The following is a 476,482-nucleotide window of genomic DNA, read 5'->3' as shown; positions in this document are numbered from 1 at the left end:
CAACTCAAATCACTTTTCAACCCCCCCCCCCCGGTCTATCTCCTGCTTTTGTGACCCTGCAGTATCAACTCCCCTGCTGTGTGAAATGTTTTAAACATGCTGTGTTAGCAGTCAGTCGGTATATGCCCTTCTGACCTTCTCTGCTGTCATGGCTCCATTAGCTTCACCCATAGCACTTGTCAGTTGATGCTGACATGGCCTGTAGAGAGGGCAGAAGGAGCAAATCCATTCCCCCAGAGATGCATTGTGCTTTGTGTGATAAAAAACTTCAATCTGAGTCCATCAGTTCTTCTTGCAGAAACTGATGTGCAATGAGGAAAAGTAAGGCTATTAATAATACTGTAATAGATCAGGGGAAGGCAGATCAAAACCACCAGGTCCCCAGAAAGTCTCCTGCTCAAGCCCCATTTAGGAATATGGTCTCAAATAGTGCTCTGTGGACCACCAGTGGTCCATGAGCTTCACTGAGGAGGTCTGGGACATGTCTGTGAAGAACAGCTGGGGCTGGAGCTGCTCCATCATTCTTAGAACCTGGCAGTTAACCCGAAAGGTAAGCAAGACAATAAATGGGAGGCTAAAATTAAGGTTTAATTTTTTGAGACTTCCGGAGGCGGCGCGAAACAGCAATGGCTGTCCTCCTCAGCTGCTGAAGAGGGGCTCCGCGGAAAAGGGTCGTGCGCTGCGGCACAGCGACGACCCATTCAGAAAAACCACGGGTAGAGTGATCCCGTGGCCGTGGGACTCGGCGGGCACCAGGAGCGACCCCAGAAACGTTGAAGGGACCCCGTAAGGAGCCCCGGAACGTGGAAGGGGGAGCGGTGCTGTGAGTTCATTGCTCTTTCCGCGGAAGTGAAGCCGCGTGGCTGCTGCTGATGAGCGCTGTCCTTTCTTTCTGAAAACATCAGGCTCCAAACTTCATACTCGTGAGTAAGGACTTTAAGAATTTGGTTGGGACTAAAACATTAAATTTCGGCTGAAAGCGGGAGACGAGAAACAGGAAGTCCATCTCCCGACACTGCTTAGATCAAAGCAAAGTCTTTGCCAAGCGTGAAGCGCTTTGAAAGGGACTTTAAAAAGAGACTTTCTTTTCCGTGCAAATTGTCAAAACTTGAATTGGCGAGCTAGAAGAACAGAGGAATTGACTGGATTTGAATTGAAATCCCCCCTCTTTTGAGTGGATTATAAAAGTTTAAATACCGGCTCTCTGGGCTGCTGGGTTACTAAAGAACTGTCAAACTGCGGAAACTGTATCAGATGGTGTAGTTACTTTGAGCGCTGGAGGATACAAGTAAGAAACTGTTACCTGCATCTTCTTTTGAAACTTTATTTGGGGGAAAATCTGCAGCTTTAAAGGGATAAAGAAGGTTTCCCCGTGATTTGTTTTTTTTCCTTCTCCCCTTTGGATTGCTGGATTAATGGCGGAAAAAACTTTTTCCCTTCTTTGAGTTACAGGGAAGCTCCCCCTAGTGGATTTGGGATTAATAAACCTCTGGGAACTGCCTTTTTGTTTGGATTATCCTCTTGGTGGATGTTTACATTTTGGATTGTTTTTCCCATGGGATCTACAATTTGACCTTGACACATAGACAGCTGTGGAATGAGTGGCGCAGGGAGAGCAAGAGCTGCCAAATCGAAAGCAAAACAAACTGTACAACAATTGCTACAGACAACACTAACTGTTCAGCCACGCAGATCATCTGTTCCCACTGTTCCTTCTGTTTTGACATTACAAGAAAGAGAGACTGCGCAGACAGCTCAAGAGCCAACTTCAGAAGATATGGCCTCAGGAGGGTCTGACCCTATTTCTAAACAAATTTTGGAACAGTTGGCAGCTTTAAATACAAAGTTTGATCAAGTTACGACTACTATTAACAAACTGACTGAGCAGGTCTCCCAAAATACACAGGTAATTGGGAATCTTCAAACAACAACTTTAGAAAATCGCAAATTGGCTGAGCAAGCGAATCAAAAAGCAGAACAAGCTAACAAGAAGGCTGAGGAAGTACAAAAGGAAGTAAGGCCACTATGCAGGCAGATCAATGACCAACAGGCCTATCTGTCTATGGTGGAATTGAAAAATCGGGAAAATAATCTTAGACTTAGAGCAATTCCAGAACTCGAAGGAGAAGATTTGATTGGCTATCTGACATCAGAACTATCAAAGTTCTGGGGTATAGAAGAAGACAAGGACTTTAAAATTGTCACCGCTTTTAGATTGGGAAGATTGGTGAAAAAAGACAGATTTAGAGATTGCCTGATCATTTTGAGATCTAGGCAAGAAAGAGATAAAATCTTAGGCCTGCACTTTAAGAAACCACTGGTGATCCAGGACAAGAAGGCAGAAATCTACAGAGATATCCCGAAACAACTTTTGGATTTAAGAGCTACATACACAGATCTAGCAAGACTATTGAGAAACAACTCAATTCCCTATAGGTGGGAGTTCCCCCAAGGACTATCTTTCAACCTCAAAGGAAAGAAGGTTAAAATCAGAACACCAGAGGACCAGCAAAAATTTCTACATGACCACGGAGAGGACCTTCAGAAGGGAATAGCAGGAGCTTGGCCGCCACCCCAACCTGAGCCTACACCGGTGCCAGCCCCGAATGAAAAGGAAGATACACCCCTATAGGACTTATATATTAAACCAGGATGTCTCTGCAGCTCCTTAGTTGGAATATAAATGGCGTTAACTCCCCGGAAAAAAGAGGAAGGATCTTTCATATATTGAAAAAAGAACAATTGGACATTATTTGTTTACAAGAAACACATGTGACTAGGCTCCATAGGAAAGTTTTAATCAATAAAAGATTGGCCCAAGAATTTATCTCATCAGACAAAGTTAAAAAGAGAGGCGTAGTGATTTACACAAAGGAGAACCTGTCACCGAAATTTTTATTTAAAGATGAACAAGGAAGAATTTTGGCTATTGAAATACAAATACAAGGAGAAAAATTCTTGATATTAAGAATCTATGCACCAAATGAGGGAAAATCAGAATTTTACAAGAAGCTGCATGAGATAATGCTGGATTATTTGGACTTTACCAACATCATTATGATGGGATATATGAATGGGGTGGTCTCTACTCATATGGATAAGTCACAGAACCAAAATTTAACTAAGGACGGCAGACTACCTAAGACGTTTTTTTGAACTAACTGACAGCATGGACCTGATTGACATTTGGAGGACAAAGAACCCCTTGGGTAAAGAAGGAACATTCTTTTCTGAGGCCCACTTGTCATGGACACGAATCGACCAAATATGGACATCTAGAGGGCTGGCTCCTAAGACCAGAAAAGTGGAAATCTGCCCTAAAACCTGCTCCGACCATAACGCTTTGAAAGTGGAATTGAGACTTACTCCAACCAGTTCCTTCAGGTGGAAAATGAATGACACTCTACTAAGAGATCAGGAGATTGTAAAGAAGGCCCAAAAAACTTTAAAAGACTATTTTGAAATTAATTTGAACACTTCGGTGGAAAAGAGAACAATCTGGGACGCAAGCAAGGCAGTAATGAGAGGGTTTCTGATACAACAGAATACAATTAAGAAAAAACTCTGGAATGGAAAAAAGACAAAATATTAGAGAAGATAAGAGATGGTGAGAAAAAAATGAGATCCAAGCCAAAATCCAAAGAGATTCTAAGAGAAATCAAGTTTCATCAGGCACAATATGCGAAATTGATAAATCAAGAAGTGGAATGGAAGATTAAACAAATGAAGCAAAGATCATTCGAATCAGCGAACAAGTGTGGGAAACTGCTAGCTTGGCAGTTGAAAAAAAGACAAAAATTGAACTTTGTTACCAATCTAGAGGTGGAAGGCAGAAACATACAGAAACCTGAGGAAATTAGAAAGTGTTTCCAGAGATACTTCAAAAAACTTTATACGCAAGGGCCTCAGGAAGAGACTGAGATAGATCAATTTTTAAAAACTAATGGACTCTCAAAATTACCTCAGGAAAAGATAGCAATCCTGAATCACAGAATAACACAACAGGAAATTGAGGATGCCATTGAGAATATGCAATTGGGCAAATCTCCAGGTCCAGATGGACTTACCTCCAAGTATTATAAGACATTAAAAGAGTGCTTGATACAACCACTAATGGAGGTTTGTAATCAGATTATGGAGGGGAAGAAGGCACCGGAAACGTGGAAAGAAGCTTTCATCACATTGATACCTAAAGTGGAAACTGAAAAGACTCAACTGAAGAACTACCGTCCCATCTCACTCTTAAATGTGGATTATAAAATTTTTGCAGACATTTTGGCAAGCAGATTTAAGAAAGTCTTAAATGAAATAATTCATAAGGACCAGGCAGGCTTTCTCCCAGGTAGACATTTGTTTGAGAATACCAGGAACATTATTGACATTTTGGAACTTTTACAAACTAACATTAATACTAAGGCCGTGTTAATTTTCATTGACGCGGAGAAGGCCTTTGACAATATTTCTTGGAAGTTTATGAAGAAAAACTTGGAAGGGATGGGAGTGGGACGGGGGTTTGAAAATGGCATAGAAGCAATTTATTCAGAACAAAAAGCTAAATTGATAGTGAACAATGTGGTGACAGAAGAGTTGAAAATTGAAAAAGGAACACGACAGGGGTGCCCCTTATCCCCTCTTTTATTTATCTCAGTCCTGGAGGTGCTCCTGAACATGATTAGGGAGGACTGGATGGTACAAGGAATACAGGTCGGAGTGAAACAATATAAATTGAAAGCTTTTGCAGATGATTTGGTTTTAACATTACAGGAGCCAGAATCTAGTACAAAAAGAGCTTTAGAATTGATTCATGAGTTTGGTCAGGTGGCGGGATTTAAGTTGAACAAGCAAAAAACTAAGGTTCTGGGGAAAAATTTGACATCTTCAGAAACAGATGGGTTTCAGAAGGAGACAGAATTAAGTGTGGTTAAAAAAGTGAAATACCTAGGGGTTCATTTGTCTGCTAAAAATTTGAATTTATTTAAAGACAATTATGAAAAATGTTGGTCGGAAATCAAAAAAGATTTGGAAATTTGGTCAAGACTGAAGCTTTCCTTGTTGGGTAGAATCGCAGCTATTAAAATGAATGTATTGCCGAAAATGTTATTTTTGTTTCAAACCCTACAGATTGTGGACAGAGTGGAATGTTTTGGAAGGTGGCAGAAGGATATATCAAGGTTTGTTTGGCAGGGCAAAAAGCCCTGGATAAAGTTTAAAATATTAACTGATTCAAAAGAAAGAGGGGGGTTTGCCCTGCCAGACCTGAGATTGTACTATGAAGCTGTGGCCTTCAGTTGGATGAAAGATTGGTTCCTTCTTGAGAACACTGATGTCCTAGATCTGGAAGGGTTTGATAATGCTTTTGGTTGGCATGCATATTTGTGGTACGACAAGGCAAAGGTTCATAAAATGTTTAAAAATCACATTGTCAGAAAATCAATATTTATGGTCTGGACAAAATACAAGGACTTACTAGAAGGTAAGACTCCGAGGTGGCTATCACCAGCAGAGGCTAAGGCCTGGAAAAAACCCAATATGGAGGTTGGTTGGCCAAAATATAGGGAAATCATAGAAAAAGTTGGAGAAACTTGGAGGCTGCAGACTTTTGAAAAACTAAAGAACAAGGTGCAAAACTGGTTTCACTATGCTCAAATTCAAGAGGTTTTTAAGTTCTATAAAAAAATAGGCTTCCAGGTGGAAAAATCGAAATTAGAGACAGAATTGTTAGAACCAAAGACCAAGGTACTTTCGAGAATGTACAACTTGCTGCTTAAATGGAACACTCAGGATGAGACAGTCAAATCAGCAATGATAAAATGGGCTCAGGATATTGGGTACAACATTATGTTTGAAGACTGGGAAAGGTTATGGACCACCGGTATGAAATTCACGGCATGTAGTGCCTTGAAAGAGAATATTATGAAAATGATATACAGGTGGTACATGACCCCAGTCAAGCTTGCTAAGATATATCATTTGTCTGATAATAAATGTTGGAAATGTAAGGAGGCTGAAGGGACATTCTTTCACCTCTGGTGGACTTGCCCAAAAGTGAAGGCCTTCTGGGAAATGATTTATAATGAGTTAAAAAAGGTGTTTAAATACACCTTTCCTAAGAAACCAGAGGCCTTCCTCCTGGGCATTGTTGGCCAGAAGGTGTTAAAGAAGGACAGAACTTTTTTTATGTATGCAACAACAGCAGCAAGAATTCTTATTGCAAAACACTGGAAGACACAAGATTTGCCCACACTGGAAGAGTGGCAGACGCAGTTGTTGGATTACATGGAATTGGCTGAAATGACCGGCAGAATCCGAGATCTGGGAGAAGAAACAATGGAGGAGGACTGGAAAAAGTTTAAGGACTATTTACAAAAATATTATAAGTTATATGAATGTTAAAAATTTGCATGATTCGGAAAATTTAGCTTCAGCATCAAGATTCGGTGTTATGGGAAGCTAGGTTATAACTACGAAGGGATTAAGGGTTGAAATGATATTACATTTATATTAAGATAAAAAGTAAATTATCAATAAGTATTTTGAACCTAAAACATAACTATTTGAAAGTACAAAGCAATATATGAAACAAGATAATAATTTGCTGATATTTTTATTATAAAGAATGCAGGGTGTGGGGGATGTGGGGAAGTCCGGTTGGTGATGAAAAAATGTTTTGAAAAGATGGACTTTTTTCTTTTCTTTCTTTTTCTTTCTTCTTATCAATGTTATCTACTTGACTTGATTTTTTGTATTTGTGAAAAGTAATAAAAATATTTATAAAAAATAAAAATAAAATAAAATTAAGGTTTAATTTTGATTCAACTAGAAATCATACACGTTGAGCACCATGCATTACAACTGCTACAACAGGCAGAAAAAGCATTAGGTGATCTGCTGAGACTCTCTGCAACTTTCAAATGGTCTGTGGGCAGAGCAGAGGTAGAGATGAAGAATTTGAGAAGCTACTGGTCAAAATGCATGGGACATAGGAAGCTGCCTTATACCAAGCCTGGCTGTGGTCTATCTCTCTCAGCATTAATATCCGCACTGGGGTTTTAGACAAGGTGTCTCTCCCAACCTTACCTGGAGATGCCAGGTATAGAATCTGGGCCCCCCTGCATGCAAATATGTGCTCTACCACTGAGCTATGGCCCAATCCTAAATTATTAAGAACTGAGGAAGCTGCCTTAGAAAGAGTCACACCCTTGGTTCCTAAGGATCATTATTGTCTACACTGATTGGCGGCAGCTTGCCAGGGGTTTATTCCAGCATTACCTGGAAATGGCATGGATTGAAGTTGGGACCTTCTGTGTGCAAACAAGCACATTCTTACTAAGATGTGGGTCCAATATGAAAATACTTGCCTTTGGTTGCATAATGAATCACTTGATTTTGATTTAATATCTGGAAAAAGGAGCACAAATCTGGATTTTAATAAATTCATCTTTGGACAGGTGTACAATGCAGCTCAAACATAACATGGTGTACCACTAATACAGCACCAAAAAAGCAGAAAAACTCAGTGTTCAGGTATGGTCCCGTAATGGCTGAGTTTTGCATCTTTTCTGTCAGAGAACTGGACTTTCTGACAAGCAGCGAAAGAACAGGCACAGAGGAAGAGCAGGGAGAAGGAGTTAGCCACAGGAATTCAGCTGCAAGGCTCAGATAGTGACACAGACACAGAAATAGAGAGAGTGCAATCACCCCGATCTCGAAGACTCACGAGATTAGACAAGAAGCGCGAAAATTACAGGAAGAGGAGGTGGGGTTTCTCCTGTTTGGGGAGAAGGGGGTAGAGCTCAGTCCTGGCAACTGTGGCATCGGACGAAGACTGAAATTAGCGGAGCTCCAACTGGGGCTTTTTGTTGAACCAGTAAATCTTAATTAATTAACTGCTGGAGTCATCTCGTGTGAGAGACCCAAGCCTTACAGATTGCCAGGACTGACATCTCTCTCATGCTGGAGGAAAACAGGGAGCAAGATGCAAGGGCAAGTACAAGCTGGGGGAGAAGCAGCTGGGAGAGCAGGGGGAGGGGCAGGAGAGCCCACAGGCCCCATAATGGAGCTGAAACACTACACGTGGCAGCTACAATCCCAGTTGGATACCCTCATGGGGGCCCTAAATGAACAAAGATTGAACACAGAGCCTGAAAGGAACCTCAGGTTCACCTTTCCAAACACAATGGGGACCCAGAACGTTATGCTGCCTTTAAAATGGAAGCCAGATACATTTTGGACATGAGAGCAGCAGAATTCAGCTCAGATAAACATCACACAGCTTATCTGATCAGTTGGCTGGAGAGGCCAGCTAAAGACTGGACGATTCCTTTAATGGAGGCCCAGCACAGTGCCCTGGGAAACCTGCGGGAGTTCTGGGAGTTGATGGATGCCATGTTCCCAAGTACATTGAAGAATGCTGCAGCTGAGCAACAACTGTTGAATCTGCAACAAGGGGGTGGATCTGTGGCCTCTTACTGGACTGCCTTCAATTCGTTAGTGCAGAAGGTTGACTGGCAACGGAACAATGGGCCTCTTGAGGCCATGTATAGGGCAGGATTGAATGCATTGATCCTGGATGAAATGGCAAAGATGCAGCCAATGCAGTCACTGGAGGAGATAGTCAGGGCTTCCCTACAGCTGGGGTTAAGGCAGGAAGGAGGAAGGCTAGAATGGCATGGCAAGAAGGGAGTCAATGCCACAGGGAGACGTGCAGTTGCTTTGTGTGTGGTTGACAGGGGCATTTGGCAAAGCAGTGTCCTGACAGGAAGACAGAGGGATCCCTGTTGGGGGCCAGTGTAGAGGAAAGGTTCAAACCTCAAGAGGCACAGGTGGGAAACGGCAGGTCCCAGCCCACCAAAGAGGCCAAGGGCTGGGAGGCAAGTCAGTAAAAGGGCCTCAGATGGAATCAGCAGTCCCTGGGATAGCGCTGCCCATGACACTACAACTCCCAGATGGTTGTAGGGTGCAAATGCAGAGGTTGGTAGACTCAGAGGCCTCTCTAGACTTTATAGATGTAGACTGTGGAACAACAGTAGAGGATGGTCCTATATTCCCCATTCCAGAGAGTCTGGAAACTCAAAGCATCATATTTACAGGACCGCCTCTCCTGGTATGCCCCACAGAGGATCTTAAGGTCCATGAATAACCATAGTTTAGAGCAGTGTTTCCCAACCTTTTTTGGGCAAAGGCACACTTGTTTCATGAAAAAAATCTCGAGGCACACCACCATTACAGCCCCGTGACGTCAGTGCGCAGCGTCACGCCGGGAGGGACATGAATTGCTAGCAAATTACATAATCACCTCCTTGAGGGCTGGCTCATCTTCTCCGAAGGCAGAACCCCATTAATTAACAGCACAGACTCACACCATAGCCAAGACGAGGGGGGAAAACCTCAGTCATGCACATGTGGGGGCTAAATGAGGACGAAGACCGGGCAGAGAGCAGGGCTCAAATCACCCCACCTCGCCAGGACAATCCCTGGGTGCTCCCTTGGGCTACTCGCCTGACCCACCTCGCAGGGCTGTTGTTGCGAGGATAACACGGGGAGAACCACGCGCGCCCCCGGGAGCTCCTTGGAGGAGAAAGCGGGCGATGAATGCAATGCACGAAATATATGAGAGGCGACCAGGTTTTGCAGGTGAGGGGCCCCCGCCAGCCTCCGCTTCCAACACCCGGCGCAACGACGCCGAAGTTTCCCCCCGGGCTCGGCTCGGGGAGCAGCGCTGCTCCCCCCGGCTCCCCTTCGCCCTCCCGGCTCTCTCTGCCGCCCACTGGGGATCCCCCTCACCTGCCAAGTCCGGAGCGCCGGTGGAAGTTGCATGCATGCATGCAGGGCGCCGCGTTGCCATTGCATTGCACTGCACTCCGTGCAACGCCTGCACGCATACATTGCCTTGCACGCCCGCCAAGGGGTCTCCCCGCGGTCCGATGCGTCCCCTCCGGCGCGGATGCAGCATTGCAAAAATAAAAAACCCCCGACGCAGCCCTACCTGGGGGGCAGCCTCCGCCGCCGCCGCGGGGATCCCCGGGCTCCATCCTGCCACCCGATCTCCGCGGGGGCGCAGGCAGGCTGCGCGGGGTCTGCGCGGAAGAGCCCCTGCCCGCCTGGCCACCACCGCTGCGCTCATTCCATGGCTGGGAGAAGAGCGCTTCAAACAAAACGCCTGGCCAGCCAGGCCACGCTGGGAAACGTAGTTCGCGCACCCCGCGCGGGCGCGGAGCCCAAGGGCGAGGGGACTACAGATCCCGGCAGCCCCCGCGCCGGGGACGGAGGGGGAGAGGCCGGGTGCAGGGATGGAGGGACGGGTGGGCGAGCGAGTGAGTGGCAGCCGCCAAGCCTTGGCCGAGAGCCAGGAAGGGCCTCCCCGGAGGAGGAGGAGGAGGAGGGAGGCACAGAGCAGGAGGGAGGGAGGGAGGGAACCCCAGGGGTCATCTAGTGACGCCGCCCCAATCGAAAATTTGACTTTAAAAAAAAAATCTTTCGAATTTTTTATTTTTTCCCGCGGCACACTAGTGTGCCGCGGAACAGTGGTTGGGAAACACTGGTTTAGAGGTCCCAGGCCCTAAGGAAGTCTATCCTCCACCAGGGCCAGGGCCTTTTCAGTGATGGCTCCGACCTTGTGGAATGCTCTGTCCCAGGAGACCAGGGCCCTTCAGGATTTAACCTCCTTCTGTCGGGCCTGTAAGACAGAGCTATTCCACCCGGCCTTTAATTTGAATTCAGCTTGATCTTTTATTTCCCTTCTCTTCCTTCCCCCTCCCCTTTTATGAAGATTATCTGCTCTGGGACCCCACAGCTAATTCTCCCCTGGCCTCCTCGCTGGCCCAAGTAGGACTAATTCAGCCAGCTAGCCCTGTTGATTATCTAACGCTTATTAGATGGATTTCCCCTAAATTGATTTCTGAACTTTGAATTTTATTGTTATTCATGTTTTTATACTGTATTTTATGCTGCTTTTACAATTAAGTATTTTAAATTTGTTGTTAGCTGCCCTGAGCCCGGTTTTTGAACCGGGAAGGGTGGGGTATAAATAAAAAAATATTACTATTATTATTAACAGAAGCTGAGGACGCAGCAATTAGATTGGAGGTGCAAACAATCGATGGCCGACCATTGGTGTGTGTGTGTGTGTGGGGGAAGTTGCCCATGCCACACAGCCGGTGGGGGTGGAGATAACTGGCCACAAGGAGACAATGAGGTTGCACGTCACCAAGTTAGCTACTTACCCCCTAGTCCTGGGAATGACGTGGCTCATGAAGCATGACCCAGTAATAGCGTGGGGGCAATGTTTCTTAATGTTTGCTTCAGCTTATTGCCAAGTGAACTGCCTGGGGCTTGAAGCACCGAGAAGGGGGGGGGAGCAAAGGGGGCAGAGGTAGGAGGGAAACTCATGGGAGAAGAGAGTTCCATAACCCCACAGTATAAAGCTTATAGGGATGTGTTCTGTGAGAAAGAGGCAGATAGGCTACCCCCCCCCCAGACCTTATGATTGCAAAATAGACCTGGTGCCAGGAGCCAAAATACCCACCAGTCGCCTATATTCCATGTCGGAAGCGGAACTAGCCAATTTGAGGGAGTTTTTGCAGAATAATTTGGAATGGGGTTTATTCGACCGACTAAGGCACCGGGGGGTGTAGTCTTCTTTGTGAGCAAGAAGGACCCCCCGGGAAAGAGGCTCATTGTGGACAACAGAAGGACCAACCAACTCATGATTCCCAGCCTGTACCCCTTGCCACGGATTGGTGACCTGTTGAGGTCAACAAAAATTTTCACCAAGCTGGACCTGAGGGGGACGTACAATCTGATACGTGTGAGAAAAGGTGATGAGTGGAAGATGGCTTTTAATACCAGATATGGAAATTTTGGGTACTTAGTTATGCCGTTTGGATTACAATTGAGCACAGCCACCTTCCAGGCCTTCATCAATCATGTGTTGGCGGGCTTGTTAGATAATACAGTTTTGTCTTATCTTGATGATCTTTTGATATACTCTGAGAGCCCAAAGAGCACGTGCAACACGTAAAGGAAGTGCTGCAACGGCTGAGGGCACACCAACTCTACACGAAGTTGGAGAAGTGCCAATTCCACGTAAGAGGAGTTTTTGGGATACCACATGTCTCCTGACGGGGTATACATGGACCCAGCTACGGTGAAGGCGGTGCTAGATTGGCAGAAGCCTAAGACTAAGGAAGACTTGCAGAGGTTCTTAGGCTTCATGAATTATTACCGGAAGTTTGTGCCCAACTACTTTCAGCTCACAACGCCCCTTACGGACTGCTTGAGGGGCAAGAAGCTGTTCATCTGGACAGAGGAGGCGTAACGTGCGTTTGAGAGACTCAAGGAGATGTTCGCAGCAGAGGCGTACTTGCACCATGCAGATACACATTGGCCGGTGGTGGTGGAGATAGATGCTTCTGAAAGGGCAGTAGGAGCAGTGTTGCTTCAGGAGAACCACAAGGGGAATCTAAGGCCATGCGTATTCCACTCCCGGAAGCTGAACACCTCGGAGCAGAACTACATGATTTGGGAGAGCTACTGGCTATAAAAGAAGCTTTGGCCATGTCGAGACATTTCCTAGAGGGAGAGCAACACCAAGTGGAGGTGCTCAAAGATCACAAGAACTTAGAATACTGGCAAACAGTGAGGCAACTGAGCCAGAGGCAAATCAGGTGGGCACATTTCTTTGCATGTTTCAACTTCAGCATACAATACGTGCCGGGGCATCTAAACCAGAGGGCAGATACCTTGTCCCGGAAACCTGAGTACATGGAAGGTGAGCAGAAACAAGAGTTGAGACACATTCTGAAGCTGGAACAGTTGCAACTGGTGGCGGTGCCTGTTGTTGGGGCTGAGGCGTTTAAACGACCGATGGAAGGGGATAAATTCGTGTGGCAGAAACTGGCAGCGGTGTGGAGAGGTGAGAACAGCACCAAGAGTTTCACAGAAAAGGAAGGTCTTTTGTTTAAGGGAGAGGTGCTCTACGTGCCAGAAGGGGACTTGCGGGAACTAAAAAGTTTAAAAGTAGAGAGGTAAAAAAGGAAAAATCAGTGCTAATTACAGTCCTGTTATCTGTGGAGCTCCAAAGCCTGCTTGCTAAGCCGTTGCCATCTTAGAAGATCCCATTACCTTCTGTGGAATCCCACTTGCGGACACTAGTGCTGCGGCAGTGTCACGATAACCTGATGGCGGGCCATTTTGGACATTACAAGACCCTGCATCAACTAACGAGATGATTTTGGTGGCCAAGAATACAGGAAGGGACTAAGGAGTATGTGAGGGCATGTGAAACTTGCCAACGGGTAAAAATGCCTCAGGTAGTGCCTGCAGGACTGCTGCAACCACTTCTGACCCTGCAAGGACCTTGGGAGATGATTGCGATGGACTTTATCATGGACTTGCTGGCTTTTCAGAAACAGACAGTAGTCTGGGTAGTGGCAGACTTGTTCACAAAAATGGCATACTTTGTGCCGTGCCAAAAGCTGCCATTGGCCCAGGAGACGGCACAGATGTTTGTGGACCATGTGTTTAAGCTGCTGCTGAGAGTGATTTCAGACAGAGGGGTGCAATTTTGGAGAAAGCTGATGCAGCTTTTAGAGGTAGAAGTGTGCCTGACCTCAGTGAGACACCCACAAACCAATGGGGAGTCTGAGAGAACCAACACTACTTTGCAACAATACCTTTGTTGCTGTGTGAACTACTAGCAAGAGGACTGAGTAGACAAATTGAGACTAGTAGAGTTCGCATATAATAACACAGTGCATGTGTCTACCCAGCAAACTCCATTTCTGGCCAACTATGGAAGACACCCAAGAGCGTTTCCAGAGCCATGGAGCACCTTGTTGGTGCCAGCGGCAGAGCAGTTCATGGGTGAAATACAGGCTCTACAGGAACTGCTAAAGGAGAAACTTGACGCTAAGGCCGCGTACAAGAGAAGCGCTGATGAGCATAGGCAGCAGGGAGAGGAGACCAGAGTGGGGGATAAGGTGTGGTTGTCGACTAAAGACTTACCAACTAAGGGGAGGTGCAGGAAGCTAGAGCCAAGGCGGTTGGGGCCATTTGAAGTTGCAGAACAGGTAAATCCTGTATCGTTCAAACTGAAATTGCCTGCCTCAATGAAGATACATCCTGTATTCCATAGGGCTCTTCTGTCGCCATCTCTTCCGGCGCACCATTTCCAGGAACCTAAGCAGGCACCTCCTTCTCCAGTTATGGTGGAAGACCAAGAGGTGTATGAGATCCAACAAATTTTGGATTCGAGGTTTTGTAGAATGCAGCTGCAGCATTTAGTGTCCTGGAAAGGTTAGGGTCCTGAGGAAAACTCCTGGGTACGAAGCCAGGATTTGCATGCCCCAGCATTGCAGCGGCAGTTCCACCGTAGGTACCCCCACAAACCCAAACCCAGAGGGTGGAGGGAGGTGGTTGACCTCAGCAAAGAAGAAGCTGAGGAGAGTGAGGCATGGTGGGAACCTGCAGCGAGAGAGCCCTCTGTGGCAGGCAATGAAGCCAAGGAGGAGGAGGAAGGGGGGCTTAGTGGAGGTGGTGGTGTCAGAGAACTGGACTTTCTGACAAGCAGCGAAAGAACATGCACAGAGGAAGAGGGGGGAGAAGCAGTTAGCCACAGGAATTCGGCCTTTGTACACACAGAGAGAGTAACGGAGAGACACAGAGAGCAGGAATTCAGCTGCAAGGCTCAGATAGTGACACAGACACAGAAATAGAAATAGAGAGAGTGCAATCACCCCGATCTCGAAGACTCACGAGATTAGGCGAGAAGCATGAAAATTACAGGAAGAGGAGGTGGGGTTTCTCCTGTTTAGGGAGAAGGGGCAAAGCTCAGTCCCGGCAACAGTGGCATCGGAGGAAGACTGAAATTAACGGAGCTCCAACCGGGGCTTTTGTTGAACCAATAAATCTTAATTACGGTAACTGCTGAAGTTGTCTCATGTGTCTGGGGGAGACCCAAGCCTTACATTTTCCATCATCTTGGTGTAATGGAAGAAACACAGTCCATATTCCTTTGCCTCCCAAAGATCAGCCATGTAACATGAGGCAAACCTTTTGTATAACTTTGCCCTCTCATCATATTCCCCGGAGTTTCATTGACTGGAGTCTGAATGTCTGGATGGAGGAAACATTGGCTGGAAGAAAGGTTGTTGAGGTGACCCTGGGATGACAGGCTGGCTAAGAGTCCAGCTTTGGTCACTGTGCTGAAACTGAAAGAGCATCCTGAGCACAGCAGCTGTCCTGGCTCCTGCTCAGACCATGACAACAAAAGCCATCACGTGACAGTAAGGAAGATATATTTATTGAGGCGTCTTTAAGGTCCAGGCTCAGCAAAAGGAACTGAATCACAACAGCCTCATGGCTTGAACTAGTTGATGGGAACTGTGGAATCTACTGGGCTAGATGTAGCAGTTCAAGTTTAAGGAGTCCAAGATCAGGGCAAGAAGTTCAGAACCTTGTGGAAGCAACGGAGGTGTCCTGACAGTTGTCCTTTAAAGGAGAGGCAAGCTTACTCAGGTGACTCCTGTGCTTTGTGGAAATGTCAAGCATGAAGACGTGCACTGTGTCAAGGAGGATGGGTCTGTTTCCAGAAGTGGAACTGCTGCTTCGTCCTCTGCCTTCCCCTTCTGACTCTGGTTTCTCCACCACCAGTGGCTAGTCAATACCTTCTCCAAACCCCATGGATGTTCTCCTCTCCCCAGTAGGGAAGAGGTGAGTCAGAATCCCTGTCTCCCCATTCAAAGATGCCAGATTTTAGGAAAGGGGAGTACTTCCATTCCCTGGTCTCACTCTGCCATCTCACCGTCTTCTTCCTTCTCATTGTCTGTCACAGTCTTTCTATCCAAGGCAGAGCATTTATGACAGCAGCAGCCCTAAATGCTGAATTTTGCTTTAAGATGTCCATGCTCTAACCTGGCTGCTATAAAGGTAAAGGGACCCCTAACAGTTAGGTCCAGTCGCAGACGACTCTGGGGTTGCGGTGCTCATCTCACTTTACTGGCCGAGGGAGCCAGCGTACAGCTTCTGGGTCATGTGGCCAGCATGACCAAGCCGCTTCTGGAGAAACAGAGCAGAGCATGGAAACGCCGTTTTACCTTCCCGCCGGAGCGGGAGTACCTATTTATTTACTTGCACTTTGTGCTTTCGAACTGCTAGGTTGGCAGGAGAACGTGGCTGCTATAGACTTTAGTAAATTAGCAGTTTCCAGACTTCTTACCTCCCTTGAGCCTATTCTGTGTAGATATCACACAAGAAGAGCTGCGCTGGATCAGACCAGTGGCCCTTCCAGTCCAGCATTCTGTTTTCCTTGTGCCCAAACAGAAGCTGATGGGAAGCCCACAAGGAGGACAAGGGCAACCCCACTCTCCCCATCCTACCAATTGCAGAGGACTCTGGAACCCATTCTAGGAGATACACCTGGCTCATACAGAGCTCTGGCCAGACTCGTTGGGACTGACATCAGCTGAGGCCAAAGCCCCCTTTCTGTGTCAGTTGCATGGAGAGGGCCAGCATCTGTGCACATGGCAGGGGCTCTGATGCTGTGTTTGAGTCTCTGTTGTGTGGCCTCTTGTTCTTGGTGGGGAGCTCCTTTAGGTTAGGGCACTTTATGTATCAAGCGCAGTCCAAGCCCATGAAAGGGCAAGATAGTTGTTCAGGACGGTTTGTAATAGGAATAGGAAAAACTGTCAGTTTTGCTTTTTCTCTATTTCTCATTTTGATGCTCTGAAGTTTTCCACATTTGCATATCAGTCTGCAATTCTTATACTTTTTTTAAAAATTCTCCTAATATGCACATTTTTGTAAACAACTTTGCAGAATATGTACATGCAATTTCTCTTAATATCATGCATCTTTTATGTTATTTTCACTAATAAATAATAATAATAATAATAATAATAATAATAATTTATTATTTATTATTTATACCCCGCCCATCTGGCTGGGTTTCCCCTGCCACTCTGGGCGGCTTCCAAAAGAATATTAAAATACTATGATACATCAAACATTAAAAGCTTCCCTAAACAGGGCTGCCTTCAGATGTCTTCTAAAAGTCTGGTAGTTGTTGTTCTCTTTGACATCTGGTGGGAGGGCGTTCCACAGGGAGGGCGCCACTACCGAGAAGGCCCTCTGCCTGGTTCCCTGTAACCTGGCTTCTCGCAGTGAGGGAACCGCCAGAAGGCCCTCGGTGCTGGACCTCAGTGTCTGGGTAGAACGATGGAGGTGGAGACGCTCCTTCAGGTATACTGGACCGAGGCCGTTTAGGGCTTTAAAGGTCAGCACCAACACTTTGAATTGTGCTCAGAAACGTACTGGGAGCCAATGTAGGTCTTTCAAGACCGGTGTTATATGGTCTCGGCGGCCGTTCCCAGTCACCAGTCTGGCTGCTGCATTCTGGATTAGTTGTAGTTTCTGGGTCACCTTCAAAGGTAGCCCCACGTAGAGCGCATTGCAGTAGTCCAAGTGGGAGATAACCAGAGCATGCACCACTCTGGCGAGGCAGTCCGCGGGCAGATAGGGTCTCAACCTACGTACCAGATGGAGCTGGTACACAGCTGCCCTGGACACGGATTTAACCTGTGCCTCCATGGACAGCTGTGAGTCCAAAATGACTCCCAGGCTGCGCACCTGGTCCTTCAGGGGCACGGTTACCCCATTCAGGACCAGGGAATCCCCCACACCTGCCCGCCTCCTGTCCCCCAGAAACAGTACTTCTGTCTTGTCAGGATTCAACCTCAATCTGTTTGCCGCCATCCATCCTCCAACCGCCTCCAGACACTCACACAGGACCTTCACCGCCTTCACTGGTTCTGATTTAAAGGAGAGGTAGAGCTGGGTGTCATCTGCATACTGATGAACACCCAGTCCAAACCCCCTGATGATCTCTCCCAGCGGCTTCATATAGATATTAAAAAGCATGGGGGAGAGGACAGAACCCTGAGGCACCCCACAAGTGAGAGCCCAAGGGTCTGAACACTCATCCCCCACCACCACTTTCTGAACACGGCCCAGGAGGAAGGAGCGGAACCACTGTATGACAGTGCCCCCAGCTCCCAGCCCCTCAAGATGGTCCAGAAGGATGTTATGGTCGATGGTGTCAAAGTCCGCTGAGAGATCCAGCAGAACTAGGAAACAGCTCTCACCTTTGTGCCTAGCCCGCCGGAGATCATCAACCAGTGCGACCAAGGCAGTTTCAGTCCCATGATGAGGCCTGAATCCCGACTGGAAGGGATCCAAATGGTCCTAACCCTATGCATTTATATGTACTCTTTGCCTTAGTATATGCATTTTGTACACATTTTGTACACATGGCTGGGGGATTGTGGGTGTGCAAATTTTGAAAGATGGTTGTGTTTTTCTTCCTCTATTGTTTTGGGAAGTGATAATTAGGTAAGTTTGCCTGTAAATGTGAACTGAATAGAATTTCTGTCCTAGCAATGGTTTTAGCTGGAGGTGGCAAGTGGTATTCTGTCCTTTTTCTTTTTCGGCTGTCCTAGTAGTAGATTATTTCTGGGTCCCCATCTGAGACTGACTCATGATGTTACAGAGCTGATTTGGAACTGGCTCTGTGAAATGAACAAAAGCTCAGCAGCGATTATGAAAACGTTTGGGTCACTTTGCTCCAAGCTGAAGCTCAGATGCTTAAAAGGACACCCAGATCCATTCCAACAGCACAGGTGACATTTAATATCTTCCAAAATCTTTGATTTGAGTGGCAAAGATCTTTTGGTAGCAAAACGTTGCCAACATAATCCAAAAATTCACTGGAGATTTAAGAGCCCAGGTTCCCCTACTCTCCCAAGCCCAAAAGACTGCCAAAAAACTCTCGGGAAACACAGCCCAATCTTTGTTTAGTCATTAATGTCGAGAGTAAAAGCAGAGAGACTCTTAGGAAATGCTTTAAATGATTAGGGGGATCTTAACTCTAAGGAGCTAAATAAATGCAAAGTAATTCCTCCAAGACCCTTTGCACTGCTCCATAATGTAATCTCATTTCTAAACACACAATTACAGATTTTTTAAAAAAAGAAACGAAAAAGAAAAAGAAAGCAAAGAAAATAAAACAAGCCAAAGAAAAGAATAATTATTTTCTGCTTCCTCATGCAAATCCTTTGACCAATCATTTAAGGATCAGGAGCAATTCAAGCTTCTGGTGGAAACACCCAATTGAAGACTTGGGGGGGAGGGCGCAGAGGGAGAGGCTCTGGGGGTAAGGGGGGGGAGTGAAAGGATTTACTTTTCTAAGAACCAGAATTAACAAAGGTCCTATTTTCTGTGCTTATGGTGTCTGGCTAGACAGGCCTTGCTGACAAGCTCTCAAAAAAACATGTGTTGGGCCTGTTGAAAAGGGGCTCACTGTTGACTGACAGACAATTGAACTGACAAATTGTTTCATTGTAGTTGACAGAGGGAGCGCAGTATAAGATAATTATGGTGAGGAGGGAAGCAAGAGGGCAGAGGTCAGAAGACACGTCTGACCCTGTTTTCTGAAAGACCTGAATGGAACCCGGGTCCGGGAGCCCAGAGTGTGACATGGACTCCTTTTCCCGTTCTCATGATTAAGAGCTAAAGAATATTGAGAAGAAGTGCCCCCTCCCTCCCCACCCGCACCCAGGCAGAGTTCCAGCCCTCACAGAAAACACTTGGCGCAACATCTCCTGCTAACAGGCCCACAAAGTCGCTTTCCAATAAACTCTGTTTCCCAGCCCCGGCTGCAATTCTGATGCGTCAAAAGGAAGACAGATGTGCCATTTGGACAGCAGGGTCTGCGCCCGTGGTGTGATCCTGGTGTTGCAATTCTGATAAGTCAGACGGGAGGCAGAAGTAGTTTCCAGGTTTGCCAGGTGGAGGCTCAAATCTCTAGGTGGCCTCTGGCGTCCTGCTGTCCCCTCTCAGGCGCAGCAACTGAGGCAGATCAATGGCCTTCGTTCTGCAGCCACTGGTACTGGGGTACCCTGACCTCCCCAAGTTTCCATACGAAAGCGGGAAAATGCAGCACAACCTCTTCAGGTTTCAGGAGCAGCATGCTGGAAGGCTTGAAAGCAAGAAGCAACCTTTTACGACCTAAGTTTGATAACCAAGACCTAGTACAGAATGGCTGACTGTTCTATTCCTTAAAACACCACACCAGAGCCACTCTAGCAAATTAATGCTATGAGCATCCTTGGCTGACGCACGTGAGATGGGATCCTTGATTGACATCCCTATGATTACTGTTTTCAAACACACGGCAGCCTTCAGTCTTGACAGGTGTGCCAATTCATCACATTCCATCTGCATAGAGATGCTACCAGACTCCAAGCTGATCTTTGTTGGTCTAAACCAGGCAGTCCTGGAGGAAGCAGTGGCAAGGCACAAAGCATCCTTTCATTTTCTGAATGCAAGAAGTGTCTGTTGGATTAGTTGAAAGTAGTGCTGTGCTGAAAATGACTTCTGCATTATTATTATTATTTTTAAAAAACTATTCTGCCTTGTAGTGGTTTGGAGTTACATCCAACATGGCTTCTGATTGGCCGCAGTAGCTTCCTGCAGCCAATCAGAAGCTGCACTTTGGTTTCCAAACGTTTTGGACGTCAAATGGACTTCCGGAAGTGATTCCGTTCAACTTCCAAGGTACCACTGTACATGCTGGCAGAGCAACAGTGGTTCTGCTGGAAAAAAGGGGGTGGGGGGGGCGACTCTTCCCCCTCCAGCTCTCCATCAGAGAGAAGCTGGTCTGTCATAGAATGCATTCCCCAGTCCTCGTCTTCAGACCATTCCCTGACATCAGGGCATATTCCAGCTTATCTCCAAAGAAGGGGAAGGGAAGAGTCCATCCCCACAGTTGCCATCCTGGTGTGGAACTGAAGCATTAATTCCCTGCGCCGCATAGCAAGGGAGGTGTCTTATAATCACAGATTCATAGAATTGTGAGGTTGGAAGGGTCCCTGAGAGTCATTTGGTTCAACCCCCTTGCAATGCAGGAATCAGGACCACCTCCTGCTGTGAGAGAATGCTTTCATCCCCATGGGTGCCAGTCTATTGCCTAATAATAATAATAATAATAATAATAATAATAATAATAATTTATTATATATACCCTACCCATCTGGCTGGGTTTCCCCAGCCACTCTGGGCGGCTCCCAACAGAATATTAAAAACACAATAAAATATCAAACATTAAAAACTTATTTATGCAGCTGTTGTAATTTAGATATTATATTTTATGCAAGGGAATTGTAGTGGTTTGGAGTTACTCGTGCGTAAACTGTCCCCTTTTGGAGCTTGGCTGCCTGGGTTAAACCGTCCTGACTGCACAGCCCATCTCAGCGTGGCTGCCTCAGTCGCTAGCAGAATCTGTCTGTGGGCGTCTCTTAAACTGTTGCCAGCATAAGAGTTGTTTGACTCCCAATCGTCTCCGCCTCTCATTGCGCGGGAGTCTCCTGCGCAAGGAGGGTGTGGGCAGTGGAGGACCAGGGCTCTCCTCACTGACTTCCAAGGAAGAATCCCGGAGCCCTTCCACCTCTTCTCCCATTTGCTCTCCTGGATCCTTGGTGTTACGCTGATTTCCTTCCCCCTCCATCAAGCTGCGTCTCCCCCTAGTGCTTGTACACTGCAGAATTGGAGAGCCTCTCCTTCGCCTGTTGCTCTGATGTCAGTTTCCTGACATGCCTCAATTAATGAGAAAAGAAATTGCCTTTCAAAATTGTCAAAGGGGAGATAATGTCAGTGATACAGTATTCTCATGGGCAGGATGCAGGATTTTGTTGTACTTACCACATTCCAAGGTAGTCTAGGGTCCCCCCCCCCACAAAGTTCTTCCTTTCATTCCACATATCATTCTGCAACCTTCCCAGGTGCCCACACGTCTTGTGCTATTCAAAAGGACTAAGGGCAGGAGGAATGATTGGAGCTAAGGAACTGTCTTGCATTGATAAGCCAGGCCAAGTCAGGTGATACTCCCTGAATTTTATAACAGCTTCTTAGTCAAACAGATGCTCTCTTCCAACGCCAGTCTTTGCCTCTTGCTCCCTCTCAGGTGGCTACTTCTGAATGATCAAAAAAGAGGACACTCATTTGCCTAAAACTGGGGTATGCCTAGTATATATGAATGTATGCAAAATTAGGGGGGAAAGTACTATAATTCAGCTGCTGATGGGAATGTGGTGGATGTGCCAGATTAATGTCTTGCCTTGGAAACGAACTGAATAAGAGTCAATAAACTGAAGCTTAATTCAAACGGGACCACAGCGCTCTTAGCATGTGCTTCCCAACCCAGATGTGCCCTGCTCTGGATGGAACGGCACTTCCTCTGAAGGAGCAGAGATGTACTCAGGGTATTTCTGGATCCATCAGTCACTTGAGGCTCAAGTAGTCTATGTGTGGCCTTCCATCAGCCTTGACTGGTGTCCCATCTGTGCCCCAATCCTGGGAAGGAGAGGTTAATTTTTGTTTTCTGCACTCTGGTGGCTTCTAGGTTGGGCTACTGCAATACATGGGGCTGTCCTTGAAGATGTTCACAAACTGCAGTTGGATTGTTGACTGGGGCAGGACTGTCGGAGCATATAACACAAATTTTGGCATGACTGCACTGGTTACTGACTCAATTCAAAGTGCTGACTTTGACCTATAAAGCTCAATACCTGATGGACCACCTCTCCCTACACGAACCAATCCAGACCCTGTGATTGACATCTGAAGCCCTTCTTTGTGTGCTCCCTCCATGGGAGGTCCTGAGGGTGGCAGCAGGAGAATAGGTCTTTTCACTTGGTGGAACGCTTCCCCCAGGGAGGCATGCATTCGGGTGCATTTTCTATCTGTTTTTAGGCACCAGCAAATACTTTTCTCTTTACCCAGTCTTTGGGCATTTTTTAAAAGAATCATTTTTATTTGATTTTACAAATGTAAATTTATAACAGTAACAAAAACATATCCATATATAGAGATTTATCTGAATCTCAAGACTTCCCCCCATTCCCTCCATGGGACCTATTGTCAACATTTTCAACTGCATATTAATTCATAATCTATATTTTTTATCTGTCCATATCGTTCATAATGTTTGTTACATTACAAGTGAAATTAAAATCCTGCTAATGTTTTCATCTGTTTACAGTGGTGGGTCCTAAATAAATTATAAATTTCCCCCATTTGTTCTTGAGGTTTTTGTTCTCTTGGTTCCTGAGCTTTCCAGCCAGCTTTGCCATTTCGGTGTAGACTAACAGCTTGGTTTGCCGTTTCTCTATGGCAGGGACTCATCTTTCCATCTCTGGGCTAGTAGCTAGTCATTTCTGCTCCTTCGGGATGTCGATACCCATAATTCCTAATAAAAAAAACCCTTCTGGTTGTTTTTTGGGTTTTTTTTTACAAAAGTTATTTAAAACTTTTTTTCAGTTCATTATATATCATTTCCCAGAAAGCTTTTATTACCTTACATGACCACCACATATGATAAAAGGTACCTTCTTTTTCTTTACATTTCCAGCAGGTATTTGTACTTGTTTTATACATTTTTACTAACTTACTAGGAGTCAAATACCACCAGTACATCATTTTCGTATAGTTTTCTTTCAGCGTACAACATGCCGTGAATGTTTCCCAATCTGAAAGCTGAATATTATGCCCCAAATCCCTTGCCCAGTGTATCATTACGGATTTAATTTGTTCAGTCTTTGAAGGGTTTGGGGCATTTGTGGCCTCTTTCAGCGGAGCGGGATCTGTAAGACCTGTCTTTTCTCTGGATATATGTGCTTTTAGGCTTTGATTGGTTGTGTTTGTTTTAAATGGTTGTAATGTTGCTTTGGGTCCCCTTTGTGAGGAAAACAGCCAACAGATATAACAAATAAATAAGTAATAGACATTGTGCATCTTGTCACAATGGGGGAGACTGTAAGCAGGTGAGCTGTGTGCCTCTTCAGCTGGCTTCCCAGGTGCTCCCTGTTGATGGCCTACTTTAAGCCCCCCCCCCCGTCTCTTAGGATTCTTTCTCTTTAACATGGGGTGGGACTAGATGGTCCTTTAAGTTGAGGACTGTCCTCTGTAAAATAGAAGGCATGCCCTGCTAGCTCCCTCGGCGTTTTCTTCCTTCTGGTCTCAACTGCCAGGGAGTGGGCCTTTTAACATTGTCATCAAAAGTTACAGGAGAATGCTTCTCCTTGTCACCTATGGAAACCTATGACAAATAGATGCCTTGTAATTATAAATATTTATTCCAATGAAACAGCTGCATTACAAGGCATTCCTTTCCATAATGATCTTCAATGATGTAGAGGTTTCCCAAGAAGGGTTTACACCACAGCTGTCTGCATGGAAGGCAGAAGGGAAAGGGGGGGGGGATGCAAGAGCTGGGGGGGGGGGCATCCAGTTCTTGAAGTAGACCACAGCTGAAATTGATCAGAATACTTTTCTCTGATAGGCTTCTTTTTCTCACCCTCCGAGAAAAAGGGGGCAACTTTGCAGAATTTTCTCCAAATATTATCCACCATTTTTGGAGGTGGCTGCTATTCTCCCCCTCCCAATGCCTCAGAATGACTCCAAGTCCAGGACATTGCAGAGGATACAAAATGGGGCTGTTGTGCTATCAAAAAGTAGCTGCCACTCAGAAACGAGTCCCCCCCCCCCTTGCCCAGTGGAGCAGAGCCAGGCACAGGTTTCTCCTTCCCAGCAGCAGTGTCCCTGCTGCTTAACGGGAGAGAAAGGTGGAGAGGTTGCGTGGTGTCAAAGTGTGGCTGGTGCACCCCCACCAAACTCCCCACTGCCTGGCCCCTCTGCTTCTGCCTCCTGGGGAGCAGCAGCAACCCCTCCTGCTAGGAAGTGAGCAACGCAGCTCTGCCCCAACAAGAAAAAACAGAGCAGCTACGCCTCTGCCACAGCTAATGGGGAGCAGCAGGCAACCCTTCAGGAATTTATCCACCCCCTGGAGAAATTTGGTTTTCACACCCCCTTCCCAATTTCTCAGTGGAAAATGTTCACTGGCCATTTGTGCATAGTTCCGTCTTCTTATTTATTATTTTAGTTGTTGCATTGAGATTGCATCTTTCCTCCGAGGTGCTCCCACTTGTGCATTACAGTGGTGCCCCGCAAGACGAATGCCTCGCAAGACGGAAAACCCGCTAGACGAAAGGGTTTTCCATTTTTCAATGCGCCTCGCAGGATGAATTTCCCTATGGGCTTGCTTCACAAGACGAACATGTCTTGCGAGTCTTGAGATATTTTTTTCTCTCCCCCCCCTTTTTCTAAGCCGCTGTCACGCTGGCCACGTGACCCGGAAGTGTCTTCGGACAGCGCTGGCCCACGGCCTCTTGAGTGAGATGGGCGCACAACCCTAGAGTCTGGCAAGACTGGCCCGTACGGGCAGGGGTACCTTTAAGCCTTTAATAGCCTTTTAGCAGCTAAGCCGCTAAGCCGCTAAGCCGCTAAGCCGCTAAGCCTTTAATAGCCGCTAATAGCGCTAATCTGCTAAGCCGCTAATAGGGTTGCTTCGCAAGACGAAAAAACCGCTAGACGAAGATACTCACGGAACGGATTAATTTCGTCTTGCGAGGCACCACTGTAGGTTCTCTTTCTCCCCATTTTATGCAAATGACTCAAGGCCTCCTGGTGAGCTCAGCAAGGATCTGAACTCTGGTCATATCATTCCATATTTGTTATGACACATATATTTGTCTTTGTGATTTTATTCATTTTGACTATTGGCCTTTCACAAATTTTGTTGTTGTTTATTGGCAATATAAAGATTTTGATCAGGCTTTGTCCTGAATAGAGGAGTCAGTTTGTTATTGTATCATCTTCCCAAGACTGTACTATCTGTTTTGACTACACTTGCCTTTTTATATCTTTACATGGGATGGGAAGTTGTGCCTTTTTATTCTTACTTAGCTTAGTCTTTGAGTTTAGTCCTGTCAGTTGTTGAGATAGCACAACCTTCTTGCATACTGCACTTTCAATCCGCTTCCAATTTTGCTATACAGGGAACCCACAACTTATGTGCATTTAACTTGTCTACATTCAGCTTTAGGCATTTGGCAATTAAAAAAAAAAGTTTAACAGGGGGCAGAAAGGGGGCAGGTGTCCAGGAAAAAAGATCTTGACAGTTCCACCTGCCATTGAACCCAGTGTGGTTTGACCGTATGCGATTTTTCTTTAGGTACGATCCCCGAACCTTTGGTTGAATGACTGGTTCACAAAAGTTGGGAAAGTGTAAGTTTTTGTGTGTATATAGTTTCAGAAAGTGTAGATTAGGTAGTTTTGCATCACAGTGTGAACAAAATCATTACCCATTCCCCGTGCCTAATTGCTACTGGTTTGGGCATGTTTATGGATATGGATACATCTGTCAGCAACCATCAGCCGTAAGTGTCCAAATAACACTTACAAATAATTGGGTAGGAGATGGTTATTGCATTTGCTTGACGATGTTGAACACTGGATACTTGTCTATCCTGAGACAGACCATTCTTGTCATGCATCTCCTGGTAGAAAGTATGCATTGTGCATCATGCTTATATCCCACTTGTGGCATTTTCTACAAACTTGCACAGAGTTCCCAAATGATTTATCCCCGAACCTCCAGATTTTAGCCATGATGGTCTGCACATTATGTGAATGTTGTGGCTTGCAAGGGCACCACTGGGAGATCCCACAACCATCTCACACAAGCACATCATCCGAGCTCTGAACTACTTTTGAACACAATAAATGAACAGCTTGGGAAGGCCCTCATTGTGTGCAGCTTAGGTTGCTATTTTCTTAACCCTGTCTCATTAAGATGGATGAGGGTTTTTGCTTATTAGTAATTTGGCAAGTTCCTCTTTGTACAACGTCTCTGCACTTCTCACTAATGATGCTCTGCTCCAGTGATTTACAAAAGAAGCTCCCAGGACCGTCAGGAAAACACAGGCACCCACTTTGGGGGGCACTCAGATGGAAATCAAATGTTCTGGAGCCAAATTTTTACTAAATATAAGAAAATGCAGGGAACCCACAATGGAAGAGAGAGAGAGAAGAATATTGTCCCTCTTTTAATTTCACTTCTGGTGTTTAAATCTTTTTTGACCCCAGGATATATATTTGTGCTGTAATTTACACGGAGTTTGAATCTAGGAAAGAAGGGGCTTTCCTGGCTTTGTTCTGGTGTTCCAGTGTCATCCTGGAGCAGCTAGAGATGGGTTTTATGACAGTCATTAGAAAATGTTTAGAAACCTTTAGTCCCTGTGTGCACTTATCTGGTAAATCACTGGAGGAGCAGATTATCACCCTGTCCATTGCCAGCGTTGTTTGGAAAAGAGCTTGCCTCCTCAACGGATAGGAATGGTTAGATCTGGACCCCTTATAGGGCTTGATGGAGGGGGGTGACTAAAACTCAGTCCTCCTGTCAGGGAACTAACTCCTCACTCACCCAGTGTAAGAGATGCCACCTTTTACTTCTTTAGCAGAGTTTTGTCTCTTTATCCAGTGAAGCAAACAGCTTATGTATTGAAATATACTCAGAGTCGAGAGTGGATTTCATGCTCTTTATTCAGCTCATAGTGGTGAGGAGGGAATGGAAGTCCCCTCAAAGTATCAGCTTTATATACATTATTTACAAAATGGGCTGCACGTGATTGGGTAATTCCAGAATTCTCCTGTAGGCCAATCAGGTTGTGGATTCACTTCTATCTGGAGCTGGATTGGGTGGCTCCTGCCAACCAATCATATTGCTGCATTGTTCTAGGACCAATCAGACTGCTGCATTCTGAATCCTATTGTTCTAGGACCAATCAGACTGCTGCAGTTTGGATCCTATTCAACTCAGTACATAACATGTATATTTATGAAACAAAGCTTTAATTACTAATGTGACACATTGACTGAGAAAAAGGCACATCTTGAGGCAAGTGGCATTTAGCCTCTTTTTAACTGAAGGGAGAGGCCGATTCTAGAGCACCACATGAAAGCCCTGCCCACTAGAGGCCAGGTATCCCATCAATCAAATTCGGCTTCAGTGCTTCTCCTACACTTAAGATGCTCTGGGGCTTGCATATGAGGACAGTCATCTCAGACTGTAAGTGGAAGAAATGACGGACGTAAAAGCCGTATCAATGTGCATCAGTTAATATATATGGCAAGGTTAACTGAAAATCTCCCACAGACGGTATCGTACACTGATCCAGCTTTTAGAGACAACTTCACAAATGACATTATGCTGTTACCATGGCTGTGAAGTACAAGTGTGGGTGCCCCCCCCCCCCCGTTTATGTTGGCAGCGCTTGTACAAAACTTTTGGTTTGAGGTTTTCTGCTACCTGTAGGGCTCCTGCTCAAATGACTCTACAGCTCTTTTGCTGTTAAATCAACAGAATGATCAGACTCAACAATGGCATTTAAAAGAATTCATGACAGGTTGTTGGCAGCAGATAGAATATGTATTGCACAAAAATGGAAGACATTGCAAGAGTGACAAATTTCCCTGTAGTTTAAAAAACACATGGACCATTGTGAATATGACAAAATAGTGCCTAATTTGAATGTTTCTGGGGGACTGGAAACTCCAGAACATTTTTATGCTCTGTGGAGGGACTTCATTTCTTATACTGCTGCAAATAGCCTTAGGACTCAATGGCTCTAGCAGTGTGTGAAACATGGCTTTTCCAAGGATTTGAGAATGTTCTATATATCATGATGCCTCTCGGTTTTTAATTTGAAGTGACTGCAAAAATTAGTCTGTAGTCCCTGTCCTCCCTGGTTGCGTTGTATTGTGTGTAGTGTGTAGATATGTAATGACTAAAATGGATGAATGTTGTTCTCTGCTGTCACTGCTGCCTTGTTCTGACCAGAGTATTATTCTCCAGGTACGGATCAGACCCAGGCCTCCCTCTGCATGCAAACACACCTGGGGGCTAGCATAGCCGATCTGCCGTGCATGCCATTGGGGCTGAGGGCTGGACACCGTGGGGACCCCTCCCTCCAGCAGGAGAGAAATGGCTAACAGGTTTTGTTTTACTTCCTTTGAAAGATTAGCAAGGAAGGACCCCAATGGTCAAGCTAACATCAGAACAGTGTTCTTATAGAAACAAGGCTGGCTCTCTCCTCGGAATTCCTGAGATGTTTTGCTGGAGCAGAGCTCTCCAATTTCACCTCCATGTTTCACTTTAGGCAAAATGCTTTGACATCTTGGGAGTTCAGAGCAGTGAAGGAGGGAGCTAATAACTTCTCACTGTTGGTGAGTCTTTGCCTGGTAGTTTACATTTAAGCCAATTGCTGGGTGTCTACATTCTCCTGTAAGGTTTATATAGGGTCTAAGGCAGCAAAGGAAGACTTTAGGGTTAAATTACTGCTGTGGAATCAAGATAGTAGTCCACTGCTGTTTCAAACGGGGCACCCAGCAAAGGCAGCTGGTGAACATAGATGGCTGTTCATCAGTTAAAAGGGGAGTAATAAGTTTTCTTTAACAAAGTTAATGAATTTGTGGGGGCTTTGTATTTACTCAGTGGTAAGGAAAAGACACTTTGTTTTTTTTTGTTTTTTTAAAGATATTTATTGCAATTTTTAAACAACAAACAAACCACCAAACATACAAAATACCATCACCAAACACACAAAAAGAATTAAAACAAAATTAAAGAGTAAACAAAGAATGAAAAAAGAATACATGTAAGATACACTTGTTCGTAAATCATATTTTCGTAGTCTTTGGACCCTCGCATCACCCTTCCCTGCGTTCTCAATCACATAGTAATAGACAGCAATTTGTTACCTTATTTCAGTTCTTATTTTATAAATCTCAGATATTATGTCCCAGATTTTAACTAGCTTTATCATAAATTTAAGCTGGTTGGTTTGAACATAGTATTACTTCGAATTCATCATTTCCTTAAACCTCACTTATTCTCATATATCTTACAACAAAATTACTGCTGCCGTGTTACTTTCAGTCGTGCATTCTCCTAACATTCATACAGTTTATAATGTTTTTGTAAATAGTCTTTAAATTTTTTCCAGTCCTCTTCCACCGTCTCTTCTCCCAGGTCCCGAATTCTGCCAGTCATTTCAGCCAGCTCCATATAGTCTATCAGTTGCGTCTGCCATTCTTCCAGTGTGGGTAAATCCTGGGTCTTCCAGTGCTTTGCAATGAGTATTCTTGCTGCTGTTGTAGCATACATAAAAAAGGTTCTATCTTTCTTTAACACCCCTTGGCCGACAATGCCCAAAAGGAAGGCCTCTGGTTTCTTAAGGAAGGTATACTTAAATACCTTTTTTAACTCATTATAGATCATTTCCCAGAAAGCTTTAACCCTTGGGCACGTCCACCAGAGGTGAAAGAATGTTCCTTCAGTTCCTTTACATTTCCAACATTTATTATCAGGCAAATGGTATATTTTTGCCAGCTTGACTGGGATCATGTACCACCTGTATATCATTTTCATAATGTTTTCTTTCAAGGCATTACATGCCGTGAACCTCATTCCGGTGGTCCATAACTTTTCCCAATCAGCAAACATAATATTGTGCCCAATGTCCTGTGCCCATTTTATCATAGCTGATTTGACAGTTTCATCCTGCGTATTCCATTTCAACAGCAAGTTATACATTTTTGAAAGTACCCTGGTCTTAGGTTCTAACAGTTCTGTTTCTAATTTCGATTTTTCCACCTGGAAACCTGTTTTTTTGTCCAAATTAAAGACCTCCCTGATCTGAGCATAGTGTAACCAATCTCGCACTTTGTCCTTTAATTTCTCAAAACTCTGCAACCTCCAAGTGTCTCCTTCTTTTTCTAGTATTTCCCAATATTTTGGCCATTTGGCCTCCATATTGAGCCTTTTCTGGGCCTTGGCTTCCATTGGTGATAGCCACCTTGGGGTCTTGTTTTCTAATAAGTCTTTATATTTTGTCCAGACATTAAATATTGCTTTCCTGACAATATGATTCTTGAACACTTTGTGAAGCTTTACCTTGTCGTACCACAAATAGGCATGCCATCCAAAAGCATTATTGAACCCTTCCAGATCCAGGACATCAGTGTTCTCTAAAAGTAACCAATCTTTCATCCAGCAGAAAGCCGCTGCTTCATAATATAACCTTAAGTCCGGCAGGGCAAACCCCCCTCTTTCCTTTGCATCAGTTAGTATTTTAAAGCCCAGGAAAAGACACTTTGTACATGCTTATTGGTGTGTTTCTTTACTATTACTTGAGATGTTATAGAGATGAATGAGCCAAGTAGTGAAAATAGGTTTTGGTTCTTAGTTTTGGTAAACCCAGGCTAGGACTGTGCTAAAATAGGAGACGAAAGGCAGCAAGTTTCAAATTTTCCCAATCATAAATTCTGTTTGCCACATTTTCACATCAGGTTTTTCAAAGTCCTCACAACAAAATCATTTATTTTTAGCACACATTTCTCCTAATATACACATTTTTGTCTGCAATTTTGTTGCATATTTTTGCAAAGCAACTTTCCCTAATATAATGTATTTTGTCTACTACTTTCACTAATATATGCACATTTTAATGCACATTTTCCCATAAAACATGCATGTTTGTACTCTCACCCCCCCGAACTGTACTGTAAAATTTGGAGAATGCAAATTTCAAAGGAGAAATGTACGGTAGTTTGGTTAGCATATAGTTTCAGGAAGTTTTGCAGTAATACACATGTGTGAATTTCTGCCCTGCTCTACAGAGCTGTTTTTCTCACTGTTTCTTTGCAGGCTGCTTTACCACCTAGAACAGGAGAAAGCAACACAGGGAAGCATCCTCACAGGAAGAGCGCCTGAGAGGATGCTGGTATTAGTGGCAGAATTCTCTGGAGAGGACTCTCTGCCTGTTCCAGCTGCTGGTCTGGGGAAATTGAGTCAGTCCAGATTCTGCTTCCCAGTGGAAGATAGCTCAGAAAGATGCTTCTGTTCCCATGGGAGCTGAGCCTGCACTGTGGCCAGAGCCCTGCTCTGCTGCCCTTGGAACAGTGCAAAGGCCAGAGGGGAAAGGGCAACGTCTGATAACAGAAGAGAGCCACATCAAATCATTCATGTCAAGTTTTTTTTCCAGGAGCTCTCCGGGCCTGGAAGGAAAGACGCAGAAGAGCAGTGTCAATTGTTCAGGCATGTATGGATCAGCTGCCTGCTTGCCTTTGTCACACATGCAAATAGAAAACCGGAGGAGCTGGCTGAAGACATTCTGTGCCCCCATGGAAAGTCCAAGTGGCTTCAACCCACCTGCTGCCATTTTTAATTTTTTTATATTGATTAGGGCTTATTCTACTGCGAACGCTTCCTTAACTGCAACAAGATACAAGCTCAAATTAAATAACCCATTGGCAAACTCCCTCTGATCAACTCCTCCTAGTGGTGTCCCAGACTGCTGCTTTTGGTAAAGCTGACTTCACTTTTATTAGATAGCCCACGTCTGACACTTTCCATACATTTGCTGGGGCCCAGTTTACAACATGGAGAGTGGGTACCATTGGCTATGTGCCCAACGGCTTTGCCACTGACCTCCACAGCTTCCTGGAAGCCTGGTGCAAAGTGCAGTCAATGCTGCCTCTGGCTTCAGGGCTCCCTCACAGGCCTTTACACCCCAATAAAGGGCTGAGATGAATATTTTTAAGGTGTGATTTTCTTATTCAAAAATTGCAGTTTCAGCGGGGTGCTAATATTTCCCAAGCTACATTGTGGACAAATATTCTTTTTTGATTATTCATCTGGCCTGGCTGCAACAGAACATGTCTCTCCTATATCCGTCTCTGCAGCTGCAACAGGAGTAATTCTCCGACGCTTTGACTTCACTTCCAAGGCGCAGTCTTCCACTGTCTCTCAAGGCAGGTGGATGCCAACCAACCAGGGCCATTGTTTTCTCTGACTGCCACTGCTGCTTTTGCGCCATTTTCTCATGGACTGTTCCTTCTTTCTTGTTCCTGGATCAGTCACACCCCAAACAATCAGGGATCTCATTGTGAAAGGGAGGATTTCATAATCCTGCATTCCCAATCACTTTGGGCCTCGTGATAACATCACTGAGGGCAGGCAGATAACTGAGTTTAAGGACAATACCTCCTGCATCAGTCACCTGGGCAGTCCCAGCCAACCAGGCACCATGCACTGAACAGGAAGATATCAAAATGCTATGGAGGCAACCAGCTTTAGTTGCATGAAGATGCCATTGAGGGTGGGCAGAATCAGTCAAGGATGATGAAAACCAGTAAGGATAAGCAGATGGACTCAAGGATTGTAGAAAATAATGAAACGGAGGCTGCTTTTCAGGGCAGGTGCCAGGATCTTGTGGGCTCTTTGGCTGGGCACTGCCAGGCTCAAACTACTTATGGCATATTGTTGGAAGATTCAATACAGACAGCACAGAGTTAAAGTACAGTGGTGCCCCGCAAGACAAATGCCTCGCAAGACCAAAAAACTCGCTAGACGAAAGGGTTTTCCGTTTTTGCGTTGCTTCGCTAGACGAATTTCCCTATGGGCTTGCTTCGCAAGACGAAAACGTCTTGCGCTTTTTTAAAAAAGCCGCTTGAATAGGCGCAGTTGCGACGGACCGTGCTTCGCAAAACGAAAAACATCGCAAGACGAAAAGACTCGCAGAACGAATTATTTTCGTCTTGCGAGGCACCACTGTATGGCTCTCCCTCCCACAGGAGGCGGTGAGGGCCACCAACTTGGAGGGCTTTCAAAGTGGACTTGACAAATTCATGGAAGAGATGGCTATCAATGGCTGCCAGCTATGAAGGCCATGTTCTGCCTCCAGAGTTGGAGGTGCTAAGTGTTAGTTTCTGTTTGGCACTGAGCAGCTGCTTAGAGTCACAAGGCTCTGTTTACATTCCAGACACAGTCCAGGCTATTGGAAGTCTCACAGGAGACTAGAGACGGATGTGACGTACTGGTTTCCTGTTTCCTTTGTTCCTTTGTTGTTCAGTTGCTCTCTGCTTTCATAGAGAGAGGATGTATATTTATTTGTTGTCTGCGTAGTAAGAAATAAAGCATAGAGATGTAGCCATAAATCTCATCACTTCCCTGTGCTGGATTCTCTGCTGAATGGGGGAGCGTGCCTGAGGCCTTATCAAAGGCTCAGGTCGTTAATTATTCATCGGAGGGCGATTCCGAAGGCTTGGCCGGAAGATGAGCTTTATCAGCATGGCTGAGTGGAGATTCCGACACTAAGGTTTCTGAAAACCATTTGAATCCTGTTTGTGGGTTTCCCATAGGCATCTGGGTGACCACTGTGAGAACAGAAGGCTGGACTAGATGGGCCATTGGACTGACCCAGAAGACTCTTCTTATGTTCTTATGTTCTTACTTGTGGGGTGCCTCAGGGTTCTGTCCTCTCCCCCATGCTTTTCAACATCTACATGAAGCCGCTGGGAGAAATCATCAGGGGATTTGGGCTGGGTGTTCATCAGTATGCGGATGATACCCAGCTCTACCTCTCTTTCAAATCAGAACCAGTGAAGGCAGTGAAGGTCCTGTGTGAGTGTCTGGAGGTGGTTGGAGGTTGGATGGTGGCTAACAGATTGAGGTTGAATCCTGACAAGACAGAAGTACTGTTTTGGGGAGACAGGAGGCGGGCAGGTGTGGAGGACTCCCTGGTCCTGAATGGGGTAACTGTGCCCCTGAAGGACCAGGTGCGCAGCCTGGGAGTCATTTTGGACTCACAGCTGTCCATGGAGGCACAGGTCGAATCTGTGTCAGGGTAGATGTTTACCAGATCCATCTGGTACGCAGGCTGAGACCCTATCTGCCTGCGGACTGCCTCGCCAGAGTGGTGCATGGTTATCTCCCGCTTGGATTACTGCAATGCGCTCTACGTGGGGCTACCTTTGAAGGTGACCCGGAAACTACAACTAATCCAGAATGCGGCAGCTAGACTGGTGACTGGGAGCGGCCGCCGAGACCACATAACCCCGGTCTTGAAAGACCTACATTGGCTCCCAGTACGTTTCTGAGTACAATTCAAAGTGTTGGTGCTGACCTTTAAAGCCCTAAACGGCCTTGGTCCAGTATATCTGAAGGAGCGTCTCCACACCCATCGTTCTACCCGGACACTGAGGTCCAGCACCGAGGGCCTTCCGGCGGTTCCCTCACTGTGAGAAGCCAAGTTACAGGGAACCAGGCAGAGGGCCTCTCGGTAGTGGCGCCTTCCCTGTGGAACACCCTCCCACCAGATGTCAAAGAGAACAACAACTACCAGGCTTTTAGAAGACATCTGAAGGCAGCCCTGTTTCGGGAAGCTTTTAATGTTTGATGTATTATAGTATTTTAATATTCTTTTGGAAGCCACCCAGAGTGGCTGGGGAGGCCCAGCCAGATAGGTGGGGTATAACTAACTAACTAAATAATAATAATAATAATAATAATAATAATAATAATAATAATAATAATAATAATATGGCATTAATATGCATGGCATTAATCCACTAGTCCAGGGGTCTGCAACCTTTAAGGCAAAAAGAGCCACTTGGACCCGTTTCCGAAGAAAAAAAAACTGGGAGCCGCAAAACTCGTCATTATAAAAATAACTTTTTTGTCACTTTTTTATTATTTCTTTTTTTGACCCCTCAGAATTACTCCTCCTCATAGAAATAAATATTAAATTAACAAGTTACCTTTTTGTGTGTGTGTGTTCTTCACTCCCCTTCAAAACAGTGACCAGCGTACATGCCCCCTTTCAATGCAGTGACCAGCGTACATGCCCCTTACAATGTAGTAGGCGGGCGGGCGGGAAGGTGACGTCGGGACGGTGCGTGACTAACGCACACACAGCCCCCATGCGACGTCACAGCCAGTACAGCGCCCGCCACAGTGGGGAGTGTCGGGGCGCACAATGCGCCTCCTCCCCTCGCTAGTATCCGCCCCGGAGCCGTGGCAAAGGTGTAAAAGAGCCACATGCGGCTCCGGAGCCGCGGGTTGCAGACCCCTGCACTAGTCCCCCAACCCACCTCTCATTACTTAGAGCTGCATCCTAGACTTTAATCTTCAGTGGGAGACTGTCTCCAGGTAGAAAGGAGCACACTGACTTTTCTCCCCACGCCCTCTCTCACACACATTCTCTTAAAATTTATATTTAGTAATACTTATTTGCATAAAAATATAGAAATAAAAGTACCACAAATATTCTATAGACAATCCAGATTGGAGGGTCCATTCGTGGTCAGGGACCTCTAGGCAATGTCACACTTAAGTAAATCTTAAGTAAATCTTAAGTAAATCTATCAATGGGTTGCATCCAATGCTAGTCCTACTCAGAATAGATCCATATAAATTAATGGACATGACTAATTTAGGTTTATTAATTTCAGTGGGTCTACTCTGAGTAGGATGGGGGTGGACCTTGGCAATATGGCATCCTGTCCGAGGCCAAAATTGGACACCTGCCCCCAGCCCTTCTGCTACCTTTCCAAAGCGTCCTAGAGCCCTCCCTCCTATTTCCCAAAGCTTTGGGAAGGAGGACTCTAGGATCCTGTCAGAATCTCAAGCCTCCTTCCCAAAGCCCAGCACTTACTAGACTTTGAGAAGAAGGCCCCTTGGCAGGGGAATCGGTTGGGCTGCCCTCAGTCCACCTCTGTGCAGAACTTAGGTGGCTAAGACCCTCTGGGTATGAGCTACTTGATTCCATTTACTTCAAAGAATCATATAATTGCAGAAGAATGGAAGGGATCACCAGGATCTGAATGGGTTTGACTAATACAGTGGTACCTTGGGTTAAGAACTTAATTCGTTCTGGAGGTCTGTTCTCAACCTGAAACTGTTCTTAACCTGAGGTACCACTTTAGCTAATGGGGCCTCCTGCTGCTGCTGTGCCACCGGAGCATGATTTCAATTCTCATCCTGAAGCAAAGTTCTTAACCCAAAGTACTATTTCTGGGTTACAGGAGTCTGTAACCTGAAGCGTCTGTAACCCAAGGTACCACTGTATTGGATCATATTTAATATTTCAAGACAATCTTCATGATATGTTTCTTTTTTTCTATATAAATATTTTTTATTAACCGACCAATCAAATCAAATCACATCACATCACATCACATCACATAAATTCCGAATTACAAAGCCGAATTTTAAATTTTGTTGAGGGGACCCATATTTCAAGATCCGAAGGGGGATTCTGATCATCTTCTTGCTACTGCGTTAGTGTCCGAATCAGTCCAAACAAAGTTCATAATTCTATCTAGTCTTATCTTGCTGTTTCCGCATCTCATCTTGTTCGTATATTTTCTCTTTTTTCTTTATGATCTCTTCTGATAATCTCCTTAAGCCGATAAACACCAATAATAATCCTGTGTGAATTTTCCGTTCATCCAATCCTCAAATCGAGATGGTTTCCATATTGTCAGGGAACTGACATCGGAGGAAGGGGAGGTGGAAGTACTCACAGAGGCTGGGAGGGAGTCAGCAGCTAAAGCAGGGACCAGCAGGGGGAGAGAGGGTACTCTGGAGGAGGATCTCATGAATGCTGAGAGAGACGCAGCAGCCAAAGCAGGAACTAGCAGGGAAGAGGGAGGGATGAGGGACACGTCCAGCGAGAACAGCGGGGAGGTGTCAGAAGCTCCCATAGGGAGACCCATGCTTCGCCGGAAGCTGCCACGTCGTGAGTCCAGGAGACGCGTTTCCGTTAAGGAGCTTCTATGCTGGAAGCGCTTCCGCAGACAGCCACTGTCAGACTCTACGAGTGATTAGAGCAGACATGTTTGAGGAGCTCTGTCACACACAGAGGTTTGTGGAGCCGCACAAACTCTGAGGGAGCACGATTTTACGCACAAGCAGCTAATCATCCCATCACAGCAGTCTGACAGTCTCTGTACGCTGCCTGTGCAGGAGAAAGCATCATGAGCGACCCGGCCGGAACCGGAGGAGCAGGGGTTGGAGCTGGTCCAAGCTTGGAAGAAAGATACCGAGCGTTGGAAGTCCAACTTGCGCTGCAGACAGCGAGGCTTGAGGAGAGAAGGGCTCAGGATGCAGACACGAAGGGGAGAGCCACCCAGTTCCCCAGAAAGGTACCTGGATTGGTGCAGAAGTTTGGGGGGGACCCCAAGGACTACCATGCCTTTAGGACAGAGATGCAATATGCCCTTAATGTGCAGTTTGATGAGTTCCCTGATGAGGAATCGCGAGTTGCGTTCGTGATTGGGCATCTTGAGAAGGGCGCGAGGGATTGGGTTCGACCCCTGATGGCAACGCACAATGACGTCTTAAAGGACACTATGAAATTCTTTCGTGCAATGGATATCATGTTTTCCAGCGATATTGAGGAAGGGGTGGTGCGCAGACAGTTAATGGCTTGCAAGCAGGGGAGCCGATCTGTCCGTGAGTACTGGACTGAGTTTACCATGCTGGTTCACAGATTGGGGTGGGATTTATCGGCGGCACCCATTCAGATGCTATTTGAAGAAGGTCTTTCTTCGGCTGTGAAAGACGAACTGTCCCGGAGCCCCAGGGCGGTGTCTATGGATCAGCTGACCAAATCTGCGCTGACCATAGGAGCGCGCCAGGAGGCAAGAGCCTTGGAGAGGCGGGAAGGGAGAGGGGAACGTTGGAAGGAGTTCCGCATTCCAGACATTCCTGAGCCAGCTTTCCCGCCGGCAGAGCCGATGGAAATTGGAACAGCGCGCGCGCGCGCAGTTTCAAAACCCAGTGAGGGGGCTAAGAAGGAGGGAAAGGGCGCCCGGAAATGCTATCTCTGCCAACAGCCAGGCCACTTTGCCAGAGTCTGCCCCCAGAGGAAGGAATGGCAAGGGATGGTGGGAGCTGTTGAGGGAGGAGAGCAGGGGGAAACAGAGCAGGTAAAAGCCAACGCCTGGTTGCCACAGTCGGGGCACTGCAGCCAGGCCAAAGAGCAGTGAAATTGCCCGTGCCAGAAGCTCCTCAACCTGCTCTAGTGATTGAAGTGTCGCTAGAGCTGCAAAATGGACACCCCTTAAAAATAAAGGCGCTGTTGGACTCAGGCAGCTCTTGCAATTTTATGAGCAAGGAGTTTGCTGCTGAACACCAGATACAGACGATCCCTTTAAGCAACCCCCTGCAGGTGACCACGATCGATGGCAGGGAGTTGTTGGGAGGAGGAGTCAGCTTGCAGACCGTCCCAATGATAATGAGGGTGGCAAGGCACACAGAACTGATAGCGTTTAATGTGGCCACCTTGGGAGGCGCTCCCATTATTTTGGGAATGAGCTGGCTAGCACTACATGATCCGCTGGTGGGCTGGCATCAAAGAGTGGTTTCCTTTGGTTCAGCACATTGCTTAGAACACTGCAAAGGGGAAAAGGGTTCAGCAGGGGCCCAAGCCACCCTAGCAGGGACTGAAGTAATGGAGAAGGTGAAGGTACCACCCCAGTATGCAGATCTCAGTGACGTGTTCAGCGAGAAGGAAGCTGACCAACTACCCCCGCATAGGCCCTTTGATTGCCAGATCAATTTACTCCCTGGAGCACAGCTTCCTGTAGGCAAGTTGTATGCCATGTCAGACAGAGAAATGCAGGAGCTGCGAGAGTTCATTGACAAGAACCTGAAGAGAGGCTTCATCAGAGAGTCCAAAGCAGCGGGCGGTAGCCCAGTGTTTTTTGTGGATAAAAAGCACACGGACAAGCCGAGACTTGTATGTGATTTCAGGCGGTTAAATGCAGTGACAGAACCAGTGGCTTTCCCTATGCCCAGGATTGATGATATTTTGACCAGGGTGCGGAAGGGAAAGATTTTTACAAAGCTGGATCTAAGGGGGGCGTACAACCTGATACGTATAAGGAAAGGGGATGAATGGAAAACCACCATGTTCACCCCTTTGGGGGCATTTGAATATCTCGTTATGCCTTTTGGATTACAAGCAGGCTCAGCGTGCTTTCAATCGTTTATGAACCACGTACTGGGTCCTTTGCTCTACAAGAATTGCGTGGCCTTCCTAGATGATGTGTTGGTGTATTCGGAGAATGAGGAGCAACATGTGAGAGACGTCAGAGAAGTGTTGAGCAGGCTGCAAGCCAACAGGCTGTGGGTGAAACTGGAGAAGTGTCAGTTTCATACCAAGGAGGTGGAATTCCTGGGGTACCTCCTGTCAGACAAGGGATTGGCCATGGATCCCGGCAAGGTTCAGGCAGTGCTGGAATGGAAAACACCCAAAACCAAGAAGGATGTGCAGAGGTTCCTAGGGTTTGGAAACTTTTATCGTAAGTTCATCCGAAACTTCGCCCACCTGACGGCGCCCATTACGGACTGTCTCAGCAGTAAAAAGAAGTTTGTTTGGACTGCGGAGGCGGAGCGAGCGTTTGAGGAACTGAAAAGGGCCTTCGCCTCTGAAGGACAACTTCTGCATGTGGATTTACAAAAAAAGCTGAGGGTCGAAACAGACGCATCTGACAGAGCCATAGGGGCGGTGCTTCTTCTTCTGCAGCCAGGGAAGGAGGAGTCAGAGTGGCGACCGTGTGCCTTCTTTTCGCGAAAGTTGAACAAATCCGAGAGGAACTACACGGTGTACGACCGGGAACTTCTTGCCATTCATGAGGCTTTCCGGAGATGGAGGCACCTGCTAATTGGTGCACAACATAAGGTGCAAGTCTGCACGGACCATAAGAATCTAGAGTATTGGAGAACTGCGCGAGGGCTCAACCAACGGCAGTTGAGATGGGCCCAGGAGTTCTCCAAATTTAACTTTGAGATTTGTTACGTGCCAGGCCCAGAGAACGTTAGGGCGGACGCTCTCTCACGCAAACCTGAATATTTGGAGGGGGAGGGAGCACCCGAAGAGACCCATGTCATTCCAGAGGACCGCTGGGTGTGTGGGGCGGCATTGGTGGGGCAAAGGGAATTGGTAGAGGGAACGGTGCATGATGAATACGCCCAGGACAAACTCAGGGGTCTCAGGAGGGAGGGAGACAAACCCGGGGGTTTTGAGGAGAGAAACGGGGCATTGTACTACAAGGGAGCGTTATATATACCTGAAGGTGAATTGAGGGAGAAGGTACTCAAGCAACTGCACGATAGCCCAACAGCAGGGCATTTTGGGCAACACAAAACCATGTGGCTGGTTACCAGGGAATTTTGGTGGCCCAAGGTCAGGGAAGATGTGCGGGAGTATGTGAGAGGGTGTGACCAATGCCAACGAGCCAAGGGGGAGAGGTGGGCACCGGCAGGTTTATTAGAACCACTACCCACACCTGAAAGACCATGGGAAACAGTGGCAATAGATTTCATGACTGATCTGCCGAGGTCCAGAGGGAAAACAGCCATAATGGTTGTGGTAGACCTGTTAACCAAAATGGCCCACTTTATAGCCTGCTCACATGCGGTCACAGCAGAAGAAACCGCTAAATTGTTTGTAGAAAATGTGTTTAGGTTGCATGGCGCCCCCTTGAGGGTGGTTTCAGACTGAGGGAAACAATTTACTTCCAGGTTCTGGAGGAAGCTCATGAGCTTATTGCATGTAGAGGTTAATTTCTCAACTGCCCGGCATCCAGAAACCAACGGGCAGGCGGAAAGAGCTAATGGTGTCCTCCAGCAATATTTGAGGTGTTATGTGAATGACAGAGAGAATGATTGGGTGGAGAAGCTGGCGTTGGCAGAATTTGCCTACAACAATGCAGAGAACGTGTCCACAGGGATGAGCCCCTTTTTGGCTAATCATGGGTGCCATCCCCGAGCCTTCCCAGGGGGGGAAGGGGAGAACTGGAGCGTTCCAGCTGCAGAACAGTTTGTGGAAGAAATGGAAGCGATCCATCGCCAGCTCCAACTTAACTTAAACAGGGCTAAGGAGGAATATAAGAGGCAGGCAGACAAAAACAGAAGGGAAGGTGAAAGCATTAGGGTGGGGGACCAGGTGTGGCTGTCTACCCAAGGGTTACCATTCAAAGGGGGTTGTAAGAAGTTAAGACCCAAAAGGCTGGGCCCATTTGAAGTCACGCAGCAGGTCAACCCAGTGGCTTTCAGACTCCGGTTACCGAACCACATGAAGCTGCACCCAGTTTTCCACAGGTCGTTGCTGTCACCGTATAAAGGGGACGGAGAAGGGAGGGTCAATAGGGGACCAGCAATGGAGGAGAAGGAACACAGCTACCATGTAGCGGAGATTCTCGATTCCAGGTGGAAGGGAGATCAAGTAGAGTATTTGGTGATGTGGGAAGGGGAGCCGGAGTCGGAAAACACCTGGGTCATGGCAGAGGAGGTAGATGACGAGGTTTTAATAGAAACTTTTCATCAGAGATTCCCACGTAAACCTCAGCCAGTGGCGAGGTTCCGGAGGGAATACTTTGCCACCACCGACGAAGAAGAAGAGTTGGAGGGGTTCGTTGATTCCGAGGAGGAGGAGGATTCAGCGAGCCGGAACGAAGACCGATGGAGAGAAATGTTCGAGACGTCTGAAGATGAAGAGGATTCTTTTCGGGATTTTAACTCCTCACCGCCCAGAGGAGAGAGTATGGGCGGGGGGGAAGGGGGCCCTGGAGGGGAGGTGGATGTCAGGGAACTGACATCGGAGGAAGGGGAGGTGGAAGTACTCACAGAGGCTGGGAGGGAGTCAGCAGCTAAAGCAGGGACCAGCAGGGGGAGAGAGGGTACTCTGGAGGAGGATCTCATGAATGCTGAGAGAGACGCAGCAGCCAAAGCAGGAACTAGCAGGGAAGAGGGAGGGATGAGGGACACGTCCAGCGAGAACAGCGGGGAGGTGTCAGAAGCTCCCATAGGGAGACCCATGCTTCGCCGGAAGCTGCCACGTCGTGAGTCCAGGAGACGCGTTTCCGTTAAGGAGCTTCTATGCTGGAAGCGCTTCCGCAGACAGCCACTGTCAGACTCTACGAGTGATTAGAGCAGACATGTTTGAGGAGCTCTGTCACACACAGAGGTTTGTGGAGCCGCACAAACTCTGAGGGAGCACGATTTTACGCACAAGCAGCTAATCATCCCATCACACATATATCATTGCATTCATAGATAACATTGCTCTTTCCATCATTAATCACAGAACTGTCGTTCTTAAGTCCCTCTGAGAAGTTTCACCCACAATATAAAAACAGCTCTATTTCTCTATTTCTCCTCCCAGACTTAAGTCCTCCGACAGAACTTCCCAATATGGCGACGGTTTTTTTAACTGCGTCATTCCAAAGCCCTTATACATTCCATGCTCTTCTTAAAACATGCTTTGGTTAGAAAGTTTATCTCCACACAGACATAAATCCACAGCTTAAGTCCTTCAAACGACATTTCTGACTTGTGGGGGGGGGGGGATTCTTGTTTAATCACATAGAGGAAAGAAAGGAAAGTTTTTCCCCTTCCCCCATCCAGTCCTTTTGCCATACCGAGTCTTGGTATGTCTTCATCTGGTTAATTCTTGTTCTTCCGACTCGTCTCGTTTATCAGAGATCTCTTCTGTTAGCAGTCTTTACTCCCCCTCCTTTTGAAGTTCTTGCAGCTAGAGGCACGGATCAGAGGCAGCGTCCAGGAGCGCCGATATCCACAGAAGGGCATTCTGCCTAGTGCCCCCATCCCCTCAAATTCGGGGGTGGTATAGGGCACAGCAGGCAAGGGCAGCCCCCCCCCACAATCCTGGGGGGGGGGTAGGGAGGCTATTACTCCCATCACAGCCTCCAAATTACCTCGTGTGGGTCGGAGAGATGTTATTGTCAGCCATCTTCTGATGTGCCCCTAGTGGCCAAGATATGTTTCAAAAGGATTTCAATACAGCAAAGATGGTTTCCAACTTTCCAAAATAGGAAAGGCTTCATTTCCTATAGTGGCTCATAATGTGACTTTTACCATCACTAAAGCTTCTCAGCTTTAGTGCAACCAATTTTCTGCAGTAGATCTTTAATGTTTTGCAAATATGAGTTAGGCTGTGTACACACCAAACATTTGAAGCACATTTAAAGCATATGGCTTCCCCAAAGAATCAGGGAGAGACTGTTGTTTAAGGGTCCTTGGGGTTGTAGCTCTAAGAGAAATAAAATACAGTCCCAGGGGTCTTTGGGGAAAGCCATGCGCTTTATATGTGTGGTGTGTATGCAGCCCTGCAATGAAATCTTGAAGTTTGCCATACTCCTGTTCATGATTCTAGCCAGTCAAGCCTCCTTCCCTTTACAGGCAACTTCTGAAATGAAGAACTAACTTCTTGGCAATAAAATGACAACTTTGAATGCACGATAGGGCCAATGACATCCCCTGCGGCTTTCAGCTTCTCCACTGGCTTGTCTGCCACAACCCCTGCTTGGGCAGTTCCATCTGAAACCAATGCCTTGAACAGGAACATGTGTGCAGTGTCATTGTCACATGATGCCACAACCCAAGCAGCACAGTCTTTAGCATATGCGCCGCCGGGGTGTAAAGATCCGCCCAGCGCCCCCAAATTTAGTTTAGCTCCCAAACTAACTTTTATTATGCTTATGTCAGACACCACGCTTACGCCTTATCTCTTGTTTATGAAAGAAGGGAGGAAAAAGAAAGAAACTTTTTTATTTGCTCAACCACCACACTTAAACTTTTAAGTATTGTTTAGGCACCTACTTAGGAGAAACATCAGTCGTGTCAAAGGTGCTGCTGACCCTGCTGCCACATAGCAGCGCAGCTCAATGCAATGCGTAACATGATATTTTGATGTAAAAGTTCCTTTCGTGTGCACAGTGCTGTTGTGAATGACACGTGTCGCCGCTGGCGCACAGCGTCTTTGCTAAATGAGCACACAAAGTCAAAAGTCCTTTAGTGAAACAGTAACAGTACATTTCGGTAATACCTAGGTATATATGTATTTTGTTTTTCTAGCTCGATCAAAATTATTTATTATTTCATAACAGGTAGATAGTTAGCTTAGGCAGCTTCAGCAGTGAGCGCCTGGCGCCCCCCAGAATTTGGCACCTGGGTGCCCTCACCCCTTGCACCCCTGGGTAAAGATGGCCATGAACCCAAGACAGTGGGCGTTCCTAGGCAAACCTTTGCCATCTTGGGGTGGGGTTGTGCCGCATGCTGACACATTCACGTTCCGCAACCTATTTTAACAAAATGTATATACTGCTTGGCTGTATTAAAAGCCTCTAGCCACTTTACAAGAAATGTTTTCAGTAAAAACAGTTGCAAACGTTTAAAAATAATTAAAAGTAAAAGAAGAGAAAGCTTTCTTCTTTTTCTTTCAAGCTTTATGTGTCTGGGTAGGCTTGCCTAAAAGTGCCAAAAAGAGTGTAGTGAAGATGCCTGCTTGATGTCAATAAAATTAAAGTGGATTTGGCAACAAAGCCATGCCCCACGCCAACTAAACGTTTTGTGATAAGGTGAGTGATGGCATGCCTTCCAAGATTTCTCCAATGAAAATAGGGACATCCCATTCCATAATGATAATTTTACTATTTATATCCCACGCATCTGACTGGGTTGCCCCAGCCACTCTGGCGGCTTCCAACATATATAAAAACATAATAAAACGTTAAACATTTTTTGAAAAACCTTCCTTAAATAGGATTGCCTTCAGACGGCTCAAGGATCAGATAATTTCATGCCCTCCAACATTTCTCCAATTAAAATAGGGACATCCTAAGGAAAAGTGGGACATTCCCGGATCAAATGAGAAATTGGGACAGCTTCACTAAATCAGGGGCATCCCTGGAAAATAGGGACACTTGGAGGGTCTGTGATGAGGAAATGCTGTGGAAAGTGTGGAAAAACACTTGATGCTCCCCCCTCCAACTTCCCCACAAGCAAATCAGAATGAATATTCAAAGAGCAGACCATCTGGTAGTGACTTCAGTCTGTGGTCCAGATTAATTTCCTAGGCATTCAGAAAATTATTCTGCTTTTCCCAGATTATTTCCAGAGTGAATTTGGGGAATCCACTCATCACTGACTGCATAATTCCATGACTCCTCTTGGAGATCAGTTGCTTTTGAACAAACCAAAGAATGCTCTCTCTCTCTCTCTCTCTCTCTCTCTCTCTCTCTCTCTCTCTCTGTTTTAGAGAGGCCAAAACGGAATTAGTGATTCTGCATTTTCTAGAAACTAGTATTGCATTCTTAATATCTAAGTCTGAATGTTTAAGCAGAGGGGAGAGGTCTTTGCTTTCCAATCCACAGAGACCCTAACTAGAAAGAGTTAGAAAGGGTTTGATTAAAAATCTCTCCTTCCCTGCAGATGAAACTTAATCTATCTAGCCAATTGAAGAAGAAATGAGCAATCACTAAACAGGTCTAAGCCAACACATCTGCCTGATGTTCAAGCAATTCCACAGATCCCTCCAATCTAATTCATTTTCTAGATTAGCAGGGAAAATCCATCACAAATATTATTTATGGGCTTGCAATAAATAACTCTTTGCAGAAGTTGCAATGTGTTCTTGTGAATTTCAGCAGGACTTTCAGCAAGTTGGAAAGGTCAGGTCATTCTGCGATACTAGCTCTATAGTGTTGGAGCCTTTCCCTCATCTGTTTCAAATTAAGGGTAATATTTGGTGTAACAGTGCTCTCAATGGGGGAGCTGTGCAGCAGGCCTGGGAGAGAGCCCCTGCACATTCCTCTTGGGGCTCTGGCACAGGCTCGGGTGGGGAGGGGAAGGGAAGGGGACACAGGGCTCTGTAAACAAAGGTTGAATGGCATTTTTATTGGAGAAGCTATTCATTTTGCCTCTCTCTTCCCACTCTCCCTCTTTCATGTGCAACTAGGTTTCATCGTTTGGGGTTGAGTCTGTTGGAGGCTCTGCAAAGTGTAGATTCAGAGAGCCAGGAGCCAGGAAAATATGGATCCTGGGTTTATTTTAATGGCTGTCCATGAAGCAGAATGAAGTGGCAGAATTGTGGACTGCACCACCTACAGAGGTGGGAGGGTGAGCAATATTTGATAATGCTTCCCCACTTTAGAAAGCAACAAACAAAAACATCTTGCTGGACTCATTTTCTACATGCATGGCTTGTGTCTGTGAGCATTAAAAAAAAAAAAGCCATCCTCCCCCCCCCAGCTTGCAGTAGTCCAGTCCAGAATTTTACCACCTTGCCAGGTGACTTCATTTTGGCTGCTTCAACACTAAACTTAAACCCTATTATTTTCATAGTCGTGTTTCCCCCCAAGTAATCCTGGGAACTATAGTTCTTCAAAAGTGCTGAGGGTTGTTCATAGAATCATAGAATCATAGAGTTGGAAGAGACCACAAGGGCCATCAAGTCCAACCCCCTGCCAAGCAGGAAACACCATCAGAGCACTCCTCTCATTTTTTTTGCCCAAGTGCAATACTTTACATTTCTCCCTGTTAAAATTCATCTTGTTTGTTTTTGCCCAGTTCTCTAATCTGTCAAGGTCGTTTTGAAGTGTGATCCTGTCCTCTGGGGTGTTAGCCACCCCTCCCAGTTTGGTGTCATCTGCAAATTTGATCAGGATGCCCTTGAGTCCATCATCCAAGTCGTTGATAAAGATGTTGAATAAGACCGGGCCCAAGACAGAACCCTGTGGCACCCCACTAGTCACTCTTCTCCAGGATGAAGAGGAACCATTGATGAGCACCCTTTGGGTTCGGTCAGTCAGCCAGTTACAAATCCACTGAGTGGTAGCATAGTCAAGACCACATTTTACCAGCTTCTTTACAAGAATATCATGGGGCACCTTGTCAAATGCCTTGCTGAAATCAAGGTAGGCTACATCCACTGCGTTCCCTTCATCTACCAGGCTTGTAATTCTGTCAAAAAACGAGATCAGGTTAGTCTGACATGACTTATTTTTCAGAAATCCATGCTGACTATTGGTGATCACAGCATTCCTTTCTAGGTGCTCACAGACTGTTTGCTTAATGATCTGCTCCAGAATCTTCCCTGCTATTGATGTCAGACTGACTGGGCGGTAATTATTTGGGTCCTCTCTTTTCCCCTTTTTGAAAATAGGGACAACATTTGCCCTCCTCCAGTCTGCCGGGACTTCGCCTGTTCTCCAGGAATTCTCAAAGATGACTGCCAGTGGTTCTGAGATCACATCTGCCAGTTCTTTTAATACTCTTGGATGCAGTTCATCTGGCCCTGGAGACTTGAATACATCTAAACTAGCCAAGTATTCTTGTACTATCTCCTTAGTTATTCTGGGCTGTGTTTCCTCTGCTGAATCATTTGCTCCAAATTCTTCAGGTCGGGCATTGTTTTCTTTATCGGAGAAGACTGAGGCAAAGAAGGCATTGAGGAGTTCAGCCCTTTCTGTGTCCCCATCTTCTCCTCTGAGTGACCCCACTGTTTCTTTGTTCTTCCTTTTGCTGCGAACATACCCATAAAAGCCTTTTTTGTTGCTTTTAACCTCTCTAGCAAGCCTGAGTTCATTCTGTGCTTTAGCTTTTCTGACTTTGTGTCTACATGTGCTGGCTATTTGTTTGAATTCCTCTTTGGTGGTTTCCCCCCTTTTCCATTTTTTGTACACATCCTTTTTTTAATCTTAACTCAGTTAAAAGTTCTTTAGATAGCCACCCTGGCTTCTTTAGGCACCTTCCATGTTTCTGTCTCATTGGTATTGCCTGAAGTTGTGCTTTTACTATCTCCCTCTTAACAAACTCCCAGCCATCATGAACTCCCTTTCCTTTTAGTATTACTGTCCATGGGATCTCACCCAGCACTTCCCTAAGTTTTATGAAGTCGGCTTTCTTAAAGTCAAGAAATTGAGTCCTAGTATGCTTGGCTGCTCTTTTCCACTGTATAGTAAACTTCAGAAGAGCATGATCACTCGCGCCTAATGATCCTTCCACTTCTACCCCACTAACCAGGTCATCAACATTGGTTAGGACCAGATCTAAAATGGCTGTTCCTCTTGTTGCTTCTCCCACTTTCTGGACAATGAAGTTGTCTGCAAGGCCAGTGAGGAATCTGTTTGACCTTATGCTCTTGGCTGAGTTTGACATCCAACAAATATCCGGGTAATTGAAGTCCCCCATTACTACTATCTCCCTTCCTTTTGCATGCTTGGCCATGTGTTCCAGGAAGGCATCATCTATGTCCTCCGTTTGGCTTGGGGATCTATAGTAAAATCCCACAATGAGGTCTCTGTTATTCTTCTCTCCCTTAATTTTGACCCAAATGCTCTCACTTTGGCTTTGAGGTTCTAAATCTTGGATCTCTTCACAGGTATACACATCCCTGACATATAACGCCACTCCTCCTCCTTTCACAATGAGGTCTCACCTATCTGCCAATCACCCATTCCCACCACCCTTCTGAGTAATACCCCTCCCCACCTTCTCACTATATAGAAGGATCTGGCAACTTCTGTTTCAGTGTATCTGAAGAAGTGTGCATGCACACGAAAGCTCATACCAAGAACTAACTTAGTTGGTCTTTAAGGTGCTACTGGAAGGAATTTTTTTATTTTGAATGAGGTCACTCTTATTCTCTCCTCCTTTGTTAGAAGGCCTCATTCCCTTCACAGAGCTGCAGTTTCTCTCTTCACAGGGGATGCTGGTGAGGGGACTAGGGGTCTCCAAACAACTTTTAGCACTCTTCACAAACTGCAGTTCCCAGGATTCCTTGAAAGAAGCCATGACTCGGAAAGTGGCACAAGAGTGCTGCGCACGTATGGTGCAGACATGACCCGTGTGTTTGTGTGGACATAGGCATGTCTGGAGGCTGCCATGCTCATTTCCCACAATGCCCCTGATGTGGTGCACCTCCAAGGCATCAAGGGAAATTAAAATGGCAGCTGCCAAGTCCCCACTAGTGGCCCCCATTTACACTGAAGTTTCCCACAATGCCCCAGAGCAACGTATATGAGGGACATTGTGGGAAATAAAAATGGCAGCTCTGACTCAGCTGCAGCAGGGCCCAGGGCATAGTATCACAGAACTGTAGAGTTGGAGGGGATCCAGAGGCTCATCTAGTCCAACCCCCTGCAATGCAGGAATCTCAGCCGAAGCCTCCATGACAGATGGCCATCCAGCCTCTACTTAAAAACCTCTAAAGAAGGAGAGTCCATCACCTCCCGAGGGAGACTGTTCCACAGTCAAACAGCATGTGTGTGCTCTGGACCAAGATGTCATGGGCCACATGCCCAGGAGCCCCAACCAGCATGGCCAATAGTCAAAGACAATGGGAGCCATAGCTCTCAACATCTAGAGGGCACCAGGTTGTCCTCCCCTGTTCTAGACGTTGCCTGCAGATAGCGCATGCCGATGAACAGCCCCTGCCCTGGACTGAATTTCTGCAGAGGGCACTTCAAGGTCTAACTGGGGATGGAGAGTTCCCTTCCTGCCATCTCACTTGGGATTCTGCTTCTGTCTTATGAACAACAGCCGGTGTGCTCTGTAGACCCAGCCAATGCTCAGATTTTGAATGCATGTCCACAGAAGCCAACTTTCCCAGCTGTGTTCTATATCAGTGCTCAGTGCAGGAGCAGAGCAGAAAAGCTGAGTGGCGGGGGCTGGGGGGGAAGGACCTCCCGGTAGGCTTAACAAGAGCCTCTTCATAATGTTCCATAGCCTGGCTGAGATTCAGGACCTCACAGAGGGTTTTGGGAAGGTGGTGCAGGCAGAGCTGGAAATGGATCTTCTTTTCTCCAAGCAAACAAACAAAACATTTATCACAGATGGAGAGAGAGGGAGGGGCTCCAGCTAACTAGCACAAACAAACCTTGGTGAGACAGGTGGATTCCCTGGTGACCTGCTGGAATGCGGAGTTAACCAGGGCTATTGACTGTGTGGCTCCGAAGTGCCCTCTCCAATTACATGGAGCCCAGACAGCCCCGTGGTTTCCCTTGGAGCTGAGGGCGATGAAACAATTGCTGAGACAGCTAGAGTGCCGGTGGTGGAAAACTCATTCTGAATTGGACCGGACACTGGTTAGAGCTCAATGTCGAGCCTACCAAGTGGTGATAGTGACGACAAAAAGGATGTTCTTTGCCACCTCTATTGCATCTGCAGAAAACAGCAGCAGGAGACTCTTTCAGGTGGTTCGCAATCTATCAGAACCACTTTCGTCACTGGGGCCTGGTAGGGACCCCAAGATCTACTGCAATGATTTTGCAAAGTATTTTTTCAGATAAAGTCGCTCCGATTCGGAAGGAGGTAGACTCCACTGTGGGAGCAGGGCCAGGGCGGGAGAGTGCTGGACTCCTGTCTAGTTGTGCTATATGGGATCAATTCCAATCTGTTATCTCCGAGGATGTGGACAGGCTGCTTGGATGAATGAAACCAGCCATCTGTCTCCTTGATCCATGTCCATCCTGGCTGATAAAAGCGAGCCGGGAGGGGCTGGGCGATGGGCTCTGCAGGGTGGTGAATGCTTCCCTCTGCGAGGGAGCTTTTCCAGACCTGCTGAAAGAAGTGGTCATTAAACCGCTTCTTAAAAAAACATCTTTAGACCTGGCCAATTTGGCCAACTATCGCCCAGTCTCAAATCTTCTATTCTTGGGCAAGGTGATTGAGTGGGTGGTTGCTGAACAACTCCAAGCACACCTGGAAGATGTGGACCATTTGGATCCTTTCCAACTGGGATTCAGGCCTCCTCATGGGACTGAAACTGCTTTGGTCGCACTGGTCGATGATCTCCAGCGGGCTAGGGACAAAGGTGAGAGCTGTTTCCTAGTTCTGCTGGATATCTCAGCGGCCTTTGATCCGATTGATCATGACATCCTTCTGGACTGTCTAAATGGGCTAGGAGCTGGGGGCACTGTTATACAGTCATTCTGCTCTTTTCTCCTGGGCTGTGTCCAGAAAGTGCTGTTGGGGGATGAGTGTTCAGACCCCTGGGCTCTCACTTGTGGGGTGCCTTAGGGTTCCGTCCTCTGCCCCATGCTTTTTAACAGCTATATGAAGCCGCTGGGAGAGATCACCAGGGGGGTTAGGGCTGGGTGTTCATCAGTATGCAGATGATACTCAGCTCTATCTCTCTTTTAAATCAGAACCAGTGAAGGTGGTGAAGGTCCTGTGTGAGTGTCTGGAGGCAGTTGGAGGATGGATGGCAGCTAACAGATTGATGTTGAATCCTGACAAGACAGAAGTACTGTTTTGGGGGGGACAGGGGGCGGGCGGGTGTGGAGACTCCCTGGTCCTGAATGGGGTAACTGTGCCTCTGAAGGACCAGGTGCATAGCTTGGGAGTCATTTTGGACTCACAGCTGTCCTTGGAGGTGCAGGTCAATTCTGTGTCCAGGGCAGCTGTCTACCAGCTCCATCTGGTATGGAGGCTGACCCTACCTGCCCGCAGACTATCTTGCCAGAGTGGTGCATGCTCTGGTTATCTCCCGCTTGGACTACTGCAATGTGCTCTACATTGGGCTACCTTTGAAGGTGACTCAGAAATCACAATTAATCCAGAATGCGGCAGCAAGACTGGTGACCGGGAGTAGCCACCAGGACCATATAACACCCGTCCTGAGGGACCTGCATTGGCTCCCAGTACATTGGCTCTGAGCACGAGTCAAAGTGTTGGTGCTGACCTTTAAAGCCCTAAACGGCCTCGGCCCAGTATACCTGAAGGAGCGTCTCCATCCCCATTGTTCAGCCTGGACAATGAGGTCCAGTACTGAGGGCCTTCTGGTGGTTCCCTCACTGAGAGAAGTGAGGTTGCAGGGAACCAGGCAGAGGACCTTCTCGGTAGTGGCCCCTGCCCTGTGGAACGCCATCCCATCAGATGTCAAGGAAATAAGCAACTATCCTACTTTTAAAAGACATCTGAAGAAGAAGAGTTTGACCATATGAAGAGGTTAAAGAATATGTAAATGATTGGTTGCACTATCACCAAGTCAATGAAATATATAAAGAGGATTTAAAGGGAAAAGGATTTGATGATAAAAAAATCTAAATTTGAAATAGATATATTAAACAATGAATGTAAAACAATGTCTAAAATGTATAAAATACTGTTGGAATGGCATTTGAAAGATGAGGAAATGAAATCGGTAATGATACATTGGGCAAAAGACTTTGGAAATATTATACAGCTTGAAGAATGGGAAAGGTTGTGGAATGAAAGGATAAAATTTACAGCCTGTAATGCTTTGAAAGAGAATATGATGAAAATGATGTATAGATGGTATATTACACCAGTGAAATTAGGTAAAACCTATAAGACAAATAATAAATGTTGGAAAAGAAAAGAAAAAGAAGGAACATTTTATCATATGTGGTGGGAATGTAAAAAAGTAAAGAACTTCTGGGAAATGATATATAATGAGATGAAAAAGATGTTGAAATATACATTTTTTAAAAAACCAGAAGCATTTTTACCGTACTTGGTATTATAGGTCAGGACATTAATAGGCAAGATGTTAAATTGTTTTTATATGCAACAACTGCGGCAAGAGTATTGTTAGCCCAGAAATGGAAACAAGAAAAAATTCTGACGAAAGAAGAATGGCAGACGAAATTAATGGACTATGCAGAATTGGACAAAAGGACAGGAAGGATTCGAAACCTGCAGGACCAGAGATTTACAGAAGATTGGAAGAAGTATATGAATTATTTGAAGAGCAACTGTAATCAACAAATTATGCTAGTAGGATTACAAGAAGTTTTGTAAGGAGAAATATATGAAGTGTTACAAAGTAGAAAAAGATAGAGATATTGGTTATGAGTTTGAAATGTAAGAGATAGAGATATTGGTTATGAGTTTGAAATGAAGATAAGAAATGCATACTGAGAGATTAGATTGGAAAATTTTCAGACAGGATTGATGGAAGTCAAAAAATTGAACAAGATGAAAAAGTATGTTTAATTACTGTTGAAAATTATATGTTAAAAAAACTAATAAACATTTATATTAAAGAAAAATGAAGAAGAAGAGTTTGGATTTGATATCCCTCTTTATCACTACCCGAAGGAGTCTCAAAGCGGCTCACATTCTCCTTTCCCTTCCTCCCCCACAACAAACACTCTGCGAGGTGAGTGGGGCTGAGAGACTTCAAAGAAGTGTGACTGGCCCAAGGTCACCCAGACTAGAGTCCACCGCTCTCAACCACTACACGACACTGGCTCTGAAGGCAGTCCTGTTTAGGGAAGTTTTAAATGTTTACTGCTGTACTGTGTTTTTAAAATTTTTAATACTGTGGGATTTAAAGTACATGGGTCTCTCTGTGCACTCGTTTTCTTGCTTCTTTCTTGAGAATAAGGAGATAAAAATATCAAGAGATCTGAACTGGGGACATCTGACTCAGGTCTTAGCCAGTGTGCTATGCCAGTTCACACTTAGCATTTGAGTGCATTTGGGTACATACAACTAAATATATTTAAAACTATGAAATTCATGGACACAGCGCCACCATTTGTGAAACATAATGTACAAGAATCTATTTGTGGAGGACTTGAGACTACAATGTCCATGATGCAGTGCAACTGTAAGGAAAATACATATATAGTCCCATATATTTTTGAAGGAAGGAGAATCAGCCGGACTACAATAGCTTAGGTTCAGAAAAGAGATCTGTAAATCTAGCGTGTCTTGTGGGATTAGCACACATTTACATGAAACTGTGCCAAGCTTGTTCAATATTACTTGCCACCCAGTTAAAAATGATGTGTTTCACTTCAGCATGAACAAGCCTGGGAGTTGTAGCTCAAGCCTCTGGGGGGCATCAGTTTGGGAAAGACTGAGTTTAAACCATGATGCATCCTTTGAATCTGCTGCTCCACACAGCAACCCTCATTGGGGCAGCTCATCTTCTGCTCTGATAAGCCTTGAGGAGAGGTCACTTAGGGCATCTATGTAAGCCTCAAAAGCACTGTCAACTTTGAAAATGCCAGCAGGGGAAGAAAAATCATTTACATCTAAGTTGTTTGAATGCAGGAACCCAGCCCAGTGGCACTGAAGAAACAATATGGTTATGAGTTTGGGCTGGGTGGAAGTAGGCTGTCTGTGAGACCCTTCTAACCCCTGGATCCAGCAAGTGTTAAAATATAAGCCAGACAGTATATTCCCCCCAGGGATACTCAAGGGTGTGCAGTACCGGCACCTTTTGTTGTTGTTGTTAAAAAGTGTGGCACTTACTGTAACAACTTCACTGTGAGTACCGGCACCTATTTTTCTAGAAAAAAAGCACTGAAGCCAGGCTTGTTTCCTGTGTTGAGGTGATGGGCCATTAAGGGAAGCAAAGGAAAGGGGCAAATGGGTGGGGTGGAGCCCCTCCTCCAGCTTGTCTTGGTTAGTGAACTGGACGCCCAGCTAGGGACATGGAGTGCCTGTCTCCTCTTTTTACCTGCCAGGCAGGTGTGTACTTTTCCTTCTCATATAAACTCTGGTTAATATGCATCAAAACAAGTGAAGGAAAAACACCAGAGCCCGGAACAGCCAAGAGCTCAGGCTTACTTTGTGCTCATGTTGAGCCCCTGAACATGTCAGGGTCAGAACCCAACCCTGGAACAATTGATGTCTCTGAGAGCAGGAACAACACAACCCCCTTCCTCTGCAGGGACCCTTGGAGCAACTGGGGCAGAGCCCATTGCACCCCCCCCTCGTGAGGATGTCTAAGCATTTTTATTTTTTAAAGTGCTGTTGTAGTAAGGGTGGATAGATAAGTATTTTTACTTGTTCTCAAAATGTACTCATTCTTAAAATGTACATCCTTTTAAAAAAAATCAAGTGTACATATGATTGTAATAAACTCATTTCAACAATGTTGAATGTGATAGCTTATGATTGTATTATTGCCCACTAAAGAAGCAGAGGCAGAAATTTGTTGAAAGCTGGTAGGTGGCGGCATTCATCATGTGCTGACGTCTTGTGGCTCCCCTCCAAAAAGACAGACTAAAAATACTTCCAGGAGGGTGTGCTGCTGTGATTATAAAATGGTTTCTGAATCCAGTGGCCCTCTTAACATCATTTTTCTTGAACTGGTATATCCCCCCCCCAAAAAAAAAAACCCCGCTGTGCCTATTCTGAAAAATGGGAAGATTGACTGATATCTCTTAATTCCTTTTAGGCTGCAATCCTATAAGCCAGTGGGTCTTACACTTTCTTCTCTGGGGCCTGGGCCACACTTTCAGAATAAAAATTTGCTCACACCACATCAATTTTTTTTCCTTGATAAGAAATACATTGGAAAACAAAAAGAAACAACTCATAGCTGTTCTTTATTTATGACACAGAGCACAATTACTTTATAATACGATCATGGGACATGCAGAAAGTATAATGCAATGAAGATACATAAGAGCATGCATCATTCCCAAAATATAATTATAAATGAGTCTCTTACATATGGAACCATAGAGCTGGAAGGGACCCATGGGATCATCTACCCCAACCGCCTGCAATGCAGGCATATGCAGCTGACCCATATGGGGATCAAAGCGGCAGCCTTGGCGTTCTCAGCGCCACACTCTAGTCTCGGGGTCCAGGAGGTGGCCCCGAAGTCTGGCTCTTCGCAACTACCAGCTAACTAGGTTTCCTTGCTTTATTGGGGAGGCCACGCTGTGACCCTGGTAAAAGGCAAAAGCAGCGCTTGCTCTCTTGCAGACCTGCAGAGTAAGACTGCATCCCTAAACACATCGAGGACTCCAAGAGGGGCCACGCACAAAGGGGTCCGGAGTGGGGTGTCTTATCCAGAAAACCCGATGTTCTCTTGAACACCGCGGAACGTAGGCTGCAATCCTAACCCCACTTACCTTGGAGCAAGCCCCCTTGAATTCAACAGGAGGACTTACTTCTGAGTAGACGTGGCTAGGCTTGCGCTGTTAATTAACTTTGGGGTAAACCTACACAATCCCGGGATGCACAAATACACCCCCCACCTCGAGAGTACTTACTTGGAAGTAAGCCATGTGGAAAACCAGCGGGGCTTTACTTCCGTGAGAGAGCGCTTACTGAAGCCGCGTTGCGCACCTTTTGCGCCCATTACGGGGTCTGGAGGAAAATCCCGTTGGGCTGAGGCGCTGCCCATCCTTGCCAAGAAGCGCGCGCAACTTCCAGCTGCGATTCTGTGCGAAACCCCACCAAGTGAAACGAAACCCCTTTCGAGACCGTGCCCAGGTTGGCGCTAGCCGGCTGCCAGGAAAGGCGCCCGAGACCCGCGCCCGCGCCTTCCTCCGGGCTCTCCTTCCCCGCCGCGCGGAGAGGGGAGGCGACCCGCGCAGCCTGGAAACCAGCCCCGGCCCGCGACGCCATTGGCCAAGGCAGCCCCTGAGCGACAGCTGGAGGAGGGCGGGAGGGGGCAGAGGAAAGGGGAGGGGCGCAGGCCGGCACTGATTGGCTGCGGGGGGAAAGGGGCTCCGCAACTCCCGGCAAGAAAGTGCTCTTCGGTGGTCCCCTCGGGTCCCGCTGCTGACTGAGATCGGGAAGGGGTCCGCGCAGCAGAGAAGCGTCCCGACCCCGTGGAGCAAGCGGGGGAAGAGCTGCGCAGCAGCCGCAGCCGGGGCAGGAGCTGATGGGGGTCTCGCCCGGGGGAGGGAGTCGCGACCACCTTCGGGCTCCCCCCGTCCTTATGTGCCAACCTCCAGAGCTCGGGGCAAAGAGCAGGCGGCTGATGCCCCGCCGCTCGCAAGGCGCGGGCTTCCTTGCCAGAATGGGCGCAGGCTGGTGCTCCAGAGGCCCCTCGCGGAAGGGGCCCCGGGTGCTGATCCTGGTGGCCTTTGGGCTTCTTCTCCTGCCCGGCCTGGCCAAGGGCAACGAGTATGACTACGTCAGCTTCCAGTCCGACATCAGTGCCTACCAGAGCGGGCGCTTCTACACCAAGCCCCCTCAGTGCGTGGCCATCCCGGCTGACCTCCGCCTGTGCCACAGCGTGGGCTACGACAAGATGGTCTTGCCCAACCTCCTGGACCACGAGACCATGGCGGAGGTGAAGCAGCAAGCCAGCAGCTGGGTGCCTCTGCTCAACAAGAACTGCCACATGGGCACCCAGGTCTTCCTCTGCTCCCTCTTTGCCCCGGTCTGCCTGGACAGGCCCATTTACCCCTGCCGCTGGCTCTGCGAGGCCGTCCGCGACTCCTGTGAGCCCGTCATGCAGTTCTTTGGCTTCTACTGGCCCGAGATGCTCAAGTGTGACCAGTTCCCGCAGGATGACGTGTGCATTGCTATGACCGCCCCAAATGCCACGGAGGCGTCCAAACCTCAAGGTAAGGGTCTGCCATGAGTAGCACCCTTCTCTTTTGGTGGTAAGTTGGGAGAGGTGCCTATGACCACCTTAGGGTCAAGCCAGTCTGTGATGGCCCTGCTGTGAAGCCAGGTGAGATGGTTGCTTCAGGTGGCAGATTAGGGATGGCGGGGTGGTGACACAGGCACTTCTTGCCCGCCTGGGGCATGTTCTCTTGGGAAGGTCTTGTGGATGTTCAGGGAGAGGGTCCTTAGCTTCCACACAGAAGGTCCCAGCCTAATCCCCCTCCTTTTTCTGTTAAGGATCTCTGGTAGTTGGGCTGAGAAAGAACCCTTTATGGTGGAAAGCTTCTTCCAGTTGGAGCAGATCTGGGGCTGGCAATGGGCTGCCCTGAAGATGTTGTTGGACACCAGTTCCCATAATCCTTGATCCTGTGGAGCATCATGTTGGCCCCCCCGGAACAGACGATCCTGGGATAGAGGAACCTGTAGAAGGCAGGCTCCTGTGTGACGTTAAGGAGGACATAAGAGGGAAGGGCTCCAGCTCCACGGCAGAGGCACCTGCCTTGTAGGCATAGGATCCCAGGTTCAATCCCTGGCATCTAGGTTGGGGTGGGAAAGATCCTGGAGAGCAGCTGCCAATCATGGGAGAAAATTAAAATACATGGATCAGTTGTTTAACATGGTATAATGTGGCTTGCTAAGAGCTGTGGGGGATCAAATCCAAGATTCATGTAGACCAGACTTTGCCAACTTGATAGGCTGCTGACTGGGACTGATGTTGGGTTGGCGAAGGCTGAGGTATCTCAACATCCCGTTTCCCACAGTGGCCAGCCAGATGCTTCTGGGAAACCCACCAATAATTGTTGCTGGTGAGAACCCTCTCCTCCCCGTTGAGCTTGCCCAATCCCCCTTCATAAAGTAAAGCCAGCAGGCCTTAGCAGGTTGGGTGGGCAGGTCTATCAAGAGCTGGTACACAGAGGAGGGCATCCTGGTCCAAATCTCATCTCTGCCATGAGGAATGTAGGGGTGTGACCCTTAAGACACACTGAAGGCAGACCCACACCATACATTTAAAGCATAGAGCTTCTCCTAGAGAACCCTGGGAACTGTAGTTTAAGGCTGCTGGGGACTGTAGCTCTGTGAGGGGGCAAACTACAGTTCTGAGGATTCTTTGTGGGAAGACATGTGCTTTAAATGTATGGTAAGTACTCAGACTTAAGCAAGCTGCTGTCTTTAATCCCTACATGTTAGGGATACTAATAATAATAATAAGAAGAAGAAGAAGCCACCATGCAGGGTTGTTGTGAAGTTTGCCAGGGTAGTGTGTTTGAAGCACCTGGAGCACTTTGGAAGTGCCAAGGAGTGCCTCGTTCTCTTGTGCAAGCCCCTTGGAAAAGGCCTTGAATGCTTCTGCTCAGGCCTCTTCCAATGCAGAGAGAGTGCAGAACTTGCAAAACCATTTGGTTTTTCCTTCTCAAGCTACCTTGATCTGGCCCTGGAGCCAGTGTGGTTGAGCCGTTTGGGGCTTTGCTGTGCGTTCTGTTTTCCCAGTGAAAAGGAACTCGCATTGAAATAAAAACAGCTGCATCAAAACCCAGCACAGTCATGTGATGGCACAGAATAGGGACGAAACATTAACTTGAGTAAGAAAATGCAAGAACAACATCTGCAAGAGGTGTGCCTCTCCAAAAAAACCTATCACAAAGGAAGGTTTTAACAGACTTCACAGGTCTGTTCTGAAACCCACCTACAGGAAGCCTAGAGAAGCTCCCTTGGGAGGTTATTCCACTGAGATGGCCCACCTTACCTCAGGTTGTGCTTGGGGAACCTCAGGCCCAGCAGTTGAGCTTGACCCTTTTGTCCTTCTCGCTGCTCCAATTCACACCTCTTTGAGTGTTTTTGGCGTCCTTGGTTCTGGCTTCACTTCACAGGGGATAGAGAGGGAGGTGGGAGTGTGTGTAGAAATGAGACTTCTGTGCAAAAGTGTCAGTCCTTGCTCAGCCCACTTTTGCCTCTGGCTTCAGCCAGCGCTGGCACGGGGTCCCTAGAAAGTTGCTCAGAAGGGAATGTGTCCCTCCAGCTGAAAAAGATTCCTTGCACCTGGATCAGATTACGGGGATGGACACAAGGCCTTTCCCAGAGCAATGGAGGGAGCAGGCTGGCTCATGAGGACATGGTCAGAGGAGATCAATGTTAGGGTGTGTGCTGAATGCAGAAGGCCTACGGTTCAGGTTCCAGTAGGCCTGGGAAGTTTGCCTCAGAACCAGTTGCTGGCGATCGCGGGGTGGGGTGGGGGGTGGGATTTGCATAGGAAATGTTTCCTTCCAATTCATTCCCCAGTTTCTTAAGCGCTTCAATAATACAATAGGAAAAAAGAAATAAGTGTGGAGACCGCATGCAATGATGACATTCACCAGCATTTTAGTGCAAATTTCTTGTAATATACAAATTTTATATGCATTTTGGCTCAATGCACACATTTCTGCAAAGCAATTTCCTCAATTCAATGTTTTGTATGTTATTTTCACTAGTAAATGCACTCTGCTCTATGCGTGCGAATTTCAAAAGGTATTTCATGTATTACTTCAGAAAGTACAAATTTGGTATATTTGCCTTTAAATGTGAGCTGAATTGAATTTATCCTCTGTCCCCACAGCTGGCCATTGGCCTTGCTGGCTGGGGCTGGTGAGAGTCCAACAACATTTGGAAGTCTTCATGACTCTCATCCCTGCTGCAGATCGTGGGCATGCATATGTCACAATAGGCATGATATTTGAGGGATATATATGTATGCCTCAAAGAAGCTGCCTGAGTACTCAGGGACATCTTTTGGGTTGATTCACAAAGCAATCCATGTGTGTGAGAGAGGGAATCTGTGCTAGCCAGCCATGTGCACCTTTCCCTTCCCACTGGACCTCTGGACAGTCAAACTGTTGTGACGGTTCTGATGTTCTCCTGGGATTGGCACAGCAGACGCTGCTCTGCCCCACCAACCTCTCTCTGCTCTCAGCCAACCTCCACCTGCCTGCCTTTGCACTTACATCCAATCCAGGGGTCACCCTGCCTGTCTTGGCTCCTGTCCCAAACTCAACAATGGTAGCTCTTCCGTGAGGCAAAGAAAGCTTCTCCAACATCCGGTTTCCTACCTGGCCAACCCAATGCCTCTGGGAAGCCTGCCATCGGGACAGGAGGGCAATGGCCGTCTCCAGGTGATGCTTCTTTGCCACTGGTATTCTAAGGCACCCTTTCTGGAGGTAAGGTGGCCATTATCACAAGGGGCCTTTTGTAGCCTGGCTATCATGAACAGCAAAATCCATGGCTTAGCAACTCTATGCTGTGTGAAGAATTGCTTCCTCTCTTGTCCATCCTAAATCTCCCCAACATTCGGCTACACTGGGTGACCAAACACACTGTATTCTAGTCTCGTGAAAAAGGCCTGCCCATTTTCTCCACCGCAGTCATAATTTGGTCCCATTTTGAAGAGCAAGGCCAAGGTGGGTTTGGAGCGCAAGGGTTCCTTGGGAGGTCCATCCTACATGGTCCGTTGTACCTCTTGGATCTCGCAGAATAGCTGGGATTTTGTGTTTCCTGGCAGCGGAAATTTATCAGCGTTGGATTGGCTTATGCTTGCAGAGTGCCCCGCCCCTCCCCAGTCCAGACATCACCCGCCTTTTGTTGCTCCTCTCCTTCTCCTCAGCTGAGCCTGGGTGCTCCTCTTCTATTCTGGCCCGAGGTGGGTGCAAACTGTGTGGAGCGGTATGACCTATACAGAGAGGGGGTGAGCTGGGAACAGTTGTGAGGGATGTGTACGGAGGCCTAGAGGGCTGTATTAAGTCCCCGGAGCTGAGATTCCCCACCGCTGTTCTAACACATTTAAAAGTACTGTAATACAGTGGTACCTCTAGATACGAACGGGATCCGTTCCGGAGCCCTGTTCGCATCTAGAGGTAAACGTATCTAGCGACGGCATGTCTGCGCACGCGCGCGTTGCTTTTCGCCGCTTCTGCGCATGCGAGTGACGTCATTTTGAGCGTCTGCGCATGCGCAAGCGGTGAAACCCGGAAGTAACGCCCTCCGTTACTTCCGGCTTGCTGCGGAGCACAACTCAAACGCGCTCAACTTGAAGCAAATTTAACCCGAGGTATGACTGTATATCAAACCCACAAAGGTGACTTGTGTTTGTGTAAGTTTCTTGGTGTTCCTCCAGAAGATCCTATATAGACATTCAAAACCATTTCCAGTTTTTCCTCTATTAACGCCTGAGAAGTGGGATTTGTCCCTGCCTCTGAAATGCTGACTTGCCTGAATTCCTTTTGCTTTAGGCACGGAGATGGCAAAGGCTGCAGACCTGCTGGATGCACTGGGTGGGAGCCGCCGATTAGTAGAGCGTTGCACATTCCTCTCCCTCGCCCTGGAGTAAGGTTTTGCTTTGAGCAGCACTGTGCTGCGCAAAGGGTCAGAGGAGGGATGCTGCTGCTGCTGCAAAGAGGTGGGAAGAAAACCTTATGAAACACAGGCTTAGCTGGGCAAGTCCAAGAACACCTCTACACTGCAGCTTTGGATTGGCTTCATATTATGCATTCACTTGTTATTACATTTATGTTTCTCCAAAGAGGTCAGGGTGCTCTACATGTTTTTTTCTGCCCACCCCATTTTATCCTCACAACAACTCTGTGAGACAGACTAGGCTGACAGATACTGGCTGGCTTAAGATCTCACAGTGAGCTTTGTGTGATTTTTGAACCTAATTTATTTCCCTTCCCCTCATTCTCCTCGCTGAAAAAAGCAGGGCCAAAAAAATCTGCCATCAGCTTGTCTTCTGCTGGCAAATCCCTTGTGTGCTGTGTGAAAAGTGATTTCTCCAGTCTGTCCTGAATCCCCCAACATTCAGCTTCAATAGATGACCCCAAGTTTTGGTACGGCGAGCAATATCCACTTCCGGCACACCTTGTATTAATAGTTACAACTGTTGCCCCCCACCCCAGTCTCCGCTGGTGGCCAGATTCCAGGGATTCCTTACCAAGGGTTTGTGTTTCCTTTTGGAAATAAGGCACAGCGGAGACTGAGGTGCCTTTATGAGATATGGTTCATTGACACATCTATACCACCTGAGCCTGCAATGGTGGAGTTCAGAGTATTAACCCCCCCCCCCGCCAAGGGTCTTGTATCTCCCACAGCCGTAGCCTTGAATTCAAACAGGCAGCAGAGATGGCTTTGCCTCTCTCCCCACTTGCTGCTTTACCTCTAGGTCACATCACTTTCAACTCTAACACTCTAAACTCAGGCTTGGTCCTCCCAACCATCTCTGAGTTGACAATTACCATTTTTTTGTTTCTCATTTCCCCCCTAGCCTTCCATTCTCTACATTTCCACGCTTGGTAATTTATTTTTATTTTTTAAGTCCTCCTGAAAATTCATCAGCATTTTATAGTGCTAATTTGTTATAATATGCTCATTTTTGTATGCAATTTTGCCTTATAGTCACATTTCCTCGAATATGATGCCTTTTTGTATGCTATTTCTACCAATTATGCCTTTCTTTTCCACCGTCTTCTGTACCCATTCCTTGGTTGGAGAAATGCATTGCAAATTTCAGATAAATTTGAATGGCTGCATTTTGCTTTTGTAAAGTGCCAGTCACATAGATTAGAATCATAGAATCATAGAGTTGGAATAGACCACAAGGGCCATGGAGTCCAACCCCCTGCCAAGCAGGAAACACCATCAGAGCACTCCTGACATATGGTTGTCAAGCCTCTGCTTAAAGACCTCCAAAGTAGGAGACTCCACCACACTCCTTGGCAGCAAATTCCACTGTCGAACAGCTCTTACTGTCAGGAAGTTCTTCCTAATGTTTAGGTGGAATCTTCTTCCTTGTAGTTTGGATCCATTGCTCCATGTCCGCTTCTCTAGAGCAGCAGAAAACAACCTTTCTCCCTCCTCTATATGACATCCTTTTATATATTTGAACATGGCTATCATATCACCCCTTAACCTCCTCTTCTCCAGGCTAAACATGCCCAGCTCCCTTAGCCGTTCCTCATAAGGCATTGTTTCCAGGCCTTTGACCATTTTGGTTGCCCTCCAAAATGTGAATTGAAACAAATTCCTCCCCCATCCCTGTCTGTAACTGTTCTTTTGTGAAGAGACTGCGAATCCTCTGTTGGGGACCATCAGCTCAGTCTTCACTTGGCTGAGGTCCATGGTAGAGAAACAAAATGGAATCTGATTTCATTTGTTGCATAGACATCTGCAGACCTACACACACAGAAGGGTTCAGGTATGGCTGCGTTCTGGGAACTTCTGTCATCCTAGCTGGAGTTTTCTTTGGATACATATTGCTCTGGAAATCTTGGAGCTCTCCTCCACATTTTTCATGGCTGACTTCAGGGCCTGTGTAGACATCTTAGGAGAAATGAGCGAAGAGGCAAGTGAAACGTGAAGGGGGGGGGGAGAGAAGAGAAAGCAATTCCATTGTAAAGATAATGACAGGGAATAACAAGACAGGTTCAGCTTTGGAGGCTCTGATTGCTGATACTGACAGTCTGTTTAGATGGGAAAGGGCTCTCTGGTTTTAGGTCTGAAGCCCATTAAGCAAAGGTCTTGGTCAGGGCTTTTGCTTCTCATAGGAACATAAGATGTGCCTGCAGAACCAGGCCAATGGCCCCTTTAGTCTAGCATCCTGTTCTCACAGGGGCCAACCAGATGCCCATGGGAAACCTGCAAGCAGGACTTGAGTGCAAGAGCACAAGCCCCTCCTGTGGTTTCCAGCAACTGGCATTCAGAAGCATCACAGCCTCCAACCAGAGAGGCAGAATATAGCCATCGTGCTTTCTCCAGGTTTGCCAAAGAGCCTGAAAAAAATTCTGGCTGTGCTGAAGGAGCACACCCAGCATTGACCCCTCCAGGGGTCAGGTAGTCTAAATCTCCTAGCACCTGGGACCTTCTGCATTCAAAGCTGATGCTCCACCACAGAACCCTCTAGCATCCCAGGGGCAGCATTGCGGCCCTTATAGTGGTAGTCTCCCCAAATAATTATTTTGCCCTTCATACTAATCCTCTGCTGTCCCCTTTCTTGGCAGGCACTGCAGTATGTCCTCCTTGCGACAATGAGATGAAGTCAGACGCCATCCTGGAGCACCTGTGTGCGAGTGAATTTGGTAAGGAGACCCTCCTTTTTCTGAGCTTAGCTGCCCTAGGCCAGGGATGGAGGACACTTGTTTTCTCAGGAACCAGAACAACCCAACCCTCCTCTTCCAGCTCAAAAATGATGGCGGCATTGGCTTACAGGAAGGGGCTTCTCACCTATGGAATGGGTGGGCTGGGCTGGTAGGAAGTAATCCATAGTTTGGTGTGGAAGATTTTGCAGTCTTTGATGGCTCCCTCCCTGCCCGCTACATTTGGAACTACCAGCACTTGGAAACAGTGAGGTGGAGGGCAGACAGTTACCTGACTTCCCAGCAGGTGAGTCAATGCTGCAGGGGAGAAGTGGCAAGGTCAGTGAGGTGTTCAAGACAGTAGCTGACCTAATCCGCCCCCCGGTGGTGTGTTTCCACTGCTCTCATCATCTTATGATGCAGAGGCCATAGACAGTGCCTTGAGTTGCATGCTGGAATAAAAGCAGTCTGTAAGCGCTATATCTATATGGCGGGCTGTGGCAGGGAGTATCCAGCCAGGATGCCCCTGGAGCCAAGACCGGCTCTGGTATTTGGCCAGCACAAGTTCAGTTCAAACGAGTGACATTTATGCCTTTTTGGCAAAGCTTAATTTTCCAGGAAGGAAATGAAAGGCCTATTGAAGAAGGTGGGCATTCCTCTGTGATTAGTGCTTGGGTGTGCCACGTTTTGTCAAAGCAGGGAGTGGAACTCTCTTTTTAACAAATTCTTGACTCTCCAGGGCAGCTGCTTTGCCAAATCTTTCCAAGTCCAGAGTGGTTATTGGGAACATTTTTATACCAGGAAAATAATATCAACAGCCACTCCTGAGTCCTGGCTTGGTCAGGGCATTCCTGGTTCAGCCTGGATGGCAAAACAGATGTGGAGGCGAACATCCAACTTTTTGTTCAAAATGGCAGCCCAGCTTCCAACATCTGAGTGCAGGCTAGGATAGAAGCACACATTTGCAAATATTCAAAATTCAAGTCATTGGGAGTTGTAGTCCAAAACATCTGAGGTGCAACAGGTCGGGGAGGGATGTTATAAATATTGTCCCCTCACTGATAGTTTGCTGCAGTATGAATAATAAAGTCTTGGTGCAGAAACAAGGAGATTCAATGTGGCCGGTGCTTTTGTGAACTCAAGTCCTCTTCATCAGATGCATGAAAAGTTATCCCCAGTTGTGAAGTATATCTCTCTCCAAGCCCCTCAGGGCAGCACCTTCAGTGGATTCCTTTATCCTAGGGATTGCCAAGATGGTTCCCTCTAGTTGCTGGCACTGGTGGCTGGTGCCCATTGGGACTGATAGAGCAGAAGACAAGCAGAAATTGGGATGTTGCCTGAGGAGAGGAGGTATGGCCTGGGGAGAGTCCCAAGGGCCAAGGAGAGAGGACTGGAGGGCCACATGGCTCCCAGGCCTGAGTTCATTCCCCCCACCCCATGCGCAAGGTGGTAGTTTTCTAATTGGGATCATTGAGACATAAGGAAATATATACATGGGAAAGTGAGAACCAGAGAGACTAAAAGAAATACATAGTCAGGTTCATCAGTAGAGAAAATATATATTCCAGATTCCTCACTTCCACTAAAAAATGTTCGTCAAGGTTGACTCCTTTGTAAACATTCTGATCCTTAGCCAAATTCCTCATCCTGACCATGCAGGTTCCTATTTCCTGGGGCACAGACTGAAGGCACGTGAGGCAAGAGCCTTGCTGAAACTAAGCAGGTCCAGGTCTGGTCCGTTCCTGGATGGGAGATTGCTGGGGCTCCCTTGGGTCTATTGCACTGATCTCCATGGAAGGAAGAATGGTGGGGTATACACGAAAGTAAAATGGTTAACATTTCAGAGGTGATGCTGGAGGTTCTTGCCTTTCCAAGTTTGTCGTATGAGATGTTGGCTTTTAAGTGGTACATGCTAGACTAAGAACCCATTGATGCAGCCGTAGTCTCACATAATGGTGGCCAGAAGAAGTAGATCATCCCATCCCATCCCATCCTATTTATTATACTAAGACCCCACCTTTCCTTCAAGGAGCCCCCTTCTCCTCACAGCAACCAGGCCATGAGAGTGAATGTCTGGCTCAAGGGCACCCAGTGAGCTTTAGGGCTGAGTGGAGATTGGAGTGCTTGACATGTGAACCATGGCACCACACAGGCTGGACCTTGGGAACCTTGTTCTTCCCAACTTTCCAGTTGGCTGGAAGCAATGCTTGTTCACCTCCAGTGACAAGGCCAATATCCACTTACAAGCCTGTGTATCATTGTGGAAGAGCTTTAGCTCTCTTGGAAAAAGGTTAGAGCTCTTAACTCAGAGCCTGGGTCACTAACATGGCTCCAGTGGGTGCACCCCAGGGTGCCATTTCTCTGCCCTTCCACCACTGAAATCAGGCTTGAAAGAAGCACTGTCTTATAGCTGTTGTTGGAGAGGTGAGTTTAGCTGGGATGTCTGTGTGGTGCCAACAAGTTTTATTGGTTTGCAAATGTGCCCATGGGCGGCCCCAAAATGCTGGCAATCCTTGGCCTGGAGTCTGGCTTCTAGCTGTAGAATAAGGATGCTGCAAATATCTATCTGTGTGTTTTCCTGTCCCCGATTTGAAAGCGTTGGAGGTCTTTGGCATAGGATGTGCTTTTTGGGAGAAAAGCAACAATTCTTGTGGTGATTTCTCTCGGCCAGTGGGAACTGAGAGGAACCCCCACCCCCACACACTTTTGAGTAACTAAGTACAGGCAGCAACTGTTTTAGGTGTGTCTGTTGACACACAGGTCCTTTTGGACCGGAAAGAGGCTGAGCAGGGGTGGAATGAGGAATGGGGTGGGCTGTGCTTTTATACATTCCACTGATGCGTGCAAGGTCTGGAAATGGAGCCCCTGCACAAAATGGCTGCTGTCTGTATGTGGAGAGAGGAGCAAGAAGGGACCAGGACACTTGGGGCTATTGTAGGTCCCCAGTGCTTGCATTCTAAAGAGACCATGACGCCCAGGAATCACTATCTTTGAATGTTCTCCTCTCCATGTGTGCTTGCTGTACTTGGGGCTTAAGAAGTCTTTACGATCATTGGAACAAGGCTGAGCTGTCACTGGTGGGCAGAGCTCCTGCTCCAGAAATACAAGTCTTTAAACAGTGCAATAAGATTCCTGCAGAAGGTTGCTGCAGCCGCAGTTTAAAACCTTGCTCAAGCAATGAGATGAGCAATGACAAGGAGAAGAATCTTCTCAGTGGTGGCTCTGTGATTGATTTCTGAGGATTTCCCAAGGCTCACAACGCACTTACTTAAAGAAGGGCTAAAATAAATCCCTGAATATTGCTGTGACTGGTTCCCTGGCTTTGCTGAACTAGTTTTGTTGAGTTCTTCAAGTGTTGCTGGGTTTTGTTTCTTTTTTAAAGGTGCATTTATTGTACAGCAGTTGCCAGGGAGCCCAAGTGGGGAGAGTGTTGCTGCTGGGTTCAGATTCTGCCACCAGGAGAAGAGATGCTGGATCAGAGGCACCCAGCAGCCAGGTTCTTCACACAGTATAAAGCAGAAGTATAAGAGGTAGGGATGGCCAGCCCCTTGAATGGCTTTAAAAAGAGACGATAAACATTCATGATGGATTCATCAATGGCTACTAGTGTCAGGATGCTGTCAGCGGCTCCCGGCTGGTTGCCCAGGAAAGTATAAAGACAAGGAAAAGTTTCTTAAGTCCTTTTTTATTTCAGTCTTTACAGAGAGAGGCTATAGAACCCAGCCTCTTGGATAGTGGCGTTGTCCCAAGTGAATCTCTCCCACTTCCTCATTCGTCATCTTCATCACCTCCTCTACAGGTGTTGCCATGTCTTTGAACTCTTTGCTCTCCTACTTTGAAGGCTTGCCGGGTTTTGGGAGATGGAGGGTCTGGAATACTTTCCAATGACAATGTGTCAGCAGGGTGATGCTCTGGCTCTCCCATGATTTCCCAACTTTCCCCCTCATCTGCCTCTGAGCTGCGACCTCCTGCAGACCCCTGTATATTGTCTTGCTCTTCCTCCTCCCTGGAAGGGTCAGGCGGGGAGGCGGTCTCCACCATTCCTCCTCCTTTGCCCAGCCCCTGACACCTAGTCATGCTGTTTGTGCATGACTTCCTGCTAGAGGCAGCATGAATGAGAGAGTGCTGCTGCTCTCCTGTCCCGGTCGGCCACTGTGCTAACCAGGAAGATGCTGGACAAGTGGGGCCTTTGACCTGATCCAGAACAGCCCTTCCAATGTTCTATGGATTTTCTTGAACCCATAGCTCTGGGTAACCAACCTCAGACCTTGAGATTTCATGGCTCAAGTCTTTGATTCCTTGCCAACATCTTGTCATCCTCCCCTTTAAGAGTGCGCTGAGAAGGCTAAACGTGCAAACCAAGCTCCCTTTGCTCCAAGCCAGGGTGGTGGGGACAGCCCTGCCAGCATCCACCAGTGAAGAGCGCCCTCTTCTGCCAGCTGAATGCAAGTGTTTTGGACTAGGACTCCCACCAACCCCAGCTGGTGGGGGTTGTAGTCCAAAACATCTAGAGGGCACCTGGTTGGGGAAAACTTATCTAGAGACTAGACATAAGTCTGACTGGGAGTGGGGGTGGGCGGGCAGGGGAAGCGCATTTGCAAGGAGGAATTGGTGCTCTCCTCCAAAGCTACAGTGTCCAGAGCTTGCCATGAAGAGGGATGGACTGTTAAACCACTCTGGGAACTGTAGCTCAGTGTGTATATGGGGGGGGGGGATGAGGGCCTCCTAACAACTCTCAGCATCCTGAACAAACTGCAGCTCCCAGAAGTTTTTGAGGGGGGAAGCCGTGGCTGGTTAAGGTGTGATTATAGCACTTTTGTTGTGTGGCACACATGTGTCCAAAGCCAGGAGCCAGAACCAAAGGGGTGAGTGGGGCTGAGAGAACAAACCAAGACAAAGCCTTGGGAGGCCAGCACTTTGGGAAGACGCAAGGATACAGGTGCACCTTAGGAGTCAGCTGGGGAAGGAAGCCCTCTCAGTCTCCTTCCCACTCTGGATCGGCAGAGAGAGGGCTTTTCCACACCTCCATTTGCCCCCAGGGAAACCCAATCTTCAATGCTGGGTTGGAACAAACAGCATCCGGGTTTTCCACAGACTGCTGTTTGGTCTGGTTTAGCACTAAAGAGCGGGTTTTCTGGGGGAAAGCGGCAGGGCAAATGCGGAACCACACTGCAAAGGTGGGGCCAAGTCCAGAGCCAGTCCAGCGCCTGAAGGCCCTTCCCTGAGAGCCTGCCCCCTGCAGTTCAGTAGCTTGCCACCTGGGGCAGCACTTCACAGATCCCGAGAAAGGGCTTTCATATCACTTACTTCCAAATCCTTTTTTAAAAAAATTGCTGGAGATGGCACAGATTTTATTTATTTAAATTTATCTCCCATACTTCTGCCCAAAGGAACCCAGGGTGGCAAACACTGGTGCGATAAAAAGTAATGCAAATAAAAATAAAATAAATGCATATTCAAGAAGATATGAAACAGGCACATGCTCTGCTTTTTAAGAACAATAAGGAGAGCCCTGCTGGATTGCTCCTGGAACCTTCTTCACGCAAAAAGAAAAAAAGAAAAAGGTGCTTTATCATGGAATTGTGAAGTGGGAAGGGACCCTAAGGGTCACTTAGTCCAACCCCCTGCAATGCAGAGGGCCATAGCTCAGTAGTAGAGCACCTGCTCTCCATGCAGAAGGTCCCAGTTTCCACCCACAGCATCTCTAGGTCAGGCTGGGAGAGACTCCTGGCTGAAAACTCCAGAGAGTTGCTGCCAGTCAGTGTAGACAATGCTGAGCTAGCTGGAGCCACCTTCAGTCTCTGTCTAAGGCAGCTTCCAATGTTCCCACATTTATGATTTTTCTCGCTTTAAAACCCCCAAACAAAAAAACTGGGGGGAGGGTCAATTTGAGATGGCCTCATGGCTCGAGGGGTGTAACCCCCCCACCTGGTTGCAGCCCTGATCCAAGTCACTCCTTCCTGAAGCTGCTATTACACCTGAGGAAGCCTTAGGGAGGAAATGGGGCCTGTGTGTTTTCCCCTCTGGGGCTAAAAGAAGTGTCAGAGAAATTTTCCGTGGGAGAATCAATGTGGGGGATCCAGGTTAGTCCCCCCTCCCCCAGTGCTGCTGCGTGAACCAGATAACCCCCCACCCACTCTGGCTGTTTCTCGAGAAACGTCCCATATCATGTCTTGTTTGGCCCAAAGGCAATGTTTTAGAACAGCTGCTTTGAATGCCATGGTCGGGAGAGCAGCTCCTCTAGAGTAGTCCTGCTGCAGTGGGATGACTTTAGGGTGAGCAGCCAGGGGTGTTTGCAACCAAATTATGAGTCCCTTTGCTTGGCAGAGTCTGCTGCTGCTGCTGCTTTTCCTGTCTTCCGTTCCTAATTGCACTTGGCTCAGGCCTCTTCCAGACAGGGCTGTTAGGAATTATTTGGCAATTATGCGTATTGTTTTTCTTTTGATAGCTTCTATTGATTTTTGGAAGGGGGAATCAAAAGACCCCTGCCAAGTCAGGCCTCAGTCAACGGACTTTCCTCCCTTAGCTGTTGGCCAGGAGTCATATCTTGCCTCAGGCACACCAATCTGACTACAACTCTGGAAATGCGTTTTTAATTGATTTACAGCACCTAAATGTGGCTAGTTTGTAATCCTGGGATTATGTCACCAGATCCACCCTTGTAAAGTATAGGCAGCTCATCTGCAGGTTGTGTAGATAGAGGCAGGGGAGAATTTTGATTTAGGTAGCATTTAAAGGTGAAGCTACCTAACACACACATTATGGAACCATGCAAGAACCAAAACACAGCCGTCCTTCGCAGTTCACACTTTTCAAAATCCTGCAATGCAGTTCTCCAGCCAGGTAATGTGAGCTAAAAGACACATGCCTGCTTAAAAATTCATATATTTGTAAGGATGACATACAAAATGCATTCTTTTAGGGGAAATTGCATAGATACATGTGCATCTTAGAAGAAAATCACACTGGAATGCTGGTGAATTTTTATGAGGACTTTAAAAAAATAATGATCCCAAGCTGTGGCAATGTGGAGCATTGAGCTAAAGATTGGAAACATGAGAAAATGAGGGAAACAGAAATTGACAGATTTACCCAACGTTACTAGAAACATTAATAATAACAACAATAATTTGAATACATTACCTGCTCTTCATTACCAGCAGGCCCTGGGGCAAGTTACAACAATGTAAAATTCACAATTAAGAACAGTTAAAACATATTACATTCACAATATGGTGGGCTCTGAAAGTGCACAGCTTCAGTGTTGCAGGCCAGGGTCAAGAGAGGTTTCTTCTGCGCAGAGCTGCCTAGCAGATGCAGCTGTGTGAGGAGGAGAGTCCACCCCTTGGGGGCTGCCACAGAGAAGGCCCTGTCCCAGGACACCCTTGCTTCTGCTCAGAGTGCAGACATAGGTGCAGGCTCACTTCATCCCCACTGCCTCTCAAATGCCCCCAAAAAGATTATTTGGAAGTGTGGCACCACCTTATAGCAAATGGCAAATAGTGGGCCTCTGAGTGTGAGACAGAGAAAGGAAAATAGAATCATAGAATCATAGAATCATAGAGTTGGAAAAGACCACAAGGGCCATCGAGTCCAACCCCCTGCCAAGCAGGAAACACCATCAGAGCACTCCTGACATATGGTTGTCAAGCCTCTGCTTAAAGACCTCCAAAGTAGGAGACTCCACCACACTCCTTGGCAGCAAATTCCACTGTCGAACAGCTCTTACTGTCAGGAAGTTCTTCCTAATGTTTAGGTGGAATCTTCTTTCTTGTAGTTTGGATCCATTGCTCCGTGTCCGCTTCTCTGGAGCAGCAGAAAACAACCTTTCTCCCTCCTCTATGTGACATCCTTTTATATATTTGAACATGGCTATCATATCACCCCTTAGCCTCCTCTTCTCCAGGCTAAACATGCCCAGCTCCCTTAGCCGTTCCTCATAAGGCATCGTTTCCAGGCCTTTGACCATTTTGGTTGCCCTCCTCTGGACACGTTCCAGTTTGTCAGTGTCCTTCTTGAATTGTGGTGTCCAGAACTGGACACAGTACTCCAGGTGTGGTCTGACCAGAGCAGAATACAGTGGCACTATTACTTCCCTTGATCTAGATGCTATACTCCTATTGATGCAGCCCAGAATTGCATTGGCTTTTTTAGCTGCCGCATCACACTGTTGGCTCATGTCAAGTTTGTGGTCAACCAAGACTCCTAGATCCTTTTCACATGTACTGCTCTCAAGCCAGGTGTCACCCATCTTGTATTTGTGCCTCTCATTTTTTTTGCCCAAGCGCAATACTTTACATTTCTCCCTGTTAAAATTCATCTTGTTTGTTTTTGCCCAGTTCTCTAATCTGTCAAGGTCGTTTTGAAGTGTGATCCTGTCCTCTGGGGTGTTAGCCACCCCTCCCAGTTTGGTGTCATCTGCAAATTTGATCAGGATGCCCTTGAGTCCATCATCCAAGTCGTTGATAAAGATGTTGAATAAGACCGGGCCCAAGACAGAACCCTGTGGCACCCCACTAGTCACTCTTCTCCAGGATGAAGAGGAACCATTGATGAGCACCCTTCGGGTTCGGTCAGTCAGCCAGTTACAAATCCACTGAGTGGTAGCATAGTCAAGACCACATTTTACCAGCTTCTTTACAAGAATATCATGGGGCACCTTGTCAAATGCCTTGCTGAAATCAAGGTAGGCTACATCCACTGCGTTCCCTTCATCTACCAGGCTTGTAATTCTGTCAAAAAACGAGATCAGGTTAGTCTGACATGACTTATTTTTCAGAAATCCATGCTGACTATTGGTGATCACAGCATTCCTTTCTAGGTGCTCACAGACTGTTTGCTTTATGATCTGCTCCAGAATCTTCCCTGCTATTGATGTCAGACTGACTGGGCGGTAATTATTTGGGTCCTCTCTTTTCCCCTTTTTGAAAATAGGGACAACATTTGCCCTCCTCCAGTCTGCCGGGACTTCGCCTGTTCTCCAGGAATTCTCAAAGATGACTGCCAGTGGTTCTGAGATCACATCTGCCAGTTCTTTTAATACTCTTGGATGCAGTTCATCTGGCCCTGGAGACTTGAATACATCTAAACTAGCCAAATATTCTTGTACTATCTCCTTAGTTATTATGGGCTGTGTTTCCTTTGCTGAATCATTTGCTGCAAATTCTTCAGGTCGGGCATTGTTTTCTTTATCGGAGAAGACTGAGGCAAAGAAGGCATTGAGGAGTTCAGCCCTTTCTGTGTCCCCTGTTTGCATTTCACCATCTTCTCCTCTGAGTGACCCCACTGTTTCTTTGTTCTTCCTTTTGCTACGAACATACCCATAAAAGCCTTTTTTGTTGCTTTTAACCTCTCTAGCAAGCCTGAGTTCATTCTGTGCTTTAGCTTTTCTGACTTTGTGTCTACATGTGCTGGCTATTTGTTTGAATTCCTCTTTGGTGGTTTCCCCCCTTTTCCATTTTTTGTACACATCCTTTTTTTAATCTTAACTCAGTTAAAAGTTCTTTAGATAGCCACCCTGGCTTCTTTAGGCACCTTCCATGTTTCCGTCTCATTGGTATTGCCTGAAGTTGTGCTTTTACTATCTCCCTCTTAACAAACTCCCAGCCATCATGAACTCCCTTTCCTTTTAGTATTGCTGTCCATGGGATCTCACCCAGCACTTTCCTAAGTTTTATGAAGTCGGCTTTCTTAAAGTCAAGAAATTGAGTCCTAGTATGCTTGGCTGCTCCTTTCCGCTGTATAGTAAACTTCAGAAGAGCATGATCACTCGCGCCTAATGATCCTTCCACATTTACCCCACTAATCAGGTCATCAACATTGGTTAGGACCAGATCTAAAATGGCTGTTCCTCTTGTTGCTTCTCCCACTTTCTGGACAATGAAGTTGTCTGCAAGGCCAGTGAGGAATCTGTTTGACCTTATGCTCTTGGCTGAGTTTGACGTCCAACAAATATCTGGGTAATTGAAGTCCCCCATTACTACTATCTCCCTTCCTTTTGCATGCTTGGCCATCTGTTCCAGGAAGGCATCATCTATGTCCTCCGTTTGGCTTGGGGATCTATAGTAAACTCCCACAATGAGATCTCTGTTATTCTTCTCTCCCTTAATTTTGACCCAAATGCTCTCACTTTGGCTTTGAGGTTCTAAATCTTGGATCTCTTCACAGGTATACACATCCCTGACATATAACGCCACTCCTCCTCCTTTCTTGTCTGGTCTGTTTCTCTGAAATAGATTGTATCCCCCCATTATTACATTCCAATCGTGGGACTTATCCCACCAGGTTTCAGTGATGCCTATTATGTCATATTTAGTTTGCTGTACCAAGAGCTCAAGCTCATCTTGTTTATTTCCCATGCTTTGCGCATTAGTGTACAGACATTGAAGTCCATTAATCATTCCCCCGTGTCTCTTATTTAAGGATTTTTTCCTCCCTCCACTAGGTCCGCGTGCTGTTTGCTCCATTTGGTCTATGACAGTTGGATGATCATCTTCATTAATTGATAGACTCCTACCTTCAGGAGCACTGTCTCCCTCCCCCACATTAGTCAGTTTAAAGCCCTCCTGATGAGGTTTCTGAGATTTTTGGCAAAAACATTTCTCCCAACCGTTGTGAGGTGCAGCCCATCACTTGCCAGAAGTCCATCTTCAAGAAACTGCAGTCCGTGATCTAAGAATCCAAACCGTTCCTGTTTACACCATTTGCGAAGCCAGCTGTTCACTTCCACTATTTTCCCCTCTCTCCCTGGGCCACGTCGTTCAACTGGGAGGACAGACGAGATGACAATTTGTGCATTTAGTTGCTTCAATTTCCTGCCCAGAGCCTCGTAGTCTCTTTTGATCTTCTGGAGGCTATTGCTTGCAGTGTCATTGGTTCCCACATGAACCAAGAGGAAGGGGTATTTGTCAGTGGGTTTTATGATTCCTTGCAGTCGTTCAGTTACATCTTGGATCTTAGCCCCGGGGAGACAGCACACTTCCCGAGACATCTTGTCAGGCCCACAGATCACTGCTTCTGTTCCCCTCAGTAGGGAATCCCCTATCACCACTACACGCCTCCTCTTAGGTTTGGTCGGGGTTCTTCCGTGAGCTGTCCGTTCCAAGGTCGCCTGCACATTCCCTGAGGACTGACTTTGCTGCTCGTCTTCATATACCTGATTGACTGTAATGAGGGAGAGATCCTCAAATGGAGTCTGCTCTTCGTCTTCCATGCTAGAGGAGAGGACCTCAAAGCGATTGTGTATTTCTAAACAATCAGAGTGAACCCTGGGCCTCCTACTTCTTTGAGTCACGTTTCTCCATATATCAGGCTCCTGTGTTGGTGAACTATCCTCCTTCTCAGGGGAGTCCCCTGTCTCCTCCTTGGTGGGGACGGTGTGCTCTGTTGCTTCCAAGAAGAGCTCCAGCTCTCTAATTCTTTGGAGCGTAGCTACACGTTCCTCCAGTTGCTGGACTTTGTCTTTTAAAAGGGCAATCAACATGCAATTGCTGCAGGTAAAGCTGCCTGCAACCTTTGGCAAGATGGCAAACATTGCGCAGGAATCACAGGCGACTGCAGCTGTTCCCTCCCCTTCCATCTTGAGATCGTGTCGTTGGGGGTGGCTACAGAGGTCCTCCATCATAAAAAGCTTGAAGACAGGACAAATAACTTCCCACACAAAAAAACCTAGGTCTCCCCCAACAAACGTTTGAGACTAGCTCCCCTAAATTTAAAAGATGGGTATAACTGCGCGCGCCGCTGCCCTGCGAACTCTGATAAGCTCCTCCCACAGCTAATCCCCTGCCTCATCAGAAACCCTGCCCCCTCTGACCTTTACACAGGGAAAACAGCTAATCAGCCACAAAGAAACCCACACACACAAGAAAACCTTTTTTGCTCCTTCTTCAACTGCTGCCCTGCAAACTCTGATAAGCTCCTCCCACAGCTAATCCCCTGCCTCAACAGAAACCCTGCCCCCTCTGACCTTTACACAGGGAAAACAGCTAATCAGCCACAAAGAAACCCCCCACACAAATAGAATGGACAAGGAGAAGGTATTAAACATATACCAATGAAACCCTCAGCACCTGTCAACTTGCAGATTGCCAAGAAAGGGACATGAAGAATACTATCTCCCAGGACAGGCTCCACATTTGGAAAGCGCTTGGAGAAGCCTGGCTAGCTCTTCGGAAGGAAAGCGTTCCCCAGTGGGTGTCTTATCAGGCAAAACCATATGCCTGGCACTTAACACAAACCCTAATCTAGTCAGACTCAAAATTCTCATGAATTTCCACCAAGGTAAACACTGTTAACTGGCAGGTAACAGTTTCTGGGGAGAAAGCCAGGTCTATACAATGAAAGCTTGCATTGTTATGATATGTGAATTGAGGGGGGGGGTGTTCAGTTTGTCTTACACACACACACACACACACACACTCACTCACTCTCACACACACACACACACACACACACACTTTGGAATATGACCCCAGCAGGGGGAGGAGATGGCATCCTCTGAACCCTTCCATTTGAGCTCTGCCTTCCACCAAGGTTTGCACTGGGTGGTGCCCTGTGTGTCCAGAGGCATCTTCCAGACTAAATGTTGCAGTGCCTTTGCCTTGTCTCGAGGGGAGAAGGGCAAGCAGGACATTTCCAGGACAACTAAGTCCTTAGTATGGATGTTGCAGGCCCTGGAAACTACATGTCCCAGGGTTCCTGGTGCCTATAATACTCTGGGCACCAGGGAGGAGGTGCAGTGACTCAGGCTGCTGATCTAATAAAGACTCAAGGGGAAACGGGAGCCAAGCAGTGCAAGCAGAAGATGTTTGTTTGCCAAGTCAGCTAATCATAGAACCATAGAAGTGTAAAGCTGGAAGAACTCTGAGCACTGGCACCAACTCCTGGGGGCCTGGGCACCCCAATTCCTTCATCCAAGTCATTTATAACGATGTTGTACAGCAACAGGCCCAGGACAGAACCCTGCAGCACCCCACTTGTCACTTTTCTCCAGGATGACGAGGAACCATTAATGAGTACTCTTTGGGTTCGGTCAGTCAACCACCTAACAGTTACCTTGTTCAAGCTACATTTTCCCAGCTTCTTCGAGATAATATTGTGGGGGACCTTGTCAAAAGCCTTACTGAAACCAAGATACACTCCATCCACAACTTTCCCCCGATTCACTAGTCTGCCCTTGTGTATTCAGTGTGGACACAGACTGAGGGTCCTTGCTGCTCTGGGCTCTGTGGTGCTGGACTGCGCAACTCATGGGAAGAAATGAAAGGAGATATTCTGCGGCAGCTCATCTGTCAGAACCAGCTTGAGATATTTTGTTCTAGTGGCAAAAAAACAACTAAATTGACATGATCAGGTCCCGGCAGGGGTGGTGCTGGGGGCCCTGCTTGTTTCAATGGGGGTTGTATTTCATTTGCCTGTTATTCTGCTGCCACAAGCAGTGCCCCAGGTCTGCCACCTTCATCTTTTCTGCATCTTGGTTCTCCTTCAGAATATCAAGAAACCTACTAAACACTTTTTCACATGTTCAGTCCATTTCTACAACTTTCAGAATTCACTCCTGCTTTTACCTCAGAAGGTTGGTGGTTTGAATCTGCGTGATGGGGTGAGCTCCCGTTGCTCTGTCCCTGCTCCTGCCAACCTAGCAGTTTGAAATCACGCCAGTGCAAGTAGATCAATAGGTACCACTGCGACGGGAAGGTAAACGGCATTTCCATGCGCTCTGGTTTCCGTCGCAGTGTCCCATTGTGCCAGAAGCGGTTTAGTCCTGCTGGCCACATGACCCAGAAAGCTGTCTGTGGACAAATGCCGGCTCCCTCGGCCTGAAAGCGAGATGAGCACCATCGCCCAATAGTCACCTTTGACTGGACTTAATGGTCCAGGGCGTCATTTACCATTACCTTTTACCTACCTTTTCATTTTGATGCTACCCTATTAGCTGCAAGTCATTCTCAAAGTACTTCTGCACACAGCACATAGTTAAATTGTGGAACTCACTCCCACAAGATGTAATGATAATGATTGCCAACTTTTACAGCTTTAAGAGCAGATTAGACATCTATATGGCTACACGCAGTTGCTGGGTTTCACAAGAGTGCAACTGGACTCATGTCATTAAGAAGGCAGGGAGAGAGAGGACGGGAGAGGGAGATGCTGACGGAAAGTGTATCTCTCTGTCCACTTTTCTGCTTGGAAGCTTCCCACTTATCTGCTTGGTCACTGTCAGAAGAGAAGGTTGGACTTGATGGACCTTTGGCCTGATCCAGCAGCGCTCTTATGTCCTTATGCAGTGTTTTTTCCCCTAAAAAAATGTTTAGGGGTACTCTGATTTTGACTCAAGAAAATCACCATATTATAGTTCAAATTGGGAAAAATAAATACAGTAAATGGACAAAAGTACAGTGGTACCTCAGGTTAAGTACTTAATTCGTTCCAGGGGTCTGTACTTAACCTGAAACTGTTCTTAACCTGAAGCACCACTTTAGCTAATGGGGCTTCCTGCTGCCACTGGGCCCCCAGAGCACGATTTCTGTTCTCATCCTGAAGCAAAGTTCTTAACCTGAAGCACTATTTCTGGGTTAGCGGAGTCTGTAACCTGAAGCGTACGTAACCTGAAGCGTATGTAACCTGAGGTACCACTGTACAAAGATTCACTAAATGTTTAGTGGTATGCATACCCCTGTGTCCACCCAGAAAAAAGCACTGTCTTTATGAAATGCAGTGGAAACTAAAATTAAATCAATACCCCGTTTTGTTTTCTTACCCCTCTGACTGGCGGGTCGTTGCCTAAAGCCTTCTTGTCTTACAGATCTAATGGATGTCTTGGCAGCTTTCCTTCTCTCGAGATGGAAGAGTGAAGTGGGCTTTCTTGTTTCCTCCCCTTCATGCCTCCACCCCACAGTCTTTTGAGAGGAAAGGGATTCCAATGAAAGGAGCCCATTTCTTGGTGGTAGCTGGGGGATGGGCAGATCAGCCTATTTCTGGTTTTGTTTTGTTTTAAATTAAAGATTCATTTTTTCAAATATAAGACAAGGAAAGGGGGGGGGGGAAGATAAAAACATTGCCAGCCATCATATTAACAATATGGATGAATCAAATCAAATATTTAAAGTTACGGCTAATGACCAGCATCAAAGAAGCAAAACAAGAGGCCCATAGCACATATTTTACAGATGTGTATCATAGCAATAAATAAAAGTAGCAGAACATGAAATAAAATGGACACCAGCTTTTAAAAAGTGATAGTCATGGTACAAACTGGGAAAAGGAAAAAAAATATTAGAAGGGTTTTGCTTGCTGTAGCTCAGTGCTTGGCTCCTCCAAGAGCAATAGATGCATTTTGTTTTTTTAAAAAAGATATTTATTAAAATTTTCAAAATGTTACAAAAAGAAAAAAAAACAAAGAAAATAACAACAGAAGAAAATACACAGAATCCCCTTCCCACCGTGTAAAAAAGAAGGAAAAATAGAATTCCAAAAATAAAAAACAAAAAAGTGGCAAAATTACAAAAATCCCAAACTTTAAAAGAAAACATTTTTTAAAAAACAAATTTATTATTTTCAGATCCTTGACTGTCATTACCTTCTTTCTCAGACCTCCTCCTCCTCCCTTCCCCTGTATCCCAGTTATTAATTATCTCAGCAAATCCTTTCCTTTCCATGTTTCATAGAATTCTATCATTACAATACCCTAGACTATTTTAATCCTATCTTTCTATAATAAAATAAACCTTAAAATTTAAAACTTAAGTCTTAACCTCACCAGCTTCTTTCATATTCTTTCATAATTCTTTAAGCATCTTTGCTAAAGCCAGGTAATTTCTTCCAACATTTTTCTATCATTCATCAACTTTATAAAGCATTCTAATAATGAAAAAAGAAAAAAAAAGAAAGGTATAAACAAGTCCAATCTTTATCCAACGCCCCTTCCTCCTGGTTCTGGGATTTGTCAGTCCTTGTTCCCAACAGTCTAACCCGGTGACCTTATGTCCGAGGCCCTCAAGTCAATTCCAAGGCCCTTCTTCATATTTGTAGTTGTAATTTCCCTTATCTCCTGCTCGTGGTAACTCCAACTTAACAATGTCTCCTGCTCGTGGTAGCTCCAACTTGACAATGCTTTTAGCTCTTCTCGACAGATCAGACCCTTTTCCGTATTCATCGCTGCCTTCCATGTAGTATTTAAAATCATGCTTCAAGGGCCCTCCAAAATTGAGAGCCCCCACAGTCCCAAACATTTCGCAGCCCATTACCATATTTGAAGAGTCCAGACATCCCAACATAGGGGGGGGGTCGATCCAGCCCCCCATTTCCAAACCACGCCAAACTTTTCCTTTCCAAATCTGGCTTTTTCCAAATTCATTTGACCATTCCGAAAGATCATACTCCTGTTGGGTCTGTTCTGTCAAAACACACTCCTGGTTTGAATCCTGAGTGGGCTCCACATATTTTCCCACTGTCTGGTCAAAACATTCCACTGCCTGTTTAAGATTTCTAGTCGAAATAACTATCCAGTTCACTTTTTCATGTAATTCTTCCAGTAAAGCATTTGTTTGGTAAAAAGCAGACACCAAGGCTTCTGGATACATTGTCCTGCAAGGTCAAATACTTTCCCACGGCTATTCTGTAACAGCTGTCAGTTTCACAAGCTCCCCCTAGGGGGAAGACTTATGTTTATTCTTGCTACAGAGTCCCCCCCCCTTTTTAAGATGCTTTAGATACTTTGTCCATATATATTCCTTTAAAATGCGAAAGGGGACAGTGGAATCACAAAGTTTCTCTTCTTTTAGCTATCTGTCAAAAAGCAATTATATTAATGAACTTCCACGTTGGTCCTGACACCCCGCTCCAGGATCAGGACGGAGGAAAGTTACTTCCCTTTAAAGTCACTTCAAATAGTCCAGAAAAAGATTCACAATTTAAAATGTTGAAATCCAATCTTTTAGAGGCGATTTCCTGAGCTCTAGTATAAATTGCCTTTGCTTTATTCTATTTACAGAAGAACGGAAGGGTGACTTCCTCTTTAGCCCTTCCCGCTCTGTATCAAATTCAATATTTTTTTTTATAGTCCGATTCTGTCCTTCTCACAAATCTTTGTTTCATATCCAATTGTTCAAGTTCTAAGTACTCACGGGTGCTTATTTTAGAGTCCAAATTGTCCCAGGAAAAAAGGCAGCGCTCTCCGGCAACAGCTATGCGGCTTTGCTCCACGGAAATAGCGATTGACCCACAGCACCACGCCACTTCCCCCTCCTCACTTCGGAGCCCGTTGATGGGTTCCTTAGCGGATTGGGGGGCGCTAAAGGTGCCCGCCGGGTCCCACGGTCACAGGCTTCATTCGCCTGTGATTTTAAAAGGATCCCCGCTTCGCCGTAGTAGAGAAGACCCTGTTTACCGCGGAGCCAGTCCCTCCAGTTCAGAGGGAGTCCGCCATTGCCGGTGGCGCCACCCCGGAAGTCCCCAATAGATGCATTTTGAACTGAGAACAGTAAAAGGTCGTAAAATTCATCCAATGATCATTTGCAGATTTAATAAATCTGCAGATTTAATAAATCTGATTGATAAAGATTTTGCATAGATTTCACTAAAAAGAGCAAAGCAGGAGGACACGGGCCACTTGGGCCCATGGCAGGGGATCATGTCCAGAACGGCTTCAGGCACACCATTGTGAATGCTCTGAGATGAGTGCAGAAAGTTCGCTGCTCTGTTGGACTGGAGGGCTCCGTCAGTTATAGTAGGGTAGGAGGTTGCACCCAGATTGTGTTAGTTCAAGGGTTCCCAAACTTTTTCAGGTCACGGTCCCCTTGGTTCCATAAACTCATCCCTAGTGCCCCCTACCCTACCCTGTAAATAACATTATTCAGAGTAGCAGTTTGCACAGCCCACCAAGGGAGAAAATAACACATTTCAATTTAAAATCATAACCATTAATTGCACATTTATTCAGAATCCAGTGAAAACTATTTAGTTTCATTCATTCATTCATTCATTCATTCAACAAACAGAATTGATGAACTTGATCCAGTTATACCAGCTTTTCAAAGTCTGATGGTCATTTGCGCCTCCAGCACCTGCCAGCTGCCCCCTTGACTCTTAGCCCCCCCCCAGGTAATCCCACCCTTCCCAGGGGTGGTACCACCCACTTTGGGAACCAAACAATAGCCCAGTGAGGACTGCACATGCTCAGAGGCAATGGGATGTTTACTGACTTTGGGGGGGGGGGAGAAAATGGAAAATGGGAGGATGTGTGTGAAGTGAATGCTGGGATGCTAAACAGCAACAAGTCAATCTTGCCTGACCACATTTGCAGAAAACTCCACCCTGCGATGTTTTGCTGTAGAGCTGGCAAGCCACTGTGGTGGGCGATGTTTGCCTATGCACCAAGGTAAGCTCTTGGCTGTTCCTGGCAGGGGCTTTGTGATGGTCTGGCTTATGGTCATCCCCAACCAGAAATGTCCAAGTGTGTGGTAAAGCACACTCCTGTGCTGCAATGGCTGGTGTGCCCTGACAAATGAATACATGAATTCATTCCCCTGTGAGCCCCCTACTTACTGAAGGGGGTCCCCACAGTGTCTCTGCATGACTCACGGCTCCAGCCTTACCTCTTCCTGGGTGTCCAGTTTTGCTGCATATCTCCATCAGGTAGAGTTGGACCACCCACATCTCTGTGGAGATGTTTCTGCAAAATCACCTGCCACCAGAGAGCTTGCCCATTGCATCTATGAATGAGTCCCTGTGCTGGGGTTGTATCTTCCCAGTCATAAGGCACATCCAGAGCCATGTAGAAACAAAGGAACTGGATGGGCTTCGCTGAAGATGGATCATTCTTTTTTTCTCACACACTACAGAAGTAAACCTTTTCCCATGTGAGAATGAAGCAGACCTCCAGGTTTCACTTGGGAAGGAATGTGGTCCAGCAGTCTTGCTTTTTGGAAACTTCACTCGATGGAGCTTGAGATTTCTGCAGCATCCAGAGCCCCTGTGCATAGCAAGCTGGTCATTGCTTGCAATGCAGAGGAGTGTGGGATCTGTTGTCCTTTCCCCTTGGAAGGCATTTTAAGAGCAGTCCTCTAAAGCAGTGTTTCCCAACCACTGTTCCGTGGCACACTAGTGTGCCGCGAGATGTTGCCTGGTGTGCCGCGGGAAAAATTTAAAATTCGAAAGATTTTTTTTTTTAAGTCAAATTTTCGATTGGGGCGCCGTCACTAGATGACCCCTGGGGTTCCCTCCCTCCCGCTCTGCGCCTCCCTCCTCCTCCTCCTCCGGGGAGGCCCTTCCTGGCTCTCGGCCAAGGCTTGGAGGCTGCCACTCACTCGCTCGCCCACCCGTCCCTCCATCCCTGCACCCGGCCTCTCCCCCTCCGTCCCCGGCGCGGGGGCTGCCGGGATCCGTAGTCCCCTCGCCCTTGGGCTCCGCGCCCGCGCGGGGTGCGCGAACTACGTTTCCCAGCGTGGCCTGGTGGGCCGGGCGTTTTGTTTGAAGCACTCTTCTCCCGGCCATGGAATGAGCGCAGCGGCGGCGGCCGGGCGGGCAGGGGCTCTTCCGCGCAGACCCCGCACAGCCTGCCTGCGCCCCCACAGAGATCGGGCGGCAGGATGGAGCCTGGGGATCCCCGCGGAGGCGGAGCGGCGGAGGCGGAGGCTGCCCCCCAGGTAGGGCTGCGTCGGGGGGGGGTTATTTTTGCAATGCTGCATCCGCGCCGGAGGGGACGCATCGGACCGTGGGGAGACCCCTTGGCGGGCGTGCAAGGCAATGCATGCGTGCAGGCGTTGCATGGAGTGCAGTGCAATGCAATGGCAACGCGGCGCCCTGCATGCATGCATGCAACTTCCACCGGCGCTCTGGACTTGGCAGGTGAGGGGGGTCCCCAGTGGGCGGCAGAGAGAGCCGGGAGGGCGAAGGGGAGCCGGGGGGGAGCCGGGGGGGAGCAGCGCTGCTCCCCGAGCCGAGCCCGGGGGGAAACTTTGGCGTCGTTGCGCCGGGTGTTGGAAGCGGAGGCTGGCGGGGGCCCCTCACCTGCAAAACCTGGTCGCCTCTCATATATTTCGTGCATTGCATTCATTGCCCGCTTTCTCCTCCAAGGAGCTCCCGGGGGCGCGCATGGTTCTCCCCGTGTTATCCTCGCAACAACAGCCCTGCGAGGTGGGTCAGGCGAGTGGCCCAAGGGAGCACCCAGGGATTGTCCTGGCCAGGTGGGGTGATTTGAACCCTGCTCTCTGCCCGGTCTTCGTCCTCATTTAGCCCCCACATGTGCATGACTGTGCATGACTGAGGTTTCCCCCCCTCGTCTTGGCTATGGTGTGAGTCTGTGCTGTTAATTAATGGGGTTCTGCCTTCGGAGAAGATGAGCCAGCCCTCAAGGAGGTGATTATGTAATTTGCTAGCAATTCATGTCCCTCCCGGCGTGACGCTGCGCGCTGACGTCACAGGGCTGTAATGGTGGTGTGCCTCGAGATTTTTTTCATGAAACAAGTGTGCCTTTGCCCAAAAAAGGTTGGGAAACACTGCTCTAAAGCAATGAAAATCTATCACGGGTGGCAAGAGCAGCAGTGAGATGGACAGCATTGAAGAATGAATGCTTTTGGAGCAGCCCATGAAAAATGGGGAGCAATTACATCCTGTTCCTGTTGTGTCAGGTCATTACAGGGAGTTAATGACTTTCCATTTGTTGGGGTGGAGGGGAGATTTCATTTGTGGTGATATATATTTATCAAAGAGTTGACGATAGTTTGCACAGTGGAAGTTTGCTCAGTTCACTCATCCCACTTTTGTCTCTGGCCAAACTATTTGCTAGGTTTTTGCATTGTTCCAAAAAGCAACAAACTCTGTTTGACCAGAGGCAACAGAGGCCTGAGTGACAAGTGTGTGCATAGTTGAGGTGCACTGAACCATGGTGAATTTTGTTCCAGGAGCAGGGGGTTACTTTTCACAGTCGTGGCTGTGGCTATTGTCAACTTTCTTTTCTTTAAAACTTTGCAAAATGCTGCCCACCAAGGAGTCACCCGAGGCAGTAGATTTTGGGGACTCCAGTGGAGGCCCCTTTGCTGCCCTGGCTGCTCCTCCTGAGATGTCCCAGGTCATTTCTCCTGAATCCTCCAGCTGTTCCCATTCTTCTGAGCTGCTGCTCCAGGAGTGGTGGCTTCTCCTGTGCAAAATCTGTGCTGGGCCCATCCTCATGGAATGAGACTAAAGTCAGTTCCATCCCATTACTGTGCAAGTTCTTGAGGATGACTCTGTATAAATCCTTAAAATCTGCACAGGTTATGTCGTATGTTTGTGTGTTGCTGTTGTTTTGGTAAATTTAAATAGAAAACAGTAACAACCATCAAGAGAGTCACAAACGCATAAGCAAGTTCAATGAGGCCAAAGTCTGGACATCATTGTTCAAGAGGAAATATGAGCGTGACTTTTAGCCATCCAAGTTCATCTTTCCACAGACCTCCCTGTGTTGGGGTCGGGGGTGGAGTTACAGTCATGTTCAGTTGTTGCAATATAATTGATGAAGCTTTTCCAACCAGCACTGAAGTCATCTGTGAAAGTCTGGCTCTGACCTTGTGCGCCATCTTCTCCATAAGTTGCACATAAGTTTTTAATGTAAAAATGAAGGAAAGCAATGCTTTAGAGTGGTCTGCCTCGTGAGTTCTTACAAGGAAGTCCGAGGGCTGCCTTTCTATCTCCATATTTTCTTGTTTTTACCAGGCAATTTCAGCTGCTTCAAAGCAACCAGTGATTGTGTGAGGCGGCGGCTGCACATCTTGAAGTCCATGTAGCAATTCCCCCTGGGGGTGAGGGGTCTTGGTGACCTGTCATTGGTCTCAAACTGAATTTTACATCTTTAACACACATTGCATGTGAAGTTTTATTTAATTTCTTCAGTTTGTGAATTTATAAACCACTTCACAACCAAAAGTTACCAAAGTGGATATAAAATACAATATAAAATACAAAAGATGAGAAACTCATTCACTGAAAGGCAATAAATTCTACAATTATTCCAAAAAAAATGACTTGGCCACACTTGAGGGGAAGTCTTCTTTGGAGAAAATTCCCCCGAGAGCAGCATCCTGTCACCAGGGGAATTGCTTCATTTCCATTTGTGTGGCTGTAACAGCCCCGTCTCCTGGCTGGCTGCTCCATCTCTAGCTAGTGGCTAAATTGCTTTTATTACTTGCTATTATCGACTGAGTACATACTCACGATAAAAGGTACAGGTACCCCTGCCCATACGGGCCAGTTGTGTCCGACTCTAGGGTTGCATGCTCATCTCACTCTAGAGGCCGTGAGCCGGCGCCGTCCGAAGACACTTCCGGGTCACGTGGCCAGCGTGACGAAGCTGCTCTGGCGAGCCAGCACCAGCGCAGCACACGGAAACGCCGTTTACCTTCCTGCTATAAAGTGGTACCTATTTATCTACTTGTACTTAGGGGTGCTTTTGAACTGCTAGGTGGGCAGGAGCTGGGACCAAACGACGGGAGCTCACCCCGCCGTGGGGATTCGAACCGCCGACCATACGGTCGGCAAGTCCTAGGCGCTGAGGTTTTACCCACAGCGCCACCCGCGTACTCACGATAGAAGATACCTAAACAGCCTCAGCCCAGTATACTTGAAGGAGCGTCTTCACCCCCATCGTTCAGCCCAGACACTGAGGTCCAGCTCCGAGAAGTGAGGTTACAGAGAACCAGGCAGAGGGCCTTCTTGGTGGTGGCGCCCACCCTGTGGAACACCCTCCCATCAGATGTCATTGAGATAAACAACTATGGTATTTCACTTTTAGAAGAAGCAGCCCTATATTGGGAAATTTTTATGTCTTATGTTTTACAATTTTGTATGTGCTATAAGCTGCCCAGAGTAAGTGGAGAGGATTTTCTCCCTCTTAACACTAGAACTTGTAGGCACAGAATGAAGCTGAATGTTGGGAGATGCAGGACAGAAAAAAGAAAGGACTTCTTCACACATTCAGTCTATGGAACTCCCTCCCACTGGAGGAGGTGATGGCTGCAGACTTGGAGGGCTTTAGAAGACTTTTGGACAAATTCATGGAGGAGGAGGAGGAGGAGGAGGAGGAGGAGGAGGAGGAGGAGGAGGAGAGGGCTATCAGTGGCTGCCAGCCAGGCTCTCCTCTGCCTGAATGGAGGCTGCAGTGCTTCTGAATCCCAGTTGCTGGAAGTGCAGGAAGAGAGAGGGCTGCTCTTGTGCTCAACTCCGGCTTGTGGGTTTCCTACTGAAGCATCTGGGTGACGACTGTGAGAACAGGAGGCTGGACTAGATGGACCCCTTTTGGCCTGATCCAGCAGGCTCTTCTTTTATAACTATCACTATAGTTTATATATATAGTTTATATAACTATAAAATCAGGACCAGTGAAGGCAGTGAAGGTCCTGTGTGAGTGTCTGGAGGCAGTTGGAGGATGGATGGCAGCTAACAGATTGAGATTGAATCCTGACAAGACAGAAGTACTGTTTTGCGGGAACAGGAGGCGGGCAGGTGTGGAGGACTCCCTGGTCCTGAATGGGGTAGCTGTGCTCCTGAAGGACCAGGTGCGCAGCCTGGGAGTCATTTTGGACTCACAGCTGTCCATGGAGGCGCAGGTCAATTCTGTGACCAGGGCAGCTGTCTACCAGCTCCATCTGGTACGCAGGCTGAGACCCCATCTGTCCGCGGACTGTCTCACCAGAGTGGTGCATGCTCTAGTTATCTCCCGCTTGGACTACTGCAATGCGCTCTACGTGGGGCTACCTTTGAAGGTGACCCGGAAACTGCAATTAATCCAGAATGTGGCAGCCAGACTGGTGACTGGGAGTGGCTGCCGAGACCATGTAACACCGGTCTTGAAAGACTTACATTGGCTCCCAGTACGTTTCTGAGCACAATTCAAAGTGTTGGTGCTGACCTTTAAAGCCCTAAACAGCCTCGGTCCAGTATATCTGAAGGAGCGTCTCCACCCCCATTGTTCTACCCGGACACTGAGGTCCAGCACCGAGGGCCTTCTGGCGGTTCCCTCGCTGCAAGAAGCCAAGTTACAGGGACCCAGGCAGAGGGCCTTCTTGGTAGTGGTGCCCTCCCTGTGGAACGCCTTCCCACCAGATGTCAAAGAGAACAACAACTACCAGACTTTTAGAAGACATCTGAAGGCAGCCCTGTTTAGGGAAGCTTTTAATGTTTGATGTATTACAGTATTTTAATACTTTTTTGGAAGCCGCCCAGAGTGGCTGGGGAAGCCCAGCCAGATGGGCGGGGTATTATTATTATTATTATTATTATTATTAATAATAATAATAATAATAATAATAATAATAATAATAATTTTTTTGCTGGCAGCAAAATTGATTTAAAAAAGCAAAATGACAGAAGACAAGCAGGTTTCCCTCAGACCACCCTGCATAGTGAATCTGGGCAGGAAGGGCTGGTGCTTCCACTTAGCACCAGGACTTCTGGGATTCCCTGCCCCCATCCTTAGTGATGATGCTTTGGCTTGTAAGTCAGGGAAGGAGGTGTTTAATGAGTCCAGGGAAAGAAGATTGAGTTCCTGGTAGGGCTGGGCAATATATCGTCATATATCACCAGCTAAACATTGTGATATAATGATATATCACGATGCCTGAAAATAAGAAGGAAGGAGAAAATAAGGTGGAGAGGAAGAAGCAGGTCACGGTTGATTCCTGGATGTGGACTTCAAACCGGTTTGAACTGGTGGAGTAGCCAGCCAGCCCTCCATAGCCAGCCCCACAGATGATTGGGGACGCCTTGCGCAGGTTCTGCCACTGTATGACAAGGCCAGGTGAGCGTTGCTGCCCAGGGCAGAGTGCATCAGCCAGGGCACCGCATGGCACTGTGCATGCAAACAAGGAGCCCCAGGGTGTTTCTGGCCTCCCCAGGCACTGACCTCCCCAGAGTCGAGGGCATTCATGGAACAGCCTCTCCCCTGAGCTGCTCTGGGCCACCGCCAGCTCTGGCTCACATCAATAGTGGCCTCTCGTGCAAGCAGTGGCTACGGGGAGCCACCCTCTGGAGCATTGGCTCCTGCCGGGTGAGGCACCTGAGGTAGCTCTGTTCTGCCTTAGTGCCAGGGCACAGCTCCTATGCAGCCCTGGAGGCGAGGAAGAGAAGCTAGGGCTGCTCCTGCCACTGCTCACAGGACTCAGCCATGCCTCCACTGCCCAGTGCCCCGTTAGAGGAGGAAGGGAGGACGGAGGCAGCTTCCTCCAAGCTGGATTGCCCTTTCTACTGCTCCTACTGTGTCACCCCAAAGGTGGAGAGAGTTTGCCAGACAGGAGGCCACAGAAAGGGCTCAGCTTCAGCCTGGAGGTCAGCCTCTTAAGGATTCGTTCGGCAGGGTGGTAAAGTGCAGAGGGATCGGCTTGATGGGGGCTCACGAGGCTGCTGTTCACCCCCATCCCTTCTTGTAGAAAGAGCTGCTCACATGAAGCTCACATGATGATGCCACCCCCACCCCCCCTCCTGGATTACCTGCTGTGGATGGTAAGCAGAGGCAGCACTGCCAGGAAAGCCTCCAGGCTGCATGAGTGGGCTGTGCATCACAGCAGGCCTTGTACCCACCTGTGTGTGCTGCTTTGCCCACAGGGTGCAGGCCGGTGCCACTGCCGTGTTGTGGCATATGCTTGAGTGAGTGGCAAGCAGGCATCAGGTGGAAGAGGGAGTGAGATGAAATGCTGGAGGACAGAGCTGTGTGTTCCGTGGGGACCACCCTGCACCCCTTCAGAAGCCTGGCGCCCTGAGGTGCAGAAGAGGACCCTATCCTGATTCAGCCGTTAGTTTGATCTGTTTCTGTATGTGGAATGGGGAGGGTGTGGGGGTCACCTTCGCCTTTGCCTCAGGCAGCAAAATGTCTAGAGCCAGTCCTGCTTACAGTTGAGCATCCCTTTCTTACCTGGTCCTCTGATGCCCATAGCCTACTGCAACTCACTGCATTCGTACATTCTTCTTTTCTTTTGTCTAGCTGCATCCATCTGGGTATTTCCTGTACATGCTGATGCTAAAATTAAGTTCTTGCTGAGCTCTTTTCTGGGTGAATAATGGCTGTGATGAAGGATGACCGAATGGTGCAGGGTTCAGTGGAGTGGCTGAACGCCCATCAATCTGGACGGGATTCCAGTTTCTCAGCAATTTGCACCTCAGGGATCCCACCTGGGACAGGATGCTCAAGTGTGTGTTGAGCTGATGGGAAAGCTGGGGAACCAGCAAAGGGATATTTGCTTTGGCACTCCACTGAAGGCCAAAAGCCAAGATCTGTGATGATAAGTGGCTGTATTTAAACTCTACTCTTTCCCTGGTGGTGCTTGCAGTGGAGGGTTAGGGGGTGAAGGCTTTTTTTCAGAGGAGAGTAAAGACTTCCAAGCCAGTCTTCTCCTCTGGCCGTTTGCCCAATGACCTCTGCAGACGAAAATGATAAAGGGAGTCCTTGCAGTAGCCGGACCAACCTCCAGGCGGGATGAGGGCTATGCAGGACAGTGGACTTGCCTCAGGAAAGGGTGGAAAACAACTAAATTTGGAAATACAGAAAAGCTAGGTGGGCAAATGTTGGGAAGGGCCTGGAGCTCTCCTTCCTCCACTGCAGGGGTGGCAGCAAACAGTTCTTTTAAAAAAGAAATTATTCTGTGAACTGCCCTGACACCTCCGGGTATAAAGGTAAAGGACCCTTGACAGTTAATTCCAGTCGCAGACGACTCTGGGGTTGTTGCGCTCATCTCACTCTATAGGCCAAGGGAGCCACCATTTGTCTGCAGACAGTTTTTCCAGATCATGTGGCCAGCATGACTAAGCTGCTTCTGGCGAAACCAGAGCAGCTCACAGAAGCACTGTTTACCTTCCCGCCAGAGCGGTACCTACTTGCACATTGACGTGCTTTCGAACTGCTAGGTTCCAAGCAACAGGAGCTCACCCTGTCACGGGGATTTGAACCGCCGACCTTCGGATCGGCAGGCCCTAGGCTCTGTGGTTTAGACCACAGCACCACCTGCGTCCCTCCGGGTATAGGGCGGTCTATAAATTCAGTAAAAATATGGAAGAGGACTGGAAAAAATTTAAGGACTATTTACAAAAACAATATAAGTTGTATGAATGTTAAGAATTTGTACGATTTGGAAACTCTAGCTTCAGCAACTAGATTTGTGAAACAGGAAATTAAGTTTTAAGTAAGAAAAGGTCAAAATTTAAGGGAATACTATGTTTAAGTTAAGATATAAGTTAAGATATAAGTAATTGATAAAAAGTATTTTAAATTTAGAGGTACAGCATTTGAAAAGTACAAAATAAGGTATGAAACAAGGTAATAATTTGCTGATATTTTTATTAAAAAGAACGCAGGGTGGGGGAGATGTGAGGAAGTCCAGTTAGTTATGTGAAAAATGTTTTGAATGGTTGGTTTTCTTTTTTCCTTTTCCTTTTTTCTTTTTTTACTCTTTTTTCTTTAGTGTATGTTTCTAACTTTGTATTAGAAAACTTAATAAAATATTTATAAATATATATATATATAAATTCAGTAAAAATAAAAATAAAAATGTAAGTTCCTCCCCTGAAATCTGGCAGAAATCCCACCAATAGGAGCATAGGAAGCTGCCTGATATTGAGTCAGACGATGGGCCTACCCACCTCAGCATTGCCTGTGCCAGGGAAAGCCAATGTTTTTGGACTACAACTTCCATCATCCCTGACCTGCCGGCTGGGGCTGATGCGAGCTGGAGTTCACCAACATCTTGAGGGCACCATGTTCTACGCTGTTCCCTGTGAGGTCCCTGTTCTACGCTGACTGGCAGCGGCTTTCAGGTAGTGGCAGCGGTGGAGGATGCTCCCATGGCCCCCAGGGCAGAGTGCAGAGGGCGCTGGAGCCTGCTGTGCCTGGCCAGGCCTTGCCATTCACCCTCTGCAAAGGCCAAGAGGGCTGGGCTAACCCTTTTTAACTTGACAGCGCCTGGCTTATGAAGGTACATAAGCTCCCCATGGCCAGTTGTTAGTTATTGGAAGAGCCCAGCTCCTTGGCTCTGTGTAAGGCAGCTTCCTGCTTTGGCTCCCTACCCTGACGAGCCTTTTGCTATCTTAACCCTGCCCTGGTCATCTGCCTTCCCCCTCAGGGACCAAGCCAGGACCAGGTCAAGGCAAGAGAAATATGTACAGCTGGGAGCGCAGATTGTACCATGAACTGAACAAGGTGTTCGACCGCTTAAGCTTTTTCCGTTGCTTTAGTTGCATGTGGCCCTGGAGGATCCAATCTGTGGCTGATGTTCTCCAGGCATATGATGGAGGGGGCTTTGGCCCATAAAAGCTTATGCAACCATAAATGTTGTTTGTGCTTAAGGTGCTGCAACTCTTGGGTCCCGTTTTGCCTGGGCTTTGTTGACAAGTCAGCAGCAAAGCTGTGTGGATGACAGCCAGGCATGCCGTGGTGCTGCTCTCTCGGGAAGATGCAGTTTCTGCCTTCCCGCTCTGCACCTCAAGAGTGAAGGTGCTCGGGACAGCTTGCCACTGCAGGCACAGCCCCAGACTTGTGTGTGTTGAGGGGGGGAGGAAGAGAAGCTAATTTGCTGTGACTTAAATGGAAAATATTCTCAGCTGGGCACAGAGCTTTCTCTGAGTTATTGATTGCAGCTTCAGCCCACAGTGAATGTTCCTTTGCGGGTGACGGTGTGATGGAATTCAGTTTAATAGGGCAAACAGGCCGTCAATGTGTTGTGCATTAAACATGCCCTTTCTCTCTCCCTCTTGGCTCTGTTTGTTGCTCAAGCACATATGGCCCTTCAGCAGGACTAGTCAGTCTGCAGATTGCACCACGCTTGAAACATGGTGCATCATCCGTGCGCCCTTTTCTTGTTGTGCTACCTTCTTGGTTGTACATGGTGCTTTGCAGAGTAAAGGAAGCAAAGGGAAAGACCTGCCCTGAGAAGAGTTCACAGTGTAAATTTCAAAGCAAGGAAGATGACAGAAGAAAGGAACAGCAGAGATGGGTGGGAAGAGACAGAGGTAGGAGTAACAGGCAACAGGGTTGGAGTTTAGCAAAGTCACTTAAATAATACAGGCAGAGTCCAGAGAGAAAAGCCCCAATAAACACTTTACTGAGCAAACTGAGCAAAAACAGTGTATAATTTGAGAAGAAAGGAGCAGACCTTGTTTATAGCAGGCAGACATATAACCAGACATACAGAAGAAAAGCTTTTGCAGAACTGTACAATCAGCACTTCAGCAAAGATTAAGCCATTCTGCCTGGTTGCTAAGCAACATCTCCATCATTCCCCTTCTTAGCTAGTTGACTTTAACACCAACAGAATTAACCCCTGAGTTATACACTGAATGATCTCTGCTGTTGCATTTCCAACATGAGACACATCCAGTTCCACATACTTAGGTTTAGTTTCTGAAAGGAGTGAGGGACAAAGGAGTTAATCTGAGGGCTTCACAGAAATGGTGGATTTTGACCGGTATTTAAAGTGGTGGTGTTGGTGGGGGAGGTGTGGCCCTGTGTAGGTCAGGAGTGGGGCACAAGGCTTATCAGATAGCCAGAGGGCCACATGACCTCAAAGACAACCTTCCAAGAACCACTTGCATTGCGCGTGGGGGTGGGGTGGGTGGGGGTGCCAGAGGCAAAAATGAGTGGAGCAGGCAGTGTGACTCTTCTTAACTTTATGTGTACCTTCCAGACCTGCAAAAGCCAGAGTGGGGTGACTATATATGAAACTGCTCTGCTTTGTGCTTCTGGGTTGCTGACAGCTGCAGGTGGAGAGAGGAGAGAGTGATCCTGTGCTCATGTCCTGCTCATGGGTTTCCCACAGGCATTTGGTTGGCCACTACAGTGGTGCCTCGCAAGATGAAATTAATCAGTTCCGCGAGTCTCTTCGTCTAGCGGCTTTTTCGTCTTGCGAAGCAACCCTATTAGCAGCTTAGCGGCTTAGTGCTATTAGCGGTTTAGCGGCTATTAAAGGCTTAGTGGATTAGCGGCTAAAAGGCTATTAGCGGCTTAGAAAAAGGGGGGGGGGAGCAAAAAAAAATCGGAACACTCACAAGACGTTTTCGTCTTGCAAAGCAAGCCCATAAGGAAAATCGTCTTGCGAAGCAGCTCAAAAACGGAAAACCCTTTCGTCTAGCGGGTTTTCCGTCTTGCGAGGCATTCGTCTTGCGGGGCACCACTGTATCTGTTTCTTTAAAATTCCACTAAATTGCAGCCACAGTTGGAAATGAGAGATCTGCAGTGAGATGGAGAGGAACATTTGACCTTTTGGCCCCACCACACAAATGTGCACAAACAACCCACACAGCGCTTGGCTCTAGGGAGAGGGGCAGTCCTGCCTGTCTGGCTGCAAAAGTTCACTTGGGTTCCAGAGTTTTGGAAGTGGCATTGCTCTTCTGTTTCAAGTTGCAAGCAAAACTGCAAGGATTGGGTGCTACTAAAGCTCCTATATCTAGGATCGCTCACAGTGAAATCCTATGCAGGCCTGCTCAAAAGTCAGGGTGATCAAGGTAAACCTTGGTTTTTTGATTGCTGCCTCAATGCAACTGACAGAAGATCACAACTTAAGAGACCGTGAGTGTAGACTTGAACAAGCTTGTTTGTGCTAAATTCAGATGCTGTTGGGTGAAATGTATGTACACACATACAGTATGTACACACATATAGGGATATGCAATATCCCTCCATTTTTGGCCACAGGACACTTGGCTATTGTTGTTTTCTGTAAGAGGCTAGCACTCATTTATTTCTCATTTATTTCTTTTTATTATAAAGCTTTGCAATAGAAAACAATCTGCAACAGGAAGTTGCAACAGGAAAATAACATTTTATCTTTCCTCCCACTTCCTCCCACTTTTGTTACGAAGAGAGCAGATGATCCCTTTCCACTCCCTGATTGCTGACACCAAGACCTGCAAATCATAATGCCAACCTATCTAATAACCCCTATTAATAATTTATCTCTTGACCTTTCCCACGATTATTTTTTTCAAGTTGATGTGTGCTGCATCAGTGTTCATGTCTTATTAATTTTGTGGTATAAGAAATGAAGTCGTTCCATGCAGTGAAATGGGATCCTGCTTTCACCTGCCCTATGATCACAAGTGCCTGATGGGTAAGAGGTTTGGGTGGCATGCGTACTTATGGCGTGAGAAGAAGAAAATTCATAAGGGTTTCGAAAGCCACATCTTTAGAGGTCCCCTGATTGAAGTGTGGGAAAGGAATAGATATCTATTAGAACCTAAAGTCCCACACTGGTTATCCCCACTAGAAGTTTTGAGCGTTAAAAAGATCAATATGAGAGGCAACTGGATTACTTACGATCAACTGTTATTTAAAGAAGGGGGGAAATGGAAAATGAAACCGTATGATCTGGTTAAAGAAAATGTGTTTGATTGGCTACATTACTTTCAAATAAACGAAATGTTCAGGAAAGATATTAAAGCCAGAGGATATGCTGATAAGGACTCCAAATTCCAGATTGAAATAATAAATAATGACTATAAAATTTTATCCAAAATGTACAATCTGCTGTTAGAGTGGAACCTGATAGAGGAGGAAGTCGGTCATGATATATTGGGCTAGGGACATTGGACATAATATATATTTTGAAGAGTGGGAAAAACTTTGGGAAAAAAACCTAACATTTAAAGCTTGTATGACGTTGAAGGAGAATTTAATGAAGATGTTTTACCGATGGTATATAACCCCTGCAAAATTAGCAAAAATGTATAAAACTTGTAATAAATGCTGGAAATGCAGGGAAAAAGAGGGGTCCTTCTACCACATGTGGTGGGAATGCAAAAAGGCAAAAGGTTTTTGGGAAAGTGTATATAATGAAATGAAGAAAATTCTAAGGTATACTTTTGAAAAAAAAACCCGAGGCTTTCCTGTTAGGAATATTAGGAAGGGAGATAAAGAGTAACGATTGTAAATTGTTTCAATATGCAACAACTGCAGCAAGAGTCCTCCTAGCCCAAAACTGGAAACAACAGAAAATACCGACAGTTGAGGAATGGAGAATGAAATTGTTAGACTACGTGGAGTTGGATAGATTGACGGGGAAAATTAGGTACTTAAGAGACCAAAGGTTCATTGAAGACTGGGGGAAATTTGTGGAATATCTGGAAAATATAAGTGAAGGACAGATAACGCTAGTGGGGTTTAAAATAGCTCTGTGAAAAATGTAGGAATATTGTCTAAAGAGAAATGGAAGTAAGGAGTCAAATAATGTCAATATAAAGTATGAAATGCGTAATTTTAAAAAAATGACTACGGATGATTTGGGGAGAAGCTGAAGGAAGTCCCAAAGAAAGTAATTTGTGATAATAAGATGTAGATTTTTTATTTCTGTTTGTTTTGGTGTAAATTAATAAAAATTATGTATGAAAAAAAAGAGTTTTAAAAATTCCTTTTTCCATTTCTTTTGACTTCCAGCTTTAAAGATGAAAATAAAAGAGGTAAAAAAAGAAAATGGAGACAAGAAGATCATCCCCAAGAAGAAGAAGCCCTTGAAATTGGGCACCATCAAGAAGAAAGATCTCAAGAAGCTGGTGCTCTATTTGAAGAACGGGGCAGACTGTCCTTGCCACCAACTGGACAACCTCAGTCACCAGTTTCTCATCATGGGGCGCAAAGTGAAGACCCAGTACCTTCTGACGGCCATCCACAAGTGGGATAAGAAAAACAAAGAGTTCAAAAAGTTCATGAAGAAAATGAAAAGTCCTGAGTGCCCCACATTTCACTCCGTCTTCAAATGATCAGATGGTGCCAGGATTGGAACATCTCTTCTCTTTGTTTTGTTTTGTTGCTGGCCCTGAACTTGCACAGACTTTCTTTTGAACTTGGTGGCTCATACATTTTGGCTCCTTCTGCCCTGGTGGACACTTAACTTTGATCCCTTGTTGTTTCTTTCTGTTTGTTCCTTTAGAGCAGGGGTGGGCAACCTCAGGCCCAGGTCCAAATGCAGCCCTCCAAGCCTCTCTGTCTGGGGACACATCTCCTCAGCCACGCACCCCTACCCAGGCCATCCTGGAAACAAGGAGACTGAGGGGATATGAGAGCCGTCTTCAAATATCTCAAGGGCTGTCACATGGAAGAGGGAGCTCTGGAGGGTAGGGCTCAAACCAGTGGATTCGAGTTACAAGAAAGGAGATTCTGACTAAACAGGAATAACTTTCTGACAGTAAGAGCTGTTCAACAGGGGAACAGACTCCCATGAGAGGTGGTGGATGGGGGCAGATTTGGGTAATCTTTGAGCCAGGCTAAAATTTGGCACCCCAAATGAATCTTCTCAGTGATGGATCTTCTCAAGGTTGTGCCCCCTTAGCTCAGTGCCCTGTACAGGGCACTGCCCTAAATCTGGTGTTGCGTGGACTCTCCTTCTTTGGAAATTTTTAAGCAGAGGTTGGATGGCCATCTGTCACGCATGATCTAGTTGAGCTTTCTGCAATGCAGGGGGTTGGAGTCGATGACCCTCTCGATTCCTTCCAACTTTATATATAATTCTATGATTCTATAAGCCCCTGACTGAGTTGATTTTGAAAGGAAGCACTTTTCAGCAGAGCTGTGCTGGCTGCTCTCCAGTTTTCAGGGAGAAATCTTCAATGTCACTAAAAAAGTAAGATTTCTGAATAACCTCCTTTTTCTGATTCTGTCATTTATCCTGGCTATTTCTTCAGTGACCATCCATGTGGATGATCCCACCCAGTAAGGAATCCTGTGGTGAATGGGATAGTGTCATAGCAAGAGGTGGCCAGTTAGATTTTGCTGTGTGATGATGCCACTGTAGGTAACTGAGGGCAGTGTAACGAAATATATAACTGAATAGAAATACAACTCTTTCTTTCTTTCTTTCTTTCTTTCTTTCTTTCTTTCTTTCTTTCTTTCTTTCTTTCCTTTTGGCAAGGCAAAAACATCGACAAAAACTGTGAGGTATTTCAACTCAGCTTTAGTCTGTAAAAAAACAAAAACTCAGCTTTAGTCTGAGTGTCTGCAGGTGCAACAGGAAGTAATGAGGACCCTAAGACCACCCACATATGTCATGCTTACTTGATGGGTTTTAAATCATTACATTGGATCATAGAGTTGGAAGTGAACTTAGAAGACTACCTAGTTCAGTCCCTCCCTGAAAGGCCGTCCAGCCTCTGCTTAAGAAACCCCTCACAAAGGGGTGTCCACCCCCTTCCAAGTCTGGTCCACAGCTTGTAACATCAGGAAGTCCTTCCTAACGAGGGGTGTGATTGTGTTTTGTTTTGGAAAGTGTGGATTTGATAGATTCATCTTTAAATGGGAACTGAATTGAATTTCTCCCCTAATCATAGTTCAGTGTCCCCTGCCGGAGGACCCTCATTAATTCACATTAGATTGGTAGAAATCTCTCCCCTTTGGCCCATTAATTCAGTTTTGAAAGAAGGGAGCTCAGAAGAGCTTCTTTCTTCTGACAAAATTTCCACATAGGTGGTTGTTGAAAGATGGAGTTCAATGCCCCATCTGGCTCCTCTTCTGCTTCCACAGCTCGGCTAGTATTTCAGCCCACATATCATCACATGAACCAGCAGAAGGTTGTGTGCAACCCTCACACTCTCCTGTGGAATAAATGGAAGCACTTGGGTTCCGGTTGCCTCCTCAAGGCAGACGGAGGGATGGGAGAACCACTGTCAAAACAGTTCAAGAACCCCTGGGTTCCACTCCATTTGTCCTGTGTGTTGCCAAGGCACAGGATGAAGCAGATAAAGAGTTAATTGTTAAATTGGCAGAATGGGGGTAGAGTAAGTTTAATAATGCCATAGTTCAGAAATGACTGGTGTCTGTATTTGGGGGGGGGGCATTCTTTAAATCAGCCTTCCCCCAACCATTTGTTTTACACTACAGCTCCCCTAATTTCTGACCATTGGATTTGCCACCTAGGTTGGGGAGGCTGCTGTACACAATGGTCTGAGGGCTTGGAGAAAGAAGTGCATTTTGCTGCAGAAACAGATCCTTCTGGAATGTTCATAGAATTGTAGGGTTGGAAAGGACGAACCCCCTCCAGTGCGGGAATCTTTTCCAACATTGCCCAATGTGGGCTTGAACCCCGAAACCTGAGGTTAAGTCTCATGCTCTATCCAGGGGCGAAGGAAGGCTCTCCGGCACCCAGTGTGGGGTGTCGAGGGGCGGGGCAAACCGCCCGGCAGTGCATGCGTGGCACTGATACACTCCAGCGCCGTACGGATGGCGGTGGGATCTTCTGCTCACAGTGGCGGGACGAGCACCCCGCGGGGTACCTTCTTGTCACCCCCCTCAGAGATGGCACCCAGTGTGGACTGTCCCCTGCCCCCTTCCTCCGCCACTGGCGCTATCCACTGAGCTGTCCCAGGTGCCATCCAGCATTAACAGCCTCACAATTATGGAGCACACCATGCACTCAGGAACAGCATATTACATACCAATATAATTTTTACATTTACAAATTGCTTAGGGAAAGCAAAAGAGATGTGTAGCATTAAAGTATGGAATATGTATTGCAACTTGAAAACATTTTTATCGTCCTTATGAATGAAGCTTTTTACTGCATACTGACTTCAGTTTTGACAGCATCACCAGAGGCTAGATGAACATTGCTCTGGGGACTGACAGTGGCCCATCCTTGTTCTAGTTATTTACTGAAAAGTGTAATCTAATGAACTGTTGCTAATTAATGTGTCAAGTTATTTTAACTGTGCTTGGACCTTGCTGGGTTTCTTTTTATTTCCCAGGAGGGACAAGTTACATGATTGTTTATAACCCCTTTCCTTGGATTTTGTTTTTGGTAGCTTTTTCTAGTTTTAAAGTATGCTATTTTCTTGTTTCCTGAACCCCACCCCCTCTTAAATTCAGTTATTTTGTTGTTAAATGTGAGATATGTTGAGGTTTAAGAATGGAGTTTGTGCTTTTTTCTTCATTATTCTATTAATATTGATTTTCATAAAAATAACAGAACCCAAGAAGCAGAAAAATGCATCCAATGCCATATGGCAATCTTTTTAGGCTACTTGTAAATCTTTGTATTACTCTGAAAAACAGAGATGTGGGGCATCCCTGGCCATTAGTCAGGCTGGCTGGAGCTGCTGGGAGTTGGAGTCCAGTAACATTGGGGGAGCTGCAGGTCCCCCACTCCAGCAAAGGCTCTATGGAGAGAAGCAGTCTCAACATTTGCCCAACCCCAGCAGCCACATGATTCTCTGTGCAAGGTCTCTGACACAAAACACAGACATTTAAAATGGGATCAGGTATCAGTTCCTCATGGATGCTGGGAAGGGACAGAAGACACATCCATTGTTCAAAGCTGAGAAAGCAGGTGGCCTGGTTGGGGCCTCTGCACTCAGCACAGCCAAATTCTGCCCAACCATGGCTCCCAGGTACCTTGACTCACCACCCACCCCAAACCAGAGCTGCCACAATATCCCAGACTTCCCCAACCTGGTGCCCTCCAGGTGTTCTTGAACTCTATTTTTTAAAAAAATAATTTTTATTAACTGGCCAATCACATCAAATTAAATCACATCGTATAAATTCCAAATTACAAAGCCAAATTTTTAAATTTTGTTGGGGGAACCCATACTTCAAGATCCAAAGGGGGATTCAGATCATCTTCTTATTACTGCGTTAATGTCCAAATCAGTCCCAATCAGTCCAAACAAAGTTCATAATTCTATCCAGTCTTATCTTAGTGTTTCCACATCATATCTTATTCATATAATTTCTCTTTTTCCTTTACGATCTCTTCTGTTGGTCTCCTTAAGCCGATAAACAAGTATAATAATCCTGTGTGGATTTCCCGTTCCTCCACTAAGTCCAGATGGTTTCTATATATCTCCTTCGTAGATAACATCGCTCTTTCCATCGTAAATTTTGGCATTTGTCGCTCTTAAGTCCCACCGAGGAGTTGATCCACGATATGTAAACAACTCTATTTCTCTCTTTCTCCTCCCAGACCCAAGAGCTCCAACAATGCCTCCCAAAATGGCGACGGCATTTTTAACTGCGTCATTCCAAAACCCTTAGCTTTCCAGCTTCATCTTGAGACATTGCTTTGGATCGAAAGTTTATCTCCACACAGCCTTAAATCCACAGCTTAAGTCCTTAATTTCTGACTCATTTGGGGGGAGGGGATTCTTGTTAAATCACATAAAAAGAGGAAGGCAGGTTTTCTCCCCCCTCCCCCATTTGTCATTACCGTATCTTGACGTATCTTCTCATATTTTATTCTTGTCTTGTTATCAGAGATCTCTTCTGTCAGCAGTCTTTACTCCCCTTTTTCCTTGAAGCATGTGCAATTAATCTCGTCCAAATTGTTTCTTTTAAAGATCATCGCAACTAGCAGCGCGAATCAGGGACGGCGTCCAGAAGAGCCGAAAACCCACAGGAGGGCTTTGTGCCTCGTGCCCCCACCCCCACAAATTCGGGGGTGGTATAGGGCACAGCAGGCAAGGGCTGTCCCCCCACAATCTGGGGGGGGGTTAAGGAGGCTAATTACCCCCATCATAGCCTCCAAATTACCTCGTGTGGGTCGGAGAGATGTTATTGTCAGCCATCTTCTGATGCGCCACCTAGTGGCCCCCCAGGTGTTCTTGAACTCTAACTCCCATCAGCCCCAGCTAGCATGGCCAGTAGTCAGGGATGATAGGAGTTGTAGTCAAACAGCATGTGGGGGGACGGGACACCAGGTTGGAAACAGGCATAATATCCATTGTGAGAGCCAGTGTGGTGTAGTGGTTAAGAGCAGTGGACTCGTAATCTGGGGAACTGGGTTCGCGTCTCCACTCCTCCACATGCAGCTGCTGGGTGACCTTGGGCCAGTCACACTTCTCTGAAGTCTCTCAGCCCCACTCACCTCGCAGAGTGTTTGTTGTGGGGGAGGAAGGGAAAGGAGAATGTGAGCCGCTTTGAGACTCCTTCGGGTAGTGATAAAGCGGGATATCAAATCCAAACTCTTCTTCTTCTTCATTGTTATATGAGGCAATATGAGACATTTACAAATTGGCTAATATATGCAAATATTTCCAGTTTGCATATTGGATTCACATCTAAAAGTTATGCATTTTTATTGTGGCTTTATAAAGAAAAACGGAAATTGTGTATAAGATCCCCCCAACATTTTTGCGCTGCCAAAAATGAGGGGAGCTTTTTGCCAGTGGCAATTCTGGGAAATGCGGGGTGGGGTGGGGTGGGGTGGAGAGAGCAAGAATATGAAGAGCAGGGATACTATAAATGCATTTCCTCTCAGGGAGTAGAGAGGTAAGACATGCTCGAGGCAAATTTGCCTGGTCTCTTCCTATTCCTTCCCAATCACAGAATCAAGCTTTTCCAGTTCCATTTTGTGGGACTACTGGGCAGAAGAATCGGATTTGTTCCATGTAGTCAGGCCCAACTCATATGCTTATTTTTGCTGTGGTCTTGCCCATTTCCTATGGGGCTTGAGCAGGAGAATTGTTCACATAGATTGTGCTCAATACTGATAAGGGTGTTGAATAAAACGTTTGGATTTTCTGCCAATGGCTGCAGTCCTATGCACACCTTTTGGGTGTAAGCCCTGCTGAACTCAGTGGGACTTACTTTGGAGTAAGCATGCATGGGATCAGGCTGTCCTGCACTGAGTTCTTGGGGTGACCTTCGTTTGTCGGAATACTGAAGGCAACCTATTGGTTTCCGCACACACAACATTTTTCTGTGCTATCTTTTCAAGTGGCAAGTTTCATTTTCTGCCCCACCTCCCCAGCGAAGGGGAATGATGGATCTTGTCCAAGGCAGAAGTGCAGAGCGATGTATGTGGCAATGAGCTAGCTTTGGCTCTGAAGGGAAGCACCTGTTTGAGTGGGGAAAACAAACCTGCATTTGGTTAACACGCTGCCTCCCTCAGTCCTGCGATGTAGTGGCTCTGGGTCTCTTAAGGAGTGTCAGTAGAGGTCATTGGATCAGCAAAGTAATCAATAAATGTGCAGGGATGTTCTGGAAGCTCCAGCACATTCTCTTGGGAGCCATCACTAGGCCTCCCCCCCCCCCGCCCATATCAGCACTATCAGCAACACATTGGGGCCAGTGATTATCTGTGTGCAGGTCATTGCACAAGGGAAGGACTTCTCCCTGAAATCCTGGTCTGCCACTGTCAGTCAGCGTTGATGATATGGAGAAAGATGGGCCCATGATCTGGCAAGGCAGATGGCAGCTCCCCCTTTTCCTAGATCAGTGGCAGAAGGTCCTAAGTCTAATCCCCAGCATCTCCAGCTAAGAGGATATCATCTAGCAGGACTGGGAATGCCCCTTGCCTGCTTCCTTGGAGGTCTGCTGTTCAGTGGAACCAATGGAGTTGAGAGAGGATGAGGCCACCTCGGGTATTTGCAAAACATGCAGCCTGACCCTGCGCAGAAGAGAGTTGATTGGGTCTCACTGCTAAGGAAGCAGGCACAGGCTTGCAACTTTAGGGCCCAGGCCAATTTCCGAGGATCTGGCTTTCAAGGAAGAAGAGACTCCAGCACATCAGTGGCCGGAGCTGGTACCCAGAATTGGACACACTGTTTGATGGAACCACTTCACTTCTATGTGCAGGCTCATACTTCTTCTGTTTCCCTCTCAAGTGCTTTTCCTGTGTCTATTCACGTTCATTTAACTAAAGTTTTTATGAGTGTTTTTATGAAGAAATGTTGTTTTCTAACCCTAGTTTGTTGTGTTTCAAGCGACCTGAGTGATCACCTGTAAATAAATCCATATTTAGGTTTTGTATCTGTATCTAAGTTTTCACCCTTCCTTTAACTTAAGGGCCTTTTCTGGGGCTTGAGACAGATAATAGTTCCCCCCTCCCGCCCCAATCAGAAAACAGTTTTCAAGAGGGATGACTGCTCTTAGCACATTTCTATCTCTGGTTAAAAGTTTTTGTGCGGGTTTTCTTTCCATGGTTTGATAATGGTGCAAAACCTGTTTGATCAGGAGTGACAGCAGGACAAAACAAAAAAATTGTATGTGTCCATACTTCTGACTGTTAAAAATGCTGCATTATCTTATTTATGCCTCTGTGGGTCACCATGGAAAGGAGAATGAAAACCTTTGGAGGAAAGTGTCCCATCTCTCTCTGGTCCAGAGGTGGCGCCAGCTTCCGAAGGAGAATTGTGGGGGTGCTGCATGTGCAATATCACGACGCGGAAAGAGCTGTAGGTGGAGCTGGAAGTAGTGGCCATGGAATTTCAGTGGCCGTGGCTCCTCCTGCTGCTGCTCTTGCCGCCACCACTGATCGGGGACTGCTTCCCCGCTCTTTCCCTTCCATGGCAGGAAGAGCAGAAGGAGCCAGCCACTGAAGCCACACTGTGCTTGGCTCTGCGCTCAGCCTCCTTGGCTGCCTTTGAACATGGGTGTGTGTGTGCTGCCCCCCAAATCTCTTCTAGCACACCCACCCAGCTGCTGATTGAAAGGTTCATTATATCCCGATATGTCCAGGTCACCATCCGCCATCACAGATCTTGTGACACCTGTGTGTAAAATGCTGTGTCACTGAATTTAACGCAGCCCCCTCAACAGGACTGGGAACAGATGCCTTGGCCTCCCACCTGAAGGTGGCCTTGACTGGAGCGAAATATTAACGCCAGACTAAACATTTGCATGGCTCTCCCTCCCAAAATTAACACGACACAGCAGTGCAAAGTTTCACGAATTTGTGGCATTTCTCAAATTATGAGAGGGCCGTCGTGACTTGGCAGGATTCTGCCCTGCTCCACCTCCCCTGGCCTCAAGCCTTGGAAAGTTTATGCTAGCCCCCACCCACCCCCAATCCCACCACCATTTCCTTTGCCTGCCTCCTCACTCATTCTCAATGTTTATTTAATAATCCTGAAAGAGCTATTAAGCTTCCTGGGTTTAAATGTTTGCTAAACACCCTGTCAGCTCGACTTCGCTTGAGACGACCTGGGCTGTGGGGAGACAGTCCAAGCCTTGGGTTCTTTAGGGAATGGTAAGAAATCTGCTTGTTCCTTGGCAGACCTGCCCCCAACATACACCCCTCCCCAAATGTGGGTCCAGGAGCCCCACAGCCTGGGACTCTGTGAGCTCAGCAAATAGAATGAATGGGCAATGGAGGGATTTGGCCTGGCCAGATCTGTCTCTAGTCAGGCAGCAAGGGTCATCTGCTGGCTTTCACGGTGCAAGGGTCTCTGTGCAGGGTAGAGTAACACAAAAAGCAACATAGCGTGGATATGTAACACAGTTCCCATGAAGTGATGATGATGATAATGATAATGATGATGATAGTTGAAACACTACAATTCATAATAATCAGCAGTGCCAAATTATTCATGAATTGTTCAGTCACTGATGATCTCACCCGAAAGATGGCTAGAAGGTGACGCCTTCACCAGTTTCCTAAAAGAAAACCATGGTGTAGCTCGATGCACCTGAAGTAGGGAGAGTGCTCCACAGATGTGAAGCCACCACTGAAAAGGCCCTTTTATGGAACCAGGCGCTGCATGAGTCATTCTGTGTAACGACTGCCAGCCAGGCCTCCTTCTCTGACCTCAATGCCATGGGAGAAGGCATTCTCTTAGACTGATGTTATAGGCTTAGAAGGGGCACCACTAAACCCTAGAAATTAATAAATGGTGGGATTCTGATTATTTGGGATCAAAAGGGGGAAATACCAGCTGCAGAGGAATTCCTGAGCTAGCCTATGCAGGATGACCTGGTCAAGCTTAGGATCATTAAGAAAGCATTGAGGGCCATTGGCAAGGCAAGAGAACCATCCTTCTCACTTGCTCCGAGGTATGAACAGAGACAGCAGATTTGGAAGGTTGCCAGTATAACTGGGTGTGAGGTGACAGGAAAAGAGAGTCTTTAGCAAGGTGTACTGGTAAGAAAAAGGGTGAACAAAGAGAGAGATCCATCTTGGGCAGGCTGGCTGAAGGCTGGCTAGGAGAGATGCCTTGGACTCCAGCGCTGCACTGCTGTGGGGAACAGGCCCCTCTTGAGATGACCATGCTGTAAGATCTAGATTCCCTCCATCTAAATTCAGGAGTAAATAGGTTAATACATCATATTTCTTAAAGCTACTGCAGCCTCAGCCATGTCTTCATTTCTGCGAAGGAGCACAGACACTGACCGAAGGCCAGAACCCCTGGAATCCTGTGAATGGCTTGGCAGGGATTCAGGTGACCGGTAACATCATTTATGGAACTGCTTTCCATTCTTTGGTGATAATTTAGGACCATCTCTAGACGGCAGTGATATTGGTCATTTGCTGTTGTGCCCAAGGTTGACAAAGGACATTCCACTCACTCATCTTTCTTTATTCAAATCTATGGTGCAACCGCCCTTGGAATTCTGTGAAGGGTTCTGGTCACCTCACTTTAAAAAGGACATTGTAGAGTCAGAAAAGGGTCAGAAAAGGGCAACTGCAATGATCCAGGGGGCAGAGTGACTTTTCTATGAGGAAATGTTGCAGCATTGGGGCTTCTTAGTGGAGGGAAAAGGCAAGGAAGAGCAAGGAAAATTATGCCTGGCCTGGAGAAAGTGGACAGAGAAGAGTTTTCATCCCTCTCTCATAACTTTAGAACTTGTAGAAATCCAATGAAGCCAAATGTTGGAAGATACAAGGGAGATTTTAAGAAGTCCCTTTTCATGCTGCACAGAGTTAACCTATGGAACTTATCTCTGCCAGGATCAACTGAATTTGATTGTGGAAGCGATCAGATCTGAGAGGTATAGTTGTGTCTGGTCTCAGCAGGGATCTGCTCTAGGTGGTCAGATGCTGAGATAAGGGTGTTGGCCAAAGAGCCAAGGCTGAAGCCACAAGAAAGCAGATCAGGGCCAAAGGGACATACAAGGAGGAAGAGAGGCAGAGGAAAGCCCTCATCGCCAGTGAGCATCCATAGCCCTAGGCTCCATGAATTTGTCCTAATCTCTTTGAAAGCCATCCAGGTTGGTGGCCATCACTGCCTCCTGGGGGAGGAGGAAGGACTTTCTCTTATCTGTCCTCCATCTTCCAGCATTTAACTTCATTGGATGTCCATGAATTCCAGTGTTATTTGCTTATTTGCTTTTTTCTAAACTAAAACACTTTTGGAAGCCTCCCTCAAGAATCAAGAATGCAGTCTCACCTGTATGTCCATGGGAGCAGAATGCAACTGGCCATTGGGCCAGACTCTTTGCCTGGAGCCCCAGATGCCTAAAATTTGTGAATAGCAGAAGAGCATCCATCTCCAGAATCTGCCAGACTGCAAGCTGAAAAGGGGGCAGCTTCTCTCTCTCTCTCTCTCTCTCTCTCTCTCTCTCTCTCTCTCTCGGATGGAGAAAATGCCCTGGACCTTGGCAGCCCCCAAGCCTTCTGGGTTCAATTTGCCTTGTCACTAACACAGACAATTTCTGTCACAATAAACTGCACAGAATGGTTAATCTCCCTGGGTAACTGTGAGGAGATTAGGTTCTGCTCCTGCTTTTTTGCTGGGTGACTGCCCCTGAATGGCACGAGTGCTCCCTGCTTCCTGCTTGCTGGAAGGCTCTTCAGCCGCCTTTGTCCCAAGGGAAGCCCGGGGCTTTTGAGAGCCTTGCTGAAAGGCAAGAGGGCCCTGGGGGAGACAGAACAAGAGGCCTGCTAGCTCCCTGGCACTGGGGGTTGCCCAACTCCCACACGCAGCACATTGGGAGGTAGCCTTCTGCTTGGAACATGCTAATATAGACACCTGAAAGCCAACACTGCTTAGACATTGTGTAGGGCAAGAAAGCTAATGCTAAAAAGATGTCAGCTTGATAACCCAACCTTTGCTGAGCATTACTTCAGCCCCAGAAGACCTGCCACAGGCCTGGGAAGGCAGCATTTTTTAAAAGCAGAATTTCCCACTGCAGAAATTCCCTATCAGACACTGAAAGGAAAAAGGCTGAACAAAGCATGTTTCCCTCCTTCCTCACACCCTGCATCAGTGGGAGTTTTCCATAGGGCCATTGGTGGGAAGGGATTCCTTTTGGTATGGGATTCAGAGTGGGTGGGTGGTGGTTGTTTTTTGTTTTTTAAAAGAGACAAAAACCTTCAAGTAAACAAACCCCAAGTAACAAAACTTTATTTTTCTCTGAGCTGTTTTGTTTTTCTTGCAATGTCCTGCTTCTTCGGGAATGTAATCTCTCAGTTCTGCTCTGCAAAAGATAAAATTTGAAAATCTGTCCTTTGCTTTTCATGAAAATTGATGATTGGAGATAACAGCAAGGGCCTTTGTGCTTTGATTTAGCATTTCAGCAATGAGATACATCTGCTTGCACTTACAGGCACAGCATAGTCTGCATGCGATTATGAGTTTATGGCCAAGCTAAAGTATCAGCAGATTTTATAGACTGGTAGGAAGCCTTTATCAATTCACAACTCCTTAAGTCACACACACACACACACACACAGAGAGAGAGAGAGAGAGAGAGAGAGAGAGAGAGAGAGAGAGAGAGAGAGAGAAATAAAATAAAAACTATTGAAAAGAATCTGGCTTTCTCTTATGATGGGGACAATTCGCCCCACAGCTCCTCTGGGGAAGAGGAGGGGGCCACAAACAAGATGAACTGGACAGATAACCCCTCGGCTGGCTGCAGACATCCATCTCAGCTGAATGTGCCACAAAGAGTTTGCTGCAGTGGCCTTGTTACTGCAAGGTTAGCCATTTTGCTCCTGAACAGCCAGCCTTGCATGTCCATGTATTATGAAAGCATGGCTTGGCATTATGGGCTTCATGGGGCTAAGTCTGTGCAAGCCTCAGGCTGGTGTGCCCTTCCTTCCAGCTCTTCTGGCAGAGTTCAAAAGCTTTCATTTCCATATTAGGCTCACCCTTGTATCTTGTGACATCCAAACCTGGATGAACTGTGGTTAGTCTTAACTTTGGTTGACTAAAACAAGGTGTGGTTTATGTAGCTGGCTTGTAAGTGGAAGCTTCTGATTTGCTTCATGTGGCCATGCTAGAGTGGGGGGGGGGGGACATGAGAGCCCAAGATAAACTAATTTTCATAATGCTAAATCATGGTTTGTCTTGAATAGTGGGTAGACATGGCAGACCACACAGCGATTTCTCCAAAGCAGCTCTTTATTTTGTAAGCTAGAACAGAACTGAACAGCAAACAACTCAGCCGGCTGCTTTTATAGGCAGCCGGCGGTCAACATTGTAGCAACAACAACCCAGGGTTTCCCGCCTAAAATAACTGACGTGGACCTGAGTGAAGACTATCTACAGTATCCCCCTGCTGGCCCAGGGTGAGAACTTCAGTACATAACACCCCTCCCCATCGAGATAAGGCGTTAGTTACAATCGTAATGGTTTCCTTATATACAGCACTACACGTAATGGTTCAATTAGGCACAAAAGCATATCGGTTACATTTCCCATACTTAGACCAACAGTGATACATGTCCAACAACATAGTCCTTTAAATAAGTTGGGAGCTTGGAAACTCTGCCAGACCGCTGGGGACTGGTAGCCAAGTCCGGGGGGCCACACAATTCTTGCTGAGGCTGTGGTGCGACCCTAGGTGGCGTTGAAACCAAATCCCCTGGATCCGCTGCTGTGGGTGGAGCCTCTGCAAGTGGAGTGGTCTGAGTCTGTGGTAAGTCTGGCAGACCCTCTGAAGCGACTTGGTTCGGCTCCAAGCTGGCAGTTTGCGAGGGAGGTGTAGGTGGAGCCTCGCCATCTGTAAGTGTCTCTTCTGGAGCCACAAGCGCAGTTGGGGGCACCACAGTAGTGTCCAAGTCCTCAACCCTGCGCCTAAGCTGGTCTATGTGCCGGCGCCACAAGTGTCCATCTTCGAGTGCCACCTGGTACGAGCGAGGTCCAGTGACTGCCACTACTGTGGCTGGCACCCAAGGAATGCCCCCCACATAGTTCCGGGCAAAGACCTGGTTTCCTGGAACAAATGACCGTGGCACGTTGGCACAGCCTGGGGGTTCAGCCATGGCAAAGTCCGGGTGCAGCCGGTTGAGCGGTGACCTGAGGTGGCGGCCCATAAGCAGTTCAGCAGGACGCTGCCCTGTGGCCGCATGAGGGGTGATGTGTTGCACGAACAAGTATTCGGCGACACGCTCGTGCAAGTCTCCCCGGTCCAGGCGCGCCAGTGCCTCTTTTGCCGAGTGCACCATTCTCTCCGCTTGCCCGTTGCTGGATGGATGAAAGGGTGCCGTTAGGGCATGGCGGATGCCCAGTCCCAAAAGGTACCGCTCAAAAGTGCCTGATGTGAACTGTGGTCCGTTGTCGGAGACAAGGACATCAGGACACCCATGCGTCGCAAACAGGCCTCGCAGCACCCGGATGACGGCCTCGGTAGTGGTGGAGGGCCACCTCCAGCCATTTGGAATAGGCGTCCACCACTACCATAAAGGTCCGGCCGTGAAAGGGGCCAGCCAGATCGATGTGCACCCTTGACCAGGGTGTCTTGGGCGTCTCTCAGGTGTGTCCCTTAGCTGCAGGTGGTGCAGGCCTCGATTCTTGGCACGCTTGACAGGCGGACACCCAGGCAGTGATGGCATCGTCCATGTTAGGCCACCAGACGTAATACCAAGCCAACGCCTTCATTTTGACAATTCCCGGGTGGCCAACGTGCAGAGCCTCCAGGACGCGTTGACGCAGTCTTTTTTTTTTTTAATAGATATTTATTGAAAATTTTCGATTTTAATACATTAAAAAGCCAAAAAGAAAAAACAAAAACAAAAATTAAAAACATATAACAAAACATAACAAAAGAAGTGCCATGGTCAGACCACTTCCTGGTGCAACTTGACTTCTCCGCGACCCTTCCCCTCTGCAGGGAGGTGGGACCGATTCGGATGGTCCGCCCCCACCACTTAATGGATCCAAATGGTTTCCAGAGAGTGGTAGGGGATGCTTTATCCCATGTTGATGGCCTTTCAGCTGATTCCCTGGTGGCCCGCTGGAATGTGGAGTTAACCAGGGCTATTGACTGTTTGGCTCCGAAGCGCCCTCTCCGATTGCATGGAGCCCGGACAGCCCCGTGGTTTTCCACGGATCTGAGGGCAATGAAACAATCGTTGAGACGGCTAGAGCGCCGGTGGCGGATGACCCATTCTGAAGCTGACCGGACACAGGTTAGAGCTCAGTGTCAAGCCTACCAAGTGGCGGTAGCGACGGCGAAGAAGGCCTTCTTCGCCGCCTCTATTGCATCTGCAGAAAACAGCAGCAGGAGACTTTTTCAGGTGGTCCGCAATTTAGCGGAACCACCTGCTACATCGGGGCCCAGTACGGGCCACATGATCTCCTGCAATGATTTTGCAAAGTTTTTTTGCAGATAAAGTCGCTCAGATTCGGGAAGAGGTAGACGCCACCGTGGGAGCAGGGCCGGGGCGGGAGAGTGCTAGAGTCCTGTCTAGTCAAATTGCGTGGGATCAATTCCAATCTGTTACCTCCGAGGATGTGGACAGGCTGCTTGGAACAGTGAAACCAACCACCTGTCTCCTTGATCCTTGCCCATCCTGGCTTATAAAAGCTAGCCGGGAAGGGCTGGGTGATGGGCTTCGTGGGGTGGTGAATGCTTCCCTAAGTGAGGGAGCCTTCCCAGACCCGCTGAAAGAGGCGGTTATTAAACCGCTTCTTAAAAAACCATCTTTAGATGCAGCCACGATGGCCAACTATCGCCCAGTCTCAAATCTTCCATTCTTGGGCAAGGTGATTGAGCGAGTGGTTGCTGAACAACTCCAGGCACGCCTGGAAGAAGCGGACCATTTGGATCCCTTCCAATCGGGATTCTTTTTTTTTTTTGCATTTTAAAATTTTATTAATATTCCATTATATATACATTATATCCGTATTTGGTACATCTCATACATTTTGGACTTCCTTCAACGTCATTGACATTCATTCGTATTTGTTTCTTTGTAACACATTCCAATCATTCATACTGCCATTCATACCTCCCTTCATGCATTATTTCCAATAAGCAATACTTATTAGTGCTTTACAGTGCCTCTTTAAATCCCACTAGCGTTGTATTTACTAAACATTTGTTCTCCAGATAACCCACGAATTTCCCCCAATCGTCAATAAACTTTTGATCCTTAATATATCTAATTTTCCCTGTTAATTTATCCAGCTCAGCATATTCAGTCAATTTTAATCTCCACTCTGCTATCGTTGGGCTTTCTTCCTGCTTCCACTTCTGCGCTACCACAATTCTAGCTGCCGTTACCGCGTACTGGAAGATTTTACAATCCTTTCTTTTGATATCTTTTCCCACCATGCCTAATAAAAAAGCTTCAGGCTTCTTTACAAAGGTATAACTTAATATCTTTTTCATTTCATTATAGATTTCGTCCCAGAAGCTTTTAACTTTCCTACACTCCCACCATAGATGATAGAACGTCCCTTCTTTTTGTCTACATTTCCAGCATTTGTTATCTGTTTTGTACATCTTAGCTAGTTTTACGGGTGTCATGTACCATCTAAATAGCATCTTCATCATATTTTCCCGTAGTAGCACACATGCTGTAAATTTTATATTCACTCTCCACAGTTTTTCCCAGTTCTCCCGTTGAATATCATAGCCGAGGTCCTTTGCCCACTGAATCATCACAGTTTTTACTTCCTCATCTTTCATGTTCCATTCTAGCAGTATTTTGTACATATTTGACAAATTTTTACGATCATTATTTATTATCTCTCTCTGAAATGTCGATACCTTTTCTTCATAGCCCCTCTCCTTCACCTCTTTTTTAAATATTTCATTTATCTGGAAGTAGCTCAGCCAATCGTATGTGTCAGAGCTGCTTGAAGATCCTAGCTCACAGAGGATCACGCTAGCCAGCGGTCATTAAGTAAAAGTCTTTATTGAATTACAGTTTCCATTCTCACGCTGCTGCGCGCAACTCTACGCCTAGTAGCTAGGTCGGCGAAGCTCCGTCTGAGTCTCCGCCCTGTGTGCACCAACTTAATATCCTAGCCTTGCTCCACCTTTTCCTCCTGACTGTTCTCCTCTGGGTCCCTCTACCCCCCGGGGCTTCTTCCTTCCGGGATTCTTCTGACGCTGACCCAGACCCTCCTGCCTCCTTGCGCCGGGCTTTAGGACCTGGCTCTCTTTCGGGGCTGCTTACTGCGCCGCCTTCCTCTGCATTTGAACTTGGCGCGCGCGCCCAACCTTCCACTTTCCTCTCAACCGTTTCTTCGCTCCCCGATGGAGGTGTGGCCATCCCCGACTCATGTCCTCCCTCCTGTGGAGGTGTGGCCACTCCTGACTCATGTCCTCCCTCCTGTGGTGAGCTGCCAGCGCTTCCCCCCTGGCTCCCTTCCTCTTCCCTGCTTCCTGGCGGTGACGCTGGTCCCGATTTCCAGCTGCTCCCCCCTGAGTCCTCTCTGGCTCTGTCTTCCTGGGGTGCCCCCCTAGACTCCCCCCTTGCCCTCGCCACTGGTGCTCCTTTCTGTGAATCCTCTGATTCACTGGAAAGACTAGGAGATCTCGGGTCGTCGTCGTCACTCATCTTTTCTTCTGCCTCCTCCCCTTCGCTCTCTGTTTCCTCCCTTGCCCGTGCTTCTGCTCCTAAACCCCTGACATCCATCCCCCCCTCGAAGCCCCCCATTCCCCCCTCCCCTCCTTCCGGTGCTGGAGCTGGGGGCTGCTGTTGCAAAGGGACGAACGTCGGGTATCGGTCGCTTCCCGTGGCAGGCCTCCATCTGAAGTCTCCCGGGTCTTCCTCCCCGCTCTCGTCGACGACAGTCACCTCCGCTTCCATCTCTGTGCCGCCGTGCTCGAAACCAGGGTCGTCCCCGAAAACGTCCATGTCCGTCTCTCCCTCACTTCCTCCTGTCGGTGTTGCTCGTCCTGGGCCTTCCAGCCACCGTCTGCGCCACTGCTCCTCTGGCCTATCGTCCCACCAATACGAGGGTTCTGATGCAGATCCCGAGGGTGACCCCTCCGGGGAACGGACGTCTTGTGTCGGGTCCTCGTCCGAGTCGAACCCCCGGAAAGTGCTGGCCGAAAGTGTGGGCGTGAAAAGCCAGTCGTCAAAATATTCTGCTGGCATAGGTCTATGGGGAAAGAGGGCATGAAACTCGTCTTTGAGGAGAGGTTCGTCCAAGGCGTAGCCCGGCACCCAGCTGTTCGCACTGGCCGGGGTGCCCTCCTTGGCGAGAAAGTATTCTACCCCCTCTTCCCCCCATCTGGAGTCCAAAATCTCAGTGACTTCGTTGATGCGCTCCTTCTGTGCCACTTCCGCGTGCCCTGTTCTGTCTCTGACCGGACTCGGCGCTGTTCCGGGTTCCTGGAACCTGTGCGGTGCCTTGTAGGGAGTGAGCACCGATCTGTGGAATACCGGATGCATTCTGGAACCCTCCGGAAGTGCCAGTCTGAAAGCTACCGGGTTGACCTGCTCTTCGACTTGGTAGGGCCCCAGTTGCTTATGCCCTAGTTTCTTCTTGGCCAACGACCTGGCCGGCACTGCGTGGGCTGCTAACCAAACCCAGTCTCCCACGTGGAGCTCTTCTCCAACCCTTCTGTGCTTGTCTGCTTGTACCTTGTATGCGTGCTTGGCCAGCTCCAGGTGGCGCCTCAGCTGATCGTGGACCTCCTGCAGCTCCGACGCGAACGCATCTGCTGTCTGCGGCTCCCCCTCCCCCATTCTTTCCAGTCCCGGGAAGGTTCTGGGGTGCCTCCCGTTGTTGGCGAAGAACGGCGTGACCCCCGTGGACACGTGCTTCGTGTTGTTGTAGGCGAACTCGGCAAGCGGTAGGTAATCCACCCACGTCGCAGGCTGTTGATTTGCATAACATCTCAGGTACTGCTGCATGATGGCATTGACCCGCTCCGCTTGCCCGTTGGTCTGCGGGTGTCTCGCCGACGCCAGGTTGATCTTGACGTTCAGGAAGCCCATCAGCTTCTGCCAGAAATTCGAGATGAACTGCCGCCCCCGGTCGGACAGAATAGACCGTGGCAGACCGTGAACCTTGAACACGTGGTCTATGAACAGTTTGGCGGTTTGCTCCGCCGTGGCCACCTTCGCACACGGAATGAAATGCGCCATCTTGGAAAACAGGTCCACCACCACCAGCACTGCCGTCTTGCCCCTTGAGCTGGGCAGATCCGTGACAAAGTCCAGAGCCACCCTTTCCCAAGGTTCGACCGGAGTTTGCAGCGGTTCCAACAGTCCGGCCGGCGGTTTGTGCACTGGTTTGGCCCTCTGGCAGGTGTCGCACCTCGCCACGTAGTCTGCGACCTCCCCTCTCATTCCAGGCCACCAGAAATCCCTGGCTACTAATTCCACCGTCTTCTCCTTGCCAAAGTGCCCGGCCGTGGGCGCGTCGTGCAGCTGCTGCAGCACCTTGGCTCGAAGTTCGTCTCCCGGCACGTAGATGGCCCCTTTTCGGATGAGCAATCCATCTCGTAGCCGGAAACCGTCGGCCGCTGCCTTGCCCCTTTGCACCTCTGCCATCTTTGCTTGTGCGAAGGAGTCCTCCTGCAACGCACGTCGCACCGCCTCTAGGTCCACGGTCGCCGCGGCGCACGCCCACACTGCTGGTGCGAAGATGTGCATGGCGGCCGCTGGCGTTGCGTCCTCCAGATACTGTGGCTTACGGGAGAGAGCGTCTGCCATGATGTTGGTGTCCCCCGGGACATACTCTATTCGGAAGTCGAAGTTTGCAAAGAACTCAGCCCAACGTATCTGCCTCTGGTTCAGGAACTGTGCCGTGCGCCAGTGCTCTAGATTCTTGTGGTCCGTGCAAACCTGCACCGTGTGCTTGGCGCCGATCAGAAAGTGCCTCCACGCCTTGAACGCTGCGTGAATGGCCAGCAACTCCCTGTCCCAGATGGTGTAGTTCTGTTCGGACTTGCTGAGCTTCCTGGAGTAAAACGCTCCCGGTCGCCACACCCCCTGCGGGTCTTTCTGCAACAGGACCGCCCCCACGGCTCTGTCCGAGGCGTCTGTCTCCACCCTCATCGGCTTGCTGGGGTTGACATGAAGCAGCTGCTCTTCCGACGCGAAGAGACGCTTGAGTGCCTGAAAGGACTGCTCCGCCTGCGCTGTCCAAACGAACTTCTTCTTCTTGGAGCTAAGCGTGTCAGTGATGGCCGCTGTCTGCATCGCGAAGCCCTTGATAAACTTGCGATAGAAGTTCGCAAAGCCGACAAACCGTTGGACCTCCTTCCGGTTGCGCGGACTCTTCCAATCCAACACCGCTCGAACCTTGGCGCTGTCCATGGCGAGCCCCTTGTCAGACAGCTTGTAGCCCAGAAAATCCACCTCCGGCACGTCAAATTGGCACTTCTCCAGCTTGGCGTAGAGCCTATGTTGCTTTAGCCTGCTCAGCACTTCCTTGACGTGTCCGTCATGCTCCTGCTGCGACTCCGAAAAGATCAGGATGTCATCTAAGAAACAGACGCACGTCTTGTAGAGAAGTCCCGCCAACACGTGATGCATAAACGCTTGAAAAACGTGGGAGCCATTTTGCAATCCAAAAGGCATAACTCTATATTCGTAGGTCCCCAGTGGCGTGAACATGGCTGTCTTCCACTCATCTCCTTCCCGCATGCGAATGAGGTTGTACGCCCCCCGCAGGTCCAACTTGGTGAACACTCTGCCCTTCCGTACCTTTGCGAGGAGGTCGTCAATACGGGGCATGGGGAAGTCCGATGGCCTAGTCAGACTGTTCAAAATCCTGTAATCCACTACCAGTCTTTTCTGGGGCGTGTCCCGCTTCTTAACAAAGAATACGGGACTGCCCCCCACTGCCCTGGACTCCCGGATGAAGCCGCGTTGCAAATTATGGTCAATGAACTCTTTGAGTTCCTGCAGTTCGTCCTCTGACATGGAATACAGTTTCCCTTTAGGCAGCGCCGCCCCCGGCAGCAGGTCAATTTTGCAGTCATATGGTCTGTGAGGGGGTAGCCTGTCTGCCTCCTTCTCGCAGAAAACTTCCAAAAACTCAGCGTACTTGTGTGGAATCGCTTGCAGCGTGCCTAGCAGCAGCTGTGACTCCTCTTCCTCTCCTTCCTGCCTGGGCACGATGCAGTGTTCAGCACAAAAGGAAGAGCCGAAGGTCAGCTGCCTCTGGTACCAAGCCATCGTTGGGCTGTGCTTGTCCAGCCAACTCATGCCCAATACAATGGGCGTGTCAGATAGTCGAGTGACGTTGAAGCTGATGATTTCTCTGTGATTCCCAAGTCGCATCACCATTGGTGGCGTCTGCTTCACCACTTGCCCCCCGAGCAGCTCCCTGCCATCCACCGTGACAACCTGCAGGGGCAGTGTGGCCGGCAGCAACTGCACAGCGTGCCTGTCGACAAAGTCCTGCCCTATAAAGTCCGCATTGCTGCCTGAGTCAATGGTGATTGGCACGTCCATGGTGATTCCATTGGGCAGTTGGAGAGACGCTGTGAGCCTCACTACTGGTTTGGGCGGGAGGGGGTTCACGGGCTGTAAAATCGCTGGGGACTGCGTCACTAACACGTCTGGCTGGGCCCCAGTGCCTCTTCCTCCAGCCAGACAGCCTCGTTTCCCTGCTGTGGTCCTCCTTGCTGTGTTGCTGCAGTCACCATTGCTGAGGCTGCAGTGAGCTTGTGGGGCCTCTGGGGACACTCTTTTGCCATATGCCCTGGCTCCTCACAGACGTAACACTTCCTGTTCCCTCTAGGAGGCTTCGCTTTCACTGCTGCTGGTGCTAGGGCTCTGGTTGCTGACTGAGCCCTTGCACCTCCCACCTCCATAGGTTCGGCTCCTCCTCCTGGCGGAGGCGTGGATTGCGCCCGCGCTGCTTCCCTGGGAAAGAAGGAGGGGCCCCCGGCTGGTTCGCGCCCTCCACGCCCTTCGTCCCTGTTCCACGGACGTCCTTCCAGCCTCACCCCCACTGCCAGTGCCCTCTGAACGACCTCCTGGGTGGTTCGGGGTCTCTCCCCCCTGGCGATCTCATCTTTAATCGAGTTATGCAGCCCCTCCCAAAAGAGGTCTCTTACAGGAGCCGAATCTCTGTCCCATTCCAGGGCACTGACCAAGGCGAAAAAGCGGGCATGGTACTGCCTGACGCTGGCCCTCCCTTGTCTCAGCCCATGCACCTCCTTCCGTGCAAGATCCACGTCAATACTTGATAAAAAACACCCATCCATTGCTTTAATAAAGGCATCTGCATTCTGTAGCGCCGGATCCTTATCTCTCCATAAATTGCGTAGCCATGCTCTCGCATCCCCATGCAGATGGGACATGATGAACCCCACTCTCTCTTGTTCATCTCTAAAGTCTTTATGCAGCAGTTGCAGTGCGCACAGTACGTCGGCTCTAAAGTTGGGATACTGTTGCAGGTTCCCATCGAAGTGAGAGACCAGCCCGCCTGTCCGTCTCGCCAACCCAATGCCCTCCTGCCGGGGTGTCTGCTTTGTCAGCACGTCTAACCTGACCTGGAGATCCCTGCAGGCTGCGGCTGCTTCCTCCTCCCTCTTCCTGGATGCTAGAGCCTCGGCGTTCAGTTGTGCCACCGCGTTTCTGAGTTCCTCTATCTGCTGCTCAGCCGTCATGTCGTCTGCCGTTCGTGAGCTTGCTAGTAGGCACCTGTGTCTCTCCCCTCCTCGAGGCTGTAGATGCCCACAAGTGGAGACGGAGCTTACTGTCAGAGCTGCTTGAAGATCCTAGCTCACAGAGGATCACGCTAGCCAGCGGTCATTAAGTAAAAGTCTTTATTGAATTACAGTTTCCATTCTCACGCTGCTGCGCGCAACTCTACGCCTAGTAGCTAGGTCGGCGAAGCTCCGTCTGAGTCTCCGCCCTGTGTGCACCAACTTAATATCCTAGCCTTGCTCCACCTTTTCCTCCTGACTGTTCTCCTCTGGGTCCCTCTACCCCCCGGGGCTTCTTCCTTCCGGGATTCTTCTGACGCTGACCCAGACCCTCCTGCCTCCTTGCGCCGGGCTTTAGGACCTGGCTCTCTTTCGGGGCTGCTTACTGCGCCGCCTTCCTCTGCATTTGAACTTGGCGCGCGCGCCCAACCTTCCACTTTCCTCTCAACCGTTTCTTCGCTCCCCGATGGAGGTGTGGCCATCCCCGACTCATGTCCTCCCTCCTGTGGAGGTGTGGCCACTCCTGACTCATGTCCTCCCTCCTGTGGTGAGCTGCCAGCGCTTCCCCCCTGGCTCCCTTCCTCTTCCCTGCTTCCTGGCGGTGACGCTGGTCCCGATTTCCAGCTGCTCCCCCCTGAGTCCTCTCTGGCTCTGTCTTCCTGGGGTGCCCCCCTAGACTCCCCCCTTGCCCTCGCCACTGGTGCTCCTTTCTGTGAATCCTCTGATTCACTGGAAAGACTAGGAGATCTCGGGTCGTCGTCGTCACTCATCTTTTCTTCTGCCTCCTCCCCTTCGCTCTCTGTTTCCTCCCTTGCCCGTGCTTCTGCTCCTAAACCCCTGACAGTATGTATATATTTTAACCTGGTCGTATGGTTTTACTCTCCACTTCCCTCCTTCCTTCATTACCATTTCTCCATACCTGCCCCATTTTTTCTCCATATTAACTTTCTTTACACTTATCAACTCCAATGGGGACAGCCAGTGTGGGGTTTTGGGTTCTAATATATTCTTATATCTATTCCAGACCTCTATCAAAGGTCCCTTAAAAATATGGCTGCAAAATCCCTTATGTACTCTTATTTTATCCCTCCACAGGTACGCATGCCACCCAAATCTGTTCTTATACCCTTCCAGATCCAATAACTCTGTATCTTCCAACTTTATCCATTCTTTTATCCAACAAAGGCATGCGGCCTCATAATACAATCTCATGTCTGGTAAGGCGAAGCCCCCTCTTTCTGTTATATCTGTTAATAGCTTAAACTTAATTCTGGGCTTCTTTCCTTCCCAGACATATCTGGAAATCGCCTTTTGCCATTCTTTAAAGTTTTTTGTACCTTTTATTATGGGTATCGTTTGGAATAGGAATAGCATTTTGGGGAGTATCATCATTTTGACCATGGATATTCTTCCCCAGAATGATAGTTTCATCCTGGCCCAGACCTCCAGATTTTTTTTAATTCCGTTCCACACCGGGATGTAGTTATTTTGGTATAGATCAATATTTTTATTGGTGAGCCAAAGTCCTAGGTATTTTACCTTTTTGGCAACTTCGATTCCTGTTTGTTGCTGTAATAGTTCTATCTTATCTTGATCCAGATTTTTAACGATCATTTTTGTCTTGCTCTTATTCAGTTTGAATCCTGCTAGCTTCCCAAATTCCTCCATCTCCTCCAAAATTCCCTTTATGCTATCTATCGGTTCTTCCACCGTTAAAACCACATCATCAGCATAAGCTTTAACTTTATATTCATTTGAACCTAATGTTATTCCCTTAATTTGTTTATTTTGCCTTATTGCATTTAGTAAAACCTCCAGGACCACTATGAAGAGGAGCGGCGAAAGCGGACAACCCTGCCTTGTTCCTTTAGATATTTTTATATCTTCTGTAATAACATTATTTATTATCAGCTTCGCCTTCTGTTCCGTATAAATTGCCTTTATCCCGTTCCAGAACTCTTGACCCACTTCCATGAATTCCAAATTTCTCAACATAAAATCCCAAGCTACATTATCGAAGGCTTTCTCCGCATCTACAAAAATTAGGCTAGCTGGTTTGTCATATCTATCCGATAAATATTCTATTATGTTAATTATACTTCTTGTGTTATTTTTTATTTGCCTTCCCGGTAGAAAGCCCGCTTGGTCTTTGTGAATGATCTTTATTAATATCTTTTTTAATCTTTTTGCTAAGATTCCGGCGAAGATCTTATAATCTGTGTTTAATAAAGAAATGGGTCTGTAATTTTTTACTTGAGTCGGATCTGCATCTTGTTTTGGGATTATTGTGATGAATGCTTCCTTCCAAGTACTTGGGATCTCTCTTTCTTTTAGGATGTTATTCATCACGTCAACTAACGGAGTCATCAATATGTCTTTCATTTCTTTATAATAACTCGAAGTGAACCCATCTGGGCCGGGGGCTTTCCCTCTTTTCAATTCCTTTATCACTTCTTCTACCTCTTCTTCGAAAATTGGGGCATTTAACCTTTCTTTTTGTTCTGTCGAAATCTTCCTCACCGTTTTTTCTTTTAGGTATCTTTCTATTTTCCTATTGTTGTTTCTATCCTTATTTCTATATAGTTGCTCATAGAAATCCACAAATCCTCTTCTAATTTTTTTTGGATCAGTTACCTCTTCTCCGTTTATTTGTATTTTATTAATTGTTTTTTGTTCCTTTCTCCTTTTGGTTTGCCATGCAAGCCATTTTCCTGACTTATTGGCAAATTCAAAATTTTTCTGTCTTAATCTTTTGATATTCCACTCAACCTCCTTATTTATTAACATTGCAAATTGTGTTTGGAGGGACTTTATTTCCTGCAATATCTTTTCATTGTTTGGTTTTTTAGTTAATTTTTGTTCGTAATCCGTGATCTGTCTCAAAATCTCCTTAGTTCTTTTTTCTTTGATGTTTCTTTTCCACACATTTTGTTGAATAAACAGGCCCCTCATTACTGCCTTACTTGCATCCCATACCACACTTGTTTTTACCCCTTTGTCTAAGTTATCTGTAAAGTACTCAAATAATCTCGTCCGTATTTTTTCCACAAATTTTTGATCGTCCCACAGATTATCATTTAATCTCCATCGAAAGCTTCGTTCTTCAACTCCCCTCATCTCCATTATTATGGGATTATGATCCGAGATAACTTTAGCCTGAATTTCAATTTTTGTAATTCTTAATGTTAGTTCATTTGATATCCAAATTTGGTCTAATCTTGACATCGGTTGATTTGGTTCAGAGTGAAATGTGTACTGTTTCTCCAGGGGGTGTCTCAATCTCCATATATCTATTAAATTACAGTTCTTAACCATTTCAAAAAATGTCTTAGGTAATTTCCCTCCTTCTGTCTTCGTTTTCCTTAATCTGTCTATTTCCGTTGAGACCACCCCGTTCATATCCCCCATTATTATAATCTTTTGATCCATATATTCAAATAATCTCTCTTCCAATAATCTGAAAAATTCTGTTTTATTTCCATTTGGTGCGTAGACTCCCACTATTATCAACATTTCACCTTGCCATTTAATGCGGACTGCTATTATTCTCCCTTCCTCATCCTTAAATAGTTGGTGTGATTCAATATTATTTTTAATATATAGTACTACTCCTCTTTTTTTCTTTTTATCTGAAGAGATAAATTCATTCCCTAACCTCTTATTAATAAGGATTTTCTTATGTTTGCTGGCCACATGAGTTTCTTGGAGGCATATGATATCTAGATTTTTCTTTTTTAAGATGCGTTCGATTCCATTCCGTTTTTTCTTATCGTTCATTCCATTGATATTCCAGTTCCATAATTTTAAAGACATATTAATTTAGGTGTTACTCTAATTTAGGTGTTACTCTATATCCTTTCTGTCTCCTCTCCTTCTCCCTCCTCTTCATCTTCTTCTAATTCTCCTCTGCTCTGATCTTCCTCTTCACCTAATTCTAACTCTTCCCTCAAATTAAGTCCGCCTTCTGCACCTTTCGACTCCTCCTCTCCCGACTGAAGCTCTTTATATCTTCTTGTAAACTTTCCTATTTCCTCGGGGCTGGTTAATCTTCTTTTAACTCCTTTATAAAGAAAGGAGACGCCTTCTGGAAATTCCCATCGGAAATCAATCCTGTTCCTTTTTAAGCAATTGCACTAGTGGTTTATAGGGTTCTCTTCGTTTTAACAGCCTTATTGGAATATCTTTAAATATGATTATGTAATGTCCGTCAATATATAATCTCTTTTCCCTGTTTCTTTGCAGAATCAGGTTCCTCATCTCTCTATCTTTAAATGTGACTAAACAGTCCCCTGGGAATTTCCTGACTTTACTTGATTTTATTTTCATTCTATATGCATTTATAATTGTCCTCGCCACATCTTCCTCCTCTACCTCCATCCACTGTGCTATTTCCTTTACTAATCTTTCTTTTATATTTTCATTTTGTACTTCCGGGATTTGCCTCAGTCTTAAATTAATCTCCCTCTGTTTTAGTTCATTCATTGCAATGGAGTCTTTTATTTCTTCCTGTATTTTATTTAGGTCTGCTATCTCATTCCTCATTCTTTCTTCTTCTCGCTTCATTTCTTTCATTTCCTGCTTTGTCTTCTTTAATCCCTCATCCACTCTTTTTGAAACCTCTTTAATCTGTCCTTTTAACTCACTTACTGTCTCCTCAATCTTTTTGTCCATTTTTCCAATTTTATTGTCCACCTGTTCCAATTTTGTTTCTAAGTTTTTTTCGCTTTGCTTTATTTCTGCAAACATCCTCAATATTTCTGTTCTAAATTCTGTTTCTTGTTTTGAAGCTCTCCTATCAGTTGGGGTTCCTCCCTCTGCCCCTTTCTTTTGAGTATGCGACATTGTCCTTAAACCTCGGGAATTCCTTTATATCGCTGAGTATGTCACTAAATCCCCTGTCCTCCCGATATATATCTTCCTATCCTTATAATTAGGCTATCCAGTTATTCAGTTAACCCCCAAGAGGTATTAACCACCAAAGATAATATAAACCCCCTTATATATTAACAGCATATAATGACAGATGACAATATACCAAAAGTAGAGATGGGGCCACCAAACCCCCTTCTCTAAACGTTCGTCTTAACCGATATTTTTAGATATTATCCCCCCTTCCTGAGGTTTGGGGGAAGCTGGTTAATCCTCCGTCACAGTAATGTCCTGATTGTAATCTTCTTGCCCCTGTTCGGGCTAATCCAGCCAATCTTTTGGCAACAACTTAGCTTATGAGGTTCTTAGTCCCAAAATAGTCTGAAATTTCCAAAGTTGAGGTATAATGTTTAGTTCAATCCACCAGGGGGAGTCAGTCCCTTTTGAACTTAGGAACAGAGTTCTTAGATAATTGGATGATTGGATAATTGGTTAGTTGGGCTTTCCTGTTTGTCTGATTTACACGCTGTTCTTCCCCAGCTCCTACTCTTCCCATAACCCAAGAGTCAAAACCCAAAGGAGAAGTAGCAAGTAAAAAAAAAGTCCCAGAACGACGATACAATAATTCAAAATGCGCAAAGTGTGTTTTTTCTTCCCTTTCCCCGCAACTTTTTAAAAGCTGTTTAGCATAACGACTCACAAAAGTCTTAACAGTAGTCTTAACAGTAGTCCTCTTAACAGTAGTTTTAACAGTAGTCTCCTTTAACCTCTTTATATTTCACTGTCTTCGTTGCTATATCGACTGGATTTTCGTTTCTAACACCGCACTTCTCTGCCCTCCCTCGATTGTTTCCCTTTCTCCTCTGCTTCAGGAGAAGGTTTAACTTCTATGGAAGTCTATGGGAGGGACAGACACTGTAGCCGCTAGCAGCAACTTACTTTCTCCTTCGGCTCTGCAAACCGCGCTGCGTCTTACTCCAATGAAGACAAAGTGACGCTGAACTCGGATGTTTCTCTTTATACTCAGACACTTCCTTATCTTCCCCACTCACACTGTTTCCAACACTTCTTTTCAGTGTCTGAGTTTCTTTGTATCGAGAGCGGGGCGCTTAGCCTGCAGGCTCGGGGCTTCGCTGATTCGCCGCCGTAATGGCCGCCCAATTAGCCGCCGCTCGTTCCGTCGTTCTCTTCACCTTTGTTCAAAGGCTACCTGACGACCAGACGAACGGCACCTCGGCGCTGCTGGGCACCTAGACCTCTGGATACCCTCCAGAGGATTAGCGGGAGTTTTATCGCCCTCAAAAACTCCCAAATCGGCAGAAAAAGCTAGAGCTCTCTCCGGAGAGACAAACCCTCGCCTGCAACCGGATCCGCGCCCCACCGGAAGTCCTTAGTTGGTCTTCCAATCGGGATTCAGGCCTCATCACAGGACTGAAACTGCCTTGGTCGCACTGGTTGATGATCTCCGGCGGGCTAGGGACAAAGGTGAGAGCTGTTTCCTAGTTCTGCTGGATCTCTCAGCGGCGTTTGATACCATCGACCATAACTGGACCGTCTTGAGGGGCTGGGAGCTGGGGGCACTGTCATACAGTGGTTCCGCTCCTTCCTCCTGGGCCGTGTTCAGAAAGTGGTGGTGGGGGATGAGTGTTCAGACCCCTGGGCTCTCACTTGTGGGGTGCCTCAGGGTTCTGTCCTCTCCCCCATGCTTTTCAACATCTACAAGCAGCCACTGGGAGAGATCATCAGGGGGTTTGGGCTGGGTGTTCATCAGTATGCAGATGATACCCAGCTCTACCTTTCTTTCAAATCAGAACCAGTGAAGGCGGTGACAGTCCTGTGTGAGTGTCTGGAGGCGGTTGGAGGTTGGATGGCGGCAAACAGATTGAGATTGAATCCTGACAAGACAGAAGTACTGTTTCTGGGGGACAGGAGGCGGGCAGGTGTGGGGGATTCCCTGGTCCTGAATGGGGTAACCGTGCCCCTGAAGGACCAGGTGTGCAGCCTGGGAGTCATTTTGGACTCACAGCTGTCCATGGAGGCACAGGTTAAATCCGTGTCCAGGGCAGCTGTGTACCAGCTCCATCTGGTACATAGGCTGAGACCCTATCTGCCCGCGGACTGCCTCGCCAGAGTGGTGCATGCTCTGGTTATCTCCCACTTGGACTACTGCAATGCGCTCTACGTGGGGCTACCTTTGAAGGTGACCCGGAAACTACAACTAATCCAGAATGCAGCAGCCAGACTGGTGACTGGGAATGGCCGCCGAGACCATATAACACCGGTCTTGAAAGACCTACATTGGCTCCCAGTACGTTTCCGAGCACAATTCAAAGTGTTGGTGCTGACCTTTAAAGCCCTAAACGGCCTCGGCCCAGTATACCTGAAGGAGCGTCTCCACCTCCATCGTTCTACCTGGACACTGAGGTCCAGCACCGAGGGCCTTCCGGCGGTTCCCTCACTGCGAGAAGCCAAGTTGCAGGGAACCAGGCAGAGGGCCTTCTCGGTAGTGGCGCCCTCCTTGTGGAACGCCTTCCCACCAGATGTCAAAGAGAACAACAACTACCAGACTTTTAGAAGACATCTGAAGGCAGCCCTGTTTAGGGAAGCTTTTAATGTTTGATGTATCATAATATTTTAATATTCTTTTGGAAGCCACCCAGAGTGGCTGGGGAAACCCAGCCAGATGGGCGGGGTATAAATAAATTATTATTATTATTATTATTATTATTATTATTATTATTATTATTATTTACACTTTACAATCCTTATTTTTCTATAACATATTTCCCTGACTTCCCCACACCTCCCCTTCTTATATTCCAATTCAAATTGTTAGTTCAACAAGTTCTTATCCCCAGTTTTTAACCTTTTTATATTTAATTCATTATAAAAAAACGATTTTACCTTATAAACATCAAAATTTATACATCAGTACTCATTCTTAAATCCTTTTTCTAAAGTCGACCCAAATTCCCTTCCACGAATTCCCCACTTTTCATACAAATAACAAAACAGAATAAAAATAAAAAGACGAATTATAATTATACACCCTTTGGATCCAACAATCAAGTTAGTTTGTGTCAGTTCTTCCTTGTTTTCAACAAAATATAGCCAAATTGTAACAAATATAACCAGCAGAGACAATAGAAAACAAAGTTCGCTTTTTCCGTCTTGACAGCTAATTTGACAGCTGTCAAACTCTTCAATATCTCTCCAACAGGCTCTCTCGCAGATCACTCCCAGGTCCGGGGGGGGGGGTGGCACTTCAGCTCCGAAAATTAGCTCTTATCCTCCAGTAAAATTGCTTAAACTGCCAAATCATGAAATTAATGTATTTTACCCAATAAAAAGAAAAAATCCTCTCGACCTAAGTTAGCTAGTCCTTGCTTTAGATTATTTACAAGACGGGGAGACAGACTTCCTGTTTGCGCCTTCCCCCATCGTGCCTAATTCAAAAAAAAAATAAAAATCTTTAGAAATCCAATTTCCGTACTACTCACGGGTTGCTGCTTTAAAATCCAATTGTTCACAAGAAGAAGTCAGCGCTCTCTGACCATGGCATGCGGCTTCACTCCGCAGGAGAAGCAGTCGACTCTCAGCACCGCACCACTCACCCCGTCCCCCGTTCCGAAGCCTTTAAAAAGGCTCCTTCACGGGTCGGGGGGCGCAAATGGTGCCCGCCGAGTCACCAGGTTCACAGGCTTCACCGCCTGTGATTTTTAAGGGTCCCCGCGTCGCCGCAGCGGCAAGACCCAAATCCTGCGGAGCCGATTCCCTCCGGAGCTTGTGGATCAAGGCTAAAGGAGATGGGCGTACCTGTATATTGCCCCAAACTGCCGTCAAAAACCTCGGCCAGACCCTCAGTCTCTGCGTTAGAGATGCAGTTGATGCCGGTGACTTCCAGGCCGAGGGCATCAAACCAGTCTAGCCCTAGGAGGCTTGGCCGCTGACCTTCGACCACCACGAACCGGAGCATGCCCGAAAAATCCTTGAAGGCGACCCGGAACCGGCCAACGCCTACCATGGGAATGTCGTTTCCCTGGTAGTCTCTCAGGTGTACGCGGTGAGAGTCGTGTTGCCTTTTGGACACTCTGGGTACCAGTCTTTTGATGGTGCTCCAAGACACGATGGACAGGGCAGACCCGGGGTCGATCTCCATGTCACATGGAGTTCCTTCAATGAGAACCGTGACGTTCAGCTTGCGTCGCGTAGGCGAGTCGGTTTGGCCAATCGTGGTTCCAGATGGGCAGCGGCAGTTGGTGAGAGCGAAACAGCTTTCCTTGGCAGACTGGAGTGAAGACTTGGACTTGCAAGTTGGTGAAGGGGGGGGGGTGTCAGACAGAGCCGATCGGCAGACCTTAGCGATGTGGCCCCTTCTGGAACACGTCCGACAGATGGCGTCTCTAAATCGACACTTGGCACGGGAATGGTTGCCTCCGCAGCCGGCACATTCTGGTTGGCCCTTGGACTTCTGTTGGAACTTCCTGCGCTCCCGCTTTGTCTGGTGCACGTCATCGTCTTCACTGGAGGATGCCTCATCACTGCTGGCCTCTTCATGATGCACTGAACTGGCTTCCTAGCAAGACGTGGGCTGCTGGACTTGCAGATCTCCTGGGTGGAGCGTTCAGCAGCTTCTGGGGCCACAGCCTCCTCAATGGCTTTCTGTAGCGTGAGGTCTGGCTTGGCGAGGAGACACCGTTGCAGATGGATGTCCCGGACCCCGCAGACGATTCGATCCATCAGGGTATCGTCTAAGTCTCAGAACTCGCAGTACATTGCAGCCTGTCTGAGGGCAGTGGTGTAGTTGCTGATTGACTCCCCCTCTGCCTGGTTCCGGTGGTTAAACGCATGGCGGGCAGCAATCTTGGACGGCTTTGGCGCGTAGTGGTTGCGGAGCTTCTCTTGGATCGTGTCCCATGGTGTTGCCTGGACTGCTTCAGGCGCAACCAACGCTGGGGCCATCTCAAACACCTCAGGCCCACAGAGGCTGAGGAATAGGCCCTGCTTCCGTTCATTTGATACTGCTGTCAGCTCGTTGGCTTGGAGGTAGCAATCGAACCGAGCGAGGTAGGAGTCCCATGATTCAGAGGCTGGCGCAAACGGCGGTAGAGGCACAAGTGAAGCCATGATTCCAATGCCGGCGTGAAGGGTGATGGATGGAACACCATGCTCTAGCCAGAACAGTCAGCTCTGAATTGGTTCTGTTCAGTGATTTCACTCAGTGATTCAGCTCAGTGATTCAGCTCTGCTCAGAGGTGGCTGCATCTGGCTGTGCTCTGATGTCCATTGATCCCATCCTCGTCGCCAGTGTTGAATAGTGGGTAGACATGGCAGACGACACAGCGATTTCTCCAAAGCAGCTCTTTATTCTGTAAGCTGGAACAGAACTGAACAGCAAACAGCTCAGCTGGCCTGCTTTTATAGGTAGCCGGCTGTCAACATTGTAGCAACAACAACCCAGGGTTTCCCGCCTAAAATAACTGACGTGGACCTGAGTGAAAACTATCTACAGTATCCCCCTGCTGGCCCAGGGTGAGAACTTCAGTACATAACAGTTTGACAGTGCAGGAGAACAGTCATTTTCTGTAAGGGATGAGCAAAGAGGTAGCTGTGCCAGGATCCTAATCTCTAACTGTAGCCCTGTGTCCGAGAGAGTAGAATATATAAGGGGAAGCTTGCCAAAAAGTCTATACAATAATTTGCAGCCTGCTCCATGGATTTGCCTAATCCTGAATCTTGCAAGCTGCACGGACCTTTTTTTTTTTTTAAAAAAAAAAGACACTCACACCTACCTGGCACTGAAGGTATGGCAACCCTAGGGCCCTGGAGGAGGTTTCCCCCAAAGGTACTCTGAAACCTAGAGCAGGCATTGCCTGGATGTATGGGTGAGAGTGGTATTGCCCCCACTGCCCTGTTCTTCACCTCCACATGTTCATTTGCTTGGTGCACAAGAAACAAGGGAAAGTTTGGAGGTAAATCTCATGAATGCTGGGTGAAGTCCTGCTTCAGCCCACACAGTTTCTGACTGCACAAAATGTAGGCATTCAGAAGGCATTGAAAAGGCCACATCACTGTTATTGGTTTTGCCATCCAGATACTGTATGTTCTGGACAACACTTTATGGAACTCTGCCAAAAAGCTTGCTCCATGGCGCAAGAAAATAATCAGGTCATTTGAGTCACAGTTGCTATCAGACTAACAACATACTGCCAGAACATGCTGCAATGACAAATTAATTCCATTAGGCAGGAGCAGTAACATGGGAAATTGAAAGAAAGGAAATTAATAGGAAAAAAGCTTTCTTTCATTACAGAGGATACGCCCCTATAACTGTGGTCTGCTTTCAACTTTTCGAAGTTGGCCTTGTTTTTTGGTAGGAGGAACATTTTCCATGCATTGTCCTTTTTCTTTCTTTTTCTGGAAGAGGTCCTGACATGTCCCTGCATGCAGACAGAATCAGCCTCTGTTCTGGGCAGACCCTATGGCCCTAGAACGGACATGGGGCTAGGGTGGCCATTTTGCACATGGGATGCAAAAAAGGGATAGGAGAGCACCTAGGTAGTTGGACTTTATTAAATTTGTAGACCGCCCTATACCCGTAGGTCTCAGGGCAGTTCACAACTTAAAGTTACAATATAAAAAGCACAAAGTGCACAATAACAATAATTAAAGCAGTTAGCAATACTGATGTATACAAACTAATAAAAAATACATTCCTCAACATAATCCCCTAAATAATATCCTAGCTCGCAAATTCAAATACAAAATACAAATCCACATATAACATTTTAAAACAATTTAAAACAGCTCCACTCCCAATAAAACCACACCCACTGACGTTAAAACTCTGTCTCCATTAAAACCATAATTTCATCACAAGAGAGCTGGCCCAGGCCCTCGTTCCACCCCAGGGGGGAAAGCCCCTTTGGCTTGGTGTTGCCCCCGGGGGAGGGGCGTCCCCAGAGCAGGCAGGCTTGATAGCGCTGCCCCAGCCGCGGGGTCTGCTGAGCTGGTGCAGCCAGTGTTTCCAGGGCCGCCTGCCTGCCTGCCTGCCTGCCTGCCTGGGGTCCTGGTCCCTTCCCTACTTGCTCAGCTGCAGGCAGGTCCTGGCCTGGAAGTCCTCTGAGAGGCCACAGGTCAGGCAGGTGGGCGGAGATGGAGGTCCCCCAAGAGGCCACATTACCTTGAGCTAGGATGGTCAAACATTTGCATATATTGGGTGCACATTTCTTTTAATGCATGCACTTGCGTTCTCAATATTGTCTAAAAAAGTGGATTTCATACTTTATTTTCACTCATACACACAGATTTGCACACATTTCCCTAACATACACTTTAAATATGGATTTCGTAAAATTTGAAGAACTGTTACTTTCAAAGGATAGTTGTTTCAGCTCACGCTTTGGTTCAGAAAGTGTGACTTAGCTGGTTCTCATTAACATGGAAGCTGAACTTATTTCTCTACCCCCCCTTCCTTGAGCTTCAGGAAGGGAAGGTAGGATATAAATGTTATAAGTCAGACACTATAAAATGTACAGCCTGACAGTTCACACTCTGCAGCAGCTGTGTCTCATGTTAACCAGCTGATGGCATATTCCTAAATAATAATGCTGCCGCCCACTTGGCGTTGCCTCATGCCAAGGCCTTCTTGGTGGTGGTACCCCATCTGTGGAATGCTCTCCCTGGTGAGGTGCATCTGTCTCCCTCATTATTGATTTTCAGAAGGAGAAACTTTAAAACATTCCTGTTTGCCCAGGCGTTTGATGGCTGATAGATACCAGCCAAGACAACCATGAAATAAATAATTGTAAGGGAATGTGAATGCTTTTAAATATTTTGAGATGTTCTAAATGTTTTAGATGATTTTAATTGTTTTTAAATATTTTAAATATGTTTTTATTTTATTTTAAATTGTGCTGTTTTAAATTTTTTATATCTGGCACCCTGCGCTTCTTGGAGAGGAAAGGTGGGATACAAATTTAATAATAATAATAATACTGTAATAAAAAAATTCTAGGTGTATCTTCTACTCCAGAACCAAAGTCCTTTTGGTTTTTAAATCACTTCAGGACAGGCTATGGCAAAATGTGTACAGAGTACAAGAAGCAAAATGTCTTCTGTAATGTATAATGGGGCAGAGAGCCTTGGAGAGAGGAAAAACAGGAAAATTGCAACCATCCAAGAAGGTTTCTGTTTCTATCTGTAAAATGGCAGCCTGCCTGCACATGATGGGGCTGTGCACGACCCGCCTTAAGATGTCTCTGGTTGCAAAATCTCTGGCAGGAGGTACAAAACCAGCTTTCATTGTGCCTCAGCTCCAGGCTCTGACCAAAATTTGTTTCTGAGATTGATGTTGCTTTTACGCTCTTGAGGGCTGGCTAAGCATCTTGCACAGAACTGAATTCTCGTTACTGTCTGGCAGCTGTTAAGCCCCATCAGTCAAGGCTGGCAGCATTGCAGCCTGAATGCCTGGCTCCAGTGGGGGGAGTGGGGGCAGCTCTGGCCATTTCAGAGGCTGCAAGACAATCCCAAGTGCACTGTCATCCTTGCCTTGCATGGTGTTCTGCTCAAGAGCAGATGTTCTTTTTGGACTTGGAGGCAATAAGCGTACTTTGGGGTGAAGATTTACAAGTTTTATTAGCTTCATCACGTTTTTACACATAAAACACACACACAATCCCTAGGGCAAACTCTTAAGCATTTAGTGTTGCCTTCCCAGGCTTCTTCATTCTCATGTTCTGTCTGTGCTATCAGACCCAACAGCAAATGGACATGCCTAGAGCTGGATGGTCTCCTCCTGCCATCACAAAGTCTGAGCTGGAACCTCTATCTGGGTTGGGATCGTCATCTGCCTCTGGTCTCTGATCTCAGTAGTGCTTCGATTTCCCCTATTTATATGGTTGACCTTGTCCCTGTAGTCAGCCAGGGGAAGCCCCAGGGATAGGACTCTCAGGTACATCAGAGGGTTGACAAGCTGCCCCTGCTGTTTCTAGCATGGGACCCCAGGTCACCCTGATGGCCGTGGTCTTGAAGAGCTGACCATGGCATTTGGTAATTAGCCACGACTGACCTCGTGTCTTGATAACATAAGGGCATGTGACTTATCTTATCTCTTGCAGTTAAAAAGTAAGCTCACATTCCATTATCTTCCCAAATGCATAAGCTTGTAGTTCCCCATTAGGGTCCTGGATTTGCAACTCAGCCCCCATGAGGGGATTTGTCTGTTTCCTCGGAATAATGGCTTTGCCGGAAGCCAGGGGTAGGAAGGGTGGGCGACCAATGGGATTGTGAGCAGCAGCCCCATGTATGATGTAAGGATCTTCATCTACTACATAAAGGCTGCAGCTTAAAGGCTGCAGCTTAAAAGCTCCAACCGCCTTCTTGCCCACTGGACCCACGATTGGTCCTGTCTATGCCAGGGGAAGTCCCTCACTCATAGAGGGTTTGAGACCCATCAGCTCCCCTCACTTGGTTTAGCCAGCTGCTTCCAGGGATTGTGGCCACTGTCACCTGCTGGCAGCTTCTTGGAGCCACAAACTACCCCAGAAGGAGCAGGACATGTCCCCCACCAGGTACTACCCCTTCCCTAGAGGTGCTACCTTCCCTAGATGTACTACCCCTTCCCTAATATCCCATGTACCTATCTGTAACTGTATGGCTGGTTAAATGTTTATTTCATAGAATCATTGAATTGTAGAGTTGGAAGGGATCCCAAGGGTCATATAGTTCAGCTTCCTGCAATGCAGGAACTGTCGATTGTGGGCTATTCAGTATTCATTCTTTTAGTGCTATGTTGCAGTGATATTGTATAGATTTTTACTGTATTACCATAGTCAGAACTTGATTTTTCTGTGAACCACTTTGAGCACAAATGTGCTTGTGGAAAATTCAGCATATAAATAAACTGGCAATGGCATGAGCAGTCCTCTATTTGAAAGGCTGTCTGATCAAAGTTTGGGGAAACATGGCCCTGTGGGGAGAAAGGTTCCCCCAGCCTGCTTTCTCCTTCCAGGACAAAATGTCCAGCTTTCATATTCCACAATGGCAGCAGAGTTAGGGTGGGAACATTTAGAAAATTTAGCTGAAGTGGACAACTTCCATTTAACTTCGCTCTCCAGGAAGCGTTTATTTATTGGATCTGCCTGAATTATACCTGGAGTATGGTACACGAATTTTTATTTTTTTAAAGAGAGAGAGAGAAAGAAAGCAAATAGAGAAAGTGCTTGATTCCTTCCTTGGAAAAATTTTACAGCCCAATAAGTGCCAAATGTAAACTGTGCTGAGAAAGGGGAAACTCAGCAGCCCTTAAGTGGCATTTATTTATGAAGATGTGGATGACTTTCAGAGGAAGATTGATGATGAGGTTGGCCTGTGAAGACTGTAGGGGAGAAACCGTAATCAGAACATGTGTGGTCTTCCGAGCCTTGCTCCTTTTTTGTTGTGATATGAGTGGCTGTGACCTCAGCCTGGCCAGACCCTCATCCAGCCCATAAGTCTTTGTGGCATTGGAGCAGCTGTGCCTCAGGAGTGCCCTGGGGTGCCTGAATGGGACGTCACTGCAGAGTGCCAAAGAGCTGTGGGCTGCCCTGGAAGTCAGATGTGAGGCTGAGGGATCTTGAGCAAAGGAAAAGCAGTGGGTGGGATGCCCAAGAACCTCCTGTAACGTATGTTTGTGTGGTTGCCCCCATTGGCCAAAAGGCAAATGTGTTCTTCTGAGGAAACTGTTGGAACTGAGCATGCTTGAGGCCTTTGTCCTTGGAAGTAGCTCTGCGATGGATGCTGGATGAAAAGCTGGGTACCAGAAACTAAGAAATAAAACCAGTTATTGTTCATTTTGCTGGGGTAGCCTATGTATGCTATATATCTGAGCCAGAGAAGCAAGTAAGGCAGCTACTTCCTCACCCCCCGTGTGAAATGTATCCAAACAAAAAAGTTGGCAAAAGCTGACACATATTTGCATAAAAATTGCATCTGCTGACTTGTATGCACAGTGGTACCTCGGGTTAAGAACTTAATTCATTCTGTGTTTTTTTTAAAAAATGATATTTATTAGAAGTTTAAAAATTACAGAAAAAAGAAGGAAAGAAAACAACAAAAATTTTTAACAAGACATACATTACAATACATAAAAAAAGAAAATGAAAAAAAAAAAAACTAATACAACAATACCTCAAAAAAGAACAATAACATTAAAACACACATCCAATATTCCATATCTTTATCTTTCATTTACTTGTTTCATCGACCTCCTCACACCTCCCTTTTCGTATTCTAGTTTAATTAATTATTTCAGCAAATTCTTTCCATCTTTCTCAATTTTTGTTAAATAATTTATCTTAACGGTCTAACCTATTAATTAACTCAGCAAATCCTTTCCATCTTTCACTATATTCTGTCATTCAATTTACCTTAATTTATTTTAACCTTATCTTACCATAAAATACCTTAAAACTTAAAACTTAATACCTATTTATACATAACTCCTTATATCATTTCTACTGAAGCCAAATAGTTTCATTCCAACATTTTTCCTAATACTCATTAATTTTACACTAATTCTCAAAATATTTTTTTTAAAAAAACTTTCTTCCAATCCTCATCCAACGTCTCTTCTTCCTGGTCTCAGGTTAAGTCAGTCCTTACTGTCTATTCCATCTAGTCCATCAACCTGGTGATCTTATGTCCGAGGCTCTTAAGTCTTTTCCATGTCCCTTCTGCAGATCTTCTTCTTGTTTATACCTGCACTTTACCTTGTCTTTTGTTGATCTTTTTCTTAATTTCTTTCCTTTCTCATTGAGGAGTAGGTCTCGGGGAGACTCCAACCCAACAATGTCTCCGTCTCCCCTCAACAGATCAGCCCATTCTCCACAATCAGCACTGTAGTCCAGAAAGTATTTAAAAGCATGTTTCAAAGACCCTCCAAAGTTAAGAGCCCCCGCAACTCCAGACCCCCCCTGGCCCAAAACCAAATCCCAAAAACCAAAACGTCCCTGCCTAGGGGGATCCATCCAACTTCCCATCTCCCAACCAAACGATACTCCCTCTCTCCATATCTGACTTTCTCCAGGTTCAGTCTTCAAAAACAGCAGCTTATGCTCCTGCAGGGCCTTGGGTTTCTCCATTTGTGTTACTTGAGGTTCAACAGCAACCTCCTCCATGATCTTCTGCCCTTGCACTTGCCCTGTCCAAACAGATTCCTGGGTTGGTTCCTGAATGGTTTCTATATGAGTATTCACTGTTTGTCCAAAGTTTTTAACTGCAACAGTCATCAAATCCATCTTCTCATGCAGCTGCTCCAACAAAGCGCTTGTCTTGCAAAAAGCAAGCACCAAAACTTCTTCTAAACACATTTTTATCCAAGGTCAGAGTCTGGTCTCACGATCCTTAATCGCCACAGCTGTGAAATCCCCAGATCGACTCCAGCAACAGTTTAACAAGCTCCCTCTAGAGGAGACAATTTCTATTTGTATCCATCTTTTGAAAGCAGGTCCAACAAAAGAAAGTTACTTTCATTTTTCAAATATTTTGTTTCTTTTGAATGCAAAAGCTGGTAAAATGCGGTCTTGACTATGCTACCACTCAGTGGATTTGTAACTGGCTGACTGACCGAACCCAAAGGGTGCTCATCAATGGTTCCTCTTCATCCTGGAGAAGAGTGACTAGTGGGGTGCCACAGGGTTCTGTCTTGGGCCCAGTCTTATTCAACATCTTTATCAACGACTTGGATGATGGACTCAAGGGCATCCTGATCAAATTTGCAGATGACACCAAACTGGGAGGGGTGGCTAACACCCCAGAGGACAGGATCACACTTCAAAACGACCTTGACAGATTAGAGAACTGGGCAAAAACAAACAAGATGAATTTTAACAGGGAGAAATGTAAAGTTTTGCACTTGGAAAAAAAATATGAAAGGCACAAATACAAGATGGGTGACACCGGGCTTGAGAGCAGTACATATGAAAAGGATCTAGGAGTCTTGGTTGACCACAAACTTGACATGAGCCAACAGTGTGACGCAGCAGCTAAAAAGCCAATGCAATTCTGGGCTGCATCAATAGGAGTATAGCATCTAGATCAAGGGAAGTAATAGTGCCACTGTATTCTGCTCTGGTCAGACCTCACCTGGAGTACTGTGTCCAGTTCTGGGCACCACAATTCAAGAAGGACACTGACAAACTGGAACGTGTCCAGAGGAGGGCAACCAAAATGGTCAAAGGCCTGGAAACGATGCCTTATGAGGAACGGCTAAGGGAGCTGGGCATGTTTAGCCTGGAGAAGAGGAGGTTAAGGGGTGATATGATAGCCATGTTCAAATATATAAAAGGATGTCACATAGAGGAGGGAGAAAGGTTGTTTTCTGCTGCTCCAGACAAGCGTACACGGAGCAATGGATCCAAACTACAAGAAAGAAGATTCCACCTAAACATTAGGAAGAACTTCCTGACAGTAAGAGCTGTTTGACAGTGGAATTTGCTGCCAAGGAATGTGGTGTAGTCTCCTACTTTGGAGGTCTTTAAGCAGAGGCTTGACCACCATATGTCAGGAGTGCTCTGATTGTGTTTCCTGCTTGGCAGGGGGTTGGACTCGATGGCCCTTGTGGTCTCTTCCAACTCTATGATTCTATGATTCTATGAAAAGGCAACATTGGAATCAGTACGTTTCTCTTTTTTAACTATCTGTCAAAAGACGTTCCATTCACAATCAATGAACTTCCCCAAAAATTTCTGTCTCTGACACCCCGTTCCCAGGTTTGAGATGGTGGAAATTTATCTCCTGGTATGCCCCACAGAGGAACTTACGGTCCTCAAATGAAAACATCTTGAAGGTCCCAGGCCACACAGAGGTTAGGCTGGCCTCAACTAGAGCCAGGGCTTTTTCGGCTGCGGCTCCAACCTGGTGGAACGCTCTGTCACAAGAGACAAGGGCCCTGCAGGACTTGACATCTTTCCGCAGGGCCTGCAAGACAGAGCTGTTCCACCAGGCCTTTGGTTAGGGCACAGCCTGACCCCCTCCTTTGGCAATCTTTACAATGCTTTAGTTTATGGTTGCCATCAATTTTGATTTTAATTAATTCTTATGATGTTTTATAATGTTGCACTATTTTAGTGTTGTTAGCCGCCCTGAGCCCGGCTTCGGCTGGGGAGGGCGGGATATAAATAAAATTTATTATTATTATTATTATTATCTTTCTTTACTCTCTCTCCTGCAGGCTTGAACAATCTAAGATTTTCCCCCTCTTCTCCTGCTTCCAAGAGGGGTTTTGATGGTTATAACTGAAGGAAACTTAGTCCTTTATATACGACTTTCCTGACTTTAGCTTGCAAAGTTTTGCTTCAGTCTATTTACAAAAGCGGAAGGCGGACTTCCTGTTTAGAACCTTCCCGCTTCGGTGCCAAATTAAAATGTTTCGTAGTCCAATTTTCAGTTCTACTCACGGGTACTTGTTTAGAGTCCAATTGTCCACAGGAAAAAAAGTCAGCGCTCTCCGGCAACGGCTGTGCGGCTTCACTCCATAAAAGTAGCGGTTGATTCAAAACACCGCGCCGCTCACCCCACGTCACTTCGGATCTCCAAAAAGGGGTTTCCCTGCGAGTAGGGGAGGCGCTCTTGGTGTCAGCCGAATCCCACGTTCCCAGGCTTCCTCCGCCTGGGAGTTTTGAGGGGTCTCCGCCTTCGCCGCGGCGGCAAGACCTGATTTTCATAGAGCGGGTTCCTCTCGGTCAGAGGAACTCCGCCATTGCCAATGGCGCTAACCCGGAAGTGAACTTAATTCATTCTGGAGGTCCATTCTTAACCTGAAACTGTTCTTAACCTGAGATACCACTTTAGCTAATGGGGCCTCCTGCTGCCGTTGCCGCACGATTTCTGTTCTCATCCTAAAGCAAAGTTCTTAACCCGAGGTACTATTTCTGGGTTAGCAGAGTCTGTAACCTGAAGCGTCTGTAACCTGAAGTGTCTGTCACCCAAGATACCACTGTATAGATGCAAGCCTCTAGATGCCTCACCAAAGACTCTTGAGAAAGCAGCCATGGAATAAGTGCAGAAGTCCTCTTGTATATCAGTAACTGCTTAAGAAAAGGGAGGCAGATGGCAGGAATACATGGATGTTGCTGGTCCGGAAGCACTCACCACAGGACATCCAAGACCCCAACTTTATTGATTACAGGTATCAGCAGGTTTTGTTGAAGGCAACAGGTGTGTATCCTGAATCAACCAACCTATCTGCTAGTTGATTACTTTGGCAGGGTTAACCAAGGGTGAGGATCTATCCTATGGTGTACATAAAAAACCACAGCATTTTGGGGTGCCATGGCCCATCCGCCCCCCATCTGAGACATCTGGACAAATGCACCCCACTGGATCCCTTTAAGGGGGTACCCTGATCCTTTGGAGTGGGCCCCCATCCACCCATGTCCACAAATGATGCAATCAAATGCCTTATCTGCCATCAAGCTGTGACAATTGCTATGAGGTAGGTAAAACCCCCAGACAGGCCCAATTTGTTTAAAAGCAAATTCCTCCCTGTCTCCAAACGATTCAAGAAGGACACTGACAAACTGGAACGTGTCCAGAGAAGGGCAACCAAAATGGTCAAAGGCCTGGAAACGATGCCTTATGAGGAACGGCTAAGGGAGCTGGGCATGTTTAGCCTGGAGAAGAGGAGGTTAAGGGGTGATATGATAGCCATGTTCAAATATATAAAAGGATGTCACATAGAGGAGGGAGAAAGGTTGTTTTCTGCTGCTCCAGAGAAGCGGACACGGAGCAATGGATCCAAACTACAAGAAAGAAGATTCCACCTAAACATTAGGAAGAACTTCCTGACAGTAAGAGCTGTTTGACAGTGGAATTTGCTGCCAAGGAGTGTGGTGGAGTCTCCTTCTTTGGAGGTCTTTAAGCAGAGGCTTGACAATCATATGTCAGGAGTGCTCTGATGGTGTTTCCTGCTTGGCAGGGGGTTGGACTCGATGGCCCTTGTGGTCTCTTCCAGCTCTATGAATCTATGATTCTATGATTCTATGGCAACCAAATACAATACTTCTGTAGCAAGGTCCTCTGAAGAGGCTGTCTATTTATCCTTGGGCAGCCCAACCACTTAAAGAGCAGGGAGGGTAGGTGGGGAATCCAGCAATGAGGGGGCACAGCCAGGGCCTGGGCACAACTGGCTTTTATGGTCAGAGAGTGGATCAGAGGGAAGACTTCATCCCTCTGGTCTGCTCCCCAAGCCACGCCTCCTAGCTCACCCGTGATTGGCTACAACCGTGATGACGACGACAACAACAACAACTACTTTTATTTGTATCCCGCCCTCCCTGGCGGCTAACCCCAGCACCCATCATGCCTGGTGGAGGAGGAAGTGACACCTTCCCCCAGATGTGTCAGAGACAGTGCTGACTTTCTGCTGCTGCGCCAGACTGCAACCAAAGCTGGAGGTAAGTGATCTATTCTCCCAAGCGAGGGATGTAGAGACCAGAGTCTTCCAAGGATCTGTACTGAGATATGTGTGCAGGGATTGTGAAGAACTCTGAAAGGGTCTCTCCAGACTGGGAAATGGGGAGTAAAATGGCAACTGCAATTCAGTGTAAGGAGTTGAATATTGGGGCAAAATGTCCTAATTTAATGTTTACTTTAGTGGGGTTTGATTGCTAAGCAACTACCTGAAGGAGAAGGAAAGCAGGAGTGAATCACCTGGGACTTCTGCTGGGAGCTGGTGAAGATGTCTGATGCCAGCAGGACATGTCTTTACCAGAGCAGCCAATCACAAGAAGACTGTGCCAAAAAATCTCCAGTTTTGATATTCAGAAGCAGCCCATTGGATGCAGCCAAACTACTGAGCATTACATCCACCTAGGCAAATATTCGTCTTGTTTGTGTTGGTTTGGTGCTCTTCATCACTCATTTGCTCCCCTGATTTATATATATTTTCTCTCAGTGGCATCTTCCTTCTTCTTTGCCCACATTGCTGTTTGGTAGAGATCAGAAACCGATGAGAAACTTGCAGCAAGGTAAGACATTTGCAAAATATAAGAGCATCAATTCATTAGGAAAAAAAAACAGGTGTTGAGAAAGGGAATTAAATTAGAAAAAGTACAGTTCAGTGTTCTCTTCTGCAGCTTGCTAGCAAAGGTTTGAGGCAGCCTGGCTCCTTCAGTCAGGCACCTCTCCAGGGTGTCCTCGTTGCATAGGGAACATTTTCTGTGCAAGCGACCTGTTTTCCTAAGCAATGAAAATACCACCAGACATATGTCTGCAGAAGGCTGAGGAATATCTGTAAGGTTTTGTTAAGAAAATGTTGGCATTTCCATGAGGTCAAAGGGCATTACTGAACGTGGGAAGTGTTTATACTGAATATAAAGAGCAGTTTTGCATTAACTGCCCTCTTTGTTTTGGAAAAAACCCTTGCTATTTACTCAAGCCATCTGTCCCGCCATCCTATTGCCATTGTAATGGATTGGTGGTGATGTGTCTGATTCTTGAACTTGTTCTTGACTTAACCTTGTAACCTGACACACATTGTGTGTGATGAAGTAGCAGAGACCACATCTAGCACCAGCATTTTCAGGACTCTTCAGCAAAGCCTCCAAGAGGGATATTTTCATTGTGATATTTATTATTATAGACCCATAAATCTTCACATGTTGTAAGAAGTTGTCATACTCCTCGGGATAAGGAGCTGCCATCACATTTACAACTTTCTGAGAGATATTATTTCCTGATCCACAACACTAAATTATCTTGTGTCACTTAATTTTATGGTCATCAAACAGTGAAATGACACCATTATGCACACATGCTCACACACACCTCAAGCTTTGGCAAGAGTCAGGATTCAGGCAGTGGTTCTATAGACTGAACAGATCCATAGGTGAATCTGTTGATGTTTCTGATTTTGTCAAAAACATTTCCCCAGTCTGAAGATCAGTTCTAAAATACTAACAGCCATTTTGGCTAAGAGAGTTCAGGCAGTGATATCAACAATATCACCTTGAGCTGGGAAGTCTGCGGTAAGAAGCTTTGCCTTGAAATGCAAATTAAAATGCATCCCTAGCCTGTCATTAGTCCCAAGTTATGACATCTAAAGCTCTATAGCTTGGGCTACTGCAGCCCGGAAGTATCTACTTCTTGTATCTCCCTAATAACCTCAGGTGAGCACCTTCTCTTGGTCCCATCAAAGCCAGAAGCACGGTTGGTGGTGACACGAGAGAGAGCCTTTTCTGTGGCAACTCTCACATTGTGGAATTCCCTCCCAAGAGAAGTTAGATTGGCTCCCTCTTTGTTCTCCTTCTGCCTGTACCCTAAGACCTTCCTTTTCAGACAAGCCTTTGAGAACCAAGGAGCAGATGATGCTAACCACTGGCAAACTGGATTTTAATTCCTGATTTTAAATGTGTTGTGATGTATTTTAACTATTGTTTTTAGTTTGTTTTTATTATTTAGCATTTTTAAATTATTATTTATTTTAGGATATAGTATATTGCCATAAATGTTAACAGTTAACAGTTACAATTCCATATATCCTTATCTAATATAGACATTATACAAAAAGATATATAGTTATTTCTAATACACTCATATAACTCTCTCTCTTTTTTAACTACTGTATTTTGTATAAATGAGTTCTAACTTTCATTATACTTGTCCATGCAAAGTCTGCATCTATAAGCAGTCTGCTCACAGGTGGCAAGTGTCGTCAGATCTTACATTTATATTTTTAATGCAGCACTATCAAGTCTTTTGGCCATTGTGAGGACACAGAAAATCCATTTACATTGTCCAGATGTCAACTTCCATATAGTAGGCATGCAGTTCAAAATAATATTATCCTCTGAAAATTTTTGCTTCTTCCACACAGTCCTATTGTATAATCCACTACTTTCTCCCAAAACTTAGTAAGTATATGACATTGTAAAAGCATGTGTTTTATTTAGCATTTTATTTTATTTTAAACAAGGAGGAGGGGGAGGGAGGGTGGGAGGGAGAAAGAAAGAAAGAAAGAAAGAAAGAAAGAAAGAAAGAAAGAAAGAAAGAAAGAACCCATGTAGAAAACAAAACAGACTTGTATACATTACAAAAAAATTGTTGTCATTAACCAGATCTTAACCTATTACAGTATTTATTTAGCATTTTGTCATAATTTTTTAATGTTGGAAGCTGCCTTGAATCCCAACTTGGAAGAAAAGTGGACTGTCAATATAATAAATGAATGAATGAATGAATGAATGATTCTACCAATTTGCATAGGATTGCTATGAGCCAGGCTAAATGAATGCAGCAGTTGCTGTATATCCCCAAATGACAGATGTTGGGGACGAGCCCCAAGGGGAGGCCATCTCCTTCATGCTCTGTGCATGAGCTTCCAGAGTCGCTTGGCTGCTACAAAGGACTCTGTGCTTTGGCCAGGTCCAGCAAGACTTTGACCGTCTGAAGCATCGGTTGGCACAAAAAGGAAATTGTGCCGTTTCAGCCTGAAAGCTTTACTTAGCATCGGCTGAAAGATCCACCGCTTGCGATCATCCTTCATCTTTTGTCACTCACTTGAGTGGATGGGGGAGCTTCTAAGTGCAGAGAGCAGAGAGTGGCTTCTCTGTGTAAGCCCCTTTTCATCATGTATATTTACACTAAGGTGCCATCTGCTAGGGGCTGATACATTTGTTGAAACTCTTTCCATGGCTCTACTAAAATAGCCCGCTCAAACCAAACACACTTGGACCACAGCCTTGATTAAATCCAGACCCTACATAGGGAGGAAGAAAAATCTCACCGACAGGTTAAAACAAATATTAAAAATAGGGAACAGTCTTCTTGAAGGCCCAGCCTGAGGGGCACTTCATTTTGCAACCAGAAAGGGGGGCTGCTTTTCCCCGTGCATAAGATGCAGGCTTCCTCAGCCTGGTGCCCACCAGACATTTTGGACTGCAACTCCCATCAGTGGGCAGCAGCATTTCCATAGCTATTATTGTGACTAAATGTTGGGGATATTCAGGAAGAGCAATCCAGACCTGCTTGTGTGAGGAGTGTGAATCGTTGGATGGACTGGAGGTGTCTCCTGATGGAATAATGCAAGTGTGGGCAGTTGGGAGTGTCATTGGCAGACTCCAAAAGAACGGGACAAAAGTAGCATTATTTGGCTCCACTTGTCTTTTCTTTGGCTCTGGCTCCACCTAATATTGGATGATGATGGTGATAATGATGATGATATTTTATTATTTATACCCTGTCCATCTGGCTGGGTTGCCCCAGCCACTCTTGGAGGCTTCCAGTAAATATAAAAACAAAATAAAACATCAGTCATTAAAAACTTCCCTTTAGATATCTTCTAAAAGTCAGAGCATTGTTTATTTCCTTGACTCCTGACAGGAGGACATTCTACAGGGTGGGCGCCATTACCAAAAAGGCCCTCTGCCTGGCTCCCTGTAACCTTGCAGTTACAGATAGGTAGCCGTGTTGGTCTGCCATAGTCAAAATAAAAAAAATTCTTCCAGTAGCACCTTAAAGACCAACTAAGTTAGTTCTTGGTATGAGCTTTCGTGTGAAGAAGTGTGTAACCTTGCAGTGAGGGAACCACCAGAAGCCCCTTGGAGGTGGACCTCAATGTCTGGGCTGGATGATGGGGCTTATTGTACTAGCGGAGGGCCATGGCAATTTCATACAATCACAAAATATAACTCAGACATCTGCAAATAAAAACAGTAGACATTTAATGCAAGGTATCTGATAACAGGTGTACTGAAGTTCTCACCCTGGGCTAGCAGGGGGATACTGTAGATAGTTATGCAAATAAGGGATCAAAAGTGACGTTCAGTGATTGGATAGTTTTAGAAAGTTGTAACAATTATGTGTACTGGAGCTCTATATAAGCTGGCTGACTGAGCCCTTCAGCTCAGTTCTGTTCTGGCCTCTGAATAAACAAGAGCTGTTTGAAGAATCGCTGTGTCGTCTGATATGTTCACCCACAACTTAACAACAGGGATTCTTCTGCTTCTACACTAACTGAGTTTCAATTTAGTACAGTGTTACCTTGTTTCTCAAACACAATCCATTCTGGGAGTCCATTCCGGAACCAAAGCATTCCAAAACCAAGGTGCACTTTCCCATAGAAAGTAGTGCAAAGGGGATTAACCCATTCCAGACTTTTAAAAATAACCCCTAAAACAAGAATTTTACTATCTAACCAGACCATTGATCAATAAAATGAAAGCAATAATCAATGTACTGTTGTTGTTGTTGTTGCTGTTGTTTAATTGTTTAGTCGTGTCCGACTCTTCGTGACCCTATAGACCAGAGCACGCCAGGCACTTCTGTCTTCCACTGCCTCCCGCAGTTTGGTCAAACTCATGCTTCAAGAAACTCATCCAACCATCTTGTCCTCTGTCATCCCCTTCTCCTTGTGCCCTCCATCTTTCCCAACATCAGGGTCTTTTCCAGGGAGTCTTCTCTTCTCATGAGGTGGCCAAAGTCTTGGAGCCTCAGCTTCATGATCTGTCCTTCCAGTGAGCACTCAGGACTGATTTCCTTAAGAATGGATAGGTTTGATCTTCTTGCAGTCCATGGGACTCTCAAGAGTCTCCTCCAGCACCAGAATTCAAAAGCATCAATTCTTCGGCGACCAGCCTTCTTTATGGTCCAGCTCTCACTTCCATACATCACTACTGGGAAAACCATAGCTTTAACTATACGGACCTTTGTTGGCAAGGTGATGTCTACTTTTTAAGATGCTGTCTAGGTTTGTCATTGCTTTTCTCCCAAGAAGCAGGCGTCTTTTAATTTCGTGGCTGCTGTCACCATCTGCAGTAATCATGGAGCCCAAGAAAGTAAAATCTCTCACTGCCTCCATTTCTTCCCCTTCTATTTGACAGGAGGTGATGGGACCAGTGGCCATGATCTTCGTTTTTTTGACCATATTTTGCTTCAGACCATATTTTGCGCTCTCCTCTTTCACCCTCAATAAAAGATTCTTTAATTCCTTCTCACTTTCTGCCATCAAGGTTGTGTCATCTGCATATCTGAGGTTGTTGATATTTCTTCCAGCAATCTTAATTCCGGCTAGGGATTCATCCAGCCCAGCCTTTCGCATAATGAATTCTGCATATAAGTTAAATAAGCAAGGAGACAATATACAGCCTTGTCGTACTCCTTTCCCAATTTTGAACCAATCAGTTGTTCCATATCCCGTTCTAACTGTAGCTTCTCGTCCCACTTAGAGCTTTCTCAGGAGACAGATGAGGTGATCAGGCACTCCCATTTCTTTAAGAACTTGCCATAATTTGCTGTGGTCGACACAGTCAAAGGCTTTTGCATAGTCAATGAAGCAGAAGTAGATGTCTTTCTGGAACTCTCTAGCTTTCTCCATAATCCAGCGCATGTTTGCAATTTGGTCTCTGGTTCCTCTGTCTCTTCTAAATCCAGCTTGCACTTCTGGGAGTTCTCTGTCCACATACTGCTTAAGCCTTCCTTGTAGAATTTTAAGCATAACCTTGCTAGCGTGTGAAATGAGTGCAATTGTGTGGTAGGTGGAACATTCTTTGGCACTGCCCTTCTTTGGGATTGGGATGTAAACTGATCTTCTCCAATCCTCTGGCCACTGCTGAGTTTTCCAAACTTGCTGGCATTTTTAGTGTAGCACCTTAACAGCATCATCTTTTAAAATTTTAAATAGTTCAGCTGGAATACCATCACTTCCACTGGCCTTGTTATTTGCAGTGCTTTCTAAGGCCCATTTGACTTCACTCTCCAGGATGTCTGGTCATCAATGTACTGTACTATAAAATAAATAAGACAGTATTGTAGATGATAAAAATTAAAATTATTATTTTTTCTTACCTGCACTGATTGTTTGGATGAGTTGTTTTTTTTTATCCATTTCCGCAGTCACACATTCAATCAATCAGTAGCTGAACTGGGTTCCACACAGTCACAAAAACAAATTAACCGAGAAAGCCTCAAAAACAAAAACACAAAATAAATAGCAAAAACAAAAGTGCCAAACTTAATCTGTTCCGGAAGTCCATTTGACTTCCAAAATTTTCGAAAACCAAGGCGCAGCTTCTGATTGGTGCAGGTGCCCCAGAAACAATAGTCAACAGCCACATTGGACGTTTGGCTTCCAAAAAATATTTGAAAACTGGAACACTCACTTCCGAATAAGTGTGGAAAATTGTTGGCCTGGCAGATGAAAAAAAGACAAAAACTTAATACTATTACGAATTTGGAAGTGGAAGGAAAGAATATACAGAACCCAGTGGAGATCAGGAAGTGTTTTCAGAGATACTTCAAACAACTTTATACACAGGAGAAGCAAAAAGAAATGGACATTGATCGATTCTTAAAAATGAATGGACTATGTAAAATCTCTCAGGAAAAACAGTTAATGTTGAACTATAAGATAACGGATCAGGAGGTGGAAGGGGCCATTCAAAACATGCAATTAGGCAAATCTCCAGGACCAGATGGTTTGAATCATAGAATCATAGAATCATAGAATCATAGAATCATAGAATCATAGAATCATAGAATCATAGAATCATAGAATCATAGAATCATAGAATCATAGAATTGGAAGAGACCACAAGGGCCATCGAGTCCAACCCCCTGCCAAGCAGGAAACACCATCAGAGCACTCCTGACATATGGTTGTCAAGCCTCTGCTTAAAGACCTCCAAAGAAGGAGACTCCACCACACTCCTTGGCAGCAAATTCCACTGTCGAACTTCAAGATACTACAGATCTTTGAAAGACTGGTTAATACAACCATTGAAGGAAGTCTGTAATGAAATATTGGAAGGAAGACAGGCACCAGAGTCGTGGAAGGAAGCATACATTACACTTATACCGAAAACAGAGACTGAAAAGACACAGCTTAAGAACTACCGCCCTATATCGTTGCTTAATGTGGATTACAAAATCTTCGCAGATATTTTGGCCAAAAGACTAAAAAAGGTGTTAATAGAAGAAATCCATACAGACCAAGCGGGCTTTCTCCCGGGCAGACATTTGTCTGACAATACGAGGAATATAATTAATATTCTAGAAAAACTACAAGTGAATATTAATACTAAAGCAGTCTTGATATTTGTGGATGCAGAGAAAGCCTTTGACAATATTTCTTGGAGTTTTATGAAGAAGAATCTACAGGGGATGGGGGTAGGACAAGGTTTTGAAAATGGTATAGGTGCAATTTATTCTGAACAAAAGGCAAAATTAATTGTGAATAATGTGATGACATAAGAGTTTAAGATTGAAAAAGGGACACGACAAGGTTGCCCAATTTCTCCATTGCTCTTTATATTGGTCGTCGAGGTTTTGCTAAACATGATTAGAAAGGATCAAGAAGTTAAAGGTATACAGGTGGGAGCTAAACAGTACAAATTGAAAGCATTTGCTGACGACTTAGTATTGACTTTACAGGAGCCAGAACCTAGTACTAAAAGGGTATTGGAACTGATTCAAGAATTTGGACAGGTTGCAGGTTTCAAGTTGAATAAAATGAAAACCAAGGTTTTAGAGAAAAAATTAACTATGAATGAGAGAGAGAAGTTTCAGGAGGAGACAGGACTAACATTGGTTAAAAAAGTGAAATACTTAGGGGTTAACATGACTGCTAAAAACGTGAATTTATTCAAGGATAATTATGAAAAATGTTGGACTGAAGTGAAAAAGGATTTAGATGTATGGACAAATTTAAAGTTATAATTGTTAGGCCGAATTGCTGTGATAAAAATGAATGTGCTGCCAAGGATGTTATTTTTGTTCCAAACATTGCAAATTTTGGATAAGATGGATTGTTTCAACAAGTGGCAGAAGAATATTTCTAGATTTGTTTGGCAGGGCAAGAAGCCTCGAATAAAATTTAAGATATTAACGGATGCCAAAGAAAGAGGTGGATTTGCCCTGCCAGACCTTAAACTTTATTATGAATCAGCTGCTTTTTGTTGGCTGAGAGAATGGCTGCTTCTTGAAAATACTGAAGTGTTGGATTTAGAAGGCTTTAACAATGCATTTGGTTGGCATGCATATTTGTGGTACGATAAGGTAAAAGTGCATAAAGCATTTAAAAATCATATTGTTAGAAAAGCATTGTTTAATGTTTGGATAAGATATAAGGATTTGCTAGGGGAAAAGAAACCCAAGATGGTTGTCACCAATGGAAGCGAAGGCACAGAAAAAACTCAATATGGAGGCCAAATGGCCGAAATATAGGGAAATTCTGGAGGAAGATGGAGACAGAATAAAATTGCAGAGCTTCGAAAAATTGAAAAACAAAGTGCGAGATTGGCTCCATTATTATCAAATAATGGAGGCATACAAATTGGACAAAAAAGTTGGTTTCCAGGTGGAAAAATCAAAATTGGAAACAGAATTGTTAGATCCAAAAACCAAGAATTTGTCAAGAATGTATAACTTGCTGTTGAAATGGAACACTCAGGATGAAACGGTGAAATCAGCTATGATTAAATGGGCACAAGATGTTGGACATAACATAATGATGGCTGACTGGGAACGGTTATGGAACACAGGTATGAAATTTACGGCATGTAATGCCCTAAGAGAAAATTTAATGAAAATGATTTACAGGTGGTACATGACACCAGTTAAGCTTGAAAAAATCTACCATTTGCCTGATAATAAATGTTGGAAATGTAAGGAGACTGAAGGTACATTCTTTCTCCTTTGGTGGACGTGCCCAAGGATTAAGATATTCTGGGAGATGATATATAATGAAATGAAAAAGATATTTAAATATACCTTCCTTAAGAAACCAGAGGCCTTTCTCCTGGGCATGGTCAGTCAATTGGTGGTAAAGAAGGATAGAACTTTTTTATGTATGCAACAACAGCAGCAAGAATATTCATCGCAAAATATTGGAAGACACAAGATTTACCCACCAGGGAAGAATGGCAGATGAAGTTGATGGACTACATGGAATTGGCGGAAATGACTGGCAGAATCCAAGACCAGGGAGAAGAGTCGGTGGAAGAAGACTGGAAAAAGTTTAAAGACTATTTACAGAAATACTGTAAAATTAGTGAATGTTAGAAAAACGTTGGAATGAAGTTATATGGCTTTAGTAGAAATGTTGTAAGGAATTAAGTATAAATAGATTAATAGAGCTTTAAAGGGAAGAATATGATTAGAATGTGTTAAGACAATTATAGGATAGAAAACAGAGAAAGATGGGAAGGAATTGCTGAAACAATTAATGGAAGTGGAATACAAAAAGGGAGGCGTGAGGAGGTCGAGGAAATAAGGGAAAGAAAGACAAGAGGTTGAAATTGGATTGTGTTTTAAATGGTTTTTGTTTTGTTTTGTTTTGCTTTGTTTCTTTTATTTTGTATTGTATTGTATGTTTTGTTTTGTTTTGTTTTTTCTTTATGGTGCCAAACTTAATCTGTTCCAGAAGTCCATTTGACTTCCAAAATTTTCGAAAACCAAGGCGCAGCTTCTGATTGGTGCAGGTGCCCCAGAAACAATAGTCAACAGCCGCATTGGATGTTTGGCTTCCAAAAAATGTTTGAAAACTGGAACACTCACTTCCGGGTTTTCAGTGTTTGGGAACCAAGGCGTTTGATAACCAAGGTACCACTGCACTCTGAATCTACTTTACAGTTTATGGCTATTTTATCCAGTTTCTTCTTCCTGATCTTTTTTGCTGCCAGAGAAAAAAGGGCCAATGCATTGTTGTCACTCAACAACCACTGAACCCTCTCACTTGGAGAGAGCCCGCTGTCCTGTGCAAACAGGGATTTTTGAAAGCACCTCCTTGGATCTGGGTATAGGAGACAAGTTAAAAGATCAGAGGAGCTGGGGCTGCCCACAAATCCAGCGTCTGCCTGTTAGTTATGGGAAAGGTGAGACCTTGGAGCCCCTTCGCCCTCCTGGCTCAGACGCCTCTCCGAGCCGCCCTTGGACTGGGGTGCAGCAGAGGGAGCAGGGGCCACCCATCGCCTTCCAGGCAGCCTTCCCAGGCAGCCAGAGGAAGTGGTACATGGATCAGCTAGAAGGGGGTACCATGGGAAGGAGAGGGGCAGGGCATAGAGGAAGGCCCAAAAGGGTGTCTGAAGGGGGCAGCCAAAGCACTTAAAAAGGGACCCTTAACCAGGGAGACGATGTGGGGGGCAGTGGGGGTGGGAGTGTTTTTTGTTAGGAAAACACTGGGACCTAATGGGATTAGTAGAATGTCTGTCATCTGGTAGGCGGGGATTTTGTATTGTGCTTTGGGCGTCCCATTCCATTTGAGAGGCCAAGGGTCCTGTTATGTACTAAGCTTGGATCCTAGAACAATAGACAAGTAGGATCCTAGAATGCAACAACTGATTGGCTTGCAGCAGCAGCCCAATCAGGCTCCAGGAGGGAAGCAGAATCAGCCAATAAGATGGGATTCATTGTGTAAAGAATGTATATAAAAGCCTGAGGTTTGGGAGGAAATTCAATCACTGTTTTACAAGCTGCAATAAAGAGCATGAAATCACTGCAGGACTCCGAGTATATTTCAGGTCCTTCTGGCCTCATGATGTTCTTTCAGTTTCTCTCACAGTGTGTTATCGTGTTACCGTTTTCTTTATTATTAAAGCTTCGTTTGACATATACGTGAGTATGGTGGAATACCCTAAACTTGGGTGAGTGAGGGGATATTCCCAGTCTGACAGGAGGATTGATTTTCTTTTTCACCACCATCCTCCACAACACTTTGGACTTCAAGCAGCTGAATGTCTTGGGCCAGGACTGATTAATTAACAAATTAATAGCTTTTCATGTATATTTCAAAGCAGCTTTTAAAACTTAAATACCAAAACCCAAGGTTTATTTAAAAACAATGCAGAACAAGGCAGAGAGAAACTTTTTCTTCCAAATGGAAAAGTTTGTGGAAACAAAAATATCTTCAGTTGTTTCTGGAAAGTACAAATGTTGGGTGCCCGATTATTGCTGGTCGTTAGAAAAACAATTGTGTAACTTTCAAAACTAGTGCCTGGTTTTAATTCTCCCTCCCTCCCTCCCTCCCTCCCTCTCTCTCTCTCTCTCTCTCTCTCTCTCTCTCTCCCCTTCTCCCCCCCCCCAATCATCACCTTTTCCTTTTCTGTCATGTCTGTTGTACTCTAAACTTGCAGGCAGGGACAGTCTTGTTTTAATTTTTGAACAGTGCCTAGTAGATTTTAGCTGCTTTATAAATAATAAGTAGTAGCAGCAGCAGAAAAACAATGGTGTTGATTGTGATAATTTGATGTGGCCCATTTTAGGGCACCTTGGAAAGCAAACTATAAAGTAATAGCACAGTAGTATAGCATAGGCTGTAATCCTAAAACTTTGGTTCTGGAAATCCAAAGATGGTTCAGCTACCATATCCAACTTCCCCAAAGCCCAAGCTGTGCAAGGCGGAAGTTACCGGTGGAGAAATGCTTTCATGTTCTTCTGCCCTGTTCTATCTCCTTTCAAAAAGCAGCTATCCTTCCATTTTTGGCCCTACCAACGTCAGAACTCAGACATAGCTTAGATGATGTGGCCGTGGGGAGAGGGGAGATCTGACATCAGATCTTCCTCGCTGATTTCAGTAATCAATCTCCGCTGTCATGGAGGCAGATCTGATTTACCGTATCTATTGGTCCCAGGATGCCCTTTCAGGGAACACAGGATTGTAGACTTAGAGGGGACTTCCAGGGAGGTGACGGCACCCTAACCATCTCTTTCAGGGACTCCCACTGAAGGAGAGAGCTGTAATCCAGTAATCCCAGCTGCCAGAAATGCACTCCAAGAAAAGGGGTGAAATGTGGGGTGATGATCCTCTTGAAGTTTTTTTTAAAAAACGCTCCCCTTTTTTGCCAAATAATATTTATTATTTTTCCAATTTTTTAACAAATCAATGCCAAATTACATCAAATTTATTACAATTCCCCCCAAAAAAGTTGACTTCCTGCTCTTCATCCTAGATGCACCCCTACTTTCCCCCTTGCTGCTTGATATTACATATTTATCTCTAATTCACATTTCCTTCCTTATACTCAATTTACAATTTTTATTTTTAATTTTTTTTAATTTTCCCATTATCCATCAGTTATCAATTTATCAATTCCTGCTCATATATTTACATAACAGTATCATATTCCCTTTAAAAAAATGAGGTTATAAATCCCTTTGCCTATCCACTTTAGATCATCACATTCTTTCCATATTAATTTTTCTTTCTTTTCATCTTGCATGTGCTGTGTGAAAAAGAAAACAAACTAATGAATTTGCTGCCAAGGAGTGTGGTGGAGTCTCCTACTTTGGAGGTCTTTAAGCAGAGGCTTGACAACCATATGTCAGGAGTGCTCTGATAGTGTTTCCTGCTTGGCAGGGGGTTGGACTCGATGGCCCTTGTGGTCTCTTCCAACTCTATGATTCTATGAAATTTGGGTTTGAAGACTGAGGAGAATGTTGGTTTATACAAAGTGGTTTCGTTAGGTATAATACTGGAGTGGATAAATTGAATAATGTTTACAAATAGTTGATAGATGAAGAATTGGAAGTTCTTTATTTCCCTTCTCCTCCTCCCACTATTTCTTCTCTTTTTCTTCATTCTCTTTCTCTCTCTTTTTCTCATTTTTTTCTATTTTCCTTTTCTTTCGTTTTTATCGTGGGTTGTGCTTTTATCTAGATTAATGGTTTACTTTTGACAAAAAAGATGTTTGATAATAATTTCTGTTTACCTTTTTCTAAATTCAATTTTTTTAAAAGGATTATAGACTTAATTAATAGCATGAGATTTAATCAACTAATCCATTAATCCATTAATTAGGGTACAACCCTATATGGTGTTCAGTATGCTCACTTACTTTGGAGTAAGCTCCATGAAACCCAGTGGAACTTCTGAGTAACCAGAGCACGAGACTGTCCTTTGTAAAGATGATGCTCCCATGAGCCATGGATGACAACATATTAGAACAGAAGTGGGCAAGCCCAGAGACCAAATGTGGCCCTTGAGTCTTCTTTAGGTGGCCCTTGGGATTCCCCTCAGACCACACCCCTTACATGTGTCCTTGAAGTGTGTGTTGCGTGGGTGGAGAATAGAGAGGTGTCTGGAGACCTTTGACTTTTGTGTGGCTGGAATGTAACCTACTGTATAAAGTAAGAATCGTGCCCCCCGTTGCCTTTGGCGTGTCCCTCAGGCCAAAAGAAGGCTCTGTTCCTAAGTTTTAGAAAAGCCTTTCCTTCCAAAACTGTCACCTGCAGCTTTTATAAGAGCTTGTTTTGAAAACGATACTTTAAAAAACCCCACTGTCTGATTTAATTGGGAGCAGTGGTTTAAAGCTGATTAAAATCCCTTAAACCAATGGATCTAACCGATTAGCCCATTAAACGTGGCCGACCTAATGAGGGATTCTATATATGCCGTGCTCACTAAGGGAGGGAGCAGCACCTCACCGGAGGGGGGTGTGCTTTGTTGGGGTGTGCAGGTGGGAGCTTGCTGGCAAACCAGGGCAATTAAACCCTACTTATCTTCCTGAGATTGAGCCGAAAATCCAGCTTCAGAGAATAGATTCCTCCCATTAAATCCCTTATAATCATTATGCTAAAGTATTTCTTTTGAAAACAAAGGGCTTTTTCAATTTCTGAAGCAGCCAGAATATTTATAAAATATGACATCAATTACAATGCATTTCTTTTCTTCATGCTGATTATACAGCCTGTAATTACACTTAAAGCTCTTTATTTTCAGGAAGGCCAGCTCTGCACTTCGTTTGTCTCTGAGTTGTTCTTGTTTGAAAAGAAGGGGCAGGAGTTTTGGAAATGGCAAATCAGGTAGGCTGATCTTTCAATGTGAACTTAATCAAATTCCTGCCCAGCACCATCCTTGCACAACTTAACCAGATCTTGGCTCATGATTCTTTTCCCCTGCAGTGTCTCCCACACCTTTTGCCCACGGCCACAGTCTCCAAATGAAGGCCTTCTTCACAGGTTGGCGGGGGGGGGGGCAGGGGGAGAATGGGCTTCATAAACCCTTTCCTTTCCACTAGTTTTCTGTTTCCGACTTCCTACCAAAAGATGCCTTATGAAGAGGCAGACCATCCATCCAAGATCCAAGATGTAACTGAACGACTGCAAGGAATCATAAAACCCACTGACAAATACCTCTTCCTCTTGGTTCATGTGGGAACCAATGACACTCAAGCAATAGCCTCCAGAAGATCAAAAGAGACTACGAGGCTCTGGGCAGGAAATTGAAGCAATTAAATGCACAAATTGTCATCTCATCTGTCCTCCCAATTGAACGACATGGCCACCACAGTTCAAGAAGGACACTGACAAACTGGAACGTGTCCAGAGGAGGGCAACCAAAATGGTCAAAGGCCTGGAAACGATGCCTTATGAGGAACGGCTAAGGGAGCTGGGCATGTTTAGCCTGGAGAAAAGGAGGTTAAGGGGTGATATGATAGCCATATTCAAATATATAAACGGATGTCACATAGAGGAGGGAGAAAGGTTGTTTTCTGCTGCTCCAGAGAAGCGGACACGGAGCAATGGATCCAAACTACAAGAAAGAAGATTCCACCTAAACATTAGGAAGAACTTCCTGACAGTAAGAGCTGTTTGACAGTGGAATTTGCTGCCAAGGAGTGTGGTGGAGTCTCCTTCTTTGGAGGTCTTTAAGCAGAGGCTTGACAACCATATGTCAGGAGTGCTCTGATGGTGTTTCCTGCTTGGCAGGGGGTTGGACTCGATGGCCCTTGTGGTCTATTCCAACTCTATGATTCTATGATTCATCCATTGAAGGCAGTACTGTCTCTCTAAAATTAGAGACAGGAGTCCTTTATCACCTCACCTGGAGATACCAGGATGGATCTGGAAACCTTTTGTGTGGTCAAAACCAAGAAGCAAAAATGCAACTGAGCTTGGAAAACTGTTGCTTGTAACTGCTTGTTTTCTCTCATTGGGAGAAAAGCAGATGGGGGCGGGAGGTATGAAATAAGTGGAGAGGAAGAGGTTAAGATGCTGCTTTCACCTACAGTCCTTCTGCTGGTCTGTGATTTCTGGCAGCACTTTAGCAGAAAGAAGAGAGAAAACAGAAGAAAAATTGCACATGATTGACGTCATGTGCAGTTTGAGCCTCTGACCTTAAGGATAACTGTGTCAAGGCTCTACCACAAGCTACACTAGAAGCTAGATGGGACCTATGATATAGGGAGAACTATCCATGGTTATTACTAATGAGATATTTTTTAATTGATTCTCTCTTAGCATCTTATATCAATGTTGTTTGGTTACCCTCCAAGGGAACTGAGAATCAGAATTTTAAAGAAGGCATGAATAAGGACCAGAAAGAATCCATTTGGTTGTCAAAAGTACAACTCATGACGTTTGGAACTCTCGGGCTCCTGAAGTCATAAATCATGAGTGATTAAAGTTCTTTTACAATGCAACAGCACAATCCAGAATGTGGCATATTCCCCTGTCTCCATGGGTTTGGAAAACAGATGAGCTTGGGCTTTTGGGAAGTGTTTGGTTCCTGAAAATGCCTGTCACAATTTCTCTGAATAGCCCTGCTTTATTTTGTACATATGTTCTGACTGGACAAGCTGCTTTTTTAAAAAAAGAGAAAAAAGGTTTAGATGAGGATGGGACCTATTTCTGAGCTCCAGTCGCTTATCAAGTGAGTTTCCGTTTGGCGTGGCATCCTTTCAGGCAGGAACATATATTGTTGAAATGGCATATTAAAACAACTTCTATGTGACATGGGCTGACCACCAATGTTCACTCTTTCTCTCATGTAACATTTGTTTTGTTGAATTCTTGTGCTAGTCATTTCTCAGTTTCTGACCTTAAGGATAACTGTGTCAAGACTCTACCACAAGCTACATTAGAAACTAGATGGGACCTATGATATAGGGAGAACTATCCATGGTTATTATTGATGAATGCTAAATGGAGCCTCCATGAGCAGAAGCACTAGACCACTAAATATCAAGTGCTGGGAAGAACAGCTAGGAAAGCTTCCCCCCACTTCATGTGCTGCCTGTGTGAATCCTAGAGGGATATGGCTGATCTAAGTTGGAATGCCCGGTCACACAGTAGTTCCTTGGTCTGATCAAACAGGGCTTTTCATATTAGATAATGCATTTATTATAATTCCATCACTTCCTCCTCCTGAAGAACATAAGCAGAGCCTGCTGAATCAGGCCAAGGCCACTGTGTTGAGCATCCTCTTCTTGCAAGGAACATCCTGGTGTCTATGGGGAGCCCCAAAGCAGGACTTGAGCGCAATAGCACTTTCGCCACTTGTGATTCCCAGCATCTGGTTTTCAGAGGGATACTGTGACCCAACAATGGAGGCAGAACACAGCCACCCTCTCTCTTAGTAAGCAAGATGTTTGGGGCCAGTCCTGAACAAGAGATTCCTTTCCTTTCCAATACTCTTGCTTAGCAGCATTTCCCGGTTGATTCTTCGTGCTCCACAGGAACACAGCACAGTGTTCCATGCACCCTAATCTCTGAGTGGTGAGAGACCCCACGGCTTCCAGTGCTTCACCAGAATTTGGTTTCCTAGGAATGAAAGTCAGTGGAGACTATGGAGACTTTAGACTGTATGGTCTTATTTACACAAAAATACAAGCTGAGCATTGGATGGAGGGGCTCACAGCATCAACACTCCCACAGATCCTCCTTCGCCATTAGGGTCCAGGGACCTAAGTCACAGCTGTGGGTCCAGCACAGAGCAAGACATGCCTTCCAGCCCCATCCAAAACTCTCTCACACTCCCTTAGCCTCCATTCTAGGATGACAGTCAGGTGAGGTGGGGAAAGGCCCGCCCACTTGTCTCTATGGCAACATGTCTCTCGACATGGAAAGGGTGGTACATAACTGGCCAGCTGAGGCCAAAGTCTTACAAATAACAATTGTCTGACCTATAACAACAGGAAACTGCCATGGACTGAGTCAGACAATTGCCCCACCTAGTTCAGTACTGTCTACACTGAGCAGCAGCAGCTTTCCAGGGTTTCAAGCAGAAGTCCTTCCTGGCCCAAACTGGAGATACAGGTGACTGAACCCGGGACCTTCTGCACACAAAGCAGATGCTCTTCTACAGTTGAGCTACAGCCCTACCCTGTGGGTCAGGGCTGCCTGACACTTCCACTTGGCCATCTTTAACTGCCCCCCCAACCCACCACCTGAGATGGTTTCTTCTTCTGGCCTCTTGGCAGGGCCACCACTCCTGTGTGGACATGCCAGGCCCATTTCAGACACTCACACTTGGAGCACCGGCACCTTTGCAAAAAGGAGCTACTTTCCTCTGCACTAAAGTTGGTAGGCAAGTTGCCGCCAGACTGAGGAAGTAGATGCCGAAGATTTATTTTCATTTCCTGACATAAAGCATGCCCCCCAAAGCCTGGGAGGGAGGCAGTGTTCCCCACCCCCAATTCTTTGCAGCCAAGGACTCCTGGGGAATTGGCTCTGGCCCAGCAGACTCTTGCCAGACTTAAGCAAGCAACACTTAGAATCATAGAATCATAGAGTTGGAAGAGACCACAAGGGCCATCGAGTCCAACCCCCTGCCAAGCAGGAAACACCATCAGAGCACTCCTGACATATGGTTGTCAAGCCTCTGCTTAAAGACCTCCAAAGAAGGAGAATCCACCACACTCCTTGGCAGCAAATTCCACTGTCGAACAGCTCTTACTGCCAGGAAGTTCTTCCTAATGTTTAGGTGGAATCTTCTTTCTTGTAGTTTGGATCCATTGCTCCGTGTCCGCTTCTCTGGAGCAGCAGAAAACAACCTTTCTCCCTCCTGTGTTCCCTCCTGAATCCTAGGCTGGGAAACTGGCCCGTACCACACAGGAGGCAGGAAATCATATTCATCCCTGAGGTGGAAGAGGAGTCAGGAGCAACAGCCTTGGTGGGTAATGGATTGCCCTGGTCAAAATTAGGATAACACTTTTACATTCCTGGTCCTTTCCCCCTTTCCTAAGCAGCGGGGAGTTCATGGCAACTTTAAAGGCCAGTGTCCTTTAGAGAAGAAAACACCGAAGACCCACCTACAGTACCTTTGCAACAATGAGCATGAAAAACAGAAATGACCACCTAGTTTGAGCAAGTTTTAAGGGGGCGCAGAAGCAAACACACGGACAGGGCATCCTTTTTTTGTGCCTCTTTGGATTGCTATAGTATTAGACTCCATATTGTTAATCCGGCATTTTGCTGAGGCTTGGGAGTATATTTGTTTGAGGGTTTGTAGGAAGTTGGGGCCAAATTTCATGTTAGTACTGCTAATAGTTATTTCCACTTTAAGCAATCAAAAGCTTTGAGGATGTCTAGGGACATAATTGTCAGTGGGAGTTTACTTGCCTTGCTGTGTTCAATCAGGTTCAGTAGTTTCCTGATGGGGTCTGTTATATTGCGACCAGTCTGGTCTGGGGCTCTTAACTTGTGTAGGAAGATTTTTAGGCGGTTGGCCAATATTGTTTTGAATATCTTGTAAGGGTAAAGGGACCCCTGACTGTTAGGTCCAGTCGCAGACGACTCTGGGGTTGTGGCACTCATCTTGCTTTACTGGCCAAGGGGTCATGTGGCCAGCATGACTAAGCCACTTCTGGCGAAACAGAGCAGTGCACGGAAACGCTGTTTACCTTCCCGCCGGAGTGGTCCCTATTGATCTACTTGCACTTTGACGTGCTTTCGAACTGCTAGGTTGGCAGGAGCAGGGACCAAGCAACTGGAGCTCACCCCGTCACAGGGATTCAAACCACTGACTTCTGATTGGCAAGCCCTAGGCTCTGTGGTTTAACCCACAGCACCACCCGCATCCCCCCTTTTTTGTAGTCTTGGTTTATTAATGAGATTGGGCAGTATGATTCTACTTTGAGGCTGTCTTTCAGTGGTTTTGGGATGGAGACTACTGTATTTTGGAGTAGGTCCATGTTTTGGGGATGGGCTCCACCTTTTATGATATCATTGAATAGGCGGTTCATGTAGGGCATAAGGGGTTCTTTGAATTTTCTATAGAATTCTGCTGCAAAGCCGTCTGGGCCTGGGGCTTTGTGGGGCTTCAGATTTTTGAGGACCATACAGTGGTGCCTCGCAAGACGAAATTAATTCGTTCCGCAAGTCTCTTTGTCTTGCGAGTTTTTCGTCTTGCGATGCACGGTTTCCCATAGGAATGCATTGAAAATCAATTAATGCGTTCCTAGGGAAACCGCCTTCAGACCAGGTCCGGGGACAGTCTGTCCCCGGACCTCTTCTGAAGGCTTGGGGGGGGGGGACAAGGGCTTTTCTTCCTACCCCCAGCATTTTAAAAAACCCCGGGACAGCGGAGGACTTCTCCGCTGTCCGGGCGATCTTAAAATGCTGGCGGGCGGCATTTTAAAATCGCCCCGGGACAGCGGAGGACTTCTCCGCTGTCCAGGGCGATTTAAAAGCCCCTGGGAAGGCAGGCAGGGGGGACAAAGACTTTCGCCCCCGCCCGCCTTCAGAAGGTGTTCCCGCCCCCCCCGCCCCGCTTCGGAGCAGCGTTCCGAAGCGGGGTGGCTGGGGCAGGTGTTCCCGCCCCCCGCCCCGCTTCGGAGCAGTGTTCCGAAGCGGGGTGGCTGGGGCAGGTGTTCCCGCCCCCCGCCCCGCTTCGGAACAGCGTGAACGCTTCGCTGCAGACCCCCAGCATTTTAAGATCGCCCAGGGCAGGCGGGGGGGGGGAGCAAAGACTTTTGCCCCCCGCCGGCCTTCAGAAGAGGTCCTCTTCTGAAGGCCGGCTGTCGGCGAAAGTCTTTGCTCCCGACCGCCACCATTTCCCTATGGGCTTTCGTCTTGCGAAGCAAGCCCATAGGGAAATTCATCTTGCGAAGCGCCTCCAAAACAGAAAACTTTTTCGTCTTGCGGGTTTTCCGTCTTGCGAGGCATTCGTCTTGCGGTGTACCACTGTATCTATTTCCTCTGGGATGATACAACTGTCCATGAATTCCTGTTCCACATCAGTTAAGGTAGGCATTGTCAGTCCCTCTAGGAATTTTCAGATTTCCTCCTCAGGTGGGTTATGAGAGGTGTATAGGTTGGGGTAAAATTCTGCAAATTCTGAGGTTATTTCTTTGCGGAAGAATGTTATGTTGCCGTCTTTTTTTGGTGATGCAGTGTATTCTTGTTTTATGTGCTTTTTCCCTAAACCTATTTGCTAATAGTCTGGAGTTTTCCCCTCCATACTCATAGAAGCATTGTTTAGAGTATAGAATGTTGATCATTGTTTTGTTGATTTCTAGGAAGTCTAGTTCTCTCCTTTTTTGTTCAATAAGTTTGAGATTTTTAGATCCTGTTTGTTTGTAGTGTGATGAGAGGGCTGTGATGTCTTGTTCTATTTTGCTAAGTTTTGAGGAGGTTTGTTTTTTAAGGAATGCTTTCTCTTTTATGCAAACTCCTTTGGTGACCGCTTTCATTGCATCCCATAGGAGGGGAGTTGTTATATTGTCTACATCATTTTCCTTGAAGTAGTTTTGGAGAGTTTTTGTGAGACTCTCTCTAATTTGTTTATTTGTGGTTAGGATGGGGCTGAAGGACCATGATGGGGTGGTTTGTGTTCTCTCTCCTAATTTAAGGGTAACTTCTACTGGGGCATGATCTGTGATTTTAATGTTACCTATGTTTTCTAGGTTCCTATCTGTAGACTCCTCTGCGGTCAGTTTTCAAGTTGTGCAAAAGAGAGAACTGCGGCAAAATGTTGCTAGCCTCACTGGTTAGCAAATGTGTTCCTGTGTAGAGTTTATAGATGTAAAGTTCTTGTATACTGTTTTCACAAAGCAGTTTCTGTAAGATTATTACAATAAGCACTGGTGGGGTTTTTAAAAGTCACAATACAATCAAATAGATGACTTCAACTGGTCTTCACCAGGTGTGTCAGGACTTACTAGTGGGTCATGGCCTGATCCAATGTGGTTCACAAGTGGAGCACAACCACCATGCCAATACATAGTGAAATATTAAGAAATAGAAGAAATGGTTACTACTTCTTCTCACTCCCTGCTCCCCAGATGCTTCTGTTGGTATTATTTTGCTGGCTGGCCAGCCATGCCCTCTCTGAAGATGCTGCCTCCCCTGCCCTTCCCCAGTTCTCTGTGACTTCTCAGTGCATGTAAGACGGCATCATTTCCCATTCTGTCCTATGTTTGTTGCATGCAGCAGCATAGCCTCAGTTCAAACACAGTTCATCTTCCATGGAAATCTGTGTTATTTGTCTCACTGTCTGCCTTGGCAAAATTACACAACTTGTGTAAATGTATAAATTTCATAAATTACATTATCATTATTTTATTCTACCATCCATTTCAATGCAAGGAAACACAATGCAAATGAGGACAGACAACAGCAGCAGCAGCAGCAGCAACAACAGTGAAGACTGATTGTATTCATTGGATTGATTTCCTTTCTGGACATGGGATGAATAAGCAAATATCATCCATTCCTGTTCCCGCTTCCATTTTTATCGGAATTCTCTGACATTCCTACTGCTGAGCATGCTCAGACCTCAGTGAGCTGTTTGTTTTCCACTTTTTGATTCAGTTATAATTTTTAAGTGAAAAGTGCCTTTCCTTCAAGTAACCACACAAGTCCAAGCAATGGGTGTGGGGAGATTATTATATTTGCCCAGGGACCTGGTGCTCCCTCTTCTCCCACCAATGAGGTTAACCCTTCATGATCGGCATAATGGACCAGAGACATAGGGACTGTGGCCCCTAAGAGTATCTGGGCCCCTGACCATGTATCTGGATGGAACTCTTTCCAACTTCAGAATCAAGAGCTGCATCCTCAGTTGTTGGATCAGCTTGTTCCTCACCAGTCCTTCAGACTGCAGGACTGTGTGCAAACTTGCATGCTGATTTAAAAGTTCTTTCGCTCCAGCTCTCCTTCTCTCTGTGTGTGACCCCATCTGCCATGAGTCGCAGCTCACCCTGGTTAGCAATGACGTGTCTGTGTTGTGTCCATTTCAAGATAAGGTGACTGTGTCCCACATGCTTCAGTCTGCCTGGAGCAGAAATCATTAATCACTTTAATTAGAAACATCTTCTAGGAACTGTGTCTTGAAAGGAGAGTTTTTGTGTTCTGCTAGCCAGCAGAATGATGACTTGCTGTGTGCAGGGGGAATCAAAGCTGCTTCTGAAAATGGCAGTTATCCTGTCATACGACCCTCAACACAACTATGTCATAGAATCCTAGAATCCTAGAATCCTAGAATCATAGAGTTGGAAGAGACCCCAAGGGCCATCGAGTCCAACCCCCTGCCAAGCAGGAAACACCATCAGAGCACTCCTGACATATGGTTGTCAAGCCTCTGCTTAAAGACCTCCAAAGTAGGAGACTCCACCACACTCCTTGGCAGCAAATTCCACTGTCAAACAGCTCTTACTGTCAGGAAGTTCTTCCTAATGTTTAGGTGGAATCTTCTTTCTTGTAGTTTGGATCCATTGCTCCGTGTCCGCTTCTCTGGAGCAGCAGAAAACAACCTTTCTCCCTCCTCTATGTGACATCCTTTTATATATTTGAACATGGCTATCATATCACCCCTTGACCTCCTCTTCTCCAGGCTAAACATGCCCAGCTCCCTTAGCCGTTCCTCATAAGGCATCGTTTCCAGGCCTTTGACCATTTTGGTTGCCCTCCTCTGGACACGTTCCAGTTTGTCAGTATCCTTCTTGAATTGTGGTGCCCAGAACTGGACACAGTACTCCAGGTGTGGTCTGACCAGAGCAGAATACAGTGGCACTATTACTTCCCTTGATCTAGATGCTATACTCCTATTGATGCAGCACAGAATTGCATTGGCTTTTTTAGCTGCCGCGTCACACTGTTGGCTCATGTCAAGTTTGTGGTCAACCAAGACTCCTAGATCCTTTTCACATGTACTGCTCTCAAGCCAGGTGTCCCCCATCTTGTATTTGTGCCTCTCATTTTTTTTGCCCAAGTGCAATACTTTACTTTTCTCCCTGTTAAAATTCATCTTGTTTGTTTTTGCCCAGTTCTCTAATCTGTCAAGGTCGTTTTGAAGTGTGATCCTGTCCTCTGGGGTGTTAGCCACCCCTCCCAGTTTGGTGTCATCTGCAAATTTGATCAGGATGCCCTTGAGTCCATCATCCAAGTCGTTGATAAAGATGTTGAATAAGACCGGGCCCAGTCTATGTCAGGTAGACTGCTGTCCTTATCCCCACATTTCAGACGGCTATGATGAGGACAGCAGCTGAGAGATTAGCTTCTCCCAGGGGAAATTTGTGGCACAGGAGAGATCAGAGTTGGTGACTTGGGTCAACTAGTTGTGGTGTTAATTATGTGAAGGGACTCATTGCGCATATTTTAGTTATGTAAATAAGAGCCATGGACTGTTTTGTTCTCTCTCTGTCTGCTGTGCTCCTGTGCGGGGAGGGGGTGGGACCAGTGTTGTATCTTTCAATTTCACAAAAAATGTTCTTCCTTTTCAAAAGAGCCTTCAGTTTTTCTGCTTCATTCTCAGGGCACTTTAAAATTTCAGTGGGTGAGTGGGGACTTGAGCTTGCCTTATAAACATTACAAGGTGACCAAAGGTGGTGTGTGGGGCTCTGAGTGAGTTTGTGTCTTTTTCTCCCCATTAAACATTTCTCTGCAGCCTCCCTGGGCTTCCTGAAAAAGCTCCATGGGAGGGGCTACATCATGATGCCTTCTCCTGGGCTTCAAGTGAAGGGTCAGCATCCAGGGAGGCTGCAGAGTTCAGAACACGAGAGGGATGATTTATAGAATGAATTACTGTATTTTTCGCTCTATAAGACGCAACAGACCATAAGACGCACCTAGTTTTTGGAGAAGGAAAACAAGGGAAAAAAATCTGAATCCCAGAAGCCAGAACAGCAAGAGGGATCGCTGCGCAGCGGCAATCCCTCTTGCTGTTCTGGCTTCTGGGATAGCTGCGCAGCCTGCATTCTCTCCATAAGACGCACACACATTTCCCCATTTTTCCCAAACAGGGAAAAAGTGAGTCTTATAGAGCAAAAAATACGGTAATTAAATAAATTAGAAACCCATGGGACAAATCCAGCCCCACTGAGGGTTACTGTTAATGAGAGAGGACTAAGCGAAAGCACAGCCGTTCACCTTTGTTAAGAACAAAACTCCACTGGTTTTGGAAATGGATAAGCACATTCAAGGCTTCCTTCTTGTCATGCATGAGGGGCATACAACAACAGACAATGAGTTGGAAACCAGAAATCCTTGATGAAAAAATTTTTGTTGCGCGTGGGATCAGCACGGTCAGCTTCTCTGCTCTGTGAGCGACTGGCAGGAGCAGCAGCTGGTACTCCTTGGCAGGCCTGGCAGAGTCCCATCAGTGCTGGAGCCACAGCTGCAGCAGGTCTGGGAGGAGGCAGGCGGAGAGCAGGCCGAGGTGCCAAGCACAGCCCTTCCCCAGCCGCCTCTCCTTGGCTGAGTAGTGTGAAGGCAGGTGCAGGTGGGTCCTGGGCGAGGAGGTGGCTCTCCTCTCTGCGCTCCTGCTGTGGGGTGCACACCTCACCCAAGGACACATGCTGTGAGGGAAGCCCTAAGAAAAGTCCAGGCTCCAGCCAGCAGGAGTTCTGCCCAGGGGTGGGCATCCCTTTGCCGGCTGTGAGGAGAAGGAAGCGCCGCCACAGCCCTGAAGGACCAACCTGGGCATAGCTTGCCTTCCCATGGCTCCAGAAGGAGATAGCCACGTGGCTGAGGTGAAGGAGCCTGCCATGGGAGTCCTGTTTATCACAAAGTCCTTATTTTCTGTTACCTGTCCTTTGTAAACAGCTGTTCCTATTTTGCACCCATTTGTGTCTTTAATTAAGTAATCAATCAATTAGCTGTATTTCTGTGCCACCCAGCAATGTTCAGTAGACATGTTATTTTAGCATGCCATTTCCTTGTGTGAGTTGAATAATTTTTATTGTGTTAGTCCTTAGACCATAACAGCACAATTTTTAGTTCTGAAACAACTGAATTTATTTCTATTTTGATAAATTCTATGTCAATTTTTATAATCATTTGATTTTAGTGGTATTTTTATATTGTTTTATGTGACTGACGTAGAGGTTTGTGATTATTAAGCAGCATACATATCTTGTCAGATAAAATAAAATACATAAAAATATACTAAAAGGCACTCTTGATCTAGGCTGGCACCCATCCTGCCCCCCTCAATTCTTTTTCAGGTGCAGCATTCTGAGAAACACCCAGTGCTTGTGGTCCGTCTTGTGCTCCTTTTCAAACTCCACAATATTTCTTATGTGACATAACTACAGTGGTACCTTGGTTTACGAACTTAATCCATTTTGGAAGTCTGTTCTTAAACCAAAGCATTCTTAAACCAAGGTGTGCTTTCCAGAAGTGGAACATGTTCTGTTTCCAAGGCAAAGTTCACAAACCAAAACACCTACTTCTGGGTTTGCAGTGTTCTTAATCCAGGTTGTTCATAGACTAAGCTGTTCTTAAACCAAGGTACCACTGTATAGGGAATGGAAAGAAATCTTGCACTTCAAAGAACAATTTTAAAACCGAATTGTGGTTTTTCATTATTGTAGCACAAAGATTGTATTGGCCCAAATATAAGCCGCACCCACAAATAAGCTGCACCTTTAAAATTCAAGGAGGAAAAAAAAGACAATACAATAGAAAAAGACAATATAAGCTGCTCCCTTAAAATTCTGCAGGCACTCACACCCTTTCTGTTTTACCGTACGTCTGTTTCAGCAGCAATATCATAAAAGCCCATTTTTTTAAGGTCACAAATTTAAGTTGCACTTTAACTTTTCATGGTCGGAATTTGGAAAAAAAAGTGTGGCTTATATTTGGGGCAATACGGTATATTGGGGAATATGGCATGCAAGAATACTGCTGCGTTTTCACAAGGACTTTACAAACTGATGTAGACATGTGGAGAAGTTAAGACTTGAAGAATAAGAAGGCAACTGGAATGGACATCCCCACATCCCTGTGAGGTGTTGTGGGAGGCTGAAAGGGTGTTAGATTCACTGTCTGATGCTGCTGCCGTCAGATAAGCCCACCAGGGCGCACTCTGCCCATGACCCCTTCAAACATAGTTTTCAAGACCCTTGAGATAGAAATGGGGAAAGGGGCTGCCTCTTCGGCAAGCAGCACTGGGACTCTGAAGGAGAGGCTCCACTTGGAGTCTACCTTGCTCAGGTGCTGCAGGTGTTTCCAGAAGTTCTGCAAGTCACAAGAAAAAATCCCGATGCTTTAAAAAATAATCATAATTCACCGCTGCCATACTAATATTGGCCACCTGATGGCAAACTCTGCACATAAATCAATTTCTCTGTGGAAACTGTGCATCAGGGTCACACACAATAAATAGTATTTATTATGTCCGGAATAATGTACCATTATTTATACTGATGGCTTTGTTAATGTTTCCAGGGAGTGCAAAGCAAAAAACCACTTGCGTAGGGAAAGCAAACCTGCAGGGAGAGGGAGTTTCTGCTCCCCGCTCCCCCCCCAACCAGGTAGAGTCAATTTTGTAAGCACATCCTTTGTGAACAGGGCCAGGTGGCGCTGGGTGGCACTGGCAGTGGCACTATTGAGAAGCTTTTGGTGCTGAGGCTTGCAAAATGCCCTGCTTTGTGCTTGTCAGAACTTCTGAGTGGTCAGCAGGTACTCGAATGACCTTCTTTTCTATTTCATTTTCACACACACACAAGCAAAATTCTTGGTTGTCTTTGTCTGAGTCAATGGCTATCAATAAATCAAAAGGCTCCATGTTCCACCCTGCCTAGCTCCTCAAATTCCCAAAGATGGCCTTTTCTCCCCACAAGAAATGCCAGTCACTCTGCTCCCTTGGTGGAGCTGAACGCCTTAAGTGGCCAATTCCTGGTGTGAAGAGCAGCACTGGGGTGCAGGATGACAGCGCTCTGTGCACCCTTCACTGCCCTGCGCTCACTCTATAGGCTGTCAGGGAAGGGAGAGCAGAAGGGAAGACAGGGGCTTCTCCTGGCCTTTCCGAAAGAGGGTATGCCAGTAAGCCAGGCAGTTCAAGGCCCCCCTTAAAGCACTGTGATACCACTTTAAGAAGTCCTGCTTCCCTCAAAGAATTCTGGAAAATGAGGTTTGTTAAGAGTGCTCAGAGTTGTTAGGAGGATCATCATCATCATCATCGTATTTTTTTAATTTGTACCGCTCTCATCTGACTGGGTTGCCCCAGAATATACAAAAACATAATAATTTAAAATATTAACTGATGCAAAGGACAGAGGTGGATTTGCCCTGCCAGACCTTAAACTTTATTATGAATCAGCAGCATTCTGCTGGCTGAAAGAATGGCTGCTTCTTGAGAAAACAGACATTTTGGATTTAGAAGGTTTCAATAATGTTTTTGGGTGGCATGCATATTTGTGGTATGACAAGGTTAAAGCACATAAAGCATTTAAAAACCATATTGTTAGGAAAGCATTGTTAAATGTCTGGATAAGATATAAGGACTTACTTGAAAATAAAACCCCAAGGTGGTTGTCACCGATGGAAGCAAAGGCTCAGAAAAAGCTCAATATGGAGGCCAAATGGCCGAAATATTGGGAAATTTTGGAACAAGAAGGAGACAAATTGAAACTGCAGAGTTTTGAGAAATTAAAAGATAAAGTGCGAGACTTCATTATTATCAGATAATGGAGGCATACAATTTGGACAAGAAAATTGGCTTCCAGGTGGAAAAATCAAAATTAGAAACAGAACTGTTAGAACCTAAAACTAAGATTTTGTCAAAGATGTATAACTTGCTGTTGAAATGGAATACTCAGGATGAAACGGTGAAATCTGCTATGATTAAATGGGCACAAGATGTTGGACATAACATTATGTTTGCTGACTGGGAACAGTTGTGGACTACAGGTATGAAATTTATGGCATGTAATGCCCTAAGAGAGAATATTATGAAAATGATATACAGGTGGTACATGACACCAGTCAAGCTTGCAAAAATCTATCATTTGCCCGATAATAAATGTTGGAAATGTAAAGAAAACGAAGGTACATTCTTTCACCTTTGGTGGACGTGCCCAAAGATTAAGGCTTTCTGGGAGATGATCTATAATGAAATGAAAAAGGTATTTAAATATACCTTTCTAAAGAAACCAGAGGCCTTCCTGTTGGGCATAGTCGGCCAATTGGTGCCAAAGAAGGATAGAACTTTCTTTATGTATGCCACAACAGCAGCAAGAATACTTATTGCAAAGTATTGGAAGACACAAGATCTACCCACCTTGGAAGAATGGCAGATGAAGGTGATGGACTATATGGAACTGGCAGAAATGACTGGCAGAATCCGAGACCAGGGAGAAGAGTCGGTGGAAGAAGATTGGAAAAAGTTTACAGAAATATTTACAGAAATATTGTAAAATTAATGAATGTTAGAATGATGTTGGACAGAAACTAAGTGGTTTCTAGCTGTAATGTTATAAGGGAATATGAAAAAATGGACTATTAATAGGTAAAAATCTAATGTTACAATACTTTAAGATTGAAGACTAGGATAAACAAAGAGGGGAGGGATTTGCTGAACTAACAAACTGAATTGGAATACAGAAAAGGGAGGCGTGAGGAGGTCCGGGAAATAAGCAAATGAAAGGTAAGTGATTGAAAGACTGCATTGTTTTTAACTATTTTTATTTTGTATTTTGTATTTTTCTTTTTTCTTTTTTTTCTTTTGTAATATTTTGAAAATCTTAATAAATATCTTTTTTTAAAAAACCATAATAAAACATTAAACATTAAAAACTTTGCTTTATAAGGTTGCCTTCAGGTGTCTTCTAAAGGTTGTGTGGTTGTTTATCTCCTTGACATCTGATGGGAGGGCGTTCCACAGGGTGGGTGCTACTGCTGAGAAGATCCTCTGCCTGGTTCCCTGTAGCTTTACGTCTTGCAGTGAGGGGACCAGTAGAAGTTCGTTGGAAGAGGAACTCAGTGTCTAGGCTGGACGATGGAGGAGGAGATGCTCCTTCAGGTCTACTGGGCCAAGGCTGTTTAGAGCTTTAAAGTTCAGCACCAACACTTTGAATTGTGCTTAGAAACATACTGGGAGTTAGTGTAGATCCTTTAGGACCAGTGTTATATGGTTCCAGTGGCTGCTCCCAGTCACCAGCCTAGCTGCCACATTCTGGATTAGCTGTAGTTTCTGAGTCACCTTCAAAGGTAGCCCCATGTAGAGTGCATTGCAGAAGTCCAAGCGGGAGATAACTAGAGAATGTACCACTCTGGTGAGACAGTCCTCAGGCTGGTAGGGTCTCAGCCTGCGTACCAGATGGTACTGGTAGACAGCTGCCCTGCCCTTCAGGAACACAGTTAACCAATTCAGGACCAGGGAATCTTCCTCATGGTGTTACAGTTCCCAGTCTGATTTAACCATCAGTCCCTCTTCCCCAGGGAACTGTGGAAATCATAGTTTTGTGAGGGAAAAGAACCCTCATTCATGCACAAGTCAGCGGGAAAGCCAGGCAGGGTGGCTTCCCAGGGTTGAGGGCTGCTGCCAGTTAGCAAGAATTTATTGGCTCTGCCTCTCATGACCCCTGGCTCCCTGCTCTTCACCCTGCCAGCCCAAATGGGCACCAGTCACAGCCGCCATCCATCCATTTTTCATTAATTGAAAATAGTTGGGATGGGGGAAACATTGGAATTATATTTCTGGACACATCATGGGCCTCGAAGTGTCCTGTGGTGAATTTGGGATGCCTCCTGAGCCAGCCATCAGACCAACTCAGGGAATGCGCAAGGGCACTGCATACGGGTGCAACGGCTGCGTCACATAAGCGCAGATGCCATTTTGATGCAATTAGCAGTCTGCCTCTTTCTGGAGCATGGAGTCTCCTGTATTAGTTTCTCTAATTGCTCCCTGCTTTTTTGACGTTGCTGTGTTTGCTTTTTTCGAGATGAAAAGGTAAAACTCAGTCCCCAGAACATTCTGAAATTGATCATCTCCAGCGCTGTAAGGAAACAGAAATGAGACGCCTCTCTCTGATTCATAATTTGTCAATTAATCACCTCATTAGGAAGGAACACCAAGAATAAATTGGAGTGGCTTGGGCAGAGTTTAAAATTCAGGCTGGCATTGCAACTTATGGGAAAAAACCCACTCATTTTAGACAGCTTTTAATACTATCTCTCTCCCCCACCCCCCAACACCTGAAATACAATTTGATCTTAATTTTAGTGGATGGAACAGATGGATACTTTAGGTAGATATTAATTTGTAATGAATGGTGGTAGTTTAATTTGTATGTGGATGGCGAATTTTTTGCTTTTAATGTAAATAGTTATGAAGTGTAAAAACAGAAGCATAGTAAGGAGGGGTGCAGTGGGGTGCAGCTCTGGAACTTTTTTCTTAACCAGGCTTTCATGATTCCCCAATATTTGTGACACATCAGAAGTCTGCAGATGAGGACAATAATCAAGAAAAGAATGGCTATGTCTTTCCTTTGCTTGGTTGGTGTTTTTCTGCTTCTTACTAGGAGTTTAAACCCTAAACACTTCTTTGCAAGATTGATTGCATTTCTACTTAAAAATTTAGTGTTGCATTTCAGCTAGCTGAAGATGTCTTGCTGAAGCTTAGTGGGTTATGTCCAAGTAAGTTCTACTCCAAGTAGACCTATTCAGTGGTGGTTGACACCCACTGGGCAGAGGGTAAGGAGCCCAACCATCGGTGGAGCCAGAGACAGCTTCTTCCCCGCCCCGCCTCTGCCCCTGCCCCTGCCCTCCTCCTCCTTCTGGCTGAGTTGCACCAGGCCAGCACCTGAGACTGAGAAGGAGGAGGCAGGTAGGCAGGCAGGGCCCCCCCGGCAAGTAAGATGGCAGAGAGGCGAGGGCTGGCTGAGGACAGACGTAAGTTGGCAAGCAGTGCTTCATTCGCCCTGATGGATGCATAGAAATGTATGAGCCAAAAGTGAGCCCTGTCCAAAGGATCTACTCTGAGTAGGACTAGCACTGGATTCAGCCCAATGTGTTTTGCAAGTGGAATCTGTACTGTCAGCACCACTGAGTTGAATGGAGCAGGGCTGCAGGGACTGTTAGATTGAGCTCCTGCATTTCAGCATTTGCCACTACACAACTGTGTGAAACTAAATCAATCAATCAATCAATCAATCAATCAATCAATCAAAGGAAATGGCTAAGGCTTAAGGTCCATCCAGACTTCCTTTTGTGCCACATTTCTAGGCACAGGTCTGTGCTTTAAACTGTCATGTCCGAGCACTTACTTTTTGCCCCAGTGCTAACCCCCCAAAACCCACTTTGCCGCCAAATCAGAGCAAATGGCAATCCAGTGCAAACCTGAACTGCCATTTGTTCTGATTCAGCACTGATTGAAGTGGGGGTGTTTGGTGTGTGTGTGTAGATGCCTGGGCAAAAAAGGGGGGAAAGGTGCTCAGACCCGGCTCATGAGGTTTAAAAGCTAACAATGCAAATGCTTTTATGCTACATAATTATTATTTTTGCTTGGGTATCTTGAATATACCCAAATGTGTACATTACTTTAAATTAATGATGTGCATAAAAATTATTTGCTTCACCCTCCTCTTGGTTTGTTGTTTTTGTTTTACTATTTTCTGTCAATCAATGAGAAAAGTGTTATGTACTGAAGTTCTCACCCTGGGCCAGCAGGGGGATACTGCAGATAGTTATGCAAATAAGGGATTGAAAGTGATGTTCAGTGATTGGATAGTTTTAGAAAATAGTTACAGTTACATTGTACTGGAGCTCTATATAAGCAGGCTGGCTGAACCCTTCAATTCAGTTCTGTTTTGACCTGTGAATAAACAAGAGCTGTTTGGAGAATCGCTGTGTCGTCTGATATGTTCAAACTGATATGTTCACCCACAACTTAACACTGGCGACGAGGATGGGATCAATGGACATCAGAGCACAGCCAGATGCGGCCACTCTCTGAGCTGACCTGAGCTGAATCACTGAGCGAAATCACGGAGCAGAACCAATTAAGAGCTGACCGTTCTGGCTAGAGCACGGTGTTCCATCCATCGCCCTTCATGCCGGCTTCACTCGTGCCTCTACCGCCGTTTACCCCAGCCTCTGAATCATGGGACCTCGCTCAGTTCGACTGCTACCTCCAAGCCAATGAGCTAACAGAAGTATCACAGGAGCGGAAGCGGGGCCTATTCCTCAGCCTCTGTGGGCCTGAGGTATTTGAGATGGCCCGAGAATTGGTTGCGCCTGTAGCAGTCCAGGCAGCACCGTGGGACACGATTAAAGAGAAGCTCCGCAACCACTACGCGCCAAAGCCGTCCAAGATTGCTGCCTGCCATGCGTTCTACCACCGGAACCAGTCAATCAACAACTACACCACCGCCCTCCGACAGGCTGCAATGCACTGCACGTTCTGAGACTTAGACAATGCCCTGATGGATCGAATTGTCTGCGGGGTCCGGGACATCCGTCTGCAACGGCGTCTCCTCACCAAGCCAGACCTCACGCTGCAGAAAGCCATTGAGGAGGCCGTGGCCTTGGAAGCTGCTGAACGCTCCAACCAGAAGATCCGCAAGGTCAGCAGCCCGCGTCTTGCTAGGAAGCCAGTTCCAGTGCATCATGAAGAGGCCAGCAGTGGTGAGGCATTCTCCAGTGAAGACGATGACGTGCACCAGACAAAGCGGGAGCACAGGAAGTCCAAGAGCCAATTGGAATGTGCCGGCTGCGGAGGCAACCATTCCCGTGCCAAGTGTCGATTCAGAGATGCCATCTGTCGGAAGTGTGCCAGAAGGGGCCACATCGCTAAGGTCTGCCGATCGGCTCCGTCCGACACCCTCCCTTCACCGACTCGCAAGTGCAAGTCTTCACTCCAGTCTGCCAAGGAAAGCTGTTTCGCTCTCACCAACTGCCGCTGCCCGTCTGGAACCACGATTGGCCAAACTGACACGCCTACGCGACGCAAGCTGAACTTCATGGTGCACATTGAAGGAGCTCCATGTGACATGGAGATCGACCCCGGGTCTGCCCTGTCCATCGTGTCTTGGAGCACCATCAAAAGACTGGTACCCAGAGTGTCCAAAAGGCAACTCGACTCTCACCGCGTACACCTGAGAGACTACCAGGGAAACGACATTCCCGTGGTAGGTGTTGGCCGATTCCGGATCGCCTTCAAGGATTTTTCAGGCCTGCTCCAATTGGTGGTGGTCGAAGGTCAGCGGCCAAGCCTCCTAGGGCTAGACTGGTTTGATGCCCTCGGCCTGGAAGTCACCGGCATCAACTGCATCTCTAACGCAGAGACTGAGGGTCTGGTCAAGGACTTTGCCGAGGTTTTTGACGGCACTTTGGGGCAATATACAGGTACACCCATCTCCTTTAACCTTGATCCACAAGTCGCCCCCATCAAGCTAAAGCCACGCCGGGTTCCCTTTGTTCTCAAGGCTAAGGTGGATGAACAACTGGACAAGCTGATCGCCCAAGGAGTTTTGGAGCTGGTTGACCACACCAAGTGGGAAACCCCCATCATCACGCCTGTCAAGGCGGACGGGTCAGTGAGAATCTGCGCCGACTACAAGTCCACGATCAACAAGGCACTTCAGCAGTACGCTTATCCAGTTCCTGTTGTCCAACACCTGCTGCATTCTCTGGGGGAGGGTAAGGTCTTTGCTAAGCTGAACCTTGCCCAAGAAGTAGATAGGTAGCCGTGTTGGTCTGCCATAGTCAAAATAAAAAAATTCCTTCCAGTAGCACCTTAAAGACCAACTAAGTTAGTTCTTGGTATGAGCTTTTGTGTGTGTATCTGAAGAAGTGTGCATGCACACGAAAGCTCATACCAAGAACTAACTTAGTTGGTCTTTAAGGTGCTACTGGAAGGAATTTTTTTATTTTGACTTGCCCAAGAAGTTTGAATTTAGAAGTTTGGATTTAATATCCCGCTTTATCACTACCCGAAGGAGTCTCAAAGCGGCTGACAATCTCCTTTCCCTTCCTCCCCCACAACAAACACTCTGTGAGGTGAGTGGGGCCCAAGCCTATCAACAACTGCCCGTCGATGATGCCACCGCTGAAGCCCAGACGATCGTCACCCACCGAGGGGCATTCCGTTGCTGTCGTTTTCAGTTCAGGTTGAGTGTGGCTCCTGGCATCTTCCAAAGCCTTATGGAGCGTCTCTTATAAGGGCTTCCAGGCGAGGTACCATATTTTGATGACGTCTTGGTGTCCACAGACTCACACCAGCAGCTGTTCGAGCACCTCCGTGCCGTGCTGACCAGGTTCCAGGAGGCCAGGCTCAAGGTAAAGAGGGAGACGTGCCAGATTGCCATTTCACATGGGGAGTTCCTGGGCTATCTTATCGACGCCTCCAGCCTTCACCCGACCACATCCAAGATCTGCGCTATCCAGCAGGCCCCCATCCCAAAGAACAAGACAGAGTTGCAGGTGTTCCTGGGGCTGCTGAACTTTTATAACATGTTCCTGCCCCACAAAGCCACGGTGGCTGAGCCTCTTCACCAACTCCTCAGCACGAAGACGCCTTGGTCCTGGGGTCATCGGGAGACGGCGGCCTTCAACGCGGTCAAGGTTCTCCTTTCATCAGACAGTGCAGTACAGTACAGTGAAGCCAGGCCGCTGGTCCTTGCCTGCGACGCCTCACCTTTTGGCATCGGCACTGTCGCCGTTTTCCAGGCGGAAGAGAAGCACCACTCGCCTACTTTCCAGGACACTATCTCCAACGGAATAGAATTACAGCCAGCTCGACAAGGAGGCACTGGCACTTGTGGCTGGAGTGAAGAGGTTCCAAGAATACCTCTACGGCAGGACTTTCGACCTCATCACCGACCACAAGCTGCTCCTGGGCCTCCTCGGCGGTGCTCGACCAACTCCACTGGTCCTCTCACCGCGCATGCTCCGATGGACTGTTTTCCTGGCTGCCTACCACTACTGGCTCGTCCATCGCCCAAGGAAATTGATGGGCCATGCCGACACCCTCAGCTGTTGCCCTCTTCCAGCGTTTGTGGAAGACCCGGCTCCTGCTTCATCGCTCCTCCTGATTGAGGATCTTCCAGCAGCACCTGTATCAGCTGCCATGGTGGCCTCTGCATCTGCCCAGGATCGCATCCTCAGCCATGTGCTCAACTGCGTGTGGAGGGGGTGGCCACAAGGGCCTTTTGCATCAGAGTTCCAGCCGTTCGCAACCAGACAACATGAACTCTCGGCTCACCGCGGCTGTCTGCTGTGGGGACACCGCGTCGTGATTCCCCAAAGACTCCGTCAATACGTCCTTGAGGCTCTGCACGTTGGCCACCCAGGAATCGTCAAAATGAAGGTGTTGGCTCGGTGTTACGTCTGGTGGCCTAACTTGGACGATGGCATCACTGCCTGGGTTTCCGCCTGTCAAGCGTGCCAAGAATCTAGGACTACACCACCGGCAGCTAAGGGACACACCTGGGAGATGCCCAAGACACCCTGGTCAAGGGTGCACATCGATCTGGCCAGCCCCTTTCACGGCCGGGCCTTTATGGTAGTGGTGGACGCCTATTCCAAATGGCTGGAGGTGGCCCTGATGCCCTCCACCACTACCGAGGCCGTCATCCGGGTGCTGCGAGGCCTCTTTGCGACGCAGGTGTATCCTGATGTCCTTGTCTCCGACTGTTGTCGGAGTTCACGTCAGGCACTTTTGAGTGGTACCTTTTGGGACTGGGCATCCGCCATGCCCTAATGGCACCATTTCACCCATCCAGCAACGGGCAAGCAGAGAGAATGGTGCGCTCGGCAAAAGAGGCACTGGCACGCCTGGACCGGGGAGACTGGCATGAGCTGGTCGCCGAATACTTGTTTGTACAACACATCACCCCTCATGCGGCTATAGGGCGGAGTCCTGCTGAACTGCTTATGGGCCGCCGCCTCAGGTCCCCGCCCGACCGGCTGCACCCGGACTTTACCGTGGCCAAACCCCCAGGTTGTGCCAACGCACCACGATCATTTGTTCCAGGAAACCAGGTCTTTGCCCGGAACTTTGTAGGGAACATTCCTTGGGTTCCAGCCACACTAGTGGGAGTAACTGGATCTCACTCGTACCAGGTGGCACTCGAAGACGGACGCTTGTGGCGCCGGCTTAGGCGCAGGGTTGGGGACTTGGACACTACCGTGGTGTCCCCAACTGTGCTTGTGGCTCCGGAACAGACACTTACAGATGGTGAGGCTCCACCTACACCTCTCTCGCAAACTGCCAGTGTGGAGCCGAACCAAGCCGCTTCAGAGGGTCTGCCAGACTTACCACAGACTCAGACCACTGCCATGCCTGACATTCTGCCAACTCCACTTGCGGAGGTTCCACCCACAGCAGCGGATCAAGGGGACTTGGTTTCAATGCCACCTAGGGTTGCACCACAGCCTCAGCAAGAATTGGGTGGCCCCCCGGACTTGGCTACTGGTCCCTGGCGGTCTGGTAGAGTTTCCAAGCGCCCAATTTATTTAAAGGACTATGTTGTTGGACATGTAACACTGCTGGTCTAATGGAAGTATGTGAAATGTAACCGATATGCTTTTGTGCCTAATTGAACCATTATGTGTAGTGCTGTATATAAGGAAACTATTACGATTGTAACTAACGCCTTATCTCGGTGGGGAGGGGTGTTATGTACTGAAGTTCTCACCCTGTGCCAGCAGGGGGATACTGTAGTTAGTTTTCATTCAGGTCCACATATGCAAATAAGGGATTAAAAGTGACTTTCAGTGATTGGATAGTTACAGAAAGTGGTTACTGTTGTGTTGTAGTGGAGCTCTATATAAGCAGGCTGGCTGAACCCTTCAGTTCAGTTCAGTTCTGTTCTGGCCTGTGAATAAAGAAGAGCTGTTTGAAGAATCGCTGTGTCATCTGATATGTTCACCCACAACTTAACAAAAAGAAATTGTATTTCAAAATTACCAAAAAGGAGATAAAATGTTGATGAAGTTGTCATTGGTGATGGGATGCAGGGTTTGAGATGCCTTTACTTTACTTTCGCAGCAGCTGAGGGATGTTTGTGAATGTTCTTGCTAGGAGTCTTGCAAACCTGAACAGGAGACATTGGGGGGGCCATTGTAATGTTTTTAAAACGATTCTAGAAAATTAGCCCTTTTCCAGGGCTGATACAAAGTTGATGGTTAGGCAGGTTCTCCTTGATACCTGAAGCCCTATATTTTAACGTATCAGTTGTTGTTGTTGTTGTTGTTGTTGTTGTTGTTGTTGTTGTTGTTGTTGTTGTTGTTCTTGTACACTTGTTTCCAAAACATTATACTTGCAAAATCCCTTCCTTCTAATATGGGCCACATCATCACGACAGCTTGCAAGCAACAAGAAATGGCACCTAATTTTGGCTTTTAAGCATGAAAATGTCTTTGAAATCTGGTTTTGAAACCCAGTGTGGAACTTGGGGTGGGGTGGGGGGTGGGGTGGAGAACAAAACAAAACACAAAACACTTGAAGACATGTCCTGGAAAAAAGAAATGCATATTTTTGTTGGGGGATAACTCTGAGGGAAGGTGGAGGGCTGTTTCACGCACTCCTCCTTTACTGACTGCTGTTGCAAGGGGCACTATAAATACACAGAGTGATCTATAAAGATGAGAGAACCTTGGCAACCAAAGAGGCACTTTGTTCCCACCTACCCTGCCTGCTTATTCATTGAACAGGAATTGAGGACAGGGAATTTATTTTGATTGCTAGAAACACAGGAAGCTGCCTTTACACTGAGTCAGGCCAAGGCTTTGTCTAACTCAGTGTTGTCTCTTCCACCTTCCGTGGGCCAGGTTTGACAAGCCCCATGGTTCAGGTGATCCTCGGGGTTTGCAAAACCCTGTGTGCAGGGCTCTGCATCTGCTGCCAATCAGCTACTCAGCAGTGCTGGCAAACTCCTCCTCAGATCCAGCCATTCCTTTACTTCCTCACTCCTGTTATCATATGTGATGGGCAGGTGGGCATGGCTTGACTAGAACAGCCTTGCGGGCCATATCACCAGGACTTATGGGCTTAATTAGGCCCATGGGCTGGTGACTTTCTCAATGCTTGTTATCTGATCCCTTTTTGTGGGGGATGCCATGGATTTAACCTGGCACCTTCTGCATGGGAAGAAGAGGCAGTGCCCCTGAGCTATGGCTTCTCTGACCATGCTGCAATAGTGGCTGCTCTATTGGAACTTGTGGGACAGAAGGTAGGGAGGCCAACAGTTGATGGAGCCAACACCAGCAGCAGGTATCAAGATGATAAGGCACCTGGAAACCAAGCCCTATGAGGGACAGCTGAGGGAGTTGGGGATAATAATAATAATAATAATAATAATAATAATAATAATAAAAAAAAAAAAAAAATTATTTATACCCTGCCCATCTGGCTGGGTTTCCCCAGCCACTCTGGGCAGCTCCCAACAGAATATTAAAAACACGATAAAACATCAGACATCAAAAGCTCCCCTAAACAGGGCTGCCTTCAGATGTTTTCTAAAAGTCAGATAATTGTTTATTTCCTTGACATCTGATGGGAGGGCGTTCCACAGGGCGGGTGCCACTACCAAGAAGGCCCTCTGACTGGTTCCCTGCAACTTCGCTTCTTGCAGGGAGGGAACCGCCAGAAGGCCCTCGGAGCTGGACCTCAGTGTCGGGGCTTAAAGATGGGGGCGAAGACGCTTCTTCAGGTATACTAGGTCAAGGCTATTTAGGGCTTTAAAAGTCAGCACCAACACTTTGAATTGTGCTCAGAAATGTACTGGGAGCCAATGCAGGTCTCTCAGGACCAGTGTTATATGGTCCCAGCGGCCACTCCCAGCCACCAGCCTATCTGCCGCATTCTGGATTAATTGCAGTTTCCGAGTCACCCTCAAAGGTAGCCCCATGTAGAGTGCATTGCAGTAGTCCAAGTCCAAGTAGTCTAGATAACCAGAGCATGAACCACTCTGGCGAGACAGTCTGCGGGCAGGGAGGGTCTCAGCCTGCGTACCAGATGGAGCTGGTAGACAGCTGCCCTGGACACAGAATTGACCTGCACCTCCATGGACAGCTGTGAGTCCAAAATGACTCCCAGGCTGCACACCTGGTCCGTCAGGGGCACAGTTACCTCATTCAGGACCAGGGAGTCCCCCACATCTGCCCGCCCTCTGTCCCCACAAAACAGCACTTCTGTCCTGTCAGGATTCAACCTCAATCTGTTAGCCGCCATCCATCCTCCAAGTGCCTCCAACTACCTGAAGGGCTGTCCCACAGAAAATGTTGCAATCTTATGTTCCTGCTGTTACAAGCCTTTCTTGAATTCCTATACCAATAATATAGGAACTTTCACCACTGTAACTAAACCAAGTTTTACTGCCTATGCAACTTTTTCTGAATGCTGTATGAAAAAGCACATGAATCTGACCTTTGGAAAGTTGTAAGTAAACCATTTTTAACTTAGCAAATGTATGGTCTTTCCCTATGCTAGAAGAAGAGGGAACTCACAATGGCATATTTTAAAGATCTAACAGCCTTATTTCAACACTTTACTTTGCTGCATATTTTGTAATTTTAAAGTTTTTCTGGGGTTCTCTCACCAAAGAGCAGTTGCCCCAAACCTGGATCTTGCCATCCTTTTCATATCCATTTTTTCCTTGCCAGCAACACAGACTACCTCAGAAGGTGGTGGACCTTCCTTCATTGCAGGTTTGTCAACAGAAGTTGGATGGCTATCTGTTAGGAATTATTTAGCTGTGATTCTTGCATTATGGGCGTTGAACTCGATGACCCCTGGTGTCTCTTCCAAACCTACAATTGGATGATGATCATAGGTCATTTCATATGAGGAGAGGCAAACGTGTTTTTTTCTGGAACCAAGTATCATGGAAATTAGTGTTATATGTGCTGTATCCCACAATATTTCTGGAAGTGGATTTTATGATGGTGAGAAAGTTTAGATATAATGCTGAAATTAATAGAAAGGGAAATGTCATGAAAACAGAATAAACTGCTGTTTGAATGCAGCCTGAGACTACGGAAGAAGAAACTGACAGGGTGGGACCATTCCATTCATAGAATCATAGAATCATAGATTCTATGATTCTATTCTATGATCCCTTCAGGGCCATTCCTGAAGCTGAGGGCAGCTTCTCCACTACTTCCTTTAGGTTGGCTTAGGAAAAGGAACCCAGAAAATAGATATGTTTGTGTGGGCCTCATCTCCAGGTGCACCTGAGGCCAATTTTCAGTTGACCCAGAGGGGTATGTGGAACTGCACATCCTGATATCTGAGTCTCCGTTTATGGTGCCCTATTGCCCTATCCTTGGCCCCTTAGACTGCCGTGTGCCCTCTCAGGGAGACTGCAAAGTCCTCCTCCCTGAAATAATATAACAATCACAGCCTGAGAGAAAATAGCCTTCAAAAATTCTGCAAGCTTTTTGCAGGTGGTGAAATTAAAGGGAGGCATTAATATATTGTTCTTCCAGGGAGAGGGTGAATGAAGAGAGACAAAATTCTTCCAACAGTTTGTGAAGGTGCATGACAAATTTTTGGCCTCGCCAGTTTCTCATGGAGGCTTCATTTCCAGAAGCTCAATGACAAAGACTGATGTGCTCTCAGGAGACAGGACAGAGTGGGCATCAGAAAATGCAGTGAGACGGTCTCTGCACCATAATTGCACATAGATGGGAAGAAGCAGCTGGTAGACAAGCCTGACATCCCCTCAGCACTGCAACCAATTATGCAGCTGTCATCTGCTTTGGGCAAACCATTTGTTGTCTGTGTCACAGGATGCTCCAGCCTTTGTCAACCTGATGCCCTCCAGATGCTTGGAATTGCAAACCCCAACAGCCCCTGCCTGGGAGTTTGTCCTATTATTAAGAAACGTTGGTCCAATATTAGTCTGATATTAGAAATCCAATTTAAATAACCAGTAGGATACATAAATAACAGAGTCTTGGGGCACCTTAAAGAATATTAAATGGATGATGGCAGACTTTGGCAACCTGGTGCCCTCTAGATGTTCATGCACTACAATTCTCATCAGCCTAAGGAGAATTTAATAGTAATGCTCACTGTTATACCAGTAATTGATATAATGACTTAATAAGGCAAATGATGGCTTGACTTGGAACATCTTCTGAGGCCCTTCTTTGTGTGCCTCCTCCTCAAGAGGCCCGGAGGGTGGCAACATGAGAACGGGGCCTTCTCTGCAGTGGCTCCCTGTCTGTGGAATGCTCTTCCCAGGGAAGTTCACCTGGAACCTTCATTATACACCTTTAGGCGACAGGCAAAAACATTCCTTTTTAACCAGGCCTTTGGTTGATCTGATTTATATCCTATGCCTTTTTAAAATGTGCATCCCCCCAGAAAAAAGCACTTCGTGGAGGCATGTGCAGATGGCCAGGAGGAGCTTGGTCAAAATGTTGGGGTGAGACAGGAACCACCAGGCAAGAACACACAGGTAGACAAAGGAACGTGCGTAGATCTCTGCGGAAAGCCAATGAGACCAAGAGAAAGAAGATGAGAATGATTAGCTGCTTCCAAATTTATATGGGGCTGCAATCAGGCAGGTGGTGGATGAAAGAGGTCACCTTGAATTTGAAGCCCAGTGTGCCCTAGAGACAGAAGCTGAGAAATTGATTTTCTTATATATACATTACGCCTGCATTTTACACGTATTTAACCTGTGCAACTTCAATCGTACGTGGGTAAGATTGGTATGCTGTCATGAGATCTTGTAGGAAGTCAGATTACTCTGTGACGTCTTGTGAGAGCATGCATATCAGTCCCAGAGTTGGCTGTGTGTGCACACAGTGCAAGGTGCTCACCTCGCTTGTGCATGCCGTGTGAAATGCTTGCGTCACATGTGAAAGCCACGCAGCATACAAACGACACGTTAGCACATTGTGCGGTGTGCACAAGTGACATCAGCACATCAAGTGCCATGTGCGAGTGATGTCCATACGTTACGTGGCAAGCACATGCCTTTGGCACCAGCCCCCTCAATCATGGGGGCAAGCCAAGCGTGCTTGTGTGTACATCCATACAAGGAGCAACGGGGGTCTGTTCAACTTGGCACGTCCAAGACACCAAGACAAAAGTGTGGCAGGTCCTTATCCAAGAGATGTTGTATGCAGATGACACGTCCTTGAAAATGCACTCTGAGGAAGAGATTCACCAGCTGTTTTGCCCAAGCCTGCAAGGAGTTTGACCTTATATATATAAAATGTCTGTGTATGAATAGGGTGAGCCTGTGACCTGGCTCAGGAACTAAGTATTTGTCACTACAAAAGACTGGCCAGGCTCCCCAGGGTAACCAATCAAGTAAGTATTAACAGGTAACCTGCTAGACATGAGATAAACAATGACAGGAGAAAAACAACGCACTCAGATTTCTGTTTTAGACTGCCTTTTCTGTGATGTAGGTATGATGTATCTGGGGGTGGTGGTCTTGGGCTACACCCCTTCTGTGATGTATGTATGATGTTTCTGGGGGTGGTCTTGGACTCCAGGGCGGGCAATTTAAAATGTCTATATAAGGGTAGGCACACCTGGGTTCTGGGTCCTCCTCCTTTCCTGCGTGAGAGGGGGGCACCCTGTTGCAACAGTTCAATAAAGATCAGGCTTACTAGCTGCTTTGCTTCTCAATATTCTCTGGTTGGCCTCTGCTATTTTCTCCGACCGATGGAGAATCTACAAAGGACTCTATAAGGGCTCTTGTGTTCCCCATAAGGGAATAAGGGCAGACCAGGAATTCTAATGCAACACAGCAGACAGCAGAGATCTGGTCAGAGGTAGCCAGGAAATTCTAAGTCTGAAAGAGAAGTGATAATCAGTCATGACAAAAGATTTTCTTTTTACTTTGGCATTGTTAAACTATCAGGAGACATAATAAAAAAATTCCTTCCAGTAGCACCTTAAAGACCAACTAAGTTAGTTCTTGGTATTGATGGACTTCCATTTCATGCGGCTCAATGTGGTGCCTTCCATAGTTCCAGTTACAGATAGTCAAAATAAAAAAAATTCCTCCCAGTAGCACCTTAAAGACCAACTAAGTTAGTTCTTGGTATTGATGGACTTCCATTTCATGCGGCTCAATGTGGTGCCTTCCATAGTTCCAGTTACAGATAGTCAAAATAAAAAAAATTCCTTCCAGTAGCACCTTAAAGACCAACTAAGTTAGTTCTTGGTATACCAAGAACTAACTTAGTTGGTCTTTAAGGTGCTACTGGAAGGAATTTTTTTATTTTGACTATGGCAGACCAACACGGCTACCTATCTGTATCAGGAGACAGACACCCTTGCAGATTTACTGCAGATCACCAAATATCTCCTAGTAGATATGGATCAGCCCAGCTTGGCGTCACTTGTCTGAGGCCCTTAACTTACTCTAAAATTGTAAAACGATGCCTGTTCGGTTTGTGCTGTGCTTGTAACTGTGATGAAGCCACTGGCGTCAATCTGCTGATCCACTCACCAGCACACCAAACTGCCTAGAATACAATACTGTTTAATTTTTGAAGCACATACAGGTAACTGAGACAGAGAGGGGTAGTACCTAAATCGCAGAGAAGGGTAACCTGTGGACATCCATAAGATAGGGTTGCCATATTTCCTCTTTTCCACCAGACACATCGTCTTTTTTGAGGGTAGAGTTGTCATAGTGATTCATAGTTAAAAGTAGAAGTTGGCAAATGTGTCCTCTTCTCTGCTTTTCAAAATACAGCAACCCTACCATAAGAGCAGAAGAGGAGTCTGCTGGTTCAGGCCAGGGACCCACCTTGTCCAGCATCTATTCTCACTGCAGCATCTTCTTGGCCACTGTGAGAGCAGGATGCTGCCAGGGCCTGAACCAGCAGGCTTCTCTTCTGCTCAGCTTCATTGCATGTCCCTGAGTTCTAATGTTGTTGGAGTCCAGCGCCAGTCACTCCTGACCATTATCTGTGCTCATAGGCGCCGACTCCATGGGGCCTGAGGGGGCCCGAGCCCCCTCAAAAATTCGTTTGGGGGGCTCTGCCCCCCCAATAATCTCGGGCGCCCCTCCAGCAGAGCGCCGCCGCCGCGCTGGCTCTGCCTGTCGACGCTTGGCGCGTCCGCGGCTTTTATAGGGCGCCCGGCGCGCACCAGCTCGATAACGGGCACCGGTGCGGCGGGGGGCGCCGGGCCGGGGGAGGGGGGCGGCCGGCCTGTCTCCTTGGCAACCCCATTGAGCAGCGCCGGCTCCCCCGGGAGGGCCATCCCCCCGCGCCGCCAATCGCCAACACCGCCGACGCTGCGGCTGCCCGAGCCCGAGCCCGAGCCCGAGCCAGCCAGGAAGGAAGGAAGGAAGGAAGGAAGGAGAAATGGGGAGGGAGACAAGGGAGGAAAATTGCGCGCAGGGTGAAGAAAGGAGAAGGGCAAACGAGACGAGCTTCCAACCCAAAAAAGGGCTGGAAGACTGGGAGGATGAAGGATCGGGAAAGAAAGCGACGCCTTCCCCACCCGCGACGTCGTCCGCTTGTCATTGGCAGCGCAGCGGGCGCCCAGAGGGGCTGGGCACCGGCGGAGGGCTGCTCCGCAGCCGCGGAGGACAGCTGCGTGGCTAGCAAGCTGCGCCGCGTAGAGCGCGGCCCTTGTGTGGCCCGGTGGCCAGGCAAGCTCGGGCGGGGACCCCCATGCGAATCTAAGACGGGAGAAGAGGGCAGAGCAAAGGGGGTCCCTTCCCCAACCTCCGGCTCTGAGACTTCCCTGCGCCCCAGAAAAGCGAAAGGATTTTCTCTTCAACCTGCCCTCCATCCTCTTGCGGAAAACTCTTTGCCTGCCCTGCCCGTATCTCGTTTTTGCTTTTTAATTCCACACACGCACCCTTCGGACTTCGTGGCAATCGGGCGCGCGGGTGCGTTTCCTAAGAGAGTGAGGACTCCCGCCTCCTCCCCACCTGCTCCCTCGCCAGCCAGTCAGCCGCGCGCCCTAGCCGGAGAGCCCCGGCCATCCCCGTCGCGCAATCGGCTGGATCTCCCTTCAGCAGGCCGTGCTCACAACTCGGCCCAGGGACCCCCCAGCAGCGGATCTCCGGCCCAGCTGAAGAATCCGGCAACAAGCCCCCTCCTCCCCAATCGCTCCGCCGAAATACGCTCCAAAACCCCCCAGATAGGCCGCCGGCCGCCAAGTCTTGTGGCGCCCTGAGCGAGGGTCTCTCCCCAACACCGCCACCTCGAACTGCGTTCTCCCGGCTACCCGAGCGAACCAGCGGCAGGACCCCGGTATGGGCCCCCCCAATATTTTTTATAAGTCGGTGCCCCTGTCTGTGCTGGCTGGGGGGGGCAGACAGGAGCTGGTGTCCCACAACATCTGAAGAGCCACACGTTCCCCACTCCTGTTGTAAACCCTAATGGGAAATAGAGATGCCTGAAGGATTTGATCACTGGGAATTCTGAAATGACCAACCCTGATCTGGGTCTCCTGGATGAATGTAAAGACTGACACATAGTCATCAGCAGGCTTCTGCACTTCTTGAATGTTCCTGTTTTAAAAATGTGTATTTTGAGAGAATGTACGTTTAGAAATCTGTATGTTGAGAGAAAAATTGTTTATAAATACATTTTGAAATATAAATATTATAACAAATATTTGTGTATGTGTGTGTTAAGGGGAATGTAAGCTGAGTGCTTAATAATATGCGTAATATGTAACCAATGTGCACATTCACTGGGCCTCATGGATAACGTGCAAATAAGCGTCACACGAAGAGGGAATTGTGCATATTTCTTGGTCAATATACCAAATCCACAAGAGGCCTTGAGGAATGTGCAGGTCTTGGCTGAATTTTGTACATGTGGCTTTGTGTCTACCTATGGTTGCTCACCTGCCTCCTGTCCAACTGTTCCATTGAGTACCAGCCATCACGGCACAATGTATAGCTACTATTGAAACTGTGTGGGCTATTTCAGCCCTGGGCAGTTTCAGCTGTGATTGGTGTGTGGAATGTGGTCAGTAGCTAAGAGCCACTTGTCTCCGGTGTCCTTGTGGGGAAGCGAGTCTCATCAAAGACCAGAAGTGATGCTGGAGAGAAAGTAATGGGGAGAAAGTGAATGAAGTAATGGAAAGAAAGTACTCATTGAATCACACCTGAAAAGCTTGCCCTTCTGTCATGTCAGTGGAGAAGCCAGACTTCCTTGTTCTCTCCATTGCCCTGTGCAACTAAAAGAGGCCAAGCTAGGTGTAAATCACTCCTTATGGGTCCCTGATAGGCTGTGCTGCTAATTGGAATGTTAGATCCTGCAGGCTCTAATGGATTCAATAGCTCAGAGTCTCCTTGACTACCACGGACCCAGCATGAATCTTCACACACTTATTAAATATGTCTCTGCACAAAACAAGCATTATCTCCCATTGCTGTACCACATAATGAGCAGAACCTGCATACTTTGACTTTTGTATGTTGTAAAATGCAGCACTATGGAAGGCTTGGCAGAATATGCTTGCACTACAGTGCCATCTTCAACCTGCTGTGACCAATCCAGGACATCCAGTGCTACTTCCACACATGACATTTTGGTCATAGAATAGAATAGAATCATAGAGTTGGAAGAGACCACAAGGGCCATCGAGTCCAACCCCCTGCCAAGCAGGAAACACCATCAGAGCACTCCTGACATATGGTTGTCAAGCCTCTGCTTAAAGACCTCCAAAGTAGGAGACTCCACCACATTCCTTGGCAGCAAATTCCACTGTCAAACAGCTCTTACTGTCAGGAAGTTCTTCCTAATGTTTAGGTGGAATCTTCTTTCTTGTAGTTTGGATCCATTGCTCCGTGTCCGCTTCTCTGGAGCAGCAGAAAACAACCTTTCTCCCTCCTCTATGTGACATCCTTTTATATATTTGAACATGGCTATCATATCACCCCTTAACCTCCTCTTCTCCAGGCTAAACATGCCCAGCTCCCTTAGCCGTTCCTCATAAGGCATCGTTTCCAGGCCTTTGACCATTTTGGTTGCCCTCCTCTGGACACGTTCCAGTTTGTCAGTGTCCTTCTTGAATTGTGGTGCCCAGAACTGGACACAGTACTCCAGGTGAGGTCTGACCAGAGCAGAATACAGTGGCACTATTACTTCCCTTGATCTAGATGCTATACTCCTATTGATGAGGCCCAGAATTGCATTGGCTTTTTTAGCTGCCGCGTCACACTGTTGGCTCATGTCAAGTTTGTGGTCAACCAAGACTCCTAGATCCTTTTCACATGTACTGCTCTCAAGCCAGGTGTCACCCATCTTGAATTTGTGCCTCTCATTTTTTTTGCCCAAGTGCAATACTTTACATTTCTCCCTGTTAAAATTCATCTTGTTTGTTTTGGCCCAGTTCTCTAATCTGTCAAGGTCGTTTTGAAGTGTGATCCTGTCCTCTGGGGCGTTAGCCACCCCTCCCAGTTTGGTGCCATCTGCAAATTTGATCAGGATGCTCTTGAGTCCATCATCCAAGTCGTTGATAAAGATGTTGAATAAGACCGGGCCCAAGACAGAACCCTGTGGCACCCCACTAGTCACTCTTCTCCAGGATGAAGAGGAACCATTGATGAGCACCCTTTGGGTTCGGTCAGTCAGCCAGTTACAAATCCAGTGAGTGGTAGCATAGTCAAGACCGCATTTTACCAGCTTCTTTACAAGAATATAATGGGGCACCTTGTCAAATGCCTTACTGAAATCAAGGTAGGCTATATCCACTGCGTTCCCTTCATCTACCAGGCTTGTAATTCTGTCAAAAAACGAGATCAGGTTAGTCTGGCATGACTTATTTTTCAGAAATCCATACTGACTATTGGTGATCACAGCATTCCTTTCTAGGTGCTCACAGACTGTTTTCTTAATGATCTGCTCCAGAATCTTTCCTGGTATTGATGTCAGACTGACAGGGCGGTAATTATTTGGGTCCTCTCTTTTCCCCTTTTTGAAAATAGGGACAACATTTGCCCTCCTCCAGTCTGCCGGGACTTCGCCTGTTCTCCAGGAATTCTCAAAGATGACTGCCAGTGGTTCTGAGATCACATCTGCCAGTTCTTTTAATACTCTTGGATGCAGTTCATCTGGCCCTGGTCAGTAGTGGTGCTGGCCAACCTGGGGACCCTGGAGCTCCAAGCAGAAGAGCCATTGGATCTGGGGGGCCTGCTGCAGCCTGTTCTGGCTGCCCCTCTATGTCTCCCCCAAACTGCCCATCCATGTTATGCTGCAGTTTGCAGTGCCTCTTGCCTGTGGCCAAGCAAACTGCAGCATGATGACCCCCTTATGTTTTTATTATATATTAAGGTAGCAATTATTTCTAAATGTGCATCCATGCATATAAAGTAGTATATATATTTACTTTTTAAGCAAGTATGTGTCATCTTTTTGGGGAATGTGTAACTGGCAATACTTTGTTCCCCCTACTAGGGTAGCTAGATGCAAAAACGGGTGTAGCTCTAGCACTTAGAATAGCTGTGCAGAGGAGGGAATTTCAGCAGCTGTAGGTTGCATGACAAACTACTCATCCGCTGACATTTCCCCTTCTACACAACTATTAAAGGTGCATCTGGCCATCCTACTCCCTGCCCTGTTTTGAATTGCGGGATCTCTGCACCAACAACATCACAATATCACTCCAAGGCTTCACTCATTGGGAGAGGGGAGTATTAGCATCCTGAACACCATGCATGCCAAATTGTATATACCGTATTTTTCGCCCTATAGGGCGCACCGGCCCATAAGGCACACCTAGTTTTTTTTTTGGGGGGGGGAATAAAGAGAAAATAAATATCCCCCCCAGGCACAGGGCTGGGGTGGGGGAAGCCCAAGCTTCCCTCGACCCCAGCCCCCAGAACAGGCTGCTATCCGCATGCCTTGGGAGCCCAGCGGGAACTCCCGTGGTCTCCCCAGGCTTGCAGATATCTGCCCGAAGCCCGGGGTGCTTTGCTCAGCGCGCCCCAGGCTTCGGGATGCAGGCTGCTGTCCGCAAGCCTTGGGAGCCTGGCAGGAAGTCGCACCGGGCTTCCAAGGCTTGCGGAGAGCTGCCTGAAGCCCGGGGTGCGCTCCCCGGGTTTCGGGCTGCAGGCTGCTGTCTGCAAGCCTTGGGAGCCCAGTGCGACTTCCCGCCGGGCTCCCAAGGCTTGCCGATAGCTTCCTGAAGCCTGGAGAGCGAGAGGGGTGGGTGCGCACTGACCCCTCTCGCTCTCCAGGCTTCAGCGAAAGCCTGCATTCGCCCCATAGGATGCACACACATTTCCCCTTCATTTTTGGAGGGGGGGAAGTGCATCCTATAGGGCGAAATATACGGTACATTGATTCTTGCAGTGCTGGGGAGGTATCCAACTAACACATCCCGTCAACACAAGGATATCTTCTTGCATGGTTGTACTTCCCCCCTCTCCTCCCTTTACATGTTCCCTACACCTTCCCCAGATCTTCTCTGGGGGGTTGGGGGAACAGTGTAATTTGGAAGACAGGGCAAAATCTTTCCTGAAACAATTCCCCACTCACCTTGCTGTTTCCATCAGTTCTGGAAAATGGGGTGGGTGGCTGTGGGGGAGTCTTGCAGGTCACGGCTCTGTAGTCCTGGCCCCCTTTTTCTTAACACAGTCCCTTAGCGCAAGCCTGTTTTATGCTTTTTGCTGTGTTGAGGGCTGACAGTGTTAAGACAAAGAAGTCCTGGTCATGAAAATAGTCAAATGGGTCAGCCCTCAGGGTATTATTATTAGTATTATTTGAATTTATACACTGCCGTATAGCTGCAGGTCTCGGGGCAGTTCACAGATATTCACTTGCCAGGAGCACCTGGGGTCTGTGTGCCCCTTGTGGTGAGCCACTGAACTGCGTGTTGCAGCATCTCAGGGAAGCACAGCATGACTCATTTTATTGCGCTCCTTACAAGGACAGGAGTGCAGCTGCAGGCAGCCTGGTTGCCTCCAGGGGAAGGATGCCCTACCCCCCGCTCATCTTTTTTAAAAAACAATAATATTTATTAAGTTTCATATAAAAACATAACTTTAACATAACATCAAAAGAAAAAAGAAGAAAAAAACGAAAAAAACCAACAAAGTAAAATATTTCCAACCCCACATAATATCACCACATTTTGTTGTTGTTTAGTCAGTCATTTAGTCATGTCCGACTCTTCGTGACCCCATGGACCAGAGCACGCCAGGCACTTCTGTCCTCCACTGTCTCCCGCAGTTTGATCAAACTCATGCTGGTAGCTTCAAGAACACCATCCAACCATCTCATCCTCTGTCGTCCCCTTCTCCTTGTGCCCTCCATCTTTCCCAACATCAAGGTGTTTTCCAGGGAGTCTTCTCTTCTCATGAGGTGGCCAAAGTCTTGGAGCCTCAGCTTCACGATCTGTCCTTCCAGTGAGCACTCAGGGCTGATTTCCTTAAGAATGGATACGTTTGATCTTCTTGCAGTCCATGGGACTCTCAAGAGTCTCCTCCAGCACCAGAATTCAAAAGCATCAATTCTTCGGCGACCAGCCTTCTTTATGGTCCAGCTCTCACTTCCATACATCACTACTGGGAAAACCATAGCTTTTACTATACGGACCTTTGTTGGCAAGGTGATGTCTCTACTTTTTAAGATGCTGTCTAGGTTTGCCATTGCTTTTTCCCAAGAAGCAGGCGTCTTTTAATTTCATGACTGCTGTCACCATCTGCAGTGATCATGGAGCCCAAGAAAGTAAAATCTCTCACTGCCTCCATTTCTTCCCCTTCTATTTGCCAGGAGGTGATGGGACCAGTGGCCATGATCTTCGTTTTTTTGATGTTGAGCTTCAGACCATATTTTGCGCTCTCCTCTTTCACCCTCAATAAAAGATTCTTTAATTCCTCCTCACTTTCTGCCTTCAAGGTTGTGTCATCTGCATATCTGAGGTTGTTGATATTTCTTCCGGCAATCTTAATTCCGGCTAGGGATTCATCCAGCCCAGCCTTTCGGAAGATGAATTGTGCATATAAGTTAAATAAGCAGGGAGACAATATACAGCCTTGTCGTACTCTTTTCCCAATTTTGAACCAATCAGTTGTTCCATATCCAGTTCTGACTGTAGCATCTTGTCCCACGTAGAGATTTCTCAGCAGACAGATGAGGTGATCAGGCACTCCCATTTCTTTAAGAACTTGCCATAGTTTGTTGTGGTCGACACAGTCAAAGGCTTTTGCATAGTCAATGAAGCAGAAGTAGATGTCTTTCTGGAACTCTCTAGCTTTCTCCATAATCCAGCGCATGTTTGCAATTTGGTCTCTGGTTCCTCTGTCTCTTCTAAATCCAGCTTGCTCTTCTGGGAGTTCTCGGTCCACATACTGCTTGAGCCTTCCTTGTAGAATTTTAAGCTTAACCTTGCTAGTGTGTGAAATGAGTGCAATTGTGCGGTAGTTGGAGCATTCTTTGGCACTGCCCTTCTTTGGGATTGGGATGTAGACTGATCTTCTCCAATCCTCTGGCCACTGCTGAGTTTTCCAAACTTGCTGGCATATTGAGTGTAGCACCTTAACAGCATCATCTTTTAAAAGTTTAAACAGTTCAGATGGAATACCATCACTTCCACTGGCCTTGTTATTTGCAGTGCTTTCTAAGGCCTATTTGACTTCACTCTCCAGGATGTCTGGCTCAAGGTCAGCAACCACACTACCTGGGGTGTACGAGCCATCCATATCTTTCTGGTATAATTCCTCTGTGTATTCTTGCCACCTCTTCTTGATGTCTTCTGCTTCTGTTAGGTCCTTACCACTTTTGTCCTTTATTATGGTAATCTTTGTACGAAATGTTCCTTTAATTTCTCCAATTTTCTTGAACAGATCTCTGGTTGTTCCCATTCCCTACTTTATCATTCCAATCCCCTATAATTAGAAGAACAACTTTCTTTGGTGTCACTTCTATAAGGTGTTGTAAGTCTTCAAAGAATTGGTCAATTTCAGTTTATTCAGCACCAGTATTTGGTGCATAAACTTGGATTACTCTATTTCTTTGCATTGCTCGTTTAAGAAAGCCTTCTTGTGTCTCCTTGCTATTTTTGGGAAATCTGCATTCAATTTCCTGTATCTTTCACTATCTCCCTCACATTTTGCTTGCCTTCTCTCCCCCACTATTTGTAAGGCCTTGTTGGACAGCCACTTTGCTTTCTTGTGTTTCCTTTTCATTGGGATGGTTTTCATTGCTGCCTCCTGTATAATGTTGCGAACCTCCATCCATAGTTCTTCAGGCACTCTGTCCACCAAATCTAAATCCTTAAACCTGTTCCTCGCTTCCACTGTGTATTCATAAGGGATTTGATTTCGATTGTATCTTACCGGCCCAGTGGTTTTTCCTACTTTCTTCAGTTTAAGCTTGAATTTTGCTATAAGAAGCTTGAAGTGAAGGCACGAGACAGGTGTTGATCAGCAAGTGAGCAATGCAGGTGCACGCTAATTGCCAAGCCCGCAGAAGCTCTTTTTATTGATACATGCAAACTCAAGCAGATACATTTTGGGCTGTGACCTTTACAAATCTTCCAATCCCAAGATCGAGGGGTGGCACAAAGTTATTTTGGCACTTGTTTCCACACATCACTTTTCCCTTGCACAATGTTTTTCTAGAAAGAGACAAAGGTCTCAAAGGACAGAGGTTACAGACAGGGCACGACAGGCTTCTGAGACCGCAAAAGAGGTTAGCTACAGGCCACGATGTCCTCAGGCGTTTCCGTGAGGGGGAGAATGTTTCGCACCCCAGGGTCACGCGTGCAGGCAGACTGATGCTGCCTGCGGGTGGGGGAATGTGCTCCTTTTGGACCCCACCCCCCCACTCTCCGCGATATCCCTACAAAGCTGATGATCTGAGCCACAGTCAGCTCCATGTCTTGTTTTTGCTGAGTGTATAGAGCTTCTCCATGTTTGGCTGCAGAGAATATAATCAATCTGATTTCAATGCTGCTCATCTGGTGATGTCCATGTGTAGAGTCGTCTCTTGTGTTGTTGGAAAAGCGTGTTTGTGATGTCCAGTTTGTTCTCTTGACAGAACTCTATTAGCCTTTGCCCTGCTTCGTTTTGATCTCCAAGGCCAAACTTGCCAGTTGTTCCTTTTATCTCTTGATTCCCTACTTTATCATTCCAATCCCCTATAATTAGAAGAACATCTTTCTTTGGTGTCACTTCTATAAGGTGTTGTAAGTCTTCATAGAATTGGTCAATTTCAGTTTATTCAGCACCAGTATTTGGTGCATAAACTTGGATTACTGTGATGTTAAAAGGTCTGCTTTGGATTCGTATTGAGATCATTCTATCATTTTTGAGATTGCATCCCAGTACAGCTTTCGCCACTCTTTTGTTGACTATGAGGGCTACTCCATTTCTTTTACGGGTTTCTTGCCCACAGTAGTAGATATGATGGTCATCCAAACTGAATTCACCCATTCCCATCCATTTTAGTTCACTGATGCCCAGGATGTCAATATTTATTCTTGCATCCAACTTACCCAGGTTCATGGTTCTTACATTCCAGGTTCCTATGCAATATTTTTCTTTACAGCATTGGACTTTCCTTTTCACTTCCAGGCATATCCGCAACTGAGCGTCCTTTCGGCTTTGGCCCAGCCACTTCATCAGCTCTGAATCTACTTGTACTTGTCCTCCGTTCTTCCTCAGTAGCATGTTGGACGCCTTCCGACCTGAGGGGCTCATCTTCCAGCGTCATAACTTTTGTATGCCTGTTGTCTTTGTCCATGGAGTTTTCTTGGCAGGGATACTGGAGTGGCTTGCCGGTTCCTCCTCCAGGTGGATCACATTTGGTCAAAACTCTCCACTATGACCTGTTTATCTTGGGTGCCCTGCTTGGCATAGTTCTTAGCTTCTCTGAGTTATTCAAGCCCCTTCATCCCCCGGCAAGGCAGTGATCCATGAAGGGGACCTGGCTTAATAGATTCCTGCAAAGTGTAAACATAACTTTTATATGTACTGCAGCAGGGGGATTGTATGACTTGCTTTTTTGCAATATTCACTTTCTTGTGATGGCCTGGAACTGAACCACAATATCTCCGCCTGTACAATATCTCTGTTGTAACAACAACAATTGTCATTGTACTAAGGCTCCTGCATCTGCCCTGGGGCACTGGGTGGCGGTGCTGAGTCTGGCTGGGGAGCTACAGTGGAAGATGTCTATTGGAAAGGTGGGTGCTGGTCTAGGTGGACCTTTGATCTGGCCCAGCGACGCTGTCCTTGCCCTTCTGGTTCCTCGCCCTTGGAATCAGCCCACAGCCTTTGCAAGCATCCTGAACAAACACTATTGCAGGCTCTTTCTGCGTGGCACACATCACATGCTCTCAAGTATTTAAGCTGATTAATTACTAACCAGAAGATGGTGCCTTTCTATAATTGGAAGTTGAAAAATATTTGACTTTAAAAGGGCCCTGGAGGTTGATGAGTGAATGTCCAAATGAGTTTGCTTCTCTCGACTCATATCTTGTGCCTTAGGAAACTGTCTGGGCCAGAGAGTAAGATTCAGATTAATCAATATGACTGGTAACAGCGAAGGAGTCAAACCAAATAGAATCAGATGTTTCCTTTTCTCCTTCTGGAAGAGAAAATTGGACCGTTCCCATTAAGATATCAAGCACCTGAAATATTTAACAGCCTTAATGTCATAGAGGCAGGTGGATTATCCTCTGCTGTGTGGACGTGGAATGGAAAACTCAATAATTCATCCTACTGCCTGGTCTCTTGGCTTTCATAAAAGGGGTAGGGATTTAAAGGTTTTTTCTGGCTAGGCTGTTGAGAGCCAGTGTAGTTTAGCAACCAGGGATTCCTGAGCTAAGGTGTGGAGTGTGAGGCCACAGGGCTGCCTTCAAGTCCTTGGTCTGCCAGGAACTTTGCTGGGTCATCCTGATAGCTATCAGCCTAACCTGTGCACAGTAATACACACAAGATGAGAGGAGTGTGACTTCACTCCTGCATGTGTCATTAAGGCTGCAATCCTACTTGCACTTACCTGGAAATAATCCTAATTGAACTCAATGCAGTTGAACTCAAGTCAATGTCATGCAATGCAAGCTCAGTGCAATGTAAACTTGATGCAATTGAATTCAATGGATAATCCATTATGGGAAACATATATCAGACTGTATGGTTTGTTTGTTTGTTTGTTTTTACAGTATTTATAGGGCACCCTTTGACAACTTCTCATGGTGACTTGCAACATAAAACAAACAAGTTAAAATTCAGTTACTATAACAATAACAATAAAATAGCAATACAATGGAAATGCTTTTTAAAAGAAACATCATCATCATCATCATCATCATTAGAATTTATATACTGCCCAACAGATATTGAATTGTGAGTCTGAAATTTGTCCCACCCTAATTTGTCACTCAGATTTTGACATCAAAATTTAAAATCTCTCCCTCCCACCCTCCACCCCCCATTCAAGGGAGTATTTTCTGATGGGGTGGATGAATGAATGGAATTAGTAGAAGTCAGGAGTAGGAAACCTGTGACCCTCCAAATGTATCCAACATCCATCATCCCCAGTCAGCATGTCAATGGTCTGGGGTGGTGGGAGTTGGAGTCTAGTGACATCTCGACAGGCAGGGGTCCCCCATCCCTAGTGTGGATCCTTAGCATCCCCAGTCCATGGGCATCAGACAGGACCATTAGACCATTCTATAGGAGATTACTCATTACATCCAGGCATGCTACTTCTGCAGCTCCTGCCCATTCACATGTCCAACGTCTCCCTTCCCACCTGTTGGGGAAACTGTGAATGAAGGTGCAGAAACCCAAATTTCCTTCAAGCTGGAATCAACCCAGCTTCCCTATCCCTAGTATAAATTTACAAGATGCAACCGCAAAGCAGCAGTTAAATATTGAATTCTACTACACAGTGTTAAGAGTTGTCAAATACCAATTGATGCTTGTCCAAAAACTGTCCAATATTAAGTGCTACCAAATGTTGGCTATCAAACACCTTACATTTGTCCCTATTGAAATTCATTTTGGAGAACTGGGCCCAAACTAGCAGTCTATTAAGCTCATCTTGAATTCTGAGATATTAGTTATCCCTCCCAGTTTGGTGTCGTCTGTAAATTTGTTGAGCATTCCCTCAATTCCTTAATCCAAGTCACTTATAAGGATGTCAAACAACAACAGGCCCAAGACACAACACTATGGTGTTTCACCGCACTTGTCACCTTTTTCCAGGATGACGAGGAACCATTGGAGAGCATTTTTTGAGTTTGGTCAGTTAACCAGCTGCAAATCCATCTAACAGTAACATCAACTAGCTCACATTTTACCAGCTTCTCTACAATAATATCACGTGGTCCTGTGCTTGAGCTGAGATTCCTGCATTGCATGGCGTTGGACTAGATGCTCCAACTGTACAATTCTATAATTCCATGGTTGTATTGAAATCAAGATAACTCTATATCCACAGCATTCCCCTGATCCACCAAGCTTGTAACTCTGTTCTTTTAAAAAGAAGTAAGATTAGTCTGGCAAGACTTGTTTTTAGGAAATCCATGCTGGCTCTTAGTAATCACTCTTAGTAATTTCTAAATGCCCACAGACGAACTGTTTATTTACGGTATCTGTTCTAGAACCTTACCTGGTATTGATGTCAAGCTCACCAGTCAATAGTTACCTGGGTCTTCTCGCTCCCCCCCCCCTTTTTTCAAGATGGGTATGACATTTGCCCGCTTCCACTTTACAGGGACCTCACTTCTTCTCCAGGAATTCTCAAAGATCATAGACAGAGACTTCGAGATTATATGCGCAAGCTCCGTTAGACCCTTGGATGCAGTTCATCAGGCCCTGGAGACTGAATTCATTCTAAGTAGCTTGGTGTTCCCTTATCAGCTCTTTTCATGTCTTGGACTGCAGCTCCCTCCTTGCCTCATTTATTCTGTTATCACCAGGTTTGGCACTGCTTTCCTTTTGGGAGAAAACAGAGGCAAAGTAGGTGTTGAACTGTTCCACTTTCTCTCTGTTACCCGATAGCATTTCTCCTACTAGTATTTTCTTGTTCTTCCACCCTTTTTTATTATTTTAAACCTCTCTTGCAAGTCTGAGCTTATTCTGAGCTTTAGTGCACCTGATCTTCTTCCTGCAAGTGTATCTCCCCTAAAGGCAGAGCTTGATCCTTCGCTTGTAACATTTACGAACACAGTTGTGGATTCCTTTGGCAGGGAACAGAAGGAATTATAAATATTTTATTATTAAGGTTGCCTGTGGATGGTCTGGACCTTTTGCATGGAAGATTGGTACTTTCATGTCCATTGCTAGTTAGTGAGATGTTTTTTAAAATGTAAACGGTATTATATTCCTCGGCAATCTTAAACAAAACTCTTAAGAAAGAATTGATAGGGGATTAAAGGATTTCCCAATTTGCAAGTTATTTCTAACACATCTTGCTTAGCAGAAACAGCTGTCAAGGCTGCAAATTATATAACCTATGAAAGTTTTTAAAAGTTGGGACCAAATTCCCTCTTAACTAAATATATCCTGGTCTTTTTTGCCCCTGTTCTTGGCATTTAAGTATCCAAGGCTCCAGGCAGCTGCTTTAAGCAGCTTGTGTCAATTTCAAAGGCTTAGTAGTTGAGCTTAACCAGTCTTTAACAGCTATTCAAAAGCTAAAGAGGCAGCCGGGATGATAGAACATCACAGCTCCTAACCATTTATAAAAGCTCCTGTCATGCAGATTAAGTCAGAATTTGGAAAGGGTGGGGGCTGAAATCTTTTCTCTTGGCTATAAATGTTTCTACTTCAGGGATGCAGTTTTGGGGTTCAGGTGAGCAGGGGCTCCTCACTGTCATGAAGGTTTGGAAATTCTGCATTTCCTCACAACACTGAATGCATCAACTCTTGTCTGACCTTTGGCCATTGAGCCAAGTGCAGCCTGCAGGTTCCTCTACGCACTAGGAAGTATTTGGGTTCTCTTAGTTTCTCATTTATCCAGACTTAAATTCAGTTGTCCACATTTCCACATCCGTTTGCAAATTCTTCTTTTTAAAAAATCATGAAAACTTGTCAGCATTTTTGTGAGAATTTTTCTTAATAAACAAAAGTTTTCTTTTTTTACAAAAATATTTGTATTTGAAATTAAAATGAACTGTAATGCTTGGTTCTTTTGTATGTCTTACCTAATGAATGCATTTTTATATGCAATTTTGCCTAGTACACTCTTTTTTGCAATGCAGCTTCCCTTAATATAATGCATTTTATGTTATTTTCACTAATATATGCATTTTTATGCACACTTTAATTTAGCATATGCATTTATGCTTATTTGTCACTGCAAAATTGTGAATTTCGAAGGATGACTGGTTTACTTTTTCTAGAAAAGTAGCACTGAATGCAGCCGACTGCACAAAGCTAAGAGCCCCACCCATCACTCCTGCTTCTGCCTCGGGAGCCCCTTTCCACTCGCCCCCAGCCCATCGCCAGGTTCCCTATGGGGAAATGCAGCCCTTGGGCTGAAAAAGTTCCCATCCTTGGCATGATGATCATGCGCTCCTAAAGTTTTGGAGAGCCCTGCTCCCATTTGAGCCCCTGCATGCGCCCTGGAGCCCCTAGGAGAGGATGGTTAAGGTATGCTGAGATATCAAGAACATGTTTAAAAGGCTGGTGGCTGGTGCCCATTGGGGCTGGCTGGGAGGGGAGTCAGGGAGCCTGAGCAGTCAGTGGAGCCAGGGAAAAGACTGGCAGAGTCAACTCATTCTGCTTTTGTTCCCCTGGCTGACACTAAGACCATGGAGTAAGAAGGGGACAGGAGGACCTCCCCCCCCCCCCCAGAAGGCAGGCAGGTGGGTGTTGTCTGAGGGCAGGCTGAGGTTTGGATTGGGGGGCAGTGCCCCATTCATTTTAATGAATCAGACTTCACTGCCCTTTTGAGCTGATTGCTAGAGAAGCTGGGAACGAGGGTCTTTTTGCTCCTAGCACACAAGCAGTGAATTGTGTTCCCTGGGAAAACCTGACCTAGGGGAAACATCACCTCTCAGCAAGAGCTCAGTTTCCTCAAGACTTCTACCACCAGGGAATGTTGGGAATGCATGCAGAGAGAGAGAGATCTTCACTGACTTGTGGGAGGGGCAGGGCCATATATATGGGGGGAAAGCAGCATGGATTCATGTGAAAAACGAATGCCATTTCAAATGCTTATTTCAGCATCCATCCCTCAAATCCCCTTAACCTTAATGTCCTGTGAAGATCATTAGCTGTGATTAAAACCTAGACCTGCCTAACCAAAGGCCTTTCAGAACATGATATACAGTATAATGAAATTAAGAGCTATGACCCTTTCTCATCTTTAATTGTTCTGCTGGAAGTGTATTGTACTTTGGTGCGGTCAGCAAACAGCAAAACTGCATTGCAATGGAAATAAAGGGCCCAGGAGGTTTGGTTTGGATGCAACTTGAACCTCTTCCTCTATTGGACGATCTCTGTAGGGATGCATTTGGGAACCTTTGCTATTATTAGATTCCTATTAGGCCAGGAATTTCCCCTCTTAATGTTTTCTCCAATACAGGATCAATAATGAACCCATCTGCAAGTCTTCCTCCTCCTCCCTGTTTTAGGTGTTTCCAGTGATGGCATATTGCTTTGCGACAATTGTAAGCAGTTCCATTCCTGTTCTAAACCTGTGCATACTGTTGCTTTATCCCCATGCATCACGCAGTGGGTATAACAGCAATTTAGAACTGCAGTAATGTAAAAATGCACTGTAAATGGTACAGCCAATCTCTGGTCTTTCTTTTCATTATAATGAATGGTGCAATTGGAGCTGGCCCAACACACTTGGCTCTTGTGCAGTTGAGGGCAGGGCAAGGCAAAGCAAAGGCAACAGGTGATCTCTAGCTGCTTAAAACTGCCAACACATATGATTCCAGAAGCTTGCATGCATATCAGGAATTGTCACATGATCTGCTCTAGCCTACTGATGCAAAGAGGCTTCCTCAGCTGATGTGATTCGTGTCTCCTCCTTTGGGCAAAGCTAGGTGGTGGTGCATAGACTGAATCCTGGCTTAATCACTGAGGTCATTAGTCTAATGCAGGGTGGCCAATGTGCTGCCCAGGGGTGGCTGTCCTGCTTCGCCACCTGAGGTGAAATGGGAATTGCTGCCTCCTGGCCCTGCCTGCCATGCACCTGCTTCTGCACCCCAGTTCTTGCCAAATTTGGCAGGAGCTGGGGTGCTCCTCCAAGTGTTGCTGCTTGCTGGAATGCCTCCCTTTCGGCAGCGGAAGCAGTGGGGCGGGCAGGTCATGCGCCACCTTTGGCTCTTCCGCCGCCTGAGGCAGGCAGTTTGCCCTGTATCATTGGTGGGCCGGCTCTGGTGGTGCCTGGAGGGTACTGGGATATTTGGGATCACAAGTCCCACCAACCCTAACCATTGGCCATGCGATAGATGGGGCTGATGGGAGACATAGTCCACACCCTCTGGAAGGCACCACTTTGGCTATCCCTGGTGGGGTTGAGCATGGCAGGCACTTAATTAAGTTTTTGAAATGGTAGGTATGAAGAATCTCACCCGTCTTCTCAATCCTTTTTTTAAAAAAAAAATCCTTGAATTGTTTCAATTTAGCTTTGGAATTTTGCTTTAGGTAAAACTCAGTAGCAGCTGGGATTGGGGTTCATAGTCATGTACCCCTTCATTATCTCTCTTTCTCTCCCTCCTTCTCTTTCTGTGTGTGTGTGTGTGTGTGTGTGTGTGTGTGTCCTTGCGTAAACTCAGTTCCTTTTGGTGCACAGCTCATAAAATGCTTGTCAGATTGGCATGCTCTCAAATTTTGCCAACATGACATAATTGACTTTGATTCTCCAGGCTGTGTTGAGGGAATTCCTTGTACTGTACAATAGATTTTGCTATCTGCACTTTTGCTACTGCAAATCCTTGCTCACTATCACCAAGTATCCATTGGCCGGCCCCCAGGGGGATTGCAATTTGTTTGTCTTGTTATTGGCTTCCTGCAATGCCAAACACAGCAACAGTCCTGTCCCTTTTAAACCCCACCTGCATTCCTCCCCCCCCCTCTTAATAATAAAATGTTAAAGAGGATCAGAGAGCAAAAGTGGTCAGACTTTTCTATGGTGTGTATTTAGTGTTAATAAAAAATATGCATTAAGGGTTGTATACTAACCCAACTTACCTGGGAGTAAGAACCATTGTTCTAAATGTGGCTTACAGCAGGCAGACATAGTTACCCAGAAATGTACGCAAATGGTTTTTAAAAATAATAATCATCATCAGCTGCTGTTGGAAGTAGTGACATCACCACAGCAATGACATCTTGTACTGCATAGAATCTCTTGTTTGCACGACTTTTACAAAACAACAACAACAATAATAACTGAGCTGCCTGATGAGTACCCCCAAGCACAGCTACTCTCCCCTACCCCTGGCAATACCATGATAGGAGATAGGATTAGAAACATAACAAGGTGTGTTAATGGCCACTGTCCTCACCTCAATTTAACAGAGTTCAAGAGAATACATATTTCAGCAGCACAATAGACCTGACACAAAATTGTGTTGCACAGTTATAATAGTCTAGTTCAATAAGTTGCCAATCAGTTCGTTATTTTTTTCACGACTGAAGAAATTTGTGCTGCTAAATGTCACTCACATGCTTGTGAATGGCTGCAGGCAAGCAACCAATGGTCAGCTCAGGTGCAAGCTTCACTATTGAATCTTCATCATCCATCCCTGGTGGCAATCAAAACATTTCCCAAGAAATGGGCATGTTGAAATTTTCCATTCCTAGTGCTGCTGCTGCAATTCCTCGAGTGCTTCAGTGGACCACTTCCAGCACGGACTGCCATGGCGTGCAGTGGACCCATGATAACAGTCCCCAATCGTGCAGTTAATTAAGGATAATATGAGAGTTATTATCCTTGTGACCCCCTCAGGGTCGGGGAGGGCGAGCTTTCACTCATGAACTGTCCGTTAACTGTCTCTCGCTCTGACGGAATACGAGGGGCAGGGGCCCTGAGTGCTTGGCACTGCATGAATCAGAATCTCTCCAATGCGGCAGCCATGAGTGGAAGTACTTCTGTTTTTTAAGATAAAATCTGGACTTAAGAAACAGGTGTGTTTGGGAAGAAGGAGACATGATAACCTGCTAAATGAATTAGCCACTGTGTGCCAAGGTTTTGATCTGGAGAGGAATTTGCCATAACAGGATTATTATGTAAGTGAAGGGGGGCCTTCTGTTCACTTTTTATATTTACAATATATTTGCTGATTTATGATCTGGCAAACCTTCACTGAAGATGGACTAAGTAATTATGATTGGATTAGGTTTACTATTGGATTACAATTATAAATGGAATGTAACAGGGACTTTACAAGAACTTTAGAATCTCCCTACGGAGTTCTTCAAATGAGAGACTGTGTAAAATACTGTATGGTTTTGCGGCACTGTCTCCTCTGGAGAGCATTAATTTGGATTTATAATTGCTTTGGTGAGATATCAGCTTGTTAAAAAAGATGGGAAGATTAAAGAACAAAGAGCTAGATGTCTGCCCAGAGCTTAGCCTGATGCCAGTATACTTTTGGTTCAGATAAACAAGATGGCGATGGCTCTGATACAGTTTGAAAAATAGCTCTTGAAGGGAGACAGTACGGAATACTGACGATGGATTATAACAGGAAAGGAAGTACAAAGGAAAAATATTTTACACAGAAAACTACAGGCTTGAAATCCCTCTTGGAAGTTAATGGATATGGATTTTTTGAATACGAGTGAAGATATTATTTGCAGCAGTGGCTGCAAAAATAGAAAGGATCAAGATCGGAATTGCTGTATTTGGATTATATATGAGATTATGTGCAGGATTTAGGAAAAATTATCTCTGAACGATCAGAACACAGGAAGTCATCCAATTTGTTTAATTTGGAATGTATAATTGGCTTTATAAATTGTATTATTGTTATGTATTGGGTTTAACACATTTTATGTTACAAGGCGCGTTCTAATCAATCGTATAAGCGGTGGAAGACAAACGTTCCAATGGCAAGTAAGTGCATGCACTTTCAACTGTCAACTGTCAATGGTCAGTTCTTGCTCGGCATTTGTGCAGTCAGTTCGGTTCTTGTTTTCCTATGAGTGAATTGTTGTCACTGACAAATGTTAAATAAACGTAGTTGAGGAACTTATACTGCCTTGGGCTTCTGACTTCTTCTGAACATTTAACAATTATGACTTGGCATGATTTGATATTGTAATAATGTGGCCCATATTGGAGTGTTATTAATGGGGGGGGAATTATTATTTTTTAATAAAAAGAGTGCTTCATCAGAAGGTTTTACTCAAGGCTATATTCTTTCTTGTCCAGAGGCAAGCTGGTCAAATGAGAAAATGTGCTATTTGATCCAGCCAGAACTATGTCTGCTGTTACTGTATCCCATATTCCACAATTCCACAGTTGGGTCTCTGGCTACAACAGCTTCAGAATAGCAAAATATGGAAACAATGGTTGGTGAAATCAAATGAGCACATGCACACTCATTCATGCCTGAGTACATTCCAAATGTTCCCATTCATCAGAAACTTTCCATATTTTCAGTTACCTGTCCCCCTGAAATTCCTATCTCTATTATTGCCTTTCAAGAATGCCTTGTTGAAATGTTTATTTAGCACTGCTGTTCTTCAGGGTACAACTGAATCAACTCTTTTCTCAGAGCCTCCAGAAGTTAAATCTCCCCATGCAGCTAGGCAGTTTTAGACTTTCAATTTAATGGTCTTGTGAGGCTCTCTCTCTCTTTAGATGGCCATGTGTATTGTTTCCTTCTTGCAAATGTGATAGGACACATCGGGCATATGCTAAATTTGGGGCCCTCCCATTCATTCTGCAGAGTAGGGACCCTCAACATCTGCCCTAAAGTCCTGTCTGGATGGCATCTCTGCTGTGAGTGGGAGGCAGATGGTGGTTTGTCTCAAACGCACATGCATATGCAGAAACAGCAAAGCACCATGCACTGTGCAGCCTAATGAGGCTCATTTGGGTTAGTCGAATAGAATGCAGGACAATTAAGTTTTCTCTTTATATCTTTAACACACAAGGAAAAAATCCAAATACCCTATGGTGTAAATCCTTCAGCAATGGGTGTTGGAATAAGATCAGGCAAGTGACCCTTGGTATAAATCAGGGCTATTGCACTTACACCCCAGTTTTGAACTGTGCCACATCAGAGGGTATGTTGTTGGGGCACATTACCCCAAAGCATTACCATGCTTGGTATTTATTTGGAAAGAAGACTTTTTAAAATTAGCAAATACCTTAGTGGCGCAGAACCATAAAAAGGTTTTGACCATCATGTTTTTACATGATACTGTTGGGCTGCAGCGTAGACTCATTGAAAATTGGCACAACTAACTTAGGTCCATTCATTTCAGTGGGTGTAGAATCCTTATTCATTGAAATAGATGCATTTGCCTAGATTGAAGAAACAAAAAACTTGCCAAAAGTGGCAAAAGCACTTAAAAGCTTGTGGAACCAGTTGGGCTGAACTGGTAACCATGAAACCAGGAAGGTGAATGGGTTGTTTTGTCTTTTGTTTTTACTTGCCACACAGATTGGCTCTTCAGCGACTCTGAACCAGAATGTGTCAATGGGAATCAAAGGGCCGGGTCTCATAAAAAGTTGTTTATTCCACTGATGACTTGGCTGCTCTTATTCTTTTTGATGGCACAATAGTTTTGATGGTTATAGTTGTTGTGTTTTTGCATTGCAATGACAAATCCTTCCAAGGTATCCAAAAAGGACCTTAAGAAGAGTGAGATGAAAATGTAAGAGCTGTTTTGTCTTTAAAACTAGAATAGATGTAGGCAACAGGATTATTTCAGGTAGCACTGTTTTCCTTTCATCTCTGCCTGAAAATGTCTTTTATGAAATTCCGTGTGTCTAAGCTTAGCAGAGCACAATAATGGCCAAGTCTTTCAGGTGCTGTATAGGGTAAGCTTAGCGATGCCTGATCTCATTTACAAGCTGGCTGTGTCCAGGATGTCATTTTGTGTCATTTTCATGTCATTTTGGTGCTTAAGGTAGAAATGGCAAACCCTCCCGCAGGACACAATCTACTTGCAAAACAGAAAGTGAAGAACATAGGCAGCTGTCTTATACTGAATCAGACCATTGAGCCATCTAGCTCACTGTTGTCTACCTGTTGTCTACCAGCTCTACCTGGAGATGCCAGGGATTGAACCTGGAACCTGGAACATTTTGAATGCAAAGCAAATGCTTTCCCCACAGAGCAAGTCAATACCATGGAGAGCTCTCCGTGAACAATTTGCTTCAACAAGGGTTGGCAGTAAGCTGAGGTCTTTTGCGTTTCTGTCTCAAGTCTACATCGCCTAAGCTCTGATCCTTTTTGAAGAACGAAGATCTCTTCAAGGGCTAACCTTCTGGCCTATAGACAGGCACTTTTCCTGCACTCTGTACTCTCCCATCTGGTGTACCCTCTGCACCTTTGTCTACGGTGCAGTAATGTCTGTACTCACTAGCAGTGGCTCTCCAGAATTTTAGGCAAGACAGAAGTCAGGGAGAAGCCAGGGATTGCACCGTTCCCATGGGATGTAAGAAGGCATAAATTTCTGTTCTGACCCATGTTCATCACATTCAGTGCTATTTTAATTACACCATAGTTTAGCTTCCTACAAAAACAATGTTCGTCTCTCTGTTTACTGTGGTTGAATTGTACATAATTAATTTTGCTATTATTAGTCATAGTGCAAAGTAGTAGCTACTGTGGAAAGCTTGGCCACAGCAGCTCATGCACTGGTTACTTCAAGATTTGATTACTGCAATGCACTCAGTGTGGGGCTTCCATTGTACTTGCTTTGGAAACTGCAGTTGGTGCACAAAGCTGCAGCCTGACTGCTGACAAGAGTGAGACCCTTCAGCATATAACATCTTTGCTCAGAGTTCTGCAGTGGTTGCCGATTTGCTACCTGACCTAGTTCAAGGTGTTACTATTAGTATATAAGGCCCTTAACAGCTTGGGACCAGATTACTTGTGGGATCACATTACTCCATATATACCTGATCAACCGCTTCCATCTGTGGAACTGGCAGTGTTACGGGTGACACATAATACTCATTCCATATTTGTAAGGAATCTACATTTTAGTGTGGCAGCACCTACACTTTGGGACTCCCTCCCTTCCCTGCCCTCTTCCCTGCTGAAAACATTGTTCTTTAGGTGAGCCTATCCAGCTACGCTCGACCACAGCAAACTATGTCGACCACAGCAAACTATGGCAAGTTCTTAAAGAAATGGGAGTGCCTGATCACCTCATCTGTCTCCTGAGAAATCTCTATGTGGGACAAGAAGCTACAGTTAGAACTGGATATGGAACAACTGATTGGTTCAAAATTGGGAAAGGAGTACAACAAGGCTGTATTTTGTCTCCCTGCTTATTTAACTTATATGCACAATTCATCATGTGAAAGGCTGGGCTGGATGAATCCCTAGCCGGAATTAAGATTGCTGGAAGAAATATCAACAACCTCAGATATGCAGATGACACAACCTTGATGGCAGAAAGTGAGGAGGAATTAAAGAATCTTTTATTGAGGGTGAAAGAGGAGAGCGCAAAATATGGTCTGAAGGCTCAACATCAAAAAAACGAAGATCATGGCCACTGGTCCCATCACCTCCTGGCAAATAGAAGGGGAAGAAATGGAGGCAGTGAGAGATTTTACTTTCTTGGGCTCCATGATCACTGCAGATGGTGACAGCAGCCACAAAATTAAGAGACGCCTGCTTCTTGGGAGGAAAGCAATGACAAACCTAGACAGCATCTTAAAAAGTAGAGACATCACCTTGCCATCAAAGGTCCGTATGCTATGGTTTTCCCAGTACAGTGGTGCCCCGCAAGACGGATGCCTCGCAAGACGAAAAACTCGCTAGACGAAAGGGTTTTGCGGTTTTTGAGCTTCTTCGCAAGACGAATTTCCCTATGGGCTTGCTTCACAAGACGAAAACGTCTTGCAAGTTTGTTTCCTTTTTCTTAAAACCGTTAATACCCAGGGTGCATTGCTTGAAGAGGTGCAGTTGCAACTTGACTTTGAGGAGCAACTCATAGCACACGGTGTGGTAGCCTTTTTTGAGGTTTTTGAAGACTTTGCTGATTTTTGAAGCTTTTCCAAAACTTCTTTTGCAGCCATTTGGTAAGTTAAACTTTTAAAACTTTTTTTTGGGGGGGTTGGATTTTGGGTTGGGGTGTTTGGAATTCAAGGACTTGGTGTTGGGGAGGGGTTTGCAAGAATCTGGAAGCTTGTGTGTTTTTCCCCCTGCATTTTTAAAAATTCTGGGTTTGAATTTCTGTGTGGTGGGTGGCTGGGGGAACAGTTGAGGAGGGGTTTGCAAGAATCTGAAAGCTTGTGTGGTTTTTTTAATGAATTTTTATGATTTTTTGTGACCATTGGGCCACTCTGCTGTTTTTTTTTTTAAAAAAATTCTGGATTTGAATTTCTGTGTGGTGGGTGGCTGGGGGAACAGTTGGGGAGGGGTTTGCAACAGTTGGGGAGGGCCTGGGGGAACAGGTGGGGAGGGGTTTGCAACAGTTGGGGAGGGGCTGGGGGAACAGTTGAGGTTTTTGAAGACTTTGGTGATTTTTGAAGCTTTTCCAAAACTTATTTTGCAGCCATTCGGTAAGTTAAACTTTTAAAACTTTTTTGGGGGTTTTTGGATTTTGGGTTGGGGTGTTTTGAATTCAAGGACTTGGTTCTGGGTTTGAATTTCTGTGTGGTGGCTGGCTGGGTGCTTTTGAATATTTTGGATGTGAAGCACTGTTTATTTTTTGGGGGGGTTGCGAAGGTAGGAGCTGTGCTGCCATGGAACCCAAGAAGACTGCTGCAGAGGCCGGTGAGGGGAAGAAGGTGAAGGTTACGCTGGAAATGAAGAAGGAGATCATCCAGAAGCACGACGGTGGAATGCGTGTGACAGACCTCGCCAGGGAGTACGGGAGGAGGAGGTGGAGAAGTTGCTGCTCATCTGGTTAGAAGAGAAGCAGCGTGCAGGGGACACAGTGACTGAGGCCGTCATTTGTGAGAAGGCCAAGGCCTTGCACGCAGACCTCGTCCGGTAACAGCCAGGAACCTCAGGCGAGCCAGAAGTCTTCAAGACAAGCAGAGGCTGGTTTGACCGGTTCAAGACAAGATCTGGAATCCACAGCGTGGTCAGGCATGGAGAGGCTGCCAGTTCTGATGTTTCTGCGGCTGAAGACTTTGCAGTGGAGTTCCTGGAGGTTGTGAAGATGGAGGGCTACGTTCCACAGCAGGTCTTCAACTGCGACGAGACCGGGCTGTTTTGGAAGAGGATGCCCAAAAGGACTTTCATCACACAGGAGGAGGCCAAGTTGCCTGGCCACAAGCCCACGAAGGACCGTCTGACCCTGCTCTTCTGTGCCAACGCAAGCGGCGACCTGAAGATCAAGCCCCTGCTGGTGTACCACTCGGAAGAACCCACGGGCCTTCAAGAAACACAAGGTCAACAAGGAGCAGCTGAGTGCCATGTGGCGATCCCACAGTAAGGCTTGGGTCACACGTGTGCTGTTTGTGGACTGGGTCAATCTTGCTTTTGGAGAGCCAGTGTGGTGTAGTGGTTAAGAGCGGTGGACTTGTAATCTGGTGAACCAGGTTCGATTCCCCGCTCCTCCACATGCAGCTGCTGGGTGACCTTCTGTGAAGTCTCTCAGCCTCACTCACCTCACAGAGTGTTTGTTGTGGGGGAGGAAGGGAAAGGAGAATGTTAGCCGCTTTGAGACTCCTTCAGGTAGTGATAAAGCGGGATATCAAATCCAAACTCTTCTTCTTCTTTTTGGCCCTGCTGTCAAACAGTACCTGCTGGACAACGACCTGCCGCTGAAGGCTATGCTTCTGATGGACAATGCTCCTGCTCATCCTAAAGGCCTTGAGGAGGACTTGTTGGAGGAGTTCAGCTTCATCAGCATCATGATCCTGCCGCCTAACACTACGCCACTGCTCCAGCCGATGGATCAGCAGGTCATCACCAATTTCAAAAAACTCTACACCAAGGAGCTTTTCAGGCGATGCTTCAAGGTGACTGATTGCACCACCATCACCCTGCGGGAATTCTGGAAGGACCACTTCGACATCGTCACCTGCTTGAAGATGATCACCATGGCCTGGAACGGGATCAGCCAGAGAAATTTGAATTGTGCTTGGCGCAGCCTGCGGCCGGACTGTGTGGCACCAAGTGACTCTGATGCACCAGAGTCAACAGTGGTGCAGGACATTGTTGCCTTGGGGAGGACCATGGGCCTGGAGGTCACAGAGGAGGACATCAGCGAGCTGGTGGAGGAGCATGACCACGAGCTGACCACCCAGGAGCTGGTCGAACTGCAGGCAGAGGCTGCGCAGGAGCAGGCCTCGCTGGAAGAGGAGGAAGCAACTGAGGAACGGCTGTCCTCCAAAGAACTGAGGGACATTTGCCTGAAGTGGAAGGATGTGCAGGCTTTTGAACAGCGGCACCACCCTGACAAGCACGTGGCACATGACCTTGTGAACACTTTTGATATGAGGGTCATGTCGCCTTTCAGGGAGGTGCTGAAAAGGCGGATGAAGCAGCAGACCATGGACAGGTTCTTCAGCAAGAAGCAAAGAGTGGAAGAGGAACCTTCTTCGAGTTGTCCCCGAGAGTCTTAGAAAATGTACTGTACTTAGGGGTTTCTTGATCCAACAGAATAAATATAAAAAGAATTTGAGAGAGGTAAAAAAGGCTGAAATAATTAAACAATTAAAAGAAATAGAGAGGAATTTAATAAAAAATCCCGAAGATGAAAAGAACAAACAACTCGGCAAATTATTACAAACCCAATATTCGACATTGATAAACCAAGAAATAGAGTGGGGAATAAAACTGATGAAACAGAAATATTTCGAGTCGGCAAATAAAACAGGTAAATTACTAGCGTGGCAACTGAGGAAAAGGAAAAAACAGAGAGTAATCAATAAAATTAAACATGAAGCTCAAATAATAGAAGATCCAAATGAGATAAAGGAAAAGTTTCAGCAATACTATGAAGCTCTGTATAAAAAGAAGGAAGATGAGGATATAAATGAGATAAACAGGTATTTGGAAAACAGTGGAGGGGAACAACTATTAGAAGAAGAAAAAGCACTCTTAAATGACCCAATAACGGTGGAAGAGGTCAGGAACATCATTAAGAAAATGAAACCGGGGAAAGCTCCAGGCCCGGACGGCCTGTCTCAAAAATACTACAAAACTCTAGAGGAATATCTGGCCCCGGTTTTATGTAATGTAATTAACAATATCTTACAAGGGGGAGAAACACCTGACTCATGGAGAGAGGCATACATAACGGTAATTCCGAAAGTAGACTCGGATACGCTCGATATAAAGAATTATAGACCAATATCACTGCTTAATGATGATTATAAGATCTTTGCAGGAATAATGGCTAGCAGATTAAAGAAATATCTGAATAGAGCGATCCATAAAGACCAGGCCGGATTTCTGCCCGGCAGGCAGATTAAGGATAATATAAGACATATAATTAATATAATTGAATATTTGGATCTTAGAATTGACATCCCCGCTGCCTTAGTCTTCATAGACGCTGAGAAGGCCTTCGATAATGTATCCTGGCACTTCCTCATAAAATGTATGGAAAAGGTTGGAATAAGAGGGCCATTTCTAGAAGCTATAAAGTCGATTTATTCAGAGCAAAGAGCGAAAGTAATTATCAATAGTAACTTGACTAATCCATTTAAGATTACCAAAGGTACAAGACAGGGGTGCCCTCTGTCGCCCCTGTTGTTTATCTTGGTTCTGGAAACTCTTCTAAACAAGATAAGAGAAACACCTGAAGTAAGAGGGATCAGAATAGGCACAAAAGAGTACAAAGTTAAGGCCTACGCTGATGACTTAGTAGTTTCAATAGAAGATCCCGCAAAAGGGATTAACACAATGATTGAATTAATGGAAACGTTTGGTAGACTATCCGGCTTTAAATTGAATAAAAGCAAAACGAAGATGCTGATAAAAAATGTAGATGAACAACTAAAAAATAAAATCGAGTTGGAATCCGGGTTAATGGTATCGAAAAAGGTCAAATATCTGGGTATCTGGATTACACCAAAAAATATAAATCTGGTGGAAGATAACTACAATAGAACTTGGAAAGAGTGCAAAAGAGACCTAGATAGCTGGAATAGACTACAACTTTCTTGGGAGGGAAGAATGGCAGCTATCAAAATGAGCATCCTTCCAAGGATGATATTCCTATTCCAAAACATCCCAGTAGTCAGGGGCACAACTATGTTTAAAGATTGGCAGAGGACCCTTTCCAGATTCATCTGGCAGGGTAAAAGGGCCAGAATCAAATATAAGTTACTCACTGACAAAAGGGATAGAGGAGGGTTTGCAGTGCCAAACCTGCAATTATACTATGAGGCGTCATGCCTCTGCTGGACTAAGGAATGGATAGCTTTAGAAAATACGGACCTACTAGATTTGGAGGGGTTTAATATTAGACATGGGTGGCATGCGTACCTGTGGCAGGACAAGGGGAAAGCACACAAAGGATTTTCCAACCATATTATAAGAGGTGCGTTGTTGGAGGTGTGGAACAGGTGCAAAAGGTTAGTAGAAAAAGATATCCCTTGGTGGCTGTCACCCGTTGACATCCTAATAACTAAGAAACTAAACATGGAAGGTAAAAGATGGACATATGCCGACCTCCTAAGAAGATCAGATAAAGGATGGGAAATTAAAACCTACGAAGAACTAAAAGATAAACTATCGGGATGGCTCCAATATCACCAAATTAATGCTATTTGGAGTGAACATAAAAAAACCGGAATGAGTAAGAACAAATCCAAATTCCAACTAGAAATAATAGAGGGAAAATCTAAACTCCTAACTAAAATGTATAACCAGTTATTAGACTGGGATACAATGGATGAGGAAATCAAAGATGTTATGATTAAGTGGGCTATAGACCTAGGACACCCCATTGAATATGAAAGATGGACAAAATTATGGACTAAAGACATGAAATTCTCAGCCTGCGTCAGATTCCGAGAAAATATGGAAAAAATGATGTACAGGTGGTACATCACACCAATAAAATTAGTTAAAATGTATAGAACTGGGGACAAGACGTGCTGGAAGTGTAGGAAGAAAGAGGGAGATTTCTTTCATATGTGGTGGTCCTGCGAAGAAATAAAAAAGTTTTGGGGGTTGGTATATGATGAGCTAAAAAAGATCCTAAAGTATACATTCCCAAAAAAGCCCGAGGCATTCCTCCTAGGAATGATAGGAGAAGAAATCAATAAAGACGACCAAATCTTTTTCCAGTATGCGACAGTATCCGCAAGGATACTGTTAGCGCAGAGTTGGAAAACATCGCACATCCCAACGATCAGTGATTGGCAGAATAAATTAATTGAACACATGGATACAGCGATAATGACTCAAAAGATCAGGCAACAGAGAAATAACAAATTTATTAACGATTGGAATAAATTTCTCTCATACATGGAGTTGACTTTGGGAAATGTAAAAATCACAGTTGGTATGATATAAAAACCGCGAGGTATGAACTACGACTAGATGAAGACACTGCTGAATATATTGTTGAGTTATGGCTCTCGACGTGGTGGTGGGAAGTCTGATAATGAATTTGATTTATATAAGATATGTGTACCTAAGTAGTAAGAAACTTGTTTGTTTTTGTGCTCGTTTTTATGGAAGATGCATTTATGTTTTTTAATTGATGTGACATAATAAAGGTTTTTTAAAATTTAAAAAAAAAAAAAAAAAAAGAAAATGTACTGTACACTTTGTTGATTTTTAAATGTTTTTCTGTCATGTTTAGAAACTTAATTTATTGTTCCTTCAATTTTTGAAATGCTCTTTACAGTATGTGTGACTTTAAAGAGCACTTAATAAGCTCTTGTTGTACCAAATTTGGCTTTGTTTGGACTTTTTTTGACAATAGGAACGCATTAATTGAATTTCAATGCATTCCTATGGGATTTCGTGCTTCGCAAGATGAAAAATTCGCTAGACGAAAAAACTCGCGGAACGAATTAATTTCGTCTTGTGAGGCACCACTGTAGTGATGTATGGAAGTGAGAGCTGGACCATAAAGAAGGCTGATCGCCCAAGAATTGATGCTTTTGAATTATTGTGCTGGAGGAGACTCTTGAGAGTCCCATGGAGTGCAAGAAGATCAAACCTCTCCATTCTGAAGGAAATCAGCCCTGAGTGCTCACTGGAAGGACAGATCATGAAGCTGAGGCTCCAAGACTTTGGCCACCTCATGAGAAGAGAAGACTCCCTGGAAAAGACCCTGATGTTGGGAAAGATGGAGGGCACAAGGAGAAGGGGATGACAGAGGACGAGATGGTTGGACAGTGTTCTCGAAGCTACAAACATGAGTCTGACCAAACTGCAGGAGGCAGTGGAAGACAGGAGTGCCTGGCGTGCTCTGGTTCATGGGGTCACGAAGAGTCGGACATGACTAAACGACTAAACAACAACATCCAGCTACGCAGAATGCAGACATGTGTTTTGACCTGTTTGTAGCTTATGATTGATTTTAATTATTTGGGAATGTTTAAATAGTTATTTTCTATTGCTTTTACTGATAATTTTCTTGTTTTATTCTTTTTGTAAACCACTTTGAGGGTTTTGCAATCAAGCAGCATATAAATTTTATGAAATAAATAGGGTATTCCACACCATCCAGTAAAAAGGAAACACAATGCAAATGGGGAAAGGGGGTCATGATAAAGTATATATCATTTGCAGACTGAAAACAAGAAGAATGAGGATGGATTGTATTCAGTGGATTGATTTATGTTCTGGGCATGCAATAAATAAGCAACCATCCTTATCTACCCCTGAGCTACCTTCCCAAGACATTGCACCCCATATGTTCTGTCTGCCCCCTATCCTGCTCCTCCTCCTGTGGCACTCAAAATCTGTTTCTCATTCTTCTACCCTTTAATGGTGCCCCAAACCTGTGGCTTGGCATTTGTCTGTCCAAATAAGCCCTGAATATGAACTATGAAATTCATGCAATTCTCAGAAAGCCTCCAAGAAAGTCAGGAGATCTGTTGTTTCATTAATTTTGTTGTTAGTGAGATTTACTGCTCACTCTGTTCCCAGTAGTTCAAAGCAGCACTTATAAGAACAGAAATTCCATTCATCTAATTCAGTGTACAGAATTCACTCCCCCAAGAGGCAGGATTAGACAAATTCACGAAAGAGGAAAAGATTATTAGCGCCTACTAAACTACCTTCGATTCTTAAGGAAATCAGCCCTGAGTACAAACATGAGTCTGACCAAACTGCGGGAGGCAGTGGAAGACAGGAGTGCCTGGCATGCTCTGGTCCATGGGGCCACGAAGAGTCAGACACGACTAAACGACTAAACAACAACAAACTACCTTCTGCCTTCACAGTTGGAGGCAGTAATGCTTCTGAGTTTCAGTTTCTGGGAATCATAAATAGGGAGAGTTGCTCTTGCACTCAGGTCCTTCCCATTGAAGCATCTGGTTGGCCACTGTGAGAACATGATGCTGAACTAGATGGGACATTGGCCTATTCCATTTGGGCTGCTTTTTCCTCTTTCCTCTCTCAACAAGCCTTCTAAAGTAGAGATTTGCATACCTATTGGTATCTGTTTTGAATTTGAAATAATTTTTATATATGCAATTGCTCTGGTTATCTGATTATCTCCCGCTTGGACTCTATTTTTGAAGGTGACTCGGAAACTACAACTAATCCAGAATGTGACCGCTAGACCTCCAAGAACAAGGCACATTTTTCTGCATTTACTGATGCAGAAACAAGACTAAACTTATGTGCACACGTGAAACTGACATGGACTGTACCTTGGCTGATTCATTCATACCTGAAAGGGAGTGTAGTGCAGTCTTTTCAGTGCTGGCCTGGGAAACCTGGTACTATACTCTCTATTGGTTTTAAATTGTGCCATTGATTTGTTGTAACTCATCACCGGGATCTTATGGTGACAGATGTGTTAGAAATCCAATCCACCAGTGAATGAAGGAATGACTCAAAGGAGTACAAGCATGTCCCTATTTTCAGCTAAAATGCTGGACTCATCCTTCTGGAGACCTTAGCCTTATGTATCCCTCCAGCCCATTTTGCCAGTTCCCTGCCTATAGCTTTCCTCTTTATTCAATTTTCCTGCCTGTGCCTTGGCTATCCCCTTTCTTGGAGATTGCTCATGGCTGAGAGTGTTCTTGATGGAATACGGAGAATAAAATCCATTTGTAAAAGGTATGTAATACCTGTGCCTAGGGCTGGGTGGATCTGTCAATTTCAGTTTCCCAGTTTCTCATTTTTTTGACCTGAAGTTTAGTCCTCCACATTCCCACATCAGTTTGTGCATTTATTTAGTTTTTAATTTTAAAAATTGAATTCATAAAATTAAATTAAATTTTATATTTTATATTCATAAAAATTTGCAAGCATTATAGTGCAAATGTCTTCTGCTATACACATTTTTGCATGCAATTTTGCCTAAAATACATTTCTTTGAAAAGCAATTGCCCCAATATAAAGCATGTTGTATGTTATTTTGACTAATATATGCATATTTATGGACACGTTACCCCAGTAAAGCATTTTTCTATGCTTTATTTCGCAGGGGAACTGCATTGCAAAATTTGGAGAAGAGTGAATTTTGAAGGATTTCAGTTTGGTGTTTTGTTTTGTTTTGTTTGTTTGTTTGTTTGTTTTGTTTTGGCATTGTTCTGGAAAGTGTGAATAAGGTAGGTTCACCTTTAAATGTGAACTGAATAGAATTTCTCTCCCACTTGTACCTGAGACTACCCTTGAAAGCTACATAGCTTGGAAAAATCTCATAGACAAATCCTCAGAACAAGGCTGCTACTTCCACATGTGGTGGTTCTGCCCTATATCTGTAGCTTTTGGGATTGAATCTTTGCTTGTTTTTCTAAAATAGCAAATAAAGCCACCCCAAAAGTAGCCCCTTCAGCTCTTATTTCTATTTTCACTAGCCCTAAACGCCTCCATAAATATCTCAATAAATCCCTCTTGGTTGCAGCCACATCAACAATATCTGGAGACAGGGAAACATCCCTGGGAGTTTTGATTGCACATTGGTATAAGTGTGTTCAGCATCTCGCTCACATGGAAATGTTAAAACATGCTGTGAGGAAAGTGAGGGACCAAACTACATTAATTTGACAGTGTATAGCCTTCACCCCTAACTTTCATAAATACTATTTTTTGAGTGTTAACAACCTCAAACTACCCACCCTGGGTTTTTGAGGGGCTAAGGAGATAGATTTACTTGCTTATCTAATCATCATCAACAGCAACAACTTAGAATGATTAGGAACATAACAGAATAAATCCTATTGAACTCGGTGGGACTTACTTCTGAGGAAAAATGCTTAGGATTGCAGTGTAAGGCTTCACCCAGTTACCTGGGAGTAAGCTCCATTGAATACTTCTGAGAAGACAGTGCAAGGCTCCATTTACAATAAAGGAATCAATGGCTGGCTGTTGAAGCATTATAATTAAATAATTTAAAGTGGTTACATTTTCCTTCAACATTATAGGAAGGACTTCATATGCCTGCTTCACAGTTTCCTTCCTTTGGTGCAGGTATTTTATTTTCTGTAACGGGTCCTTTTTGCACCCACACCCACCACTTTTAATTGTTCTCCAAGACGTGGAGGGGAGGAAAAAGGAAAACCGGGACATTCTGGGATCAAATCAGAAACTGGGATGCCTTCTGTAATTCTGGGACTGTCCCTGGAAAATTGGGACACTTGGAGGGCATGTGGAACTGTAGTCCAAAACATCTGGAGGGTATCAGCTTGCAGAAGGCTAGAATTGGGAATCCTGGGGGAGATAGGCAAATAGTCTGACCTGGTTAGAAGGCACCTTCCTACATTCTTCCAAGTTTCAGAATGAAAAAAAGTGACGCTAAAAGCAGAAAATGAAGAAGATCTAAAGGGAGGGTCTGCTCTGATTTGGAGGGAGAGCATGGAAGAAAATATACTATGTGGCAAGTCCAGCTTCCTGAGATTTACAGCTTCTGTTTTTCAGAAGTAACTTTCTTCTAATGGCTGTGAAGAATAAGGATAGGAAAGAAATACAATTCAGTACACATTTAAAGGCAAATTGACCTAATTCACACTTTCCAGAACAATACATGAAGCAAAACACGGCTGTCCATTGAAATGTGCATTTCTGTGAATTTTGTGATGCATATCGCCAGCCAGGTATTGAGTCCAAAAATGATTGAGTCCAAAAATTACTGGAGTAAAGTGTGCATAGTGTGCACATATTAGTGAAAATGTGCACATATTAGTGAAAATGAGAAGCAAGAATGCATTATCTTAGGAAACAAAGTTGTGGAAAATTGCTCACTGATTTGGAAATGTGGAAAACTCAAGTGGGAAATGAGACAGTCAGGGAAAGTGAAATCTACAGGTGACACTTCCTGAGATCTCTGAAGCCTGAGGGGCAGCTCAAGGAGGTTTTGCTGTTGCCGGTTGTCAGAAATAGGCAGTTCAGTGTCTCTTATAATAATCCCTTGTCCCTCTGCATGGTCAGAAGAAATGGTGTAAATTTATACAAAAAAGCAACCCCCCCAATAAATTATGCAAAACTTGCTCGATTTGCATAAAATATGCAGGTTGCAGAAATCAGCTGGGCACCAATGCGATTTGCTACGTGAATATACTATTGAGGAGCTGACATGATTACCATTTCTCAAAGGGGCTCGCAGGGCACGTGACCTGCTTCCATTCCAACCTCGGAGAACTTCCTTTGTTTCCCTTGACACCAGTCGGCACATCGCAAGATCCAAAGCTTGTCTACAGAACACATAATTAGCTTTCCCCAACGCTCTTGATAACAACAGCAGCTAAACGGAGAGGGAGGCTGCACTAAAGCCGAGATGGGCCCGCACAGGATCAACCAACCAATCGGAGCCCTGGAGGTGGGGCTTGAGATCCGGCAAATAATTACTAAATGCATTTCCAGCCCAGTTGGTCTGGGCTGCTGAAAGATCTGGCTGCAGAGTGAGAGGGGAAGCAGGAATCTAAGCACCGGTGTTTGTGGAACGCTGCTGTAGCATCAACCCTGGACTGCCTCCTGCTGCCTCCTTCCTGTCTTCCTTGGTAAAAGGTACTGCCACCTGGGTGGATCATATGGTCTGGGTCTGTGATGCTTTAGCAGCCAGAGAAAAGTTTTTATTAGGGAAATTTCTGCCGCTTGTGTGGAAAAGGAAAATGGTCTACTAGCTTCTCTTCTTTGCCTGAAAAACAGCAGCAGCAATATGGTACCTCTGTATTGCTTCCCCCTTCCTAACTTTAAGATAGGGGTAATGCAGGGCAGGGGTATGTGTAGGATTGGCAGTGTAGGTGCCTGTAAAAACAGCAGCAACTACTAGTCTGAGCATTTTTAATGCTGTGTGTGAGTGAGCAGCAGCAGCAAGGTCCAAAGCGTTGCCAAGTCTGATCATCCTTGTTGTGCCATGAGAGGTAAATCTATTTAGACCTGGCATGTGTGTGAGTGTTTTTTTTAAAGTATGCAATCCTCCAATGTGTGCTAATGCAGAAGTAAATCCCACTGTGTTCAGTGGTGCTTACTCCTGAGTAAATATGGGCACCATTTGAATTCAGAACTTTAGAGGGGGCCTTGTGTGAGCTGTCAAACTTGGACTGGTCCGTCCCCAAGATCCTGGCTTGTCCATGTGAAGTTTGTTTAGTACATTGCAGATGTCTGCAGACAGGCAGCCATGCAACGGTGCTCTCTGGTTTGCAAGCCAAAAAATGTTGACATTCAGGGACCATTCAAGGGCTGTTAGAAAGCCACTCTTGCAAGGAAGTGAGGGCATCCTGTACTTAGAACAGTTAAAACAACAGGAGGAGGAATTTGGGAAAGCTTTTTTTGTCACAATGCTTCTAAACCAGGTGTGGGGAACCTGTGGGGCTTCCCAGATGTTGCTGGACTCCAGCTCCCACCATCCTTCACTCTTTATCCTTGGCCACGCTGGCTTCTGAGGCTTCTGGGAGTTGTAGCACAGCAGCATCAAGAGGACCCCAAGTGCAAAGTGTTATCCCCTTCTGGGATGCCTGTCCTGCACTTAACCTGTGATCCTCTGGAGCCCCCACCCCACAGAGGGCTGGGTATGGAGAGCTCCTGGCATTATTCTTCTGCAGTTGTGCAGTTGAGCCCATGCTGTCAGCCTGGATATAGGCAGGAGCTCAGAGCACACCTCAGCGGGGTGCCTATGGTGGGTATGCATGCTGTCTTTTTCTAACTGGGCTTGCTCCTGTGTCTTTAAGAGCCCTGACCCACAGAAATTTAATAGGTAAATATTTGCTCAGCACCTCTCCCCATCCTAGGAAAAGCGTCACCAGCCAAATATATTTAAGGTTACTTATTTAAAGAAAAGTCAGGTGAGGATGATTACTGCTATTACTATTATTCAAAGGGTATCCACTCTCACTCTCTGAATTGCCAACCCTCAGTAATATGAAACCTCAATTTAAGGAACTTGGAGCTGGGGGGAAAAGGATAAAAACCAAAAGACTGGATAAGAGGTTTCACACATGCAGCTTCATATAATGACCATGAGCCTCACACTGTTTCAGCGCATGTGTGGACATTTCCAATGTGGGGTAGAAAGCACCAGTTCTCATTAGAAAGTATGTTCTAGCCAGGATAGATTTTGCTTTTGAATTGCAATTGTGGGACATTTAGGGCAATGGCTTTCTTATGCCTCATGCGTGAATACAGCCTGGCAGGGCAAAAACAGATTGGGCAATATTATAGCAGCTGTGTTTTCATAGGTGGAATGGGCTGGATTTGAACTTGGGTCCTTTTACCTAATAAAACCAGCTTTCAACATGTGTCTGAGGCAAACAGAACATTAAATCTGCGCCCAAGCCAAGCCCACAGCCGTGTGTGTGGGGCTGAGCATCTGAATGTGCCTTACATTGACTTAGAACGCTGGTCTGCATTTCTATCCCAGCATTATCATCTGCTCTGAAATCCAGCAGCTTACAATCTTGAGCAAAGTTCCTTCCCTGTTGCCTGATATCAAGGGAAGATGCTGGTGATTGAACCTGGGACATTTGGTGTGCTAGGCAAATGCTTTGCTTCTGAGCTATGGCCTGTCCATTTGTGGTCCCAGGCTGATGGGTTAGTGAGGTTTCTGGTTCACCTCCTTGCTTAGCCATATAGGAATGGAGAGCAGCACTGCCTGAGTATGCTTGCTCAGATTGATCTGGTGTGTCCCATATACTCTTGGGCTGGAGAATGAGGAGTCTTCTTTAAGAGTGGTCGGGGGAGGCAATGTTTGCTGCAGCATGCTCAGCTGCAAGCCCAGTTCCAATGGGTGAGGCAGGTTTTTGAAGCACTACCAAAACTTGTTGAACCTATTTGCTCAGCAACCACAGGAGGATGAGGGAGCACACCATTGCCAATGATGCCTCTGCATGCAGGTTCTCTGGGAAGACCCCTCCTCCTCCTCCCACACAAGCAATAATCTGTGCACAGACTCAGGCTTTCCCTAAGAAAGGGCTTTCCACTTTGTCAGGTGCAGGAATGACATTGATGTTTCCAACCTGAACTGATCCAAACACTGAAGATGCACCTCTTCATCCTGGCACCAGAGATCTTTATATTTTAGGACCCGTCACCTTCTTTTAATTGCATTAGCTTTGCACTGATTTTAATATTGTGTGTTTTAAATTTCTGATGCCCACCCTGGGACCTCTTGGGTGAAGGGCAGATCAGAAACTGAAATGCTAATACTACCAATAATCAGCACCATCAATCAACAAGCCTTAACAAAGAATAACAGCAATTGGCTGCTTGCTGCCCCGACCCCCCCCTTGTGTGTGTGTATGAACAAATGTGTATGAACAAATGTGTCCATATATGCCTCAACAGGCAGCCCCACCCCCCGCAGGCCAGAGAGAAAGGCAGAGAGAGTCGGAGAGTGCAGGGCTATCTTCTCGCCCCCAGCGATTCCTCCCCCACCCAACCCCAATCTTTGACTGTATCAGTGGCTCCATTGGATGGGCAAAAGCAGAGCATCTGACGAAGCGTAAGAGAGTTGCGGGTTTCTGAAGGCAGTGGACGGATTCCTCCTTGAGAGTCTGTGTTTGCTTTCCGGAGACTCTGCAGGATTTGTTCGGCTGCCAACTGGGAAAGGCTTTTGATTTGAGACAGAATATTAGGAGAGATGCTTTGAAAGAGGGTTGCAGACAAATGACTCATCTGCTGTAGGAAGAGAATAACAGGAGGATGGGGGGCGGAGCTTGAGAAAGGAGCAAAGGGTATCTCTCACTTTCCTGGGTGGGGGTGATGGGAGAATACCTGTCTGTAGCTGAAGAGTGAGCTGCAGCAGGAACTGTGGCAACACAGAGATCACCCCTGCTTACCTGCTGAGAGGGCTGCTGCAGCACAGGCGTGGGGGAGTTTCACCTGGATCACTTTTTAAACTGCTCTCGTGTGAGGGGTCTGAGTTGGCAGGTAGTTTTGGGGAGAGCCCTGGTGGGCCATAGATGTTCTGATCCAGCCAAGAAAAGGAGTGCTAAGCAAGTCCCCTTGCCTCAGATGCCACTCCCTCTGCACTTGTCGCCTCTGGCATATTGTTTGGTGGGGGCAGGGAGTGCAGGCAGTGCCCAGAAGCAGCAAATGAGGACGAGGCTTTAATCATAGAATCACAGAATTGGAAGGGTACCCAAATGGTCATCTAGTCCAATCCCCAAAGTAGTTGTGTAGCCGAGGGAACTTCAGGAGGTGTTGCCTACCACACAGGTCAGTAGAAGAAGTAGACAAGCCCCTTTCCTGCATCTGGCTCAGCCTTGCTCTCGGAGCCGCCAGTTGATGATCCATTTTGCTTCTGGGTTGCCTCTCTGAAGCTATCAAGGAGATATCCATAAGATGATTAAAAGCTATAAAAATATTGTTCTAATGTTTTAAAAAAGTAAAGGGCCACTTTGGCTGGCGAGGTGCAAAGGAGGACAGGGCAAATTGTGCAGCAATAAAACCACTAGCACATTTGCAGAGCTATGCAAGGTCCAGTGTGGTTTCAAATTGGATGGGAGACCCATGTTGAGATTCCTGCATTGCAAGGGGCTGCTCTAGATGGTCCTCGGGATCCCTTCAAACTCCACAACTCTCTGGTGTCTCTGTGGGGTATAAATGAAAGTTCCCAGGAGTCACTGGGGGAAGCCATAATGTGCTTTCAATGTATGGTGTGTAGGAAGTTGATGAGAGGTGTGGCAAGAGGCCTCTCTGTCCTCTCCACATTTGGCCACCTTAAACCTGCTCCAAAGCCAGCTGCAGCAGCCCTGGTGGATCTCAGTGGAAGAAATCAAGTCAAATGCACACTCTGAGCCTCTGCATGTCTACTCAGAAGTAAGTCCCCCTGAGTTATCAGGGGCTTCCTTGCAGGTGGATGCGCATAGCACTGCAAGCCTTATGCTGCTGAATGTTGCTTTGGCAATGTGGTGTCTTGGTGCAACCCTGGAGGATTCTCTCGGGGGGGGGGGGACAAGAAGACGACAATTCTAGCAGGTCTCATAAAATTCCCCAAGATAATTTTGCACCTCTCTAAATCTTACCCCTTGAAGACAGTCTGAAGTCTTGCTGCGATGATGTTGTACAATACTTTTTGCTCGGCGCAGTGATTCTCCTCCTCTGCAGGTCTGTGCAGAATTACCTTATCTGCTAGAGGATGTTTAGTGATTCTAAAAACAAGAGCTGTACTAATTCACAGAAAGAAAACATGTAGGTGTTGTTGTTGTTGTTGTTGTTTTTTAAAAAAAGTTTGCCCAAAACATTGACTTTCTGTTCTTTCCTTTTTAGATTATAACACTGTTGAGTAATTAATCTTTATACATGCCTTTTCCCACTGGAAACAGTGACACAATGAATAAACTTTTAAAATAAAATACAATAAATTATGTTTCCCACCTTTCTTGTGGGGGGGGGGAGAGATATTTTAACAAGAAGAAAACCTCCTGTACAACCTCCTGGGAAAGTGGTGCAAAAGGTGGGAGCAAAGTCTGGTGGCAGAATCTGTTGTAGGTGTTCCATGCTGCAGCTCTGGAAGTGTGGCGTTGTCAGAGAGCAGTGTGCAGCAGAGCATGTGAAGGTCAGAAGGATGGCGAGTGCGCTAAAAAAATCTAGAAACAAGTGCTGTCCAGAAATTTGTGCCTCGATTTCTCAGATGTTTTCTGCCTCTGCGAAAAAGACTTCAATTCCCCACCCCCCACCCCCGCTTCCTTCACAGCACACTTGGTGATTTCATTATCATTTCTGTGACTGAGCCCTTGCCCTTGTGAGGTGGTCAAGTCTTGCACCTGTGTTTTTATTTTCAGTTAGCATTTTTCCAGCTGCCTACACTTCCTGGTTCAAAAAAGCCTCCTGGGAAGCTCTTCCCCTGGGCTCGGATTGAAGTGTGAGCACCTGGGAAGACAGCAGAGTACAGATCACAGGTGAGATGAACTGTGGACCAAGAGAAAGGTCACTCACAAAAATTCAAAAGTAAGGTGAGCTCAACTATAACTCTGTACCTTACCCATAAGAATCTCACTGAAATTTTCCCTCTCTGGTCATAATTTTCAAATACAATTTGCTTTCTTATTAATTGATGAGCAGGGGCCTGTAGGAGAAAATTTTGGCACAGCAATAGTAGAGACAGCCAACATTCCTGGGGCAAATCCTTCTTGTTGCATGTTTCAGGATTTATTGGTGTGAACCGTCATGGATGTTGCTCTAGAGACTCACTTTGCCATGTTTGACCCAAGAGTTCCAGTTGGTGCTTGCTCAGTAGGTTTTTGAGGAGGTTGTCAGGTATTGGGGGAAAGCCAGATAAAGATTAAATGGGGAGTGTATATGAACATAAGATCCTAAATCACACCAGTCTCTCTCCACCTTCGGAATGCTCTGTTTGGGGGCTGTCTATGTATCTTCTCAGTTTTTCTTGTATTTGTTTATCTCCTTTCCTACTGGTGAGTTAGGTTGGGTTAGGCTGAGAGACTGTGCCAGGTCCAAGGTCTGTCAGCTGATCTTTGTAGCTGAGAGGGGGATTTGAACCCAGGTCTCCCAGGCTCTAGTCCAGCACTCTGACCACTACACCGTACTACCTGTGTCCTGCGAAGCCCTCACTGAAGGGCAATGACTTTATTAAAGGTAAAGGTAAAGGTAAAGGGATCCCTGACCATTAGGTCCAGTCGTGACCGACTCTGGGGTTAGAATCATAGAGTTGGAATAGACCAGCGGCGTAGCGTGAGTTGTCAGCACCCGGGGCAACGCAAGTAATTTGCGCCCCCTAACCCGGGGCAAGGCAAGTAATTTGCGCCCCCCCTAACCCCTAACCTGCGAGTTGCCTGCCGCCCAAACGACGCCGCTTGCCCGGAGGAGGAGGGGGGCAGAGAGGCGAGGAAAATGCAACATGGCCCAGCAGCAGCTGCAGCACCGGCGGAGGCGGGGCTGTGAGGAGGGGCTGCCTGGCGCGTCCTCCGCGGCGAGTGCTGAGAGCCGCTGCCTGCCGGACACCTTCAGCCCGGACGCGCGCACAGCTCGTCGGTTCCGCGAGACATGGGGCTCTGCTACAGCCTGCGCCCGAGGCTCTTCGGCGACTCCGGAGGCAGCGAGCGCGCCCCCCCCCTAGATGTTGCGCCCGGTGCGGCCGGCCCCCCTGGCACCCCCCACGCTACGCCACTGGAATAGACCACAAGGGCCATCGAGTCCAACCCCCTGCCAAGCAGGAAACACCATCAGAGCACTCCTGACATATGGTTGTCAAGCCTCTGCTTAAAGACCTCCAAAGTAGGAGACTCCACCACACTCCTTGGCAGCAAATTCCACTGTCGAACAGCTCTTACTGCCAGGAAGTTCTTCCTAATGTTTAGGTGGAATCTTCTTTCTTGTAGTTTGGATCCATTGCTCCGTGTCCGCTTCTCTGGAGCAGCAGAAAACAACCTTTCTCCCTCCTCTATGTGACATCCTTTTATATATTTGAACATGGCTATCATATCACCCCTTAACCTCCTCTTCTCCAGGCTAAACATGCCCAGCTCCCTTAACCGTTCCTCATAAGGCATCGTTTCCAGGCCTTTGACCATTTTGGTTGCCCTCCTCTGGACACGTTCCAGTTTGTCAGTGTCCTTCTTGAACTGTGGTGCCCAGAACTGGACACAGTACTCCAGGTGAGGTCTGACCAGAGCAGAATACAGTGGCACTATTACTTCCCTTTATCTAGATGCTCTACTCCTATTGATGCAGCCCAGAATTGCATTGGCTTTTTTAGCTGCTGCGTCACACTGTTGGCTCATGTCAAGTTTGTGGTCAACCAAGACTCCTAGATCCTTTTCACATGTACTGCTCTCAAGCCAGGTGTCACCCATCTTGTATTTGTGCCTCTCATTTTCGTTGCCCAAGTGCCATACTTTACATTTCTCCCTGTTAAAGTTCATCTTGTTTGTTTTGGCCCAGTTCTCTAATCTGTCAAGGTCGTTTTGAAGTGTGATCCTGTCCTCTGGGGTGTTAGCCACCCCTCCCAGTTTGGTGTCATCTGCAAATTTGATCAGGATGCCCTTGAGTCCATCATCCAAGTCGTTGATAAAGATGTTGAATAAGACCGGGCCCAAGACAGAACCCTGTGGCACCCCACTAGTCACTCTTCTCCAGGATGAAGAGGAACCATTGATGAGCACCCTTTGGGTTCGGTCAGTCAGCCAGTTACAAATCCACTGAGTGGTAGCATAGTCAAGACCGCATTTTACCAGCTTCTTTACAAGAATATCATGGGGAACCTTGTCAAATGCCTTGCTGAAATTAAGGTAGGCTACATCCACTGCGTTCCCTTCATCTACCAGGCTTGTAATTCTGTCAAAAAACGAGATCAGGTTAGTCTGACATGACTTATTTTTCAGAAATCCATGCTGACTATTGGTGATCACGGCATTCCTTTCTAGGTGCTCACAGACTGTTTGCTTAATGATCTGCTCCAGAATCTTCCCTGGTATTGATGTCAGACTGACTGGGCGGTAATTATTTGGGTCCTCTCTTTCCCCCTTTTTGAAAACATTTGCCCTCCTCCAGTCTGCCGGGACTTCGCCTGTTCTCCAGGAATTCTCAAAGATGACTGCCAGTGGTTCTGAGATCACATCTGCCAGTTCTTTTAATACTCTTGGGTGCAGTTCATCTGGCCCTGGAGACTTGAATACATCTAAACTAGCCAAGTATTCTTGTACTATCTCCTTAGTTATTCTGGGCTGTGTTTCCTTTGCTGAATCATTTGCTCCAAATTCTTCAGGTCGGGCATTGTTTTCTTTATCAGAGAAGACTGAGGCAAAGAAGGCATTGAGGAGTTCAGCCCTTTCTGTGTCCCCTGTTTGCATTTCACCATCTTCTCCTCTGAGTGACCCCACTGTTTTTTTGTTCTTCCTTTTGCTACGGCCATACCCATAAAAGCCTTTTTTGTTGCTTTTAACCTCTCTAGCAAGCCTGAGTTCATTTTGTGCTTTAGCTTTTCTGACTTTGTGTCTACATGTGCTGGCTATTTGTTTGAATTCCTTTTTGGTGGTTTCCTCCTTTTCCATTTTTTTGTACACATCCTTTTTTAATCTTAACTCAGTTAAAAGTTCTTTAGATAGCCACCCTGGCTTCTTTAGGCACCTTCCATGTTTCCGTCTCATTGGTATTGCCTGAAGTTGTGCTTTTACTATCTCCCTCTTAACAAACTCCCAGCCATCATGAACTCCCTTTCCTTTTAGTATTACTGTCCATGGGATCTCACCCAGCACTTCCCTAAGTTTTATGAAGTCGGCTTTCTTAAAGTCAAGAAATTGAGTCCTAGTATGCTTGGCTGCTCCTTTCCGCTGTATAGTAAACTTCAGAAGAGCATGATCACTTGCGCCTAATGATCCTTCCACTTCTACCCCACTAACCAGGTCATCAACATTGGTTAGGACCAGATCTAAAATGGCTGTTCCTTTTGTTGCTTCTCCCACTTTCTGGACAATGAAGTTGTCTGCAAGGCCAGTGAGGAATCTGTTTGACCTTATGCTCTTGGCTGAGTTTGACATCCAACAAATATCCGGGTAATTGAAGTCCCCCATTACTACTATCTCCCTTCTTTTTGCATGCTTGGCCATCTGTTCCAGGAAGGCATCATCTATGTCCTCCGTTTGGCTTGGGGATCTATAGTAAACTCCCACAATGAGGTCTCTGTTATTCTTCTCTCCCTTAATTTTGACCCAAATGCTCTCACTTTGGCTTTGAGGTTCTTAATCTTGGATCTCTTCACAGGTATACACATCCTTGACATATAACGCCACTCCTCCTCCTTTCTTGTCTGGTCTGTTTCTCTGGAATAGATTGTATTCCTCCATTGTTACATTCCAATCGTGGGACTTATCCCTCCAGGTTTCAGTGATGCCTATTATGTCATTTTTAGTGTGCTGTACCAAGAGCTCAAGCTCATCTTGTTTATTTCCCATGCTTTGCGCATTAGTGTACAGACACTGAAGTCCATTAATCATTCCCCCATGTCTCTTATTTAAGGATTTTTTTCCTCCCACCACTAGGTCTGCGTGCTGTTTGCTCCATTTGGTCTATGACATTTGGATGATCATTTTCATCAATTGATAGACTCCTACCTTCAGAAGCACTGTCTCCCTCCCCCACATTAGTTAGTTTAAAGCCCTCCTGATGAGGTTTCTGAGATTTTTGGCAAAAACATTCCTCCCAACCATTGTGAGGTGCAGCCCGACGCTTGCCAGAAGTCCATCTTCAAGAAACTGCAGTCCGTGATCTAAGAATCCAAACTGTTCCTGTTTACACCATTTGCGAAGCCAGCTGTTCACTTCCACTATTTTTCCCTCTCTCCCTGGGCCACGTCGTTCAACTGGGAGGACAGTTTACTGGCCTCGCTTTACTGGCCGAGGGAGCGGCGTACAGCTTCCGGGTCATGTGGCCAGCATGACCAAGCCGCTTCTGGCGAAACAGAGCAGCGCACGGAAACGCCGTTTACCTTCCCACCGTTTACCTTCCCACCTATTTATCTACTTGCACTTTGACGTGCTATCAAACTGCTAGGTTGGCAGGAGCAGGGACCAAGCGATGGGAGCTCACCCTGTTGCAGGGATTCGAACCGCCGACCTTCTGATCGGCAAGTCATAGGCTCTGTGATTTAACCCACAGCACCCCCGCGTCCCGAATGACTTTATTAGGCCAGCCAAAATGTCACAAAATTTTAAGCAACTTTTGCGTTTTCCAAAACTCTTCATCAGACTGGTTGGTGAGTAAAGGGGCACGGAAGGGGACAAGAACGTGGGCCTGGCAATTTAGAGAAGGGTGGGTACCCCTCCCCCCCTGCCAAATTCAGAGAATTGGTTGTTAGGGTTTTTTTTCATCTCTGAATCCCTAGTGTAACCTGGAACTTGCATAAACATCTACGAGTGCCTAATCTATAAAGTCTGCTACCTCCTTTACCCTCTTAGAAATATTGGAAGTTGCCTCAGACTGAGAGAGGCCATTGGTCCACCTCTGTAGCTCAGTTGTGCGTACAATGACTAGCTGTGGCCCTCCAGGATTTCAGGGTGTGTGTGGGGGGGGGTGCTATCCCAGACCAGCTTGGGCGTTCTGCCAGCAAAGCAAATGCTGTGCCCCTGAGTCACGGTCCTTCTTCATCATGCCCGAGACCAATGCAGACTTTGACCATGGACACACCACACTTTTAAAGCACAAAGAATTCTGGGAACTATATTCCCTGGTGCTACAATTCCTAGCACTCTTAGAAAACTACAGTTCCTGGGATTGTTTGGAGGGAGTTGCAGTCTTTAAATGTGTGGTGCGTGTGTAGCCTTTATGGCTTTAGCAGAAAGCCAGCTTTCCTTAAAATCTCTGCTCAAAACCTACCTCTCAGGTGAAGCAGTTGACGCTGCTCCTTTGTCATCACCTCCTTACAGAAACTGAAGGCATGCATCTGCATCAAGGCATAGGTGTCCTAATGCCCCCCCCTCACCTTCCCTCTGGTAATCTTTGCAGATCTCTAAATTTAGGACCAGATTGTGCCTTATGTGTAATTCTGTGATTCTCTCCTTGCCACCTACCACCCCCAGAAGGAAAATGGAAAATCAGGTTGGAGTGTGTAGGGGTGGCTGAATCCTTAGAGCCAGGGTGGTGTAACAATTAGAGAACTGGACCCTGGGAGACCAGGGTTCGAATCACAGCTCTGCCATGAAGCTCACTGGGTGACCTTGGGCCAGTCATTCTGCCTCTCAGCCTTACACACCTCACAGGCTTGTTGTAGGGATTAAATGAGGATTGGAAGAACCATGTATGCCCCTTGGAGAACTGCCATAAGTTCCAGCTGCTGGGAATCACAAGTGAGGAGAGTGCTGCTGCTGCTGCTGCTGCTGCACTCAGCTGCCCACTGCAGGCTTCCCGTTGTGGCATCCGGTTGGCCAAGGTGAGAACCGGACTCTAGACTAGATGGACTCCTTTTGGCCTGATCCATCTTCTGATGTTCTTCCCCACCACCCAATTTTCTACTCAACTACTTTTTTGCTTGTGGGAGAAAAGAACTAAGCAGCTTGCCAGGAAAGTGTTAAGCAGCCCCTTCTAACTCATACAGTCAGTCTTCCACTAAAGACCCAGCTTTCCATGGGTTCGTTTCCAGTTTCTTGACAACATTTCTCTAAGGAAAAGAGTGCAAATCTTCTGCTCTTTTCGGAAGGCATTTAGAAATGTTTGGGATGGGGTTCCTGCTATGTCTGCTGGCTCTTGGTCCAAAGTGCAGTTGGTGGGAAGCTGTGGAGACAGCCTTGTGCCACTTCCTGCTAGCCCCCCTTCCCAGAATACCTTGAGTGACAAGATGCAAAGAGACGTGGTGTTGCTCCCAAGGCATTCCAGGAAGTGTGGCCAGTGGGCAGATGCAGACAGTTTTCCATAGCAGCTTTGCCATTCACTGATGCAGCTGGCTTGCAGGAGAAGCCATGTGCCCAGTAGTTTGTGTCATACCACCTTCCCACCTCTCCCAGACTATATTTCCATCTCTAGCCTTTGCTGAATTCAGGAACTTAGGAAGCTGTCCTGTACGGAGTCAGACAGTTGGTTGCATCTAGTTCAGTATTGTCAACACTGGCTGGCAGCATATCTCCAGGGTTTCAGACAGGAAACATTCCCAGCCCAAACTGGAGATGCTCTACCACTGGGCTCTGGCCTTTCTCCAGTTTGGCGGCTGTTGTTTAGTTGTGTCTGACTCTTCATGACCCCATGGACCAGAGCACGCCAGGCACTCCTGTCTTCCACTGCCTCCCGCAGTTTGGTCAAACTCATGCTGGTAGCTTCGAGAACACTATCCAACCATCTTGTCCTCTGTCGTCTCCTTCTCCTTGTGCCCTCCATCTTTCCCAACATCAGGGTCTTTTCCAGGGAGTCTTCTCTTCTCATGAGGTGGCCAAAGTATTGGAGCCTCAGCTTCACGATCTGTCCTTCCAGTGAGCACTCAGGGCCGATTTCCTTATGAATGGATAGGTTTGATCTTCTTGCAGTCCATGGGACTCTCAAGAGTCTCCTCCAGCACCATAATTCAAAAGCATCAATTCTTCAGCGATCAGCCGCCTTTATGGTCCAGCCTTCACTTCCATACATCACTACTGGGAAAACCACAGCTTTTACTATACGGACCTTTGTTGGCAAGGTGATGTCTCTACTTTTTAAGATGCTGTCTAGTTTGGCTAGACTGTATAATAAAGTCTTCCTGTTAAACAGCAGCTTTTTTATCTCATCCTCAAGCGCAGGGCTGGCCCATAGTTATCCCTTGACACTTGCATTGTGTTATGCTGAGTAATTTCCATCAATCCCTGGAGAATCACCTGGAAAGACTAACACCTTGTTCTTTCCTCTACTCTGCTGCCAGTCTCTCTGTGACCCCCCCATCCCAGTGAAATTATCACCCTTTCTCCCTATAGTCGGCTCCCAGGTTTTTTTTTCTATACAGAAGACCTTAATTCAGTCCCCTCTCCCCAAATTGCCAGGGGCAGCATGTTTTACATTTGAAGCCTCCTGGAATCGGCAGCAGAAGCTTTTTTGAGATTGTGCCTTTGTGCAAGACAGAAGGTTTGCTTAAGGTTATGTTGTTGTAGTAGTTGTTGTCCATTAGGCATGCTCACAGAATTTGATTTATATGAATCCTGAAGCAAACTGATCCACTCTGCACATCAGGGACCAACATGTGGATCTGGATGTCTGTGGAGTGTCTTGGATTCTGAGCCATTTTTGTGGCTCAGAAAGATACCAGAATGCTCTTAAAATGCGCACTGTTTAGAAATGCATACATTGAGATAAAGTACATATTTCAATAGTATTTTGAAAGAACATTTTAAATATTCATCTTCATGAGGCTTTATTTTTTTAAATTGCAGCTAATAATTGGAAATACGATGGGAAAGATGTATGCATGGATACAGGCAGAACCTGCCCAGACCAGAAACAGGCTGATTTGTTGTAAATTTTGAAGCATTTCCATGCTCCATATTTCCTAAACTATACTGCTATCTCCACGATAATATTCTCAGGTTCATGTTGGCTCACCCCAAAGCTCTGTTTCCCAACTTAGGTTAGTCTGACGTTCAGGGCTTGCCTTGGGCATTTCATAATTCATAAAAATGCAATGCAGTCCCACATATTGCTACAAAGCATTGATTTCACCCCCTCCCCACCTCCCAATGGCTGTTGCATCTGGCATAGATGTAACCCCACAGCTGGGGGGGGGCGGAGGGGGTGGGGGGGAGTAGAGAGAGAGAGAAGGAGGGCAGGAGAATAATACTCTTTCAGATCCTGTTGATCTCAACACATGCCTTCTGCTATTCATATGCTATATCCATGCACCTTTTTAAATAAACAATTGTATCAGCCCCATCAGATCTCCAACAACTGAGATTAAAATAGGACTGTGTTGTTGTTAAATCTGTTACAAACTGCAGGAGACCTATTTCTGCCTTCTGGTCCTAATAGTTGCCAGCTTTTTAACCAGCCCTTGCTGCTGTGTTTTTAGCTGTGGCTTGATCACAGTATGCCCTGGAAAGAAATTATATCACTTGCAAACACTGTTCTCCTGTGTGCAGACACCTGCAGGTACACCCCAATTCTCATGAAAATTCACCAGCATTTTAATGCAAATTTCTCAAAATGGTCTTCAATTTTGCCCAATGTACACATTTTTGCAAATCATTTCCCCAAAATATAGCACATGTTTTTGTTATTTCTGCTAATATGTGCATTTTTATTAACACCTTACCCTAGTATATTGTTGCAGCCCGCGCCAATCTCTGAGCAATGTGAGATTCCAGTCACGCTTACTCAGGGTCTGTGTTTTCTTTTGGAAATGAGCATCAGCACTCCAGGAGGGTCTTGCTTCCTCCATAGGTGCAGCCCTTGATCCAAGCAGACATCATGTTCTGTCTGCTGCTTTGTGTCTCCCGGTCACATAACTCAACTGCTGAGGGAGGGAGGGGCCCCATCCACTGGCCATCTCAGTCAGAGTCCTTTTGATGCTTGGTTTATTTAATGGCCTGCCCCCTGGTTATCATCTAATTTGTTTTTAACAGATCCTGATTCCTAGGGTTTAGAAAGGCGTCTAACACACAGCTTAATACACACAGGTCTGGGGAATTATAAGTGTCTCATACAAAGCCTAATACACATGAGTCTGGCTTAATACACCCAGGTCTGGCTTTTTAGGGTGTTTGGCATCCACAAACTCACAACAATATGCATTTTATACACATTACTTGGCCGGAGAAGTGCACTGCAAGATTAGATGAAGTGTGAATGTTGAAGGATGGCAGTGTTTTGATTCCCATATGGTTCCAGAAAGCAAAAATTAAGTAAGTTTGCCTTCAAATGCAAAGCCGAATCAAAATTCTTCCCCATCTTTTGCAATGGTGTAGTACAGTGGGACTCCGCTTTGGGACTTTTTTCAGAGCAGGAGTGATGCCATTATTTGCCAGAGCACCAACACAACTGACAAACATCTTTTGTCCCAGCACATATGTGAGGTGTTACGGAGTCTTTCAAGTTTGCTTGTGACAGATTAGGCCTGAGGAAGCCAGAGAATCAGAAAAACAATCAAGCAGAAGATGGATATTTTTCCTTTTCTTTCATGGAGTTTCTATTTCAGGCTAGCATTTTAAATGGTAGCACTTCTTTGCAATATGGTTTGCATTTATTATTAAAAGCTAAAGATTTTGTTTCAGTGCGGCAAATGTATTTTCTTAACACATTTTTACAAGTAGAATCTCTGCAGTCAGAAGTAACCTCTCCTGATTCCATGGAGTTTATTCCCAGGAAAAAACAGTGCATAGGATTTCGGTCATGCTGATCCTAACAAACTGGGTATTAGGCTGTGTGTTGCTGTGCATTGGGTATGTGTAATTCAGGAATGGGGAACCTTTTTCAGTCCAAAGGCCACATTCCAGTAGGGGGTGAGATCAGAGGCAAAAGTGGACAGTGGATGTTTTGGACCATGTAAGCAGTGCTCAAATTATGGACAAAGACAACAACCCCTTCCCCTTTCGTGATGCCCATTCAGTATCAGTATCAGTATCAGTATCAGTATCAGTATCAGTATCAGTATCAGTATCAGTATCAGTATCAGTATCAGTATCAAACTTTATTTTGGTCACAGACCAGCATAAGATTAAAAATATGAGGATAAACTGAGCAAATAAGACTTAAAACAGGTAAGGGATAAACACTAGTAGTTAAAATGTGATTATATCCTACATAACTAAAAGACAGAAACAGGGACAAATGTGACTATAAGTGAGGGAGCGTGAAGGAGCACAGGTCCTTTTATGTGATGCCCATTACAGTTTGCTACTCTTCTTAAAAAGCTACTTGCATTTTGGTTGTGCAAGTTCATCCTTTGTCATGTGTGTGAAAATGAGCCATCACACATTAATCACCAAGGAAAGAACATTTGTATCGTCCAATGTCAACTCAAACAGAATGCTTGTAACAGAGACACTTAGCCGATTCAGCTCAGTGCAATCACATGGCAAGAGATAAAGTGATGTACTGCACGGATGAGCCAGATCTTTGTCATAGAAACTCTTCCAGGGAATATGGGCAGATCTGATCTGGGAGAATTTATGAGCCGGGTGCTCCCTCCACAGACACCAGTTACTTGTGGTGGGACTATATGTGATGGTGGCAGATCCGAGTCACTCACCAACAGCTATAGAGAGGTGTGTAGATCCCCTCCCCCTTCTGATCTTATTTCTGTTTTCAGAGTAGCAGTAAAGGGCGGTATTTGGAGGCATGAGAGAGGAAGCACTTTGCTTCTGCCCTTGAAATTACCAATGTTCCTCTTCTGGAGAAGGTTTTAGGCATATTTACTGGTACCTCCCCTTCGGCTGCCTGTTTTCTTCGTGGCTCTTCTCGCCCTGCCCCCTCCTTGCCTGGTGTTCCTTCTGCATTCCTGTGTTAGAGATGTGGATGACCACCATCTGACCAGAGGCTACCTCATGAATGGGCAGCATCCTGACCCTACATCTCAGTTACAGGGGGCTTGGGCTTCAGTAAACGAAAAGAGAGCTATCACATTGATCACGTGGTGACATTGTGGAGGACAAGTAAGGGTCTCCCTCCCTTCCTACTGTGCCGAATAGGCAAGTAAGTTTTGGCTCACCCCTGCTATTTTGTAGCAAGTATCTTATCATGCTTGTAAACCCCCCTCCGCGTTTCATCTCCAAATGAGGCAGATTACTGCTAAAGTGGCCCTCAAGGTCTCTCTCTGTGGCCCTTGGAACTCTCTCCAAGCCACCCTAGCCACCCCCCTCTCCCCAGGCCAAGCCCTCCCTTGCCCTGTTTGCAGCCTCCTGGAGTGCCTTTGCCTACCTGGAATGTGTCCTTGAACTCTGAAAATGCCTGCCTGGATGGAGGAGAGAGAAAGTGTGCAAAAACTACCCTACTGGGCAAAGGTGAATATTACTTCAATTGCCTGCCCAGTTTTGCCTCTTGCCACCCACCCCCACTGCTATGTGGCCCCTGAAAGGTTGCCCAGACAGGAAGGTGGCCCTCAGGGTGCACAAAACCTCCCCCCGCCTTGCTGAAAGAGTCCCCCAGTCTTTGATGTTTGACTCTCTGCAGCTTTGCCCAAAGCTGCGTCCGCTCCTGGTCACCTTGGCATGAAAGTGCCGGCTGGCACTTTTACCGCGTCTGCTCAATGTGCTGATGCTCTTGCTTTCCTCCCAGCAGTAGGAGCCCCTGCTGGCGCCAGCTGCCAGGTAACATGACCTGCGCAGCCAAAACGCAGACATGGGGCTCAAGGTTGGCTGCGGGGGTGGGGGTGGGGTGCTGTTTTCTCTGGGAGTCTTGCTGCTCACGTACATATTTATTAATTAGAAGGAAATAAAGTTGTCAAGGGATATCTAGTTCACAGAATGACCTTGACTTGAGGAAACACTCCCCGGGGAGCCATTCCTAATTCCTCTCTAATTTTATTGCTGGCTTAATTTCTTGTTAACTGCAATGCTCTTGTTTCTTCCCTGATCGCCGGTTTTGTCTCATTTAGCAAAAGGTGGCTAAAGAGAACATATTTTTTCCTATGGAAATGAAACTGCTGTTCTTTCCTTATAGTGTGGCCTTCCCCAAGTGGGAGCCCTTCCACCAACGCTTTGGATCACAGCTCTCATTAGCCCTGGTCAGCATGGCTGTGATCCCATGAGCCCCACCATCATAGGGCCTTGCTGGCTGGGGAGGAGGGGCTGTTCTAGCACCTCTCTCAATGCACCAATGTGTAGCATCCCTGGCCACACGCTCTGATGTGCTCCTCTCTGCTTCATGGTTATTCTTCCGCCTGGGGGCACAAACGGTAGTTGACAGGGCTTAGGAGGTAAGAAGGCTGCCTTCTATTAAGTGCTTTCAGTTGAATCATAGATTCAGAAGGATCATCTAGTCCAACTTCCTGCAATGCAGGGATCTCAGCTAAAGCATCCATGACAAATGGCCTTTCAACCTCTGCTTAAAAACCTCCAAGAAAGGAGAGTCCACAACCGCCACTGTCGAACAGCTCTTCCTGTCAGAATGTTCTTCCTAATCATCATCAGCAGCAGCAGCGTCATTTTTTATTTTTTTATTAGTACCCTGCCCATCTGACTGGGTTGCCCCAGCCATTCTGGGAGGCTTCCAGCATATATAAAAACATAGTAATACATTAAACCTTAAAAAGCTTCCCTATACAGGGCTGCCATCAGAGGTTTCCTAAATATTATAGTCGGAATCTCCTTTCGTGTCATATGAAGCAATTGATTCGAGTCCTACCCCCCAGAACTGGAGAAAACAAGCTTGTTCCCCCCTCCATGTGACAGCCCTTGAGATATCATATCATATCTCCTTTCAGTCTCCTCCAGGTTGAACACACCCAACTTCATCAACCATTCCTCATTAGGAACCCTTGACCAGACCCTTGACCATCTTGGTCACCCTCCTCGGTCCATGTTTCAGCATGTGATGCCCAGTTGCTGTGAGAGTTTCACGTTGTGTGACCTGTGATGTTCTACTGAATAAGATAAGAAAGCATATGGAAGAGAAGGAAAATAGATCCCTCTGGGTTGGCCACAAGCACCTGGTATTTGCTGGCACTGGAGATGCTCCATAGCAATCCTGACCAGTAGCTGTGAGCAGTGGTAGCCTCCACCGAACTGGGACCATTTGCACAGGAGCCTTGCCAGTGAGCAAAACTCCTTCGCCAGAATGGGAAGTGGACAAAAGACCAAGTGGTGAGCCAGGAGATTTCTTGGTCTGAATCTCACCCCTGCAGTAAGCTCACTACTAAGTTACCACAAGGCCACCAGAGGTGCGAGCAGATGAATCTGTCAATTTTGGCTCCCCTCTGTTCTCTGCATTTCTACATCAATTTGTAAATTTTTTTTTTTAAAGTCCTTGTGAAAATTCACCAGCGTTTTAGTGTGAATTTCTCCATAATGTAAATATTTTTGTTTACATTGTTGCAAACTATATCCCCTAAACAATGAATTTTTGTGTGTGCATTGCTAAGTACACTTTTATCCAGGTGTGTGTCTGTGTACACCTTACTTGGCTGGAGAACTATACTGCAAAATTTAGAGCATTGTGGATTTCAAAAGATGTCTGAGTTTCAGTTTGTGAATTAGGTAAGTCCGCCTTCAAATGTTTTGGCTTTTTAAAAGTAATTTTAATTTTAAAAAAATTAACACATTTCCAACATAGCAATACAGTAACAAACAAAATAAACTCTTTGCACTGCTGAGCTCGTGACTTCCCTTCATCCCTTCAACAGGTTTTTGTTTTCAAGTCTTTATATCACACTTTAAATCCTCAACTTCTGATCTTTGTATCCTTATAATCTAGACTCTTTGGTCTAGAAAGTTTAAAGTTTTTTCAGGTTTTTCATTGCAGGCTTTATTTCATTCCCACTAGTATCTTCAGATTTTTACAATAATTATATACTCAATAAATTTACTCCAGTCTCTGAAAATTTTTGTCGTCTTGGTCCCAGATTCTACCTGTCACTTGGCTAATTCCACATAGTCCATGATTTTCATCTGCCACTCCTTGATCATTGGTAATTCCTGCATTTTCCACCTTTGGGCTAATAAAGTTCTTACCGCAGTTGTGAGATGCATAAATAGTCTTTGATCTATCTTTGCAATTCCTTCTCCCATCAAACCCAGCAAAAATGCTTCTGGTTTTGGGGGGAAGGTATATCTAAACATCTTTTTAAACTAATCGTACATCAGTTCCCAAAATACCTTTACTTTATTGCAAGACCACCACATATGGTAAAAATCTCCGTCTTTCTCTTTACATTTCCAGCATAGTTTGTTCCTCATCCTATACATTTTGGCTGACTTCACCGGTGTCAAATACCACCTGTACATCATTTTCATTACATTCTCTTTTAAGGCCATGCGTGCAGTAAATTTTAAGATTTCATTCCACAATTTTGATCAAGATTCAAACTCAATATTATACCGAAAGTCAATAGCCTATTTTATCATAACTTCTTTGATCTCTTCATCTTTTGTATATCATTCTAACAAAAAATTGTACATTTTTGAAAACAATTTTACTTTGCTCTCCAGCAGTTCGATTTGGAATTTCAAATTTTTATTTTCAAATCCTGTTTTTTTTTTTGGTCTCCGTTAAATAGATCATTTACTTCATGATATTGCAACCAACCCGTACGTACTTCCTCTATTTGGTCATATGGTTTCAGTTTTAAGCCTTTCTCGGTTTCCATCAATATCTCACCATAGGTTCCCTCCATGTTCAACTTTTTGACAGACAATACCTCTGTTGGTGAAAGCCTCCATGCTGTTTTCTGTTCTAACAGATTTTTATATCTGTCCCACACTTCATAAATCTTTCTTATCACATGGTTTAGGAACCCTTTATGAACTTTTACTTTGTCATACCTGGCTTGAGAGCAGTACATGTGAAAAGGATCTAGGAGTCTTGGTTGACCACAAACTTGACATGAGCCAACAGTGTGAGCAGCTAAAAAAGCCAATGCAATTCTGGGCTGCATCAATAGGAGTAGAGCATCTAGATCAAGGGAAGTAATAGTGCCACTGTATTCTGCTCTGGTCAGACCTCACCTGGAGTACTGTGTCCAGTTCTGGGCACCACAATTCAAGAAGGACACTGACAAACTGGAACGTGTCCAGAGGAGGGCAACCAAAATGGTCAAAGGCCTGGAAACGATGCCTTATGAGGAATGGCTAAGGGAGCTGGGCATGTTTAGCCTGGAGAAAAGGAGGTTAAGGGGTGATATGATAGCCATATTCAAATATATAAACGGATGTCACATAGAGGAGGGAGAAAGGTTGTTTTCTGCTGCTCCAGAGAAGTGGACACGGAGCAATGGATCCAAACTACAAGAAAGAAGATTCCACCTAAACATTAGGAAGAACTTCCTGACAGTAAGAGCTGTTTGACAGTGGAATTTGCTGCCAAGGAGTGTGGTGGAGTCTCCTTCTTTGGAGGTCTTTAAGCAGAGGCTTGACAACCATATGTCAGGAGTGCTCTGATGGTGTTTCCTGCTTGGCAGGGGGTTGGACTCGATGGCCCTTGTGGTTTCTTCAAACTCTATGATTCTATGATTCTATGCCAAAAATAAGAATGCCATCCAAATCTGTTGTCGTATCCTTCTAAGTCTAGCAAATCCGTATTTTCAAAGTTATCCACTCCTTCAACCAACACAGGCAGGATGCCTCATAGTAAAGTTTATAATCTGGCATTGAAAATCCACCTCTTTCCTTTTTATCTATTATAAGATAACCTCGATAGTATATTTTGCCATTCCTTAAATTGTACTCTCTTGTGCCTTCAGAATCATGCGCCTGGGGTTGCTGTCCCCACAGCCCCAGTCACACCATGCCAGTGGTGTCTTGGGCCTTGACACGCTGCTGACAGCATTCAAAAGCATATCCTAGCAGAATAAACATTTCCCTGCAGCACAAATTGCTGCAGAAATTTAGAGAACTGAATTTAGATGGGGGTGTGTGTGAGAGATATTGAGAGAACCAATCCCATTTTTCCATATTGCCATTCCTAGGTGTGGTTGAGGGGTGTGTGTGTGTGTGTTCATCCGAGAGAGAGAAAGAGAATATCTGTTCTGTTCTTCAGTGCTCTGCAGCCTCCCTGGTTGCCTGGTTTTCTTGATCTGAGAAAGCCCCACAGGAGGAGTAACTTAATAATGTCTTTCCCTGGGCTTCAATTGATGCATGGACACCCAGGAAGGCTGCAGAGGATAGAACGTTGGTGAAACAATTTGTAGAATGAATGACACTCACAAATTGCCCTTGGTCGCTTCACAAGTTCTTACAAGTTCAGTGCATTGAAAAGCCCGTAGTGGTAGAGTCTGCCTTGCAAGCCTTGCAAGCAGAAAGTCCCATATTCATTCCCTGGCATCTCCAGGTAAGGTTGGGAGAGACTCCTGCCTGGAATCCTGTAGAGCTGCTGTCAGCCAGTGTACTCAGAACTGAGCTAGATTAACCAATGGTCTGACTTGGTATAAGGCAGCTAATTTCCGTCCCCACCTATGAAAATGTCACTTACATTTTCTCTTCCCTTGTTAATTTTCAGGTGCAAATTTCCCCCCATCAACTGATGGTAGAAAACCCCCCCACAGTTTGTTTGTTGTTGTTTTTTTTGCACAGCTCTTGTTCTAATATCCATATTCCTTATGAAGAGAAGGACCCAAATTGAAAGAGAGGAGCCAGGATGTATCTGAGTGACAAATGAATGAGCTTGCACTAAAATGCAATTTTATTCTTTTTAGCCAACATTTCAGTGATATTCAGCACAAGAATCCCTATGGCCTTCCTCTGGTGAGGAAAGAGTTAAGCCAGTCACTGGAAAGCAGGCATGAGTCCCTCTTATTGATCATGCTGGTTGTTCTGGGTCAGGGCTGGATGCATGGGGGAGGGGAGGGTCAGGAGAGGAAATGACGGAGGGATCAGCAGCCAGAAGCCAGAGCTGGTCCCAGTGAGCATCAGTGAAGTGCAACTGGATGATTGCAGAAGTGAAGCTTGAAATGCTCGCTTGCTCTTTTTCGACGGCGAACACTGCAAGCGCCGTTCATGCATGGCCCTGTGGCCACAAATGTACAGGGAAGGTTTTTACGGTTCAAGAGCAACTGGACCATTCAAGCTAGCCACATGTGGCATTCTTGTTTTTGAAAGAAATTGTGAGTGAGGGGAAGCTGAGTGCAGGATCAAACTCATAACAAGCCACTAAGGAAGAGGAATAAAAACCAGAGCAGGCTAAAGAGCAAGCCAGGGGGTCCTCCCTCCGCCCCTCCCTGTGTCTGCATGGCATGGGGTCCCTTGCGAATGGGCAGGGGGCGCTGGCCTTTTCAAGCCTGTGGGCCCATTCAGATTTTTCAGCTAGTGCCGGGGGAACCCTCCGCTCTGGTCACTTCCCGTCTCCCTCCCTGGAATTAGCCCCCCCAACCCCCAGTGAGACAGAAAAAGTCAAAGGTAGACCCACTGAAATGAATGAACATACCTAGGCTCCATTGATTTCAAAAGGTCAGCTCTGAGTAAAACTCCATAGACTCCCACACAATGTGTGTTCTGGGAAGCCTCAGAGCCAATAGAATTAATCTGAGTCCTGAAAAGTACATTGAGCTGGAAGAAAGTGTGTCAGTCTTCAAACTTTCCCCTTCAGCACTTTTTAAGGGAGAAAAGGGTAGCCCCCCTCACCATCTCATGACCAGCCAGGGGCATAGCCAGGATTTATGGCCGGGGGCGGACGGGGCAGGACACCCACTTGTTAGCAGCAGCTTTGGAATGAAATGTCTCAGCAACAGTTGTTTTAAATTGCTTTCTTTTGGCCCCAAGTGCTCAGAAAAATCTGTCAAAATCTTTCTACAATTTCTACTTTTAGTTAAGTATTTTTATTTATTTACTTGATTTAAGCAGGGGCAGCAGGTCCCCTACCTCCATGTGACCAAAGCAGGGGCTATTTGGGCACCAGAGGAAGACCTCAAGGGCACCATTGCATGCAATGACACCACGGTGGCAACTCCTGCTTTACAACATAATTGAGCCCCACCCCCCTTTTTGGTCACAGATTGATGGGGCCCATTGTATTACATGCAGTGTGTTCCTTTGAAGGAGAGGCCAATCTACACCTCTTGGGAAAGGATCCGGTGGCCTCACAGTACCTAAGGACTGTGTGAGCAGCCAATGTTTGCTAGGTCTTGCCACTATTTACTTGGTTAACTAGAGGATGTGAATTGGTGGGACCCTCATAACTCTTCAAAGTTCTTGAGTTTTAATCGGTTACCTCCTTCACAGAGAATTTCTTTATATGTAACCCAATCATTCATGATGTTAACTTTTTTTTATTGTCATGGCTTCCATCAGCGATAGCCACCAGGGTGTCTTTTGTTCCAGGATACCTTTGTTTTTTTACCAGACTGAGTATAGGGACATTCTTATTACATGATTCATAAAGTCTCTGTGGACTTTCACCTTGTCATAACATAAGTAAACATGCCAATCGAAATGATTGTTAAAGCCCCCTAGGTCTAGTATGTCAGTGTTTTTCAATACTAGCCAGTCTTTAATCCAAGATAGGCATGCAGCTTCATGATACAATTCTAAATTTGTCAGTGCAAAACCTCCTCTTTTTCTGCCATCTGTCAATAATTTATAGCTTATTCTTGACCTCTTGCCCTGCCAAATAAATCATGTTATATCTTTCTGCCAGGTCTTAAAATGTTTTGCACTGTCCACTACTGGGATAGCTTGACATGAGCCAACAGTGTGACGCGGCAGCTAAAAAGGCCAATGCAATTCTCGGCTGCATCAATAGAAGTATAGCATGTAGATCAAGGGAAGTAATAGTGCCACTGTATTCTGCTCTGGTCAGACCTCACCTGGAGTACTGTGTCCAGTTCTGGGCACCACAGTTCAAGAAGGACACTGACAAACTGGAACGTGTCCAGACTAGGGCAACCAAAATGGTCCAAGGCCTGGAAACGATGCCTTATGAGGAACGGCTAAGGGAGCTGGGCATGTTTAGCCTGGAGAAGAGGAGGTTAAGGGGTGATATGATAGCCATGTTCTGAAGAAGTGTGCATGCACACGAAAGCTCATACCAAGAACTAACTTAGTTGGTCTTTAAGGTGCTACTGGAAGGAATTTTTTTATTTTGACTATGGCAGACCAACACGGCTACCTATCTGTAACATGTTCAAATATATAAAAGGATGTCACATAGAGGAGGGAGAAAGGTTGTTTTCTGCTGCTCCAGAGAAGCGGACACGGAGCAATGGATCCAAACTACAAGAAAGAAGTTTCCACCTCAACATTAGGAAGAACTTCCTGACAGTAAGAGCTGTTTGACAGTGGAATTTGCTGCCAAGGAGTGTGGTGGAGTCTCCTTCTTTGGAGGTCTTTAAGCAGAGGCTTGACAACCATATGTCAGGAGTGCTCTGATGGTGTTTCCTGCTTGGCAGGGGGTTGGACTTGATGGCCCTTGTGGTCTCTTCAAACTCTATGATTCTATGATTCTATGAAATAGAAAAAGCATTTTAGGCAACACATTCATTTTTATTGTGGAGATCCTACCTCAGAATGGTAATGTTAACCTGTCCCATATTTCCAAGCTTCTTTTTATCTCCTTCCAAATTGGTATATAGTTGTCTTTATAAAGATTTATGTTCTTTGCCGATATGCAGATTCCTAGATATTTGATTCTTTTACAAATTGTCAGTCTTGTAAGTTGTTGTACAGTGGAACTTCATGTTACGGACGGGATCTGTTCCAGAGACCCATCTGTAACACAGAACTGACGCAAGCTGAAGTGCCACGTCTACGCGTGTGGCGTGATTTAGTGCTTCTGCGCATGCGCGAGTGGCGAAACCCGGAAGTAACCCGTTTCAGTACTTCTGGGTTGCCACAGGACGCAACATGAAAACACGTAACCTGAAGCGGATGCAGCATGAGGTATGATTGTAGTTCTCTCATATTTTTGACTTACATTTTGTTTTTTTCTTTATTGAGTTTGAAGCCTGCGACTAAGCCAAATTCTGTAACCTTCTCTATCACTATTGGCACACTTTCTTTTGGGGTTTCCATTGTTATAGTCAGGTCGTCAGCAAAGGCTTTAACTTTGAAGGTCTTGTTTCCAACAACTATACCCCTTATGTTCTTTTCTTTTCTGATGTTTGTGTTCAGAATTTCCAACACCAAAATAAATAACAGTGGGGATAAAGGACACCCCTGTCTCTTACCTCTCTTAATATTAGTTTTCCATTAGATTGTTATTTATAACTAGTTTAACTCTTCGTTGCAAATAATTTATACCTTATAGAAATTATCCTTCAATTTCAGTGTTATTTCCATAATCCTCCAGGAGACATTGTCAAATGCCTTCTTAATTGTAGTTTTCCAGTAAACCCAAGACCGGGTACACATCAGTCACTCTGGAAATGACATATCCCAGGACTTTTTGTGCATGAGATGGTGTCATGAGCAAAAAGCCCCCGGACATGTTCTTTTCAAGGGTGTCTAATGTTCAGACAAAGGGCTCAAGTGACCTGAGAAGCTACACACTCATGTGTCCTTAGCACCTGGCTGCTGAAACAGGAAAATTCAAAGTGCCAGGAAGGTTCAAGAACAGTTCAGCTTAAATTCTGAGCCAGAGAAGAATGCAGCTCAATTTGCAATGCAGCTGATCCAGTGAGCTGCAAGTCTTTACATTCTGTTACTGTTCACAATTATTTCCCTCCATTTTGCAATGTTAAAATGTAGTGTTAGAATAAAGAGCATTTGGAAATGGGCAGAATGGGGATGGGGAACCTCAGTCCCAAGGACCAAATAGTAAGAAATAGTAAGGAATTAGTAAGGAATTCTCTGTAAAGGAAGTCCATATGAAGTCCTGTGTGACTCAAACTTGCATGAACATGGATGGACTTTCACACACTTGTGGACTTTTCTGCCTGAGATGGCAAGCTATGATGGAGCCCATGTGGGAAGCCTTTCAGGGACTGATCTGCTCCTCGTTGCCTGTGTATGCTCTGTTTATCTAAGCCAGAGTATCAGACCACAGAAGATGCTTAAAATAAATAAATAAACAAATAAAGCAAGCCAGCCAGCAAGCCACATCTGAGCTCATTGCCACCTTTCATCGTTCTGCCTCCTGGGTTTCCAAGTTGATTTTGACGAGGACTGGCAGGGATGGATTATGCAGAGCACTTGGGGCTATGAGTCCCGTTGAAGCAAGAAAGAAAGGATTCAGCTCCACTTGTTTTGAAGTATTTGGGGGATGCACCAGATGATGAAAACAAGGAGGTTCTGCTTCTCTGGAAAAATAAAGTCCTTCCTCTGGACAATAACTGTGCTGAAATTTTATAGGCAGGAGACATGCCCCGAACTGATTTTCTATTTCTCACTTAAATGTGCTTTCCCAGCATCTCTGTTGAAGACACTTTTCATGCAGCTTCCTGGGCTGAGCACCTCCTATGGACCGGCTAGCAGGATTGGTCATCAAGTGATGCTGTGCTAGGAGAAAATCCAAGTGCACTGAAAACCTTCAGCTGCAAAGGTGCATTCTGATACCCGGCAGCAAGGATCCAAACATTTGGGCAAAGCTCTCACAAAATTATTTATGCTGCTGTTTGTGCAAAACCTTGGTTGCCACAGCAACAGATACATTATGGGATGACTGTATCTAAATGGGTCGGGAAGGAGCTGGAGGAAGGAAAGCATTTCTGACTTGATACCATGTTTGCTTAGGATTTGCTTCATTTACAGTGGAATCCTGAGCAAGTCAGAAGTAATTTCCCATGAGCTCACTCTGATTAGAATCCATAGGCTCAGCCAGATGCTCTTTCCATGCTCTTGTAGAGTTCCTGTTCATTTGAATTGGGGTCCTGAGAAATGCGGGTGAGGTTCAGAAGTGGGGAACCAATGTCTGCCCAGATTCTGCTGAGTTGCTGGATTACAATTCACATCATCCCTGACAATTGGCAGTGCAGCCTGGAGCTGATGGGAGCTGGAATCCAACATCATCTGTAGGGCAACAGGTTCATCATCACTGCTGCTGTTTGTGCCCCATGATAATTGTGTGTGTGTGTGTGAGAGAGAGAGTGTGTGTGTGTGTGAGAGAGAGAGAGAGAGAGAGAGAGAGATTTGGCTCAGACACTAAAAATATCTGCTTTCAAGCTGTTTTTCAGTACAGCTTTCTGCAACCTGCTTTCCTGCAGATGTTCTGAACTATTTGCTCCCATTGGCTCCAGGGGCTGATGGGAGTTGTCATCCAAAACACCTGGAAGGAACCAGGTTGGGAAGGCTGATGTAGAATAGGATTCAGATGAACATTGTATCTAGGATGTTAACATCATGTAAACAATTCTGTATTCCTTTTATTTTATTTTCTGCCAAGGTAGTATGGTACTGTTCTGTATGGTTAAGGCTGACATTTCTAGCAACAGAACTCACAATGCACCTTCCAATAAAAGGCCAAGAGGAAGCATGACATCCGTGGCAACATGGATGTAGAATCCATACCTCTGCAAACAGCCTCCATGGGTCCTGCAAGCATCAGAGTGAATAACTTCTCTCCTTTAATGCTGCCCCATAGTCTCTGTGGCACTAAGTCCAGCACCCACCCCAGCTCTCAGACTCCTCTTCTGGAGCTGCAGTAGAAAACTATCAGAAACCAACCAGCTTCCTGTTACTCCAGCTTCCTTCTAATCTGGCCAAGGTGCCTTTTCTCATCCTCATGTGCCATCATGTGTGCTCCAGAATCATAACTTCTCTCCTTCCGGTTTTCCTAACTGTTTGCAATGGTGCGAGAAGAAGGACAGATATTTGTAGAATCATAGAATTGTAGAGTTGGAAGGGACCACAAGGGTCATCGATCCAAGCCCCTGCAATGCAGGAATTTTTATACCCAGCATGGGGCTTGAGCACACAACCCTGAGATTAAGAGGATCAAGCTCTACTGACTGAGCTATTTCATAGAAACATAGAGCTGGAAGAGACCACAAGGGCCATGGAGTCCAACCCCCTGCCAAGCAGGAAACACCATCAGAGCACTCCTGACATATGGTTGTCAGTGTCCTTCTTGAATTGTGGTGCCCAGAACTGGACACAGTACTCCAGGTGAGGTCTGACCAGAGCAGAATACAGTGGCACTATTACTTCCCTTGATCTAGATGCTATACTCCTATTGATGCAGCCCAGAATTGCATTGGCTTTTATTTACTAGGTTAGCAGGAGGCTGGGTATCTTAATTCCCATTGCAGCCCTGGGCTTGGGATAGAGAGGAGAGAGTGAGAGCAGGGTGGAGATTTCAACTTTGCAATGCTCACTTTCAATTTGACCATTCCTTCCTCTGACATATGGCCCTAACATGTTGACCAGTAGGAATAATGTTGGTTTCAGTTGACCTGTTGGTCAGTTTTAATGTATAGGTCCTGACCTGTAAACCCCCATGTGGTCTTGGTTCAGGGTGTCCCAAGGAGTGGTTTCTCCCATTTGAACATTTTTGCATACTCTTGGTACACCTGCATGCCACAGAGGCCAGTTGCTTTTGCACAAGTGTCATCCATTTCTTCTGGAGACTTCATTGTCTAGGATAATACATTTGGCTATTGGCAACTCTGGACCCAGGATCACTTGTTGGTCTGGCAATGCAATGGGTAGACTTTGCAGCACATTTGTTTAATTAGAATCATAGAATCATAGAATCATAGAGTTGGAAGAGACCACAAGGGCCATCGAGTCCAAACCCCTGCCAAGCAGGAAACACCATCAGAGCACTCCTGACATATGGTTGTCAAGCCTCTGCTTAAAGACCTAGAAAGAAGGAGACTCCAACCACACTCCTTGGCAGCAAATTCCACTGTCGAACAGCTCTTACTGTCAGGAAGTTCTTCCTAATGTTTAGGTGGAATCTTCTTTCTTGTAGTTTGGATCCATTGCTCCGTGTCCGCTTCTCTGGAGCAGCAGAAAACAACCTTTCTCCCTCCTCTATGTGACATCCTTTTATATATTTGAACATGGCTATCATATCACCCCTTAACCTCCTCTTCTCCAGGCTAAACATGCCCAGCTCCCTTAGCCATTCCTCATAAGGCATCGTTTAAAGGTAAAGGTAAAGGTAAAGGGATCCCTGGACCATTAGGTCCAGTCGTGACCGACTCTGGGGTTAGAATCATAGAGTTGGAATAGACCAGCGGCGTAGCGTGAGTTGTCAGCACCCGGGGCAACGCAAGTAATTTGCGCCCCCTAACCCGGGGCAAGGCAAGTAATTTGCGCCCCCCCTAACCCCTAACCTGCGAGTTGCCTGCCGCCCAAACGACGCCGCTTGCCCGGAGGAGGAGGGGGGCAGAGAGGCGAGGAAAATGCAACATGGCCCAGCAGCAGCTGCAGAGGCGGGGCTGTGAGGAGGGGCTGCCTGGCGCGTCCTCCGCGGCGAGTGCTGAGAGCCGCTGCCTGCCGGACACCTTCAGCCCGGACGCGCGCACAGCTCGTCGGTTCCGCGAGACATGGGGCTCTGCTACAGCCTGCGCCCGAGGCTCTTCGGCGACTCCGGAGGCAGCGAGCGCGCCCCCCCCTAGATGTTGCGCCCGGTGCGGCCGGCCCCCCTGGCACCCCCCACGCTACGCCACTGGAATAGACCACAAGGGCCATCGAGTCCAACCCCCTGCCAAGCAGGAAACACCATCAGAGCACTCCTGACACATGGTTGTCAAGCCTCTGCTTAAAGACCTCCAAAGCAGGAGACTCCACCACACTCCTTGGCAGCAAATTCCACTGTCGAACAGCTCTTACTGCCAGGAAGTTCTTCCTAATGTTTAGGTGGAATCTTCTTTCTTGTAGTTTGGATCCATTGCTCCGTGTCCGCTTCTCTGGAGCAGCAGAAAACAACCTTTCTCCCTCCTCTATGTGACATCCTTTTATATATTTGAACATGGCTATCATATCACCCCTTAACCTCCTCTTCTCCAGGCTAAACATGCCCAGCTCCCTTAACCGTTCCTCATAAGGCATCGTTTCCAGGCCTTTGACCATTTTGGTTGCCCTCCTCTGGACACGTTCCAGTTTGTCAGTGTCCTCTTTGAATTGTGGTGCCCAGAACCGGACACCGTACTCCAGGTGAGGTCTGACCAGAGCAGAATACAGTGGCACTATTACTTCCCTTGATCTAGATGCTCTACTCCTATTGATGCAGCCCAGAATTGCATTGGCTTTTTTAGCTGCCGCGTCACACTGTTGGCTCATGTCAAGTTTGTGGTCAACCAAGACTCCTAGATCCTTTTCACATGTACTGCTCTCAAGCCAGGTGTCCCCCATCTTGTATTTGTGCCTCTCATTTTTTTTGCCCAAGTGCAATACTTTACATTTCTCCCTGTTAAAGTTCATCTTGTTTGTTTTGGCCCAGTTCTCTAATCTGTCAAGGTCATTTTGAAGTGTGATCCTGTCTTCTGGGGTGTTAGCCACCCCTCCCAGTTTGGTGTCATCTGCAAATTTGATCAGGATGCCCTTGAGTCCATCATCCAAGTCGTTGATAAAGATGTTGATGATAAAGACAGAACCCTGTGGCACCCCACTAGTCACTCTTCTCCAGGATGAAGAGGTCTATGTCTATGTCCTTTTCTACTGAACCATCTTCATTGGGCTCTGAGGGAGTTACTCTGCTCAGTGTGTCTGCCATTCGAAGGTGCTTGCCTAGATGCAGTGGCCCCAACTTCAGGGGGGCCTTGCACCCACATTTTTGTTATGGGTGCTCAGCCCCCACCCACCGCCGCCAGAACGTGCAACGCCAATGTGTACCACCACAGCTGCTGCCCCTTGCCACCACCACTATCCCCCACTACCACTACCCCGCCGTGCGGCTCCATAACATGAAACTGGGGCCCACCGTGGCCTCTGGAAGGCCCACTGTGGCCTCCTCTTGCCGCATGACATCACAGGCCAGTGCCAGGCACCCACAAAGTGGGGCAGAGCCTGGAACCCCTGCCTGGATGATACTTGATATGCACATCATACTTGTTGATGTTGAAGTCTCATCAACATCCTCTGAAGCCTCTTCAGGGCTGTCAAACAATGGTTTCTGCATCATGACTTGTGATCAGATTGCACATGCACACTGTCTGTCCCAAAGGGAGCTGGTGGAAGCACTGCATACAGTCATACCCCGGGTTGAATGTGCTTCGGGATGAGCGAGTTCGAGTTGCGCTCAACAGCAACCCGTCCATTGGCATTTGTAGCCAGAGGAATTTACCAGGCGGCTTCTGTATAATGGCTAAGCTCTTCATTCAGACTGTGCTGTTCTCTACTGGAGCAGTTATGCCCTTGGCTTGAAGGCTTGCCAGTTTCTTCCTCCGTGGTTCTGCCAGCACTGCAAGCACTCGACGGGGGAGGGGGGATCTTTACTGGCTTGATCAAAGGATCCACCTCAAGCTTGAGTTTCCTGGCCAAATGTCCTTCCCCTTTCACATGTGTAACAGGGGCAACTCAGAATGGCTTTCCATGTTGACATGTTGGTCCTCATTGTTTCCTCCTCCCTCTTTGTTATTTGCTTGCAAGAATCAAATGTGATATTGTTCACTTGCAACACCCCCACCCCCCAAAAAAGACCCAGAAGAAGGAAAAGAGGCCTCAATGGGCCTTAAAAGTGCCCATCTACAGTGAGAAGCTGGACAGCAGATGAGGAGGCCAACTGGCCACACTCTCCCTCACTATGGTGATATGGTGAACGTGTCATGTTTATTTACATTATATTACTTTTCTATTTCTAAATTTGCATCTATCCATAAAAAATAATATATGGAAATACAGTACTGTGTTTCACTTGTAGCACTTCTTTCTAAATGTGCATCTCTATATAAAAATTAGTATAGGAAAAAGAAAAGCATCCCCAAATGTCTCCAGCGTTTTCTCTGTTGTCCATGCCACAGAATGGATCTGCTCACTGGATTGTACTTTAGGCAAGATGTGCTCCTGTTGCACCTGAGTCAATGTCATGTCTTGAACTACTGTGCTTCCTAGCAGTGCTCTGTGGACATTTCCCTTCATAATGATGAACTGTAGGCAATAGAGTTTACTGTTCTTCGGACTGAGAATTTTAAGCCTGTGCTTCACGACACATTTCAGGGTTCTCTGGTTCAATCTTTGTTTCTCCATCAACTAGAGCTAATGGCAGCACATTACAGCTGGCTCCACAATTCTGTTGAAAATGACCTGGGACAGGTTTCTTTGGTCCCTGAATCCCCTCCTATGTGGGCATTGTGCTCCCTTGATCCCAGAGCGAGGCTGAAGACATCCTTACACCCATTGGCCTTCTCACTTCCATCCTTCCTGGCTCTTCCGGCCAGCCCACAAGGTTTCCTCTGGCTCCTGCAGATTCATTTTCAGGTATTTTCTGCAAAGTTTTACACATGAATGTGTTCTTATGTAGTCACAGTGCTGGTGATTCTTTGTCCTGTTGATTTTATGCAGCTGATACTGCTTTTTACAATTTCAAATTGTTATTGTGTTGAGGCTTTCAAATGAAGGCCTGAATTCTCTGAGTTGTCAGTTTGGATGGTTTGTTAGTTTTACTGTTAGTTGCCTTGAGGTACCTTTTTTTTTAAAAAAATCAATCAGAAAATCATGTTACAAATGGATTGTCTCCATTTTGCTTTTCAGTTGCCGCACACCTGTGCCCTTAGGGGAGATTGTAGCACAATGTATGGTTTAATGTGTGCTTTCTAAATTTGTCATTTTGTTAAACATAGCCCAGGTTTTGACATCTTTTGGGAGGAAGATAACACAAACCTGTTGCAAGCTGTCTTTGTCACTGAGTGTGCTAAAGAAAGCTGGTAGCATATATATATAAAACACCCCCAAAGATTTAAAAAAAAATCAGCCAACAGAAGCTTCCCTGGAATTATTCCAGACTTGCATCTTGTGAAGGTGGTCATGTGTCTTACTATATGGAGGACACTCCTCATTTTCAGGGTGCTGTCAGAGGGCAGCCCTGTATTTGAAGGCTTTCCAGTCTGGTTTGAAACTAAAGAGGACCATAGGAAGGGAGAGCAGGAGGGGCATTGAAGGCACCCATTCATGGGTAGTACACAACTCACCCCCCTATGGGGCTCTATCCAATGTTAGCTGTCTGCCAGTGCAGAGGCAAGCTGCACAACAGAGGAACCCAGCACAACAGTTGTGTTAGCAGTAATTCATTGCACAACAATTGCCCAATAAAGTCACCAGCAACCTGCTTATGCATTCTCTTGTGCAAAAATGTTCCGGAGGTATAAAACATTTTGCCAGCAGAACAAGTATTCCACTAGGTGACTTTCACTTAGTGCTGCGTTGGATGCAGCCCTTGCCGTCAACAGCTCCAGCGACACCACAAGCTATATTTTGCAAGGGCTGAGCCAAATGTTTTAAAATAAACATTGTAAGCATGAAATGGAAGCTCTGAAGGGAGTGAACAGGGTTCACAAAACCCTCCTTGCTCAGCTTGTGTGTGAACAGGACCATGGAATAGGAGGGAGGGAGGTGATGAGATGTTTCAGTCGAACTTTGTCTATTTGCATCCTGCAAATCAGGGGGAGCCAATGGGCTGCCCTCCAGAGGTTGTAGGCTTCCACTCCCAGGCACTTCCGCCAGTGTGGCCAAGGGTCAGGGGTGATGGGAGCTGATGCTCTGGTTACAAGTCCAGCACTTTAGCCTTACACCAGAGGTAAATCTCAGAGCTGGGATCCAACTCTCAGATCCAGGATGCCAATTCTCCCCAGCCACACCCTCTTTCCTGAGGCCACACCCCTTTCTTGCCCTGCTTTGCACTCTCCTTTCCCCCCGCCTGCAACAAGTTCTTGAACACCGATCACGTCTCTTGCTTGCTTGGATGAAGGACGAAGAGAGAATGCAGGAAAAAGCCTATGGTACAAAGGCAGGATTTGCCTCCACAGCCCCACCCACATTTGCCTCTGGCCCTTCCTACCTCTGTCACATGTCCCCCAGATAGCTGCTGAAAAAGGGAACTTTTTTCTCTGAAGCCAAGATGACATGGACTAGAATTGACCAAATTTGGATTGCTAGAGGAATGGCACCAAAGATAAAGAAAGTGGAAATCTGCCCAAAAACTTGCTCTGACCATAATGCTGTAAAGATGGAGATGAACCAGATAACAACCAGCTCCTTTAGATGGAGGACGAATGACACCCTTTTTAGAGATGAAGAAGTTTACAAAAAGGCCCAAAAAACTTTGAAAGATTATTTTGAAATAAATATGGCTACCAACGTTGAAAAAAGAGTAATCTGGGACGCAAGTAAAGCCGTGATGAGAGGGTTTTTGATACAACAGAACGCATTAAAGAAGAGAAGTCGAAATGAGAAAAAAGATAAAATTTTGGAGAAAATAAAAGAAGGGGAGAAAAAATTGAGAGTAAAGCCAAAGTCACAGGAGATTTTGAGAGAAATAAAATTATACCAAGTACAGTATATGGAATTGATGAATCAGGAAATAGAATGGAAAATTAAACAAATGAGACAGAAGACATTTGAATCAGCGAATAAATGTGGGAAATTACTGGCTTGGCAATTGAAAAAGAGACAAAAACTAAATACCATCACAAATTTGGACGTAGATGGAAAAGAGGTACACAATCCAATTGAAATTAGAAATTTCTTCCAGAAGTATTTTAAACAATTGTATGCACAAGGGCCACAGAATGAAATGGACATTGACCGTTTTTTGGAAACAAATGGATTACAAAAAAATTCACAAGAAAGTAAGCTAATGTTGAACTGTAAAATATCTGACCAGGAGATAGAAGGGGCCATTCAAAACATGCAATTGGGCAAATCTCCAGGACCGGATGGGCTGACTTCCAGATATTATAGATCTTTGAAGGACTGGCTAATACAACCTTTGAAGGAAGTCTGTAATGAGATTTTGGAGGGGAAAGGGGCACCAGAAACGTGGAAAGAGGCTTACATTACAATTATACCGAAAACAGAGACTGAAAAGACTCAACTTAAGAACTACCGTCCCATATCCTTATTAAATGTGGATTACAAAATTTTTGCTGATATTTTGGCTAAGAGATTGAAAAAAGTACTGATTGAAGAAAAAAGTACTGATTCACAAGGACCAAGCGGGCTTTCTGCCGGGAAGACATCTATCTGATAATCTGAGGAATGTAATTGACATTTTGGAAAAGCTAGAAGTGAATATAAACACTAAAGCAGTTCTGATATTTGTGGATGCGGAGAAAGCCTTTGATAATATATCTTGGAGTTTTATGAAAAAGAACTTACAGGGTATGGGGGTAGGCCAAGGTTTTGAAAACGGTATAGGTGCAATATATTCTGAACAAAAGGCTAAATTAATTGTAAATAATGTGGTTACAGAACAATTTAAGATAGAAAAAGGGACATGACAGGGGTGCCCAATTTCCCCACTGCTTTTCATATCGGTCCTGGAGGTTTTGCTGAATATTATTAGAAGAACCGGTTGGTTAAAGGTATACAGGTCGGAGCTAAACAGTATAAATTGAGAGCATTTGCAGATGATCTAGTTTTGACGTTACAGGAGCCAGAATCTAGTACTAAAAGAGTATTAGAATTAATTCAAGAGTTTGGTCAGGTGGCAGGATTTAAATTGAACAAGCTAAAAACTAAGGTTTTGGAGAAAAATTTAACATCGATGGAAAAAGAGAAATTTCAGAATGAAACAGGTTTGATTGTGGTTAAGAAAGTGAAATACCTGGGGATTAATATGACAGCTAAAAATGGAAATCTGTTTAAAGATAACTATGAAAAATGCTGGACAGAAGTTAAAAAAGATTTAGAAATTTGGTCAAATTTGAAGCTTTCCTTGTTGGGTCGAATCGCAGTCATAAAAATGAATGTTCTGCCCAGAATGTTGTTTTTGTTCCAGACATTACAAATTGTGGACAAAATGGACTGTTTCAAGAAGTGGCAGAAAGATATTTCTAAATTTGTCTGGCAGGGCAAGAATCCCAGAATAAAATTTAAGATTTTAACTGATGTAAAGGAAAGGGGTGGATTTGCCCTGCCAGACTTTAAACTTTATTATGAATCAGCAGCGTTTTGCTGGCTGAAAGATTGGCTGCTACTTGAGAATACAGACATTTTGGATTTAGAAGGTTTTAACAATGTTTTTGGGTGGCATGCGTACTTGTGGTATGACAAGGTTAAAGCACACAAAGCATTTAAAAATCATATTGTTAGGAAAGCATTGTTTAACGTTTGGATAAGATACAAGGATTTATTGGAAAATAAAACCCCAAGGTGGTTGTCACCGATGGAAGTGAAAGCTTTGAAAAGGCTCAATATGGATGCCAAATGGTCGAAATATTGGGAAATTTTGGAACAAGAAGGAGATAAATTGAAATTGCAGAGTTTCGAGAAATTAAAAAATAAAGTGAGAGATTGGCTTCATTATTATCAGATAATGGAGGCTTACAACCTGGATAAGAAAGTTGGCTTCCAGGTGGAAAAATCTAAATTGGAAACAGAACTGTTAGAACCCAAAACCAAGATTTTGTCAAAAATGTATAACTTGCTGTTGAAATGGAACACTCAGGATGAAACGGTTAAATCTGTCATGATTAAATGGGCACAAGATGTTGGACATAATATTATGTTTGCTGACTGGGAACAGTTGTGGACCACCGGGATGAAATTTACGGCATGCAATGCCTTAAGAGAAAATATTATGAAAATGATATATAGGTGGTACATGACCCCAGTCAAGCTTGCAAAAATTTATCATTTGCCCGATAACAAATGTTGGAAATGTAAAGAAACTGAAGGTACATTCTTTCACCTTTGGTGGACGTGCCCAAAGATTAAGGCTTTCTGGGAAATGATATATAATGAATTGAAAAAGGTATTTAAATATACCTTTCTGAAGAAACCAGAGGCCTTTCTCCTGTGCATTGTCGGCCAATTGGTGTCAAAGAAGGATAGAACTTTCTTTTTGTATGCAACAACAGCAGCAAGAATACTTATTGCAAAGTATTGGAAGATGCAAGACTTGCCCACTTTGGAAGAATGGCAGATGAAGCTGATTGACTGTATGGGATTGGCAGAAATGACTGGCAGAATCCGTGACCAGGGAGAAGAGTCGGCAGAAGAAGACTGGAAAAAATCCAAGGACTATCTACAAAAATACTGTAAAATTAAGGAATGTTGAATGATGTTGGATTGAAATTAAGTAGTTACTAGCTGTAATGGTATAAAGCAGGGGTCTGCAACCTTTAAGACAAAAAGAGCCACTTGGACCCGTTTCTGAAGGGGAAAAAAACCTGGGAGCCGCAAAACCATTGTGACATTTAAAACAAATATATCTCCGGAGCCGTGATCTGACAGCGGGCGGGAAGGTGACGTCGGGACGGTGCGTGACTAACACATGCACCGCCCCCATGCGACGTCACAGCCAGTACAGCGCCCGCCACAGTGGGGAGTCTCGGGGCGCACAATGCGCCTCCTCCCCTCACTAGTATCCGCCCCGGAGCCGCGGCAAAGGTGTAAAAGAGCCACATGCGGCTCCGGAGCCGCGGGTTGCAGACCCCTGGTATAAAGGAATATGATAAAATGGTTTTCTTTTTATAAGTAAGAATTTAAGGTTATAATAACCTAAGATGTTGGAGAGAAAATAAGGTGTTTTCTTGTTTTTTCTTTCTTTTAAGCTGTAATGCTTTGAGATAAGGATTTGCTGCATAAATAACTTGAACTGGATATACAAGAAGGGGAGGTATGAGGAGGTCAGGGAAATATGTTATGAGAAAATAAGTTGTGAAATTTATGTGTTTTTAACTTGTTTTTTTTGTTTTTTATGTTTGCTTTTTTCTTTTTGTTTGAAAAAAATTGGAAACTCTAATAAATATTTTTTTAAAAAAGAGAGAAAGGTTCTCCATCCCTGCTCCTGCATGCAATAGCTGCTAATCAGGGTCCATAAACATGGCTTCTTCTAAGGCCTCTGCGTGCTTTGGCTGGGCTTTCCTTTGGTTAAACTGGGCCCTAGGAGGAGAGTGGGAAAGGGCTGGTCTGGTTTTTGTTGTTCAGTTTTTATCTAGCCTTCTGCAATGCCATGCTCAGGAAACGTCTTGGACTGCAGTTGTAGTTCCAAACAGCTGGAGAACCTCAAGCGGGGGGAGACTGCTTTTAATCTGACTCTGCAGGAGAAGTTCCTGGAGACCTGCGGGTGCCTGGAGTTGGGGAAGCACAACGTGGCCTGGCGTGGGTGGCTCTGGCTCCTTCCATGCCCCTGGCAGCTGGGGCATATTTCCACTTCATCCCCGTATGCTTTGTCATGACTCCCATTGACTCATATCTGTGTAATGCAATGCAGTGCAATGCAATAACATCTCACCCCTTTAATAACAAAATGTGATTGTGAGAGGAAAAACAGCCACATATATTCTGGGTTATTAATGCTGCCTGGTGACAAGCAGAGCTGGCCCAGCCATGAGGCAGGTGAGGCCACTGCTTTGGGTGGCAGACGCCCCCCCCCATGGCCTTCCTGTGGGTGCCCTGTCACCTTTGCCAGCAGCAGAGAAGCGCCACCACCATTGGCACCTATTTTGGGCAATTTTGCGGCCATGTTGTGCATCACGGGGGGGGGCGGAGCTTTTTCCACTCTGGTTATGCTTGCTGGTTTCCTGTGGGCACCCAGTTGGCCCCTGTGAGAACAGAGCACACTGACACAGGTGGTCCTTTGGTCTGTGGTGCAGTGGTTAGAGTGTTGGGCTATGACCTGGAAGAGACTAGGGCTCCAATCCCCATTCAGCCAGGAACCTCACTGGGTGACCTTGGACCACTAACTCATGCTCAGCCCAACCTACCTCAGAGGGTTGGTGAGAGCTGTGCATGCCACCTCAAGTTCCTTGGAGGGAAGGTGGGAGAGAAATGTAAGAAAAAAGCAAAATAGAGACCCATCCGTCTGATCCAGTAGCACTGGGCAGCCATTGCAGCACCATGGCACTTGCGCGTGTGCAGAAAATGTTTGTGTCTTCACTTGTTTCTGATCTAGAAGGCTTGTAAAAAATGCCTAAAGTGGACGTTTTCAGCTCCCGTGCACTTGGGCCGGTGTGGATTGTACTGACCATGATCTGGAGCTGGGTGGCCATCACCCCTCCACTTTGCCCCCAAAATTTCCAAGGGCCCCGGGCTACTTCTCTTGGAGACCAGCTGCTTCACTGGGTGGGTCTTGTGAGTTGTGCAAGTTAGACTAGTCCAGCTGGAGAGTTCAGTGACCGCATCTCTGCTTCTCCAAATTTTTATTTACATTTGAATCTGGGGTCTTGCGACACCTTGAACCCTGGCTCCAGAACTATCCCTCCATTTTATACGCCCATCAGATTCCACCATGAATTAACAGGTGGTTTTTGTCTCCCCATCCCAAATCATAGCATAACCTAGTGTACGTCCTGCTGACATTGTGGCTCCCAAATGACATCTCTGACCTCTACTTGACCTTAGGCTCATCCCCACTTCTGCTTGTCCCAGACCTAGAAAGCAGGCCTGTGCTTTCTTGGCATGGGTCCAAGGGGTCTGGCCTCTACCCTGCTGCTTTCCTCTTGAAAACCTGATATTTAGTGCTAAATTGGAGAAAAATCAGTTGTTTTCCTGGGAGAAAGCAGCAGCACAAGCAGAGTCGTAGATGAGCTATTCTCCCAACAAAAGGGAATGAGTGAGGCTGTCTACCTAGAAAAAGAAAGTAGTTTTGCAATCCTCTACTTGAGCAATATAGATTAAAATAGGCACTGCTTGAACATGATTCCATAAGCACTCATATTATTATTTAAATTGGTATACCAGACCCTCCAAGTGTCCCTGGATAGAAAAAAGCTATCCTGGCTTCTGATTTGATCCCAGAATGTGCCACTTTTCTTTAGGACGTCCCTATTTTCATTGGAGAAATGTTGGAGGATATGGTATACCACTCTTCATCTGAAAATCACAGGAGGGTTCACAACATAAATGGGGAGCCACCACAGAAAAGACCCTTTCTTGTGTTGCCACCTTCTGGACTTCTCTGAGGGCAGGGCACACAAAGAAGGACCTCAGATAGCAATTGCAGGTCTGGGTTGATTCATATGGCGAGAGGCAGTCCTGAGCTGTTTAAGGCTTTAGAGGTCAAAACCGGCACTTTGAATTTTTTTTTTTTTATATAAAATTTTTATTAGTTTTACAACATTTTTAAGAAAAACAAACAAACACTAAAAAAGACAAACATACACGTATAATTTCAAACATATTTTCATGAACCTCTTTTCTTGGACTTCCCCATACCCCCCCTCTCTGCATCCCAATGTCCATAATTCAACTAGCAACTCCCAATTGTTACTTTCCAATCTCTATCATCTTAGTCCTCTTTTATAGTCTAACCTTATATCCCTGTACCCTTTTGCTTCTGAAAACCACAACATTTTAGCATTCATTAAGTTTATAGTAGTCCTTAAGGTAGCTTTTAAATTTTTTCCACTCCTCTTCCACCGTCTCTTTTCGTTGGTCACGGATTCTGCCTGTCATCTCGGCCAATGTCATATAGTCCATCACTTTCATCTGCCATTCTTCCACAGTGGGTAAATCTTGTGTCTTCCAATACTTTGCGATGAGTATTCTTGCTGCTGTTGTGGCATACATAAAAAAAGTTCTATCTTTCTTTGTCACCAATTGGCCGACAATGCCCAAGAGAAAGGCCTCTGGTTTTTTAGGAAAGGTACATTTAAGTACCTTTTTCATTTCATTGTAGATCATTTCCCAGAAGGCCTTAATCTTCGGGCATGTCCACCAAAGGTGATAAAAGGTACCTTCAGTCTCTTTACACTTCCAACATTTATTATCGGGCAACAAAACCGGCACTTTGAATTGGGCCTGGAAACTAATTGACAACCAGTGCAGTTGGGCCAGGATCAGTGCAAAATGCACAAACCGTATTGCCTTGTGAGCAATCTAGCCACCAAATTATGCACCAGTATAATGCAAAGTGTAATGAAGATGTCTAAATGTAAGCATGATGAATAGCACAATAACAATTTATAATCTGCTGCATGGTGATGCTGGGGAGGCAGGCAAAATCCTTTTTCACATGTGGCATGGGACCAGGGGAAGAATTTGGTCTATGCATAGGGCAGCAAGTTTGGGATTCACACATCCCAGTTTTTTTGTTTTGTAGAAGGTCCCATGTGCAAACCCCAGCACGTGGCTGGTGATGGGAAAGTCCCTTTGCGTCTTTGAACCTCAATTTCTCCATATTCTGCCATTGCTTTTCATTAGAAGGAGCAATGAGCTACATAAGGCACTGGAGCCCCGCCCCAGACCCCTGAACACCCAGTTTTGAAGGTTTCGCTTGGTCTTCCCTGCACACTTTGTATCTGTCAGACCTCATATGACCAGTTAATGGGAACCACAGGGGAGGAGAGTGCTGAGCGATTGGATGCTGCTCAGGGGCTTCCCAGAAGAGGCATCTGGTTATCTACTGTGAGAACAGCATGCTGGGCTAGATGGGCCATTGCTCTGATTCAGTAAGGCTTTCCCACATGGGCTAGAAACTTGGCAATTTAAAAAAATGAAAGCCAAAATTTTCAGGATGCTGAATCCTGAAGCCAGTACCAAAACTTTTCTGTAGTCATATGGAATCACAAGACAGTAGTGGTCCTGCACTGAGGTGTTCAGAATGCAGGCCACCCATCTGTTTTTCTTTTTCTTTTGTTGTTAACCCTAACTGTTGCCAGAAATCAGACACTTCTGAGAAATGATTAGCTGTGCCATTAGCCCCCCCCCATCCTGTCCAATTTACCATCAGGGCTGCTGAACCATCACACAGGGAAGTTACAGATTAGAGAAAAGTGAAGTATAGCAGGTCAATTCCAGCAAGTTCTTAACAGTGAGGACAAACAAATAATAAACCAACTCTAGTGAAATGACAGAAGCAAACAAAACAGCCATTGTCCACAGCAGAGGGGGGTAGGAAGAGAACCAAGGAGGTGGAGAGGGGGTGGAGACACACACACACACACACACACACACACACACAGAGAGAGAGAGAGAGAGAGAGAGAGAACACACACTTGAAATATTCAGGCCTTGCTGAGCTCTAAAGTGCTTTGTGCTCAACTGGATGGTCAAAGTCCAGCTGGCAAGAATAAGAGTGGCTGTGCATTAATACTCCAACTCCCCGGAAGGGAGCAGAGCTCATCACCACTCCATGCCTCACTTCTTGCATTCCTTATCACCTGCTGAAGGTACAGGCAGGGCTTTGGAACAGAGGAATTTTTAAAAAGAGCATCTGGAAGAGTGGCAGAGACTCGGAGGATGTTGAGCAACTTACTGTTGTCATTGCAGCAGCTGCCAATCTGCTTGGTCGCTGCAGAGTACCTTATGGAATCCTTCCATGCCACCTGGAGGCAAGCATCCCCACTGACCACAGAGGCAATAACAACAACAACAACAACAACAACAATAGATGCACTTCACTGATCAATGCAGATCTGAACGTGTTGCCCCTTTACACTGTTACGGTAAAATCTGGGTGCGAGGCTGCTCTACCACCTAGCTCATCGGACTAAGTCCGCGGGTCCCTGCGGAGGAAAATGAGCTCAGCCGGAGACAGGAGCAAACTGCAGAAGATCCAAGTTTATTGCGCAACAGGTTCAAGGCGAGATTGAACAGCGAGAAAGGGGTGACATGAACTTTTGAAACTTCCCTCCATGTCCCAGAATACAGTGCAAAATACATCCCAGTTACATCATGAATACATTAAGAAGAGGTTGGGTTACACAGGATTAACATATGGAGGAGGGAGGGGGAATATGCAGAGCTGGAGATATGCGCAGATAAGCACATCCTGAGTACCGGTGATGAGAAGACAATGGTCCATGTATGCATAGTCTGCCACCTGGCATTGCCCGGAGGAAAGGCTTGGCAGAGTGATTTGACAGGATTAGGATCTTGACACCTTGGTTGAGGGATTATGGAGAACAGGGGAGGTGTCATGGAGTCCTAGAGAAATTGAGCAAATTGGCACGTTGATTTTCTATGAATTTTATAGATTTTAGTCCTTTTGACATTGACAATTGGAAATAAATGGATATATTGTAGCGAAGAAGAAGGTGAAGAAGACATGCCCCCCCCCTCCGTATCAACACCCTTCAGCTTAGGTCTACTGTTTTCTGTGCACAGACACGGGCAAATGATTGGCATGCTCCACTATTTTATTTCAGAGAGACTTAAGTTGTGTTTTCCTTGAAGTTCCATTCTTCTTAACATACACTGCACACCATTCTCTTGAAACGGAAGAGCCTGTGTTTTCAGTGTACCTAAATTCTTGGCTTCAGAGCACATAAAACAACTCCTCCTGGAGGTTCTTCCTGCTTAGCTTCTGCAGAGTGACCCTAAGAGCCTCAGGGGCTGATTCACCACCTTTCCTTCTAATTGTCTCCAACGGACTTAGAGCTCATGCACACTTCTGTTTGCCACACCACTTTCCCCCAGAAAAACTCATGGTTTAGTGCTGAATTGAAACAAATGGCAACTGGGTGTTCAGTGGGCTGCCATTTGTTCTGATTTTGTGATAAAGAGTGGGTTTTCTAGGGGGAAGTGGCAGGGCAAAGAGGCAAACAAATACTTGGATCCATGCCTAGAAAGCACAGGACAAGCAGGAAATTGGTCGGACCCGTGCTTTCTAGGCACGAGGTAAACAGAAATGTCACTTTCATGTTGATTAGGCACTCAAGGAAGCTGGAGATGGAGCCCTTGTGACCACTATACCTCTGATCCTGGCTGAACCAAGACCACTGTACCTCTGACCCTGGCTGAACCTGGATTGAAGCTGGGGCGGTTGCTGTTAATATACCACCCTTCATCACAAGATCTCAGGGTGATTCACATAGTGGGCATTCTACCACTGTGATGGCCCATCCCCAGATGTCCTTTAGCAATAGAGAAATGTGTCTTGTTCTGAGCCCAACCATGAGTCCATCCGTTCTATCCATTTGTCTACATTGACTGGCTTCTGCAGGCTTTCAAATAGGAGTTGATCTCAGCCCCACCAGAAGACGCTGGGGATTGAACCTGGGACATTTGGCATGCAAAACTATGGCTTCTTCCACCACTCCTACAGACCCCCTGCATGTAGGGAGAAATTTGTTGCTGAGTTGTAAATATAGGGAGGCTTTAATAGTATCTCAGTGCACTCAGATTTAGGTTTACTTACCAGGATTTAACTCCAGTGATGTCAAATGGGATGGGTTATGCTGTCAAAAGTTCTAATAGTACTTTTCCCAGGGATGGAGGAGGCTGGCTAATTAGTGGGTGCTTTTAGTGTTTAAGACAGTAAGTGCTTGGGGGTTTCTTCTTATTATTGCTCCTGAGTAATTTAGTGGGAGTCTCAGACTTGATGACTGGTCCAGAAGAGCTGAGAGATCAGAGATGTGTATGCTGAAAAATCAATTGGTGCATGGCTGTCGGATCTCCAGCTGTCTTTGGAAATTTGGCAAAGCTTGAGATTTTGTGCCATTAATTCCCAGCACCTGACCTAGTATTCTGAGAAATTTGCATTTCATTTTGAAAAGCAAGCAGAGTTTCTAGTCCTCTTTATTATGGAAATAGATTTGAAAACATGGAGGCTGTGCCTACAAAGGATGGAGCATTTGCACCACTCTGTGCATTGGTTCAGTAAATGCAAATTGGGTTGTTGCTCTTAAAAATGAAGGCAAAACAAAATCCTCTAGTATCCTTGGCTAATTGCCAGCTCTGGATAACAATTGCCAGTGGTGCTGGCATGATGCAAGGAATACCAACAGCCAGAGATGAGCAAGCTATCCAAGAATTGCTTTAGATTAACTCAGACGTTATTCGAGTTGCCATGCAAATAACTGGGAAGTATCAGATATCCCAGATATTCCCTGCTGCCACACAGTCAAACCCAGAGGCTTATAAAAATTACCTGCCCATCTGTGCTTCCTTCTCCATTTCTAAAAAAATTGGTCCTTCAATTCTTCAGCCTCAAAACACAAACTCCCCTCCCCATCCATTGGTGATGGGAACAGCAGTGAAAGTGACCAGGGAAGTTAGAGGAGGTGCAGAGGAAAGAGTGGGATCTACGGCTCCCAGTGGCTACCAGGCCTGCTGGCTATGTTCCATCTCCACTGTTGGAGGCAGTATGCCGCTGAATGCCAGTGGTGCTCAGGTTCTGCTGGCATCTGGTTGGCCACTGGCCTGATTCAGGAAACTCTTCTTGTGTTCTTATAGCTCAAATATTCTTCTGACTCAGAGATACTAGAGATATAGGGAGGGAAAGGAAACTTCTCAGAACACACAGTTCTCCCTACAGACCCCTGCATTTCATCAGCAAGGACACTTGGGGCTGGAGGAAAGCAGCCCTCCCATTGCACTCCTTCCAAGGCATTTGGCTCTGAGTTTCATGTATTGGCCCTCCTGGCTTGCTACACCAGGAATTGCTTGCATCAGCTGCCAGACCCTCTGCTTTTCCTTTTAGCTCAGTGTGTTTGGGGGCTGTGATGATGCATTTCTAAGCCCTTAGAAGGTATTCTGGGTAGCCCAAGAACACCACAGCAGGACCTCTATAATAGCTTTGGAGGAATACACACCTTACTGGGAGGAGAGAAATGCAGGCTACAGTATATATGGAATGCATTTTTGCCAGTTCTGTTGAAATAGTCCTGAAGTCTATGAAATGCATTTTGGGGGATTTGATCTATAGGAAGCTACCTTCAGTGCGCTGCTTTGGAGGCATTTGTCACCACACTCCCCTCCTCACCCTGGAAATCACTGTGATGTTTCCCTTTCACTTTGGAAACAGGCAGTGTAGTATAGGGATCTCAGAGAATTCTACTGGAAACAGAAATGGAGGCAGAAAGGAATCGTCAGGAACAGAAATCATATAAGCAATTACAAATGGTCTTTGTTATTGTTGTTTAACCGTCAATATAATGTAAATAATTACTTTCTTCTCTGTATTGTTTTCCCTTGAAGGGCACTGAAATAAATCACATAATTAATTGCATTAGGTATGGCCATAGCAGAGTTGAATGACATAGGTTTTAGTCCAAGCTGAAATGTAGTGGCATGGAAGCAGCACTGATTGTAACAAACGCTGGGTGAGGTGGAAATCTCCAGGGACAGAGGTGGTATCTTGGCTCACTGCTCTCTACTTCCTCCTCAAATTGACTGTCCAGTAAAACAACTCGATGGTCAATCAGCTGCAGCAGTGAGTTTGAAGGATACCCTCATTTTGGTCAAGCCAATTGCTCTCAGTCTAACCAGCTCCAGAAGGTTAATAAGAAGATAAACTTGGACAACTGCCGGCAATGCTGCCCTAAGAACTTCGGGAAGGGTGAATAAGGTTGAATAAAAGTGTAGAGCATAAGTGGGGAATGTGGGGATGTTCAGGGAGGCAGGAGAGGATATATTGTTTAATTATATCCTTCCCAACTTGTGTTAACAAGTTCTATAATTTAGCTGAGTAACATTCCCCTTTTTAAACTTGCGCAGTGGATAACTTCTTTGCCAGGCTTGTTTAAGCCTCTAAAGTAAGTTTCCTGGTAATTCCCCTTTATTCCCTCATGAAAAGATAGACACGACACAGTCTTGTATAAAAGTATAAAAGAGTTTACTCACCCACATTCTGTTCACAGATGGATCCCAGAAGGCAGACTTGTTACAAAATATGTACACATTGAATCTATCCCATAAGGAGATAGTGCCTTTGTCCTCTCTTGAAGCCAAGAGAGCATCTCAGGCTAAGCAGATGTTGCTTCTTCGAGGAATGGAGTCAGAGAGAGAGATGGCTGCCTCCCCTGAGGTATTTTGTTACCTGTATAGATGAGGTCACACCCACCTCTGGTCACATGCAGAGGAAGTCTGTCCCAGCCCAGGAGGAAACAGGAAGTTCTGATTGGCTGGTCCAGACATCCCCTTTTATGTCCACTCTAGGAATGTTGTATTTGACTGCTCTGTGTTTCACATCCCACAGGGAATTCCAAAGTGTTTTTGGAATACAACCCACCCTCACCTATTGGTCATACTGGTTAGAAATGTCCATCAGAAAAAGCAGTAGGAACTGCTGCAGTTCACACATTTGTTGGAGGTCAGAAATAGAAATTATGCAAGTTAATATGGGCAGTATTAGCTGGTGGTTTTTGTCCATTGGAATGTAATGAAATTCAGTACATTAGTTTCAGCCATAGCAGATAACAAGATGAGCAGCATAGGTTTTAGTGGAAGCTGAGGTGTAGCAGAACAGAAACAGTGCTGGTTGCAATGAACAAAGGCTGCAGAGGAAATTGTTGCCTGTTTACATCCTGCATGCTGTTTGGGGCTGGTGGGAGCTGTAGTCCACTAGCCAGTTGGGAAAGTCTGATCTAAGATGTATAGCTTTCATTTTGGTTCTTTTAAAAGGGCACACCTTTATCTCTTGCTTTTTTGGCTTCAAAGCAATCCATCACCCCCTCCCCATGTCAGTTGACATTCTTATTTGCAGGCCAGTTTTATGAAAGTGCAATGGAGTTCAACCAATTATACTGATATAATTACAACATAAATGTATGTGCCCTTGCTTTGCATCCCAAGTAGCAATTTTTGTGTCATATTATTCTTATTATTGCTATTAAATATTGATTTCCCCCCCCCTCTCTCAGTTCCCCTTCCTTTTTTGCCCTCTGCAGTCCCCGCTGCCAAATTATTAGGCCGGGCCGGGGGGGGGGGGATCTTGGAAACAAATGAATTAGGCACAGTACTTTGATGCACATTTCTTTTATTTGCAACATTTTGGGTATAGAATTTTGATTGTACCTATGAATATTATTTTTTGCAAGTGTGCATGCAGCTCTTACAATAAAGCTAAATCTTCAAGGGATCTGCAGCAGTCAAAAGTGAGACTGTGTAGCTATGACCAGAATTGTGGGCAAATAGGAGCCCCTTGCCAAGTCATGGACCTCCTCTGTTGGGTATTATTCTTCCTGGCAAGGCTGCTCACCTGTGTGCAAACTAAAATGGGATCTGAAAAGGGCAGCTCAGCATCTGCTCTGTGCAGCAGCACCTGAAGCAAAATGTGCAGAGGAGTAGGAGATGTCTCATCCACTCAGTTCCCCTCAAGAGACCAGCAGGTTTGCAGGAGCTCAGGGTCAGGCAAAGTATCTATAGCAGAAGTTCCCAATTAGCTAATTACTGAGGACCCCCTGTTTTTCAAAAGCCAAGCCACGGGCCCCCTCCTTTTGAAAATTTTGGTAACTCTATGGTAGTTACCTGTACAAAACATTTTTTTGAACAAAATGTGGAGTAGCCCTTAATAAGCACAGGATTTTAGATATACTAAAAACATACTAGGGCTGAACAATACCTCATTTTCAACATTGTGATATATCAGCAGTTTAACATTGTGATATTCTGATATATCACGATATCTGAAATTGGAGATCAGGTGTGGGGAAGAGGGAAGGAGCAGTCACGGAGATCAGGTGGGTGGGGGGAGGAGAAGAAGCAGAGTCACCTCCACCCCTCCACCGTGTGGGAAGGGGAAGGGATTGGCTGCCCTGCTCTCCCTTAGTGTGAGGGAAGGCAGCTCACAGCATCAGCATTATTAGCTGAGATCATTGTGTGATATTGGCAGTGCCTTGAAATCGGCTTCCCTGTTCTCCCTTGCATGAGGAGCGAGATATTGATGCATATTGCTGGGTCAAAATCATTATCACAGTGTGATTTCAAAACTGATTTTGGCCAATACTGTATATTGAAGAATCGCACAGCACTAAAACAGACCATAAAATTTGTGATATTACCGTGCAAAAATTTAGTTGGGGGGAAACAAGAGATGGGACTGTGGACCCCCTGGGTGCATTCCACGGACCCCAGGGTTCTCCAGACCCTAATTGGGAACCACTGGTTTATAGGGTGGTTGCTTATGCATTGTCAAAAAAATACCAAGGGGGGGGGAGCAAAAGGGGCACAGCTGTACACAATATTTGCATATGCTTATATGTGTAGATCAGGCTTCCTCAACCTTGGCCCTCCAGATGTTTTGAGACTACAATTCCCATCATCCCTGACCACTGGTCCTGCTAGCTAGGGATCATGGGAGTTGTAGGCCAAAAACATCTGGAGGACCGAGGTTGAGGAAGCCTGGTGTAGATGCAAATCTGGGCAGCTTCTTCAGCCTGAGGGCTATGTGCCACTCCCAGTGTTTTGCGGGAGGGAGCAGCTTTGCAAGAGTGAAACTTAACGTCTCTAAGCTTTACGAATACAGTGGTACCTCAGGTTAAGAACGTAATTCGTTCTGGAGGTCCATTCTTAACCTGAAACTGTTCTTAACGTGAGGTACCACTTTAGCTAATGGGGACTCCTGTTGCTGCCGCCGCACAATTTCTGTTCTCATCCTGAAGCAAAGTTCTTAACCCGAGGTACTATTTCTGGGTTAGCGGAGTCTGTAACCTGAAGCGTCTGTAACCCAAGGTACCACTGTATGCCAGCGTGGGGAGAGCTCTTTTATGACTGGCAGGTCTAGCTTGTTAATCACAGGGAATAATATTACCCAAAAAATCAACTCCTAGTTCTTCCCACCATAAAATCAAATTCAAAGATGTGTAGCTCAAAAGCCCCTCAACCTATTTGTCGGCAATTTGGCAGGTTTCCTATTCAGGGACTCCTCTCAGATGCCTACAGTTTGCAACCTATTTGCCCACAAAACACGCGGAGAGATTATTATTCTATTTTTTACACACTCAAAAACTGTAATGGCTGACTTTTCAGGAAAACTTGAAATCTCTCCCCCAAATGGAAAAATGTTGTTGACACTTTATTTATTTGTTTGTTTAACAAAATAAAGGTGCCCAGCATGAAAGCCCCTGGGCCTATTTACTGTATTTTGGCAGGATTTATCCACTGCATGCCTGCAAATTTCTTACGTATCTGTCAGGGGTTTAGGAGCAGAGGCACGGGCAAGGGAGGAAACAGAGAGCGAAGGGGAGGAGGCAGAAGAAAAGATGAGTGATGACGACGACCCGAGATCTCCTAGTCTTTCCAGTGAATCAGAGGATTCACAGAAAGGAGCACCAGTGGCCAGGGCAAGGGGGGAGTCTAGGGGGGCACCCCAGGAAGATAGAGCCAGAGGGGACTCAGGGGGGAGCAGCTGGAAATCGGGACCAGCGTCACCGCCAGGAAGCAGGGAAGAGGAAGGGAGCCAGGGGGGAAGCGCTGGCAGCTCACCACAGGAGGGAGGGCATGAGTCAGGAGTGGCCACACCTCCATCGGGGAGCGAAGAAACGGTTAAGAGGAAAGTGGAAGGTTGGGCGCGCGCGCCAAGTTCAAATGCAGAGGAAGGCGGCGCAGTAAGCAGCCCCGAAAGGGAACCAGGTCCTAAAGCCCGGCGCAAGGAGGCAGGAGGGTCCGGGTCAGCGTCAGAAGAATCCCGGAAGGAAGAAGCCCCGGGGGGTAGAGGGACCCAGAGGAGGACAGTCAGGCGGAAAAGGTGGAGCAAGGCTAGGATATTAAGTTGGTGCACACGGGGCGGAGACTCAGACGGAGCTTCGCCGATCTAGCTACTAGACGTAGAGTTGCGCGCAGCAGCGTGAGAATGGAAACTGTAACTCAATAAAGACTTTTACTTAATGATCGCTGGCTAGCGTGATCCTCTGTGAGCTAGGATCTTCAAGCAGCTCTGACAGTAAGCTCCGTCTCCCGATTGTGGGCATCTACAGCCTCGAGGAGGGGAGAGAAACAGGTGCCTACTAGCGAGCTCACGAACGGCAGACGACATGACGGCTGAGCAGCAGATAGAGGAACTCAGAAAAGCAGTGTCACAACTGAATGCAGCGGCTCTCGCATCCAGGAAGAGAGAGGAGGAGGCAGCTGCCGCCTGCAGGGATCTCCAGGTCAGGTTAGACGTGCTTACAAAGCAGACACCCAGGCAGGAGGGAATTGGGTTGGCGAGACGAACAGGCGGTCTGGTCTCTCACTTCGATGGGAACCTGCAACAGTATCCCAACTTTAGAGCAGACGTACTGTGCGCACTGCAACTGCTGAATAAAGACTTTAGAGATGAGCAAGAGAAAGTGGGATTCATCATGTCCCATCTGCATGGGGATGCTAAAGCATGGCTACGCAATTTATGGAGAGATAAGGATCCGGCGCTCCAGAATGCAGATGCCTTTATTAAAGCGATGGATGGGTGTTTTTTATCAAGTATTGACGTGGATCTTGCACGGAAGGAGGTGCATGGGCTGAGACAAGGGAGGGCCAGCGTCAGGCAGTATCATGCCCGCTTTTTCGCCTTGGTCAGTGCCCTGGAATGGGACAGAGATTCGGCTCCTGTAAGAGACCTCTTTTGGGAGGGGCTGCACAACTCGATTAAAGATGAGATCGCGAGGGGGGAGAGACCCCGAACCACCCAGGAGGTCGTTCAGAGGGCACTGGCAGTGGGGGTGAGGCTGGAAGAACGTCCGTGGAGCAGGGACGAAGGGCGTGGAGGGCGCGAACCAGCCAGGGGCCCCTCCTTCCTTCCCAGAGAAGCAGCGCGGGCGCAATCCACGCCTCCGCCAGGAGGAGGAGCCGAACCTATGGAGGTTGGAGGTGCAAGGGCTCAGTCAGCAACCAGAGCCCTAGCACCGGCAGCAGTGAAAGCGAAGCCTCCTAGAGGGAACAGGAAGTGTTACGTCTGTGAGGAGCCAGGGCATATGGCAAAAGAGTGTCCCCAGAGGCTCCACAAGCTTACTGCAGCCTCGGCAATGGTGACTGCAGCAACGCAGCAAGGGGGACCACAGCAGGGAAACGACGCAGTCTGGCTGGAGGAAGAGGCCCTGGGGCCCAGCCAGACGTGTTAGTGACGCAGTCCCCAGAGGTTTTACAGCCCGTGAACCCCCTCCCGCCCAAACCAGTGGTGAGGCTCACCGCATCTCTCCAGCTGCCCAATGGAATCACCACTGACGTGCCCATCACAGTTGACTCGGGCAGCAACACGGACTTTATAGGGCAGGACTTTGTCAACAAGCACGCTATACAGTTGCTGCCGGCCACACTGCCCCTGCAGGTTGTCACGGTGGATGGCAGGGAGTTGCTAGGGGGGCAAGTGGTGAAGCAGACGCCGCCCATGGCGATGCGACTTGGAAATCACAAAGAAATCATCAGCTTCAATGTCACTCAACTATCGGATACGCCCATTGTATTGGGAATGAGTTGGCTAGACAAGCACAGCCCAACGCTGGCTTGGTACCAGAGGCAGCTGATCTTCGGCTCTTCCTTTTGTGCTGAACACTGCATCGTGCCCCGGCAGGAAGGAGAGGAAGAGGAGTCACAGCTGCTGCTAGGCACGCTGCAAGCGATTCCCCACAAGTACGCAGAATTTTTGGAAGTTTTCTGCGAGAAGGAGGCAGACAGGCTACCCCCTCACAGACCATATGACTGCAAGATTGACCTGCTGCCGGGGGTGGCGCTGCCTAAGGGGAAACTGTATTCCATGTCAGAGGACGAGCTGCAGGAACTCAAACAGTTCATAGATCATAATTTGGAGCGCGGTTTCATCCGAGAGTCCAAGGCAGCGGGGGGCAGTCCAGTATTCTTTGTTAAAAAGCGAGACACGCCCCAAAAAAGACTGGTCGTGGACTATCGCATTTTAAACAATGGGACCAAGCCGTCGGACTTCCCCATGCCCCGAATCGACGACCTCCTGGCGAAGGTGCGGAAGGGGAAAGTGTTCACCAAGTTAGACCTGCGAGGGGCGTACAACCTCATTCGTATGCGGGAGGGAGATGAGTGGAAGACGGCCATGTTCACGCCACTGGGTACCTACGAATACAGAGTTATGCCCTTTGGATTGCAAAATGGCTCCCACGTTTTTCAAGCTTTCATGCATCACGTGTTGGCGGGACTTCTCTACAAGACGTGCGTCTGTTTCTTAGATGACATCCTGATCTTTTCGGAATCGCAGCAGGAGCATGACAGACACGTCAAGGAAGTGCTGACCAGACTAAAGCAACATAGGCTCTACGCCAAGCTGGAGAAGTGCCAATTTGACGTGACGGAGGTGGATTTTCTGGGCTACAAGTTGTCTGACAAGGGGCTCGCCATGGACAGCGCCAAGGTTCGCGCGGTATTGGATTGGAAGAGTCCACACAACCGGAAGGAGGTCCAGAGGTTTGTCGGCTTTGCAAACTTCTATCGCAAGTTTATCAAGGGCTTCGCTATGCAAACAGCGGCCATCACAGACACGCTTAGCTCCAAGAAAAAGAAGTTCGTTTGGACAGAGGAGGCGGAGCAGTCCTTTCAGGCACTCAAGCGTCTCTTCGCGTCGGAAGAGCAGCTGCTTCACGTCAACCCCAGCAGGCCGATGAGGGTGGAGACAGACGCCTCGGACAGAGCCGTGGGGCGGTCCTGCTGCAAAAGGACCAGCAGGGGGTGTGGCGACCGGGAGCGTTTTACTCCAGGAAGCTCAGCAAGTCCGAGCAGAACTACACCATCTGGGACAGGGAGTTGCTGGCCATTCATGCAGCGTTCAAAGCGTGGAGGCACTTCCTGATCGGCGCCAAGCACACGGTGCAGGTTTGCACGGACCACAAGAATCTGGAGCACTGGCGCACGGCACAGTTCCTAAACCAGAGGCAGATACGTTGGGCTGAGTTTTTTGCGAACTTCGACTTCCGCATAGAGTATGTCCCGGGGGACACTAACATCATGGCGGACGCCCTCTCCCGTAAGCCACAGTATCTGGAGGACGCAACGCCAGCGGCCGCCATGCACATCTTCGCACCAACAGTATGGGCGTGCGCCGCGGCCACCGTGGACCTGGAGGCGGTGCGACGAGCGTTGCAGGATGACTCCTTCGCGCAAGCAAAGATGGCAGAGGTGCAAAGGGGCACGGCTGCGGCCGACGGTTTCCAGCTACGAGATGGATTGCTCATCCGTAAAGGGGCCATCTACGTGCCGGGAGACGACCTTCGCGCCAAGGTGCTGCAGCAGCTGCACGACGCGCCCACGGCCGGGCACTTTGGCAAGGAGAAGACGGTGGAATTAGTAGCCAGGGATTTCTGGTGGCCTGGAATGAGAGGGGAGGTCGCAGACTACGTGGCGAGGTGTGACACCTGCCAGAGGGCCAAACCAGTGCACAAACCGCCGGCCGGACTGTTGGAACCGCTGCAAACTCCGGTCGAAACTTGGGAAAGGGTGGCCCTGGACTTTGTCACGGATCTGCCCAGCTCGAGGGGCAAGACGGCAGTGCTGGTGGTGGTAGACCTGTTTTCCAAGATGGCGCATTTCATTCCGTGTGCTAAGGTGGCCACGGCGGAGCAAACCGCCAAACTGTTCATAGACCACGTGTTCAAGGTTCACGGTCTGCCACGGTCTATTCTGTCCGACCGGGGGCGGCAGTTCATCTCGAATTTCTGGCAGAAGCTGATGGGCTTCCTGAACGTCAAGATCAACCTGGCGTCGGCGAGACACCCGCAGACCAACGGGCAAGCGGAACGGGTCAATGCCATCATGCAGCAGTACCTGAGATGTTATGCAAATCAACAGCCTGCGACGTGGGTGGATTACCTGCCGCTTGCCGAGTTCGCCTACAACAACACGAAGCACGTGTCCACGGGGGTCACGCCGTTCTTCGCCAACAACGGGAGGCACCCCAGAACCTTCCCGGGACTGGAAAGAATGGGGGAGGGGGAGCCGCAGACAGCAGATGCGTTCGCGTCGGAGCTGCAGGAAGTCCACGATCAGCTGAGGCGCCACCTGGAGCTGGCCAAGCACGCATACAAGGTACAAGCGGACAAGCACAGAAGGGTTGGCGAAGAGCTCCACGTGGGAGACTGGGTTTGGTTAGCAGCCCACGCAGTGCCGGCCAGGTCGTTGGCCAAGAAGAAACTAGGGCATAAACAACTGGGGCCCTACCAAGTCGAAGAGCAGGTCAACCCGGTAGCTTTCAGACTGGCACTTCCGGAGGGTTCCAGAATGCATCCGGTATTCCACAGATCGGTGCTCACTCCCTACAAGGCACCGCACAGGTTCCAGGAACCCGGAACGGCGCCGAGTCCGGTCAGAGACAGAACAGGGCACGCGGGAGTGGCACAGAAGGAGCGCATCAACGAAGTCACGGAGATTTTGGACTCCAGATGGGGGGAAGAGGGGGTAGAATACTTTCTCGCCAAGGAGGGCACCCCGGCCAGTGCGAACAGCTGGGTGCCGGGCTACGCCTTGGACGAACCTCTCCTCAAAGACGAGTTTCATGCCCTCTTCCCCCATAGACCTATGCCAGCAGACTTTTTCGACGACTGGCTTTTCACGCCCACGCTTTCGGCCAGCACTTTCCGGGGGTTCGACTCGGACGAGGACCCGACACAAGACGTCCGTTCCCCGGAGGGGTCACCCTCGGGATCTGCATCAGAACCCTCGTATTGGTGGGACGATAGACCAGAGGAGCAGTTCCGCAGACGGTGGCTGGAAGGCCCAGGACGAGCAACACCGCCAGGAGGAAGTGAGGGAGATACGGACATGGACGTTTTCGGGGACGACCCTGGTTTCGAGCACGGCGGCACAGAGATGGAAGCGGAGGTGACCGTTGTCGACGAGAGCAGGGAGGAAGACCCGCGAGACTTCAGATGGAGGCCCGCCACGGGAAGCGACCGATATCCGACGTTCGTCCCTTTGCAACAGCAGCCCCCAGCTCCAGCACCGGAAGGAGGGGAGGGGGGAATGAGGGGCTTCGAGGGGGGGATGGATGTCAGGGGTTTAGGAGCAGAGGCACGGGCAAGGGAGGAAACAGAGAGCGAAGGGGAGGAGGCAGAAGAAAAGATGAGTGATGACGACGACCCGAGATCTCCGAGTCTTTCCAGTGAATCAGAGGATTCACAGAAAGGAGCACCAGTGGCCAGGGCAAGGGGGGAGTCTAGGGGGGCACCCCAGGAAGATAGAGCCAGAGGGGACTCAGGGGGGAGCAGCTGGAAATCGGGACCAGCGTCACCGCCAGGAAGCAGGGAAGAGGAAGGGAGCCAGGGGGGAAGCGCTGGCAGCTCACCACAGGAGGGAGGGCATGAGTCAGGAGTGGCCACACCTCCATCGGGGAGCGAAGAAACGGTTAAGAGGAAAGTGGAAGGTTGGGCGCGCGCGCCAAGTTCAAATGCAGAGGAAGGCGGCGCAGTAAGCAGCCCCGAAAGGGAACCAGGTCCTAAAGCCCGGCGCAAGGAGGCAGGAGGGTCCGGGTCAGCGTCAGAAGAATCCCGGAAGGAAGAAGCCCCGGGGGGTAGAGGGACCCAGAGGAGGACAGTCAGGCGGAAAAGGTGGAGCAAGGCTAGGATATTAAGTTGGTGCACACGGGGCGGAGACTCAGACGGAGCTTCGCCGATCTAGCTACTAGACGTAGAGTTGCGCGCAGCAGCGTGAGAATGGAAACTGTAACTCAATAAAGACTTTTACTTAATGATCGCTGGCTAGCGTAATCCTCTGTGAGCTAGGATCTTCAAGCAGCTCTGACAGTATCTGTCAAAAGGAAACAAATGGCACTTCTTGTTTTTCCCACTAGGGAGAGATGAAGTGGACTTTGAAGGACTGTAAGCCAAATCTGGGAGCCTGCATAGCTCTTGAACCAAAGTGGGCTGTTTTTGAAACAATGATTCAGTGTCTGAACTTCATGTTGTGGTTGGTGCACATTCCTAATTGGGAATATTTCTGCAACATCACCAACTGCGTACCGTCTTCTGACATTTCCCCCACAAGGTCTTCAGAAATGTTTTGCCTGTTTATTGACATCCCCACCCACTTCTCTTTTGGTTCAGTACATTAACCTCCGTGACTTTGGCTGCATATACACCATACATTAAAGCACAAAGAATCCTGGGAACTGTAGTTTGTTGAGGGTGCTGGGAATTGTAGCTCTGTGATGGCTAAACTACAGTTCCCAGGATTCTTTGGGGGAAATCATGTTTTTAAAATGTACTTCAAATATATGATGTATATGCAGCAGAATCACCTGGCCAGATCTGACTGACTACCTAGCAGGGCGACAGGATACCAGTCGTGACATGATGATCCCAAGCTAGTTGGAATTGCCCATGTGGCATTGTGCTCCGCTCATTGTTGCAAGAGGTAGACTCCATGCCCATTTTGTTTCTAGATTTGTTTATACGTAGACTCAGATTGCTGTATTGGTGAATTATTTTAATTTGGCTCTATTGTAAACTACCTTGGGAGCCATTAGGATGGTCTATAAATAGAGTATATAAACAAATAAATAATATAGGCACAGGAAATGAGCCATAGCTAGAAGGTGGGGTGGCGGCATTGAAACACCAGAAAATAGCTGGAAAGTGGACAATTGATATTTTTTTTGGGGGGGGGGGTGAATATTGTTTCACTGAAAAGATGTTAGGGAAAAGATTTCTCTCCCTCCCAACACTGTTTCTGGCCTCAAAAAGACAAAGAGAATATTCAACATGGGCCTCATCTAGCACAGTAACTTGTAGCAGAATTCAACACACATCTTCTCCTATGGAGCAACAAGCTTAGAAATAAAAAAATAAAAATAAATTTTATTTATATCCTACCCTCCCTGGCCAGAACCGGGCTCAGGGCGGCTAACATCAAAAAATATATAATACATTAAGACATAAAATCCAGCAATTGACTGAAATACAGCTTAAAATTGAATTAAAATCAAGATAAAGGAAGCTGCCTTAGACCAGTGTTTCCCAACCGGTGTTCCGCGGCACACTACTGTGCCGTGAGACATCGGCTGGTGTGCCGTGGGAGGGAGGCGGGCGAGAGGCGGCGGCGGCGAGGATCCGGCGGGGGTGGGGGGAGCGGGGGCCGTCGCGCGCAACCGAACTCACTTGGCGCGCTGCCGGCTTGTCCTCCTTCAACCCGGGTCGGGCCAGGCCTGCTCACGTCCCCGGATCCCCTAGCAGCAGCCGCACGCTCTCCAAAAGCGCAACGCTGCGCGCAACCGCTCGGCCAGCTGGTGCTCTGCGACTCCGCCCTTTCCCCTCCCAGCGCCGGAGGGTTCGCGCGACCGCAGCTGTTCCCTTTCGCAGCGCGCGGGAAACAATTCCAGGCCGATTGCCTTGTGCCGAAAAGCACCGCCTCTCCTTCCAGCTCAGGCCCGGGCCGCCGGCTCCCCGAATGACGTCACGGGGGCGGGGCTTTAATGGTGGTGTGCCGCGAGATTTTTTTCCGGTAAACAGGTGTGCCGTTGCCCAAAAACGTTTGGGAAACACTGCCTTAGACCTTCACCTTTGGCTGTCATGATGCTGTGCATTTCCCAATCCCATGGAGAAAGAGGTCAGGCAAAGCTGATCATAGGTTCCAAGGCCATGGAAGTAGCAACTTACTACCAGGAACACTAGAAATAGACTAAGGCTTTCCAAGCCTCTATCTCCAGACTATCTCCTCCAGACTCCACCCCCTTGTAGAGAACCTCAGAGCCTTAAAGGACCAACTCTCTGCCCTGAAGACAATCATTCCTCCTCTCTCCTGCAGCCTCCCTCCAGATGCCCCGCCTGCACTGCTGGACTTGTGATTTGCAGTGGGAGGAACCTGTTCTTCAAGCTATGGGGAAGGTGCCTGAGAAGGGTCCAGGCTCTGCCCTGCAGAGCTCCCTTGGTGGCCTGGGAGGTTCTTCTGGAACTTTTGTTCAACAGTCTCAGACACAAGGGTCTTCCTAACTTCAGAAGTCAGCTCTGAGCCCTGACCCAGACCTGACTTCCCATCTCTGACTCTGGCTCCATGCTAGATTTAGGGGTCATGTCATAAGGTAAGAAGTGTGAGACATGTAGGAGCCTTCAGTTGGCTTCTCAGGTCCTTGCTAGGATTTGCATCTTGATTTATCAATAAAAAGCTACCTTCATACTGAGTTAGACCATTGGTCCATCCAGCTTAGTGCTGTCCACACTGACTTACCAGGGTTACAGTTCCAGCCCTATCTGGAAATGCTGGGATTGAACCTGGTATCTTCTGAATGCAAAGCAGATGGTCTACAACCAAGCTATGGACCATCTCATGACCTTCTTCCGTATAGAATTTCAGCCTTAGAATGTAAGCTGGGAATGCCTTTTATTTACTCAAACTCAACCTTAGGTAGCCTTAATAGCAGGTTCAGATGTCACATCTCCCAAAAAAAGAATAGAAAAATGCATGAGTGGGGCTGCAGGGGCATATGTTCTAGCCCCAGTCCCATTGCACAGGGCTGCCATAATCCCCTAATGCCTACACAGCATGTAAAGGGAGTCTTGTACACACATGGATCTCTTCCAAATGAACGAGATGCAACCCTAGCTTAAGTGAGGGCATATCCTGGCACACAGTGGCAAAAGCATGGATGGTCTGTTTGTGGCCACTCTGTGCATCAGTGATGGGGCAAGTCTGATCCATGTGACCTTGCAGACTCATCATATAGGCCACATTCACACCTTGCATTGAAAATATTATGATAGCACCTTATAATCTTGTGTCTTGCCCCAAATAATTCTGGAAACAGTACTTTGTAAAGGGAATGTAGAATCATAGAATCATAGAGTTGGAAGAGACCACAAGGGCCATCGAGTCCAACCCCCTGCCAAGCAGGAAACACCATCAGAGCACTCCTGACATATGGTTGTCAAGCCTCTGCTTAAAGACCTCCAAAGAAGGAGACTCCACCACACTCCTTGGCAGCAAATTCCACTGTCGAACAGCTCTTACTGTCAGGAAGTTCTTCCTAATGTTTAGGTGGAATCTTCTTTCTTGTAGTTTGGATCCATTGCTCCGTGTCCGCTTCTCTGGAGCAGCAGAAAACACACCTATCACCACTACTCGCCTCCTCTTAGGTTTGGTCGGGGTTCTTCCGTGAGCTGTCCGTTCCAAGGTCGCCTGCACATTCCCTGAGGACTGACTTTGCTGCTCATCTTCATATACCTGATCGACTGTAATGAGGGAGAGATCCTCAAATGGAGTCTGCTCTTCGTCTTCCATGCTAGGGGAGAGGACCTCAAAGCGATTGTGTATTTCTAAACAATCAGAGCGAACCCTGGGCCTCCTACTTCTTTGAGTCACGTTTCTCCATATATCTGGCTCCTGTGTTGGTGAACTAGCCTCCTTCTCAGGGGAGTCCCCTGTCTTTTCCTTGGTGGAGACGGTGTGCTCTGTTGCTTCCAAGAAGAGCTCCAGCTCTCTAATTTTTTGGAGCGTAGCTACACGTTCCTCCAGTTGCTGGACCTTGTCTTTTAAGAGGGCAATCAACATGCACTTGTTGCAGGTAAAGCTGCCTGCAACCTTTGGCAAGGTGGCAAACATTGCGCAGGAACCGCAGGCGACTACAGCTGTTCCCTCCCCCTCCATCTTGAGAACATGTCGTTGGGGGTGGCTACAGCGGTCCTCCATCTTAAAAAGCATGAAGACAGGACAAAAAAACCTTAGGTCTCCCCCAACAAACGTTTGAGACTAGCTCCCCTAAATCTAAAAGATGGATGAAACTGCCCTGCAAGCTCCGATAAGCTCCTCCCACAGCTAATCACCTGACTCAACAGAAACCCTGCCCCCTCTGACCTTTGCACAGGGAGAACAGCTAATCAGCCACAAAGAAACACGCACACAAGAAAACCCTTTTTGCTCCTTCTTCAACTGCTGCCCTGCTAGCTCTCATGTGGCCCTTGGGCTGAAAAAGTTCCCCCACCTCTTAGGCTGATAAAAGGATGCCTACTCATTTCTGAGTCAATAACACTTGTGAATTCATTAAACACTTGTGTATCTCATTAGAAGGATTGAATGAGCCCAGCACCCCCATTCCACCCACCCCTTTGTTTCTAGCTTCTAACCTCATCTTCAAATCTGCTTAGAAGGGAGTCTCACCCTTGAAGGAGCAATTTGCTACTCCCCCTGGGCTCCCCTTTGCTCTCAGTGGGTGATCTCCAGTCACCCAGATAACAAGGGAGGAAGGAACAGCGATGCCAGCTTTCCTTGAAGCAGGTCATCCATGAATGAGAGGGAATCTTTACTGAAAACTGCAGGAGGACACAGATATTTTGAAGGCTCTGGTAAGCTCAAGTGAGTGGTACATGTTCATTGTTTCCTTTGACAGAAAATCCTGAAATACAGAACCATCACGGCACTTTTCTCTAGCTGGAGAGAACCTGTTTGGGCGAGGGATTCAAAACTACAGAATTGTCACTTCTGGTTGAGCATTTCTTAAGAAAGACGCCTGGGCTCTTCAGTCACAGCCCTGTTGTGAACAGTGTGCCAAACAATTGTCTCTGCAAATTGCTTTGTGACTGAGCCAGTATCAAATTTTCATTTACATCTGCAGTAAACAACTTTGCATTAATGTTTGTAGCTCCAGCATGGAGTTAGCAGCATTTCTGTTATCTCTGTCTCGTGTTTCCTACGAAAAGCGAAAGTCAAGGTTGTTGAGGTGTGGCAGAGCCTGGCAGCATGCTGCTAGTTTGCTTATTGGTTTATTTAATTATTTCCACTTACTATCTAAGAGTGTATATAAATATATTCACACACAAAAGTAGAATAACACCATGTCAAAAGACATAAACAGTATCCATATACACAATGCTTTTTTCTAAAAAAATGTTTAGGGGTACTCTCATTTTGACTAAAGAAAAATCACAATTTTATAGTTCAAATTGGGGACTGTCGTATAGGAAAGCTTATGCCATAATACATTGGGTAGCCTTTAATGTGCTACAAAGCTTTTTGTTGTCTTTTCTGCAAGAGGTTCACACAGCAGCCCCTCTGGAAATGGTTTTTGTAATGTCTAATTTATGCCTTTGTTCTGAAAAGTACAATGAAAAAGGATTTCTTTGGTGGAATTTGGGTGGCAAGACATATAGCAATGGTGGCGAACTTATGGCAGGCGTCGCCCCAGCAGGGCAGCTGCTTCTCTGCTGGGGGTGAGGGGGAGAGTAGGGCTCAAGTGCAAGCAGTAGTGGAGGTGGGGATCTCTCAGAAGTGGAGTGCACTTTGTGCTGAGAGATCCCCGCCTCCACTCCTGCTTGCAAGCAAGTAGGAGCAGGATCGGGCAGCTCATCTAAGGAGTGCCTGGCTGCTTTCAGGTGGTGCAGGGGCTCTCAGGTGCAGCTTCTGGGCTGCCTCCACCTTCCCCAACCCCAGCAACTATTCAGCCTGGCTGCCTTCACGGGGTTGCAGGGGATCTGATGCGGAGGTGGGGGCTGCTTTAAACTTCTCCCTTGAGGGGAGTGCAGCTGCGAACCCCTCAATGGAAAGTGTGAGGGATCCTGCACCTCCCCAGTTGAGCAGCCCTGATCCAGCTCCTGTTCCCATGTAAGCAGCAACACTGCCTAGCGGAGCAGCCCGTTCCCACTCCTACTCGCCTGCAAGTGGGAGCAGGCGGGGGGTGGCAGTGGCAACATCCCTTGCCTGCTCGCTTTCTGCCCTGGCCCAGCCTCACTCAGTGCCGGAGCTGCCAGAGCTGGAGGAGGGGGTGGTTGATGTTGTGGCTGCAACGGCAGAACCCAGCGTTGGAGGGTGGCAGGTGCCTTTCCTCACTAGGAAAACAAGTGTGGCATTCAAAATGGAAGTTATACTCAGAAGAGAGCATGTTCAACTTCCGAAAAAAGTTCCAAAACTGGAACACTCATTTCCAGGTTTGAAGCGTTCAGGTTCCAAGTAGTTCGAGAACTAAGCTGTTTGAAAACTGAGGTACCACTGTATTTATTTCCCCCGATTTGAACTGTATTTATTCCACCCCACCCCCCGTGGTGATTTTCATGAGTCAAGATGAGAGTACCTCTAAACATTTATTTTAGAAAAAAAGCACTAAGTTATACCATAAAATTATATATCAATGGGAAAATAATTTAATGAAGAATGTAATGCAATAACTTTTAAGAAGGATTATTTATTACAACAGCAGTCATAAAGAAGAAGCATGAAACTCACAGAAAAGAAGAAGAATGACCAATAAGCAAGGGAACACGCCAAGGCTGCCCGCTGTCTCCTTTAATATTTATTTTGATCTTGGAAGTACATTGGTACCTTGTTTTGAGTCCAGTATCTGTTCCGGAGCCCCGGATGCTCAACGAAAGGGACCCTAACCCGACGAAAGGGACTCTCGACAAAGTGCCGCTCTGAGCATGCGTGTGGAGCGGTTTTGTGCTTCTGCGCATGCTTGAAGTGTGATTTTGTGCTTCTGCGAGTGTGCGAGTGGCAAACCCGGAAGTAACCCATTCCAGTACTTCCAGGTTTGCTGCAGACGTTCCATGAAATGGATGCTAAACGGGGCGGACTCAAAACGAGGTACCACTGTATTAAATAAGATGATATGAGAAGATAATATGATTAAAGGAATAACACTAGGAGAAAGGGTGTATAAAGTGAAGGCATTCGCTGATGACCTGCTGGTGATGACAGAAACCCCTAAAGAAAGTCTTCATAGATCAATTGAGGTGATGGAAAATTTTGACAAGGTGGCAGGCTTTAAATTGAATAAGACAAAAACTAAAATATTAGTCAAAAATATAACAAATGAAGAAAGAGCAGACTTAGAAAAAACATCAGGATTAAAGATCTGCCAAAAAGCTAAATATTTGCGCATTTGGATATCCTCAAAGAATATCAACTTATACCAGTGCATGCACACTTCTTCAGATACACTGAAACAGAAGTTGCCAGATCCCAGTTGATCTGGCAACTTCTGTTTCAGTGTATCTGAAGAAGTGTGCAAGGGATCTGGCAACTTCTGTTTCAGTGTATCTGAAGAAGTGTGCATGCACACGAAAGCTCATACCAAGAACTAACTTAGTTGGTCTTTAAGGTGCTACTGGAAGGAACTTTTTTATTTTGACTATGGCAGACCAACACGGCTACCTATCTGTAACTGGAACTTATACCAGGATAATTATGTCCCAGCTTGGGCTGAAATCAGAAGAAACTTGGATACCTGTAGCAAATTGAAATTATGCGTTTTAAGAAGGATCTCTATAATAAAAATGAATGTGCTCCCCAAATTATAATTCCTTTTCCAATCAATCCTGATACTGGGTGGGACAGACCGCTTCAGGGAATGGCAACGATACACCTCAAAATTTATCTGGCAGGGGAAGAGGCCTAGAATAAGACATCAAATACTCATTGACACTAAGGACAGAGGAGGCTTCTCACTGTACTATGAGGCAGTCTGTCTCACCTGGTTAAGGGAATGGTGTATACAGTGGTACCTCGGGTTACATATGCTTCAGGTTACATACACTCAGGTTACAGACTCCGCTAACTCAGAAATAGTGCTTCAGGTTAAGAACTTTGCTTCAGGATGAGAACAGAAATCATGCTCCGGCGGCGCAGCAGCAGTGGGAGGTCCCATTAGCTAAAGTGGTGCTTCAGGTTAAGAACAGTTTCAGGTTAAGAACAGACCTCCAGAATTAATTAAGTACTTAATTAAGCCCGAGGTACCACTGTAATGGGGAACCCAGACATTAGATCTTGAAGGATTCAATATCAGATATGATTGGCATGTGTCAGAGCTGCTTGAAGATCCTAGCTCACAGAGGATCACGCTAGCCAGTGATCATTAAGTAAAAGTCTTTATTGAGTTACAGTTTCCATTCTCACGCTGCTGCGCGCAACTCTACGTCTAGTAGCTAGATCGGCGAAGCTCCGTCTGAGTCTCCGCCCCGTGTGCACCAACTTAATATCCTAGCCCGGCTCCACCTTTTCCGCCTGACTGTCCTCCTCTGGGTCCCTCTACCCCCCGGGGTCTCTTCCTTCCGGGATTCTTCTGACGCTGACCCCCCGGACCCTCCTGTCTCCTTGCTTTAGGACCTGGCTCCCTTTCCGGGCTGCTTACTGCGCCACCTTCCTCTGCATTTGAACTTGGCGCGCGCGCCCAACCTTCCACTTTCCGCTTAACCGTTTCTTCGCTCCCCGATGGAGGTGTGGCCACTCCTGACTCGTGCCCTCCCTCCTGTGGTGAGCTGCCAGTGCTTGCCCCCTGGCTCCTTTCCTCTTCCCTGCTCTCTGGCGGTGACGCTGGTCCCGATTTCCAACTGCTCTCCTCTGAGTCCCCTCTGGCTCTATCTTCCTGGGGTGCCCCCCTAGACTCCCCCCTTGCCCTGGCCACTGGTGCTCCTTTCTGTGAATCCTCTGATTCACTGGAAAGACTCGGAGATCTCGGGTCGTCGTCATCACTCATCTTTTCTTCTGCCTCCTCCCCTTCGCTCTCTGTTTCCTCCCTTGCCCTTGCCTCTGCTCCTAAACCCCTGACATCCATCCCCCCCTCGAAGCCCCCCATTCCCCCCTCCCCTCCTTCCGGTGCTGGAGCTGGGTGCTGCTGTTGCAAAGGGACGAACGTCGGATATCGTTCGCTTCCCGTGGCGGGTCTCCATCTGAAGTCTCCCGGGTCTTCCTCCCTGCTCTCGTCGACGACGGTCACCTCCGCTTCCATCTCTGTGCCGCCGTGCTCGAAACCAGGGTCGTCCCCGAAAATGTCCATGTCCGTCTCTCCCTCACTTCCTCCTGGCGGCGTTGCTCGTCCTGAGCATTCCAGCCACTTTCTGCGGAACTGCTCCTCTGGCCTATCGTCCCACCAATACGAGGGTTCTGATGCAGATCCCGAGGGTGACCCCTCCGGGGAACGGACGTCTCGTGTCGGGTCCTCGTCCGAGTCGAACCCCCGGAACGTGCTGGCCGAAAGCGTGGGCGTGAAAAGCCAGTCGTCGAAAAAGTCTGCTGGCATAGGTCTATGTGGGAAGAGGGCATGAAACTCGTCTTTGAGCAGAGGTTCGTCCAAGGCGTAGCCCGGCACCCAGCTGTTCGCACTGGCCGGGGTGCCCTCCTTGGCGAGAAAGTATTCTACCCCCTCTTCCCCCCATCTGGAGTCCAAAATCTCCGTGACTTCGTTGATGCGCTCCTTCTGTGCCACTCCCGCGTGCCCTGTTCTGTCTCTGACCGGACTCGGCGCCGTTCCGGGTTCCTGGAACCTGTGCGGTGCCTTGTAGGGAGTGAGCACCGATCTGTGGAATACCGGATGCATTCTGGAACCCTCCGGAAGTGCCAGTCTGAAAGCTACCGGGTTGACCTGCTCTTCGACTTGGTAGGGCCCCAGTTGTTTATGCCCTAGTTTCTTCTTGGCCAACAACCTGGCCGGCACTGCGTGGGCTGCTAACCAGACCCAGTCTCCCACGTGGAGCTCTTCGCCAACCCTTCTGTGTTTGTCCGCTTGTACCTTGTATGCGTGCTTGGCCAGCTCCAGGTGGCGCATCAGCTGATCGTGGACTTCCTGCAGCTCCGACGCGAACGCATCTGCTGTCTGCGGCTCCCCCTCCCCCATCCTTTCCAGTCCCGGGAAGGTTCTGGGGTGCCTCCCGTTGTTGGCGAAGAACGGCGTGACCCCCGTGGACACGTGCTTCGTGTTGTTGTAGGCGAACTCGGCAAGCGGCAGGTAATCCACCCACGTCGCAGGCTGTTGATTTGCATAACATCTCAGGTACTGCTGCATGATGGCATTGACCCGTTCCGCTTGCCCGTTGGTCTGCGGGTGTCTCGCCGACGCCAGGTTGATCTTGACGTTCAGGAAGCCCATCAGCTTCTGCCAGAAATTCGAGATGAACTGCCGCCCCCGGTCGGACAGAATAGACTGTGGCAGACCGTGAACCTTGAACACGTGGTCTATGAACAGTTTGGCGGTTTGCTCCGCCGTGGCCACCTTAGCACACGGAATGAAATGTGCCATCTTGGAAAACAGGTCCACCACCACCAGCACTGCCGTCTTGCCCCTCGAGCTGGGCAGATCCGTGACAAAGTCCAGGGCCACCCTTTCCCAAGGTTCGACCGGAGTTTGCAGCGGTTCCAACAGTCCGGCCGGTGGTCTGTGCACTGGCTTGGCCCTCTGGCAGGTGTCACACCTCGCCACGTAGTCTGCGACCTCCCCTCTCATTCCAGGCCACCAGAAACCCCTGGCTACTAACTCCACCGTCTTCTCCTTGCCGAAGTGCCCGGCAGTGGGCACGTCGTGCAGCTGCTGCAGCACCTTGGCGCGAAGGTCGTCTCCCGGCACGTAGATGGCCCCTTTACGGATGAGCAAACCATCTCGTAGCTGGAAACCGTCGGCCGCTGCCTTGCCCCTTTGCACCTCTGCCATCTTTGCTTGCGCGAAGGAGTCATCCTGCAACGCTCGTCGCACCGCCTCCAGGTCCACGGTTGCCGCGGCGCACGCCCACACTGTTGGTGCGAAGATGTGCATGGCGGCTGCTGGCGTTGCGTCCTCCAGATACTGCGGCTTACGGGAGAGAGCGTCCGCCATGATGTTGGTGTCCCCCGGGACATACTCTATGCGGAAGTCAAAGTTCGCAAAGAACTCAGCCCAACGTATCTGCCTCTGGTTTAGGAACTGTGCCGTGCGCCAGTGCTCCAGATTCTTGTGGTCCGTGCAAACCTGCACCGTGTGCTTGGCGCCGATCAGGAAGTGCCTCCACGCTTTGAACGCTGCATGAATGGCCAGCAACTCCCTGTCCCAGATGGTGTAGTTCTGCTCGGACTTGCTGAGCTTCCTGGAGTAAAACGCTCCCGGTCGCCACACCCCCTGCGGGTCCTTTTGCAGCAGGACCGCCCCCACGGCTCTGTCCGAGGCGTCTGTCTCCACCCTCATCGGCCTGCTGGGGTTGACGTGAAGCAGCTGCTCTTCCGACGCGAAGAGACGCTTGAGTGCCTGAAAGGACTGCTCCGCCTGCTCTGTCCAAACGAACTTCTTTTTCTTGGAGCTAAGCGTGTCTGTGATGGCCGCTGTCTGCATAGCGAAGCCCTTGATAAACTTGCGATAGAAGTTCGCAAAGCCGACAAACCGTTGGACCTCCTTCCGGTTGCATGGACTCTTCCAATCCAATACCGCTCGAACCTTGGCGCTGTCCATGGCGAGCCCCTTGTCAGACAACTTGTAGCCCAGAAAATCCACCTCCGTCACGTCAAATTGGCACTTCTCCAGCTTGGCATAGAGCCTATGTTGCTTTAGCCTGCTCAGCACTTCCTTGACGTGTCCGTCATGCTCCTGCTGCGATTCCGAAAAGATCAGGATGTCATCTAAGAAACAGACGCACGTCTTGTAGAGAAGTCCCGCCAACACGTGATGCATGAAAGCTTGAAAAACGTGGGAGCCATTTTGCAATCCAAAAGGCATAACTCTATATTCGTAGGTACCCAGTGGCGTGAACATGGCCGTCTTCCACTCATCCCCCTCCCGCATGCGAATGAGGTTGTACGCCCCTCGCAGGTCTAACTTGGTGAACACTTTTCCCTTGCGTACCTTTGCGAGGAGGTCGTCGATTCGGGGCATGGGGAAGTCCGATGGCTTGGTCCCATTGTTTAAAATGCGATAGTCCACTACCAGTCTTTTTTGGGGCGTGTCTCGATTTTAACAAAGAATACAGGACTGCCCCCTGCTGCCTTGGACTCTCGGATGAAACCGCGCTCCAAATTATGATCTATGAACTCTTTGAGTTCCTGCAGTTCGTCCTCTGACATGGAATACAGTTTCCCTTTAGGCAGCGCCACCCCTGGCAGCAGGTCAATTTTGCAGTCATATGGTCTGTGAGGGGGTAGCCTGTCTGCCTCCTTCTCGCAGAAAACTTCAAAAAATTCTGCGTACTTGTGGGGAATCGCTTGCAGCGTGCCTAGCAGCAGCTGTGACTCCTCTTCCTCTCCTTCCTGCCGGGGCACGATGCAGTGTTCAGCACAAAAGGAAGAGCCGAAGATCAGCTGCCTCTGGTACCAAGCCAGCGTTGGGCTGTGCTTGTCCAGCCAACTCATTCCCAATACAATGGGCGTTTCCGATAGTTGAGTGACATTGAAGCTGATGATTTCTTTGTGATTCCCAAGTCGCATCGCCATCGGTGGCGTCTGCTTCACCACTTGCCCCCCTAGCAACTCCCTGCCATCCACCGTGACAACCTGCAGGGGCAGTGTGGCCGGCAGCAACTGTATAGCGTGCTTGTCGACAAAGTCCTGCCCTATAAAGTCCGCATTGCTGCCCGAGTCAACTGTGATTGGCACGTCCATGGTGATTCCATTGGGCAGCTGGAGAGATGCGGTGAGCCTCACTACTGGTTTGGGCGGGAGGGGGTTCACGGGCTGTAAAATCTCTGGGGACTGCGTCATTAACACGTCTGGCTGGGCCCCAGGGCCTCTTCCTCCAGCCAGACTGCGTCGTTTCCCTGCTGTGGTCCTCCTTGCTGCGTTGCTGCAGTCACCATTGCTGAGGCTGCAGTGAGCTTGTGGACCCTCTGGGGACACTCTTTCGCCATATGCCCTGGCTCCTCACAGACGTAACACTTCCTGTTCCCTCTAGGAGGCTTCGCTTTCACTGCTGCCGGTGCTAGGGCTCTGGTTGCTGACTGAGCCCTTGCACCTCCCACCTCCATAGGTTCCACTCCTCCTCCTGGCGGAGGCGTGGATTGCGCACGCGCTGCTTCTCTGGGAAGGAAGGAGGAGCCCCTGGCTGGTTCGCACCCTCCACGCCCTTCGTCCCTGCTCCACGGACGTTCTTCCAGCCGCACCCCCACTGCCAGTGCCCTCTGAACGACCTCCTGGGTGGTCCGGGGTCTCTCCCCCCTCGCGATCTCATCTTTAATCGAGCTGTGCAGCCCCTCCCAAAAGAGGTCTCTTACAGGGGCCGAATCTCTGTCCCATTCCAGGGCACTGACCAAAGCGAAAAAGCGGGCATGGTACTGCCTCACGCTGGCCCTCCCTTGCCTTAGTCCATGCACCTCCTTCCGGGCAAGATCCACGTCAATGCTTGATAAAAAACACCCATCCATCGCTTTAATAAAGGCATCCGCATTTTGGAGTGCCGGATCCTTATCTCTCCATAAATTGCGCAGCCATGCTTTAGCATCCCCATGCAAATGGGACATGATGAATCCCACTTTCTCTTGCTCATCTCTAAAGTCTTTATTCAGCAGTTGCAGTGCGCACAGTACGTCTGCTCTAAAGTTGGGATACTGTTGCAGGTTCCCATCGAAGTGAGAGACCAGACCGCCTGTTCGTCTCGCCAACCCAATTCCCTCCTGCTTGGGTGTCTGCTTTGTCAGCACGTCTAACCTGACCTGGAGATCCCTGCAGGCGGCAGCTGCCTCCTCCTCTCTCTTCCTGGATGCGAGAGCCTCGGCATTCAGTTGTGACACTGCTTTTCTGAGTTCCTCTATCTGCTGCTCAGCCGTCATGTCGTCTGCCGTTCGTGAGCTCGCTAGTAGGCACCTGCTTCTCTCCCCTCCTCGAGGCTGTAGATGCCCACAATTACGAGACGGAGCTTACTGTCAGAGCTGCTTGAAGATCCTAGCTCACAGAGGATCACGCTAGCCAGCGATCATTAAGTAAAAGTCTTTATTGAGTTACAGTTTCCATTCTCACGCTGCTGCGCGCAACTCTACGTCTAGTAGCTAGATCGGCGAAGCTCCGTCTGAGTCTCCGCCCCGTGTGCACCAACTTAGTATCCTAGCCCGGCTCCACCTTTTCCGCCTGACTGTCCTCCTCAGGGTCCCTCTACCCCCCGGGGTCTCTTCCTTCCGGGATTCTTCTGACGCTGACCCCCCGGACCCTCCTGTCTCCTTGCGCCGGGCTTTAGGACCTGGCTCCCTTTCCGGGCTGCTTACTGCGCCACCTTCCTCTGCATTTGAACTTGGCGCGCGCGCCCAACCTTCCACTTTCCGCTTAACCGTTTCTTCGCTCCCCGATGGAGGTGTGGCCACTCCTGACTCGTGCCCTCCCTCCTGTGGTGAGCTGCCAGCGCTTTCCCCCTGGCTCCTTTCCTCTTCCCTGCTCTCTGGCGGTGACGCTGGTCCCGATTTCCAACTGCTCTCCTCTGAGTCCCCTCTGGCTCTATCTTCCTGGGGTGCCCCCCTAGACTCCCCCCTTGCCCTGGCCACTGGTGCTCCTTTCTGTGAATCCTCTGATTCACTGGAAAGACTCGGAGATCTCGGGTCGTCGTCATCACTCATCTTTTCTTCTGCCTCCTCCCCTTCGCTCTCTGTTTCCTCCCTTGCCCTTGCCTCTGCTCCTAAACCCCTGACAGCATGCATATCTGATTTATGAAAAAGCTAAAATACACAAGGATTTTACCAAAAATCCTTATTTAAAGCCTGGGATAAATATAGAGACTTTCTAGAACAGAAGACACCATGGTGGATCTCACCAACTGAGGCATTAGCCATAAAGAGGAAAAATTCAAGTAGGAATTGGCCCACCTACCGAACATTACTTAAGGAGGAAGGAAACCAATTAAAATTAAAAACATTTGAAGAAGTAAGGGATCAAATGAGTGACTGGTTTCAATACAGTGGTACCTCTAGTTGCGAACTTAATTCGTTCTAGAGGTCCGTTCTTAACCTGAAACTGTTCTTAACTAGAGGTGCGCTTTTGCTAATGGGGCCTCTAGCTGCTACTGCGCCGCCAGCACACCATTTCCGTTCTCATCCTGGGGCAAAGTTCTCAACTCTACCAGATTAATGGCATTTGTAACCTGAAATATTTGTAACCTGGGGAGTTCATTCTAGAATTGGATAACTTCAAGAACTACTTGAAAAATATTGTAATGTAAGCGCAGTAGTTCCCTTTGAATGATTTCTGTAAATGATATAGAATCATAGAATCATAGAGTTGGAATAGACCACAAGGGCCATCGAGTCCAACCCCCTGCCAAGCAGGAAACACCATCAGAGCACTCCTGACATATGGTTGTCAAGCCTCTGCTTAAAGACCTTCAAAGAAGGAGACTCCACCACACTACTTGGCAGCAAATTCCACAGTCGAACAGCTCTTACTGTCAGGAAGTTCTTCCTAATGTTTAGGTGGAATCTTCTTTCTTGTAGTTTGGATCCATTGCTCCGTATCCGCTTCTCTGGAGCAGCAGAAAACAACCTTTCTCCCTCCTCTATATGACATCCTTTTATATATTTGAACATGGCTATCATATCACCCCTTAACCTCCTCTTCTCCAGGCTAAACATGCCCAGCTCCCTTAGCCGTTCCTCATAAGGCATCGTTTCCAGGCCTTTGACCATTTTGGTTGCCCTCCTCTGGACACGTTCCAGTTTGTCAGTGTCCTTCTTGAACTGTGGTGCCCAGAACTGGACACAGTACTCCAGGTGAGGTCTGACCAGAGCAGAATACAGTGGCACTATTACTTCCCTTGATCTAGATGCTCTACTCCTATTGATGCAGCCCAGAATTGCAATGGCTTTTTTAGCTGCCGCATCACACTGTTGGCTCATGTCAAGTTTGTGGTCAACCAAGACTCCTAGATCCTTTTCACATGTACTGCTCTCAAGCCAGGTGTCACCCATCTTGTATTTGTGCCTCACATTTTTTTTGCCCAAGTGCAATACTTTACATTTCTCACTGTTAAAGTTCATCTTATTTGTTTTGGCCCAGTTCTCTAATCTGTCAAGGTTGTTTTGAAGTGTGATCCTGTCCTCTGGGGTGTTAGCCACCCCTCCCAGTTTGGTGTCATCTGCAAATTTGATCAGGATGCCCTTGAGTCCATCATCCAAGTCGTTGATAAAGATGTTGAATAAGACCGGGCCCAAGACAGAACCCTGTGGCACCCTACTAGTCACTCTTCTCCAGGATGAAGAGGAACCATTGATGAGCACCCTTTGGGTTCGGTCAGTCAGCCAGTTACAAATCCACTGAGTGGTAGCATAGTCAAGTCCGCATTTTACCAGCTTCTTTACAAGAATATCATGGGGCACCTTGTCGAATGCCTTGCTGAAATCAAGGTAGGCTACATCCACTGCGTTCCCTTCATCTACCAGGCTTGTAATTCTGTCAAAAAACGAGATCAGGTTAGTCTGACATGACTTATTTTTCAGAAATCCATGCTGACTATTGGTGATCACAGCATTCCTTTCTAGGTGCTCCTTTATATATAAAGGAAAATGACATCAAAATAGAAAAGAGAATTTTTACAAATAATAATAACAAATTAAAGTAATATGTTTATTACAAAGCGAAACATGGAGAGAATGGGAGGTCTTATGTTTGGGTAGAAAACACATAGTTGAAATTAGATGTAATTTTATTTGTGAGCATAGATATCCTTATTGGACTGACTGAAATGAAGATAACTACGTGTTGTATATACATGAAAAATGATTAATAAAGCATTTTTTTAAATGAAACACACAGAAAAAACGAGATATACAGGTTAAATTGCCGTTTTGACACTTTGCGTTAAATAAGCTGGTTTTGGGTTGCAGTTTGGGCACTTGGTCTCTGAAAGGCTTGCCATCACTGACATATAGCAATAAAACTGCTAGAGGCCAGTATGGTTTCAAACATGTTGAGATTCTTGCATTGCAGGGGGTTGGACTAGATGATCCTCAGGGTCCCTTCCAAGTCCACAATGCAATCTTTAAAAAATATATATAATTTTTATTAATTTGTCATGAATATGGGCCACATTATTACAATGTAACATTATTACAATGGGGTCACGAAGAATCGGACACGACTAAACAATAACATTACAATGTCAAATCATACCAAATCATAATACAATTTATAAAGCCAATTATACATTCCAAATTAAACAAATTTAGTGGCTTCCTTTGTTCTGATCGTCTGGAAATAATTATTCCTAGGTCCTGCGCATAGTCTTATCTATAATCCAAATACAGCAATTCCAATCTTGATCCTGTCTTCTGTTTTTGCAGCCACTGGTATAATGACTTTCACTCATATTCAAAAAATCCATATCCATTAACTTGCAAGAGGGATTTAAAGTCTGTTGATTTAAAGCATGTTCTATGACATTCTCAATCCTGAAATCAGAAGTAGCATAAAATGTAACTTTCACATTTAAAGCTCATTTTCACTCTATTCTGTACTTCAGCACTTACGAGAAGCAAGTTCTTCTCAGATGGATTGGACTGACTTCTTCTTCTTTGGCGATCCCTCATAGCCGAGTAAGATTGTCTTCCAAAAACACGGATTTTAACAATGAGTCCTTAGGTGACTGTGGAGGCCAGTTAGGGACCCACACATCCTTCCGCAGTGGGGACATTGGTTTCCTGGTGGGAGTTGATCACAGTGAGGGTTTGCCAAGTGTGCCTTCCTCTTAGCATGTTTCTCCCTTGTGTCCTGAGTTCGAGTGTCAGCTACAATTCTACATTCTACATAATTGCACAGACTTTCTTCTAATAGTCTAATTCAATTGTAACAACAATTTTGATTTTATCTCCAACTTTTCCTCAGAAAAGTTATTTGCACAGCTCTTTTCATGGGTCTTTGAGAAATGCTATTTTATAACTGCTGCAAGTAAGACAGCGACAACAACGATTCACATATTTTTTATTGTTTTCCTTTCTTTTTTCCCTATAAGCAGATGAAGTCATCAGATATTGACCAGGAATTATTCACAGAAAGCTACTGCAAAGTGTGCAGCGCTCAGCTAATATCAGAATCGCAGCGTGTGGCTCATTACGAGGTAAGAAACATCTGGAGGGCTGCAATACCTCTGGGCTACAAAGAGGTCTGTAAGGGGTGCTCTCAAATATCTTTGATTTTCCACTGCTCAGTGCAAACTTTGTACAATTGCTGTTGTGAATAGGCATTCTCAATGGGCAGCAGGGTGAGAATCTTATTGTTGGATCCACAAAAAGAAAATAAGGAGAATGGGTAGGATCCAGAGTAAGGCTGTGCACACAGCATACATTTAAAGCACATGACTTCCACCAAAGAGTCTTGGGAACTGTAGCTTGTTAGGGGTGCTGGGAATTGTAGCTCTTTGAGGGGTAAATTATAGTTCCCAGGATTTTTGTGTGTGGGAAGCATTGTGCTCTAAATGTGTGATGTGTAAGCAGCCTCTGTAAATTGGTCTTAGGTCCCACCGAAATCAATGGGACAAATTATTCATCATGACCTAAGCCCCATTGTTTTCAATGGGAACTAAAGTCACCTAAATTTGGGTGCAGTTCTATGACCCTGGCTCCCAGGAACATGGGAAATCTCAGATACCCTGCTCTGTCATTAGAGATTATTTTATATCTGCTGTGTGTGAGGCTGCAACACCAGAGAATGAGATGCAATGGTGAATTCTAACCTCCTGGGCCAATTGGCATCTGAGCAGTGACAAGAGAGCCCAAAGGAGGTGTGTGCCCGTGGGGTGCCAGGGGAGGGGTGAGAAATGGCTGGGTGCCAAAGGATCCAAAGCCACCCCAGTCTCCTGGCACATCCTTATTCAGCAGGGAAAGTTGGATATTCCTCCTGATTTTCCCCCCAACCTCATTTCTATCCTGCTGGCATTTGGATGTGGATAGTTGAACTGCCTTCCTCCTCGCAGCCAATGCCCATTCATCTGAAAGTGAGCCCCATTAAGCTTAATAGAACTTAAATTGGGTAGCCTGGGATTGTGCTGCGAATTTGGCTCCATCCCTGTATATGCTGGATTGTACAGGGATGTATGTTTAGGGATGGTGAGCATTTAAAGCAATTGGAAAGTTTATTTGTTTGGAAAATCCCATTGCAAAATTTGGAGATGTATGAATTTTGAAGAATAGCTACATTTCATTTCATATTGTTTTGGAAAGTGAAGATTATGTAATTTTGCATTAAGATGTCAACTGAACTGAATATCTCATTCATCCTCAATGGTGTGTCAGATGTTTTCAGCTTTCTATTATAAATGTTAAAAATTCACAGGCTAAACATACATTCAGGGTTTTTGTGTGACTGTCTGCTAAAAGACATGTTAAAGGGTGTTATCAACTGGCTATAAAACATGTAGCAACACACCAGACTTCACTGTAATAATACAACTGAGAGCATGTCTGTCCTGATGATCAGCAGGTCATGGCTTGAGCGAGGGGTCCCTGCAAAGTGTGAGCAGTGGGTTTCTATATGTTTTGCTCCTCCTGTTTCCACAAACCTGTCCTGGTCTGCCTGGCAACTTCAGAACAATATGACCAAGAGAAAGTGTTTGGAAGGAGCCCTTAGAATGCTGTATTGATGGTGTCATGTGACCCAGAGGAGAGACTGGTCATTGATGAGTGACACTAATGGAAACAAAAGGGCGTTTGACTGTAGGGGTGACTAATTTGATTCAGTTTGCAATCAAAAGTGAACCGAATTCACACTTTCTGAAATAATGTGTAAACCAGAACAAAACCATCCTTTGAAATGTGCACTTCTATGAATTTCTCAATGCAATTATCCAACCAAGTAATGTGTGTAAAAATGCATATACTAGGGTAAACTGTGGATAAACACCTACATATTGGTGCAAATAGCAGCCAAAAATACATTATATTAGGGGGAAATAACTATGGGAAAAGGTGTGTTTTATGCAAAATTGTATTAAGAAATGGGTATATAAAATTGGATCCTGGTTGGGGAGGGGATATAAATAAATATTAACTATTAGGAGAATTTTGCGCCAAAACGCTGATCATTTTCAACTGACTTTAAAAATAAATCTCATGTGGAAATGCTGAGAACTGAAAACTGACAGAAACCAAAATTGACAGATTTGCCCATCTCTGGTTGATGGTTCTGGGCAGCTGGAATGCAAATCAGATCCACCTGTGGCAAAGTGGAATGGTGGTAAGCAGCAGCTTTTTATTGGGTTGGCAGAGAGGCAAGCTGGATGACAGCGGAGGAAGAAGCAGGATTGCTGTGGTTGTAGAACTCGCACCAGCTGCCTGAGTGCTGGCTTCTGCTCCCTGCAGTGCCTGCTCATGCTAATGTTGGGACACCAGCAGCTTGTGACAAAGCCAGCTTGCACCTCCTGTTTTCTCTACTCTGAATTGCCCACGAAGGGAAGGGGAAGGGTAAAATACAAATGGGCGGGGGGGGGGGGTAACTTTTGTAATCACAGCAGAGGCAACAGGGGTGTCTGGCCTTCCTTACTGCTAATCACCCAAACTGGTAAAACATAGGAATGCATGGGGAAAACTGACCTAACAGCTTGTCTTTGTCATAACTGATGCTAATTAATGTAAATTAATGCAACAACCAACAATGCAAAAACCAACAAACAGACAAAAAGGAGCGATTTCATTTTATAAAAATTTTATTGCAGGATATGCTGTTCTCTAACTCAGGGCTGGAATGAGACCTTTAGAGGCTCTAAAGCACTTAAAAGATTTTGGTGCCCCCATATATATCTAATTTTAAATAAGAAACCATAAAATAAAATTTTATTTTCCGAAATGAAACAAAACCTACAGTACAGTGAAAAAAATGTTTATTTTTGTATACTTCCCCTTCATTTATACTTGAAAAATTTCTGTACTTTTCTAATTTCAAAGTGTTTGATCTGATCCTCAAAATTAATCTTACGTAATGCATCTGGTTCTATACTTACCAGAGGTAAGGCATGCAGCCTGCCTTGTTGCACAGTTGTTCTGCTGGGATTTTTTATATCCTTCAGCTGAGAAAATGAATGCTCAGCTGAGCAATTTGTGACCATTAATGTTAAAAATCCAGCAGTGGAAAATTTCTGTGGTGCCCCCTTCCCTTAATGCCCTAAGCACCTGCTTATTTTGCTTTATGGTTCATCCAGCCCTGCTCTAACTGCTAAGGAAGTATCAAATTCTAAGAGCAACACCTGCTATTCCTGTTTTGGAAGACAGCTAAAGAGAGAGAGAAAGAAAGATACCCTCACCTCCCCACCTGAAACAGACCTGCATCATTGGGACAGTTTAGTGAAGAATCTCACAACCAGTTTTTCTGCTCAAATGCTCTCTGCTGCCAAATCATTGTAAAAAGCACTGATTTGTTTTCATTATCAAGAATAAGCCTAATGACTGCTACCATTTTTGCTGCTCTGCCTGAGCAATGTGGATTTTCTTGGGGGAGGTGTGTGGAAATGGGGGTGGGTTTTTCCTCCACTCAGTGGTGGAATCCACTCCTTATTCCTGCTGGCTCTGTTTTTCACCCACCCACCCTTTCTTTACGCAGATGATGCTAGAGAAACAGCAGAAAGAGTTATCCTGCATCTCAGGGATGCCAACTTGAAAATAGGGGGGGGCAGGTCACATGATACAGCACACACACACCATTGAAATGGCAATGCCCATCCACCTGGGGGGCAGCCCTCTCAAATATTTTATTGGGGGGTGAGGGTGATGCATCCTGATCTCAGTCTGGCATCTTGTGGATGAAGAAGTGGACACCCATCTGCTGCTAGCTTCTGATTCAGTTCCAGATCCATTTCATAGAATCATAGAGTTGGAAGGGACCACGAGGGTCATCAAGTCCAACCCCCTGCAATGCAGGAATTTTTAGAAAGCTAGCTCTTTTTAGAGCACACAACTCTGAGATTAAGCGTCTCATGTACCGCCAGCTGAGTTATCCCATCTCTTCACAGCTTGGGACCACAGTGCCTAATGGAAGACCTTCTCCTTCTCCCATAGATACCATGCTGTGTCTACGGATGTCCTCCTCCATGTGCATTTAGGGGGTGGCCTTTTCTGTGGTTTCCCCACAGCTACAGAAGCTTGCTTCTGAAGCACCAGTAGTGAGTGCAAAAGGGTTCTCTGTGCAAAACGGAGGTGGTGGATCCTCACCTGAAGAAATGAAAGCATCTGTTGCCAAGTTTACCAGGAGGGAGAATTTTGTTGGAAAGGCACTTTTGTTCCCACCAGGACTAAGAAATGGGCTGCAAATTACATAGAGATGTCATGACACTTTCCCCAGAAAGACAAAATACCAAAAGCAACCCCACCGCCCAAAACCCTGAATCTTGCAAATCGGCAATAACTCCGCATGGGTGAGCTTCCTGGTATCCTAGATGCACCTTGTCACTCTGAATGGCACCCTGAAGCCCTTCCTCCACCTGATTCATGGAAGGGTGTTCCCATGGCCTCTGGTGTGTAGGGGAGAAGGACGGTAGAAAAATGTCAGGCCAACCTTTGTCAAAAAATCAAAATACATGTGCGTTACTAATCTCCTTCCCAATATAGGCAGCTAATCTCACAGACTGCTTAACAGGTGGCTGTTGGAAATAACTGGCACATGTCAGGGAAGCATGGATGCCCAAGCAGAACATGTTTGAGAGTTAAAAGAACATTCTGCTTTCTCCAGTTACCAGCACCTCCTTCTGTAACAAATCCATCCACCTGGTCCCTCTTTCACCCCTTCCCACTCCAATTGGCAAGGACTGCCTTACTCTCTCTCTGACTTTGTCCTCCAGTGTTGAAAATTCAAATGTACTGATTTTTTAAAAAATGACCTATAAAGTCATTTCTCATATGAAGTGAGGAATAAGTGGCACTCTTACAGTATCAAAAGGAGCTGCACACTTACAGTATTCAAAAAATGGAGCTGTTGGCAATGAGGTTCATCCCCCCCCCCACATTTCTCTATCTGCACTGGTAAAGCTTTGAAATGTGCTTTCATTATTGCCAATGAAATTGCTCTCTGAGAACCTTTTCTCTTCCTCCTCAAGCCATTTCTCAGGAGCATGTTGTGTCTGTGGGGAATGTTCAGGGAGGCAAGAGAGGATATATTGTTTAATGATATTCTTCCTAACTTGCGTTAGCAAGTTCTCTATCTTAGCAGTTTCAACATTCCCCTTTAAACACACAGCAGTTTGTTTGTTCCGGACTCGTTTGAGCCTCTCTATATAAGTTTCCTGGTAAGATCCCTTCTTGTCCCTCATAAAAAGAATATACACAACAAAGTTATTAAAGTCAATATTGTTAAATAGTGGGTAGACATAGCAGACGATGCAGTGATTTCTCCAAAGCAGCTCTTTATTTGTAAGCTGGAACAGAACTGAACAGCAAACAGCAAACAGCTCAGCCGGCCTGCTTTTATAGGCAGCCGTCTGTCACCATTGTAGCAACAACAACCCAGGGTTTCCCGCCTAAAGTAACTGACGTGTACCTGAGTGAAAACTATATACACGATACTCCTGGTGGCCAGGGTGAGAACTTCAATACTTAACAAATATAAAAGTAGTTTACTGGCAATCATTCAGTTCACAGTTAGATCCCTGAAGGCAGACTTAGGTTACAAAACTATATACGCATGTAGAACTATCCCATAAGGGAGTTAGTTCCAAGTCAGCAGTCACCTCTGCTAACACATGGAAAAGCAAAATGGAGAAGAAGAGAGTAAAAGAAGGACGTGTGCTCCTTCTTGCCCAGATTAGGCCACACCCACATCTAGTCACGTGCAGAGAGAGTTCGGTCCCAGCTCAGAAGTAAACAGGAAGTTTTCTCCTGGCTCGTACAAAGCATCCCCTAGCATGTCCATTCTAGGAATGTTGTACTTGACTGCTATGTGTTTCACATTCCACAGTGTCTTGAACAATGACATGCCTAGCAATATAGGCAAGTTAGAAACCATGGTTGTGAGCTTTTGGGATGGACCTGTCCATCTTAGTGTGCATTTGTGGGGCATTATTTGCCAGAAGGGTGTTTTCTGCTCCACCTTGCATTTGTCACACAAATCTATTTGTCGCAAGCTCTTTTCTGCCCCCAAATGTCTGGCTTGGCCTTCTGTCAGAACAAATGTACGAACTGATGAGAGTCCTTTTCATGCATTTAAAAATATATATCAGGGCTTAAATTTGGAAGAGGCAGCATAATCCCCCCCCCAGGTCATAAAGCATGGCAGTTGCTCCCACAGGAGGCAGGGATGGCCACCGCCTTGAATGACTTTAAAAGAGGATTGGACAAATTCTTGGAGGAGGAGCGGGTTTGGTCAGATGGCTTGGTTAGTGGCAGCAATGCCTCTGAATCCGAGTTGCTGGAAACCACAAGAGGGGAGAGGGCTCTTGTGCTTGAATCCTGCTTGCGGCAATCCTACAGGCATCCGGTTGACCACTGGGAGAGCAGGATGCTGGACTAGCTGGGCCATTGGCCAGATCCAGTAGGCTCTTCCTTATGTTCCCAATGCTCACTGGGCATGAGGACTCCATCCCTGCAGAAAAGTCTGTACTCATGTGTGGCTGAACATGCTTACAAACCTCTTCACAATAACGCACAGAGTCATGAGAAGGCTTGTAAGAGTGTCTAGCCAAATACACTGACAAACCTGCTTCAGATGAGCAGTGCACCAGGAATTTCTCCCATGTAGACTTCATTGAAACAATGCTGCCAGCCATTTCTAGGGGGCTTGCACCAGGAGACTGCTTGGTGGATTGTGCCCCATGGGTCAGATCTATCTGTCTCCCTCTCTGACGGTCTGATTGGTGCCTAGAGACTGCCATCTAGGGCAACTGCCTACATTGCCTTTTAGTAGGGCCAGAATGGATTCTGGTCATAATTTGTCAACAATCCTGCAGATATTATACTCATATTTATTTTCCAAAGGCAAATGCAATGAGGAGCTGACAAAAGAATCAGAATGTTTCCTGCAAATCTTTGCTTCTGACCTGACATGCAACAACACACTGCCCTTGTGGGACATCTCTTTGTGACAGCCGTCCTCCTCCTCCTTCTCCTGCTTGTCTCTGGGAATAATGACAATTGGATTTCATCTCTCATTCACATGAAAAGCTGTAGGAAATATCTCTAACCTAGAAGGCTTTAAAGAAAGGATGAGGTTGCCTGGGGATTTGGAATGACATGTGCTTGGTACGTAGGCAGGAACATTTATTTATTTCATAGAATCCTAGAGTTGGAATAGACCACAAGGGCCATCGAGTCCAACCCCCTGCCAAGCAGGAAACACCATCAGAGCACTCCTGACATATGATTGTCAAGCCTCTTCTTAAAGACCTCCAAAGAAGGAGACTCCACCACACTCCTTGGCAGCAAATTCTACTGTCGAACAGCTCTTACACCTTATTTAAGCATTTATATTCCACTTTCCCTCCAAGGAGGGTACACACGATTCTTTCCTTCTCCATTTTATCCACAACAACACTGTGAGGGAAGATAGGCTGAGAGGCAGTGACTGGCCCCAAATCTCCCTAGGGCTGAATGGAGATTTGAATCAGATCACCCAGGCCCCGATCCTGCACTCAAAACACTGTTTCACACTGGCTCAACATAGGAAGCTTATGCTGAGTCAGACCAGTGGTCTATTGCTCAGTATTGAATCATAGATTCATAGAGCTGGAAGAGACCACAAGGGCCATGGAGTCCAACCCCCTGCCAAGCAGGAAACACCATCAGAGCACTCCTGACATATGGTTGTCAAGCCTCTGCTTAAAGACCTCCAAAGTAGGAGACTCCACCACACTCCTTGGCAGCAAATTCCACTGTCGAACAGCTCTTACTGTCAGGAACGTCTTCCTAATGTTTAGGTGGAATCTTCTTTCTTGTAGATTGGATCCATTGCTCCATGTCCGCTTCTCTGGAGCAGCAGAAAACAACCTTTCTCCCTCCTCTATGTGACATCCTTTTATATATTTGAACATGGCTATCATATCACCCCTTAACCGCCTCTTCTCCAGGCTAAACATGCCCAGCTCCCTTAGCCGTTCCTCATAAGGCATCGTTTCCAGGCCTTTGACCATTTTGGTTGCCCTCCTCTGGACACGTTCCAGTTTGTCAGTGTCCTTCTTGAACTGTGGTGCCCAGAACTGGACACAGTACTCCAGGTGAGGTCTGACCAGAGCAGAATACAGTGGCACTATTATTTCCCTTGATCTAGATGCTCTACTCCTATTGATGCAGCCCAGAATTGCATTGGCTTTTTTAGCTGCCGCGTCACACTGTTTGCTCATGTCAAGTTTGTGGTCAACCAAGACTCCTAGATCCTTTTCACATGTACTGCTCTCAAGCCAGGTGTCACCCATCTTGTATTTGTGCCTCTCATTTTTTTTGCCCAAGTGCAATACTTTACATTTCTCCCTGTTAAAGTTCATCTTGTTTGTTTTGGCCCAGTTCTCTAATCTGTCAAGGTTGTTTTGAAGTGTGATCCTGTCCTCTGGGGTGTTAGCCACCCCTCCCAGTTTGGTGTCATCTGCAAATTTGATCAGGATGCCCTTGAGTCCATCATCCAAGTCGTTGATAAAGATGTTGAATAAGACCGGGCCTTTGGGTTCGGTCAGTCAGCCAGTTACAAATCCACTGAGTGGTAGCATAGTCAAGACCGCAATTTACCAGCTTCTTTACAAGAATATCATGGGGCACCTTGTCAAATGCCTTGCTGAAATCAAGGTAGGCTACATCCACTGTGTTCCCTTCATCTACGAGGCTTGTAATTCTGTCAAAAAACGAGATCAGGTTAGTCTGACATGACTTATTTTTCAGAAATCCATGCTGACTATTGGTGATCACAGCATTCCTTTCTAGGTGCTCACAGACTGTTTGCTTAATGATCTGCTTCAGAATCTTCCCTGGTATTGATGTCAGACTGACTGGGCGGTAATCATTTGGGTCCTCTCTTTGCCCCTTTTTGAAAATAGGGACAACATTTGCCCTCCTCCAGTCTGCCAGGACTTCGCATGTTCTCCAGGAATTCTCAAAGATGACTGCCAGTGGTTCTGAGATCACATCGGCCAGTTCTTTTAATGCTCTTGGATGCAGTTCATCTGGCCCTGGAGACTTGAATACATCTAAATTAGCCAAGTATTTTTGTACTATCTCCTTAGTTATTCTGGGCTGTGTTTCCTTTGCTGAATCATTTGCTTCAAATTCTTCAGGTCGGGCACTGTTTTCTTTATCGGAGAAGACTGAGGCAAAGAAGGCATTGAGGAGTTCAGCCCTTTCTGTGTCCCCCGTTTGCATTTCACCATCTTCTCCTCTGAGTGACCCCACTGTTTCTTTGTTCTTCCTTTTGCTACGAACATACCCATAAAAGCCTTTTTTGTTGCTTTTAACCTCTCTAGCAAGCCTGAGTTCATTCTGTGCTTTAGCTTTTCTGACTTTGTGTCTACACGTGCTGGCTATTTGTTTGAATTCCTCTTTGGTGGTTTCCCCCCTTTTCCATTTTTTGTACACATCCTTTTTAAATCTTAACTCAGTTAAAAGTTCTTTAGATAGCCACCCTGGCTTCTTTAGGCACCTTCCATGTTTCCGTCTCATTGGTATTGCCTGATGTTGTGCTTTTACTATCTCCCTCTTAACAAACTCCCAGCCATCATGAACTCCCTTTCCTTTTAGTATTACTGTCCATGGGATCTCACCCAGCACTTCCCTAAGTTTTATGAAGTCGGCTTTCTTAAAGTCAAGAAATTGAGTCCTAGTATGCTTGGCTGTATAGTAAACTTCAGAAGAGCATGATCACTCGTGCCTAATGATCCTTCCACTTTTACCCCACTAACCAGGTCATCAACATTGGTTAGGACCAGATCTAAAATGGCTGTTCGTCTTGTTGCTTCTCCCACTTTCTGGACAATGAAGTTGTCTGCAAGGCCAGTGAGGAATCTGTTTGACCTTATGTCCTCCGTTTGGCTTGGGGATCTATAGTAAACTCCCACAATGAGGTCTCTGTTATACTTCTCTCCCTTAATTTTGACCCAAATGCTCTCACTTTGGCTTTGAGGTTCTAAATCTTGGATCTCTTCACAGGTATATACATCCCTGACATATAACGCCACTCCTCCTCCTTTCTTGTCTGGTCTGTTTCTCTGAAATAGATTGTATCCCCCCATTATTACATTCCAATCATGGGACTTATCCCACCAGGTTTCAGTGATGCCTATTATGTCATATTTAGTTTGCTGTACCAAGAGCTCAAGCTCATCTTGTTTATTTCCCATGCTTTGCGCATTAGTATACAAACATTGAAGTCCGTTAATCATTCCCCTGTGTCTCTTATTTAAGGATTAAATTCACTGTTCACTTCCACTATTTTTCCCTCTCTCCCAGGGCCACGTCGTTCAACTGGGAGGACAGATGAGATGGCAATTTGTGCATTTAATTGCTTCAATTTCCTGCCCAGAGCCTCGTAGTCTCTTTTGATCTTCTGGAGGCTATTGCTTGCAGTGTCATTGGTTCCCACATGAACCAAGAGGAAGGGGTATTTGTCAGTGGGTTTTATGATTCCTTGCAGTCGTTCAGTTACATCTTGGATCTTAGCCCCGGGGAGACAGCACACCTCCCGAGACATCTTGTCAGGCCCACAGATCACTGCTTCTGTTCCCCTCAGTAGGGAATCCCCTATCACCACTACATGCCTCCTCTTAGGTTTGGTCGGGGTTCTTCCCTGAGCTGTCCATTCCAAGGTCGCCTGCACATTCCCTGAGGACTGACTTTGCCGCTCGTCTTCATATACCTGATCGACTGTAATGAGGGAGAGATCCTCAAATGGAGTCTGTTCATCATCTTCCATGCTAGGGGAGAGGACTTCAAAGCGATTGTGTATTTCTAAACAATCAGAGCGAACCCTGGGCCTCCTACTTCTTTGAGTCATGTTTCTCCATATATCTGGCTCCTGTGTTGGTGAACTAGCCTCCTTCTCAGGGGTGTCCCCTGTCTCCTCCTTGCTGGAGACGGTGTTCTCTGTTGCTTCCAGGAAGAGCTCCAGCTCTCTAATTCTTTGGAGCGTAGCTACACGTTCCTCCAGTTGCTGGACTTTGTCTTCTAAGAGGGCAATCAACATACAATTGAATTGAATTGAATTGAATTGATATTTATTACGGCCATTGGCCCGTCACACGACAGTTTCCCATACCAACATAATGTACTTAAACCTCCAAATTTAAAACCGCCAAAACTTGCAAAAACAGACAAGAACCAAAGCAAAACAAAAACAAAAGACCACATCATACATTACAATAAATTTGCAACCTAAACATCGCCCTCTGCTCATAAATTAATAAAAGACATCAATGGTGATATCACCTAATTACATCCTAAAACATGGTTTAAAAGGGTTATCCGAGCCGCACAGGAGTCCGTTTTTCTTCTTTAGGGATAGGACGCTGATCAAGAATCTGGCAACCGTGAGTGATCTTAGGGGGTCTTCATCATTTAATAGATATCTCAGTTTGGCTTCATTCATATCATCGGTGATTCCCTTTAGATATTGAGCAAGAAACTTTCTCCTGGCTGATGAGTGAAAAGCACAATCAAGAATTATGTGATGCAATGATTCCGGTGCCCCACAATTACAATCACATAAGAGCGATATCTGTCCATTGGAAAATCTATTTCTCAGCACGTTCGATGGGAAGGTGTTGAATCTTGCCTTTATAAAGGCATATCTATGAGCCGAAGAAGTTAAGGAATTCAAATAATTTGGGAGCCTTAAGAGGGGTAATAAACCAAGGTTTAGAGGAGAGCCGGTACCATTGCCCAAGACCATTTTCTGCTGCAAGTCCATCTCCTCTAGTTTACAGGTTACTGTTCTTTTAGCTGGAACTATGTCCTGCTCTAGTAATTTGGATGGGGAGATTCCCATTGCCGTAATTTTCAGCTGTAAATTTTTTACCCATGGGCTCTGGAAATCATCTCTCCACATACATTGTATCAAGTACAAGTTTGGGAGATTGTGCCATAGAGATAACCAGTGACAAAGTATATGCTTCCACAGGGCGTTTTCCAGGGATACAGTATTTAGTTCCATGCGTAACGCTGTATTACTTACACAGTTGGACAGTTTCAATATTTCTCTTAAAAACTGATTTTGAATAACCTCTAGGTGAGATAGGTTGACAAAAGTCCCCCAAGTTGAGATGGCATAAGCAATTGTCGGGATCACCTTGGCCTTGAAGACTTTCAACGCCGATGGGATGTGAAGGGCCCCATCGGTGAAGAAGAATCGCAAGATCGCCAAGGAGATAGCTTTGGCTCTATTTGTAACATAAGCTACATGGGCCTTCCATCTAAGGTTATGTTGTAACCAAACTCCCAAGTATTGGAATCTATAGACTTGTTTGATGACTCTCCCATCAATTCTCCAATTATGGAGTTTCCGGCTCTTTGAGAAAATTAGGATCTTAGATTTTCCATACACTCCTTCTATCTGGGATGGTCATCCTCTTCCACCGAGCGCGCAGCTTCGGGAGGGACGCACATGGAGCGGTGAGGGAGGAAGGGGACACCCGCCTAGCCAGCCAGATCAGCCGAATCAACCCTGGCGATCAATGGGGTGACAGATGTCGCAGCCAGATCGCCCTCACATCCATCAACATCTTTGGAGCGTAGCTACACGTTCCTCCAGTTGCTGGACTTTGTCTTTTAAGAGGGCAATCAACATACAATTGCTGCAGATAAAGCTGCCTGCAACCTTTGTCAAGATGGCAAACATTGCACAGGAACCGTGGGCGACTGCAGCTGTTCCCTCATCTTGAAAACGTGTCATTGGGGGTGGCTATACTGGTCCTCCATCTTAAAAAGCGCGAAGACAGGACAAATAACCCCCCCAAAAAAGCTTGGTCTCCCCCAACAAACATTTGAGACTAGCTCCCCTAAATTTAAAAGATGGATCAAACTGCGCACACTAGCAGGCGCGCGCCGCTGCCCTGCAAGCTCCAATAAGCTCCTCCCACAGCTAATCACCTGACTCAGCAGAAACCCTGCCCCCTCTGACCTTTGCACAGGGAGAGCAGCTAATCAGCCACAAAGAAACACACACACAAGAAAACCCTTTTGCTCCTCCTTCAGCTGCTGCCCTGCACGCTCTCAATACAGTGTAGTATTGGCTACACTGGGAAAATCCTGGTGCCAGTACTAATGGCAGCTGCCATATCTTTGCCTGGATTGGCTCTTGGGGATTATGTGACATTCCCTCCAACATTTCTCCAATGAAAATAGGGACATCCTAAGGAAAACTGGGACATTCCAGAAACCAGGAGAAGCTTCTCTAAATTAGGGACATCCCTGGAAAATAGGGACACTTCGAGGGTTTGATGTGGCACTTCCACCAGGAGGATTTGGGGCTAGGGTGCAAATGTCCTTTATCTGGGAACTTTGGCACAGCAGGGACATCTCTTGAGCACCCCCAAGTACCCATTTTTTTTAAAAAAATTGAAGGCACCATGGGCTGAGAACTTTGTGCCACCCCAAGCCCACTAGTATCTCGTATCAACCATTCTCTCCTTTATTTGGGATGTTGTCTCTTCAAGTATGTCTGAAAGCTACTGTTGTAACCGAAGAACCAAAAATAAAGAAGATTTCAGGAGGGAGGAAGACAGGCAAAAGCATTATCTTCCAAACAAGGACAGGGCCTAAGAGAATTTGAAATTCACTGCCATTATGTAAAAAAATGCCTGAGAGCAGAAGCATTGAATAACAGGTAGGTAAGCTGTGGACGCGGGTGGCGCTGTGGGTAAAAGCCTCAGCGCCTAGGGCTTGCCGATCGAAAGGTCGGCAGTTCGAATCCCCGCGGCGGGGTGCGCTCCCGCTGCTCGGTCCCAGCGCCTGCCAACCTAGCAGTTCGAAAGCACATCAAAGGGCAAGTAGATAAATAGGTAACGCTTACCAGCGGGAAGGTAAACGGCGTTCCGTGTGCTGCGCTGGCTCGCCAGATGCAGCTTTGTCACGCTGGCCACGTGACCCGGAAGTGTCTTCGGACAGCGCTGGCCCCCGGCCTATAGATGTGAGATGGGCGCACAAACCCCAGAGTCTGTCAAGACTGGCCCGTTCGGGCAGGGGTACCTTTACCTTTACCTTTTAAGCTGTGGACATCAAGCTCCATGTGGCCCTTTGTCTATTATTATTATTATTATTATTATTATTATTATTATGTTTCATTTCCATACTGTTTTATATTTGTAAGAAAAAATAAAAAGTGGTTTAACAGCACACTAAAACATTGAATAAAACAATCCAGAGTAGAAGATTGTTGAAGAATGTCAAATATAAAGTATACATTCAAAACAATATGGCTAACAGGAAACTAAAACATTATCTTAAAGATTTCAAGATACAGTATTACGAAGGAGGTCAGCTACAGAATGCACATTTAGCATAGTGAATTTAACCAAATAAATCTCCTGAATGTTTCAAAAGACAACATTACTAAATGAAGTCAGATATAAAATGCACATTTAAAACAGCATAATTAACATGAGAATAAAATATTATCATAAGAAGAGAACGTCTCTGCCGCTGCTGCTGCCAGTCCTGACCAGGGTAGTTCATGGTGGTGGGTGGAAGCTGAGGGTTGCTCCACACTTAGCTTTTGCCCTCCTTTTTCCAGGCAGAGGTCTGCCCTTGAATGCACCATGTCTGAGCATTTAGTTATTTATTTGTTTTGCCCCAAACTTTCTCTGCAAGAACCCACTCTTTAAAGCTGAATCGGAGCGAACATCAATTCAGGTCTCCATGGATTTACATTTACTACAATTGAGCTTTAAAGAGCATATTTTCATGGGGAAATTGCAGGCTGTGCCTGGAAAGAGCAGAGCAAAGGTAAGTGCAGATAAGCCCTCAGGTTCCATGACCTGGGTCTGCAATAAGAGGCAGCCAAGATGGTCTCAAAGTCATATGGGTGGCCTGGTATGGGGGAGGACGTGGCAGAAAGAGGAAAAGGGGGTGGAAGAAAGTGAGAGAGCGCCTGTCAGAGAGAAAGAAGCAGATAGCAGAGGAGGGCCAGAAAGCGTGAGGAAGAAAATGTTCCTGGGGGGGGGGGAGAGAGGCAGGTAGAAATGGGAGCATCCCGACTACTTTTGACCTTGGCTCCACTTGCCTCCAGTGGGTTACTCCAGAGTGGGAGGAGAATTTCAGGATGGTGCATTTTAGGATGGTGTACAAAGCCAAATGGGCCCCATGGGTTGCTCTGAAGCTGCACACCTCCTTCTTGGAGGGAAGTGGAAAACCATCCGGAACAGCTTCCATGACTCAGGAACCCTAAGTCCACAGCACTCACATGGCATTTATTCTGCTTGTGACAGGGTCCAGGGAGCAGTTTACCTCTTGGCTCCGAGAACACCACCAAAGAGGAATTCAAACAAATAGCCAGCACGTGTAGACACAAAGTCAGAAAAGCTAAAGCACAGAATGAACTCAGGCTTGCTAGAGAGGTTAAAAGCAACAAAAAAGGCTTTTATGGGTATGTTCGTAGCAAAAGGAAGAACAAAGAAACAGTGGGGTCACTCAGAGGAGAAGATGGTGAAATGCAAACAGGGGACACAGAAAGGGCTGAACTCCTCAATGCCTTCTTTGCCTCAGTCTTCTCCGATAAAGAAAACAATGCCCGACCTGCAGAATTTGCAGCAAATGATTCAGCAAAGGAAACACAGCCCATAATAACTAAGGAGATAGTACAAGAATATTTGGCTAGTTTAGATGTATTCAAGTCTCCAGGGCCAGATGAACTGCATCCAAGAGTATTAAAAGAACTGGCAGATGTGATCTCAGAACCACTGGCAGTCATCTTTGAGAATTCCTGGAGAACAGGCGAAGTCCCGGCAGACTGGAGGAGGGCAAATGTTGTCCCTATTTTCAAAAAGGGGCAAAGAGAGGACCCAAATGATTACCGCCCAGTCAGTCTGACATCAATACCAGGGAAGATTCTGAAGCAGATCATTAAGCAAACAGTCTGTGAGCACCTAGAAAGGAATGCTGTGATCACCAATAGTCCGCATGGATTTCTGAAAAATAAGTCATGTCAGACTAACCTGATCTCATTTTTTGACAGAATTACAAGCCTGGTAGATGAAGGGAACTCAGTGGATATAGCCTACCTTGATTTCAGTAAGGCATTTGACAAGGTGCCCCATGATATTCTTGTAAAGGAGCTGGTAAAATGCGGTCTTGACTATGCTACCACTCAGTGGATTTGTAACTGGCTGACTGACCGAACCCAAAGGGTGCTCATCAATGGTTCCTCTTCATCCTGGAGAAGAGTGACTAGTGGGGTGCCACAGGGTTCTGTCTTGGGCCCGGTCTTATTCAATATCTTTATCAACGACTTGGATGATGGACTCAAGGGCATCCTGATCAAATTTGCAGATGACACCAAACTGGGAGGGGTGGCTAACACCCCAGAGGACAGGATCACACTTCAAAACGACCTTGACAGATTAGAGAACTGGGCAAAAACAAACAAGATGAATTTTAACAGGGAGAAATGTAAAGTATTGCACTTGGGCAAAAAAAATGAGAGGCACAAATACAAGATGGGGGACACCTGGCTTGAGAGCAGTACATGTGAAAAGGATCTAGGAGTCTTGGTTGACCACAAACTTGACATGAGCCAACAGTGTGACGCGGCAGCTAAAAAAGCCAATGCAATTCTGGGCTGCATCAATAGGAGTATAGCATCTAGATCAAGGGAAGTAATAGTGCCACTGTATTCTGCTCTGGTCAGACCACACCTGGAGTACTGTGTCCAGTTCTGGGCACCACAGTTCAAGAAGGACACTGACAAACTGGAACGTGTCCAGAGGAGGGCAACCAAAATGGTCAAAGGCCTGGAAACGATGCCTTATGAGGAACGGCTAAGGGAGCTGGGCATGTTTAGCCTGGAGAAGAGGAGGTTAAGGGGTGATATGATAGCCATGTTCAAATATATAAAAGGATGTCACATAGAGGAGGGAGAAAGGTTGTTTTCTGCTGCTCCAGACAAGCGTACACGGAGCAATGGATCCAAACTACAAGAAAGAAGATTCCACCTAAACATTAGGAAGAACTTCCTGACAGTAAGAGCTGTTTGACAGTGGAATTTGCTGCCAAGGAGTGTGGTGGAGTCTCCTACTTTGGAGGTCTTTAAGCAGAGGCTTGACAACCATATGTCAGGAGTGCTCTGATGGTGTTTCCTGCTTGGCAGGGGGTTGGACTCGATGGCCCTTGTGGTCTCTTCCAACTCTATGATTCTATGATTCTATGAACACTTCTGAGCTAGATGAACCAATGGTCTGATTCAACAGAAGGCCTGCCTGCCTTGAGTCTTTCCTTGCAAAAATACTACAGGCAAATTACTCAGGCAAATTCAGATTCAGCCCTGAGCCAAATTATTCAAGCACACATGTGTTCTTTAAACTGCTCTTCTAACATTTTCCTCTCGTGCCATTTAAAACAACAACACCATGTCTAAAAATTGCTACTATTTTATTTTGCTATGGTTTAAACACACACACACAGACACAGACACAGACACACACACACACACACACACACACAGAGAGAGAGAGAGAGAGAGAGAGAGAGAGAGAGAGAAGGTGTACTTTGAAAGGTATGTTATTTTGGGATCGCCTGGCTCATGCTATCCAGCTGTCAGTTGGCTGACCAAAATTCTGGGGACTGTGAATGGGAAGTCAATTAAAATGTGAACGCTGCTTCCCTGCATAGACACAAGCAAGGCCTCCTGTACTTTTCTTGCTGGTGCCTGAGTTTGTGCTGCCTCTGGGAGCCCTCGTCTTGTCATATATGAGCACTTTGGGCAATCAGTTTTGGCAGCATGATCAATGTCTGAATAGCTTTGATGAGCCTTGAGTTAATCTCCTGGCACTTGGCTTGTCCATTTGTAGACAGAATGGCGTGCAAAACCTCTCCTGCCTAAATGAATGAGTTGTACCATTTTCTGTTGATGCAATAATGTGTTAAGGATCAAGAAGCAGGAATCACATTCCTGAAACTGAAAGATTGATGCCAGAGGAAGAGTCTATAGCTGGATAACTTTGAAACAGCAGAAGAAATGTTCAAAACTGAAGGGTAGCTCTTGTCAGTGTGAGATAGAGATGTTGAAATCCTTGGTTACTAGCACTAAGGGTGCCTCTCCAGACTGGTGGAGGTTTTTTTTAATGATGCAATTGATGCAAAAATAGTGTGTTAGTGGTGGATTTTTACTGGACTGTCCACACATCATTTTGTTTCATTAGTTGTTCTGCAACTCTTCCTCAATGTTACATTATTGCCACCTTAGGGAGCACTTTTTTGTGCACCAAGAAACCCCTCTCAGAATATTGGAGGCATTAAAAAAATTACAGAATTTCAACAGGAAACTATGGGATGTGCACTGATTGGAAAAGGAAGCCACAGGTCCACCTTAAAGCCTTTGAAGCATAAACATGAGAACAGGATCATGTATAATTGCACCAATACCACGATGAGCACAATTCATCATGAATGCATAATAAAAAGGTCAGGTTCATGTGCTATTCCATACAGCATTCAGAAAAAGTTGCACAGGCAGTAGAATTCATCTTAGTTACAAAGTGGTAAAGGTTCCTAGATTATTGGCATAGGAACTCAAGAGCCACGTGGTTCACCTAGAACAACAGCTCAAACCTCTTCACCCACTGAGTTTCTCAGCTAGACTGGGGGAGGGACAATAGGATTGATGGCCTCTTTTCTCCCAAGGGAAGTGACTGAACAGCATCATCTATACATCATGTGTACCTATACATCATGTATTCATTAAACTTAAGTATGTTGGTTATATGAGGCTGGTTCCACAAAAAGTTCCCCAAAGAGAATATTCCCTCCCCACAAAAAACAGCTAGGTGTTTCTGGCAGGAGGGTGAAATTCACAAACTATTTGCAGTTGAGAGGAGTTTACCTTTACTTGTGGTATGGGTTAGTGTCTCTTTGCATTTTTTATTATTATTATTATTATTATTATTATTATTATTATTATTATTATTATTATTATTTGCCTCCACCTTAGGCAGTGGAGGCCCTCATGGCAAACTTTCTCTTCATCAGGCCAGTCTCCATTTTCATCTCCTCACAATTCAAGAGGTGCAGTGTTGTTCCAGGGCAGGAGTGGGGCACCTTTGGCCCTCCAGATATTGTTGAACTCCAACGCCCATCAGCCCAAGCAAGCATAACCAATGGCCAGGGATTATGACAGTTGTAGTTCAGCAACATCTCGAGAGGCAAAGGTTCCCTACACCTGTTCCAGGGCCCTCTAGGGAGAAATGACAGCCAGGTGGGGGGCTGCCATTTTTACACAGTATGACACGACATCTGAGGCATTATGGGGTGAGCAAAATGGCGGGCAGGCTACTTTAGAGTAGCTTTGCCTTTTGTGCTGCTGCTGAGAAACATGGAGGATATGAAATCATCATCCTCATCAGTGGCGTAGCGTGGGGGTGCAGGGGGGGCGGCTGCACTGGGCGCAACATCTTGGGGGGGCGTGCGCTCGCACTAACTAATCTAGTGGAAGAGACTCGAGTGCTAAAATCCACGGGTTAGGGGGCGGAAATTACTTGCCTTGCCCCGGGTGCTGACAACCCACGCTATGCCACTGATCTTCCTCCTCCTCCTCGCATCCATGGCTGGTAATGGTGAGCTCCCCTGCTCAATGATGGTAGTGCTGGAGTGGGGAAAGAAGCAGAGCTCAATCTCATTTATTTCCTTACCAAGACTGGGTTTGCCCTATGCTGGAGCAGGAGGAAGAAAACAGTTATCTGTATTAAAAGATTACTCTAAGCTAATTGAAGAGATACACCAAGGGATCAACTGCCCCCCACCCCCGACGTCCATGTTCCAGGCTGTTAACAGGAACGGAATGACTCCAGAGACATCTGTAGCTATTTCATCTTGTTCTTGATCTAACAGAGACCGTGATTAAGCAGATAAATCCATTAATGCAGAGAAAGCCAGACAGTCATCAGGGAATGTTGATGGGCTTGTGAGTACTCTGTTATGCTCCTTCCATAACAGATTTATGACTCATAGCAGGCTTTTGATTGAATACAACCAACTTTCACCATACAGTGGTACCTTGGGTTAAGTACTGAATTCATTCTGGAGGTCCATTCTTAACCTGAAACTGTTCTTAACCTGAAGCATCACTTTAGCTAATGGGGCCTCCTGCTGCCACTGTGCCACAGTCGCACAATTTCTGTTCTCATCCTGAAGCAAAGTTCTTAACCTGAGGTACTATTTCTGGGTTAGCGGAGTCTGTAACCTGAAGCGTCTGTAACCTGAGGTACCACTGTATATTCCGAAAGCAGGATACCAGCAATTCTGTTCTGGTGGTTTGCTCCCTCTCCTTTTATTACAGGGATGCAGCTACATTGGCATAGAAAAAGTGCTTTATATGTGCTGTATATGCATTATAAAACTGTGACACCAGATGGGGCTGTTTTCTGTTTTTGCCAACCCAATTTCTCATACAGCGTTTACAACGCGTTTAACTGAAATGCTTCTTTGATGTGTCTAGATCCAGCCCGGGTGAGGGAAACACATGGACTCTTCATGGCCATCCACTAGTGCAGAGTCTGAGGGAGGAGCTTGGAAGGGCTTTGATGAAAATACAAGGCATGGACACATGGAATGGCTTGCTTCTTAGGCATCTGCAGCAGCCATGCAGCAAAAACTGTCCAACAAAAACCTAGAGAGGGAAGTGACGGTCTGCATGGTTTTAAAGTGACACAGAGATGCTGGGTGCCATTGAGAAGTTTGCAGCTGGCAAGCAACAAATGTGGAAGTTGCTAAGGAAAGCCGGTGCAGCTCCTCCCCTGTAAAATTGGTGCTGGAAATGGGCCACTGCCACACTTGCCAGATGGAATTTCAGCCATAAAGATGGCTAGCTCAGGGGTAGCCAATCAAATGCCTTTCAAATGTTGTTGCACTATCACTCCCATCATTCCTGCCCACTGGCCATCCTGGCTGGGGCTGGTGGCCTTGGCTACCTTGCCATCAGTGCTCATGTGGTTCTACCATGTGCATAAACTGTGGAGCTGATGTGATTTTGCACGCTTGTGAGCTGGGTTTTTTTTAATGGAGCAGCTGTTGTTAGCAGTAAGACTAGCAGTCTTTATTAGATTCTTACCTGCCCTTCACTCCTTCACTATAAGAGCCTAGGGCAGGTTGCAAAAATATATTTTTTAAAAAATACTAAAAGCAGTAAAACAATTTACAAACAAAAGAATAGGGTAGGTCCTAAAATGTACATGTGTCAAAGGCCAAGGAGAAGAGGAGCATCTGCAGCATAGGATGAAAGCTAGACCTGGAATGTGGCTGACTCCCCTCTGTGGCAAGGGGAGTTCTCTAGCTCAGAGTTAGAGCACCTGAAGCATGAGTGCTCCTTTTGCCACAGCCAATGCTGTGTTGTGACTGTGCATCGGAAAAGAAGGTCAGGAGAGATGGGCAAGATCTTCCAAAGAAATTTAGAAGTGTTATTAGGAGTAGTTTCTCTCATTTTTCCAATCTTAAATTCAATTCCTCACATTTCCAGCATTAGTTTGTGATTTAAAAAGAAAGTCCTTATGAAAATTCACCAGCATTTTAATGCAAATTTCTCCTAATATATTGCAAGTTCATTTGCTTTTAAATGCAAACTGAATTGAACTCGACTCCCATCTCTATCTGCTACTCCTGATATTGCTATCAAGAACCCTTTGTAAGTGTCCAAGAACTCCATAGACCTTTGGGGAAAAGTCTGAAACTTGTTGCTATAATGGGGGGTGAGGAGCAGTGACAGTTTTGCTGTCAAGGGTCACATTCTCTCAAGGTTGATCTGTTGGATAAGTGGACATTTGCCAGGGCAACCCTACCCCAGCCCAGCCCAGCCCTCTCTCCACAAACTCTTTTTCTTGGTTTTCCCCATCCTGCCACTTGCATGGAATTAGGCCAGTGCTACTGGTTCCCTCCTTCTGCTCTGCTGCAGTGCCTGAAAAAGCCTGTGCGTATGGTGTTGCTTTAAGCTGTTCAGAGCACCTGTTCAGCATACTGGAAATTTGCTGCTTTTCTCCAAACCAGCTGGATCAGTGAATCAGACAGCAAGAATCACAGGTGCTGTTAATTTAATCAGTTGTGCAAAACTGCAGCATTAAAGGTTTCCACACTGATGGTGGTTTGAGAAGACCCATTGGCTCAATTAAATACTCTGATTTTGGTTTGAAACTGACATTGCTTGTGAGCCAAAGGACCAGATTCTTCCTTGCAGTTGTTGTTGTTGTTGTTGTTCAGTCGTTTAGTCATGTCCGACTCTTCGTGACCCCCTGGACCAGAGCACGCCAGGCACTTCTGTCTTCCACTGCCTCCCGCAGTTTAGTCAAACTCATGCTGGTAGCTTCGAGAACACTATCCAACCATCTCGTCCTCAGTCGTCCCCTTCTCCTTGTGCCCTCCATCTTTCCCAACATAAGGGTCTTTTCCAGGGAGTCTTCTCTTCTCATGAGGTGGCCAAAGTATTGGAGCCTCAGCTTCACAATCTGTCCTTCCAGTGAGCGCTCAGGACTGATTTCCTTAAGAATGGAAAGGTTTGATCTTCTTGCAGTCCATGGGACTCTCAAGAGTCTCCTCCAGCACCAGAATTCAAAAGCATCAATTCTTCGGCGATCAGCCTTCTTTATGGTCCAGCTTTCACATCCATACATCACTACTGGGAAAACCATAGCTTTAACTATACAGACCTCTGTTGGCAAGGTGACGTCTCTACTTTTTAAGATGCTGTCTAGGTTTGTCATTTTCTCCCAAGAAGCAGGCGTCTTTTAATTTTGTGCCTGCTGTCACCATCTGCAGTGATCATGGAGCCCAAGAAAGTAAAATCTCTTACTGCCTCCATTTCTTCCCCTTCTATTTGCCAGGAGGTGATGGGACAAGTGGCCATGATCTTCGTTTTTTTGATGTTGAGCTTCAGACCATAAGTCTTCATAGAATTGGTCAATTTCAGTTTCTTCAGCACCAGTAGTTGGTGCATAAACTTGGATTACTGTGATGTTAAAAGGTCTGCCTTGGATTCGTATCGAGATCATTCTATCATTTTTGAGATTGCATCCCAGTACAGCTTTCGCCACTCTTTTGTTGACTATGAGAGCCACTCCATTTCTTTTACGGGTTTCTTGCCCACAGTAGTGGATATGATGGTCATCCGAACTGAATTTGCCCATTCCCAACCATTTTAGTTCACTGATGCCCAGGATGTCTATATTTATTCTTGCCATGTCATTTTTGACCACATCCAACTTACCCAGGTTCATGGTTCTTACATTGCAGGTTCCTATGCAATAATTTTCTTTACGGCATTGGACTTTCCTTTCGCTTCCAGGCATATCCGCAACTGAGCGTCCTTTTAGCTTTGGCCCAGCCGCTTCATCAGCTCTGAATCTACTTGTACTTGTCCTCTGCTCTTCCTCAGTAGCATGTTGGACGCCTTCCAACCTGAGGGGCTCATCTTCCAGCGTCATAACTTTTATATGCCTGTTGTCTTTGTCCATGGAGTTTTCGTGGCAGGGATACTGGAGTGGCTTGCCGGTTCCTCCTCCAGGTGGATCACGTTTGGTCAAAACTCTCCACTATGACCTGTTCATCTTGGGTGCCCTGCTCGGCATAGTTCATAGCTTCTCTGAGTTATTCAAGCCCCTTCGCCATGGCAAGGCAGTGATCCATGAAGGGGGATCCCTTGAAGTAGGATTCCTTGCAGTACAGGCTGGTAAAGTTTTGACTTGGTAGGGCTGCCATTTTTAAGCTTGCTGTTTTAATCACAACATGGCTTGTACAGCACTTACATAGGAAAGTGTGCCTTTACAAATGGGCAGAGTGCCATTCCCTTCTCATCTTTAAAAACATATATTTTCAATTATTTTTGGCACAGCTCTGGATAAGGAAAGAGCTCCCACATAGGAAAGCCCAAGTAGGATTTTCAGGCAACATCGATTCCATCCCTCATGTTTAGAAATTAAGCTGTATCACACAACTTACAATTTTTAAACTTACAATTGTTTACATGTACATGTCTGTTTAAAAAATGAAACAAAAACCAACCCTAAACACATTATTTAAAAAGTGAGGAAAACTTGCTTCCAGCTTCATGCAGTTTTCTTCCCCTGAAATCAATTTAACTATTCATTATCCAAAACACCCCCCCCAAAAAAAATTAACAAAGTGCTCCAACCAACACACACATTCTGATAGGCTAATGCTACCACATGGGACTGTTTTCAAAGCCATCCTGACTCCTCTTGTATCTACTGTGCCGGAGAAGGCTGGGACGGACAGGATGAAGAGGAGTGGTGGGAGGCCCCAGCTAGGGAATCCCCAAGGGACTCCCCAGAGGAGGAAGGCTCAGAGCCCGGGGATTGGTGGTGTGACACTGAGGAGAGGTCAGAGGGGGAAGAGTTGGGGGCATTGTTCGATGCTGAAGAGGCCACAGGATTTTGAGAGCAAGGAGAGCCAGTGATAGGGAGTAGTTCAGACTCAGAGACTGAAGCAGAGGGTGGGGAGCAAGAGGCTGCAGGAGAATGCCAGGAGTCTGCTTTTCCTACTGCAACAAGCTCCCCTCCCCACTTGTCTCCCAGGATGCGCAGGATGATGCGGAAGAGAGATAGCAGGTACCCAGATGCAGTTTGAGGCTGCAGGGGAGGAGCCTTAGTGGGGAAGAAGGAGGGCACTGTCCATCCTGGCAACTTCTCTCTAGGGGCAAGACCCGCCAGGAGTGTGGCTGAGTTGTATGCTGTTTTCTTGAATGAAGAATTAACTGCACTGAAAGACTCTGCTGCTTGTGTGTCGACCCGCATCCAAACCCAGCCTTGACAAGCCTTAGATTGAACAACAGGTGGAGTCAGAGTTTTCTTCCCAGGACTGACTTTCCCTGTAGCTGAACCAGTTACATGTTTATTTCTTCTTCAGGTCATGTGGGAGGGACATCATTGCCATAGTCATACTTTTGGATTATGCAGAGAGTTGATTTGTTAGAGAACAGGAGATTCAAGGAAGTGTGTGCAACAGGAAAGAAAAGGGAGGGCTGTGCCCCAGTTTCGCCACTGCTTCCTAGGAATTTCTCAGTCAGTTTGGAGGGAGTTGGATCTTTCCTATTAAGTATTGCTAAATTGAGCCATTATGCTTTAAAAAAATTTAGTTACTTATTAAATGATTAAATAAACCCCTTTCAAGTCAGTTGCCCTCACAAAGCAGTGTACAAAGTGTACATGAAGCATAACGTAAATTAATAACAGCAAATGGTCAGCAAAACTTCATCTAGACAAAGCAATTAATACTTTAGAATTATTATTTATGTTGGTTAACACCAAGGCTTCTAAAGCAGTTTCATTGAGTTTTTCTAGCTGGGTGCAAAGAAGTCTGCCTTTGGTGTTTATTCCCTTTTGTTTTTAGTCGGAGGGGTTTTGGAGCTGTTTTTAAAGCTATTTTTAGTTGCTTTTATGAACATCACTTTGAGATTCATGTGGAAGGCAATTCATAAATTACTGACAGTAATCGGAAGCTGCTTGCTGGTTGGGGTGGGGTTGCTGTGCTCGCTTTCTGACAGGTGGGTCATTATCCCTTATGGGGCAGGAGAGAGGGAGGAACAAGGCAGCAGAGAATCCTGGACAGTGCATTTGCACTTGTAGGAGTATAGATGGACTCTGCTGGTGCATTTACACTGCACTGACCTCACTACTGCCTTGTTTTTCCTGCTGGTAAGCAACATCAACCCACCTGTTGAAAAACCAGTATTGCAGCTTCATCCCACCCAACAAATGACTTTTTCACTAGTTTCCACACTGTAAGGTAGACATCTTCAACCTGATACCTCCCAGAATGTTCAGACTACATCTCCTGTCTAGGTGTTGTAGTCCAAAACACCTGGAGGGCACCAGATTGGTAAAGGCTGTTCTAAGGGCATGCTCACAGCTCTTGTTGACACAAGTGGCTTTTTGCAGATAGAAAAACTGCTTACAATTGGCCTAGGGCACATATATCCATGGGGTAAGGAGAACCCAGGGGGATTCAGGCTGCTCTGTAGAGTGTCCTATGTTGGAATGCCTGCTAGTTATGTTAGCCCATATGACCCAAACGGGTGTAGCCCATAATGTGGAATGCTAAAATACAGCCCTAGGATGTCATGTTGTGGAAAACATGGTCAACATATTCAAGCAAAGCTTGGAAAGGGAGGCTTTTTTGATCCAAGTGGAAAGGACGTTTTAAAAGCTCAGGCGCATTTCATTTACTTAAAGGAGAGAAAGCCTTCTTGGACCCTGTCATCAGCATGGATAAAGGCTCCTTGGTGTGACCATTTGAATCTCCAAGGTATGGCATTTAGACACTCAGCTGGTTGAGCCAGTCAATAAGAAGAGGTTTGCACAGAATTATCATTCAAAAGAAGGTGGTGAGTGGTGGTGCCTGTCAGGACTGGGAAGCTGGGAAGGGGTCTTCGTTGCACTCAATTTGGCTGATCATAATGCTACTGCCACTTTCCCATTTTCGAATGTTCTTTTCACACACTGCAGTATTCGTGTTGTGTAACTGCAGCTTTTTGACCAGTATGCCAGCATGTCACACTAAATTTCATGTGGATGCGGTGTGGCACAGCAACCAGCGTCATTGGACAGTGTTGCTGTTCCCCCACTCTTTATGCACATTCATGCATCTGTTCCCCCATGGAAACAGCAGGAAAGAACTGTGTGCTGGTATACCACCCCAGATTTCATCACTTTATGCCCATGATTTTCCAGGTTAAGAAACTGCAAAACAAAAAATTTCTGGAATCTAATAACACAGAATAGAACAGTCAACATATCAACATTCAGTTTTTCTGAGAGAGGCTTTTACAACACATGAAAGCTCAGAAATAATGCAGATATTAACAGTTAGGGGAAAGTCAGGGAAATGGAAAGAACTGTGGTGTGGATGCAGCCCAATCTGAGGTAGAGCCGGAAGGAATGACATGTATGGTCACAGGACTGACTGAGGCAGATAGAGGTTGCCCATTTTCCCTCATTGGTAAGTTGTTTGCCCTTCTAAGCCAGTGGGATAGAATGAGGAAGCATACACAGTCCCCAAGCTAGCCTCCCGATGCTTTGAGGGTGAACAAGGAAAGCAAAATGAACCACATTAGCACTTCAACATGGAATGTTGCCCACTTTTCCTAGGATACCAATATCTTGAGAATTTTGTAGAATCACAGAACTGTAGAGTTGGAATGGACCACAGGGGTCATCAAGTCCAACCCCCTGCAATGCTGGGATCTCAGCTAAAGCATCCATGACAGATGGCCATCCAACCTCTGCTTAAAAACCTCCAAGGAAGGAGAGTTCACAACCTCCCAAGGGAGACCATTCCAAGGTCAAACAGCTCTTACCAGCTTCCTTGCAAGAATATCATGGGGGACTTTGTCAAAAGCCTTGTTGAAGTCAAGATACACTATGTCCACAGCATTCCCCTGAATCCACCAAACTTATTTTGGAGAAACCTATTTTTTAAGAAATCACAGCATCCTTTTCTAAATGCTCACAAACTGTCTGTTGTTCTAGGACCTTTTCTGGTATTGATGTTAACTTCACTGGTTGGTAGTCTTCCTTCTCTCCTGCCTCTTGCAAACTGGAGTGCCCTTTTCTCCTCCATTATTGCAATGTAAGAAGTGGTGGGGAAGCATGAGGTCTGAGTTGTTCTGATTTTTTAAAAAAGCTAAAACAAAGGTTGAAGGCAAGTGAACTCCAGTCCTGAGCCCACACGGGTCTGAACAAAGCTGTTTTATCTGCCTTTTCTTGTCAGCCTGTAAAAGCTAGAAGGTCGAGGCAGCCAGTGAATGTCTGACAAGTTTAATTAAAATCAAGTCTGTTCTCCCCATCCACTAACCTTCACCAGAAGAAAAATATAAATGCACTAGAAACTTATCTCTAACTTTGGGGAGAGGAAGTTTAAGGTGAGGGAGGTGTGGTTTTAGGAATAGTTCATTTTCTCACTGGGAGGTAGGGATGGGAGGTAGTGATGTCTCTCCTGTCCTGTGACCATCGCAATCAGGGCTGCTTCTGTTCTGCTGCAAATCCAGCTTCTGCTATAACCCCTTATTAGCCTTGCAATCCACTGTGGCCAATATGGATGCAATTAATTACATAAATAATTTCAGTGCTAGGGAAACATCTAAAACAATTCAGAAAACAACACTATTATGTACATAATATTTGTGTACTAAAAGAAGGGAGGGACAGTTCATTCCGCTTGTATTTTATTGCATGATTTTTTGTTTCTGACCTCAGATGTCCAATGGGATTGCTGCAATTTCTGCTCCTGCTTCCATTTCCCATGGAATTCTGTCACATCTTTCTTGGAGTGGATGGCAGAAACATTCCTGTGAATTCTTTGCCCAACTGTAGTATCCTAGAGTTCTGCCAGTGGTGGCAGGAAGGCTTATGAAACATGGCTCTATTCTGGCTCTTTTTTGTTGGCTTCTCAACCCTCTGTCCTAGCCTCAGAAATGGAGTGGGGAGGGGTCAGAAGCACCTGATGCCTCCTCTTCTCTCCCAGCAATCTCAGGTGACTCTTCCCACTCACATCTGCCACGTGCATAAGGTCACAAAAGTTTTCTGGCTTCTCATAGGTGGAGTTGCATCCCTGCCCCCATGGCAACTCACACTGTCCTTTCTGTGCCTCTCTAAAGCAGCCTTTCTCAAGCTTGGGTCCTCAGATGTTGTTGGACTACAACTCCCATCATCCATAGCTAGCAGGACCAGTGGCCAGGGATGATGGGAGTTGCAGTCCAACAATTTCTGGGGCTCCAAAGTTGGAAAGAAGGTGCTCTAAAGGAATACATAGCCCATTAGAAGTGTCACACATGTATTAGCCTGTCCTGCTATGGTTGTTCTATTTCTCTCACAGCCCAAAATGGAGTGTGGATGGGATGCAGAAGTAGTCTAGCCTAGTCCAATGCGCGTAGTCAAGGCACAATCCTGGACACTGACTTTAAGAGTGGAATGGCTGCAAGTTGAGGAGTTTGGACAGATAAGGTTAGTAGGAACAGTGCTGGAAGAAACAGCTAACAGTCATGGTGAAATTTCCAGGTACAACTTTTGCCAGGGAAATTAAATGCAATGTGTCGCCATGAGAGCTCATTGTCCGATGATTGCTCTTGAGAGCTGGTTCTTAAGGCTTCTGCATAGGGCAAAGCAGACCTCACTTCACTCCAAGGGAAGGATGGTGTGATTCAGGGATCTGTGAAAGGGAACAAAGGATTATGTTTGGGGGCTCTGTAAGCTCACAGCATTTTGGGGTGCAGCCTGCCTCTACCCAGAGATCTGATGTGGAGCAGGGTATGTAGCTGCCTGCTGGAGAGCATATGCTGTGGCTCTTCTGCCCAGCCTGGATATTTGTGTATAAAGGCAAATTTTACAAAATGCTATGCGCCTTCAGTGACCTTCCAAAGGAAACCAAACCCTGCGGAAGTGGAATGAGTGTAACATTACCACCATCAATCATTCCTCTTGAGTACTATCTCTGTGTGCAAAGTTCATTTTGCCCAGTTGTGGTCTGGAGAAGGTGTATGTCCCTTTAAAACTCACAGTGAAGTAGGAGATACGATGAGGAACATAGAAAGCTGCCTTCTTCCAAGTCAGACCACTGGTACATCTGGCTCAGTATTGCGTACATTGACTGGCAGCCGCTCTCTTGGGGTGCAGACAGGAGTCCCTCCCAGCCCTTACCCGGAGATGCCAGGGATGGAATTCTGCACTCAAAACAGATGCTGTGTAACTGAGCTACGGCCCTTACTCCTTTTTCTTTTCTTTTTTTTTTATTTCTAGCATAAAATACACCAAAAAAAAGAAAACCACAAACAGTCCAAAAAGGATTAAAAAAAACAGCAAAATACATAAGCACAAATAAACCACATAAAAAAACCTTAATTCATACTATATTGTTAATCTGACTTCCCTCCTCCACGGTTTGAGTTATATCCCAATGTTATCTTCTGTAGTGTCTTTTTACCATCTTTACCTCTTCATCGCAGGTTTTATATTACACCTACTGTGATTTTGATATTTCCTAAATTTGTTTCCATGTATGAAATAAATTTGTTCCAATCATTAATAAATTTTGTATTTTTCTGATACCTGATCTTCTGTGTCATTTTTGCTAACTCTATATACTCAAATAACTTAATTTGCCATTCTCTGATAGTTGGGATGTTAGGTGTTTTCCAATTTTGCGCTAGCAATATCCTGGCTGCTACCGTTGCATACTGAAACAAGGTTTGATCTTCCTTCTTAATCTCATCTCCGACCATTCCTAAAAGAAAGGCTTCGGGTTTTTTAGGGAATGTATATTTCAAGACCTTTTTTAATTCATCGTAAATGAGGCCCCAGAACCTTTTCACTTCTTCACACGTCCACCACATATGGTGGAAATCATCCTCCTTTTTTTTACATTTCCAGCAGGTTTTGTCCCCGGTCCTATACATCTTTTCCAGTTTCACTGGAGTGATGTACCAATGGTACATCATCTTTTCCATATTTTCTCGGAGTCCAACACAAGCTGTGAATTTCATATCTTTGTTCCAAAGTTTCTCCCACCTATCGTAATCCAAATTATATCCCAAATCTATGGCCCATTTGATCATAACCTCTTTCACCTCTTCATCCTTGGTATCCCACTCTAGTAATTGATTATACATTTTGGATAGAAGTTTGGTATTTCCTTCTATTATTTCTACCTGGTATTTAGATTTTTTTTCATTCATCCCTACTTTTTTATGTTCATTCCAGAGGGCATTAATTTGATGGTACTGAAGCCACCCCATTAATTTATCCTTTAAATCTTCATATGGTCTCATTTTCCATCCCTTATCTGATTTAACCAAGAGGTCTTCATAGGTCCATCTTTGGCTTTCCATGTTTAGTTTTTTGATTGTTAAGATGTTAATCGGTGATAACCACCAGGGGGTGCCCCTTTCAATCAGTCTTTTATTTCTGTTCCATACTTCCAGTAACGTCCCTCTAATGACATGGTTGGAGAATCCCTTATGCACCTTTTCTTTATCATGCCACAGATACGCATGCCAACCCTTACTACGGCCCTTACTCCTGAGATTGCTATGGCTTCTCTTGTCCATTCACCACTGTTTTTAAAAAATTATAAATATGAAAACACAGATTAGACAATATATATCTAGACAGCATAAGCAATCCACTTAAAAATTATACAAACTATATTAAACTGTGGCTTATATAGCAGTAAAACATGAATGCATTAATTTCTACACCAAAACTTATCTTCCAAAATTTATCTTCCAATAGTTAATTAAAATTTTATTTTTACTATTTCCAATAAATTTCCAATAATTGTGCCCATTGCCATGCGTTCTTTATTAGAACTGTGCACCAGATTTGGCCAAAGCCTGAATCCCAAGCCAAATCAGGCTTCAGCCAAGATGGTGCTGGCACCCACAGGATCATCTTTGGTCAAGCATCCTGGAGTGTTAGGGGGAGGGCATAGCGGGACTGAATCATCCACTCACCAGCCAGGCAGCTGCTGTAACAATGGGACTTTGGGAATGGGCTGTGAGGTCCATCCCCTCCAAGTTTCCAGATTTTCCAGGCACAGTCCCAGAATTACGAAAGCCATCCCATCTTCTGATTTGATCCTGGGATGTCCCTATTTCCCCTGCCAGTGATGCTGCTGCTGAACTCAGTGAGCAGGATGACCTGAGGAATAGTGGCTGCAAGAGAGCATCCTATTTCCTCTCCAGGGCCTTTTCAGGGACTCTCCAGGGCCACCAGTGCCGGCCACCTCCCTTGGGCAGCTCATAATGGCTGCTGAAGAGCAGGCGAGGAGGAGGAAAGGCTGGGCTTCTGAGGTCCAGCCCTGTGTGACGCATTGGCCCCAAGGGGCAGGCAGAGGGCAGGGCCAGCCTGGTGAGAAGAAAGGGGGAGTGGGGCAGAGCGGAAGGAGCCTTGATCTTTTAAATAATTTTTTTTGTGCATCCGTGTCTAATCTTGCCCCTTTCTAAAGGTAAAGGGACCCCTGACAGTTAAGTCCGGTCACGAATGACTCTGGGGTTGCGGCGCTCATCTCGCTTTACTGGCCAAGGGATCCGGTATTTGTCCACTCACAGTTTTTCTGGGTCATGTGGCCAGCAGGACTAAGCCGCTTCTGGCGAAACCAGAGCAACGCACGAAAAACGCCGTTTACCTTTCCACCTGAATGGTACCTATTTATCTACTTGCACTGCATGCTTTTGAAGTGCTAGGAGCAGGGACTGAGCAACAGGAGCTCACCCCATCACAGGGATTCGAACGGCCGACCTTCTGATCGGCAAGCACAAGGCTCAGTGGTTTAAACCACAGCGCCACCCATGTCCCTTTACTTGCCCCTTTCTAGAGTGTATTTAATGGTGTGTTTGTCTTTTTGTCAATCCACCAAAGCGTAAATTAAAATTGGGATGAAGGGGCTTTCTCAGGACGGTGAAGGCCATGTGTGCTGTGTCCCATTGGTGTGGTGGTGGCGGCACCCCCCCCCCTTCTTCTTGGAAATGCTTTGGGGCCTCGAGGAGAGTTAGTTGCTGGGAGTGAGTAATGTCCCTATTTTCACCTAAGGAATGTTGGAAGGTTTGGAGGTCTGGCAGGAAGGTATTTGAGGAAGGGTGAATTGGGGTTCAATCCTGCATGACACTCCATTGCAAGTGACAACATCCCTGCAGGTGCTTCTTGCAAAGAAGCACCTTGTACCTTGCAGGATCAAACACTTCTGCTTCTAGTTGGGAGACAGGAAGGAGGGGTTGGCCTCCTTTGGGTCGGGCCAGGAAGGGGGACTGTGCGCAGCCCTATCATTCATCCACCTTGAAGGGATTGCTTTTATATGTCTCAGTCTTTTTGCTATTAACACCTTTGTTGCTGTTAGCAAATTTGAGATTGTGGGGCTGTGCATTTTTACATACTAGAATGAAAAGCGTGGAAAAGGATTATTTTAGAGTCAAAAGTTAATGCTGTGTATTCTTCTGAACGAACAAGAATGTCTTGTAGAACGGCATAAGTCTTGATGAAGGTGGGAGTAATAATAATAATAAATTTTTATTTATACCCCGCCCTCCCCAGCCAAGGCCGGGCTCAGGGCGGATAACAGGCAATAATAAAAACAAGTTGAATGAATACAACTTAAAAACAAGATTAAAATACAACAATTAAAATATTGAAACATTAAAATATTAAAATGCAGCCTCATCACAGGAGGAGAAAGGAAAAAGAAAAAAGAAATAGGGGGATGGAATCAAACTGGCTCCAAGCCAAAGGCCAGGCGGAACCACTCTGTCTTACAGGCCCTGCAGAAAGAGATCAGATCCTGCAGGGCCCTGGTCTCATGAGGCAGAGCGTTCCACCAGGCCGGAGCCAGAGTTGAAAAGGCCCTGGCTCTGGTTGAAGCCAATCTAACTTCCTTAGGGCCCGGGACCACTAGGGTGTTGCTATTTATGGACCTTGAGGCTCTCCGTGGGGCATACTAGGAGAGGCGTCCCATAGGTACGAGGGTCCTAGGCCGTGAAGGGCTTTAAAGGTCAAAAGCAGCACCTTAAATCTGACCCTGTACTCCACCGGGAGCCAGTGCAGTTTGAAAAGCACTGGGTGAATATGCTCCCATGGCAGAGACCCCGTGAGGAGCCTCGCTGCAGCATTCTGCACCCGCTGGAGTTTCTGGGACAGCTTCAAGGGCAGCCCCACGTAGAGCGAATTACAGTAGTCAAGCCTGGAGGTGACCGTTGCATGGATCACTGTGGCCAGGTCGATACCGCGTAGATACTGAGTAGATACTGAGGTCAGAAGGAAATTCAAGGCCTGCAATTCTGGCTGCCATTTACACCCATTCACAGCGGCTGATCATGAGAGCTTGTTGAGAACTGCTTTGGGGAGGATCCCTTGACAAGCCCTGCCAGCAGCACAAAACTAAGCGCATCTTCTGAGAAGCAGGTCCTTTGGCGTCCAGTGGGGCTTGGTCCTTGGAAAGCGCATTTAGAATTGCAGCCTGCAGGGGCATCAGCTTGTGAGCCAGAGAGGGTCTTCATCTCAAGCCACCATGCTAGGCTCCTCACTTCCTGCTATAGCCTTTGTCCAAGCATCCGGGTCTCAGGGCATGCAGATCATCTGGCCAGAAGTGAGGAGCTGACATTAAACGTTTCCTATCCACTGGGCTGCCTCTACCTCAGCCGGTGAGGAAGAGGGACCCCCTTACTTCAGCTCTACCTGAGAAACCCGCCCCCCCCCAACTCACTACACTAGCTGAGGTTAATTTCCAACAAGCGACATATTTGTTTGTTAGACATTCTGTTTTTATTTGAATGATATGCAATCAGTGGCTGTGCTTAATGATCGATGTGTCACCAGCAGGGCCTGTTATGATATGGATGCAACGCAGCTGCAAACTGCGAGCTTGAAAACATCACAGATGGGAATGTTGGGACTGTCCGTGGGAAATAGTGGGACAGTCAATTCACAGGGCAATGCACCAGAATTTGCTCAGAGTGTAATCTGAGACCTTCCTCTTGCGTATGTACAGGAAATCTTTGTCACTTGATTGCTGGAGTTTGAAGAGTACAGACACGTTTTCTCTAATGCTGAAGAGGCAGAAATAAAAGCATGTACCGGTAAATACGTTTCTGTCTATCTCCTTTCCCTGCCGGGGGAGCAGGAGGGAGTGGGTGTGTTCTTCCCACGCTGGGAAGAATCGCCTATCGAGACCTAGCCTGGATCTTGCTGGGGAATGCTGGCAGGGAGGTCAACCGGAGACCAAGCCGGGCACCTGGGAGAGTTGCCAGTTTCTCCCTATATAGGCTTGATTCCCAACATGCTCCAGGTCTCTGATTTGAAACCTCAGGGTTTGGGATGCTCCTGACCCGGCAACCCCAGGAGTCTGGGGCCACCATAGTCTGGTGTTCTGCCCAGGACCCCCCCCCCCCGAGCAGGGCTCATGGACAGGATCTCCCTGGAGTTGCTCCTGGCTAATCACTGTTCCTGCTGGCCTGTTCCCTTGCCTCCCATTATGGCCCAGGCAGTGATGGAATAGAAAGAACAAAAAAGCTGCATTTAGTACTCCAGTACTGGAATTTATTTTAGAAAGCCTCCCACTGGAACCATGAGCAGTGGCAGTTAGGTAATGTAATGGTCTTACAGCTCCCTCTCTTTAGATAGTAATTAGCGATGCAGTTGAAACTCGAAATTGTTTATTTATTTGATTTATTAGTCACCCAATACAAAAATAGCCTCTAGGCAACTCACAAACAGAACAAAAGTACAGAGTTTAAACATAGCAATCATCAATATGCTAATACAACAGCACCCTCAATACTTCCATCAGCGACAGCAACAGTAAAAACACCAGAGGAATATGGGTCATGAAAACAGGCACCTCAGCGGATGAATCAGCTAGGTCTGTAAATGCCTGGATGTGCACCAGGACCATTTTAACATTGAATGAACTTTAACATTTTGGAATGCAAACAGAGATTGATTATGATTTAGTTTCCAGCCTCTGAGCATATGTGGTGTTCATGAGTAAGTATCCAGACCGGTGCATCTTTGGGCCTGCTCAGCTCACATGTCGATTCCTGTAGCTCTTTACCTTCTAAGGAACAATGCCCCATTTGCAAATGGTTTTCATATATTTTATTCATTTATTCATTTCAGTTATAAGATCTCTTACCTGCTCTTCACCTAGGGCAGGTTACAACACTATAATGTGCAATAAGAAAAACAGTTAAAACAGTTGAATTGGTAAAGACAATTGAAAAAACTAGAACAGAATGATATTTCACTGTAACCCTTCTGTTACTTATTGCAAGCCAATCAGTTTAACAGTTTGGATCTGGAATCAGCTCTTTGGGCTGGCATTGCAATAAATAATAATAATAATAATAATAATAATAATAATAATAATAATAATGTCACAGAAGTTGGGTGCCTGCCCCTCTCTCTGCCGAGTGGTGACAAGATCCCAGGGGGTTCCCAGCACTCACCCAGGGTCTGTGTCCCTGTGGAGAATTGAGGCACGGTGGAGACTGTCGTAGCTTTAAGAAACATTGTTTATTCACCTACTTACACCTTCATTTGGCATGGAGGGAGTCCAGAGCTCACAGCATGGTCACCTCAAGAGGGGCTTGACCCCCACAGCTGTGCAGCCCTGGAGTCAAAGGCATCACTCCCAGCCAGCCTTCAGCCAGCCTGTCCAAGAAACCCCTTGCTACCAAACTCTCTTTTTCCTGTTTCCTCACACCCAGTTATCGTGGCCACCTTCTGTTTTTTTTTTAAAAAAAATAATTTTTATTAACTGGCCAATCACATCAAATTAAATCGCATCACATAAAATTCCAAATTACAAAGCCAAATTTTTAAATTTTGTTGGGGGAACCCATACTTCAAGATCCAAAGGGGGATTCATCTTCTTATTACTGCATTAATGTCCAAATCAGTCCCAATCAGTCCAAACAGAATTCATAGTTCTATCCAATCTTATCTTGGTGTTTCCACATCATATCTTATTCATATAATTTCTCTTTTTCCTTTACCATCTCTTCTGTTAGTCTCCTTAAACCGATAAGCAAATAATCCTGTGTGAATTTCCCGTTCTTCCAATCTAAGTCCAGATGGTTTCCATATATCATCTCCTTCGTAGATAACATCGCTCTGTCCATCATAAATTAGGCAGTTGTCACTCTTAAGTCCCACTGAGGAGTTAATCCACGATATGTAAACAACTCTGTTTCTCTCTTTCTCCTCCCAGACTCAAAAGCTGCGACAGTGCCTCCCAAAATGGCGACGGCATTTTTAACTGCGTCATTCCAAAACTCTTAACTTTCCAGCTTCGTCTTGAAACATTGCTTTGGTTCGAAAATTTATCTCCACACAGCCTTAAATCCACAGCTTAAGTCCTTTGTGGCCACCTTCTGAACCCAGTCCCTGTTCACACCTCGGGGCAAGGGGAAGGGCAGTGTTGGCCCTGTATTGTTTCTTAATGGCCCCAGTTCGGTCAGGTCATCTTGTATGGGCTAGCCCAGCAATTCCTCTGCAGCTGGTATCTCTTCCCTCAAAGCCAAAATAATCATAATCCTACCATTTATTAGTTTCTAGGGTTTAGCGCGCACACACACCCTGCCACTGGTAATACAGGCATATTAGAAACAGAACAGCCAATGAGAGAGTGGAATGTTCTTCTGGGACAAGTTCATTCATCCCTAATGGACACAGATGCATTACTGCAGTTGCTTACAAATGGCTAGGCTAGTCCTGCTGTATATAGGAGCCCACCTGTTCATTCTGCCAAGCAGCCTTCTCTTCATCTGCGCCAGTTTCCTACCCCAGTGGCACCACTGAAAACAACAAAGGAACAGAATGGGGGAAATGTGAGCATGAAATGGGCCTCCAGTTTTATCTCATGTGCAGGGACAATGGGGAATTTGGGAGACATTGCTGTAATTTCATAATCACCAGTTATGTAGCAAATGGCTTCAGCTATTACCGTATTGGCCCGAATATAAGCCACACTCCCCCCCCCCCCCAATTCCAACCCTGAAAACTTATCAAGCACAGGGAAGCAGTTCAGGTCCAAAATGTGGGCAGGTAACAGCCAATCCCACAGGTAGCCCAGGCAAGGTGCAGCTCTTCTAATGGTCCATCACAAAGCCATCTAGGAAGTTACTATTAGGAAGAATTGCAGCCATTAAGATGAACGCATTGCCAAAAGTGTTGTTTTTGTTTCAGACAATACAGGCATTAAGTAATACAGTATTGTGCTGGTCCCGGGGGGGGGGTTACCGTGCGGCATGGTCAGTGTCCAGTCCGAGGCTGAAGCGGGGTCCAAGGCAGGGAGTCGGGCGTGGTCAGGAACTCTGGCAGAAAGCAGGACAGGGTGCCGGCAGGAACAGGTAACCAACGATGTTGCTCCCACAACCTGGGACTGGGCAGGCTGGCCTTTATCTCCTCTGAGGCATAGGGCGGCCCCAGGCCACAGGTGACTCGCCTCTCCTGGCCTGAAGGTGAGCACTCCTCCTGTGAGAACTTAGTTCCCTCCGCCTCTCTGCCCTGAGCCTCTGCAGCTCAGGAGAGGCTGGAGGGTTACTGGACCCAGAGGCAACCTCACCTTCCCCTGACAGGGCTGGGAGAGGAGCACCTGCAGGCAATGGGTCCTCAGTCACCTCCGGAGCCAGAGCGGATTCAGCTGGTGTCTGCTCCTGAGGATCCAGCACAGGTGAGGGCCCTTCAGGTTCAAGCCCCAGCCCCGGCTCAGCCGGCCCTGGAGGCGGGTACTCCTGTGCAGTCTGGGATTCCTCAGGTTCAGCCTCTGAATCCGATTCCCAGGCTATCACAAGTTTGCTTTAAAAAATGGCAAACAGATATTTCAAAATTCATATGGAAAGAAAAGAGGCCAAGGATAAAATACAAAATACTCACAGATATTAAAGATAGAGGAGGTTTCTCCCTTCCCGATTTTAAATTATATTATGAAGCTGCTTGTATTACTTGGATCCAGGATTGGATAAAATTAGAAAATACAGATTTACTAGATTTGGAAGGACACGATAACAGATTTGGATGGCATGCCTATCTGTGGTATAATAAAGGGAAAGTACACAAAGCTTTTTATAATCAGGAGATCTCTTTTAAGAGCTTGGGGAAAACATAAAGAATTGTTAGAACAAAAGACTCCATGGTGTGTCTCTCCAACAGAAGTAATTTCAATTAAAAAAATAAATAGGGGAAAAACATGGCCTACTGACAGAAATAGAAGGGAATTTAAAGCTGAAAGAACTTGAGGAGATCAAAGAATATGTTTATGATTGGGTGCAATATCAGCAACTAAATGAGGTTTTCAAAGAAGACAAAAAAAAAAGGTTTTAGCTACACTATTCTAGATTCCAAAGGAAAGACATAGAGGACAATACCAAACTTTTGAAGAAAACATATAATTTATTATTAGAATGGGAAACAAAAGATGAAGTGGTGAAAAGTGTGATGATAAAATGGGTGCAAGATATAGGACATAATATACAAATGGAAGATTGGGAAAAATTGTGGTGAATTTGAAATTTACGGATTGTACATTATTAAAAGAGAATTATATGAAAATGATGTACAGATGGTATATTACACCTTAAAAAATGGCAAAAATGTACAAAACAGGTTCCAACAAATGTTGGAAGTGTAAAGAAAAGGAAGGCACTTTTTTCCTTATGTGGTGGACTTGCAAACTGATTAAAAATTACTGGAATATGATTTTAAAAAGAAATAAAAAATGTTTAAATTGACTTTTATTACAAGACCAGAAGCTTTTTTACTAGGCATTTCGGGTCAAGAACTACCAACAGAAAAGAAGAAACTATTTATGTATGCTATGACTGCGACTAGGATGCTACTAGCCCAAAGATGGAAAAGCAAAGAAATACCAACTAAGGAAGAATGGATACAAAAACTGATGGAATATGCTGAAATGGTGAAACTAACAGAGAGACTCAGAGACAAAGACAATAGAGAATTTTAAAAAGATTGGGAATCATTTATGTTGTATTTACAGAAACAATGTAAAGAAATAGACTCATTAGCAGGGTTTGAGTAAACACTTACTGTAGTAAAGTTAGTGTTTGTTTAGAAGCTATTCCTTGGTCAAGCAATGAGAGTGAGGTCTTGTGGGTAACCAACAAGCATAGGCGCCGACTCCATGGGGCTTGAGGGGGCTCGAGCCCCCTCAAAAAAATTTTTGGGGGGGCTCAGCCCCCCCAATAATCTCGGGCGGGCGCCCTTCCAGCAGAGCGCCGCCGCCGTCCCCCGCCTCCTCCCCACCTGCTCCTTCGCCAGCCAGCCAGCCGCGCGCCCTAATCGGAGGCACTGCCGGAAATCCCGCGAGAACAGGGGAATCCCGACTGGCCACACCTCCCAGCCTGCCAATCGGCTGGCTGGGGGGCGTGGCTTGCCCTATTTAGGGCCGGAGCCACTTTATTTGCATATTCATGAGCTTATTTATTATTCATGAGCTTTCCCGGGCCCCCCCAATATTTTTTCTAAGTCCGCGTCCCTGCCAACAAGCCATAAGAACCATGGGAAATAAGTCCTGTCCCTTTAACCCCAGGCTAACAGGCACCTAGGGTGTGAAAGGTTTAGTATGGGAAAGGAAACCCCTGATTTAATGGAAGGTTTGACACCTGGGTCCGAAGTTATGTGCATTCCCTCAGTGATGTTATCTGGCCTTGATTGCCTGGGAATGTGCATCTGCATAGGCTCCCCGGAAGGGAGGAAACCCCTTTGATTTAGGCTCTGGGTTCTTAATTGGTCCAGCTGCCAGAAGTTAGATTGATTAGCCCGCAAGCCGGTCATTGGAGAATTTAAAAATAATCAAGAGTTATGATTGGTTTCTGGGGTTCCGACGCCATGTGCAAATCGGGGATAAAAGATCTGGGAAATGGCTGAGAAAGCGCGCTCGGCAATCCACAAATCGCCAGGCTGCTGATGTTCCATCTAAGTAGCTGTCCTTACGTCCTTTGTGATGGAGAATTGTGAAAGCTTCTGAATGCGGAATTGCGGAATTTTGAAAGGACTCTAACTATTCTATCTTTGCTTTAGTCGTGAATATGTAAGTCAGTTAGATTTTATAATGTCTTTATTTTTCTTGCTTGTAACTTACTAAAGATGTGCCTGCTGTTTTAGCATGTTTTCTTATGCCCTTTTAAAATAAATTTTAAGAAAGAAACTGTTTTGGTTTGTGTGCCTTTCTGGGGGAAAAGCTAATTCCTAGCCTTACACTTGGTTACGCTCTGTGATGGCCTGGGAATCCGATTCAGAGGGTGAACCGGAGGAATCCCAGCCTGCACAGGAGTCCCCGCCTCCAGGGCCGGCTGAACTGGGGCAGGGCCTTGATTCTGAGGCGCCTGCACCTGTGCCGGATCCTCAGGAGCAGGCACCAGGTGAATCCACTCTGGCTCCAGAGGTGGTTGAGGACTCAGTGCCTACAGGTGAGTCTCCCCCTGGGCCCAGTAACCCTTCAGCCTCTCCTGAACTGCAGAGGCTCAGGGCAGAGAGGCGAAGGGAACTGGTTTCTCCCAGGAGGAGTGCTCGCCTTAAGGCCAGGAGAGGCGGTTCTCCTGGGGGCCGGGACCGCCCCTGGCCTCAGAGAAGATAAAGGCCAGTTAGCCTGGTCCCAGGTTGCGGGAGCAACGTCGTCGTTGAGTACCTGCTCCAACCCGGACCCAGACCTGACCTTCCAGTGTTCCTGTCCCTGCCCGGCTGCCTGCTTCTGACCTTCCAGTGTTCCTGTCCCCGCCCGGCTTCCTGCTTCGGACCCCGCCCTGCTCCTTGTGAACTGTTTCCAGGCTAGTGACCCAGGGACCGGACTTTGACTACACCAATGGTAACCTTCCCCCCGGGACCAGCACACGCTCTACCGTAGAATTTCTGTCTGCAAGTCTGTGTATACACCTTGTGGAGTGGGGGTAACCAGCAATAACGGGGCACAGCCTTCTCCCTGGGTTGTGGCTCTGGGTTCCCCGGAACAGAGGGAGTGGTGGCAGCCTTACCGGTTCTATTTAGTCCTGTTTCTGTAAAACGTAAACATGCCTGCCAGCCCTGCTCAAGAAACCTGGTCTGGCCGGAGAGCAAAGACAGGTGAGGGAGGGGAGAGTGGCTGGGGGCAAAGTTTACCACACTTACAACCAACAAAAATAAGTATAAAAGCTATAAAGATGTCAAAATTCTAAAAAATAATAATATAATTTATACATAGAATTCATATGAAGATATAAGAAAGAAAGCAGCGGAAGCCAATATCGGGGAAAACCAGAAGAGAAAGCTGAGGGAAGTCAAGAGGGGGGAGGGGGAAACCAGGGGAATGCTTTGTTTCATTTTGATGATTTGATATGTTGTATATATGATAAAAATGTAAAACTTAATAAAAATTTTGGGGTTGTTTTTTTAAAAGGAAGTGACTTTTTTGTTACCCATGGATTTTATCTGTGCTCCTGGTTAAAGCACACCCTCCAAAATGACATTGCTCCAATCCGGGACACTATCTTCCGGGTCTGCACTTCGATATGAGTCACGTGACCTGCACAAGATCATGGGTGCAGAAAAAGTGGGGGCTTTGGCAGGCACCCAAAATGTGCATTTGGGTTACTGCACAAAATCTCAGACTGGAAAAAAAGCATGTGCGAGTTCATGGAACAGGGCGAGATCTTGGCCCAAAACTGCACAAGAGCAAGACACCCCAACTGACCGCCATGCTCTCATGGGGGAAAAATGGGATGCCCCAGTTTTTCCAGGACAGTTGACAGGCATGGTGAAAGTCCTAGTCTTTTAACTGCCCAGTTTTTGGCCACCTTAAAGCTTCACTTTAATAAATAAATGTAAATTTAAATTTCCTCCCCTCCCCTATGTGTTCTTGACATATAACCAGGGGTGCCAACTTGAATAAAACATTGGGGGACAGATAAGCCCCTCCCCACATAATCACAGGTCCCTGGTCCTGAGGTGCCCCCCTCCACCCCCAGTATTCTAAAATTAATGCAAGACCATTACACACAAGCAAAGAGTGGGTGGGTGGGGGCAGGAGAACGGTGGACCTAGTCTGGCCATAGTCAGTAATGGCTCTGTCCCACCAAAAGCATCTGGACGTCTAACTAGTTCAATTGATTTCAGTGGGAGATGTAGCCTAATCCTATGTGTGCTTGTTCCAAAGGAAAGCCCATTATCTGCAGTGAGCCTTCCTCATAGGTAAGCATGCACAGGGTTGCAGCCTTACAAGGCAATCATAAGCCTATTAACCCTAGTAAATGTGCTTAGAATTGCGGTCTTACATGTGCAGGCTGCAATCCTATGCACACTTATCTGGGAGTGAGTCCTGTTGAAACAAATGGTGGCTGCTTCTGACTGAGCATAAGAACGTGGTTGGGTGCTTAAATGTAGGTGGATCAGGGCCAGTAGCTGGATAAAGTGATAAAGGTCATACATGCATGATGAAGAACCAAAAGACACGGGCTTCTACCCAGTTCAACTCAGAGTAGACCAATTGAAAACAATGACCCTAAGTTCATAGAATCATAGTTGGAAGAGACCACAAGGGCCATCGAGTCCAACCCCCTGCCAAGCAGGAAACACCATCAGAGCACTCCTGACATATGGTTGTCAAGCCTCTGCTTAAAGACCTCCAAAGTAGGAGACTCCACCACACTCCTTGGCAGCAAATTCCACTGTCGAACAGCTCTTACTGTCAGGAAGTTCTTCCTAATGTTTAGGTGGAATCTTCTTTCTTGTAGTTTGGATCCATTGCTCCGTGTCCGCTTCTCTGGAGCAGCAGAAAACAACCTTTCTCCCTCCTCTATGTGACATCCTTTTATATATTTGAACATGACTATCATATCACCCCTTAACCTCCTCTTCTCCAGGCTAAACATGCCCAGCACCCTTAGCTGTTCCTCATAAGGCATCGTTTCCAGGCCTTTGACCATTTTGGTTGCCCTCCTCTGGACACGTTCCAGTTTGTCAGTGTGCTTTTTGAATTGTGGTGCCCAGAACCGGACACAGTACTCCAGGTGAGGTCTGACCAGAGCAGAATACAGTGGCACTATTACTTCCCTTGATCTAGATGCTATACTCCTATTGATGCAGCCCAGAATTGCATTGGCTTTTTTAGCTGCCGTGTCACACTGTTGGCTCATGTCAAGTTTGTGGTCAACCAAGACTCCTAGATCCTTTTCACATGTACTGCTCTCAAGCCAGGTGTCCCCCATCTTGTATTTGTGCCTCTCATTTTTTTTGCCCAAGTGCAATACTTTACATTTCTCCCTGTTAAAAAGTTAGTTACATTCATTATCTTCAATGGGTCTACTTTGAGTAGGGGTAATATTGACTACAACTCATGCAACTCTCTCTCTCCTTTCAGTTTTAGGTTCAGTGTGCCACTTTGCCACATCAGTTTTCCATTAAAGGGAGGGGCAGCCAATGAATATCCATCAGCATTTTAGTGGCTGTTTCTCTTTATATGCATATTTTTCTAAGCAATTTTGCCTAATATAACACATTTCTGTATATCTCTAATATATACATATGCACATTTCTCCTTATTAATAATTTGCCATAAGTATTTTTCAATTTCAATATCAATTTATGGGGGAGGGAGGTAGAGAACTGCAGCACAACATTTGGAGACTTGCTGCTCCTCTGCAATGCAATGCTAAGGATATTTTCACATGTCACTAAAATTGATTTTTTTCCTTTAGATCATCTGAGCGTCTGTCAGGGGAAAATACATTCCTTCTCTGCTCCAACACTCAACCCAAAGAGTGTAGCTATTTGACACCACTTATCCTTGCTAATTTGTTTTGTTCTCTTATTTGCACTCTTCTCTTTTATTTAATGCACAAATTTCTTCCTGAAAAAAATGTGCAGGCACAGTGATGCATACAAATGGAACTGCTTCTGCTCTTGGATGAGGGAAATATGTTCTTCTAACATAGTTTAATGGCAATTTAATTCTGCCCCCTCCCAGTCGCTGATCTGTGATCTGAAATTCCAACAGAGTGGTGCCATCAGAAGCAAGGATCCCAAACAGACCTGTTTGCATTGCCCCTGCTGCTGCAGAGGCCAGTTACCTGGTATTCTGGGGCACAGTCTAGCTTCTGCTACCGTGATCTGTGGAGGGCCACTGGCAGGCTTCCCTCCCTGTCTCCCTGGGAGGGACCAGCCAAGCTCTGTCCATCAGTCACTGAAGCTGCAGCTGCTCCAGTGCTTGCTTTCCTCTGCCCAACACATCCCCTTTTCCTTTTGTATCACGTCTATTGGATTGTGAGCCTTTAGGCAGGGGCTGTCTTTTAATATATGAGCAGCACTTGGAATAGATTGGGGAGTATGGGGTGTTAGGGGAGGGGTAGTACTTCTGGTGGGTGGTTTGTCCACCTTTGGTCCCCACGCTGTACTCAGCTCTCACCTGTGGCTCCTAGAAGCTGTCAGCATGCGACAGCAACCAACCCTTCGGTACTTCTTTGACTTGCTGATTAAACCAGGTGAGGGTAGCCAATGGGCCTCAATATTACCTTGGTCAGTTTATTTTTTTTTTAAATATACTTGAATACTCCAAATCCATAAATAGAATTAAAAAGTCAAAACAATGCACAACAAATGTATATAAAATAAAAGCCAAATAGGAACCAAAATCACAGATCACTGGCTAATTATAATATCAACCCCTCCTTTTAACTGTCTGCATAGGTTTGGCAGTGCAGAAAGCATTTTCAGAGAATGTTTAATGTTAATACGAAAGAGGCCTGCCCCACAGGACGGGGGCAATAACACGGAAGGCTCCGTTTCATGACATCAGGCAAGCCTCACCAACTCAGGGAACTACTCCTATAGAGGATCTCGGTGCACAAGTGGGGGCACCAGGGGTCGGGCCGTCCCTGAGGCACCCTGCCCCTGGGTTGCTTTGAGGATTCATATAAGAACCTGGAACCTGTCTCAGTAGCCAATGGGCAGCCAGTGCGGCTGTTTTTACAAGGGCGGCACACATTGCCGGCTATCAACCTGCACCGGCAGTATAGCAGCCACAGTCTTCACAAGCTGGAGCTTCCAGAACAGGCGCAAGGGCAGCTCCATAGAGAGGGCATGGCAGTAATCCAGGCTCAAGATGGGCTTGCAGCGGTCAGACTATCCATGTCCAGGCATGGTCTTTTTTTAAAAAAAAAATAATATTTATTGAGTTTCCAAAAATTTAAATTTAAACACTACAAAGAGAAAAGCAAAAAAACCAAACAAAAAACCACACAATACAATACAAAAACACTGCAAAACTAACACATAAGACATATAAAACAAAACAAAGACCATTTAAAACATATTAAACAATTTCAATGTCATATCTTTCGTTCGCTTATTTCCACGACTTCCTCACACCTCCCTTTTTGTATTCCACATCAATTAATTATTTCATCAATTCCTTTCCATCTTCCCCTGTTTTCTATCCTATAATTATCTTAACACATTCTAACCTTATTTTGTTCCCTTTAATACTCTATTGATCTATTTATACTTAATTCCTTATAGCATTTCTGCTAAAGCCATATAACTTCATTCCAACATCTTTCTAACATTCATTAATTTTGCAATATTTCTATAAATAGTCTTTAAACTTCCAGTCTTCTTCCACCAGCTCTTCTCCCTGGTCTCGGATTCTGCCAATTCTCTCAGGCAGCAAAAAGCAGATGGTTCATAACAAAACTTAGGGGCCTGGCAGGGCAAGTCCACCTCCTTCTTTTGCATCCGTTAATATCTTAAGTTTTACTCGGGCTTCCTGCCCTGCCAACCAAATCTAGAGACGTTCCTCTGCCACCTCCTGAAACAATCCCTCCCATCCAAAGCTTGCAATGTTTGAAACAAAAACAGCATCCCCAACCTCACAGCAACCCTCATCCCCACCACAACAACTCAGCCACTTCCAATTTAACCCTGTTTCCAAATCCCCCTTCTCTTCAGGCCAACGTCCTTCACAATTGCCCTTGAATAAATTCACATTTTCCTCAGGTAGGGCTCTGATCCTCAATTTCATCTGTTTCTCTTTAAATTCAGTCATAACCAGTGTCAGCTTGTATTCCTCAAGTTGTCCTTGTATGGATGGGACTCTCTCCAGTTGAATTACTTTGACTTCAGCAGCAAGGGTTTTCTCCTTAACTTCATCCGCAGTTTGCCATATCAGGATAGATTCCTGTATCAATTTCTGGGTGGTTTCTATATTAGTATTCACCTTTTGTCCCAGGTTATTTAAACTTTCAACCATTAAATCAGTTTTAATATTTGCAGCATCCACTTTCATATTTATCACGTCCATTTTCTTGTGAAGTTGTTCCAGCGAGTCATTTATTTTCTCTAATACAGCCGCTAAGGCCTCTTCTGGCGACATTCCGTCTTTCCCATCTGCCATAGCACTCGATAGATTCAAGGTCAATCTCACAGTCTCACGGGTGTTATCTTACCGCTGGAAATTTCCCAGCCCAGATCTTATGTAGCCACCAGTTTCAAGAACTTCCACTAGAGGGAAACAGTTTCTATTTGTATTGATACATAATATCCTCTTATAGGCACAGTTGAAATGACCCAAAACTAATTTCAAAGTTACTTTCACTGCTGGAGACAGTAGAAAAATGTATCTTCTCTTATGACCATGTCCAGGCATGGTCATGGCTGGTGGACTAGAAGAAGTTAGCAGAAGGCACTGCTACCCCAGGAGACACTGGAGCCTCTAGGACCCCTGTCCTCAGGGGCAGAGGAAGTGGGTGCAGTGGGTGCAGGCCGCCCCAGGTGTCACCACTGAGGGGGGGTGACAAAATGTCTGGCAGCACTCACCATGGGGCCTGCAATGCCCCCCCACGCTGCCCCAAATGGTTTGCCCACCGCCTCCACCTCAGCTGTAGGGCAGCTGAGTGGGAGGAGGCAGGCAGACTCCTCAGAGGCCCCATGGAGCGTCCTGCCCCACCTTGCCCCGCTCCCATGGGTGACTGGCCCCGCCCCTGGGCACAGGGCACGTGCGCCGCCCCAGGTGCCCAATCGGCTTGCTCCGCCATTGCCTGTCCTCTCATTTCATTGCCACAATGTTGTGGTAGGACTTTGCAAGCAAAACTTGACAATGATCATTATAGCAGCAAGCTATGGGGGTGTTTCCTGCCTCCAAGTGCCTCAGATTTCTTTTCAGCTGGGGAGGGGGTGTGGCTGAAAAGATGTAGAAGTTTGTTCTGCAGCTCAGATGAGATGCAAATTTCCAGGCTTTGTGCCTTCCCCTTCTTAGAAGTCCCCAGGCTCTTGCAAAGACCTCCATGTGAGAATGTGCCTTTTCCTCTAGAAGAGCAAAGAATGCTGCAGGGCAAAGTTTTAATTAACAAGAGGGCAAAGCCAGTCCCGGAAGCATAAAACCTAATGCTGTTTGAAGCAAAGTAAATGACTTCACTCAAAATGCAAAATTTGCACTTTTCTTTGAACTGAATAACTCAACCGCTAATAGCACAACCTAGAACCACAGGCCAGTACAATTCTCCCATATACAGTACTTTCAGCAATAGGACCTGGTGCATGCACCCATTTCATTTCTCTGGGCCTTTGCCTACTCTCCAGCTCTCCCAATTTGACAGAGACTATTTCAGTTTCCTGGGTGGCGTGATCTGGATAAATCACTCTCTTTACTTTGCCTTTTAGGAAAGACAAGTGTGACCTACAACAAACTGTTTTGAAAGGGGGTGGCTTTTACTTCTGCAAATATTAATGTCTCCCTCTTGTTTCTCAGTGGCTCTGTTTTGGCTCAGTCGTCAGCACTCACCACCCGTGTTTGCTATTAGATTGAGGGAGTTTGACAATACATTAAAACATTATGGTTGATGTAGGCTTCAGTTTTCTGGCATTAGGACCCTTTCATTTTGGCTGCTAAAAGTTAAAATCTCTTTGAGTTTTGGGGCTCTGATGCATCTTGACTTGCATGCCTGGGCTCAGTGGCAGAACATCTGCCCTGGTTGCAGAAGGCGCCAGCTTCAACCTCAAGGTGGGGGTGGAGAACTGCTGCCAGTTAGTGGTGAGTGAGATGGGCCAATGGTGGAAGAAGGAAGCTTCTGGTGTTTCAAAGTGTGCAATGTGTGCACAGAAAACAAAAACAGGATTCAAGATGACCGTAACAGGTTGGAGAAAGGGGCCCCAAAGAGCAAAATGAATTTCAGTAGGGACGATGGTAAGGTTCTGCAGTTAGGCAGAAATGATCAGATGCACAAATACAGGGTGGGGAACACCTGACTTAACAGGAGTGCACGTGAAGAGGATCCAGGGGTCTTAATAGGCCACAAGCCTAACATGAGTCAACCATGCGATGTAGCAGCAGAAAAAGCTAATGCAGTTCTAGGCTGCATCGACAAAAGTATAGTGCCCATCTTCAATTTATTTGTTTTTGGTTTTTTTAAATGATATTTATTACTTTTTCAACATTTTCAACACAACACTACAAACAAAAAAGAAAAGGGAAAAAACAATACAAATACAATACAAAAACACTACATGGACTAACAAAACAAAGCAAAAACAAACAAAAACAATTTAAAAACACCTCAAACATTTTCAATATCTTATATTTCATTCACTTATTTCCAGCAACCTCCTCACACCTCCCTTTTTGTATTCCACTTTTATTAATTGTTTCAGCAATTCCTTTCCATCTTACTCTGTTTTCTATCCTATAATTATCTTAACACATTCTTGCCTTATTTTTCCTTTAATTTTCTATTAATCTGTTTATACTTAATTCCTTATGACATTTCTACTAAAGCCATATAACTTCATTCCAACATTTTTCTAACATTCCTTAATTTTACAATATTTCTATAAATAGTCTTTAAACTTTTTCCAATCTTCTTCCACTGACTCTTCTCCCTGGTCTCGGATCTTGCCAGTCATTTCCGCCAATTCCATATAGTCCATCAATTTCGTCTGCCATTGTCCAACACTTCAGTGCTTTGAAGAAGCAGCCATTCTCTCAACCAGCAAAAAGCAGATGGTTCACAACGAAATTTAAAGGTCTGGCAGGGCAGGTCCACCTCCTTCTTTGGCATCCATCAATATCTTAAGTTTTACTCGAGTCTTCCTGCCCTGCCAAACAACTCTAGAGACATCCCTCTGCCACCTCCTGAAACAATCCATCCCATCCAAAGCTTGCAATGTTTGAAACAAAAGCAACATCCCCAGCAACACAGCAGCCCTCATCCCCACCACAGTAACTCAGCCCAACAGTCACAACTTCTGATTTGTCCATTTTTCAGAAATCCCCCTTCTCTTTAATCCAACATCCTTCACAGTTATCCTTAAACAGATTCACATTTTTGGCGGTCATACTAACCCCCAAATACCTCTCTTTCTCAACCGATGTTAGTCTTGTCACCTCCTGAAACTCTGTCAAGCTTTCCTTTTCCAGTTCAGATAGGGCTTTTGTCCTCAAATTCATCTGTTCTTCTTTAAGTTCAATCATAATGAATGCCAGCTTATGTTCATCAGGTTGTCTTTGTATGGATGGGACTCTCCTCTCCAGTTGTATTGCTTTAGATTCAGCAGCAAGGGTTTTTTCCCTGACTTCATCTGCAGTTGCCATATCAGAGTAGATTCCTGTGTCAGTTTCTGGGTGGTTTCTGAATTGGTATTCACCTTTTGTTCCAAGTTATTTAAACTTTCTACGATTAAGTCAATTTCAATATTTGCAGCATCCATTTTCACATTTATCACATCTGTTTTCTTGTGAAGTTGTTCCAGCGAATCGTTTATTTTCAATAATGCAGCCACTAAGGCCTCTTCTGTCGACATCCCGTCTGTTTTTTCCTTTCCATTTGCCATAACACTTAAGAGATTCAAGGTCAATTCCAAAGTCTCACAATTTTTTATCTTGCAGCTGGAAATTCCCCTAGCCCAGCTCCTGTAAAGTAACCAATTTCAAAAGCTTCCACTAGGGGAAAACAGTTTCTATTTGTATCGGTCAGTATGTCCTCTTTTAAACACAGTTTCAATAATCCAAAGCTAGTTTCAATTTTCAGTTACTTTCCTCCTTTTTTTGAAAACAACCGGAGACAGTAGAAACAATGTATTCTCTTGTTTAGCTACCTGTCAATGAACGTTCTAAACGCTGTCAATGGACATTCCAAAAAACATCAATCCTGCTAGCAGCCCGTTTCCAGGGTCAGAGCGGCGGTATTTTAACTCTCTTAACTCACTCCTACAGGCATATTCAGTCCACCACTTCCCCCCCTTCTCCTGTCTCCAAAAAGGTTTTTTTTAGTTCTTTACCGATGGAAATTTAGTCTTTTACAAAAGGCTTTCCAAGACTTTAGCCTGCAGCCTCCTTGATTCAGTTTATCTACAAAAGGGGGAGGTGGACTTCCTGTATTGAACCTCCCCGTTTCGATGCCAGATTAAACGTTTAAAAATCCAATTCTTCCCAATTCAGCTCTACTGACAGATAATTACTTTAGAGTCAAATTGTTCACAGGAAAAAGTCAGTGCTCTCTGACAACAGCTATGCGGCTTCGCTCCGTGGAAGCAGACGATTCGAAGCACCGCGCCACTCACCCCACATCGCTCCGGATCCCCGAAACTGGGTTTCCCCGCGAGTAGGGGAGGCGCAAAAGGTGCCTGCCAAATCCCACGTTCACAGGCTTCTCCCGCCTGTGATTTTTACGGGTCTCCGCCTTCGCCGTGGCGGTACAGACCCAAATTCCCACGGGGCAAATTCCTCCCGATCAGAGGAATTCCGCCATTGCCGGAGGCACCAACCCGGAAGTCCATCTTCAATTATTTGAAGGGCTTTTCACATAGAATGGAGAGCAAACATGTTTTCTACCGCTCAAACCAACTGATTCAAATTAACAAGAAAGGAGATTCCAACAAAACATGAATTTGGATGATAAGAGCCAGTGCCAGATTTACATATAGGTAAACTAAATAAGCTGTAGATTAGGGCAGAGGCGTACCGATGAGGGGGCGGTCCGCTCCGGGTGCCATCCTGAAAGGGGGTGACATTTCGGCAGGGGGCCCCGCCTGTGACCCCCAAGCCCATGAGTGGCAAAGCTTTGGCTCGCTGTAAGTGGCTCCTGCTTTGTCACTTTACAGCGAGGGACTTTACAGGAGGGAGGGAGGGGCTGGGGACAGACGGGAGCCATGGCTCCATGCTCCTCCTTCCCTCCCCAGATTTCTGTAAGCGGCTTCCACTTTGCCGCTTTCCAGCTTCCGCTAGGTAGGGAGGAGGACAGGGGAGTCCCCAACGGTCAGCCTTGACTGGCTGGTCCCCAACCGGGTGCTCCAGCCGAGCTCCCTGGCTTGTGGCAAAGCTGCTCCCCTGTCTCTCCCAGCCTCCAAAGCCCAGCAACATGCAACACACAAACACAAAGAGGAGCAAAGCTCCCCAGGCCCTTCCTCAGAAGAACACATTTGCTGCGGATTGGCGCCTCAGGGCTTCTCTCCCCACCCCCAAGTAGCCCATTCTCTTACATTCCCTACTGTTGCTTTAAATCGCAACTGACTTCGTGTCAGCACCCCCAAGCCCTTACTCCACCTCTCTTTCCCCTACAGTTTTGACCCTTTCCCTCGCTCAGATTCATGGAGCACTAAGGGGGCTTTTCTCTATGTGTTTTGTTCTTTGCCTCCCTCGCTGTTTGTGGAGGGGGGGCTCCTTTCTTATTTCTTTCTTTGTGTTTGAACTAGCGGGAGAGCAGGCTAGGAGCTTTTCATTGGCAGTATCACTTGCATTGCAAGCCCTGCATAAGTTATTATTGTTGCTGCTGCAGCCATCCACAATTCCCTCGATGCTCCCATTGAGTCGCTGGTGCAGGCAATGTGCCGCGTCCCCCGCTATGGGTGGCAAAGCCCCTAGCTCCACCACTGGTTTAGGGCCCCACTCTCTTGGGGGCCCCCAAAAAATGTAAAGGCAAAAAAACTGGATGTACATTTCCAAAATATAAGATTAAAAAAAACAAATAAAATAAAATCGACATACAGCAACAGTGTTTTGTGTTGTGTGGGCTCCTATGATGTAAGTAATTTAAGAAATTCAACACAAAAAACAGTGACAAAGGACAGCTGGACATATAAAGGTCCCCGTTACCTTCTGTAGCTTAGGGCTCCATCAAACCTAAATCCGGCCCTGATAAGAGCTGTTTGAGAGCTGATTCCTACATTGCAGGACTAGGTGACTTTTGGGACTCCCTCTAACCTGATGAGTCTATGAATGCTGAGGAACCATGTAGTCAGTTTGTCATTTCACCTAGAATCATAGAATCATAGAGTTGGAAGAGTAGTAGATAGGTAGCCGTGTTGGTCTGCCATAGTCAAAATAAAAAATTCCTTCCAGTAGCACCTTAAAGACCAACTAAGTTAGTTCTTGGTATGAGCTTTCGTGTGCATGCACACTTCTTTCGTGTGCAAACGGGGGACACAGAAAGGGCTGAACTCCTCAATGCCTTCTTTGCCTCAGTCTTCTCCGATAAAGAAAACAGTGCCCGACCTGAAGAATTTGAAGCAAATGATTCAGCAGAGGAAACACAGCCCAGAATAACTAAGGAGATAGTACAAGAATACTTGGCTAGTTTAGATGTATTCAAGTCTCCAGGGCCAGATGAACTGCATCCAAGAGTATTAAAAGAACTGGCCGATGTGATCTCAGAACCACTGGCAGTCATCTTTGAGAATTCCTGGAGAACAGGCGAAGTCCCGGCAGACTGGAGGAGGGCAAATGTTGTCCCTATTTTCAAAAAGGGGCAAAGAGAGGACCCAAATAATTATCGCCCAGTCAGTCTGACATCAATACCAGGGAAGATTCTGGAGCAGATCATTAAGCAAATAGTCAGCGTGGATTTCTGAAAAATAAGTCATGTCAGACTAAACTGATCTCGTTTTTTGACAGAATTACAAGCCTGGTAGATGAAGGGAACGCAGTGGATGTAGCCTACCTTGATTTCATCAAGGCATTTGACAAGGTGCCCCATGATATTCTTGTAAAGAAGCTGGTAAATTGCGGTCTCGACTATGCTACCACTCAGTGGATTTGTAACTGGCTAACTGACCAAACCCAAAGGGTTTAGGGAAGCTTTTAATGTTTGATGTATCACAGTATTTTAATATTCTTTTGGAAGCCGCCCAGAGTGGCTGGGGAAACCCAGCCAGATGGGTGGGGTATAAATAATAAATTATTATTATTATTATTATTATTATTATTATTATTATTATTACTCATCAATGGTTCCTCTTCATCCTGGAGAAAAGTGACTAGTGGGGTGCCACAGGGTTCTTGTCTTGGGCCCGGTCTTATTCAACATCTTTATCAATGACTTGGATGTTGGACTCAAGGGCATCCTGATCAAATTTGCAGATGACACCAAACTGGGAGGGGTGGCTAACACCCCAGAGGACAGGATCACACTTCAAAACGACCTTGACAGATTAGAGAACTGGGCCAAAACAAACAAGATGAACTTTAACAGGGAGAAATGTAAAGTATTGCACTTGGGCAAAAAAAATGAGAGGCACAAATACAAGATGGGTGACACCTGGCTTGAGAGCAGTACATGTGAAAAGGATCTAGGAGTCTTGGTTGACCACAAACTTGACATGAGCCAACAGTGTGACGCGGCAGCTAAAAAAGCCAATGCAATTCTGGGCTGCATCAATAGGAGTATAGCATCTAGATCAAGGGAAGTAATAGTGCCACTGTATTCTGCTCTGGTCAGACCTCACCTGGAGTACTGTGTCCAGTTCTGGGCACCACAGTTCAAGAAGGACACTGACAAACTGGAACGTGTCCAGAGGAGGGCAACCAAAATGGTCAAAGGCCTGGAAACGGCTAAGGGAGCAGGGCATGTTTAGCCTGGAGAAGAGGAGGTTAAGGGGTGATATGATAGCCATGTTCAAATATATAAAAGGATGTCATATAGAGGAGGGAGAAAGGTTCTTTTCTGCTGCTCCAGAGAACCGGACACAGAGCAATGGATCCAAACTACAAGAAAGAAGATTCCACCTAAACATTAGGAAGAACTTCATGACAGTAAGAGCTGTTTGACAGTGGAATTTGCTGCCAAGGAGTGTGGTGGAGTCTCCTGCTTTGGAGGTCTTTAAGCAGAGGCTTGACAACCATATGTCAGGAGTGCTCTGATGGTGTTTCCTGCTTGGCAGGGGATTGGACTCGATGGCCCTTTTGGTTTATTCCAACTCTATGATTCTATGATTTTATGATTCTATGATCCACTAACTAAGGATCGAAAACACAAGTTTTGGCTTTCCAAGGTCTACCCTGCTTTGTTTTCCCCATGATATTCCTCATGCCACTGGAGCTCTGTTCACCACTGTGCAGGCCATAATGCTCTTATTTTTCATTCCCAGATGGCAGGCAGGGGATTTGATGGAACTCAGGTGTTTGCAGCCCTTTCACCCTTCAATACTCCCACTGGGTTTTCAGTTATTACATTTCTATCCATCATCTTCTTTCCAAGGCTGCTGCAGTGCGCAGCTCATGCTGCATGTAGCTGGCACAGCATTTCAGATTTTGCCCCCCCCCCTTTAAAGTGGCCTCCACATCCACTGAGATCAGATGACCCAATAAAACAATTTCCAGAGCCGGGTCTCTTGATTTTGCTGCTCCTCTGGGGCACCTGCCACATTGGCTCTTTTGTTTAGCCTAATTAATGTCATTTGGAGAGATTAGGTCAGAGCATGCCATCTTGCATCTATCTCCAATAGCAAAAAAAAGGGGGGTGACTGTGCAAGTGAGCTGCGAATGCATACAGCATTGGGTTGGGCTTAGAGTTTCCTTTCCTTTTCTGAAGAGGACTTCCTGGGCCTAATAGCAGGGCTGGTGAGCCACAGGCCACAGGTCCATATGTAGCCTCAGGCCAGCCTGTAGCAGAGTTGTGCTATGTTCCTGTGCCTCAATAGGGCAGAACTGCAGAAGCCTCCTCCTTGACATGCTGCTTTTCCACATGTGAGGAGGTGTATAGTTTTGTTTTTAAAATGGGGCATCATTCAAGTATGCCATATCAAACAACATGTTTGGGTTTTCTTCCCCAGAGCCGGAAACATGCCAGCAAAGTTCGTCTCTACTATATGCTCCACCCACTAGATGGAGGCTGTCCTGCGAAGAAGCTGCGATCAGAAAATGTGAGTTTTGTTGCTGTATCTGTTAGCAGTTACCCGACAGGACTACAAAACACCTCTTAAAATGGATCGGGTCCAAGATGTGGTCAAGGTCGCCATCATCCTTTGGGGCCCAGAATGGACTATGCAGGAAGTGTGGGCATTCTGGGAAGTCTGGGTAGGATTCAACCTGTTCTATGAAGAACTAAGCCTGTTAGTGTTCTTGGAGACAATGTTCCTCGTGTGCTCATGGGGCCCTTAACAATGGCAATACCTTTGAAGCACTAAGCAACACATGAAAGTGTAGGAGCATATATTGTCAGCTCAGCTATGAATTGGACACGTCTCTCTCCCCAGCTCTGGAGATCTGAATTACCATTGCCACCCTGCTGCTAGCAGCTGTTCATAATCTGAGTCTGAAAATCCTAGCTTTGTGGGGAGAAAAACCCAGGAGGCACAAATATATCCTGAAAAAAATTAATGAAGGGGTTGGTGATGGGGCCCCCAGTCTATGAATTGTTTGGACTTTGTGTTGCTGCCCTTCTTCCCTTTTCTTTTCTTTTTTCTTTTCTTTTCTTTTCTTTTCTTTTCAGGTTAATGATTTGGAGAGCAGCTCTTAATTTTGGGACATGTTCCAACAGCTGTCAATATGCCATATTCATATCTGAGAAGGAAAGTAATGAATATGTGCAGCAACCCTATTACAATTAAGCACATTTAGTGTTCCTACTTCTGGTTATAAATGACCCAATTCAAAATCATTTGTGAGCTAACCTTTACCACTGAGCTGAAAATGAATGGTTGTATTTGCTAATATTTATCTGGCAGTTAGTAAAGTATATTGATAACATTTGTCACTCTACCACAAAAAGTGTCAAGCTGACACAACACATGTGTTTGGGGGTTATGTCAAGGAAGCTCAGATTCAAGGAGAGGAATTTTCAGAAATGAACTTCCCCAATTTGGAAAACATCAAGCTACTTATAGGCTGAGTCCAACACTCTGAAAGGCAGCCTGGATCATAGCAGACTTGCTTGGCTCCTGCACCACCTTCTTCTTCTTCAGCAATTGCTCATAGTAAGATTGAGTAAGATTGTTTTCCATGAACACGGTTTTAACGTTGTGTCCGTAGGTGACTGTGGAGGCCAGTTTTGGATCCACATGTCTTTCCACAGTGGGGACATAGGTTTCTGGGTGGGAGTTGATCACAGTGAGGGTTTGCCAAGTGTGCCTTCCTCTTAGCATGTTTCTCCCTTGCGTCCTGAGTTCGAGTGTCTTCAAAGCCCATGGCACCTTTGTGCTGTTCTCCAACTGGCTGTTCTCCAACTGGAGTGCTTGCAGGCCAGTATCTCCCAGTTGTTGGTGTTTATACTACATTTTTAAAGATTTGCCTTGAGAGAGTCTTTAAACCTCTTTTGTTGACCACCAGCATTACGCTTTCCATTTTTAAGTTCAGACTAGAGTAGTTGTTTTGGAAGAAGATAATCAGGTATCCAAACCACATGACCAGTCCAATGGAGTTGATGTTGAAGAATCATTGCTTCAAAACTGGTGATCTTTGCTTCTTCCAGTACACTGGCATTAGTTTGTCTGTCTTCCTAAGTGATGTGTAAAAATTTTGGGGACACCATTGAGGGAATCTTTCGAGGAGTTGGAGATGGCGTTTATAAGTGGTCCATGTTTCACAAGCGTACAGTAAGGTTGGTAGTACAATAGCTTTGTAAACAAGCATTTTGGTTTCCCTGTGAATGTCCCAGTCCTCAAACACTCTGCACTTCAATCAGGAGAAAGCTGTACTCACACAGCTCAGGCAATGCTGGATTTCGGCATCAGTGTTGACCCTTGTGGAAAGATAACTGCCCAGGTAGGAGAAGTGATCAACATTTTCCAACATTACACCATTGAGTTGGATTTGTGGTGTTGCAGAGGGGTTGTTTTGTGCTTATTGATGCAGCACTTTGGTTTTTTGGATGTTGAGCGATACGCCAAGCTTTTCATAAGCTTCAGCAAATATATTTAGGATGGTTTGGAGGTCATCCTCTTAGTGTGCACACACTATGTTGTCATACTTTCCATTCAACAAATTATAGAATCATGGCAATAAAAATAATAAATAGAGTTGGAGTGGTAACACAACCCTGTTTAACACCTGATCCCACTGTGAATGGTTCACTTTGAGAGCCATTGTTATCTGTGATTGTTGCTGTCATATTATCATGGAGGAGCCGAAGGATGTTCACAAATTTATCTGGGCAGCCAATTTTTAGAACGACAGTCCACAGGGCATTACGATTTACAGTGTTGAAGGCCTGCACCACCACCTCTTTGCTGGTTCCCAAAGTTTTCTTTGCAAAAAAAAGGGGTGGGTAAATTCAATTCAGTTTGTGCTTAAACATCAACTTATCTATTTTCAAGTCCCAAAACAATGTGCAAACCAAAACATCAATCTTAAATCCATAGTTTTTCAACTGAGTTCTCCAAAATGTGTACAAAAAAAAATGTGTACATTTTTGTGTACAAAAATGCATATACTAGGGAAAAACACCTCCTTAGGTGGTTTGGGCTGTATGGGTTATATCCAGTGGAACACTAAGTTAAAGTTACTCAGAGATATAGTAGAATCAGAGAATCAGAGAATCATAGAGTTGGAATAGACCACAAGGGCCATGGAGTCCAACCCCCTGCCAAGCACTCCTGACATATGGTTGTCAAGCCTCTGCTTAAAGACCTCCAAAGAAGGAGACTCCACCACACTCCTGGGCAGCAAATTCCACTGTCAAACAGCTCTTACTGTCAGGAAGTTCTTCCTAATGTTTAGGTGGAATCTTCTTTCTTGTAGTTTGGATCCATTGCTCCGTGTCCGCTTCTCTGGAGCAGCAGAAAAGAACCTTTCTCCCTCCTCTATATGACATCCTTTTATATATTTGAACATGGCTATCATATCACCCCTTAACCTCCTCTTCTCCAGGCTAAACATGCCCTGCTCCCTTAGCCGTTCCTCATAAGGCATCGTTTCCAGGCCTTTGACCATTTTGGTTGCCCTCCTCTGGACACGTTCCAGTTTGTCAGTGTCCTTCTTGAACTGTGATGCCCAGAACTGGACACAGTACTCCAGGTGAGGTCTGACCAGAGCAGAATACAGTGGCACTATTACTTACCTTGATCTAGATGCTCTACTCCTATTGATGCAGCCCAAAATTGCATTGGCTTTTTTAGCTGCCGCGTCACACTGTTGGCTCATGTCAAGTTTGTGGTCAACCAAGACTCCTAGATCCTTTTCACATGTACTGCTCTCAAGCCAGGTGTCACCCATCTTGTATTTGTGCCTCTCATTTTTTTTGCCCAAGTGCAATACTTTACATTTCTCCCTGTTAAAGTTCATCTTGTTTGTTTTGGCCCAGTTCTCTAATCTGTCAAGGTCGTTTTGAAGTGTGATCCTGTCCTCTGGGGTGTTAGCCACCCCTCCCAGTTTGGTGTCATCTGAAAATTTGATCAGGATGCCCTTGAGTCTATCATCCAAGTTGTTGATAAAGATGTTGAATAAGACCACTTCTTTTGTTTCACTTTTAGTTAGTGTCAGATCACCAACATCCGTAGAGGCAAACACCAAGTCTAAGGCATGTCCGCGGCTATGAGTTCGGCCAGACTTATTCAGGGACAGCCCCATGGAGGTCATGCTTTCCACGAAGTCCCGAGCGGCCCCTTGTAAGGTCGTGTCGGCATGGATGTTAAAATCCCCTAGGACAACCAAACTAGGTCTCTCCAGGAGAACATCCGCCACGACCTGAAGCAGCTTGAGCAGGGAACCCTTGGTGCAGCGGGGAGTTTGGTACACCAATAGGAATCCTGTACTGCCCCTATTGCCCAACTTCCAGAACATGTACTCAGAAAACTGGGTCTTCCCTATAGGACGCCTGGTGCAGACTAATGACTTCCTAAAAATCACTGCAACCCCCCCTCCCCGTCCACATGACCTGGGTTGCTGTGCGTAAAAGAAACCTGGTGGGCAAGCAGTGGCAAGGACAGGCCCATCTGCTTCATCCAACCAGGTATCTGTCACACATGCCAGGTCAAGTCCTCCATCCACAATCAGGTCGTGGATGGCAGTGGTTTTCTTCATCATTGACCTGGCATTGCACAGCAACACTTTCGGGTCATGTGGGTTTCCCTTGCTGATTCCAGTATCCATCTGGTCAGGACCAGACCTGGAGGCAGGGATAGTCCTTAAACAACGACTAAACCTGCCTCCTTGGTAATGACATGGTCTTGTCTTAGCGTAACTCCTCCTCCTGCCCGTGATCACTGAGATCGGGTGTCCCAATACATTCCCCCCTGTGGAACCTGCCCCAGCCACTCCAACTCTGTGGTTTTTCCCAGAGCTGAGGGCGATGAAACAATCGTTGAGACGGCTAGAGCGCCGGTGGCAGAAAACTCACTCTGAATCAGACCGGACATGGGCTAGAGCTCAACGTCGAGCCTACCAAGTGGCAATGGCAACGGCAAAGAGGGCTTTCTTCACTGCCTCCATTGCACATGCAGAAAACAGCAGCAGGAGACTTTTTCAAGTGGTTCGCAATCTATCGGAACCACCTGCACCACCGGGGCCTGGTAGAGACCCCAAGATCTCCTGCAATGCTTTTGCAAAGTTTTTTGCAGATAAAGTCGCTCAGATTCAGAAGGAGGTAGACTCCACCGTGAGAGCAAGGCCGGGGGAGGAAGAGTGCTAGAGTTCTGTCTAGTCCTGTTACATGGGATCAATTCCAATCTGTTACCTCCGAGGATGTGGACAGGCTGCTTGGACAAGTGAAACCGACCACCTGTCTCCTTGATTCTTGCCCATCCTGGGTGATAAAAGTGAGCCGGGAAGGGCTCGGTGATGGGCTCTGCGGGGTGGTGAATGCTTCCCTCTGTGAGGAGGCCTTCCCAGACCCGCTGAAAGAGGCGGTCATTAAACCGCTTCTTAAAAAAAACATATTTAGACCCAGCCAATTTGGTCAACTATCACCCAGTCTCAAATTTACCATCCTTGGGCAAGGTGATTGAGTGGGTGGTTGCCGAACAACTCCAAGCACGCCTGGAGGATGCGGACCATTTGGATCCTTCCAATTGGGATTCAGGCCTCACCATGGGACAGAAACTGCCTTGGTCGCGCTGGTTAATGATCTCCGGCGGGCTAGGGACAAAGGTGAGAGCTGTTTCCTAGTTCTGCTGGATCTCTCAGTGGCCTTTGACACCATCGACCATAACATCCTTCTGGACTGTCTAAAGGGGCTGGGAGCTGGAGGCACTGTTATACGGTGGTTCCACTCCTTTCTCCTGGGCCGTGTCCAGAAAGTGTGTGTGTGTGGGATGAGTGTTCAGACCCCTGGGCTCTCACTTGTGGGGTGCCTCAGGGTTCCGTCCTCTCCCCCATGCTTTTTAATATCTATATGAAGCCGCTGGGAGAGATCATCAGGGGTTTGGGCTGGGTGTTCATCAGTATGTAGATGACACCCAGCTCTACCTCTCCTTTGTGAAGGCGGTGAAGGTCCTGTGTGAGTGCCTGGAGGCGGTTGGAGGATGGATGGTGGCTAACAGATTGAGGTTGAATCCTGACAAGACAGAAGTACTGTTTTTGTGGGACAGGGGGCGGGCAGATGTGGGGGATTCCCTGGTCCTGAATGGGGTAACTGGGAGTCATTTTGGACTCACAGCTGTCCATGGAGGCGCAGGTTAATTCTGTGTCCAGGGCAGCTGTCTACCAGCTCCACCTGGTAAGACCCTACCTGCCCGCGGACTGTCTCACCAGAGTGGTGCATGCTCTAGTTATCTCCCGCTTGGACTACTGCAACACGCTCTACGTGGGGCTACCTTTGAAGGTGACCCGGAAACTGCAATTAATCCAGAATGCAGCAGCTAGACTGGTGACTGGGACGGGCCGCCGGGACCACATAACACTGAGAGATCTGCAGAAATCTGAGAGATCTGCATTGGCTCCTAGTACGTTTCCGAGCACAATTCAAAGGGTTGGTGCTGACCTTTAAAGCCCTAAACAGCCTCGGTCCTTATACCTGAAGGAGCATCTCCACCCCCATCGTTCAGCCCGGACACTGAGATCCAGCGCCGAGGGCCTTATGGTGGTTCCCTCATTGCGAGAAGTAAGGTTACAGGGAACCAGACAGAGGGCCTTCTCGGTAGTGGCGCCCACCCTGTGGAACACCCTTCCTTCAGATGTGAAGGAAATAAGTAGCTTTCCTATTTTTAAAAGACATCTGAAGGCAGCCCTGTTCAGGGAAGTTTTTAATATTTAACGCTGTATTGTTTTTAATACTTGATTGGGAGCCACCCAGAGTGACTGGGGAAACTCAGCCAGATGGGCGGGGTATAAATACTGTATTTTTTGCACCATAACACTCACTTTTTTCCTCCTAGAAAGTAAGGGGAAATGTCTGTGCGTGTTATGGAGCGAATGCGTGCGGGTGGCGGGGGGGGGGGGAATCTGCTGCAGTCGTGAGCAGAGGATCCATGGTTCCCCTCCCTTCCCTCCTCTGTGGTTACAAAGCATGGATCCACATGAATCCTCAGGATTTTTGCATTGAGCTACTCCAAACTCACTGTCAGATCACATGTCTGTGGCCACAGCATGAACCACAAAAATCATATATCCACTATTTCATTTAGAATATTTTTTTCTTGTTTTCCTCCTCTAAAAACTATGTGCGTGTTATGGTCTGGTGCGTGTTATAGAGCAAAAAATAAGGTAATAAATTATTATTATATTATTATTATTATTATATTACTTCACCTAATGCCTCAAGGGCAGGCTACAAAAGTATCACACATTTTAAAAGTCCAACTGAAATCATAAAACCACAAAGCAGCTAATGACAAAATGCACCACACTGCAAGAGGAGGGAAGGAGCAGGGGCTGAGGACTCAATTCCATCCTGTTTTGATCTTGCTGGGATGAGCCATCAATGATAGTCATAGATCCATCCCAACTCACTCTGTCCCATTCCATCCCATTATACACATTTTGTGCACACATTTATGTAAAATCCACCCCTTTTACGGAAAAATCATCCTATTCAATGATTTCCAGTGCATTCACCAGTAAAATAGGACTTTTAGTCTGTACTTTTTGTGCACTGAAAATCCACTGCAAACTCCAGAGAACTGGGGGTTGAGTTTCAATTCTCAAGCAAGTTTGGGAGTCTAAGATTGGGAGTCAGACTGTTGCAAAAAGTGGAGGGGGGGAAATCCTCCCCCACCCCTTCTGAATAGTAAAGCATCACCTAAAATGCAGAAGAGGAATATGCAAAGAAAGCACTCTTTGCTAGGGATAAGGTTGTTTTTAAGCATTCCTGTGAGGCACTTGCCATAATCTTCAACAAAACATCTGAACAAAGATGAAGAATGAGTTGACAGTAAGAGAGGAGAAAAGAAACAGTCTGGATTTTGAAATAAGATGCATCTGATTTGTCAGGAGGATTTTTTTTTTTTATTTTTAAATCACATATCTCTCTGAAAGTAGGTTGAAGAGAAACAATGACACTGGTGCTCAGAACAAACGCATCTCGAGCATGTCTGTGTGTCTGTGTGAGAGAGAGAGGGGGGGGGGAGAGAGAGAACCCCAGAGCACAAACATCCTTTAAATCAGATTTTCAAACAAGACCTTCGTGGGTGGCTCTTTTGAGAGTTACAGTGGATGTCGATCCATTAATCCAGAGCATTTCTCATTGCACTTCAACTTTGAAATGACTTTGAAATCATTCCCTGGGGTCTTAGAGCAGAGTAGAGTTTGATGTAAAAAGAAGAAGAAGAAGAAGAAGAAGAAGAAGAAGAAGAAGAAGAAGAAGAAGAAGAAGAAAAATAAAAATAAAAACAGGGCATGAAAAACAAGGCTCTCTGCTAATGAGCATTTATGGCCCCTGTAGTTTAGAACATCATCTTTTTCCCTAATAGATTTTGATGAGCAGTAAACATGCTTTATGTGGAGAGAGTTCCTTTTCAGTCCCTTTCTCCCAGGTGAGAGACAAATTGACTGCATAATAAATCAGGTTTGCAACTCTCAGAAACCCAAACTTCAGGTGGGCTTGAACTGGAATTATCCAGGAAGAAAAAAGGAAGTCTATGTGTCAGCACCCAGGTTCAACTGGTAACAGAATAGCAACATCAGCTCCAGGTTATAGGAAATCACTGCCAAAGTGCCCTCAGATCTCCTCTACCTGCAGCCAGTCTGCACCCTCCCACACCAGCATCGGGGAAGAAATTCTATTCAGTTTGCATTTAAAGGGGGAAGCAATTTATACTTTCCAAAACAACATGTGAACCAAAACACAAGCTATCCTTCAAAATTTGCACTCTTCAAATTTTGCAGTGCAGTTCTCCAGTCAAGCAAGGTGTGTTTTGTTACCAGCCACCACAATCCCTGTTGTGCCACACAGGGGATTCCAGGGGTCTTGGCCCTCAGCCAGGGCCTGTGCTCCTTTGGAGAATTGAAGACATGGCAGACACTGTTGAAGCTTTAAGAACTATGGCTTATTCACCTATTTACACCTTCATTCTGCATGGAGGGAATCCAGATATTACAGTATGGTCATTTCAAGAGGGGTTTGTTCCCCACAGAGGTGAAGCCCTGGAGTCCAAGGCATCTCTCCCAGCCAGTCTTCAGGCAGCCTGCCCCTTGGGTCTTTGTTCTCCCCCACTTCTTTGGCCCAGAGCACCTTGCTAAAAAGACTCATTTTCTGTCACCTCTCTCACACACCACATCCCCCTGACAACGCTTTCTGCCCAGGCCCAAGATTCCTCTCAGATGGGCCATTAACCTCTTTTGTCATGTAAACCCCTCTCTCCCAGGTTAGGCCCTGGCTTTGAAAGAAAGTACAGTGGTGCCTCGCAAGACGAAAAGAATTCGTTCCGCGAATCTTTTCATCTTGCGATGTTTTTCGTCTTGCGAAGCACGGTCCATCGCAACTGCGCCTCTTCAAGCGGCTTAAAAAAAAAAGCGCAAGACGTTTTCGTCTTGCGAAGCAAGCCCATAGGGAAATTCGTCTAGCGAAGCAACACAAAAACGGAAAACCCTTTCGTCTAGCGAGTTTTTCGTCTTGCGAGGCATTCGTCTTGCGGGGCACCACTGTATTCCCTGGATTCAGCTAGTGTTAAAAGCTAATCAAGCCTTTTAATAGCCAAGCTAGCTCCCTCCTGAGCTGATGGGGGATTAAGGGTCTTGGTGCAAGAGGCAAATGGGTACCCCCCCCCCAAGAGATAAAGCCAGTGTTTAGCATAGAGAGTTTGGGAGTGATGTGACCTAGATGTAAAGTAGCAACTGCAAAGAGAGCCAGAACAATGTTTGAGAGCAATGTTGGATTTGTTTGAATCCAAGGCTGTGGCTATAGGAGAAACAACACCTTTTTGGGTGTTGATGTTGACACACACACACACACACACACACACACACACACACACACACACCCCATCACAGACTCAGGTTGTATATATATGTAGATAAACCATATATCATAAAGACACCCCAGTCTCTACAGTGCCTCATTCCCCAAAGGAAACATGATCCCTAGGGAAGCACCTGGAATCCCTGGAATCTCACATAGTTCAGAGATCGGGGTGGCGTGCAACTATATATTGGCAAAATAACACGCACAAATGCACTATATTAGGGGAAATTACCTTGCAAACAAATGAATATTATGTGTAGGAAAAATTGCAAATAAAGATCTGTATAGGAGGGAGAGAGTCAAACTAAAATGCTTATGAATTTTCACAAGGTAAACAAATCTCAAAATGGTATGGCAATGTGGTGAGATGAATTTAAGATTGGGAAAAGGGGAAATTGAGAGAAACTGCTCTCCACCCATTGTGGCCTTAGCAGGAGTAGCAAGGCTGCTGCACGAGGCGTTGGGGGTGGCACCAACACCACTGTCATCTTCTGCAGTGTGTCCTTCATGAGTATCAAATTGGTGCAACCTTTCTCAGCCCTCTGTCCCTAATGTAACTACAACTCCCATCACCCCAATGTATGCAGTTTTCGGAGGTTCTTGCAAAAAAAAAAAAAAGGTTGGAGGAAAAACGTTTCTCAAGTCAGTCTGACGGGTCAGAAAATTATCGTCCCCTTGCCAGAGTGCTTCATCTAAACACAGCTCCCTTTCCTTAAATCACAGCATGAGGACCCCAGCAGAATTGACCAGTGTGAGAAGAAAAGGAGTGGTCCTATTTACATATTAATCTATTTTGTTAAGTAGAAACATTTGCATTTAAATATGTGTTCCAATGTGTGTTTTATCAGTAGATAATGGTGTGTGCCGATGGGTTGCAGGTTTCCCTTTCCACAGCCCTGCCAGCCTCCTTTGGCCTCTCTCTGGCTTCCAGCTCTGGAGTGACACCAAGGTCTCTGCTGGCCTGGAGCTCCCCTTTCCACCCACCAAATGCACAGGCTGGCAGAAGGGCTGGAATCCCTGCCGGTCAGAATCAGCAAACATATCCAAAGTGGGAAGCTCTCCCAAATGAGATCCCAAGCTGAGATCCCAAGCTGGCGCTGTCATGTCTACAGCTCCAAGATAGAGCAGTCTTGTGCATTTCACTTAGGAGGAGATACTCCCAAGTCCACCTCCTTAGGTGGTTTGGGCTGTATGGGTTATATCCAGTGGAGCACTAAGTTAAAGTTACTCAGCGATATAGGAGAATCATAGAATCATAGAATCATAGAGTTGGAATAGACCACAAGGGCCATCGAGTCCAACCCCCTGCCAAGCAGGAAACACCATCAGAGCACGCCTGACATATGGTTGTCAAGCCTCTGCTTAAAGACCTCCAAAGAAGGAGACTCCACCACACTCCTGGGCAGCAAATTCCACTGTCGAACAGCCTTTGACCATTTTGGTTGCCCTCCTCTGGACACGTTCCAGTTTGTCAGTGTCCTTCTTGAATTGTGGTCCCCAGAACTGGACACAGTACTCCAGGTGAGGTCTGAACAGAGCAGAATACAGTGGCACTATTACTTCCCTTGATCTGGATGCTCTACTCCTATTGATGCAGCCCAGAATTGCATTGGCTTTTTTAGCTTCCACGTCACACTGTTGGCTCATGTCAAGTTTGTGGTCAACCAAGACTCCTAGATCCTTTTCACATGTACTGCTCTCAAGCCAGGTGTCACCCATCTTGTATTTGTGCCTCTCATTTTTTTTGCCCAAGTGCAATACTTTACATTTCTCCCTGTTAAAGTTCATCTTGTTTGTTTTGGCCCAGTTCTCTAATCTGTCAAGGTCGTTTTGAAGTGTGATCCTGTCCTCTGGGGTGTTAGCCACCCCTCCCAGTTTGGTGTCATCTGCAAATTTGATCAGGATGCCCTTAAGTCCATCATCCAAGTCGTTGATAAAGATGTTGAATAAGACAGGTCCTTGTACTATCTCCTTAGTTATTCTGGGCTGTGTTTCCTCTGCTGAATCATTTGCTCCAAATTCTTCAGGTCGGGCATTGTTTTCTTTATCGGAGAAGACTGAGGCAAAGAAGGCAATGAGGAGTCCAGCCCTTTCTGTGTCCCCTGTTTGCATTTCTCCATCTTCTCCTCTGAGTGACCCCACTGTTTCTTTGTTCTTCCTTTTGCTACAGACATACCCATAAAAGCCTTTTTTGTTGCTTTTAACCTCTCTAGCAAGCCTGAGTTCATTCTGTGCTTTAGCTTTTCTGACTTTGTGTCTACACGTGCTGGCTATTTGTTTGAATTCCTCTTTGGTGGTTTCCCCCCTTTTTCATTTTTTGTACACATCCTTTTTAAATCTTAACTCAGTTAAAAGTTCTTTAGATAGCCACCCTGGCTTCTTTAGGCACCTTCCATGTTTCCGTCTCATTGGTATTGCCTGACGTTGTGCTTTTACTATCTCTCTCTTAACAAACTCCCACCCATCATGAACTCCCTTTCCTTTTAGTATTACTGTCCATGGGATCTCACCCAGCACTTCCCTAATTTTAATGAAGTCGGCTTTCTTAAAGTCAAGAAATTGAGTCCTAGTATGCTTGGCTGCTCCTTTCCGCTGTATAGTAAACTTCAGAAGAGCATGATCACTCGCACCTAATGATCCTTCCACTTCTACCCCACTAACCAGGTCATCAACATTGGTTAGGACCAGATCTAAAATGGCTGTTCCTCTTGTTGCTTCTCCCACTTTCTGGACAATGAAGTTGTCTGCAAGGCCAGTGAGGAATCTGTTTGACCTTATGCCCTCCGTTTGGCTTGGGGATCTATAGTAAACTCCCACAATGAGGTCTCTGTTATTCTTCTCTCCCTTAATTTTGACCCAAATGCTCTCACTTTGGCTTTGAGGTTCTAAATCTTGGATCTCTTCACAGGTATACACATCCCTGACACATAACGCCACTCCTCCTCCTTTCTTGTCTGGTCTGTTTCTCTGAAATAGATTGTATCCCTCCATTATTACATTCCAATCGTGGGACTTATCCCACCAGGTTTCAGTGATGCCTATTATGTCATATTTAGTTTGCTGTACCAAGAGCTCAAGCTCATCTTGTTTATTTCCCATGCTTTGCACATTAGTGTACAGACATTGAAGTCCACTAATCATTCCCCTGTGTCTCTTATTTGATGGCAATTTGTGCATTTAATTGCTTCAATTTCCTGCCCAGAGCCTCGTAGTCTCTTTTGATCTTCTGGAGGCTATTGCTTGCAGTGTCATTGGTTCCCACATGAACCAAGAGGAAGGGGTATTTGTCAGTGGGTTTTATGATTCCTTGCAGTTGCAGATTCCTTAATATGTCTTCTGAATGTCAGGTAGTTGTTTATCGCTTTGACATCTGCTGGAAGGGCGTTCCACAGGGCGGGCGCCACTACCGAGAGGCCCTCTGCCTGGTTCCCTGTAGCTTTGCTTCTCGCAATGAGGGAACCGTCAAAAGGCCCTCGGCGCTGGACCTCAGCGTCCGGGCAGAATGATGGGGGTGGAGACGCTCCTTCAGGTATACTGGACCGAGGACGTTTAGGGCTTTAAAGGTCAGCACCAATACTTTGAATTGCACTCAGAAATGTACTGGGAGCCAATGTAGGTCTTTCAAGACCGGTGTTATATGGTCTTGGCGGCCGCCCCCAGTCACCAGTCTAGCTGCCGCATTCTGGATTAGTTGTAGTTTCCGAGTCACCTTCAAAGGTAGCCCCACATAGAGTGCATTGCAGTAGTCCAAGCGGGAGATAACCAGAGCATGCACCACTCTGGCGAGACAGTCCGCAGGCAGATAGGGTCTCAGCCTACGTACCAGATGGAGCTGGTAAACAGCTGCCCTGGACACAGATTTGACCTGTGCCTCCATGGACAGCTGTGAGTCCAAAATGACTCCCAGGCTGCGCACCTGGTCCTTCAGGGGCACAGTTACCCCATTCAGGACCAGGGAATCCTCCACACCTGCCCGCCCCCTGTCCCCCAAAAACAGTACTTCTGTCTTGTCAGGATTCAACCTCAATCTGTTAGCCGCCATCCATCCTCCAACCGCCTCCAGACACTCACTCAGGACCTTCACCGCCTTCACTGGTTCTGATTTAAAAGAGAGGTAGAGATAAAGCTGCCTGCAACCTTTGTCAAGATGGCAAACATTGCGCAGGAACCGCAGGCGACTGCAGCTGTTCCCTCACCCTCCATCTTGAAAACGTGCCGTTCGGGGTGGCTACACTGGTCCTCCATCTTAAAAAGCGTGAAGACAGGACAAATAACCCCCCCCCCCAAAAAAACCCTAGGTCTCCCCCAACAAACGTTTGAGACTAGCTCCCCTAAATTTAAAAGATGGATCAAACTGCGCGCACCGGCAGCCGTGCTCCGCTGCCCTGCAAGCTCTGATAAGCTCCTCCCACAGCTAATCACCTGACTCAGCAGAAACCCTGCCCCCTCTGACCTTTGCACAGGGAGAGCAGCTAATCAGCCACAAAGAAACACACACACACAAGAAAACCCTTTTGCTCCTCCTTCAGCTGCTGCCCTGCAAGCTAGTAGTTGTGCTGGTGAAATGTTTTGCACAAGTGGAACATAGTTGCTCAAAAGAACGCATAAGCAAGCTGCTGATAACTTCAGGGCACAATAGTCTGTGCAATCTGTTGCACAAGTTTCTGTTGCACAAAATTAGAATCCATCTGTCTGCCAGCACGAGAGCTCTGGCCGAGAAGCATGGATACAACCCTGATTGCAGTGGCATGTGGGGCACCCTGGCCATAGGAACATAGCAAGCTGCCTCATGCGGATTCAGACCATTGGTCCATCTAGCTCAGTGTTGTCTACTCAGGCTGCCAGCAGCTTTCCAGGGCTCCAGACCAGGGGCATTTGCAGCCCTGCCTGGAGAATGAGCCGGGAACCTTCTGCGTGCACGCATGCCCCGTGGCCTTCTCCCCGCTCTTCTGTGCGAAAGGGCTGTAGACCCACAAAGATGTCCATTTCAGACGTGTTTTTATGGCAAAGAATGTGATATGATTATTGGCACTTAAACAGTAATGAAAACAAGAAGATTAAAAAATGTTTTCACACACAAGGGGACCTTTAGCAGCTCTTATAAATAAATTCTCCTGATACATCAATAGCAGGAAATATTTCTGTCAGGCAAGCTAATTAAACCCAGTAGCAACTTCACCCCTAAAAATAGCTCTGAAGCTGCTGGACTCCCAGCACAGGCATTTTGTGCCATTAATGAAGGACTTGCTGCCACTTCCCATGAAACATCAGATCGGTTTGTGGTGGACACTGTAAACAAGTGCAGAGACACCCTGACGTTAGAGCTGCCTTGCCATGGACATGTTTTCTTGGGAGGAAGAAGCCAGAACTTATTTCTGCATAAACATGCATGAGAGGACTAGGATGCATGTTGATAGATACACCTTCAGTAGTCAAAATACACTGTATGATAAAATCAAGAATATGATAAAATCCAGTTTAAAACATTTTCTAATTTTCTAGTCCCTGGGTTTTCAAGGTGAAAAAAAGACTTTATAATATAACTTGCCTGGTTATTGATAATATGCAGCTTGTTATATAGAATATTTATCAATTTTTTTAGGTGGTCTAAGTCATCTTTCAGGTTTATACAGGGGCTGGCAGTCTTTCAGGTCTGTTGCCCTTTCATGGTGTACTAAGGCTGATCTGTCCTAGTGATGTTGAGCATTCCACTAGATTGTCAGTGATATAATAGAAGCAGACACTGTAACGAAGCAACCTAGTGTATCCTCCATCCTAACCAGGGTGGAGGGGACTGTAGCTCAGTGGTGCAGCATCTGCTTTGTATGCAGAAGGACCCAGGTTCAATCCCTGACATTTCCAGGAGGGGCTGAGAGAGACTCCTGGTCAGATATCCTAGAAACCCACTGCCAGTCGGTGGAGACCACACTGGTCTGGATGAACCAGGGGTCTGACTCAGTATAAGGCAGCTTCCTGCAGATATGTCCAGTAGGTACCTGTTTGGCTCTCCAGTCAGTCTTTCTCCCCCCCCCCCTTTCTTTCTTCAGTTAGCATTCCATTACATTCTCAGTCCTCCCTGGGCTGGAGGTTGCGGGTAGAGATTCCCCCCCCCAACTTTTTCAGTGTTCTCTCCCTCTTGCTTCCATTTCTGGCTTTAATCCTGTCAGTACTCACCACCTGTGTTTGTTGTTGGAGGGAGCGATCAGCTGACTCTTGGCTATGGCTGTTCATCAGCTGTGAGATGTGATTGAGCCCTGTGGCTCATAGCTATTGGCTCGGCAATCTGTTGCCAGCCCTATTATGCCCTCATAAAGGTACTACAAGAAAATTGTTGTGAGGCTAATAAAAACATACCAGATGTGCACTTGAAATTCACAGCCTCTGTAGGGCACAGCCTCAGTGAAAACTTAAGGCAACCCAGTTACGCATAAGAAGCAGGCAGATTATTGCTGGAATTTCACAGCTGATGTGTGATCACTTCTGAAAATGCATAAGAGCAGAGAGTTTGCTTATTTAGCTCTGGAGAGAGGAGGGAGTGATTTATTTTATAGCCGATACATCAGAGGAAGTAACACAGTAGGGGTGGAAGAGTAATTTAGGTTAAAGAAGCTTGCGTGTATGAGAACTAATGATTATAAATGGAACGTTAATTAATTTGGCTTGGAAATTAGGGAGGGAAGGATTTCATACAGTCACAGGAATGTAAGGAAGGAAGTTTCTTACTAGAGTCGGATAGATTTATGGAAATTGTTGGTTTTGCTCTTACTGCTGGGACTGTAAGTGTCCCCCAGCCAAAGACCCCTCCTGGCATGACCTTTGAGAATGCCTGCTGCTTCTGTGCAGCTCCTTCCTACACTACGGAAGCAATGTCAGAAGGCCCAAATTTGGGAGAGGATGAGAGTACCCTGGGCAGCAAGGCAGGCCCTATCATTAGGCAGGGTGAGAAAACCACCTTAGGTGGCAGGTGCTGGGCAAGGGGGCAAGGGGTGAGCATTCCCTCTACTGCCTACACAGCCTAATTTGGCTGTAGAAAGGGAGGGCACCATCTCACCTGTTGCTTCAGGGAGCAAAATAACTTGGACCAGTCCTAATGTGCAATGATGGTAAGGGGCAAATGCTGTGAACTCCTCAACCATGTTGTCGAACTCACTTATTACTGAAACTGCCGTGCTGCAAATATAAATTTATTCCAGCCTGTTTTGGTAGTTCACCTTTTAGTGGAATAGGATTGGTCTTTTTATTCTTGCTGATGGGTGAATACTTTTTATTATTCTTATGGTTTATTCTATGTTATGAATTTTGAAGTTTGTTAAGTTTTTCAGTACTTGAATATTTTGTAAGTTGCTTCTTTGAGGTATTTTGTAAAAAATGATGAGAAATATTAATATTGATATTACTAACAATAGCAATAGCAACAACTGGAGCAGAGTCTCTAAGAGATATTTCACCCATTGTGCAGAATGGGGCAGTAAAAGTGAGGTATTTTTACACTTCAAAAATCCTAGCATTTTTGCATAGTTTTGGGTGGAAGATGAACTGCTGTGGAACAGAAACAGTGCTGCATGCAGTGATACAGAAGATAAATGCTAATGGCACCTCAGAGTCACCACTTGTCTTGTGCTGGGGGTGTCTTTCCATTTCCCTCAGTAGTATGTACATTTTTACAATTCAGGCTTTCCCCCCACAAATTTTTACTAGTTTTCAAATAATTTAACAAATCCAATTCAATTTCAGTACAATATTCCCTTAAAATTTTGACTTCCCACCCTTACTTCCATGATGTTTCTATTCAAATCATTCATCTACACCCACAAATGTAATATTTAGCTAAAACATGTATCCAGTGGCGTAGCGTGGGGGGTGCAGGGGGTGCCGGCCACACCGGGCGCAACATCAGGGGGGCGCACTCGCACTCGCAGCTCTCTGCCCCTACCTGGCTCACTCACTCTCTCTCACTGCAGTGCTGGCTGTGCGAATCCGATACGAGCCGCTGGGTCACTGCCCACTGTGGAGGGGGAGGGTGCCAGGCATGCGGAGAGAGAGAGAGGGACTATCTGGGGGAGGGACAGTGCAGCGGCCACCCAGCGCAGCGCTGAGAGCGGGAGAGAACCACACCAGACCAGACCAGGCAGCAGCAAGAAGAAGCTGGCAGCGGCGGCAGGTTAGGGGTTAGGGGGCGCAAATTACCTGCCTTGCCCCGGGTTAGGGGGCGCAAATTACTTGCCTTGCCCCGGGTGCTGACAACCCACGCTACGCCGCTGCATGTATCCTACATTACATTCATTTATCATTCTCATTCCTTTTATATTTCAAGTCCTGCCTGCAATTTCATTTGACTAATATTTTCCTCAGTTAATTCAAAAAAGTTCTCTTATTTTTGCTGTCAATTTTGCCATTTCCCTATATTCCAATAATTTCAAATCCCACTCCTCTTTTGTTGGAACTTCTTCTTTCCATTTCTGTGCCTAGAGATTTCTGGCTGCAGTGGTGGCATACATAAACAATTTAAGCAACATTTTGGGACCTGTGTCACTATTATTCCCAGTGCTTTTTTTTCTTAAAAAATGTTTGGGGGGTTCTCTCATTTTGACTCAAGAAAATCACCATTTTATAGTTCAAATTGGGGAAAATAAATACAGTATGTGGGGAAAAACACTGCCTTTAACTCAGCATCCCACTAAAAAAAGAGGGCGGGAGACTGCGGTCCCTCAGTGGCTCAGCGTTCAGAAGAAGCCATCTTCATCCAAACAGCAGCAGCAGCTGTAGTAGCACCAAGCTGTGCCAGGGACTCTGTGAGGGGCGGTGGGGGGAGAGGGGAGAGACAGCAGGTCACCCTCTTAAGTCGCATGCACACAGGCACTGCCACGCATCCCTCACGCCCTCTCACAGAGCCTCTGCTCAACATCTCCCACCTCAGAGACGCTCCTCATGAGCCGCTGAGAGGCCGCCCTGCCTCCAGGCTGCTTCCATTCAGCCTTAGGCGCGTGCGAGCCCAGGAGAAAGTGGTGCATGGGGGCGGAGAGAGAGGTCGCCACTGGCAGCATTCCCTCAGTCACTCCGCTCGGTGCCAATGCGCCCCCGCCCCCTCTCCCAAAGGCCAGCCAGGATCCCCAACTAAATACGATGCGCTAAGGAAAAAAAGGAACTCACCCACAAAGAGGATGCCTCATCCTCTTTCTGCAGGGCGTGTAAGCTACCCAAATCCCCCACTACTACTGCTGCTCCTCCAAATGTTTAGGGGTACACATTCCCCCTTGTCCCCCACGGAAAAAAGCACTGATTATTCCCAAAATAATCCGTTAGCTTTTTGCTAATGTCTATTTTAAACATTTCTTCAATTCATTATGTATCATTTCCCAAAAGTCTGCCACTTTTTTACAAGTCCACCACATATGAAAAAATGTCCCTTCAGACTGTTTGCATTTCCAGCATTTACTTGAAACAATCTTACACATCTTGGCCAGTTTATTAGGTGTTAAGGACCCACCTGTATATCATTTTCAAATCATTTTCCTTATACATTATACAGGCAGTATATTTCATATCTAATTTCCACAACTTTTCCCATGCCACCATATCAATATTATGTCCCAGATCTTTAGCCCAATGTATAATTGCGGGCTTAATCAGTTCATATTTTGTTTCTCATTCTAATAACGTTTTATACATTTTCAGAATCAGATTTTCTTTCCCTTCTGGCGCTCTTAATTCAAATTCAGATATTTGGTCTATTAAACCATATGTCCTATCTTTCTTAAATAATTCATTTACTTGGTGGTATTAAAGCCATCCTGTCACCCATGCCTGAATTTCTTCCTGTGTTTTCAATTCACAACCATCTCCAGAAAACCTCTCTCTCTATGTACCCCATTCTGCTTCCATAGTCAATTTATTTGGAGCACATGCCTTTGTTGGAAATAACCGCAACGGTGTTTTCCTTCAAGAAATTTTTTATATTGGATCCACACGCTATACAAACTTCTTCTTATAACATGATTTTAAAATTCTGTGTGGATCTTGACTTTCTCCTACCATAAATATGCATGCCACCCATAACCTTCTACATCAAATAACCTCGTGTTTTTCAATACCATCCATTCCCTCATCCAACTCAAATGGGCTGCTTCAGAGTATAATTTTAGGTCTGGTAGTGAAAACCCTTCTTTTTCTTTAGCATACGTTAAAGTTTTAAATTTATTCCTGGATTTTTTCCCCTGCCAGATAAATTTAGATAGTTCTTTTTGCCATTGTTTGAAGCAGTTCATATTACTTATTACTGGTATTGTCTGGAATAGGAAAGACATCTTAGGGAGCGCATTCATTTTTATAGCCGATGTTCTTCCCAACAATGAAAACTTTCTTCTTTCTCATCTTAGCAAATCTAATTTCATGCTGTTCCACACTTTTGCATAATTATTTTAATATAACACTGCATTTTTATTTCTTATACATATACCTAAATATTTCACCTTTTTTTCCTCCTTTACCCCAAGTTCTCTTGCAGAACTTTTCTCATATGCTGATCCATAGTTTTCACCAACATTTTAGTTTTATCCCTATTAGTATAAAAACCAGCTAAATCACCAAATTGCTTTATCATTTCAAATAGCTTTATCACATTAACCAAAGGGTTTACCACAAAAAGAACTACGTCATCTGCAAATGCCCTTAGTTTATAGGTTTGTTGTCCAATTTGGACACATCACAGCATTTCACTTTCTCTTACGTTCCTAAAATTCAGGCTTACCATTTCACAAATCTGATAGGGCTTGGTGAATATTCATTACATACAAATCGGGCTTCCTTGCTGCATTTGTCATCCAGAACACTGAGCTTGAATGCAATGGAAGCCCAGCATGGGTATGTATTTTTGGCTGGAAGGCTGCTAATTTTTGTGATCTTTTTAAAAACAAACTAATCTCCTAGAGTTTTAATTTTTAATGTGGCTGGAAGCATCTTCTAATTTATGACAGGTTCTATTTGCAGGTGGTCTAACTGTCATGGCTGTTACTGATGGAAGCTGTGCTTGTGCTTATGGATTGAGAGAAAGATGGCAGAATAACTAAATAAGAGGTGCCCAACATAAAGGGCCTCAATATGGCATGCAGCTCACCTCTCACACTCAAAACATGTCCATTATTTTCAGGGCCAATAATGGTAGACTGGATGTCTTTCAAAGGCATTCCAGAAACCTCAAGTGATCCAAAATTTGGAGTCCAGATGTCATGGACTGGTTGGATGCAGCGGAATGGTGGGAGGAACCAGCTGGGGAACTGCCAAGGGAAGAAGGCTCAGAGCATGGGGAGCGGTGGTGGGACAATGATGAGTGGTCAGAGGGAAAAGACTGGGAAGAGGAGGTGTCACTGAAGGGGTAACAGGGCTCAGTGAGCTGGGAGAGTGTGTGGCAGGGAGAAGTCCAGAATCGGAGGGTGAAGCTGAAGCAGGGGAGGTACCTGGGCTAAACACGGCCTGGGCTACAGCCCCCCCGCCCCCCCCCACTATACCCCTGATATCAGGGGTAGCCAACCTGGTGCTTTCCAGATGTTGATGGGAGCTGGAGTCCAACAACATCTGGAGAGTCCCACATTAGCCACTTGCCTTTCATCCCAGCCCACTTCTCCTACTCCGTCCCCGTTTCAGATGCCTCATGATTTCAGGCGGATGTCTGAATGAATCCGTCAGACCCAGAGTCCTCAAAATCCGGCCCCAAGATCTGGTGGTACCAGAATTTGCATCTGAGTCTGGCCCTCTTGCAACTGCTGCCTTTGACATGCATAACATCCTTGCTTCTTCCTTCTCATCCTCCAGGGCAGCGACAATGAATCGGTGGATAAGAACAAATGCTGTACGCTCTGTAACATGTCCTTTACTTCAGCCGTTGTGGCTGAGTCACACTATCAAGGGAAAATTCATGCCAAAAGATTAAAACTGTTGCTAGGAGAGCAGCCAACGTTAAAGGCCACAGGTAGGTCTAAATACACTGACGATAAAGGCTTTCCTCCCCCCCCCTTTTCTTTTTAAGGAGTGGAATACTCTGTCTTTTTGGATCCATGCATCAGTTTCCTGTTAAGCAGAGGTGAGGGTGGCACTTTGACTGGCCTTGTGGATTTGGGACAGCAGACAAGAAGCACAGAAAGAAAGTTGAAGGAAAGCAGCTATTCATTGCTCGCTTTGCTGTGGCAATCTTAGAAACACCCATCCACACAGGCTCACGAGGACCCCCTTTATTCCTGTAGATGCCACTCAAAAAGTGTCTCTGTTTCCCTATTTTCTGAACACTTGCTTGTAAGATGGAAGCTGTTGCTGTACCCTCTGGCCATGTACAGTGGTGCCTCGCAAGGCGAAAATAATCCGCTCCGCGAGTCTCTTTGTCTAGTGGTTTTTTCGTCTTGTGAAGCAACCCTATTAGCGGCTTAGCGGATTAGCGCTATTAGCGGTTTAGCGGATTAGCGGCTATTAAAGGCTTAGCGGCTAAGCGGCTAAAAGGCTATTAGCGGCTTAGCGGCTTAGAAAAAGGGGGGGAAAGTGGAAAAAAATCAGAAGACTCGCAAGACGTTTTCGTCTTGCGAAGCAAGCCCATAGGGAAATTTGTCTTGCGAAGCAGCTCAAAAACGGAAAACCCTTTCGTCTAGCGGGTTTTCTGTCTTGCGAGGCATTCGTCTTGTGGGGCACCACTGTATAACCAATTCTGGAACTGCCTTTAATTGACATCTCAACAAAGACGTTTATTTCTCCTTCCAGCACTCATACAGAATATCTTTTTGCTCTTTATTGCTGGTGGAGAATCTAGTCTTTCTTCCTCCTTTTTTAAAAGCAGGAGGGAGATGGGTTGGTTTCTTGCATTTTGCCATATTTGCTTGCTCCCACTGTGCCTTCAGTAATGCGGACCCTCTTAACTCTCACATTTAGAAAAGTCAAATGTCAGCGATTGTTTGCAAACCTCCCCCCCCCCACAGTACTAGAACCCACAGCCACCCAGGGAAGCTGAAGTGAGAATTGAACCTACAGGGAATCAGGCAGAGGGCCTTATTGGCGCCCTCCCTGTTGAACACCCTCCCTTCAGAGGTCAAGGAGATAAACAACCACACAACCTTTAGAAGACATCTGAATTCAACCCTATATAGCGAAGTTTTTAACGTTTAACGTTTTGTTATGTTTTTGCATATTCTGTAAGCCCCCCAGAGTGGCTGGGGCAACCCAGTCAGATGGGTGTGGTACAAATAAAACAACAACAACAATGCAACAATGCAAACAATGCAAACAATTTGCAACAATGCAAATACAATACAAATACTAACAGAACCCACCTAAACCTACCTATGCCTGGCTTAGGTACAGCAAAGCCACTGGGAAGTACATAATTCTTCCGCTTTCATCAAATATAAATTCTCAGGTTACTACTACCAGCTTTGGCAATGGCTGCTAGCCTAGTTCCCTGCAGGGCAGAAGCAAGATGATAAAGAAATAGTTGTCTGCCCAGAAGAGCAAAACTTTTAGCTTTATGGCCCAAGACATAGTGAAACAACTTCTCTCTTATGCTATCTGGTGATAAACTTCTGCAGATTTACAGAGATGTGGCAATGTTTTATTTATTTACAAGGTGTCAGACACACACACACACACACACACACACACACACACACACAGCCACAACTAATAATCAGATATGCTAGCAAGGGGAGAGGAGAGAAGAGAAGAGAAGAGGGTCAGGTCTTCTAACGCTGACGCCACCAGATTCTGAGAGGATGCAACAGGCGCCCTGAGGGGAAGCAAGCTGCGCCAGGGCCAGGCCTTTGGGGCTGGGGTGGTGCCTCCTTCTCCTAGAGAGAGAGGAGAGCACGGCTCCACACCAGCCAGCCAGGCTTCCCCTGGTGCAGCTTCCCTCTCCATAGGTTGCCTGTTCATGGAGGCACCTGGTTACGCCCTTTTGCACCCTCAGAATAATGTGCCCAGGGCCGACCACCCCACAGCCCCAGTCACGCTATGCCAGTGTGGAATCCTGCAAGAGTCAGACAAAAGAGGGTTCCTTCTTCACAGAACGCATCATTAATCTAGGGATGCGGCAATGACCACTTGTTGAAACAGTTTTGAATTAAGATTAGGCTGTGCACATTTAAATCCCATTACCTCCCCCAAAGAATCTTGGGAGCTATAGTTTTTTAAGGGTGTTGAGAATTGTAGGTCTATGGGGATAAACTACAGTTCCCATGATTCTTGGGGGAAAGTCATGTGCTTTAAGTGTGCATTACTGTAAATGTATGGTGTGTACATAGCCTTAGACAACTCCAGAGTGGGGGACAGATGGCATTAGTAACAAGGGCTTTATAGAAACTCCCTGTTCAGAGGCAGCAGATTTCAAGAAGAGTCTCGGCTCAGTGGCTTTTTCACATGGGAAGGTCCCAGGTTCAATCCCCATCATTTCCAGGTGGGGCTCAGAGGGATTCTGTTTTGAAACACAATGGAGTTGCTGCCAGTTTGTGTAAAGAGTTGTGAGCGGGATGGACCAATGGTCTGACTCTGCATAAGGCAGTTTCCTATGTTCCTTTGTTATAATGCACCAACTCATAGGACAAATATAATTTATGATGGTATAACAAAATCATTAAAATACCATAGAATAATAAAATGCAGAAGGTTATTCAAATTCACTCTCTAAAAATGTTTGATGAAACAACAATGTTTTCTGCAGGTGGCGAAATAATCAGAATTGTCTGATTTCAGTAGGATGTGACTTTGTACAATTGGCCATGCAAAGACCAGAGGTTTCCACACCTCACCACCCCAAGTCCAGGCAGGGCAGAGGCACGGCCACAGCTGAGCGGGCCAACCAGGCTAAAATTGCTAAAATGAGAAGAAGAAGAATACTGTGGGAGAGGGGTATTCTTTTTGCTTGTTACTGTCACACATTTTTATGTTTTTATATTGTGAACCACCCTGTGATCCTCGGGTGAAGGGCAAATTCAATTAATTAATTAATCACAGCAACAAGTGTCGGTCCATTAGGAGGGCTTCTCCAGGTGAATTGCAATAATCTGAGTGGTGCCTAATGGACAAGGAGGTGCTTCAGGTGAATTTAATGGTGAGGATTTATGTTCCGAAAGGCAGCATAGTGGAACAAATATATTAATGTGCACGCAATTGTGCAGCAGCCTGGCTCACATTAGTCTCTCCCTCTCTTGGAGTTGGAGAAATCATGCAGATCCCGTCCTCCAGGCCACCACATGCTGGAGGATATCTGTGTGACAGAGGGGAGGAGGTTCACCATGTTATTTAAGCCCTGCTCCTCCCAGAAGCATGTTTCTACCACAATGCTATTTAAGCATTGCTCTTGGCTTGATGTGTGACCTAGAGTTCAGATCCAAGACAAATAGTAGGATGATTTTATTAATTAGCATTTCCCTTCTCCTTCCTCTCCTCCTCCTTTGTAGATCTACCATAGCAACAACAGTTAAGCGACAAATAGACAAGGTCGTTGCTTTGTAGGGAAGTTGAGTACTAAGGAATAAAGTCGGGTAATTGGGAGGGAAGAGCAAATGATGCCATGCAAAAGAAAATGTCCCTATCCTTTCACTGCCAAATGCTCCAAGGATCTCAATTTGCTAATGAGCAATGGTCTCACCAGTAGGGCAGTTCCTTCCTTTCACCCTCACTGCCTCATGGGTTGCAGCTTTAGAACAATAATAATAATTGGAGGAGAGGGGAAGCTTGCCATCCAAAACACTCAGAACCTAAAAAAATTTTTTCTTTTGGAAAGAAGAAATTAATATAGCTACAAATGATTTTATAGCAGGGGTGGGGAACCTGGTGCCTTCCAACCATTGTTTGACTCTAATGGTCTGAAATGATATAAGATATAATAGAAGTTGAGTTTAAAACACAGACCTTTTTAGCCTATTGCTGAATGTTTGAATGCCTTTTGAGTCCATGGCTCCCTTGACCAACCACATTCTTTCTGCAGCTCCCCTGTGGGAACTGCTTACACTGGGGCTCCAATACAGATTGTGCGTATGTGGGGATTCCTGTACCACCCTGCCCCTTTTGGGCAACATTTTTGGCGCACATGTAAAGTGGGAGCGCGCATGCTGACAGGAACCCAAGCAAGACCACTGTTCTGCAGGTCCCAGCTGACACACTGCACATGACAGCCCGGCTTGCCTTTTCTGAAATTAGTGTCCTCAATCTCCCCAGGGTGCCAGGGTGCACTGGTTCGACAACCAATGGCCTATACAGTGGTACCTCTGGTTACGTACTTAATTCGTTCCGGAGGTCCGTTCTTAACCTGAAACTGTTCTTAACCTGAAGCACCAATTTAACTAATGGGGCCTCCTCCTGCTGCTGCTGCCGTGCCAGTGGAGCATGATTTCTGTTCTCATCCTGAAGCAAAGTTCTTAACCCGAGGTACCATTTCTGGGTTAGTGGAGTCTGTAACCTGAAGAGTATGTAACCTGAAGCATATGTAACCCAAGGCACCACTGTATTTAACAGTCTCCTAATGCTAATGTTAATGTTTGGTTTTATTTTGTTGTAAACCGCTTAGACTTTTCATTACAATTAAGTGGTGCATGAATTTTGTTTAATAAAACAAATAAATAGCGCAGTGACATGCAGAGGGTTGCATTTGCCCAACCCCTGACCTAGAGGAAGGATGTATGCCGTTTCCTTGTGAAAAAGTCATGGTTATGCATGTTGGATATGTTTCTGGCAGTGAGGATTCCTCTGCACTTCCAGACTCAAATGATCAAGGTCCCATCAAGTAAATGTTTTCTCTAGATCTGATCTCATTGAAGTTCAGACAGAATGCCTTCTTTCATGTATCAGATTCAACCTGAAAATGCAACTCTTTGAGCCTTCTTCCAAGCAAGGTGTTTGTTGAGAAACTACATGGCTGTTAGACATTTTGCCTTAAATCAAGTTTGATGGAATCTGGCCAGAGCACGTAGCCATTCATAGTCAGATTTTATTGTGGACTCCATGGGTTTGAGGACCAGGAACTGTTTAGTCTCAGTGCTATGCTATGCTATGCTATGCTATGCTATGCTATGCTATGCTATGCTATGCTGCTGTGGGATTGTGGAAGAGCCCTCAAGTCTCTCCCCAGTCCCACTGCTTCCTAGTCCCACCACCTCTTCCCAAGTCCCACCCCTCCCATGTACTACTTTTCACCTTCTTTCTTCTTCTTTTTTAACATAATTTTTATTGAGTTTTCCATACAGTGGTACCTCAGGTTAAGTACTTAATTCGTTACGGAGGTCTGTTCTTAACCTGAAACTGTTCTTAACCTGAATCACCACCTTAGCTAATGGGGCCTCCTCCTCCTCCTGCTGCTGCTGCTGCCGCCGTGCCAGTGGAGCATGATTTCTGTTCTCATCCTGAAGCAAAGTTCTTAACCCGAGGTACTATTTCTGGGTTAGCGGAGTCTGTAACCTGAAGCGTATGTAACCTGAAGCGTATGTAACCCAAGGTACCACTGTATTTCATTTTAATTCAATACACATATTCACAACATATATTATTTGCTCAAAAAGAGCATTGACCTCCTTCCTCATTTCTGACTTCCCTATGACATTAACATATCTATCACATTTCCATAATCACTTCTTTACTTTATATCAACATTTAAAAATCACTCTCTCATTTGTAAATTAGCATCTTAATTTCACATTACTAAACATTTCATGTTAAAGCTACAAACGTTTTCAGATAAGTACAATTTTCTTTCAAATAATAAATAAATTTGCTCCAGTCCTTTTGAAATCTTTCATCGGATCGATTCTTGATTTTCCCCGTCAACTTCGCCAACTCCACAAATTCTGCCATCTTTATCTGCCAGTCCTCAAGTGTGGGGAGTTCTTGCTGTTTCCATCTTTGGGCCAGGAGGATTCTTGCTGCCGTTGTGGTGTACATGAATAAATTTACATCTTTTTTATTAATTTCTTCACTAATTAGCCCCAGTAAGAATGCCTCTGGTTGTTGTTTTTACTAAAGTTGTATTTTAGTATCCTTTTTAATTCATTGTAAACAGTGTCCCAGAAAACCTTAACTTTGGTGCAGGTCCACCACATATGTAGGAAGTTCCATTCCTTCACCCTACATTTCCAGCATGATTTATCCTGACACCTATACATTTTAGCAAGCTTACTCGGGGTAATGTACCAACGATACATCATCTTCATTAAGTTTTCTTGGAGAGCCACACATGCAGTAAATTTGATTGTTTTATTCCACATTACTTCCCATCTCTCAAAATCAATATTATGTCCCAAATCCTGTGCCCATCTTATCACACTCTTTATCATCCTTTGTATTCCACTCTAATAGTACCTTGTACATTTTTGACACCATTTTCTTTTTACTACACAACAGTTCTGTCTCAATTTTTGATTTAGTGTTACCAAATCCATTACTTTTATAATCTTTCCTAAAGACATCTTGCAATTGGTGGTACTGTAACCAATCAGTTAGCTTCCCTCAACTCTTCAAATGATTTTTATTTTAATTTACCATCGACTTCCACCAATAAATCTCTATATGTCGCCCATTCCTTCCCCATATTCTTCTTTTTTACTGCAAATGCCTCCAGTGGTGAAATCCACCAAGGGGTTTTGTGTTCTAACAGATTTTTATGCCTATTCCATACCTCATACAAGGATTTTCTGATGATATGGTGCAGAAACCCTTTATGTACTTTTACCTTTTCATACCACATGTAAACGTGCCATCCGAACCTGTTATCGAATCCTTCTAGATCTAATACCTCCTCATTGTCCAGTGTCATCTATTCATGCAACCAACTAAAGCAAGATGCCTCGTGATAAATTTTTAAATTTCGTTGTGAGAAGCCACCTCTCTCTTTTACATCTGTCAAAATTTTGTATTTAACCCTAGGCTTCTTCCCCAGCCAGATAAATTTAGAGATTCGTTTTTGCCAAATATCAAATTGCTTTGTTCCGCATACGATGGGGATGGTCTGGAATAAAAATAACAATTTTGGGAACATGGTCATTTTAATAGCTGCGATTCTGCCCATCAGCGATAATTTCATTCTAGTCCAAATTTCTAGGTCTTGCTTTATCTCGTTCCATACCTTTTCATAATTGTCCTTGTAGAGGTTGATGTTTTTTGTTGTAAGCCATATGCCCAGGTACTTTACCATTTTGCGGTCATTAGTCATGTTTTCATTTGTGACTCTTCTATTTTCTTACTGTCCATATTTTTTGCTAATAATTTCGTTTTGCTATTATTAAGTTTGAATCCTGCTAAGTGACCATATTCTTTTCACTGCTTCAACTGCACTAGTTGTTGGTTGTTCCAACGTCAACACAACATCATCTGCAAATGCTTTATACTTGTACTCTCTATAGCCAATTCCAATCCTCTTTATTTCTTTTGTTTTGTCTATTTTTTTCCAGCAGGATTTCTAATGTTGTTATAAATAATAACGGAATAACGGGCACCCCTTTTGATATTTCAATTCTTTCCGTAAGTGTGTTATTGATTATTAATCTGGCATATTGTTCTGAATAGATTTAATTCCATTTATAAATGTCGTTCCCATGTTCATAATTTCTAGATTTTTTTTCATGAAGTGCCAAGACACATTATTGAATGCCTTCTCGGCATCCAATAACATATCCCTTCTGCCATCCAAAAATTCAATTATATCAATAATGTTTCTAACATTATCTTTCAGTTGTCAACCAGGCACAAAGCTGGCTTGGTTTTTCCCAATTCTCTCTCCTAATATTTGTTTATACTGATTGGCTAGAATACTAGCAAATAATTTATAGTCATTATATAAGAGAGATTGGTCTATAATTTTTGACTTGAGTCGGGTCTGTGTCAGGTTTAGGAAGCAGGGTGATATGGGCTTCTCTCCAGGTCTCCAGAATTCCGAGCATTTCTTATAGTATTTGGGTGTCAATCTGTCTGGGCCTGATGCCTTACCAATTACTGCTTGTTTTATTGCCATTTTAACTTCTTCTATTGTTATATTATTATTGAGTTGAATTCTCTCCTAGCTTGATATTCTCTTCAGTTTGTTCTGTTCCAAATATTCTTCTATTTTACCTTCATCTTCCTTTCTTTTACTAAACAATTGTTTATAGTATCCTTGAAAATTCTTCTTAATTTCATCTGGATTTGCAACTGTTTTCCCTTCAACCGTCAATTTCGTTATCATATTCTGCTTTTGTCTCTTCCTAAGTTGCCAGGCGAGTAATTTTCCTATCTTATGCACAGATTCAAAATTTCTTTGCTTTAAAATTTTAATTTTCCATTCTATTTCTTGATTTATTAATATCAAAAATCGTGTTTGTAACTTTTTTATATCAGTTTTAGCTTGATTGTCTTTGGGGTTGTTTGCTAATTTTTTTCATTACTTATTATTTGTTTTAATATCTTTTCCTTTTTACTCTCTCTTGATCTTTTTTGAATTGCGTTCTGCTGTATCCAAAATCCTCTTATTACCGCCTTTGATGCATCCCATACAGTATTAATGTCCACTCCTTTGTTCATATTAAACTCAAAATAATCTTTCAATGAGAGCCAGTGTGGTGTAGTGGTTAAGAGCGGTAGTCATGTAATCTGGGGAACCGGGTTCGTGTCTCCGCTCCTCCACATGCAGCTGCTGGGTGACCTTGGGCCAGTCACACTTCTCTGGAGTCTCTCAGCCCCACTCACCTCACAGAGTGTTTGTTGTGGGGGAGGAAGGGAAAGGAGAATGTCAGCTGCTTTGAGACTCCTGAAGGGGAGTGAAAGGCGGGATATCAAATCCAATGAGCCAACAGTGTGACCCGGCAGCTAAAAAAGCCAATGCAATTCTGGGATCCATCAATAGGAGTAGAGCATCTAGATTCTAGATCAAGGGAAGTAATAGTGCCACTGTATTCTGCTCTGGTCAGACTCACCTGGAGTACTGTGTCCGGTTCTGGGCACCACAATTCAAGAAGGACACTGACAAACTGGAACGTGTCCAGAGGAGGGCAACCAAAATGGTCAAACGCCTGGAAACGATGCCTTATGAGGAACGGCTAAGGGAGCTGGGCATGTTTAGCCTGGAGAAGAGGAGGTTAAGGGGTGATATGATAGCCATGTTCAAATATATAAAAGGATGTCATATAGAGGAGGGAGAAAGGTTGTTTTCTGCTGCTCCAGAGAAGCGGACACGGAGCAATGGATCCAAACTACAAGAAAGAAGATTCCACCTAAACATTAGGAAGAACTTCCTGACAGTAAGAGCTGTTCGAATGTTTTTTGTGCCTTTTGCAATATTACTTGATTATCCAGTAATCCGTCGTTCATCCTCCACCTAAATGTAGTCTCTTCTTTCTCTTTCATTTCCATTTTTATTGCATTATGGTCCGAAATAGTTTTGGGGAGGATTTCTGTTTTTGTTGTTCTTGTTGCCAATTCCCTATAAATCCAAATATAATCAATTCTTCCAGCACTCTGGTTTGGTTCAGAAAAGTGACTGAATTGTTTTTCTGATGGATACTTTAATCTCCAAATGTCTATCAAATCATTATTTTGTACCAAACTGAAAAAATGTTTTAGGCAGCTTCCCTTGATTTGTTATCCTTTTCTTTTCTGTCCGTTTCTAGGGAAACCACCCCATTAAATAATTAATATTATTTTTTGGTCCATAAAGTTGGTCCTCTAACTCTTTATAGAAATTCAGTTTGTTATCATTTGGTGCATAGATTCCCACTATAATTAGTTTTTCGCCCTGTATTGCCATTTCAACTGCAAAAATTCTTCCTTTATCATCTTTAAATCTTTGGCGTGACTCATATTTTTCCTTTATATACAACTCTACCCCCCTTTTCTTACTTTCATCTGCTGATATATATTCTTTACCCAGTCTTTTATTTTTAAGAATTTTGTTATGTTTTTTCGCGACATGTGTTTCTTGTATGCAAATTACGTCGGTTCTGTTTTGATAGTATGTGTTCAGTTTTATTGTGTTTAATTTTATTGTTTAAACCATTTACATTCCATGATATTATTTCCAACCCCATTGTTGTCAGAAATTAAATACAAAGTTGTTATATTTTTAAATTTCTTTCTCCTCTTCTTCTTCCTCCAGTGGTATGTCCTCTTCTCCCCCCCCCAGCTCTTTTCCGTACGTTCTCATAAATTTTCCGATCTCTTGGGGGGGATTTGATTTTGAATTTCTTGTCTTTGTAAAAAAATGATATTATCTCCAGGAATTCCCACTTGTACCATATTTCATTTCTTCTTAAAATTAAGGTAATGTCTCTATAATCTTCATGTTGGTAAACTAGCCCCATCTGGAGAGGCTGTCTCCTCTCCCTGCTCCCGGAGCTGGTTTACCGGTGATCTGCCTCTGGCTGCGATCCAGAGATCTTGATATAGGCGACATTTCCCAGCGCAGAAAATGCACACCCACTTCTTCCCCTTCGCAGGGGAAAGAAGAGTAGTCAGAAATCTATTTACATATTGTTTATTTCTGACATTACAGCTCTACAGAAAACGTGTCCGATCACTTCAGTTTCCATCCAGCAAGTGACAAAGACTTCCTTTACAAACGCAGCAGGAAGGTCTCAAATTGCACACTGGACACAGACTCCCAAAGCCTGTGAACTTCCAGGAATTTACTTTCCCACAGCTAGCCATATCACATGATGTCAACAAGCTGGCTGTCTGCAGCTGCGATGTTCTCATATTGTAACACTTCATGGCATTTCAGAAATCTTTTCGGTGTTTCCTTGTAAATTATAATGAATTTTTCATCTATGCGTAACCTTTTTTCTCGATTTGTTCTTAAAATCAAATATTTCATTTCTCTCGAGTTCAAATATACAAGGCAAGAGCATCCATAGTTTCTTCATGCATTTTAGCTAGATCAGCAATCTCTGGTTTTATTCCCCCCCCCCTTTTTATTTTCTCTAACTGCTTTCTGTGTCTTTTTTACAGTCTCTTCTAGGATTTGTGTTTTTGTCCTGACCTCTCCTAATTGGCCTCTTAGTTCTGCCACCGATTTATCATTTCCCCCCTCCATTTTATCAAATTTGTTATCTAAATTTTTTTCAGGATCTTTTATATCTTTTATATCTTTTCTAATTTCTGCTAAGGTCTCTGCAATATCTAATTTAAGTTCCCCCTGTTTCAAATTTCTCCTATCTGTTGGTGTGGCTACCAGTCCCTTTTTCCCTTGTGTGCTCATTTTGATTATCTGATTTTCTCCCATTTCCCCCCCTCTGCAGTTCCACTCTCAATATTCCCTGTAGTATTATAAGTTGCCACTAGGTGTTTCACAAGTCAATACAGTACAGTCACAAAAAACCCATTGTAATTATCTTTTTGACCACTTGGTTTTAAGCATGAGGCGCCCACAGAGAGACCAAGCAGCAGGTGAACAAAGGATAATGGCATCAGCTCCTTTTCAATAGACGCTCTCTCTTCAGCTGCCAATTCAGCCTATCCAAATTACAAAAGTCCCACCCGCCGTCTTCAGTCTCTTCCCCGACCTAATATCCACACCGCTAGAGAAATCTCAAGGCCCCCCCCCCCGAAATAAAAAAGGAAAAATAAAAAATAAAGTCCACGAGTCACCAAAGGTATGACACAGCAAAATTCTCCGGAGCCTGCCGAGTCTTCCGGGTCTCCTTGAGCTTATGCCAGTTGGAGAGATCTTTAGAATCCCTCACAGAAATATCACTGGTACTGGAGAGACTAGATACTGTTTTTCTGATCTTTCTTCCTCCGTTTCGAGGTTTCAAAGTTGTGAGGTATCAAAGTTACTTAGTTATTTTCGGCTGAGTCAGCGGGATTCCGCCTTTCGCAGCATACTCGAACCGCTTCTCGATTCAATTTTAAGATTGTTACTCTGTTGCAAATATTGTGTCCATAAAGCTCTTTCCCAGCTATTTCCTCCCCTCCCCAATGGGTCAGAGACGTTTAGCAAATAAATCAGTTATTGTCCTTTTGCAGCAACGTAGTCTTGGTTTTGTAGTAGAAAACTTACTGCTCCATTGTCATGCCAGCAGAGAGATGGACTCCCCCTTTTTACGTTTCCTCTGTCTTCAAAACCGGTTGTCGCCAAATAATTCCAAATTTATTCTTACTTTGTTTTGGATTGTCCTTTTATATTGGGAAATCAGCTGCCTTTTGCCATCGCAACTTGAGGCTTCTCTTAACAGGAGTAGCGATTAAACCCCCTATGCACCCGTGCCTCCATCCCCTGGGCTTCCGAGCCTTTTTACAGGATCTTTACCGTGGGGGAGATACACCAGGGGTCCCACTGGGTCCCCAGCACCCAAAACTCCCTTTTGGGGTTTTTTCTGGAGCCCACAGCACCTTTGTGAAGCTCCAATCTCCTGTTAAACTCGGATTTCCCCGTAGAGGCTAAATCCGCGTCAGTAATGGCTCCCACAGCCGACCAGAAGTCTGCTTTGCACCTTCTTTCAGTGTGATGTGTCCTTGCACTCTGATAATGCCTGCTTCTCTGAATGGAAGAAGGGGGAGTAGGTGTAAAAGCTAGCTGACTGCACGAAGGCAACATTTACATTTGTTGCCCCCTCCACTTTTGGCCTTAGCCCCACCCACCACTAGCATGAAGGTATTTCTTCATTCATTCACTTATTTATTTCTCAATGTATATGCCACTCAACTGGCGTGGGCATTGAACCTTAATTCAAACTCGGGGTTGGGATAGTGTCCTCCATTACACCAGTAACAGGCTGTTTTGGGGGCAGAGGAACAAACAACCGACTGTGTAGCTTATACACAGGACATAGGAAGCAGTGTATATTTAAAGCAGTTGTCATATCAATTGCCATGGGTTTCCCCTCAAAGAACCTGGGAACTGTAGTCTTTGAGGGTGCTGAGAATTTCTAGGAGGCCACCCCATTATTCATCTCACAACTACAATTCCTAGAGTTCCCTTGGAAGAGGAAGAGGCTATTAAGCCACTTTGAGCATTGAAGCTCTGTGAGGGGAATGGGGGTTTCCTAACAACTCTCAGTCCCCTTAACAAACTGCAAAGTGCCCAGCAGTCCTTGCGGGGAGCCGGGATTGTTTAAAGTGGCATGATACTGCTTCAAATGTATAGTGCAGAAGTAGCCTTATGCCAAATCTGATCACTGGTCCTTCTAGCTTTGCATTATCTACTCTGACTGGCAGTGTCTCTTCAGGGCTTCAAGGAGCAGTTTTTCCCAGCCGTTCCTGGAGGCACCAGCAATTGAACCTGGGACCTTCTGCCTGCAAAGCAAATTCTCCACCCCTGTGCTGCAATTCTTCCCCAGCTCTGTCCTCCAACAGAGAAGAATGGCTTCAGTATCTGCTATGTCCAATGGCAGGCCCTGCCAGCCGTGTCTGACCACAGAGGCTCTTCCTCTGCTAGTGGCAAGATGCGCTCACCACATGGCTGCATGCACCCCACAATTATAGTTGCCATTGGCCACTATGAGGATAAATGTGAAAGATAAACCATTAAGGGCACCTCCCTTACCTAGTTTAGGAAGTGAGGCCCAAGCTGGAGGTGGGTCTGGAAGTGGAGTGAGAAAGTGGAGTGAGAAAGAGTGGCTGGGGAAACCCAGCAAAATTGTTGGAGTATAAATAAATTGTTGTTGTTGTAACTAAAGGTGAGAATGCCTGTTGGGCATAATTATGTAATAAAACTATTTCTTATTCAGCTCACCTGACCTGCTTTTGTTCTCTTGCAGAGACCAACCTGAGTTCGCTAAAGCAGTCACACCTGGATAGTTCTCCTGTGGTGTCTTCGCCCCATCAGAGAAGAGACTCTGACAGGTACTGCCAGCTCTGCACGGCTTGGTTTAATAACCCAATGATGGCACAGCAACACTATGATGGGAAGAAGCACAAAAAGAATGCGGCCAGGGCAGATTTACTAGAGCAACTAGGGAAGACGCTGGATCTAGGCGAGTTAAGAGGTAAGAGCCTTTGGTTTTCTAAAAGCATCAACGTGGGAACCCCTGTGTGCTCTCCCTAGTCCTCCAAGTGTCCATGTAGCAAGCCATTGGGAGGGCTCCATGCGATTCCAGTGATTTCCATCACACTAGTTGAATGCCCTACCCCAGGGGCTCAAGGCATCTTAGGGTGCAGCATCGCAGCATCTGTCTGTCTGTCTGTCTGTCTGTCTCTCTTTTCCTGGGGATGTGATGTGAGATCTATGAGGTCTGCTGCCTCATAGGAGTGAGTGATGTTTGCCTCCAGTTATGTGCTTCTTATATTGAGGAAGTTGTGGCTCAGTGGAAAAGCACAGGGGGGGCTGGGAGAGAAGTCTGTCTGAAACCTGGAAAGCCAGGCGGTGCCACTAGGCTCTGATTCAGTACAAGGCAGCTTCCTATCTACATACCCTCCAACATTCATCAGATGAAAATAGGGGCATTTCTCACTCCCCCTGGCCGCAACTGACTCTCCTTGGCCCCCATTTTTTGTCATTGTCCCCTGCAAAGCATTTCCTATCAGAAGAAGGGCAAATGTTGCCACCACTAGTTCAAAGGGATACATCACACACCCCTTCACCATCCTGAGAAAAACCCTTAATCTTGATTTGATTTGATTCTTTGGTAGATTTACAAAAATAAAAAACACACTCCTAAATTAATCTTATAAAGGAGCAGAAATAGATGCAGACACACAAAGCATTTTTTAAATAAAGAAAATCAAGACTGCACTCTGCTGCCCCATTTTCCCCGCCCAGGGCAGCCCTGCCTTCTGTCTGCACCTCAGGGCTGGCGCCTCATGCGAGACTGGGCGTCAGCAGCAAAAGCAGCCTCTCCTCCTCCTCGCCTGCTCTCCAGCATCTGCCACAAGGTGCCCAAGGGAGGAGGCCATGGAGAGGCTCCACCGCAGCCGCAGCTGCTGCTGCGACTGCTGTTGCTCAGGACAAGCACCAGTGCAACCTCCTCCCTGAGCTTGGCGAAATAGGGACATTCTGGGATCAAATCAGAAGCTGGAAAGGCTTCCATAATTCTGGGACACTTGGAAGGTATGTATCTATGTTCCTAATGGTTGGGAAAGGGCCGCTGTAGCTTAGTGGTAAACCATCTGCTCTGCATGCAGAAGGTTCAGGCCTCCTGCAGATGCCATCTTATTAGGAGGTCTGTTCCACACAATGTAGAAATCAGGCATTTAGTGTTGTGACACCTGCCCTTTGGGATGCCCTCCCCTTGAATATCCAAAAAGTGCCATCTTTGTTGTCTTTTCAGTGCATACAAGACCTTCCTCTTTCTCATTCTGCATGTGTACAGCAATTGTTTTCAAGATGCTTTTATTACCTTACCACTTGTTGTTCACCAGCCCAGGCTCCTTGTTATTAGTAGATACCGTAATAAATGTAAATGAATCATCAGCTCCAGGTGGGGCTGGGAGAGACCCAGCCTCAAGCCCTGGAGAGTTGACAGTCAGTGCTTAGACAAGGCTTAGCTTGGCGGTTGGATTCAGTAGAAGGCGGCTTCCTCTACTCCTTGATGTCGTGGTGCATCTGCTTTGCATGCAGGAGCTCTCAGCTTAAATCCTTAACATTCCTGGGCTGGCTGGAATAGACCTTTATCTGAAACCCTGGAGAGCCACTGCCAGTCAGTGCAGACAGTACCGAGCTAGATGGGCCAGTGGTCTGACTCAGTATAAGGCAGGTTCCTATGTGTGAATTGCCTTCAGACACTTCTGGTGGGTCTTGCCTGGGGCCACTAATGAACCATTGATGGGGCTTTATGCATCCCACAGACCACAGGTTAGGCACCCTTGGTCTAGAATATCCTACTTTAGGACGGCTGCAGACTGAAGAATATGGCCCATTTTCTACCTTGTTCCCACAAAATCCCAGCAGGTGAGGTCTCCCTGGGGGAGGGAGGGTCTGCAGCCACTTTTGCCAAGGCGCATTCATTCCTCATTTTTACAGGAACTGCCCACCCAATTCCCTTCCTTCTCCGCTGAAATCTGTTAATTATGTAAAATCTTGACAAAACACATCTCCTGAGTTGGAGATGTCCCCTTTCCCTTTAACTTCCTGCAGTCAAGTACTATTAGCTGGAAGCCCATCAAATATGGAATGTTTTATCCATTTATGTCTCACTAAAGGGATTTGAAAACAGAAGGGTTTCCTAGTGCTACATTATATATAGTTTTTTTAATGTGCTGTGTTCCTTTCCCCTTTCCCTGCCTGAGCTCCACAAAATGCAGGTTGAGTTTCTAGATGAATCTCCTGTTATTAAATCCTTCTTGAATGGGTGGCATCCTTCCCTCTGGAACAAGCACATGCCACAAGTGTTCTTCAGAATATATGTAAAACACAGAGATTGAAGCATTCTCCTCTCATCTGCCCCAAGGCAGCAAATTTAGCAACATAACCCCTAACAGTATGATTATATGTGAGATGGAAATAGGTGGTTCTCTTTTATTTGCTGCGTCTCCTGCCTCGGGCAGAATTTCCTTTTATGTCTTATTCCAGAAAAATCAACAGCCTTGACCGAGAGACCCCGTGGGCCTTATTCTCCAGTGCCCTCTGGTGCAAAACTCTTGCAACTGCAGCATGAAGTGGCTTCCTGGGCTTCTTTCCTCTATGTTAGAGTGGTTTAAGACTATGCTGCCCATTGCTTCAACCTTCCCTTGGGATGCACAGGTGCTTGCCAAGGGAGTCTTGAGCTCCTGCCCAGCACCTTCGTATTAAATGCCTTGAATGATCCAAGTCTACTCAAGTCAATAGGGGTGTATGGTGTGTTGGGGGAGGGGTAGTACCTCTGGTGGGGGACATGTCATGCTCCTTCTGGGATAGTTTGTCCTCACTCTGCTCCCAGCTCTCACCTGTGGCTCCAGGAAGCTGTCAGCAGGTGACAGCAGCCACACCCCAGGGAATGTCTTTGACTGGCCGGCTAAACCAGGTGAGGGAAGCCGATGGGTTTCAAACTCTTGGTGAGTTAAAGGCTTCCCTGAATGTGAAGACAGGTGCTGGCAGATTGAGCAGAGGAGACCAATAGTGGGTCCAGCAGTCAAGAAGGTTGTTTCTGCATGTGCTGTAAATAATAATAATAATAATAATAATAATAATAATAATAATAATAATAATAATCAACCTTTATTTGTATCTCGCCCTCCCCAGGAAGTGAGGGACAAGTGGGGCTCGTCCATCTGGGAAGGGAGCCCATCTAGGAGAAGGAGAACTCTGCTCCTTAACCTCTGCTGCCTTGCAGGGTATCTTCAGGGGAAGAAAAGGCTCAGGAGTAAACCCTCCACAAATCCAGAGTGGCATCCCTAAGATGGCTGGATGGTGCCGTGTTGCGCCCCTTTCCAGCAACTGTGGCAAACATTGGTGCCAAACATTCTGCTTTCCTTTGGACCACATCAGAGAGGCCAAAAAGGGTGTCTTCCTGTTTGGTCAGCCCAGAATCTCCGTCCACACAGCCCAGACTTGCACATCGGGGAGATCACAGAGTGGTGTGACTTCACCCCTGGAGGCACAGTCCATTGTCTCTCGAGACAGAGGGATGGCAGCAACAACCTCTATCTAGTCATTGTTTCCTGCTTGGCAGGGGGTTGGACTCGATGGCCCTTGTGGTCTATTCCAACTCTATGATTCTATGATTCTATATCAACCGTGATTTGCTCCTAGTGTTCCATGGCCAACTATGGGCTCATCCACACTTCCACTTGTCATGAATTTGAGTGGTTTACCATTTGCCCCTCTACTTTCCCCGGGAAAGTACCCTGATGAATTGGAAGAAACTGGATTGGCATTCATCCCAATACAGTGGTAAACAGTGCAGTTTTCCCAGGGAAAAGTGGCAGTACAAGAGGAAGTGTGGATGGGCCCTATGACAATGTGAACAGAAGTAATATAGCTCTTAGGAACAGGTGATGGGGCCAGTCAGAAGGGAAATGAGGGAGGCTGAAAAGAAAGGGGACTCTTAGGACCTGAGGCAGCAAAATGTTGGACAAAGAGAGAGAGAGAGAGAGAGAGAGAGAGAGAGAGAGAGAGAGAGAGCACATGTCAGAAAGATCTCAGTGCAATCTAATAAAACTAAGTTTTGCTCACTGGTGCAAAATAGCCTCTTAAAAACTAGTACAGAGCAGATGTGTCAAGTGTCCCTGAGAAAGGGTTTCCACAATGTGGATGGCTAGCTGAAAAGCCTTTGCCTCATAACTGCAGTGATATAATAAAAAATGGAAAGTATTATTATTATTATTACTATTATCATCATCATCCTCATCCTCATTATTATCATCATCCATGTCATTAATTTATTGATCACCTTCCTAGACACCATCTCAATTAGATTTTTATATAATTGAAAACAGTTAAAAACACAGACACTTTTGAAACAATACTAAAACCATAACAAGTGGACACTTGTGATAAAAAAACTATTTATCAAGCCAGGAAAGACTTGAACTGGACAGCCTTTGAACAGACATTTCTTAGTAAAGTAAGACACATGGCTACCATATTTTCCAGTATTAACTAAAATGAACCCAAAATAATGTAAGGCGTTTCAGCTTATTCCTAATTTCTTTTATTCAGTCTCTTAAAAAAAAGAAGGCAAAAAGTGGAAATGAATAAGTAAAAATCCCCCTGAAGAACATAACTTTCTATGCATGTAGCACATGTCCACATTCCAGAAAAATCAAATGCTTTGCTTGATCATGAGACCTGTGAAGATTTCTGGGTGGTTCTGCAAAGAACTGATGCATCTTTCCGATTACAATCCAGCACAAATATCTCTCTTGAATTTTTCCCAAAGGTTTTCACATCTGCCAAGTCAATTTCTCTTGCTCTAATAGCCAGAAGATCTAAGCAACCGGGTGGGGGTGGGGGAATCTCACCCTAATTCTACCAACTGACAGCTTTTTCTGCCTGTTGACAAGCTTCAAAGTTTTGTAACAATCTGTCCCTGAGCAATACAAGAAAAAATGTTTTTGTTTTGCTTCCCCCCCCCCCAATGAGTTGCTTCACTTGAACAATGTTTACAGGCCCAGCTGTATTTAATTTTATATGAAACATCCTCTCCAGTTTTGATAACACTGTCATTCTTCGGAAATAGTCATCGCTTCCCAAATCTAACATTTGGGATTTCATCAGTTTAATTAAATAATCATAGAATCATAGAATCATAGAGTTGGAAGAGACCACAAGGGCCATCGAGTCCAACCCCCTGCCAAGCAGGAAACACCATCAGAGCACTCCTGACATATGGTTGTCAAGCCTCTGCTTAAAGACCTCCAAAAAAGGAGACTCCACCACACTCCTTGGCAGCAAATTCCACTGTCAAACAGCTCTTACTGTCAGGAAGTTCTTCCTAATGTTTAGGTGGAATCTTCTTTCTTGTAGTTTGGATCCATTGCTCCGTGTCCGCTTCTCTGGAGCAGCAGAAAACAACCTTTCTCCCTCCTCTATGTGACATCCTTTTATATATTTGAACATGGCTATCATATCACCCCTTAACCTCCTCTTCTCCAGGCTAAACATGCCCAGCTCCCTTAACCGTTCCTCATAAGGCATCGTTTCCAGGCCTTTGAACATTTTGGTTGCCCTCCTCTGGACACGTTCCAGTTTGTCAGTGTCCTTCTTGAACTGTGGTGCCCAGAACTGGACACAGTACTCCAGGTGAGGTCTGACCAGAGCAGAATACAGTGGCACTATTACTTCCCTTGATCTAGATGCTATACTCCTATTGATGCCGCCCAGAATTGCATTGGCTTTTTTAGCTGCCGCGTCACACTGTTGGCTCATGCCAAGTTTGTGGTCAACCAAGACTCCTAGATCCTTTTCACATGTACTGCTCTCAAGCCAGGTGTCACCCATCTTGTATTTGTGCCTCTCATTTTTTTTGCCCAAGTGCAATACATGATGCCATTGCACCTATAACTCCATGCCCAGGCAGTATGAAGGTTCATTCCCTTGTGATGAGAGGAATCCTGGAGGCTTTATGGCATTTTTATAAGATCTGTTTATTTCTAGATAATAATAAAAAAGGTAAAGGGCCCCTGGACAGTTAAGTCCAGTCAAAGGCTACTCTGGGGTTGTGGTGCTCATCTCACTTTCAGGCCAAGGGAGCCGGTGTTTGTCCACAGACCGCTTTCCTGGTCATGTGGCCAGCAGGACTAAACCACTTCTAGCTCAATGGGACACCGTGACAGAAACCAGAGCTCACAGAAAACGCTGTTTACATTCCCGCCAGAGTGGTACCTGTTTATCTACTTGCACTTTGACGTCCTTTTGAACTGCTAGGTTGGCAGGAAGAAGAAGAAGAAGAGTTTGGATTTGATATCCAGCTTTATCACTACCCGAAGGAGTCTCAAAGTGGCTAACATTCTCCTTTCCCTTCCTCCCCCACAACAAACACGCTGTGAGGTGTGTGAGGCTGAGAGGCTTCAGAGAAGTGTGAACAGCCCAAGGTCACCCAGCAGCTGCATGTGGAGGAGCGGAGACGCGAACCCAATTCCCCAGATTACGAATCTACCTTGGGGAGAGGGAATTCAATTCAATTCTCATTTAGAGGTCCTTCTGAACCAAAACACAGCCATCCTCCAAAATTAATTTATCTCAAAATTTTGCAACACAGTTCTCCGGTCAAGTACTACATACAAAAATGCACGCAATATGGTAAAATGTGCATAAAAATGCCTATTAGTGAAAATAAATAAAAATGCTTTATATTAGAAGAAAACTGCTTTGAAAACTTGCATATTGGGGGAAATTGCGTACAGAAATACGTATATAAAGGGAAATTAGCAGTGAAATGCTGATGGATTTTCATGAGAGGATTTTTTATACTGAATTTAAGATGGGAAAAATGAGAGATTGATAGATTCATCCCTTCTTACATGGCTACTTCCAGAGAAGCCAGCTAAAGAACTCAAGGGGATCCAAATTGTATTTATTATGATAAATCATACCAGGACATCTCTGGCTATGTGAAGCAATATAGAAATATAAGAAATTAAGTGGAAACAATATGTAAAGCTGAGTGATAAAGATTGGTGCTGCTTTGACCAGATTTGTGGGGAACTTGGTAAATTAGGCCATAAACTTAATATTCCAGTATTGCATCAGACTTTGTGCTTGCCCTAGTTTTTTCTTTCACATTCATGGCCAGCAGCAAGTTTATTTATTTATTTTTATTTATTCCTTTCAAAGGAGCCTCAGGTGGCAAACAACAAAAGATTAAAGAATGGAAGCATTTTTAAAAACTTAAATCCATTTCAGTACAGGTGCAGACTGGGAAAGATCTCTACTTAAAAGGTTTGTGGGAAGAGGAAGGTCTACAGCAGGTGCTGAAAAGGCAACAGAGGCAGCGCCTGCCTAATCTCCAAGGGGAGGGCGTTCCAAAGGGCAGATGCCACAACATTCAAGGCCCAAGTCCTGCATTTTGTGGACTGCCTGCTAAGATGGTACCTGTAGAAGGCCCTCACCTGCAGAGTGCAGCAAATAGTTGAGTATATAATGAGAGACAATCTTTCAAATATTGTATTTTCAAACACTATTCTACAGATATTGAGGGCCACTTGGAGAAGTGAGTGAGGGGGTGGGGAGGGACAGTGCCTAAGTTCACAAAGTAGCCTGCCAACAAGATCTGTTTGCATGAGCGTTGAAGGAGGAGATCGATGATAGCCTACTGTTACAAGCACATTGGCAGGGGGTAAAGTTGGCAACCAAAATGAAAGATTTTTATTTTTTTTCCTATCCAGTTTCCAATTTACTATGCAAGATGCTCCATATAAACTCCTGGTTCTCCTTTGGAACAACTTTCTGAGAGAGAGCCTCCGTGGACCTGCCTTCCCTAGCCTAGTCACCTCTAGATATTTTGAGCTCCGTCCAATAAACATATGGAGGGTGCTAAGTTGGAGAAAGCTGCCTTAAGTGTTATGGATGATGATTATTATTCCATTTATATCCCATCTTTCCTGAAAGGAGCATAAGGTGACACGTATTGGGTCCCCTGCCTCCATCTTCCCCCACAGCAACCTTTGGAGGTCGATTAGGCTGAGAGACAGTGACTAGCTCAAGGTTGCCTCCTTGTGTAAGAGGAGCTTGAGAAATAAATACTCTATAAACAAATATAGCTACTTCCTCTCTTCAGGACTACCTGAGGGCCCCTCCAGATGGGTGTTTTTCTGCTGGTGTAGGCAATAACATTTCGTGGAGACATTCATTGTGCATCAGTGGTGGGTGGACCATTGACACATCACTGCCCTTTGTTAGCTCTTCTGTGATGCATCCCCCAATGTGTCTGCACTGTTGCCCTATGGTGAGGCAAAGCAAAAGTGGGATAAAAAGAACGGAACCTCCAGGAACATTTGTGGTATGAAAAGTTGCAGGATATAATCAGGAAGTGACAGGGCATGTAACAGAAACAAAGTGGTATGTCCTCTCCAAAACTTTCTCAGGCACCAACAGTATTGAAAATGGGGTCAGGTGTAACTGCCCCAGGACCACGATGGGCACAATTCATCATGAACACACAATAAAAAAGACGTCTAGAGGGCATTCCTACCCCCATCTCTCTCTCTCTCTCTCTCTCTCTCTCTCTCCACCCTTCTTTTCCTTGGTGGCTCTGCTCTTTCTCGGCTTTTGCTGGATGAAGCAATGCATAACGCAGAAGAAGTGATGGGGTGAATTATTAATTAATATCTGCAAAGCTATTTGATTTGTTAGTGCCGGGTGTTATAAAAACTTTTTTTTAAAAAAAAAAGCTTCAGTTTCTTAGAAGCTGTTTAATATGGGAAAGAGTGTTAACTACCATAATCCTCTTTTATAAATCTGATATCAGCCTCACGATTCACGATGTCCTCTTTAAGTGCCTCTTTTGATTTAACTGGTTTAGCACAAGTCAAGATTTAAAGAAGCATTTTAAAGGCATGGCATTCTCTATTTGTTTACCCTGCCTTTAAAAAATAAGCCTGCCACATGTGTGTGTGGGGGGGGCACATACACACACAATCAAGGAGAAAACCTGCAAGCAGTACGGGGGGGGCAGGGGCAAAATGTGGGTGAGTGTTACTTCTGCACAGGGGGTGACATTTCAGCCACACAAACACCAGAGATTTCTATATTATTTTTACAGTCATACCTCAGATTACAGATGCTTCAGGTTGTGTGTTTTTGGGTTGCGTGATTTGGGTTTTGGTGATCTGGGTTTTGGTGATCGCGCATGCGCAGAAGCACTAAATTGTGCTTTGCGCATGTGCAGAAGTGCCGAATTGCAACGTAAGATTCCAGGGTGGCTTTCACACCCACACATACTCTCAGTTTAAAATAAATTATAGTCAGAGAACAGGGTGGGTCCTCGGGGGGGGGGGCGCACATGCACCTTCAGCATGTGATGGAAACCCCCTAGTGAATGTCCCAGATACACCTCTGTAGGCAGGGAATTCCACAGCTCAGGGGCTGCCACAGAGAATCCCCTCCCCCAGGCTGCTCCATGCAAGCTTCTGAAGGCAGTGGAAATACCAAGAGGGTCCCCTCTAGCAAGCTTAACTCCTGAGTTCAGCCAGGCAGAAGTACTCAAGGAGGGCGTTGAGCAGGCCGGAAGAGAGGGGAGGTATGGCTTAGGGAGAAAGAATGACCTAGGGCTAGGCAGAGAAGTCTGGAGGGCCACAATTGACTCCTAGACCTGAGATTTCCCACCCCAGTGCATATATTGTTCCTGTTCTGTAAAATAGGTCCTCAAGTTGGACTCTGCTGCATTTGCCCTCCATCCTTACCTTGGAGAGATTGGTAGAAGGATATCCAGGGTCCCTCTGTCAGTGAATGAGCAGCTTCAGATGGCTCCCCACCAGTGTGTTCAAAGAGGATGCATTCAGTGTGACATTTACAAAGTTTATATTAAAAATGTATCCGCAGAGTACAGACGTGTTTTTAATTTTACAAGACTGCAGTTCAGGCTTCCGAGGAAGGAAGAGCCTCGTGCCATGCAGGGCAGATTTGTGCCCTTGACCAAAGTGCTGGCAGGACGTGGCCTCTGTGTGACCTCCATCCTGGCAAGGAGCTGCATGTGCTTTGGCCACATTGCAGGGACTGTTTCCTTGCCACCACCAGCCGCCAGGAGGAATATGTTGTGCTGGCTCCATTTGGTACTACTACTACTACTACTACTACTACATTTTATTATTTATATTCTGCCCATCTGGCTGGGTTTTCCCAGGCACTCTGGGCAGCTCCCAACAGAGGACCAAAAACAGAATAAAACTGCAAACATTAAAAACTTCCCTAAACAGGGCTGCCTTCAGATGTCTTAAAAAGTCAGATAGTTGTTTATTTCCTTGACATCTGATGGGAGGGTGTTCCACAGGGCAGGCGCCACTACTGAGACCACCCTCTGCCTGGTTCCCTGTACCCTCACTTCTCGCAGAGAGGGAACCGCCAGAAGGCCCTCAGAGCTGGACCTCAGTGAACAATGGGGGTGGAGACGCTCCTTCAGGTATACTGGGCCGAGGCCACTACCAGACCAGGCAGCACCAACACTTTGAATTGTGCTCGGAAACCTGCTGGGAGCCAATGCAGATCTTTCAAGACCGGTGTTATGAGGTCTTGGCAGCCGCTCCCAGTCACCAGACTAGCTGCCACATTCTGGATTAGTTGTAGTTTCCGGGTCACCTTCAAAGGTAACCCCATGTAGAACACATTGCAGTAGTCCAAGCAGGAGATAACCAGAGCATGCACCACTCTGGTGAGGCAGTCTGCGCGCAGGGAGGGTTTCAGCCTGCATACCAGATGGAGCTGGTAGACAGCTGCCCTGGACACACAATTGACCTGCACCTCCATGGACAGCTGTGAGTCCAAAATGACTCCCAGGCTGCACACCTGGTCCTTCAGGGGAACAGTTACCCCATTCAGGACCAGGGAGTCCCCCACCCCCACCCGCCCCCTCAATCCGTTAGCCACCACCCATCCTCCAACCGCCTCCAGACACTCACACAGGACCTTCACTGCTTTCACTGGTTCTGATTAAAAAGAGAGGTAGAGCTTGGTATCATTCGCATACTGATGAACACCCAGCCCAAACCCCCTGATGATCTCTCCCAGTGGCTTCATATAGATGTTAAAAAGCATGGGGCAGAGAATGGTACCCTGAGGCACCCCATAAGTGAGGGCCCAGGGGTTCGAACACTCATCCCCCCAACACCACTTTCTGGACACAGCTCAGGAGGAAGGAGAGGAACGACTGTATAACAGTGCCCCCAGCTTCCAGCCCCTCTAGACGGTCCAGAAGGATGTCTGGTTGATGGTATCAAAGGCTGCTGAGAGATCCAGCCCAACTAGTTGCTGCATGGGAAAGTTTGAAAGTGGGGCAAAGTTTGGTAAAGGCAGAGATCTTGGACCAGGATTGGACCTCTGTCATCAGTGCTTTTGATGAGCTTCCCACTGGGATGGTTGAAATACACTCTACTTTTGATGGTTTGGAAACTGCATTTAGTGCAGAATAGTTTGCTTCTTGTCATGTGTGAGTGTAAAAGAGCACATCCTGACTCCAATTTTGACTCAGTTGCACTAGCAGTCTGCTTAACCAGCTCAAAGTGCTGCCAAATGACATTTTGAAGTCCCAAAGAATCCCAAGTCTACAGAGCGTAAGGAACATCTCTGCTGCATAGGCACCCTCTCTCCTCTCAGATCTACAGGGAAAGATACTGCTTAATATTTAGGAGGCAGCTGTGTAGTTTGATTTTCCTTCATTAATTACAGGGCAGGCAGTTCTTATTTAGAAGGCAGCATATGGGGAGAGGAGATGGGTGTCTTTACTCCTCCACTGTGATTGGAATTGAAATCATCCCCATCTAGTGTGGCTTGTAGCTTTTTGGTTGCCAGTGGGAACTTTTCCCCTAAGACTCCCAGCAATGCTAGGAGAGAGGAGGGAGGCGTCTTAAGCTAACATCTTCTTAACACTGTGTAAGAAGAGCCCTGGTCGTTCAGACCAAATCTCCATCTAGTCCAGCATTTAAGACTAGAGATAGCACAGTCAGTAGAGCCTGAGACTCTCAATCTCAGGCTCATGGGTTTGAGCCCCACGTTGGGCAACAGATTCCTCACTGCCGGGGGCTGGACCAGATGACCCTTGTGGTCCCTTCCAACTCTATGATTCTGTGAGTTTATGATCCTGCAGCCTCTGGGAAGTCTGCAAGGAGGACTTCAGTACAACAGCACTTTTCCTCACTTGTGATTCCCAGCTACTGGTATTCAGAGTAGAGATGGGGAGAAATTTGACTCCTTTCAAATTTAAAGGCGAACCTACCAAATCCACAGATTTCACTTCAGTGATGGCTTTTTATAAATGTCTGTTGACAGACTGGAGGCTGTGGCCCTGCTTGCTCTTCTCACCAACCCTCCTGCCATTCCCCCCCCCCCACATTAATCCCCTAGATCTTCCCCTTCTCAACTCATGCAACTATGAAGCTCACTTTTCACTTTCCCAGTTCCATTATTGATGTCACCTATCTTTTCTATTTTGCTTGCAGCCAGCTTGGCACTCGTTTTCCACTTTCACCCATGCCCATGCATCCTCCTCTCTACTCCTTTGTGCAACTCCCCTCTTGCACACAACCCCCCCCCCATTGTTGTGCAACATGCATTTACTTTTGCACCCCTAACACACCTTGGCCTCAAGCAAATCTAAGATTGTGTTGCAGCACTACAAATCCTCTATTTGAGGCTGCACAAAGACATTCTTACATTTCTATTGTATAGTGAAATATACAGGATGAGCAGATGTGCTATCCTTATTTAGTGTAAGTCCCACAGTAACAGCAGCCCCACCCCCCAGCTTATGCAAGACTCTTTCTGCATGAGAATGCCACCTGCTGATACTGTGCTTGGTGCCCTAACTGGGACTATATTAGATGGGTGGGATGCTCTTTGTAAAACATTATTTTTTATTCTTGCCATATACAGAAAGTGGCTATTTTTACCTATGATAAACATTAGACAGTTGTAAAAAAAAATTTAAAGGAATATTTTTACCAAAAAGCTTTTTTTTTAAAAAAGACAAGAATAGATCAAATCCATATGTTTCTTTTTTTAAAATAAAGCCCCTTCTCCAACCACTGTGTCTTGCTGTCATCCTCATGGGACTTATCATCAAGATTCTGCAGCTGCTGGCAAAAAAGGTTAGCACAAGATTTTTCATTTTATCACCTTAAAATGATATAAAACATTTTAAATATTCAAATTGCCTTCTGCCTAGGCTTTATCTCCCCTTTTTACTTAGAAGATTATTAATAGTAAAGTTAATCTCTCCGTATGTGAACACGAATGTGACCTGCTGTGATGAGGGAGAGATCATTTAGTTCTGACTGACCCAGTTAGAATTGGAGTGTTCCATCTGTGAATGCTCTCATATTACCGTATTTTTCGCTCCATAGGACACACTTTTTCCCTCTTAAAAACTAAGGGGAAAAGTCTGTGCGTCCTATGGAGCAAATGCAGGGGTGAGGCAGCCAGGAAAAGCCCCCAAGAGCCGCACACAAGCTTTGCACGGCTCTTGCAGGCTTTTCCCCTAAGGAGCTGCGTGCTCCTTAAAGGGTGCTCGGCTCCTGTGGGCTTTTGCGGTAGGTGGGGGAATTGTCATAGCTGCGCGCAGCCTCTCCAGCTGGGAGAGGCTGCGCAAGGCTAAAGAGGAAGCCAAGGCAGCGAGTGGGATGGATCACGCTGGCTGCCTTGGCTTCTTTAGCCACGCTTCTTTAGCCGCGTTGGAGAGGTTTAGCTCCCGGCTGGAGAGGTTGCGCGGCTATGGCAGAAGCCAAGACAGCCAGCGGGATGGATCCCGCTCGCTGTCTTGGCTTCTTTGCTCTTTGGAGCTGGAGGGGGAACCCAGGCTTCCCCCGCAGCCCCGAAAAGCTCTGGGAGAAGCGGACAGCCTGTCCGCTGCTCTTTGAGGCTGGGGGGGAGGATAGTATCCCCCCCCATCTAAAAACTAGGTGCATCTTGTGGTCCAGTGCATCCTATAGAGAGAAAAATACGGTAAATTTCTCTGCATCTGCATATCTGTTTCTGCCCAAGCAAACACACACAGAGAGAGACACTACATAGCTGAACAAGCTCATCTTTAAGCCACAGCTTCATCCCAATCTATGCACAGTCCCCTCTGATAATTGTACCCTATCACTGGGTTCCCTGTCAGTTTGGGGACTGCAAACTTAAGTGATAGTATACTTTGCATGTGTGAAAACAGCCATCATAGCTCAGTCACCTCTGACAGAACTAAGCTATTTCTTGAACTTAGCAGCAGTGTAGTGGTAAAAGTTCAAAGTACAAAGAAACATAACAGACAGCTATTAATGTTTAATTGTTTTTAATTATTGGGGGTTTTCTTAAGTTTTTAGCTGGTTCTATTTTATCTCTGAGCCATCTTGAGTCCCTGCCAAAGAAAAAGGCAGGATACCCAAATAGGAGTAGATAGCAAAAGGTATAGCCAAGTAACTTCTACTCAGGGTAGAGCCATTGAAATTAATGGACCTAAGTTAACCATGCTGTCAGAGCTGCTCCCAGATCCTAGCTCACAGAGGATCACGCTAGCCAGCGATCATTAAGTAAAAGTCTTTATTGAGTTACAGTTTCCATTCTCACGCTGCTGCGTGCAACTCTACGTCTTATGCGTTAGATCGGCGAAGCTCCGTCTGAGTCTCCGCCCCTTGTACACCAACTTAATATCCTAGCCCTGCTCCACCTTTTCCGCCTGACTGTTCTCCTCTGGGTCCCTCTGCCCCCGGGGTCTCTTCCTTCCGGGATTCTTCTGACGCCGACCCCCCGGACCCTCCTGTCTCCTTGCGCCGGGCTTTAGGACCTGGCTCCCTTTCCGGGCTGCCCACTGCGTCACTTTCCTGTGCATTTGAACTTGGCGCACGCGCCCAACCTTCCACTTTCCGTCTGACCGTTTCTTCGCTCCCCGATGGAGGTGTGGCCACTCCTGACTTGTGCCCTCCCCCCTGTTGTGAGCTGCCAGCGCTTGATCCCTGGCGCCCTTCCTCTTCCCTGCTCTCTGGCGGTGACGCTGGTCCCGATTTCCAACAGCTCCTCTCTGAGTCCCCTCTGGCTCTATCTTCCTGGGGTGTCCCCCTAGGCTCCCCCCTTGCCCTGGCCACTGGTGCTCCTTTCTGTGAATCTTCTGATTCACTGGAAAGACTCGGAGATCTCGGGTCGTCGTCATCACTCATCTTTTCTTCTGCCTCCTCCCCCTCGCTCTCTGTTTCCTCCCTTGCCCTTGCCTCTGCTCCTGAACCCCTGACATCCATCCCCCCCTCGAAGCCCCCTCTTCCCCCCTCCCCTCCTACCGGTGCGGGAGCTGGGTGCTGCCGTGTCAGGGGGATGAATGTCGGATACAGTTCGCTTCCCGTGGCGGGCCTCCATCTGAAGTCTTCCGGTTCTTCCTCCCTGCTCTCGTCGACGACGGTCACCTCCGCTTCCATCTCTGTGCCGCCGTGCTCGAAACCTGGGTCGTCCCCGAAAACGTCCATGTCCGTCTCTCCCTCGCTTCCTTCTGGAGACGTTGCTCGTCCTGGACCCTCCAGCCACTTTCTGCGGAACTGCTCCTCTGGTCGATCATCCCACCAATACGAGGGTTCTGAAGCAGATCCCGAGGGTGACCCCTCCGGGGAACGGGCGTCTCGTGTCGGTTCCTCATCCGAGTCGAACCCCCGGAACGTGCTGGCTGAAAGCGTGGGCGTGAAAAGCCAGTCGTCGAAAAAGTCTGCTGGCATGGGCCTATGTGGGAAGAGGGCATGAAACTCTTCTTTGAGCAGAGGTTCGTCTAAAGCGTAGCCCGGCACCCAGCTGTTGGCACTGGCCGGGGTGCCCTCCTTGGCGAGAAGGTATTCTACCCCCTCTTCCCCCCATCTGGAGTCCAAAATCTCCGTGACTTCGTTGATGCGCTCCTCCTGTGCCACTCCCGCTTGCCCGGTTCTCTCTCGGAGCGGACTCGGTGCCGTTCCTGGTTCCTGAAACCTGTGAGGTGCCTTGTAGGGAGTGAGCACCGATCTGTGGAACACCGGATGCATCCTGGAACCCTCCGGAAGCGCCAGCCTGAAAGCCACCGGGTTGACCTGCTCTTCGACTTGGTAGGGCCCCAGTTGTTTATGCCCTAGTTTCTTCTTCGCCAACGACCTGGCCGGCACTGCGTGGGCTGCTAACCAGACCCAGTCTCCCACATGGATCTCTTCGCCAATCCTTCTGTGTTTGTCCGCTTGTACCTTGTATGCGTGTTTAGCCAGCTCCAGGTGCCGCCGCAGCTGATCGTGGACCTCCTGCAACTCCGACGCGAACGCATCTGCTGTCTGCGGCTCCCCCTCCCCCATTCTTTCCAGTCCCGGGAAGGTTCTGGGGTGCCTCCCGTTGTTGGCGAAGAACGGCGTGACCCCCGTGGACACATGCTTCGTGTTGTTGTAGGCGAACTCGGCGAGAGGCAGGTAATCCACCCACGTCGCAGGCTGTTGATTCACATAACATCTCAGGTACTGCTGCATGATGGCATTGACCCGCTCCGCTTGCCCGTTGGTCTGCGGGTGTCTAGCCGACGCCAGGTTGATCTTGACGTTCAGGAAGCCCATCAGCTTCTGCCAGAAGTTCGAGATGAACTGTCGCCCTCGGTCGGACAGAATAGACCGCGGCAGACCGTGAACCTTGAACACGTGGTCTATGAACAGTTTGGCGGTTTGTTCCGCCGTGGCCACCTTCGCACACGGAATGAAATGTGCCATCTTGGAGAACAAGTCCACCACCACCAGCACAGCCGTCTTGCCCCTCGAGCTGGGCAGATCCGTGACAAAGTCCAGGGCCACTCTCTCCCATGGTTCGAACGGAGTTTGCAGCGGTTCCAACAGTCTGGCCGGCGGTCTGTGCACTGGTTTGGCCCTCTGGCAGGTGTCACACCTCGCCACGTAGTCTGTGACTTCCCCTCTCATTCCGGGCCACCAGAAGTCTCTGGCGACTAATTCCACCGTCTTCTCCTTGCCAAAGTGCCCGGCAGTGGGCGCATCGTGCAGCTGCTGCAGTACCTTGGCGCGGAGTTCGTCTCCCGGCACGTAGATGGCCCCTTTACGTAAGAGCAATCCATCTCGCAGCTGGAACTCGTCGGTCGCTGCCGTGCCCCTGTGCACCTCTGCCATCTTTGCTTGCGCGAAGGAGTCATCCTGCAACGCTCGTCGCACCGCCTCCAGGTCAACTGTTGCCGCAGCGCACGCCCACACTGTCGGTGCGAAGATGTGCATGGCGGCCGCTGGCGTTGCCTCCTCCAGATACTGTGGCTTACGGGAGAGAGCATCCGCCATGATGTTGGTGTCCCCCGGGACATACTCTATTCGGAAGTCGAAGTTCGCAAAGAACTCAGCCCAACGTATCTGCCTCTGGTTCAGGAACTGTGCCGTGCGCCAGTGCTCCAGATTCTTGTGGTCCGTGCAGACCTGCACCGTGTGCTTGGCGCCGATCAGGAAGTGCCTCCACGCTTTGAATGCTGCATGAATGGCCAGCAACTCCCTGTCCCAGATGGTGTAGTTCTGTTCGGACTTGCTGAGCTTCCTGGAGCAAAACGCTCCCGGCCTCCAAACCCCCTGCGGGTCTTTCTGCAGCAGGACTGCTCCCACGGCCCTGTCCGAAGCGTCTGTCTCCACCCTCATCGGCCTGCTGGGGTTGACATGAAGCAGCTGCTCTTCCGACGCGAAGAGACGCTTGAGTGCCTGAAAGGACTGCTCCGCCTGCTCTGTCCAGATGAACTTCTTTTTCTTGGAGCTGAGCGTGTCCGTGATGGCCGCTGTCTGCATAGCAAAGCCTTTGATAAACTTGCGATAGAAGTTCGCGAAGCCGACAAACCGTTGGACCTCCTTCCGGTTGCGTGGGCTTTTCCAATCCAACACTGCTCGAACCTTGGCGCTGTCCATGGCGAGCCCCTTGTCAGACAACTTGTAGCCCAGGAAATCCACCTCCGTCACGTCGAATTGGCACTTCTCCAGCTTGGCGTAAAGCCTATGCTGCTGTAGCCTGCTCAGCACTTCCTTGACGTGTCTGTCATGCTCCTGCTGCGATTCCGAAAAGATCAGGATGTCATCCAAGAAACAGACGCACGTCTTGTAGAGGAGCCCCGCCAACACGTGATGCATGAAAGCTTGAAAAACGTGGGAGCCATTTTGCAATCCAAAAGGCATAACTCTATATTCGTAGGTGCCCAGGGGCGTGAACATGGCTGTCTTCCACTCATCTCCTTCCCGCATGCGAATGAGGTTGTACGCCCCTCGCAGGTCCAACTTGGTGAACACGCTGCCCTTCCGTACCTTTGCGAGGAGGTCGTCGATTCGGGGCATGGGGAAGTCCGATGGCTTGGTCACACTGTTCAAGGTGCGATAGTCCAATACAAGTCTTTTTTGGGGCGTGTCCCGCTTCTTAACAAAGAATACAGGACTGCCCCCCGCTGCCTTGGACTCTCGTATGAAACCGCGCTCCAAATTATGATCTATGAACTCTTTGAGTTCCTGCAGTTCGTCCTCAGACATGGAATACAGCTTCCCTTTGGGCAGCGCCGCCCCCGGCAGCAGGTCAATTTTGCAGTCATATGGTCTGTGGGGGGGGTAGCCTGTCTGCCTCCTTCTCGCAGAAAACCTCCAAAAATTCTGCGTACTTGTGGGGAACCGCTTGCAGCGTGCCTAGCTGCAGCTGTGACTCCTCTTCCTCTCCTTCCTGCCGGGGCACGATGCAGTGTTCAGCACAAAAGGAAGAGCCGAACGTCAGCTGCCTCTGGTACCAAGCCAGCGTCGGGCTGTGCTTGTCCAGCCAACTCATACCCAATACAATGGGCGTGTCCGATAGTTGAGTGACGTTGAAGCTGATGACTTCCCTGTGATTCCCAAGTCGCATCACCATTGGTGGCGTCTGCTTCACCACTTGCCCCCCTAGCAGCTCCCTGCCATCCACCGTGACAACCTGCAGGGGCAGCGTGGCAGGCAGCAACTGTATAGCGTGCCGGTCGACAAAGTCTTGCCCTATAAAGTCCGCATTGCTTCCTGAGTCAATGGTGATTGGCACGTCCATGGTGATTCCATTGGGCAGCTGGAGCGATGCGGTGAGCCTCACTACTGGCTTGGGCGGGAGGGGGTCCATGGGCTGTAAAATCTCTGGGGACTGCTTCACTGAGACGTCTGGCTGGGCCCCAGTGCCTCTTTCTCCAGCCAGACTCCGTCGTTTCCCTGCTGTGGTTCTCCTTGCTGCGTTGCTGCAGTTACCATTGCTGAGGCTGCAGTGTGCTTGTGGAGCCTCTGGGGACACTCTTTCGCCATATGCTGTGGATCATCGCAGATGTAACACTTCCTGTTCCCTCTAGGAGGCTTCGCTTTCACTGCTGCCGGTGCTAGGGCTCTGGCTGCTGACTGAGCCCTTGCACCTCCAACCTCCATAGGTTCCGCTCCTCCTGCTGGCGGAGGCGTGGATTGCGCACGCGCTGCTTCTCTGGGAAGGAAGGAGTAGCCCCTGGCTGGTTCGCCCCCTCCACGCCCTTCGTCCCTGCTCCACGGACGTTCTTCCAGCCGCACCCCCACCGCCAGCGCCCTCTGAATGATCTCCTGCGTGGTCCGGGGTCTCTCCCCCCTCGCAATTTCATCTTTAACCGCGCTGTGCAATCCCTCCCAAAACAGGTCTCTTACTGGAGCCGAATCTCTGTCCCATTCCAGGGCACTGACCAAAGCGAAAAAGCGGGCATGGTACTGCCTTACGCTGGCCCTCCCTTGCTTCAGTCCATGTATCTGCTTCCGAGCAAGATCCACGTCTATGCTTGATAAAAAGCACCCATCCATCGCTTTAATAAAGGCATCCGCATTTTGGAGCGCCGGATCCTTATCTCTCCACAAATTGCGCAGCCATGCTTTAGCATCTCCATGCAAATGGGACATGATGAATCCCATCTTCTCTTGCTCATCTCTAAAGTCTTTGTTCAGCAGTTGCAGTGCACACATTACATCTGCTCTAAAGTTGGGGTACTGTTGCAAATTCCCATCGAAGTGAGAGACTAGACCGCCTGTTCGTCTCCCCAACCCAATCCCCTCCGGTTTGGGTGTCAGTTGCCCTTGCTTCGTAAGCACTTCCAACCTGCCCTTGCTTCGTAAGCACTTCCAACCTGACTTCCAACCCCTGTAGGCGGCAGCTGCGTCCTCCTCTCTCTTCCTGGATGCAAGAGCCTCGGTATTCAGTCGTGTCACTGCTTCTCTGAGTTCCGCTATCTGCTGTTCGGCCGTCATGTTGTCTGCCGTTCGTGAGCTCGCTAGTAGGCACCCGCTTTCTCTCCTCTCCGTGAGGCCGTAGATGCCCACAATTTAAGAGACGGAGCTTACTGTCAGAGCTGCTCCCAGATCCTAGCTCACAGAGGATCACGCTAGCCAGCGATCATTAAGTAAAAGTCTTTATTGAGTTACAGTTTCCATTCTCACGCTGCTGCGTGCAACTCTACGTCTTATGCGTTAGATCGGCGAAGCTCCGTCTGAGTCTCCGCCCCTTGTACACCAACTTAATATCCTAGCCCTGCTCCACCTTTTCCGCCTGACTGTTCTCCTCTGGGTCCCTCTGCCCCCCGGGGTCTCTTCCTTCCGGGATTCTTCTGACGCCGACCCCCCGGACCCTCCTGTCTCCTTGCGCCGGGCTTTAGGACCTGGCTCCCTTTCCGGGCTGCCCACTGCGTCACTTTCCTGTGCATTTGAACTTGGCGCGCGCGCCCAACCTTCCACTTTCCGTCTGACCGTTTCTTCGCTCCCCGATGGAGGTGTGGCCACTCCTGACTCGTGCCCTCCCCCCTGTTGTGAGCTGCCAGCGCTTGATCCCTGGCGCCCTTCCTCTTCCCTGCTCTCTGGCGGTGACGCTGGTCCCGATTTCCAACTGCTCCTCTCTGAGTCCCCTCTGGCTCTATCTTCCTGGGGTGTCCCCCTAGGCTCCCCCCTTGTCCTGGCCACTGGTGCTCCTTTCTGTGAATCTTCTGATTCACTGGAAAGACTCGGAGATCTCGGGTCGTCGTCATCACTCATCTTTTCTTCTGCCTCCTCCCCCTCGCTCTCTGTTTCCTCCCTTGCCCTTGCCTCTGCTCCTGAACCCCTGACACATGCCTATTCATTTCAGTGGCTCGTCTCTGAACAGGACTAGCATTGGATACAACCCAATATACCAAATTAATGGGATCAGCTGACAGCCAGAGAAAAGTGAGCTGGCAAAGGGTGAGGTAGGAATTGGCATGCTGGACTTTGGCTGGAGAGACCTGGGTTCACACACCTGGTCAGTCGAGGGGGGTGGTTCATGGTATGACCTTGTACCAGTCCCTGAATGCAGCTGAATCCACTGGGAGTTACAGGATTCCTTTCAACTCTCACTCATTGCAAGGGGGCCTTAGGCAAGACAAATATTTCAGCCTCAGCTTCCTATGATTTCCCTACAGCAAGGGAAGAAATGTGGTTTAGAGGATGGGGATATGTAGTCACGGCAGCAGTCTGCTGACTGCATATAAGTCAACTTGCTTATGTGAATTGCTTCTTTGGGAGCACAAAGGTTCCTTGTGACCTTGCACCTTAGCCAATCCTAACCACAGCCCAGGCTATGGGGAGAGAATGTAGCTCTGTAGCAGAGTGTGTGTTTTACATGCAGAATGTCCCACTTTATCCTTGGTATCTCCAGGTAAAAAGACTAGGTAGTATGTGCTGTGAAAGCATGCAGTATTGGAATAGATGAACAGATAATCTAATCTGGAATAAGGCAGCTTCCTACTGCCCAGCACGGTGGGTGCTTGTGGCTCAAATGCAAAACAGGCAGAATCCAGGTCAGAAGTCCAGATCACACAAAGAGTAGACAGGACCTCAGAGAGTTCTAAAGGGTCCTGCTACAAAAGTTGCTGAGGATGCTGTCTCTGCTGGGTGGTAGATCCAACTGAAGCCAGGAGGAGATGGCTGGCAAGCACTCCAGGTCTCTGGGTCATTTCTGAATGTTGCTCTTCAATCTCTAGAATAACTTTGTTGTAACTTTACCCAAGAGTTTTTTCTTCCACTGGGTGTGCAGTGGCAATCCCCATGCAACTCTAAGTAAAGGTAAAGGGACCCCTGACCATTCGGTCCAGTCGTGACCGACTCTGGGGTTGCGGCGCTCATCTCGCTTTATTGGCCAAGGGAGCCGGCGTACAGCTTCTGGGTCATGTGGCCAGCAGGACTAAGCTGCTTCTGGCGAACCAGAGCAGCGCACGGAAATGCCGTTTACCTTCCCACCGGAGCGGTACCTATTTATCTACTTGCACTTTGACGTGCTTTCGAACTGCTAGGTGGGCAGGAGCAGGGACCAAGCAATGGGAGCTCACCCCATCGCGGGGATTCGAACCGCCGATCTTCTGATCGGCAAGTCCTAGGCTTTGTGGTTTAACCCACAGCGCCACCTGCTCCCCTCCTTTTAGGTGGATCTAAATTCCACCTCCTCCTCTTTACTGCTGGCATTATTGGTCTAATTTTAAAATTAACAGTGAACTGCTCAAGAGCATCAGATGCCACAATAAATTTACAAACAAATTGAGAGCAGCCTCAATTTGCAATCTTGTGAAATTTTGTTTATTACACCAAGTGCTAGTTCTGATGTAACACATCAAAATACAGATTGACCTTCCAAGAGACTTTTCAAGTTCATAAATTTAGACTCAGCTTTTGAAAGGAACTGGAAGGGAGGATGACCATTTATAAGACAAGATGCAGCTGTGGAAAACAAGATAGACCAATAAATCAAGCTGAATTCTCTCCAACATGATTGTCTCTATCATCAACAGGTATTTGAGAGGCTTTTACTGGAAGACAAGTTATGCTATGATCAGTTTGTTAGAATTCCTACTCCATGATTGCAGTCATGGGATTTTTGTCTATCACATGACGGTGTATGTTTTGACTCCACAGAGTGGGAAGTGACGGAGACAGGATGTTTGTGTTACTGTGTTCTATTGTCCTTTGTTCTTTCTCTTTGCTGTCTGATGCTAGAGAGAGAGGGAGCCATGTTGCAGTGCTCCGTGTATGTAAATAAAGTAGATTAGCCAAAATGCGGAGTTGCTGAGGTCTGTCATGCAAGCTGCGAAGACTCTGCGGATCCCTAAGTGTGCCAATGTCTGTTGTCATCAGTCGCTGTGATGTTCGGGCAGAAGAAAGCTTATGGAGCTCCCGAACGAACAACCAGGAGGGAGAGAACATGCCAGTCGGGCATGTGTCTCTGCCAGGATCCTACTCGAGAGTAGGATAAGCTCCTGACAACAGTCATGGGCCCAGGGATCAGGGCCACAGACCCAGTGCCAGCAGAGGAAGAACCGAGGACTGTTTTTGTCCCGGTTGGAGTCTCCTGGAACCAGCAGCATGAGGCAAGCCTCTTCTGAGACAAAAGCGGGGAAAGCTGCAAGGAGATAGTGAGTAAAGCCTGTGCCTAATAGCAAAAGTAAAAGGCAAGCCGGCAGAAGAAGGCTTTATAGCCATCTGATAAGAACAGCTTGGACTAAGCTGCAGAATGGACCTTTTGGAGGGGTAAAAAAAAAAAAAAAAATCCCAAGTCCCTGAGTTACATAGAGGGAATGCCTGATGCGGCAGGTCTTTCCCGAGAAAGTAGCCTTGATTTATGTGCCACAGAAGGGAGGACATACCCCGATGCTTATGAAGCTGGATTCGCACAGCGGCAAGCTTTGCCAAGGCAATAGCAGTTTGTGAAACATCAGCTATGGGGGAAGGAGCAATTTCCTGCAATGCTGCGTTGAAGTAGCAGGCATGAACTTTGAGAAGACAGGATTCTTCCTGTGAGTTTGGGAATGTGGGGGAGGAGTGATTTTGTTCCCAAAGCTGCAAAAGCAGTTTGATGCTGTGTCTGATGCCAACAGCCAGAGTGTGTGATCAGCAGGAATTTCATCTGCAACACACTTGGACATTCCAAGATGGCAACAGGCTATCTAGGATGCCAGAGAAGTTTGGAGAGGTGGACTTTGCTGTCTCCGATGCCCACATTATATGGGAGGCAATGGTTCCTGAAAGCAAAAGCTCCAGTTGTGTTTGGAGGCGTTTTAGAGGAAAATTGTTTCCTGTTCGGGGAGAGGACTCTCCAGAATGGAAGGAGAAGAAGGGGAACTGACTGTGACATCATCGCAACCATCACTGCAACCAGTGGAAAGCAGTGGAAAGTTTGTCCTGTGAGAAGTTTGGACAGATTCCAAAAGCCAGGAAGGTTTGCAGCATTTCTGACAGGTGACATGAAGTAAGGCCAGAGATACAGAGCTTCAGTGCAGAGATGGTGACTAACTGTTCCAGGGCAGAGGTGCAAGAATCTCTTGTGCTAGAATATGAAGCGAAGGCACAGCTTTGTGGAAGATGGGACTGGTTCACCAGGTGTACGCCACAGAAGGATTCGATCCACCAGTTGAGTGGAGATTTGTTGGGGGTACATAGCACCTGGATCGTAGAACTGAAAAGCTGTAACGCTGTGATGTCTAACATGTCTTTCATTCCAGGTCAAGAAGCCCAGCTGGTGCAGTGTGGCTGTTCTGTTTATGGCAACAAACAGAGTGAAACAACCCAGAAGAGCGAAAGCGACATTTTACATTGTGATGTTTATTGTGTAAATGGCTTGTTCTTGCTATGTTATAATGTTAACATAGGGGATGGTGGAATGGTTCAAGAGACATGTAATGTTTTGTCTGTTAACCATGTTTTTCATGCAGGTTGTAAGCATGAAGCTCCCAGATTGCTGCTGTCTGACATGAAGATGGTCAGATGTACCAGTGCTCAGGACAAAGCAAAGGGGGGAAGCAATATGGGTATTTTACAAAAGCACCCTATTGGTGATGATGACAGTGAAAAGGCAAACCCGGAAAAAGCCAAGATGCCAATGATTGGATCTGACATGTGGGTTCCAAAGTCACAGAGCGATATGCTCGGCAAACATAGTTTGCAAGGTCTTTCCCTGGATTCAGACAGTTTCTGATGGGAAATGTGACAAGATAAACCCGGAAAAAGCCAGGATGCCAATGGATGGGTCTGACATGTGGGTTGAGACATCACGAGGCAGGGAGCATAGATTCTTCCTGTGGTATGGAGGCTTGTACAGAGTACTAAAGCCTCATACCAAGCTGATTTTACTCATTGGGGATGTTGAGTGCAGAGCGGGGGGGGGGGGATGTGTGTATTTTCCTAGGCTACCCCATTGCCCCATAGATCAGTGTTTCCCAACCACTGTTCCGCGGCACACTAGTGTGCCGCGAGATGTTGCCTGGTGTGCCGCGGGAAAAATTAAAAAATTCGAAAGATTTTTTTTTATATAAGTCAAATTTTCGATTGGGGCGCCGTCACTAGATGACCCCTGGGGTTCCCTCCCTCCCTCCCGCTCTGCGCCTCCCTCCTCATCCTCCTCCAGGGAGGCCCTTCCTGGCTCTCGGCCAAGGCTTGGCGGCTGCCACTCACTCACTCGCTCGCCCACCTGTCCCTCCATCCCTGCACCCGGCCTCTCCCCCTCCGTCCCCGGCGCGGGGGCTGCCGGGATCCGTAGTCCCCTCGCCCTTGTGCTCCGCGCCCGCGCGGGGTGCACAAACTACGTTTCCCAGCGTGGCCTGGCGGGCCGGGCGTTTTGTTTGAAGCGCTCTTCTCCCGGCCATGGAATGAGCGCAGCGGCGGCGGCCGGGCGGGCAGGGGCTCTTCCGCGCAGACCCCGCGCAGCCTGCCTGCGCCCCCGCGGAGATCGGGCGGCAGGATGGAGCCCGGGGATCCCCGCGGAGGCGGAGCGGCGGAGGCTGCCCCCCAGGTAGGGCTGCGTCGGGGGGGGGGGGTATTTTTGCAATGCTGCATCCGCGCCGGAGGGGACGCATCGGACCGCGGGGAGACCCCTTGGCGGGCGTACAAGGCAATGCATGCGTGCAGGCGTTGCATGGAGTGCAGTGCAATGCAATGGCAACGCGGCGCCCTGCATGCATGCATGCAACTTCCACCGGCCTCCGGACTTGGCAGGTGAGGGGGGTCCCCAGTGGGCGGCAGAGAGAGCCGGGAGGGCGAAGGGGAGCCGGGGGGGAGCAGCGCTGCTCCCCGAGCCGAGCCCGGGGGGAAACTTCGGCGTCGTTGCGCCGGGTGTTGGAAGCGGAGGCTGGCGGGGGCCCCTCACCTGCAAAACCTGGTCGCCTCTCATATATTTCGTGCATTGCATTCATCGCCCACTTTCTCCTCCAAGGAGCTCCCGGGGGCGCGCGTGGTTCTCCCCGTGTTATCCTCGCAACAACAGCCCTGCGAGGTGGGTCAGGCGAGTGGCCCAAGGGAGCACCCAGGGATTGTCCTGGCCAGGTGGGGTGATTTGAACCCTGCTCTCTGCCCGGTCTTCGTCCTCATTTAGCCCCCACATGTGCATGACTGTGACTGAGGTTTTCCCCCTTCTTTGCTATGGTGTGAGTCTGTGCTGTTAATTAATGGGGTTCTGCCTTCGGAGAAGATGAGCCAGCCCTCAAGGAGGTGATTATGTAATTTGCTAGCAATTCATGTCCCTCCCGGCATGACGCTGCGCGCTGACGTCACGGGGCTGTAATGGTGGTGTGCCTCGAGATTTTTTTCATGAAACAAGTGTGCCTTTGCCCAAAAAAGGTTGGGAAACACTGCCATAGATACTAAGTCTGTTGCTGTTATAAACAGCAGGTGCACTGAGGTGAGTTCCACTGATACAGTGGAGGAGATGCGCGAGGTGCGCAGATCAGGAGGAGCTACAAAGGGTGAAATGCCCACCAGGTATGCTCAGGAGTTTGCTAACACAGCTGTTGCAGATTTAGATGTCTTGACACAGGTCTTGAAACCCAGTGTCTTGAAAGGGGTACAGGGTTTGTCCTCAAGGTACGGGAAACCACGCCCAAAGGCTGTAAGGGTAGACACTGTTTCTTCAGAGAGGCAAGAAACTAAGTGTGTCAATGTCTGTTGGCATTGGTCGCTGTGATGTTCGGGCAAAAGAAAGCTTATGGAGCTCCCGAACGATCGACCAGGAAGGCACGTGTCTCTGCCAGGGTCCTATTCAAGAGTAGGATGAGCTCCTGACACAGTTTTGATGTTGTGCAGGAACATGTACATCAAGTTGTGCAGGAACATGTACATCAGCTGCTAAATGAATGTTCACTGCAGCTAAGATTGTCATTGGTGTCATCATACAGTGTGGGGGAGGGGGAGCACAAACAGGTTCTTAAATAATGTGCCCAGGGGGACAAGTTGTGTTTTCTTTTGTTTCATGTGCCTTTGTTTTGAAGATGTGTGGAACTTGATTTCTAGGAGAACGGGGGAACGTAACAAGGGAAAATGATGGAAAAGCTTAAGCATGGGAAATTATATAAAGAAACAGAAAAACTGGAGATATAGTTATCGTTACTAATATCATGGTTTGGAAGAATATTGGTGATTAAGTATACATTGCCAAAATATTATTTATCCCTCTATTAGTGTCACCACTGATGTTGGTAAAATGTCAGAAACTGATATTACATTTCAAACATAGTAGGTTATTAAATTAAATAATGGTTCTCAAACAATAGAATTCTAGAAGCAGAAGAATTATGATAAAAAGGAAATTCAAAAATTTGTTGTGGTACAAAGGTTTCTCAGAAAACATTTTGTGAAAAGTACTCTATTCATTATAAAATGTTTCACATGGAATTAAAAACCAGATTTGTCCAGGATGATCATCGTTAACTACACTATGTCATAATGATTTTTTGAACCCTATAAACCATATATCATAAAGACACCACAATCTCCACTGTGCCTCATTTCCAAAAGGAAATATGAACTCTGGGAAAGCGCCTGGAACCCCTGGAATCTGGCACTACTCAGAGATGGGAGTGGAAGGCAACAATATTTTTGCTTCTACTTTATCCTTTGTCTAATCCTTTATTCAGCTGGGACTGCCTCCATCCATTTTCAAACAGGGGGATTAAATAATCTGGGTTGAGTTGTTTTTTTTAATGATGTTTATTGAGAATTTTAAAGTTACAAAGAAAGAAGAAAGAAAAGACAAGAGAAGGAGAAGAAGAAATAAAGTAGATAAACATAACAATTAAACAATACAGATCAATAAAAACCAAAGTCAAAAAAAAGTAACAAAACACACAATACATCTAAATCAAAAAACAAAAATTAACAAACAACTAAAAAACAAGTCTAATATTCCCATATCGTTAACTTTCATTAACTTATTTCAACGACCTCCTCACACCTCCTTTTTTTTTGTATTCTAGTTGTTAATTATCTCAGCAAATCCTTTCCATCTTTCACAATATTCTGTCATTTAAATTTCCTTAATCTATTTTAACCTTATCTTACCTAAAAAACTCTAAAACTTAAAACTTATATATACCAAATTCTTTTAACCATAACATATTCTTTCATAATTCTCTTTGACATTTCTGCTAAGGCCAAATAATTTCATTCCAACATTTTTCTAATACTCATTCATTTTACAATACTTTTCTAAATAAATTTTGAAACTTTCTTCCAATCTTCATCCATCGTCTCTTCTTCCTGGTCTCGGGTTTTGTCAGTCCTTTCTTGTCTATCTAGTCCATCAACCTGGTGCTCTTATGTCTGAGGCTCTTAAATCTTTTCCATGTGCCTTCTGCAGGTCTTCTTCTTGTTTATACCTGCCCTTTACTTCATCTTTTGTTGATCTTTTTCTTGTTTTCTTTCCTTTCTCATTGGGGGGGTAGGTCTTGGGAGGACTCCAATCCAAAAGTATCTCCATCTCTCCTCAGCAGATCAGCTCATTCCCCACAGTCCCATTCCCCACAGTCAACACTGTAATCCAAAAAATATTTAAAAGCATGTTTCAAAGTCTTTCCAAAATTAAGAGCCCTCACAACTCCAGACCCCCCCTGGTCCACTCCAGATTCGAACTTCAAGAACAGCGGCTTATACTCCTGCAAGGCCTCGGATCTCTCCATTTGTGTTATTTGAGGTTCAACAACAACCTCCTCCATTTTCTTCTGCCCTTGCGCTTGCCCTATCAAAACAGATTCCTGAGCTGGTTCCTGAATGGTTTCTGTATGGGTATTCGCCGTTTGTCCAAAGTTTTTAACTGCAACAGTCATCAAATCCATCTTCTCATGCATCTGCTCCAGCAAGGCACTTGTCTTGCAAAAAGCAAGCACCAAGACTTCTTGTAAACACATTTTTTCCCCCAAGGTTAGGTCTCACGATCCTAATCATACAGCTGTGAGGTCCCCAGATCAGCTCCGGCAACAAATTAACAAGCTCCCTCTAGAGGAGACAATTTCTATTTGTATCCATCTTTTAAAAGCAGGACCAACAAGGAAAAATTACTTTCACTTTTCAAATACTTTGTTTCTTTTGATTGCAAGAATCAGCATTGGGATCAATATATTTCTCTCTCTCTCTTTTTTTTTTACTATCTGTCAAAAGACGTTCCGTTCACAGTCGATGAGCTTTCCCCATAAATTTCTGTCTCTGACACCCCGTTCCCAGGTTTGAGACGGTGGAAAATTTGTCTTTCTTTACTCTCTCTCCTGCAGGCTTAAACAGTTAAAAATCCCCCTCTTTTCTCCTGCTTCCAAGAGGGGTTTTGGTGGTGATGAATGAAGAAAATTTAGAACTTTATATACGACTTTCCAGACTTTAGCTTACAAAGTTTTTGCTTCAATCTATTTACAAAAAATGGGAGGCGGACTTCCTGTTTAGAACCTTCCCGTTTCGGTGCCAAATTGAAATATTTCTTAATACTTAATCCAATTTTCCGTTCTACTCACGGGTACTTGTTTAGAGTCCAATTGTCCACAGGAAAAAGTCAGCGCTCTCCGGCAACGGCTGTGCGGCTTCACTCAGTAAAAGTAGCGGTTGATTCAAAACACCGCGCCACTCACCTCACGTCTCTTCGGACCCCCCCCCAAAAGGGTTTCCCTGCAAGTAGGGGAGGCGCTCCTGGTGTCAGCTGAATCCCACGTTCCCAGGCTTCTTCCGCCTGGAATTTTTAAAGGGTCTCTGCCTTCGCCGTGGCGGCAAGACCCGATTTTCACGGAGCGGGTTCCTCTCTGTCAGAGGAACTCCGCCATTGCCGATGGCGCTGTCCCGGAAGTCCTTGAATTTTTATTTTCAGAATGAAACCTGCTTGTGAAAAAGTAGCTTTCAGTGGCATAAAATATGCAATAGGTCTAGATTTGTGTTTTGATTAGGTAGAGAAAAAAACAAAATCTCAGCATGCACTCAATGAGCCTGAGTGTGAGTGACCAGCCCCACATGTGGCCCCTGCAGCAAAAACTGTTCTCAGCCATCAAATGAGAAGTCCTTTGCACTGTTGAGCATTTAACCTTGCTTCCTCCCTTGTTCCTCACCTCTTGCTAAATAATTGGTGCATCTAACTCCCCTTAATGTGAGACATAGGTGTGTGTGTTTTAAAATCCTAAAGCTTGTAAGGGAGAGGAGGTAGGGGGAAGGAGAACATTACTGAATATTACAATATAAATCCTGTTGAGACATTACAAATCCCCACATGGTCTGAGATGCATTTCAGATGACTCAACCAGCAGGGGATGGATAATCAAATATGCCTCTACAAAGAAATAAACTATACAACAGAGACTATCAAGGAACTGGAGGTATGCATGAGGCATATTTGAGAGTGTGCATGAAAAATAAACAGAAGCATCTCAGACTCATTATGCGCCTGAAATTTGCCAGAGGCTGAGGCCCTGCTATATTGCAGAGAGGATTTGCTAGGGGAGGGTTGCAGGGAGACTGCAGGAGAAGGGAAAGAGGGCTGGAATCTGGAATTAAGCAGCCAGACACTTTGACATCTCCCACCCACACTCCTGGGGTAGCAGAGGCGGAGATGTTAAGATGACATGAGATATGCTCTTTTGGGTGAATGTGCCTGTATTAATCCTGAAGCACTGAGGACAGAGGCCAAATTCTAGGGTAATTTAGAGCTGAGCTGAAGCTTTTGGAAACAAAGGGGAGGGAGCATGAAGGAAAGGAGGAAGAAATTGGCGGAGGACCAGGACGAAAAAATGTTTTAAAATTCAGGGTTAGGAGATTTACTTAGACAAGTGATGATGGCACCAGCTTGCTCCCCGCCCCTTCTTCTTTTGTTTGAACTTAATCGCTCTGCTGCTGTAAAGTAATGATGGCTAACTGCATGCTATTTCCAGTATCAGAGCAGGCATGCATTTGAATATGATTTCTTGGGAATCACAAGTGGAAAGAGTCCTAGTGTGCTCAAGTTTGACTTGCAGGCTTCCCATAGACCACTGGTTAGCCACTGTGAGACGGCATCCGCTGGTGGTGCAGCTGCTGCTGCCTCCACTATAGCTGGGTCTCTGCAAGGCCATCATGCACTGGAATGGCAATGGGAGCTGCAGGTGCCTTCCCAGGATCGGTGGCCAACTAGAATGAAATATTGCGGGGGCCCAGGTAAGCCCCACCCCACAAAATCAATCACATTATATGGTGCATGCACACTATTTGAATGGCAATGCCCATCAACTTTGCAGGGGTCCGCCACTTCGTGACCCCCTGGACCAGAGCACGCCAGGCACTTCTGTCTTCCACTGTCTCCCGCAGTTTGGTCAAACTCATGCTGGTAGCTTCGAGAACACTATCCAACCATCTCGTCCTCTGTCGTCCCCTTCTCCTTGTGCCCTCCATCTTTCCCAACATCAGGGTCTTTTCCAGGGAGTCTTCTCTTCTCGTGAGGTGGCCAAAGTATTTGAGCCTCAGCTTCAGAATCTGTTCTTCCAGTGAGCACTCAGGGCTGATTTCCTTAAGAATGGATAGGTCTGATCTTCTTGCAGTCCATGGGACTCTCAAGAGTCTCCTCCAGCACCATAATTCAAAAGCATCAATTCTTCGGCGATCAGCCTTCTTTATGGTCCAGCTCTCACTTCCATACTGGGAAAACCATAGCTTTAACTATATGGACCTTTGTCGGCAAGGTGATGTCTCTGCTTTTTAAAAATATATATATATAATTTTTATTAACCAGCCAATCAAATCAAATTAAATCACATCACATAAATTCCGAATTACAAAGCCGAATTTTAAATTTTGTTGGGGGGACCCATATTTCAAGATCCGAAGGGGGATTCTGATCATTTTCTTGCTACTGCATTAATGTCCAAATCAGACCAAATCAGTCCAAACAGAGTTCATAATTCTATCCAGTCTTATCTTGCTGTTTCAACATCACATCTTGTTCATATATTTTCTCTTTTTTCTTTATGATCTCTTCTGATAGTCTCCTTAAGCCGATAAACACCAACATTAATCCTGTGTGAATTTTTCCGTTCTTCCAATCCTTAAATCAAGATGGTTTCCATATATCATCACCTTCATAGATAACATCACTCTTTCCATCATTAATCTCGCAAAACTGTCGCTCTTAAGTCCTCTGAGGAATTTCACCCACAATATAAAAGCAGCTCTATTTCCCTATTTCTCCTCCCAGACTCAAGACCTCCGACAGAACTTCCCAATATGGCGACGGCATTTTTAACTGCGTCATTCCAGAGCTCTTGTACATTCCATGCTCTTCTTAAAACATGCTTTGGTTCGAAAGTTTATCTCCACACAGTCTTAAATCCACAGCTTAAGTCCTTAAAACGACATTTCTGACTCGTGAGGGGAGGGGATTCTTGTTTAATCACATAAGGAAAGAAAGGAAAGTTTTTTCCCCCTCCCCCATCAGTCATTTGCCATACCGTATCTTGGCGTATCTTCTCATGATTTATTCTTGTCTTGTTTTATCAGAGATCTCTTCTGTTAGCAGTCTTTACTCCCCCTCCTGCCTTGAAATATGTGCATTCCTTCATCCAAATTGTTTCTTTTGAAGTTCTTGCAGCTAGTGGCGTGGATGTGTGTGTTTCTTTGTGGCTGATTAGCTGCTCTCGCTGTGCAAAGGTCAGAGGGGGCAGGGTTTCTGTTGAGGCAGGTGATTAGCTGTGGGAGGAGCTTATCAGAGCTTGCAGGGCAGCAATTGAAGAAGGAGCAAAAAGGGTTTTCGTGTGTGTGTGTGTGTTTCTTTGTGGCTGATTAGCTGCTCTCCCTGTGCAAAGGTCAGAGGGGGCAGGGTTTCTGTTGAGGCAGGTGATTAGCTGTGGGAGGAGCTTAACAGAGCTTGCAGGGCAGTGGCGTGCGCCTAGCGGCGTGCACAGTTTGAGTTATTTGGGGGAAGTTATTTGTCCTGTCTTCACGCTTTTTATGATGGAGGACCGCTCTAGCCACCCCCAACGACACGTTCTCAAGATGGAGGGGGAGAGAACAGCTGCAGTCGCCTGCGGTTCCTGCGTAATGTTTGCCATCTTGCCAAAGGTTGCAGGCAGCTTTACCTGCAGCAATTGCATGTTGATTGCCCTCTTAAAAGACAAAGACCAGCAACTGGAAGAACTTGTAGCTACGCTCCAAGAATTAGAGAGCTGGAGCTCTTCTTGGAAGCAACAGAGCACACCGTCTCCACCAAGGAGGTGACAGGGGACTCCCCTGAGAAGGAGGCTAGTTCACCAACACAGGAGCCAGATATATGGAGAAACGTGACTCAAATACGTAGGAGGCCCAGGGTTCGCTCTGATTGTTTAGAAATACACAGTCACTTTGAGGTTCCCTCCCCTAGCATGGAAGACAAAGAGCAGACTCCATTTGAGGATCTCTCCCTCATTACAGTCGATCAGGTATATGAAGACTAGCAGCAAAGTCAGTCCTCAGGGAATGTGCAGGCGACCTTGGAACGGACAGCTCATGGAAGAACCCCAACCAAACCTAAGAGGAGCCGTGTAGTGGTGATAGGGGATTCCCTACTGAGGGGAACAGAAGCAGTGATCTGTGGGCCTGACAAGATGTCTCGGGAAGTGTGCTGTCTCCCCGGGGCTAAGATCCAAGATGTAACTGAACGACTGCAAAACCCACTGACAAATACCCCTTCCTCTTGGTTAGTGTGGGAACCAATGACACTGCAAGCAATAGCCTCCAGAAGATCAAAAGAGACTACGAGGCTGTGGGCAGGAAATTGAAGCAATTAAATGCACAAATTGTCATCTCATCTGTCCTCCCAGTTGAACGATGTGGCCCAGGGAGAGAGGGAAAAATAGTGGAAGTGAACAGCTGGCTTCGCAAATGGTGTAAACAGGAACGGTTTGGATTCTTAGATCACGGACTGCAGTTTCTTGAAGATGGACTTCTGGCAAGCGATGGGCTGCACCTCACAACGGCTGGGAGAAATGTTTTTGCCAAAAATCTCAGAAACCTCATCAGGAGGGCTTTAAACTGACTAATGTGGGGGAGGGAGACAGTGCTCCTGAAGGTAGGAGTCTATCAATTGATGAAAATGATCATCCAAATGTCATAGACCAAATGGAGCAAACAGCACGCAGACCTAGTGGTGGGAGGAAAAAATCCTTAAATAAGAGACACGGGGGAATGATTAATGGACTTCAATGTCTGTACACTAATGCGCAAAGCATGGGAAATAAACAAGATGAGCTTGAGCTCTTGGTACAGCAAACTAAATATGACATAATAGGCATCACTGAAACCTGGTGGGATAAGTCCCACGATTGGAATGTAATAATGGAGGGATACAATCTATTTCAGAGAAACAGACCAGACAAGAAAGGAGGACGAGTGGCGTTATATGTCAGGGATGTGTATACCTGTGAAGAGATCCAAGATTTAGAACCTCAAAGCCAAAGTGAGAGCATTTGGGTCAAAATTAAGGGAGAGAAGAATAACAGTGACCTCATTGTGGGAGTTTACTATAGATCCCCAAGCCAAACGGAGGACATAGATGATGCCTTCCTGGAACAGATGGCCAAGCATGCAAAAAGAAGGGAGAAAGTAGTAATGGGGGACTTCAATTACCCGGATATTTGTTGGATGTCAAACTCAGCCAAGAGCATAAGGTCAAACAGATTCCTCACTGGCCTTGCAGACAACTTCATTGTCCAGAAAGTGGGAGAAGCAACAAGAGGAACAGCCATTTTAGATCTGGTCCTAACCAATGTTGATGACCTGGTTAGTGGGGTAAATGTGGAAGGATCATTAGGCGCGAGTGATCATGCTCTTCTGAAGTTTACTATACAGCGGAAAGGAGCAGCCAAGCATACTAGGACTCAATTTCTTGACTTTAAGAAAGCCGACTTCATAAAACTTAGGGAAGTGCTGGATGAGATCCCATGGACAGTAATACTAAAAGGAAAGGGAGTTCATGATGGCTGGGAGTTTGTTAAAAGGGAGGTAGTAAAAGCACAACCTCAGGCAATACCAATGAGACGGAAACATGGGAGGTGCCTAAAGAAGCCAGGGTGGCTATCTAAGGAACTTTTAACTGAGTTAAGATTTAAAAAGGATGTGTACAAAAAATGGAAAAGGGGGGAAACCACCAAAGAGGAATTCAAACAAATAGCCAGCATGTGTAGACACAAAATCAGAATAGCTAAAGCACAGAATGAACTCAGGCTTGCTAGAGAGGTTAAAAGCAACAAAAAAGGCTTTTATGGGTATGTTTGTAGCAAAAGGAAGAACAAAGAAACAGTGGGGTCACTCAGAGGAGAAGATGGTGAAATGCAAACAGGGGACACAGAAAGGGCTGAACTCCTCAATGCCTTCTTTGCCTCAGTCTTCTCCGATAAAGAAAACAATGCCTGACCTGAAGAATTTGGAGCTAATGATTCAGCAACGGAAACACAGCCCAGAATAACTAAGGAGATAGTGCAAGAATACTTGGCTAGTTTAGATGTATTCAAGTCTCCAGGGCCAGATGAACTGCATCCAAGAGTATTAAAAGAACTGGCAGATGTGATCTCAGAACCACTGGCAGTCATCTTTGAGAATTCCTGGAGAACAGGCGAAGTCCCGGCAGACTGGAGGAGGGCAAATGTTGTCCCTATTTTCAAAAAGGGGGAAAGAGAGGACCCAAATAATTATCGCCCAGTCAGTCTGACATCAATACCATTTCTTCCCCTTCTATTTGCCAGTAGGTGATGGGACCAGTGGCCATGATCTTCGTTTTTGTTGATGTTGAGCTTCAAACCATATTTTGCGCTCTCCTCTTTCACCCTCATTAAAAGGTTCTTTAATTCCTCCTCACTTTCTGCCATCAAGGTTGTGTCATCTGCATATCTGAGGTTGTTGAATCCCCCCCCCCCCCCCGCAATCTTAATTCCGGCTAGGGATTCATCCAGCCCAGCCTTTCGCATGATGAATTCTGCATATAAGTTAAATAAGCAGGGAGACAATATACAGCCTTGTCGTACTCCTTTCCATATCCATGTTGTTCCATATCCAGTTCTAACTGTAGCTTCTTGTCCTACATAGAGATTTCTCAGGAGACAGATGAGGTGATCAGGCACTCCCATTTCTTTAAGAACTTGCCATAGTTTGCTGTGGTCGACACAGTCAAAGGCTTTTGCATAGTCAATGAAGCAGAAGTAGATGTCTTTCTGGAACTTTCTAGCTTTCTCCATAATCCAGCGCATGTTTGCAATTTGGTCTCTGGTTCCTCTGCCTCTTCTAAATCCAGGTTGCACTTCTGGGAGTTCTCGGTCCACATACTGCTTGAGCCTACCTTGTAGAATTTTAAGCATAACCTTGCTAGCGTGTGAAATGAGTGCAATTGTGCGGTAGTTGGAGCATTCTTTGGCACTGCCCTTCTTTGGGATTGGGATGTAGACTGATCTTCTCCAATCCTCTGGCCACTGCTGAGATTTCCAAACTTGCTGGCATATTGAATGTAGCACCTTAACAGCATCATCTTTTAAAATTTTAAATAGTTCAGCTGGAATACCATCACTTCCACTGGCCTTGTTATTAGCAGTGCTTTCTAAGGCCCATTTGACTTCACTCTTCAGGATGTCTGGCTCAAGGTCAGCAACCACACTACCTGGGATGTACGAGCCATCCATATCTTTCTAGTATAATTCTTCTGTGTATTCTTGCCACCTCTTCTTGATGTCTTCTGCTTCTGTTAGGTCCTTACCACTTTTGTCCTTTATTATGGTAATCTTTGTACAAAATGTTCCTTTCATATCTCCAATTTTCTTGAACAGATCTCTGGTTCTTCCCATTCTGTTGTTTTCCTCTATTTCTTTGCATTGCTTGTTTAAGAAGGCCTTCTTTTCTCTCTTTGCTATTGTTTGGAAATCTGCATTCAATTTCCTGTATCTTTCACTATCTCCCTCGCATTTTGCTTGCCTTCTCTCCCCCACTATTTGTAAGGCCTCGTTGGACAGCCACTTTGCTTTCTTACATTTCCTTTTCATTGGGATGGTTTTCGTTGCTGCCTCCTGTATAATGTTGCGAGCCTCCATCCATAGTTCTTCAGGCGCTCTGTCCACCAAATCTAAATCCTTAAACCTGTTCCTCACTTCCACTGTGTATTCATAAGGGATTTGACTTAGATCGTATTTTACTGGCCCAGTGGTTTTCCCTACTTTCTTCAGTTTAAGCTTGAATTTTGCTATAAGAAGCTGATGAACTGAGCCACAGTCAGCTCCAGGTCTTGTTTTTGCTGACTGCATAGAGCTTCTCCATCTTTGGCTGCAGAGAATATAATCAATCTGATTTTGATGCTGCCCATCTGGTGATGTCCATGTGTAGAGTCGTCTCTTGTGTTGTTGGAAAAGTGTGTCACTGATTTTAGCTTTCGCTAATTCTTCCAAAATCTATAACAATATCTTTGTACCAGGCAAAAACATTCCTCTTCTCCCAGGCTTCTGGCTAATTAGACAATAAAAGGTAAAGGGATCCCTGACCATTAGGTCCAGTAGTGACCGACTGTGAGGTTGTGGCGCTCATCTCGCTTTATTGGCCAAGGGAGCCGGCATTTGTCCGCAGCTTGTGGCCAGCATGACCAAGCTGCTTCTGGCGAACCAGAGCAGTGCACGGAAACGCCGTTTACCTTCCCGCCAAAGCGGTACCTATTTATCTACTTGCCCTTTGATGTGCTTTCGAACTGCTAGGTTGGCAGGAGCAGGGACCGAGCAACGGGAGCTCACCCCGCCACGGGGATTCGAACCGCCGACCTTCTGATTGGCAAGTCTTAGGCTCTGTGGTTTAACCCACAGAGCTACTTGCGTCCCTTCAATTAGACAATCTGTGGCCTATTAAAATGGGGGTGGGGTTAATTGTTTCTGTTTGTTACTATGCTATGTATTTTTGTCTTTTTTATATATCTAAACTGCCCTGTGATCCTCAGATGAAGGGTAGTTTAGACATTTAATACAGAATAATAAATAAATAATATGCCACACAGCCAGAGACAAGCAAGGAAGTGAGGGCTTCTCTACACTTCCTCTCATCCCAATGCTTTTCCATGGGGAAAACCACTCTCCAGCGCTCAGTCAAAGTAAACAGCAATTCAGGTTTTCTCCAGTTTGCTGTGATTTAGCACTGAGAAGTGGGTTTTCCTTGGGAAATAAGATATATATCCACTCATCTTGACTAAGCTGGCTGAGCACTGGCTAAACCATGATGGGAGATTTATGCCAGCATACAGTGGTACCTCTAGTTGCAAATTTAATTCATTCTGGAGGTCCGTTCTTAACCTGAAACTGTTCTTAACTAGAGGCATGCTTTTGCTAATGGGGCCTCTTGTTGTCGCTGCACCGCTGGCACACCATTTCTGTTCTCATCCTGTGGCAAAGTTCTCTACTCAAGGTAACTCTTCCAGGTTAGCAGAGTTTGTAACCTGAAGCATTTGTAACCTGAGGCGTTTGTAACTCGAGGTAGCACTGTATCTCCAGCTCAGCTGGGTTTGGAGACTTATGCTGGCATAGCACAGCTGAGACAGAGATCGACAGGATCCTAATATGCTCAGCCCAGTAGATCTGAGCTCAAAATTGGGCACTTAGATCTTCTTTTTTACCCTAATGGAAGAGATAAATGGTGGAAATGCAACAACTGCCTGAACATTAAAGCTCATGTTAAATTATTAAATGCAGTAGGACAGAAATTCTGACTTTTTAAATCTACAGAGAGATGACTAAAACAGTGTGTTACCTGCAGAAAACTTTAGAACAGTTTTGCATCCGTGTTTTGAGTATTCATGCCTAAAAGATGCCCATAGGCTCTATTTACTGCAATTCAGCAATTCACAGAATACACACAAGCTCCAGGGTCCTCTGAGTCATCTGAGACAAACCTTTAGATTAAGAAACATACAGTGGTACCCCGCAAGACGAATGCCTCGCAAGACGGAAAACCCGCAAGACGAAAGGGTTTTCTGTTTTGGAGGCGCTTCGCAAGACGAATTTCCCTATGGGCTTGCATCGCAAGACGAAAGCCCATAGGGAAATGCTGGCTGTCAGGAGCAAAGACTTTCGCCCACAGCCGGCCTTCAGAAGAGGACCTCTTCTGAAGGCCGGCGGGGGGCAAAAGTCTTTGCTCCCCCCTGCCTGCCTCCCCCCCGCCTGCCCCGGGCGATCTTAAAATGCTGGCGGGCGGGAGCAAAGCGTTCGCTGCCGACCCCCAGCATTTTAAAATCTCCAAGGGACAGCAGAGAAGTCTCTGTCCCGGGGAGATTTTAAAATGCTGGGGGTCGGGAGCGTTCGCTGCCGACCCCCAGCATTTTAAAACGCTGTTCCGAAGCGGGGGGCGGGAACAGCTGCCCCATCCGCCCCACTTCGGAACGATGTTCCGAAGGGGGGAGGGGGGCGGGAACAGCTGCCCCATCCGCCCCACTTCGGAACGATATTCCGAAGGGGGGAGGTGGGGCGGGAACAGCTGCCCCAGCCGCCCCACTTCGGAACGATGTTCCGAAGGGGGGAGGTGGGGCGGGAACAGCTGCCCCAGCCGCCCCACTTCGGAACGATGTTCCGAAGGAGGGAGGGGGGGCGGGAACAGCTGCCCCATCCGCCCCACTTCGGAACGATGTTCCGAAGGAGGGAGGGGGGGCGGGAACAGCTGCCCCATCCGCCCCACTTCGGAACGATGTTCCGAAGGAGGGGGGGGCGGGAACAGCTGCCCCATCCGCCCCACTTCGGATCGATGTTCCGAAGGAGGGAGGGGGGGCGGGAACAGCTGCCCCATCCGCCCCACTTCGGAACGATGTTCCGAAGGAGGGAGGGGGGGCGGGAACAGCTGCCCCATCCGCCCCACTTCGGAACGATGTTCCGAAGGGGGGAGGGGGGGCGGGAACAGCTGCCCCATCCGCCCCACTTCGGAACGATGTTCCGAAGGGGGGAGGTGGGGCGGGAACAGCTGCCCCATCCGCCCCACTTCGGAACGATGTTCCGAAGGGGGGAGGTGGGGCGGGAACAGCTGCCCCATCCGCCCCACTTCGGAACGATGTTCCGAAGGGGGGAGGTGGGGCGGGAACAGCTGCCCCAGCCGCCCCACTTCGGAACGATGTTCCGAAGGGGGGAGGTGGGGCGGGAACAGCTGCCCCAGCCGCCCCACTTCGGAACGATGTTCCGAAGGGGGGAGGTGGGGCGGGAACAGCTGCCCCAGCCGCCCCACTTCGGAACGATGTTCCGAAGGGGGGAGGTGGGGCGGGAACAGCTGCCCCAGCCGCCCCACTTCGGAACGATGTTCCGAAGGGGGGAGGGGGGGCGGGAACAGCTGCCCCATCCGCCCCACTTCGGAACGATGTTCCGAAGGGGGGAGGTGGGGCGGGAACAGCTGCCCCAGCCGCCCCACTTCGGAACGATGTTCCGAAGGGGGGAGGTGGGGCGGGAACAGCTGCCCCATCCGCCCCACTTCGGAACGATGTTCCGAAGGAGGGAGGGGGGGCGGGAACAGCTGCCCCATCCGCCCCACTTCGGAACGATGTTCCGAAGGGGGGAGGTGGGGCGGGAACAGCTGCCCCAGCTGCCGGGCTTCGTAGCGCTGCTGCGAAGCCGGGCGGGGGGGTGGGAACACCTTCTGAAGGCGGGCAGGGGGCGAAAGTCTTTGCTCCCCCCTGCCTGCCTTCCCAGGGGCTTTTAAATCGCCCCGGACAGCGGAGAAGTCCTCCGCTGTCCGGGGCGATTTTAAAATGCCGCCCGCCAGCATTTTAAGATCGCCCGGACAGCGGAGAAGTCCTCCGCTGTCCCGGGGTTTTTTTAAATTCCGGTGGGTGGGAAGAAAAGCCCTCCCCCCCCCCCCAGCCTTCAGAAGAGGTCCGGGGACAGACTGTCCCCGGACCTGGCCTGAAGGTGGTTTCCCTAGGAACGCATTAATTGATTTTCAATGCATTCCTATGGGAAACCGGGCATCGCAAGACGAAAAACCCGCAAGACGAAGAGAATTGCGGAACGAATTAATTTCGTCTTGCGAGGCACCACTGTATGTGTAAGCCCACCTCACACTCCTGGGCAGAGTATTAACAATCACTTTTAAGGACCATTGATTCCAACAAGAGACTCAAGCAAAAGGTGTTAAAGTGTTCAACTCAGGCTGGATGATATGCATTGCATAAGTGTGTATGCAGGCATGCAAATTAAAAATTGACCTTCTTTGCTGTACAAAATTGATCCTATAAATATTGACCCAGCTTGCTAAATCTATTTGGTGAATAAGGGAACCATTTGCCAACTGTGAAAACTTCCATTCACGGGGATAGGAATATGGTGCATTATGTGCCAACAAAATTCTGATCCAAAGAGATAATAAACCCCACATACTGTGATCAACATGCCTTGTTCCCTTTCCTCCCCACCAGCTGTCTGGCTGTTTACAAGAGAGGAACTTGGGCCCACCTTGTCTAAAAGCATTGTCTAAAAGGACAGGCAGAGGCTGTCCCAGGTTTCAGACAATGGACATTCCCAGCCCTGCCTGGAGATGTCAGAAACTGAACCTGGGACCTTCTGCAAGCAAAGCAGGTGCTTTGCCCCTGAATCACATCCCTTCCTTCCTCATGGTGAACTCATTGAGGAAATAACTTTCCTTTTTTCATTTTCTAGTTTAATTATTATTAGTATATCGGATGATATTGAGCCCGGTTCAAGATTCTCTGCAAGGCCCTTAACAGCTTGGTCACTGGATAACTCAGAGGCCTGCTCATCCCTTGTACCCTGAGGTCTTCAGGGAAGTCCTCCATGGCTCAAATGCAGACTCACATCCACTAGGAGCCGCCTGCTCAGTATTAGGGGCCTAATTATATGGAACTCCAAGTTGAGGTCAGACAGGCTTCCTCCTTGCTGAATTTCTGCTACCTATTGAATACTTCTTTTTTTAAATTCCAGCAGGCATTTTAATTGAATTCTGAACTTACTATTTTAACTGATTTTTATTAACATGGTTACTTTTACACCATAGAAATGTTTATATTTGTTTGGAGCAAGGACTGGGAAGGCCAAATAGGGCAGTTTGGGCTCCAACTCTCATCCCTGCCAGCATAGTGGCACCAAATTGGCAAAGGCTGCATCCATGCTGCCGGATGGAAGAATGTAAGGCCTTCCCCCTCACACATTTTACCAATCCAGTGACAGCCACAGATTTACTAGTGCTAGACTGAAATATCTGACCCATTGATTTATTTCAATTGTGTGGGGGCTAAAACTGCTGCAGAATAATAAAAAATGAACAAATTTCAGGGACAACACAATCCAGTAACTTTGGGAGTGGCAGTTTTCTATCCTTTCCTCCCTAACAAAGCCAAGTTATTGGGGGGCCGCTAGGGGCACCTTGGAAGATGGCGGATATTAACATCTATCCAGCTCACACGAGGTAATTAGAGGCTGATTATGGGGAGCAAATCAGTCTCCCTCATCTCTCCAGGGGGGAGAGATGCAGTTTTCACCCGCTGTTGCCATAAATCACCCCCGAGTTCGGAAGAAGGAGGGGGTGAGGCACTTGGTGTACAACCCTCGGCAAGTTTCAGAACTCCTCCGAAGCTACTTCCAGGAGCGAAACTAGTTGCGTTACTTAAAAGGAAAAAAATTGGAGAAAGATAACGCACATGCTTCAAGAGAGGCAGGAGGTTTTTATCTGCTAACAATTTTGCCACTGAAATGAAGAAGATTGAGATGGAAGATTACATCAAAGTACTACAGATAAGCTGGTATGTGGAATGGAATGCAACGGAACTGAAAGGGGGGGATGACTTTTTATTATTTTTGCTCTATGTGATTAACTAATAACCCTCCCTCTGAGACTAGAAGATAATCTAGGACACTATTTGATGTTGTGCCCAAATGAGTGAATTCACCTGGCACGTCCGGAGGGCAGTTGCCATTTAGAATGTTCAAATTCATACGAATGGCCAATTGATAAAGAAGGACTCCCGCCTCATTCACTCTGTTGTCCTTAGATCTTCTTGATGTGAAAGAGATTAAATCAGATTTTGGGTAGGGGGGAGATACCCACCACTTGGCCTTAATTATCCCATTCCAGTTGGCGGCTGTACGTGCATTGAAGTCACCACCCATTATCGATGGAATATTAGGGTACTTAACATAGCATGCCAATAAATGATCTTCCAGAGAATCCCATCTATAATGAAGGTCTGATATCAGACCACCTGGAGGAAGATAAACATTGGTGATTAATAGTGAGAATTTTTCACTTGAAATCAGACCAGTAAAAGCAAAAGGAGGAAAGGTATGAACTAGCGAGAGTTTAGCTCTCATTTTAAGCGATATGGTGATTGCAAGACCGCCTCTGGACCGGCCACCTTTCTGGGAGGGGATAGCTGGAAGTGATATCAGTTCAAAGCCATTTATATCTATTTTATCTTCTTCCCATGTTTCTTGCAAAAGGATTATCTGGAAAGAGTTTATATAGGACAGAAATTTGGGATCTAATCTTTTCCTTTTCCAGCCAGCAATGTTCCAACTTAGGACTGCTAGCTGGGGACTTCTGTGCTGTTCTTTTAACAGTCAAAACGGAGGGGGGGCAGACTCTCTGTTGAAGACAGAAGATGTAACAAAAAAGTCAGTTATTTTACTTTGGAAAGATGGTAACTGTGAGGCGCCCTCCAAATTAAAGTTTTTAACAATTTGGTTTGACTGTTGGCACACCGTGGATGATCCACTGAAAGTAGATCTCTGAACAGGAAGTCTCTTCATTTCGAAATTCTTGGTACAACTTGACGGAGAAATACCCAGGTAGGGGGAAATTGAGTCCGTCGGGGTAAACCCTCTCACAGATTTATCATCCGACATTCGGATGATTTTATTGATGCGTCCCATCGGGTCTTCAATCGTTTCCGACGGCGGGTCCCGAGGTGTAACATTCGCAGTTTCCTTTGAAGGAGGTAATTGAGGGGGCATCACGGGGATGGAAATTGCGGAAGACTCTCTCAGGGGCATCACTTGTGGACTACTTCTATATCTGGTCGAAACTGGAGAAGATTCTAGCTCTGGCATAGATGAGTGAGTTAAAGAAGGATTTGAGTCAAGCAGGGAAATCAGAATTTCGTCCTTAGGTATGTTGGTCGATGAATATAGATGAAGGTTCAGTGAGGATGGCAGAGCCTGGTTGTCTCGTGATGTAGCGCACGGTGCAGAAACAACTTGAAGATTTGAGTCTTGTCGGATGGTTTTTGAATTCAGAGTGGGGCTGGGCTGAAGCCCAAGTGGGATTATTTGAGACATCGTTAGTATCTTCCCCTCTATGTTGGACTTGCAAAAGCTGAGATTTAAGCATGTCAAATCTTTGCATCATCACCGACTGTTCTTTCGGAGGGAGGGCTCTGAACGAATCAATAAGTTCCCTTTCGTTGAGGGCAGTCTGCAGATTATAGTCCTCATATATAGCAGTTTGAGAGGGTATCGAGTTTGGTTGAGGATGGCACGCTGCAGAGTCATCGCGGTTGGGCCTGACAGTATTTTGAAGTAAGGCAGAGTCTCTTGTCCTAATGTCCTCACCGCCAGGGCACCTATTTAGAAGGGGTTTGATCTTGCTGTCTGTAAAAACCCTCGTGGCTACAATGTTGGCCATGGACAAAAGCGTTTTCCTCCTAACAATAATAGATGGTATCTTTTCAGAGTGGAACGCAAGTATCACCTTCAAGAAGTTGGTCTGCCGGGGAAGGGGCATCACAGCATATAGGTCAATCTGATGTTTCTTAATTTTTAAAAGTTTCCTTAAGCAGTCTTTAGCTCCTTCTAGTGTTGACCATCTTCCTATTTCTGACCTGACAGAAAGGCAACTTTTCTTGGGTTGCAGAGTTAATATCTGATTGTTCAATTGGGAATTTAAGATATATTTAGTTTTAGTCTCCATTATTTTATCTGAATGGGGGTGAGGCAATAAGTTTTTGACCTCACAAACTGAAGATTGTGTTGTTGATTCAAGTTTTTCGATTTTCAGCAGTCATCGGAATTGGAGTAGCTTCTAAATCAATTAGAGGTAGGAAGCGGTTTTGGGTTTCCACTGCAAAGCATTGCTCGGCATGGTCACTCCCTCCTCCATTCCGGTGTGGCACCAACCTTGATAGTTTTGGTTTAGGGGATGATAGGGGCTCGTCAAAGTCTCTCAAGCGTTTTTTCTGACCCATACTTTCCTCAGGCCAGGGATTATACGATTCTTAAAATAACATAACACTTGACACGCAATTAAGATAATGGCGTTCTCAACTCCTTTAGCAGCTAAAGCCGGCCCGCTGATACGAGAGAAACAAAGAGCAGCTTGCAGCAGTCTGGAGCAGAGCCAAATCTCTCAAAGAGTGTCCATAGTATGCGGCTGCAGCAATTTTAAAATACTTCAAAAACTGACTGAGTCAGTTGAGATAAAAGTATAAAAGATTAAAAGAAGATTAAAAGAAGTCCAAAGAGCACCGGTAAGCGCGTCTTACCTCGGCGCCATGTTGGCTCCTCCTCTTCCATGTTTACAAGAAGTCTTGGTGCTTGCTTTTTGCAAGACAAGTGCCTTGCTGGAGCAGATGCATGAGAAGATGGATTTGATGACTGTTGCAGTTAAAAACTTTGGACAAACGGCGAATACCCATATAGAAACCATTCAGGAACCAGCTCAGGAATCTGTTTTGATAGGGCAAGCGCAAGGGCAGAAGAAAATGGAGGAGGTTGTTGTTGAACCTCAAATAACACAAATGGAGAGATCCGAGGCCTTGCAGGAGTATAAGCCGCTGTTCTTGAAGTTCGAATCTGGAGTGGACCAGGGGGGGTCTGGAGTTGTGAGGGCTCTTAATTTTGGAAAGACTTTGAAACATGCTTTTAAATATTTTTTGGATTACAGTGTTGACTGTGGGGAATGGGACTGTGGGGAATGGGCTGATCTGCTGAGGAGAGATGGAGATACTTTTGGATTGGAGTCCTCCCGAGACCTACCCCCCAATGAGAAAGGAAAGAAAACAAGAAAAAGATCAACAAAAGATGAAGTAAAGGGCAGGTATAAACAAGAAGAAGACCTGCAGAAGGGACATGGAAAAGATTTAAGAGCCTCGGACATAAGAGCACCAGGCTGATGGACTAGATAGACAAGAAAGGACTGACAAAACCTGAGACCAGGAAGAAGAGACGATGGATAAAAATTGGAAGAAAGTTTCAAAATTTATTTAGAAAAGTATTGTAAAATGAATGAGTATTAGAAAAATGTTGGAATGAAATTATTTGGCCTTAGCAGAAATGTCAAAAAGAATTATGAAAGAATATGTTACGGTTAAAAGAATTTGGTATATATAAGTTTTAAGTTTTAGAGTTTTTTAGGTAAGATAAGGTTAAAATAGATTAAGGAAATTTAAATGACAGAATATTGTGAAAGATGGAAAGGATTTGCTGAGATAATTAACAACTAGAATACAAAAAAGGGAGGTGTGAGGAGGTCGTTGAAATAAGTTAATGAAAGTTAAGGATATGGGAATATTAGACTTGTTTTTTAGTTGTTTGTTAATTTTTGTTTTTTGATTTAGATGTATTGTGTGTTTTGTTACTTTTTTTTTACTTTGGTTTTTATTGATCTGTATTGTTTAATTGTTCTGTTTATCTACTTCTTTATCTCTTCTTCTTATCTTGTCTTTTCTTTCTTCTTTCTTTGTAACTTTAAAATTCTCAATAAACATCATTTTTAAAAAAGGGGGAAATTTTAGGAGCACAGTTTAGGAGTATCACCAAGCGAAACATTTGTTGTTAATGGGGAAACAGTGGAAAACCCAGCCTCTGAAAGTCAACAGTGTTCACCCCTGAAAGTCACTGATTCTGGAAATGTACTTCTAGAAGAGTAATGGGATGCAACAGTTTGTCAGAAATATCCAGTAACCATCTTGGGTGAACATCTCCAGTGCAGACGAAACTGGCAGATGCCAGCACCATAAGCACCCCTATTTAAAAGATAACAAACCATGCTTATTTCTGATTATACAGAGGTGTGTGTTTGTGTCTCCCTGCACAAAGAATATCCTCCATTAAGCCTCCAGGAGTGCATTTGGATCAAAACCTGTGATTTTACAACAAAACACAAAAGCAGACACAGGGGAAATCTGTTATTTCTTTTTCCCACCAAAAGTGATAAATTATTTTAACACCAGCAGTTTGCTGCAAAGGGAAGGTGTCCTGTTTGTCCGTGATATGAAATGGGGGGGGGGCATGGATGTCTGCAGGGATTTTTACAGGGTGGGGGTATTTTATTTTATTTTATTTTATTTATTTGAGGGAGTGGAGTAAAACACTGGAAAGGGAACAGGCTAATTTGTCACAAGAAGTGTTTGTATATTTTGTCTCCTATCTCAGATTCTAAGAATGATAGAACCTTACTCTTTTTCTTTTTCTTAATGAAAGCTGGGAATCTGGGCACGAAGGTTTATTGGAGGGGGAATTGTTCCCCTTGCCCCCACTGTGAACACCCATAAATGGGGTGTCAACAGCACTAGATTGTTATAAATAAATACTGGTGGTAACAAATCCATTCAACAAACAGGTAGTTTGTTGAGTTTACAAGTGTGTGTACCATTTATATTATACTGAGCTGTGGATTTGGGGAATAAAGTTTTATATCTACTATATTTTTTTCAAAGCCATCACCTCCAGAAGATGCCCACTGAATATTCAAATCCTGGCAATTGATATTTGAAAGGCTGTCCACTGATTAAATATTTTTTATTTGATGAATCACCGGCATTTTAATTGCTTTACCACGTGTTACCAAAACAATGAAGACAACCTTTGAGAGATACTGAGAAAAATATGAAACAACTTAAAATTTCGTAAGAAAAATCTAAACAGAGGTTGCTTTCAGAAACAAAAGACCTCTCAATAAAGTATACACATTCCCCAGCAGAGTAGCATACCAGGTCTAAAAAAATAAACAAAAGTTCTCTGAAATGTCAGTCCCACCTATTAAAATGTGTTTTCATATATTCAAATTGTCTCCCGTGGATCAAATCAGCTTTACTTGACAAATTAAACCAATTTAACCCTATGGCCCTCAGAAAAAGGTGACAAGGACCACCTTTTTCCTGATTGTTCTGAAGTTATTGCTGTTTGAAGGCACCTTTGAGAGGCCTCCTTGCTCCCATCAGCACTTTCCCCCTGCATGGATTGCTCCCCACTTGTCTGGGGAGGGCAGAGCACAGGGCAAAGGCAGAAACACTAATGTCTTCATCTCATACACCTCCAATTTTCAGAACTTGTACATGACATTCAGCCTCAAACATCACACTAGTTTGGGCCAGTATTGTTGAAACTGCTACTGGGATTGCCACCTTTGTTCAGCCAAAATACAGGACAGGTCAGCAGGGATGGGGAGGATGGAGGGGCAAAACAATTTTTTTTTTACCTGGTTCTAAAATTACTCCAATGACACATGTGGTTTACAGTGCTCTGTTCAATGAAAAAAATAACAAAATGACTGGTTTACAAGTGTAAGAAAATATTGCATATTATATGCATAGCTTTGTAATGCTATTTGGTTTGACCCAAACCTGGAAGGAGCAGCACTCTATTTGACTTTCCATGAGTACTTTCTGTCACTTCACTCCTGAACTAAGCAATGGTTTGTTTGTATTCTAAGGGATGGTTTGTATTTCCTGTATCTTTTTTCTTGTCTGCCAACCTTTTCTTTTTATTTGTGACTATGCATGTGCAGGAAAGGTGTAGTATGGGGGTGCCAGGGGGGCTGTGGGGGGTGAACCAGTCATCCCCACACAGGTGACACCAGCACAGCCCCTCTGTGTGCTCCTTTCTGCCCACCAAGGGTTGCATCTGCCGGGCAGGCTGCCCGCTGTGCAGGCAGGCAGGTAGCTGAGTGCAGCCCCACTTTGCTCCGGTGGGGGGTGGCGCCAGTCCAGCAGTGGTGGCAGCAAGGGCTGGACTGGTAGATCCCCCATCCAACGTGTGCCTGCACACCCCAGGCACTGGCAATGCTGTGTTGCTGTGCAAGTGTGTGTATGACCAGCGGTTGTAGTTCAGAATTATTCCTGGGTTCAATGATCTTTTATTTTCTAGCTGTCATCTACAGCAACAGACTACAAAACATAGCAATGTCTGGAAAAGAAGTGAATTGAAAAGATTTTCCATATTTGAACCCTATTACGCTCCCATATCTTTTCTTTCTTTCCCACTTTTGGAGGTGGCAGATTTTTTTTAAGCTCCATCCCTGGTGGCAGCCATTTTGTAACTGACACCCTTGGCACCTTCTCAAAATTCCAAATGTGCCCCCAGTCCCATAGCCTTTTCCTCCATGGTTTGTCTAATCTTCGCTGTCACTATTTCTTAAGATTCAGAATTCTGAACCTTCCAACATTCAGCTTCATTGCATGTCAACAAGTTCTAGAGCTATGAGAGAAGGAGGGAAACTTCCTTCATACCATGACTGTCATATCCCCTGAGCACAGGTAGGTCCATGGGAAAAAATTGCTCCAACAAAGATGGAGAGCAAACTGAACACTTTTAAACCTCTGCTTCCCAAACACCTCTCTCAGGTCCTTGAAGGGTCAGTGCTCTGACTTGAAGACACACAGGCCTGCAACATTCCTTGGTCTGGTGGCCGCTTCCAGGCATGGAGCAGTGATATGCCTTTGTGTTATGTAGTGTAGTTTCACCCTGGGCCAACAGGGGGATACTGTATATAGTTTTCACTCAGGTCTGTAGATAGTTTTCACTCAGGTCCGCGCCAGTTATTTTAGGCGGGAACTCTGGGCTGTTGTGGTTACAATGTTGACAGCCGGCTGCCTATAAATACAGGCCGGCTGAGCTGTTCGCAGTCAGTTCTACTCCAGCTTACCAAAATAAAGAGCTACTTGAAGAAATCGCTGTGCCGGCTGCTATGTCAACCCACGACTTAACACTGGCGACGAGGATGGGATGGATGGACATCAGAGCACAGCCAGATGCGGCCAGCCTCTGAACTGAGCTGAATCACTGAGCTGAATCACAGAGCAAAATCACTGAGCGAAATCACTGGGCAGAACCAATTCAGAGCTGACTGTTCTGGCTAGAGCACTGTGTTCCATCCATCGCCCTTCACGCCGGCATCGGAATCATGGCTTCACTTGTGCCTCTACCGCCGTTTGCGCCAGCCTCTGAATCATGGGACTCCTACCTCGCTCGGTTCGACTGCTACCTCCAAGCTAACGAGCTGACAGCAGTATCAAAGGATCGGAAGCGGGGCCTATTCCTCAGCCTCTGTGGGCCTGAGGTGTTTGAGACGGCCCGAGCGTTGGTTGCGCCTGAAGCAGTCCAGGCAACACCATGGGACACGATCCAAGAGAAGCTCCGCAACCACTACGCACCAAAGCCGTCCAAGATTGCTGCCCGCCATGCGTTCTACCACCGGAACCAGGCAGAGGGGGAGTCAATCAACAACTACACCACCGCCCTGCGACAGGCTGCAATGCACTGTGAGTTCCGAGACTTAGACGATGCCCTGATGGATCGAATCGTCTGCGGGGTCCGGGACATCCATCTGCAACGGCGTCTCCTAGCCAAGCCAGACCTCACGCTACAGAAAGCCATTGAGGAGGCTTTCCTAGCAGCCCGCGTCTTGCTAGGGAGCCAGTTCCGGTGCATCATGAAGAGGCCAGCAGTGAGGAGGCATCCTCCAGTGAAGACGATGACGTGCACCAGACAAAGCGGGAGCGCAGGAAGTTCCAACAGAAGTCCAAGGGCCAACCGGAATGTGCTGGCTGCGGAGGCAACCATTCCCGTGCCAAGTGTCGATTCAGAGACGCCATCTGTAGGAAGTGTTCCAGAAGGGGCCACATCGCTAAGGTCTGCCGATCGGCTCCGCCTGACACCCCCCCTTCATCGACTCGCAAGTCCAAGTCTTCACTCCAGTCTGCCAAGGAAAGTTGTTTCGCTCTCACCAACTGCCGCTGCCCGTCTGGAACCACGATTGGCCAAACCGACTCGCCTACGCGACGCAAGCTGAACGTCACGGTGCTCATTGAAGGAGCTTCATGTGACATGGAGATCGACACCGGGTCTGCCCTGTCCATCGTGTCATGGAGCACCATCAAAAGACTGGTACCCAGAGTGTCCAAAAGGCAACTCGACTCTCACCACGTACACCTGAGAGACTACCAGGGAAACGGCATTCCCGTGGTAGGCGTTGGCCGGTTCCGGATCGCCTTCAAGGATTTTTCGGGCCTGCTCCGGTTGGTGGTGGTCGAAGGTCAGCGGCCAAGCCTCCTAGGGCTAGACTGGTTTGATGCCCTCGGCCTGGAAGTCACCGGCATCAACTGCATCTCTAACGCAGAGACTGAGGGTCTGGTCAAAGACTTTGCCGAAGTTTTTGACGGCACCTTGGGCCAATATACAGGTACGCCCATCTCCTTTAGCCTTGATCCACAAGTCGCCCCCATCAAGCTAAAGCCACGCCGGGTTCCCTTTGCTCTCAAGGTTAAGGTGGACGAACAACTGGACAAACTGATCGCCCAAGGAGTTTTGGAGCCGGTTGACCACGCAAAGTGGGAAACCCCCATCGTCACGCCTGTCAAGCCAGATGGGTCGGTGAGAATCTGCGCTGACTACAAGTGCACGATCAACAAGGCACTTCAGCAGCACGCTTATCCGGTTCCTGTTGTCCAACACCTGCTGCATTCCCTGGGTGAGGGTAAGGTCTTCGCTAAGCTGGACCTTGCCCAAGCCTATCAACAACTGCCAGTCGATGATGCCACTGCTGAAGCCCAGACGATCGTCACCCACCGGGGGGCATTCCGTTGCCGCCGGTTGCAGTTTGGGGTGAGTGTGGCTCCTGGCATTTTCCAAAGCCTTATGGAGCGTCTCCTGCAAGGGCTTCCGGGCGTGGTACCATATTTTGATGACGTCTTGGTGTCTGCAGACTCACACCAGCAGCTGTTCGAGCGCCTCCGTGCTGTGCTGACCAGGTTCCAGGAGGCCGGGCTCAAGGTAAAGAGGGAGAAGTGCCAGATCGCCGTTCCACAGGTAGAGTTCCTGGGCTATCTTATCAATGCCTCCGGTCTTCATCCAACCACATCCAAGATCCGCGCTATCCAGCAGGCCCCCACCCCAAAGAACAAAACGGAGTTGCAGGCATTCCTGGGGCTGCTGAACTTTTATAACATGTTCCTGCCCCACAAAGCCACAGTGGCTGAGCCTCTTCACCGACTCCTTAGCACTAAGACGCCTTGGGCCTGGGGTCATCGGGAGACGGCGGCCTTCAACGCGGTCAAGGCTCTCCTTTCTTCAGACAGTGTGCTGGTACAGTACAGTGAATCCAGGCCGCTGGTCCTTGCCTGCGACGCCTCACCTTTTGGCATCGGTGCTGTCCTTAGTCACCGTTTTCCAGATGGAAGAGAAGCACCACTCGCCTACTTTTCCAGGACACTATCTCCGACGGAACGGAATTACAGCCAGCTCGACAAGGAGGCATTGGCACTTGTGGCTGGAGTGAAGAGGTTCCATGAATACCTCTATGGCAGGACTTTTGACCTCATCACTGACCACAAGCCACTCCTGGGCCTCCTCGCCGGTGATCGTCCAACTCCACCGGTCCTCTCACCACGCATGCTGCGATGGACTGTTTTCCTGGCTGCCTACCACTACCGGCTCATCCATCGCCCGGGGAAATCGATGGGCCATGCCGACGCCCTCAGCCGTTGCCCTCTTCCAGCATTTGTGGAAGACCCGGCTCCAGCTTCATCGCTCCTTCTGATTGAGGATCTTCCGGCAGCGCCTGTATCGGCTGCCACTGTGGCCTCCGCATCTGCCCAGGATCGCACCATCAGCCGGGTGCTCAACTGGGTGTGGAGGGGGTGGCCACAAGGGCCTTTTGCATCGGAGTTCCAGCCCTTCGCAACCAGACAACATGAACTCTCAGCTCATCGCGGCTGTCTGCTGTGGGGAGACCGCGTCGTGATTCCCCAGGGACTCCGTCAGCGTGTCCTGGAGGCTCTGCACGTTGGCCACCCGGGAATTGTCAAAATGAAGGCGTTGGCTCGGTGTTACGTCTGGTGGCCTAATATGGACGATGCCATCACTGCCTGGGTGTCCGCCTGTCAAGCGTGCCAGGAGTCGAGGCCTGCACCACCGGCAGCTAAGGGACACACCTGGGAGACGCCAAAGACACCCTGGTCGAGGGTGCACATCGATCTGGCTGGCCCCTTTCACGGCCGGACCTTTATGGTAGTGGTGGACGCCTATTCCAAATGGCTGGAGGTCGCCCTGATGCCCTCCACCACTACCGAAGCTGTCATCCGGGTGCTGCGAGGCCTGTTTGCAACGCATGGGTGTCCTGATGTCCTTGTCTCTGACAACGGACCGCAGTTCACGTCAGGCACGTTTGAGCGGTATCTTTTGGGACTGGGCATCCGCCATGCCCTAACGGCACCCTTTCATCCATCCAGCAACGGGCAAGCGGAAAGAATGGTGCGCTCGACAAAAGAGGCACTGGCGCGCCTGGACTGGGGAGACTGGCATGAGCGGGTCACCAAATACTTGTTCGTGCAACACATCACCCCTCATGCGGCCACAGGGAGGAGTCCTGCTGAACTGCTTATGGGCCGCCGCCTCAGGTCACCGCTCGACCGGCTACACCCAGACTTTGCCGTGGCTGAACCCCCAGGCTGTGCCAACGCACCACGGTCATTTGTCCCAGGAAACCAGGTCTTTGCCCGGAACTATGTGGGGGACATCCCTTGGGTGCCAGCCACAGTAGTGGGAGTCACTGGACCTCGCTCGTACCAGGTGGCACTCGAAGACGGACGCTTGTGGCGACGGCACATAGACCAGCTTAGGCGCAGGGTTGGGGACTTGGACACTACCGAGGTGCCCCCAACTGCGCTTGCGGCTCCAGAAGAGACACGTACAGATGGCGAGGCCCCACCTACTCCTCCCTCGCAAACTGCCAGCGTGGAGCCGAACCAAGCCGTTTCAGAACAGACTCAGACCACTCCACTTGCGGAGGCTCCACCCACAGCAGCGGATCCAGGGGAGTTGGTTCCAACGCCACCTAGGGTCGCACCACAGCCTCAGCGAGAACTGTGTGGCCCTCCGGACTTGGCTACCAGTCCCCGGCGGTCTGGCAGAGTTTCCAAGCGCCCAACATATTTAAAGGACTATGTTGTTGGACAGGTATCACTGTTGGTCTAAGTATGGGAAATGTAACCGATATGCTTTTGTGCCTAATTGAACCATTACGCGTAGTGCTGTATATAAGGAAACCATTACGATTGTAACTAACGCCTTATCTCGGTGGGGAGGGGTGTTATGTAGTGTAGTTTCACCCTGGGCCAACAGGGGGATACTGTATATAGTTTTCACTCAGGTCTGTAGATAGTTTTCACTCAGGTCCGCGCCAGTTATTTTAGGCGGGAACTCTGGGCTGTTGTGGTTACAATGTTGACAGCCGGCTGCCTATAAATACAGGCCGGCTGAGCTGTTCGCAGTCAGTTCTACTCCAGCTTACCAAAATAAAGAGCTACTTGAAGAAATCGCTGTGCCGGCTGCTATGTCAACCCACGACTTAACACTTTGGTTTCTCAGGGGAGGGCCCCAAAGGCCCCGGTGGCACAGAAGGTTTTTGGAGATCCTTATGCCTGTATTCGGACAGGTAAAGGCTCACATCTGAATAAAAAGTAGCCTTATGAATTCTACTTACCAATGTTTGAGTGCCAAAGGCCTGCTCCTTCCTTGTGTGCTCAGAAGCAGGCAACAGTTCTAAACTCCAGCATCAACCTGATAGGCCACAAAGGTTCTCAGAGATGCGTGTATCCAAGCCCTTTTGAAGGCCTCCAGTGAAAGGTGTTATATAAGCACAAAGTGTTGTTATTGCTCTGCCAGAAGCAACTGATTTCCAAAATAAAAGATTTTGTGAACAGAGCAAATGCCCCATTTTCTGGCCTAGATCACTCCATTACCAAAAAAGAGCAGGAAAAAAGTGAGATTTAAAAGCTAAATCTGAGATCTGCAATGTCAGTATCCAGAGACACTTTTAGCAGGAGACCCATGTTCTCCCAATTAAAAACAAAAACCAAAGAAACAAGCTGACTGTTTAGAGCTATTAAAGTATGCAGCTATTGGGAGCAAACAATAAATTTAATATTGGAAAATACAGGAATGAAAATGGGATTAATTATTTACTGATCATGGGACAAACTTTGTGGGTGCTGTAAGTAGCAGTGTAATGGAAAATGTAGAGGTTCCCCATCCCTGCTTCTAACTCCTAGTTGTTTAACAATAGCAACAACAAAATATCCTTTCCCACCCAAAATATGATTCTGGAATGGGAATTTGTATGAAATAACACTCAGGTCAAGCCACTTCTGGTACTGAGAACCAATTCCTAGTATCAGATGCTTCTCAGAGGCACTCTTTTTTTTGTTTTTTTTTTGTTTTTGTTCAACTTGTGCATAGAATCATAGAATCGTACAGTTGGAAGGGACCCTGGGGGTCATCTAGTCCAACCCCCTGCAATGCGGTGATCTCAGCTAAAGCATCCATGTCAGGTGGCCATCCAACCTCTGCTTAAAAACCTCCAAGAACAAGAGTCTGCCACCTCCTGAGGGAGACCATTCCATTGTCGAACAGCTCTTTTGCACTTGGCTCTGGCTGGTGAATTTTGTGGTTCTGAGGGGGAGCCTTAATTCTGCTCACTTCAATGCATCAGGCCAACTCCTCCTAGTTCTTGCTTTTTTAAGAAAAGAAAGGGGGGTATTTTTGCCTCTTTGTCTGCAAACCTGCGTGCATTTCTGGCCCAAGCAAGTGAGCAAGGGTAGGATGGCAACTTCATAGAATCATAGAATCATAGAATCACAGAGTTGGAAGAGACCACAAGGGCCATCGAGTCCAACCCCCTGCCAAGCAGGAAAGACCATCAGAGTACTCCTGACATATGGTTGTCAAGCCTCTGCTTAAAGACCTTCAAAAAAGGAGACTCCACCACACTCCTTGGCAGCAAATTCCACTGTTGAACAGCTCTTACTGTCAGGAAGTTCTTCCTAATGTTTAGGTGGAATCTTCTTTCTTGTAGTTTGGATCCATTGCTCCGTGTCCGCTTCTCTGGAGCAGCAGAAAACAACCTTTCTCCCTCCTCTATGTGACATCCTTTTATATATTTGAACATGGCTATCATATAACCCCTTAACCTCCTCTTCTCCAGGCTAAACATGCCCAGCTCCCTTAGCCGTTCCTCATAAGGCATCATTTCCAGGCCTTTGACCATTTTGGTTGCCCTCCTCTGGACACGTTCCAGTTTGTCAATGTCCTTCTTGAATTGTGGAGCCCAGAACTGGACACAGTACTCCAGGTGAGGTCTGACCAGAGCAGAATACAGTGGCACTATTACTTCCCTTGATCTAGATGCTATGCTCCTATTGATGCAGCCCAGAATTGCATTGGCTTTTTTAGCTGCCGCTGGAATGTGGAGTTAACCAGGGCTATTGACTGTTTGGCTCCGAAGCGCCCTCTCCGATTGCATGGAGCCCGGACAACCCCGTGGTTTTCCACGGATCTGAGGGCAACGAAACAATCGTTGAGACAGCTAGAGCACCGGTGGCGGATGACCCATTCTGAAGCTGACTGGACACAGGTTAGAGCTCAATGTCAAGCCTACCAAGTGGCGGTAGCGACGGCAAAGAAGGCTTTCTTCACCGCCTCTATTGCATCTGCAGAAAACAGCAGCAGGAGACTTTTTCAGGTGGTCCGCAATTTAGCGGAACCATCTGCTATATCGGGGCCCAGTACGTGCCACATGATCTCCTGCAATGATCTTGCAAAGTTTTTTTGCAGATAAAGTCGCTCAGATTCGGGAAGAGGTAGATTCCACTGTGGGAGCAGGGCCGGGGCGGGAGAGTGCTAGAGTCCTGTCTAGTCAAATTGCGTGGGATCAATTCCAATCTGTTACCTCCGAGGATGTGGACAGGCTGCTTGGACGAGTGAAACCAACCACCTGTCTCCTTGATCCTTGCCCATCCTGGCTTATAAAAGCTAGCCGGGAAGGGCTGGGCAATGGGCTTCGTGGGGTGGTGAATGCTTCCCTCTGTGAGGGAGCCTTCCCAGACCCGATGAAAGAGGCGGTTATTAAACCGCTTCTTAAAAAACCATCTTTAGATGCGGCCACGATGGCCAACTATCGCCCAGTCTCAAATCTTCCATTCTTGGGCAAGGTGATTGAGCGAGTGGTTGCTGAACAACTCCAGGCACGCCTGGAAGAAGCGGACCATTTGGATCCCTTCCAGTCGGGATTCAGGCCTCATGTCGGGGCTGAAACTGCCTTGGTTGCACTGGTTGATGATCTCTGGCGGGCTAGGGACAAAGGTGAGAGCTGTTTCCTAGTTCTGCTGGATCTCTCAGCGGACTTTGACACCATCGACCATAACATCCTTCTGGACTGTCTTGAGGGGCTGGGAGCTGGGGGCACTGTCATACAGTGGTTCTGCTCCTTCCTCCTGGGCTGTGTTCAGAAAGTGGTGGTGGGGGATGAGTGTTCAGACCCCTGGGCTCTCACTTGTGGGGTGCCTAGGGTTCTGTCCTCTCCCCCATGCTTTTCAACATCTACATGCAGCCGCTGGGAGAGATCATCAGGGGGTTTGGGCTGGGTGTTCATCAGTATGCGGATGATACCCAGCTCTACCTCTCTTTCAAATCAGAACCAGTGAAGGCGGTGAAGGTCCTGTGTGAGTGTCTGGAGGCGGTTGGAGGATGGATGGCGGCAAATAGATTGAGATTGAATCCTGACAAGACAGAAGTACTGTTTCTGAGGGACAGGAGGCGGGCAGGTGTGGAGGATTCCCTGGTCCTGAATGGGATAACTGTGCCCCTGAAGGACCAGGTGCGCAGCCTGGGAGCCATTTTGGACTCACAGCTGTCCATGGAGGCACAGGTTAAATCCGTGTCCAGAGCAGCTGTGTACCAGCTCCATCTGGTACGTAGGCTGAGACCCTATCTGCCCGTGGACTGCCTCGCCAGAGTGGTGCATGCTCTGGTTATCTCCTGCTTGGACTACCGCAATGCGCTCTACGTGGGGCTACCTTTGAAGGTGACCCAGAAACTACAACTAATCCAGAATGCAGCAGCCAGACTGGTGACTGGGAGCGGCCGCCGAGACCATATAACACCGGTCTTGAAAGACCTACATTGGCTCCCAGTACGTTTCCGAGCACAATTCAAAGTGTTGGTGCTGACCTTTAAAGCCCTAAACAGCCTCGGTCCAGTATATCTGAAGGAGCGTCTCCACCCCCATCGTTCTGCCCGGACGCTGAGGTCCAGCACCAAGGGCCTTCTGGCAGTTCCCTCATTGCGAGAAGCCAAGTTACAGGGAACCAGACAGAGGGCCTTCTTGGTAGTGGCGCCCTCCCTGTGGAACGCCCTTCCAGCAGATGTCAAAGAGAACAACAACTACCAGACTTTTAGAAGACATCTGAAGGCAGTCCTTTTTAGGGAAGCTTTTAATGTTTGCTGTAACACAGTATTTTAATATTCTTCTGGAAGCCGCCCAGAGTGGCTGGGGAAACCCAGCCAGATGGGCGGGGTATAAATAAATTATTATTATTATTATTATTATTATTATTATTATTATTATTATTATTATTATTATTGTATTGTGATTTGGTATTGTATTAATGTGGCTTATATTGGATTGCTATTAATGAAAAATTAATAAAAAATTATTTAACAAATAAAACTGTCTCCATGTGGGGTGCAACTGAACTGTTGGGAAAAGCCACTTCCGACATAAGGAGGAGGTGGTGTTGCGGGCTCACGCCCCCAACACACGCACAGAGGCTGGCTTCAGCCCCCGCGCGAACAGTAGGCATTGGTAGGGGTATTGTTATGCAGATCTGTTGGGGGGGAGGAGTGCCATCACCTCCCCCAAATATTGAAGAGTAGTCCGGTAAAGGATTCCAGGGGGCGTGGCCTCGTCCGAAGCCTATGGAGGCCAGGGTCTAAAGTGCACCCCTGAGCGGTGACCCTGGGGGAGTCCCTAGTTGATGTGCATCAGCAGGGCTCCCCCTGCTGGTGTTAACCCTTCCCGGTCTTCAAGCAAGCAGGCTGAAGCTGGGTAGTCTGATAGGACCAATGCCTAAGCCAATACCACTCTTTACCTGTAACCAATAAAGTTGTGGCCTAATTTCGCCCATTAACCTTAAATATCTGTGTCACGTGTCTTTATTTCTACTGGTGGGAGGTGGGAACTCGCCATGCAACTGAGGAAGCTGCATCCACTTGGGTACCAGTCCATTAAAAACAAACCTATGTAGGTGATGTCAGCAGGTTTCAGGAACTTCCTTCATTGTGAGATTTGGGGGGGTGATTTGTGAGTTTGTTTGGGCCCTCAGTGAGAGCCAGCATGGAGGCATGGAGTCCTGAAAGCCAGGATGCTGAGGGGTGCTGGGTTGAGAGACACTTAAGCAGTAGAAGGAAATGTTATATACAGATTAATTTATTAGTAATTTGTGTTAAATGTTTTTTTTTGTAACATTCATTATTTTGATTGTCTATTGTTGATTTAGTTTTCTGTACTCCACTTAGAGATGTAGAAATTATCTTAATAAATAAAATAAAAATTAAGGTTTTTCCAGTCCATTTGGAAATGTTGGGGTTTTTTGGGACTCCAGTTTTGTCTCTGCCCACCAGAACCATGCGGCTACTGGAAGGCTGCTCAGAAAGGAATATGGTCCTTCAGGTGAAAAAGGTTCCCCATCCCTAACACAATTCATTATTTAAACCATTAGTTGTGATAATACTGTTACATGCTACCCATCCCCCTGAGCAGTGAGGTTGTTGCTTGCTGCTGAGTTTTGATTTCATGGAGTGAGAAAACAGTGGAGACTTGTGGTGCTTTATAATATCTGGTTTATGTACAATCAGAGGTGCAGAGCACCATGGAAGCAAGTAGACATCTATGGCAGGTAGCAAAATAACTGTTTCGGCAAGCAAGCAGCACTGGGCTTTATATTGTCAAAACCAACTCCAGCAGAAAATTCTGCCTCTGTCTGCATCTCTCTGTCTCTGTCCAAATTCATAGTTGTCACTTTCCCTCTGGGTTGGACCAATCCCCCCCCCCCCAGTTTTGTGAAAATAGTCTCCCTGTGGAAATGTGTGTGTTATCTTGCTATTTTCTACTGCTTTTTGGAGGTGAGAGAAAATTCCCCAAAGATTTTGGGAGGCAGTTATTGCTGATCTTACAGGTCTCCCCAGAAGGTGTGACCAAAGAGATGCTGCAGAGAGAGCCTCACATTACTAACTGCATTTATTGGGATACCTTGGGAGCAACATACTGTGGTATCATTCAAGGGATGCAAGAAGGTGTCATTTTCCATCCCACCTTGTGTCACACGAAGCACTGTTTCCATTCCGCTGTCCTCTGTTTTCTGCCAAAAACAACATTATTTGTCTCACTGTCTGCTGTGACAAAATTGCACAAATTATATTGGCATTCCACCCCATTAATTTCAATGCAAATGATGCAATCCAGTGGGGGGAGGGAATCAATTACATATCATTTGTGGAATGAAAACAGCAGCTGGATTGATTCCCATTCTGGTCATGGGATGAAGAAACCATTTCTACTCCTTTTTCCATTTTTTGGTAATGTTCTCCCACATCCCTACATCAGTCCCCAAGGTGTTCCATGAAGTGTGATCTATGGGAAGCTGCAGAGAGAACATTCATTATCCCATGAGAAGCTTTTTCAAAAGTTGAAATAGCAAGGGAGGAAAACAGAAGCCTTAGCCACCTCCTACAGTTAAGTCAGACAAAGAGTGTGTGCAAAATGTTGCCATAATTCACTGTGAGTATAACACAGTGCAACTAATTCTGATGCATTCTGTCCACAGGTCTTAAGCGGAGCTATACCTGTAACATACCCCCCTCCTCAAAAAATAAATAAATCTGGAGGGTTTCATTGCATTCTTGTTCATTTCACAAATGGTCAAAAAAGAAATTTCAAAATGTTCACACAGCTCTGTTTTTACAGACTGGACAGAGATGTCAGACCATTAAGGAATATTAACATTCCTTTGTTAAGTAGTTGACCAGACAAGAGTTTGTCAGGTGATATCATTCCAGTATGTGAATTCATGCTAATAAACACAGCCAAATTTCTAATAATAACATGTATTATGATGCAGTGTCCAAAATGAATTTTCTGAGCATGTGCAAATGGACACTATTCCCTGCTTTTCAGACCTATATGCAAGTGAATGGTGACAATCACATTTTAGGTGACTGTCAACATTTACTTCTGAATCTTGTCAGTTTTTAGACATTTATAAAATTTGTCTGGGATTGTCACCAAATTTCAGGCATTCACTGTAACATATGTTAAGCTGATAATGGCTGCAGAACCATCTGTTGCAGCAATGGGGAGACATAATGTAAGATTATACATTTTGGGAATCATCAGTCACAACTGAGCACCATTAAGCTTCAATGGAAGGATTTAAGTATGAGAGCAGTGGGATATAAAACTCGGGATGTGCGTTGTGTTTGGTCAAATCATGAACCAAATCAGGTCAATTTGTGTCATATACAGATCAATCTGAAGATCCTAAAAATTAGCAAAGGGCAGATTGGCTTGTTCTGAATGTATTTGCAGAGGTTTGTGCAGATCTGTAGCTCAAAATAGCCGCTCAGAAAGCCAGACAAAGAGTGTGTGCAAAATGTTGCCATAATTCACTGTGAGTATAACACAGTGCAACTAATTCTGATGCATTCTGTCCACAGGTCTTAAGCGGAGCTATACCTGTAACATCTGCAATGTCACTCTAAACTCCATAGAACAGTATCACGCACACCTGAAGGGGTCCAAACATCAGACCAAGTGAGTAACCCTTTGTTGGTTGGTTGGTTGGTTGGTTGGCTGGCTGGCTAGGTGTGACATTTTGGTGAGTAAGTCTGAGAGAGGGGGCATAAGGGCACTGCCCCCCCCATCTTCAATCAGATCTATTTTGGAAATTAGGGTTGTGCCCTTGACTTTTGAGTATGATCATAATGGAGAGACAGGCATGGAGGAAGGTTTTTGGATTGCATTCTCAAATACAGGAAACCTAAGATGGGTTTTCCTAGCAAGAGAGAGATTTAGACATTTAAAAACAGGAAAGTAGACAACTGCGCAAGTTGGCTTCCACTGCATTTAGAGATTTGAACCCAAGGGAAATCTGGGAACAAAACAAAAGCATGCATTTTTTGAGAGTATCTCAAAACATGTTGGGAACCAATTTCCTTGTTTACCTGTCTTTTCACTTTTCCTGTAGTTCTATTTTGATCCTCTCTCTTGCGTGAATGAGAGAGGTTTCGAACTGCTACATGGTGTAGCTCTCCTGGAATCACTTCAGAATGTAGCAGAAGGAGCCATGTACTTGGAAGCTTTCTTTCTTCATAATGCCAGGCACATGGGAGAGAAGGTTAAGGCTGAGTCTTTCTTCTTGACATGCTAACTTGTCACAGACAGAAAGGCTGTGGGAAGGGTTGTTGCCAAAACATTAGAGCTATGTGTAAGCAGCATCTCAAAAGTTTTCCACCCTGTTGGTGTCAGAGAAATCAGGAGGATCATTTCACTAAATTTCTCCAGGGGGAGAAGAGAAATACTCTAGCAGTGGCTCAGGGGTGGAGTTCACCATTAGAAAATGCCATAGCACAGCTTCTTTTTAATATAAGGTTTTCTTTTTAAGAGCACAAGCTTCATTTGTCCAGTGAGTTTCTGGGCCCAATTCAAGTCATTAGTAAAGGTAAAGGTAAAGGGACCCCTGACCATTAGATCCAGTTGTGACTGACTCTGGGGTGGGGCACTCATCTCGCTTTATTAGCCGAGGGAGCCGGCATACAGCTTCTGGGTCATGTGGCCAGTATGACTAAGCCGCTTCTGGTGAACCAGAGCAGTGCACGGAAATGCTGTTTACCTTCCCGCCGGAGCGGTACCTATTTATCTACTTGCACTTTTACGTGCTTTTGAACTGCTAGGTTCACCCTGTCACGGGGATTCGAACCACCGACCTTCTGATCGGCAAATCCTAGGCTCTGTGGTTTAACCCACAGCGCCACCCACATCCCAAGTCATTAGTACTTGCATGCAAACTCCAAAATAGCTTGGAATCCAGGTACCTAAAAGATTGCCTCCCCCAGTATCAACCATCTTGGACCGTAAAATATCACACGTTAAAAACTTCCCTGAACAGGGCTGCCTTAAGATGTCTTCTGAATGCCAGGTAGTTGTTTATCGCTTTGACATCTGCTGGAAGGGCGTTCCACAGGGTGGGCGCCACTACCGAGAAGGCCCTCTGCCTGGTTCCCTGTAGCCTTGCTTCTCAGCGCTGGACCTCAGCGTCCGGGCAGAATGATGGGGGTGGAGACGCTCCTTCAGGTTTACTGGACCGAGGCCGTTTAGGGCTTTAAAGGTCAGCACCAACACTTTGAATTGTGCTCAGAAACGTACTGGGAGCCAATGTAGGTCTTTCAAGACCGGTGTTATATGGTCTCGGCGGCCGCCCCCAGTCACCAGTCTAGCTGCCGCATTCTGGATTAGTTGTAGTTTCCGAGTCACCTTCAAAGGTAGCCCCACGGAGAGTGCATTGCAGTAGTCCAAGCGGGAGATAACCAGAGCATGCACCACTCTGGCGAGACAGTCCGCAGGCAGATAGGGTCTCAGCCTACGTACCAGATGGAGCTGGTAAACAGCTGCCCTGGACACAGATTTGACCTGTGCCTCCATGGACAGCTGTGAGTCCAAAATGACTCCCAGGCTGCGCACCTGGTCCTTCAGGGGCACAGTTACCCCATTCAGGACCAGGGAATCCTCCACACCTGCCCGCCTCCTGTCCCCCAAAAACAGTACTTCTGTCTTGTCAGGATTCAACCTCAATCTGTTAGCTGCCATCCATCCTCCAACTGCCTCCAGACACTTACGCAGGACCTTCACCGCCTTCACTGGTTCTGATTTAAAAGAGAGGTAGAGCTGGGTATCATCCGCATACTGATGAACACCCAGCCCAAACCTCCTGATGATCTCTCCCAGCGGCTGCATGTAAATGTTGAAAAGAATGGGGAAGAGGACAGAACCCTGAGGCACCCCACAAGTGAGAGCCCAGGGGTCTGAACACTCATCCCCCACCACCACTTTCTGAACACGGCCCAGGAGGAAGGAGCGGAACCACTGTATGACAGTGCCCCCAGCTCCCAGCCCCTCAAGACGGTCCAGAAGGATGCTATGGTCGATGGTATCAAACACCGCTGAGAGATCCAGCAGGACTAGGAAACAGCTCTCACCTTTGTCCCTAGCCCGCCGGAGATCATCAACCAGTGCGACCAAGGCAGTTTCAGTCCCATGATGAGGCCTGAATCCCGACTGGAAGGATCCAAATGGTCCGCTTCTTCCAGGCGTGCCTGGAGTTGTTCAGCAACCGCTCGCTCAATCACCTTGCCCAGGAATGGAAGATTTGAGACTGGGCGATAATTGGCCATCGTGGCCGCATCTAAAGATGGTTTTTTAAGAAGCGGTTTAATAACCGCCTCTTTCAGCGGGTCTGGGAAGGCTCCCTCACGGAGGGAAGCATTCACCACCCCACGAAGCCCATCGCCCAGTCCTTCCCAGCTAGCTTTTATAAGCCAGGATGGGCAAGGATCCAGGAGACAGGTGGTTGGTTTCACTCGTCCAAGCAGCCTGTCCACATCCTCGGAGGTAACAGATTGGAACTGATCCCACTCAACTTGACTAGACAGAACTCTAGCACTCTCCTGCCCTGGCCCTGCTCCCACGGTGGAGTCTACTTCTTCCCGAATCTGAGCGATTTTATCTGCAAAAAACTTTGCAAAATCATTGCAGGAGAACATGTGGCCCGTACTGGGCCCCGATGTTGCAGGTGGTTCCGCTAAATTGTGAACCACCTGAAAAAGTCTCCTGCTGCTGTTTTCTGCAGATGCAATAGAGGCGGTGAAGAAATTCTTCTTCGCCGTCGCTATCGCCACTTGGTAGGCTCGACGTTGAGCTCTAACCTGTGTCCGGTCAGATTCGGAATGAGTTATCCGCCACTGGCGCTCTAGCCGTCTCAACGATTGTTTCGTTGCCCTCAGATCCGTGGAAAACCACGGGGCTGTCCGGGCTCCATGCAATCGGAGAGGGCGCTTCGGAGCCAAACAGTCAATAGCCCTGGTTAACTCCACATTCCAGCGGGCCACCAGGGAATCGGCTGAAAGGCCATCAACATGGGATAAAGCATCCCCTACCACTCTCTGGAAACCATTTGGATCCATTAAGTGGCGGGGGCGGACCATCCGAATTGGTCCCACCTCCCTGCAGACGGGATGGGTCGCAGAGAAGTCCAGTTGCACCAGGAAGTGATCTGACCATGGCACTTCTTTCGTTTCGCTTTTACTTAGTGTCAGACCACCAACATCCATAGAGGTAAACACCAGGTCCAAATCATGTCCACGGCTATGGGTTGGGCCAGACTTATTCAGGGACAGCCCCATGGAGGCCATGCTTTCCACGAAGTCCCGAGCGGCCCCTTGTAAGGTCGTGTTGGCATGGATGTTTAAATCCCCTAGGACGACCAAGCTAGGTGTCTCCAGGAGAACATCCGCCACGACCTGAAGCAGCTCGGGCAGGGAATCCTTGGTGCAGCGGGGAGGTCGGTACACCAAAAGGAATCCTGTACTTATATGTGTGTAGATTCCACCTTAGTGTTGTCCGGTTGGTGCTGAGCCATGAATGGGCCTTAGGGTTCTTAGTGGTCCCCTGATTATGGAACGCCCCTCATGGTGAGGTACATCTGTCCCTTCATTATTAACATTCAGGGGCATTTATAAATGTCCTTGATGGTTGTTCATTTGATGGCTAAAATATGCAATTTCTGGCAACCTGTTTCCAAAGATTAGGCCATTCTTAAATGTTTTTAAATGTTTTAAAGTTTTGATTTAGTTTATTTTTACTGAAATGATGATGATCCAGTGCTAAAGATTGAGTTTCCTTGGGGGAAAGAGGCAGGTCAAATGGAGGTGTGTATAAGCCCTCAGTGCTACTCTGGTTTTAATTTCAGTTGGAAATTTGGATTACAAAATACCTGGTGGAAAGCCATACATGTGCTATATACTTTTATTGTTCATTTATTTATTTTTCTCTGTTGTTAAAACCCTGCAATTGTGCAATGATAAAATTTGGGCTCGTCCCCTAAGCTTGTTTGTGTGTACAGGTATCAGGAGATGGAAATTTCTATGGTCTGTTTGGCTCTTCATGAAAACTTAAAGAGAACTTTGAAATAACAGTTTTATGTCCCCCCCCCCCCTAATTTGTAAAATCCCACTATTTCACTGTTTCATCAGCTGACCATTTTAAGTCAGCCCCCGTGGGTTTTTTAGGGAGCATGAAGCAGGTGCTCCCAGCATGGCCTGGACTGCCATGGCAGGATCCTTCACCCTCCACACCCCACACCCCGGCACATGCACACACCCCAGACGCACGTTCCCACTCTGAGTGCCATGAGTTGACGCAACACCACTGAGCTTCACTTCTGCTTAAGGTTTCTCACTTTGCCTTTGGCAAAGGAAAACATCACATGCACCAATAATCTTCCCTTTCTGCTCTCTTGCAAAGAAAGAACCTTTCCTTTCTTAGCATGTTCTATATTTTTTCACTTGCAATTTCCTCTGCACACCTCACCTTTCCTCAGCATCTATGAATATGAAAGGCCTTGACTAGATCCCCCTCACTGCATTTTTATTCCTTCCATTCTTCAAACAATGCAAACGATTTCTCTCTCAGCTTTTTTGCCTCTGAGCCAAAGTAGCAGTGACTGTTCTGTTAAGAGGAAGTTGACCTTCAATTCAAAGAGATTTATAAAAAGTTAGCCTGCCTTAAATTGGATTTCTGGACATGAATGTGGACAGGGTTAAAAAAAATGAAGAAATCTGAGCTATTATGACCCCCTTCCCTAGCCACTACACTGGTTACATAATTTGTTCCGGAGGTCCGTTCTCAACCTGAAACTGTTCTTAACCTGAAGCACCACTTTAGCTAATGGGGCCTCCCGCTGCTGCCGCGCCACCACCGCACGATTTCTGTTCTCATCCTGAAGCAAAGTTCTTAACTCAACATACTATTTCTGGGTTAGTGGAGTCTGTAACCTGAAGCGTATGTAACCCGAGGTACCACTGTATCTGCCTGCTGGTTGTGGAAAAGGGGCAATATGAAGAAAGCCCCTGATGATTCTACCATGTTGTAGAAGGTGGTCCTTCAAGTGTCTGGGCCCCAAGTTGTTGGGGGCTTAATTGATGTAATCACCAGCACTTTGATTTGTGCCCAGAAACAGACCTCGACCATTATTTTGTTGTTGTTTAGTCGTGTCCTGTCCAACCATCTTGTTCTCTGTCATCCCCTTCTCCTCAGTCTTTCCCAACATCAGGGTCTTTTCAAGGGAGTCTTCTCTTCTTATGTGGTGGCCGAAGTATTGGAGCCTCAGTGTAAGGAGTGTGTACAGGAGCCAGCCCTGTGACTGGTAGGGCCTTGCAGGTGTGGGGCCTTCCTGAATTTGGCCTGGAAGGGCAAGGTGCGGCTGCACAAGGTGAGGCTTGACAGAAGACTCGTAGTACCTGGTGGCAAGGGCTGGGAGGGGTATATAAGACCAGCATTTCCCTCTGGCTCTTTACCACAGCAACACACTATCCACCTAGCTGTGCTTCGGCTTCCTGACTCTTGGACCCTTGGCTTCCTGACTCTTGGCTTCCTGACCCCTGGACTGCTGCTTCCTGCTTCCTGAACTCTACCCTGGTCCCTACGTACCAAGCCAGGGTTCCGACTGCCTGTAATCCAGACCATGACAGTTTGCTGTGGCCAACCTACGTCCCGGCCGCGGTGCAAGATGGACGGAGCCCGGTCTACAGCTCTCACCACGGTGCTGCAGAACCTTCACACGCAGGTAGCTATGCTTCAGGTGGAGGTTCGAGCAGCCCCGGCTGCTGCCCCAGCTGCAGCCCCAGCCTGATGTGACCCCATTCAGGGGGGAGCGTGGGGCCCTTTGGGGTTTTGTGAGCCAGTGCTGGCCACCTGCGCAGCAGTCTGCACAGCAGACTTTCCCACTCCACGGAGTCAGGTGTGCGTCATGGTTAGCCTGCTCTCAGGTCTGGCACTTTCCTGGGTCACTCCGTATCTTGAGGCCAATGACCCCATGTTCAGGGAGCCCAGACCGCTAAGATGACCCTGTAGAACCTCCAGCAGGGCACTCGCCCGGTTACTGAGTATGCCACAGAGTTTTGTCAGTAGGCTGCGGACACCCTGTGGAACGAAGCTGCCTGTTGGTTCCACTTCTGCCAGGGACTTCATCCACGCCTCAAGGACGAGTTGGCGCAGGTGACCCCCCCCCCAGCAGCCCTGACAGACTTTTTCACGCCTGTCTGAGAGGGATTCCGAGTGCCGCTTGAGGGGGCCCCAGGAGCCCAGTGCTGCGGTGGGGCTTAAGGAGGAGCCTATGCAAGTAGGTACCGCCCGCTGCTCTCTCCAGCCAGGATAAGGGTCGGAGGCGGGCCTTATGCTTGTACTGCGGAGAGGGGGGCCATTTCACAGCAGGGTGCCTGGCGAAGAGGTTCGCGTCAGGAAACAACAAGCCCCGGCTGTGCTAGGAGGGGCTCAGCCGGGGCCGAGTCATTGTGCACCCCATTTCCTGCTCCCTAGCCGCATTCTCCTTCCCCAGGGGGGCATGCTGGTCCTGGAGGCAGTGATTGACTCCGGAGCCTCTGGAGTCTTCATGGACATCAGTTTCGCCAAGAAGTACCAGGTGGTAAAAGCATCACCTGTTCCACTGGGGGCCTGGACAGGACCCCCCACTCATTAACCATGAAACCTGTCTGCTGGCCATGTTGGTGGCACCCTGGCACCAGGAACTGTTAACATTTGAGCTGGTCCAGACCCCACATTTTCCGGTGGTTCTCGGGAGCCTCTGGTTGGTCCGGCATGACCCCGCCATTTCCTGGGCACAGCGAACGCTGTGTTTCTCATCATCTTCCTGCCACAACGTCTGTGCCCAGCCCCCCCCCCCCATGTTGCCTCCATCACAGCCAGAACCCGCACAGTCCCACTGACCGGCCCCCAGTTCTTCCACTTTGCATGGGACTGCCCCAGACAGGGCAGGGCCACTGGATGCCAGCCTAATCCTGGAGCACTACTGGGATTTGGCGGATGTATTTGATACGAAAGGGGCTGAGGTGTTGCCACCCCATCGGACTTACTATTGCCCTATTGACTTGTAGCCAGGAGCAGATATTCCCTTTGGCCACATTTATGCCTTGTCGGCTCCTCAGCTAGGGGCCCTTTGAGAGGAGCTAGACGACAACCTTGCCAGGGGGTTCACTCCCCCTCCCCTGCTGGGGCCGCCATCTTCTTCGTTAAAAAGAAGGGCAGTAGGCTACGTCCATGTATCTACTACTGAAAGCTGAACCAGGTTGCCATCAAGAATTGCTACTCCTTGCCATTAATTCCTGAATTGTTCGTGAGGCTGAATTGTTCGAAAGGCTGGGATGAATGGAAAACAGTGTTCCGAACCCAGTATGGCCATTTTGAGTACCGAGTCATGCCCTTTGGACTGTGCAATGCACCGGTCACGTTCCAACACTTTGTAAACAACGTTTTTTGTGACTTACTGGACCAGTTTGTGGTCGCGTACTTGGATGACATATTGATATTTTCAACGTCCCCAGAGGAGCATCGCCAGCATGTCCGTCTGGTCCTGCAGCACCTTAGGTAGCACCGGCTGTATGCCAAGCTGGAAAAGTGTGTGTTCCACCAGGAGCACATGGAGTTCCTGAGTTATATCATTTCCCCTGCTGGCCTCCAGATGGACCCCCAAAAGGTGCAGACGGTGCTGGACTGCAGCCCCCCCCCCCCGGAATGTAAAGGGGGTGCAATGGTTCATCGGGTTTGCCAACTTCCACCGCCACAGGGGTTTTTGCATGTGGTTGCCCCCATCTGCACCCTGGTCCGGAAGGACGCCATGTTCCAGTGGGCGCCAGCAGCGCAAGAGGCCTTCGAGCTCCTGAAGGAGGCTTTTACCTCTGCCCCATCCTGGCCCATCCGGGTTAGGTTTTCACCAGGGCAAAGCTGATCCATGTGTGTTTGTCAAAGAGGAGGGGCAAAATAAACTGTATTGTTTATGTTTTGTTGATGATCTTCTGATGTTTGGAAGAATCAGGCTTTGTACCAAAGCACCCTAGCTCAGCTGAAGGAGCACTTTGACATGAAGGATCTTGGTGAGGTATCCAACTATCTTTCTCTGCAGGTGGAGAGGGACCAAGCAGGTAATTTTCTGGTACACCAAACACAGAAAATTGCTGATGTATTAACCAGGTTGAATTTGGTTGATGCAAACCCAGCAGACACACCGATGGTGACAGGTTACCAGGTAGATAGTACTGCTGAAGCATTTTCTGACACTACGCTATACAGATGCATTCTAGGCAAGATGAATTTCATTGCTAGATGCTCAAGACCTGACATAGCTGTAAGCACTAACCTGCTTAGCAGACATGCCAACAATCCTACTGTTCAGGATTGGAAAGCTCTGAAGCACATAGCCCGCTATTTGAAAGGGACTTTGCACTACAGGCTGAGGTTCACCAGTCAGAAGACTGGAGGTCTTGAAATCTTTGCAGATGCTAGTTTTGGAAGTGACACCACGGATGGTACAAGCACTTCTGGAGTATGCTACATGTACAACCACTGTCTGTTTGACTGGCTGTGCAAAAAGCAGGCGACAGTAAGCCTAAGTTCCTGTGAAGCAGAACTCAATGCTCTGTCATTTTCACTCATGGATTGTGAATGGTTGATGCAACTGTTTAAGGAAATCAGAGTTTCTGTAAAATGTCCCATACAAGTGTATCAAGACAATAGATCCTGTTTGGCTTTGCTGAACTCAGAGAGTTGCAAGCAAAGAACCAAGTACTTGCAGATTAAGCTACATCGTGCAAGAGAGTGTATTCAGAAAGGACTCATTCAGGTGTCCTACATGGCAGGAAATGAAATTCCTGCTGATCTGTTGTCTAAGGTTGTTAACAGAGAACAACTTAAGGTTTATGTACAGAGGTTGCAATTGGGTTCAACCACAGGTACTACAGGTTACACGGAAAGGGGGAGGATGTTAGGATATTTCCGTTCCACCTTAAAAAGGGAGCAGGTTGTTGTGTCACAGCCTGCGTATTTCCTGTTCACAGGAAGTTTATGTTTTGTCTAGTGCTTTCGTTTCTCTCTCTGTGCCTGAGACATCGAAGCAGGCAGTCATGTTTTTTCTTTGTTCTGATCAACGCTGAATAAAGTTGTAAATAATACTCTCCTAAGTGCATCTTTCGCTGTGCGAACTCTGCCGATAGAGCGTGCACGAGCTCTGGAATGTGGCAATCTATTTCTTGAGGCTCGTGTCGCTAATTGACTGATACTGCATTTCTACGAGAGATCGATGGATCATCCGGCATCGACGTGGGGGGCATGATGGCCTTTGTCCCCCTGGCAGTATCCCAACACTTTGTTTTTTTGATTTTGAGCTTCAGACCATAATTTGTGCTCTCCTCTTTCACCCTCATTAAAAGGTTCTTTAATTCCTCCTCATTTTCTGCCATCAAGGTCATCTGTCATCTGCATATCTGAGGTTGTTGATATTTCTTCCGGCAATCTTAATTCCGGCTAGGGATTCATCCAGCCCAGCCTTTTGCATGATGAATTCTGCATATAAGCAGGGAGACAATATACAGCCTTGTCGTATTTTCCCAATTTTGAACCAATCAGTTATTCCATATCCAGTTCTAACTGTTGCTTCTTGTCCCACATAGAGATTTCTCAGGAGACAGATGAGGTGATCAGGCTATATGCTTTTAAATGTGCTTGTGAAAGGTGGTGATGGACATTATTGGTTTGTTTTGTTTTCGTTCTTCTTTTCATTATGTATTTTATGTTTTGATCTTCTGTTTTTATGCTGTGAACCACCCTGAGAGCTATGGATAAATACAATATGATTCAGTTGTAGGTTCAGAAGAAGCAACCCATATGATCAGGGGGCTGCAGCAGTTCTTACATGAGGAAAGGCCATATCGGAGGCTTTTTAGTGTTTTTGTTTGGGGGGGAGCAAACAGCAGGTGGTGGGAGTGGATATGATTGAAGGTTACCAAAAATGATTTATGGTGTGGAGAGAAGTGTTTTTAATTTATCTGACATAATGCTGGAGTCTGGGGTCATCTAATGAAATGGACAGTGGATCCAAGACCAGAAAAAGGAAGGACTTCTTCACCCAGCACATATGATTTATGAACTTGGCTCCCACGTGAAAACACCATCAAAAATGAGTCCATCAGTGAGCATGAGGCATGATGGCTCTATGTTACTTCCAGGTTCAGAAGCAGCGTGCCTTTGAGTGCCAGTGGCTGGCAAGCACAAATGGGGAGGGTGCTCTGGTGCTTAGATCCTGCTTTGGGGCTTGCCCTGGGAATCTGGTCAGACACTATAAGAACAGGGGGGTGTTGAATTAGACGGGCCTTTGATCTGGTCCAGAATGCTCTTCTTACATTTAACTTTCTGTGTCCCAACTTCACTTCATTGGTGCCACTCCTAAGAGTTGAGGAGTTTGCAATATAATGATACCACATCTAGAAATGCACTGAATAGCCTAATTCTGTTTCATTCTAATTTTGCTGCTGCTCAGTCTTAGGTTTTCCATCCTGTTTTGTGCAGATGTTTTGGAGGAATGCATGAAAAATCTCTATTTAAATTACACATTTTGCATGTATTTGTTATTTTAAATGTACATTTTCAATGTTTTCCAATGGACTACAGTTTTAAACCTAAAATACATATTTTCAGACACAAAGACTGCATCACAAAATCTGGATAAGTATATAATCCAATTTGGAGTCACATTCTGATTTATTTTGGAGTGTTGGAGCAAGCTGGTCTGTTGCAAAAAGCAAATTCCTCCTCTATTCCCAATCCCGTCACAGGTTTTATATTCCAGTGCCTCTGGGATAATGCTTTGGGTTAGGTCAATGGCCCATCTAGTCCAGAATCCTAGTTTCACAGTGGCCAACCAGAGGCCTGTGGGAAGCTGGCGACCCAGATCCAAGCAAAAGAGCACACTCCCTTTCAGGAGCCCAGGCTGCCGTCTTGATAACACAGCACGCAAGTTGAAATTAGCTAGAAGATTTATTGCATTTCTGGGTTTGTTTCCTGTCTAATGCCTTTTCCATACATCTACTCTTTGGGCTCAGGGGATTAATTGCTGCCTCTTCCGGTGAGGAAATGCTACCCCCTCCTGCTTTCTGAAGCTGCCTGTGCTTCTTGAGCAAGCTGACTTCTCTCCCACTCTCTGCTAACGCCTTATCTATTGCTTCCAGTAGGAATGTGTACACACTCAAAATTCAGGAGCCATTTTATCCCTCTATTACTGCCTCCAGCAGTGGCACTTGAAAGGGGGTACAGAAGAGAAGTGGCACCCTCCTGGCAGTGGTGCTGGGCTGGAGATGTGGTAGCAGCAAGACCTGGGGATCCCCTGTGTTGCCTCACCCCTACTCCATCCCTGTCCCAGAACATGGCTTCTGTGAGGCTGTGGCTGCCACTTCATATGCACACCCTCATATGCTGCCCTGTTTCCCCGCCCCTGGATTTGAAGACACATTTCTCTGAAGAGTCTTTGGATGGGTCTTTCCTGGATGGGTCTGAAGAGCTTTTTGGCTCACAGCACAGCCTAAGATAGATTCTGGAACTGAAAGAATTAGAAGACTGTTATAATATGCACTTGAGCTCAGGGCTGGCCCACCCATGAGGCAAGGTAGGGGGCAGCACATTTGGCTTCCAAAGACTAGGAACATGTGAATGTTCCTTTGTTTCTGATATAGCTCTCCACTCCCCACCTTGTTCCTGATGTAGAACTTCACTCCCTCCACTTCCCTTCTTTCCAGGTTGGGGGTAGGCAAAATTTTGTGGTTTTCTTCAGGTACCAAAATGTCTTGAGTCGGTCCTGCTTGAGCTCATGTTTGGTCTGGGCAAAATCACAACACATTTTCAAGCTTGTTTGTGTTCCCCTCCCAGTCCCATATTCCTAAATAGGTATACTTGATGAACTTTTGAGTTTTTTAAAAAAAACTTACTTAGGTGGCTTCCTGATTGTGGAATGCTCTTCCCAGGAGCTCTTCCCAGGAAAGCTTGCCTAGTGTCTTTACTACATATCTTTAGGTGTCAGGTAAAAACATTTCACTTTTCCTAGGCCTTTGGCTAATTAAAAAAATCTGTAGCATTTTAAACTGTATTTGTGGATTATTGTATTTGTTTTTTACTATGTTATGGAAACCCAGATGGGCGGGGTATAAATTATGATGGTGATGATGTATTTTTATGTTTCAAACACCTCTGTGATCTTCAGATGAGGGTCAGTATAGAAATTTAATAAATAATAATAATAATAAAGTAGTACATTAATTTTTAAAAATTGGCATAAACTAAGTGCTCCACCGGACCTTTTGTACTGGGAATGTCAAAGAGAATTATTTTCACTAATCATGGATGCATCCAAGTGTCTTGGAAAAAATGGGAACAGTGTTAACTATTACTAAAATGTCTGATTTACAGCTCCTCTTTGACCACTTGGTTTTGATGACTCATACAAGGTTTGGTGAATGGATTTCTTATGATTGCAACATCCTGAATAAGAAATAAAAATATTAGACCCTAGCTGACCTTAACTCTCTTGGAGAATGGGAAAATACATTATTATCCCCAAATTAATAATCAGTTAACATCAGAAGACGGGTGAACTTTCTGTTGCTGCACACCCCAATCTCTGAGCACTGCAAGATTTCCAGTGGTTCCAGGAACTTTACTCAGAGTTGGTGCTTCCTTTTGGGAATGAGGCACAGCAGAGACTGTGGTATCTTTATGATATATGGTTTATTTACACATATATACAACCTGATCCTACAATGGAGGGGTTCACAACATAATCACTCCAAGAGGGTCTTGCTTCCCCCACAGCAGTAGATTCAAAACAGAATCAACCGTCATGCTCTGATGGCTCTAGCTTGCCGCCTTTACCCAACTGTAACCTTTTCCCTTCAACTCTAAAAGCTCACCTCAAACTCTGCCTTTGTCTTCTAACTCTGAGTTGAGAGAGGGGCTCATCCCATTTGCCATGTACCACAGAGCCCCATCTCTTTCCTCATGGCACGTCACCTTTTGTTCTCTTAATGGCCCATGACCCCAGGTGATTTCCTCATCACAAAACTGGCCTGGCTTATATTTTAACATTTGCTGAATCCAAAGGTTCAGTATCTGGCACCCAGATATTAACAACAGGGGAGTCTGAAATTCAGTACACAGGGGAGTCTGGCACTCACACACGCATAACAATACAATAGATTAGTGAAAACTAGAATATATTTTATTAATCATTGATTTAAACATGAGTTTATGTTTAACATAATTGCTATAGTGCAATAGTCACAATTTAAAGACGGTCCATGATCATCTATATAAAAGCAACAATTTGCACAGATGACACTGGAAACATTTCGGAATTCAAACTGATTGAATTTCAAACATTTGTAATTTTTGCTTTTGAAAGTTTATTTTGGGGGACGAATTTAAAAATAATGTAGAGTGCAGTCCTTCCCCTGCATGTTTGTAGTCCTCTGCACATAAACCCTTTGCGCAGGCATACCCACAGACATTCACAGAACCATGTGGTAGAGCTGATGCTTTATGTGCACAAGACCCCAGATTCAGTCCCTCATATAGTCAGTTGAAAAGACCACAAGTGGGGGGGGGGGGAGCCCTCACTGAGACACTGAAGAACTGCTGCTAGTCAGGCTAACCTGGAGTCCTTTAGGTGTTGAACCACAACTCCCATCACCCCTGTCGATTGGGCATGGTGGCTGGAACTGAAATTGGCTTTTCCCTGCAGACAAAGCAGAGTGAGACACAGGGGCAAGGAGAGGCCACGCCACTTGTGGAGAGGGCTGTTTGTGCTGAACGCAGGACTCGTAAGCAGCCTGGTTTCCATGGGGACCAGCAGTCAGTGGACGGCAAGAGTCATGTGCCACTCCCACAATAGGGTCAGGCAGGCTGCAGAACAGTTGGAGGAATCTTCTTCCTTGATAATAGCTGGCAGAAAGAGACCCAAGCCCTTGTGTCCTGACCCACTTTCTGAGGGGAGGGGGAGGGGCAGGCAGTAGAAACCATGCGGAAAGCGACTCATGCAAGGCCAAGCCTACTGTTAAGAGAGGCAACTGTTGCAGAGCAATATTTAAAGGCAGTGCATTGTCAGTTAATAATACTAATGCTATATTTTAACCGAATTCAGTTCTTTCATGAAAAATCTCAGGTGCCAAAATTTCTGGGGTTGGTCTTTCATTGGAGCATTCCAATGGAAAACAGAAAGGGGAGAAAAAATTGCTAATGTTCACTTATTTGTCCTGTGTCCAGTGAATACGAATGGCATTTGCTGCTGCTTTGCTTTCAGTCCACAAATAAGATACTGTATATTTTTTTATTTTGCCTTGCATTTCCTTTGCATTGTAGTATATGCGGTGGAATGTGGCTTATGTAATGTCTGTAATTAATTATGTAATTCTGCCACGGTGGATAACAAGATGATGGAACATGAATCATAGAATCATAGAATCATAGAGTTGGAAGAGACCACAAGGGCCATCGAGTCCAACCCCCTGCCAAGCAGGAAACACCATCGGAGCACTCCTGACATATGGTTGTCAAGCCTCTGCTTAAAGACCTCCAAAGTAGAAGACTCCACCACACTCCTTGGCAGCAAATTCCACTGTCAAACAGCTCTTACTGTCAGGAAGTTCTTCCTAATGTTTAGGTGGAATCTTCTTTCTTGTAGTTTGGCTCCATTGCTCTGTGTCCGCATCTCTGGAGCAGCAGAAAACAACCTTTCTCCCTCCTCTATGTGACATCCTTTTATATATTTGAACATGGCTATCATATCACCCCTTAACCTCCTCTTCTCCAGGCTAAACATGCCCAGCTCCCTTAGCCGTTCCTCATAAGGCATCGTTTCCAGGCCTTTGACCATTTTGGTTGCCCTCCTCTGGACACGTTCCCGTTTGTCAGTGTCCTTCTTGAATTGTGGTGCCCAGAACTGGACACAGTACTCCAGGTGAGGTCTGACCAGAGCAGAATACAGTGGCACTATTACTTCCCTTGATCTAGATGCTATACTCCTATTGATGAGGCCCAGAATTGCATTGGCTTTTTTAGCTGCCGCGTCACACTGTTGGCTCATGTCAAGTTTGTGGTCAACCAAGACTCCTAGATCCTTTTCACATGTACTGCTCTCAAGCCAGGTGTCACCCATCTTGTATTTGTGCCTCTCATTTTTTTTGCCCAAGTGCAATATTTTACATTTCTCCCTGTTAAAATTCATCTTGTTTGTTTTGGCCCAGTTTTCTAATCTGTCAAGGTCGTTTTGAAGTGTGATCCTGTCCTCTGGGGTGTTAGCCACCCCTCCCAGTTTGGTGTCATCTGCAAATTTGATCAGGATGCCCTTGAGTCCATCATCCAAGTCGTTGATAAAGATGTTGAATAAGACTGGGCCCAAGACAGAACCCTGTGGCACCCCACTAGTCACTCTTCTCCAGGATGAAGAGGAACCATTGATGAGCACCCTTTGGGTTCGGTCAGTCAGCCAGTTACAAATCCACTGAGTGGTAGCATAGTCAAGACCGCATTTTACCAGCGGTCTTCAGTAATGCCTTACTGAAATTTGACAAGGTGCCCCATGATATTCTTGTAAAGAAGCTGGTAAAATGCGGTCTTGACTCAGTGGATGAACTGCAGTGGAGCAGAGACGCTGCAGGGCAGAAGGGAGACTTTGCTTCTTCACACATAACTCCAGCCGCGTGATGACTGAGAAACTATCAAGGGTCACTATCTGGAATGGCACATTCTCCTGCATAGCACACCTCTATGTGCCAGGAGCCCCTTGGATTCACCACAGCAGCCAAGTGGAGCCCTCAGAACCGTGAAGAGTGCTAAGGGGTCTTTGTGGATAGAGAGTCTTCTCAGGGTACCAGGTCTTGAGGAGTGCATTTTGTTAGCCAAGTCTGGGATTGACTACCACTGTAGTTCAGGCATTAGTAACTTCACATTAGAGTTACCATACATCTGAGGAAACCTGGTCATGTCCTCTTCTGGGGGGCCAACATGCCCATCTGGGTGGATTTTTACATTTTAAAGGAAATGTCCAGGTTTTTAGGGGATTGGGGGCTTGGGCTCAGGTGGCCTGGGCTCTGGTTCAGGCAGCTCGGGCTGCTTGACATGCTGTGGCTGCTGCTAGCCCAAACCGGGAGCCCCTTTCCCTGACTCGGGTTGGCAGTGGCTCGGGCTGTCATTTTTGCTCAACAAGTGTGCTGCCAAATACAGTAGTTCTTTCCAAGGATATCAGGACAAAAGGAATGAGGTGGTGGAAGGGGAACCAAAACAGTTTTATTAACAAATAAACAGCAGGCATGCAAAGCATAAACTAAAACATACCCAACAGGGGCTACCCAATCTCCCCTTCAGCTGCCCGGAGCTCCAGGAAAAAGACCCTGACCGTTGCTCTCCCAGCATCAGGTCCTTTGACCTGGGCAGAAGCTCCCCGGGCCCCTCCCACATATGGCTTTTACTCATGATTAGCCCAGGACCCTGAGATGGAATTAATACAGAGCGGCTGAAAGTCTCCCACTACCTGCAGCCAGGCATCCAGCCAGCACTTGCAGCACAGAAGAACCCAAGAAACTATTAGTATATAAAACCCTCCACTGCTTGGAATCAGTCTACTTGCCTCATATGTGCCCACTTGATTGCTTTAATCCAAGATCATCCACTCTCTTCTAGGGATGCTTCTTTTGCAATTTTCCTCATCCTTCTAGGGGAGGAGAGCAGGAGAGTGGGCAGCAATCCTGCCACCCATCCTCCTCAGCCACAGTGCACCTCTCGCCTGGCCGCAGCTACTCTGGAGCAGCAGGAGGAGAGTGGGCAGCAACTTCTCTGCTCCTCTCCTCCTCTGGACTGTGGTGCACGGGACCTGGGGCCGGACCCCGCGCACCACCACTGTGGTGATAGTTCTTCCCCTTCACATTTTATCCTTACATTAAGCCTAAGAGACAGAGACTGGCCCAAGCTCACCCAGTGAGCATCATGGTTCCCACATCCTAGGCCAGCACCCTGAGCCCATGGCACCACTGCTAAAAGCTTCTGGGATTTAGCTTTGATTTCTCCAAAGTCGGCTCCACTAAACAGAAAAAAAGAGTGGGGGGATGCTATTCCTTAACTCACCCCCCCCCCCCCAGATTTTTAAATTTGCTGTCAAGCACAGTGTTCTCTCAGCTTTCCCAATATACTGAACCCAAAGGATGCTCATCAATGGTTCCTCTTCATCCTGGAGAAGAGTGACTAGTGGGGTGCCACAGGGTCTTGGGGCCGGTCTTATTCAACATCTTTATCAACGACTTGGATGATGGACTCAAGGGCATCCTGATCAAATTTGCAGATGACACCAAACTGGGAGGGGTGGCTAACACCCCAGAGGACAGGATCATACTTCAAAACGACCTTGATAGATTAGAGAACTGGGCCAAAACAAACAAGATGAACTTTAACAGGGAGAAATGTAAAGTATTGCACTTGGGCAAAAAAAATGAGAGGCACAAATACAAGATGGGGGACACCTGGCTTGAGAGCAGTACATGTGAAAAGGATTTAGGAGTCTTGGTTGACCACAAACTTGACATGAGCCAACAGTGTGACGCGGCAGCTAAAAAAGCCAATGCAATTCTGGGCTGCATCAATAGGAGTATAGCATCTAGATCAAGGGAAGTAATAAGTAATAGTGCCACTGTATTCTGCTCTGGTCAGACCTCACCTGGAGTACTGCGTCCAGTTCTGGGCACCACAATTCAAGAAGGACACTGACAAACTGGAACGTGTCCAGAGGAGGGCAACCAAAATGGTCAAAGGCCTGGAAACGATACCTTATGAGGAACGGCTAAGGGAGCTGGGCATGTTTAGCCTGGAGAAGAGGAGGTTAAGGGGTGATATGATAGCCATGTTCAAATATATAAAAGGATGTCACCTAGAGGAGGGAGAAAGGTTGTTTTCTGCTGCTCCAGAGAAGCGGACACGGAGCAATGGATCCAAACTACAAGAAAGAAGATTCCACCTAAACATTAGGAAGAACTTCCTGACAGTAAGAGCTGTTCGACAGTGGAATTTGCTGCCAAGGAGTGTGGTGGAGTCTCCTTTTTTGGAGGTCTTTAAGCAGAGGCTTGACAACCATATGTCAGGAGTGCTCTGATGGTGTTTCCTGCTTGGCCCCTAGGGGGTTGGACTCGATGGCCCTTGTGGTCTCTTCCAACTCTATGATTCTATGATTCTATGATTCTATGACCTTTACAAGGGCCACTAAAATCGAATGTCTTTATTGTCTGCTTTTATGACCTTGCATTTCTAGGTAGACAATGTTTTCCTCCATTGCATTCATCTTCATTCGCCTTTAAAGTAAAAATCCCACATAATCAAAATATATTCCTGAGAGATGTTCAAGTTACTCTCCCCAGTTAGATTTCCATAAAACTTAAGGACATTTTGTTAAGCACCAAAGCAATAAAGCACATCTGCCCCATTTTTTCTAAAAGATTATTATTTTGGGGGGTAATTTGAATTGCTGCAGCATTTATTAATAGCCACAAGTTTATTCTATGAGCTTCATGCTTCATGCAGAGAACTGTCTAATATATGAAAAAGAGGTCTGTAGTGCAATAATAACTCTAGCAGATGAATAATTATAAAAGCTAATTGGGATTTAAAGGCACTTTAATTTAATACTTCTGTGCTGCTAGAAAGAGGCTGGAGTAGTTCCATCATGATGAGATTTAAAGTTCTCATCTTTCTTTTTTGTTGAAAGGGGGAAATAGTTATCTTGATTTGTTTAAGTATTTTGATCACATTTTGAAAATCTGTAATGGATTTCAGGGGCATATATATTATAGTGATGGAATGACTTTTGCACCCAAAAGAAAACATTTGTTCTCTCACTGTTAGTTGTTTAGATGCTCTCCTGTGGTTTTTGGGAGGGCATCCCAGCCCAGGGGCCACCAGGTAGAGTGGGTCTCCCCCTCCAACCTCAGAGAAGATGTTCACAGATGATGTTCATGTCCAGCATCACCAACTACACCACCTGCCCTACACCAATCTGCCATCTGTGGTCCAACAGTGGCACCATCAAGAAGAAAGCATTCATTGGATCCTCCCATTCACCAGACACACACACCAAGAATGGGGGGAAAGTGCATCAGCGTTGGCGTGCCAATTGTTCTTCCCATTGCAACCAGTGGGAAGGAAAAACTGGGACAGAAAGCACCAGAGAAAAGAAGAATAGACAAAATAATGAACCCCACAGAAGGAACAATATAGAGAACATCCTTGTGTTGAGCCAGACACAGCTCACTATTTTCCACACTGCCAGTGGCTCTCCAGGGTGTCCTCTGGGGACTGTGCCTGGGACCTTCTGCTCTACACTGAGCTACTCTGGCCCTTCTGTCCTGCTGGTGCAAAACCAGCAGAGCACAGAATTTATATTTTGCTTGCCTTTATGCCTCACCTTTTCCTTCAAGGAGCTCAGGCTGGCTCCTCATTTAATCCTTTGAGGGAGGTTGGGCTGAGAGGCAGTGACTGACCCAAGGCCACCCAGTGAACTTCATGGCTGAGGAAGGATTGGAACCCTGGTCACCCACGTCCTAATTCAACCCTCTAGGAATTGGGCAGTTCACCTACCTGAGATTCTATTTCTCCAAATATATTTGTGTGTAATTTTTGCAAATTAATTTTCCCCTACATATGCATTTTTGCATGTTATTTTCACTAATATAGACATTTTTGTAGACACTTTACCCCAGCATATGCATTTTTTTTACAGGTTACTTGGCTGGAAAACTGAATTGCAAAATTGGAAGAAGTATGAATTTTGAAGGATAGCCGTGTTTCTGTTTTCATATTGTTTTGTAAAGTGCATTCATCTTTAAATGCCTACTTGCACCAGGCACCAGCCATTTTGCTCACGTGTTGGTTCCTGGCCCCTGTGCGGGTCGGCAGTGTGTGCCTAAGCCTGCTCTGCCCTGGTAGCATCCCACCCTCTTTCCGCCCCCATTCCTCCCTCTTCTGGGTCCAAAAGGACCTGTACATTGGCAGTCACATGTCAATTGGATGCGCCTAAAATGTACTCATTTCTCCCCCAGTCTCAGGCTGCATTCAGTCTTCACATGCACATGGGGATAGGGATAAACAACAACAAAGAAACAGTCTTTGTGATTGTGTTGTGCCTATGGTTGCATCAAGTCTCTCTTTTTTTGGTGTGGTGCAGGAGCTGAATGACATGGCCCCCAAACAATCTTGATAACTATATGTACAATGACACCAAGACCTACATGCAATCCTACATGTGACCTCATTGAGGTTGCTCTTTTATTTACTCCTCTTTTTTGCAGTGTTTTGTTAAAGTGCAGTGGGAAGGTACAAACAAGCAGGAAACATTGAAATGGTCCAGCAAGCTGTTTATGCCATAACACTGGAGTTAATTTGAGATTTTAAAAGGAAATTTTGCAGAGGGGGGTTGGCGGCCACATGGCTAAAAGTCCTGCAGGCAAGGAACCTGAATGGAAAGGGCATTTTGAAGATGTTGGACCCCCATCCCCAGGTAATTTGAACATTTAATATGCCAGTTCTCCCCCTCACCAGGGGAGTGAAGCATTTCACAAAAACAGTGTGTGGGCTTTGCCACAGCATGGCCACTAAGCTTATCATTTGGTTAGGTTTGTGAAATGTGTACCTCACTTCCCACTAAGTAAGTCCCAAAGCAATTTAGAACAAAAAATGTCAATGTTACAATAAAACCACAGAAACATGATTGAAAGCGGATTTAACTATGCAATAATATATATATTATGGTGCTCCCCAAAACTCTGGAAAACAAACAGCTCTCAATAACCAAAATGATGACATGGTGGGCACCAGGTTCGCCTCCCTGGAGAGAGCATCCCATAAAAAAGGGGCTACTACAGATAAGGCCTGTTCTTTGGCCCACCTCTCTCCAGAGAGCCCTCAAATTTTGTGCTTTCATTCCTGTTGCAAATGAGTAAGAAGCTTCTTCCTCCCCCTTTTTTTTGCAGCCTGAAGAACCAGTAGGAGGTCATCCAAGACAGTGACATTTTACCACCACAGTTTCTTCTCCAAAGAAGAGCTATGTTGACTATGACTAGGAGGCTTTCTGGGACAATGAGCGCTTCCTGTGTGGCATCATTAATGTGTAGCTAATCTTTGCTTTGGACAATGAATGGATTTTAATTTTATTTTTATTTTGTGGTGCATAACAAGATTCAGATGGATTTTTTTACCCTTGGAGATAAGTCTATATATATTCAACATGAAATCAAGAGAGTATGTTTAAAAATGTAAAATATATCTTCAGAGACCATTGGAATAAAATATTTTTTTCTTTTTTCATATTTATTCTTAGATTTCTTCAGAGAGTATAAGATCCTATTAAATAGTCCATGATTGTGATGTAAGTAACGAGTCTTCAGCAAGAAATAAACATGATGTCTTCACCACATTCTGCATACTTCTTGTCATCTGCACTGAGAGGGGGAGAAAAAAATGGCTCTTGACCTTTGGAATGTAGACTGGAGACAGGTAGAAAAGATTTGGAAGTAGATGGAGAGAAGCATCACTTCCTGTAGTACATACTGGAGTCATGCCCTCTGGTGTCCTTCTAGAAGTTGTTGGACTTCAACTTCCATCAGTCCCAGGCAGCATGACGAACCATCATCAGGTATGATGGAAAATTCAATCCAACAACATCTGGAAAACCACAGCTTCGCCATCCCTATCAGCCCCCTGCTCCCCCCGAAACACTGTGACCTCTGGTCAAACAGGATACCTACTTACATTTTTTCCATCGAAAACAGAAATAGGAGTGGAAATGGCTGAGGTTTGCTTATTTGCTCCGTGAATGGGAATCTAATCTATCCATACAGTCGTTCTCTGCTTCTGTTGTTGCTTTCAGCCCACAAACAATATACGCAGTAACGGATTATGCACACTGCTTTGTGTTTCCTTTGCATTGAGTTTAATGGAGTGGAATGATTTAATGACAATATAACTTAACTACATGATTAAGTAAGTTATGTGATTTTGCCACAGCAGCAGTGAGATGAAGAACTAAGTTTCTGGCAAAAGACAAACTGCAGCAGAACGGAAACACTGCTGCATGTGACAAATACAGTGCAAAACAGAAAACAATGCATTCTTACATCACTAAGCAGTGGTGAACCTGGGGTGTGTGTACACTATATGAGCAATGCCCCCATTTCTCAAACCTTCAAACCTTTTTAAAAGGTATTTATTGCCTTTCTCCAGGGGGTGCACTTACAGGCTCCTCCAGAATTTTGCACAGCAATGGAAACAACCACCACATAACAATTGCTAGCAGTTAGGGATGCAAGATGCATAGCCAGCCCCTGAGAAATGTCAATAGACATTGAAACTCTCTTGGCTTCTTTTGAGCTTCTCAGATGTTTCACCTAAGTAGTGACAAGAGACTTATTTGCCACATGAGGCAACATTGTGCTACTCTCCATATAGACTCAGAACTTACTAGAACAGACTCAGAACTTACTAGAGCCAGTGAGATCTGGATTTATTGTTGAAACAATACCACTCTGGACTCTGGACCCTGGACTCTGGTCTAGATTCTGGCAAAAGCAGAACTCTCCACATCTCTATCTTCAAGCAATGCAATATGAAATACTGTAAATGTTCTGGAATTTTGCATAATTTATAAATGCAGACATATATTCCAATTTGCTTGATTCTCCTGTAATCATTAACTGAGTTGTGGTTACAAAGGAAGGAGACTTTAGGGTCAAGGGCCCTCTGCCACATTCTTTTGGAATTTAGAGAATTGATGGGTTACGATGTCCTTCAATGGTTGTCCTAATTAAAAAAAATCAGCAGACAAGGTCACAAGGAATGCAAAAAGCCATGGAAATTTTTTTAAAAATGTTTTATATTGAACATTTTGACAGAGCAATCCTAATTATAGAAAGCTGTCATAACTGATGCCAGTTTAAGTTCTCTGTTTGGGAGGAATTTGACACACCACCATTTTTGCTAACTTCTTCCACTGGGTTGCTAGGTCACATGTAAATTCTGCCAGCTGAACAAGGGACACAGGCAGGAAAGCCCAAGAGGCCAAGATCCACCAAATCCAAGCTCATCTTGGCAGATCTTAGGTTTGAATTGGGCTGTAAAATGAACATGTTTTACATACATACATACAGAGATAGAGATAGATCAACAAGCAGAAATGATTGCCACAATTGCATAACAATTACAATTTATCTAAATACCTGAAATATTGGATCTCCAGATGCAACTGTTCAACTTATGTATTTTCATTACTCTTGGGAGTTCTTGTGACTTTGCATATTGCTTTTCTTACTCTTAGGGACCTGCTTTGTTTTAGTTGCCTTTCTAATAAGGCAGCTGCTTTCCATGAAACAAGGAGATGCTCAGAATTTCACTGTAATATCCCAGTGCTGATTCATCCTTGCAGGCATAACAGGCTTTTGAAAGTGAGAGCAATTGTGTGGAGGGTTTTTTTTAAAGCACTTAACCTAGGGGGAAATGCAAGAACATCTGTACTTCAAAAGCAGGTAACATTAAGCAGTGGAGTCTCCTCCATCCGAAGGAGAAGGTGCCAGATTTTAAACAGTCCATTTAAAACTTTATATGAGTACAGCACACTTAAAAATAAAACATTCTGGACACATGTTTTTAAACCCATTTAAGAACTTCTGGCAGCAAGGGAGACATAACATGAAAAATTAAAATCAGGATTGCTGCCAATGTTTCTACTTGTACAGTGATTGCCAATGCCATCCAAGGGAAGTGAACTTATTAGACCTGCTCAACTTTGCTGAATGCTTTGTTGGAGGCACCAAAGCAAAAGCAGTCAGGTTCTATCACAACATACAACAAACTCCCCTCATTGCCCAGAGCAATGAGCCAGACTGAACCGAAAGCTTTTACACAGGTCACCATACTGCTTTTCTTTTTTAAAAAAATATAAATATTTATTAAGGTTTTTACAATGTTACAAAATGAAAAACAAAAAAACAAAATAAAAATAGTTAAAAACAATTCAATCTTTTCATCACTTATCTTTCATTTACTTGTTTCCCGGACCTCCTCATACCTCCCCTTTTTGTATTCCAGTTCAATTTATTAGTTCAGCAATTCCTTTCCCTCCTTATTTTATCCTGATCTTTAATCTTGATATATTGTAACCTAAATTTACCTGTTAAGAATCCTTTTTTTTTCATATTCTTTTATACCATTACAGCTAGAAACCCCTTAACTTCAATCCAACATCATTCTAACATTCATTAATTTTACAATATTTCTGTAAATAGTCTTTAAATTTCTTCCAATTTTCTTCTACCGACTCTTCTCCCTGGTCCTGGATTCTGCCAGTCATTTCCGCCAATTCCATATAATCCATCAGTTTCATCTGCCATTCTTCCAGAGTGGGTAGATTTTGTGTCTTCCAATACTTTGCAATAAGTATTCTTGCTGCTGTTGTAGCATACATAAAGTTCTGTCCTTCTTTAACACCGATTGGCCAACTATGCCCAGAAGAAAGGCCTCTGGTTTCTTCAAGAAGGTATATTTAAATACCTTTTTAAATTCATTATAAATCATCTCCCAGAAAGCCTTAATCCTTGGGCACGTCCACCATAGGTGAAAGAATATACCTTCAGTTTCCTTACATTTCCAACATTTATTATCGGGCAAATGGTAGATTTTTGCAAGCTTGACTGGGGTCATGTACCACCTGTATATCATTTTCATAATATTCTCTCTTAAGGCATTACATGCCGTAAACTTCATACCTGTGGTCCATAACTGTTCCCAGTCAGCCATCATTATGTTATGTCCAACATCTTGTGCCCATTTAATCATAGCAGATTTCACCGTTTCATCCTGAGTATTCCATTTCAACAGCAGGTTATACATCTTTGACAAAATCTTAGTTTTGGGTTCTAACAATTCTGTTTCTAATTTTGATTTTTCCACCTGGAAGCCGATTTTCTTGTCCAAATTGTATGCCTCCATTATCTGATAATAATGAAGCCAGTCTTGCACTTTGTTTTTTAGTTTTTCAAAACTCTGCAATTTCAACCTATCTCCATCTTGTTCCAAAATTTTCCAATATTTCGGCCATTTGACCTCCATACACCATACTACTTTTCCTTCAATTAGCTGGAATCTGGTGGTTAATGCACTACTTAATCTCATCCTGAAGCTCATGCCCTGTTGCAGCAAGGATGGGAAACCCAAGGTCCTGGGTCTGTGGTTAGCGTTGGTCTATACGCTCCACAGATGCTTTGCCTGCTGGAAGGCATCCTTGATAGAACTGTAAGAAAGTTTCTTGCCTGTCTGGATGAAGGAGGAGTGCGTGGGTGTGATTGTGGGTGCAAACTGAGCTTTTCATGGTTGGAAAAGAGCCTCCTATACAAAGGGAAAAGTAGCATCCACCTCCTTTTACTTCTGGTCCTGCCCACCACCAACATGTAGCTTCTGGAAGGTTCCCCATGAGGGGATGTGGCCTCCTTAATTGTTTAAACCAGGTCCAGCATCAGCCTATGTCATCTTTGGGTAGCTGCCAGGGTCTCAGAAAATAGCCATCTTTGACACACACCTCTTTATTCTTTGGCATTATGCTCTGAGTGCTGAGTGGCTGAGACTGGGGGACCAGCAATTTTGATGTTCCTCCATGCCCCTGTGCAATGTGACTCCAGGGCACCATGAGAAATTGAAATCACTTGGTATCACTGTTACTGCCTGCCAGAGACGGTACTGCCAGGAAAATCCATAGCAACAGAGGGTTTATATATTGTATGGATGAACCTCTCGCTCAGTCACTACAGCTCAGTCACCCAAGGCTTCTATTTTCTAGAAAGTGTTTTTGGAACCCTGCAGACAGACACATGACGGTCAAGTATAAGCATTTTTAAAGCAAGACTCCATAAGGGCATAATCCCAAATGATTACTGATTTATTTTTATTTCCCTGCTGGTAAGTTACTCTTCACACTGCAGGAGGCAGCTCAGAAATAGGATAATGGTTCTCCTGTATTGTAGTACATCCTGGAGCACATTTGTAAATGGACAAAGACGAGCACACAGCCATCAACAGTTTTTGCTTTATCTCTTTTTAATGGGTGAAGTGAAGCAGAATGAAATTGAGTTCAGGCTTCCATAATGACACATGAAATTGCTTTGTATCAAGTCAGATTATTGGTGCATCTAGCACCAGGGCAGGAAACCTCAGGCCAGGGTCAAATGTGGCCCTTGGGACTTTTCCCCAGGCCAGACTTTCTTCCCAGCTGCACCCCTTACCAGCCTTGCTTTGCACCCTCTTTGAGTGTCTTTGCCTGGCTGAAAAGGGTCCTTGATCTCTGATGATGCCAGGACGACAGAAGTTGCAAATGCTGATAGTTGATTTCAGTGCTATGGATTAGTAGATAAAACTGTTACAAAGCTATTGTACTACTAACTTTACTCTTATGAAACATGGACCACTTATAAATGCCATCTCCAGCTCTTTGAAAAATTCCATCAAAGGTGTCACTGAAAATTTTCACATATCACATGGGCAGACAGATGAACTAATGCCAGTGTACTGGAAGAAGCAAAGATCACCAGTGTTGAAACAATGATTCAACATCAACTTCGTTGGACTGGTCATGTGGTTGGGATGCCTGATTATCGTCTTCCAAAGCAACTACTCTTCCCAACTTAACAATGGAAAGCATGATGCAGGGGGACAACAAAAGAGGTTTAAAGACAAATCTCAAGGCAAATGTCAAAAAATATAGTATAAACACCAACAATTGGGAAACACTGGCCTGCGAGAGCTCCAATTGGAGAACAGTTTATACCAAAGGTGTCATGGACTTTGAAGATGCTCAAACTCAGGACAAAGGGGAGAAACATGCTAAGAGGAAGGCACCCTTGGCAAACCCTCACCATAATCAACTCCTGTCCGGAACCTATGTCCCCACTGTGGAAGGATGTGCGGATCCAGAACTGACATCCACAGTCACCTGTGAGTTAAAACTGTTAAATGGAAGACAATCCTCTTCTTTTATCATTTTTATTAATTTTTCATTAATAACAATCCAATGTAAGCCACATTAATACAATACCAAATCATAATACAAATAAAAAAGCCAATTATCCAGTTCCAAATTAAACAATTTTGGATGACTTCCTGTGTTCTGATTATCCGGAGATGATGTTATTCCTTGTTCCTGCCCCAATCCTCTTAATTAATCCAAATACAACAGTTCCAATCTTAATCCTTTATTTTAACAGCAACCGATGTGATGGCTTTCGTTTGTATTTAACTATTCCATCTCCATTAATTTGCAAGTGGAGTTTATATCCTTTCTGTGGGAAATATTTGTTTACATTTGTCCTTCCCTTCATGTTGTATTCAATCAATCAATTTCAGCATTGAAAATTCAAGGGCTTAATTTTAATTGCGCTACAGCCTCTCACCATTTTGCTTTTCCAAACAAAAAAATATCTGGTGTCTGACCATGGCTCCAGGCAGACTTCCAGCATTTTCTTCTTTGATGCTTTCTGATCTACTAACAAGCTGGTGTCTCGCCAAAACAATAATAACTCAAAGTTAGCGCCCTCTTTAGAAGGTAATGCCACCAATCCTCACAACACAGTCTATTTGTTCAAATAATCCATAAAAAAATATTAAGTTCTTGTTGATTCCCTCTTGCATTCCATTAATAGTTGTAATCCATTAATATTTACATTCCATTAGTAATTAATTCTTCATCAGTGAAGGCTTGCCGAATCATAAAACAGCAAATATAATGTAAAAAGAGAACAAAGGCTTCACTTCATTTACATACCAATCCAGTTACGATGAAAATCCTCTTCAGATCAAAACCTTGGGACTCAGTGGCTGATTCATTTAGCAGGTTATCTTGTCTCCTTCATCCAGAACACACCTGTTTCTTAAGTCCAAATTTAAATCCATCTTAAAAAACAGAAGTATCTCCATTCATGATGGCTGCATTGAAGAGTTTCCAATATGTGCAGTGCTATACACTCAGCGTCCCTGCCCCCCATCAGAGCGAGAGGCAGTTATTGGACAATTTATGAATGAAAACTCACCCCTTTGATGGGGGGGCGCTTGCAAGGATAATTACTCTCAAATTATCCTTAATTGGCTGCACGGCCAGTGTCCACTATCTTGGGACCCACTGTTTGCCATGGCGGTTAGCACCGGAAGTCCATGGAAAACAATCTTAGCTATGAGGGATTGCAGAAGAAGAAGAAGAAGAAGAAGAAGAAGAAGAAGAAGAAGAAGAAGAAGAAGAAGAAGAAGAAGAAGGTGGTGCAGGAGCCAAGCAAGTCTGCTATGATCCAGGCTGCCTTTGGACTCAGCCTATAAGTAGCTTGATGTTTTCCAAATTCCTCTCCCTGAATCTTGAGCTTCCTAGTCATAACCCCCAAACACGTATCTTGTGTCAGCTTGACACTTTTTGTGGGATTGGAGAAGAAGAAGAAGAAGAAGAAGAAGAAGAAGAAGAAGAAGAAGAAAAAGAAGACGATGACGACGTTATGAATTGATATTTGTCCATCACATTCATTGGGTAAGAAATTCTAAACTCACTTCTGCTGGGCTGAGGAGCCAATGAATCTCTGGCTCATGTAGACCATGCCAGCATGAGGCCCCAACCCTGACTCTGCCAGAAATCTTTATTTTTATTAATATTTTATTAGAAGAATTTCATTTATCCAAAGAAAGTCTGCAGCCCATTCATATGTTCCTAATATTGTCATATTGTCAAGTAATAATTAAGGGGAATCATATCTCTATTCTTCCAGTTCATCAATATCAATCTCTTTGCCACCATTAGGACATGTAGAATCCATTTTCTCTCTCATTGTTACA

At 46.2% G+C, this 476,482-nt stretch overlaps 2 protein-coding genes across 4 annotated transcripts; both read left to right on the top strand.

Moving 5' to 3' along the window:
• Positions 1 to 57,020: 57,020 nt before the first annotated feature.
• On the top strand, positions 57,021 to 100,978 carry SFRP1 (secreted frizzled related protein 1). The gene is made up of 3 exons (XM_083514372.1): positions 57,021 to 57,897; positions 64,960 to 65,037; positions 97,418 to 100,978. The coding sequence occupies exons 1-3, from the start codon at positions 57,207 to 57,209 to the stop codon at positions 97,738 to 97,740; spliced, it is 1,092 nt and encodes a 363-aa protein (XP_083370498.1). The 5' UTR covers positions 57,021 to 57,206; the 3' UTR covers positions 97,741 to 100,978.
• Positions 100,979 to 218,946: 117,968 nt separating this feature from the next.
• ZMAT4 (zinc finger matrin-type 4) lies at positions 218,947 to 471,545 on the top strand. Of its 3 annotated transcripts, none has more exons than XM_083514429.1 (7): positions 218,971 to 219,371; positions 294,063 to 294,164; positions 349,710 to 349,799; positions 371,018 to 371,174; positions 384,895 to 385,122; positions 447,148 to 447,244; positions 468,951 to 471,545. In XM_083514429.1, the coding sequence occupies exons 2-7, from the start codon at positions 294,063 to 294,065 to the stop codon at positions 468,967 to 468,969; spliced, it is 693 nt and encodes a 230-aa protein (XP_083370555.1). In that variant the 5' UTR covers positions 218,971 to 219,371; the 3' UTR covers positions 468,970 to 471,545. The 3 variants fall into 3 exon arrangements, with proteins under 3 accessions (XP_083370554.1, XP_083370555.1, XP_083370556.1); XM_083514430.1 differs by lacking the exon at positions 468,951 to 471,545 and adding an exon at positions 468,604 to 468,931 and having other exon boundaries at positions 218,974 to 219,371; XM_083514428.1 differs by lacking the exons at positions 447,148 to 447,244; positions 468,951 to 471,545 and adding an exon at positions 409,855 to 410,266 and having other exon boundaries at positions 218,947 to 219,371.
• The last annotated feature ends 4,937 nt before the right edge of the window (positions 471,546 to 476,482 follow it).

Source organism: Podarcis liolepis (assembly GCF_965112155.1).
Source record: "Podarcis liolepis genome assembly, chromosome: 7".
NCBI classification, from domain to species: domain Eukaryota; kingdom Metazoa; phylum Chordata; class Lepidosauria; order Squamata; family Lacertidae; genus Podarcis; species Podarcis liolepis.
Note: the sequence above shows the minus strand (reverse complement) of the source record. Positions and strands in the feature narration are given on the sequence as shown.

Bases quoted from the DNA above. Each gene is read 5' to 3' on its own strand.
- SFRP1 (XM_083514372.1), top strand. From the start codon at position 57,207: ATGGGGGTCTCGCCCGGGGGAGGGAGTCGCGACCACCTTCGGGCTCCC. The intron at 57,898-64,959 runs GTAAGGGTCTGC...CTTTCTTGGCAG, and splicing joins GGAGGCGTCCAAACCTCAAG to GCACTGCAGTATGTCCTCCT. The intron at 65,038-97,417 runs GTAAGGAGACCC...TTTGACTTCCAG, and splicing joins CCTGTGTGCGAGTGAATTTG to CTTTAAAGATGAAAATAAAA.
- ZMAT4 (XM_083514428.1), top strand. From the start codon at position 294,063: ATGAAGTCATCAGATATTGACCAGGAATTATTCACAGAAAGCTACTGC. The intron at 371,175-384,894 runs GTAGGTCTAAAT...GTTCTCTTGCAG, and splicing joins GCCAACGTTAAAGGCCACAG to AGACCAACCTGAGTTCGCTA. The intron at 385,123-409,854 runs GTAAGAGCCTTT...TTTTTCATGCAG, and splicing joins GGATCTAGGCGAGTTAAGAG to GTTGTAAGCATGAAGCTCCC.